The sequence below is a fragment of the Podarcis liolepis genome (assembly GCF_965112155.1).
Source record: "Podarcis liolepis genome assembly, chromosome: 11".
Lineage (NCBI taxonomy): Eukaryota > Metazoa > Chordata > Lepidosauria > Squamata > Lacertidae > Podarcis > Podarcis liolepis.
In genome coordinates this window covers 47807372-48368013 of record NC_139565.1, presented here as the reverse complement: position 1 = coordinate 48368013, position 560642 = coordinate 47807372, and the positions used below count along the sequence as shown (strand labels likewise).

General features: G+C 41.9%; 7 protein-coding genes and 3 long non-coding RNA genes across 27 annotated transcripts; 4 read left to right on the top strand and 6 right to left on the bottom strand.

Moving 5' to 3' along the window:
- Positions 1 to 80673: 80673 nt before the first annotated feature.
- Positions 80674 to 82385, bottom strand: LOC310689117. The gene is made up of 2 exons (XR_014517337.1): positions 82188 to 82385; positions 80674 to 81083 (listed from the first exon to the last, which is right to left on the bottom strand). It is a non-coding gene; the product is annotated as an uncharacterized lncRNA (long non-coding RNA).
- Positions 82386 to 86606: 4221 nt separating this feature from the next.
- On the top strand, positions 86607 to 126858 carry SLC1A3 (solute carrier family 1 member 3). Its single transcript, XM_083466058.1, has 10 exons — positions 86607 to 86834; positions 88456 to 88739; positions 104583 to 104720; positions 114024 to 114228; positions 115909 to 115951; positions 116102 to 116397; positions 116763 to 116996; positions 117839 to 118033; positions 120587 to 120721; positions 121329 to 126858. Exons 2-10 carry the CDS (start codon positions 88559 to 88561, stop codon positions 121531 to 121533), a joined length of 1632 nt encoding a protein of 543 aa, XP_083322184.1. The 5' UTR covers positions 86607 to 86834; positions 88456 to 88558; the 3' UTR covers positions 121534 to 126858.
- A 341-nt stretch (positions 126859 to 127199) lies between these two features.
- On the bottom strand, positions 127200 to 127583 carry LOC310688577 (ragulator complex protein LAMTOR5-like). The gene is given in 2 exon segments (XM_083465095.1): positions 127200 to 127413; positions 127416 to 127583. Coding segments are annotated over 2 exon segments (267 nt in total). The 5' UTR covers positions 127537 to 127583; the 3' UTR covers positions 127200 to 127267.
- Positions 127584 to 154416: 26833 nt separating this feature from the next.
- Positions 154417 to 163412, bottom strand: LOC310689084. 4 transcript variants are annotated; one of them, XR_014517293.1, is made up of 3 exons: positions 163350 to 163412; positions 159061 to 159284; positions 154417 to 155811 (listed from the first exon to the last, which is right to left on the bottom strand). It is a non-coding gene; the product is annotated as an uncharacterized lncRNA (long non-coding RNA). The 4 variants fall into 4 exon arrangements; XR_014517294.1 differs by lacking the exon at positions 163350 to 163412 and adding an exon at positions 162643 to 163335; XR_014517295.1 differs by lacking the exon at positions 163350 to 163412 and adding an exon at positions 161767 to 161938.
- A 1-nt stretch (position 163413) lies between these two features.
- NIPBL (NIPBL cohesin loading factor) lies at positions 163414 to 291910 on the top strand. Of its 5 annotated transcripts, XM_083465635.1 has the most exons (48): positions 163414 to 163613; positions 164486 to 164577; positions 224099 to 224242; positions 225138 to 225303; positions 226735 to 226865; positions 227913 to 228012; positions 229401 to 229552; positions 231463 to 231614; positions 232869 to 232962; positions 242911 to 243543; positions 250743 to 252251; positions 255105 to 255287; positions 257389 to 257592; positions 258392 to 258463; positions 258569 to 258658; positions 259946 to 260049; positions 260688 to 260774; positions 262900 to 263131; positions 264723 to 264874; positions 265308 to 265388; positions 266672 to 266772; positions 268020 to 268158; positions 269180 to 269262; positions 270260 to 270392; positions 270966 to 271109; positions 271674 to 271763; positions 273242 to 273456; positions 273574 to 273676; positions 275243 to 275341; positions 275443 to 275589; positions 275931 to 276065; positions 276568 to 276666; positions 278007 to 278060; positions 278463 to 278571; positions 279671 to 279807; positions 280692 to 280832; positions 281150 to 281243; positions 281343 to 281497; positions 281666 to 281756; positions 282556 to 282729; positions 283984 to 284174; positions 284701 to 284808; positions 285444 to 285644; positions 286697 to 286843; positions 287984 to 288276; positions 288767 to 288941; positions 290214 to 290399; positions 290939 to 291910. In XM_083465635.1, the coding sequence occupies exons 3-48, from the start codon at positions 224179 to 224181 to the stop codon at positions 291302 to 291304; spliced, it is 8316 nt and encodes a 2771-aa protein (XP_083321761.1). In that variant the 5' UTR covers positions 163414 to 163613; positions 164486 to 164577; positions 224099 to 224178; the 3' UTR covers positions 291305 to 291910. The 5 variants fall into 5 exon arrangements, with proteins under 5 accessions (XP_083321761.1, XP_083321760.1, XP_083321762.1 ...); XM_083465634.1 differs by lacking the exons at positions 163414 to 163613; positions 164486 to 164577 and adding an exon at positions 168517 to 169979; XM_083465636.1 differs by lacking the exons at positions 163414 to 163613; positions 164486 to 164577 and adding an exon at positions 168517 to 169979 and having other exon boundaries at positions 290214 to 290440.
- A 3528-nt stretch (positions 291911 to 295438) lies between these two features.
- CPLANE1 (ciliogenesis and planar polarity effector complex subunit 1) lies at positions 295439 to 350114 on the bottom strand. 10 transcript variants are annotated; one of them, XM_083465625.1, is made up of 55 exons: positions 349990 to 350114; positions 348586 to 348726; positions 346779 to 346911; positions 346294 to 346413; positions 345266 to 345492; positions 344473 to 344579; positions 343809 to 343965; positions 343341 to 343444; positions 343069 to 343251; positions 342195 to 342444; positions 341229 to 341387; positions 339042 to 339790; positions 337620 to 337831; positions 335882 to 335962; positions 333865 to 334023; positions 331248 to 331403; positions 330450 to 330678; positions 329455 to 329594; positions 328227 to 328444; positions 327793 to 327957; positions 325741 to 325879; positions 324769 to 324878; positions 323761 to 323922; positions 323502 to 323610; positions 322973 to 323291; positions 321167 to 322085; positions 318972 to 319117; positions 318697 to 318854; positions 317503 to 317579; positions 316863 to 316945; positions 315964 to 316044; positions 314936 to 315116; positions 312884 to 313174; positions 312042 to 312770; positions 311270 to 311439; positions 310051 to 310165; positions 309582 to 309662; positions 308289 to 308340; positions 307618 to 307716; positions 307156 to 307254; positions 306175 to 306273; positions 304898 to 305016; positions 304561 to 304756; positions 304005 to 304249; positions 303808 to 303889; positions 303060 to 303218; positions 302130 to 302163; positions 301733 to 301864; positions 300820 to 300985; positions 299896 to 299957; positions 298704 to 298868; positions 297978 to 298075; positions 297722 to 297841; positions 296571 to 296713; positions 295439 to 295996 (listed from the first exon to the last, which is right to left on the bottom strand). In XM_083465625.1, the coding sequence occupies exons 2-55, from the start codon at positions 348664 to 348666 to the stop codon at positions 295856 to 295858; spliced, it is 9711 nt and encodes a 3236-aa protein (XP_083321751.1). In that variant the 5' UTR covers positions 348667 to 348726; positions 349990 to 350114; the 3' UTR covers positions 295439 to 295855. The 10 variants fall into 10 exon arrangements, with proteins under 10 accessions (XP_083321751.1, XP_083321753.1, XP_083321749.1 ...); XM_083465627.1 differs by having other exon boundaries at positions 316863 to 316942; XM_083465623.1 differs by having other exon boundaries at positions 349947 to 350082.
- Positions 350115 to 350210: 96 nt separating this feature from the next.
- On the top strand, positions 350211 to 356269 carry LOC310689098. Its single transcript, XR_014517314.1, has 3 exons — positions 350211 to 350541; positions 350829 to 350880; positions 355823 to 356269. It is a non-coding gene; the product is annotated as an uncharacterized lncRNA (long non-coding RNA).
- NUP155 (nucleoporin 155) lies at positions 351819 to 388986 on the bottom strand. 2 transcript variants are annotated; one of them, XR_014517226.1, is made up of 35 exons: positions 388683 to 388943; positions 384292 to 384429; positions 382699 to 382795; positions 382456 to 382526; positions 381962 to 382054; positions 380699 to 380865; positions 379804 to 379909; positions 379255 to 379328; positions 378598 to 378689; positions 378362 to 378459; positions 377086 to 377238; positions 376837 to 376937; positions 375784 to 375954; positions 373863 to 373973; positions 372843 to 372937; positions 371051 to 371139; positions 369761 to 369823; positions 369523 to 369673; positions 369199 to 369265; positions 367466 to 367584; positions 366656 to 366759; positions 365813 to 365946; positions 364243 to 364434; positions 363613 to 363751; positions 362075 to 362210; positions 360598 to 360751; positions 359586 to 359690; positions 359287 to 359441; positions 357622 to 357953; positions 356894 to 357007; positions 356278 to 356398; positions 355593 to 355703; positions 354182 to 354318; positions 352885 to 352991; positions 351819 to 352228 (listed from the first exon to the last, which is right to left on the bottom strand). XR_014517226.1 is itself a non-coding variant. In XM_083465698.1 (35 exons), the coding sequence occupies exons 1-35, from the start codon at positions 388819 to 388821 to the stop codon at positions 352090 to 352092; spliced, it is 4173 nt and encodes a 1390-aa protein (XP_083321824.1). In that variant the 5' UTR covers positions 388822 to 388986; the 3' UTR covers positions 351819 to 352089. The 2 variants fall into 2 exon arrangements, 1 of the variants encoding a protein (XP_083321824.1); XM_083465698.1 differs by having other exon boundaries at positions 357622 to 357751; positions 388683 to 388986.
- A 935-nt stretch (positions 388987 to 389921) lies between these two features.
- WDR70 (WD repeat domain 70) lies at positions 389922 to 500120 on the top strand. Its single transcript, XM_083465978.1, has 18 exons — positions 389922 to 390045; positions 391225 to 391287; positions 393428 to 393511; positions 395210 to 395318; positions 397238 to 397415; positions 410268 to 410327; positions 412133 to 412266; positions 416214 to 416367; positions 417493 to 417569; positions 456552 to 456726; positions 467254 to 467353; positions 471575 to 471659; positions 473749 to 473887; positions 489390 to 489490; positions 492049 to 492128; positions 493466 to 493582; positions 494055 to 494217; positions 499816 to 500120. The coding sequence occupies exons 1-18, from the start codon at positions 390021 to 390023 to the stop codon at positions 499901 to 499903; spliced, it is 1932 nt and encodes a 643-aa protein (XP_083322104.1). The 5' UTR covers positions 389922 to 390020; the 3' UTR covers positions 499904 to 500120.
- A 16858-nt stretch (positions 500121 to 516978) lies between these two features.
- GDNF (glial cell derived neurotrophic factor) lies at positions 516979 to 546589 on the bottom strand. Its single transcript, XM_083466342.1, has 3 exons — positions 546331 to 546589; positions 531283 to 531465; positions 516979 to 521572 (listed from the first exon to the last, which is right to left on the bottom strand). The coding sequence occupies exons 2-3, from the start codon at positions 531437 to 531439 to the stop codon at positions 521079 to 521081; spliced, it is 651 nt and encodes a 216-aa protein (XP_083322468.1). The 5' UTR covers positions 531440 to 531465; positions 546331 to 546589; the 3' UTR covers positions 516979 to 521078.
- Between the last annotated feature and the right edge of the window lie 14053 nt (positions 546590 to 560642).

Sequence of the window (560642 nt, the reverse complement as noted above, 5' to 3'; positions counted from 1 at the left end):
AATATGCTATTTTATATTTAATTGCATTGTTTTATCGCTTTCATGTTTGCCATCCTGGGCTCCTTTGTGAGAAAGGGCATATGGCGTTCGTACAAAGCCCCTGTCGTTTCACAGACTATTGACCTGTACACCACTACTTTATTCTTCAGCTGCCACCAATTTTTTTTGGGGGGGGCCCAGGGCTCCCCATTGAAGTACTGAGTCTCAGTCAGGTAGAGTTAACAATGAAGATTAAACTTTATTTCAAACACAAACAATTTTTAAAATATATTCGAAACACTGTCACTCTATTCCCTCTCAGTCTTGTCCCTGTCTCTAACTCACTCTGACTCCTCTATCTCCCCTCCCAAAGGAACAAACCAAACTGTCAAAACCTCTGGGCTGAGCCTCAAAATCAGGTAGGCTCCGCCTCTGGGCTTTCTTATTGGTCAACCTATTAACCCTTTCTCTCCCCCAATACAAACGTATCACCAAATAATGGACAAATGCCACAGGGCAAGATATAGATATTTGTTATTATGGGTTGCCTCCAACTAACTTATAGCTCCACTGAAAATTAAAGGTCTTTAATCATGTCCATTCATTTCAGTAGGTCTGCTCTGAGTAGGACTTACCCATGGGATACAATCCTATGGGTACAAAATGCATGTTATCATTTAGCAAATGACCTAGGCAAGAAAGTTGGTGGAAGAAGGGAAACATAGCTTCAAACCTACTTATTTTATTGTATTTCTACCTTTCTCCAAAAGGAACCCAAGCAATCAGAATCCAGGAAGATGCCAAATAGTCATCACTATAAATATGGGAGAGACTGACTAATTCAGCGGTCAACAAAAACAGGGCTGGGATATTGTTAAGGGCTGGCACAGGCAAGAGCAAGCGCATCCCGCTTCACTGATTGAGGTGAAATGGGAAGTGCCGCCTTGCCCTGCCACTGCCACCACTGTACCTGTTGCTGCCACTGCTGCTTCTGCCCTCGCCCTGCTGCAGGCTGAGAAGAAGCACCAGTATCAGCTCCAATTTTGGGTGTGATCCTGCTGCAAGAGCTTGTGCAATTTCAACTGATACTGGTGCCACTTCTGCACAAGCAATGGGGCAGGCAGGCGGCTGCTTTGGGGACTTCAGCCACCTCAGTCCACCTAATGGCTGAGTCAGCTCTAGGCACAGGACACCTAAGTCTCAGGTCTTTTGCACTGAGCCGAAGATCTCCTGCCCTTTCCCCCATTTTAAAACTTTAAAAAAAAAAAATGATTACAGGACGAGTGGGCAAACTGTAACATGCTACACCAGTGAGACCCCACCCACCCACCCCCATTCTTAACTTTGGGGCCCAGGAAATCCTGTTGGCTCAGAGGAAGCCCTGACAATTTGCCCCCCCCATCCCGGAACATTGCCCTAAATGTGCACCTATGCATATAAAACCAGCACATGCAACCTTTATGCAAATTTGTGTCATGGGCTTGTGCACCCTAAGTCAGTTAAAGACCTAGTAACACCTCTGAACATGATATAATAATAATAATAATAATAATAATAATAATAATAATAATAATAATAATAATTCCACCCAAGCATCTCCAGTTGCTAACTAGAGGCTCATCCTCGCAGGACCCCTTCTGTTTCTATTTAAGCTACGAGGTGAAGGTTAGGAGGTGCATTGCTGGTTGGCAATGGGCCAAGTAATCCTGGAATGATCTTTGGTTCAGCAAGTTCAGCAACATCTGTCAGACTGTTGATAGGTGTACCAGGCTCAGATTCTGGAGATATATCCAAGTTGGTGGGACTTAACTGTATGATTTTTCACTGGTGGTATGCTATCTCCCACTTCTAGCACCTCTGCAACTGAGAGCTCAGTAAATGCCATAGGACAAAGCTTTCCCAACTTTTCATGTTGGTGACATGCTTTTTGGACATGCATCATTTTGTGAAACAGTGGTTCAGTTTTCCTAGCAAGCCAGAGGTTAAACTAACCCCTTTCCAGCCCCAGGAGGAGAGCAGGGAGCGTTTGCGCCACACACCTGCACACTGCAACCGAAACGCTAACGTGCCGCGACACACAGTTCGGAAAGCTCTGCTGTAGGAGTTGCAAAAAGCAAAGCAAAACAAAAAACAGCTCCCAATTCCTTGTCTATGTTCAAGCCTATTATATTTTTCTGTATAGCCAGAGATTTACAGTACAATACCCAGCTGCAGTCCAATGTGATATGGTCTAGGAAAGTATCGTCACATTATATTGCTGCGCATTTGAAGTGGTGTGGTTGTTTCTTCTGCGAGTTTCAGGTGTAAATGGCTGGTAATATCCAAATCAATCTTGATGTGGGAGAACAGAAAGCATAGAGTAAGTATGGGGAGTCTGTAGACCTCTGTATGTTGCTGGACTGCAAGTCCCATCACCCATAACCAATGGCTATGCTAGCTGGAGCTGATGGGATCTGAAGTCCAACAACACCTTGAGAGCAATAGGCTCCACACTCATGGCATAGGGATGGCAGGTTTCCCCACAGAAATACAGAGGTACCCCTGGTTACAGATGCTTCAGGTTACAGACGTTTCAGGTTAGAGACTCCACTAACCCAGAAATAGTACCTCGGGTTAAAAACTTTACTTCAGGGTGAGAACAGAAATCGCGCGGCGGCATGTGGGAGACCCCATTAGCTAAAGTAGTACCTCAGGTTAAGAACAGTTTCAGTTTAAGAGCGGGCCTCCAGAACTAATTAAGTACTTAACCCGAGGTACCACTGTACAGAGAGAATTAAGAAAGGGATAAGAAGTGGGGAGGTGTTGTGCAGACTAGACTGGGGTGGGAGAATGTATGCATGTTTACTTACATATGGAGCTAAATAAGGAGCCCCTAAAGACATTTCAGAAAGTCGTTTAGATTAAAGCAAGGCATTTTTGTAGGCAAGGTATCAATATTATCTGCTCAACACAATAGAAGCAACACAATGGCAGGCCCTGACAAAGAGAGCTGCTCCTTCTCAGCAAATATTTGACTGCCGTGAGACAGCTTGTAGCCTTACAAACTAAGGGATTTATGGTAGTCATTGGGGACTGATGTGGAGTTGAACAGAAAGGGAAAGAAATGTATACATTTTTCAGTTTTTCATATAACCAGCTTTCCATGGCCACAAGATATATGCTATTATCTGTATCAGAACTGTCTTTTGCTACTGGGCCTAATACAATTTGTTGACCTTGGTCTATAAAGTCCTAAGGTTCAAATATCTGACAGACTGCCTCTTCTCTTACCTGTGAGCCTATGTCTTAAGAACTGTGGGAGAGATCTGCTCATAGTTCCACCAATATGCACAGTTCACAGAGCAGTGCCTTCTTCACTGTGGCACCCCAGCTGTGTAATTCACAAAGTTACAGTTGTTCCCAATGTTCATTTTCTCAGGCATATAGAACTGGTTGATAACTGGGTTGCTGCTGGATCGTCTGCAGTGTTGGTAATTCCCCACCCCCCATTTTATATTGTTGGTTTTGTGAGTGGGTGTGCATATCTGGTCTATTGTTATGTACTGCCCTAGGAATTCTTGAGTTAAAAGCCAGGATCCAAATTCAGTAATAAATAAATAATATGTTAATCTAACTTCTATTATCATATCTGCCCACACACATTTACCTAACTGTTGCAAACATTTATTTCTCCTGAAATGCAAACCTAATGCATAGTAAACATCTAGACTTCTCAAAAGAGAAGTCTAGATGTTTACTATGATTACCAGGTGGAATTGGGTTGTGTGGATGTCACAAGGTCGTAACACATTTCTTATTTTATTTATTTTTCTAAAGCATTTTTATACTGCCTTTCATCATATCAGATTTTAGGGCAGGGAATAAAAAATTAAAACATGAGAAAACTGTAGATAAAATTTTATAACAGACCAAAACCTTTTTTCCTTTCCCCTTTTCTTCAAAAGCAGAGGGCATGCACATTGCTTCTGAAGTAATTAAAAGTCACACTTCCCTTTAATTTCCAATTTCTATATTTACCTAATATCTATCTACATACAGTAAAAATGCAAGAATGTCACCATGTTCAAAAATTGGTGTTAAAATCTGTAGGAAGTTCTGCAGCAGAACCCAAAACACATCCTCATCAAGCAAAGTGTTCCTTATATTTCTGGGAATTTTAAGATCCTTAGTTATTACTGTTGCTTGAAGAGCTTTTTTAGTAAACTTTCAAAGGAGATCGCCACTCCACTCCAATGTGTTTTATTACAGAGCTTCAGTGTCACTATTTTATTCTGTGCATTTTTTTCTTCTTGCTCCTTCTTGAAGACTGTGGTGACAACATGAGTAGCTTTTACATATTTGATAGCTTCTTTAGCTCTTCTATAAATCCTTTGAAGGGTGTCCAATTACATGAAGTCACTAAGAAGTAAGTTTAGTCTATGAGATGCACATCCTATTGCAGTAATATGTGGGTACTTGACCATTGTGATTTCCCATGCAGCTTTCATTTTACCTGCTTTGTCAGTTAGCAAAGCAAATACTTTACTGCTCTCAATTTTCTTCTAAAACTGTACATATTTCACTGCTGATATACTCTGCAGTATGACTGTTCTCGCCAGTTTCAATGCTTCTATAATAGACTGGTTGAGGTGTTGTTATCACAAAGTTGATGATTCCTTCTCCCCAAACATTTGTCCACCCATCTGTAAGTACTGCAAGACATAGTGTTTCACTGATTTTTCCTTGCACAGATTCCATCACACGCTCATGTTCTGACTCCAAAAGTGGTTTGATCAAGGAATGTCTGCTTGGCAAATGATATGATGGTCTTAATAATTTAAAAGCTTCCTGCCAAAATGCATTTTCAGTTATTGACAATGCTGATCCAAAAGGATATATTGCTCTTGCAAGGGCACAATCAATTTTCTACTGATTTTCAGGTGTCATTTTATCTTTAAATGAAGATATGGTGTGTTTTTGTGAGGCAGATGGTTTGCAACACTTCTTTACGTGAAGAAACAGCAGCAGAAATAGTATTTCTGGAATTAGAACTCTGGAAGGAAAAGCTACTTGCACTTTCATTCTGGTCCTCATCATTTAATTCCATAAAGTATTTTTTAATGTCTTTAGGGCACCTCTGGCGTGCAAGGATGTGTTTTGTCACCCTTGTAGCATTTGGAAAAGAGTATTTCCTCTCACAGTATTTGCAAATTGCAGCTTTGCTCTCAGCAGAAAATGCCCTGTGGAAATGTTTCCAAACTCTAAATGTTGGTCTCACCATTTTACTAAGAGGAGAAAAACCAATTTACTGACCAGACTATAGATAAACATTCTGCTGTGATGGTGGAGAACATTAATAGGAATAATTTAAGGGCTACGAAAAAGAAACTAATTTGTCAGACAAATTTACCCTCTTACCTGTCAGTTAAGGCCTGAGGGGAGGACAGAAAGTATCACCTCCTGTATACCAACAATTACTCAATTGTAGGAGGTTCGAGGTACACGAGTAAACTAAACTGGAGGCTTTTCCATGCAGTGCCCCCTAGTGCCACAAATGCATATTTCTCCTGTTTGAGAACTGCATATAGAAGTACTGTACACTGTTACTTGAATTCTATTCCAGGATTTGCTTGTCTCCAGCTGAGAGAACTTGCAATAATGTAAGACTTTACAAAAAGTCTCAGAAATATTTCATTAAGGTCTTCATTTTACAGTATATAGTTTGAACACCATGTCATAGATATATTATTTATCATTGGAAAAGAACATGTTCCACACAGTTTCAAATTTTCCAGAAAAAAATGGCTTTGGAAAAAACAAGGCGGAAACCTGTCCCCCCCCCCAAAAAAAAAATAAAAAAATTCTGACTTTTTTTCCAGGCCTTCCCATCTCTAGGTGGAGGCGGTTGGTACAAAGTATTACAGCTTTTCCACAAGCATAAATGCTTTCTGCTGGTGCAAAGCTACCATTGGAAACAGCGTAACATTGTAAATGCTGCTGGTTATCGGAGGAACTGCTGGTTGAAAACACTTGTGTACGCTTTATAAATGAAAAGAAGGCTAAAAGCAAATCTCTTAATTGGAGTGCTTGAAAATATAATGAAATTTTAGATTTATTTATTTATTTATTAAAAAATGAGTATGTTTCAGGAATATGGTTAATTTCTACTTCCCCCTCTTTCAAAGATTCTAAGCTGCAGTGAGGTTTTGCAGTGATTTTGAGGTCATACAGAGATTCTAAAGCATTTGAGGTCATGCTGGATACTCTTTGGAAACATGCTGTTCCTACATCGGTGACAGTTCAGCTCCTGTCCTGAACATTTCAACCATCATAAAAACAACACACACACCCCACCTCCAGTTAGTTCTGATGCTTGCAAACCCCAGCTAAGTTTACAAAGTGAATTGGGTATTACAAGCAAATGTAATTCAGGAAGGCTGACTGAGACGCTACCCGTGCCCATTCTTAATGTGAAAGGAAGTGTCTTTTAAGAGACCTTTCAGACAGCCAGTATTTTGTGGGAGGGATTCAAGCACACACACAAACTTTAGGTTTGTGCAGTTTAAGTGGATTAAAGTTCTCTGCTGCTGTTTGCACAAGAGAGTCACTTTTTAAAAAAAGAAACGAAAAGAAAACTTCTTAAAGGAATTTTTTTTTTCAGCCAGAGTGCTGTATTCTTTCCTGGGCAGCCTGCCAAGAGTGGTGGGAGGGGCCAAAGGTGAAAAGTGGGTGGAGCTGTGAATGCACACTATACACACTTGTGCACAACTTTCCATCCTCCATCCGTACAAGCAAAAAGCATTGTCAGATTTCAAGGGTATATTCTAGCCAGACAAAAATGCTCTGGGCACAAAGCAGGGACACTGAGAGGTGTGGTCTGGGGAGAGGGGGCACAGCCGGGATGGGGGGCTCAAAGGGATGGACAGAATGCGGCAACTAGACAGGTGGCTGGGAGTGGCCGTCGACACCATATAACACTGGTCCTGAGAGGCCTGTATTGGCTCCCAGTACGTTTCTGAGCACAATTCAAAGTGTTGGCGCTGACCTTTAAAGCCCTAAACAGCCTCGGTCCAGTATACCTGAAGGAGTGTCTCCACCCCCATCGTTCAGCCCAGACACTGAGGTCCAGTGCCGAGGGCTTTCTGGCAGTTCGCTCATTGCGAGAAGTGAGGTTACAGGGAACCAGGCAGAGGGCCTTCTCGGTAGTGGCACCTGCCCTGTGGAATGCCCTCCCATCAAGGCAATACGTAACTTGTTTTTAGTCATTTAGTCGTGTCCAACTCTTTGTGGCCCCATGGACCAGAGCACGCCAGGCACTCCTGTCTTCCACTGCCTCCTGCAGTTTGGTCAAACTCATGCTGGTAGCTTCGAGAACACTGTCCAACCATCTCGTCCTCTGTCATCCACTTCTCCTTGTGCCCTCCATCTTTCCCAACATCAGGGTCTTTTCCAGGGAGTCTTCTCATGAGGTGGCCAAAGTATTGGAGCCTCAGCTTCACGATCTGCCCTTCCAGTGAGCACTCAGGGCTGATTTCCTTCAGAATGGATAGGTTGGATCTTCTTGCAGTCCATGGGACTCTCAAGAGTCTCCTCCAGTATCATAATTCAAAAGTATCAATTCTTTGGTGATCAGCCTTCTTTATGGTCCAGCTCTCACTTCCATACATCACTACTGGGAAAACCATAGCTTTAACTATATGGACCTTAGTTGGCAAGGTGATGTCTCTGCTTTTTAAGATGCTGTCTAGGTTTGTCATTGCTTTTAAAAGACATCTGAAGGCAGCCCTGTTTAGGCAAGTTTTTAATGGTTAATGCTGTGTTGTGTTTTTAATATTCAGTTGAGAGCTGCTCAGAGTGGCTGGGGAAACCCAGCCAGATGGGTGGGGTGTAAATATTAAATATTTTATATTATTACTACTACTACTACTACAGAGGGGCCCAGATTCATCTATACATATTTGTATAGCAAATATGTAAATTTTATACAATTCTGTGCAATAGGACTGTGCCCCAAAGTCCTTCAAGCACCAAACAAACACTCCTGAGATATTTCAAAATGCTCAAGTCCCCCACAAGTCCCAAGAAGGTACGCAGATGATGGGCCCCTGATGTCTAGGGCAGAGAAAGAGCAGAGCTCTATTAAATAGGAACCTCCAGTTTTGGGATTCTCCTACCAACTGATGCCAAAGTTTTGTACTCATTTGGTACCATTTGGTACCACGAGCCTTACATTTTGTGGAGTCCCCCAAGCATAATTGAAACATCAAACCGGGGTTTGCAGTTAACACCCCAAAATCCAACATTGTCTGACTCACTCCAAACCGGTGCCAAAATTTTGCACTCGTTTTGTGCTGCGAACCCTGTATTTTGCACTACCCCCAAACTGAGTAATTGATACACAAACCGGGGGTCACAGGTACCCGCCCCAAACCCAGCATTGTCCGCTTTGTTTCTATTTAATAATGCTGAAGAGGAGCTTGGAAGCCAGTTGCTGCCTGCCTCTTGTGTCTCCAATTACTGCTTGAGCGTACTGTACAAGGAAAGTCCTTGTCGCTGACGATGGACTCATTCGGCAGCCTGAGGTTTTGTAAACACAAACCAGCTCCCTGACATGGGTGAAGTCACGTAGAAGAGGGACACTTTCCTGAACCTTGGGTCATGCCCAGGGCTCTCTCCAGAGGAAGCCTGTTGAAACCAGAGGGAACAGCACACAGCATACAGAGGCAGGAACCTGAGCCAGTGGCAGTGAGGAAAGAGCGGCTTCAGTCTGTTCTCTGAGAGTCCAGGACAAACACAAACAAGGAGCAAGAAACAAGACCGTGTGCTTGTAACATATTTAGCTGCATCATTGACGCATGTGATCAATGCATAGCTAGAATCTGAACCCACTGGACCTTCCCTTCCGAAAGGCAAGTTCAGGAGAGCGATGGCAAGGTCACTCTCTTGAGTGTGCTTTCTTGAAAACGTTTTCATTCAGACAAAGACCACCACAGCCAAGCACAAATGAACAATCACAGCCTAGGCCAGGGGTCTACAACCTTTAAGACAAAAAGAGCCACTTGGACCCGTTTCCGAAGGAAAAAAAAACTGGGAGCCGCAAAACTCGTCATTATAAAAATAACTTTTTTGTCACTTTTTTATTATTTCTTTGTTTGACCCCTCAGAATTACTCCTCCTCATAGAAATGAACGTTAAATTAACAAGTTACCTTTTTGTGTGTGTGTGTTCTTCACTCCCCTTCAAAACAGTGACCAGCGTACATGCCCCCTTTCAATGTAGCGGGCGGGCGGGAAGGTGACGTCGGGACGGTGCGTGACTAACGCACGCACCGCCCCCATGCGACGTCACAGCCAGTACAGCGCCTGCCACAGTGGGGAACGTTGGGGCGCACAATGCGCCTCCTCCCCTCGCTAGTATCCGCCCCGGAGCCGCGGCAAAGGTGTAAAAGAGCCACGTGCGGCTCCGGAGCCGTGGGTTGCAGACCCCTGGCCTAGGCCAACCCCAACCTCTCTCGTCACCAAAGGAACACAAGTGAACAGCAAAGAACCTGCACAAGCAACGCTGACACCAAACCCTACATATAGTAAGTAAAATAGGAACATCGCCACCCGACCCCATCCCCACCCATCTTCCCCCCCTCCACCTCTTCCCCCCTTTTCTTCTCAATGTCTCAACAAATGAAACTGATTTGTAAAAATGTTACATGGGGAAAAAATATATACGAGAGAGAGACATTGAACACACTTTTGTAAATCAAGAAAATCTTTAATAAAAAGGAAAAAAACCCCACATTTTCACTCAGGGCCAAACTGGATGCAGCGTTAAACGTGTCTTCGTTTTTGATGTGCAGATTTGTTCGGTTTAAGAAAAGCTCATAACACCAAATGAATGGCGAGGGAAGGGTGCTGATAATTGTTGAAATCGCAGGGAGGGGGATTTAAACATCTCTCCCCCTCTTATGGACTGGAAGAAAACCCCTCTTCTGAAGATGATGCCAATGGGGGTTTTCCTCCCCATGTAAATAGCAACTGGGGAGAGGGGGGTTTTGACAGGGCAACAGAGGAAAGAGTTAAGTCCCCTTCCTCGCTTGCTGTCCTCTGTTGGAAGCAGGATACTGGATCAGATGGAGCTATGGTTTGATCAAGCAAGGCTCTTACTTTGTTATATGAATATTACAAGAAGGGCCAGCCCAAATGTGAGGGGGCTGCTTCATGCAATAAATGCCGGGGGGCAGGGAGAGAGAGAGAGAGAGAGAGAGAGAGAGAGAGAGAGAGAGAGAGAGAGAGATTATGGTGTAGCATCGTTGGAGGACACAGCTATGTCCACCAAGGAGAAAAACACCTTGGTTCTGGTCTTGACTACAATTAAATAGGGCCAACTTGAGAGCAGAATCAAGGGAAGCAGTCACACAGGGGAGCAATATTTTTAAGGGTGGCAACAAAGCAATAAATAATCTTTTATCAGGGCACCGAAAAGGGACTCTGGGTTGCATCACGTTGATTGTACTGCACTTAACCAGGGTAGCAAAATGTCCACAACTAGCCCCAGGATTAAGACTACATTCCAGTACACATTCACTTATAGGTTCCACAGAACTCAGCGGCACTCACATCCAAATAAACATGTGTCCACCTTGGTAGAGCATGAGACTCTTAATCTCTGGGTTGTGGGTTCAAGCCCCATGCTGGGCAAAAGATTCCTGCATTGCAGGGGGTTGGACTAGATGACCCTCGTAGTCCCTTCCAACTCTACAATTCTATGATTCTATGTATAAGGTCAGGCTGAACATGTGCTCAAATCATTCCAAATAGTAGCCATGCAAGAATTAACCCTCTTACTTACATTTTTGAGATATATATATATAGAAGGTGCAGCATTTTTAGCTCTCATGTTGGCATTTTCAAACAGAAAGCCAGAATTTCCGTAAAGTAACATTCTAAATAAATTAAAAGGAGAGTTAAAGCAGGGAGGGACGCACACCCCGGCATCTTAGATTTGCACAAAAAAGAATCCGGCTGTTGCTTAGATGCTCTCTGGACCCAAAGTGAAAGGCTCACCCTCTGAACCATTCGGCTTACAAGAAATGGAATTTTCCATAAATATGTGTGTCACTGTGCTGATGGAAAGCTACATAGCTATCCCTACCCTGCAGTCCAATGTTTTCAAAAGGGAGTGGTCCCACCCCCAGGGTGGGGCAATGATATTACCTAGGAGGGGGGCACTAGAGGTATAAATGACTATCAGATTTTGAAAAGCTTGTATCACTGGCTCAAGATCATCTGTTTAACTTGCTTCCACAGGGCCTGTCATACAGAGCTATTCTGCCTGGCTTTCAATTAGAACTTAGCCTGATCTTTTATTCCCCTTCCTTCCCTCCCCCTCCCCTTTTTATGAAGATTACCCGCTCTGGGATCCCACAGCTAATTCTCCCCTGGTCTCCTTGCTGGCCCAAATAGGACTAATTTAGCCAGCTAGCCCTGGTGATCAGCTAATGTTTATTGGATGGATTTCCCCCCTAAATTGATTTTTGAATTCTGAATTTATTGTTATTCACGTTTTATGCTGTTTTTGTTGCATCAATTAAGTGTTTTAAATTTGTTGTTAGCTGCCCTGAGCCCGGTTTTCTGAACCAGGAAGGGCGGGGTATAAATAAAAATTGAAGCTGATGGACTACATGGAACTGGCGGAAATGACTGGCAGAATCCGAGACCAGGGAGAAGAGTCGGTGGAAGAAGATTGGAAAAAAATTAAAGTATATTTACAAAAATATAGCAAAATTAATGAATGTTAGAAGGATGCTGGTATGAAGTTACATGGTCTTAGCAGAAATGTTATAAAGAATTAAGTAAAAATGGATTGTTAATGGGCCAAAGTGTAAAATATAAGGTTAGATTGGGTTAAGGTCAATTATAGAACAAAAATTGAGTAAGATGGAAAGGATTTGCTGAAATAGCTAAATTGAATTAGAATACAAAAAAGGGAGGTGTGAGGAGGTCGATGAAATAAGTAAATGAAAGACAATGATATGGAAATACTGGATGTGTTTTTAAATGTTTTTGTTTTTAAATGTTTTTGTTCTTTTTTATTATTGTTGTGCTGTATTCTTTTTTTATTCTGCTTTTTGGTTGTTGTTTTTTGTTGGTTTTTTTATGTATTGTAACTTTCTATTGTCCTTTTTTGTAATTGTTAAACTTTTAATAAATATCATTTTAAAATAAATAAATAAATAAAAAAAAATTATTTATTATTATTATTATTGAATTAATTAAGTCAAATAGTTTTAACTGTATTTTGAATAATGTTACAGTGTTTGATTTTATTGTATTATTGTCTTCCTTAGTGGGCCATGCAAACCACTGTTCTGAATGTTTTTAATGGGGCCAGGTAGCAGGGACTGGGGATGAGTTTATAAAGTCAACATGTCCAAAGAGGAACTAACTCCAGTTCACATTCACCCCTTTTACAAAATGAACTTCAGTTCACATTTTGTTCACAGTTCTATTCAAGTTCATCCAAACCCTCCTCAGCGATTTCTTTTTCAGCATTCAGAACGTGACTGGCTGCTGTGCTGAAGTCTAAAACATACTTAAGAAGGCTAACAAACCATCAACACACACACATACAGAGCAAAAAACATGTTATGTATACAGTGGTCTGTGGTTGCCTGAACTTGAGCCTGGACCAAGGATTCTGAGCTCCTGTGTTCTGATTTGATACATGATGTCCAATCACAGAACATTTCAGGACATTTGGCCTCTGCCATTGGCCCTTGAACTCTGAGTCATGATTTGCAGCTTGGAAGTTTAGACAGCCAATCGTGTTGGGGGTAGGAGTGGCCCAGGCCTTCAGGAATGTATATAGGCAGTTGCTTTGCCCCTGTTTCCCAGTTATAAAGGTTCTTGCTGTTATCGCTGTGTCTTGCCTCGTGGGAACCCACCTACACGTCAAAACGCATGTAAGAGAATGAACTTGGAAGATGAATCAGAAACCATTCAAAGTCATACTCCCAGATGAACTCAATTCACATTCAGTTCACCTGGAAGTTATGGAAATCACTTTCAAATGTAGCTCAGACAGGGGCGCCGACTTATAAAAAATATTGGGGGGCCCATACCGGGGTCCTGCCGCTGGTTCGCTCGGGTAGCCGGGAGAACGCAGTTCGAGGTGGCGGCGTTGGGGAGAGACCCTCGCTCAGGGCGCCACGAGACTTGGCGGCCGGCGGCCTATCTGGGGGGTTTTGGAGCGTATTTTGGCGGAGCGATTGGGGAGGAGGGGGCTTGTTGCCGGATTCTTCAGCTGAGCCGGAGATCCGCTGCTGGGGGTCCCTGGGCCGAGTTGTGAGCACGGCCTGCTGAAGGGAGATCCAGCCGATTGCTCGACGGGGACGGCCGGGGCTCTCCGGCTAGGGCGCACGGCTGGCTGGCTGGCGAGGGAGCAGGTGGGGAGGAGGCGGGGTCCTCACTCTCTTAGGAAACGCACCCGCGCGCCCGATTGCCACAAAGTCCGAAGGGTGCGTGTGTGGAATTAAAAAGCAAAAACGAGATACGGGCAGGGCAGGCAAAGAGTTTTCCGCAAGAGGATGGAGGGCAGGTTGAAGAGAAAATCACTCAGGATGAGACAGTCAAATCAGCCATGATAAAATGGGCTCAGGATATTGGGTATAACATCATGTTTGAGAACTGGGAAAGGTTATGGACCACCGGAATGAAATTCACGGCATGTAATGCCTTGAAGGAAAATATTATGAAAATGATTTATAGGTGGTACATGACCCCAGTCAAGCTTGCAAAAATATATCACCTGTCTGATAATAAATGTTGGAAATGTAAGGAGGCTGAAGGGACATTCTTTCACCTCTGGTGGACTTGTCCAAAAGTGAAGGCCTTCTGGGAAATGATCTATAATGAGTTAAAAAAGGTATTTAAGTATACCTTTCCCAAGAAACCAGAGGCCTTCCTCTTGGGCATTGTTGGCCAGAAAGTGTTAAAGAAGGATAGAACTTTCTTTATGTATGCAACTACAGCAGCAAGAATACTTATCGCAAAATATTGGAAGACACAAGATTTGCCCACACTGGAAGAGTGGCAGACGCAATTGATGGACTACATGGAACTGGCTGAAATGACTGGCAGAATCCGAGATTTGGGAGAAGAAACAATGGAAGAGGACTGGAAAAAATTTAAGGACTATTTACAAAAAACAATATAAGTTGTATGAATGTTAAAAATTTACACGATTCGGAAACTATAGCTTCAGCAATTAGATTTGGGAAACAGGAAATTATATTTTAAGTAAGAAAAGGTCAAAATCTAAGGTAATACTATGTTTAATTTAAGATATAAGTAACTGATGAAAACTATGTTAAACTTAGAGGTATAGTATTTGAAAAGTACAAAATAAGGTACGAAACAAGGTAATAATTTGCTGATATCTTTATTATAAAGAATGCAGGGTAAGGGAGATGCGAGGAAGTCCAGTTAGTTATATAAAAAATGTGTTGAATGGTTGGTTTTCTTTTCTTCTTTTTCTTTTTTTCTTTTTCTTGTTCTTTTACTTTTTTTCTTCAGTGTATGTTTCTAACTTTGTATTTGAAAACTTAATAAAATATTTATATAAAAAAAGAGAAAATCCTTTCGCTTTTCTGGGGCGCAGGGAAGTCTCAGAGCCAGAGGTTGGGGAAGGGACCCCCTTTGCTCTGCCCTCTTCTCCCGTCTTAGATTCGCATGGGGGTCCCCCCCCCGAGCTTGCCTGGCCACCGGGCCACACAAGGGCCGCGCTCTACGCGGCGCACCTTGCTAGCCGCGCAGCTGTCCTCCGCAGCTGTGGAGCGGCCCTGCGCAGGTGCCCAGCCCCTCTGGGCGCCCGCTGCGCTGCCAATAACAAGCGGGCGACGTCGCGGGCGGGGAAGGCGTCGCTTTCTTTCCCGATCCTTCATCCTCCCAGTCTTCCAGCCCTTTTTTGGGTTGGAAGCTCGTCTCCTTCGCCCTTCTCCTTTCTTCACCCTGCGCGCAATTTTCCTCCCTCGTCTCCCCATTTCTCCTTCCTGACTGACTGACTGACTGACTGACTGACTGACGGGCTTGGGCTCGGGCTCAGGCTCGGGCTCGGGCTCGGGCTCCGGGTGGGGCTCGGGCTCGGGCTCGGGCTCGGGCAGCCACAGCGTCGGCGGTGTTGGCGATCGGCGGCGCGGGGGGATGGCCCTCCCGGGGGAGCCGGCGCCCCCCTCCCCCGGCCCGGCGCCCCCCGCGCCAAGCGTCGACAGGCAGAGCCAGCGCGGCGGTGGCGCTCTGCTGGAGGGGCGCCCAAGATTATTGGGGGGGCTGAGCCCCCCCAAACGAATTTTTGAGGGGGCTCGGGCCCCCTCAAGCCCCATGGAGTCGGCGCCTATGAGCTCAGAGCTTTTTGAACTAATTTGGTGAACTTTGTTAAATCAAAGTAGTTCAGTACAAAGACCTCGCCAGGGTCTGGGGGAGGCATTTTCCTTCTGCATCAGATGCCATTTGATCCTTTTGTAAAACTAGAGCTGTCAGGAATGTTCCTTGGGGAATTTTGCATGCTAAGCATTTGCTATGCCCAGCCTTCCTCTCCCTTAGGCCAGTCCCCGTCGTCAAACTTTAGACTGTAATTTCCTTGGAACAGGGACTTGTCCTTTTTTGGGTTAGATACTGCAAAACGCCATGTGCACAGATGGTGCGACATCCATCATCATCATCATCATAATCCAGCCATCTGTGAACAGGCGGAACATCTCAAACTCACAGCGAATAGCAGATCCAGCCTTTTTAGGTTGGCAAGAACCCGCTTCAGGAAACATTATTGCTGTGTACTGGAAAAGGATCCCGTTTTGCTCGCTGAAGCAATTGCTTCTGCTTTTATTCAGGTTTTCTTTCCACGACTCTGATCGTTTTCTTACTTTGCCCCATTGCAAAATGTTTACATAGGTCAGCGAACTTACACCATCCCTGCGGCTTTTGAAACAAAAACATGTTTCTTTTGAAGTTCCCTTACAGGGAGACACATTTTATTTACTGATCCTGCGCCGCCCCCATCTCCTTGTGTTGTAGCTAATGTTTCCTTCTGGAAAGTGTGTTTCCAAAAGCCTGCAACTCACAGTGAGCTTCCTAGGGTGTGAATGAGCATGTGGCATATTCTGAATTCCTTTCCCATCTTGGATAACACTCTTAAGTATCTCTGGAGAGAGACGGAGGCTTCTTTTAAATCAAACTCTGACCTCTTTTACTAAGGGTCGCTTCAACTGTTAAATGCAGTTTCCAACACAGAAGGCATTTCCTTGAGGGCTGTAGTGAGCAGAGTGTCATACGAGACTTGGATTCGAAAGCTGTGCACTAATCACAGTGATGCGTTTGGGGCGTTAAACTGTATGCCAGACCCCACTAATCTCTGGATCCAGCAAGTGTTAAAATATAAGGCAGGCTAGCTTCTTGATGAGGTAATAGCCAGGGTGATGAGCCATTAAGGGGAACAAAGGAAAGAGGTTCTGGGTGAGATGGCAAAAGGGTGGTGTCCCTCCCGCAACTTACAGATAATTAAAAGGACAAAGCCTGAGTGTAGAGTTGAGTTGTAGTTGCAGATAGTTGCAGATTAGTTTACATGACTAAGCCATTTCTCACCTTCTCACCCCTTGCCTTTTCCTGTAAGACCTATTACAGTCATTAAGAGTCGTCAACAGGCTCATCTCAGCTACCTGCCAATCTCCCATTCCCACCACCCTTCTGAGTAATACCCCTCCCCACCTTCTCACTATATAGAAGGATCTGGCAACTTCTGTTTCAGTGTATCTGAAGAAGTGTGCATGCACACGAAAGCTCATACCAAGAACTAACTTAGTTGGTCTTTAAGGTGCTACTGGAAGGAATTTTTTTATTTTGTAGTTTTTTATAGTAAATTTTGTTGAGGTTTATGAAGGGAAATACAAAGCTTAATATAAAATGCCTTTTTTATCCAAACCATAGCATTAATCTAAATAAAATAAAAGCATAGAGAGAATTGGGGAGAGAGAGAGAGAATAAGAAGTAGAAAAGATATTAAAAGAGAGAGAGAGAAATACAGTTAAGAAAACATAGAACTTCCGATGTCTGCCCACTATATATAAACAATATTCACTTAATCCAATATAACACCCAGCAACACCACTTTCTATAAACAAACATTATCTTCAATCTTCAAATCCAAACGTCATGATTTCATTTTCTTTTTCATGAAAAAAGTTTATGAGAGGTTTCCAATCTCTAGTAAATGTTAACAATGACTTTTGTTTGATTAAGCATGTCAGTTTCTCTGTCTCAGCTAACTCCGTTAATTTTTAAAACCACTCTTTCATTGTTGGTAATGAGGAGTCATTTCCAGCTTTGTGTATATAGAAGTCTCAGTGCCGTGATTATATACTGAAGCAAAGTTCCATAGTCCTTTTCTAACTGTTGAGCTGTAGTGATCTGACCTGGAAGGAAAGCAGAGAGCTGGAGAAAGAGTGAGAGAGAGCAATGTTTGAGAGTTAACTTGAGTCCAAGGCTGTGCCTATCGGAGAAGCAAATGCCTATTGGGGTGATTATGCTGTAAAGCAGAGACATCACCTTGCCAACAAAGGTCCATATAGTTAAAGCTACGGTTTTCCCAGTAGTGATGTATGGAAGTGAGAGGTGGACCATAAAGAAGGCTGATCGCCAAAGAATTGATGCTTTTGAATTATGGTGCTGGAGGAGACTCTTGAGAGTCCCACGGACTGCAAGAAGATCAAACCTATCCATTCTGAAGGAAATCAGCCCTGAGTGCTCACTGGAAGGACAGATCCTGAAGCTGAGGCTCCAATACTTTGGCCACCTCATGAGAAGAGAAGACTCCCTGGAAAAGACCCTGATGTTGGGAAAGACTGAGGGCACAAGGAGAAGGGGACGACAGAGGACGAGATGGTTGGATAGTGTTCTTGAAGCTACCAGCATGAGTTTGACTAAACTGCAAGAGGCAGTGGAAGACAGGAGTGCCTGGCGTGCTCTGGTCCGTGGGTCACGAAGAGTCGGACATGACTAAACGACTAAACAACAACAACAAATGCTGTAAACCCCAACATCATAGGCTCAGATTGTATATATGTATAAATACACCATATCATAAAGACACCACAGCTGTGCTTCATTTCCGAACCCCTGGAATCTCTCACTGCTCCAAGGTTGCCATGGTGTGCAATACCTGTTTCTTAGGCTCATCAGCCTTCCTCACAGGGTTGTTGGGAAGATAAATAAGCCATTCCTTCTCCCCAGATTACCCTCAGAACTTGAGATGGGTATTTTATGTCTCTCCAACAGCACTCTCACAAAACTATTATTCTGTAGTGGAAGTCATTCTGACAGTTAAGTGTTTCAGTTTATTTTTTATTTTATTTTTTAAAAAATAATATTATGTAGTGACAATGCGTAGCAAAAGCCACTGTGGCCATTATGGCCACCCAGTGGGAAGCTACAAATAATTATGATTTCTGAATAAGTGTAGCAGCAGCAAAATAGATGTGATCTACATTATTTTCATGAGTTATTTTTCAAAGGGCTGAGCAAAAGGTTTTCATTTCCCCCCTCCCCCCAACAAACCACATTTCCAGCAACTGGCTCCTTTTCCCTAGTGATTTTTTTCAGTGGTCCTGTGGGAAAGTCAGCTTATTTCAATTGCCTTCACTTGCCCTCCGTCAGCTACCTTCACTTGCTCTGACTGATTATGTAACGCACATCCCAACTTCCAAACAATCCTGGGATCTATAGTTTACCCCCTCGCAGTTTAATTTCCAGAATCTCCAGTTGAGGTTGGGAGTGTCTGAAAGCCTGGAGAGCTGCTGCCAGTCAGTGTTCAGGGTACTGAGCTAGATGAGTCAATGGTCTGCTTAAGGCAGCTCTCTATGTTTCCATGTGTACATAATAATATAATATAATAATAATTTATTATTTATACCCCGCCCATCTGGCTGAGTTTCCCCAGTCACTCTGGGTGACTCCCAATCAAGTGTTAAAATCAGTACAGCGTTAAATATTAAAAACTTCCCTGAACAGGGCTGCCTTCAGATGTCTTTTAAAGATAGGATAGCTGCTTATTCACATCTGATGGGAGGGTGTTCCACAGGGCAGGCGCCACTACTGAGAAGGCCCTCTATCTGGTTCCCTGTAACCTCACAATGAGGGAACCGCCAGAAGGCCCTCGGCGCTGGATCTCAGTGTCCGGGCTGAATGATGGGGGTGGAGACGCTCCTTCAGGTATACTGGGCCGGGGCCGTTTAGGGCTTTAAAGGTCAGCACCAACACTTTTGTGCTCGGAAATGTACTGGGAGCCAATGCAGATCTCTCAAAACCGGTGTTATGTGGTCTCAGCAGCCGCTCCCAGTCACCAGTCTGGATTAATTGCAGTTTCCGGGTCACCTTCAAAGGTAGCCCCACGTAGAGCGCATTGCAGTAGTCCAAGCAGGAGATAACCAGAGCATGCACCACTCTGGCGAGACAGTCTGCAGGCAGGTAGGGTCTCAGCCTGCGTACCAGGTGGAGCTGGTAGATAGCTGCCCTGGACACAGAATTAACCTGTGCCTCAATGGACAGCTGTGAGTCCAAAATGACTCCCAGGCTGCGCACCTGGTCCTTCAGGGGCACAGTTACCCCATTCAGGACCAGGGAATCCTCCACATGCATTTTGTTTTAAGCTTTCTGGGTGCTCTTACTTTTTCTTGGCTCAGTCCCATAATCCTGCATGGGGAACCTGCTTACCTGGAAAGCAAGCCTGCACATATATTTATATATATACTGTACACAACACAGCAACAGGTAAATTATTACTTCTCCTCTTGTACCACCTAAGAGCTGGGGATTTTCCACTACAGTGTCATAGCTTAGGGAAATTTTTCAAAGGGCAGCAGAATCTCAAGCTATCTGATTCTAGTGCTGATAATAGTGGCACTTGATTTGCTTGACTAAGGAAGCTGTTGGCAAAAAACGTTACAACTGGCCATTTGCTTCTCTCCGCACGCATACTTTGGCTCGATTTCAACCAACGGAAGCTTTTTCCAGACGTGTTCAGAATAATCCGACAAGCTATTGCCTGGCCAAATACAGAAGCGATGAGAGCAGTTTTATTTTTTAACATTGAGAGAGCAGGATGCCAAAATGTAGCCTGATAGCCTATCTAAATAAAGTACCGCGGACCAGTTTTAGTGATGAAAGTTATATTCTGCTTTAGAAGAAAGATGCATTTTGTTCTGTCTTTGGGTGCCTCCTGACTGCCAATATTTTGAGGGGGGAACCAGGCATATACTGGAATTTGGGCAAGTAAAGCGGATTAAAAGGCTTTGTTTCCCTAGTGCAACAAATTCATTTCTGTCTCTGTCTCTCTTTTTATAACGGACTTTTTGCAGACAATATCATCACATGTTCACAAATAATCATGAATGAACAACCAGAACAGCTGGAGGTGCCCATAGCCTAACCACTACATAACCACTACATAAATTTTGTGCAAGGAAATCAGGATGGCTGCTGAATAAAGAGGTTACATGGAAGAGCCCTTTCTATATGCTCTCCCCACCCAGCTCAGTAAATTAAATCCATGGAGTTTGGTGGCCGTTTTGCATTTCTAATCCTGTGCTAGATATGGGGCAGATTATTATCTGTATCAAGGGATGCGGGTGGCGCTGTGGTCCAAACCACAGAGCCTAGGGCTTGCTGACTGGAAGGTCCGCGGTTCGAATCCCTGCGACGGGGTGAGCTCCTGCTGCTCGGTCCCTGCTCCTGCCCACCTAGCAGTTCGAAAGCACGTCAAGTGCAAGTAGATAAATAGGTACTACTCTAGCGGGAAGGTAAATGGCGTTTCCATGCACTGCTCTGGTTCGCCAGAAGCAGCTTAGTCATGCTGGCCACATGACCCGGAAGCTGTCTGCAGACAACGCCGGCTCCCTCGGCCTATAGAGCGAGATGAGTCCCGCAACCCCAGAGTCGTCTGCAACTGGAACTAATGGTCAGGGGTACCTTTACCTTTACCTATTATCTGTATCAAGATCCTATTAACCATCAATTCAATGTTCAGATATGAATGTTAACATTATGACTCAGCATAAGCTGAAAAGATTATTTACTTGGTGTCCTTATAATAACTCTTTTAAAACTCACACACACAACTAGGTCACAGAAAGGGCTTCTTGGATTAAATAACTGAAATCTATTCCTGAATTATTATTTTAAAATTTTAGCTTTTATGAGTCTTGGCTTTGCCCATTTTATTCCTAGAAGGTTGTTCAAGCAGCTGGAGGAGAGAGAAAAAGAGGGAGGAAGAATTATATATGGAAATTAAGAATTGCACAGAAGTCCAGGGCTGTACCTTTGACAACTGCATGGAAGTGGGCATTTAATCAGGTTGAGCTTGTCATACAAAGGTGGGTTAAGTGCCAGGCTGAACTCCGAAATAAACTTACCTGGAAGTATTGTCCCCCTGAAGTACAGAGCCAGTCCTACCATTGGGTAGAGTGAGACTGCCACTTCCGGCAGTGGATGCTGGGGGTAGGGGCTCAGCATCATCCTCAGCCATTACTGCTTCTGAACCCACCTGCACACCTTGCACTTCCCATCCTCCCAAGCTGGTACCCCAGCAGCAGAAATGTATATGGTCATCTTCACCACCTGCAATATCTGGAAATGCACAAGGCGAGGGAGGGATGTGGAAGACAGGACAGCACAGGAAATGGGCAGATGGAGTCATCCACTGAGAAGCCATGCCTGTTTTTTCTCCCAACTCCATGGGAGCAGAGAACTTGGGATGCTAGAGAAATTTGATCCCACTTCCATTTAAAGGTGTACCTACCTAATTCACACTTATTGAAATAATACGCAGATTAACACACAGACCATCCTTCAAAATGCAAAGTTCTCCAAATGCAGTTCTCCTGCAGGGCTGGGCGATATCTGGTTTTCAACATCACAATGTATCAACAGCTAAACATTATGATATACTGATATACAGTGGAACCTCGGGTTGTGAACGTGATCTGTGCGGAAGGCACGTTCACAACCCGCAGCGCTGTGTCTGTGCATGCACGGGTTGCGATTCGGCGCTTCTGCGCATGTGCGAGCACCAAAACCTGGAAGTAACCCATTCCGGTACTTTCGGGTTCGGCGTGGTGCGCAATCCGAAATTGCGTAACCTGAAGCATCTGTAACCCAAGGTACCACTGTATCTCCAGCCAAGAAATCCGTAGAAAAATGCATCTACATGTGTTAAACTAAGGGAGATTGCCTTGCAAAAATGCATGCGCCACAATGTGCTCAGACCCACAAGCATGACTTGCTGTAAATGTTCATCATTCCGCACTGATATTTTTGAGAGGGAGAAACCACAGTGGAAAAGTCAGTTTGATCATTTAGCCAAGGCTCTCCATTAGGAGTGAGGGTCGTGTGTAGATATCAGGAGGGTAAGCAGAGCTGTCAATCAGCAAAACTCACCTACACATAAAAAAGGGGAGGGGGAGGGGCAACAATCACATTTTTCCATTTATCAAAATCCTGGCTGGCTTCTAAAGAGCCATCAGTCTTCACAGCTGTCACTCTGGTCCACTTTGCCAGGCAAAACTCCTAGCTGGGAATTGAGCAAGTTACCTTGATCTAGCAGTGGTGTTGACATTGGGAAGGTTGGTTCACCTGCACTCCAAACTACCCCATTGCGATGTACAGGTCTTCAAAGCATAGATCTCTTAATATACCCTTGGTTCTGTGGTATCCATGGCTCTCATGGTTGAATACTGGGGACTTCTGGGGATAATGTTTCTCAGGCTTTACACATCAGTATACCTGGCTCTGCAGCCAGGCTTAGTTACTGTATACTGTATAGTTGCAGAGCTGGTATCAGCACCCTGGGCAAGGCCCACTGCTGATACCTGCCAGACTGTTCTTTAAATCTAGCCACCATTTAAATTTCCCACCTTAGTATTACTCCAAGTCAGAGTGAGAAATTAAACTGGCAGCTAGAGCCAGTGTGGTGTAGTGGTTAAGAGTGGTAGACCCGTAATCTGGTGAACTGGGTTCGCTTCCCCTCTCCTCCACATGCAGCTGCTGGGTGACCTTGGGCCAGTCACACTTCCCTGAAGTCTCTCAGTCTCACTCACCTCACAGAGTGTTTGTTGTGGGGGAGGAAGGGAAAGGAAAGGAGATTGTGAGCTGCTTTGAGACTTCTTAGGGTAGTGATAAAGCAGGATATCAAATCCAAACTACTACTACTTAGGAAAGCTGCTGTCCTCCACCACCAGGCCTCACTGAGGAAGAGAAGGTTGGGCCCGTCAGAGGGCAATTTGTCCAGGGCCCTGAGTATCTTCTTCTCTAGAAGATGGGATGAATAGACACCACCCCTTTCATCCCACATTACATTGAGGAAGAGTTTTTTAGCACTGCAGCATGAAAGAGCAGGAGGGTGTGGAATGGCAATGAGGGCGTCCTGCAGAAAGCCTAAGGCATGGGAGAGAGACCGTGGGAGAGAACACGGCTGGGGAGAAGTTTCCTGAGTTAAGAAGAAGGCTAAAGGATGAGATTGCAGTCAAATCCAACAATTCTTGCTTGTTACTATGTTTAGGAGCTAATGACCATAGAGCTATATTGCTGATAGGCAGAGACTTAGACTGTAGAAATGTAATTGGTAGAGAGGGCTCTGTGTGATGTCATTTCCTCTCCTCTCTTGAGCGGAAAGAATTGAATAAGTATTTCCTGTTCCTTTCCCCCCTCTTCCTTTGACCGATGATGGGGGCAGACATGTCCTCCACTTGCTCCAGCTCCAGCTCATGCCTGTTTTTATTGCAAATATATTTTACCTGCATAGTTTTTACGGCTGCTGTAGCTGAGAACCAATGCCAGACTATGAGTAAGTAAATCGTATTTTAAACTTACTTTTCAGTCTGTTGTCTGATTCTTTGCTAAACGGGGTAAGGAAACAGGGAAGCAGCTTACTTCATAGTTAGTCTTGTTCAAAAGAAGGCTTCACAGCCTTATTCCTATGCTTCAATTTTGCTGCTAAGGATGGGGCTTTAAACTCTGTTTAACTCACTTACGTGGGTGCCCGGATGGATAAATTGCACTTAATATATCCTCTCCTACCTATTAAAACCCATCCCACATGGAGGACTTATGAGTAGGAGTGAGAGAATTTTGCATTTCCCCCGGCAAACAGAGCAACCACAGCCAAAATCCCCCCATGAATTTTCTTGCATGTTAGATAGTTTTCATTAGGAATGAGAAATAGGAAAATGCAAGCAATGGGATTGACACACACACACACACACACACACACACACACACACACACGTGTCACAAAACATCTTCCTTTTCCAATATTAGAAAGGTGTGTCTGGAATTCTCTCCCTCTAGAACTATGGCCTAGAACTGTAAGATGGCAGAGAAGAAGAGGCCTTGATGCGACTCATCAGCAGTCAGCACTTGTTTGCTTGTTTTATTGAAATCCTGCCATCTTTCCATTTATACCACAGCCAAGGTGACTCAATTAGAATGGCAATGTCTCTTCTGCTTGGAGGACAACCCTCTATCTGAAGGAGTCTTCTTTGGTGAAAAGCTGCCTTCAACAGTGAGCACTCGAACAACAGAATGAGCAGGCATGCAGGTCATGATCTTCCTCACAATGGTGAATATATTTCCATTTAAATGATAGCAATTGTTTATAAATGTGCATCCATGCATGTAAATTGGCATAGGTAAATTTTGTGCAAATCTGCACCCTCTTTTTGTGATGCTTTTCCTCCTTTTGGGCAATGTGTCAACGGACACCTTAGCCTGGTAGAATTCATTCACGGAAGATGACATTTGCATAAGCTTTACGCATGTAAATTCCATGGCCTGTAGGCTTGGTTTGCAAGGTCATTCCCCTGTATAAAATCCAGCAAAACAGAAGAGCCATAGTTCAGCAGCTGAACACACACTGTGATGGCCTGGGATTCGGACTCAGGGGCTGAACCTAAAGAATTCCAGCCTGCACAGGAGTTCCCGCCTCCAGAACCAGCTGAGCCGGGGCTGGGGCCTGAGCCTGAAGGGTCCTCACCTGTGCTGGATCCTCAGGTGCAGGCACCAGCTGAGTCTGCTCTGGCCCCTGAGGTGATGGAGGACCCATTGCCTGCAGGTGCTCTACTCTCAGCCCCGTCAGGGGAAGAGGAGGTTGCCTCTGGGTCCGGTAGTCCAGTGTTTCCCAACCTTTTTTGGGCAAAGGCACACTTGTTTGATGAAAAAAATCTCGAGGCACACCACCATTACAGCCCCGTGACGTCAGCGCGCAGCGTCACGCCGGGAGGGATGCACGAAAGTGAAAGTTTCAATTTTTTCCCCTCCCCCTTGCCGGGGAACCTCCAAGCTTTGGGGGTGGAGGGGGAGGAGGCAGCAAAGCGAGGGACTGAGGGACGGCGGCAGCTGAGGCGGCGGCGGCTGTTGTGGTGGTGGCGGCGATAGCGGGCGGAGGAGGGGGCGGCGGCGGGGCCGAGGTGGCCGGCGGCGGCGGGGGAGGCGGCGGCGGGTGGAGCAGGAGGGCGGCCGAGGCCGGTGAGGGAGTAGGGTTGCCCGGGGCTTGAGGAGCCGTCGCCGGGAGTTGCTGCTGCTGTTGTTGCTGCTGCTGCCCGGACATGCCGGCCTCCTCGTCCGCTGTCTCGCGCTCCTCCCTTTTGCGCGCGCTGCCCCGCCGCCGCCCCATTGGCCGGGTCCTGTCAGCTGATCCTGTGTTATTTCCTGTGTGTGTGTGTGAAGGGATAATGGAGAGAGAAACCTCGGCACCACCACCGCGGAGCCGCCCCCGGCTCGACGCGGATCCTCGCCGCCGCCGCCCCGCCTCTCGCCGCCCGACTCGCCCGCCTCCCTCCCACGGCACACCAGCCAACGTCTCGCGGCACACTAGTGTGCCGCGGAACACCGGTTGGGAAACACTGCGGTAGTCCTCCAGCCTCTCCTGAACTGCAGAGGCTCAGGGCAGAGAGGCGGAGGGAACTAAGTTCCCGCAGGGGGAGTGCTCGCCTCCGGGCCAGGAGATGTGAGTCACCTGTGAACCGGGGCCACCCAATGCCTTGGGGCAGATAAAAGCCAGTCAGCCCCAGTCCCAGGTTGCGGGAGCAACGTTGTTGCTAGCCTGTTCCAGCCTGCACCCTGTCCTGCTCTTCTGCCAGAGTTCCTGACCCCACCCGACTCCCCGCCTTGGACCCAGGTACAGCTTTGACGGACAGCCTCCATACCGCACCATCGACCTCAGACTGGACTCGGACCTTGCCTCTCGCCCCCGGACCAGCACACATGCCTTGCATGTGAAAAGATTCAGGTTCAATTCCTGGCATCTCCAGGTATTGCAGGTAACCAGGAGGCGCTGGAAGGGCAGTGCGGTGCGGATACAGCGGCAGAGCCAACCCACTGCTCTCACCACTGCACACTGCCAATCTTCTTATTGCCTTGCCCCTTTCCGTCTTGGTTACTGGCAGCAACCTTTACGTTGGGAAGCCAGATAAACAGAGCCTTCCCTCCCACCCACCTACTCTCCAGTAGATTTTGGATCAAACTTTCTTTTTCAAATGTAGCCTGCCATTCTAGGCCAGTAGCTAAACCTGCTATATCACTTCTAAGAAGAATTAAGACATCCCGGTAAACATCAAAGAGGTTAATTACACCTTCACTCCATATCCCACTTCATGCCATGTATGAATATATCATCTCATTTCCTTTGATATTCGGCACATTCTTAATTGCTGTCATTAGCATTCCTAACATACCACTTTCTCTAGACCTAGCTATACCTGCCACTGCAATTACAGTGGTTGTTGTTGTTGTTGTTGTTGTTGTTGCTTTGATTAGAGGGGCAAAACCAGATGTTATAAGAGACACAGAACTGTTTCCAGTCCAAGTCTCCTCTCCCTGTTCCTTCCCATTGAAACACTGTATTGTTTCCCACTGTAAGTTTGATAGCCAGTGTGGTGCAGTGGTTAAAGTATTGGACTAGGACTTATTTAGGTAAGTCAATTAAAATAAACAACATGCATGCAGTGACACAGTGCATCTTCCAGCTCCCTGACGGCCAGGAATGTGATTGGCAGGAGACACAATGACATCACATCCTGTTAGAGATTAAAACAAAAAATACAAAAAAGGAAAGAGGCGTGATGGGATGGCAGCAGTCCCTTGCCTCCCTACAAAACAGTAGCTTGGCATTTCCAGAGCAAAACAATTTAATGCAAATCTACCTAAAGCACATTTTCCAAAAACAATTCACAGGTCGAAATGCAGCTATCCTTTATATGCGCACTTCTTTGAATTTTTCGGTGCACTTCTCCAACCAAACGAGTGCAAAAAAAGGCATATATTAAGTGGAAAGCATGCAAAACATTCAATATATTATCAGAAATATCATGAAAATGCCTTTTATTGCAGAAGGTTGCTTACAGAAATGTGTGTTTCGGGAGGAAATGCACTTTAAAATGCTGGTGAGTTTTTCTTTTAATTCACAAAAACATGGAAATGTGGAGAACTGAACATAAGATTGGGAAAATGAGGAACTGAAAGAAACCTAAATTGATAGTTTTGTCCACCACCAGCCTCAGGGCATCCTGCACAGCATGTGACCCTCCAAACCAAACACGGTCAGCGGCAGACTTAGGGTTCTCAAATTCCAGCAGCGCCCCATGCGATGCTAAAATTCACTCCCAGACTCTTGTGCTCCATTCTACAGCATGGTTGTGGCACCCCCTGCAGCGCTTTGCCCAGTGCAGCCGAAGCCGTCACGCTTCCCTAAAACCACCCCACCAGTTATGTACTGTAGCCTGCCCTAAATCTGACACACATACACAATTTTCCGTTCTGGACACCCAGCCCAGGCTGGCTATTGATACATGGCAGGTGGTCTGCTATTCTGCTGGTAGGCTTGTGTTTGGCTTGGTGTGTTGCAAGTTGCCCAGATCTGCTGTAAGAACATGGAATGAAACTGATGGGTCAGTGAGACCAGAGTACAGAACCTGGAACCAGCAGTTCAATAATAATAATAATAATAATAATAATAATAATAATAATAATAATAATAATTTATTTGTACCCCACCCATCTGGCTGGGTCTCCCCAGGCACTCTGGACGGCTCCCAACAAAGATTAAAAATACATTAAAATGTCACACATTACAAACTTCCCTGAACAGGGCTGCCTTCAGATGTCTTCTAAATGTCAGGTAGTTGTTTATCTCTGACATCTGATGGGAGGGCGTTCCACAGGGTGGGCACCACTACCGAGAAGGCCCTCTGCCTGGTTCCCTGTAGCTTTGCTTCTCGTAATGAGGGAACCGCCAGAAGGCCCTCGGCGCTCCATAAAGACTGAATGAGTCATTTGTAGATGGTTCTTATCAAAAGATCTGGGTCTACTGCATCCATAACACTTAACCAAAAGCAGGCAGCGTGGGTGGGACTCCATAGCTGAGATGGCTTCTCAGGACTCTGTGCCACGGACAGTTATGAAGAGGAAGAGGAGCAAGGCAGCAGGGAACTTGGCATGGTGTGGAAGCAGTGGAGCCAATCCATTTGCTGCACCCACACTGCGCTAAGCTCCCTACTGCCTTGCCCCAAGTCCCCCATTCCTCTTTTGGTAACCAGTGCTCACCACTGGGAAGCCAGGTCAGTAATGCAGTCCTACTCATGCCGCTGAACCAGCCAGTACAGTTGGTACTAACGGCGATGGTTTTCTGCCCTAATTTCGGTTAAGATTTCTTCTAATTTTTTTGGAATATTTTTTATTAGGAATTTCAACATAACAGTTTATCACAAATACATCATCCTCATTCCCCCCCCCATTTTCCCCTCCCCCCTGAAGAAGACCCCCCCCCCAGACTTCCCTCAGCTCCTCTCTCTGGTTTTTCAACACATGTTATTCTCTGCATATTATAAAATTGTAAAGTTCCTTAACTTATCTATCTATACATTACCAATAAAGAGTTTGTGAATATTTATTCAAAACCTGCCAAGGAGTCCAGTTCATTTTGTTGTTTCTTTAAGTACTTTGTAAAAGGTTCCCATTCTTCTTTAAAGTCACAGTTGTCCTTATCACGTAGTTTGTGTGTCAATTTCGCCAATTCCGCATAGTCCATCAGTTTCTCTTGCCACAGTTCTTTGGTCGGGATTTCCTCATTCTTCCATTCTTATGCTATTAAGACTCTTGCCGCCATTGTCACGTACATGAAGATGTTTTTCAGTTTCCTTGGCAGGTCTTTTCCTACAATCCCTAACAGAAAGACTTCAGACTAACTTTGGTTAAGATTTCAACATTGCAGCGGGAAGAGGTACGGTTTATCCAAGCGAGGCCCACTTCCAGAAAACATGTCCAACGGGAGAAACCACGCAGGCTTGCGTGTCACCTTTGAAGCAGAAGGGCTGGAGGAAATTGCCTTAACCATGGTTTGTGCAATGCAGATGTCAACCTTGGTTGTTCTGCAGAAGGCGGGATAGAAATGTGAAAAACGAATGAATGGTTAACTGTGCTTAACTACAACCATGGTTTGCAAAACCTGCAGCAAACCATGGTTTCGCAGACTAGTTTGTGTCCAAACCTAAGCCAATGTGGGGGGAAATGTGGTGAAGGGGAGGTCTGTCAGAAATCTAGTGGAAGGCTTGTTTACCACCCTCTGCCCTGCCTGCCTGAGCCTGGCAAGGTTTGGTATGTGGCAGCCTGTCCTCTACAACTGCTTCTGCTAACTATATTGATTGATAATTCTGTATATGGATAAGAATTTTGAAGCAGACTAAATTCTTCTTGTGTGGACTGTTTACCATCTTAGTAATATCCTCAAAAGAAAGGAACAAACAACTGGTTTTAGGGGTGGTCAGTCACCCATCCTTCAATCTTTTCAAAGCTGCACAACAGAGATTGATACTTTTTAAACAATGCAATCCCACCCTATTCTGAGTTTAGCTATTTTTTCCCTAACGAGTTTAAGCAACTTGATTCCCTCCCCCCACCCTCGACCATCGTGTTAAATCGTTTTGCCTGGAAAAGGTTCAAAACTTTGCTTTCATGATTTTCATCCGAAATGTGCTGCCTTTGGCTGAATTCCTGATTCTGTTTTTGTTTTTTTCCAATTCTCAGTGAATGCCAGAAATAAAGAAAGAAAAAGAATGAAGAAAACACAGGGCAGAGGGGCCAGGACAGTGCTCACTGGCTGAAAAGTTTGACCCAGTTCTAAACATTTTACAAGTGATTGCTTTGTTTGCTCAAGTTTATAAGAATAGCCAGTACCCGGCATGCTATTTCCCTGATCTCACTGGGAAGGCTGATAAGTGCTGGGCATACCTGTAACTTTCCACTTTGCAAAGGGGATCAGGTGTCTAGCTTGTGCAAATTGTGTCTGCAAATATGAAGCTTGGGAGATCGGAGTTTTGTATTTTTAAAGCAGATTTTTCAACTGCAGAACTTCTCTATCAGAAACCCCGCACTTAAAAGAACAGCCAAACCGACACAAAGTGTGCTTTGCTTCTTTCTTGCTTGGACCCTGAATCGGTGGCAGTTTCTCATATACGTTAGTAGCTCTCTACTGTATGATAAGGATTCATTTATTTATCTGCCTTAGTTCAGTAAATGACAGGTGCGCACAAACATTGAGCAATTTAAGGTTATTTACAAGGATGTGATGAAACCTTACTAGCCTGAAGATGAAGGTGCAGCACAGGAGGTTCTGGCTGAAAAGAAGTTTTTTAAATATTCTTTATGCACTTTGTTCTAAGTATGGAAACCGAGAACATTCTGCCCTTATATAATTGTGTACATACTGTCCCTATCGCACTTTGTGTCCAGCTGCATACTAAAACAAGAAACCCTGTGGATATAAAATCTATATTGCAGAAAGCATCAAGTGCTAGTAATATTTCTGGGAGCAAAAACCTCCCAGTGGTATTATATTATTTGGTAATAATGGCAAATCTATAGATTGCAATGCACATGCTGTTTGACCTGAGAAATTAACAGTACAATCCTGTGCATGTTTACTTGGAAGTAAGACACACTGTGCTCAATGGCCTTGCTGAGTGGTAGGGTATCTGCTTTGCATGCAAATGATTCCTAGTTCAATCTCTGGCACCTCCTAGCAGAACTGGGAGAGACTTCTGCCTCAAACCCTTCCAAGCTGCTGCCAATCCATGTAGACAATACTGAGCTAGATAGGCTAATGGTCTGACTCAATAATGTAAGGCAACTTCCTATGTTCCAAATTGCTTTCGAATGGCAGCATTTAATTCAGTGCAGTCCCAACCAGGGATGGTAAAGGGTAAAGGTAAAGGGACCCCTGACCATTAGATCCAGTCGCGGACGACTCTGGGGTTGCGGCACTCATCTCGCTTTACTGGCTGAGGGAGCCGGCGTACAGCTTCCGGGTCATGTGGCCAGCATGACTAAATGTCGTTTACCTTCCCGCCGGAGCGGTACATATTTATCTACTTGCACTTTGATGTGCTTTTGAACTGCTAGGTTGGCAGGAGCAGGGACCGAGCAATGGGAGCTCACCCCGTGGCGGGGATTTGAACCGCCAACCTTCTGATCGGCAAGTCCTAGGCTCTGTGGTTTAACCCACAGTGCCACCTGCATCCCTAACCAGGGATGGTACAGAAATTTAATTCAGTTAAAGGCGAACCTAGCGAATTCACACCTTTTGAAACAATACATGAGCCAAAACACAGCCATACTTTGAAATTTGCACTCCTACGAATTTTGTAATGCAGTTTTCCACTCAGTTGATGTGTACACAAATGCATATACTTGTGTAGTGTGCATTAAAATGCACATGTGAATGAAATTAGCATGCAAAATATATTTGCTTTGCAAAAATGTGTATATGAGTCAGCATTGCATACAAATATATGTTTATTAGAATACATTAAAAGACTCGTGAGTTTTCATGAGGGTTTTTGTAAATTGCAAATTGTTGCAGAAATGTAGAGATCTGATTTTAATATTGGAAAAATCAGGAATTTGGTGAACTGAAGCTAACAGAGGTCCCCACCCCACCCCTCACAACACTAACCACAATTTGCACTGAAAAGGGAAATGTGATGAAATAAAGGAGGAGAAGGTGTGACTGAATGGGGGGGGGGGAGATACATCTGATTTGTCAAGCCAGTGTTTCCTTCCTTCCCCAGATTATGAAAGGAATGCTGAGAATGACTTCTGCCTTGGGAGAAAGGATACCCTTCCCTGGCCTTATCCAATTATATACACATGCATGCATGCAACAGCCAATAGGTGGACGCCCAACCTTCTAGAAACTGGCAATTGGTGGGGATGGGAGAGTGGGAGGAGATTAAATCCAGCCCCATCCACCACTAGACAGCTGGTCAGCACTACCACTGGCTTCTTGAAAGTCATCTGCACATGCAACACCAGCAGCTGCAGCAGCAGGAGAAGAACCATACATGTGTGCCCATTTACATCCAGGTAGGGAAAGCGATGTGGAAAGCTGTTTTTCCTCTGCCCATTCTCCTAGCTTAATCCATCAGAGCAGGGCATGCAGGTCCATTCGTCTTAGCTGAATGAAAAGCTTCATATAAGGGAGAAGCGAACAGGAGCGCCACAAATTACTTGGCTCTTGGATTTGATCGGGGGATAATTGGAACACTTGAATAAACAACAACCACGGCTTCTTATGGAACCCAACAGTTTAGATGAGAACATGAGACCAATCCTCATTGGGACTAGTAGGGTGGAAAGCAAGGAGGCCAACAGTAGGTGGCGCCAGAGCCAAGGAGTGGCAATCCAAACTAGTTCTAGTTTTGTGCCCTTCCTCCCTGCTGAGTTCTACAAGGGCAGCACTGAGACTAAGGTGAAGGAAGCTGGCAGGCAGAGTCACCTCCTGACCTGGCTGTAAGTAAGAAAGCAGGCAGGTGGAGGCAGGCTGGGGAAGGACTGAGGTTGATGGGGGGAGCAGCCCATTTGCCCAAATGGATCAGCCTCCACTTAGAAGATCTCTGCTGGATCAGACTAATAATAATAATAATAATAATATTTTTATACCCCGCCCTCCCCGGCCAAGGCCGGGCTCAGGGCAGCTAACACCAGTAAAATTACAATAAAAACATAATGAGGGGGGGGGACCAATTTAAAAAACAGGTTTAAAATACAATTTAAAATGTAGCTTCATTTTAATAATACAGTGGACACTCGGGTTGCTAATGTGATCTGTGCGGGATGCACATTCGCAACCCGCAGCATTCACAACCCGCGTCTGCGCGTCTGCACACACGCAGGTTGCGATTCATCGCTTCTGTGCATACGCAACCGCCGAAACCTGGAAGTAACCCGTTCCAGTACTTCCGGGTTTCGGTGGTCCGTAACCCAAAAAAACGCAACCTGAAGCGGGTATGAAATCGAGGTATGACTGTAGCCCATAGATCAAAACCATAAAGGGAGGGAAACATAAAGGTCAGACTGAGTCCAAACCAAAGGCCAGGCGGAAGAGGCCCCACGGAAAGATGTCAAGTCCCGCAAGGCCCTAGTCTCTTGTGACAGAGCGTTCCACCAAGTTGGGGCCAGTACAGCATCCCACAGTAGAACATCAGGACCTGCTATCTGGCTCTCTTGGTCCATCTAGCTCATCCAAGCATCCTGGCAATGGTTCTCCATGGTTTCAGAATGGGGGCATTCCCAGTCCTATCTGGAGATGCTCAGAACCAAGTCTGGGACTTTCTGCATGCTGCACCACTGAGCTGCCCCCCATCCCCTAAGACAATCTGGTGCCCCTTAGAAGACCAAAAGTGGTGCATGAAGGCTCTTCCCTCTCTGCTGTTAGATCCCAGCAACTTGCGGGGAGGGGCAATGGGATACGGCTTCTGAACACAGATGCTGCAAAAGGAAATAGCCGCCGATAGACCTTTCTTCAGGCAGCACATAGCTAAACCGTGGAACTCACACCCACAGGAGGCAATGATAGCTGCCAACTTGGATGGCTTGAAAAGAGGGCTGGACCAAGAGGCAGGTTTAGGGCAACGTGACCACTTCTGCCAGCCACTGGACGCCAAGCATAGGGGTGCTGCAAGGCGTTGCAACAGTGATGTAGTGAACTGAGCAGAACGGAAGGTGACTGGCAAGGGGCACCGCTGAAAATGGAAAGACCAGAGCCTGCACCTGATTGAACAAATTCCTGGAGGAGAGGACTATCAATGGCGAGTAGGCCTGGTGGCTATGTTCTGCCTTCACGGTTGGAGGCAGTGATGTTTCTGTGTAGCAGTTTCTGGAAACCACAGGGTAGGAGAGTCTTTTTGTGGTTAGATCATGTGAGAACAGGGTGCCAAACTAGATGTACCACTGGCTGGATCCAGAAGAAGAAGAAGATGAGTTTGGATTTGATATCCCGCTTTATCACTACCCTAAGGAACCTCAAAGCGGCTAACATTCTCCTTTCCCTTCCTCCCCCACAACAAACACTCTGTGAGGTGAGTGGGGCTGAGAGACTTCAGAGAAGTGTGACTAGCCCAAGGTCACCCAGCAGCTGCATGTGGAGGAGCGGGGAAGCGAACCCAGTTCCCCAGATTACGAGTCCACCGCTCTTAACCACTACACCACACTGGCTCTTCTTATGTTCTTTGTCTTCTTATCCTGTGCCATACATGGTGCTGTAGCAAAGTGCAGTGATCATAATATCAGTTAATAATAGAGTGGTACACATGTTCGCAATAAAATCATCACTGTGATATTTTGCCGGATGTATCCCAACGAGCTTCTTTTTTTGCAGTTAAGAGCTATATCTGTATAAAGCAATTTTGACCATGGCAGTGGGGAGGAGAGCTGAGTTGCGGAAAGTAGCTCAGCTGGTTCAGATCATCACAACTAAGGGGTACATCTCAATTTATTTATTTTTTAAAATCAAAAATGATTTTATTATTGGTCAACTGCGAAGGTTAGATTAAAAATGGGTTGCAAATCATTATCTTTACTAAAGCAAAGGTTGTGCTTTTCAACCATCACTCGAGTTGCAACAGCTCAGGAACTTTAGGGTTAAATGCTGGGGATGGGCTGTGACTTGCAGTGGAAATTTCCACTGTGTGCTTTCTTGGTAAGTGGAACAAGCCATACCCATCAGATAGGGTGCCTATGCATGTGTGTGGTCTCTACATAAACACCCTGGAATGCTGGGTCACATTATCTTTCTCAGCTTTTTGACTACTTTTTGTTTTTGTGCTTTCCTGGAGTTTTATGGGGTCACAAAGTACATATTTGCAGAATTACAGATGGTGGAAGCGGAGGCTGTGTCTGCCTGGGTAAAGGATGCCGAAGACCACCCCTTTCACTCAGCTTGCTATGTTCTCAGGCTGCTGTCTTCCCCTCTGCAAAATAGGAAATATCCTTTGTCGATGGATAATTTGGGTGTTCTGTTTATTACTTAACCAGATGGGCTGCATCTCACTAGTACAGTGAGGGACGCAAGTGGGGATGGAGGGGAATTGATGTGCTTTTCGCGTTCTAAAAAAAAAGCCACAGGTTCTGCTTCAGGTAGAATGCTTTCCTAAATGGGTCTGGAACTACTCCGTTCCAGAATCAGCAGGGAAACAAAGCATTGTACACCCCAAGGCAGTGACCCCCATGCTGGAAGATTCAGCACACACACAGTCACCCCCTGGCTAAGTTACGCTTCTCTGCATAATAAGCTCAGAGTATTTTGCAGATATCGGCACTCCCTTTTGCTGCATAGCAGGATTTCAGTTTTCCCTTTGCTTCATGATGTGCAGAGGTGTACACGGGTGTGTGTGTGTGTGTGTGAAACCAGCACTGATCAGGGGTGCAGGCCCAGAGGAACTCAAAATCACATGTCAGACTATGATAAATAATAATAATAATAATAATAATAATAATAATAATAATAATAATACTTTTTTTATACCCCGCCCTTCCCAGTTCAAAAACTGGGCTCAGGGCAGCTAACAACAAATTTAAAACACTTAGTTATAAAAGCAGCCTAAAATACAGTATAAAAACATGAATAACAATAAAAATCAAAAATCAATTAGATATCCCCCAGGGCTAGCTGGCTGAATTGGTCCTACTTGGGCCAGCGAGGAGGCCAGGGGAGAATTAGCTGTGGGGTCTCAGAGTGGGTGATCTTCATAAAAGGGGAGGGGGAAGGAAAAGAAGGGAAATAAAAGATCAGGCTGATATGGAGTTTATGACGTGGGGGGGGGCAATGTTCTGCTGCTGTCACAGCGAGATCAAATGCAGGAGAAGCTTCCCATCCTTCTCACACCATGGCACAAAGGTGCACGGCAAAGTGAAGTTTTTTTCAGGGGGTGCCAAATACAGCACCCCTCTGATGATGTGGGCAGAGTTGAGGGCAAGATTTGCTCTGATTTGGCTTGTGATGGTGCTACATCTAGGGCAGGAATCAGCCAGGAAGCCAAGTCAGTGGAAGCGCTTGCGCAATGGGGCATTCCTCCCCTCTGTGCCCCTCTCGCTCGATTTTGGCTCTGGGGAGGGCCAGGGGAATCCTTTAAACAGCACACAGAAGGAAGCGAGGGAGGATCGTACCATCTGCTTGCCCCGGCAGGATGATCGCCTTAATGTGACATTGAATTCCTCCCATAGCTAATTGGTTTGGCAATGTAATGATGTCACCAAGACAAATAAGAGCAAGGGCAATGTTGCATGCCGTCACTTTGGCATAAGCGAAGTGAAGGAGGGAGGGGATTGGCACTGGCTGGCAGTGCAGATATTCTTGTGAGCATGTATACCACTGTGTCATTTATAGATATTATAATAGCACATCTAAGTAGAATAAATGTGCTGCCTATAAATCAACAACTGCAATCTTCAACAACCACAATGGGTAGCAAGGCTGGTACATTACATAAGGGAAATTCTAGACCTGCGCTAAAAACAAACAGGTATTACACCACTACGGAAAGCAATGTCGTTGTCTCACATACAATCTTTCTCTGAGGATCAAGCACAGGGTGAACAAGTTTTGCCACCTCAAAGTAGGAGGGGCTTTTTTTCAGGAGTACTGATTGGTTAAGAACTTGTGATATCACAAAGCAATCTCCCCAGAGTGATTTTCCAGTTTAAAAACAAGCCGTTTGTGTTTTTGAAATAATAATAACAACAATTGGTGCTGCAGATTGTTTAAATGTATTGCAGCAATTAAAAAAAACAGCGCCCCAAAACATTGTGGGGCAGGCAAACTAGTGAAGAAGTAAGGGGACATGGTGGACCCACATTTGAAGGGGAAGTGGAGAGGGAATCGTGGCTTATTGCATAGGATCAAAAAGGAAATGGGCAGACTCCTGTTATGCTGCCTGTGAACTCCTGCTAAATAGAAATGCCCTCAGAGTGAAATTGGGGGCACATCCCTGCCACACATAGAATTGTAGAGTCGTACACCATAAAGAATGCTGATCGCCGAAGAATTTATGCTTTTGAATTATGGTGCTGGAGGAGACTCTTGAGAGTCCCATGGACTGCAAGAAGATCAAACCTCTCCATTCTTAAGGAAATCAGCCCTGAGTGCTCACTGGAAGGACAGATCCTGAAGCTGAGGCTCCAATACTCTGGCCACCTCGTGAGAAGAGAAGACTCCCTGGAAAAGACCCTGATGTTGGGAAAGATTGAGGGCACAAGGAGAAGGGGACGACAGAGGATGAGATGGTTGGACAGTGTTCTCGAAGCTACCAGCATGAGTTTGACCAAACTGCGGGAGGCAGTGGAAGACAGGAGTGCCTGGCGTGCTCTGGTCCATGGGGTCACGAAGAGTCGGACACGACTAAATGACTAAAGAACAACAACAACAAAGAGTTGTAGAGGTGGAAGGGACCCTTAGGGTCATCTCGTCCAACCCCCTGCAATGCAGGAATCTCAACTCAAGCATCCATGACAGATGGCCATCCAACCTCTGCTTAAAAACCTCCAAGGAAGGAGAACCCACAATCTCCCGAGGGAGCCTGTTCCACTGTCAAACAGCTTTTACCACCAGAATGTTCTTCCTGATATTTAGTCTCCTTTCTTGTAACTTGAAGCCATTGGCTCAGGTCTTAGCCTTCAGGAGCAGGAGAAAACTAGCTTGCTCCATCTTCCATGTGGCACTACAGTGGTACCTCGGGTTACAGACACTTCCGGTTACAGACGCTTCAGGTTACAGACTCCGCTAACCCAGAAATAGTACCTCGGGTTAAGAACTTTGCTTCAGGATGAGAACAGAAATCTTGCGGTGGCAGCACGGCAGCAGCGGGAGACCCCTTAAGCTAAAGTGGTATCTCAGGTTAAGAACAGTTTCAGGTTAAGAACGGACCTCCAGAACGAATTAAGTTCTTAACCCGAGGTACCACTGTGTTATACCACTCTCAGAGTCATTGGAATCCTGTAGTTCCTTAAAGGTGCTGGCCTCAGAGAGCTACAGTTCTGAGCACCTTTAACAAACCACACAATGGCACAAAGTGTTACAATAGTGCTTGAAAGGTATGGTTGGGGTGAGGCCTTGGGAGTAGATTACAAGTTTTGTTTCAAATAGATAAAGCGATGCCGCTACCCATTAAGGAACTAGGGATACGCTTGTGGAAATTCATTGTGGAGCATTCAGTGAATCTTTGAAAGGAGCCTTTCAGACCTAAGCAAGGATGCCATCAGAATGCACCAGGGCCATTGCAAAGCCTGCAAACCTGTTTGATATGAATGAAGGCATCCCTCGAATCTCCACAGAGACAACTGGAAAGCTGGGGCTTTTGCCAGCGCACAGGCATTCTTGCTCTAATTGGGATTTAGAGTCTAAGCAGTAGTTATTATAAGTCCATGAGGATCAAGGAAATGCAAAAACATGAGAGAAATCCCAATGGGATGCCAGGATAATGGAATTTCCCAGTTCAGAAACTCTCCCCCGCCCTGTGGGTTAAACCACAGAGCCTAGGACTTGCTGATCAGAAGGTTGGCAGTTCAAATCCCCACGACAGGGTGAGCTCCCATTGCTCGGTCCCTGCTCCTGCCCACCTAGCAGTTCAAAAGCATGTCAAAGTGCAAGCAGATAAATAGGTACCGCTCCAGCGGGAAGGTAAACGGCGTTTCCGTGCACTGCTCTGGTTCGCCAGAAGCAGCTTAGTCCTGCTGGCCACATGACCCGGAAGCTGTACGCCGGCTCCCTCGGCCAGTAAAGCGAGATGAGTGCCGCAACCCCAGAGTCGGCCACGACTGGACCTAATGGTCAGGGGTCCCTTTACCTATGGATAACTAATACCTGTTCGGCCTGGCCCTGGTACCACAGACAGCTGTTTCAGATGGTGAGTGGTGCTCAGAAGTTTTGGGGGAGGAGGTCAGCAACAGAGCCAGTGTAGTGCAGTGGTTAGAGTGTTGGGCTAGGATCTGGGAGATCAGGGTTCAAATCCCCACTGTGCCATGCAGCTCATTGGGTGACCTTGGGCCAATCACTTGCCTGGTCTCTTAGCTTCGCCTAACCTACCTCAAAGGGTTGTTCTGAGGATAAAATGGGGAGTGGGGGCGAAACCACGAATACAGTGGTACCTCGGGTTAAGTACTTAATTCGTTTCGGAGGTCCGTTCTTAACCTGAAACTGTTCTTAACCTGAAGCACCACTTTAGCTAATGGGGTCTCCTGCTGCCGCCGCACCGACGGAGCACGATTTCTGTTCTCATCCTGAAGCAAAATTCTAAACCCGAGGTACTATTTCTGGGTTAGCGGCGTCTGTAACCTGAAGCATATGTAACCTGAGGTGTATGTAACCCAAGGTACCACTGTACCTCTTTGAGTTCCTTGGAGGAAAAGTAAAATATAAATCTAATAAATAATAAATAATAAAAATCATAGAATGAAGGATATTGTTGTTATTATTATTTTTAAAAATTGCATTCAGGCTTTCCACTTAAAGCACACACACTCCTGGCAAAGGTGGCTGACGCAGATTTAAAACCCAATAAAATACTTTATAAAATGAATGGGCAAATGAAAATGTGATTAGCAATAACAGCCACAGCCACTGTGACATCAGCTCACATTCAGGTCAGCAAACAATAGTCAGGTTCGGCTTATGTCAAAAAGCCTTCCAAGAGAGGCAGATGGTCAACACTAATTGCCAGATGGCTGGCGGAGATGGGAGCCCATGAATTTCCCCCAGGAAGGTGTTCCATAGCCCAGATGCTGTAACGAAAAAGAGACCCAGAAAAGACATGCCTTCAGTAGCCACCCATTCGCCTCAGACATATGTTGCATATCTGGCCCTGGAGGACTGGAGGAGCTAAAGAAAACCTCTCCCTACCACACGTACAAAAAAGCAGAAGAACTCGCATTTGGACATAAGTACTCTGCTCTCAGGGACGCAGGTGGTGCTGTGGTTAAACCACAGAGCCTAGGACTTGCTGATCAGAAGGTTGGCGGTTCAAATCCCTGTGACAGGGTGAGCTCCCATTGCTCAGTCCCTGCTCCTGCCAACCTAGCAGTTCGAAAGCACATCAAAGTGCAAGTAGATAAATAGGTACCCCTCTGGTGGGAAGGTAAAAGGCGTTTCCGTGCGCTGCTCTGGTTCGCCAGAAGCGGCTTAGTCATGCTGGCCACATGACCGGGAAGTTGTCTGCGGACAAACGCCAGCTCCCTCAGCCAGTAAAGCGAGATGAGCGCCGCAACCCCAGAGTCATCCGCAACTGGACCTAACGGTCAGGGGTACCTTTACCTTTACCTTTACCTTTACTCTGCTCTCAACTACCAGCTTCTAAAATGGTGGGATCTGTTGAATTAAGTCTTCCCTGAGTTTCCCAGTAAAGGAAAAATAATTAGGAGGCACCAACAAATTTAAGGTTTTTAATTAAATTTATATACCACCCTTCACCTGAGGATCACATGGCCGTATAAAGTATAAGCGGGGAAATACATAACATCCAGGGCCGAATTTAGGTTTGATGAAGCCCTAAGCTACTGAAGGCAATGGGGCCCTTTATATGTCCAGCTGTCCTTTGTCAACAACAAATTGTCACTGTTTTTTGTGTTGATATGTGCTATTTGGTAATTTATGGACCTAATAGGTCCATCCACAACACAAAACACTGTTGCTGTGTGTAGGTTTTGTTTTAGATGTGTTTTATCTTATATTTTGGAAATGTACATCCAGGGGTTTTTTCCTTTAAATTTTTTGGGGGCCCTCAAGAGAGTGGGGCCCTAAGCTATAACTTGTTTAGCTTATATGTAAATCCGGCACTGATAACATGAGGGCTTTTTTTCTAAAAAAAATGTTTAGGGGTACTCTCATTTTGACCCAAGAAAATCACCATTTTATAGTTCAAATCGGGAAAAATAAATACAGTAAATGGACAAAAGTACAAAGATTTACAAAATGTTTAGGGATATGTGTACCCCTGCGTCCCCCCCCCCCGAAAAAAAACACTGCATAACATAATAACAAAACAATACCCCCCCCCCAGTTTAAAAGGCCATAGATTGTTAGCCGAAGGCCTGAGATAAGAAGATATGTCATGAAGGCACCGTGTGAATCATTTTGTTTGATTGGTTTTATGCAGGTTCTATGCAGGCAACTAAGACTTTGGGGAAGTACGGGAAGTTCGTAAGCTTTTCAAAAACTCAGAAAGGAAAGACTGACACCTGCTGGCTGTTGTGTGATTCAAGACAAGATTGTATGCTACCAACCACACAAGGCTGCCCGCCTTGCTAACTTGAGATGATGCAACTTCCTTTATGAAAAGTAAAATTATTGGCAGTCTGCCTGTATTATTATTATTATTATTATTATTATTGATTACCCGCCTTTTACCCTGAGGTTCCAGGGTGGATTATAACAAATAAAACCTAATATTAAAGCAGTTCAAAACAACTTAATTTGCAAAAATAAGGTAGGTGCTAAATTTATACATCTCAGGTGTATAATGACATGCAATGACAGACAGACAGACAGATGTATATACTTACTATGCAGGCTAGTAGTTTTATGCTTCTTGTGGAATTTTTCGCTCTTGATTTTATTGCAATGTCCTTACCCTATGGCTGTGGCACAATGGGATAGTGCGTCTGGCTATTAACCAGAAGGCTGGTGGTTCTAGCCCACCCAGGGATGGCTGTGGGCATTGCAGGGGGCTGGACTAGATGTCCTTTGGGGTCCCTTCCAGCTCTATGATTCTACTTTCCGCTTTGTGCAGTGCACAGAGAATTTATTTTACAAGTCATTTCATGATTTTTTTTAAAAAAAGATAGATCAATAAATCCCTATCCAACGGCATGTCTGGCATGGCACCACAAGAGACTTTAACCCCGACATTCTGTGATATATAGGGAAATGTACCCAAGCAAACCGATGGCATAAAACATTCAAAACTAGGCCCATGGAGGAATGTCTCAAAAGCACTGAAAAGGGATGTCTGTTATGATAATGATATTGAAAGCATTATGCCTCACTCTTCTGTCACAGTTGCAATGCTCAGGACATCCAGGAACAAATTTAAAAAACCTAACTTTTTGACCTTTTCGCCTTTTTGCTAAGATCGTACTCTATTTTGATTTATTTGAATTTCATCCCATGTCTGTTTTCATGGGCTTTAATACTACTGTTTTACTGGCATTACTTAGTGTATTTTGTGTTGCATACTGCTTAGAGATTAAAAAAGCAATAAGCAGCTTATAGCTTCTTTAGAAGAAATGAAAACACCTGCAAAGCCTCAACAAAATAATGATGAATAGCACCATGAAATCTTCAGAGAGAGGAGCTGCTGGGGGGGGGGGCAAACACAGGAGATCAGCTTCTTAAAACTACCTCATCCAACAGACCAAACATCTTTGAGAATAAAAGCAACTTGACCTGACAGCTGAAAATTAGGACAGAGGGGGCTACATGGGAAATTCTAAGTTAGGCCATTGTTATGTACGGAGCTGGATCCTAGAATAATAGGATCCAGAATGCAGCAATCTGATTGGTCCGCAGAAGCCACCCAATTCAGCTCCAGGTGGAAGTGAATCAGCGACCTGATTGGCCTGCAGGAGCAGCCTGGAATTAGCCAATCACGCGGGACCAATTGTGTAAATAATGTATATATAGCTAGACGTTTTGGGGAAAGTTTCATTCATTGCTACTATGAGCTGAATAAAGAGCATGAAATTCACACTCGACTCCGAGTATATTTCAGCCATGGAGGAATACCTGTACCAGAAATCCCTGTACTAGGCAATCATCCACCTTGAGCACCTGATGAACCTCTGGGGCACCATATTCCAATGTGATTTGGAGGTCATGTGATCCAATGTAGTTAATCACTTTCTTCTTCCACTGCTCACTTTTTGCTTTACATGCATGCACAGTGGTACCTCGGGTTAAGAAGTTAATTTGTTCAGGAGGTCCATTCTTAACCTGAACCTGTTCTTAACCTGAGGTACCACCTTAGCTAATGGGGCCTCCCGCTGCCGCCACACGATTTCTGTTCTCATCCTGAAGTAAAGTTCTTAACCTGAGGTACTATTTCTGGGTTAGCGGAGTCTGTAACCTGAAGTGTCTGTAACCTGTAGCATCTGTAACCTGAGGTACCACTGTACTTTGATGCATGCACAGGTACCATTTACTTAAACTGGCATATGGGTTGCCAGGACTCTGCAGATCTTGACATTGAGTTGTGCAAGCTAGACTAACCCTCTGTACTAGAGAGCACTGAGTGTAGCACACTCATATCATTTCCTCCTGTAGTAATTCAGGAAGATGTTGTGTCCTATCGTTGAGAGAAGAAAGACAGCAGAGTACAGTAGGGGCAGGGATAAAACTGCATATAAACAAGGGGGAAAGAGGCAGGAAGTTATGTAAACTGTGATGCAATGCAATGTGAAAGAATAAGAAAAAATAGTGTGTGTAACCCATCTAGAAAACAGCCCAGAGCAGTCAATGTGGCAAGCATAATTGCTGCAAAGGTAGAATAGTGTCTCTGCATAATTGCTGCAAAGGTAGATTAGTGTCTCTGCTTAGGAGCCCATTGGGGAAATGAATGTTAGCTGTCCAAGCAAAAATGAGATATAGGTATAAAAATAAACAGAAAATAAATGATGCAACATACAGTGACCATCACAGTTGATACAACAGTTGAGCTCATCTTCTCTGAACTTGCTTTTAACTTCAATCAGTATCAGCATGAGAGAGGAAAGGAAGATCTTTCGCTTTCTTCAGCTCAGCCTGGAACCTTTGCTTTCTTCCTACCACCTGCAAAAACACGAACCGCCTAAGCGGTGCCCCAGTAATTTAAGTCATCTGCTCTTTGCAAGCGAAAAAAAACAAACAAACCTGTTAAGCGAATGAAAAGCTTTGCCGTAAAAATCATGTTCGCTGGCTGTGCAACCTGGAAGTGGGCTGTCCTCCTGCTGCTGCCTGCCTCTTTAGCGGCTGGTGCCTTTGAGGAGCTGCTCCCTGGTGCGCGCCTGTTTGCTGAAATATTTAAAACCTCTTTTGTGCTGCCAAGTGTGGTCTGCTTGTTCGCAGTTCAAAGACATTTCCCCATAGGACGCAGCATTTCATAAGTCATTATAACTGCTTATTATTTCACAGCCCCACAGAAAAATGCCTGGGATATTTCTCTGACGATATGCCGGCGAGACGTAGGATTCCAGCTCAGCAGAGCTAACTGTTCTTTACAACGAAAGCAAAACTTGGATAAAATTTTGTATGCTACATTCTGCCTTTCCTTCAAGGAGCTGAGCATGCCGTTTGGGTTGTGTACACATACATACAAACATTGAAAGCACATTGAAAGCAGATTATCGCCACTAAGGAATCCTGGGGATTGTAATTCACCCCTCAAAGAGCTACAGTTCCCAGCACTCTTAGTAAAGTACAGTTCTAAGGATTCATTTGCAGTGGCATAGCGTGGGGGGTGCAGGGGGGGCCGGCCGCACCGGGCGCAACAACTGGGGGTTAGGGTTAGGGGGCGCAAATCCACGGGTTAGGGGGCGCAAATTACTTGCCTTGCCCCGGGTGCTGACAACCCACGCTACGCCACTGTTCATTTGGGGGAACTGATGTACTTTCAGTGCATGGTTATGGGAGGTTTTATGCAGCCAAACATAAGAAGAGAAGAAGAGTTTGGATTTGATATCCCGCTTTATCACTACCCGAAGGAGTCTCAAAGCGGCTAACATTCTCCTTTCCCTTCCTTGCCCACAACAAACACTCTGTGAGGTGAATGGGGCTGAGAGACTTCAAATAAGTGTGACTAGCCCAAGGTCACCCAGCAGCTGCACGTGGAGGAGCGGAGACGCGAACCCGGTTCACCAGATTACGAGTCCACCGCTCTTAACCACTACACCACACTGGCCTAAGGGATTAAGGATGAGTTGAACACATAGCACAGATCCTGGTTCAACTTCACAAGCTGCCAGTTCATTTCTGGGCGCAATTCAAAGTGCTGGTGCTGACTTATATAGCCTCACATGGCTCAGGACCTCAATACCTTAAGGACTGCCTCTCCCCATACAAACCAACCCAGACCTTGTTCCCTTCATCCAAGGCCCTTCTCTGTGTCCCTCCTCCCTGCGTGACTGAGTGGGGAACTGAAGCTGTGTCTTCCCAGCCATGGCTCTCCCATTTTGCAGTTTCTTAAAACATCCTGCAAATACTCACTGTATCTTCTGAAATTATCATAAAGGCAATAAATCAAGCTCTCAAAACAGAAACGCGACTTGTGTTTTCTCATGCAATCACTACAGTTTTAATGATTTGAGACGGACACCCTCAACGGTGGTTCTTATCCAACTTTCTACTTTTCAGAGAACTTTTCCCACAGCAATTTGCCTGCCGCGAAACTGCTGTGCCTTCCTGCATATTCTGGGGAATGTGCCAGAGCACACACTCAGGTGTCTTTTAGAGGAGCACAATGGGAGCAGTTTTTCACTAAGCTTACCCTGCAAAATTGCCAAAAACGTTAGGCTTTAAACACACCCACCCAAACTCAAGAGAATGAAACCAGTGTCAAAACGTGTTAACTAAGATCATCGAATTAAAGTGATTTTAAATTCAATCCTGATCCAGTGTATCCACATGGAAGTCAAGCCTGCCAGTGGATCGCAAGACTGCAAGGAAATGCCCATTTCCTTACCCACTGCAACCCTGCAAGGCATGGTCTATGGAGCTGCTAGGTTCTCCCAAATTCTCTGGAAAGTCTGTTCAAAAGGCACAGGGGACAGAAAAGCAGAGGGAGGGAAAGATCCATCTCACCAGCTTGCCTTCTGCTTGTGCAGTATTGGACGCCACACAGTTTCCATACTAGCTACTTGATTTCATCGCTTTGTTAAAATATCCTTGGTGCTAAATCTTTAAGTTTGTATCAGTTCTGAAATTGGGTAAAGTCCAGACTTTCAATCATTCCTTTTTCACATAAATATTTATAGCTGGTGGCCTTATTCATCAGCATGCCATTTTACATTTTCCTTCTCCATAGGTTAAAAAGAGCTATTTCCCATGTTTTGGCTAAAAATAAGTAGACTATGGTAGCATGTGCACAACCATCACCATGTGATCTCTTTTAACTCTTCTTTTTACTAGTCCCAAAGTGCTGGTTGCGGATTGTGTTCGTTTTCATAACCTAATATGCCTAATATGTGAGAGATCCAGCCACTATTTTATAACCAAAGTACATTCCCACCAAATGTGAGCAAAGGTACCTGTTCTTTCACCACATCTTGAATGTAAACCAGAAACATTGGGATACATTTCCCAAGCACAATTCTAACAGGGAGATAATTCCTGTTTGATATAATATCTTATAAGCATTTTCTCTCATGGACAGGTTGATTCACATTAGCTGTTCATATTATTCACATTAGGTATTCACATTAGCTGCTGCTTGTAGTGTTCTATTTCCCTCTAACAATAGTTATTTTTCTTTCCCAAGATTCACAATCTTTTCAAAAAGTTGGTTCGTATTTTATCCCCCCACAACATTATGGGTATTACTTTGTATTTGCACATATTGGGGAGGGGGAAATGGCAGCTGAACATTTGAATTCGTTTGTACAAGCTGAGCCCAGAATAAAATTATACCTTGGGACGTGGGTCCATAAATCTAGTGGTGCTACTCCCAAATCCAGCACTGATGTAACATTTAGAGGCCCACAGACATGTGGGTGGGGGATATCACACAGGTCTTTCCCAAGTATGAAAGACTAGCGTGTACCTAAATCCAGGTCTCTTACTCCCATATTCAACACTCTGCCCACTGCATACACATAAACCAATCTTAAAATGATATTTGTTCAAGTTTGTCTTACCTGAAGGTGGCGCTTATGTGCTGTTAACCAAGCCCTGGCTTTTGCCAATACCCACGACCTTAAAAAAAACCAAAAAACAAAAAACCACCCTCCAGGCTGAAAAGCAAGCCATAAAATTTATCACTTGTTATATTTATAATTCTGGCTGTCTCTTTGAGTAGGCAGCTCCTGACCTCAGCTAATAAAGGAAACGAAGTCGGTCATAATGTGCACAGATTCTTGCAAAACCAGGGACAGCAAATCTTAATACATCCATGGCAGCTTCGTGACAAATGAAAACACCCCTTTGGATGCTACCTAAACCGTATTCTTTATGCAACGTGCACAGTGGGAGTCCTCATGCAGAAAAGGAGGAGGACTTTTATAGATTTAGGATGGGATTCTAACCCTTGGATGAGTGAGTTAGGATATAGCTGCTCTCCATCTCAGCCAGCAGGTTCACAGCTCAGCAAGGCTGTGCTGATGCAAATCCCCAACCCTGACTCACAGAATCATGCAATTGTAAAGTTGGAAGGGACCCCAAGGGTCACCTAGTCCTGTCCCCTGCAGTGCAGAAATCTCAGCTAAATAACCCATGACAGATGGCCACCCAACTTCTGCTTAAAACCCCCCAGGGAGAGCCCACAATCTCTCAAGGGAGTCCATTTCACTGTCAAACACCTCTTACTGTCAGGAAGTTCTTCCTGATGTTTAGTCAGAATCCCCTTTCTTGTAACTTGAAGCCATATTTCTCACCCAGAGATACCTGTTGTAAGTTGCTCAGCCATGCCTGAGCCAACACAGGTGGGATTTATGTGGAATAAGACCTGAATGAATGGGTGTTCCAGCAAAATGGGTGGTATAAGTCAAACCCAATTTTAAAAACTTATTTTCCCTCGGCCAGGCTCAGTCTAAGGCAGCGGCAGCCCCACTTATGAATGGAGTTCGGATCTACTTTATGCCAGTTTAACTTAAGACAACTTAAGTTACGCTGGCATCCCTTGGAGAGATAAAATCGAGATATGGAAATACAGAAATATCGATGAGAGGCAGGACTGAGATTTGGATATGCTTCGAGGTTCAGACTGTGGGAAGCCGTAAAATCAAAATTACAATTCGGAAGACAATTTGATCTTTTTTATATTATTATTATTATTATTATTATTATTATTATCATCATCATTATTATTAGATTATGATTTGATGTGTTAATTGGATGTTTTTTATTGGAAAATTAATAAATGCTATAACAACAAAAAACTTATGCTGGCATCCCATAGTATTGCTCCCTTAGTGGCAGAACAAAAATTTGGCAAGCCCAGACCTGAGCTATTTCATATTTATCTACATTGAACATGCTTGATAATAGGCCATGGAGAATTAGGTTGAATGAATATTTGCTCTGTTAACACACACAAACACAGAGTGAAAAGCTAACTTTGGTTAGCCAAGTATGAGAGAAAGGCTTTTGCGTGGTCTTCGAAGGAATTCCATTTGCCCTCACAAAACTGATAACAACCCCCTCGCCTTATTTCTTTTCTTGGGTTCACTTCTCTGCGATCTTGGCCAGTGTGCTTTATGCAAAACTGACATGCCATGCAGGGGCAGCTAATGCAAAAGAGCTATTGGCATATAAATGGCAGGTTTAGGTAGCTGTTTCGAGATCCAGCTAGAGAATGGGTAGAATGCTGGCAAGTTCAGTTCTGACAGCTGGAGAGGCAGTCTGAGTTTGGAATGCAGGAAGTGTTTGGTTGGCCCATAGGTGGATATGGAGCTCAGTGGCTTCTCTGAGCAATGAGTTGCTGAGATTGAGTTGGCATGGCAGATTTTGCCATGATACTGCCATGTGTTGTATGTGGGGCTGCCTTTGAAGACTGTCAGAACTCCTCTATGGAACAGGAGAAGTAAGACCTCTGTCTGAGACCCTGGAATAATACAATAAAAGATTAGGTAAGTTTGTAAATAGTTTAGAATTGAATGGATCCATTAAATGTCTTCTTCTACTATCTGTCTTAATCATTTGCCCTAATTCACACTTCTTGAACCAGTATACAGACAGAAACACAGCTCTCCTTCAAAATTTCCACTTTTTCTGATGCAGATTTTCTGATGCAGTCCTTCACCATGTACACCTTAGTTAAAAGTAAGCATAAAAATGCACATTTTTGTGTAAATAGCATACAGAAATGCATTATATTATCAGAAGATGGCTTGCAAAATGCGTATATTAATCAAAACCGCATACGAAAAAGTGGTTACTAAGAGAAATCTGCACTAAAATGCCGAAGAAGTGTCGTGAGCGTTTTCTTAAAAATAAAAATTATAAAAATCACATATTGTTGCAGAAATGTGAAGAACTGGATTTAAGACTGGGAAAAATAGAACTTAAAGAGACGCTGAAATTGACAGATTTTCCCCTTCACTGCCAGTGCCTCTGTTTGGTGCAGAGCAAATGGTTATCTGTGGAGTCCTTGCATTCTTTAGCGGCAGGAAATGGGGAGCTGTGAGTGCGTGTGAGTGAGTGACAGGAACGGAACTGAAGTGGGGACCTTTGTTGTGAATGGCCTTCATCATTAGTCATAAGAGACAAAGACTGTCTCATTACCTCTCAGCAGAGTTTGCTGCCCAGAGTCCCACAGTGTCTCAGTAAATTAGTTATTCTGCAAGGCATACAGTTTTTGCTCCAGAGGTGCTTATTTCCCACAATGCCACTGAAATCTGCAGAAAGATTTTTTTAAAAAATAAAATAAATTGATTTTGGTCCCAATTGTTAAAAGTTTTATTCAAGAGTCCGGACGTATTTAAAGCAGAAAGCAGCAATTTGCAATACATGATTGATGTTGTTGTTGTTGTTTAGTCGTTTAGTCATGTCCGACTCTTCGTGACCCCATGGACCAGAGCACGCCAGGCACTCCTGTCTTCCACTGCCTCCCACAGTTTGGTCAAACTCATGCTGGTGGCTTCAAGAACACTGTCCAACCATCTCATCCTCTGTCGTCCCCTTCTCCTTGTGCCCTCCATCTTTCCCAACATCAGGGTTTTTCCAGGGAGTCGTCTCTTCTCATGAGGTAGCCAAAGTATTGGAGCCTCAGCTTCAGGATCTGTCCTTCCAGTGAGCACTCAGGGCTAATTTCCTTCAGAATGGATAGGTTTGAACTTCTTGCAGTCCATGGGACTCTTAAGAGTCTCCTCCAGCACCATAATTCAAAAACATCAATTCTTTGGCGATCAGCCTTCTTTATGGTCCAGCTCTCACTTCCATACATCACTACTGGGAAAACCATAGCTTTTACTATACGGACCTTTGTTGACAAGGGGATGTCTCTGCTTTTTAAGATGCTGTCTAGGTTTGCCATCGCCTTTCTCCCAAGAAGCAGGCGTCTTTTAATTTCGTGGCTGCTGTCTCCATCTGCAGTGATCATGGAGCCCAAGAAAGTAAAATCTCTCACTGCCTCCATTTCTTTCTTTTTTTAAAAAAGATATTTATTAAAGTTTCACAAATTATATCAAACACAACAATACAAACAAACACAAACAAAAAAAGAACAAGTATAATTTCAAAACCTTATTTTCTTAAAACTTACTTCACCGACCTCCTCATACCTCCCCTTTCTGCATTCCCATTTCAAATATTTAGTTCAGCAAATCCTCACCCTTAATTTTATCTAATTGTTAACCTTTCTTTTCTTTTAACTTCACTGCCTCCATTTCTTCCCCTTCTATTTCCCAGGAGGTGATGGGACCAGTGGCCATGATCTTCGTTTTTTGATACATAATGTGAAATAACTCCAGCCTACCATGATTAACTTTGGACTGCACCAGATAACTTTGGGCTATACTTCCCACCAACCCCAGACAGCATGACCATTTCTCAGGGATGATAGGAGTTGTTATCCTATCAGGGATGATAGGAGTTGTTATCCAAAACATCTGGCAAGCACTAGGTAAGGGAAGGCTTATATAACCCAAATAAAACATCCTCTATCCCCACCGTTAAATTGGGTTAAACAGCAGAAATCATGGCCTTCAACTATACCTGGTTTCAGTTACAATTTCTCCATTAGATTGAATAGCAGAGATTTAAAGAGATGCTTCAAGAAAAAGAAACTGATGATGGAAGAGATGGAAGCCCACCTACCCCTGCAGAAGACCCCTGGGCAATAGGCTTCCTCCAGCCAGCCATTTATATCCATGCAGCCTATATTCCTTAAATTCTGCACATGGACAGGAAATATGTCTTCTGGTCATGGGATACTTGCAAAAGATTGCATGTGGAGAGCAGGGGTAGCAGACAAGATCCTGCTCCCATGCACTCAATGTGTTCATATCTGCATAGATGTTTCATTAGCAAGGCTAAAGGGGGGAAATACTGGCCATCAAAATAAATGTAGCACATGCTAATGGCACCATTCAGTAATGGTTTAGTCAACTTTTCTAAGTTCATCATGGCAATTCCCATAGCTATGTTCCCAGAGAGGGTCCAAAAGGACTGCTTATTCGATCCATTATATACTAGCAACCTCATATCTGGCATTGCTCAGGAAGTCTAAGGAATAACAGCAAAAAATCTGAGCTGATTTTTTTAATTAAAAAGTTCAGTCTGCCACCTTGATTCAAAATGGTGCCCAGCTGTATCCAAACATAGCTGGAAAACTGCTCCTTGGTCTCAGGAAGCATCATGCAAAATTTGGTTCTGAATCAGTTTTGAAAGGTTTAGCCTGCTCTCTTGATTATTATATCTTAAGGTTTTCACTTTTTGAAATATGGCAACCCTAGTTCAACTTGTAAAATAGGCTGTGCTTTCAGGAAAGAGCTTCAGCCAGTGTCACGGTCTGGTTCACGGGTGGTAGAAGTCCCAGCTGAGGATGTCGGGACCGGGAGCAAGATGGCGGGGTGGGAGCAGGAACGGGGGGATCCAGAAGCCAGGAGTCAGGTAGCCAAGAGTCCGAGGGTCAGAGAGCCAGGAGTCAAGAAGCCAAGGGTCAGGAAGCAAGGAGGCACGAAGTCAGGGGTCCAAGGATCAAGAAGCAGAGGTTTAAAGATCAGGAAGCTAGAAACCAAACACAGCAAAGCAGGAAGCATGTTGCTGTAGCAAAGAGCCGAAGGGAAAATTCTGACCTTATATCCCTTCCCAGCTCTTGCCACCAGGTGCTGTGAGTTACCAATTGGCCTCACCTGTGTGGCCGCGGCTTGCCTCTTCAAAACAAACTTAGGAAAGCCCCAGTCCTGCAAAGTCCTATTGGTCACAGGGCCTGGCTCCTGCACACACACCTGACAGCCAGCTGAAGTGCAACTTTTAGCTTTAAATTAGAAATGCAAATAATATTTCAAGAAGTGTTAGTATTTAAATTGCTAGCATGAAGTAGGAACCCTATCAAAGAAAAGGAAAGACTTATCCAGCCTCTGCTTAATTCTTCTCATCTTTCTCCGATTTCTTCTTTGCTGTTCTGTCACAGACAAACTTGAAAGCTTCTTTATCATCTCATTCCCTTGTCAGAGGAGGGAGGATATATTAATTACCGTGGTGCTGCAGCAGATGACATAATCACTGACCCCCCCCCCCCCAAAAAAGAAACACGTCTGAAAGCTGCACTCCCCTGAATCCTCCCTTCACTACACCACTGGTGTCATTAAGAATGATCAAACCATTGTTTTTTATTATTATTATTATGGAGAATAGTTGAGATAATAAAACTGAATTTCTGTTGCAGGCTTTGCCCTGGGTGTTTGTTGCATTTGTGCAGAATCTGGCACAGAACTTGCAATAAGAGAATCTCAGGTGTCACATAAAAAAAAGAGGGAGGAGAGATGTTATCCCCCATGCTTGGAGAAAAAAGCTCGAAGACTGTTACATATTATTTGCTTATCCAGTAACTAAGAATAAGATGCAATTTGCTAAGCACTTTCATATGTCTTTTTTTTTAAAAAAAATAAATCTTCAGGCACTTTACATATATTAGTAACTTAAACACATGTAATCCCCCTTTAATCCTTTCAATTAATCATTTAAGTACTCTGTGTGATTTCGGTAATTATCCAACAGCATTAGGAAATGTAAATGGAAGGGGTGGTATAGAAAATAGAACAGTAACCCTTCAGCAACAGGGTTCGAATTCCTACTCCTGAGATGGGGGGTGGTGGCATTGTGCCCCAGCGATTTCTTGACATATGTCTAGAGATCCTTCATTTCATTGTTCATTTGTTGGTCTCTTCTCTTAAGGACAGAGCTGACCATAGTTATTTCAGAGAGCTGGAAATGGTACGAAAGAAGCATTTGAGAACCAGGCAGAGGGCCTTCTCGGTAATGGCGCCCACCCTGTGGAAAGCCCTCCCACCAGATGTCAAGGAAATAAACAACTATCTGACTTTTAGAAGACATCTGAAGGCTGTCCTGTTTAGGGAAGTTTTTAATGTTTGATATTTTATTGTGTTTTTAATACCCGGTTGGAAGCTGCCCAGAGTGGCTGGGGAGGCCTGGCCAGATGGGTGGGACATAAGTAATAAATTGTTGTTGTTGTTGTTGTTGTTGTTGGGCTGCAGTCTGAGGTGGAGCAGGAACCAAAGGCCAGACGCCAGGCCTGAAGAACTAAGTTGGAACCCAAGGACAAACCAGAACGCTGGGTCAAAGAGGAAGCTAAAAGTCAGGGCTGAAGCAAAAGGCAGAAGTTAGGACCGAGGAGAAAGCCAGGAGGTAGGATTGTAGAATAACCAAGAATATGGGAGCACACCAGAACTCACGTAGACCATATTGCTCCAGTAAGGCTCAAATGGAATGGTAAGGAGGATCCCCAGCAGGATCCAGTGGCCATTCTGGGGGCCGGCAGGGTCCACCCACAGCCTGGAAGTACTCAGTGAAGAAGCTGCTACCTGCAGTTTGGTGGTTCACACAGTTTGGAGAGCAGCCCACACATCCAGCCGCTCCTGACAGCATTGTTGCATGTTGTGTATACAGTGGTACCTCAGGTTAAGTACTTAATTCGTTCCAGAGGTCTGTACTTAACCTGAAACTGTTCTTAACCTGAAGCACCACTTTAGCTAATGGGGCCTCCTGCTGCTGCCGTGCCACCGGAGCCCGATTTCTGTTCTCATCCTGAAGCAAAGTTCTTAACCTGAAGCACTATTTCTGGGTTAGCGGAGTCTGTAACCTGAAGCATATTGTAATAGGTATGAGTTACTCGTGTGTAAGCTGGTGCCTTTCTCGGCTAATTTGCCTTGTTAAAACTTTCTGACTGCACAGCCCCTTCTCATGGTGGCTGCCTCAGTCACTGGCAGAATCCGTCAGTGGGCGTTTCTTAAATCTTTTCCAACATAAAAGTTGTTTGACACCCAGTCTCCTCCTACTCTCTCTGCGCGGAAGTCTTATGCGCAGGGTGGTCGTGGGTAGCGGAGGACCCGTGCTCTCCCCGCTGGTGTCCGGTGAAGAGTCCTGGAGCCCTCTCGCCGATTCCCCCATCAGCCCCTCTATATCCCTGGTGTTGCGCTGATTTGCTTCCCCATCTGCGGAGCTGCCTCTCTCCCTGCTGGGCTCTTCTCCAGCATCATTTGAGAGCCTTCCCTCCGCCTCTAGCTCCGATGTCAGTTCCCTGACACATATGTAACCTGAAGCGTATGTAACCCGAGGTACCACTGTATAACTTGTTAGTTTGTCCAGCTCCGGCCCATCTGGAGCTGGTATAGCAGAGTGTAGTTCGCAGACGAAAGGATAATCAGGTATTGTGCTACATGCTAATTTTTATTTCTCATCTATACCGAGAACACACAAATGTACATCTTGCCTGTGTGAGAGCAGAGAGCAACTCTCTCTTTACAAAGAAAACGACAGAACAAAGAAACAGGAAACCAGTGTACGTCACATCCAGTCTCCCATTCCCGTGGGAATCCAACAGTAACTTGAACTGTGGAATGTAAACATTGTCTTGTGACATGCATTTGCTGCTCAGTGAGGGAAATAGAAACCAACATAACTCACCCTGCTAATATCAGATGGACAAACAGGTTTGGCAGGGTTTTCTGCTGCTTCAGAAACCTGCAAAACCTATTTGACAGAGAAGAGACAAAAGTGGGATTGTCGATATGAATGCATGCATCATTGGTAGCAGTGCTACAGTTATGATACCTTCTTTTTTAAAAAAATTATTTGATTTTACAAAAGTAAAGTTGTAACAATACCAAATGCATAATCATATTTAGAGATTCCACTGAATCGTCAGACTTCCCACCATCCCCTCCATGGATCCTAGTGTCAGTGTTTTCAACTGCATATTATTTCATGATCCATATATATCTCCATGTTGTCCATAGTGTTTGTTACATTACAAGTGTTGTTAAAATCCTGCTCGTGTTTCATCTGCTTACAATGGTCTCGTAAATAAATCATATCCCCCCCACCCCCAGTCTTTCTTGAAGTTTTTGTCTTCTTGGTTTCTGAGCTTTCCAGTCAGCTTTGCCATTTTGACATCAGCTTGGTTTGCCATTCCTCTCTGGTAGGGACTTCATCTTCTTTCCATCTCTGGGCCAGTAGCATCTATGCAGCTGTTGTTGCATACATAAGGTCCACAAATGACAACATTCTGGAGGTCCCAAGTCGCAAGGTGGTTAGACTGGTCTCAACTAGGGCCAGGGCCGTTTCAGTACTGGCCCCGACGTGGTCGAATGCTCTGTCACAAGAGACTAGGGCCCTGCGGGACTTGACATCTTTCCGCAGGGCCTGCAAGACAGAGCTGTTCCTCCTGGCCTTTGGTTTGGACTCAGTCTGACCCTTATGTTTCCCTCCCCTTATGGTTTTGATCTATGGGCTACTTTTAAAATGAGGCTGCATTTTAAATTGCATTTTAACCTGTATTTTAAATTGGGTTTTCCCCCCTATTATGTTTTTACTGTAATTTTACTGGTGCTAGCCGCCCTGAGCCCAGCTCTGGCTGGGGAGGGCGGGGTATAAATTATTATTATTATTATTATTATTATTATTATTATTATTATTATTATTTTATAAAAAGTCCTTTCTGCTCCTTTGGTATGTCGGTATCAGTTACAATACCTTCAACTCTCTTAGAGAATGTAATAAGAGTCCTGCTGGATCAGGCCAATGGCCCATCGTGGTCCTGAAAGCAGGACCTGAGCATAATAATAATAATAATAATAATAATAATAATAATAATAATTTATTATTTATACCCTGCCCATCTGGCTGAGTTTCCCCAGCCACTCTGGGCGGCTTCCAATCAAGTATTAAAAACAATACAGTGTTAAATGTTAAAAACCTCCCTGAACAGGGCTGCCTTCAGATGTCTTTTAAAGATAGGATAGCTACTTATTTCCTTCACATCTGAAGGGAGGGTGTTCCACAGGGTGGGCGCCACTACCGAGAAGGCCCTCTGTCTGGTTCCCTGTAACCTCACAATGAGAGAACCGCCAGAAGGCCCTCGGCGCTGGATCTCAGTGTCCGGGCTGAATGATGGGGGTGGAGACGCTCCTTCAGGTATACAGGACCAAGGCCGTTTAGGGCTTTAAAGGTCAACACTTTGAATTGTGCTCGGAAATGTACTGGGAGCCAATGCAGATCTCGCAGAACCAGTGTTATGTGGTCTCGGCAGCTACTCCCAGTCACCAGTCTAGCTGCCGCATTCTGGATTAATTAACAAAAGCATTCTCTTCACTTTTGATTTCCAGCAACTGGAATTCAGGGGCACACTTTACAACTATAGTCTCTTTCCACCTTCAGATACTTGCCACCAGTCCTGACATGAGAGTGATGCACTGAAACATGTCTTCAAAACTCTGCTTCCAGTTGCCGAATGACATTTTGAACTTCCCACAGCCTCCGTGCCTTATTGCTTCCTTATTTTGGCAGGGGATTTAGGTTGAGTACTTTATTCTATCCTTTAGATTCCAGAGAAAATGACAAGTACATTGAACACTTTCTTTCTTTCTTTCTTGTTGTTGCTTAATGCCCATTTTTCTCTCTAAGCCAGCAAAGAAAATAGTAACAACAGCAAAAAAAAATTCTCAAGACAATATACGCCACTGATCAGGCCTCTTCCCTCCAAATGAGATCTTGTTCTCAGATGTAAGAACAAGCTGCAGCCATTTTCCACTCAGCAATAATTGAAGGGAATGGCTCATTTGAAGTTTAATCCATGAGAATCACCGTCCCGGCATGCTGGCATTGTTTTTTGTCCTCGCGGTGACCTCTCAGGGCTCCAATCCCACGTCTCGGTATCAATGCAAACTGTCCCGTGGGATTGGACACTCCCTAATCTACCTTCAGGAACCCAGCAAGATTAAATAAAAGATGCAAGATTTATTTACAGGCCGAGTGGGATGCTGCAGTCTTACATTTCTCTCTTGCGTGGTTCAAAAGGTCTTGCCAAAACTCCCGCCAGCAGGGGAGAAATTTGAATGATGTTTAAGTCATCCATCCAGGAAAAGATGGCAAAGATCAGGGAGGATAGGAGTGGGTGAGACAAATCTTCCAAGAAAGAATCTGTTCTTCAGAAACTATATCACTGTGGTGATCACAAAGGGTCCCCGGACGTTTAATGGTCTATTGATCCCTGTGCCACCACTGTGCTCGCTTCCCCACTGCCACCAACCAGTTACTCTCTGGTAAAACACTGAGTCCAGACAGTTGTTAAAAGTGAACCAAAAAAAAAGAGTTTATTTTACAGACATTAACAAGTTTATGGTTTCTCCGATTATATTCCTGTCAGTATCTTAATTTTAGTTTCTTTACTGGCCTATAACTTCCTAATACCTTCTGACTGATTATCTCAACTGTTTGACTGACTCCTCTTAACACATTCTCTCACACCAGACTAGCCCAACCCATAGACTTATCTTATCGGTCTCTTCTAACCCCAGACTGTCTTCTCCACCCTAACTCTAACTCTCTCCAAAAAAAAACCCTCTGTGCTTAAACCTTATACACAGTTAACTCTGCCCCCTGGGTTCCCATTGGTTGGTCATTTTACAATTAGTTAACCCTTTCCCTGTGAACCCAGTATGATGTCACACACCTAGGAGGGCAAACGCCACAATCACAATTACCTTTAAATAAATAGCCATTTCTAAGGGCAGAGCCACTTCCAAAGTCACCTCTGCCATGTTAATTTGTAGCCTGGTAACCAAAGATGGATTAAGACATGCTGAAACCCTTGCTGGACCCAGACACATCAAAGTTAAACGTGTTGTAATTTTAAACAGGGAAAACAGGTAGAGAAAAACAGGACTCCACAGCGCCATCTGGTGGCACAATGTTATATCGCATATACAATGCATATAAATCGCTTTTTCTTTACCGATCTAGCTGAGTCCCCTAAGGCATGTCAGCTTTTAAGAGGACCCACAGAATTAACGCCCCCCCCAAAAGGTATCTTATTTTAACATGAATGGCAATGAAAAGGATAGTGTCAGTTTCCCCGTGTACCAAGTATGTAAAACTTGTAATTCAGGTTTTTAAAATTGTATTTAGAGGCCCCTCATAATATGAATCCCCAAACGAGTGCTTCTCAAACTTTTTCCTCCCGGCCACACTTTCAGAATAAAACTTTGCTCGCGCCACACCAAAATTTTAATTGAGAAGAAATATATTGGAAAACAGAAAGAAACAACTCTTAGCAGTGATTGATTTATAACACAGAACACTTTATAATATTATCATGAGACATTCAGAAAATATAAAACAATGCAACTACAGAAGAACATGAATCATTTCAAAAATATAGTTATAAACAAGTCTCTTACATTTGTACCTTAAGTATGTATGCAAACTTGGTAAGAGGTCTGGGCTTGCTTTTGCTGAGAATCTCATTTATATTAGGTCTAATTTGAGACAAACAAATTTTCATCTCTTCATCAACACAAAGAAGCCTTTCTCTTTTTTTATCTTTCATGTTTGTCACAGTTGAAAATCCCATTTCACAACAATATATAATGTAGAACTGTAGAAGACTAGCCAATGTTCTTGAAGAGCGGTGTGGATACTGTTTCTGGTTGTGTGTGTAGCTACTATACTATACTACTCTGAAATGTTTAGATGTTTCTTTGATTGTCCTTGAATCCCATGCTCTCCTGCTGCACTAGTGGGGCACGTCACATGCTTTGAGAACCACTGCCCTAAACTGTAGCTTATTTAACTTGTGCATAATCTGGCACCGCTTGTAAATGTATTTTGTGCACATTATGCCCATGTTGTGATGATTGCTGGGAGCACTTTCTCATGAAGGTAGAATGAGGCTGTATGTAAGAAAAATTCTCACTGTTCGGTTCTTGTAGGACTTTGAGCAAGGCCGGGGGGGGGGGTGACTCACCTTTCCCAAGAATTTCCAGCATTGGACCATTTGGGGATAAGGATGCAGTGAAGAGGTTCAAGAGGTATGGGGTCTACAGCACGATTCGTCAACAGATGGATTGGGAACCTCTACTAGGTTGTGGTGGGTCACAACAGCATAATAAAAGGCTGGAGGCTGTTGGTCTACAGGACCTAGGACAGCTCCTGGAGATGACAAAACAACTTCAAAGCTCAACGGATGGAAGGCACTCTGTGCCACTGAGGCCACCAGTGCCTCAAACAACATACAATGGATTTCGGAGTACCTCCAAGCTACATACCTGCTCCGTCACAGGGAGTGTAACTCATCAAGAGCAGAACACTTCCTATGCATCCAGTCTAGGGAACCAGTGGCGTAGCGTGGGTTGTCAGCACCCGGGGCAAGGCAAGTAATTTGCGCCCCCTAACCCGTGGATTTGCGCCGCCTAACCCCCAGATGTTGCGCCCGGTGCGGCCGGCCCCCCCTGCACCCCCCACACTACGCCACTGTAGGGAACTGCCCACTAACAGTAACCTCAGTCTTATCTAAACACAGTGGTAGAATAATGTAACATAAAACATATGGCAATGGTACAAGATTACACACACACACACACACACACACACACACACAAATAAACATAATTTTGCATACATCAAAACTTAAATGAGCAGAAAACTGGTCAGTACGTTACATAAAAATGTCCGATAACTTCACATCCAGAAGTACCCACAAGTTGTTGACATTAGTACCTAGCTGCCACCTTCCCAATCTTTCATGCCTCAACCCAGAAGCGCCCTGCAATTTTTTTGACAAGCAGCTGACTTAGAAAGACTCTCCAAATGCTATCCAAATGCGATTTTGGTTTTAAACGCAGTGTAAGGTTGTTTCTATGGGAGTATATTGTATTTAATGATGTGGTATCAGAGTTTTTAGGGGGCTAACCAGGCTGGGATATAGTAGGCTTGTTGGTTTTTGCATGTCTGATGTAGTTTTTTCCAATTTCGTTGTTCTGTATGGGACAATGACAATAAAGATTATTGTATCATAAAGCTGGAGGGTGGGGTAAGGCACCTGCCCCCGGTAGTAAAGGCAGAGTGTACGAAATACACAAATTGGTGTTCTCCGATGTTCAGAGACAGGCAAATGTTCTGTCGCACCACTGAAATGAAGCGCTCACTGGAAGATTCCCACGTTACTTTGGTTAAAGCTTTTCCATTTCCTTTTTTCTTTTTTCTGGAGAGGATCACCGGATCCGAATCCGTCATTACTATTTGCAGAATAGTAATGTTCCCATGGTACGCTGTCCCTTCTTAAAAGATGCTGCACACATGGAGTACCACATGTCCCGGCCGTTACTATGGCGATGGGAGCACAGGTCTCTTGCCAAACTCTAGAGAGGGGACCGAAAGAGAAAGGGATATGAAGCATGAGGAGGAAATTGAGCAGAACGTGGAAGGGTGTCATTGTTTTTGCTCAATTGTTTATAATAGCAGCCTTTATATTGGCAGGGGCAGCTCAGAGAATGAGCTGCTCTCTGGAAGGCCACCAGTTCAATTTCACTCAGCGGCCAAGAGCAGTCTACTATCTTTCAGCCTCAGTCTGTCCCTTCCACTTCTGCAGTATGGTGATGATAATAATAATAATACAGTAATGCTGGAATACCATTATAAGACTTGCTATGAGAGTTTTAAGCTGAGAATTGCCTTGAGTTCTGAATGTGTACTATATGAATCCTGGATGTTATTAAAGTCTGTTACTGTCAGGGACTGGGCAGTGGAGGGGAGGAATGGTGGATACCACCTCCTCAGCCTGAACTTGCCAGCAAAGAGGGAGACAATATAGATTTACAGCAGTGGTTTGTGGAAGGTCACAGCTCAGAGGCTGCAAAGGGGAGAAGCTGGGAAATACCGGGAGAGGAGCAGGAAGAAGAAGAAGAAGAAGCACAAGGGGAGAGACAGCCGACAGACTCAGTGTGTTTGGAAAGCATGCCAGACTCCCCCTCTCCCAGAACACAGCAGGCATTGAAAGTAGGAGAACAGAAAGCTCAGAGGCAGAAAACGCAGATCAGCCAACGTAGAGATGGCGTATAGTAGGAGAGACGGAGGGGGTGGGGCTTTACTCGAAGCAACGCCATTACCAGAGAGGCCACATTTCTAAGTCTCTCTCTGTGAACATTGAATAAAAGACATTGGTAAGAGCTTCTTGTATATCTTTACTGGCAGCCTGCTGTGAGGGGGACGGGTCGGATTCCCTGAAGCCTGATAGTTACCTTGGAGAAATGACCATAGCTCAGTGGTTGGGCATCTGCTTTGGGCGCAGATGGTTCCAGGTTCAATCCCCAGCATCTCCAGGTAAGGCTGGGAGAGAACCCTATTTGAAATCCTGGAGAGCCACTGCCAGTCAGTGTAGACTGTGTTGAGCTAGATAGAACAATGATCTAACTCCATTGGAGGCAGCTTCCTGTGTTTCTATATTCCTGTGTACCCTGAGGTCTTGTGGATAGGGAACCACAGAAGACCAAAGAAAATATATAAAGACTAGAACATTACATTTTTATATAATAATAATAATAATAATAATAATAATAATAATAATAATACCCCACCCACTCTGGGTGGCTTCCAACAAAAGATTTAAAATACATTAAAACATCAGTCATTAAAAACTTTTCTAAACAGGGCTGCCTTCAGATGTCTTCTAAACGTCAGATAGTTGTTTATTTCTTTGACACCTGATGGGAAGGTGTTCCCCAGGGCGGGTGCCACTACCAAGAAGGCCCTCTGCCTGGTTCCCTATAACTTCACTTCTTGCAGTGAGGGAACCGCCAGAAAGCCCTCGGCGCTGGACCTCAGTGTTGAACAATGGGGGTTGAAAATAAGATTAAAAAATGTTGTCTTCACTACTCCTATTCAGAGGTAAGTGCTGTTGCTCGTGCAGCCAAAATGGCAACACATCAAGACAAGAGGCTTGGGATGATGCAAAACTCAAGAGTTGAAAAAGGACCACCCAAATTTAGAGGGGAACCCTAAAAGGTGAGTAGAGCAAAACAGCCCAGTGAAGACTGAGCATGCTCAGTGGGCATGGGACGTTGAGTGACATGGGGAATCTAGGGAAAGGTGAAATGGAAGGAGTGGTGGTAATCTGGAACAGGGCGACTCCACTCTCCAAGTCCCACATGCTAGTGCAGCAAAAGCAGTCCAGAGTTTCCTGATATCATTCAGAATGCTCCACTTTAATAAATGGCATTGTCAAGCATGGCGTATCCTCTCCTCCCCTGGTAGCCTCAGAGTCAAGAAAAATGAACAGTTCATATTTTATTGCTTTTTATTCAGTCATCTGGCTGCAAGACAAAATATCCAGGTTTCCACGCATAGGAGATGTTGGCTACTCAGAGTCCCTCCTTTTCAGTCTCCCACAACATCTTGGAAACCTATGGGAAGTTACAGGAATCACATCCCTCCACATTCTCTGTTCTTGAATGTGGAGGGACCTGTGAGCCTTTGGACTAGGAGGGTCTCCCATACTCTTCAGGGAGGTCTCTGCTATCTGTTCTCTAACTTCCTCCTCCTCATCCTCCACTATCATGTAACTAGGCAATTCCTCATTCAGCTGTACATCATCCCTGTCTCCCTCTCCTCCTGAAACTGCTGAAGACAGGGAGGGAGAAATTTCCCACTCCTCCTCCTCTTCTGAGAGGAGCCGATCGGACCAAGGGCTCTTTTCCCATTCCTCCTGTTCATTCCAGTCCCTGACAGGTATTCGGAAACTCTGGACTGCTTTTCATTCAGTAATGTGTGGGACTTGGGCAAACTGAGATGATATGCTATGTTCTTCAGCCATCTTGAGACTATCATGTATTTTAATGTATTTTTAATCTCCTGTTGGAAGCCACCCATAGTGGCTGGGGAGGCCTGGCCAGATGGGTGGGGTATAAGTAATAAATTATTATTATAAATTATAGTATTAACAAGACCACATAGCTGGTCCGGTACTGATTTTTACTGTCATTAGTAGAAGAACCAGCGGTACAGAACCTGTGGTCCTTCAGATGTTGCTGGACTCCTCCAACTTCCATTAGTGCCAGACAGCATGGCCAGTGGTCAGGGATGACAGGAGTTGTAGTGCAGCTACATCTATAGCAGGGGTGTGTGTTAAGAGATCTTGCATCCAGGGTAAATTAGATTGAAGTAATCGCTAACACTTACTGGAATTCAAAGGCTTTATTCATGCAGAAACAATTTAAAGGAATAATAATGATGAGAGATAGAAACAACAGACATATTGTCTCAACAGGAAGGAACAACAAACAAAAAGCTCAGCTTTTGTGAATGGAGTTAACTTAGACCGATATTTATCATCATCACCAGCATCATTAATATTATTTTTTTAGAAAAAGAAGTGCCGGAGTGCTTTGAGCTCCTTGGAGGAAAGGTGGAATATAAATAAAATGTATTAAGAACAAATCAGATGAATTAAACATTTTTAAATTAAACATGTTTAAATTGGCACAATCCAGTCCAAGGGGCATATTTCTGTCTCATTGTTTTCAGCTGGAGAGATCTAAGTAAATGCTCCCACTGAAAGCAATGTGATTTACAAACATTTGCTGGATCTTGACCCTTTTAAAGCACACACACATCAGCAAATCAGTATCATTCCTGTTCATTTGCACAAATTTGTGATTCTTGTCTCTAAAAAAATAATAATAAAAAGGGAAACTCTAAAGACAAACATTCAAAGCCAGGCTCTTTACTTCCTGTCTTTTAGATTTTTCTAACATGTAAATCGACCATTACAAAGAGGATTAACTACCAGAATTGAGTGACTGGACTGCAACATTCAACCCCATTTTCTATTCACAGCCAGGCAAGACCAGGTGCCCAGAATCCTAATGCCCATCTTTTGAGTTTGCGCTTATCTGATCTGCATACTAAACACAAACTTCAATTGTTTTTCATCTTTAATCCATTGGTGGGCTTAAGAATGGAGCATTTTACTGCTAATTGTCCTTTAAACAGCTAGAAGAAAATCTGAAAGCAATTGGGAAGCCAAACACACATTTTACTGAAGGACAGGGATTTTAAAAGACTCTACTTACTTGGTTTCATGTTGCCGTTTATCCGAGACACCACAGTTTACAGGAAATTATGAGATTCTACTCTCTTAGCAAAACTACAGTCCCACTATCAGTCACTTTTTCTTGAAAGTTCATTGCTAAATTATTGTGCTATAGTTATACATACACACACACACACACACCGGTGTCATTCAACACTTTTGTGTGACAGTAATGATACATACTTTGCAAACTTTTTTTCACAATTTGTTTTTCTTCTTATGGCATGCTAATTTTGATTTAATTTTTTTAAGTGTATGCTTTATTATGCCAATAATTATGATGCACATCCCAGTTCTGCACAAATCTGTTTTTAAAAATTGCCTAGGTTTTATCATCCCTCTGTAACCAGTGAGATTTGTTATCACTGCATGTTCATGCATATATATTTTTTTACTCTGCAGAGCACGTATTTGTAACTACAATCATATATGGCATGAGATTAGTTCTCTTCACTATGTGGTTTTTAATGTAAGGTGCTTCAAATATAGAGACAGCAGCATATAACTATTGCTTGGAAATTCTTTTTTTAAAAAATCACTGAAGTTTTGAATCAGTGGAAAAATCAATGCAGTTTTGAATATAGTTCAGCCCACCATCTTGATTCATAATGGCATCTGGTTGTATCCAAACTTAGATAAAAGCCTGCTCCTTGATCTCAGGAACCATCATGCAAAATTTGGTTACAATATCCTAAGAGGTGTCCAAATACATAGGCAACAGACAAACAAGGTCCTTTCCAAAATATATAGTAGAAAATAAACAAATAAGCCTCCACCGATTTCAGTGGAATTTACTTCCAGCGGGAACTATTTCCAAAGAGATATTCTTAGCACTGCACCCTCTATTACTGAAGTCATTATTCGGGCTCAACATTCGTATAGGACTTTCCCTTGTTCTAAGCTCTTTCAACAGCTCCTTGTGCTTCAGTTCTTACAAGAACCCTGAAAGGCAGGCCAGTATTCACCTCTTCAGTGATGCTGCTGCTTAAGATAGCATTGTGTCAAACTAAGTCATAATCTGAGTACAGTGGTGCCTCGCAAGACGAAATTAATCCATTCTGCGAGTCTCTTCGTCTAGCGGTTTTTTCGTCTTGCGAAGCAACCCTATTAGCGGCTTAGCGGATTAGCGCTATTAGCGGTTTAGTGGCTATTAAAGGCTTAGCGGCTTAGCGGCTAAAAGGCTATTAGCGGCTTAGCGGCTTAGAAAAAGGGGGAAGGGGAAAAAATCGCAAGACTTGCAAGACTTTTTCGTTTTGCGTCGTGGGGATTCGAACCACTGACCTTCTGATTGGCAAGTCCTAGGCTCTGTGGTTTAACCCACAGCTCCACCCACGCCCCTACAGTGCCACCCACTGTGAACACTTACCTAGGAGTAAACCACTTTCAACACAATAGGGCATGCATAAGTATGTGCTCTTAATCATGAGACATAACATTAGCCCTCAACACAATAAAAGCAAGGCCATCCCTTTTAAAAGACTCTCTTGGTCAATTTTGTGGTATTCTGGTGTTTTTACAAGGTTTCTTTGGACTTGTGTTGTGATCCTAATAAAACGTCTGAGCAGCTGACTTAGGAAGGGGTGGGCAGAATAAGCCAGCACTACCACAAAGTTTTCGGGCTATTTATTGTCTGTTGTTCTGAGCTGTACTTGTGCAAGGGTGCGTTGGGGAATGTGTTAGTGCATTGTCAAACTTACGGCAAAACACCGGAGGAGTATCCAGTGATCAGGTACTGTAAAACATTCGCCCACACAGCTTCTTGGTTATCAGACTTTCGAAATGTGACACTGTCACATGATAAGAGTTCTGGCATGGCCACCGACAGACACACAGTAGTCCTTTTGTTGTTATCTAGGGCTGAAATCAGTTGCATTAGGAGCCACAAATCTACAGTTTCTTTCTGTGCTTAAAGCTCATTGTATGTAAATGCAAACAGATGCGAATGTGTAGAGGGGAGATCCCGAGATTCGCCTAGGTGCTGGGATAAAATGACTCATGAATAGTGCAAAGGCTTAATCTTTCTGCCAAAGCTCTCCTGTCGAGGATGTCAGTACTGATACCTTTTGTCAGTTTCTTATGAGACTTGCCAGACCGGCTTCAAACATACAGTCTGTTTATTCAACTGAATCTACAGCACTTGGACAGCTCTCCTCATCCTTCAGCCTGCTGGAAAACGTTGCCATCAGTCTAAATTCAGTTAATCTATCTGTTACTGAAAGATACGGGTGATGCATGTTGGAACAACAGTGTGGAGGGGGAGGATTGAGCAAGGAGAATGCAGTTTTAATTCTAATATTAAAAACAGGTCTGGCACCAGCACAGGGAAGATGGGTAAGTGACAGGCAGGGGCGGAAGAAGGGGGAGCGGTCGGGGCGATCCTTCCTGGGTGTCACCACTGAGGGGGGTGACAAAATGGCGGACGGCATTGCCCAAGCCATGCATCTCTCCTGGGAGTGACATGGTGTCATTGGCACCCACAGGCTCCGCCCTGCCCCAAACAATCCGCCCGCTGCCTCCCCCCAGCTGTAGGGCGGCTGAGTGGGAGGAGGCAGGCAGACTCCTCAAAGGCCCCACAGAGTATCCCGCCCCGACTCGCCCCACCCCGTGAGTGGCTGGCCCTGCCCCTGGTGCAGGGCACACGCACCACCCCAGGCCTCTGACCGGCTTGCTTCGCCGCTGGTGACAGGGCCCAGCAAGAACCGATAGCTCCTGTCATTGCTAGGGATGTAGTTCAGCTGGGAACTGTAGCCTTGTCAGGAGAATACAGTGGCACTTCTGGTTGCGAACGGGATCCGTTCCGGAGACCCTTTTGCAACATGAGCAGAACGCAATCCGCGACTGCACAGGTCGCGATTTGCCACTTCTGCGCATGCGTGTGACATCATTTTGAGCATCTGTGCATGCGTGAGCGGCAAAACCCGTAGTGGCCATCTATTAACTCTGAGCATACTTAACGAACTACAGCTCCCAGAATCCTTTGGGGGGAGCCATGGCTGTGTAAAGTGTACCATGGTGGGCATGTCCCCTAAGTTAGCCCTGTCTATCACCTACCGTACTCTCTGCAGTCTCAACTGGCAGCAGCCACCACTGCCCCAAAGTTATGATCTGCATCACGAAACAAAATGTGTCACAACCCTGGACTCTGGGTAGGGTTTAAAGGCTTGGGTTTTTTTTGTTCACAGGAATATCTGCTTGTATTTTGTGCTTTATGACCATCCTCCAGAGCTTCCAGGAATTTGCAGTCTCACTGGCAATCAGCCAGTACTTTGTCGAGTGAACATCTGTGCGATGGGTCTGCTCACTTACTATGGATCTCCCTTGAGGCAGATCAAGATGCATTATATGAAACCAGAGTAGGCACTCAGCCAGCCAAGCTGATAGCCTGCAGAAATGAATGAAAAGGCAACAAAAGCAAAACAAAAAACCAAAACCCTCAACAGGGAACATGATGAGGTGAGTGCATAACTGTGTTGCAAGTGATCTGTTACAAGAAACACAAGCAAAGGAGTGCGGCAGCTTGCGGGGGTCGGGGTGGGAGAACCTTAGTAGAAGAGTGCTCCGGAACATATGTATCCCAGCCCTAGAGGACGTAATGATTTCCCCATATAATATAAGGGGTTTCTACCAGATTGTAAGATTATAGGAATCTGCTGGAGGCAGAACATACCTATCATAGCTAGTTACCATTGATATGAGGGATGTGGGTGGCACTGTGGTCTGAACCACTGAGCCTAGGGCTTGCTGATCAGAAGGTCGGCGGTTCAAATCCCCGCAACAAGGTGAGCTCCCATTGTTCGGTCCCTGCTCCTGCCAACCTAGCCGTTCAAAAGCACGAAGTGCAAGTAGATAAATAGGTACCGCTCCGGCGGGAAGGTAAATGGCGTTTCCGTGTACTGCTCTGGTTCGCCAGAAGCAGCTTAGTCATGCTGGCCACATGACCTAGAAGCTGTACGCTGGCTCCCTCGGCCAATAAAGCAAGATGAGTGCCACAACCTCAGAGTCATCCGCGACTGGACCTAATGGTCGGGGGTCCCTTTACCTTTAACCATTAATACTTTTATCCACCATGAATTTGTCTAGTCCTGTTTTAAAGCCATCCCAGTCGGTGTCCATCATTGCCTCTTGTGAGGGCAGATTCCATAGTTTAACTTTGCACGATGTGTTTTCATTGCAGAATGCACAAAAAAGTATACGTTTCCTGCAAAAGAGACACAAAACTCTTGTGACTCCATGCATAAAGCAAATGCTCATATTTACATTTGTTTGCCGCCACGGTTTGTTAGCTCATGAATGCAAATTGAAAAAGTTTACAGCGTTTTAAAAGAAGGAGAAGGATGTTAGGAACAAAATGGGGAACCAGAGCTCCAACTGTCTGGAGCTAGAAATCTGAATATTTCAGCTCACTCTGAACAGTTGTAAGAAGAATCCACTTGGTTTGTGCATTTTCTGAGTGTGTGAGTATATTAATAGTTGCCATGCAACCCCTTGTTGCCATAGCAATTGTAAACAAATGAGTTATGTGACTGAAGCTTCCATTTGGTTTGAGAATCGCCCTATGGGCAATTCCTGTCATTAGTGAAAAGTGAAAGAATTTTTTTTAAAAAGAAACATGCTCTCCCATCCAAGACACATAAAAGCCTGCTTTTGAGAGTCCTTTTCAAGCTGTTGAGATGGCTGGATTCTAACCAAGTTCAATGGAAGAGCAAACTTCTCATGAAAATATTAAAAAATATTGACTGTTTAAAGCCAAAGCCATGAATCTCCATCTTTTTCCCCATTTTTTTCTTTTTAAAGGGGGGAATATATTTTTTCCAGAATTAATATCTACACAAGAAAACTGCTCACAAAGCAATACTACTTTAGCACACACAGCAACCTGGGGGGTAGGTCACACTGAGCGGTGGCCCATTCAACACAGCTATTTTCACACATTAGCTAAACATGGCAGGGTGGGAGGGAGTATCCATTCCCAAGCTGCAAATATTTCTCTGAAGCTGTGAACAGATCCCACGTACATAGAAGGCCCTCGAGGACTGGTGGGGTTTTTGTGGGGTGGGGTGCATTCTGCAACATGTCACTGACAGAGTAAGACCAGACCATTCACACACAATTCCGCTTTATTAGTTGTTCTGTCATGGTTCCCAAATGGCCACATTCATACATTGAAGGCACTATGACACCAGACCCTCCAAGTGTCCCTATTTTCCAGAGACGCCCCTGATTTAGAGAAGCCACCCCGGTTTCTGATTTGATCCTGGAATGTCCCATTTTTCCTTAGGATGTCCCTATTTTCATTGACAAAATGTTGGAGGCTATGGAATTATCCAACCCCTGAGCCGCCTGAAGGCAATCCTGTACAGGGAAGTTTTTAAAAAATGTTTAATGTTTTACTATGTTTTTATATATGTTGGAAACTGCCCAGAGTCGCTGGGGCAACCCAGTAAGATGTGTGGGGCATAAATAGTAAAATTATCATTATGGAATGGGACATCCCTATTTTCATTAGAGAAATGTTGGAGGGTATGTGATACCACTTTCAACTGGAATGGTTTCACCCAAAGAATCCTGGGAGCCCTATTTTTTTAAGTGTGCTGAGAGTTGTTAGGAGACCCCTGTTCCTCGGCTGGAGTTACAATTTCCAGAATCAATCCCCTTTCCCTGGGAACTCTGGGTACTTTCAGCAGCCTTAATGAACTACAGCTCCCAGGATTCCTTGGTGGAAGCCATGATTGTTTAAAATGGTATCATAGTACTTTTAGAAGACATCTGAAGGCAGCCCTGTTTAGGGAAGCCTTTAATGTTTAATAGACTATTGTATTTTAATATTCTGTTGGAAGCCAGATGGGAGGGGTATAAATTATTATTATTATTATTATTATTATTATTATTATTATTATTATTATTATTATTATTATTAAATGTACAGTGTGACTGTGGTCAGTGTTATCACATTAATGTTGTCTGGAGGGGCTCTCCTGCCATTATAGCACAACGAAAGCATCATAACTCCCTCCCTCCAGAACATTTGCGGTATGAAAATCCACAGGTCATCACAGCAGGATATTATGAGATATGCACTGATTGGAACTGAAGCAGTACATCCATCCTACAGCCTCTTCAAGTGCAAATAGTATTGGAAGTTAGATCACATCTAACCACCCCAATACCACCATGAGCACAAATCATCATGAACACACACAACAAAAAAGGACATCTGGTGTGGGGAACAAGTCCCTCTTGAAATGACCATGCTGTGAAATCTGGACTCCCTCCATGTGGACTGAAGGTGTAAAAATCTGAATAAATCATTTTTCTTAAAGCTACTACAGTCTCCACCACGTTTTCAGTTCTACAAAGGGTCATCCTCATCCTTCAATGCCACACGCTGAGGAAGAGGTCTGAAATATACTCGGGAGTTGAGTGTGAATTTCATGCTCTTTATTCAGCTCATAGTAGCAATGAATGAAACTTTCCCCAAAACGTCTAGCTATATATACATTATTTACACAATGGACCCCGCGTGATTGGCTAATTCCAGGCTGCTCCTGTAGGCCAATCAGGTTGTGGGTTCACCTCCTCCAGAAGCCTGATTGGCTGCTCCTGCAGGCCAATCAGGTCGCTGATTCACTTCCACCTGGAGCTGGATTGGGCAGCTCCTGCAGACCAATCAGACTGCTGCATTCTGGATCCTATTGTTCTAGGATTCAGCTCGGTACATAACACCGGGTCCTTCCTCAGAGTGAGGAACTGTGGTTAAGATGGTGAGAGAGAATGACTGTCCTGCTCTCACTTCGCTGCGTTTGTGGCAAATAATGCTTTGAGTTGAGGAGCAGTGGACCTGGAGAAGCCTTTGGGAATGCAACAGGCCACATCCCTGCAACAGCCATCCTTTGAAAGTCTCATTTCTCTGAATTTTCCAGCGCGGTTTCCCAGCCAAGTAATGTATACATGAATGCGTACACGAGGGCAAAGTGTGCATTGAAATGCATATATTTGTGAAAGTAACATTCTAAAAGTGCATGGTATTAGAGAAAATTGCTTTGCAAAAATGCGTATATTAGGCAAAATTCCATACCAAAAAATGTGTTTATTAGGAGAAACTCATACTACAATGCTAATGAATTTTAAAGGGGATTTAAAATAATAATAATAAGCAAATTGCTGCAGAAATGTGTAGAGAAGAATTTAAGAATGGAAAATGAAAAACTTGAGAGAACTGAAACCAACAGATCCGACCATCTCTAATCCAGATCTAAGCCACCTTCACTCCATACAAACCATGACCGCTTAAAGTGGTATCATAGTGCTTTTAATATACGGTGTGAATATGGCCCTAGTTTCAACTGTGATGCTCTCAGCCTAACCTACCCAACAATGTTGTTGTGAGACTGACATGTTTTCCGGGCTCTTTGTTTCTTACACTTTTATCTAGCTCCTTCTCCAAAGCTGTGGAAGATCAGCAGAGAAATCAGCTGAAATGTTCTTGGACCCTCCAAATGGTAAAGACTTGTCATTTATCACACGCAGGACAAAAAGTTGGCAGCCTATTGCATCACTATTTACCCCCTCGTATTCAAAGCCCAATCAATAACTGAGATGAAAGGGCTTGTAATAACGATGAAAAGTAGGACAGACAAAGTAATAATTGCTGCCAAGGCAGTCGCAAACTGAATGGCTGGACTGAGAATGTTGCCCAGAGTTGTAAGGGAAAGAGAAAGCCTAGAGAAATGTGGTCCAGTCAGTGTTAGTCAGCTTGCAAAATTCATGTTACATATACCAGGAAGATAAGTGTACAAGCTGCATAATACGAAGCTATAGGAAACAAGAAGCCCCATAACTTCTTTCTTAACTTATTATGGAATGTACCAAGTAGATATTATTTCACACTTGGCTTGGTTTTCGTGGAAGGTTCTTGAGACCCAGTCTCACTAAATTCATTGTTGATGGGTATTACTACAGGTGGAATTAAGACAAAACTGCTTTGGACGTCTAGTATCTGGATGATGCAGACTTTTTTTAAAAAAACCAGTGTGCTCAAATTAAAATTACTCCTCAGTCACAGAATCCAGCTTCATCAAACCTCTGTCAACAGCCTTTATACTGGAATCAAAACTTTCTAGCATTCTCCATTGGTCATGCCAACCTGTAACCGCTGATCTCCATTAAATAGTTCTTCACGGAAGTCAAATTGAATAGCAGCTACTTTTGTTGTTTAGTCGTTTAGTCGTGTCCGACTCTTCGTAACCCCATGGACCAGAGCACGCCAGGGACTCCTGTCTTCCACTGCCTCCCACAGTTTGGTCAGACTCATGTTTGTAGCTTCGAGAACACTGTCCAACCAGCTACTAGCTCCCCCTTAGATTTGAGCCGCTTTCAGTCCTAAACACGATGCATTCATCTTGATGTTTTCTAATTTTGCAAAGAATGAACACCCTCCCTCTGATGCTTCTTATAGAAACCAGGTTTCTGCATATTTGTATGATGACATAATTAATTGATGGATGGAATGATCAAGAGATGGATTTACTTCAGTTAAAACCAGCATTCTCTCCCAAATGGAATTTCTTGTGAAATATTTGCATTTATATAGTACTCTATTTATATAGTACTCTATATAGTTTGTATGTAAACATGGGTATCGAGTGAGTAAATATTCTGAATTACGGAGTTTGATGTTTTATAAATTGCATTATTTATAGCACTTGATGCTTTCCATACGGTATTTAATTTTTATTGTTTTACACATTCTTTTTTGCTTTTTCTTCATATATAGCTTTGCAATCATTTCTGAAGAAAAACGACCTATATATATTTGAAACAAACAAACAAACAAACAAACAAAAACAAACAGGTGTATCTATATGTGAACATCTCTGTTTCCAGTATTTTAACAGTGGGATAGAATCATAGAATCATAGAATCATAGAGTTGGAAGAGACCACAAGGGCCATCGAGTCCAACCCCCTGCCAAGCAGGAAACACCATCAGAGCACTCCTGACATATGGTTGTCAAGCCTCTGCTTAAAGACCTCCAAGGAAGGAGACTCCACCACACTCCTTGGCAGCAAAGTCCACTGTCGAACAGCTCTTACTGTCAGGAAGTTCTTCCTAATGTTTAGGTGGAATCTTCTTTCTTGTAGTTTGGATCCATTGCTCCGTGTCCGCTTCTCTGGAACAGCAGAAAACAACCTTTCTCCCTCCTCTATGTGACATCCTTTTATATATTTGAACATGGCTATCATATCACCCCTTAACCTCCTCTTCTCCAGGCTAAACATGCCCAGCTCCCTTAGCCGTTCCTCATAAGGCATCGTTTCCAGGCCTTTGACCATTTTGGTTGCCCTCCTCTGGACACGTTCCAGTTTGTCAGTGTCCTTCTTGAACTGTGGTGCCCAGAACTGGACACAGTACTCCAGGTGAGGTCTGACCAGAGCAGAATACAGTGGCACTATTACTTCCCGTGATCTAGATGCTATACTCCTATTGATGAGGCCCAGAATAGCATTGGCTTTTTTAGCTGCCGCGTCACATGGCATGCAGGCAGCAGAGCTGGATCAACCATCAAATGAGAGCCTGTCTTCTTTACCCACCTAAACTGAAAAGGTAGGGAGAGGGACCCAGAGAAGAACTTCCAAATGTGACATTAATGACCATACACAGGTTCATATGGAAGGAAGTTGTCCCTTACTCAAACAACCTTCAGCCAGGAAATAGAAATAAAAGTAAACATCAACCTCTCCTTAGACTTAAATTAATTTAAACTTTAAATATATTTTATAAACATTTCAAAGACTCCCCCTCCTTCTTACCACACCCTTTTAGTGACAAGCTTGTATATGATCAATGAAAACGAATAACCAATGATTGAAACAATACAATGTTCCATGCAGGACCAGCCCGGGACAAGATGGTGCCCATCTCTATTGCATAAGCAAAAGCTAAATGTACCTCCAGCTGGGTGGGCCTTACTCCAGCCCTGGCAAGAGGATAGCACTCTCCATTATACCTGAGGGCAGAGGCATATGTTAAGAGGTGCAGGGCAGGCCATGTGGCACACACAGCTCTGTTTTCCAGTGCCTCCCTACCACTCCCTGCCTCTCAGCATCTGCTGCCTGAGGCAGTTGCCTCACTCCGCCTAATGATAGGACCGGCCCTGGTCCCGTGTGGCTTTTCAAAACTAGCCTGATGGTAACAATTTAACTCACTGACTGCTTTATGACTTCTATGTTGCAGGGCAGTTGGTTCTGGTGGCCTCTGAGAGGGGAGGAAGGGCCCAGCACAAGCCAGGGAAGAAGCAGCCAGTGGAGATGACAACAAGGGCATTTCCTTTCTCTGGCTACTCTTCCTGGCAAATGGAGAACATAGGATATCACAAAGCCAGTTTTTCAGGTTCTACCGAGTTTTGCTTTGTGGGTCATCAACTGCGTAATGGCAGTCATAAAGCGTATAACAACACTTGTTTACATTGGGCAGCAACCTTGCAATGGTTTGCTCAGAACCTGTGACACTGACTCCAAATTCCTAAACTTGGGATTCCTAGATCCCTATCAGGTAGGTGCAGTTTGCACTGGCCAAATGTCAGCCTGCTGGCTATGCCAAATTAATGTCTTGTCAGCAGAAGGTCAGTGTTGACTAGAATCACAAATAAGGGAGGGAAAATCTGTCAATTTCTGTTCTCTCCATTTCTTATATTTTCCAGTCTTAAATTCAGTTCTGCACATTTTACAGCAATTTATGACTATTTCATTTTTTAAAAAAAAAAACCTGATGAAAATTCATCAGCTTTTTAGTGTGGACTTTCCTGTCAAACATTTTAATATGCACTTTTGATTAATGTACACATTTTTGCAAGCAATTTCCCTAATATAACACAACTTTGTATGTTATTTTCATTAATATATTCATTTCAATGCACTCCCCCCCCAACATGTGCATTTTTGTAAATATTCTTTGTTTGGACACCTGCACTGAAAAAATTCCGTAAGTTTGAATTTGGAAATATAGCTGTGTTTCAGTTAGCATATAGTTTTGGAAAGTATGAATTTGAGAGGTTTAAATGTGTACTGAAATGAATTTCTCCTCCTTCCCTCCCCGTAAGTAAGGATGTAGGGGTGGTAGACTGAGTTTGGTAGAGCAGTTCCCAATTCATTCTAATGGACCACATTTGCAATGGTCACCTTGCATATTAATGGCTAAAAAGCAGAATCTGAACTGGGGACTTGCTGGATCACAGCTCACATACTAGGACAATATATTTCACCAGCTCAAAATCACCAAGTTACTTCTTTTAAAACCAAAAATTATTAAATCTGAATGGGACTGGCTGTAGATTTTACACAACTTGTAGGAGTCTATAATTTCCTTCTCGTTATATTAGCTTATCTGTCTGTTTCACCAGAACCATCCCAATGCTGGAAAGAAGGCACATTCCACGTCAAAGTAGTGGTTTTGCTAGGAGACAAGAACAGAGCAACAAACATCATTGACTATCCAAAGTCACTGCACATTCATTTCAGGGATATTTGACTCACTACCGTGTCTACAGACAAAGAAGACGAGAGAGGACAGTTGTACGATTGGCTTCAATGGGGTGGCCCAGCATAATTGCATCTCTGTAAAAATTAGTGAAGGGTGATCATCCCACAATGCAAGGGTTTGGATGCTCTTCTAAACATGCAATTATCCCATCTCTCAAAGAACTGAGTGGAAGATTATCCTGCACCAGCAAGCATTAGTCCATGGAATCAATTATCAATGCTAGATGAACTTTGTACAGGGCAAACCATGGCAAGAAAAGTTATTGGCATCTGCCCCCCTCCCCGTTCCACTGCCCCATGACAACAGTGCCTTTGACCAGCCTGTCTTCTTCCTGACCTTCCAATCTACTGGTTTCCCCCTTTTTGTGCTGACTGTATATTTAAATAGTTGAGTGTGATCAATCCACACCAGCTACCATGTTCCTAAATTTCCAATCTGCTATGGAAGTCTGCCTCTGGTGGTCTCCACCGGAACTGAGGATAGGACAATGCCGCTATGAGATGTATGAGCATTGTATTGCCAGGCTGCCCCAGATGACTCACCCATTCTAAGGTTACTGACAGTCCTGACAGCGCCCACTGCAGAAGGCTCTCCTGGCCCACCAGGTCGCTGGGTGCAGCCAACCTGTAAATTCCCCCAATGCCTTGAGTTAGGATCATCACTATTTACATGCGGCTTTCCCAGTGTATCCTGCTAACCTAGCAGTTCGAAAGGATGTCAAGTGCAAGTAGATAAATAGGTACCACGCCAGTGGGAAGGTAAACAGTGTTTCCGTGGGCTGCTCTGGTTTGCCAGAAGCGGCTTAGTCATGCTGGCCACATGACCTGGAAGCTGTCTGTGGACAAACGCCAGCTCCCTCAGCCAGTAAAGCAAGATGAGCACCGCAACCCCAGAGTCGTTCATGACTGGACTTAACGGTCAAGGGTCCCTTTACCATTTACCTTTACCTTCCCAGTGTAAGTCATGCTCAAAGTGCTTCACAATGACTATTTTTATGTTATTGTTGGCATCCATCTATCTCAGGAGACAATGGAGGAGTGCATCTTTGATACTGAGGTCAAACTGTTGCAAGGTGTCAGGAACGTTCTTTCCCAGAGTGACAGCGAGGGCTCTGAGGACCAAGGGGGGTGGCAGGCAGAAAGAGACGGAGGCTTGCTTTCTTCACATGCATAGAGTGTGAAGCCAGCCCCTGCCGTCCTGGAATGCAGGTCATAAATTCCCAGGACAGCGTAAAGCAGGCAGAAGGACCTCAGCTCTCAGACATGCTCTCAGGGGAGGAGGGGCAAACTGGACAATCTGCTCCGGAGTCTCCTCCTACTAGGAGGATGGGCAGAGTCCAGGCTTGGTGTCAAGGCCACAGAAGGAGGAGCATTCAATGGCGTATATCCTATTGGAAAAGAGCCCACCCTCCAGTGGGCTCAACTGACACATCAAGTGATGAAGATTGAGCTGTGTGCTCAGACTGAGCTACTGTGTAAAGTAAAGGTAAAGGGACCCCTGACCATTAGGTCCAGTCGTGACCGACTCTGGGGTTGAGGCATTCATCTCGCTTTACTGGCCGAGGGAGCCGGCGTACAGCTTCCGGGTCATGTGGCCAGCATGACTAAGCCGCTTCCGGCGAACCAGAGCAGTGCACGGAAACGCCATTTACCTTCCCACCAGAATGGTACCTATTTATCTACTTGCACTTTGACGTGCTTTCGAACTGCTAGGTTGGCAGGAGCAGGGACCGAGCAACGGGAGCTCACCCCGTCGCGGGGATTCGAACCACCGACCTTCTGATCGGCAAGTCCTAGGCTCTGTGGTTTAACCCACAGTTCCACCCGTGTCCTTGTACCCACAGCGCCCCCACGTCCCTGAGCTATTGTGTAAATACCAATAAATCTGAACATTAAAAAAAATGCCAGCTTGCTGTCTCTTGGTGTGAGAGGGAGACTGTAAATCCTGGCACAAGGTTGCAGCGCCTGCTGTGGCTGTAGAGACTGATGCGGGAAAGACGTGTTTTCTTTTCTTTTCTTGCTGCTGTAACCTCCCTTTGGTTACAAGTGTAGGAGAGACTGCATGGGAGGGCTGCAGTGCATTTGCTTTCCATGCAAAAAAAAAGGTCCCAAGTAGGTCCACTAGGTAGGGCTGGGACTATTTCCTGCCTGAAACACTTGAGATCTGCTATCAATGCAGACAATACTGAGCTACATGTAGCACTGGTCTGCCTTCCTGCTACTAAAACACAGGTATAGTTCTGTGAAATAATCGTGATATCTGCTCTAGTCTAATAAGATTAAATTTATGCTCGGTTTATGCACACACACACACACACACACACTCCAACATGCTAAATGTGTATATTATTGAACCTGTCTGGATGATTTCACATGCAAGACCCCCAGTGTGCCTTCAAAAGAAAGCCCCCCGAATAACTATGTAGTGCCCTGCAAACACTTTTTCTATTTACACAGCTGCTCTGCTGCCGAACAAGAAGCGAGTTATTCTGCTTTTAAAAAATAATAATAATAATGGAATTTCCCGTGCTGTTTTTGAACACCGCTGTGCATCCTGAGCGTGGGGCTCTCAGCAGGAAGTAGTTCATGGGCATTTCGGAGGAAAAGGAAAAGAAAGAAAACCCTTTCATTGTGCTGTGTTAAAGGTGCCCGAATGGAGCGACGAGTTTTGAGAACTGCAGGGCTGTGGGAGAGTTGTTTTAACGGAGCAATATCCCACTGTGGGCAGTGAATGCCCTTGCGGCCTCTGGGGTGCTTATCTTGAGCACTTGACCGAATGGAAGAGTTCTAAAATGACGTGGAGGGCTTAGAAAACAGTTCAGAAATGTAAAAGAAAGTTCGGAAAAGGGAACTCAAAGACCTTTTAGAAGAGGAAGACAGGGCGCTGCCTTAGTCTATTTGGTTCAGTAGTGTTTCCACTGACTGGCAGTGGTCCTTAAGGGTTTCAGGCAGGGAACACTCCCGGCCCTCCATAAAGATGCTAGGGACTGAGGATGAGAATTTCTGCAGGTGAAGCCAATGTACTGACCCTGACCTAGTGCCCTCCCACTGTGGATGTCCTGCACACTTCATGGCATTGCTACTGTTTCAAGAGTTTACAACATCCTTCTGAAAAATGACAGATCAGACCAGGCAAATCAAGCGCTGTGAAATACACCAGCAAAAGATGGCCTAACTATTTAGTCATTTGTTTATTTCGTGAAGTTTAAATTCCACCTGATTGTTAGAGAAAAAGAAAGCCTCAAAGCATTTCACAAATAGAATAAAACCATGTAAGTATTGGTAAACGGAGTTAAACACAAATATTTGCCGTAAAACTTACAAAAAAATAATTAAAATCAAGGGCAGACTTAAAAAGACGGATTAAAACACACATCGGCATTCTACATATATGGGTAGGCTTGCCGAATACCTTGGCCACCTCATGAGAAGAGAAGACTCCCTGGAAAAGTCCCTGGTGTTGGGGAAGATTGAGGGCCAAAGGAGAAGGGAACGACAGAGGATGAGATGGTTGGACAGTGTTCTCGAAGCTACTAACATGAGTTTGACCAAACTGTGGGAGGCAGTGGAAGACAGGAGTGCCTGGCGTGCTCTGGTCCATGGGGTCATGAAGAGTCGGACACGACTAAACGACTAAACAACAACAACCAGAAATGTTTTCAGCGGGTGCTGAAATGAATACAGTGACGGTCCCTGCCTGATGTCAATAGGCAGGAAGCTCTAAAGTCTGGGTGCTGCCACACTAAAAGATCAATTTCCTACAAATGCAGAACAAGTATTATATGGTGCCAGTTCCATAGATCAAAGCATCATTTCTATATGACTACTAGGCTAGTAGCCCACCCATCCACATGTATGCAGCATCTGCACATCATGTACTGGGCCCAGGGGTTAACCCGAGCAATGCGGTCCAGGTCCGGTCCCGAATCCAAGGATTCCGCGAGGAGTCAGCCCAACAGGGCCAAGGCAGGAAACCAGGCTAGGTCAGGCACAGGGTCTCAGGCAGGTTCCAGCAAGCAGCAATGTTGCTCCCGCAACCTGGGGCGGTGTCCGGCAGCCTTTTATCTCTGATGGGGTAACGCCCGGTCCTGATCTCCCGGTGACTCACCTCCCTGTTTCGCCCAAAGGCAAGCACTCCTCCTGCGAGTACTCAGGTCTCTCCTTCTCTCAGACCTGAGTCTCTGCAGCTCAGGAGACGTCGGTGGGTTACTAGACCCAGAGGCCGCCTCAGCCTTTCCTGACCCAACTGGTAGTGGAGCAGCTGCATGTGATTGCCCAGCAGAGGGCAATGAGGTAATCCCCGCATCTGGAGCCAGGGCAGGCTCAGGCCCCTGACTCGGCCCAGCTGGTGCTTGTTGCAGGGGAACCTGTGCAGACTGGGGCTCTTCAGAATCAGGCCCCAGATTCGGTTCAGATGCTGCCTGAGGCAGAGGCTGAGACTCCTCCAGTTCCGAATCCAAGCCCGAGTCCCAGGCCATCACACATCATTTCTGTGGGTGTCCAAGGTTTAAAAAAAAATAATTCAAAGCAAAGTTCATTTGCATCTCAATGCACTCATTTCATACTCACTTGCGGTGCAGCAGAGCTTCCTCTGCAAAACAATGGTTGGGAAACTTTCTCATACAGAACCTCCTGAACTCTAGAAGCAAACCCACAGAAGGGTTCCTCCACACATCTAACTGATGCTTGGGCCTGGCTGTTGCCACCCACGCAATCCCAGTCATGGGGGTCGCATGGAACAAAGGAATCGAGACCTTGCATGAAAGCTGGACATTTCCCATTGATGAGAACTTGCTGGGGGTGTGGAACCCTAGTTCATCCTCTGCTTGCTGACTCATTCAAGAACCAGTCTGATGCAGAGGAAATGCTTGTCTCCCCCCTGGCAACTGCTTCTTCCTCCATATGTAGGCCTATCTCCTTGTTAATGATGTTGAATTCTGGTTCTAAAGAAAGGAAAGAGAAACCTGAGTCATATGAATGGCTGCTTTCAATGGGCAGGGGGGGTGGGATTTCCCAGCGTATGGAATGGAGTGAGTCCGGAATACTGCTCAATGGGATTCACTCAAAGATCACTTGCCAACACATCACAAGTTTTCAGCTAACACTGGGTGGCAGACAGGACTGGATGGAGACGGGGGTTTTCTGGAGCCAAGCTTTCATAGAACACTTTTAATGAGCTTGTCTCTTGTTTCCCCTGCATTGCTTTGCCTTTTAAATTCTGTTTTCTAAGGTGCCTGTCTCATCTCTCATAGGCTCTTTTCAATTTTAGTACATTAAGCAGACTAAGGGCTATTTTGCATTTCACTCCTAAGAACGGGATGTCGCCATGTCAAGAAGATTTGGCACCGCTTCCTTTTAGCACGACTAAGAACTTTCCCCCCATTTCCAGTATAAAATGTGGGCATGTTCTGCTTCTTCCTCAGAGTTTACGTACTTAATTTTACCATTGCTGTGGTGGAAGAAGGCATGCATTTGACTGAAGCATCTCTGATGGTGTATTTTTAGCCACTTTCCCTGGGAAGAGGCTTCCACAGATGGGGAACCAAGTGCAGGTCAGTTCTGTTTCCAGGGCAGCTGCCTACCAGCTCCATCTGGTACGCCAGCTGAGACCCTACCTGCCTGTCTCACCAGAGTGGTACATGTTCTGGTTATCTCCCACTTGGACAAATGCAATGTGCTACATGGGGCTACCTTTGAAGGTGACTCGGAAACTACAATTAATCCAGAATGCAGCTGCCAGACTGGGAGCAGGGGCTGGGACCATATAACACTGGTCCTAAAAGACCTACACTGGCTCCCAGTATGTTTCTGAGCACAATTCAAAGTGTTGGTGCTGACCTTTAAAGCCCTAAATGGCCGATATACCTGAAGGAGCATCTCCACCCCCATCGTTCAGCCCAGACACCAGTTCTGAAGGTTTCCTGGCTATTCCCTCAGTTGTGAGAAGTGAAGTTACAAGGAACCAGGCAGAGGACGTTCTTGGTAGCGGCACCTGCCCTGCGGAACGCCCTCCCGTCAAATGTCAAAGAGATAAACAATTATACGACCTTCCATAGATATCCGAAGGCTGTCATGTTTCAGGAAGCTTTTAATGTCTGATGTTTTCTTGTGCTTATATTGTGTTGGAAGCCACCCAGAGTGGCTGGGGCAATGAGTCAGATGAGTGAGGTACAAGTATGTATGTAAGTAAGTAAGTAAGTAAGTAAGTAAATAAGTAAATGCTGATGATGATGTCATCCAAGATCTTGCTGTCCTGTAGGCTAGTCTACCAGGTCCATGAAAGAATTATTTTCCTCCCTTATCATAACAAGAATATTTTCTAAAAGTCTGCCTACCACATATTCTGGATGCATACTTGCCAAGGATAATCTAAAGCAGTGTGGTATTTTATAGAAAACCACATAATGGAGTTGCTTGTAATGACCTCAGCCATTGTGACCAGGCTATGTGTATACATGCAGTTTGCATACACAGCATGTAAGACTTTCTGGCATCCTGTTTTCAAAACCTGAAGCTGCATTTTCCCTTGCTACCAAATCTGCATATTTTCTCAGAGCTCGTTTCTTTCACCACAATAGACAATATCTCCCTTCCTGCCAAAGAAATGTCCAAATGCTAAAGAGTAGCTATAACAGTCATTACTACAACAGCAACTTTGAGCTACGAGCACTCTTAAATAAGAATTATTGCTGCAAATGATTTGTATATGTCTTGATTGCTGTGATTAACGATTCTGTGACCATAAATGTGTATTTTTGCAAATGCATGCTAACATCAGGCGCTGCATACAATGAACTTTTTCCCTTTTTGGCTGAGTAGTTTAAATGGCATGTGTCCTTTACATACACAACATTGTCGCTGCTAAAAAAAACACCAAATTGCATTCATGAAGAATCTGAGTCCCCCTCCACCACTCTAACTAATTCACACCATTACATGCATAAACTGCAATTCTCAACAGATTTGTCTCAAATTTGTCCACCTTGTGTCACAGTCAACATGCAGATATTCCACACCAAACTTGAGATCAGTTGGCCACATCATCTGGGCATGGTAAACAATTAGAGGTTATTGGGGGGTTGTTGTTGTGTGTGTGTGTGTGTGTGTGTGTGTGTGTGTGTGTTCAAATGGTGCCTCTAAAGCACAGGGATGGGCCCTGCAGATGGTGTTGGACTACAACTCCCATCATTCCTAAGCATTACCCATGCTGGCTGGGGATGAAGGGAGTTGGAGTCCAGCAACATCTAGAGTGTTACTGGTTCATCATCCCTGTTCCCACAGACTTTCAATGGGTTGCACACTTCCAATTTCAATTATGACTGCTAGCGAAAAGTACTGTTTGCTAGCTTCCTAGTCTAAAATCATTCCATCTATTGGTAAATTCATGTGGCACTTTCTGATTTTGCAGTCCGTTCTGATTGGTTCCTACATCCTCCATAGTTCACCATCTTATCTGCAACGCATCAGACCTTTGCAAATGACTTTGTCAACAAACATTGTTAAAGAAATCAGTAAATAATGCCAATGCCAGATTTTTAAAAATTGCTCCTATTAGCCAATACTGTCAGTGATGCTGTCAGGGATGGTGTATAGGGAGGTTTTTAATGTTTGATGTTGATGTTTTACTGTGTTTGATGTTTTGATTTGGTTCGCCAGATACTCCATTCCTTTCCCACCCATGGCCAGCCATCTAAATACACAAAATTCTATATACAGAGGCCAACTGGGCTAGCCATTTAATCTGACTTCAACACTAACATAGCAGCACATATGAGGCTTGCCTTTGCCATGCAGAGCTATCTGCATGGTACACAGACTTTGCTGATGCCTGAGCTACCTCACTCTGCCTAACGATAGAGCTGGCCCCACACCTACCCCAGTTCTGATTCAGTTTGATTATTTTCTGGACAGACACTCAGGTTGCAATCCTGTGCCCTTACCTGGGAGTGAACCTTACTGAACTTCTAAGTAGGCATATCTAGGGTTGTTTTGTCAGTGTCTTTTGGCCACTGGGCAAATTGGAAAAGGTTTGGAAAAGGGCAATCAAAATGATCACCTTCCCTATAAGGAAAGCTTACAACATTTCAGGCTTTTTGAGTTTAGACATGATAGAGGCGTACACAATTACTTCTCTGTATCCACTTTCTTTACTTCATGCATAATGTTCTCCTATAAGACTCAGGGACATGCAGTGAAGCTGAAGTATGGAAGATTCAGGGCAGACAAAATAAATTAATTCTTAACGCAGTGCATACTGCTTTGGGGGGTTTTGCTTTTGTTTTACTGTCAAGTGGAATATAAACGTTATGAAATAAATAAATAAATAAAATAGTAAAACTATGACATTTGCTCTCACAAGGGGTAGTAATGGCCCCCAACATAGCTTAAACAGATTTAAAGATTTCCATTTACTGAGAGAAACCTTCTTCCCTCTTTTACCTTCCTTGACTCTGCCCATTAACTATGTTGCCATGCTCTTGACTTTTGTGCTACCTTTCCTGATCTGCAATATACATTCTTCCATTATTGCGAACAACAAAACTCTGGTTATATGTCTACTGCTATTTTAGGATTCATTCTACTGCTATTTGCTAGTTAGGTAAAGGTAAAGGGACCCCTGACCATTAGGTCCAGTCGTGGGCCGACTCTGGGGTTGCAGTGCTCATCTCACTTTATTGGCCAAGGGAGCCGGCGTACAGCTTCCAGGTCGTGTGGCCAGCATGACTAAGCCGCTTCTGGCGAACCAGAGCAGCGCACAGAAACGCCGTTTACCTTCCCGCCGGAGCGGTACCTATTTATCTACTTGCACTTTGACATGCTTTCAAACTGCTAGGTTGGCAGGAGCAGGGACCAAGCAATGGGAGCTCACCCCGTCACGGGGATTCAAACTGCCGACCTTCTGATCGGCAAGTCCTAGGCCCTGTGGTTTAACCCACAGTGCCACCCGCGTCCCTATTTGCTAGTTAGCCTTTGGCTAAAACTGTGATACTCCAGAAACAAGCACTATGATTGTTATAGATCTTTCTTTTGTGAACCACACTGAGAACTACGAGTGAAAGGGTGGCATGCAAATTTAATAAATGAAATTCAGGGCAGGTAAGGCTATCTCTCCATGGCTCCTAGCCACAATGGCTATACTCTCCCCCCATGATTGGAGACAGTATGTTTCTGAATACCAGTTGCCAGAAACTGCAGAAGGGGCAAGTGCTGGTGCTTATTGGCTTCCCACAAATATCTGGTTGGCCACTGTGAGAACAGGATACTTATCCAGGTTAGCCATTGACCAGATCCATCAGAGCTAGTCTTATGTCCTTACATAAAGCACTCTTCTATCACTTTAGCAGTCCTGGAGAAGCCCGGGAACTGTAGTTTGTGATGGATGTTGGGAAATATAGCACTCTGAGGTCAGCACTCTTAAACCACAGTTCCCAAGATTCTTTGGGGGAAGCAATGACTTCTTAAGCGATATAACAGTGCTTTAAATGTATGGAGGTGACCTCAGGGAAGAAGTTTGCAGTTATAGAGGTATGCATTTTTTTATCCATGACTCAGGGAGTAAAAATAAATATGGAAATGTCTTATGAGTGGCCTGAAGGAGCCACCAGCATTCCTCTTAAACTGTGTGCAACGTCTCGCTCGGCATCTTAAAATGCGCTCATTCTTTGGAAGTCTGCATCCTGGGTGCGCGGTAAATTAAAGCAAAAGAGAAACTTCGAAGCAGCTGTCCTTTCCCTCGTTACCTTTCACGCCTTCCTAAAGCGCTGAAAGTTTCGGCTGGGCTTGAATTTACTTCGGGAGGCTTTTAAAAGAAAACGCTGACAGAACAAGCCCTGTCTTGAATGCAGCGTAACGACGAGTCACGGGAGAGGGCAGGGAGACCAAAAGGAAGAAGAGCCGTCTGTGCTTCTGTTGACTTTTCCCTTGTCCTGGTCCTGCTCACTCCTGAGAAATCGCAGACAGGTTACTCGCCCTCTGGGGCAGCTTTCACAGAGCATTGATTTCACACGCACACACAAATAAAAATACCAACACGTTTCCTGACCTCCTACAGGAAGACTTGAAAAGAGAGCGCACACTTGCACCACTATTATTATTTTATTTTTTAAATTATTTATTATTATTAATTATTATTATTATTATTATTATTATTATTATTATTATTATTATTATTATTATCATCATCATCATCATCCTAAAAGGATAAATGCATGTATATAATGCTGCATAACGCTATCTGGAGACCCAGAATTCTCGTTTGGCAAGGCGACGAAGGCAAGAGGAGAGGCTTGCGCGCTCGCCATTCTCTCCCGGGTCCAGAGTTTGCATTTCCAAGGAAGCTGAACTGACAAAGCGTGAAAGTGGCCTAAAAGTGGGGCGGGGGGCGCACAAAGGAAAGCCACCCCGGCTGCGGAGCGCGGAGGCTCATCAGTATTCGCCAGGCTCGCCTCCCAGCGCCCCTCGGCGCCGCCGCCGCCGCCTGCGCGCACACACATTTGCCCGGCGCGGCTCCTCCCCTTTCCTTAACTTGCTGCGCTTCTAAGTTGCCTCCGGCAGAGTCCCAGCCTGCGCCCCCCGGCCCACCTTCTCGCTCCTGCTTCCCCGGACAGCTTCCCACCCTCCCCGCGTGGTCTCCGCTCGATCCGGAGGGAATCTCGCCTCTTGCCTCCCGCCCGCTTCGCTCGGAGTCTGGAAAGGTGAGCGCGCGCTCTCGATCTCGAATTGTAGAGTTGCGAGGGGATCGTATAGTCCGGACTCCCTTTAGTGCGCGGATCTTTTGCGCGACGTGGGGCTCGAACCCGCGACCCCGAGGTTCAGAGTCTCGCTGTGCTATCCCTTCTCCAGTTGCATATGCCTTCCTCTCCCCTTGGCACCCCCCCGGCCCTTTCCTGCCTCAGTGGATGCTGTCTCCCTTTGGGGTACTCCTTGCACCCAGGATATTGATACGGACAGGTTGGGGGGGGGGCTCCAGATTTGGGATGCGGGAGAAGAGCGACTATTTCTTTAACAGCGTAATGACCTGTGAAGTGTCTCCTGGAGAGGTAAGTTCCCCAAAGTTCAGTGGGACCTGTTTCCCAAAAAAAAGGGGGTATAGGGTTGCAGCAAAAAAAATATACCCCTTACAAATAGGATTCCCCTTCCCCAAAACGATATCTTCCCATAACCAGCAGACAGTGGGAAACTTTAATTTGTTCTAAATAATGCAGAAATTAATATTTCAGCACGGCTGAGAGGATGAATGTTTCAGCAGGTACTTGTGAGAAACTTTATTAAAACTTCTATGGTTTTCGGTAGCTGGGAACCACCGGCTACTAGAGATGTGAAGCAGTTGATACAATTGGAAAATCTTGTTGTCTGTGTCCAGCTTCTCATCATTTCTAATCTTTTGTGAGTCAGCCTCATAACTTTTGCAGTGGGAGACGCGAACAGCTGTCTTAAATACTACGATCAAACGTGGAAGGTGAAGTTGGATTTAAGTCAAGGATTTTTTAAAAAACCCAATCATGCACACCTTTAGAATTGGGTGTTTGATGTGTGAGCTGCACATCAAAATATTAGTACTTGTGAGTGTAAATGTGTAATAAGCAAGCAGTGTCCCTCTAATAGGGGTTTAAACTCTAATTTGTCCTGTTTTGAGTTGATATGCAGACTACAGGATACCTCAAGAGAAGGTAGTGCCTGTGGAAGGGAAAGTGTCTAAGAGCAACCTTCTTAAATACAGCAGATGAATAGATTGCATGCTTTTGTTTGGGGTCATGTACAAGATAATGCAAATTACTCATATACTGTCAGCAGAGAACTAAAAATGATTTGCACAAAAGCTGTGAAATTTGGCTAAAGTGTGATATGATTCCCCCCCAAAATATATAACAATAATAAGTAATTTGATCGGAAATAGATTTTTTAAAGCAACCGTAAGATATCCTGACGCAACGCAGCCAAATTTAAGTCCTGTTGCTTTTAGTGGGGGTGCTAAACCTGTTCTTTAATCTAAGCACTGGAATTTTGAGGATGCATTAATATGCTGCTTAGCTGAGCTCCAATGAACACAGTGCAGTTCATATCTGAATAAACACGCATACCGTTGCGCCCTAAAATAGCTGGATTGTGTCCGCGCCCCTCTTCATACAAGTGACTCTATTCTCCAATGGTGTGGTGTAAATTATTCCATATTGACTACAATGCCTTGATTATTATTATTATTATTATTTTAAAAAAATGTTTGCATAAAAGAGCTGAAAGTTGGGTTTCTACTGCATGGTTTTGAAGGCAGTTATTGAAAACTCGGCTTTCTCAATCTCTCTCTCTCTCTTTTAGGGTTTCTGTTGTCACTGATCAAGGAAAAGGAGTTTTCACCCCGCACCACCACCGAGATTTTAACAGCAGCAAATCTATAAAGTAGAGGCGTTGTGAGCTATAGATGACTAAAAGTAACGGTGAAGACACGAGGTCAGGCAACAGGATGGAGCGCATTCAGCAAGGGGTCCGGAAACGTACTCTCCTGGCAAAGAAGAAAGTGCAGAGCATCACAAAGGATGATGTCAAAAGTTACTTACTGAGGAATTTTTTTGTGCTCTTCACCATCATTGCTGTCATTGTCGGTGAGTAATTTTGACTGAGGCAACAAATCTTGAAAAAACATCACTTGGACAGAGCGGTTGCTGTTGTCCACTTTCTTCCCCATTGAGAAGAACTTGCCGGCTTGGAAAGTTTTCTATCCGAACACTCTGCGTTGTTCAGGAGTTGGTGAAAGTTTCACTGTTGATGGTCAGGTCTGCAGTTGCACGTCTCTGTGTTTTAAATCAGTAGAGCTCCAAGGGGTGTAAATCAGGAGGAAAATGGTTGAGTTATTTTACTGATTCCTTTTAAAAAAAAAAGCCCTTAATTAGAAGCCGCTTTTTATGAGCCCTTAATCCTTCTTAACAATTAAAGAAAATTGGCTACTGCCTCAGCGCAATTTCCCAAGGGTGTGTTTCTCTTACGTATTTATTTACTATATTTTTATCCTGCTTCTCAGACCATTTCAGACAGCTATTGTCTCCCCAAGCAGCTCACTTCAATAAAAAGAGAGTGAAAGAGGCCAGCCATCAGACTTACAAACTAAAAAGGGAAGAGGAGTAAAGGGAAAGAAAGGTAGAAGAGAGAAAATCAGTTATTTGAGGCCAGAACGAAGTGTTGAGTTATAAGCATTTGTTATACCCTGTTTGGGTCAGGCTGATCTTCCTCTGCTGGTGTTCATGCTTAAATTCCAGTTGGTAGCTCTTAGAGCAAAGTTTCCAGTGTCTCTTAATTTTGAACAAAGTCAAGATCCAAAAATGAGAACATAACAGCCTCAATATTAAGCTATTTTCCCCCCTCACAGTTAAAGAATTACAGCCACACAGCCAAGGTCAGGAGTTTATGGTTTGTTTGGTTTTGGGTTTTTTTTAGAAATCTGTGTGTTACTCATGCAATTCAGTAGCTATTAAGATATATACCTGCATAATAGTTATGGAAGGTAACCTGATTGGGTTTTGTTTACAAAGCCGATTAGGGCAATGTTTGCACTTTTTATATATTTTGAATATCTTCGGTGAGATGAAAGAAAAAAGTTGGCTTGGGAATTTCCCTTGCTGTGTTTACAATCCACCCATATATATATATATAACCTTCAGATAAGAATTTATAGTGGCCTGAATCCACAGAACAGTGTGGTCGCTAGTTCTACGTGGCAAGAAGACTTTGGCCTGGTAGTCCCCATTTGCCTCATGGCAAATCTCTTTTTGAAACATTAAAAAGATACAGCGTTCTCATCCACCATTCAAATGAAAAACCATTTTGATCCCACCAGGCCCGTCCAACTCCTTAGGCACGCCTAAAGTAGCTTTCTGAGCCATCGCTGTCGGGTTCCTTTTGTGAGAAAATATTTTTATAGGAAGAAAAGAATTCACGAAAGTGTGGTGTGTATGAAAATATTTGATTTCTGAGGTTCTGCTTTCTGCAAACAAAAATCATTTGCACTCTGGAGAGTCGCATTCTTTATTTTGGAGAGTATCAGGTGTTGGCTATTATTAAAAGCAAGAGAGAAAGGCTGCCGAATACAGTGAAAGAGACTGACCCAGCTTGCTTCCTAAGATTGCACATCACGGATATATTCCTGTGGGAATTTCACAAGGATGCTAATAGGGGTGTCTGGTTCAGTGAGAAGATGCACAGAATCCCGGACCACTTTCCCAAAGTTTGCACTGCGCGCAGATTGTGACCCAAGCTTTCCACCCTTTTTGTCATTACATTTTAATGGCCCGATTGGGTGTGAACCAATGCAGTTAGGCTTGCAAGCGAAAACTTCTAGTTAATTTATGCCACGATTCATCTTAAGAAACAAATTGGACTCCCAAGAGGAAGCTTATGTCTTCGGGGGAGGATGTGGTACTTCAGGAAAAAGTAAGGCTGAAGTCCTCTGACCCTGAACCTGTCTCACAAACCGATTAGAGTTAATATAATGTACTTGGACTTCAAAAAAGTTTTCAACAAGGACCCCTGAGTAAGCTTAGCAATTAAGGGAAAAGAGGAGAGGTCCTCCTGTGGATCAGGAATTGGTTAAGCAGGAAGCAGGGAGTGGGAATGAGTTGACATTTCTCTGAACGAAGGGATGTAGAAAAATTAGTACCCCCAAGGATGAGTATTGGGACTTGTTCTTTAAACTTGTTCATACATGACTTAAGAGTTCTACGCTAGGAATAATTAGAAAAAGGAAACTACCAATATCATAATGTTGTTATACAAATGTATGGTGTGGCTGCACTAGGAATACTATGTATAATTCTGGTCACCTCACCGCAAAAAGGATATTGTAGAGTAGGAAAAGGTTCAGAAATGGGCAACCAAAATGGTCAAGGGGACAGAGTGACTCCCCTAGACTGTAGTGTGTGTGACATATTGATTTGGTTTAAAGAAAAGGCAAGTAAGAGGTGTCATGAAAGAAGTTTATAAAAAGGATGCATAACATGGAGAAAATGGGGGGGGAGTTTTTATCCTATTCATAACACTAGAACAGGCACAACCAACAGGTAGATTGTGATCTACCAGTAGATCACTGGACATCTGTGGTAGATCACTGGTAGATCACTGGCTCCCTTCAAACAACTTTGACCTGAACCCCACAAAAACAGGGCTTCCCCACCTAAGAAAAGCTAAACACCTTTGACCTGAACCCCCCAAAGGGAGTAGATCACTGCCAGTTTTAACTGTGAGTAGATCGCAGTTTCTTGGGAGTTGGCCACCCCTTCACTCGAACATGGACATCCAATGAGGCTGAGCATTGGAAGATTCAGCACAAATAAAATGAAGTACTTCTTCATGTGGTGCATAGTTAAACTATGAAACTTATTCCCACAGGAGGCAGTGGTAGCTACCAACTTAGATAGCTTTAAAAAGGTTAGGAAAATTTGTGGAGGTGGCAGCTATTGATGGCTACCAGCCATGATGGTTATTCTTTGCCTCCATGGTTGGAGACAGTAATGTCATTGAATCCCAGTTGCTGGAAACCACAGGAGTGGAGAGCGTTCTTGTGTTTGGGTCCCATTCCCTGGTTTCCCACTGGCATCTGGTTTGCCACTATGGAAACAGGGTGTTAGACCAGATGAGCCATTGGCCTGATCCTGCAGTCTCTTCTTATGTTGCCTGGGAGCGTGCCTCACTGAATTCAGTGGGGCTTGACTAGACCTATGTAAGGCTGTGCTGCAAATAAAGTCTACAGGATGTCACTGTTTAGGTATTGGAAATGTAACCATCAGAATCCTAACTGTTTCTATGTGGATACACCTTCCATTAAAAATAAATATTGGTGAGCAATTTTAAGAATTGCATTTCCTTCAGAATGGAAAGACTGTCTCGCACGCCTTTCAGGAAATCTCTCTTTGGGCATTGAATAGGCTTAGAACTCTATGGTTTTAACAGATTACCAGTCTAGCACCATCATATATATATGCCCTTAGATGGGTCCCCGTATAGAATCATAGACTAATGGATTGATATTATCTAACACACACACACACACACACACACACACACATTTTGTTGTGGAACTCTAAGCAATCACAAAAATTGTCTGGAAACCTATGCCAACAATTATTAAGAGTGGCTACAGAATTAAGGGTGATAGTTTCAATGGGAAAAACTTTCTGCATTGTAAAAAGGAACCAAAAGGACAGGTGGATTCACTTAAAGAAAGTCCTTTCATGCCCAGTTCCTCTAAGGATAACTTAGATTCACCTGCTGTGCACTCCCCCCCCCCAAAAAAAGAGGTTCTGTAAGCTCTGTGTGGGGTGTGGGATGAGCTGTTGTTTTCCCCAGAACCAAGCTGCAAGCTGAACATCAGAACCAACAGCTATTTTTGTTTGGTGTTTCCATTTGTCGCAGTAAAACAGAAAGCGACATTGTACATGTTTGAGAAACCACTGGGAATGATTTCGCATGAGCTGCTTCCTGTCTTGTCAATCATATTGGACAGCATGGAAACCTTGAATTGCAGCATTCAAAGTTTTGATGTGCAATCTTTCTAGTGTGCTAACATATTCTGAAATGTCTATTACAATTTGGAAATGAGCCTTTCTAGTGCCCCCCCCCCAAAAAAACCTGAATGATGTTGGTAGAATTGCAGGTCTTGGCATACAATCTCAAAGAAACACATTTGCAAATGGTTCATTGGAGGACTGAGTTTAAGTAACTTAACTTTGCGGGGCAGGATCCATACAGTAGCAGTGCCTAACTATACTGTGATTTAACTTTTGAATTTTGCGGAAATCTTCCTCCTTTTTAAGAAAAAGAGAGGGAGAAAGAAGACGAGGAAAAAAATGTTGCTGATACAAGGACTTATTTGTTGAATTTATTTGTTTGTTGGAATTTCTATACCGCTTAACGTTTTAAAATACCTGAGCAATGTGCATTTTAAAACCTGGAATTACGGTATATGCAAAACACAAAACGGAAAAAGAGCAAAATATCTTCAACCGCATGGGTAACTATGGCAGGGAAAGCCTGCATGAATAAGAAAGCTTGAAGCATAGGTCTAAAACATAGTAATGTAGACACTGATCAGAAATCCATTCTATAAAATAGTGTAGTAAAGTCAAATCAGCAATATATGATAGTCTTAAGATGTTGATTTGCAGACTAATTTAGTTTGCTTCACTTGCTAAAGAACTAATTTTGTACCATGAATGTTTTGTAAATGGATCAAGTGGGCCAATTACAATGCAATCTTACATTGTCATCTTCTGGAATCCTATGAGTTTGGGTTTTTTCTCTCTTTCTGCATGGATATTGTCTATTTCAATCAGGAATGCATTGAGCAAGAATGGGGCACCCGCAGCCCATCAGGTGGTGTTAGACTCAGCTCCTATCAGCCTCAGATTTGTGGTCAGTGGTCAGGGATGATGGAAGTTGGAGTCCAAAAACTTCTGTAGGGTCACAGGTTATGCAACCCTGGTGCAGAGCATTGAGAATTCCTTTCTAAAAAGGAGAACCTTCCCTACTGGTCATGATTTTGGGGGGTGAAGAGATGAAAACTGGAAAGAAGTGGTGAGGGGAAGGATGGATATTTGTACTTCACAGAGGAGCGCTATTTCTAAATAGAGAGCTGAGCTTGAGTTCAGGGCACTTTGCACCATCAGGCAAAACCAAGGAGGAGGAGGAGACCTAATGGTTAACACAAGGATGAAAAGATTTTTCTCATATAAGGAATATTTTGGTGGGTTTCATAAATGCACAGTAAAATGGAAGCAAAGATACCGTGTGTGATGAGCAATCTGAATTGTGAGTGCCAGCAGCATGATAACTATGTAAATATTCAGCCAGGCAATCCTCATTACAGCCACTGCTAATTCATGGTGACTAGCAGGATCAGTATGGGGAAAAGTCTCATGTTCCTGTGGCCAGATCCAGCACTAAGCAGCAATGGTAGCATAGAACTTGAAGCACCTAAAGCGAGAGGCACTTCATTTTGCAGATGCTTTAAGGGATAGCAGTTCTGCTGTGATGAGGGAGTAGCTGCCACCTGTAATGATTCTGCTATCCTGTCTGGTCTAGCAGTGAACAACAGAATCATAGAATCATAGAATTGGAAGGGATCCTGAGGATCATCTAGTCCAACCCCTTGAAATGTAGGCATCTCAACTAAAGCATCCATGACAGGTGGCCACCCAACCTCTGCTTAAAAAGGAAGGAGATTCCACCACCTTCCGAGGGAGTCCCAGCCAGCATGGCAATGGTCTGGGCAGATGGGATCCAATCACATCTAGAGGGTCACAGGTTTCTCATCTACGCTCTAGCCAAAACTTTGCATTTTTCTCTTTCTTTGGACCAGGTGGTAAGAAACTCCACCTACAATCAGCAAGAAATACTCCCTCCATTTTATAATCATTAACCTGCTGGGAGGCGAAATGAGGCTAAGAGGCAGTAAGGGGCTCAAGGTGACCACATGAACTTTATGGCTGAGCATAGATTTGGACATGGATCGCCTTATGTGACACTATCATCTGCACCACATTGATTCTCTAAATTTTAATGCCCCATGATTCCTATAAATACCTCCCAGGTAGCTAGGTCAGTTCCGTCTCAACTTATCCAAGAGATATGTTGCCTTTTGCAGTTCTTGTTTTGATTTACTGCTTGCCTCATCTCCAACCAGCTGACCTCCAACATACGGTAGTTTATTTTTGCTTGCTCTGTAGTGAGATAGCTCTGACTTCAGTGTGAGGCTTAAGTTTGGCATCATGTTTTGCTCAGATTTTAGCACCTGGTTTCACTCAGGGCTTAAGGCCTCAAAAGAACATTAGAATGGGTTACCTTTCTGGAACTATTTGCCTTAGCTCCAGTTTAACCAATCAGCACAGTCTGATTGCAAGCTTAATTTAAGTACAGTGGTACCTCAGGTTACATATGCTTCAGGTTACAGACTCCGCTAACCCAGAAATAGTGCTTCAGGTTAAGAACTTTGCTTCAGGATGAGAACAGAAATTGTGCTCTGGGGGCGCAGCGGCAGTGGGAGGCCCCATTAGCTAAAGTGGTGCTTCAGGTTAAGAACAGTTTCAGGTTAAGAACGGACCTCCGGAACGAATTAAGTACTTAACCCGAGGTACCACTGTAACTCCTTTCATCATTTGTGAAAAGTTGAAAACTATTACAGCTGAACTAGAAACATCAAGTTGTACATTCAGTTAACTTAGTATAACATTGTAATCCTTTGAGCTCTGTCTCTTGTGCCTTCTTCCTTTCCCGCTTGATGGCTCGATCCATTAAGGCTCCCCAGAACTTGTTGGACTCCAGCTCCCATCAGCCTCATTCTGCCTGGTCAATGGTTAGGAATCATGGGCATTGGTCCAGTTTGGTGGGCACTTGAGGCTCCAGGGGAAGCTGGCAATGCTAAGGTAAAGAAGAGAGTATACAGAACCTTGGACAGCTCCAAGGGGCCCTACTAATACAGCTACTGGAGATGATGTCCCTTGTGGGGCCAACCAGAACCTTATGTAGGCTGACCAGACCTGTTGTGTGCTAGGCTTTACCTCCCTGAAAGAGCAGGCTGTCTGGTTGAAGAGTCGTCACCTATGGCTTCTGTGTGACTAAGAAGACAGATGTTCTGCAGGGGCTTTTCCTCTGAGTCAAGGTATGGTGTGTTCTCTGGGGCCCTGAATGAGGTGCTGGTGTTCTTCCCTCAAGGAAGATGCCTGAACTTTCTCCTCATCAGTCCCCACTATGCATGGCCGGGTCCCCAAGTCATTAGTCATGACAGTCCAAGTCCAGCAATATTTGGAGGGATGCAAGTTCCCCATCAAGAGCTTGGACTAGCTTCCTTATGAAGAAACATTTGGGATGCTTCTTAGTTTAGGGGCGGCAACTACATCACTGAAGTTTATGACATTATGAAAATTCTGGAGTGAGTTTATTTGGTGGTTTAGAGGGAGGCAAAGAGGGAAGAGCCCCTGCTTATGAAATGTTCTCCCCACCTGGCACCAACACTACAATATTTTTAGTACCAGCTCAAGACTTTCCTTTGCTCGCAAGCATTTGATGTTACTGTCTTTTGTGCCAGCTATTTTTTCAGAATTTGGTTTGGTTCTTTGGATGATGTTCCTAGCAGGGCATGGTTACATTTTTCTTTCCTTGTCTAGTTATTCTTCACATGGAATAACATACAGAACTGATCCCAAGATGGTGCTGTGTTGCTAAATAAGACAGATTGTTCAAGAATGGGTTTTGACAGAGAACAGTCTTGCAATAGCTATTAGCTAGGAAAGTTAGCAAGATGTTAACGATCTTTGTATTACCTACTATCCAGAGGTATACTATCCTGTTTTTGTAATATACATATGATTACTGAATGCTGGAACAAACAGTAAGAGAGAACAGTTATTTTTCTCCATTAGGCTTCCAGGGCATTATCTTGGCTGCTGTGTGAGATAATTTAGCACCACCAGAAATTCTTATATTATTAGTTTCCACAGAAAGCTCTTCAATTGCCTTAATAAGGGGGGAGTTGTTTTATTGCAAGCTCATGCTTATTTGTGTGATTCTTGACTTCATACAGTATATTTTGATTATTTTTCATAATGAATAAGAAGAACGCAATAGTTTGCTAATAGTGGCCTGGTTCACAACCACACCATGGGTGGTCTTCAGGGCCATGTCTTGGGTTTGCATGCGGTGCTTCCCTCCCTCATTTCCTGCTTCATGATAACTATAAATTGCCATGATGACTAATAGGGCAAACTATGGGGTTTCTAAAATACTGCTATCTTATTGGAACTCCCAGCAATCTCCTAACCAAGTCTACACCTTTTTAGCTCCAGAAAAACAGTAGCCTATTGCGCACTCCCAGATCATTTCCTGGGCTTTTGAGCAAACTATTGTTATTATCGGAATTGGAAAGTCAGTTCAAATTGATATCCCATTCTCAAAACCAAGCTGTAGTTTGAAACAACCGTAATTTTAGAAAATTGGGATGGCTTGTCAAACTATAGTTATTGCAAACCAAAGAGGGAATTGGTGCATAAGAAAGCAAGAAAGAAAGGAGGAGGTTACACAAATGCAGAAGAACAGTCCGGGTAGACAAAGCTTGGTTTGGCCACAACATCTGAACTTATCCACTGAATTGGATGTGTGGGAGTGAAAAGAATTGGACAAAACTGAAATAAAACCAAGCTAAATCTTACTGGTATTGGACTTCCTTAGAGGATCTAAGTGTGTAATAAATAAATGGTGCGAGGAGGAATTATATTATATATTATATTATAAATAAATGGTGCGAGGAGGAATTATATTATATTACCCTTTCATTCTCTCTGCATAGTGCACCTCTTTTAAATAGTTATCCTTCCAGCCATAAATTCATCTTTCTCGTTAGTTTTTGTCCATGTTCTTCCAGCTGGTTTATTTTGGATAGGAAGCATCATTATTTCTACTAAGATAACACTTCTCTGACACTTCCCTGCACAAGAGGACATCATTTTGGATGACATATCAAAACGAATTCCATCTCAAGTTTGCATTGCTTTTAAAAACCACTCCTCCTTTTTCTTCCCATCTCTCAGTGTATCCTACCTGGAAGATTTGGGTCTTATGAGAGTTCCGAAAATCTAGACCAGTCAGCTGCTAATTACATTTTATTGTGGTAAAATAACTATTTTAAATTATGCAGGACTGCTAGCTTTACTCATCTTAATCAGTAGATGAACAAACTAAGCAATCCTACACAATGCTTACCGGGAAGTAAGTTCTATTGAAGTTGGTGAGACAAATCTAAGATTGTACTGCACAGGTTTAACTGATGTGAATTAGTGCCACAAATTTAAACAGATGCAGGACAACTCAAAGAGGCATGTATTTTTAAAAAATAAAAATCCAGACTGCAAAAACAAACAACAATAAACAAAATCGGCAGGGTTACATCTTGTAACTACTAACAGAAGGCAATGCATGTGACATATTTTTCATCTCTGTGTAGGTAAACGTTTATGTAACCTCCATTGGCAACTTGGACCTTTTCTGTATTCTTCATCATAATATTACAGTGTGTACTTAGTCTCTTTTCCATCATTTGGAGAGAGGCTGTAATAAATGCTGCTGCATGTGTCCCTGCTTTGCATGTGAGATAAAATCAAACTACACTACATGAAAATACAATATTTTATCTTTGCCTCCAGCTAATTTAAGTTGGTACATGATTATTTTTTTTCTGCCAGGGCTTTTTGCCACAGCTCACTGTACCAAGAAGACACTGTTAAAAGTTCTGCAGTTGCCCAATTTTGTGCTTATTACCCTGCAACCATGTAGTCTTTGGGCTCAGATGTGTTGTTGAAATATGAAAGGAAAAAGAAAACATTAAAAATAGCCTAGTTTTGGTTTCTTTGACTTTAAATTATATTCCCCTTTTCTTGGGTCAGAAAGAAAAGCTGGTTTTAGTTCGTTGGGTAGGTGGTAGACACCTAAAAGAGGGATCAGACAATGCGGTTCCTTTAATGTAATGTTGAACTACAACTCCCAGGCAGCATGGCCAGTGGGCAAAGATGATATGGGTTGTAGTCCAAGAACATATGGAGGGCACCCTATTGGCTACCTTGATCTAAATGTATATGAGGCTGTTCAGAGGTTTGGGCTGAAGTGTCACCAATAGATCACTAAAATGCAGGACTCCATTATCACCTTTTCATCTGAGTCAGATGAGGCGATGGAAGTGCTGAGCGGGTGCCTGGAATCAGTAATGGTTTGAATGATGGGGTAAGAAATTGAAGCAAAATACCAATGTTGGAAATCCTGCTAGTTGGGTGTTTTAATGGATCTGATAAGTGACGTTCAGCCTTTTCCTGGATGGGGTTGCACTTCCCCTGAAAGACCAGTTTTGCAGCTTAGGAGGACTGTTAGCTCGGGCCCTTACTTTAGATGCCCAAATGCTATCAGGGAAATGATTTTGCTTTCTCCATCTCCAGACCCTCTTGTCACACTTACCCATGCCCTAGGTGAAGATTTGGCTGCTACAATGTCTTGGGACTCTCCTTGTTCAGAACATGGCCACCACATAATTGATTGGCATGGGAGGCTTGGAACACGGGCTTTCTGTTGTTAAAACAATGCTCACCGGTTTCCGGTTACCAGATTCAGTTCAAGGAGCTGATGTTAACATATAAAGTCCTATATGACTTGTAACTTGAAACCATCGGCTCAGGTTGGGTTCTGTGTATTTTTATGGCCACAGTTGTGTTTCAGACAGTGTTCTATCGGAAAATAAATAAGTGGCACCTACACCAAAATAGGGCTCAAATGCTAGACATTGCCTGCAACTTTGGAATATAAAGAGGCAAAGTTGACATGACATTTATCACATTGTTTAAAGGGGGGATCTTCCATGTCTTGGGCTCATGTTATCTGAAGGACTGCCCGTTCCAAACCTCCCTGTTCTTTAAAGTCCACCCCTGAGGCCCAGTTCTCAGTGCCATCACCTTCACAGGTGAGGCAGGTATCAATAAGATATACCACAGAAACACCATCTAGATATTTAACATTAATAAATATTTATTTTTAAATGCTGTGTATGATTTGGAGAAAGCCAAGTACCTCCAAATGCCTTGTAAGGATCATGTTTGGTATTTCTAGAAAGAGTCCATTAATAAAACGTTGTGCCTGCTGGACCAAGTCTTTTGTGTGACCTCAGTCCTGTTCCCCCCTTCTCTGTCATGAAATTACCTTTGTGATCAAGCTTCTAAATTGTGCAGGGAAGTCCACCAGACTCCGCACTGCAGACATTCAGCCGGAAGCCATGTTGGGCTGACATTGATAACAAGATGGAGGGTGGAGAACCGAGGAGCATGTCCTCCCCCCTTGCCCCGCTTTTCACAAGTGGGTAGGGTTTTAGTAAGGCCTTCATAGTGAATGTGTGGAAAAAGGCTATCGGAGTGGAATGGTAGATATCAATATTTGTGGCAGAGGTTAAAGTGCAAATAAGTGGGCTGGTGATGTTTGGGTGAATGTGAACAGGTAAGGGTTTTTTGTCATAAAGGTAAAGGGACCCCTGACCATTAGGTCCAGTCGTGACCGACTGGGGTTGCGGCGCTCATCTCGCTTTATTGGCCGAGGGAGCTGGCGTACAGCTCCCGGGTCATGTGGCCAGCATGACTAAGCCACTTCTGGCGAACCAGAGCAGCGCACAGAAACGCTGTTTACCTTCCTGCCGGAGCAGTACCTATTTATCTACTTGCACTTTGATGTGCTTTCGAACTGTTAGGTTGGCAGGAGCAGGGACCAAGCAACGGGAGCTTACCCTGTTGCGGGGACACAGTCTTGCTAATGATGCACAGCTCTGTTACCTTTTTTCACCTGAGTTAGGAGAGGCAAGACAACTTCTTGGTCAGTTTGTGATTCTGGCAATGGACTGTATGAGGGCCAATGAGCTGAGACTGAATCCTGATAAGATGGTGGCCCTGTGAATTGAAGGTTCCCACGACTGGTAATTGGGCAGGTTCTGAATGGGGTTGCAGCCCCCTATAAGGAACAGCTACGTAGTCTGTTGGTACTCTTCAATCTAGAATTGCCAATGGAAATGCTGGTAGCCTCCATAGGGTTTGAAGTGCTCTTGGCCAGCTTTAGTTGGTGTGCCATCTAGGGCCATTCCTAGCCAGGGATAACTTGGCCACAGTGATCCATGCAGTGGTAACTTCACAAATTATTGCAGTGCACTCTGTGTGGGGCTGCTGACTGGTGCAGGCTGGTGAGTACATGTCACACCAGTTCTGAAATAGGTACAATGGCTACCAGTGTACTACCAAGCCAAGTTCAAGGTGCTTGTGTTAACATAAAGCCCTACACTGCTTCAGACCAGGATACCTGATGGAGTCCCTACTCCCTTATGCACCTGCCATTGCTGTAAATCTGGCTGGGATGCCCTCCTAATAGTGCCACGTTGTTGTGCGGCAACAAGTGAGAGGGCTTTGTCATCTGTGGCACCTCAATTTGTGGAATGCTCTCCTCAGTTAGGTCTGCCTGGTGCCTTCATTAACATCCTTTAGGCTACCAGGCTAAAATGTCCATCATCTCTCATTGTAATCAAAAGATGGATGATGGACAAGTTAGTTGAAGGACTATTGGAGAAAAGGTTCTAGGTGCTTTAGTTTTCCTGTATTTCTCTGCTGGGTTTCCATGTGGATTATTGAAATGGTTTTATTGACATTTATTGTTTTGTACATTATGCCTCCCCCCCCCCTTTGTGTGAGTCTCTTAGAGACTTTTTTGGACTAAGAGACTAGCAAGTCAATTCAAATAAATAAATGTTAAAAACAACAACCTTGATGGTTATCCACCACCTATGTAAACGTTTTAATTGACATAGACTGGGTTAATTGAAGGTAGAATTGGCTGGGTTATTTTCACAGATGTGATAATTTTGTTACTGCTGTATGTAGATGGTTATTTTCATTGCTTGTCTACTGCTTTTTTATTATTTGCTCTTGAATTTGTTTTAAATGAAAAATGTGATACAACTTTAATAGAATAAAAGAGGATGCAATGTAGCTACATGGTTTCATTGCTGTTCAGGAGCTTCACAGAACCCAGTTGTTTGACATTTCATAGGATAGGCCAGGCATCCCCAACCTGCGGCCCTCCAGATGTTTTGGCCTACAACTCCCATGATCCCTAGCTAACAGGACCAGTGGTCAGGGATGATGGGAATTGTAGTCCAAAACATCTGGAGGGCCGAAGATTGGGGATGCCTGGGATAGGCTTTTAGGCGTGATCAGAGTTTGGTAAAAGATCTGATTTTGGATAAGCAAGTTTACATGCAGCAATCTATTGAATGCTTGCCTCGAAATTGGTTTTATAGTTCTGTAGTTTTATCATTCTGTAATTATTCATCTGATGTGCTTATTGTTTGTCATCATCTTGCATGGCCTATGGTCAAACAAATAGAAGTATTACCAAGCTGTAACTAATAACATGGCAGAGCTGCCTTTTAAAAACTCACTTAAAACTAATGTCTGTCCAGTAACATGAAAAAGTATAAAATGAAATAAAAAGGCTTTATATTTTATTCTGTTCTTTTTGGTGGTTATACACAGCTGAATCTTTTAAGTACATTTCTAATTCTGCATTATATTAAAACTGGAATAAATTGTTCTCCAGAAAACAATCAGGGCATGGATTGGGTTGTTTTTTTTAATTATATGAAAATATGTGCTTCTCCCGTGCTCTCTCTGAATATTTGCTTTTTCTACCCCACTGATGTGAAAGGTCAAGGCAAAGCCTGTAGAACAGCTTTGGGGTATTTCTTACAAGCCTTTGTTCCTTTGAAAGGCTCACAAATTATTTGGAAACCTGAAACTCTTACTGAAAAGGGCTTGCTCCAGGTCTAGTCAATTTACGTCTGATCCTTCAGTGTGCTAAGGTCCTCTTAAGTGATACTCAGCACCTCCATTTCTCTGTAGAGTACAGTTGTACTGTTGAGGGTCAAACAGCTCATGACAATTATCATGTTGTTTGCCCCTGAGTGCAGAAATAGCCAGCATAAGGAGTCCAGTCTGGGTTGGGATCCCAGAGTAGAAGACAGGGTGCTTTAGTCCTTTATCTCCTGCTGTGTTCCTGATCTGGATTTAGGGACTTTTTTCATCCTGAGGGCCGTATTCTCTCCCAGGCACTCTTCTGAGGGCCACATGCCCATGGCGCGCCAAGGACAGAGGAAACAACAGGTGGAGCAATGCATTCAAAATTTACCTATGCGCAGTAGGCTAGTTTCTACAAGCATGTACCTAAGAAACAGGATGAGCTCAGCTAGGAAATCTGAAGTGTGTTCTCTATGTTGTGCAGAAAGGTGTGCTGTGAGAGTTGTTGTTTAGTCGTTTAGTCGTATGCGGCTCTTCGTGACCCCATGGACCAGAGCACTCCAGGCACTCCTGTCTTCCACTGCCTCCCGCAGTTTGGTCAAAACTTTTATATGCCTGTTGTCTTTGTCCATGGAGTTTTCTTGGCAGGGATACTGGAGTGGCTTGCCGGTTCCTGCTCCAGGGGGATCACGTTTGGTCAAAACTCTCCACTATGACCTGTCCATCTTGGGTGGCCCTGCACGGCATAGCTCACAGCTTCTCTGAGTTATTCAAGCCCCTTTGCCACGGCAAGACAGTGATCCATGATGGGGGCTGTGAGAGGGACTGTAGCAAAAGGGAATTGGTACCAAAACATCCATCAGCATCCAGCATCTTCAGATGGGTGAAGCCCTTCTTGCGCACAAACTGTGTTCACATCAGCAAGATGCAAAAAAAAGCTTACAGACCCTAAATTTGCTAAGAGTTTTCTGCATATCTGGGCTATTTCTGGATTCTGTCTGAAACACACACTGATCTGTGGGAGTGGAAATGCACGCAGCATCTTTTTGCTCTTCTGCCCAAAGAGGCACATTTAGCATAGTTAGGAACTTAGCACACAGCTGTTGCCCATTGCAGAGTTTGTAATTTAAAGTTGTCCTTCCATAGCCACTGAGGTCAAACAGGAGCAAGTTCCCCATTACACTTGGCACAGATATATGTCCTTGGGGACAATCCAGGCTGGTGCACAGGACCACCTTGTGTGTGCTGGCCATAGTGCTGAGCAAAACATCAAGGGTTCCTTGAGGTGAACAAGCCTCATGACCTATTTAGGATGAGAAGGGAGAATCACTACAGAGAGTTCTGAAAAGATTATTTCCAAGTTTCTGTAAGCAGGGCACTCATGTGTGGTGACCTTCAGTGCAAGTCAAGTTACTGTAATGAAATAAAAGTTTGTGAGGTTTTTCTCTTCAGGGGCAAGCCCCATGCAAGTGAACTCAGAGCATGCTTGTACTATGGACAAGCAGGTTTAATGGCCAATGCCTTGCTCCAAGGAACCTTGCATAAATAGCATAACTAGAGGAAGGTCAGGATTGTGGTTCATGATTGCTAAGGTGTTGATGAGGAAATACAAAGCTACCTTAAATGTGTTCAGGTCTAGTGTAAGGAAGGAATTTGCTGGGTACGCCCAAAATATTTGTCCACCTTCTTTGAGAAATCTTGGAGAATAGGTGAGGTAGCACAAGACTGGAGACAGGTAAATGTTGTCCCAGTCTCCAAAAAGGGGAGAAGGGAAGAGTTAACGGAAAATATTTTGATTCTGGTGAAGAATATAATGGAGAAAATTTATAAGCATATTGGTAATAATGCAGTGATTAGTAGGAGTCAGCATGGATTTGTATCCCAGCAGATTAATGTTACCTTCCTTTTTATTGGGTTACTAGCTTAGTGGATTGTGGGAATGCTGTGGATATAATTTATCTTGATTTCAGCAAAGTATTTAATGAAAGTTTGTTGAGTGTATGCTCAGAGCTTCCATGAGCCTCCTTTCAGTTGACCCTGAATACATGCAATTTGTGATGAAGATGGTAGTCTCATTTTTTCCCCTTACTTTCTCCCCAGGTATCATCCTTGGATTTGGTCTTCGGTCATACCACTTCAGCTACCGAGAAGTGAAGTACTTTTCCTTCCCAGGCGAACTCTTAATGAGAATGTTGCAGATGCTGGTTTTGCCTCTCATTGTATCCAGCTTAGTAACAGGTACACTCTTATCTTTTCCCTTTTTCTGTTTTGCAGCAGCTGCTGCTTTCTCTTTCCCTTTTGCCAATGTGTTGATAAAGAGAAAGGAAAGCCTACAGCCGAGTGCATGAAAAATGGCAAACTCCAGGATTCAGATACTTGGTAAAATAATTCAGGGGCCATCAACATGGTACCTCTGGGTGCAGTGGTCCCCCTTGGGGTCTTCCCTTGGCACAAGAAAGCCTTTGAGTACCCCCTCTCATTGAGCACCCCTTGATCACAAAGTGGTGGTTATGTTTTCTCCCTTGAAAAATACATAGAGCTGAAGGAGGAAGTTGTAAGAGTGATGCTCTTTCCCACTTCCTCTTTCAGCTCATTAACTCCACTGGGTCTGACTTTTACCCAGCTCCCTTGGAAAGGTGAGGTGTGGGCTGATTCAAGGAAGGAGGAAAGAATTGAGTTGCTTAAAAAACCAAATGTGCCCGCTGGCTTAAAAGTATTGGTGACCTCTGCAGTAATACACCCTGAATTATTAGGAAAGAAATTGAAATTAAAATTCCTTTATATATAGATGCTTTACATGCAGAAGGTCCCATGTTGAGTTTCTGACATCATTTAAAAGGGCAAATTTGCACTTGATGAGAAAGATCTCTCTCTGCCTGAGATCTTAGAAAGTGGCTACCATTCAAAGGAACAATATTGAGATAGGTGAGCAAATTGTCTGACCTGGTCTAAGCTTCTTTGTCTACTGACAGTCAGCCGCAAGGCTGGCTGATTTCACAGAAATTGCTCGGAAACATACCTGCACATTTTGCTTCATAACTTTCTTTCTAGGAGCGCTCCAGACCTACTTGCTGAAAAAAGTAAATATCCGAATCAGGGCCTCCTCCCTGGGGCTCCCAGTGAAGGCCTTTGCAAGGCCATGGCAACCCTTACAATAGAAGGAAATATTTTTTCAGAGCTGAAGTTGTCTTTGGTCATACCAAATATGCTCATGCTTTACTCATCTGCTTTATTTCATATTGTTACACACACCCCAGTCTCTGAGTAGTAAGAGGTTTCGGGGGTTCTAGTGTGAGCCCTGGGGTTAGTTATCTTGGAATGAAGGCCGCAGGAGAATGATGGCATTTCTGTGATAGCAAGGTTTTGTTTATACATACAGTGGTACCTCGGGTTACAAACACTTTGAGTTACAGACTCCACTAACCCAGAAGTAGTACCTCGGGTTAAGAACTTTACCTCAGAATGAGAACAGAAATCACGCAGCAGCGGGAGGCCCCATTAGCTAAAGTGGTACCTCAGGTTAAGAACGGTTTCAGGTTAAGAACGGACCTCCGGAACGAATTAAGTTCGTAACCAGAGGTACCGCTGTATTTATACAGGCTGAGCATAAGTAGAAGAATGGAAGAATGTGGAAGGCATTTTAGCCACAACAAACCCTCTCTGCTGCCACAAATGACAAAGCAGGAAAATTAGGATTTACACACACCTCCTAAAAATAAATTAATAAATAGGTTTGCTGCATAGATAGTGCTTTGAGTATTTTGACTTGTAACAAAAATATAAGACTATTTTACGATACTACATAAGAATCTTCTCATCTGCTTTGTGTGACTGCAATAATATTATTTTTTAAAACAGAAAATATCCTTCCCTCCTTCCTCCACCCTTTTATAAATACAACAAATATCAGAGGGAGGAAGAAGACCCATTGTAGAACCAAGAAGGGTGCGAGGGATAAGGGGCAGTGGGGTGGTTGGCAAGAAAACAGGATGGTTTCCACTTTCCTTGAGCAGGGAGGACAGAGTGGCTTTATCGATGGCTAGAAGTATCTTTGTAGACAGTATTGATGTCCATATGCTGTTGTCTGCAGAAGGCAGCTAGTTTGTAAAGGGAATGAGGTCAGTTGTCCAGTGTGAATAGGTAAGGATTCTTCGTTCTGATGTTTCAACACAAGTTGTTTGGCTGCTTCGCGTGGTGCAAAGAATCCACTTCTTTTGTCTGGATACAAAGTCTCATTGAGGCAATACAACTTAGCAGTAAGTCTTTTGAGGGCCATTGGCTTGTAGCCCATCTCTCCCCACAAACTACCTTCTCAAAGTGATTCTCTATGAAGTGATGGATGGATCAGTCTATTTTTGCTCCATGTCATTTTTGCATCTGTTCCTTCATAAGCTTATTCCATTTCTACACTAATCTGTGTGTTTTTTTTAATCTGCATCAGAAGTCATGTTTAAATACATATTGGAATATGAAACTTTGGATGCATTTTCTCGCAAAGTACACATTTATACTTGTGTAAATGCTTTACAAAAATAGCTGAGAACTGTGTTGCAATATTCAGAGCAGTGTGAAATCTGAAAGATAACTGTCCTGTTCTCATTTTGTAGAAGCTGGGGGTAGGGGAGTGAAAATCAACTCTGTTTTTAAATAGAGCATTCCTCAAGCACCCCCACCTCTGAGAAATCTAGTTGCTAACCTTGGGCATATGTTAGATTCCCGCCCCCAGAACTTGAATTTTTATTTATTATTTGTTTGTTTTTTTAAATGCAACTTACTTGCATGAAATGGCAGAATTTTGCTCAACTCTGTTTGTCTTGTGGTGTTATATACTAATCTTGATACAAGGTGTTTCTGAGATATAGCTATAGATATGCAACCTGTTCCCCGCATTCCCATTCAGCGAGAAACTCCAGAACCAGTACTACAGGACTGAGAGTCGAGCTAGTCATAACAATAAATGTCATGCATTGCATTTCAGCCTTTTGAACTAAAAATAAAATAAAATAAGGCAGCCACTGGTGGAGAGAGCAGGTTTAACCACAGTGCAGGGAAGGGGTCCTGTACTGTTGAAAGTCCTGCCCCTGGAAAGATGTTTTTTTCCTTAGGCAGAGGGACATTTAATTATTAAAACATTTTTATATGGTGCTCCATGTTTTTCCTCCCATACCAAATAGCTTGAGATGGAGCTCGCTCAGTGGTTGTTCTCAGGAGCAGTTTGTGTGCCATTTGACCAATTCTGAGACCATGAAATTTCAAGTCACTGCACTGAGGCATGAAGACTAGGGTATTTCTTTCCTTTCTCCTGTACCCTGAGATTGTTCTGCCTTCTCACTGCAGCTTCATGCTTCCCCATTTCATGCACTCTCAGATGCTCCAGCAATGATTACTCTTTTTCTGAGAGTAAGTGATGAGTGTCATTGTGGCCACAAAACTCCCTTCCCTTATGCCACGTGACTCTACCGGACCTAAATTCCTCTCCCAGGGACAGCAGGAGTTCCTTGCTGAACTTGATGTGTGGCTCCATACAGAGAGCACCGTTGCCGCAACTGACAGCATTTCCAACAAGGCCATGAACTCTGACCCTCATTTCCAGGGGTCAGAAAGTTGTGCCCGATTCTGGAGCGGGAAATCTGGTTTTTCTGTGACACCATGACCCCTGCCTGCAGCTATAGGAGAAAAACTCCATGGCTCATGTTTCAGGGGAATGTCATCTTGCTGGTTTTAGTTCTGAGTCCATCTCCAAGCATCAATCTTATCGTCAGAGAAAATCTAATTCCATAGACCTGGAAGAACTAGCAGCATTTGGAAGAGCTGGTCCAGGACTGAGCTGAAATGGCCTCTCCAGTTTTGCCACCCCATTCAGAAGCTTTGCATTTGGGAAGGTCATTTTGATGATTTTCTGTGGCACAGAAGAGAGGGGGCTGCCATAGGCAGTAATTGCTATTGGTGACCAGACTGTTTCCTAGTGTGGGGCGGTCACCATTTTGCCTCCAGGATTTCCTAGATTGAGGGCAGTAGGTCACCACATTGTGCCACCACTGAGTCAATGAGAGTGAGGGCAATACTTCCAGCTGTCACTCTTGGAAGTTGGGGGATGGCAATGCCAGCAACCAGCCACTGGAATTCCAAGGAACACCATTATCATCACCAGGACAGTAAAACAGATGCAGATGTGTATCTGAAGAAAAAACAGATGCAGATGTGTATCTGAAGAAGTGTGCATGCACACGAAAGCTCATACCAAGAACTAACTTAGTTGGTCTTTAAGGTGCTACTGGAAGGAATTTTTTTATTTTGAGTAAAACAGATGGTAGGTAAACCTAGAAGGATGGTCTTGGGAAATCTCAAACCTCACTCAGAGCTCCCAAATCCTGAGCCAAAAGTTCTTTCAAGGGAATGTTTGACTTGGCCCTTGTTAATGTGGAAGTCCCAAATTTATGCCCTGTCCCAGCGTCACGGTTCAGTTCACCGGCAATCAAAGTCCCGGCAGGGGACGTCAGGACCGGGAGCAGGAACAAGGGTCCAGATGCCAGGAGTCAGGAAGCCAAGAGTCTGAGGGTCAGAGAGCCTGGAGTCAAGAAGCCAAGAAGCCAAGGGTCCAGTGGTCAGGAAGCAAGGAGTCACAAAGTCAAGGGTCTGAGGATCAAGAAGCAAGGAGTCAAGAAGCCGAGGTTCAAGGATCAGGAAGCAAGAAGCCAAACTCAGCAAGGCAGGAAGCGTGTTGCTGTGGCAAAGAGCCAAAGGGAAATGCTGACCTTATATCCCTTCCCAGCTCTTGCCACCAGGTGCTGTGAGTTACCAATCTGCCTCACCTGTGTGGCCACGCCTTGCCTCTTCAGAACAAACTTAGGAAGACCCCAGTCCTGTAAAGTCCTATTGGTCACAGGGCCTGGCTCCTGCACGCACACCTGACACCCAGTCTCAAACTTACTAAGTAGTCTTAGCCAAGTTCTTATCTTTCAGCCTCAACCATTCATCTTAAGCATGAGGATAATAATGCTAATCTATCTTTCAGAGTTCTTGTAATAATTATTAGTATAAGATATACTAATCCTTGCAATTTGTGGTCCCCTGAGCATAAGAAAGCCCATCAGCTGCATATTGCAATATGCTCCACTTTCCAATGAAACCCCTTGCTTTGGGTTTGGTGGTTCCAGAAACTTTATTATTTTATTTTCTTTGAGAAAATGTGCATCCTGAACTTTCACTGGAAAAACAGTGCTCAGTTTATGGTAGACTGCAGTACACAGAGGGTGCACTGCTTTCAGCCTGTTGAGTTGCAAGTTGTGCGAGTTGTATATGTGGAGCATTTTGAGAAAGCAATTCATAGATATGAAGCTGAATCTATTGTTTGGTCATACAAATCCATCACTGGTTGCAACTCCAAGAAGCCCTGGGGGCTTGCTCAGCACCTACTCTGTGGGGCCTTGGACGCAACTTCTGGGTCTCATCTGAGGCCTTGGGGGGGCCTTGAAAGGGGTGTCCTAGGCCTTGCAGGGCCTCCAACATCACTTCTGGGGGTGACGTAAAGCCCTGACTTCATGTTATAACGGCACCGCTGGGCACCCATGATGTGGGGCCCAAGTCAGCGCCCTGAAATCCTTTTGTTCCTGACTGGGGAATTTGATGTGGGAGAGAGGATAACCTCAGCCAAATGAACATAATGATCTTTCAAGCCAAAGATGGCTACGCTTGCAGATATTGTTGAACATTGACTCCCATCAGCACCAGCCAGAATGATCAATGGTCAGGGATGATGGGAGTTGTAGTCTAACAACATCTGGTGTGCCACGTACAAGTGTCTGCTATTTCCCTGCATCAAGAATCTGCTTCTGATGTATTATTTTTACTAGTGTATTAATTTTCTGCTTTAATTGCTCTGCATCCCAAGTGACCATGCCATTTGACTGGCTTAACAAGTTACTATGATGAACTCTCCTCTAATTAAACTAAAGCAATTCACCGCATTACATCATGCTTATTTAGCATTAGGAGGGCCAACAAAATCATCAACTGGAAGTTCTTTTTTCAGAAGCAAATCGCCTTTAATAGTGGGTGACTGATGTGAGTGTGCATGCGCCCCTTTCCCCCCTCCCTGCCAACACTCATTTCTTCTTCTTTTTGTGAATGAGCAACTTTAAACCTTCTTGTGAGATGGGGGGAAATGCTAATCAAGATGTCACGTCCAGAAAAGGATGGCCTTTTCAGGTCTCCACTAAGCAGGTATCAGCTGTGTTTTGTTCCTGTAAAAAAAATAAAATTGTGCTGCTCTTCTCTGTGCTCCTGCACTTCTGATTCTTGGCACTGGGACAGTAAGTTCTTTGTGCTCTGGTATTACAATGAGGCTACCAAAGAGAAAGAGCCTTGGTCCGAGGCTGTCAGCTGTTACTAATCACTGTTCTATGGCTTGCTGTGAATCTCTGCGAGTCTTTACCTCTTGCTCTGCTTAGCACACATAAAGAAGATAAATTACGCCTTTAGTTTCCCTTCAAAAAGCATATTGTGTGGCACATTCCAATACAGTGAGCAAAAGACGGAATCATGCAAAGAGTTAAATTAGTATCTAAACAGCCCCCGCAGCAGGGCTTTGCCCTGGCAGATGTGAGGAACAGGAAATGTACTGCTGGGCTGGGCATCCAAAAAGTTCCTTGACAAGTTTCAGAGGATAAATCAGTTGCAGCTCAAAGCCCAGCATGTCTGGAGTTTATTTGGAGCCTGCCTATGCTCTTCAGCTATAGAACCTGGCTTCAGTGCCAAGGGCAGCGTTATGGAAAGTGATGATAATAAGACAAGAGTGAATCTGAGCATGTACAAAATTATCTCGAAGTAATCACAGTCTCTCCACAAAACATGGCATTGGGGAACCTGTCTGAGGGCAAGAGGCCTTGACCCCGGTGAAAGATTCATGAACCGTGGTCCAAATGAAAATATCTCTACATCATCTTCATTGGAGGTCTCTTTGTATTACATGCCAGGTTTGTTTTGCTTTGTTTATATTAAACAGGGTTAACGATGACAGCAGTTAAAGTACCTGGCTAAATAACTTTTTTTTCTGGCACCAAAATATAGCAACTTAGGCACCTAGTGAGCCTTTTAAGGGAGGGCATTCCAGAATTGGGTTTCTATTAGCAAATTAGTAGCTGCTTTGTCATTAATCCTCCAAATAATTCGTAATTACAGTTTGCAGATCAAATTTTAAACTGTATGCTCACTATTTGATAATTTCCTCTACATCTGCATCCCATAAGTATGTCAACCTGGCATTTTCAGCAGCTAAAAGTGTTGGTTTTTTAAATTCTGTTGGGCGCTGTAGGTATAATATGCCAGCGATACAATATCCATAGGTTCATCAGGAGAGCTCAGTGAAGAATATTACAGGTGGACCACCACAGTCCACTGGTGGGCCACCAGCTAATTTCTTTTCACTTGATAGTTGCTGAGATTTTGACCCTATCAAGGCACTTTTAATGTTCTTATACACCTTTCAGGGATGTTTACTGAGGAAATTGGAAACATACAATGATCTACCAGTCTTCAAACAACCCTATTAAAAAAAAAATCTAGAGTAATTAGGAGCATCCCAGGGAAACAAGGGACTTACATTAAAAACATATGGCATACACTAAAAACAGTAAAGCAATTCAGGTGCTATGAATAGGGGACAGTGAACATGTGAACATGTGATGGGGACAAGTAGAGATGAGCACACTAGCTGCATCCCATCTCTCATCCTCTTCATCACCTTCCAACTGCTGGTTGTCTAAAGCATGGACCTTTTTATATATGCAGAGACTCCCTGTGTATCTTTAAATGCTTTTGTTTTGTTTTTTTAATGCTATCAGAGGACTGTTGTCCTTTGTCTGAAATGACAACAGACCTCCTGGTTGACAGAGTCTATGCTAGGATTAGCTAGCTGTTCCTTCAGACTTGTACTAGCTGTGTCCTTCACATCCTGCTCTGATCATGAGCAGAAGTCCACAAGGAGGGATAGTCTAGCACAGCCTTTCCCCAAGTCCACTAGATGTTGTAGACTGCAGTTCCCATCATCCGTGACCATTGTCCCTTCTAGTGGGAGTTGAAAGGAGGTGGCATCCAAAACATCTGGAGGGCACCAGCTTGGACAAGGCTGGTCTAGCAGATCAGGTCAGAGTCACAGGATCTCATATACTTTCCAAAAAATCAGCAAAGCCTTTATTGCTCCTGGAGCTGATTACCTCTCCCATGCTTTACCCACTTCCTGAAAAGTGGCAGCTCTTAACACTACTCTGCTTCTCACTTAACTCCTACCTGGTGCATTGCCTGCAGCAATAAGAAGGAATCAGGAAGCAGAAGACCCCACTTATAACTCAAGGGTCTGATTAGTTCAGATAGAACTCTTGTCCTGTGTCTATTTCATTATTTGTTGTTGTTAAAAAAATAATAATTGTGAATTATAACAATTTGTACAATTTTTGGGAACGTGACCAGCTTCTTTTGTAGATAAGAAATTACAACATAAGAAGTTCGAGCACAAAATAATTGTGTTATATAGCATTTGCAACACATTCCGAAAACAGACATACCATCTCTCCCAATCCAAGGGTAGTTCGTGTGGATCTAGGGAGAGAGGGAAAGCTTTTATCTCCCCTGCCGTTGTGCTGTTATAAAGCACACCATGTCTCAAATTTCAAGGGAGAAAGGTAACGTAAGAGCAAAGGAAGTCACTTTATATCAAGCCGGACCATTGGGCCATCTGCATCAGTGTTGTCAACACTGAAGTGGGATAGCTCAGTCGGTAGAGCACAAGACTCTTAATCTCAGGGTTGTGGGTTTGAGCCCCATGTTGGGCAAAACACTCCTGCGGTGCAGGGGGTTGAACTAGATGACTCTTCCAAATCCACAATTTTATGATTCTATGATATCTGAAGTTGCTGGGGATTGAATCTGTGGGTGGGGAGGCAGTTGCTCTATCACTGAACTATCACCCTTCCCTCTCTGGACTGTAGCTCCGTGAGAGAGCATCTGCTTTCATATTCAGAAGCATTCTATCTTTGATACTGTTGATAATATAGCCATCGCGACTAGTAGTCACTGATAGCTTTATTCTTCCATTTGTCTCATCCTCTTTTAAAGCCATCAGAGCTGGTGGCTGTAACTTGTGGGACAAATTCCATAATTTAACAACACGCTCTCTGAGAAGAAATACTTCTTTTTCTGAAAGCCACGCCATTCATCAGGGTTCTCGTATTACAAGAATGCTTATTCTAGTGCAGTGGTACCTCAGGCTAAGTACTTAATTCGTTCTGGAGGTCCGTTCTTAACCTGAAACTGTTCTTAACCTGAAGACCACTTTAGCTAATGGGGCCTCCTGCTGCGGCCACACCGCCGGAGCACAATTTCTATTCTCATCCTGAAGCAAAGTTCTTAACCTGAAGCACTATTTATGGGTTAGCGGAGTCTGTAACCTGAAGCCTATGCAACCCGAGGTACCACTGTATGTGTATTCACAGTTTTTTTGTGATGTACAGACTCTAGTTTCACTCTCATGCTTCTGTTTGCTAGGAGTTGCTGCTCTGGACAGCAAAGCATCAGGGAAGATGGGGCTCCGAGCCGTCGTCTACTACATGAGCACCACAATCATTGCTGTCCTGATTGGAATTATCATGGTGGTCATCATCCATCCAGGGAAAGGGTCGAAGGAAAAAATGCATCGAGAAGGCAAGATTGTGCGAGTGACAGCCGCAGATGCCTTTCTGGACTTGATCAGGTAAAAATGCATTTTCTGTCGTATAAGCAAGGTAATGAAAGTTACAGCATATGACTGAATTTATTAACACCGAGCTATCAATCTCTTTTCTCTCTCTTTTCAAAATGGCACCCCCGGCTCAGAAATAACTTGTAAACATAGACCCCCAAGGCTTATTGATCAGGCTTTTTAAGCTTCTTAACAATGTACTGTGGGGTTTACTAATGAGATTTGAAGCAATTCATAATTCCCCAATTCAGGGCCAGCCCTGCTATTAGGCAGAGTAATATGGCTGCCTCAGGAAACATAATTGAGGAGGTGGTATTCACCCACCATTTCCCCTGAGTTCCCTAAGCTGGTCTACTCTGCACTATCAAAACTCTCCTGCTGTGCTCAGTATGGTGGAGGAAATTGTCCCATCACCAGTATTGAAGTAAGATTCAGGGCCCAGCCATCTTTGATCTCAATAGTAGAGCAATGGCTTTCCATGCAGACAGTACCAGGCTCAATCCGTGGCATTTCCAAGCAAAGCTGGGAAGGTCCCATCTGGAACCATGGAAAGGTGCTGCATGTTGATGCTAGATGGACCCATGTATTGACTTGTTTAAATAGCAGCTTCCTATGTTCCAGGGCTCCAGTCTGATTCTGTATGTAGAATGGAAAAGTAAAAGAAGAAGGTAGTTAGCGTAGGACTCCTTGACATAATAACAGGATGTCTGTGGCTTTTTTAAGTTTAGAATTTTATAGTACTGACTCAAATAAAATTTTACATAGAATTTTTAAAATGGAAAGATTACTGTAGGACTTTGTTCTAACTTCCTGTTGTGGACATTTCATTCTGGAAATCATTAATGTACAAAATGTAAAAAATGTGCAAAAATGTTGCGGATTGTGATATGTGGATTTGGGGGACACCATCTTATCCTTTGTGTTGGCAAAATGCCTTAGGCAGACCTGCCCCAATTCTCCCCACAGCTGTGCATGTGAAGAATTTGAGAATTTCTTTTGTGGGTTGACTGTGAACCTGTTGGAACTGTGATTTCAAATAATGCTCTGGCTCTAAGTTTTGGAGGGTCCCTTTCTATACCCTCCTCCTTCAGCGGCTTTACTTTCTCACTGCAAAAGTGTTGTTTATATTCTGAATCAAGGAAGACGTGTATTTATTATTTCTATTGTCTAACCAAAGTAAACCTGAGGCAGGGTAGATTTGCAGCATGCTCCTGCTCAAAAGGTTGAGGAGAAAATTCGCTGAGATTAATTTGGTGAATTGCAAAGAAGTAGCAGTCTTTTTTTAAAAGAAAAAAGAAAAGAAAAAAGAGAGAGTAAATTGATGCTAGTTCAATATACTGCTGAGACCATATGCCTGTGGTAGAATACATGTCTCATATTCAGTCCCTCATATCTCCCATTAAGAGGATCAAGTAGCAAATGATGGGAAACACCTCTGCCCCAAGAACCACTGCAAGTCACTATAAATTATCATCACTAGGTGGACAAACAATCTGACCTAGTATGGTATGGAAGCTTCTTATGAGCATAAGAACGTAAGAAGAATCCTATTGGGTCAGGCCAAATAGATGACCATGGAGCCCAACCGTATACATATTACCTTTATGTAAACCCCACCAACTTCAATAGGGCTTCATCTTGAAATGATAAAATATGTGTACTATTCCTCAAATAGTTGTTCTTTCTTCACAGAAACATGTTCCCTCCGAATCTGGTGGAAGCCTGCTTTAAACAGGTAACGATGTGTGGTTTTAATTACACCTATCTTCATCCGGGAGCTTCAAGTAAATCTTCTGATGCAACTGAGTAGTCTTAGCCATTATGTTTTTGTAATGCCTAGAAAAGACGCGGATATAACGTCTCTCCTTTTCCCCATCTCTCACAGTTCAAAACAAACTATGAGGAACGGACACCTAGTATAGCAGTTGACTCAAACGAAACATCTGTCCTTGCTGGCATTATAAACAATGTGTCCGAAGCAATGGAAAACCTAACTCAGTTGAAAAAGGAGATGATCCCTGTTCCAGGGGCTGTAAATGGAGTAAATGCACTTGGACTGGTTGTGTTCTCAATCAGCTTTGGACTGGTGATAGGGAACATGAAGGAGCAAGGACGAGCATTGAGAGAATTCTTTGATAGCCTTAATGAGGCTATCATGCGCCTCGTATCACTAATCATGTGGTAGGTGTTGAATGCTACATTTGTTGATCTATCTAGCACCATCCGTGTGCATGGCATTTTACAGAATACAAGAGGAAATATCCCTTCCCTGCCTAACATTCTCCATTTATTTGCCATTAATTTCCAGTGCGGCTAAATAACAGAACAATCTCATGCATGTTTGCTTGGAAGTAAGTTCCTCTGTATTTGGTGAAGCTTACTCTCATGTAAATGTGTTTAGGATTTCAGCCTTAGGCCCCTTGAAATGTGTCAGGAAATTTCTGAGCGCGTGCAAATAGCACCACCAAAATATACACACCTAGGCTTCTCATTGGATAGCCGTATATTATATATTATATTATATTAACTGTGTGGTTTGTTTGTAGGTATGCGCCACTTGGTATCCTGTTTTTGATTGCTGGAAAAATTGTTGAGATGGAAGATATGGGTGTGATTGGAGGGCAGCTTGCCATGTATACTGTTACTGTCATCATTGGCTTGCTCATCCATGCTATTGTAGTGCTCCCTTTACTCTACTTCCTAATCACTCGAAAGAACCCTTGGGTCTTCATTGGAGGATTGCTGCAAGCTCTCATCACAGCCCTGGGAACATCTTCAAGGTAGGAATATTCATAGCCAGATCAAGATTGATTTTGAGTGAACGGGGTGAGTTCACTGAGTTTGCATATGCACGTACACCATTTTAATAACTCCACTTTTGCCTCAATCCAGCTCTAGTCATGTTTTAGCTGTACCAGTGTATGGAGAGGGAACTGCATTTCAATTCACATAACGTTTACAGCAGTGCATTGAGTTTAGGCCAGGAGTGGAGAACCTGATGCCTTCCAGGTGTTGCTGGACTGTAGCTCCCATCAAACCTGACCATTGACTATGCTGGCCTAGGCTAATGGAAGCTGAAGCCCAGCAACATCTGGAGGGCCAGAGATTTCACATTTGGGTGCACATACCAATGGACATCCAATTTACACTCATGGGTCTACTCTGAGATGGACATTCATTGGATACAGCCCATGGTTCCTGATCCAGTAAGTGTGCATCTGGGGCTACTTTATATCCAGCGCTATCTACTTTGGCACTAGCTTTCCAGATCTAAGGCTTTCAACTGAAATGACAGGGTCGGAACCAGGACACATCTGCAGGCAACTCATGAGATCCACCACTGAGGTATGGGCTCTACGAGTAACACACAGGCACCCAACTATATGTGGAGATGCTCTTAGCTAGATTGGGGCACTGGCACACAGTTGAACATGTGAATTGATTTCATTTAAATAATAATAAATTTTAGGTAATTTAAGGAGACAGGAAATCTCTATCTGCCGTACTTGTTCTGGATGACTCCATAATGTCAGTAATAATGTGTATAGCCATCATCCATATCAATAGTACCTGCCTTTTCCGATGAGTTAATTTTTCTCCATTTCCCCCCTTTTGGCTTTAGTTCTGCCACCTTGCCGATCACATTTAGGTGTTTGGAAGAGAATAATGGAGTAGATAAACGCATTACAAGATTTGTGCTTCCTGTGGGTGCAACTATTAACATGGATGGTACAGCTTTGTATGAGGCACTGGCTGCAATTTTCATTGCACAGGTTAATAATATGGACCTCAACTTTGGACAGATTATCACAATCAGGTTTGTAAATGTTGCAAAACCTTAGACATTTACATGGGCTGCTTTTTGCATCATATGGTAGTGGGAAAGACATGTGATAGGAGCCATAGTATACAGTGTTTTAGCTGCCCTCTATGTGTACCTCATTATGCCCATGATTGAAAACATTGTCATTATGAGTTAGCTCCAAGTTTTGTAAATCCACTGAAAACAATAGGACTTAAATCATCACTTAACATAGTGAAGTAGCTCACTTCCAGGGGGATGGGTATCACAATATAGCCCTAGCAAGCTAGACTGTACAAGGAAGAAGAAAGAAAAGGATTGCCATAATGTTGAATAAAATGGGTGTCCTTGAATAACTTAATGATTCAGGCTGAAATTTTATGCACATTTACCTGGGAGCAAGTCCCATTGAACTCACTTCTGAGGAGGCATGCATAGGATTTGGCTATAGTTCTCTCCCACTGAAATAGATGCCTTTTTATCAACTCAGTTCAGCATACTTCCTTGAGCTTGTTCTGTATTCATTTGAGAAAATCTTCAGTAACTTTAGTACTTTTCCATAAGTATAATCAGGGGTAAAGAGTAAATGATCATTCCTTGAATATCGTTGTTATCATCAGATTTTATTGGTCAACCAAATACAGGTTATAGGCAAAAGCAAGCACACGTCTCAAAAACATAATATAGCACATACGTTTAAAGCATTATAATACACATATCAGTTTAATCTGCACTTTGCACCACAAGTGTATGCATGTTTGCTCAGAAGTAAGCCCCAGTGAGTTCAATGAGACTTGCTGCCAGATAAGTGTACATAGGATTACTGCACAGTCTTAGTCAGCTACAGCAGGGGTGGTAGAGAACCTCCAGTCTGTGGGACAAATCTGGCCATTCCTAACAAACCACACCCATCGGTTGCGCGTCAAGGTCCCCAAGACACCCCAAATAAGAACACAATGACACTTGATTTTTGTTTAAGGTTTTTGGCATAATTTTGGCCCCAACTTTATAAAAATACAGCAATGTGAGTGGTTGCTTAGGCATTGGTAGCAACTAACTGACCCCGCACGGGGACAGCTCTGATATTCGCACCCCCCGCAAAGTCAGAAAGGGTAAGTTACCTAGAGAGAGAGACGGGACTGGGAACCATGCCTCACCTCTCCCCAGAATGCTCCCAGGGGCACTTGCATGGCCCTAGCCCCTTGCAAGGGGGTTCGGACAAAAGCATGGCGAGCCCCTGGGTTCCTTTAACGGAAAACCCTTGCAGCAGCAGCATTTTGGAGGGGCAGGCACAGCCAAATCCATACCCCTCCACCAACCAATTCCCAAACCAATGCCTAACTGCAACCTTACGAGTTGTGACGATTTGCTACGCAGTAGGCAAAAACCAAATGGCACCAACCAATCAGCCAAATGGACAAAATTCCTACTAGGCCCCTGCCCCAAAGCAGACGACCCCATGACAGGTCAAGCAAACAGCCTAACATTAGGGAGGGAGGGCGGGTGATCCGAAGCACGCAGCGAAAGTGGAAGCTCGTCGCTGTGTGCAGTGTATTTAACAAACGGGGCTGTCAATCAGGAAATGGCAACATATAAATCTCTCCAGTAACAGCCGCCCCTGCTTAAAGATGGCCAAACTCTTTTGCCCAGCAACAGTGAGGTGTCTTGTCAGCCCCCACCGCAACACGTGCTCTCCATGAGGGAGAACACGCTATGTCATATGCAGTATTACATCAGGTGTGGGGTAGCTCTGCATGTGGCTACAAAGGAACATTTGGGAGCTTGAAGTGAGCTCCTAGCTGTTCCTTTGCAGGAGCTAGGTGTAGCCCAATCAGTCATCAACCAAGTTTTTCCCCTCCGTTTTATTAGCAGTTTCAATGTAAACCACTTTGTGCTACTAATCCCTGCACAAAGCAGGCTTGAATTAACCACCCATCAGCTGAGTTCAAGGCTGCAGGAATGTGCTTTGCCAGCCTTCTGCTCAGTGCAACAACTGGATGGCACCCCATCGTGGAGCAGAGAGGTGTCCCTGATGACTGATCTGGCTCAGGTTTTTTGAACTTTGTGCCTTCCAGTTGGCTGTGCTGGCTAGAGAGCCAGTGTGGTGTAGTGGTTAAGAGCGGTAGTCTTGTAATCTGGTGAACCGGGTTCGCTTCCCCGCTCCTCCACATGCAGCTGCTGGGTGACCTTGGGCTAGTCACACTTCTCTGAAGTCTCTCAGCCCCACTCGCCTCACAGAGTGTTTGTTGTTGGGGAGGAAGGGAAAGGAGAATGTTAGCCGCTTTGAGACTCCTTCGGGTAGTGATAAAGCGGGATATCAAATCCAAACCCTTCTTCTTCTAGAGGGGAGTTTTAGTCCAAAACATCTGGACAGCACCAGGTTAGGAAAGGCTGGTCTAGACTATGTGCAAATTTTTCTCATAAGACATAAACAAAGGCGGGGAAAACATTTTTGTAAAATGCTAGATAGATGATAGATAGATAGATAGAACAAAAACACAACCTATGTGTGTGTTTAAAAATTAAAAGCTCTGTGTGATTGTTTTGGTGTCTCCTTTCTCTGAACAGCATTACGGCTACAGCAGCCAGCATTGGTGCAGCAGGAATTCCTCAGGCTGGCCTCGTCACTATGGTGATCGTATTGACATCTGTTGGTTTGCCTACAGACGATATCACCCTTATCATTGCAGTGGATTGGTTTTTGTGAGTATTTCTGCAGTGTAATGTGTATTATAAAATGAAGCAGGCTAGTGGGCATTCATAAAAACTGAACTTGCAAGTCATTTTAGTTCATTTCCCCATGAATGTTTTGCCAATATTCAGTTGTATTGCATAGGATATAAAAAATGATCATTTTAACTGCAAAGCAAGCCAGCACCGATTAGGATGTTCCCCACGCCCTGAAAGTATTGTGTTTCTCAAATCTCTGCTCATTCAAGAAGCTTTCTGGATGACGTTGTGCCAGAAACATACTTTATTTCATCAGTCCTACTTCATAGGGTTGTTGTGCTGGGGGAAAAGGATAGCCCCTTCCCACCACTTCATGGGCCACAGGTTAAGAACCTCCGCCTTAGAGGAAAGGATTAGATGGAAGTGTTACAAATAAAGTTATTTATATACAATTGCATGCTTTGTTTTGTTTCATTTTGTTTTGTTACTTGAGTGTAAAATTGCAATGTCAAATACACTGCAGATTACATCTTCCTTTCCTAATTTCAGTGATTCAGTGTAATAATGTACTGTGTGATCTATTGGGGCTGTGGAGGGCTGGGACTGCCTAGCTTGTTTAAATCTGCAAATTGTTCTATAGGGATCGTCTGCGTACCACCACCAACGTTTTGGGAGACTCTATCGGCGCAGGGATTGTAGAACACTTATCGCGGCATGAGTTGAGGAGCAAGGATGCTGAGATGGGTAACTCTGTGATAGAGGAGAATGAAATGAAGAAGCCTTACCAGCTGATCTCCCAAGAGAACGAGAACGAAAAGCCCTTAGACAGTGAAACCAAGATGTAAGGTAGAGGAACAATACAAAGCACTAGATACGCAGAAAGCGTACACTTCCTCCAATCCTTTCTGTAACTTGTCCGTTTGTTCCTCATCTCTCTACAAGCAGAGCACTGAAAAGGTTTAGAGCTTAACTAGACATGATGAGAGACGTGAGGTTATATCCAGTGGTGTCACTCAGCTGTTATTAAGGCTTCCATCAGCAGGAAGGGAAGCTATTTTCAGCCATTTCCTCATAGGCCTAGAGCCCCTCTCACACCCTATATCTGCTCCTGAGAGTTGTGGAACCCTCCAGTGCAGCTCGGGGAAGTGGGGGCTACAGTGCTTCCCTCCTCATTTCGCTGATGGAAGCTTCACTGTCAGTTCAGTGACGTTACTGGATAAAACCCATGGTGGCTACATGCAAGGTCTCTTCGCCCCCTTCTCCTTGTGCTTGCATCTAGGTAAGCACGACACGTATTGTGATGTCATCACTGTGTGCATCGCCCTGCATCCAGTCCTGTGTGGCCGGAAGAGGGCAATGCACAGCACAATGACATCATTCCACGTGGTATGTTTCCCTGGATAAAGGTTTCAGGTGGCATGTGGAAGGAGAGGGGAAAGAAGATTGAGTGGCTCCAGCGCCACATCTACTGTAATGTCTAGTTAAGTCCTTGCTGAAATCTATACCCTATTACTTAGTAATGAATGTGTTATATGATTGTATCCCATTAAAATAAGAAGAAGAAGATGAAATACCAAGCATACAACATTATGATATGATATGATGTGCTATGGGGATGGGATATATTGTGTAATCAAATTACCAAGAATATTCAAGTGCACATGTTGCATAGTCCTGTAAATGTGATCTCACTTTATGTAAGCTGAAGCAGCAAAGCAGACAAGAAATCTTGAAAAGGGGGGTTGTTTGTTTGTTTGTTTGTTTGTTTGACTGTTACACATTCTTCACACCAGGAAGGCTGTAATCCTATACACATTTACCTGGGAGTAAGCCCTACTTAATTTAATGGACCTTACTCCTGAGTAGACACATATAGGATTGCATTATAAATTTACTTTTTACGCTTGATGCTATTCTCCAGAAAAGTGAGTAGCAAATTTTGCTTTCTCTTTTTAAATATATTATTTCCTTATTTTATTGCTATTGGAGCACTAAAAATAGGGACACTGATTTTTGTTTTAAATACATGGACAATATTGTCCCACAACTTGCTCTAGTTACCATCTAAGCAAAAAAGGATGTATCATAGTTTCATTTCTACCTAATGGGATATTTTAGGATCAGGAAAAGCTTCCTGGTACTGCGCACCTTCAAGTCCCATTTAATTCCTAGATCATGAACCTAGAAAAATGCATTTGTGTATGTGTAACATTACTGTTCCTCTTTAGGATTATGGCATTACTACTTAACACAAGTACTGTTACCTATGCGCACTGTCTTTTCAGGATCAGAGATCTAATATACACATGCACTTTGGAACATAAACTGTCTTCATCCCTTCGTTGCAGGGGACGGGATATTAAACTATTGATACCACATCAGTGTGGGCATTTTTGAAATAACCTAGGCATCCCCCTCCCATAATTTTCCAACCACTTACTTAACTCTGAACATTCCATTGATTTAACTAGATCAGGCCTGCCCAAGTTGTGATCCACCCAACTGAATGTAGCCCACCAGTAATGATAGTTCAAGAAACTTCCTGCTGCTGCTGCTGCACACGACAGATCACAGAAACAAGGGGATTATCACGCATCAGACCGATAGTGAGCTACATTTGGCTGTGTCGTGGGCCATAAATTGTGAAGGCCAGTCCTAGAGCTCTAGCTGCACAGTGAGTTGAATTTGACATGCATTTTAACTTTCAATGGGAGTTGGGATCCTAAGTGACACTTTATAAAGGCATATCAGTTTTATATTCCCACTCAAGTGTGTACTTTAGCTGGTGCTGATAATTCTATTAAAGATCCCTAGCCCCCTCAAAAAGAGGTACTTAATAGGATAGTTTAAATCTGTGACACAGATACAACCTGCTTATCATCTCCCTTCTAACTGCTGTACAGGGCTCATTAAGCTGGTCACCTAAAGGTGAAAAGATAGTGGGTTTTGAACATATCTTTGTTGTATTCTGAACCATTTGTTTTCAGGGCAGGCGATGTGAGTTCGAGCCACTTCTGCACAGTTAAAATGTTTGCCCGTCTTCACCCTTGCCTATCTACTTTGTGTCAGAGATTTTCCGATGGAAAGAAGCACTTATAGACTAAGAGGTAGAAAGCAGAACGCACAGAGCACCTGACAGGGTTCAGTAACATTTCCACTGTCATATCAGAACTGCAGGGGACAGGAGAATGCTTTCAAACAGGGCGATTTCCCAATTAATTTGGTCTGTTTCCTTGTCTTGCTAAAGAAAAGAAATGGTTGCCAAATGCATTTTTTCCCAACACTGGGGTTACAAAGGAAGAGGGGTTTTTTTCCATTCCACTGCCAAGTTCTCCATACTAGCAACACCCCTGATGTAGGGGGAGTAATCTTTTAGAATAGTGAAGCTAATGTGGTGCTCAATTACTTTTAGTAGGGAGAATATTAAAAAAAACAAAAACACAGCAGGATAGCAAATACGTTGAATAAATATTGAAAATATAAGAGAGGATTTTTAAAGAGCAATATTATAAGTCTTCTTCTGGGAGTAAGAGGCAGGGCAGATTTTACACACTGAGGTGAGATCCATATATTATCATTGATTATTTTTCCTGCTCCAATCTTTACTCCCCGATGAAGCCCATTTATGAAAAAGAAAAGAATGATTTATATATATATATATATATTTACATGCATTGCCATAGCAGTCAAACGGGAAAGGTATATGGATGTGAAGCAGGGATGGTGTGCTGTACTGTAGATATATATACACACACAAACTGGTTGCATAGTCTATGGGGGTTGGGGAATTAATAGTATTTCTGTGAGGTAGGGACAATATATTTCTTGTGTTACAGCTGCCACTCAACCATTTCAATGTAATTTTTGTCCCTGAGAGTTCATTCATATGGTCACATTTTGAAGGCAAAGAACCCTGAGAATTGCAAGACCATCTCAGCTAAATCTCAATATGCTATGAAGTTAAACTTTGATTTTTTTTTGTTACCTCGCTTCCCTTCACAAAGTAGCCAGAATTAACCTAACACTACAGTCTTCCTTAATTTGTACGGGAGAAGGGGGGTTTAAAGCAGTCGTGAAGGCGGTCTGTATAGATACAGATTTGTGAATTAGATGCAAACTGGGTGTGCAGCTGAGGCTGGATTCTGGAGACCTCCATTGTTATACACACTCTACTGTAATGTACACGTGTGTTTGTGTGCAAAACAGATGAGTTCAAATGTATGTGTAATCATGGCATCAGTATCACAGGAGGGTTGTGAAGGCAGAGGTCCTTCCTCACCACAAAATTCCTAGTAGCTTTGCCCCATAAACCATCCTTTCCTCCCTGTCCCGTGTTGGATCTGTGCATCTGTAGAAACCAAAAGTATGTTCAGGATGACTGGCTGGCAGATAGTGCATGCTTCCTGCATGCACTTCCATGGGAGTGCAGAAGGTAGCATCAGAAAGCTGGACCATCAGACCAACAGGGCCACTGTTTCCAGAAGTGAGGAGGAGCCTTACTATCAGCTCTTTCCACTTGGCCCAAACCCATCTCATATCCTCTTTTCACTGTACGAAATTGCCTTGCCAAGCTGATAAGAAGCCCATCTAATGAATGGCCCACTGACACCCGTGGTGCAGTTAGGCAATCACTGATCTTATGGGATGTAGTTCTTTAGAAGATAACAGGTTGTATCCAGTATAGCATGAAGTGAATCGTTCCATCAGCACAAGGATTGACACTTGTGCAATAGAACTCCACCACCACCACCATGCACCCGCTAAATCTGTCCTGGAGGTTTCCCCAACCCTCTGGAGCAGATTTGGGGATGACACGGGGCATGCACAGGAGGAGAACATTAGACAAGCCCACTGGATCAAGCCAGTGGACCATCTGGTTCAGCATGCTGTTCTCACAGGGGCCGAACAGATACCTGTGGGAAGCCTTCAAGTTGGACAGCACTCTGCCCACCTTCAATTCCCAGCAACTGGAGGAGGGGGAAAGTTCTGCTGCACAAGTGTCAATCCTTACGTTAACAGAACAAGTGCATTGGATGCTGCTCAATGTATACTGCTTCACTTCAGAATGTGGTAAGCCAGCTCAGCTGCATCTGAAAGCCCTCCTGGTGTAGTGGTTAAGAGCGGTGGACTCGTAATCTGGTGAACCGGGTTCGATTCCCCGCTCCTCCACATGCAGCTGCTGGGCGACCTTGGGCTAGTCACATTTCTTTGAAGTCTCTCAGCCCCACTCACCTCAAAGAGTGTTTGTTGTAGGGGAGGAAGGGAAAGGAGATTGTTAGCCGCTTTGAGACTCATTTGGGTAGTGATAAAGCGGGATATCAACTCCAAACTCTTCTTCTACTACTACTTACTCTGCTGAATGGGACCATGGACTTCTCCAAAATCCTGCCCTGACATAACCACTGACCACCAAGGGTTTTCTGGAATGTAGAAGGGATCTTTGGTTCAAAAATGTGACCTGTGAATAAAACTTGCAGACACACACACTACAAAATGTGAAGTGGACAAAGTCTCAGAATGCTGGACACAGGCGGTCTTTCTTTGGACTGATGGGGCAGGCTCCTTATTCCACAAGTTGCAGATCCTACTCACTTAGCTTGTCCTTGAGCACTTTCCTTATAGAAAGTGGATAGGAGTTAACCCAGTGCATTCAGGAATCGGAGGTGTTTTAAACAATGCAAAGCTCTTGGGTCATCTCTAACTGAATGCAGTAATGGATGCTCCTTTTTATTATATTTCTTACTTGTGCTAACAGAAAGGAAAACTAGATTACAGACAGGCATCTTCTGACATGTAACTAGAGATATTTTTTATAGAAATACTGTATTCAGTATGTGTGTACAAAAGTTAATATTAGATTATATGGAGTAACTTTTTAATTACATTTTTGCTTTTGATTGGATACTATTTTTTTGGAAATACACTGCAAAGAAGATTTCGTGTTAAAGGTTGTCCTTCCGTGACATCACTGTAGGGGGGGAAATGTGTTACAAAGCATGACAGCTTTTAAAATATTTTTTACACTAACTTTGTTTCTTACAGAAATCAGGTACCATAGAACAATCTCTATTCCCTGCCCACTCTGGGTTGGCAGCTGGGTGCACCCAGTGTGGCTTGAGAAATATTACTTTGTAGATGTATTTTCAATAAAAAAAATAGTTTTACATTTTTATTTTTGAACTGTGTGGTGTTTTGCCTTCCAGAGAATAACGGGACTCTTCGCATTGTTGTGCATAAATTAATTCCAGTTCTTCTTCTTTTTAAGTCAAACAGTAGTGAACAAGCAGTGTGTTCTGGTTTATTTATTGATTTATTTAGTACTGGGACCACCTGAGAAGGTGCTCTCCCCAGCCACGTAACAGGAAAACAGTCCACATCTGATACAGTCCACATCTGTAATATGAAATGGCACAAGTTCAGAACAATTAATATTCCATACCAACTTGGAAGAATGTTTACAGCCCAATCCCAACTAGATTCTGCCTAGTGATACTAGATAGTCAACCTATATTAATCTGCAGAAGAGTATTCCACAAAGGTGCACTGTTGAAGAGCAAGGAGTATTGTGGATGTATAAGGTTAAGATGCCATTTTGTGAACTGCCACTGTGATGCCATCATGCTTCTGGATCATGATATTGCCAGTATCTGACTCAAGGCACACTACAGGAATATCTGTTGGATCAGACGTCAACTTGGCTGTTTGCTGGGATAGAACAGATATCAATGTTCATCTGAGAGGGTACCACTACAGTCCAGGTTTAGGCCCTGGGAATTGGTGCACAGGGCTCCTGCAATGGAGGGGTTCTTCACTGTGATTTCTAAATGATGCTCCAATGCCCCCTCCATCTTGCTGAGCACCACCTCCCAGTTCTTCTATTGAAGTGAATCTTAGACTTATCAGGATGTTAGGCACCTAGATAGAAAATGAGGTGTAATGTTGCCACATATCTTATTTTCTCTGTACATGTTTTGTACACCGTGTGGCAGAAAAGGGGGACCTTTTTAGCTCCGCAGACCAGATCTTTATTTGGCTCCACCCCCACAGGCCAACTTAGACAGGTGGGTGGGAGAACCCATCTGTCAATCAGATGGTGTCATTAAATTGATGTCATGATTCCCAAGCACCTAGGACAGGGGCAGGAATAAAAAGCCTGCTTTTTGCAGACATCCGCTCTGAGAGAACATCCCCTGTTTATGGCATTGCCCCCACAGCCCTGTAGAACATGACCATTTTTGTTGAGGGTGGGGCTTTTAACTATAGTGCAGAGATATATCCCATCAGACATAGGTGGTATTGAAATGAAAGTTTTCAATTGAAATGGAAGTCTCTTTCCATAGTGTCTGTCCTTAACTAATATGGCCACTCTTAGGTAAAGGGACCCCTGACCATTAGGTCCAGTCATGAGCGACTGTGGGGTTGCGGCGCTCATCTCGCTTTATTGGCCAAGGGAGCCGGCATACAGCTTCCGGGTCATGTGGCCAGCATGACTAAGCCGCTTCTGGTGAACCAGAGCAGCGCATGGAAACGCCGTTTACCTTCCTGCTGGAGCGGTACCTATTTATCTACTTGCACTTTGACGTGCTTTTGAACTGCTAGGTTGGCAGGAGCTGGGACCGAACAACGGGAGCTCATGCCGTCGCGGGGATTCGAACCGCCGACCTTCTGATCGGCAAGTCCTAGGCTCTGTGGTTTAAGCCACAGCGCCACCCACGTCCCTGGCCACTCTTATTTAGCCACATTAATGATTCTCAGCTTTCATGCGCGTGCTTTAGCAGGCAGCCACAGAGGAACAGAGAGCAATGTTGTCTCTGCAGAACTGGCTGCTCTTGCCACCACACAAACTGATCTGGCAAACCAAGCCTCGCCTAACATGAACTTAATGTAAAACTACACTTACGCAAGTAGAATAGCACACCAAACTATCATAGAATTGATGAGCTGGATTCCTGAGGTAGAAAGTGGGAGACTCCAGCCACCACTCAAACTTGACATACGTTGCGAATGCATCACATGAGAATGGCAGACAACATGAGGTGAGTGTAATGTTTCAGCTCAGCATAATTTCCAAGTACTCGCATTTTGAGATCGTGGGTCGTCTCACTGGACTTCACCTACTCCTGGGAATATATATCCCACACCTGGGAACCCTGGTTGTTATACAAAGCTCATTGCATGTAACTACAGCTGGACTGGGGCCATATTTTAAATGCAAAAGAGATTAAGTTGGCTGGTACAAGTCATAGATTCTGTATGTTAAAACCTTAATTTTATTAATGTTGAAGATATACTGCTTTCCATGCTATTAAAATGTTTGTGGGTGTTGGGGAAGCATTTTCAGCCCAAGGGCTGCAACTCTTTGGGGTCAACCTTCTGGGCTGCATGCCAGAGGCAAAAATGAGCAAAACAACTGATTTGACTTTTACTTTGTACAGTAGGCTACATTCCACCCTTGCAGAATCCAGCAGTTTCTACACACATACACACACCTCCATCCAGGCAAGAAAGAGGCATGATTATAAATTAATGCCATGTTCTATTCAGGAAAGAACAACAACAGTTGAATAGTATGTGGAGTAGAACCATGGGGTGGGGGGGGTGACCTGGGGGGCGGGGTCCTAGGAAGATGACATGGCTTGAGAAGAAGCTTGTGGGCTGGATGCAGAGACTGGGAGGGTTGCATTCAGCCTGGGGACCAGAGGTTCATCACCCTTGAACTAAACCTTGGAGAATCATATGACAGCTTTGCTGACACTGGGCTGTAGACATCAGCCATCGTTAATAGTTATATATAATTTGTTAATAGTTATATATAATTATCGGTTTTTGTGTCTGTAACCTGAAACAAGAAAAGTGCACTCTCTCACTTGGACTAATTAAATTGTGGTTCATGATAACAACCAACAAGAGAGAGAAGGTGGGATATGCCAGCTCTTCCTCCCCAATATATGTGGAGCCCTTGAATTGCTTACCAACATTCTTCTGTACTGTTGTATATCATATTTTGACAACTCTGTAAAAGAAATTTTCTTCACAGTCTATGTAACCCGTCATATAGTGACAGTAAATTTCAGGAGCAGCCTTTTTACCAGGTCTGTTTCTATATAATAAGAGAGCCCATGTTCTAGGCTTGTTAAGAACATAAGAGAAGCCCTGCTGAATTGAATCAAATGCATATCTAGGTCAACATTCTGTTTCCACCAGTGGCCAACCAGATGCCAATGGGACACTTACTCAGAAGTAAGTCTCACTAGTCCAATGGGACTTGTTCTCAAGTTAGTAAACACGCACAGGACTGGGATGCATGTAGTGATGGGTGAATCCCCCCCCCCCAGTTCACTTCAGAATTGGATCATCAGTTGTGTGCGTCATGCAAGAGCCTACAAGAAAAGTTACCTCCCTCCAAAGAGTGCTGAACTGACATACAGTATTGGTTGTAACTTATCATTTCTGTAAAGTTAATATATTTTTTGCCCAAGTCATGGACACTAATCACAGCTCAGAACATAAGAAGAGCCTGCTGGATCAGACCAACAGGTCTTCTGGTTCAGCATCTTGCTCTCATGGTGGGCCACATGTGGGAAGCTTGCAAGGAGGACCTAACAGAGCTCAGACAGAACCACATGTGCAAAATCTTGTTTTTCCATTCCAATATACTGAAGTATTGGGGAGGACATGGTGCTACAGGAGCACTGCCAGCAGCCAAATTTTGTACAGCAAACTTGATGATGATTAACCTTGCTAGCATCAGTTGCTCAATATGTTTCCATCCAGTTCCATTTTCTTGTGTTAGAGTTCAAACTATTCTTACTTCTTCAGATAAATCTCAGCAAGGTATCTTTGGACAAAAGACAGGATTCAAGGGCTTGCCTAAATTATCGTTTAAATGTGTTGTATAAAATTGGGTTAGCCCTGATGTGCACTTTTTTAATTGGTTCATTCCCACTACATGGAAGGGTTTTGCCTATTAAATTGTCTAATGCATAAATCACTTGTGGCAGGCGGAAACCCCCTGGCTGCCTTGTCATGGCTTTGTTTTGTTTTGTTTTTGGGATAAGGTTCAAAAAAAGATATCAAATTCAGATTCCTGAATTCTAACTGCAGATGCAGACAAGCAACAACGTCTTCACAAGAAATTGTACCCCAGAAAAACCCTTTGTTTAAAAGAGCAGCTACAATTCTACAGATGTGTGTTCGGCCAACTAAAGAACAACAAAAAGGAGGAAAGTCTTCGTTCAAAGCCAACAGTGCTTTCGGTGGCCGTCAATCTCTGCTCTCTTCCAGACGACCTGTGTTTTGAGCATTCAGCCTGACTTGCTCGCACAAAGCTGGCACAGGGGTTAGACTGTGTGTGGTCTTTAGTGAACATTCATTTGCATTTGCTTGCAGAAAAGTTGTACAACAATGAGCATTCATCCTTAGCTCTTTGTGCAATGTTTATACATCTTCCCACTATTCATTCAGCCCAAGATTTCCAGTGCATTTCCCCATCACTTTCCTAACTGCAAAAAGTCCATTTTAAAGAAGTGGATTTGTTGCACTAGAGCAAAGGTAACAAACGTGATGCCCTCCAGATGCTGTTGGGCTCCAATGCCTACCAGCCCCAGCTAGCATGGTCAGTGGTCAGAGAAGTAGTTCAACAATACCTGGAGGGCACCCTGTTGCACGGGAGCAAAAGGGCATATTAATCCAATTTAATTGGGCGGTTCGAATCCCCGTGACGGGGTGAGCTACCATTGCTCAGTCCCTGCTCCTGCCAACCTAGCAGTTCGAAAGCATGTCAAAGTGCAAGTAGATAAATAGGTACCACTCCGGCGGGAAGGTAAACAGCGTTTCCGTGCACTGCTCTGGTTTGAAAGAAGCGGCTTAGTCATGCTGGCCACATGACCTGGAAGCTGTGCGCCAGCTCCCTTGACCAATAAAGAGAGATGAGTGCCGCAACTCCAGAGTCGGCCACGACTAGACCTAATGGTCAGGGCCCCCTTTACCTTTAAATGTCCGGAAAGGTACTGGAAACTCTCCTGCATAATACTGATAGTCTATAAGTGACCTTATACTTATACCACAGACTTTACCTACCTGATGCCTTCCAGATGTTTTGAATTACAGACTCCCCTCAGCACCAGCCAGCATGTAATCAGGTTGGTAAAGGCTACCATACAATATATGTTTAATTTTTCTCTAAGAACACTATTTTCAGTTATATTGACTGATTGATAGGATTTATATTCCCCTTTTCAACTAAGACAGGGTCCCAAAGTAATGAAAATTACATTTGCTATGTAACTGACAAGAGCACTTCCTTGTCAGAAAGCAGAATTCATATGGATGGTTTGAAGTAAACTGGAAGCAAGTTTACTGGTGACACACACACACCTAACATAGAGCTCCCCGTCATTTAGTTATTTATTTTATTGTATTATTTATTACCCTGATCTTCCTCTGAAGAGCTTTCCAAGCAGCTTATGGTATAGTTCCAAAGTGGGCTATTTGGAGTACCCCCTATCAGGGATAAGAAAGCTGTAGCCCATCAGATGTTGCTAGACTCCAACTTACATCAGTCCCAGTCAGCTTGACCAGTGATCAGGGATGTCCGATAACATCAGAAGGGCCACAGATTCTCCACCTCTAAGGTAGGTAGATGCCTAGACCTGCTTAAGTTAACAGTCGAACATCATCATGTGACTTCAGAGGATTTGATGGAGAAAATGGGTGGCACAGTTCCACTTCTGAAAATATACATTTGCTAAAACGTAATGGATAGGGTTTGGCTTAGAAGAACTATGTGTCAAAATGTGGGATGTTAATAAGAAAGCAAATAAATAAATAAATACATGAGCATGAGCCTACCTCGCCTACTGAACTTTAAGTAACTTTAAAAATCCGTTGTGTGCCATATACCAGGGCAGACTATCTGTCCATTTAGCTTAGGATTTTGACTAGCAGCAACTCTGTGGAGTCTCAGGAAGAAGCTTTTTCTTAATACCTTCTACCTGTTTCCTTTTTCCTTCTTAAGTGCCGGGGATTCCAAAGCTGGGAGATTTTGCATTCAATGCATATGCTCTACCACTAATCTTCAGTCCTTCCCTTTTGCTGGATGCAGCATGAACTTTAAAAAAAATGTCCCTCCTTTCCCAGAGTGCATACATGCAACTAAGCAGAGCCCCAGCAGTGCAAGTATACCTCCAAACTATTACTTGTGGATGTAGTAGCATGTCTATTGTCATTAATAGGGAATTTGTAGGGGTCTGGTGTAAAGCATGCAGGCTGGGTCATGCTTTGACTGATTCCTGGGGTGTGGAAGACATAGTTAACTGTTTCTGTGAATTAGCCCACAGCATTAACATGAATAACCACTGAGCATGTTATGAGACACTCCCACCCTGCTAGGCTGTTCTCTGGTTTAGGAGCATGCTTCCTCTTATGTATGCATATGAAAGACAGGTGATGAAACAGCCATTTTTCCCTCCAGAAAGCATTTATTCCATCTCAATTAAGAAGACTATTAACAGGCCCCACCTCTTCTCTAAACAGAAATGCTAGCTCTCACTAGTTCACTGAAACAACCATATCCTGCTGTGCCATTGCAATTGCAATTCACTTAAAGGAACAGAGGAGAGAACTAGAAGATGAAACACAGCAAACTGAATCTGTCACTGGTTCTATGTGTACTGTCAGTCAAGTGTGGTGTTGTTGCTGCTGTTAATTAAATTTGTATACCGTCCTTTATCTGAAGATCACAGGCAGTTCACAACATAAAAGTATAAAACGAGAACACAAAATACACAACCACCACCACCAATAACCTCCTCCCACAAGCACACTTAAAAGGCCATAGGATGTTAATCAACCAACGGCCTGGTTGTAGAGAAATGTTTTTGTAATACATACATATGGTTGCATACCTGGCATTTGTGGTATATTAGAGAAGTGAAGCTCCTTCATGGATCAATGCCTTGTCGTGGTGAAGGGGCTTGAATAACTCAGAGAAGCTATGAGCTATGCCCTGCAGGGCCACCCAAGACGGACAGGTCATAGTGGAGAGTTTTGACTAAATGTGATCCACCTGGAGGAGGAACCGGCAAGCCACTCCAGTATCCCTGCCTAGAAAACTCCATGGACAAAGACAACAGGTCAACATGAGTTTGACCAAACTGCGGGAGGCAGTGGAAGACAGGAGTGCCTGGCGTGCTTTGGTCCATGGGGTCACGAAGTGTCGGACACGACTAAACAACTAAACAACAACAACAAGGAGAAGTGAGGAGGATCTTAACACACAGCCACAGGGAAACATAATGTGCTGATACAAAGGAGTAACAAAAAATGTACATATGTTAGCCAAAATATGAATGGACATAGTAACAAAAGAAGCTGCCTTAGACTGAGTTGGATCAATTGGTCCATCTAGTTCAGTCTTGTCTGCAATGGCTGGCAGTAACTCTCCATAATTCCAAGCAGGTGAGATACTGGAGATTGAATCTGTGACATTCTGTTCTACCCCTTGAGCTATAACTTCACCACGCAGGACTTGCAATATAAGGATTGCATATAACCAATAGTCAAGAAGCAAGGTGCAGTGCACCCAATAATGAGTATTTGGATTGCATCCTTGGCTCCTTGTGCCTTTGCATCACATCTCTTCTGTGTACACAAAGCCTGATACATGTCTTGTCCTTCCTTGTTGGACTCAAGTTATTATGCTGAATTTTGTTTGCAGTGGTCAGGTTGAGAAGTAGCAAATTCTTCCTACAAACCAACTACGTAGTATTCTGAAAACTGGGTTGCTGTTAGTGTTTGGCCCAACTTTAAAAAGTGGGTGGTTGTTAGTATGGGGGTGAGTGGCAGAAGCTTTCTAGATACAATCACTGTACCTGTTAAACAGTTAAACTCCTAAACAGTGCCTCCTTCCTGGAATAAAGGGCTCAAGCAATTCTGCTGTGTTTCAATAGGGCTTTTATGTGGGAGCAGGGGTACATAATGAGCACCCTATTCAGAACAAGAGTTTGTGTCTGTGTAACAGCATGCGGGAAGGATAAAGGAGAGAGCTCATTCATGTGGAAAAATCAATTATGGGCCCAGCAAAGTGCTTCTGTTCCCCGGTGTGAAGGACTGTACTTGAGAGAGAGGGAAATCAAGATTGAGGCTTGTGCTCCAGTGTAGCTGCAAATGCTGAGAGATTCCATTTTACTCCTCTTCGGCCATATAACATCCCACCGCAACAGGGAAATTCAACATGCACCTGCCAAACACTTATTAGCATCCGCTTTCTTATTTGCTGTGTGATCTGTGCTTGCCAGTGAGTTGTTCAGTATAGAGCCCCTGCTCCCCTTTGCATTTCCCTTCAGTGTACAGAGGTGGGGAAATGTTCTGAGTGTCAGGACAGAGTAAGGAGGAGGAGAAAGGCAGAGGTCACAAGGTGTAAGCTGAGCCTGGACTTTGCTGTCTTCGTCCCCCCATGTGCAGAGTTACTTTCCGTCACCGCTGAGTAACTGCACACACACCCTCCAGAAGACTGTCATTTCTCTCTAATCAAGAAGAATGGGAGTTGTCATTTCCAGGTAGCCTTCAGTCCTGGCACATCCTCACAGTTCAGGAGTGCAAACAATGGTGTGTGTGTTAATTACCTGCCGTTTTGGAACTATGTATTATCTTGTGCTGTTTGCAGAATGGCTGCAACGTTTTTAGCCTCCCAGCAACCTATTTTTGCATGTTACTCAGGTCAGGTCAAATTTTTATTGCTTATGGCCAAAGGCCTTTGCAAATGTTCAAACAGGCTCAAAAACAGACAAAGAATCACATTTGCAATTGCAAATACTGTACTGAAAAGACTACATATATAAAAGATAGTAAATATAAGCCAGAACCAAGAGATTTTTTTAAGCAATACAAGAAATAATTTTTTTAAAAACCTAATAGAATCGTCATCAAATTATCATAAAATAAAAATATTATCAAATCTCTGAAAGCACTTATTCACAGCTCCTAGCTGCAACCAATGCAACAAAACATGTATGCCACCTTGAGCGACTACACCTATAAGTTACTAAAAACTCAAGGCTAAGCAAACCACCCAAACAACAGCCAAATAACACAACCTAACCTACACGGGGTTGATATGAGTATAACCGGGAGAAAAGAGAACAATGTACACCACTTTGAGCTTTTTGCAGAAATGAGAAAAAGTTATACCCTACTGGAGGAAGTTAACTATAGTAATGTAACATGTAGATATAAAATCTCCACTAAAACCATTAGTGATTTATTGTAAATAAAAAAAATTCCTTCCAGTAGCACCTTAAAGACCAACTAAGTTAGTTCTTGGTATGAGCTTTCGTGTGCATGCACACTTCTTCAGATACAGATACAGATGGTGTATCTGAAGAAGTGTGCATGCACACGAAAGCTCATACCAAGAACTAACTTAGTTGGTCTTTAAGGTGCTACTGGAAGGAATTTTTTTATTTTGACTATGGCAGACCAACACGGCCAACACGGCTACCTATCTGTTATTGTAAATAACTACAAGTAAAATTATTACGGTACTTATTTATTGCTGTAGATACAGGATGATACTGTATGATCAAGCCATTGTTCACTTGTACAGAAATTTCTGGTTGCTGCCAGAATAATCTGGGGCCGCTGATGCACAGAAGGAATTAAAATAGACATTTTCTAAATGACTTTTAAAAGGGAAGCAACCTAAAGTTGTATTTGAAGATACACAACAATGAGTTCTGGAACGTCCTAATTTTACAGCACTTTCTTCCTGGACAAATAACTTGCACTGCCTTGTATAATTTATACATTTTTGAAAAGGGCTGAACTTGCCCCGGAAGAACAATGAGACAAGATGTTAGAATGTTTCCCAAGTTCCTTGAACTGAGTTAGTGATGATGAGAGTCAGTCTCTCCAGCTTGGTCAGAACAGGTGCACGGTTTCCTTCACCTTTCTGTGCCAGTTCTCATTTATCTTCAACTTCGTGGCCTCTTAGTCTCTTCTAATCCTGCCTCTGCCAAACTGCATAGTTATTTCATGACTTGCATGAATGAAGGAGCCTAGTAGAAAGAGACCACCCATTATGCATTAATTTATGGACGAAATCCAGGATGTAAAACCAGGACTTGGGTAGAAAAAGGGCTATGACACTGAGCCACTGTAGCTCCTGTAAAGAGGTCAGGGGGTGGGAGTGGGGAGAAACTATTCAATCTCTGCCAGGGTTTCATTCCCCCTGCTCCACCCCCACATATCCCACAATATCCTTCAGCTTCAAAACCATCAGCTGCGACTACCCGCTCCCCCCCCCATATCCCTGCCACAGTTCCCAACAAGTTGGTTTATACTGCCACCCTGTGGCAAACTGCTTTTATCTCAAAGCAAACTGAAAATCAAGGCAGACACTCTATACCTCGGGTTAAGAACTTAATTCGTTCTGGAGGTCCGTTCTTAACCTGAAACTGTTCTTAACCTGAGGTACCACTTTAGCTAATGGGGCCTCCCGCTGCCGCCGCACGGTTTCTGTTCTCACCCTGAAGCAAAGTTCTTAACCCAAGGTACTATTTCTGGGTTAGCAGAGTCTGTAACCTTAAGCATATGTAACCTGAAGCGTCTGTAACCCGAGGTACCACTGTACTTAAAAGCAGCAGAAACCAGAAAGAGTTCTGGAGAGCTCAAAACTTTGTGCAATAATTTGTGACATATTGGCTAATAAGGGAGTAAAATTTCTGCATTAGCCTGAGAGAAGTTGCAAAGTAATTATTGTATTTTTATTCCATGCTTCCACCAAAGAGCTTTGGGAGGGATAGATGCTGTCCTCTACAGATGGACAGATCAATCTATTTCTGGTCCTTGCCAATTTCACAAGTGTTGGTGAAATTCTTATGGCTTTTCTAATGTTCTTAAGTTTATTCATAAGTGTGTTCCATTGCATTCCTGCATGTATGTGCAATTTAAATTTAAAGAAGAAACATAATTAAAGAACATTATTCCAACCTTTGGTCTCTGTTAAAAATCACACATCGCCTTGCCAACAAAGGTCCGTATAGTTAAAGCTATGGTTTTCCCAGTAGTGATGTATGGAAGTGAGAGCTGGACCATAAAGAAGGCTGAAAGAATTGATGCTTTTGAATTATGGTGCTGGAGGAGACTCTTGTGAGTCCCATGGACTGCAAGAAGATCAAACCTATCCATTCTGAAGGAAATCAGCCCTGAGTGCTCACTGGAAGGACAGATCCTGAAGCTGAGACTCCAATACTTTGGCCACCTCATGAGAAGAGAAGACTCCCTGGAAAAGACCCTGATGTTGGGAAAGATGGCGGGCACAAGGAGAAGGGGACGACAGAGGACAAGCTGGTTGGATAGTGTTCTCGAAGCTACCAGCATGAGTTTGACTAAACTGTGGGAGGCAGTGAAAGACAGAGGTGCCTGGCATGCTCTGGTCCATGGGGTCACGAAGAGTCGGACACAACTAAACGACTAAACAACAACAAACGACTAAACAACAAAAACAACAAAAACCACAATTTTTCTCTCGGTTCCCTCACTCCCAGCTTTACTCAAACTTCTGCCATTGTTTTAAACCACCACTTTCCCTAGCTCACTCCCATGCCATGGGAGCCAACAGTGTGATGCGGCAGCTAAAAAAGCCAATGCAATTCTGTGCTGCATCAATAGGAGTATAGCATCTAGATCAAGGGAAGTAATAGTGCCACTGTATTCTGCTCTGGTCAGACCTCACCTGGAGTACTGTGTCCAGTTCTGGGCACCACAGTTCAAGAAGGACACTGACAAACTGGAAGGTGGGACTCTCAAGAGTCTCCTCCAGCACCATAATTCAAAAGCATCAATTCTTCGGCGATCAGTTTGGGATTGTGCAAATCTTGTCATGTTGTAAGCCACCTTGAGCAGTTTTAACAATGGAAAGGCGGCATACAAATAAAGACGGTGATAAATGGGAAAAATAGTAGCAGCAGAGGTACAACCTTGAACTGCTACACCAGCAATAGCCATTTTCACCAAATGTAGCATAGCACTGAGAGAAAGAAGGACATGCAGAAGCAGAAAAAGGGACAACACACACCTCCACATGAGGTGACCGGAAGCGGAAGAGCGCTACTCCTTTGGTTTCCTTGATGCTGGCATTTTATTTGTCCCCCCCCCTCCCTCCCCAAGTACCCTCATGATGCTTTCTCTGGATTTCTTGGACGAAGTTCAGTGGATGAGTAAGCGGCAGTGGCAGTATGGATCCTGCATTTCACAGAGGAGATCTATTCTTAACTGATCGTATCAAGGAGCCAATCAGAGTGGGCGAAATTGTGGTCTTTAGCAGGGGTCAGCAAACTTTTGGGGGGGGGGCAGTCCACTGTCCCTCAGACCTTGTGGGGGGACTATATTTTGAAGAAAAAAATGAATGAATTCCTATGCCCCACAAATAACCCGGAGATGCATTTTAAATAAAAGCACACGTTCTACTCATGTAAAAACACCAGGCAGGCCCCACAAATAACCCAGAGATGCATTTTAAATAAAAGGACACATTCTACTCATGTAAAAACATGCTGATTCCCAGACCGGCTGCAGGCCGGATTTAGAAGGCTATTGGGCCGGATCTGGCCCCCGGGCCTTAGTTTGCCTTTAGGATAGAAGGGAGCAGCAGCTTAGCAACCCCTGCTGGTGCCTGGGGCAGAGCAGCACTTTCCCACCCCCCCGCCCCACCCAGTGCGGACTGCCCCCGCCCTTGGCTAGCTACGCTACTGGAAGGAAGGGCAATTCCAATAGCGCATTGGGCTTTGAAAATTCATGAGAAACAAAATGGAGACATCAGCTTATTGACGAAGAGTGATAATAATGCTGTTGATGACAGAGGCTTGTACAAGCAAGGCCAGCACTGGGTGGAGAAGAAAGACGTAGTAGGGTGAGTAAGAGGATTTGTGGCATACATTGCAACAGTGACCACTGTCCTCATTCTACTGGGCACCGAGAGTAGCCTGCAACCCAGGGAGGCCAACTGGAGATGTCGTTTACTCTGAGTAGACAATGGGGTGTGATGTATGCACATTTCACTGCTTCTTAACCAAGCTCGGTTTGGCTTTTGTTTTTGTTTCTCTACAGCAGTGTAACAGCAGAGTTGACCTCAGTATTTTCAACAGTTTGTCACGTTTTAGCATTTTTGCACATCAGTGAATTTTTATATTAAAAGATTTAAGAAAAAACAACACACCTCTACCGTTAGGATATTCCAGCATCCCAACATCTACATCATAAAAAAATAAAAACATTTTGGCTGCCATTCCATCTAATTTCTACAGGACCAGGCAACCAGCAATTACAGTATTTTATTGCAGCCCTTGTGGGCCACAATATACAACTGCTGGGATTCATTTAGCTTGGTAGGTAGGTCACCATTTTTGTAGGCCTGGAGCATATTAATAACTGCAAGAGAACTCTAAGCACAGTATCTATGAAACAGTGGCATACGGTGACATTTTTCATAGGGGAACAGTTAGGGCCAGAGGTGCCAGCTTGTGAGGGCGATGGAGGGGGGTGGCACATGTGGACACCACACCTCCCTCCCTAAGCCAGGCAGAAGCTTCCCAGGAAGGAGGCGCTAAGCTTTAATATTTTAATACAGGTATGTAACCTCGGGTTACATACGCTTCAGGTTACATATGCTTCAGGTTACACACTCCCCTAACCCAGAAATAGTGCTTCAGGTTAAGAACTTTGCTTCAGGATAAGAGAAATCGGGCTCCGGCGGTGCAACGGCAACAGGAGGCCCCATTAGCTAAAGTGGTGCTTCAGGTTAAGAACAGTTTCAAGTTGAGAACGGACCTCCGGAACGAATTAAGTACTTAACCCGAGGTACCACTGTACCCTAATTTACCAGGAACATTTAGGGGACAAGCCTAGTTGCCCTAGTCCACTGACTGCACACCACTGCTATGAAACTAAGCAAACTCTTGAAATCACCTACACATTTCTGTTCAAGAGCTATTTTTTAAGTCTACTATTCTGTTGTAGCTATTTCTAATACTCTTGCTCATGGTTACATCTCATGGGAATTCAGCTTTTCCCTGCTCCCCCCCAAGACACAGCTGTGGGCCTTCCTCCTTACTGTCATTATATTATTTTACCAAACTTAACCCATGGAGTCCATAGGCTATTATGCAAAAATAAAAATATTACTTTACTGCTCTCTTATCTTGCCATTCGGATGTTTTCATGATCTTTTGTGTTGTGGCAATTTTACCTTTGGAAATTGGTTTCTCCACTTCACTATAGCAGGGCCTAAAGGATATTTTGTTTATAAACTTCCCCTCTCCATCCATTCTTTCCCAGAGGGGCACCAAGCTCCCTTGCTAACAGCTTTGCAACTGCTCTTGCATCAGTTCAGCAACCTAAGTCTGTACTCCTATTGACAGAATGTGATGAAATTGCTGGTGCTTCTGATGCAAGGCCTTAGGCCCTTGGTGGCCAACGGAGTCAATCCGCTGTTTCAATGGTTGCAGCTGAGCCTGGTTTGGTACAAGTTAATGGCACAGAAAAGGCACTCCCAGGGACCTTTCGCTTCTCATTAACAAGCTTGCTGCCTTGTTACTGGCCCTTCTGTGTGCCTTTAACAGCAGGCAGACACACAGAGAGATGAAGCTTTTCCTACCATTTATCTCCCTGCCAGGAAAAGCCGTATTTTTCCCCCCTGACAGCAGAGTGCCAGTTCCCCTTAGCAACAACAGTCTCTCTATAGCAGAAAAGATGCTGTGAATGTGGTTCCAGAATGGCAGGATCCATACATATGAAATGCCAAATGCAATGTCTTGCAGTGTTAGCAACAGGTTCAGTCAGCAAAGCCTCTACTATTCCATCTTTATACATTTTTACTTATTTCACAGCTGGGGTTGGGTTTTTGAGGGACACTGCGCCTCCTCACATTGCCATCCTGGGCAACTGACCCTTTTGACTTCCTGTAAATAAATCTTTGGCTGTCTCACCTTCCATCAGGAAAAATCCTATACCAAGTGGGGAAGGATAAACTTCTAATCCCCAAATTGGTCTTGTTCTCACCTTGGTATCAAGCTAATACCATCATTCCTGGTTCCTGGGCCAATTAGACTTCAGCAAGCTCTGAATGACATAAGGCACCAGAGCAGAGCAACTACACCTCTGTTAAATAACAAACAACATTAGCATTTAAATTGAGATTGCCCAGGAGACAGGCAGCCCAGACAGAATACACAAACAGTTCCTAGAAGGGCCTGTTCAGGAGAAAGGTATGATTGTGTGAGAAGTAATTAATAAAAAGCTAAGCATACAGACATACAGGTTAAGCTCCTCAAAAGCAGTTTAGATACTGTAGAAAAAAGCCTGGACAAACAAACTGAGGATCATTGCAATTAAATATTAAATCAACACAAACTTCCCAGCGCTTAGATTTTTGGCAACCTTCTTCTACTTCAGGGACAGGGAACTTCTCTGGCCAATGCTCACAGATGATGGAAAGACATACAGTACTCTGTCCATCATTAGCTAAAGAGCTATAGGTTTCCTGATCTACTTGCAGTGTCTACCCTACCTCTGTCATGAAAGAAGAAGGCTGGTCTTTGGTTAAAGAGGGGAGGGACAAGGGTGAGTAGTTAATGCTGAACACCTTCTGAGGCAGAAAATAGCCTACACCCTTCCAGGAGTTTATGCACACTCCTCCAAATTCTCTGACTACCCTCCCCTTCAAATATCAACTTGTTAGATGCATAATTCTTATTATCTTAACTTTAAAAATAATAATATTGACCCAAACAAAGCCCCTTCTGGCGGTTCCCTCACTGCGAGAAGCCAAGTTACAGGGAACCAGGCAGAGGGCCTTCTCGGTGGTGGCGCCCGCCCTGTGGAACGCCCACCCACCAGATGTCAAAGAGAAAAACAACTACCAGACTTTTAGAAGACATCTTAAGGCAGCCCTGTTTAGGGAATCTTTTAATGTTTGATGCATTACGGTATTTTAATATTTTGTTGGAAGCCACCCAGAGTGGCTGGGGAAGCCCAGCCAGATGGGCGGGGTATAAATAAATTATTATTATTATTATACAAGTCAGGCTGTGGTTCCATCTGGCTCATTGTTGCCTGCACTGACTGGGAGAGGCTTTCCAGAGTTCCAAACAAGGAACATCCCCCAATGAGCGACAGTCCTTCCCCTAAAGAACAATAGTGGGAATCAATATCTGGCCACTTCCCAATATAAAAAGTGTATAATTCAGTGTACACTCTCATCACCGAGTAGAATATGTACTGAAATGTGAACGAATGAATACCTCTTAGTTCAAGGATTAGAACTATCAGATGCACAATAATAATAATAATAATATTTATTTATTTATACCCCGCCCTCCCCAGCCAAGGCCGGGCTCAGAGCAGCTTACAAGCAATAATAAAAACAAGATGAATGATTACAACTTAAAAACAAAAATAAAATACAACATTAAAATAATGGAACATTAAAATATTAAAATGTAGCCTCATTGCAGGAGGAGAAGGAAAAGAAAAAAGAAAGAGAGGGAGGGAGGGAATCAAACTGGCTCCAAGCCAAAGGCCAGGTGGAACAACTGTGTCTTACAGGCCCTGTGGAAAGAAATCAGATCCTGCAGGGCCCTGGTCTCATGAGGCAGAGCATTCCACCAGGCCGGAGCCAGAGTTGAAAAGGCCCTGGCTCTGGTTGAAGCCAATCTAACTTCCTTAGGGCCTGGGACCACTAGGGTGTTGTTATTTATGGACCTTGAGGCTCTCCGTGGGGCATATCAGGAGAGGCAGTCCCGTAGGTACGAGGGTCCTAGGCTGTGAAGGGCTTTAAAGGTCAAAAGCAGCACCTTAAATCTGACCCTGTACTCCACCGGGAGCCAGTGCAGCTTGAAAAGCACTGGGTGAATATGCTCCCATGGCAAAGACCCCGTGAGGAGCCTCGCTGCAGCATTCTGTACCCGCTGGAGTTTCTGGGACAGCTTCAAGGGCAGCCCCGCGTAGAGCGAATTACAGTAGTCAAGCCTGGAGATGACCGTTGCATGGATCACTGTGGCCAGGTCGGGGCGGGAAAGGTAAGGGACCAACTGCTTGATGCGGCGAAGGTGGAAAAATGTCGCCTTGGCTGTTGCTGTAACGTGCGCCTCCATGGAAAGGGAGGCGACAAGGATTACACCCAAACTCTTAACGGAAGGCAATGGCACTAATTGGGCCCCCGCAAGAGAAGGGAGTTGGTCCCTCATCCCCATGCCATCCCGACCTAGCCATAGGACCTCTGTCTTCGAAGGATTTAGTTTCAATCGGCTCCCACGAAACCATCCAGCCACAGCTTCCAAGCATCTGGTCAGTGTGTTCAGGGCTGAGTCGGTGTGGCCATCCATCAGCAGATAGAGCTGAGTGTCATCAGCATATTGGTGACAGCCCAGCCCAAAGCTCCGGATAATCTGGGCAAGGGGGCGCATAAAGATGTTAAAAAGCATCGGGGAGAGAATTGCGCCCTGCGGCACTCCACACACCAAGGGGTGGCGCGACGACATTTCCCTCCCTAGTGCCACCCTCTGTCCCAGACTAGAGATAAAAGAGCACAACCAGTTACCGGCTATGCCCTGTATCCCCACATCTGCGAGGCGGTGGTCCAGAAGATCATAATCGACCATGTCAAAGGCTGCTGACAAATCTAAAAGGATCAGCAGTCCTGACCCGCCTCAATCCAGTTGTCTACGGATATCATCTGTTAGGGCAACCAGAGCCGTCTCCGTCCCAAAACCAGGACGGAAACCGGACTGAAATGGATCTAATGCCGATGTTTCCTCCAGAAACCTACCAAGCTGTTCAGCAACCGCTCTCTCAATTACCTTACCCAGGTATGGAAGATTTGAAACTGGGCGGTAATTGGATAGGTCTAAGGGATCTAATGAAGTTTCCTTTAAGAGTGGACACACCACTGCTTCCTTCAGTTCCCCTGGGAATGTCCCCGTGTCAAGGGACAAATTGATAATTTCAACCAGGGGGGTCCGCGCAACATCTGGACACTCCTTAATCAGCCAAGACGGGCACGGATCAAGGAGGCAGGTGGTGGGCCTACCAACTTGGAGGAATCTATCCACATCAGTAGGGAGTATCCGATCGAAATAGTCCAACACTGGACCTGAAGTCAGTCGAGGGGCCTCCAGTTCACTCACTGCATCTAAATTGGCAGGGAGGTCACAGCGGAGCAACAGGACTTTCTCCGCAAAAAAGCTCGTGAATGCCTCACAGCTGTGGGTCGAATTTGTGCTTAAATTTGGTTGTCCTCCTAAGGACGTTATTGACCTAATTATTCTAAAAAGTTGTCCGGGCGAGAGCTAGCGGATACAATGGAAGCTGCAAAGTAAGATTTCTTAGCAGCTTTCATAGCCATCTCATAGGCTTTCATAAGCGTCCTATAAGATGTTCTTGAGGCTCCGTCACGAGTCCATCGCCATACTCGCTCTAGCCGTCTGACATCCCGCTTCATTTTCCGGAGCTCCTCAGTAAACCAAGGGACCCGGTTTCGACGGGGTCGCAGAGGGCGCTTAGGCGCGATCTCATCAATGGCTGCCAAGAGCCGGTTATTCCAGTCCTCAACAAGGTCATCTAATGAGTTGCCAGGAGGAGCAGGGTTCCGCAAGGCTTGTCGGAATCTATCAGGATCCATCAGTTTTCGCGGACGAGCCCAAATAGGTTTGCCACCCGAGCCGGGGAGGAACGGGAAGTCAATCTTGGCTTTCAAAGCATAGTGATCAGACCATGGCACTTCCACAGCGGGGAGCATGATCACATCTATGCCAGCCCCAAAGATCAGATCCAGCGTGTGGGCTGCTTGATGAGTGGGGCCCAAAACAAACTGGGAGAGCCCTAGTGTTGCCATGGAAGTCAGTACGTCCAGAGCCTGTGAGGAGGGAGCGGCATCGGCATGGACGTTGAAGTCTCCCAAAACCAGTAGGTTTGGGAACTCCAAGGCCCAGCACACCACCACCTCCAGCAGGTCTGACAGGGTGGCTGCCGGTGTGCTGGGTGGTCGGTACACCAGCCAGACAGCCAAGCTCTCCTTGGTGCCCCACACGAGACCAACACATTCAATGCCAGAGATCGCCGGTGATGGCAGAGCTCTGAAAGAGCAATCCTCCCGGAATAACAATGCTACTCCTCCCCCCCGACCCACAGTCCACGATTGATGGAGGACAGAGAAACCTGGGGGTGTTATCTCATGTAGGGAGACTACTTCACCTTCCCGTACCCAGGTCTCCGTCACACAAGCCAGGTCAATCCCCTGTGAGACCAAAAAGTCACGCATGGTGGCGGTTTTGTTGCCTATGGACCTGGCATTGCACAGCACCAATGACGGAGGTGTGTAATCCTTGCTCTCCCTACCCTCATCCCTTGGGATAGGGCGTAGATTGGAAGGGGTTCGAGGATCACTGCATCTCGAAACCCTTCGCCGATAGAGAATGTCTCTCGCATCTCCAGCTAATGGATCAGATAAACAGGTAGGTGGTGGGAAATACTTCTGCCAAGCACCCTGGAGAACCATAACCAGTCAGAGTAAACGATCTGGGCTCCCGGCAGCTGCCCATGCTGCATACAATATGGGCTTCCAACTAGATCCAGATAACCACAATAACTTTTAAAAAAGCCAAAGAACCCTAACATTTAAATAGGCCATTAGAACAGGGCAAAAGCCTTTCTTGGAATCAACACATTAATGCCTCTTAGAGCATTATGCACAGCATTAGGCATACACAGTGGGAGTAAATCCTACTTGCATGGGGACTTGACCACACATTTTTGTACACCAAAGAATTCTCTTCCTGCTGTACAGGCTCAGTGGGGTTTTTTTTACATTTCAAATGACAGCAAACCTATAGATGCACTCAGACACTTGTTTTTCCATATACTGTAGCAACTGGCAGAATGAGGTATTTAATACAATTGTCAAAAGGCGATAAGATCACACACAGAAACAGACATTTTGGGTACTGATTGCACGGTATTGCAGAGAAATTCAGTTGAGCAGAATTCTGATGAGAACAAAGGCTTAGTTTCTCCATCAAGAAAGCTGCTTGTTAATACCATACTGGAAGGCAACTGAGTGGGGAGGACGGGACTGAACTGGTGTCCAATGTTGCCTTCTGACTGCTTTGCAAGCAAATGCTCGCCACTTCTGTTAAAATTAGTTTTGAAATACCAAGATGCACCACCAGAGGGCAATGATAAAGGATGCTTAGCATTTCACTCCCCACCTCATCCCGAATCAATCTGGGTTTAACTTCTCTTTCAAAATCATTTAAATATCAGCTTTTCCCTATTCAGCTAATGGGCTCGCTGTCCAGCTTCACCTAGGACTGAAAAGACCCTGATATCACCTTGCTAGGGACTTTTCCATATAGAGTTAAAAAGCAGCAGAATAACAGGAACAATTTAAAAGGATGGCAATCAAGGCACCCCGGGTTGTGACAAAACTGCAAGGCTTTAACAATTCCTTCTGATGACTAATCACCGGTTTTGCATCCTGAGGAGACAACCAGGTACTTGCAGTATATGTTTACTGAGAGTTGTGGAGCTATCTGAAGCCTCTGCAAAGAAAGCTTCTATACCTGTGCTCCTAGGAAAGTAAGATCTGATTATATGCACCCAAAAATGTGTTCTTTTCTTTAAATTGATTCAGATATATTTATTTCGGCCTGATTGGGTCATTTCCACTTTCGTAGAAGCTCATTTAGAAATGAGCTTCTACCCCCACCCCATTTTGGATCTGCCCTGTAGACTCCTTCCCCACTCCCACCTGTACCTAAATTGTTAACTTATTTAAAGACCTTCCCCCCTGCTTTCAGCTCAACATATAGAAATGAAGCAGCTGAAATGCCCCCTCTGGCATGGAGATAAGTGATGGGAGAAAATTTTCTGTCAAATCTGAGTGCCCTTTTGCTGTTCAAGGCACAGGAGCAGAGGCAGTAAGAAATTTGGCAATTCTTCCCTCATCCAACCTTGGTTGCATTTTAATTTTGGATTTGGACAGCTACATGTTTGATATTGTTATTCACCATTTTGAATTTTGGGAATGTTTCTTTGTTACTTTTTTAACTCAACAAAATTGGACTTATCAACTAATTTCCATATATTCCACCTCCCTATTTATCAGAGTCAATCCCCATTTTCTGGGGTTTGTCCTTGGTGAGACACTGCTCATGTTTTGCCCCATCAGAGAAATGTTGCAGGATACATTTACATTTTTCTTTGTTAATGTGTATACATACACATGTGCTCTCCCACCCAAACAAAACATACTTTTTCCTATAAGAAAAGCGACAGGAAAAAAGGCACTGGAAAGAGTGGGGTTACACTTGCTTGATACAATATTGTCTAACCACCCCGCAGACAAATCAGAATGAATGCTAGCTTATCTGGAAGTGACCAGAATCTCAGAGCAGATGCATCTCAGCAACAGCACATTCAGGAAGCTCCCTTACTCTAGATCCAAATCTTTCTAGTCCAGTATTGTCTATTTTGACAAATGGTGGTTTCACAAGGTCTTTCCCATCACCTGCTACTGGGTCTCCTGTGCTATCCCTTGGTTGGAGATGCCAGAGATTGCATGGGAATTTCATGCAAAGTATGTATTCTGCTAGGATGCTATGACTCTTCCTCAATGCACACACATTAATTAAAGATGTCAGCATATAGCTTTCCTTATAGCTTCTGCATTATTATATTTATAGTTAGCTAATATTGCTAGGGTGACCCCTGTTAAGAAACAGGGGGTTTGCCAACTTCTCAACCAACTCTTGCCCCATTGTCTAATAGTCGTTGGGTATGCAGACATGGGAACCTCAGATATACCAAGCAAGCTATTTCTTTGTTCCTGTGCTGGGCTATCCAGTGCAAGGTACTTCTGCATAAGGCAAAGATAGGCATTGTGTAATCCTAACCATGTATAAAGGTAAAGGTAAAGGTACCCCTGACCATTAGGTCCAGTCGCGGACAACTCTGGGGTTGCAGCTCTCATCTTGCTCTATAGGCTGAGGGAGCTGACGTTTGTCCGCAGACAGCTTCTGGGTCATGTGGCCAGCATGACTAAGCCACTTCTGGCGAACCAGAGCAATGCACGGAAACACCGTTTACCTTCCCACCAGAGCGGTACCTATTTATCTACTTGCACTTGACGTGCTTTTGAACTGCTAGGTGGGCAGGAGCTGGGACCGAACAACAGGAGCTCACCCTGTGACAGGGATTCAAACCACTGACCTTCTGATCAGCAAGCCCTAGGCTCTGTGGTTTAGACCACAGCGATATAAATCCTATTGAATTCCATGGGGCTTACTCCCAGATAAATAGAATTAGGAATGTAACCTAAGACAATAGAGAGACATTTACTTCTCCCCTTCAAAATAAAAAAATTCCTTCCTGTAGCACCTTAAAGACCAACTAAGTTAGTTTTTGGTATAAGCTTAAGTGCGCATGCACACGAAAGCTTATACCAAAAACTAACTTAGTTGGTCTTTAAGGTGCTACAGGAAGGAATTTTTTTATTTTGACTATGGCAGACCAACACGGCTACCTATCTGTAACTTCTCCCCTTCAGTTATATAATATCAACCTAGGCACTCCTTTAACCTGTTCTAAAAGTTAGATAGCTAGAACACACCTGTCATTTGAGGCAGCCACTCTTCTCCTGGTGAGGGACTTTTGTTGTTAAGGGAAGCCTGCCAGGGGAAGCACACCTGACAGGTGCAGATGGCTCCCTAATCCTCTTTTATCTTACAGAGGCAAGCAGGCACCTGGCCTGCGGACTTCTCCCTCTCCATTGTCACAACCCTTAATACATTTGACCCCCACCCATCCCAAGCTGTTAACACCCCCTGCTCTGCCCTGCTATTTGAGTCTTTGGAAAGAAAGCCAGTAGCCTGAGGGTGAGGCCATTCAAAGCCAAACACGCAGGTGTCTGAGCAGTTTTATCTGTTCTGCCTCAGGGCCATCAGATGTGATGGGGACAGCTATGTTTGTCGTTCATGTGTAAAAGGGGCATATTGAAAAGAATGACGGTGGATGGCCATTGGGATGTGTTGATTGCTTCCAAATAACTATGGGAATATACTGGGTTGCTGAATGGCTAGAAATGAAAGTAAACTGAGTGGCCACTGGAAAAGAAGAAAGGCATTCTAAAGGCAAGGATTAGCCAAAAATAATTATGGTGATGGGCTTCCCCTGTTCTGGGGAGGGAATGAATGGATGAAGCTTTGAAGTGGTCTGTGACTAGTAGCTCAAATTCAAAAGGTGTGGCAAGAGAAGGAATGAGTGATTGTTTAGTTTTCTTACCTATGCTTATCAATTAGAGCAAGCTGGAGTGTGATCGTCTCTTTTGCTGTGTAACCCCTTTGTAGTTATTTGGTTCTAACATTTCAAACTGCTTACTTCACCTATCAAGCAGGGACAGAATACCCAAAATAAGAAGAGTGGCTGCTGAAGAGAATCAGTAGAAGCACTTATCTCCTTTTATGTAAGGAGTTTTCTATTTCACACCAGCAGGTGTAAATGGTAAAATGTCTCTAAGATTGTTTGCTTTTGCAAAAGGCTACATTTCAGCTGGCTGAATAAGAGCCTTTATTAAGCATGTGTTTTACAAGTTGAACCTACACATATTTACTTAGAAGGCGCTGTGGATTAAACCACAGAGGCTAGGGCTTGCCAATCAGAAGGTTGATGGGGTGAGCTCCTGTTGCTCAGTCCCTGCTCCTGGCAACCTAGCAATTTGAAATAACAAAGGGCAAGTAGATAAATAGGTACCGCTCCGGCGGGAAGGTAAACGGCTTTTCCGTGCACTGCTCTGGTTCACCAGAAGCGGCTTAGTCATGCTGGCCACATGACCTGGAAGCTGTACGCCGGGTCCCTCGGCCAGTAAAGTGAGATGAGCGCCGCAACCCCAGAATCATCTGTGACTGGACCTAACAGTCAGGGGTCCCTTTACCTTTTACTATGGAGTTCAGTGGAGATTACTTTCAAATAAGCATCCATAGGATTGCAGTCTTACAATCAAAATATAGTTATGAGCAGCTGGAGGTTAGACTGCTTTGTAATTGGAATATGGCAGTTTCCCCATTCACCCATTGTTTGAACTGAACAATGAGCTCACCCTGTATACTGACGACCTTCCGATCAGCAAGCCCAAAAGGCTCAGTGGTTTAGACCACAGTGCCATCCACTCGCAAGCTCCTTTACCTTTACCTAGCTACTTCGTAATTGGAATATGGCAGTTTTCCCATCCACCCATTGTTTGAACTGAACTGAACTGAGAGTTTTATTTTCTCTCTCTCTCTTTTTTTTTAAATGAAACTTTCTGGGCTAATGCAGTGGTTCCAAACTTTTTTCCTCTGGGGCAAGCTTTCAGAATAAAACTGTGCTTGTGCCACAGTGAATTTTTTTTATTGATAAGATAAACATTGGAGAACACAATGCCACCCAATATTATTCCTGTTTGAATTAAAATCATAGTAGTCATAGCCAGATTATTTGTATTCTGCTTTTTGGTATATTAAGTGTGCTGGGATTTCTGGTTATGTGAGGGGTCTCCTAACAACTCTCAGTGCCCTTAACAAACTATAGTTCCCAGGATTATTTAGGGGAAGCCACTTTCGTTCATATGGTATAAGAGTCTTTGGGGGGGGGGTGAGCCATGATTGTTCAAGTAGTATAAAAGTGCCCCAGATTTATGGTGTGAATGTGATCCCAATTATAGTCAAGGTCTCTCACACACAAACACACACCTGTTACTATATAAAAGACAATTCAGAACAATTTAGTAATAAATGAATAATAAAATAACATAGCTAGACAATTAAGAATGCTTATTACCAGCAAGTGCAAAGTGAAGCTCATTCTGGTCTGAGCAGTAGTAGCAACTGCAGAAGCTAGTCCTTAGCACCTGGTGTAATAATAATAATAATAATAATAATAATAATAATAATAATAATTTATTTATACCCCACCCACTCTGGGCGGCTTCCAACAAAACACTAAAATACAATAACCTATTAAACATTAAAAGCTTCCCTAAACAGGGCTGCCTTCAGATGTCTTCTAAAAGTTTGTTTTAAAAGTTTGTTACTAGGAAAAGAATGAGAAACACTTCAGGCTTAATGTAAAATGGCTGGTAGCAAAGCTCTCTCTTCTGGTGATGGTGGGAAAAGCAGCAGTAGAATGAGCCCTTTAGAAAAACTGTGAAGAGCGAGGAGGGTCAAATATTAATAGGAAGAGGGTAAAACACCCTGTGTCCATGGGCGTCCAAGGGTGGGGAAGGGGGGCAGCTGCCTCTGAATCAATATAAATCAATACAAATCTGAGGTTCTGCCCCCCCCAAAAAAAACCTGCTCCCTAACAAAAAATCCTGGCTATGCCCATGCTGCGGTCTATGATTAGTGGCAGGTGGCAATGGTGATGGTAAGCCACAGTGTCCTTAAGAAGAGTATCCCTAGGTAACTGTGCACAGGAATCCAGCCTTATTGTCTAAATGTGCTGAGGACTGCAACCTTGAGTTCTGATCCTATATATGTTTACTCATAGAAGGAAATCCAGTTGAGTTTAGTGTGGTTATACCCAAGTAAGTAGTTCTAGAAATGTATTGGGCATCAGGTTCTGAATATGTTTTCCTAGGAAAGGATCCCTGTGGATAATGTGGTGAGGCTTTGTGCCACTTGAAAACAATGGACAGCTCATATAAAATATGCCAACATTTAATTTTCTAAATTATAGAGGAATGTATGATATGAAGGCATTTGTGCTTTGCCAGTGAAAGTCAAAAGCTACAGCTGATGGAGCATGTGTGAAAATAACATGTTATTTCCATAGTTGCTACTTTTGATCCATGTTATTTCCACAGTTGATATGTCACCCTAACTGTATCTACTCAGCTGTGGCAATGTGCAGGAAGCATCCAGTACATACAAAACAGTAAATTACATCCTTAACACAATTCTGTAATGCCCACAGAGAAAGCATTAAGTGAAAAACAAACCAAGCATTAGCATGTTATGAAATAAAAATGGGAGAAATTAAGCCTGCATCGCTGAAGTGCAAATAAACACAAAAGGAACAGATGCTCAGACCAAAAATGGGTTGTAGGCACAAGAATGTGGGTACAATTAACTGCAGGTGCAAAACCAGAGACCCAGCTGCAAAACTCCCATGTTTTCACACTGAGATATATATTTTTGTTGGGGTACTCAGTCCCATGCAACATATTAGCAAGTGTTAATATTCACCAAACATGATCTTGGGCAGCCTGGTCCTATGGTCCAGCTCAAATGGATATCCTTGGGAACCAATGTTTCTTCATTTCAAAATCTCTCTCTTGTGCTAATGATCAGAAAGCTGTTGAGTTAGATAATGTGTATTATTATTATTATTAAAATTTATATACTGCCCTAAACCCTGAGGTTTCAGGTCAGTTCACATAAAAAGATCACAGTATATAAAATTAAAATAAAAGCAAAAACCAAATAATACCTCCTGTATCACAGGAATAGAAATCTGACAACTTTTCAGCAGGCTAAAGGTGGAGTGGCAAGGGCTACAGGCAGGGAGCCTTTCACAGAAGGTGGCTTGTCCTACTATGCAACCCCAATTTTTGAATTGTGGCAGGGGAATCATGCACACAGGACACATTTGTACATGCAGTTTCCTATCCAGATGGGAAAAGGCACATGGAAGCCAGCTTCCATGTATATAGAGTTCTAGTTGGCTCCGGGTAAAGGGATTCAGATATAGATTTCAGCTCATTAAAAAACTGGATAAAGGTAATCAGATTTTGAAATAATAATTACAAAGTTTGTCATATTCCCTATTATATTGTCTAGATACTGAACTGTATCCAATTGCGATTTGTAAATAATCTCTGTCTCTCTTGTAGCTACCACTATTGCATCATGTGAGCACACACATGTAGTTCTTGAAGAATGATGTATATTGCTGATAATCTACTTTTCTAACCCAGGGGTCAGCACACTTTTTCTGCAGCGGGCCGGTTCACTGTCCCTCAGACCTTGTGGGGGGCTGGAATAAATTTCGGGGGGAAATCCCCCCCACAACCGACTCTCTCCTCCCTTCTTCACAGCACCAGACGGGCCCCGGTGACTGCTTACCTGTGCCTTGCGAGTGGCAGGGGCTGGTGGCGGTGAGATGATGAGTGGTGCGAAAGGGCTGTCTCCGTAAAGGGCTGCTTAAAATGGTGCTTAACCAACTGCGGTTCAACAAAGCCCAGCCCCCTTCCTCCTCTAGGCAGGGCAGGGAGAAGCCAGGAGGGAGGAGGCGCCGCCATGGTGTGTGTGTGAGGGGGGGGGGTAATGGCGCATCCCGAATGATCAGAATCCCCACGCCGATCAACGCAGCAATTTCCGGACCATCTGTGGGCCAGATCCACAAGGCAATTGGGCCGGCTCCGGCTCCTGGGCCTTAGCTTGCCAATCCATGCTCTAACCTCCTGCTGCAGAGCACCTTATACCTGCACAAGCGACGCTGACACAAAACCCCACACATACATTAACTAAAATAGAAACATCGCCACCCAACCCACCATGGCCCCTCCACCTCTTCCCCCCTTTTTCTTCCTAATGTAACACTAATGTCTCAACAAATGAATCTGACCTGCAGAAAATGTAACTTGAAAAAAAAGAGACATTGCACATGCTTTTGTAAACCAAGAAATCTTTAATAAAAATACATTTAAAAAAATGGAGGTGAGGTATGAATGCCTCCAAAAGAAGTGGGAGATTAAAAACAATGCTCAATATAACAACAAGGCAAGAAATGTTTCTTGTTTCTTCTGGAATGATATTGTCCATCACTGAGTTTTTAGAATCCAATTGGTGCCATAAGTCTTCAGGGTGGGGGGATGGTAATAATGAGCTACTATGCTACCAAGAGCAATAGAATGAAGAAATCAAAGTCTGCAGGAGCTGATAATAGAACTGTAACAATAGTTTCTCAGCAGCCCAATAACCAAATAACCCATTTATATATTAGTGCAGACTTTTAATATAGAATGTATGCTCTACATTGTATGTCAGACAAGTTATCGTGTAGATTCTAGCTTAATTCAGTGCCCTTATGTACACTTTTAATTCAACGTCCTTTTCTACTTGCTGACTCTTGAGACTATTAGCTCTACAAATGTCATGCATTATTTGCACAGCCAAATAGAACTTTGCTTTGTTCATATTATCAGATATAGTATTCTCTTCTGGTCTCTATTAAGCATTCAAATTCACATGACTTTGTTTACACAAAGCTGTGACATACTGATCTATCAATGTCTCTCTAGAGAATTGATTTCATGTACAAACAATGCTAGCTTTGGACACAGATTACAGCATTCTTTTCCTGTTTATATACTGGGCTTTTAGCTTTTGCTGCAGGTATGAAGTTCCTAAACTGAAGAGAATAAAGCTACCTGGCAAGTTAATAAAAGAAAACAAATCTAGACCAGGGGTGCCCAATTTATGTATTTTTGAAGGCAATTCTATCATCAAATATGTATGTTTACAAACATATATAACCTAAAAGCAAAATAGGATAGAACACTGAAGTTGAAAACATTCATCTTTTCCTTACAAATTAAAATGTGGGTAAACTTTTTATGTTGCTGCTTAATTAAAATTGGGTAGGGGCAGCAACATGCACCACCAGTGTGGCAAAACACATGTCTTCTATGTATTCATGTCCATGTGTGATGGCAAGGCTTGCCCTATTGTGAGAAATGAATCTGAGGAATCTAATGCTGCTCATCCAAGCTCACTGTGGAAAAAGAAAGGAAGTAAGAGTTCGTGAGCATTCTCCAGTGACATCTTCTGCTGTCTCATATCTTAAGTTGTTGGCAGAGGGATAGTGGCTTGCTGGACTAAAGCAAGCACAACCCTGCTTGAAACAGGCTGTGAGCAGGGCTGTCCTTGCACCAATCCTGCTTGTAGCAGTTTTTGGTAATCACTCCTGCTTGAAATGTGCACATCACCTCTACTAACAACTGAACAAGGCTCCAGCCTCACATGATGTATCTGTTGCATTTGTCAACCCTCCATGAGTGCTGAACTGAGGCTGTGTTCATATAACTATGTTATCTGCAAAAAATCAATAAATAACATTTTTAAAGGCTTGTCCTAGTCAATATCATTCAAGTGAAATATTTACGGTGACACTGTCATTGTTTTTTAGTGTGTGCTGCTGTTTGTCTTTTCAAATTTTAGAACAGAAAATGTAACACTTATAATATTGATTATCCTTTCTCCCGAGGCCAGCATAAAATGTGTGAATATGCTAGCAAAAATAATATTTCATTAAAGGAAGGATTACATTTCTCATACAGTTACAGCTACACATGTAAGTTAAATTATTTGAACTATGATTTTGGCAATGTTATATGCTTGGGTAATTTTCAGCTTCTCGTCGCATGGTGCTAGGTAATGAATCAGCATTAGAACAGGCTGTCAGAATGCTTTCACATGGTTCTAGAACACACATTGTTTAGGACAGGTTCTGAAGGCAGGCTTATTAAAGCTAAGGCATCTACATCTGGGCAGTGCCTGAATGAGAAGACCATTTGCATTCCTAACCAATTTCACTGGCTGGCACAGAAATAGGACTTCAGACACAGATCTTAGATTGCCAGCAGGATCACACGGATGCAGGGTGCAAACTATTTAAGAATTAAAAGTTAATGACGAGAGCCCAGGCAGCTGGAAGTAAAGCCCCACTATGGGCAAGCACGAGGCATGGAAACCCCCCCCCCCGGATGGAGGCAGTCCTAGAACAGCGCTCCAACCTGAGTTCCTGCTTCCTGTTGACTCAAACCCTGACTCAAGCCAGGTGGCTGTGTTTTGCATTAAGTTTCTGAATCATCATTGAGAGACTGCCACCACCCCCAACCCCCGAGCACTGAAGCAACCAAAGCTAAGCCATGCTGCTCCAGATAGGGCCACAGCTGTCATAGCTGTCAACTTTTCCCTTTTCTTGCGAGGAATCCTATTACAAATAAGGGAATTTCCCTTAAAAAAAGCGAAACGTTGACAGCTATGGCTAATATACAAGCCTGAGAAGGTAGAATGCACTCCTACCCACAACTGCTACCCGTACCTCCCAGACAGTAATGATGCCTAGATACCTGTTTGTCTTGTTAACTATAAAACACCTAGATACCTGGTTAAGAAACAATTTTCCAAATTAATTGATATTGTTATAATTTGGCTATCATTGGGGGGAATATTGGAAAATTAATAAAAACTTATTTGTCGAAGAAGAAACACTTTTCCATATGCCGTAAACTAGTGTTTCTGGGTGAATAATAATTGTTGCTGTAACGTGAGCACTTTTACAAGGCTTTTAAAATAGTCCTCAGTTTCTTATATGCCTTATTTATACACCACACTTTCTGAACAAATAAAAATTACTGCTGAAGGAAGTCACTAAAGGGCTATTACTATTTAAAGTATGTACTTTTGTCAACATTTTATCTACTTTCAACAGACATGGCTATTCCTTAAAATAATATGATGTATAATAGAAACATCTATTAATCACAATATGTAATTATAAAGATGTACTGCCAGACCAGTACTTAAATGTACCATTGAACCATTATTTAAACCTCATTGGAATTAATGAGGAGTACAGAATAATATTTAAATTGTGTAAAAGCTCAAATTCTTGTCACCTTTTTGCCTCTCTCAGTTTTAAAACTTTTATTCAGAAGTATGTTGCCAACCTCACAGATTATCAGATACTATCTTGGAATATGGCTGCAAGGAGAACCCATACTGATTTCATTAGACATTGAGTTAATGAGTTTTGCTATAATTCAGTGGATCTAGTGACAAATAGGTATAGCTTCCTAGCATTTATAATTAATATACTGGGAATCTATGGCTTTCTGTATGTATGATATTCAGCAACATACACATTCAGATTATATGCTTTTGATGACACACTCTTTGATAACATGCTATGGAAGGAAGAGCATAAACAATCTGAGTGAATAGTGAAAAAATCACTGATACAGTAATTGTATTCTCCAGTGTCTTAAATTGGTGGTTTTCAAACTGTTCCTAAGAACCCTGGGATTCCTCGGGATCTTCTCAGGAGGTTCTTAGTGTGAAAATCAGCAATGTCAGAAGGACATCTTATTCACCAGTCCTGAACTTCCTCTATGACCGTGGAAGGGGGACCTGTCACTGACTTCAGTTCCCATCAGCTCCAGCCAGCATGTTCAGGGATGATGGGAGTTGTAGTCCAGCAATATCTGTTGAGCTGTAAATTCCCCACCGATATCCTACAATGTCTTATATTGAGAAAACACTGGACACATTATAGTGATCAAGAGTCCATTTTGAGGTTGAGCAATTACCTAAACCTTTGTGGCTTCCCTGGCACTCTAGAACAGGATAGCAATGTAATGCTCTCCAGATGTTGTTCTGTTACAACTCCCATCAGCCCCAGCCAGCATAGCCAATGGGTCAGGGATGAAAAGAGTTGTAGTCCAACAACATCTGGAAGACAAAATGTTGGCTATCCCTGTTCTAGAATGTGTTCTAGAATGCTTCACCACATATAGGGCTTCTGCAAGCAGGACCCAGCAACAAAATTATGCAGTATGGAGAGCTTCTGTTCATGGTTTCAGCGACTCCATTCCATTCTTCCTTCCAGTTTCCTGTCCCGTCCCCCCCAACTGACCCCGAAGTCTGTATTTAGTGTCTAGTGAGCATTCTCAGTCCTCATTGACTTGGGTTTCTTCCTCCATTTTTGTGTTTTTTTAGGGCAGGTACTATATTAAAGTCATTGATTTCTCCATTGATGTCTATAGCTATCTTAAATTCCTTTGAACATTTTCAAATCACTTTTTGGTGTGGAGCAGGAATAATAATAATAATTTTATTATTTATACCCCGCCCATCTGGCTGGGTTTCCCCAGCCACTCTGGGCGGCTTCCAACAGGATATTAAAAACACACTAAAAGGTCTACATTAAAAACTTCCCTAAACAGGGCTGCCTTCAGATGTCTTCCAAAAGTCAGATAGTTGTTTATTTCCTTGACATCTGATGGGCATTCCACAGGGGGGCGCCACTACCAAGAAGACCCTCTACCTGTTTCCCTGTAACCTCACCTCTCGCAGTGAGGACTAGTCCTGTCCTATGACAACTTGCAAAGGTTGTAGTACTCTGAAAATGCCACAGCTTGTCTTTCTACACCATTGGTTTTGCTTTATTTATTTGACATTTCTGCCTCCTCCTCCCCCCAGTTGGCATGTATGGCATTATCTCATGTTATCTCCACAACAATTTTGTGTGGTAGGTTAGGGAAAGAGGTCATGACTTACCCAAGGCTATGCGGTGGCTTTGTGACTAAGCAGGGACTTGAATGCGGGTCTCACCCACTCTTGCCCAACATTTATCCACTTCATCCAAGTTGGTTCTTGTGGTAGTTATCAAGATTATTTGATGAATGCAAATCTTCTCTCTAGAAGGTGGATGTCACTACAAAGCCAGCAGAAGTGCTGATATATTTGCAATCAATGTTTCCCATCATAGAACGGGGATTTCCCTAATCAGAAGGTATAAATATAGCATTGAGCTGGTGAACCATTGCAGCTAAGAATATGAACAATGAACTTAGGTCCCCTGCTTCAAATTTCACCTTGGCCTTAAACTCACTAGGCTACATTAGGCAAACCACAACCTCTCAGCCTCTGCCCTGCATCTGCAATATGGGAATAACTGACCTACTTAGAGAGTTGTTTTAAGAATAGAGTATGAAACAATTCACCCATGGAAGGTGTTTTAATCTACTTTAGTTTGTTATATTTGATCCAAATGGGAATATATTGCTTTTCTATAACTTCTGTAACTTATAAAACCATTTTCCATCTTAAAACTATTTTCCATCATCAGCCTAGATAGCTCAGTTGGTTAGAGCATGGTGGTGACAATGCCAAAGTTGCAGGTTCGATCCTCATATGGGACAGTTGGTTAGAGCATGGTGGTGACAATGCCAAAGTTGCAGGTTCGATCCTCATATTCCTGCATTGCAGATGTTGGACTAAATGATCCTCAGGTTTCCTTCCAACTCTATGATTCTAATAAATTTTTATCTTGTTTCATAAACCTATGTAGTCTCAGCTTGCTGTAAGCACTCGCATGCCTGGAAACCATACCTTGTGTTACCTTGAGAGGCTTCAGGGAGACCCCAGGGGAGCGTTTAGGCTGATTCATAAGGGGTAGCCTGGTATATACACTCTCCCCTTTTATCTGGCAGCAATGACTTGTTTAAAGTGGAAGAGTGGACTGAGCATAGGGGTACACTGTTTGCTAGGAACACTTTCCCCTTGGACGGCACAGGACGTAGGGTGGCCCACCACTTCTAATACTCCCTTGCCAATACCCCTTTCCCTGAGTTGCGCAGGAAATAGGAGATCCTGCAGGAGGCACCATCACAATGGTACGCAGTGTGCTCTGGGATCCTTCAGGTGAGCAAAACTTTTTTACAGTTCAGTATGTTATGTATCTTCAGGTAGGACAGAATCATGAGTGCTGATAGCATCTTTATCTGTTTAACATTATAGCTGGGAGCTGTTATGCTCTGAAGCTGCTCACTGGCACTGTCTGTCAAACCCACTGCCTCAGCTTTCAAAAAGCTGTACTTGTCAGTTTTCATATTATGCACATATCACATGGTAAATCAAATGGTTGAAGAAAAACAATCAGTACCAACCCCCCCCCTCAAAAAATCCCCAGATTTTGTTGCCAAGCTGTGGTGATTCAGCCAAAGCAGAAGACCTATGAAACATTATAAAAGGTAAAGGGACCCCTGACCATTAGGTCCAGTCGTGACCGACTCTGGGGTTACGGCACTCACCTCGCTTTATTGGCCAAGGGAGCCGGCGTACAGCTTCCGGGTTATGTGGCCAGCATGACTAAGCCGCTTCTGGCGAACCAGAGCAGCACACAGAAACATCATTTACCTTCCCGCCAGATAGGCTACCTATTTATCTACTTGCACTTTGATGTGCTTTTGAACTGCTAGGTTGGTAGGAGCAGGGACTGAGCAACGGGAGCTCACCACGTGGCGGGAATTCGAACCGCCGACCTTCTGATCGGCAAGCCCTAGGCTCTGTGGTTTAACCCGCAGCGCCACCTCTGTGGTTTAACCCGCAGCGCCACCTGTGTCCCCATTAAACATTATAGAATGGTATAAAAGCATATATGGGGTTTTCTTTTTTAAGCCAGTTTGTCTGTCACTTGCTCTCACTGCTCATTTGCACCTGTGGATCTCCTTTATCAGGACAGATAAGGATTTAACATTCCATACAACTGCTACTAGCACTGATTATTTTTCATATTGTAATGGCAGGTTAGATACTTCACAAAACAACAAATGATGTGCTCCCTCTTCCATTTCAACCCCCTTTCACAAAACTCTACTTTCTCTACCCTTCATGCTCCCCATCCATCACTGTGGTTATTGCTTCAGTTAGAAGTGAGACTGCGGCCACATAGAACGTTTTCATTAGATTGTATCACCTATATATGGACTGTTGGCAATTTAGACTGCAATTCAAAGTCCACTTACCCATGAATAAGCCCTACTGAATTCAATTGGACTTACTTCTGAGTAGACATGGTTCAGATTGCAGCTTGAATGATGAGACCTTGTTGGAGGGGTTTGTCAAACATTTGGACATTGGAAAGAGTATAAATGCAAAGTATAATTAAGCCATACTAGTAACCTTTGATGACAGGTGTTTAGGCCCTGCTCCAGGTTTTAGGAACCCTGGATGAGTTTCTTTTGGTGGTACTGCCAGACTTCCCCTCTCCCAAACAAGTAAACAGTCAGGTAGGCTTACCTGTTGGCAGTGATGTAAAGAGCTAGGAGACAAGTGACCACTGATTAGCAGCTTGTAGCTGACACATTTTATCTTGCACAGCACTGTTAGAGATTAAATGTGGCAGCTGCCAGGCACCCACCTGAGCTAAGTATCCCTATAGCTCCCAGGCCATTACAGTGATACCCTGGCAGGTAAGCACACCTGGTGGAATCGCTGCCAAGTGATGGCTGGGGATGGTGACAGACATCCAGGCAACGCATCAGCTCAGCTATCCCCTGCTGGAGTGTGTGGATGGTAGCAATTGCTCCCGTATGCTGAACACCAATGCTGGGCTTGTAGATGCTGGCCAAAAAACTTCAGTATTTTTTTTTAAGATTCACGTTCAATTTTTAAAAGACTATCCTAAAAGAGTCAGGATAGTATAGTGGTTAGAGTGTCAGACTAGGGCTCAGGAGACCCCCATTCAAATCCCCCCTCAGCCATGAATCTCACTAGGTGTCCTTGGCCATTCACTATTTCTCTGCCTAACCTACCTCACAGGGTTATTATTAGGATAATGGGGGGGGGCGACCCTCAACACTGTCTTGAGATCCTAGCAGGAAAAGTGAGATGTGAAAATCTAATAAATAAAATGGGGGATAAATAAATAAAAAACTCTGAGGAAAGTTAGATGAAAACGAATTATTCCATCTCTAATACATGTTAATACCCCCCTACATATTTGTAGTTATTTATAATATCCAAAGGGATGTCATAAGATTTGAGTTTTCCCCACCCCATTAGCTGTGGCTGTTCATATGCCATGGGTTCTGCTAAAGTAAAAGGAATTACCAAACACCTCTCATTTATTGCTTATTATAATTAAACTGAAGTCAGTTTTACACAAATATCTGCAGTTTCCCCTTCAGTGATTTGAAGTTACAGGTACACAATTCATGGAATATAGCCTAACAGCTCAGTCCTCTGTCTTTCCCAGATAAAAAGTCCCATAATGTTCAGTGGGACTGACTGTTGCCAATTGTGGCTAATGAGTTGAGCCTGACTTGAGATTAGACTCCATTTCTTAGTGGCACTTACTTTTGAGTAAACAAGCATGGGATCAGGTTGCACGTCTGATATGAATTACTAGGTACTAGACTTTTCATCCTATTTTCTTAATTTACTTTTTAAAGAACTGAAACTTAGTTAATGGGAGATATAAAGCACTGTCTGCCTAAGGAAAATGTGTCCCAGTGGTGATATTAGACAAAAAGCATGAAAAATGTTTTTCAAAACACTAGAGTGCATAAAGCATTAATGAACATTAATGTCTAGAACTGCATATATTACATGAAAAAGGATGTGTATGTGTTTAAATTACAAATCACATTCTTTATGTTGTTATGGTTTTTTGGGTTTATTCTTTTTAAAATAGCAGTTCTGGTTTTTTTTAAATCGCATCATGGAGTGACATATATTTCTGAATACACAAATTAATGTTTAAAAGATTATGAGAATCTTTAAAAGCCAATAATTTCTTTAAAATCTCATATTAAGTGTGATCTAGCTGTCTGATTCTTGGGTTCTGTAAGCTTTGGCACAACAAACAGAAGAAACAGAATCATTTCTCTTCATACTCCTGAGAGAAACTTCACTGGACCGTACCATTACCCAGATAAAAAAGGAAGATGACTTATTGTTATCCATTAATTTGCATATTTCTTTTTTTAAAAAAGTTATAAATGAATCCATAATATCATTGTAAAAATGTTAAAGTATACATCTATGAAATAAAATGGTCAAACCTGAGGTAAATATTTGAGGGCAAATATGGACTCTTTCCTAAAAGGAGTTTAGTGGCCTAGTCCGTTGTCTGAGGGGAATAGAAAGGCGAAGGATTTCTTCAAGTCAAAGGGCCACTCTGGAAATCTTACAGGGTTTCATAGCTATATCTTAGGAGACTTTATGAGTCCCTCTTAATTATTTTGAGGATATAGTATATTGTAAAGTCTGTTGGGAGCGCCATTTGACATCAGTATCACTATTCCCCCCCTACAATTCAAGCAAGGGTAATTTCCAGATTTTCTTCATGATAATGAGATAAAAAAGGGAACTATCAAGAGAGACATTTGCTTAAATGTTGCTCACTGCTTTGCGTATTTGTAATTAAAAGGTGGTTTTGAAGTGTATTTAATGAGCAAGCATTAGATATTCAGCCCATATGAGAGACAAGGATTACCTTCTGAGTAATTGATGGCAATGAGCAGGTGAGGAGAGAGTAATTTCTAAACACACCTAATATAAACTGAGTAAAACACATAGTTGTGGTGGTTAAAAAAAAATATGATTAATCACATGAAATTAGTTCTCTGAAGTCCTATGGGGCAGTTGTTCTCTTAATCCTTGCTAAATTCTATAGGATTTAAATATTTTGGATTTTTTTTAAAGGTACTCTGAGGAGATGTTTGGCTGGATCATATGGGTTTACCTAATGATGGCTCTTTTGGTTATGTGCTTTCAGAATGGCTGAAAACTTTAATAATGTGGTGCTATGCATGTCTACTCAGAAGTAAGACCCATTAAGAACCATTAAATTCAATGGAGCTTACCATCAAGCAAGTGTATATAGAATTTCAGACTTAAATCAATTCAGGATTTTAATGTTTGTATGTTGTTTTATTGTATATTTGAATGCTGCTTATTTTTTATGATATTATGCAATCTAGAATTTTTCTCAGATAATAAATTTAAAGGTACTAGATGCAGAATAGACTCACTGAAATGAATGGACTCGATTTATTTCAGTACATCTACTCTGAGAATGACTAAAATCTCATCATTATTAGCAACTGGTGACTGGTTTTTCATTGTTAAAGGGAAACTGAGAGTAGGTTATAAGCATTGTTATCGCATGTTAAAACTTTTAAACATTCTATTTTAGGTATTATTACTTAAAACATAGATTTACAGTGCATCATTTATGTGGAAGAATAATCACAAATTTATGACAAGGTAAGGAGGAAGCAAGAAAAGGTAAGAAAATACAAATGTTTTTCTGTCCGAAACTTCCAACATTCAGCTTCATAGGATGGCCCCAAGTATTATGAGAAAGTGAGAAAAAATTCACTTTCTCCACACTATGCATAATATAATGTCTCCTAGTAACCCTTCCTTTTCAAACTAAAAAAGCCCAAAATGATGTTTTCAACACAGGGGAATTGCTCCAGCCGCTTGATAATTTCAATTGTCCGTTTCCAGTTGCATGAGTTCAGGAGAAGGTGTCACTGCTCACCCCCCGGGCATGGAGGGTGATAAAGTAGGCCCAGGCCCAAGGACATGATAGAGTCCTACTCTTTCTCATGTGATACTAATTGTGTGGGGAAATTAAATGTTCAAAGAGGGCTATTGTATTCTAAAAACATTACACCATGACAAATGGGAGAATGTGTGAAAAATGCAAAAAAATTAATATTTTTTCTGCTCCGCTGCATGAATATTTTGACATATCTACACAAAGTAACTATGAAACTATCTTAGATAACACTCATTCTTATTACTTTAAATTATTCCATTAACCCAAGTATTTCCTAAACTTGCAAAACGCTATACAAATGCAAATTAATCATCTTCAATTCCAGATTATATTCCAGTCTAAAAAGCTATTTGTTGATACATTTGTACATGTAAGGCAAGCAAAGCAGGTATGCAATGAGTGAAAACCTTATTATAAAATATTGGACATGTAGGTTTGTACCAGTCAAGTTGTCACTGTAGTAGTTGAAAAGCATTAGAGTAGTATATGGATTAGCTATTCACCATCTAAAATAAGTTAAATGTATTTGAACTTGTTAGTCTTTATGGTGCTAGAAAACTCTTTGTTGCACTTAAATTGCTCCATTTGTATCCCAAGGTTAGAACAGCATTTTATCCTGTGAAATTGCAAATTCCAGTGGGTTAGCTATGTTAGTGTATAAAAGCAAATACAAAAAGGATCATGTGACACCTTAAAGACTAAAAAATGTATTGTGTTCATGAATGCTGTTGCCTGAGTCTTTGCCTTTAAAGTAAAAGACTATTATTTTTGCAAGCTAGGCTTGGTTAACTTGCCCAAGCTAGGCTTGGTTAACTTGCCCAAGGCTACACTGTGAATTTCAGAGTCAAGTAAGAATTTGAACCCAGATTTTGGTATCCCAACTCAGCACTCTCTTAGAGAGGGTATTACTCATTTTGTACTATTGATACCACTGGTGTAATGTTTCTGACATTTAGAAGTAACAAAAGGCTCAGTAGTTTAGACCAGGGGTCAGCAACCTAAGGCCCATGGGCTGGAAGCAGCCCGCAGAGGTCGTTCAACCGGCCCACGAACAGAGCTGCCCGCTCGCGTGCTGCGATAAACTGGCGCAGTGTGGCATGGGGACCCGCTTCTGCGGTGCTGGAAATCACATCTGCGCATGCGCATACGTTCAAAATTGCGTCTGCGCAGACACAGATGCCGAAAATTGTGCGCGGGGGGGGGGAGGGTTCACGATCCAGCCCACGGAGGGATCTCTGCCGGCCCGATCCAGCCCAGGCAAGATAAACCTTGCTGACCCCTGGTTTAGACCACAGCACCACCCACTTGGTGGTTTGAATCCGAGTGACGGGGTTTGTCTTGTTGCTCTGTCCCAGCTCCTGCCAACCTTAGCAGTTCAAAAGCATACCAACATGAGTAGATAAATAGGAACTGCTGCAGCGAGATGGCAAGCAGCATTTCTGTGCACTCTGGCACTTGTCACAGTGTCCCGCTGTGCCAGAAGTGGTATAGTCATGCTGGCCACATGACCCTTAATGTTGTCTGTGGACAAATGCCAGCTACCTCGGCCTGAAGGGAGATGAGCGCCGCACCCCATAGTCAAATTTGAATGGACTTAACCGTCCAGTGGTCCTTTACCTTTAGAAGCATCAATTTCAATAGAAAAATTGTTTATTGAAATTATTATATTAAATTATGCAAAAGGTATAACAAGTCTAGGAGCTTTGGTCACCAGGTATGCTCTTGATGGAAATAATATGCTTAATACATTCAGAAACAACTTTGTAAATAGGCTGTAGATCTGCAACTCATATTATATATGATGCTCAGTACAGTATTTATGTTGTTCACTCTGCATCTAAACTTTCAGAGTGGTGCTGATTTCTGTATTAATTACAGGGCAGCATGGATATGTTAGTGTCTGTTTCTGGATTCATTTTCAGAATGCAGGTTTGCAAATAAGGGAATTTCCTGCTAAGGTTGCCTAGAAATAACTCAAAGATTTTCTGGGCTTTTTGTGCTTTTTCCACAGGAGGGCACAATTTGGCTCTTTACATTTATACTTAGTATGAACAGTCTACATTTTAAAAAGGAAATCCTGACTGCACAAGGCAAAGTGTATCGGAGCAGATATTTTTTTGGATCTGCCTTATTAAAATATATTAATATTTCAATATCTGAGAAAACCACATTTAACTAAACTTGTTTTGTTATAGTCTTCAAACTATGTTTTAATGTATAGACCTGACTGAATGAAAACCTGTAGAGGGTGGTACTACTCAGAGTAGACCCACTGAAATTAATGAATATGACTAAGTTAGGTCCATTAATTTACTTAGGTTTATTTAAGTAACACCCTAAATTTAAATTTAAGAGCACAACTACATACGGTTTATGACCAAACAAGTATTTAGCTTGTAAATAATTTACAGATGAAATATGAGATTAATTCTTATGCTTTTTTTGCAACATACATTAAATTGCCCACAAATACTTTTTACCAACATTTTTCTCAGAATACATCTTATGTGAAGAAATTAAATTCATAACATTTCAACCTCTATTTTATACAAGACAAGTATTCTGGATTTTTTAACAAAAAAATTCACCATACCATAATTCCTAAACATATAGTAAATGAAGAATTTAATGACACGTTTAGTTAATGGAGAAATACGTTACCCCTAAGTTTCTGCACCGAAACAATCTGCTTGTGGGTATACTACTGCTTTGGTATCTAGGACCTGCTACCTGTAATAATACTTGAAAACACATACAATTTTAAAAAGTTAGTGTCTTCTCTACAAACTGTGCAAATATTTTTCAGGATAAATGATACCTAACACGTTTTGGTCACTACCTGGCAAATATGTCTAATTTTATCTTTACTAAATCTCTTTGAAACAAATGAAACTGAATTTTCATTGCTTTGACTTGAATGTCCAATATGATCCTACACATATTTAGTCAGGAAGTCCTACTGTGTTCAGTGGTAATCATTCCCAGGTAAGTGTGTATGGCATTAGTCATGACTACCGTAACTGTAGCAGGATTCTAGGTCTTTAAATCTGGAGTATATGTATATTTATTTCCTTATATTCAAAGACTTACAATCCAGAATGTTACAAGTAGCTAAAATCATATTCCTATAGCACAATATGCATATACCTAAAACTATACCCATCTACACACAAGAGCATCTTGTTTGTATGTGCTCTTTTGAAACAGGGCCATAGTGCCTAATTTCTAGCAGAGGCTGGCCCTGGATTACTGCATTCAAACAACTACATGAGGTTGAGCTCTGAGCATTATGGAAAACTGACTCAAGTAGAAATACTGTATTTAAAAATTAGCACCTTGATTATATTTGGGGGGTTTGAGAGCTCCAAAGCACTGGAAAAAAGCAGGCATTTAAGCCAATTTATATGAATTCCACTTCGTTCCTATTCCATAATCTCACAAACTAAAACAATTTACCTGAAGAGAAAATACTGTAGATAGGCTTTCAAGTCCGTCAATGTCCCCTTCTTCCAAGGCTGCTTTCTCAACCCATTATTTACTATTTGCAAGAAATCTGTCAACAACCATCTCAATTTTCCAGCGAAGGAGCCTTCATTTCAATATCACGGATTCCCCCCCTCAACGCTATTTCAGAAAAAACGGTTTTGGAAAAGCATGCCCATCTGGAAACCAGAATTTTCAACAGTGAGAACTTCAAATCCGACGATATGGCGATCAGGATCAACACCTTATAAAAGCACACATGCAAGCACGAACGAGAAATTTAATAAAAGAAAACCAGGCGTAAGCGGAAACAAGCTTCCAATATTCCATCTGGATATGAAAGAATGCAGCAGGTATTCCCCCACCACCCTTTTCTAAATTTCCACTCATCCTCTTTCTTGGGAGTTCTTCGTATTTTCAATCCTCTTCATGTGGCTTTTATCATTTTTAAAAGATAGAAAAAATGGACAATTTATTTTGCTGAAGTATTTCAGTCGTGTGCCTCATCTTGACAGTTCGTAGATCTTCTCCTCGTAACATCAGGCCTTTATTTGCAAACTCCAGCCTTCCGTATATACATACAGCAAAAGAAAGGAGTGGGGGAAAGAAAGAAAAACGGATAAAAAGAGAAAAGCAAAGCACCCATATACGCAACTCGGAGCTGCCATCAGCTGTCTGCGCGGCGACGCAGACCGAAGAGCCTCCCCGGCGAGTGCATGGATGGATCTCTCAGCTTAGGGAGGCAGGAAAGCAGTGAGCAAGCGAAACAGAAGCAGCAACAGAAGAAGGAGAGGGAGAGAGAAAAAGGGGAGGTTGTTGGTGTTTGGCGCCGGTGGAGGGAGTCATTCCTACAGCTGCACTTCCGGTCGGCATTTTGTTCTGAGAGGGAGCGAGACCGACGCTCACATTCACGCAGGCTCCTTTTCCCCCCTCTCTCTTCTCTCTCTCCTCCCTCCCCATCTCCTCCCTCCCCGGTACCGACTCACCGTGGCCTAAGCAGTCCCCTCCCTGCCCCGCCCCACCCGCCCGCGTACACAGAGGAGGCGGAGAGGCGGCGGCGGTGACGGCGGCGGAAGAGAAGGAACAAGCCGCGGCAGAGGAGATTCCCCCTCCTCCCTCCCTCTCGCTCGCTCGCTCCTCTCCTCCCTCCCCTCCCGGGGTTGGTCGGTCGGTCGGTCGGTCGTTCGGTGCGTGAGGTGTTTATCGAATCCGGCTCGGCCCCGGCCCGTGTGGATGTTGGCGGCGTGAATCGGGCTTGGTGGGAGGACGACGGCAAGGAGGGGAAGGAAGAAGAAGAGGAGGAGGAGGAAGAAGAAGAAGAAGAAGAGGAGGACGCGGCGGCGGCGGCGGGGAGGACGGCAAAGACGGCGGCGGCGGCGGCGACTTAAGGGATTCGCTTCGGCCGCTCCCGCCCGTCCCCGGCTCTACATGTTCGCTGCACTGAGGAGGAGACGGAAGAGGAGCCAGCCCCCCTCCCGGCCCGGATTATTGTTGTTATATTATCTCCCCTCCTCCTCTCGCTCCGCGGCGGCCCAGCGGCGGATCCTCTGAGGAGGGAGGGGGGCGGATTTTTCTCCTTCCTCCTTCCCCCCCCGCCACCGCTTGGCTTTCGGTTGGCTTCAGACGGTGTTTTGCTCAGGTAAAAGCCCCCCCCTCTTTCCCCCCTTTCAGGTTTCTCCTCTTCCTCCTCCTCCGCGAAAGGGAAGCCGCGAGCTGGGCCTCCTCTTAGGCGAGGCGGCCCAGTCAGGGGAATTAGCCTTTTCGGCCGGTGTGGGAAAAGGGAGAGGAGTGGGGCGGCGGGGGTGAGGGGAAGAGAAATAATGAGTGGCAGCCGAGGGGTGGGGGGTGTTTTCACGTTTCTCCCCGCCTCCGCCTCCTCCCGGGGTTTGGCGGAGGAGAGAATGGTTTCTGCCGAGCTGCTGGAGGAGCCCAAGCCCGGAGGAGGGCGCAGGCCCAGCGGCCAGCGCGTTCACTCCAGCTCGGGGATTAGAGAGGCGAGGTGGCTCCTGTGTGACAGGCCTCGGCGCCCGAGAGCAAGAGCGGGGAGGAGGAAACAATACAGTTGGAGAAGAGGCTGGGGCACCGAACCTGTGCCATATTTACAACTTCACACCGGCGGGCTGAGCTGAGGGAGGAAGGAGGGGAAAGAAAAGGTCCCAGCCAAATCGCGCGGGGTGGCGGAGAGAGAGAGACGGGCGCTCCCACGCGCTCCCTGTGTATGGTTGGCAGCAACTATGTTTCCTTCGAACCTTCCTTGCTCAATCCCGACGGTTCAGATAGTTGGAGTGTACACGGTAAATTTGTTTGGCTGGAGAGGTGATTAATTGTCGCTGGCTCTGTGCAAGGCCTTTCGAATGCGTGCACTACTACTACTGCTACTACTACTGCGTTGATAAAATAAAAGCCCTTTCTGGATGACTGACAGAACGCAAACACCTGCCCAACTCTCAACGTACACAGGCTGCAGCGTATGCCACCTTTATTTCCCTTTTTTCCATCTCGCTTTCCATAAAAAGATAAATAGTTAGCTGTTGTTGCTCCATGGGAAGTAAAACGTTGATACTTTGCAACGACGGATGCCTAAACATCTATGTGGTTGATTGCCACTGTAAAGGCCAAAAACCTTAAATTTGGAATCTCCTCATCAATTGTAGTTAAGCCTGCGGTCCTAAAACATACATGTTGAAGGAAGTGCTACTGAAGTCGATGCAGCATACTTCTGAGTAAACATGTTCAGGATTGGGCTGAGAAATGGGTCAAAATTGTGCAGAATTAGACTGAAGTTTTAATATTTTAAAAACGAAAGTAGATCAATTTCAAATCCATAGGTATTGATTGCATCCTGGCTGTTTGTGTAATTGGGTGATGCCTCTGTCACTTATCTGAAAGTTTGTTAAGCCTCCTAACATTAAATGGTAGCATATGTAGCATTTTAAAAGATACGTATAGAATATTTTGGAAATTATAGATTTATAAATGTTGTTTTAATAGAATGGAATTGTTCCGCATAGCTATGAAGAACTGCATTTCATCTGGTTGTGATAGCTATTTTTATATTGCTAGTTGCCAAATGATGTCTTTCAATGATGGTTAGAGCATAGCAACATTTCATAGTGCTAGCTTTCATGATGTTGTAAGTGTTGTATTTGTATTGGAAGTTAGCTGTTATTTAGTGCTTCTCATAAGTAAAGTAACTTTTGTTGTTGTTCATAGAGTACTATTGTGCATTTATGGCTCCTCATACATGTTAATATAGTGACGTTAATATAGCTGTCACACAGAAGGCGTGTTTTTAATGCTGTGAATCTGTGTAGTAGTCAGCAATGTGTCCGTGATTTGTATTGGTCAGGCAGCAGTTTGAATTTTAAAAAGCTTGAAGATCCTGCTGAGCCCCAAACCTGGCCTCCCTCCCTCCCACTAATCTGCCATTCCTGTCTTTGTGCTGCCTGGGCCTGTTAGACACTGTTTGCAACAGGGCCTCAGGCCTATATGCACTGGAGAGGAACCATTTTCAGTTTAAAAAAGCAGCTTTTATTTCTGAACTTTATGAATTGCTGATCGAGACATGTCGTTTCTAATTGTGCCCGTGTGTGTAACTGAATCTTTGTTTTCCCTAAGCTGTGGTGTATGTAGAGGCATAGGTCTAGTTTACAGGAAAGAAAGGACTGTATGGAAAATAGTTGTACTTGACTGTTTTTCATCATCAGAAAGCGACACTAGATCTGATAATTCTTTTGTCACTTAAGTTACACACAATATGATTTTGCTTAAATTGCGAGATGTTTCTGATCACATTTTGTATAATTCCAGCAAGTTATTTATTTTAGTTCAAGATTTAATTATGAACTAATTTCCTATAGCCACACATTCTCCTACTGCTGTCTTTCACTTTATTCAAATATTTTGTGTGTTTTGAAGGTGATCATGTAATATATGGGATATGGAAAATTCAGCAGACTTTTTCTACATGTATGCTATGATTTGTATTATAATTTGACCATATTTTTATTTTTATTTATATGAGATTACAAAGTCTCCAGCTTTTTAAAAAAATACCAAGCAGTGGACAGAAAACTTAAAATAGTCTCTAGAAATACTGAACAATTATTTCTTCATTGAATTTCTTGGTTAAATATGTGTGATTAGGATGCCTTAGCTAATAAGCAAATCTTTGTTTCTTGCTTCCTAAAAAATTATATATGATGTACACTTTCCATTTTTTTAGTTCTTGAATAGTTTTTTTAATGAAAAGTTCAAAAAATAAAATAAGTGCTAAAACACTTACTGTACTTTGTTTTAACAAAGTATAAAACATATCTAATTTTGCAAATCTATAATCTTAAATTGAAACTGATTCAGTTCTGTTAAAATTAATGAAAAGGAGATGGTTCATATACTGGGTTGTGAATAGGATTTTACTTGTGTAAGCCTTATATTTTATCAAAAAGACACTGCTCCCCCCCCCCCCAATTTCTCTAAGCATTTGGGAATGGTGAATGTGTTTTTGAAAACTGCACATATAGGGATGCATTTAAATGGTATGTAAAACTTTAAATTGTGTCACAGGTAACTGCATTTTAGCAGAGTATTACATATATTCTATTTTTAATAGTTTTAATTTAAGAAAAATGTTAACAAATTAGTTTAAACCTTTATTCTAACATTGGAGCTACACATTCTGGCACTACCATATGCCCACACACTTTTGCTCCCCATTTACTTTGTTGAAATGACATACATTCTAACTGCATGGATTAAGTGTGGAATCAGTGCCATATATGCACTCAATCTAGGTCAAGGACAATGCCCCTTTATTGTATCTGGTGCCCAGGACAATGCACTTCTAATCCTAAATGGGCAATAAGATGTGCCCATTCACATCTTGTATACTTTATACATATGATGAAACTAGTTAATGCTGAGTAGGGTGAATAATTTACTGTGAATGAAATTATTTCATTAACCTACATTGGCATTTTTAGAGATTAGTAATTTAGTGTTATACTGTGCTTTGCAGTATAGAAGTCTTGACTGGACTTAAGTATGCAAGTTAGTGATTCTTCGAAATGCTTCTTAAGCATTGGTTCTGAACAGATCTGCTTAGAAATAGGTTCCATTGGAACTGGTGTGACTTGCTTCCATGTTTTCATGTCAGAATTGGAGTTTTCCATTGTAAGGCATTTGTATATATGACTGTGGATAGGGCTGGGGAAATTGCATGGGTTGGATGCAGAATTGCTCTTCCATTATCTGAAAGTCTTCTGTTAGAGGAAGAGGGGAGGTGATCTTTGCCCATTTCGCACCCGCCCACCCACCCACCCCACCCACCAGCCACCATCACTTCATTTTCCCAGGGAGACTCCTGACCTTCCAGAACAGATGTTTTGAAGGTACAGATGACTGCAGGGGGAATTAGCAAAAATAATCTCACCCTCTTTTGCCTTCAAAAGCATCCAGTTAGCATAATTCCATTCTGCTGCAAGTTTGCATGAGTTTAGGAACTTTTTAGCCCTGCTGAAAGCTTGGGGCTTAAATTTGCATTGACTGCTAAATATTGCTGAAGTTTGGGAATAATAATAATTTTTCAAATAAGTTGAGTGTAGTAGTTTTCTTCAAATCATTCTTGGTTTTAGATTTTCCAGACTTACTATTTTGTTTTCCCAGATGTAGCTATTGAAAAATTAGGCATTTCACCAGGCTTGGAAATGACACAGGTTGCTAGTGCAGTACTCAGCAAAAGTTTTACTAGCCTGTTTGTCACTGCCTGAAAGCAAAATGAAGAAACTAACTTCTGGTTTACAGAGCTCCCCTGCCTGATCACCTTCTGGAATTTATTTTACTTATTTATAAAAAATATTAATGAGTTGCCTTTTGGTCAAAAACAGCTTGCAAGGCAGGTTATAGTTTATTTATTTTTAATAGCTTCTAATTATTAGCTTTAGTAATTAATGAGAGCAGTGTGGTGTAGTGGTTAAGAGCAGTGGACTCGTAATCTGGGGAACTGGGTTCATGTCTCAGCTCCTCCACGTGCATCTGCTGGGTGACCTTGGGCTAGTCACACTTCTCTGACGTCTCTCAGCCCAAATCACCTCACAGAGTGTTTGTTGTGGGGGAGGAAGGGAAAGGAGAATGTTAGCTGTTTTGAGACTCCTTTGGGTAGTGATAAAGCGGGATATCATATCCAAACTCCTCTTCTTCATAACCATTCTATAACAGTGCTTTAAATTTTGGGTTTTTATATCTACATATTCTTATTCAGCCTTAATTTTGAATGACTGTTGATATCACTGTCATCTAGCATTGGAGCCAAAAAAATGAAAAAAAGAGCTAGGGCTAGGCTATGGAGGAGGCAGTCACTGCTCTATCATAGGAGGGTTATATGCCACTCAGGACTTCTCCGTATGCAGCTTCAGCAGGCTAGTGGAAACTGTGCAGATGGTATAAATACTTTTTGGGGCATGGGATGTTTGGGAATTTGAGTTGTAGACCAACAGTTTGCAAGCCTGGCCTCCTGGAGAGGGTAGTAGTTGTCCCTTGAGGAGCATCTGAACTGTATGTGCAGTTGGCCAAGCACTACTGCTGGCTCTGCATGCAGCCCTAAATTAAATACTCTCCTTTGAGGCTGTGTGCACTTTTTTTTAACCCTTTTCTCAAGGGTTTACAGCTCTTTAGAGGAGGTGAAAAGTAGGAAGAGCCATACTTTCAACTTAAAATGGCAGCAACTTGTCCACGCCCCCTGCTGTGTTTTCCTTTCTGCTCTCTCTTCCATCTGGTTCTGAACCAGAACACCCATAAGCTAAGATCCATGATAGCACCATACTGTTTGTCTGTAGGAAACACAGCATGTGTCTGTCTTTTCTATACCAGTATGGCTATTCACTGTGTGGAGCCTCTGAAAATGCTGCCATGTAGTAGTGTTTGAAATGTGAGCAGTGTCTGAAAACACCCCACAATGGGGGAGATTCAAATGATCAGCTTTCACCCAGGAGTTGAACCTTGGGAAAAAATAGGTTTCGCTACTCTTTGGTTTGACCCATATTTTCTAATGTTCTGGTTTAGTTCCAGTTCAGTGTCAGTTTTTGCACACTACCAAGACTAGACATTAGCTTTAAATAATAAGTAATGTGTTGTAGTACTTTAAACTAGCTCAAAAGCATTTCATGCAGATTAATGTTAGCTACTCTTATGCTTACAATGCAGCTTTTGTGGAATGCTAAATAACTTCATTTTAAAACAAAAACACATCCAGTGGGCCTTTTGAACCACTCCCTCCAATTTCCACTGCAGTCCTTGGATCATTCAAAAAGCTGTCCTTGATAGTAAGGGGTGCCTCTCAAGTAAAGCTCTAGCTGATTGGATGGAAAAACTGGAATACTTTGTGTGCCCATAATTGCTTATGTACGTGAATAGTATCTTTTGTTTTCAGTTGCTTGTGTGCATCAATATATATATATTTATTTATTAAATTTGTATGCCAACCCTCATCCATAGATTTCAGGGTGCCTCACAACATAAAGTTACAATATTAAAACCACAAAATGCATAGTAAAAATAAGAGCAACAACAAATCAAGAATCCTCCCTTCCACAGGGCATCAGATATCAATCTGATAGGGCATCAGATATCAATCAGCCAAAGGCCTGGTTGAAGAGGAATGTTTTTTCCCTGGTAGCTAAAGGTATATAATGAAGACACCAGCTGAATCTCCCTGGAGAGAGCATTCCACAAACGGGGAGCCACTGCAGAAAAGGCCTATTCTTGTGTGGCCACCCTCAGAACATTTTGTGGAGGAGGCACACAAGGAAGGGGTGCATATGCTTCAGGTTACATACGCTAAAGAGGATGTTCTCAGTATTCAAAACTCCCATTGTTCTAGGCACATTTTGCGACAGGGAATTTCATTAGCGCGAGCAGTTTCTGACCTCTGGGCACAGTACTGCTCCTAAGATTTCAGATTAAAACTGCAGAGTGCTTCCGCACTTAAAACAGCTTCCCTACTTCCAGCTTCTCTCTGAAGACTGGAGAAGAGACCCTCTTAAGAATATTAGTGAGGTGGATGGGGGAAGGACTAGCCCATGTGAAAAGTGAACATATTTTAGTTGAGGTTCATTCATTTTCAACTTTGTATTGTTATTTAAAAAGTGTGCCTACACATTCCGTTGTTGCACCCTAACCTATGGCTTGTTTTAACATTGGTTTCGTATTATGTCTGAACCCCCCTTTTTTTAACCAGCATACCCTAGCTAGAAAGGCACAGAACAAGAGTGCTTGCATGGCCAAATGATGCTTTCTGGTTCTGTTCCAGATAAGTCCTTGTCCTGACTCTGCCAGGCAACAGGTCTTTTTCCTGCCTACCTCTTCCAGATCAAGCCTTTCCTCTCTAACCAGACCATGACTGCTTTTCAAGGAGAGGGGGAAATTTAAAGGAATTGTTATTCTATCTTACTAACACCTATGCAAGGCTGCATGTCAAAGCACTAATAAAATGATACCAAGCTATCCCAGTAGTTAAGGCTACTTACATTAAAATTAATAACTTTTTGTAGGGACAATATACTGTCCTTTCTTACCATACATATATGTGCATGCACACAGATGAGAAGAATGTGCTGGCAGGAATCCTTCCAAGATGATGGGCTATCATTCCACTAGAGTTCTAGCAGAACCTGCCTGTCAATCATCTGATGTAAAAATAATCCCACCTGTCAAAGTTGTGGGGACAGATTACAGTCTAACCTGTTGGACTTCTGAAACAATTGCAAGAGAGGTTTATTTCCTTCATGTTTTGCATATGGGCTTCTCAGCAGTATTGCGGTTGGCCACCATGGGAAATAGGATGCTGGACTAGACAGATTTTTGTCTGAGCAGGATTCTTATGAAGTCACTGGGATATGAATAGTAAAATTATTTACTGCAAAGTAAACTATGGAATTGCTTCAGACTTGGTATGTTTCATGCAAAGAACACCATAGTGACCTAGATCTAGCACAGAGGCAGTTTTTCAGGTATGCGTAAGTTTTTGAACTCTTGTGTTGGAGGCAGGTTGGCTATTGCCTCTCAAGGTACTTAAAAAACTACTAAAATTTTTCAATCAGAAAAAATGTTTCTGCTCGCATAGGTACAGAAGAAGCTATGTGGTTCTAAATTTACTTAATCAATGGCCAAGACATATCCCTTTATCTATGTTGTTATATGCTGTTAACCATCTTTTCTTTGCACCTCCCATTATAACTAAATATTTTCACAAGGATAAATGTCAATACAAGAACACATTAGAGGAATCATGATGTGTTTAAAAATGGGTTGCTAAAGAGTCAACTCCTTAGCATACTCCCCCCCCACTCCAACTGCACTGATTTTATCAGCAGATAAAAAAAATTAAAGTAGAGGCAGCAAAGGATTGCAAAAACTCTCCAGACAGCCCAGCATTCTGAGGGGGCAAATCATCCCCTTCCTGGTCATCAGACTGATCACTTGAAAAGCAGGGAGGGGCATTAACCCATCCAGCTGATCCGCACGTATCTGAGGAGGGGAGACTGTGCAGGACTAGCATGCAGCTGCAAATGTGTACAGTGGTACCTCGGGTTACATATGCTTCAGGTTACAGACTCCGCTAACCCAGAAATAGTACATCGGGTTAAGAACTTTGCTTCAGGATGAGAACAGAAATCGTGCTCTGGCGGCGCGGCAGCAGCAGGAGGCCCCACTAGTTAAAGTGGTGCTTCAGGTTAAGAACAGTTGCAGGTTAAGAACGGACCTCCAGAACGAATTAAGTACTTAACCCGAGGTACCACTGTATTGGCTGAGGGTGATTATGACCCTAGAGCCAAAAAGTTTAGCTACCCCTGCTCTAAAATATCTGTTATGATCCCTGTGAACCTTTTGAAGTGAATTTTTAATTTACTAGGACAGTGTTTCCCAACCGGTGTTGGGACGTTGCCTGGTGTGCCGTGGGAGGGAGGCGGGCGAGTCGGGCGGTGAGAGGCGGGGTGGCGGCGGCGAGGAGAGGCCGCCCAGCGCGGGGCTCTCGCTGTCTGCCTGCCTGGCTGCCTGCGTGGCGCTGACGTCACGGGGCTGTAACGTGCCCCACATAGGCACACGCGGGGTGGCGAGCGAGCTCCCTCCCACATCCCATCGCCGCTCGCTTCGGCCGGCCTACTGGGCTGTCGCAGGAGGAAGGCCTGCGCATGCGCGAGGTTTTCGCGCCTTCGGGATTCCCTTCACGCCTTCCTCCTCCCGGGTCCTTGAGAGCGCGGGAAGCGGAAGCGCGAGACCGGCGGTGAGCCTGGTAGGTATTGCGCTTGCCAAGGCAGTCATTTGGGAAATGAAAACTTGCAAAGCAAGCAACCAGTTCAATCTGAAGTACGTGTATGCTTAATATCCTGTATCTGAAACCTATTCTGCCCCCTCCCCCACACTTGGTGCCATTTTCATCTACACATGCAGCAGAGTAAGTTGACCCAGAATAGTACCAATTCAGATGGCAGATGGGAGAATGACAGTGCTGAACGCTTTCCCATGTAGAACAGTCCCTGCAAATAAAAACCTAGCATATTTGGAAGAGGGATGCTAGCCTAACCATTACCTTCTATGCTGTTACAATTTTTTAATTTTTTTTTACATAAGTAAAAAGTGACCTTTCCCCATCTGGCATGGTGGTGTGCCTCGAGATTTTCTTCATGAAACAAGTGTGCCTTTGCCCCAAAAAGGTTGGGAAACACTGTACTAGGAAACTCTTTATAAATAGAATTTTCTGCAGAAAGTGAGCATACGTATAAATAAATACCTCCTGCAATACCTGTTAAGTGAGTAAGTAGACAGGCTTATGTGGTGGTATATACTACAGTATAGTTAAACTGGTATGTCTTTTTGTTGCACTTCTTTCTAAGGTATCCAACAACTGCTTCATAACCTTACTTGCTCTAGTTTATTTTGTCCTCTTTTGATACAGTAGTTTTTGTTTGTTACCAGCCTCTTCTGTGTCTTTAGCTGTAATTAAAGTAGGAAATGTGCACTATAAGAATTGTGGAATTCTCTTCAGAAACTTGTATAGCTAGATTAAAACATTAGCTGTATGGAACATCAGATTGCATGTGCATTAATGAACATGGTAGATGCAACAAGATACTTACTGCGTGGTTTCATGCATGGTTTTTTACAATCTCAAATCTTGTTAGGGGTCATACAATTTGAGAGAAATAGAACTCTTATTTATATTGACATTTTTGACATTTTTACAGAGTTTTGAATGTTCTTGGCAGTCCCATGAAGTTGATGGGTACTCTTATTTCAGTTACAGGAACAACTTTCTGAGAATTAACAAAGGCCAGCAAGGTCCATTGCCTATAGGTCCTGGGTTGTACTACAGGCTTTTGTTACTATCACATGTTTGAGTTTCTGAACAACTGTGACGCCTGGAAACAATTTTCTTACTAAAAATATCTTAAAACAAAGGTGCAATTCTTTGCATTCTAAAATGAGAAAGAAGATGAAAAAATGTTCAATTTGTGTTTACTTAGATTACAATAAGGTGAATGTTTCCAGGCTAATTATTTTCTGAGCTTTACATGGTCCCTAGTTGCTCTGTATAACAACCCTGAATGGGGTTAAATGTCTGCCTTTAGTTTATAAAAAGGCATATATCTTACAGAGAAGATAGATATTCACTATTACTGGGTGAGAAAGTGTTAACTCTACATTTCCCTAAATGGTATATTGAAAATCTACTTGACATCCATTACTTTTAAAAATCTTGTTGGCTGCAACTTGGTAGACGCCTCCTTCAGTAAATGTTGAGGTGAATTCTTCTGCAATTAAACAGATGCTTCTGCAAGGACAGGTGTAAATCTTACACCAGTCCCAGCTCGCAAAACACACATAACAGATCTTTATTACAGGATATCAAGGGCACATGCTCCTGTGTATATGTTGAAGTTAGAGGGTGGCATGCATATGAAGGATTTTTGCTTTGTGTAGAAATATATTAAAGGAATATTAAGAGATTTAAGAGTTTAGTCTTCATGATTTTCAGATGCAGGGTTCACTTTTAATCAGAAGCTGCAGTATGGACTTTCTCTATTTTATTGTACACACCCATTTTTTTCTCTAAGGTAATGAGATACAAAGGAGGGTAGAATCCTCTAGTTATATACAAGATATCACTTTTAACAGGGAAAGCATAATATGTGTACAGTGGATATACAGTCTTCCGCACAGAAGAAGGGGCAAATCATACATTGCACATTGCCTCATAAACCATAAAAATAGGACCAAGCCTACTTTTTCAGGCCTGGTCCTGGCTCTGGTTTCCCCAGGCTTTTGTAGGGATGGGAGTGGGAGCATCAGAAGTACGTTTTGTGAGTGTATAGGGGAAGCTGACAGGAGCTGTGAAGCATCCAGATCATAAACATTTTCAATCTTACCTCTGGGGAATGATTTGGTCTGATCATTCAAAAGAGGAAGGCATAGTTCTATGCACTGAGACTGCAGGGGCACATGAGAGCAATTCAGAGAAGCCAAAGCGCTGTAGGGTAAAACATATGTGCCTAAGATATTTAGAAAGAGACAGTGTATAGAGGTAGGCCAAATGCTAGAAGCTTGTGAGCCAAGATGAGTGAGCTGGAGTCATTGGCATAATAAATATAGTAGGCCTAATATAGAGTATAACAAGCTAGAAATCCCAAAAGGGGTGGACTTCACATAATTGCTGAGAAGTGATTGGGTGGAGTAGTTAGGACTGGAAATATACTATTGTCTATCTTTCCAAAATGTCCAGGGTGGATTTGAGATGGAGAATGAAATCAAAGAAGTGTGGTAGTAATGGGTGACCTGCATAGATTTGTGTATGCATCTTCCATTCATGACAGGTAACTTTTCTAGATGCCCTGAATGACTGCGCTTGAGCCATTGGTTGGGGAAACCAACCAGTGGTGATTCTGGACTTGAGTCTTAAGTGATGCCTAGGAGGACCTGGTGCAAGATGTAAGTGTTGAACCTATTGTAACAGTAACCATAGTGCTATTAAGTTCAACATACTTGCTGAATTTTGCCAACATACATGTTGGACAGGTTGTCAAGAAAATCAAACAGGCATTTTCGACTTGAGGAAACTCCCCCAAAATGACAGGATTGATTAAAAAAAGGAAGTTCAAAGGAAAAGTGGAGGGACAGTCTCTCTGAAATGCTTGGGCTGTGTTAAAAAAATCACAATAATAGAAGCTAAGTTCTAATGTATATCACAAATCAGGAAATATTCCACCAAAGCCAAAAGCATACCAGCATGTATAATGAGCAGAGTCCTGGAAACCTAACAGAGGCAAGAAGGTTTCCTTCAGTAGCATCCTGTGTGAGAGGCAGGGAAGGGAAGTTCTCCCAGGGTGCGAAGCTGGGAGAAGAAAGGGAAGCTCCCAGGTGAGAGCAGGGAGGGTCCGCCCCCTTTTATGTGGGACAAGGAATAAGATCTACCTCTGGTAGAGGCAGCTCTGCTCAGGGAGGTTTTTAATGTTTTGAGTATTTTTGTGTGTTTAATACAGTCGTACCTTGGTTTTCGAACAGCTTAGTTCCCGAATGTTTTGGCTCCTGAACGTCACAAACCTGGAAGTGACTGTTCCAGTTTGCGAACTATTTTTGGAAGCCGAACGTGTGACGGGGCTTCTGCAGCTTCTGATTGGCTGCAGGAGCTTCCTGCAGCTAATAAGAAGCTGTGGTTTGGTTTTCGAACGTTTTGGAAGTCGAACAGACTTCCGGAATGGATTCTGTTTGACTTCCAAGGTATGACTGTACTTTGTTGGAAGCTGCCCAGAGTGGCTGGGGCAACTCAGTCAGATGGGCAGCATATAAATACTAAAATAATAATAAGTGTGTCCCTGAGGACAGAGTGTCCCTGAGGACAGAAGGGCTCAAAAAGTTCTTCCTGTGGTGGGTTCTCCCTGCTCTCCATTTATTTATTTATCTTTCAACCATGCTCCCAAGGTTGTAATTGCGTGAGTAAATTGTGTATGTGGCAGGCGCAGTGTACTTTTTTCCCTTTTTGTGCACTGTACTGATACATAAACATGCAAAGGATTGTGGTCACTTGTGGTGCAGAGTCAGACTGATTTTAATAACAGGAAATTATGAAGCTGTACCATTGAGCTGTTCTGGAGCATCTAACGTTCTTGCAGTTAATATTTATTCTACACTCAGTCAGTGTTTGAAGTTCACCAGGTGCATTTTGCACCTGGTTGTTAGCCACTTGCAACCAAGTGAAGATGTTAGGGCACCAGGCATCTGACTTCTCTACCATCTGGAGGTGCAAGCCTGGGGGTCCTTGCATTTTGGCTGGTTTCACACACTAGTAACACATCCTGTAGAATTCTATTTGTTATATTTTATCTGCACAATGAATTCTAGGAATTAAAAAGTTGTATTGAAAAATACAACTTTCAAGCCATCTAGCCCATAAATGGAAACTAGGCATTCTGTTTTGGCGACTGTAACCCTGCTTTAAGGAACCATTTGGTGCCTATCTTATAAATCTGAGTTTCTAACACTGCACGCAGCATAACACTGGTAGGGAAACTGAAGAAACTGTGTCTGTGCAATGCAATTACTTTCCATTTGTTTTATGTTCCAATCTAATGAATAAAAATATGGGTTCATTCGCTTTAATCATTTTCATATGCTGTATAAATACTCTGCATGTACACATGTGCATATCATATAACTTTCAGTTGGAAAAATAACCACAAAACATGCATAGATAAATTTAATATAACAAGTCAATGGCTTCAGTAGGTTAACAGCAAAGCAGCAGATTACTTTGTAGGAGGCAGTGTACATTTCTTTTTTTCTTAAAAAAAGCTTGAACTTTTTCCTAACAGAGACAACAACTTTAAAGAAATAGGAAAATGTTTTATTGACCTCTTTGAAACAATTCTGTTATTAGTCTGAGTAAACAGAATGTCATATACCATTTAATTCCCTAAACAAAGAACCAGGATGTAGCACAGCAGTAATGCATGGTGATTGGAGGGGGAATAGCCAGTAACTATAGGGGTCAGGCTATAGCATCCACACTAGTAAGACAGAGCCTCTATCATGGTTATCTGTTTTGCTGAACTTAACTACACTTTAAAACACATTTAAGTAGTGGACATATTGTGGTGTTTGTCATTGTAACCAACTTGTACAGGTTTGTATATTATGAGATAGTACAATTCTATGCTGGAAGATATTTATAACATGTAAGGTAAGGTGGGTGCAAGGACGAGAATGAGAAAGGGATGGATTTCTGGAGTGTGTTGTGTGCTTGTTTGGATATTCAAGACAGCTGGATTTGGAGGAAGAAAGAGAAGGGTGACTGGTGTAAATGCTGAGGGGTAGTGGGTAGAGTAGGCAGAATAGGATAGCATGTGTTATGAAATCTTCTTTGGCGATAACCCGTAGTCGAGTAAGATTGTCTTCCATGAACATGGTCTTAACAGTGAGGTTATGAAATATAAAGTATCCAAACACTGTTATGGAAAACAAACCATATCAGCTTTTGCTATAATAAGGATTTCTTCATTCCAACCACTTCTCAAATTTGGCCAAGCTATTAAGGCTGTGACAAAGTCAGCCAGAGATATTTGTATCTGTATGGTAGCAGCAGAATACCAGTAGTTAGGAGATTGTTTAATGTTACAGAAGCTTGCTGCTGGGGAGCCCTATAAGGCAAATAGGTACGGTATGTGGGGCGCGGGGGTATTGAGAGAACCCTTGCCAGGCAACAAGGGGATTGAATTAGTACCCACTTGCTCCTAAGTGGTAGGCTTGGGCAAGGGAGGGTATGACACACGCTTTCACACATTGAGGTTATGGGACTTGGTTGTCTGTATCCATCCTATGAAACAAAATATTGGGACATATATATGTAAACACACACAAACACACAGAAATATTGCAGCATATTCTCAGTCCCTAGCCAGCCTAGAAAAGGAGTTTATCCTGTTCAGGCCTCTGAGAGATTCAGCAAAACAGAAAGGAGAGGAAATCTTTCTTATTTCCTAACCCTTTGAGGCCTTCCTCTTTTGTGCTATATAGTGCAAGAGCTCAGGGTTGGTTGTCAGTGCCAGACGTGAATATTTTTAATAGCTATATAGCAAATGTGGGGAAAGGAATGTGAGTAGGAAAGGAAAACTATCCTTCCACTGAAATTTCCATGTAATGGCTATCTATACTGAACCAAAACACCTTTTGTGATTTTTAAGACAAGATGAAGTGGTGCATTCAGATCATCATTTGGGTGAGGCTCAGGGTTTCAAAATGCACAGGTAGCATTCATGAATATAGGAAGCTTCATATAGTTGCCCACTGCAACTGGAGGATGATGGTAAGCATGAGTGGATAGAGCTTGGGTGCTCATCCCTGCAGCCTCCTCACATTTTTTTTTGCAGTGTATGTCCAAAGCAGCCATTACATTAAGCCAGGGGTAGCCAGCATAGTGCTATTGAGATGTTGCTTGGCTACAACTCTAATCAACTCTTACCATTGGTCATGCTAGCAAAGCTTGGTGGGAGTTGTAGTCCAACAGTTGGAGGGTCCCATGTTGGCTACTCCTGCAGTCTATTGGAGTGGGAGAGAGATAGGACGGTAGGCCCTTTGCATCTGCTGTTCTGAAAGACCAGCAGCGTTTAGCTCCACTTCTTGAAATATATCTTTTTCAGTTGGATATTATAAGAACTCTCTAAGGAAAAATGTCTGAGATTATATTTATTATTTTCTTCCACTCAATCCCTTTTAGTTTCTGTGGTGTTTTTAGACAGTCCTTTCCTTCAGGTTTCTAGACTTATCACTGATATTTTTATGCGCCGCTATGAGTCTTTTTGGCTGACGAGCAGGATAAAAATGTTTCAAATAATTAAATAGTTGGTAACCCCACAGTGGGTTTGAATCTCCCTGTCAAACTTTACATCTGATCACACAGACTCTCATTGGTATTGTGTATTAATGGATATTCATAATAGCCATAATTAATTTGCAAATATTATGACTATAGATTATCAACATTTGAAAATGGAACTAAAGGAGATGTAATCTGTTGCCATGCCTGTAATGAGAGAAGTGACACTAGAGGGTCATTAAGGACAGTCCATGCCTTAAACTAGTACTAGGCCAGTGAAAACCTGTTTTTTACCTTGTTGAGTCATAGTAACTCCTGGAGTGAGGATAGATTAGAAGTGAAAAATGCACTGTGCTTCTTAACCATGATTTGGAACACCTTCAGTGTTTAGCATCTAATTCTGTATATTGTATCTTAATTACATGAAAGTGTAAAATTGCAGGACTTATTAATGAGCTATGTTGCCAATTTGATTCCTGTGAGATGAATGGAATACAGATAGCAAAACTCCCTGTTTATTTACATAAACGTCATTGTACAGAAAGTGTGTAGGTGTACTAATATGTGTAGGTGTAGTAATGCTGAACATACAAAAAAATTGAGCCCTCTTGATTTTTCTTACAAGTGCTTGCAGTCTTCTGCAAATTTACAATCCTGTTTCACCTAGTTACCAGTGATGTCTTAAGTTGATGGCTACCTCTGAAAATATAGGCAGGCTTCTCTCCCTGTGAAAGCTGAGTATAGCAGTGTTTTAGCTATTAACTGCATGCCTGGTTTGTGTCTCTTCAAACTCAGTCTTTTATGTACAAAATGTACAGATACAGTTTTTGAGTTTGAGAGTCTTGCTGAAAGCAGATTAGCAAAATATAGTAATTGATGATGGGGCAAAGCTTCTGAGACATTATTGGTAGGAAGCAAATAATGGGGAGGTTCACCTCCCCCCCCCCAAAAAAAATTAAGTATACTGAGGGGTTGAATGATTTTTCTTGCTATGCTGTGGTTGTAAATAAAAAATGGGGCCAGTGAAACAGTATGCCAAGTGCATTGTCACAGCAAGTAATATCAGCAGAGTTCTGAAACTGGGTATATGTGCAGAAAGAAACTTAAGTGTGAGAAATATATGTAACCAAAGCTGCAATTCTGTGCATACTCCATTGAATAACATGGGGCTTGCTTCTGAGTAAATATGGTAAGTTAGTTAGAACAGTCTTTCCCAAACTGGTGCCCTCCAGTTGTTTAAAGATTTAAGATGTAAATACATTGCTGTATAACAAATCAGAAATAGTCTACACTAGATAAGTGGCAGAAATAAGCAGCAATTAAAATTAATAGAACAAATCAATATTACTTACGGTTAAAGACTGAGAAGTGCAGGCCAGTTCTAACCTGGCATCTAGAAGGCAGTACAGCACCTAGCAAATATTTAAGGGAAGGGAGTTCCGTGGTTGGTATGCCACTGCAGAGAAAACCCTGTCCCTGTGAATAACCATCCCATCTCTGTAGATGTGGGATCTTGAATAAGGATCTTGGCTAATGAGTGTGTTCACATGGAAGCAAATTACAAAACTGTAGTCATAGAATGTCTAAGCCTTCTCTTGCTGCTTCTTTACGTAGCATTTTACTGACTTTGAGTAGCTTTTTGCTTTTAGGGTAAAGTTAATCATGTCTTGCCTCTGATTTAATATAACTGCAGAAGGAGTAGGTGTGACAGCTGGAAATGTAAAGGTTCATTATTTCAGGTTCATTGCAAGGTTCATCATTTCAGTAGCCATGATTCTAACCAGGTTGGATTATAATTGTTTGTGACCATAGATTTTTGTTTGTTTGTTTATGGATATATCTATCAGGCCTGGGCGATGTATCGATAAATCGCCCAGGACCAGTATGAGTGCGATGGTGTCTTTACCTGGTGGTATATCGTGGGTGAAACTGACGCCGTACCTGAGTCCCTCTGCTACCAGCGTTGCTTTCAGTATTGGGCTGCTGGTAGCAGAGGGACTCAGGAGCAGCAGTGGTTGCATGCACGACATACTGCCAGATGAAGCCGCCATCACACACTGCTCCTCATACTGCAGAGGGAGAACAAAGCTGCATCAGAGGGCTGCTACAGCTTGTTCCTTCCTCAGCTTCTTTAAACTGCTCTGCTAAGGCATGGGCAGCCATGCACTCCTCAGTGGAGCAGTTTAAAGAAGCCACCAACTGCCTCCGGAGTTTGTGTGAGCCAGAGGTGTTTGTGGGCTCTCCATTAAGCTGCTCCCCCTCAGCTGAGTGAGCCTTGATGCCTTGCATGTGAGCTGGGGAGGCATCAGGGCTCACTCAGCTGGGGGGAGGAACTTTCAAGGCCCCCAGATAAGAAGCGCAAATAAGAAGCCCCGATGTCCCTCTAGCTCGCCCCATGTTGTCCTACAAGATTGAGTGTGGCCCAGATAAATGATCTCCATTTAGGAGTTCCTGGTCAGAGCACTGGAATAGAGCTGATCCCTTTGGAAAGTAGGACTTGCAATCAATGCTGAATTTAAATTCAGTGCCAGATGCCAAGTGCATTTGAAGTATACTCCTGATTCTTCCTTTGAAGTCTTGAGTTGCCTCCAGCCGAACCCAGTTTCCCACTGCAGCCCTGTTGTTAATGTTTTGCAAGAAACCAGTTGCTTGGTAAATTTCTGAAGAATATTGTTATTACTGATTTAGATTTTCTTTTCCTATATTAGACATTAATATCAGTGGTGTATTCTGTATGGAATAGTGAGCAGACATCTGGCTGTAGTCTGTGTAGAAATTGAAGGCCTGGAAAAATCCAGAAGGCAGGCTTAGTGATATTAAATTCTCAAGAATAATCTTTTGGATAATATTCTTTAGAATATTCTCGATTAATGAGAATTTTCATTTAAAATAGGAGAATATTCATCTTAATGCATTGAAAATGATATAATTTTAATGCATTGAAATTGATATTAGTTAACATACATGTTTATTCGTGGGTAAACTTGTTCAGATGGCAACCAAAAACTGTACAGTCATACCTCTTGTTACGTTTGCTTCAGGTTGCAAGTTTTCAGGTTGCATCCTGCGGTGACCCGGAAGTACCGGAAAGGGTTACTTCTGGGTTTTGCTGCTCGCGCATGTGCAGACGTGCAAAATGACATCACGCACATGCGCAGAAGCAGCGAATCGCGACACGTACAGACGCGGGTTGTGTTCCTTTCATGTTGCGAACGGGGCTCCAGAACAGATCCCATTCACAACCAGAGGTACCACTGTACAGATACTTTTATTCAATGGGGCAATGCAGTAAATTCATATTTGAATTTAAAATTCAACATGAATGACTCACATTAATCTGTAAGCCTGCCACTAACTGTATATTTACCATCAACTTTGAATTCTAATTATGTTGTGTATGTATGAAATGTAGCTTTTAAAGTAAAAGGAATATTAAAAAAAACTCAGGTCTGCTACTTGAGTACGTTCTTTAATAAGCATATCTACATGGTAGGTACAGTATTTTCAGTCCAACATTAATAAAATCAATATAAAGTTTAAAATAAATGCTATTATTTCCAGAAAATAAAACACAAATAACCAGTAATGACATATAAAAAAGAAGCCATTAACATTAAATATATTATCATTATATGATAATATATTTCAGTATGTCAATCTCTGGTGAATGGCACCTTGTACCATTGAATGGCACTGCAAAAACCAGTTACTGGCAGTAAATAAAAATATAGAAAAGCCAACTGTTTAAATCAAGGCCACCTCACATGCTGTTACACATAATTGTATAAGCCCAGGTACTTGAAGTGTATAAAGCATTAAAGCTACTTTCTGTTAAAAAAAAAAAAAAAAAAAAGTCACATTGTATGGCCAAGGGTATAGAATTGCTAAGAATAAGGTCACACCAAAATAGAAAATTGGGACGCGGGTGGCGCTGTGGTCTAAATCACTGAGCCTAGGGCCTGCCGATTGGAAGGTCGGCGGTTTGAATCCCTGAGACGGGGTGAGCTCCCGTTGCTCAGTCCCAACTTCTGCCAACCTATCAATGCGAAACCATGTCAAAGTGCAAGTAGATAAATAGGTACCACTCCGGCGGGAAGGTAAACAGCGTTTCCATGCGCTGTTCTGGTATCACCAGAAGCGGCTTAGGTATGCTGGCCACATGACCCGGAAAAACTGTCTGCGGACAAACATCGGCTCCCTTGGCCAGTAAAGCAAGATGAGCGCCGCAACCCCAGAGTCGTTCGCGACGGGATTTAACTGTCAGGCGTCCTTTACCTTTTTTAAACAGAGAAAAAACTATTACATATAGTTGAAATACATACGAATTCAAATGTTCATCAAATTAAATGAATAGCATTTTTAAAACTTTTTTAAAAAAAGTTTTATGTAGCTCACATTTCAGAACTGCCAATGGTGAATGACACAATGCCCAGTAATGTAACTGAATAAAAAAAACAAAACTCATTACTTAGAATTCACAGTTTGTGGAGAATATTCACCGGAGAATTTTCTAGCAGAGAGTATTCTTGAGAATATTCTCATTCTCGAGAATATTCTCACTTTGCATCACTAGGCAGGCTGTCCCCATCTTTGTCCAGAGCCATGAAGGGCTAAATAGAGAAGAACATTGTGAAATACTTCTTTTTTCAGAATGAAGTTAATCTTTTTGTAAAGCAGTGTCTGAAAATAATACTGAACTGTGGAAAAACTCTTAGATCAAAGATTCAAATATAGTAATTTTGGTGATAAACGGTGATTCTCTTGCATTTGACAGAGTTTACCAGCAATCAACAAACTCTTGATCCTGGAAAAGTACTTTCTAATGTTGCAGAATGCAAAGCATCTTCGGGTATTTGACCCAGGGGTGCAATCTGTGAGCATGTGGAACATTGGTTGTGTCACCTGATGGCAGGGTGTTCTATAATACAGCCTCTCTCTTATCTTGCCTCAAATTCTTTCACCTTTTGCATTAAGTTAAAGAAAGAAGCTAATGAATGTTTATAAATGTTCATACATAATTAAAGAATAGTATAAATTAACATGTGAATGAGTTGGGAATATCTTTAATTCATGCAAACTTTATTTTTTCTAAAATCCCATGAAGCTCAGCATGAAAATTTAGTATCTAATCTTTCAGATGCTGATCCATAACACACCATGTTAAACCATAGTTTAAAAACAAGCTATGATTTCATGATTATGCATGCTGCTCAAAAGCTTGTTTGAAATATCCCCCTGCCCCCCCCCCAATTCCTGCTTCTGCTGATTTGCAGACAAAACAATATAGAATCTGTGTTGTTGCATTGCTCAAAACCAGGCTCATGGTTTGAGCAGTAAATCCAAAACAACCCTTGGTTACTGCTTATGGATTTTTTTTTTTTTTTTTTTGGTTGGGAGCAAACTATGAGTCTGGGTTCAGATGATGTGAAAAGCAGGATTGAGTCTTGTTTTTTCCAGTGCTTCAGAAGTGTAGAAACTTTTAAGTAGCATACATGAGGATGCTGTTCACTTTAAGCTATTAGCTTTAAACTATGGTTAAATGTGATATGTGAACTAGCCACTGACTGAGATTAGACACATAGCTATTTCTTTTCAGTGATTCTAGTATTTCTTCCCAATGATATATTTACTGGGATGGAGGGACGTATGAATAATAAGGGTTCAGGATACCATATTTTTTCTACAGTTATTATGATATTTGCAGCCTCATCCATGTATACTTATTCTGAAGCAAGTTCCACTGAGTTCAGTGATGCTTATTCATAAGTACAGTGGTACCTCGGTTTACAGACGCTAACCCGAAAGTAGTACCTCAGGTTAATAACTTTGCTTCAGGATGAGAACAGAAATCGCGCAGTGGCTGTGGCGCGGCAGCAGCGGGAGGCCCCATTAGCTAAAGTGGTACCTCAGGTTAAGAACAGTTTCAGGTTAAGAATGGACCTCCAGAACGAATTACGTTCTTAACCTGAGGTACCACTGTGATCTTAGTCTTACAGTGTGTTGCGGTGGTATACCAGGGAAGAGTTCAGGGGTAATTGTAACATTTTTAGTAAATACTCAGACTTTCTATTGCTTAATTATGTTTAAAGGATTTTTATTTTCCGAGCCTTTTCCTCTAAAAGCATCATTTTCTTTAGCTGCTGCATGACAACACTTAGCTTTCTCTATTACTGTTTACATTAAGAGTTAATACAGTATCCCCTGACAATGTGAGGGTTGCTTTTTTGGATGGGGAGTGAAGAATTGGGCGGCATTTTTCTCAATGGTTTAACAATTCTGGAAATTACTTGGAATACATCTTACTCCCAAACAACAGCACAGTCCTTTATAACTCTACTAAAAAGTAAATCCCGTTGTATTGAATAAGGATTACTCAAATATTAGTGCTATATAGGATTACAGCCTAAGTATACTTTAAACAAAATGTAAATATTTATAAACTCATTGGAACTATGCTTATGTTAATTTGTCTAAAACCATCTAGAACAGACATGAATAGCAAAATTCTTGTAGGCAGAGCATGACAATAACTGTGTAGGCTATTGTCACCTGGTCACTTTAATCCATTTGAATCTCCTTTGTTCTGCAGCTTAACCAGCTGGAAATGGGTATCCATTTTGCGCAAATGGAGAATTTTAGAGTGCCTAGCTGTAGTAAAAGCCACACAAATATTCTTCTGTGCTTTCCGGTGCACCTGAATGATGGTAGTTTGGTGGCTCGGGGCCAGTTTTGATCTTTCGGTAATTCATGCATCATACATCAAGTCATCTGAAATCATATAGTACTTGAGGTTTAAATATGTAAGAGAAAGTGTATAACACTTGGATCTATATTGCCCAGATACATTAACAAATAAATACATGTATAATAAAGCACCAAATAATTCATTGTATGCCACAGCCTGTCTTTTTAAAGTTTTGGTGCTTAGCCATCTCTTAGATTTCTCTCAGCAGCTATATTTTCTTACTATTCCTTCTGGAATAATTCCCCCTCAGCACAATTTGGAATCTTTTCAACAACTAATTATTCTTGCTTGAGTATTTTGAAGCCACACTGTCAGGGAATGTGTTTGCCATTCTGTTCTTTTAAAATGTTATTTAACTAGCTTTAAGTAAAAATGGATAACATTAATAAACTTGTTTCTTTTCCATAAAGGTAAGTGAGCAGTGGCTTTTTATTCAGAAGTTGAATTCTTGCATGGTGAGCTTTTCCCTTTATTTGTGCAGCACGTGCGTGTGTGCGTACACACACACATTTACGATGTTACATGCTTTTTGGAAATACCTCAGCTGTTTGCATTTTCCCAGTTATTAAAAATATTTATTACCTGAAACTTTTGAAACTTTGGGTGCTGGATTCCTATTGGGTTTAAGGTGACATACGAAGGCATGAATATAAATATAAGAACACATTTGGAGTACTGTGTCTAGTTTTTGATGTCACTGCCTTTGAGAAGAGCTACATAATAGACAGTTATATGGGAAAAGAATGAAGGAGCTGGTTATGTTAAGCTCAGAAAAGGTTAGCAGTTTACCAAATAAGGTTGTAAGATTTTTTTTGCTCATGCATTCCATGCAAAAGCTGGGCAAGTGTCTGCTGAATATAATTGATATATGTAGTACTCTGCCTGTACCAGAACTTTGGACTGGTGGAATCCCTTTAACAATTTTTTTTTCTTTCTGTGTTGATCACTAAAACGTTAGGACAATATAAGAATTTAAAACTGACATGGCATTCCCTTTTATTTGTTGTTGTTGTTGTTTAGTCATGTCCGACCCCATGGACCAGAGCACGCCAGGCCCTCCTGTCTTCCCTTTTATTAGGCCAACCTAAATATCACAAAGTAGTGTGCAGATTTTCAACTCTTTAGCAAGCTGGATGGTAAATGGGGGCAGGAATGTGGGGAGCAAAAAACAAAACAAAAACAAACACTTATTGGCTGATGTTGAAGCCATGGAGTCTCCATCAAGTCATAGTCTTAAAATGGAATTGGAAGGAGGTAGTACACATACAAATAAGGTGAACCTATTTAGGTGCTCTGCAGGTTGCAAAAGGCCTGTTGGGAACAAGCATAAAAAGACTGATTCCACATCATTGAAAATAAAAAGAATGGCTGTTACCCATATTGTCTCACTCATTAGCCAAACACATTTCTGTTTTAATTTGATTTTATTTGGGAGTAATTATAGACCTACCAATCAAAGTTCTTGAGGTGTCTTATAGTATACTTAAAATTCACCTAAGTTTTCAAAAAGGTAGAAAAAGTTTTTAATACCTGGGAAAATATAAACTCATTGGTGCATTTGTGCCTTTTGTGAATAGGTGCCTCTTAGTGAAATTATTTTTATTGAGTTTAGACCATTTTTCACTTCATGACTTCTAAAATAGTGGCATATGTTGAATATAGGATGTAGTAAGGTTGCCTGGCGTGCTCTGGTCCATGGGGTCACAAAGAGTCGGACACGACTAAACAACAAAGGTTGCGCTGTGTGTGTTGCTGCACTGAGTTTTTCCACTTTATTTTTTAAAAACAATTTGACATGCAATTATTCTGTCATCAAATGTTGGTTTTATTGTAGTGAGAGGATTAGTAGTGGTATTCTAATGTAGGTATGTTCTGATATTGCACTACAGGAAGGCAAACAACACTATTCCAGTTCCCAATATACGGTGTCACTTTAGTGTGTTCAAGAAAGACTATCTGAGGCATAGTTGTGGGAGGACATCTATCTCCACTCCCTAGATGCTGGAGTCAGGGCGCACCCATACACAGACACCACAATGACAGGCACTTTGCTAGTTGTAAATAAAACTAGTAGCTGAGTCATCAGGGGGAAGGGCTACATGTGTAACACTTTGTGTCACTGGTTTCCTGTCACTTTCTCCTATATTTTTGAAAGTCTCAAAGTTGCCTAGTTGTATGATCCAGCAAGATATTGCATAGCAGCTTACTTTACCAGCAGCTGAAGACTTTTATTTCAGAATAGCAAGGGCACTGAATTGAGATCTGCTGAATAAAAGTGAATTCTCATTTTCTAGTACATTTCCACGAAACATGTTTAGAGTGGAAAAACCACCCAAGGGTGAAGGTTATATCTAATGTAAATGAAGGAAGAATTTGGTTCTGGTTTTTTTTTTTCCAGTGCAGTCTTAAGTGCTAAAGCAGTGTCAGTGCAAAAGTTTATTGTTCCTGGGGCCAGTTAAAGTTACTAAGCTTACCATATAAAGCACAATATACATTCATGGTACTGTTAAAAAATTAAATTAACAAACATTTTAATTAGCAGTTCTCTGTTTAAAAAGCTGTGGATTGTTCTTGTGAAAGAGCCTTGTCTGTCCTGCATCATTGCTATTATTGTTGTTGTTATTTTATTTATTTATGCCCCACCTTTTCCCCAGACCAGGACTCAAGACAGCTCACACAAATTAAAACACAAATAAAATACAAAAAGCTAAAAACCACATAAAATATAGGCATTAAAAAGTAATTAAACTCTAATAGAATTGATACAATAAAATTATTAAAATACAAATAATAAAAACAAAAATAGTACAGTACTATTAAAAACCCATTCCTTTAAAAAAACCCCTGTCATTTTATGTTATATAGTGTATGTACTGGGTATCCATTATCTTCTGCAATCTGAAACTGCCTTTGATTTAGTACTTACTGCTTGCTAATAACCTGACTAGAAACGGAAATTATATAGCTGGTTTTTGAATTTTCTTACTTTTAAAAGAAACTAGGGCAGCCTTTTGGAGATTGTGCAGATAGTGGAAATTGTATAGTAGTATATGATTTTGTTCCTTAAACTGGCTGAAAAACCTACTCCTTGTTAGATTGTGTAGAAGTGATGAATGGTTTCTTAATTCTGCAACCTCTGTTGGGCTATTTGTATGGGGGTACTGCACAACATACACACAGCTCCAGTGGGGAAACCCTTACAACCAATTCAGCTGGTTATACAAAACCTCAAAAGAAAGGGAAAGAGTTTCACATGCTATTTCTTCATTCTTCCTATAGTTTTGAGGAGCTCAGCAGATTCCTTCCTTCTCTGCCTCTTTCTCCTCCTGACCCTTTTAGGTACATCTCAAAGCCACATCTTACTTCCTTCACCCCCACCTGTAAGCTCCTCTCCTGGCTGGGAACTGTTTCAGGCTTCTGCAGTTGTAACCTTGGGGGCCCTTTCTCAGAGTTCAGTTGCTATAATGTTGCTGCTTCCGTTGCCGGGCCTGTTCCTGCATCCCAGGACCTCCTTAGAATGCATGTACTTCTGATGTCCCACAAGAGCTAAAAAATACTCTTGAAATATTACCTTTCATTATTACTTTTATTCCATTAAAAATAGAAGTACAATCTATTTCAGTATAAATCAGAGAGAGATGGAGTGAAATTGATGTTTTGGATGGGGGAAGTGCCTGAGTGACAACCTTAGCCAAATCATAGTCTCCTCATCTAGGCTTTTTCACAAGGCTATTTTGAGATAAATGAAATTAAAGATGACAAAGCTTTTTCAATACTGTACTAGAAGGTGACATTCTTTGACCAGTATCCTATATAGCAGTGAAGGGGAATCTGTGGCCCTCTAGATGTTGTTTCAGTGGGTATGGTTAGGGAAAAAGGGAGTAGGAATCCCAGCAACATGTAGATTCTGAAAAGTCTCAATACAGTGGTGCTTTGCAAGACGAAATTAATCCGTTCCGCGAGTCTCTTCGTCTTGCGGTTTTTTCGTCTTGCGAAGCGCGGCTATTAGCGGCTTAGCGGCTATTAACGGCTTAGTGGCTTTAAGAAAAAGGAAACAAACTCGCAAGAACTTGCAAAGACGTTTCGTCTTGCGAAGCAAGCCCATAGGGAAATTCGTCTTGCAGAACGACTCAAAAAATGGAAAACTCTTTCGTCTTGCGCGTTTTTCGTCTTGCGAGGCATTCGTCTTGCGAGGTACCACTGTATACTGTCCCATTAATATCACATTCTAGAAACAAGTACTATCATTCTTGAAGCATTATTTGTAGTACCAGCCCAGAAATATACATTTATAATGTTTTCAAGAACTGCGCCATATCTGTACTGCACTCAATCACACACACCACTAAACTGATTGGTTATTAAAATACTTTAAAATTATAGTTTAAAATAGTATTCAAATTATAACACTGATGGGGGAAATTGTCATTTATAACTTTATTTTAAAAGGAGTCAGTACATCTAACTTGCAATTTTATAAGATAAAAATATTCCCTCTGTAAAACAAAAGTATTGTTTTTATTATTTTTATTCCTAAGTATTCAAGCCATTCAGATTCTACTCTTAGATCAATCAATGTTCCCAAGAGTGGCCTTGCATTTGAAATCCGAAAGCAAACTATGTATTTTACTAGTAGAATAAAATGAAGTATACAAATAAATAAATTATTCATGCAAGGCCCTATTTCTAGAGTCCCCAACTTTACAGCTTTCACTTGTGGAAAGCTCTCCCCAGGAAGGTGTCTACAGATGTATTCTTAGCATCAGCCAAAACTACCCATACTTAATTTTTAACCATTCTGTGATGGTTTCATCATTGCTAACTATTTTCCCCTCCTGCTTTACTGCTGGGTAGCGTTAGAAAAGTTTTATCTTTTTAGAATGATTAGTTATGCTAAGCTGCTATGAAAATATGTATATTGAAGGATGGGGTATAAAGTCTTTAAATAAATTAATTAATTACTTTCCTCCAAGAGGCAGGAATTCTCTCTGCACAGCATCTTATTTATCTATTTCATAAAATCTACACAGTTTGATAGTAAAAACAAAACAACCACCACCACCACCTCAAAGCATTTTACAAAAATATGAAACAATAACATCCCTGGACGATTTATAACAATAGTTTAAAACATACAAAAATTTAAAATACTTAAACAGGTCAGAATGAACATCAACTTTCTAAGAATCTTTTCTCCTCCATCAGCAGCAAAACCAGAATTATGTGACATATTAAAGAATTATATGAGAGAAATTGTGTAAATCTGTTCAATTTCCTTTGTACAGGATAAAAAGTATTTTGAAAATGGAGTATACACAACCCAGGGCTGAATGTTTCCATTTTTATGAATAAGCCAAGCCTCTCTTAATTTCTACCTGCCGCTTAAGAGTTAAATTTGCTAATCTCCAATACAGAGAAACTAGTCTCTATTGCTTCCAAGCAACTTCACCAAAAAGAGGGAGACTGGTTTCAGACCAAGTCCAAGGAGTACCACAAGACTCTCTTGTTCCTGTTAACAGCATGTACCCTCAGAACAGATTAACTAGCGAAACTTTGTAGAAAAAATTGTAGAAGCGGGCTCATTCTTTCTTGTGACTGTTTACCTGCATCAAATAGAATGATGGATGAGCTTAGCAGGTAGAATGATCTTCAGGCAGCCCCCCCCCCCCCCGTTTTTACTTCTGGCTACCAGCTGTATATTGTAGGTAGAAGTTATATTTATGTGGAATGCAATCCAGTGGTCAGTGGGATTACTCACACACAAAATGTTCATCAAACGTATCTTTCTAAACACCTTTGCTACACAGACACCAGTGCCATCAGAACCAAACTGAAAAAGCAACTTTTCACATTCATTCAATTTCCTTTTGAATATAATCTTGGCTGAGAAGTTGTGCTTGCAGTTGAAGAAGGATGTCTACAATACCATTCAATGCATGTGAAATTAGTTATAAATTATCAGTATGGGATCCTTTAGCCTGTTTGGTAGCAATTCTTCAGGAAAATATTAAAACAAGTTAATTAGGTATTTTATTTAAAAATGCTCATTTGCAAATTACTCATAAATAGGCCCATTGACCTCTGTGGGACCTGCATGCCTCGTCTGGGCTCTGTGAACAGGTGACTTGCAAACTTCCATATGCATGCAACTTCTACAGTATGCAGGTATTTTGGCCCTATTCAGTGCTTTGTTTGTTTAGTCGTTAGTCGTGTCCGACTCTTCGTGACCCCATGGACCAGAGCACGCCAGGCACTTCTGTCCTCCACTGCCTCCCGCAGTTTGATCAAACTCATGCTGGTAGCTTCAAGAACACCATCCAACCATCTCATTCTCTGTCGTCCCCTTCTCCTTGTGCCCTCCATCTTTCCCAACATCAGGGTCTTTTCCAGGGAGTCTTCTCTTCTCATGAGGTGGCCAAAGTATTGGAGCCTCAGCTTCACGATCTGTCCTTCCAGTGAGCGCTCAGGGCTGATTTCCTTCAGAATGGAGAGGTTTGATCTTCTTGCAGTCCATGGTACTCTCAAGAGTCTCCTCCAGCACCATAATTCAAAAGCATCAATTCTTCGGCGATCAGCCTTCTTTATGGTCCAGCTCTCACTTCCATACATCACTACTGGGAAAACCATGGCTTTTACTATACGGACCTTTGTTGGCAAGGTGATGTCTCTGCTTTTTAAGATGTTGTCTAGGTTTGCCATCGCCTTTCTCCCAAGGAGCAGGCGTCTTTTAATTTCGTGACTGCTGTCACCATCTGCACTGATCATGGAGCCCAAGAAGGTAAAATCTCTCACTGCCTCCATTTCTTCCCCTTCTATTTGCCAGGAGGTGATGGGCCCAGTGGCCATGATCTTCGTTTTTTTGATGTTGAGCTTCAGACCATATTTTGCGCTCTGCTCTTTCACCCTCATTAAAAGGTTCTTTAATTCCTCTTCACTTTCTGCCATCAAGGTTGTGTCATCTGCATATCTGAGGTTGTTGATATTTCTTCCGGCAATCTTAATTCCGGCTTGGGATTCATCCAGCCCAGCCTTTCGCATGATGAATTCTGCATATAAGTTAAATAAGCAGGGAGACAATATACAGCCTTGCCGTACTCCTTTCCCAATTTGGAACCAATCAGTTGTTCCATATCCAGTTCTAACTGTAGCTTCTTGTCCCACATAGAGATTTCTGAGGAGACAGATGAGGTGATCACGCACTCCCATTTCTTTAAGAACTTGCCATAGTTTGCTGTGGTCAACACAGTCAAAGGCTTTTGCATAGTGCTAAGCTTTCAAATTATTCTTCATGGTGTTGGGTGATAAGTGAATTTTTATTTTTTTTTGCTCTATAACAGCCTATTGTCTGATGTTTTATCAATTTTATTTATTTATTTATTTCTGTTGGGTGCCACCCAGAGTGGCTCAGGAAACCCAGCCAGATGGGCGGGATATAAATTTTAATGTGTCAACTAGAGAGAGTCCCGACCCTGCAAGATTCCCTGAATTGAGATGCAGAGTATATGTTGTACCATGTAAAACTGGTGTTCGTGCACTAAGACTTGGCTTCTGTTGCTTCCCCTTCCCTCTGACCATTCATCCATTGCTGTTGTGGAATCTGTTGTGGGAGCTTCTTTGAGGGACTTCTGCAAACCTTTATCCTTACTCTGATACCTTTCATGCTGTGCCTCCATACTCATAGGAGGTACAGGTGCTTTCTTACTCAATCATCATTTTATTTCCCTTACTCAATATTTTCATAGATAGCTTACTATTCCCCATATCATTAGTAAAGCATGTATTTTGCAGAGATGGGGGTATAGATGTAAGGTAAAGGACCCTTGACAGTTACCGTATTTTTCACTAAATAGGATGCACCCGACCATAGGACACACCTTGTTTTAGAGGGGGAGAACAAGAAGAAAAAAATTCTCCCCCTCTCTTCTGAAGCCGGGAGAGTCTTGCTCTCCCGGCTTCAGAAAAAGGAACCCGAAGCCTTTGGAGAGCAGCGCAAGTTCCCGCTGCGCTCCAAAGGCTTCAGGCGGCTATCCCTGAAGCCTGGAGAGCGAGACGGGTCGGTTTCAGCGAAAGCAATGCGTAGCCTCCGGAGGGCGGAGGGAGCGCTCCCTCTGTGCTTCGGAGGCTTCGCGTTGCTATCGTTGAAGCCAAGGAGCCTACATTTGCTCCATAGGATGCACACACAGTTCCCCTTAATTTTGGAGGGGAAAAAGTGCGTCATATAGAGCAAAAAATACGGTAAGTCCACTCACAAACAACTCTGGGATTGTGGTGCTCATTTTGCTTTACTGGCCGAGGGAGCCGACATTAGTCCGCAGACAGTTTTTCCGGGTCATGTGGCCAGCATGACTAAGCTGCTTCTGGCAAAACCAGAGCAGTGCAGGGAAAGGCTGTTTACCTTCCCGTTGGAGTGGTACCTATTTACCTACTTGCACTTTGACGTGCTTTCGAACTGCTAGGTTGGCAGGAGCAGGGACCGAGCAATTGGAGCTCACCCCATCGCGAGAATTCGAACCACAACCCTCCGAGCAACTCCTAGGCTCAGTAGTTTGGACCACAGCGAAAAATGTATACCCAAGCTTATGACAAGTATGATGAAATCTTCTCCCCCCCGCAGTAAATTAATTGGTTTAATACTAGAAGTAGTACTGCATGTTTTAGTGACAATTTTGTGATTGTGGCAGAATGTGGACATTTGAATACATAAGAGTTTCTCATTTGGGTTAAATATTAGGTAGCAGATAATGATTTAAATACTCCTAAATCTGGCAGTGATTCCCTGTTTTCTTGGCTTTAAAAAAAAACCTTCCTACAAGAGTGGCATGATTGAATAAAAAATAATACATTTCGAAGTGTCCAGAAGGTGGAGGATTTTAATAGGACTGTAGCATGAAACTGCCTGCCTGCCCTACTGTGTACTAAGAATTTGCTCATTAGATGCATGCTTGTAGGAAACTTGCTTCAACTCTTGAGAAGGTTGGCAGAAAGTGAAGAGTTTCTAAGGCTTTCTGGGTGTTGTAACTTATAAAGTGGAGTTTAAAGCAGAAATAAACTTATTTTAAAGGAGCTAAATATGTGACACCCCCCCTGTGTGTGTGTGTGTGTGTGTGTGAGAGAGAGAGAGAGAGAGAGAGAGAGAGAAAGAGCCCCAGTGGTACCTCAGGTTACATAAGCTTCAGGTTACAGATGCTTCAGGTTACAGACTCCGCTAACCCAGAAATAGTACTTCAGGTTAAGAACTTTGCTTCAGGATGAGAACAGAAATTGTGCTCTGGCGGCGCGGTGGCAGTGGTGCTTCAGGTTAAGAACAGTTTCAGGTTAAGAACTGACCTCCGGAACGAATTAAGTACTTAACCTGAGGTACCACTGTATTGTATAAACCAGTGGTTTTCAAAGGGTTTGGTGTGCCACACTGGTGTGGCAGGCAAGGATGGCAAGTGTGGTAGGAAGTTTCAAGGACAAAGAAACATTTAAACATTTTAATGTAGTATAGTATAGTTTAAAATATATATTTAATTTGCAAAATGTGGATAAACATCTTTTCAAAATGAGAGCATCAAGTGATGCTGAGGACAATCCTAGATGTGATCTAGAATCGCTATTCAAACAGAGTGTTGGAGAAGGTGCATTTATAACTATACTTTGGGAATGATTCATGTTCTTGTGTAACCACATTGTTTTATACTTTCTGGATGTCCCACCATCATATTAGTAAGTAGTTTTGTTCTATGTTATAAATCAACCACTGCCAGTAGTTGTTTTTTTTTTTTTGTTTTCCAATGTATTTCTTATCAATAAAAAAGTCAGTGTGCCACAAGCAATTTTTTATTCTGAAAGTGTGGCCTGGAGAGAAAAGTTAGAGAAGCAGTGGTATAAACAAAGGTTATAATACAGATTCAGCTTGTGAAACTTATTTCCTGTGATGTTGTGATTACAACTGGTGTATATTGTTTAGAAAGGATTAGATGGCTACTATCCATGATAGTCAAAAGCACAATCTCAATACAGTGGACCCTCTGGATACGAACTTAATTTGTCCCGGGGGTCTGTACTTGCCCCAAAAAGTCTGTATCCAGAGGCACCGTTTCTGTGCATGTGTGTGACGCAATAGAGCGCTTCTGTGCATGCGCACGGGGCGAAACCCGGAAGTATACACTTCCATGTTTGCCGCATTCGTAGCTCGAATGTTACCCGAAGGTAATGTAACCCGAGGTACCACTGTATTCAGAGAGTAAATACCTCTGGACATCAAAGCTGTTATGCCAGGCATGGGCAAACTTGGCCCTCCAGCTGTTTTGGGACTACAATTCCCATCATTCCTGACCACTGGTCCTGTTAGGGATGATGGGAGTTGTAGCCCCAAAACATCTGGAGGGCCAAGTTTGGCCATGCCTGTGTTATGCCATTAATGAGATTGGTATGTCAATCTTCTTCCTCTGTATTTTCTCTGCTGCATATACTTGAATACTATGTGTGTGCAGTGGCTTGCCTGACAAGTTATTAATTAGAAACCTTATATTGGGTCTCTGACCACTGAGTTGTATCCACATTGTATGTACCTTGGCTGCCACTTTGACAGAAACACTGTTCCTGTGCACAAATGTGTGGAAGGTATTCCTGAGGTTTAGCAGTCAGTTGGTGTCTTACCTAGGTGGTTTTTTTTGAAAAAAATGCTTTTCATGTTGTTGATTATGGTATATTGAAAAATGTAATAGATTTGCAAAGAATCAGTAAAAATATAAACAGTAAAGTATGCAATTGGCAAAAGCTGATTGGCGTTCTGATTGACTATGAATTAAGAACTGGCATTTCAGTAAATGTGGTGGTATAAAGTTCTGAACTACAGTCTTGTACCAAAGATTTGTAAGAAGTTAATTGTTGCTAAGGTTTAATTCCAAAGCTCACTGTATCATACTTAGAATTCTGAATACTGCTACTTTATTTTGTCTGTCTGTCTGTCTGTCTGTCTATCTATCTATCTATCTATCTATCTATCTGCAATGTAAATGTTTACTTCGGCCAATTTAATTCTGCCTCTTGTGCTTTTAAGGGCTGACCAGTCTAACAAATTTTATAGACTTGTGAGGAAATTTAAACACTTGAAACTAAATGTATAAAAGTTACCAAAAATAGAAAATTATACTAGTCTAAGGCCCTGGTGTTCTAAATTTAGTCCTGGATAGATGCCAGAGGACTTGTGGCAGTTTTAAATATGATGATACTTTGACAAGTTGTTTGTAAAAGACACCCATTTCAGTATAACCTACTTCTGGCCACTTAGCTTTTGCTACATTTTGCACTGATATGCAAGACTAACACAGCCTCAAGAGACTTAGGTTTTTAAAACACCTTCTTAAAGATGTGCATCTGTATCCTGCCCCAGGCATGTTTACTCAAAAAATTCCATTGGACTTGCTCCCAGGTATTTCTGCATAGGGTTAAAGCCTTAGGCTGAGATAGTTACATCTTGTGTGTAAAGTTCATTGAATATGAATTTCAGGGTATGAAGAAGACATTATAAAACACTTTCAGATTGTTGGAGCAGAAGGAATATTAAAATAATGAGGTAATAAAATACAAGTTTGAGAGTATAAAAAGATAAAGCAAAGTTATTACATGGAGAAGAACAGTTGCTGAGTCTTTTCTTAGTGCAAGATGCACAGAATTAATACTCATTTGAATGAATAGTGCCTTTTTGAAATCATTTGTGTTTTGTGATGGTGTGTTCATAGGACTTTTTATGCTGAAGAACGCTAGGAGAAGGTTTCACTGCAATCCTATGCATGTTAGCTCTGTAGTAAGTCCCATTGTGTTCAATGAAGCTTAGTCTCTTGTAAGTGTGTCTAAGATAGCAGCTTTGTTTACATGCCTGTTCCTTTAACAGAAAAGGTGTTATCTTGTTTGTTGTATGGTGTATTTTAGCTCTTTTCTTGTATTCTCTTTCTAACATGAAATACCACATCATGCATCTGCCAGAAATTCACACGTCATTGCAATGTAGCTTCCATAGACCTTTTTCTTCTGTTTATGTGAGCAGCCTTGTTTCCTCTTCCACAAGGGGGCAGAGTAATATCTCAATTCAAAAGAGCCTAGTGAACAGCTGCTGCATTTCGAAGTTGTAAGAATGCCCTGCCCACTTAAGAAACAGGCAGCTGAGCCAAGCTGGAACTTAAAGGAGAATGTTACAGGAGGAATCAAAGATGAAAACTCAGTCTTATTTGTGTCTCCTTATGATTGCATGTATGTGGTTAGGGCTTAATTTACAGTTTGCATGTTAAGTCTATCAAATTATGGGTAAATAGTGAATTGAGTTGCCCAGTTAATCATAGTGAATCTGAGAGAGATTAATGTATTCTGTTGATAAGCAAATGCAAGCTTTCAAGCATCTAAGATGTTGTCTAGAGGAAAAGTAAAATAAATAATTACAGTGCAATAATAAGCATGTTTATTCAGAATTAAGTCCCATTGAATTCACAGTGGGATTTACTCCCAACTGAGTATGTTAGGGTTGCTGCCTAAGCGTTAGACTTAATGCACCGAGGGGAGGGGGCTTTCTTATGAATAGATATTCATAGGATTGTGCTGTATGCAGTAGCCTGCTGCAGATTTGTTCAGTGGCGTGACCATGATCCAGTACATCTATAAAAGTAGTTTCATGTACCTAAGGGAACTTGAGTTATATGTTTCTTAAAACAGTAACCTTCCCTCCATCATATGACATTTTGGGGGTTCTGATACTGTGCTGCTTCTTTCCTAAGCAATGAGTACATATTTTTGAATGCCTTTCATTATATACCTTACCCTTCTGAACAGGATGTATTTGTCTAGTATGAATGGGTGGGAGAGACAATGGCAAGAGACTCTCTAGATGTAGTGGGACTCCCATTTCCCATCAGCCCCAGCCAGCATGACCAATGGTCAGGGATGATGAGTTGTATGTAAACCTTCGCAAGCAGAGTTCTACTTACATAATAAGATTTCCTCTTTCCCTTCCAATCCTCTATCTGCACCTGCCCAAAATCTGCTCTGGAGAGCTCCACACCTCCCTGGAGCAGATTTTGAGGCATGAGCAGGCGAGAGAAGTTCCATAGCACAAACTGTTGTGTGGGTGGAATGGCAGTGTTAAGATACAACTCAGCAACATCTGGCAATGGGTTCTCTACTCCTGCTCTAGACTTGAGTTCTAGCAGTGAGTTTTAGGATACCACATGCCTCTGCACAATCATTCTAATTATTTATATTACATGTCTTTGTTTATTCCCTAAATTCACTAGGTTTGCATATAGACTTGTGAAAATTTCCCACTGCACCATCGTTATCTGTATGCTCCCTTTTTAGTTCTTAAGGTATCACCACCACTCTTCCCTGTTTTGAATTTGTTACATTGGTCATCTAGCTTGTTCTTGCATGGTTTTTCTTTTACAAATAGCCTGATGAGGTAGGGAATCTGGATCAGCCTCATGACATGAGAAAGGGGACCTTTAAATCTCTGTCCCTGCCATGGTACCAGCTGGAATTGCTCCCACACCATTGGAAACTTTGCACCTATTGTAGATAGCAAGCCTGGGGGGATTCTGATAGTGACCGCAGCATGGGTAAAAAGTTCAGTCCTCTTTCTCTCACACCACCGTCCCATTCAGATCCCCACTACTATCTACTTTTTACTGAAAAACGAACAAACACACAAAGGCAAATTCATTGGCAACTCTTGTATCTTGTCTGTCCCTAAATGAAGGCTTTCCCCTGAGATTTTTGGTTCTGTGTCATGTCTTTATCTAGGCTAAAGCCTTATTCCGCGCCAAAAGCATGCTTCATTGGAATTAAATTTGATTTCAGTTTTGTATTCCAAGTTTAATTCATCAGATTGCAGTTTTAGGCTGGTATCCTATCCATTTTTACTTGGAAATAAGTCTTACTAAAGTAAGTGGGACACATGGTTGTGTATTGTTATACTGTAAGTCTTTAAAAATGCAACTTTAAGTAGCAGGCCTCTTGAGTTGAATAAGGGCGGGAAATGTTAGCAGCTTTGTGCTAACATAGTGCACTGGTTCCTTTCTCCCTTTGGGATAGGTTTGATTTAAATGTATGTGAAATGGTGGGGGGCTTAGCCTGCCTAGAGAGCAGGGCCTAGAACCTGAGAGACCAGGGTTAAAATTCCTACTCTGCTTGAATATCACTGGGTGATGTTGGTTTAGCCTTGCCTCTCAACCTAACTTACCTCACAGGGTAGTGTGAGGATAAAATGAGGAACAGGAGAATCATGTGTGCTAGCTTGAGGTCTTTGGAAGGAAGGTGGGATATAAAGGTATTTATAAAATAAGACTTTTAGCTCTGAAGTGTTTAGAAACTAGTAATACTGTAAGGTACAGTTGTTAGCATTTTGTCTCTTTGGGAAATGTAAAATCTGCATCTGTTTATCTATAAAATGTACAATAATCATATTGTGGTGGTGGTTATAATTGCCGTGTGAGTGTGTGTAAAATCTCAAATTAGGGTAACCTCATAACATCTTAACTCACTTTGGAAAGTGCGTGAGTGAAGAAGTCTAGTTGACGTTAAAATAGAAATATAAATAAATTTCTGAATGTATTTTGCTGATTAACTTGGTGGCAAATCTTATTGTCTTAAACTTTTGGGGAGAATGAAGTGCCATCAGTATGAGACCAGCTGCTTGTTTGTCCTTAGTTTCCAAGCTACATAGGTGTATTCTGTGTGTCTGAGTGAGATTTCATTGCTGATGACACTGTGAGGTTTTCACATTGCAGGCTAAAACAGCTTGTGCTTTGTTGTTGTTGTTGTTGTTGTTGTTGTTGTTGTTGTTGTTGTACATATGCTTAATTTTTTTCAGTACTCTTTAGTGAGTAAAATGTGTTTATATTAGTCATTTTTTCTTTGTTTTTTATAATACTTTTAGTTCCCATACATATTTTAACTGGATGTTCCAATGCAGCCATGGATGGTATTTCCTGACATGTTTTCATATCTGCTCAGAATTTTTCATTTTTATTTCATAGATTGGTCATTAGCTTTGTAAAATATGAAGAAAATATTCTATTTTGAATAAATCAATTTGATTAAAAAAGCTATGAGATTGTAAATGTTTTCATTTTCCTTATCTTTGCTGCTGCTGATACTATATCTATTGGACAGATGTTACAAAATTCCTGAGATATGCTTGCAGGCTGGATATATTTGCAAGCTCTTTATTTTGCCATTTAAAGTGTTTAAATACTTGAAATATGTTTCCAAGTATTTGAACTGCTTCTGGATTCATGCATCCATCTTTGAACATGTAAAGTGCACTTCTTAAAAAAAGTTTTTATTTTAAAATGACCTGACACCATCTGATCCACTGGTAAAACACTGGCCTATAGACAATTTTGGCCAGAACAAAAAGTTAGAGGGAGAAGCAAACCATAATTCTGGTTCAAATGTCATGCTGAGCTAAACTGCATGGCTTGTTCGTACCACTAGCATAGGGACAAAGTCCTTCTCATTCAGAGTAATCTATTAATTATGGCTTGCTTTGACATGCAGTGTGTCGCTTGCATGTTTTTTCAAGGGAGGAAAGCATGACCACTGCTTGGTGGTGGTAAAAACAGGTATATTTTATAGCATCATGATGTGTGCTTAGTTTTAGTAAATGAATACTTGGTAGTAGACACTGCAACTGTTTATATGTATGATTAAACTATATATTTAGAAACAAAGTGCAGATGGGGGTCCATTTTGCATGCATTCAGTTGACATGCAACCTCTGATGTATGAGTTCTTTTGAACCCAGAAAAGGGCAGAATGGGGACTGAATGGGGTGGGGCATGGGCATAGCTAGGATTTTTGTCAGGGGGCAGGCTTTTGTTAGGGGGGAGGCAGAGCCTCAGATTTGTATTGATTTTGATTGATTTTGGGGGGCAGCTGCCCCCCTGCTCTCCGGCTACCACCCATTGGGTGGGGTATAAAGAAGCATAATGGGGCAGGGTGGACTTATATGTGCCCTGCCGAAACACATGGGGGCCAGGAGTGTAACCCCCAAACAAATTGGGGGTTGCCTGTATACATAGTTTTAAATTCTTATTGTACGTATATTTTAATATTCAATAAATGAACCATATTCAATTATTTGGGTCTAACCGGAGGATTCAGTTGTTCTGCCAGTTCCAGTATGGAAAGCTAATTTTGCAACATGAACATGATTTTTGCAAGTATGAACATAAATTGTGTAAATCAATCTAATCTCATAAATATTTCACTCTTTGAGCTAGTCAGGAAACAATGCTGTTCATATTAGAAGAGATGCTCATGAAAGTCAAAGGGGCAGGTTACTGTAAAGAGTAAGACATTTAGCTTGGCTATTGAAAGTCCCTGGTTTCCTTCTACATGTATGAGCCTTAATGAGCTGTACAGAAGAAGGCTAAGGAAAGCTTTTATTTTGCTTGAAATAAACAGCAGTTCCTTGTTAAGTCTGGACTCAGGGGCGTTGGTTTCTTTAAGTCAGGGTGGTTAACCTGTGGTCTGTGGATGTTGTTCCATTCCCAGCTAACTTCAGCCAGCATGGCCAGCCTTCAGGGATTATGGAAGCTGTAACTCAGCAACATATGAAACGGCCACAGGTTAGCCAATCCTGCTTTAAACGTTGGTTTGTTAGAAGAAATTGTGTTACCAAAAGGTTTACCCAGATGGGGTGAAGGAAAAGAGGGTCTGTGATGCTACAGTATGTGTTGTTATTTAGGGAGTGGTTGGAGAGCATGCATAGCTCCAAGCAGTAGAAGTCAGCGGGGTAGCATAAGTAGAGTGGTGTACTCACCTGCCTTGTCACTGCCAGTAACTGAGAGGGGGAGCAGTGAAGCTTTGGGATCTTAGTACAGTGTGGCATGATGGCAGGAGTATTGGATTGGCTCTGCCACTGCCTGAACTGTGCTCAGCTGCCTGCACCTCATCCCTCTCAGGAACTGGGAGTGACACCAGTGTTTAGAATGCAGGTGAGCTGCATTGCCCTTCTGTGCCACCTCACCAACTGCTAGTGGCTTCAAGCAATATTTGCCAGGAGACTGCAGTGTTGAGGTAACCAGAGGGCAGTTAAATTGTGGAGAAGGAAGGGAGACACATGAAGCTGGGAAAGCAGGGGGTTGGGGTGGGGAATCCAGTTCTCCCATGATCTATCGAAGTATATTTTATTGATGCAGAAGCCCATCCTACCAAAGCATCTGCGATTTGTAATCAGAAACTAGTGGACTGGGTTTAGCTTATAGACTGAACAGTCCAACTAAATAGGGAATGAAGGCAAGAATTCCTTGCTGTCTGAGGCTCCTTGTTTCTAGGGCATATGTCAGTGGGGTGGCCTAAAAGAAACATTAGCTGCAGGAGACAGTATGGCATTGAGGCACAGGGGAACTGATAGCTTGCCATTCAGAACCATCATGGAAGTTTTGCATAATCCTGGCACCCAGGCAACACCTGTAGCTCCTAGTAGGAGTTAGCTAGTATATTATGATTACTTTTTGTTTGATTTATTTGTCTCCCAATACAAAATGTTTCTAGGTGACTTACATACACAATTTTAACAAGCAACTACCATAAAGTTTGACAATAGAAGAAAATACGGACTTTGAAATTGCTAAATATCATATCAAAGGGATTGCTTACCTTTTATAAAGTTGTTGTTTAAACCCTATGTGTGATTGGATTTCAGACTCTTATACTAGATCATTACATGATTGAACTTTTGTGGTTTTAGATTGTGGCTTGGTCAGAAACCAAAGCTTCAAGAAAATGTAGCTCACTGAGTTCATGCATGATGGAGAACAAGTGGTTAGTTTAGAAGTAGAAGCAGAAGCTTTCAGTTGCAAAAGGAGGGGAGAGTGCTTAAGGCCAAGGCTTGTTCATGTATTTGGTAATCATGGTTTCCTATTCTGCCTGAAACAGCCCTATATCAGCTCTAGCCAAGAAATCAAGACATCAATGAGTCTGAGAGATACAGGAATAATCTTGGCAGCTTACAGTGTTCTCTCCCATACAACTTTACATCCTTTTATTGTCTCCCTACTCCCTCATGAACTGGCAGCCTTGTGGGGAGAGTATCTCACAGAAGATTTGCAATCCTTTCTTATAGAGGAAGAAAAAAGCCCAGTGGACAGAGCTGACTTCTTCCTTACCTGAATAGCTTTGAGAATGGAAAGGAGGGCATCCGATCAGAGGTGTGGCGGGCATGTTCAAACTTCATGCAGGGGCCGCAGAGCAAGGAGGAATTTCTTTAAGCATGGAAAGCAGGGGGAAAACCTATAGCTGCCTGCGCCCCCCCATGCGTTCATAGCATCTCATGGTCTGGTGGGTGTCTGTGAGCATGTTGGGGATCCCAGCTTTACACTGACTGGCAGTAGTTCTCACAAGTTTCAGACTAGAATGTTTCCCAGCACTATCTTGAGTTGATAGTTGGGGGATAGAAAAACAAATTTGGGAGTTGTAAGCATAAATGTAGTATCTGAAGCTTGGTAAAAAAAATATCATTCATTTAAGTCACCTTTCCAAACTCTTAGTATTGTATATCGAAAGCATGTAAAAAATAACAAAATAAACAGCAGCAAACAACAGAATTGTGTACAAGACTGCATAGACAGTAATATCAGAAATGTGTCTAGTTCCTGAGCCAAATGCAACCCTGCACTGTTTAAAAGGGAAAATTTGAGAGGTTAGGGAGAATCCAGGAGGTTTAGGTGGGTTTAATAGGTCAGGCATTATTAGGAATAAATGGAAATCTGTACTCTGCTGGTTCAATCCCCCCCCCCCTTCTAGATCAGATCCTGCTTGCATGCGTCTCAAAAGCATCTTGTTCCGGTGCTTTTGCCTGGGCTTTTCCTATCTGATTTACTTAGGAATAAGTCCCACTAGTAGAGTTTACTTCTGTGAAGGCATATGGAGGAAGAGTCCCAGCTCAGTGGTAAAGCATCTGCTTTGCATGCAGAATGTCTTTAGATTAAGTCCCCAGCATTCCTAGGTAGGGCTGGGAGAGAACCCTGTCTGAAATCCTGGAGAACCACTGCTAGTCAAGTGGTTCATATGTCAAGAGTGAGATGTTTAGTTTGGCCATTGAAAGTCCCTTATTTCCTGCTACATCTGTCAAGTGGAACATCTGTGTATCTGTCATTAGAAACAGAATGCATGGTCTATTGCTGTATCAGAAAAAAATAACAAAGAGATTACACGCATTGGATAATACAAATGATGTAGACAATTTTGTTGAAACATGGCCTCCATTTATAAAATACTTTCCTGATGATCCTGAAGAATAGCAATTATCAAAATCACAGATTGGACTTTGGCAAACTTGGCCCCTGGAGTTGAGATTTTGTTTTTGTATTCTTTTTCTCTCTCTTTTTGGTAATTGTTATATATAAAACCATATATTAAATCCGAAAAAGAAAGAAAAAAAGGAAGTGAGTACTGCATATATGTCAGTTCCCTCCCCCAACTCCTCCCCTCTTTTGGGTGTATTTACAACAACATGGTAATTGTCTTAAATCTCTTGAGTCAAAGGCTTTTTAATTGCCTTCTAAGGTGGCAGACACCTCCCCTTCATGCAGTGATGCAGTTACTGAACCCTGCGCCCACCTGGTAAGCCCTCCTTAATTGGCTCTTGAAAAGTCATGCTAAGTAAGGGTCAAGAGGGCCAGTCAAGGTACAACTCCAAATACCCTGTCCACATCATCCAGCCCCAAGGTCTTAAATGACTTTAATAAATCTGGACAAGGTTTTGGAGACTTCAGCAGGACCCATCAAAAGCAGGACATCTACATTGTTATGGAGATGAGTGATTTTATCTTCAAAGTGCCTAGGTTACAGAAGGCTGCAGTGGAAAGCAACGTAAGCCTTGGCTTCCGCACCATAGGCAAAATTATGTGCTCTAGTGTATTTTGGGTCACCTTCATTGCAGATTTTCTGCCATTTGTGCTCTGGCTATTGTCCACCCTGTTTCATTGTTGTAGCATTGGGAGTACCAAAAACAGCATCGGTGTGGTGGGAGGTCTACAACGTTGGTTCAGTTGTGCTGTTGGCCTATCACATCCCACTATTCCACAGTTGAGACTAGGGCATGTTAAAATATCTTAAATGACCAGAAGCCAAAATCAGTTTCTTCCAGTTCTCTTTCTCCTGTATTTTCCAGTATATTTAAATATGCCGGTATAATACCCCCCCCCCCCGCACTAAGCTATCTGGAGCCATGTTTAACCACTCTACCATATTTACAGTGGGGTACTAAGAATAGATCTTCCCAACTGTTTCATTTATGCTAATTGGATGAAGCTGGTCGATGACATTGTTCTATGTTAGCAACTGAGTAGAGAATCAAGTTGTAAAACTTACTCCAGATTAGCATGGAGTATATGTTTGTGTCACAGGGCTCAAAAAGCAGACACCTGACCATTAGGTCCAGTCGCAGACGACTCTGGGGTTGCAGTGCTCATCTCGCTTTACTGGCTTCCGGGTCATGTGGCCAGCATGACTAAGCTGCTTCTGGCGAAAACAGAGCAACACATGGAAATGCCGTTTACCTTCCCGCCGGAGCGGTACCTATTTATCTATTTGCACTTTGACGTGCTTTTGAACTGCTAGGTGGGCAGGAGCTGGGACCGAGCAAGGGGAGCTCATCCCATCACAGGGATTTGAACCGCTGACCTTCTGATCGGCAAGCCCTAGGCTCTGTGGTTTAGACCACAGCGCCAACCACCACAGGGCTCATAAGCATACCTAAATGTGCAGTCTTCAATGAGTTGTTCTCTGCTTTCCTTTCTTGCATGGTAAGATTACATAGCATCTGTAAGTGGTGTTACATTTAGGACTGCCATGGAGGTTCCATGGAAATCTTTTTTGCTGAATATTCTCACTCCCATTTCTCTGCTTTTTAACTGGGGTAAAAATATCCCCTGCTCCTGTCTATAAAAGACAAATGATTGATCTGTCTGCCATTCTGTGAAATATGATTATGAAAATCAATTTAGAGATTGGCAATTGGGGAATTTGAAGCATTTAGATTCTGAAAGGGAGGAAGATGACAAAAAATGGGAGGGGAATCATCTGTGGGCAACGCATGGGGCAAAAGGAAAGAGTATTGTGTAGAAGACACACAAAATGCTGAAGATAGTTAAGTAGACTTTCAGTACTATAGTGCAGAGTGTACATCTGTTATACCCACTAAGACTTTATAAAACACACTGAGGCATCACAGAGAATGGCCAGAAATGCAGAGAAGAGAGAAAGAAAGAGGTGAACCACAAATTGATAAATGGTGAAAGAAAACTGAAACTAAAGCTGCAATTCCAACACCATTTACCTGGGAACAAGTTACACTTAATTTAATAGAACGTCGTTGTTTTTTTTGCGTAAGCATATATAAGGTTGCACTGTAAGACATTTTGTTAAACTTAACTTGTTTCATTTTCTTACTATAAAGATGATTGGTTGAATCCAACATTGGCAGAATGGACTTCCACCCACATAGCAGAACTTCCTGTTTGTCTCTTTCTCTCTGTTACCTTTCTTTCACCTTCAAAAAGGGTGGGTGACTCTCCAGGGCAGATTTTTTGGGGCACATAGGAAGCTTCATGGGGAAGGAGAAGGCGGCAAAGTCATTTTATGTCTGCTTCTGCACCATTGAATTCTACCCAGTATGTGCACTTTTATTATGTAAAGCATTTTCATCCTGTTCTTTAGTCAAAGAGCTTTCCAAAAGAATAACACGCTATCATAAAATATGCATTAGAAGGATGCATTCTGTTTTTCATACTTGCTTTGTTGATAAATTTAAGACTATTTTTAAATGTGTGAACAATGTAGTAACTTGTCCATAAACTAAAATGTAGTTTCTTCAGAAGTGTACTGATTTGATTTGTTCGATTTGGCAGACCTCACTTGTCTCTTGTCACAATCCCTCTCCCCCTGATTCCTTGTTTTCTTGTGTGCAACATTTGCTCCCTAACCTTTTTGTTGTAAGCAGCAGCCATGAAAGTCTTGTTTCCACCAAGTGAATTATGTGAACTGAACGTTAAAAGTTTTCTAGGTCTTCCACCTAAATTGCATATGAGTTATACATGGATATGTAGGGACTACATTTCAGAGTTTCAGTGTTACAAGAAATATATGATCTGGGCAATGATACAAGAGGCATATAAATCATTGGTTTGGGCTGATCTGCCAAAAATTGGGCAAAGTCATGCCAAAGTCATGTTTCAGTCCATCATCTTGATTCAAAATGGCACCTGGCATCCAAACAGACAAAGACTGCCACTTACCTCTTGGGGAATCGTGCAACTATATATTAAGAGGCATCAAAATAGGTGCAGGGTGGACCTGTCATGCCAAACTTGATGATGTTCCACCCAGTGGGATGGTGATATCTTGACACTGTTTGGAACTGTCATGCTAAGTTATATTTTGGTCCACATTATTGATTTAAAAAGGTGGTTGGCACCATCAACAAAGACTGCCACCTTCGCCTTGGGAACCCTTGTTCATAAACATGAATGCACATATTTTGAACATGGTGGTGAAAATAAAATATTTATATTTACATTCCTGAAATAATAGAATTCTTAGACTGGTTGAGAACCAGAGAAGCATGAAACGAACTCTGCTATTGCAATGAGGTTTCTTTGACTCCCCGCATTACCCTACTGCATACTCCTAAAAGCCAGTCCAGAAGTTTGAAGGACCCTCTGGGGGACTGCAGTGGGACAGGGCAAAATTTGGGGTTGGGCTGCCTTCCTTGAGTAGTTGTTCTTGTTGTTAGCAGTATCCATCTGTCTCGGGAGACTGTGGAGGAGTGTGCCTTTTGGGGGATGTGTGTGTAAAATCTAACTGTTGGAAGGTTGAAGTGTCTGCTGTGGCTGTAGAGACCAATATGGGAAAGACATACCGTATTTTTCGCTCTATAACACGCACCAGACCATAACACGCACGTAGTTTTTAGAGGAGGAAAACAAGAAAAAAAATATTCTAAACGAAATAGTGGATATATGATTTTTGGGGTTCATGCTGTGGCCACAGACATGTGATCTGACAGTGAGTTTGGAGTAGCCCTGGGCAAAAATCCTGAGGATCCATGTGGATCCATGCTTTGTAACCACGGAGGAGGAAAGGAAGGGGAACCATGGATCCTCTGCTTACGACTGCAGCAGATCCCCCCCGCCACCCGCAGGCATTCACTCCATAACACGCACAGACATTTTCCCTTACTTTCTAGGAGGAAAAAAGTGAGTGTTATGGTGCAAAAAATACGGTATTTTGTTTCAGCTGAGGCAGATGAAAGCGTTCAGTTCTGCTGTTGCAGGTGTACTATGATGTTTCTTCTTTCTGTGCTCTTCCCAGTAGTCATTCCTCCTCTAGTCACTGGTGTGGATACATGACCTGACTGTCTGCCGCCAGGCACTGTGGTCACCTGCAAGGGATTCCCATAGGGTTGGGTTGGTGTTGGCAGCCTTCATGTCACATGCTTTGTAGACATCTTTGTAATGCAGAGTTGGTCTGCCAGTGGGCCTGGTGCCTGAAACCTGCTCCCCGTAAAGCACATCCTTTGGGATCCTGCCATCCTTGGGAACTTTGCCATCAGAAAGGCACGTAAATTTATGCAAGATCCAAACCATTGTGTTCTAAATGTACTGAGTGCTGTTCATATTTTTTAAAATTGTAAAATTGTTTTATTTTACATCAGGTACATAGGTAGATTATATTACAGTTGGACCAGTTCAATATAACACAATCTTTATCTTGTTTAGAAACTACTACACGGGTGTATTTCAAATGTGCTACCTGGATATACAATATTTTGAATGTATAATCACATGACACTTCTTTTTATTCTAGTAATTTTCATTATATTATCTGAAACTTAAAATAAGATGGTAGCCGGGATCTCTCCTTTTAATACGTTGTTGGCATCTGGTAGCTTTTCACTTGAGCTTTTATAAGGTTGTATTTGAAAAATAATTAGGAGTCTCAAAACAAGTAATGCAGAAATGTTCTGAATATTTACCAGGATCTACAAATAAAAGTATTTATTCCTTTTTGTCTTTTAAATTGATCCCTTGACCAAGATTGGAAGAGTAGCATCTTTTGATACATAGACTAGATTTTGATCCTTGAATAGCCACCAGGGGGCATTGCTGCATTCATTGGAATAGAACTTGCGGTGAAGTTTTCACAATAGTAGCTACTCTATTTGATGTTTTATATGGTGAAAAGGAAGTTGTTATTGCTTTTGCAGCACTGGCAAATCTGAAAAGTGACCAAAGTTTAGAGTGGCAAAGGAATTAACAGATATGAGTAAAGTATCTTATGCAGTTCTATATAAGTATTGTATGGTTTCATCCATAGAGGCATGTGGAAGGTGCCTATGCATCTGTGAGCAAAGGTGTGAAATTATTTTGACTCTGATTGCCACTGTATAGATTTGTAGTAAGTCAATTATTGAGATTGTGGTTTGATATGGGATATGATATAGCATCTGTTTACAATTTTCCCATCCTTGTGTGCAGTGCTCTGCAGAGGCCTCCTTTCTACTTCAACTCTCATTAAACGACTCTCCTTTCCCCTGCATACTCCTTTCTACCATATATCAGGTGCTGTGCCTCCCTTTGTTTTATTTTTGTTAGATAGTACTGTTTTATTCTGACGTGATTTTAACCAGTCTAAACTGCATTGAATGATGTATTCACATTTAATGTGAGGCAATTGTTTTTGTTAGTTTGCTTAATACATTTACTTTGAAGACTATTTAAAGATTTAGCAAATCTTTTTGCCTTTTTGAAAAAAAAGTATCATTTTCAGTATTGGTGTTTTCATTTGTTTTCAAGTACAGTAAAAAATAAAAAATGACTAAATCTATGTTCTGTTCTCACCCCTCCCCATTATTATGACAGTAGAGTGCCTTAGAGGCTAGCTGTGATTCTGAGAACTTGGAAGGATAACAGCTGTCTGTGGATCTCCCTATCCACTGAACACTGATAGATGGGCTCCAACTGCTTCAGAAAATACTTGGGGCTGCTTATATATTCCTAGCAACAAATTACAGAGGCGTAGCTCTGTTAGTCTGTTTTTAACCGGAGCTCACTTTGACAAATGCATCTTTGTAAATAAGATGACTCTTCATTGTTCATGGTGGTTGTGTCCTAGCTGAAATAGTGGTTTCTTTCAATGATTTTTGGAGTTGCATCACTGAGTAGCATGCCTAGATAGGGACTCCAATTTACACTAGGTGTTGTACTGGCTTAAACAACAACAACAACAACCACTAACGACATAATTTGTTTAAAAAGTTACATTTTCTGGTACAGGCAAACTTGAAACAGGTAAGGATTTCATATATTCAATATAAAATTGAATTGTTCTAGAAATTATCATGTAGCTAGCAGTGTGATCAGACTGGAACTGCCTGGTAGAAAATAACAAATAGAGACCTTGTAACAAAGTGTTGCAATGTATCCCTGGCAGGCCTGTGCAGAGCTCTGTCTGAAGCCTGGGGTGGGCTTCTTGGCTGCAAGGGCATAATGCTTGTAGCAAAGGGAACTAGACACCCCTGCCCCCAGCAAAAAGAGAGTTAGCATCAAATATAGTATCCCATGTTGTTCTTATGTGAACATTATTTTTTAAATTTTTGAACATTTTAAAGTGCAACCCAGCTTATTATACATGTGACTGATTGTTGAATTTGTTTTGAGCAGAAATCTTAGAGGGGTAATTTTAAGAAGATTACATTGGTTGTGACATCTAATGCAGGCTAGATAAGGTTTGCAAACTTCAAAATTATAAGAGAATATGGACTATATACATTAATAATAATAATAATAATAATAATAATAATAATAATAATTAATTCATGACTGCTAATCAAATAACTAGTTTTCTGTGTAAAAGAAAAGCATTGAAAACAATAACTGACTGAGTTTAAGTTTTATATTTAGTTATTTATTTACCTGCTCATCGTTTAAACCAATTCCACAGCAGGATACACCATAAAAATATGTAATAAAATACACAATCTGAAAATCAAACCACTGCAATAATACATCACATTTTCATAGCAGCACTATGGAAACAGTAAAACATCTCCAGTCAATTTAACTAAATGCCTGAATGAATAAATAAATAAATAAATAAATAAATAAATATTTAAAAGAAAGCTAAACACATCAGGGTTTGCATCAACCTGATTCTTGAGGGGACGGCATTCCAGTTATGATTAGGGCTTGGTGATGTCTGGTTTTCAATATCACATTATACCGCCAGCTAAACACTGCAGTATCTCAATATATCATGATGTCTGAAATAAGGCTGGAACTTTTGGGGAAAAATAAAAATCGAAATTTGATGCATTTAATTAAATGAAAATTTACTCAGTGATAGCATGTTAAACTAAACCATTAAAGATTTCTGGAGAATATATTACTGTTCTGTTAAGGGTCTTATATACCCATAGCAACACCATGTACTTGGCTCCATAACACATTGGGAATTGTTGTAGATCAGTGTTAGAAAGTCAGGTAGATAATCTAGGTGCCACTTGGCACCTGAAAACTAGGTTACAGGTGGCCGGCCAGCCTCTGCTTCAAAACCTCCAAGGGAGGACAGTGTACCACCTACCAAGGGAGTCATTTCCATCTTTGAACAGCTCTTACTGTCAGAAAGTTCTTCCTGTTGATGAGCCAGAATCTCCTTTCTTGTTACTTGAAGCCATTCATTTGGATCCTGCCCCCTCCAGAACAAGAGAAAACATGCTGCCCCCATCTTCCATGTGACACTCCATCAGATATTTGAAAGTGGCTACCCTATTTCCTTTCAGTCTCCTCTTTTCCAGGCTAAACATACCCAGCTCCCTCAACCATTCCTCATAAGGCTGGGTTTCCACACACTTGATAATCTTGGTTGACCTCCTTTGCACTTATTCCAGCTTGTTAATATCCTTCTTAAATAGTGGCACCCAGAACTGGACACAGTACTCCAGGCATGGTCTGACCAAGACAGGATAGAGTGGGACTATGACACTATATTTTTGTTGGTGCAGCCTAGAATAGCCTTAGCTTTTTGCTGTTGCATCACACTGTTGACTCATTTTAAGCTTGCGGTCTACTAAGACTCGTAGATCCTTTTTGCATGTACTACTGGCAAGCCAGGTGTCCCCCATCGTATATTTGTGCAGTTGGTTCTTCCTAAGTGCAGAACCTTACATTTGTCCCCAATGAAATTCATTCTTGTGTGTATGTAGCTCTGCATGTATGTAGCTCTACTCACTACTATAATATAGTGTATATATATTTATATATTTTGTGCTTTTTAAAAAAATTAAAAATATGTGTTCTTTATATTGAGCCACACTAATAAAAAAGATGTCAAATTATGTGTTACTTACTAAGTCTTTATAGTGTTTATCCTCCAAGAAACTCAAAATAATTACATGGATGCCTCTCATATTATTTTATTTATTATGTACTATATTTATATCCTGCCAAGTTGGAATTCAAGGCGGCTTACAACATTTAAAAACATCAGTTGTAGAATAAACAATAGTAAAAATGATACTTAAAATACACCACAGTATATCTAAAACCAGCAATTTGAACTGACAGCAGCCCAGACATCAGCATTGTCTGCACCTTAGTTTCCAAATGCATAAAGCCTTTACTGTAGAAGTAAATTGATGCATCCTTGCCTGAACAGAAGCAGGAGCCAAGCCACATTGATCTTATCCGTTGATCTTATCCGAAGAGGAAACTTTGTTTGCTGATCAGAATCTCCATACCACAGGAAGAGTCTAATAAACATGGCTTTAAGGCACACACCTTGCCTCTTGCTAGGCAGAGTAGAGACCCTGATAATCGTGCTTAGCCTGATACCTGTGCTGCATCTCTATTCTTCCTAGCAAGAGGCATGGGTGTGTGCCTTAAAGCCACATGGATCTTTTGGGGGGGGGAGCGGGGAAGCTGGGTCTCTACTCTGCCTAGCAAGAGAAGGGAAACTTATTATTAATGCTCGTCTGTCTCTACCAAGAGGCATGGGATTTGTGCCTTGCGGATTGTGCATGCAGAAAGCAGCTTTTACTGCAAAGAGGCAGCAGGGGCTTATGCCTTGCAGATCTGGCAGGAAAGGCCCATTTACTTTGCAGTAAAGGCTTTACTTTGCTGTAAAGTGCTTCTTCCTGCCTGCCAGGTCTGCAAAGCCAGCTGGGCAGTGCATTCTTGATACAGGGTGAAAAAATATGAAAACTTTATCACAGTCTGGAGTTCATACCTGTAAGGAACAAAGTATGGATATATTGCTCACCTCTAGTTATGATGCCACTGTACATCTTTGTGGCACAGTTAAGAGACGATATCAGATAATGGGTTGGTATATGGTGGAAAAGGTGATCTAGCAAATATCCTAAGCCCAGTGTTAGAAAAGAATACAAAGATGAAAAATGGATGAACTGCAGCTAAAATATCATGTTCATTTTTCACATGGTCTAGTCCTTCCCCTGCCCACCCCCCTAATATTTTTAAGAGGGTCTCTTCTCCAGACTTCAGAGAGTAGCTGGAAGTGAGGAGGCAGAAAAAGCTCCTCCTTTCTTTCCACTTTGCAGTTTTAAATTGAAATCTTAGGCGCAGTGCTGCACCCAGAGCTTAGAAACTGCTCATGGTAATGAAATTCCCTGTTGCAAAATGCACCTAAAACAATGGGAATTTCAAATACTGCCTAGGCCCTAAGTTCCATAGGGCTTTGTAAATCACCTCAGGCACATTGAACCTGGATTTGTAGCTAACTGGTAGCCAGTGCAGTTTCTGTAGTACTGGTGTTATGTTTGTGACTAGACACCTGCCTTGCCACAGTGTTCTCCACCACTTACAACTTTTTGAACCAAATCAAAAGACTGCCCCACATAAAACACCTTGCAATAATCTAGTCATAAAGTAACCAATGGAAGAACCACTGTAGCTAAGAAACAGAAACAGTTACAGATGGAGTACTAACCGGAGGTGGTAAAAAGGCACTTCTCACAATGGAAGTAACTTGTGCCTCCATGGATGATTCTGTATGTAAACCAGTGCTAGATTTATAGATGACACAATAGTTGCATATTTATTACTGAGGAAAATTATGTATGAATAGCATAGACATCTTGTTTTTACCTGATGGAAAAACACTGTTCTGCTCTGTCGCTGCAGAACCTCTATAAAGTTCTTGGCATTCTGTATCAAAGTAAGGGATTTTGCTTAGCACCCTCATGTGGGTAGAGGGAAAGCAAAAACAAACAATTTATTTTACAATTCTATCCCTGATCTCTCAGAAAATAATATTTGAAATACAAAACAGGGATCTGGATTGAATAATGCCAAAGTTTTGGACAATGGTCTTAACTAGTATAAAAGTTATAATCAGTTGCAAATCAATATGCATCAACTGTTATAGCAAACAATTGGAATACATGTTTGTTCAGGAACTTGTATTATATGGGGGCGGGGGGGGAGATACTTGATTTATACCGATTATTATTTGATATACTTTTCTGATATTCACTGATTTTAAATATTTTGATCTACTCACTTTTGAGTTTTTGTACTGAGAGCAGTTGCTTATACCTCTTTAAGATGACTGCTAGTGCTGCCTCTCATGCCATGTTTGCTAACAGTTTTGTCTTATTTCACCTGTTGCATTCAGAATTTCACACAAGTATTACAAGAATTGCTGTACAGTAACTTTGATCTGAGACTATAGTATAGTATGCGCCCTCTTGTGGACAAATCTATATTTATACTTAGACACGTGCATGTGTAAGGATTACTTTTGAATGATATAATTAAATGGAAGCCCTTTTCCTATAACTTGTTTTATGAAAAGAAGATGACTTAATTTCTGTCTTATATGGATCAAAATGGATCAAAATAACCATAGAGAATCAGCTGTATCAATAAAGCTGCTTATTTTCTTACATCTTTAAAAAATATTTTCCTCAATCTTCAAATTTATTTCTTCTTCTTAAAGATACACAGTTTTAGCTGCAGAAGGTATACTATGATAATGAAGGGCATATGGAAATCTGCTTTAATACTGTCTGCTCTGATGACTGGCCAGGTTCTCCAGCAGAGGTCTTTCCCATTACATGCAACTTAATCATGTAGCTGGAGATTGAATTAGGAACCTTCTGCGTGCCAAACCTTTGCTCTGCTACTGAACTACAGCCTTTTTCTTAACCCTCAGATGTCTCTAGCACAGTTATATTTGTTATAATGTAAATTCAAAGCCTACCAGCAACTGGACAAAAATCAGAGCAAAATAAGCTGTCATTTTTCATCATATAACTGATTCTTATGTATGTTATACTTTTGTTTGGATTTGTAATTGCCTTGTTCATTTTTTGGTAACAGCTCTTAAAGCTGCCAGTTGTAATTAGTATTCTGAATTACGAATTTATGTAGCAATGAGATGAATATGGTCCATGCCAAGTAAGTCTTGAATAGTAAGGTGAAACCCAGCATTGAGATGGAATATAACTGGAATATAATTAGTACATTTTTCAGTACATTTTAATCTTTTACAACAAAATACCTTTATGTTGGTTGATTACTGTGTAAAATTACAGTAATGATTGGTCTGGCATCATCATTGGAGACAGCAAACACTGACCTTAGGGGGAGGGGGTAGAAGGATTTGAGAAATCTAAGGCACCCTACTTTGTCCTATCAAAACTTTGATCTTAAACTGGTGGGCTAGGACCCACTCCTGGGTCATGGCATGATCTAAGGTGGGTCACAAGAGCAGCACTACCACTTTATAAATATATGGGGTGGGGATAAAGAACTGGACCACCAAATGCATGTTTGGGTTAAAGGTTGGTCCTGCATCTAAAAATTTGAAAATTACTGTGTTAAAAGAACAAGAGTTTTAGTAGGCTGAAATATAACCAGAGGATACTTTTGTTCTTAATTGCATTTCATCATAGCATAATCCTTTTCATTTTTTTTAAATTTCATTTCTAATGGGTGTTGAAATGTGGTAGTCATCTGAACTGTATGAAACTGAACGCGACTTGTCTAGATGAACATTCTCTAATTAGCCCCCATCCTGAAATTACACTATATTTGCTCTGTAAGTTGTCTGCAGAAAGTTAATCTAAACAGTTTCTGTTATAACACCATCGTCCTGATCTAGCTAAGATCTTCAGTTGTTAAAAAATATAGATAAATGCAGCATATACAGTTCCCCAATCTGATCTGTCTTCCCTTTGCTACTCAGTAACTGGCCTGTGTGATGTATGGTGTATGTATTTTTGTGCTTTATTGTTTATTAACTTCTAAATAGCAGTAGATCGCTATCTCCCTGTAAGTTCCACAGTGATGATTGTGCAAAAGTTGCCTTTTGATATTCTATAAGACATTCTGCAGATGCGTGGAGATTAGTGAAACTAGCTAGGCATTAACTATAGATGTAAAAGCAAATGCTCTTATTTCCAGTCTTTCACTTATTTCGATTTGTCATGTGCTCTGTATGGCTAAGAAACTTCATAGTATTGTGTTTTGTTAAATGGTCAGAATGTATAATTAAAACTTGCTTGACATTAAAGGCTTATTTCACACTATGTATAGATAAACCCAGGTTTGTGACCAAGCGTATCTACATCAGGGAGCCACTCATTACTCCCTGACCCAAGTGATTTCCAGTACTTTTTTAAGAGTCACATTTACACTTCAGATGTGCAATTAACTCACTTTATCTGCACATTAAAGAAAACAAATTTGTGAAAGGAAACTTTTTTACCTTGCTGATTTATGGTAATAGTTCATCAAGAAGTAACTGCTTTCACATGTTAATTATTTAATCTAGAGGATCACTAGAGGCATGTGATTAGATTTTTCTAATTTCCCAACTGTGCAGGTAAATATACAAAACTGAATAACCTACACAAATTTTAATTGGCCACATGTTGTTGGGGTTTTTTTTTGGGGGGGTGATGTCTATCTACAAAATTATGGCAGTTGTTTTCCTTGTGTTGATGAAATCAGTAGATTTTTTACTACTACTTTTTTTTTTACGATAGTTGCTGTAAGAATAATAAAGTTCAGTAAAATTAGTTTTTTACATACTTGGGAACTTCTTGGTGGTTCTTTGCAAAATAAGTATTTCTTTCTCATTCCAGTGCTTGGGAGATGGGAAGTAATGATAGCTGGCATCCGAACTAAGATCTGTGTGTAGGCACTACCATCCCAACATTTCAGGATGAATGGGGATATGCCTCATGTTCCCATCACTACTCTTGCAGGGATTGCTAGTCTCACAGACCGTAAGTATCTCTCTTGAGTTTTGTTGCAAATCATTAATTAACCCATTTGGGGAGCAAAATGTTGAATTGCAAATTTATTTTTGTGGTGGGGTGGGTTTAGTTTTCTTTAAACTCTCTCGGCCCTTTGGCATTTATGGGTTTCTCTTTATGTGTCAGTGGATAAAAGTTGGAGGGGTATTGGGCAGATGACCATAGGGCCTTTGTGGAATCTGGTTCCTACTAAAGAATGCTTTATTCATAATTTAGTAAAAACTTTGAGATTGAAACCTGCATAGTGAAATGCAGCTGCTACACTATAATCTCTAAACTGCCTACCTTCCTCTTGGGCAGAAGGATGACATCAAAGGTTCCTTTGTGCTGGTTTGAAATGAAAGCTGCAGCACCTTACTAGGCTCCCTTTGTGGATGGGTGATCACCTGCACACTCCTAGGCTCTTTATGTGGGAAGATAGTAGGGATTAGAAAATGCCTTGTTTAGAGCATTGTTGATTTAGCTTTTGTGAAGTGAAATTGACAGGACATATAAAACAAAATATATTCCAGGGATATATGTACTGAAGTAAGGAGAGTGCCTAAACATTCCCCAAATTCATTTTGAAGGTCTATGCAGCAGGGCACTGGTGCAGGTGGAACTGATAGTTTGACTGGTATGCATGATGCTTAATAGTGAAACTAGTTTTGAAATTAATGCATCTAGTCCAGTTATGGCATGGGTTTTGGCACTGGCAAAATACTGATTGTCACTAATGATGTAGTAGGCACTGTAACTGAGCACATTGCCAATCACAATCTGCACAATGCTCAAATTAGCAATGGGAGGTGGGGAGAAATGCTTTCTAAAACATTTATGTATTGGTGGAATAGTGCAATTTTTTTTTATACCCTTTTCAAAATAGTTTTGAACCAGCTTCCTCTTCCATCACCTTTACCTGCTACAACTACAAAAAGCTTGCTCTTTAATGGACGAATTGCAGAAGAGGTGAACTGCCTTTTGGCCTGTAGAGATGAAAATCTGGTTTCACAGCTTGTGCACAGCCTCAACCAGGTTTCAACAGATCATATGTACGTATTAAAAGTCACTTCACAAATTAATGTCAAAAAGTTTCAGTATAAACTATAGTAGAGGCAGGTTATAGATATTACTGTGTTGTTCTGTCCTAATAGTATGCAAGATTCTGTAATTATTGAACATGGCTGTATATTTTTCAGCAACAGATGGCCACTTACCTATTATTGTGCTGGATTGGATGCCAGCAATAAACTTCAGATTTGGTGCTGTAGAAACTAATTTCAAAGAAGGTGGTTTGAATGGATTTTAAACTAAGAATTATTTTAGAGAACAGGGCACTTAATCAGTGGCCTTGTACTGACAAGATTAAACATCTCACCAGGGTCTACACCCAATTATAATTTATTTGGAGAGATGCGGGAGAGGGCTGGATAAAAATGTACGTATTAGTTCTGAACAATTCTTAAGATTTCATAGAGAAAAATTTCTACTTAGGAAAGAGTTCTGGTCTGGGGAAAAGTGGCCCTAACATGAACTCCTAATGAATGTGTGGCTTATTGACCTGATGAAAATAGAGTGCAGACAATATATTAAGTGTTTAAGCAAAGTAATCTTATAGAACAGTAGTGTAGGTGAGCTTAAGTATCCCGTCCGTTGACCTGCTTTTGGCATGTGAAAGCTGTATTTAATTTAGAGATGTATAATCCATATTTTTTTAAAGCTTGCTCTGAAGAGGAGGTCATAACCAGCTGGCACAGTGTGTTCCCATGACACTGAGCTGGGCCTAATCATAATAACTTGATCAAAAGTCCTGTAGGCATTTTTCATAGCTTCTCAAATAAAATAGATCAGATCTGGTGCTTAGTTCTAAAGACAGCCAAGATGGTTGCTCTGACGCCAATTATTGACAGGCAAAATTGAGACAGGCGAAGTGTCTTTCTAATCGGAAACACAGTTGCCAGTATCGAGCCCAAAAGAACAATATAAAGTTTAAAATTTAGCTTCAGAATAAATTGGACAGAGGAATTGGTCAAACAAAACAAGATAATAGATAGCAACACAAAACTGGTTGTGTAGAGAAATTAGAGTAGATTCCATCCATAATTTACAGGATAGCTTACACAAAGATTGAGAAGTGACTCTTCATCTTATAGGATTGCAGTATTATTCATTGATACATCACATTAACCACGATGAGCAAAGGATTATTTATTTTTGACAATTTACATACTGCTTAATTACAATTGTCTCTCAGTGGTGTACAAGTAACTCAATACAATGATTTCCAGAACTCAGTGATTATGGTTGTAACTGTCCAGAGTGCTGCCCATGTACTCTGACACAGAAACATGAGTTGCAACAGGTTCCCATTGGAAAGAAAAAAGGATATGTGTTAATGATCTTGTACAAATTGTCAGTTTAGTAGCTTCCTGTATTTTTGAAAAAAATCTCATCAGTCCCTGTTTGTTTATCTCCAATGCCAGAGAACTGAAAGATAACCTTGGCAGCGATGATCCAGAAGGAGATATACCAGTCTTGCTGCAGGCTGTCCTGGCAAGGAATCCTAATGTTTTCAGGGAGAAAAGCATGCAAAACAGATACGGGGTACAAAGTGGTGAGAGTTTTTATTCATTTTATTATTTCTAAGCAAGATAATATGCAGCTGTGTTACTTTTCATTGTGATACTCTAAACTGATTGTGGATACAGTTCAGATTCTTATAGTTGGTTTTCTGCTATTATATGAAAATGTGCTGTGATTCAGATGAATTAGACACAAGAGCATTCACTTTCAAACAAGTGCATCTGTTCCTAGGGGAGTTACTTTTTTATGTTCTTCTGCAGTGCTTTGCATACCACTGGATCTAAGTAAATTTTAAGTAGTACAGCCACTTGCAGTTTATCCCGAGCCAAGAGTTTCAAGGTAGCAACCCAGTCAGATGGTCAGGGTGCTGCTGCTGCTGCTGCTGCTGATAATAATAATAATAATAATAATAATAATAATAATAATAATAATAATGTGATTATTATTAGCATAATATCTGACAAACTTTTGCTTTGGCCATTGCTCCATTTCCTCTGGAAGTACTGAGGAAATGAAAAGATGTAGCAAATTGGCAGCTATAAACTTGCCCATACATTAGTAAGTTCAAATTATGGTGTGGATTCGAAACTATGCACATTATGATTTTGTGTGTATTGTCTGAATTGAACTATTCTTTTCTGACCTGTAGAATAAAGGGGTGGTATAGTATATTACTTTTTCTTCTATACCTTCAGCAGTAATCCAGTATTTCATGTGTGCTACATTAAGATAAGCACCTGTAACTGCTCTGAAAAATTGCAGAAAGCTGTAGGGCTATGTATGCCACTGAGAATGGATTTTGAGATGCTGGCCAAGTGTGTGTGTGTGTGTGTGTGTGTGTGTGTGTGTGTGTGAGAGAGAGAGAGAGAGAGAGAGAGAGAGAGAGATGTTGCTCATATACCGTTGTCATATGCACAAATGTGTTTGATGCTTGTAATACTTTATCTAGATAATAGCTATAGTTGAAGATATTTTGTAATAGTTATGACAACTGGAAAACAAAGCATTGGATTAAATATACAAGTAAGTAGATACTTTGATGTGACTTCTAAAACTTTTTTTTGTTTTTTGTTTTAAGGAATGATGATGCCGCAGTACAAACTGTCTCAGAATTCCATGCATGGTAGTCCTGCATCTTCCAATTATCAGCAAACCACTATCTCTCATAGCCCTTCCAGGTAAATGAAGTTTGTAACATAGGATTACAATTTTTTAAGCATGTATATAAAACATTTAATATTTTGAGTAAGGACTACTGTTTTTCTAAATATTGAAGTGAGGCACTTTGAACCCCAGACAAAACGCATAACTCGATGAATCATAAAAAGATGGCATGCAGTATGATGCAAGGCTGTAGGGGTAGGATTCAGTAGAGTGTGCATCCAGAATTCAGATTTTCAACACTGACTCCCCAACCTCTCAGAACTGTCTCAGTTACACCTGAAGTAATCCTCCCCCCCCCCCCAGCAACCGTCCTTATTGGCAGTTCTCATGTCAACCTTTCCCTTAACAATTGATGCAATATGGGGGTTTAAGCAGCAGTTCACAAGATTATTGCAGAGATGTACATAAAGAGAAATTCTGATAGAATCTACGAAATTGCAATTGATTCTCTGTTAAGAAATGTCTGTGAAATAGTAATTTGGACAGCAAAAATTAAAATGAACTTATGAAATACACAAGGACTGTTCTCCAAATATTTGGCAATAAAAGGAATTATTTGATATTTAATGCAAGGTGTGTTGACTTACTAAGGTCTTGGTTTTATGCAAACAATGCACTTAAAATGCCAGGAAAACTTTTTAGTGCCTTCAATTATAATTTGAGAAGTTATTAGGAAACACATAGTATAATCAGTTAGAAAAGGTTGCTAGGATATACATGGACAAGGAAAGTAGTTAAGCACAGTTTATGACATGGGTTTTGAGATTTTCTGTAAGCAGCTTTTACTCAACAGCGGTGCTCATGATTTTATAGTGCTTGCACTTCTTTTTCCAATTTTCATTTGCTTGTGCAAAGAAAAGAAGGAAATTTCTTAATCTTTATAAATTCATTAGTCAGACTTGTTTTTCTAAAATTTTATACAGGGTTCATTACAGATCTTAATGAATAATATATAATGATCTTTAAACAAATCAATTTTAGATTCTCACAGTCTGATCCCCTTGCTCTATCTAAATTATTGGAGGCATATTTGACAAACCAGTCTGCCAGTAGAAGCTCCACAAGGACTTTCACTAGTGCAACAGGACTCCTCCCCTCCCCCATTGACTCTTGGGTTGTGGGGTGGAAGAGCTCTCCAGACCATGTCAGGGGAGGAGACCGTGGACCATTCCTCCCTGGGATAATACTGGTCTTTCCTTAATAATTTCCTCCTCTGGGAGATCTATATGGCCCTTCCATGAGTTGAAGAAGCTTTCTGCTCATGGAAGAGCACCTGTGGATACAATCCATTAATTACTAGGAACTGTATTATCTGTTTATTGTATTGTATAGCATCTGTGAAATTATTTAAGGAAAATCATGATTGATGTTCATATATGCTTTGTTTGGATTTTATTTGCAGTCGATTTGTGCCACCACAAACAAGCTCTGGTAATAGATTTATGGCACCACAAAACAGCCCTGTGCCTAGTCCATATGCTCCTCAAAGCCCTGCAGGATATTTGCCATATTCACACCCACCAAGTTACACGCCTCACCCGCAGATACAGCAAGGTATTTATTTTCTCTGTGTCTTTGGAATATATATATGTACAGAGTTGGTTTTTGTCGCTGTATCACATTCTGATACACTATTCAATCTAAGTACTTCTCCTTATATCAGAAATTCATACCTTACAACTGGTGAGCATATGGATAATGAAGAAAATATTCAAATGTGCTGCTGGTGACTGATTCTGCTTCTAAGAATTAATCTTGAGCATTAAAACTCTTTTTAGGTTGTACTCTAAAACAAAATACCAACACAGACAATAAGATGGAATAATTGCTCCTATTTTTATTTCATAGAATGTATTACACACAAATTATTCTCTTTAAAATAGAGAGTTATAGTTAGTTAATTTTTCTCTAAATCTTTATTTACACCTATTTGATAACACAACTTGCAGTTACAGTGGTACCTCGAGTTACATACACTTCAAGTTACATACGCTTCAGGTTACAGACTCCACTAACCCAGAAATAGTACCTCGGGTTAAGAACTTTGCTTCAGGATGAGAACAGAAATCGTGCTTCGGCGGCATGGCAGCAGCAGGAGGCCCCATTAGCTAAAGTGGTGCTTCAGGTTAAGAACAGTTTCAGATTAAGAACAGAGTTCCGGAACGAATTAAGTACTTAACCTGAGGTACCACTGTATAAACTACAGTAAGTGGAAAACTTTAATCTTCAGAATAATTAATTTTATAACTATGAGCCAAAGCTTAAAGCTTGAAGACACAAATTACTTATGTCAGACCTTTATTTTAACAGTGTTACTATTAGCAGAATTGTAAGTAAAACAACAACAATTTTAATTACAATTCTGTAACTTTATATTATTATATTAATTATATTATTATATAATTATTATTATTATACCCTGTGTTTCTGGGTATAATATATAACATATAAAAACATAGTAAAACAAAAGCTGGTGCAACGAAAGTATAGGCTGCAAACAGGTGATTTTTTAAAAAAAAATATCAAAACAATTCAAAACAAATTCGTACTTTATATGCTGTCCCTGATCATATGTTGCACACAAACATTAAAGTGTACATGTCAGCAATGGATGCAAGATTTTAAATGTGCATGGAATGTTGTCATGCACTTCAGTTATATGGTGAAATAACAAAGAACAGAGTTCCAGTTTGGGTGAAGATAGAAAATGTGTTTGCTACAAAAATAGGAAAGTGGCTTAAACAGTTATATGTGTATGAGAGGGTAAGGGATGGAAGTGGGGAAAAGCTCACATTTTCCATTTAATGAGTGGGGAGCAGTGCTTGTGATCCAGAATGCTACAGTGGAGGCCTAAGTGCAGTGGAGAAGCTCAAAATAGAGTTGCTTTGGGTCAAAGAAGGGTAGAATGAATGGCAAGGTCAGGGAAACAGAGAAGACAGCAAAAGGGAAAGGTAGAAATGCTAATAATTACCTCTCCAAAGCAGGGAAATAGCGTAGGAATGGACTTCCTGGGATTCACTGTGTCTCAAGAGTTAAGGGTTGGGGTTCTTTTTCAAAGTTTTTGAAGCAGTGAAATACAATATATTGTATTGTCATACACTCTTGAGTTTCTTGACATCAAGAGGATGCCTAGGATGACTGCAAGGCAGAACACCTTAGTAACCATTAAGCAGATGGAATAGACATACAGAAAAAAAGCCACAACTCTCCCATGCGTCACAGGTGCATTGGAGTCAAAGTCTGTGTAGAGCTTAGGCAAAATTTAGTTTAGGAACCATGTTCATCTAGTCAATCTTAGAATTTGTGGAGTACTAGTTCTCAAAATCTGATCTCTGAAATATGTTTTTAGTTAAAGAAAACATAGAAACCACACTGATTAAATATAAATATAAAATCTGTTATTGAAAAATTATGCTAGAAAATATTTAAACGTATGCATTCACTCTTATCTTCTCTTATTTCAGCTTCAGTATCCAGTCCCATTGGGATGAGGAATATACATGAAAATAAAGTTACAAGTCAGTTGTCAGGCAATTCAGCTAATCACCATGCTGATAATTCTAGACATGGCTCAAGTGAAGACTACCTGCAAATGGTGCACAGAATAAGCAGTGAAGTATGTAACAAATCATTTTAATGTTTTATAAACCTTAAGGCACTGTTCTCTGAAAATAAATAAATAAATAAACAAATAAATGTGTGTGTGTGTGTGTGTGTGTGTGTGTGTGTTAGGTACCTATGCTGTATATTAATTTTTGAAAGATGGAAAATTTTGTGCATACAGTTAAAACTTTAGCACAACTTCAGACTTTGTCTCCACTCTGATTTTATAAATTAGTTCACTGAAAATGATAGAGAGCAGTAGAAACATTGCCTTTGGGTGCTTTTGTTTAATACTGTACTTGAATGACAAATATTTTATGGTAAAGCATTCCTGTATTACTTTTGGTCAAGTAACCTACAAAATGAGATTAGTATTGCTGATCGATGGTTTTAAAGGAATACTTAAGCTTGTGTGATAACTTGTTGAATTCTTAGTTCCTCACACTTCCTGGTATGTTTCACATATTTTGAAAGCTTTTTTGGGTGCAGGGAGGGCATGATGCAATGTGAAACTGTTTTCAGGGTCTCAGGGAAATAGCTCCACATTGCATTTACTTTGAGAATGCATCACTGTAGCCCTAAACTGTTGATGGTGAGTCAGAGCTGTTTCATTCCCCTGGATGTGAGAGAAATAGAGTATCCCTCCTCGTCCTCTTGTAGTACTAGTTTTCCTCCCCTACTTCCTCCAAGCTCTTAAAAAAAGCTGGAGAAAGAGATGGAGGAGTGTTTTCTTCTCAATTGAGATTAAGTTTGCTAAGAAATGTTTTTCTCTTTAGCCTATGATTTGAACCACAAAATTTAGTAATGCTTTGTTCATAATTCTTAACTTTAATAGCTCGATTGTACTACTATATGATGAATGCTTTTATTTTCATATACAGTGGTACCTTGGGTTACAAACACCTTGGGTTACAAACACTTCAGGTTACAGACTCCGCTAACCCGAAAGTAATACCTTGGATTAAGAACTTTACCTCTGGATGAGAACAGAAATCGCATGCCAGTGGCGTGGCAGCAGTGGAAGGCCCCATTAGCTAAAGTGGTACCTCAGGTTAAGAACGGTTTCAGGTTAAGAACAGACCTCCGGAACAAATTAAGTTCGTAACCAGAGGTACCACTGTTAAATGAAGTCCTTGTTGTTGCTAATATGTGGCATGATAGGGAAATTGCACTGGTAATTATTCTTGTGGCAACTTCATAAAAAGCAAAAACTGGAAGTCATTGAAAAAATTGCTCCTTTCTAATAATCCACTAATATGATCCCTAGGAGGGTGATTCTTCAGTAAGGAACACTGCATCGTTTTCCTTGAGATCACCACAGTCCGTATGTTCTCCTGCTGGAAGTGATGGAACCCCTAAAGGTAACTGTACTTTTGATACTGTTGTAGATAAGAAACCTAGATCTGTGCCAAAAGTTCAGGATAAAGAAAGTTCAGGACAGAAAACTTGTGGATTTCTAACAAGAACATGACTATGTTAGATGAAAGGATAACTCAACAATAACTTTTGATACACTTTGAAAATTGATAGTCTTTCAACACATTGCCCACATGGAGGGCTAAAGTGTGTTTCAAGGGAGAGGCTGTTTCACTGTATCATAGTTTATAGTTTATTTCTAAGAAAATATAAATAATATGGCACATTTATTCTGGAAATTCCTGATTACCTTCTACATAAAAAAAAACCTCCAGGTTTCAGATTCATAACTGTTTATACCTTTCATAACCCTCATACTGCTTAGAGTTTTGGCCTATCAAGCAGAATGCAGCTTGCAAAGCCATCTGTTTTCCCTCCCTCCCTCCCTCCTTCCCTCCCTCTTTTCTTTTTATTTTACAGTGATGGGAAGGGCTTGGAGGGCCACCTGGTCAGATGCCTATAACTTAAATGAAGCCTTTTCCAATATGCCTTTTACTACAGCTCCCATCAGCTCTAATCATCATGGTCAGTGGTTGGAGTTGATGGGAGTTTTAGTCTATAACATCTGCAGGGCACCAGGTTGGGCAAGTCTGGCTTTAGTGGGTCACAGGTTTTGCAGGCCTGCCTCACAGAGTTGGACACTGAAAAAATAAATATCAGGATTCTTTACCTTACTTCCTGCCCTCAAAAATTGTTATTCAAGCTTGGTCAACACTAATTCCTGATGAAACTGAAAATCCAAAAAGTTGAAAAAACAATTCCAATTAGAAGTTTCAAAAAACTAAGAACACGTACCTTTTGTCAGTACATGTTCATTATGTACTTTTTTCTTCATGATAACATTAATTTTTTAGTCACATTGTTGGGAAAGAAACATGTTTAGACCACTTGTTGGCTTAATAGTTTAGCTGAGCTCAGATATATAGTTAGCTGCTGTACAACCTGAAGAATTTATAATATTTGGTTACATCTTTTGTTGAATGCAAATCCTCTTTCTTTCCTTTACATCATAAAGATATGTCTTCTATGTACATTAATGTGTTTGAATGTGTGGCAGACTGCTTTCTAATATTTTCTGAAGTTACAGAACTCCAGTACTGCCTGTTTTAAATAAAACCTTTATCTCTATTGTTGATGTATAGTGCTATAATCCCCCCCATAGTATTGCTGCCCTTCTACCAGTGTTAATTAATTTTTGCGATGATAGATAAAGCTCCCTTTATCCTTGGCAGCTAAATGCATCACTAAATAAAAAGGTCACCCGTCCAATCTAGGCAAGGAGAAGGGTGTTCCATAACATGAGAATCCAACACCAAGAGCACGTTTTGTTCTTCATCCTATTTATTTTCAACCTGTTTAGTGACAAGATGTACATTAAGAGTGCTAGCAAGGGGCAGATTGAGCTGACCGTAGATATTATTACTGGACAAAGAAGGCAGTCTTTAGATAATACCAGTCAGATTTAGATAGTATCTAAAAAAGAAATTATTCTGTGTTTATAATGTTTATGTTTTTATTTATAATCTGCACTTTCATAAAATATAGCAGGGTAGATTACAACACACAAAATATGATGAAATCGATCTTAAAAACAGACACAAGGCATAATTTAAAATATCAACAGATACTGGTTGATTAAAAAGAAAAAATCAGCCTGCCTAAACAGTACTGTTTTCAGAATGCTTCTGAAGGCAGGCGGGAATGGTTCTCCTTGAACTGCTACAGGTGTGCAGTTTTACAGGACAGGGCCTCCCACACTAAAGGCTTTGACTCCTAGTGAAGGCCAAATCTGTTGAGGCCCTCCGTACCCTGTGGAATGATGAGATGCAAAGGGCCGTTGACACAATTTTTACCAAGTTAACTCAAAGCGACTTACCATATATAAACAAATGCATACATTAAAACTGGAATAAAAAACCCCCCAAAATATGAAAGTCAGTTTTTCAAAAGCTGGAAAAAAACATCCCACCCATTCAAGAAAGCCATAGATAATTAAAAGCCAAATGCCTTTTTTTTTTTGGCTGGCGCCTAAAGATATGTGGTGATAGCACCAACTGAGTTTCTCTGGGGAGAGCATTCCACAAGTGAGGAACTACTACTGAGACGGCCCATTCTCATGATTCCACTCTCTGGACCTCCCATGGATCAGGGTGGATGGGTGGGTACCTGAAGAAGGGTCTCAGATTATGATTACAGGTTCCATGTCAGTACATATGGGGAAAGATGGTCCTTAGTCACATAAAGCTTTATAGGCCAAAACCAGCACTTCGAATTGGGCCTGGAAACAAATTGGGAGCAAGTAAAGTTGGGTCAGGATTGGTTTTATGGGCTCAGATTGTTGTGCACTTGTGAGCAAATTGGTTGCTAAATTGTGCACCAGCTGCAGTTTCCAAACTGCATTCAAAGGCAGCCCCACATATAATGCATGGTAGTAATCTAATGTATAGGTCACCAGAGCATATATAACAGTAGTTGGACTAAAGGTAAAAGGTAAAGGACCCCTGGACAGTGAAGTCCAGTCAAAGGTGTCTATGGGGTGCAGCGCTCATTTCTTTTCAGCCAAGGTAGCCGGCATTTGTCTACTTGCACTGGTGTGCTTTCGAACTGCTATGTTGGCAGAAGCAGGGACAGAGCAATTGGATCTCACCCCATTGTACGGATTTGAACCACCGACCAACCAATCGGCAAGCCCAAGAAGCTCAGTGATTCAGACCACAGTGCTACCCACTGTTGGACTATCCATGTCCAGATAGGGGAGTAACTGGACCTCCTGTTGAAACTGATGGAAGCAGCATGACCAAGACCACTTGAGCCTCAAGTGACAGTAATGGATCTAGAAGTACCACCAAGCTATGTACCTGCTCCTTCAGAGGGAATGTAACCTTATCCAGAGCAGGTTACCTCCCATTCACCAGTCTAGGGAGCCATTCACTAATGGTGCCTCAGTCTTCTCCGGATTGAGCTTCAGTTTATTGGCTCTCATCCAGTCTAGTAATGAGGCAAGACATTGGTCCAACATATCCACTGCTGCAGCTGAAGATATAAAGAAGATGAGCTGTGCATCAATAGCATATTGCTGATAATGTACTCAAGACTTGAGATGACCCCACTCAGTGATTTCCTGCAGATGTCGAACAACATGGGGGATTAATCTGAATTCTGTGGAACCCCATATTGAAGACTCCATGGGACCGGATGACACTCCCCAAGCACCATCTTCTGGAAACAATCATCCAAGTCGTATTGGAACTACTACACAGTGATGCCACCTACCCCCCAACTCAGACAGCCATTCCAGAAAGATAACGTGGTCAGTGGTATTGAAAGCTGATTGTGGGCACACACACTCCTTTCTTCCAACAGAAGTCAAAATACAGGATGACCAAAACAGTTTCCATCAGGATCCCTAAGTCTCAAAGGGCAGACTATCTTAATCGCTCCCCCACCCTTGCAGTGAGGATACTGCTAGCTTCACTAGGAAGTCTAATCTTCACTAGGAAGTGGTCTGACCATGACAACAAAGTCACAGAGACACCTACTCTAGACCAGTGTTTCCCAAACGTTTTTGGGCAACGGCACACCTGTTTACCGGGAAAAAATCTCGCGGCACACCACCATTAAAGCCCCGCCCCGTGACGTCAGCGCGCAGCGTCACGCCGGGAGGGACGCACAAAAGTGAAAGTTTTTTCCCTTCCCCTTGCCGGGGTGGGAGGAGGCAGCAGAGCGAGGGATTGAGGGACGGCGGCAGCTGAGGCGGCGGCGGCTGTTGTGGTGGTGGCAGCGATAGCGGGCGGAGGAGGAGCCGTCGCCGGGAGTTGCTGCTGCTGCTGTTGCTGCTGCTGCCCGGACATGCCGGCCTCCTCCTCCTCCGCTGTCTCGCGCTCCTCCCTTTTGCGCGCGCTGCCCCGCCGCTCGGCACCAGCACCGCGGAGCCGCCCCCGGCTCGACGCGGATCCTCGCCGCCGCCGCCTCTCGCCGCCCAACTCGCCCGCCTCCCTCCCACGGCACACCAGCCGGTGTCTCACGGCACACTAGTGTGCCGCGGAACACCGGTTGGGAAACACTGCTCTAGACCACCCCTCTCCCCACTTGGAGCAAAGACAAAGTAAAGGGTATCCGAGACAGCTGTCATGAAGGCCATGAAATTGTGAGCTGCTCCACCTGCAGGCTTGACATGGTTGCTGAAATCACCCAGAATTATTGTCTGGGATTCCTACAACACCACGCTCAAGACTTGCTCAGTCATTGCAGCTTGGTGGGTGGTACAACAACAATATGCCTAATGTGTCCAGCCCTGGGGTATAGAAATTTCCTGATGAGGGAGAATGAACTTTGGTGAACCACAGTAATCCCATCTCTAGCCTGGGTTGGTGCTGCACTGAGTACACAGTGGGACAGAACTGGGAAAGATATGGCTCACCCTTCTTTCCTGCTCACACCTTAGTGCGAAAAGGATTTTGTGGAGTTGGAAAATATTCAGAAAAGGGCAACCAAAATGATCAAGGGAATAGAGCAAATCCTCTATAAGGAAAGGTTGCAAGTTTTGGGACTTCATAGTTTGCAGAAAACGCGACTAAGTGGTTACATGATAGAAGTTTATAAAATTATGCATGGCATGGAGAAATTGGATAGAGGAAAGTTTTTCTCCCTCTCTCATAACACTAGAACTTGTAGACATACAAAGAAGCTGAATGGTGGAAGATTCAGGAAACGTAAAAAGAGTACTTCTTTACATATTGCACCATTAAACTAAGGAATTAACTCCCACAGGAGGCAGTGATGGGTATCATCTTGGGTGGCTTTAAAAGAGGATTTGACAAGTTCAGGAGAGGGAGTCAGTAGAGCTTTCAATGGCTACTAGCTATGATGGCTGGTGCCATCAGTAATGGTTATGAATACCAGTTTTTGGAAACCACAGGAGGGAATGGTGCTCTTGTGCTTGGGTCCTGCTTGTTGGTTCCCACAGGCATCTGATTGGCCACTGAGAACAGAATGCTGGACTAGATAGGTCATTTAACTGATCCAGCAGGCTCTTCTTATATTCTTTTTTCTTGGTAATGCACACCCTGGTCAGCACCTTTATCAACAATTAGATCATGTGTGAGCATGGTCTTATTATTCATTAACCTAGAATTTAGCAACAGCACCACTTAGCTATTGAGCACAGTGGATGAGCACCCAACCGTGTCATGGGGTTGTGGAGAGGCAGATACAAGCACCAGATGCAAGTTGTCTCCATTATCTGCACCCTTTGTGATGCCTACCATTCCCTTCGATTCCCATTATTAAATGGTGCATGTTTATTCCATGCTTTTAAAAAGTATTTTCTTTGCCTTAGTTTGTTTAACTGATACTTCCTGAGAAGTGGTTGAAAAATGGAATAGTTGTGATTTGATACCAAGTTCCAGCATTAAATGTCCTGCTATTTGACATCCAAGAATAGGTGGACACTAGATGAAGAAACAAAGCCTAAATAATCACAAGCTAATCAAATGGTTAGCATTTGTCCTAACATATTTGCAGATCTTGCATGATAGGAGCCATATATGTTGATCATATTTTACAGTTGGCATTAGAAGAAGCTTAATGGGAATGGATAACCACTACTTTGCTTGTAGGTGGCAGACAATCTTTTTTCTTCAAAGGCTTGAATATTAGTTTAAATTTATATCACCCTTTTGTTGCACTGTATTAGACCAAAGACATGCCTTTAATACCATTATTTTAAAAAATGGCAGGCTAGTTCTTACCCCTAAAATATTAGTGTGTGTGTGTGTGTGTGTGTGTGTGTGTGTGTATTCATTCATCCACGCCTGGTTGGCTCTTTCAACAATATAGTGGTACCTCGTGTTACGTACCGTCCCCCTTACAAATGCTGCAGGTTATGTACTCCGCTAACCTGGAAGTAAGTGCCCCTTGTTGTGACCTTTGCCCCGGGATGTGAGTGGAAGTTGCGCTCCGGCGGCACGACAGCAGTGGGAGGCGCCATTAGAGAAAGCACGCCTCATGTTACAAGCGGTTTCCTGTTACGAATGGACCTCCGGAACGGATTAAGTACGTAACACGAGGTACCACTGTACTTCTGTTCTGTTTTAATAATTCGTTACTGGTAAGTAATTTCTATTTCAGAAATTAGATCTATTCCTGATCATTCTTGAAAAGAAGTAAAAGTGTTGATGCCAACAAACCAATTTTTTTTACTTTAAGAATGTCCTGATCCAGGGAAAATTCTGAAACAGACTTCTGTATGTTTATGTTATGCAGAGGCTCATCCAGGCTCACTCAAACTGGCTGAATGAATTTTTATACACACACTAGGATGTGGATGTTCACTGAGGCACCACTTGCTATGCGTGACTAATTTTCTGTGGGTAGAGCTGGAACCAGGGCCTTTAGCTCTTGTGTTTCCTTTTTAAGGAAAGTTTGAATTGGTTAACCAGTGTATGAAGACTGATAGCAAACTTTAAATGCTTATTGATTTTGTTTCAACCCTAGAGTGGCATTAAGTTTATAATACGCTACCTTGTAAATGAGATTTTTACAGTGTCTGTTATGCTGCATGTATGTTGCAGAGATGATCCGTTCTCTAGCTCCATATTATCGTCAAGTGTATTTAAACTGCTATGCCTTGAATTGGAGGCAAGGTTGACTAGATTGATAATCTCCATAAGGTTTGTATTCTGCAAATCTGCTGATCTTCTAGAATTTCTAGACTGGTGGAAACCATTCTGCCTTGGAAAAAGTTGTTAGGCACGGAATAAGAAAATCAATGCTTTGAGGTAGAAGATGGACCTTTTCAATGAACTTATATTTTTACTTGGAGACTTTTGAACTGGTCTTTGGCCATAATAAATAATAATAATAATAATAATAATAATAATAATAATAATAATAATAATAATTACTATTACTTGGAGACATTAAATATTGCCCCTAGAAGTTTCTGGCTTGCCTGAGGACCACTTAGTTATTAATACTAAATAAATTTTGTTATACTTTACTTCCAAGTTATTAAAAAAAGTACTTGTACTAATATAATTGAGAAGGCATTTAACTGACTATAGAATAATAACTCATTTAACTCTATGGAATAATAGTTTTGGGGTCATCTGTACTTGGACAATATACTCACTGAAACATATTGTAATAGTTTGTGTGACTAGTGACTCCTCAATACTAAATCAACAAAGTTTTTATTCTTTCATTCATTGCCATGCAGAAAAGCTTACATGTTTTGGATTCCAGTGTGTTGTTACATGGGATATTCATTGTTCTATATATACAAGTCTGTAAATTAATTTCCGGATACTAGGTGAGGGCTTGAAAAGTCCCTTCCAACTGTGACCAGTCCCATCTAAAGGGGGAAAAGAAAAATGAAGGCGCCATCTGGAGTGATTTGTTTCTTCAATTAGTGGCAATACCTCATATAGTGGCAAAACTTACACTTTTAGGATCCCCAAATATGTACTATATTGGCATACTTTTATGGATGAGGAAACATCACAGTGAAGGTGAATTTCAACTATAGAGACTACAGAATATTTGCTTAATAGAGGTGAAGCACCATCCTGAGACTCACAGGATCATCTTAAGAGAAGACTTATTAGTACTTTGGGGAAAAGAAGCATAAATACCAAAGTGATGTAGATTTACTACCTGACTAGTGGATTATCTATTAGCAAGCAAACTGATGGAGCAGTGAGCCTTTGCAAGTTTTGGATTGTTCCTGAACCTGAAAGTTGCTGATACCAAAGAAGCTGAGTCACCTGTTGTTGGATGTATTGAGGCTGCAAATGAACACGAGGCTAGAGAAGCAATTGAAAATGTCCCTGCTCATGGGAGAGTGCTTGGTTAAGGATAAATCACTCATAGACGCTATCAGACAGATCATGCTGCCTAGTGAAATATCTGGAAAAGGGGGCTCTTGCATCTCTGTAGAGTATACTTGTAAGTTTGAGTTGATGCCTGGTCATCAACGCAATCCAAATTTCTGCAAGCCCCACCTACAATCATCTGCAAAAGCATTCTTCAGAAGACAAGACTGTTTATAACCATCCAACATTCAGCAAAATTCTCTACTGGTAACTTAAATAATAAATATTGCAAAACATCTCAGAGTTAGATGGGACCTGAGTCAAATAGCCCAACTCCCTTTCTGGTAAAAGATAACTGTATGTAAAGCATCCTTATTTGATGCTTATCATTGAAAAATAATAATAATAATAATAATAATAGGAGAGGAATTCTTCAATCTTCCTGTGCAGCTTTTTCAATTGCTGGATTTATTGTATCACAAAGTAGCAGTAGGGATCCCTAATTTAAAAAAAGCTAATTGCTTTCTGAGAATGAGTTCATATAAGTGCTTTGAGTGCTGCTTTATTAAATAGTGTGTGTTTATCTGATGTTCTAACTGTGCATCCTTCTCAGATGTACTTAAAAAAACACACACCCTAAGATGTAGAGCAAAATTTAGAATGTGATTGGTGATTCCTGAAGTTCAGCGCTAGTTGGTAATCCCTGTGACACTTTCCCCTGGCGCTGCAAGCCCTTTTTGCAGCAACAGTGCTGCCCTAGAGATGTAAATGATTCCTTTGGAATATAGAGTTTGGGGCATTACAGATTAATCACTATTAATTGAAACATGCAGAAACATGCTATCAAGGCTCACAAATTTACAGGTTGGAAGAAATGCTGGAAAAATGGCAGTAAATAACTGCAAAAATGCAAAGGGAAAGAAGATGAATAAAGCACACACAGAGAGGCAGAGATCCATGTTTTTAATGTGGACTCTATTTTAAATTTAACATTATTGCATTACTTACATAAACCTGAGGACCTAAGTAATTTGAGTTTGAATATGACTTTTGTTAGTTACTTCACAGAATGTGACCTATCTGCTACTGTGTTAAAGCATTCAGTTGCTGGCAGTACCATGAACTACTACAAATTCTCTATCACTGTGCTTCACTAGCTGAAAATACAGCAGTGGCATACAATTTAATCACCTTTTCTACCTCTGTACTTAAGTAGAGGAAGAACCTTATATGAGGAAATTGTTGTGGATGTTAAACTTTGTGTGTTACTTCAGACACTTTTTAGATAGCACAGGAGGGTAGTGGGTAGTGTGTCAGTGCAAATGAATGCTTTTAATTAGTATAGGATGTAATGGCAAATGGACTTTACCAACATCTTTCACATAACTGGGCAATCTTGGGGGCGGGGGGTTAGTTAACAAACAATAACAGTAGGCAACATGGCAAAAGCAATACTTTCAGCTGTTTGTAAGTAGAAAATGCATTGGTATGTAAAAATTATGCCAGAATCATGTGAGAGGCCTGTTCCAGTTGCTGAAAGAGGCAAAACCAGCTAATCTATTAGAGTCATTTTCCTTTCTCAGATCCTTAAGAGTAGGGAACTTGCATGACGCTGCATGTGTGTATATGTGTATGGATGTGTGTTAGTTGCAGTCCGATTTGCCTGTCTACAGCTCATTATTTTGGGCTTTGATCACTGGACTCTAGTGAGAAGCTAGCTATCTTTAAACTTTGTTCTCCCCTATGGCCTTGGATGCATTTTGATTAACTCCATTCTTTAATAGTTGAAGCCCTGCCCCGGTTGAGCACAGTCCCAAAATGGTTTCTACCTCTTGGTACCTCTCATGTTAGATGTGGATTGCTAAATTGCTAGGAGCTACAGGCATCTTTTACCGCAGATATTATAGGTGGGTTGTAGTGAATATTACAGACCTCAATATTCCTCTAAACTGAGTTTTTGCCATTTTGTAAGTGCAAATATCTGTACAAGTACAAATTACTAATAAAGACTATTTTTGTGTGCTTTCATAGAAATGTGAACCAACATAACTGTTCAGTTTTTCTGAATTATTATTCTAGGATCAAGACCACCTTTAATACTTCAGTCTCAGCCTCCACCTTACTCATCACCTAGAGATGTTCCCCCAGACATATTATTAGATTCTCCTGAAAGAAAGCAAAAGAAACAAAAGAAAATGAAGTTAGGCAAGGATGAAAAAGACCAGACTGAAAAAGCTGCAATGTATGATATCATTAGCTCTCCATCTAAGGACTCTACTAAACTTACGTTAAGACTTACTCGTGTAAGATCTTCAGATATGGACCAGCAGGATGATATGCTTTCTGGTTTGGAAAACAGTAACGTGTCAGAAGGGGACATTTCCTTTAATGTGCAGTATCCAGGACAGACTTCTAAAACACCAGTTACTCCACAGGATATTAATCGCCCATTAAATGCTGCTCAGTGTTTGCCGCAGCATGAACAAACAGCATTCCTTCAGGCACAACAAGTGCCTGTTTTACAACCGAACACTTCAGTTTCTGCAAAACAACCTCAAAATCCTTTGGTACAGACGCATCAACAGGTTTCACAACATGGAACTATCACGCCATATGATGAAGTAGAATTGGATGCATTGGCTGAAATTGAACGGATAGAACGGGAATCAGCTATTGAAAGGGAACGGTTTTCAAAAGAAGTGCAAGACAAAGGTAAAACTGTTGCGTATGTGCTGTATTTATATTTAATCAAATTTCCTATCTCCTAGAAGTCCTTGAAAATAAACCATAATCTCCATATAAATTCACATTCTTAGTACAAAGTTGGTGATTAGTGGTGTCTGAATATTTAGAGAACAAACTTGTAGTGTGACAAATCTCTCTTAAACCAAAAAGGAATACAATTTAGGTTGTAATCTTGTGTATACTCACTTGGAGATAAGTGCTACTGAACCCAACTGGATTGACATAGGATAGGGCTGTTTACTGTAACTTGCATTTCTCTTCTCAAGAGTAGAGCAAGGGATAAGGGAAAAGCTTTGTAATTGATGATAGCCACTTTTTGCAGCATTCATCCTGTAATGCATTTGTTAAGGTGGGCAGACTTTCAGCTTGCAGGATCTGGTTTTTGTGTGTATATATTTGCCAGAGCCAGTTACAACATACTGGTGGTGAATCTAGCTGTAAAAAATGTGGCTGGAGCAGGACACAATTGCAGTGACCTTCCTTTATCAGTAGACATTTACATCTGAACTACACACCACAGAGTTAACATCACACAAAGATCTTGTTACAGTGATTGCATTTAGTATATTATTTTTCTAAGCATCATAATCCAATGCTGCTCAATTCTCCCTTGTGCTCCCCCCTCATTACCTCAAGTGATGAGAAATAAGAAGAAAAGAAGGGAGGGAGAGAATGGAACTAATATCAATCCTGTGCTTGTTTAACCACAAATAAAACTAGTAACATCTTTCATTATCAAAATAACAGACTTGCGAACCTACTCTACTTGTAAAACTAAATTAATTCATTTTAGGAGATACATCTAATATCTATCCAATGCATATATCGTCAGAAATGTCACCAAGTTATTAGTGATTGAAAGCCATGCTAGAACTAGGTTGAACAATTTCATAAAAGTAAGATAACGGATCACCACAGTTTGTTGCCATCAGACCTGGAGAGCAATTATTTGCATGTTTACTTAGAAATGTAACTTTGTGTTCAGTTGAGCTTAGTTTCAAGTAAGTGTGCTATTCTCCCCCCCCCCCCCGATTTTTTGTTAGTAGATAGAGTGGGAGTTATATTTAGGGGGGAAGTGGGATTTTTTTGAGGAAGGAAGTGGAAGAGTAGGAAGAGAAGAAGATAATGTGAAATAGGCAGCTCCTAAGTTGGCACAAGTTTAGCTCTGTCACCAAGAGGGTAGAACTACATGCACTTTGGGCAAGTCATTGGTGGGGAGGCGGGTGCAAAGAGAGGAAAAGTTTATGGGCAGCACTTCTCTCAAATAGAACAAATGCTCAAATTTCATCACAATTAAGGCTGCAGGCACAGCTCTCCAACTTCTCCAGGCTAATGCAAGGCAAACTTTCTCCTTGCAAGGGGGAGAAGATATGGAGGCAAAAGAGGGAAAACAGCTGTGGCTCCTGCATATGGATTCTCACTTCTGTTCTATGAATGGATGCTTAACATGCTTGGGAATGAGAGGGGAATTTGATCAAATAGTTGCTCTCACCTCAGAATTTTGCTAGTTGGTACCCCAAGCAATTTTTTGTCTCCATCTGGGCTGCTAACTTTGCCTCATCAGAAGCAACTTAGTTACTCTTATTCTGGCCTTTTGAACAGGTGCAGATCCACAGTTAGGGTAAAAATGCTGCTGGACATGTGCACAAAGCAGCAATAAAAGAAAGATGCCAAGTCTCTCAGGGGAGACTATTGGCAGGCAAAATCATCATGATTGACATTTTACCTTGCAGTGTTCTGCTTGCCTCCACACTGAGATAATAGAAATGGCTGTTGCTGTTCAGTATGGGAATATCCATGTAGCCTACTTACATTTCATTGTTAAAGCATTTTGGCAGCATTTCCTCAACATTTGCTTCATGGAGAAATGGAAAGACAATCAAACCTACTGAATTGTTGGATTGTCAATGCTAGTAAAAGACATAGGAAAAGGGCTCCTTCTTTATTTTAAAAGTTGTCTGAACGCTAGCTTATACCTTTGAAATTCTTTTTTCCAATAGCTTGTGATACATATTTAGGCTGACACCAATAAGTTAATCACCAGTTCTAGTTGCAAACAGGGATATCTTCAAATAGCATAGAGCCATCGTTGCCTGCAATTTCAATTGTTATGTTTTATCCATAATTGGTTAAAATTGGACATCTTAAGTAATTTGGCAGAGCATTGCTAACATACATCACCACCAGTTTTCTAAATCTGAAATATCTAGGAGGTATAAGATATCAGTGATACCATGGTTTGTAAATACAAACACTTACATTAGTTCTTCTGAAATCAGTGTAGATGACATATTGTTTTAGCTCCATTGGTCCAGTGAAATAGTCCAATCAGCATACATGCTGCCTCTTTTTTTCTTTGAAATGATAGCTCTCAGTAAATTTTATAGCACCTGATAAGACCATGGGAAGTGCCCTTGTTTGTTGTGTCTTTGCCAGTATGGACAATGGAGGAATGTTTCCCTCTTCTGGGTTAAACCTAGAGCTGGGACAATGGATGCAATGCACACATGCCTTGCAGCTGCTGCAGATGTGGGAGAGAGGTATCAGATGCTATAGTAACAGGAATGCTTTCCATACCCTGTGAGATTGAGAAGATGTTAAATAGATGGTGCTATGGGAAGGATAGGTAGCAGGTAGAGCAGAACTTTTCAAACTGTGTGTTGTGACACGTCAGCATGTTGGCTGCGGTGTGCTCGTGAATGCTCTCCGTGCTCCTACCGGGGCTGGAAAGTGGTTAGTTTAACCTCCAATTTGTTAATAAAACTGATTTACTGTGTTGCAAAATTTTGCATGTCTAAAAAGTGTGTCACCAACATGAAAAGTTTGGGAGTGCCTTTCCCTAATAATCTGATGCAATCACTATTGTGCCATTAGATAAGAATGCCATGTCCTGCATAATCTACTACAACAGTAGAGCTATATTTCAGTGATGGAAGCCCGTACCATACCAGGTCACTATTTCAGCTGTCAGAAGACACCAAGTGTGTGATACAAAGTCTAAAATTCATTTTCCCTTTAATGAAGCTTTAATCTGTTTTAATGGTTTAGCATAATTATGTTTCAAAGTGTTGATTGGCATTACTTTACTTGTATACAGATTTAGTGTTTCTTTTTTCTCTTGTAAATCTAATACTTTTACTAAATTTATCAGATCATTTTCATATGTATTCTTACAGCTGGTTCAGAAACGTGTGTTACATCTTAATGTTAGTGACACAATATAAAGGTATCCTGAAATCAGCTTCCTAATCATTACAAATCCATATTTACCCTTTTTTGCTTTTTTATAAACTTTTTTTTTTTTAAAAAAACACCATTCTGCTTTCCTTTCCCCCCAACCCATTCCCAGATATTTGGGATATGTAAACTAAAATTGCTACTGTAAAGTGAGGGTTGCGCTTTTCAAGGTATGTTGAGGAAAGCTTAACAGTCAGAACAAATATTGTGCCCAGTTAGATATACTTAAAAGATCTAGTAGCCCAGGAGATCTGAATTATATCTGTATCATAGCAGCTTTTAGCCTTGCCACATTATCTACTAGTGAGGGCTTGAGAAAAATGAACTGGAAGATACCACTGTAAGTTCGATACTGTTAATTGAAAATTCATTTCCTGAGTTAAAAATACACAGATCAACATCAAATTGTTTGACTATCCATCAACATTATGCATGAGTCAGTGCACCTTTTATTAATTATGTGGCTCAAGGAATGGATAATATATAAAATCTGATTCATAAATTGCAGAACATAGGATAAATTGAGATTCTGGATGATCTCAAACTGGAAGCGCTGGTTGTTGTTCTTTAAGTGAGGTAAATCCAGGGGTCCGTAATGCTTGAATAGATCCTGGAGATAGTGGGCTAGGCAACGTAACTCGAGCAAATAATGACAGTTTTAGGTGGGGCATTGATGGACTGTGAGTCAGTATGTGTAAAAATGCATGCATTTAGAATAACATAGTTCCAAGCCACGATTGAAGTCCTGTGCTGAGATTCCTTATCCAATGAAAGGAGAAGAAATTGGTTTGACTTACGGAAATGTAGATCTGATTTAAAACAACTGAAAAGCTACATATGTCCACAACCTTTTTGAATGGTTCGATCCACCAAGTGTGTGTTGAAGTCTCCACACACCTTTCACGCACAAAGCCAGAGAGTTGCATCATCACTGTTTTAAGCTTCTTCCAGTTTTCTGTTGTATGTAGGAAATTCTATCCAAAATTCCACAAATTAAGAAATTAAGACTTCTCATAATTTCATTCTAGCATGCACATACCTGTAAGTGAACAAAAAGGAAGTGGCCATGTTTTGTGTTGTGCTGTTTTCTGTGGTGTGTTTGCCATCTTTAAATATTGAGCTTCAAGGATCTCATTTCCTAGGATTATATATGATCTGATTTCAGTCACTTTGATCTTTGATTCAATGAAAAGTCAAAGAATCTGATTACATCCTTCAGAGTTCAGAGGTAATTGTTTAACTATTAACTATTTCCTTCTACTAGTGTCTCACTCTTTTTCTTATCAGGAGATGGATTTAATGCATATTTTTTAAAAGACAGTTTTATGTCCACTATTGGTAGTTTTGTAATCTAAACTAGTTGTATGCAAATGATCTATTGTAATTCTCAATCCTATTTATGGACAGAGAAATTGGGAATGGGAAAAGGGGAATAAGCATTTCATCATCTTTCTGGAGAGAGGAGAAATGGGATTAGGCTTGCCATTATGAATGTAGTTATATCTATTGAAACACAATCGCAACATGTGGCTAATGAATGTGATAAATATATTATAATTGGTAGTAGAATGTCATCCAGAGTTTACAATTTCCAAGTAATATCCAAATAATATATATCAGTTCATAACCAAACAGTTATGTAAAGAGTTACTGGTGAGGAACACCATAATAATAATAATAATAATAATAATAATAATAATAATAATAATAATAATTTTATTTATATCCCGCCCTCCCCAGCCGAAGCAGGGCTCAGGGCGGCTAACAACACTAAAGTAGTGCAACATTCTAAAAACATTATAAAAATTAATTAAAATCAAAATTGATGGCAACCATAAACTAAAGTTCTGCAGGCAGGATGCCTTTCAATGCCCAAAAAGTATTGTGGTGGGTGCTCCAACGTAACAAATTCAACAGCAATCAGCAAATAAGCAGTACAGTATATCCGGATTGGATCAACTGTTTGGAACTAGACTCTTCGTCAGCCGATAATGAAATTACAGACATTAATTACAATGAATGACAACAAAAATAATACTGAGCAACCTGCATATTAAATAATGAATAAATAATGAATAAGGAATGTATACCAAGTAATTTTTTTTAAGAATATCCATACAGGTAAAAATAGTACCTGTGGATCAGAGCTCACTAATCAGTGTAGCTAACGGATACTGATACAACCGAAGTAAGAACTTATAAAGCAGTAGTATAGCTTGTTTTTCTCATTAATCCCCCCCGCTGCTGTTGCAAGAAACTGTTGGCAGCCTGGCCACCATTTTGCATTCTTTACATTGCCTGGACCTAACACCATTCGAAGGCATTGTAGAAGGAAAAAGTGTTCACCACAAAAAATGGTGGAGAGCATTCAGATAAAATTTTCAAAGTGACATATTTTTCTGGGTGAAATCTCCAAATTGTTTCAGGGGAAAAAAAGGCTTTTGAGAATTTTTGGTTAAACTAAAATTGTTGTATTTAGGGATACAAACAAATGCATGCCAGGAGAACAAAAATAATGAGGTTTTAAGTGTAAAGGTGTATAATGTCTGTTTACTTTCTGATTCCCCAAGCCACTCTGCCTTGGCAAAACTTCTCCTGAGGACTGTAAAAATAGGTGGGCTGTCTTGCTGACCACAAGACATGGCTGATGGTCTGAGTTCTGATTGCTGGACGATAATTTCTGTAGTCCTAAAAATCTGTACAAGAGCTATAGATTTATTAATGAATTTTGTGACTGTTGAATACTAGTCATTTCTTTCTTTGGCACTATCCAATCACCCAGACACTGGCATGCTCTATGCTCAGTCAAGTAGGAGGCAGGATTTCTCTGTGCAATGATTTTCTTTCCACCTTCACTTTTATAGTGCTATGGTACCTGTCTTTCAGAAATTGGGTTTTCTTCCACCTTTTCCACCCCTGCTTCAGTGGCCAGGACTAAAGAGACCTAGTTTAGCTACCTTTAGTTTTTTAAGTTCCTTACTTCGGTGGCAGGGGAGGGTTTACTAGAGAATGATGGATGGTGTTCCTCATAGAGATGGCACTGCCTACTGGAAGGAACAGGCAGGTTCACTGAAGCCTTTTGCCTCCTCTGGTGGGAGGAGTGATCCCTCACATCAGACTGACTTTGCCTGCCTGCAGTTGGTGATGATTGAGTCTCCTTGCTCTCTGTTGAGTACTTGCCTTTTCTTGGTCTGGTGCTTTTCCTATTGTATATTTTTGAATTGGTGATGTTTTTGTTTTTATTTTTACTTTGCTTCCTCCTCTCCCCCTTTGGTGCTACTACAGTTGTTTGTTGACTTCCCTTTTGTTGCCCCAAATTGTGGGCTGTTTGTTTAGGAATAAGCAGCCACAAAACTAAAATAGAAAATGAAAGTAACCACCAGAACAGGTGAAGTCTTAGCTCAACCGCGTGGGGAGGGGGGGGGGAGGGAATCAAATCCTATCATTTCCCACTGATAAATTTGTAAATAAGCATTGCCTAGCAGTTCTTGCATTGGCAGGCAGCAGAGCTCAGGGCTCCCCCTGGTGGATGTCAGGAATTTTGTAAAAGCTCATTGCTAACCACAAATCTTTTAGACCGAATACAGTGGTACCTCGGGTTACAGATGCTTCAGGTTACAGATGTAATTCAGAATCATATTTATTCCTCAAAGAATAATTATTTAATGAATGTTGATGAAATTTAATTATTGCCTGTTCTTGCTGGTATAGTTGGTTCTATCTTGCTGTAGATTGTTCAAACATAATTTAGTGTCACAGTTTTGTTTTTAAATCTCAGTAGCTTTCCATAATTCATTTTAAGTTATATTGTTTTCTACAGCAGTCCAGTTATGTGTCATAGTCTATGAACATACAAAAATTCATATGTTTCATTTCCTTGAAATTCACTAAAATGAACATTTTTAATTTATTCTTTCTTTGATTTGCAGATAAGCCTTTGAAGAAACGAAAACAAGATTCCTATCCACAGGAGGCTGGAGGTGCTACTGGAGGAAATAAACCAGCTTCTCAGGAGACAGGTTCTGCAGGAAATGGGTCAAGGCCAGCCTTGATGGTTAGTATTGATCTACAACAAGCAGGACGGGCGGACTCTCAGGCAACTGCTACTCAGGACTCTGACATCATCAAAAAGCCTGAAGAGATAAAGCAGTGTAACGATGGTTCTGTTTTTGTTCCTCAAGAGGATGTTATTGGAGTACTTAAACTAAAATCTGAAAACCACCCTGACATCCCTAGGAAAAAGTCAGATTCCGAAGGTGTAAAGGTGGAAATACAACACAATGAAAACAAACAAGCAGAAGTGCAGCAAAATGAGAGTAAACGGATAGAAACTAAACACACTGAAAGCAAGCAGGCAGAAATTAAACATGAGAGCAAACATGAGAGTAGACAGGTGGATGTGAAACCAAACGAGAGCAAGCAGAATAATGGCAAACAGGATATAAGGCAACGACCTGAGACTCCAAAACAGAAAAATGAAGTGAGGCCAGATACTCCAAAACAGAAAAATGAAGGCAGGCCAGAAACCCCAAAGCAGAAGAATGAAGGCAGGCCAGAAACCCCCAAACACAGACATGAAAACAGGCGGGATTCTGGTAAATCATCTTCAGAAAAGAAGCCTGATATATCTAAATATAAAATGGACATGAAATCTGATCCTTCCAGAGTGAAATCTGAAAGGCCTGATGCATTAAAACAGAGGACAGATGGACGTTCAGTTTCTGACTCTCTAAGACGGGATCATGATAACCTTAAACAAAAATCTGAGGACAGGGGTGAATCAGAAAGACACAGAGGAGATTCATCCAAGCTGAGAAGACCTGAGTATTTGAGGTCTTCGAGTAAGGGCGAGCATGACTCTAAATATATCATTAAATCTGATAACACAAAACCTGAAAAACTAGACAGAAAACACAGGCATGAGTCTGGTGACTCCCGGGATAGGCTGTCATCTGGGGATCAGAGATCAAGACCTGACAGCCCTCGTATTAAACAAGAAAGTAAAAGTGATATTGGTAAATTAAGGCCAGATAGACCGGGTTTTAAATCACACAACAGTAAAGATGAACGAAGGACAGATGGTAATAAGAGCAAAATGGATAGTAACAAAGCACACACAGACAATAAAGCGGAATTTCCCAGTTATTTGTTGGGGGGAAGATCGGGGGCTTTGAAACACTTTATCATTCCAAAAATCAAACGTGATAAAGATGGTAATGTCATGCACGAAGCAAGGAAATCAGAAATTAAGGGTGAACCGAAGGACAAAGTTGAGAAGATTGGGCTTGTGGAGGATCTAAATAAAGGAGCTAAACCAGTTGTTGTTCTGCAGAAGCTTTCTTTGGATGATGTACAAAAAATTATTAAGGATAGAGAAGACAAATCTAAAAGCTCTTGTTTTAAACCTAACAAGAACAAGTCATCCAGATCAAACAAAGGTAAGTTTTCAAGTTTTTATCCATTATGTTTAGTATTGTGGTGTGTTTTATTCTAAATTTTAATTTTGGTAGAGAGGGTTTTTCTTGTTGTTGTTGTTGTTGTTGTTGTTGCTGCATTGTTGTTGTTCCTAACCATGACTTTCCTAAATCAGTATGGGTAAACATATTAGGGATTGTTTTGTATTAGATTGTACTTATATAGCTTGATTATCCAAAAAGGTTGTTTAACAAAGATAAAAGCATTGTAAGTGTTGATTTTCTACCCCACAGGAAAAGTACATGTTTTTATTTCAGCCTAGTTGTGGAATCGAGTTTATTATATATTTACTTGGGCGTTATTTCTTAGGGTTCCTAGCTTTCATCTTTGGTGGTAACCTGCTGCATCTTTCAGAAAAATAGTAAAATCAATGCTATCTGTTTTATCCAGCTAAGTATAACCAATGTGGACTTTTAATGGGTCTAAATTAGTCATGTCTTTTAATTTCATATTGGTATGACCAATATTAGCTTGGTATAATGAAACAAACATGGCTCTAAAATTTCCAGGTGTAGGCTTGTCCTAAAGTTGGAATTTCTCAGAAGGCTCCAATCTACCTAGATTTCGGGAAATAATGATTACATAATCATTTCCCTGTTTAATACTTTATCAACAAAGTATACTTGGATCAAAACAGATAAAAGAAAACAAAGAGGGGGAAAATAATGATTTAGTAGGTTTGTGAAAATAAAACTGTATTTGGTGCTGAAAAGGCATTGCAGTAAGCGCCGGCTGGAATTCTTTGAGGAGGAAGTGTGCCACTATCAAGAAGATTCTTTCACTTGTAGCCACCTGCTGAAGCTCAGTTGGCAGAAGCACACAAAGAAGAGCCTCAGATGAAGATTTCGTGCTGTTTAATTCTGCATATCAACCTAAAAAGTGGAAATTAATTTGTTTTTGTAAATATTGTACAGTATAAGCAGATGATCAGCCATGTACACCTAGTTAACCATGTTCAGCTTGTTTTGCATTTCTGTTCTTGTCCAGGTTGTAGCTAATTTACTCATTTCTACACATGGTAGTCCTTTCTCAGTTATTAATATCCTTTCCTTTAAAGGTTTTTGCTCAACATGATACTATTACATAGCACACACACGTGTAACTATAATTATTGCAAATTTCAAATATATATATATGAAGGCATCAATGTATTATATGTCTTTATTTCTGTAAACATTAGCTGAATGTAGAAGAGTGGCTAGCTTTCAGTCTATGTTTGGTTGCAAAATATTGAGATCTATTCTTAAACAGAGCAATTACTGTATGGTCACTGATGCTGGAACTACAACTCCCATTTTAGCATTAAAAAAATGGCTACATTCACATGTCCATGGTAAGCTTTGTTCCTCAGCACAAGCAGGGAGGAGCAGAGTAGGTATAATGGGCTTGTGCATGGTACACCATGGTTTCTGGCTCACTGTGATATGTGAATGTTGTCATTATTGTCTGCATTTAAGACCTACAGCTGGGTTTATTTCTTGATTTCATTGTCACTTCGAAAAATGAACTATTTCCTTTCACAGATGTGCCTGAGACAATAGTAATTAAGCTGTAAAACAAGCATACTTTGATAGTTAATGTAAAACTGGTTTATTTAAATAGCTCCTGATCTATAACTAATATCTGGGTCAGAGGCTTTAATTTGAGCACATGAACTGATTTCATGACAGATGTATTAAACATTTTAGATAACTGAACAATCTAGAGGGTGGAAGTATGCATCAGGTGGTCAGAGTGGGAGAAGAGGTGTCTGTGAGTTTTATCTCATCCTCAGTCATTTGTTCTGTTAGAGAAGGGTAATGTCTCTCATTTCTCATAACTGGAGAAAGATCCTTGTTTTCACAGTGGTTATGTTGCAGCTCACTGTGGATAAATAGTACAGGAGGGGAGCAGAGACTAGAGAGAATGATCTGATTTAGCAAGCATACTTTGCTTGTATTCAGTAAACAAAGTTAAAAACTTTGAAACTGCCAAGCTTACCTATTGCCTTCTTTGCATTTGACATTCTATCATTGCTCTTAATGAACATATGAAATATAAAATTTTCCAATTCTTTCTTTTTCTGTAGGAAATTTTTCATTTCTCACATCATTTGAAGGTGACTCCCAGAAAGTCTTTATGGGGGTGGGGAGGCTCACCAAAAGTTGGAGAGAAGCACTTTTTGTGAGCAGAAACTTTTGGGAAGCACCTTCACCCAATGTTCAGCAGTTACTGTCAGCTGCTTGCATCACAGCTCACTGTGTTAAGGCTTTGCTGAGGGCAGGAGGGGGCATGTCCTTGAATTGAACCGTATTATTGAAGTATTTGCTACTTGTTTGTACAGTATGCTTATTGTAAATGATGCCAGTGTATCTAAAGATGTATGTAAAGTTGCTCTGCTATAAGTTGGAAATATGCATTTTGTCAACATAACTAGCTTTTCAAAGTTGCCTTCATCTGGTTACATGCACAATCTGCTTACATATGCAAATATGAAATGGGTAATGAATGGTTCCAAATATAATGTTGTGTATTGTGCTTATGAAGAGTCATGCTGAAGTAGGCTGCTTCTAAGAGGGAGATGATTTTTTAAAGTTTTATTTTTTGCAAACGAGAGCTCTTGATTGATTTGATATTTTAATTAACAATTTGTACTTTAAAGTTTGAATTAGTTATTTTTGTTGATAATGCTGTGTGTTGCTAGTTGCTATAACTTTTTTAAGTTTTAGAAACTATTGTCATACTGTGTGAAAGGACAGGTGAAAGTTCTAATCAACACATGCAAATATTAATTTGTTTTGAACCTTATTCACTCACAGTGTACTCTTCATTGATAGGTAGCATAGATCAGTCAGTGTTAAAGGAATTACCTCCAGAACTCCTAGCAGAAATTGAATCTACCATGCCTCTCTGTGAACGAGTGAAAATGAACAAACGTAAGCGTAGCACAGTAAATGAAAAACCAAAATACGCTGAAATCAGTTCTGATGATGACAATGACAGTGAAGTAGCTTTTGAAAGTAAGTAGAGTGGTGATTTCTCATTTTGATAACGGTGATATATTGTGTTAAAAATGGTTTATGGTGTCTTCCTAATCAGTCCTGCCAGATCAACAAGGATGAGGCCAGGGTAGTTCACATGGGGGGTGGGGACCAAGTAGGTGTACACATTCCCAGCATTCTGTGGTCTTCATCGAGTAACCCAGTGTCTGAAGTAAATCACTTCCTGATTCAGCATAGTAAGGAAACAGCTAAGTAACCTGCAGTGTCACATTTTGAGTACCTTAGATAAAAACAAATAGGAGCTGAGACAGAATTTAGCTACTGGCTCTCCTTCACAAGTCTGGATGGTTTTCTTGTGTAGGGTACTGTAGACATATTGAGGAAACTATAGTAGGCTGTGTTGAGGTATGCTGGTGTAGTATGGCAACTCTTGGGGAAATAACTTAGACAAGGCATAGGCAAACTCGGCCCTCCAGATGTTTTGGGACTACAACTCCCATCATCCCAAGCTAACAGGACCAGTGGTCAGGGATGATGGGAGTTGTAGTCCCAAAATATCTGGAGGGCCGAGTTTGCCTATGCCTGACTTAGACAAAGGTCACTTAATAGGAATTCACTACAATACAGAGATAAACGTAGTCATGGAACTCATACATGGCTCTTTTTCTTTAAACAGTAAACAAATTTATTTTGAGAACTCATCTGTGGTGCTTCTGGAAGTTGTGTTTTATAGAAAATTTAATCACCTTTAATTGATCTAGTGGGGCTGAAAAAGATGGCTTACTATGTTTTCCTTCCCTTCTTAGAAACTGAGCAAAAAGTGAACAAAATGTAAAGAAACATCAGAAGAAAGGTTTTATGGTTCAGTGGAAGGGTTTGAAAAAATTTGGAGTGGAAAATAACATGCACATGCCTACTTCTGGGTTCCTGTCCTACTACTTTCATGGTGCTACAGATATGCTTTATTTACAAGAAGATAAAATGAATAGGCCCCTAAACAAAGTGTTTTGCAATTTAATTGTATTTCTAAAACAAAATTAAAAGAATTAGGGGAAAATTGAAAGTAATAATACAAATAATGGTGTCCTTGGTCTTGAAATGAAAATCAAAGTTTTAGCTAAAAAGTATACCTTTCAGTAACTGAAGCTAGAGATACACAGTTTTATCCAGTCAAGAAACACTAATTTCGACCAATAGGCAATTTTTATAAAGAGTAAGAGGGAGAAAAGGCATAGGAGGGAAATTCAAATTTACATTTTGAAACTTTTCTGGAACATACTAATTTTCTTATTAAGGGAGAGGCAAAAGAAGAAAGGTTGCAGAAAGGTTGCAGAAGTTTGATGGAATAAGAGACATTAGGTCTATCAAGAAGAGGGTCAGATTAATGTAGAGTCCAGGCAGGAACATCAATATGTATATTTTTAAGGGCCCCCCTCCAACTTTTGAGAGCCTGAAAAGTGAGAATCAGACATATAAACTGAACACCTGATGAGATTTGGAGCCAGGGATGAAAACTGTAAAGAAGAGAGAACATGTTTGTTTCAGTGAGCAAGAGAAATAATGTAAGTAAAGGAATTCTGCAACAGCTTCAAGGTTTCAAAGAAGTGGCTGGCACACAAGTCAGTTCTGCATGCACATCTGGGATGTTGCTGCTTAATTTTTTAAAAAAACTACCACTAGCACTACCTCAAACAAACAAACAAAAACAACCCATACTTCAGCCTATATATTTAGCAGTGGGAATTTCTGAAGTGAAAACAGCAAATGAAAGTCAGACATCAACCATAATAATAGCTTATACAGATCTTGACTCAAAAATCGAAGGTGAGAAATGAAGCCCAGGTAAGCACAGCAATACCTTAGACAAGAAATACAAGTCTGAAAAAGCTTTTGGGAGCAGAAACAGGAAAGGATGGGCTTCCGTGTTTCTGTATATTGAATACTGTGCTTGAAAACTTTCAGTAGAATTTAGCAACTTGATCTTTATCAGTTTGTCCTCCATGATTGCTACTGCACCAAGAAAGAAGTGAAAACATGCTTGTGAATTGCTCCTAGTTGGAAGATAAGTTGAGTTTCTTTAAACTGGACTTTGCATTCATAACAGTGTGTTAATTTCTAGCTTCTCGGAAAAGGCATAAAAAGGATAGAGAGGATGATAAAGCTTGGCAATATGAAGAACATGACAGACGAGCTTCTGGAGAACATAAAAGGAGTAGCCACTATCATGAAGGAAGGAGGAGCTCTGGTAGCAGTCGATATCGCAATCGTAGTCCAGAAGACTCAGATGTAGATGATTATTCTCCCCCTCCTAGCCTCAGTGAGGGTAATTATCACACCACTGTTAAACTTGCTCTCACATTAGTGATAATTTTTTCCTAAGGCTTAATTTTTTTAAAAAAGTATTCTTAAAAACCTGACTTATTGACAGATAGTTTTAAAGTTGTATTGGTCATATTGAATGTCATGATAAACCATACTTTATAGTGACAGGAAGAAGCCTAGTCTCCCCTGGCTTGTATTCCTCTTCTACTCCAGTATGTCCCCAAGGAGGAGTGTGGAAGTTTTTGAGATTGATTACATGTGACACAGCTACCTGAACCCAAGAATTACTGCACTCACACGATGAAATCTTGGCTTAATAAGCCGCAATCATACATGAGCTGTATGTACTTACACATAGCCCCTGCGTCGCTTCTCCTTTTATGTAGGCAACAAAACAAACCAGGAAGCTGCAATTGTCCATAGCTTTCCATTCATGTGAACCAGGAACTATGGTTAATGGCTTTGAAACACGTCAGGATTTGGAAGTCAAACATCCTGGCTTGCTTGGAAGCTGTTAACCTTGGCTGTGAAGCTAGTTTATTTCAACAACCCATAATTAAGATTAACCTCAGTTTAGGGTTTGGACATAATGCTAAGCTTCAGGTAACTGAAAGCGGAAGCGAAAGTTTCCTGTCTCCTCTCACAGCCATGCAGCAGGAGGAGAGGAGAGCATATGAGCCAGGGAGGAGGCTGGGCTCATTCCCATCTCTGTAAACCATGATTATTGTGATGTCTGAACACAATCTGTGCATTGCCATATAAGAAAACATTTGTGGAAATGTTCTATTTTATATTTTAAGTGGCTAGAAAAATGAAGAAAAGAGAGAAACAAAAGAAGAGGAAAGCTTATGAACCAAAGCTAACACCAGAAGGTAAGGTTGCTGCCACCGTTGTTTCCTACCTTTAATGTCTTTGCCATTGTTAGCTGCCATTAATTGACCATGGCTCAAATATACTATACTTCATATTTTTATTAGAAATGATGGATTCGTCTACCTTCAAGAGGTTCAGCGCTTCAGTAGAAAATATTTTGGACAATTTGGAAGACATGGATTATACTGCATTTGGTAAATAATCCTTTTCTTATCAAATGATACATAGATTGCTATATATCGGCCTTTTTGACTAACATCTTCAGTGGACTTGAACACTATTTTCCTAAAACTCCCCCTCCCCATGGCACCGCTTGAGAATTCAAGAAGGAATAGTCATTGCAACCCATTGCAACCAGCACAAAAATTCCTGTTTAGACAGGGTGGAATGATTGTGTTGCTTAGACTTTTGTTCTGAAATTCAGGGGTTTTTTTTATCCAACTTTTGCCAGGGATCTCTAACTGCTGTACTTGCAGACATTGGCTATGTTTACACATCATTTACACCTTAATTGTTTTATGCAATTGAGCAGTGTACTGGTGGAGTCACCACTTCGCTCCTCCTGCTTTCTTGGCTGCACCAGGAGCAGCTTGTTGTGTCATCTAGACTCAGGCTTGTGGTTTGCTTCTCACTAAATAAACCATGAATAGTAGCTAAGTCATCTTCTGTGTACCACTTGTGTTTCGTTGGGGGGAAACAAAATGTGAGCCAAGGTTTGCTTGACAGCATGCCAATGCTTATGATTTGTTTCCAGCATTCAAGTCACACAGAAGGATCAAAGCCAAGACTTTTGAGCAGCATGCACAACACACTGCTCATTCATATTAAACCATGGAATGGCATAGGGGGTCCCCCTGGATCATGAACCTTAGATTATGGTCTTGTTAGCCTGCTTGATAATTCAGCCCTGCTCAAAACAGCTTCAGTTTCTGTCATCACAAAAATTTAAAGTTCCTAACTTCTCAATTCTTCAGCAATGTTTCAATGGACCAATTGAATGGAGCTGATCTATGGAGCATTTTGAGAAACTCTTGAGCGAGGTTTTGAGAGACAGTCTTCTAGCCTTTACTTCTGAAGTTGAGAAGGATGGAGAAATTAGTTGGGCTCACATTCTCTGTAGTCACATCTCCCAAGCTGATACATGAACTGTGATGCATTTCTGCAACAAAAATATGCTTATAAAAAAGCATATATTTGGGGAGAGTGTACACAGAAATGCATATATTAGGCAAATTTGCATACAAAAAGTATATATTACGTGAAATGCACATGAAAATGCACACAAATTATTAGTGAACTTAAAAAAAATGCAAACTGATACACAACTAAGGTGAACTGAAAACTGGAAAAATAAGGAACAAAGGTAAAATAAAAACAACAGCTATAACTTTCTTGAGATATTGATGTCTATCTTTAAAATGGCTCTGTCATGCTGCTGCATTGAAAAGAAAAATGAAATCTTTTAATTTCTTCTTCTTTAGGTGATGATGATGAAATTCCTCAGGAGTTTTTATTGGGAAAGCATCAGCTTAGTGAATTGGGCAGTGAATCTGCTAAAATTAAGGCAATGGGCATTATGGACAGGGTAAGTTATTGCTGCCTTAAAAATGAAGAATGCGGCAGATTTTTGTTCACAGAGTGATTCTTCAACAAATATTTTTCTTCTGGAAGAGATGTTATCTGAGAGCTCTTTTAATCTCCGGGGCATTTGGGACAAAATGTAAAAGACAAGTGTGTGCTGTCAGTTAAATGTAGAAGCATTTATTATTTGTTTTGGTAACTCACAACTTATACACATTCAGCTTTATGCTCTTGGCAAATTAAGAAATTAAAATAAATTAAAAAGATGGTAAAAATGGGGTGAGCATCCAGGAAAAAAACCCGTTTGGGAAGCCCACCCACTCAAGAACCCCATGGGTTTTGACGATACATTATTTTGGCTTTAGGCGCTATCTGGAACATAATCACAATGTAACTTGAGAGTTGCCTGCAGTCTAGTCCGAGCTCTGTCTGGGCACTCCCCCCTCCAAATCCTAACCTTGAGCTGAACTAGGATCTACTTCCAATTTTATTTGGAGCCATTACTTTTTTAATTGGCAAGTGAAAGGAAGGATACGCAATTTGAGGATGAAAGACACTACTCTGTTTATAAGTCCAAATGGTGGACATAGAGATGATCATATCCATGAAGGATAATTGGTAGATAAAATGTTCTGTTTTTAGCTTTCAACAGAAAAAACAGTGAAAGTCCTGAACATATTGGAGAAGAATATTCAAGATGGTTCAAAGCTTTCTACTCTTCTTAACCATGTAAGTTGCTAAATGATGCTAGTATCATTGTATTTATTTTATACATTAATTGAGAGGCTAGAAAAAGCCTCTCCAGCTCTCCTTCTGAACTGGAGACTGCACTTGAGGAATCCTAATAAGGCTGGTTCAAATGGCATGGAGTATACTGTGACATTGCTACCAACCTCAGCTGAGAATGTCACATAGAGAAAATAATATCTAGTCTAAGTAACTTACTAGGAAGTCATTTCTACAGAGAGCCTCTTTAAATTGAAATAGAGGTTCCACTAGTCTAGGTATGCACAACTCGAATAACCACAAATGATTTGTTTATATTTTATCAACAGGACATCACTGATACGTTAACTGAAGACAAGCATCATGTTATAATTTTAACTAGCCAGTGTTCTCTTTAGCTAATTTTTTGACCTTTCATTTCTCCATGTCCCATACTGCTGTTTATTATCTCTCTCCAAGTTGAGACTTTTCTTTCTTTATACCACCATAGACCTGCATTCTCCTCTCTAGCCTCCCCACTTTCTGCTCCCATTTCCAGATACCTTTGTATCCCATTTGTTATCTTTCTGTTATCTCTGCAGTCTATATACTTTTCTGTATTCCCTCTGTACCCAATGTATTACTCCTCCAACTATCTCTTCCCATTACCCAGGCTTCTGTGCATCCCATTTTGTTACTTTTTTCTGCCTTACATCTGTTTCCTTCTCCCCACCCCCCTCCATTCCATTTCCTTCTCCCTGACCTCTTCTACTCTTCCTTCTTAATGTTGGTGGTTGCAGTGCAAAAGGCTTTCGCTCACTTAGCAATGCACACACTGAGGGAATCACAGATGCTAACCAAGGCTATTTGTATTTACTCTAGCAGAAGACTGTGGCTACCTTTCTTGAATTTGACACGGAAAGTGTAAAGTCTAAACATGCATCTGTGGAAAACGGGAATTCTGGACCTCTCAAGCCTAGAGTTGGCATATGCCTGCCCTCTAGTGTCCAATTTTTATTTTGAAATGTAAACTCAGCTGAAGGCTTGGGATGGACAGTTTACATACATGCATATTGCTCTATATTTCTCAATCAGTGATATATCTGCATGTTTTTTGTTCTCAAAGGCCTTTTTCCATTATTGTAACTGACTTCTTAACTGACTTCTGTGACTGACTTGTGTCAAGATCTATATTCTATTTTTTCTCTTTCTGTTGGTTTGCCTAAAGCAGGGGTGGTCAACCTTTTTATACCTACTGGCCACTAATGCATCTTTCTTGATGATAAAATGTCCTAACCACCCACCAGTGCTCAATGGAAGGAGGATTCAGCTTGTGCAGTAGAACCCCCTACCGCCCACCTAGAATCCTGAACTGCCCACTTGTGGGCGGTAGGGACCAGGTTGACAACCCCTGGCCTAAAGGAATACTGTAGCAAAGTGCTGTGACCTCTATAGAATGCCTTATCCACATCATGCTAAATTCCGCAGAATTAGACTTTAGAGTGACTTTTTTACCTTCCACTTTGAGAGGGAGGTAATGCTCTTACTTCCCTGTTACTGGAAATAGCTGAATGCACTTGCATTGGAAATTCAGATTCCTTAGTTGGAACAGGAACTTTTCCAGAGTGAGTTTTCTCTGTTTTTGTGTTGCTTCTTCCTTCCTGACATGGTTTCCTACTTGGTTAACAGAAGATGGAAAAGAGCAGAATTTTTTATATCAGATAAGATAAAAAAAAAATTTTATCTATAAGAGTTTATCTCAATGGATGAAGAAATACTGAGTAAGGCTCCAATACTTCCATGAGCAGTGTGAGCCTCACTCACTGTTGTCATTCTGCAGGGTCATTTTGGGTGAGGCTTAGTAACCAGAAAAAAGCCCTGGCTGATTAGACGCAAGAGCACGGCTGGTGAAAAAGTTGGCAACTGTACTTCAGGAAGGGTTTTTCTGAGATTGTAGCATTGTGAAATATATCACAGAGATTCCTGGTTTTTATTTGGCTATTGGGAGGTTTTAAAATACGAGTAATCACTAAACTTTTTCATATTGATATATTAACTATTGCTGCGTAAATTTTGCTCAAATTTATTTTCTCTGATTGCTTTTTAAAAATGTTTTCTTTTAAACTTAGCACTCTGAATTTTTCTGCAGAATAACGACACTGAAGATGAGGAAAGATTATGGAGAGACTTGATCATGGAGAGAGTCACAAAATCTGCAGATGCCTGTCTTACAGCTATCAACATTATGACATCACCCAACATGCCCAAAGCTGTATATATTGAAGATGTAATAGAAAGAGTTATTCAATACACTAAATTTCACTTACAGAACACACTTTATCCTCAGTATGATCCTGTTTACCGATTGGACCCTCATGGTGGTTAGTATAACAGATATATTTCTTGCTTTTTGAAATCATACTATTGTAGAGAATATACATGGAGATCCAAAATCAACATCATCATCTCCTCCTCCCTCCTTCTCCTTCTCCTCTTTCTCCTTCTTCTTCTTTATACCCCGCCGATATGGCTGGGTTTCCCCAACCACTCTAATGTAAAGTAAGCCTTTTTCAGCTTTACTTAGATATATATTTTGTTTAAAGTATTGATACCCCACCTTTCTATTCCACCACTGGTATGCCCAAAGTGTCTGCCAACAACAAATTTTAAAATATAGAGAGTGATCTGAGAGGGCTGGGGAGGCTAAAATAAATTAATACTGCCAAGTATATGTGGTGTAATGGAAGAAAGGGAACTTGATATTCTGGTCCCAGATTGCTTGGAGTTTTAAAGGTCACTATCAATACAGTGGTACCTCAGGTTACATACGCCACGGCAGTGGGAGGCTCCATTAGCTAAAGTGTTGCTTCAGGTTAAGAACGGACCTCTGGAACGAATTAAGTACTTAACCCGAGGTACCACTGTACCTTGAATTGAGACTGGCAATAAGTGAAGCTCAGACAAATGTAAAACAATTTGATTGACTACCTGGCAGCTCATTTTGGAGCAATTGAAACTTCTACGCTAGGTTTAAGGACAGCCCCATAAGAACATATGAATGGCCTTGCTGGAACGGACCAGTGGTTCATCTCGTCCAGCATCCTGTGCTCAAAGTTACCAATCATATGCCCATGGGAAGCCCACAAGGAGAATCTGAACACAATACCACTATCTCCTCCTGTGGTTTCCAGCAACTGGTATTGAGAAGCCTACTGCTTCCAACTGTGTGGACATTGCAGCTAGCAGACACTGATAGCTGCTACCTGGTCTATCAATATATAGCTGTTGATAGTCCCATGCAAAGCACATCACAGCAGTCTCTTTTCTTTTTCATTATGCTCTTCTTGTATTTTTCAAAATATTGGCTTGTGCTTTAGAGGGTTCCCATTGCTATCTGTGCCAGCTGCAACTTAAAGTATAAGTTGCATTTTCCCTGAAAATTTTGACTATGGGAAAATCCTGTCGGGATCTGAATAGTCTGAAATTATTTGGTGTCCTGTCATTATTGATTTGAGTAAATTTAATTTGCATACTTAATGATGTAAAAGCTTCGTTAAGTGTTCCCTTCAGAAGGGATTGTATTGTATACATACAATACATACAATCAACTTGATTTATTATAGTCAACTTGGTTGACTATACAGTGGTACCTCTGGTTACAAACTTAATTCGTTCCGGAGGTCCATTCTTAACCTGAAACCGTTCTTAACCTGAGGTACCACTTTAGCTAGTGGGGCCTCCCGCTGCCAACGCGCGATTCTGTTCTCATCCTAGGGCAAATTTCTTAACCCAAGGTACTACTTCTGGGTTAGTGGAGTTTGTAACCTGAGGTGTTTGTAACCCGAGGTACCACTGTATTTCATCTCGGGAGATAAGAGAAATATATGAACTTGTTGAGGAGAAACTTTATATCTAATATGGTTGCGTTGTGCTGAATTTCTAAAAAATGTATCTTGTTTTAAAATTTACTAGGTGGTGTATTAAGCTCAAAAGCAAAGCGTGCCAAGTGTTCTACCCATAAGCAAAGAGTAATCGTGATGTTATACAACAAAATTTGTGATATTGTTAGCAGTTTGGCTGAACTGTTGGAGATACAGCTTCTTACTGACACCACTATTCTTCAGGTAAGTTTGATCCATTTTATCCAGATTTCTCTTCCCCTTCTGTACACACACACAGGTCTAAAGTTCTTCTCCAGTGGATGTTTATTTTCTTTTACAAGCAGTAATAATGAAACTTCTTAAATTTAAGCTACTAGATTTTTAAAATTATTTTATAAGGCAACTTGGGCAGTCAGTTATAAATATATATGATATGGAAAATATATGCATCTTTGAAGAACAATAACTACAAAATACCCAAGGAAAACAAATGTGTTTTTCTGTCTTAAATCTGAGGTGCTTTTCATCCCTCTTGTATGCTACTGCGACTAGTATGGGAATTGGAGAACACAATTCAAAAGATGATGATCAGAGGTCTTTTTCTGTTGAAAAGATTTTATTTTCATTTATCAAGTATTATGAGAAGTTATGTATATATTTCCTTTTCTGTTAATAGGTTTCTTCAATGGGGATAACACCTTTTTTTGTAGAAAATGTCAGTGAACTTCAGTTATGCGCCATCAAACTTGTCACTGCAGTAAGCACACCTTTTAACCAATATTTAATTGTAAAGAAATGAATGGCTTCTGGTGTTGTTGTTGGTTTTTTAAGGAACTTTTGTGGGGGGTGGCTTTCATGAATTACTTAATCTGGTCCTGGTCCTGCCCTCACTTCTAACTTTGCCTGGCAACAGGTTCTTTTCCCCACTGAACTACTTCCCACTAAGCTTTGCCTCATAAGCCAGATTGCAGCTGGTTTGTGAGAAAAGTATAACAATACCACCACCACTGATCTTTCACGCCATTATTTACCTTAATTGTTAGAAGCAAGGAGCACTGCCGATCAAACAGCTCTATTACTGTACTTTGATAGTAGGAAAGGGTTAAGGAATTATGTTACTGAGACCATGTCTGATGTGTCTGTGATGGGACACTAACTTGATTTGGGGCATACTGAGAGTAGCTGAAAACCTACAAGAAGATATCTCCGAGAGAGAAATCTCATTGCTATAGCAAATACAGATTGGGCTGATTTTTAATTTCTTTTGAAGCAATGTAGATTAGGATAGCTGCTTTAAAGCAGCTACCATATTTTCCCATGTTTAACACACCCCCATGTATAAGACGACCCCTGTTTTGGGGGACTCCAATGTAAGAAAATGGGGAATTGCCCAGGGTTGTTGAGCTTTTTTTGGGGGGATGCCAAAAATCACTAAGCTGACTGACAAACACTACAAATGGCAAGTGTCGCCAAAGCCACAACAGAAGCCGGCATTCGCACGCCCAATTGCCGCAGCGACAGCCAATCTACAGCAGCCCTTGCCGCAGCCACCAATCACCCACCATATCGCCGCTGACAAGCTCCTGCTCGTGGCTGCAACCAATAGCCCGTCTCCCCTCTGCACTATGCATGTATAAGGCGACGCCAGATTTTAAACATTATTTTAGAGTAAAAAACCTCATCTTAGTCATGAAAAAGTACGGTAATTTGTCCAGCCTAATGGCTCAGTGTGTGAACAACTTGGTGAGCCTCACTAGGTTTGAAAGTTTACTTAGAAAACAATTTGAGTTGGTATTTTCAACTCTCTTAAACTAATGTTAGTAGTACCTTCTCCAAAATAATTTTAAACCATTTAATACATTTACATTAATACCACTTTTCTGGATTCATACCTCTTGGCTATAGATATTGATTGGTAGTAGGAAAATAACTTTATGTTTTAATAAGTGTGTATGTGTGTTTGTAAAATAGTTTGTATTTTGGACAGCAAAATAAACAGGAAATGACATACATATAATAACCATAATTAACTTTTTTCAGGTCTTCTCAAGATATGAAAAGCATAGGCAGTTGATATTAGAAGAAATTTTCACTTCACTTGCAAGGTTACCAACCAGCAAAAGAAGTCTGAGGAACTTCAGGTAATATACAGTGCTAATTTCTCTCTCCCTCTCCTCCCATCTTTTGAAGAAGTCTGGGTTTTTTAAGACATTTTATTGTTAACTGCCTGCTTCAAGGGGCATGCTAAGCCAAACTATGTCTGCATAACTGCAGGGTTGGGATTTGAATCTAAGGTGCAATTTCAGATTTTGCATACAAGGCTTGTGGCTGTTGGGAGAGTAGAAAACACATCAAATGTCAGATGAGGGAAAACTCCTACCATCCCCTACTTTTTGCTTGAACTTTTTCATTATTTTTTTTAATATGGCTTAACTGAATATTGGTTAACGAAATGCTAGTGAGATTTAGTGCACTAAGACTAGGCAAGCATCTATTCCAATCCCCACTCCACCATGAAACTCCCTGGGTGACCTGCTCCAGCTACTATTACAGCCCATCCTACATAACAGATTTGATGAGATGATAAAAGAGGGGTGGGGCATAGCATAGGATCAAGCCATGCAAAGCATGCCTCTTTGAATGCTATAAAGGAAGGGTGGGATAACATTGCAGGAAGGAGATGTATGAGTGTGAGGCAGGAATGCTTAAATGAGGCACGAGGAAAGTTTCGCCTGCAGACCAAATTAGACCCAGCAGGTCTAGTTTGGCCTACAAGGCTGTTTTCCCCATGCCATACACCTCCTGTCAATCTGTATCTACACCCAGTATTAGGTTTAGGACAGGTAAAGACATTACTGCAGAGGAACAACCAAAAGCCTTGAAGTGCACTCCCAATTGTTCCATAGCACTTGGGAGCTGCTGATCCCTTCTGAAGGTGTGGGTTGCTGTTATAACTCATGGGTGGTGACTGCAGTCTCCAGTAGGGTTCCTGATCCAAAGCTTTCACATGCAGTTGATGCATGCTGAAAGTGGGACTTCAATTCAGCATCAACTCCAAGTCCTGTTTTTGTCAGGGGTCTTCCTCTACAACCTTGCTTGTATTCAAGCTGGGGTGTAGAGGAAAAAAGTTCCCATCCCTGGCTTAAATCATGTAGCTTCAAAGTAAAGTGATACACTTCTGTTGGATCAACTTTTGTTCCAGAAATGTACTGCTCTTTGGGGGAGGTTTATTGCTTAGTTTGAATGCAAAGCCACATCTCTATTGTGGGAATAAGATTTGAGATCACTGTAATAATTGAAGCCAATCGAAAAAAAATGCCAAGGGTTTTAATGTTTTCCATTGGGTTCATTTTTAACATTAGTAAAATAGGTTTGTGTTTTTCAACAGACTGAACAGCAGTGACACTGATGGTGAACCTATGTATATTCAAATGGTGACTGCACTGGTGCTACAACTAATTCAGTGTGTTGTGCATCTACCATCAGGCGAGAAGGATTCTAATTCTGAAGAGGAGTCAAATAAGAAGGTAAAAAATGCTTTAGATTTATGAAGATATATGTATTTAGCATATGTTCATATAGTTCTTACCGTTATCATTATGAATTCATGGAATGCTGGGCCAGTGATGGGTTGAGCATGGAATGTGGGGAAAGAGCAAAGGGGGAAATGTTAGTTTGTGACACTTGAAGGAGAAGTTGAAAAGGCACTGAAGAGAGAGGAAGCAAGTAAACAGAATATATCAGAGAGGAAGAAAAGTGAACCTGGGCAACAGAGCAGATAGACCGAAAGAACTGTGAGAAATGAATGTTCAACTAACTGTGTTAACTGAGGTTGAGTTATTTGATGACCCTGTTCATTGGCTGAGTGAATTATATTTTGTTTTTAAGATAATGAAGTAGCGTATTTACCGAATCTAATGCACCATTGAATCTAATGAGCACCTCAATTTCCAGAACATTGAAACCAAAAAAAGTATTTGCTGGTGAATATACTGTATTAGCCTGAATTTAAACCTCACTTTCCCCCCAAATTCCGACCATGAAAAGTTAAAGTGCAGCTTATATTCACAACCTTACGGTATGCAGCCAGGAGCGCAGGGCAAACAGCGCCCGCCTCGGCGTAGTCCCCTGTCCTCTCCCCCAAGGCCGGGAAGGGAGAGAGCAAGGAAGGGGAAAGGCCGCCGGCAATGCAGCTCTGCCCCTGCTCAGTATTCAGCCAGGAGCAGGGAGAAAGGGAGCAGCTTATATTTGGGTATTTACTTACTTTTTCAATTCTAAAGGTGCAGCTTATATTCGGGTGTGGCTTATATTCAGGCCAATATGGTAAATGTGCCATCAAATCTAATGTGCACCTTAATTTTAGTGTAATTTGTCCAAAAAAGGCGAGCGTTAGGTTCAAGTAAATACGGTATTGTTCATGTTCATTAGACTCAAAAATGATTGCAAGGTTGCATCTCCTTTTCCATAGTTGAGAAACATATGTATTATACTTGCTGTTGCATAAATCACAACACACATTCAGTAAGCAGGCGCTATGTTCATTTTCAGGTGGACCAGGATGTCCTCATTACAAACTCATATGAAACAGCCATGAGAACAGCACAAAACTTCCTTTCCATTTTTCTCAAGAAGTGAGTAGAATTCAACTGTTCATCTGTTATCAGTTTTATTTCTGTGTTCCTGTCCATGCAGGGCTTTGTCTCCTTCCACTTGCTCAAGAGGCAGGGATCATGCTAAATATTACCCTTACCTCCCTTATTAAGCTCCTACAATTCTATAATTCTTTCTTTCTCCCTGGAGAATATCAGGAATTATCCCACTCTACCAAAGACCTATGGCATAAATTGGTTGTGTGCAGAGCTCTCAAAATAGACATCTAACACACATCATTGTTCAGAAAATTTTATAACCTTTTTGTTTCCTTCTACCATCCCTGGTGAAAAAAGTATCTACTTCCACCATTGCTTAGTAGATCAAGTTTTGCATTCCTCTAGCATACAAAGCACAACACATCCCTGTTTCATTCATCATCATCGTACTTTCCATCAGGGCTGCAGTTTCCTCAGCATTCCTATCATCAAATGCTCCAATGTCAGATTTGTTGGACAGTTATCACATCCTGGATATCTGGACAAACAGAGAAAGAACATTGGGACTTTCCTTCTCAAAATGTCCAGAGGCATTCAGAATCAACCCAAAACTCTCATTCAATGGCTGGCATTCAATGGCAACAATATGTTATCATGGACTACATGCTGACACTTCTGCATCATAAACAACCCTTCCCTCATAGTTTCTCTTTTCTTTGTCCCTCCCTCACTTCCAGATAACTCTTGACATTTATGAGCTTGTCCATGGTGAAACTGGGAGGGGCTTGTTCCGGGGAGGCAAAAATGTATGAGTGCTTTTATATTTAGTGCTCATTAACCTGGCATCAAAAGGATGTTAAGGCATACTTCTTCTCCCAGGTGTGATTATCAGGGTTATTACTGTTATTGTTCCACATTTATGATTCTATATATAGTGCCATAAAATTCTCACTTAAAATGTAAAAGAAAAATCTAGGATTGATTGAAAGGTGAATTCATTATGTCTTATTTTCCCCTTTTCATTGCTTTCTTCAAACAGATGTGGTAGCAAGCAAGGGGAAGAAGATTATAGGCCACTCTTTGAGAACTTTGTTCAGGATCTCCTTTCCACGGTCAACAAACCAGAATGGCCAGCTGCGGAGTTACTACTTAGTCTATTGGGAAGACTGTTGGTAAGATGCTTGGATTTTTGAAGCAATAATTCTGCTTCACTTTTAATAATGGCTTGCTTATTTTGATGTAAGTTGTGAAAATAGTCTTATTGTACTGAATCTGCATGTTGCATGCAATGCAATGTGCTTTGAGCTGGTGAAGACTTAATATAAGAGTGATCCTTAAATAGGATGAGGGATGAAGAACAGGCAGTTTCACTCCTTTTCCTACCATTTCTTCTTTTAGACTTTGAATTCTTCTCCCTCCTGCTCTATTATCACTGTTCCATGTTAAGTCTCACCAGTGTTAAGCATGGTTACAGAAATGGACTCCAGATTTCAAAAGCTATGTTTGAAGTATCTATGAGTTAATGTTGGTCAACTGTAAATATATGCTAAATGAGAAGCAGAAGAAATTTTCTTACAAATGGAGAGAGAATGGCTTTGATCTGAAGTGGCCTGAATTATATGTGAAATGCTAAATAATGTTACTGAACTCTTCCCATTATTGTAGGAGAGGATCAAGCAATATTGTCTTGAAATGTGAGGGGAATAAAAATGAAGTTTATATATTTTTTTCTTTCATTTTCTTAGGTCCATCAATTTAGTAATAAATCTACAGAGATGGCTTTGAGGGTGGCATCACTCGACTATCTTGGTACCGTAGCAGCACGGCTGCGGAAGGATGCAGTCACTAGCAAAATGGATCAAGGATCTATAGCCCGAATTTTAAAACAGGTTTGAGTGAAGCTATTTTTGATTATTTTAAGACAGGTTTCAGTGTAGAGATTAGTGTCCATAAAATATTTGGAGTAACATCCCATACAAAACAATAATGAGAAAAATAGCATTGTGAGACTTCTTTGTGTTACTCTCAAAAATCAAGAGTGCCTTTGACCTCTCATTTTGATTAGTTTACCCATAAATATAAGTTTGTGGCAGTTGCCTCTGGGAGCATCCAGCTGTTAGCTGGGGTGATGTGGGAGGTGGAGGGTGAGGGGGAAGAGACAACATTTAATTTCATGGCAAAATAAAAATTTGCTGCAGAAGGAGCAGCCCAACAGGTTTGCTGGGAGATGGTGTTTCACACACTTGCTACTAATTGATTGTGCGTATGACGACTTTGTTTGATACCTTTTATTTTTGTTGTGTGTTAACGTGTTGTGTGTGACATATTGATGCTCCCGGTGTGTTTTGTAATTTGTTTACTTTAAAGTGTGTTTAGATCAAATCAATCCAAGTTAGTGTGCTCTGATATTGGGAAGGGTGTGAATTTTATTTAAAATATATTGTGTGTTACAGGTCTCAGGAGGGGATGATGAAATCCAGCAACTGCAAAAGGCACTGTTAGATTATTTGGAAGAAAATACAGAAACTGATGCATCACTAGTGGTATGTTGTAGTTGTTTAAGTGAAAGTCTACTTAACCCTTTCAGTCTTGAAGGCCACATCAACTGTAGGCCAACCCCTTGAGGGTGGTATGCCCATGTTGGGCATGGCCAGAGTTTGCAGAACGAAATCAAATGCACACACATGCACACCCACACACACCCTATGGTTCTACATTGGAAAGGAAGGTCTTCTGCTTACCTTGCAAATATGCTGGCTTGTTCCCTTTTAAGCTGAGTGCTTCTGTCTTGGGAGACCATAAGCCTTTCTTCCTTAGCACACCAATTGAGGAGGTGGCACAAAGGCTACTGCCTTTTAAACTTTTAAACTGCAACTAAGTTAGATACACAGGCATCACAAGTTAAACATATAGAAAGGTGGTATGTATGGACATCTAAAAGGTTATTTAGAGATTGATACCAACAGTTATAAAGTTCATGTACTTGTAGCTTTTTGATATGAGGCAAAAAACTGGCAAATTGTATTACTCTAGTGTTTTTCCCTGCTGATCCTTACATGGCAGTGTTTTAGTATTACATGCAAATTGCCTCTTTTTACTATAAACTGTTTTCTGCTTCATACACACCCAGTGTTAGGAAGTTTGGGAGCTGTCCTAACTAGCTCCTTCACTAAAAATTTACCACTAAACCACTGTTCAGTATAAAAATGCTTGTTTTTCCAATTTGGCAATACTTTTTTTCTTTTTAAAGTTTGTGGGGTTGTAATATAACCTAAGAAAGAGATGACAGAACCACATTTGAATGCCTCTGTCCATGATAATACAGGACTGCTTACTTGATAGGAAGCAGAGTCAATGACAACTGTGGTATATTCCCCATAAAGGAGAAGGGCCACATCACATAGCACATGCTTTACATTCAGAAGACCCCAGGTTCAATTTGTCATTGACTCTGCTTCCTATCATGTAAGGAGTTCTGTATTATCATGGACAGAGGCACTCTGTGTAGGTGAAGAGTAGGCCCTAACACTTTTATGATGGTCACATTTAATAAGCAGTAGAGGAACACGTTCATTTATCATAGACTCTAAAAATCAGTTTATAATTGTTTTATCATGTTTTGTAGTGTAAATAATCCAGGAGTTAAAGTGTATTTGCAAACTGAAGTAACACTTGTACATGAAAATGACTTTGGAGTAAATTCAACTATATGCAACTCAAAATACAGTTGATAAATTCAGCTATATGTAATTCAAAATGTAGTTGGCTTGGAATATGGAAATGCCCTGCTTCATTTCCAGTAACAAGAACTTATATCAATATATTCTAAAATACTAGTGTCTTATTTATTTAAGAAAATCTATATCCCTCCTTTCTGTTGCTGTAAAAATACTCAAGACAGCTTTCATCAATTAAAAATATACTAAATAAGCATATCCAACAAACAGTAGAAGCAATGAAACACTTTCTGACATTGTCCTTTTTGGGACTTATTTTCCCACACTCTCTCCTGCCGCACCAGTTTTCTCGGAAATTTTATATAGCACAGTGGTTTCGGGACACTACAATGGAGACTGAGAAAGCAATGAAAACTCAGAAGGATGATGATTCATCTGAAGGAACACACCATGCAAAAGAAATCGAGACAACGGGACAAATCATGCACAGAGCAGAAAGTCGCAAAAAATTTCTTCGCAACATCATTAAAACGGCACCTTCTCAGTTCAGTACATTAAGGTGAGTTCCACAGATAGTTCATTTTTATTTACTAAACAACATTTGGTGTTCATGTATTGCCATATTCTTCTGTTGATAAGCAAATGCTAAAGCAATATTCTACCCCTTCATTTACAGGATGAATTCTGATACTGTGGACTATGAAGATGCTTGCTTGATTGTTCGCTACTTGGCCTCTATGAGGCCGTTTGCCCAGAGCTTCGATATTTATTTGACACAGGTAAACTGTGCCAGAAGTCTTAGTGAAATACAGTTGGCTTCCTGGTTCCAAACGCTTATGCGGTAGTGTGCAATATCTGTTCATTGTTAAGCGCAGGTATTTAATAGGTCGTGGTAACACCACATGCTTCCATAATTATGTATCAATTCCACAACATTTTTCTTTATCCTGCATGCATTTCACACCTCCTTGAACTCTTATTTCATCTGTTCATTTTTGTAACAAGAACCTTAAGTGAAAAAGGTGTCTTAAAAGGATAATGGTCCTTTGCCTACATATACTTCTTTATTTGCATTCTTGAATTTTAAGGATATTACCTCATAAAGTGTATATTCACACATCATAGTAGAGCAGCCTAATAACTCAAATTAGAAAATAGTTTTAGTAGTTTGCTTGCAGTGCATGGTACTGCCATGATGAATGTCGTAATTCAATAGCTTGATTATATTAATACTTAATAGGAATGCAAGCATGTTTGAATGGGTCACCACGTTAGGTCTCCAGAAGTACAAGTGTACTCCTACTTTGTTTAATTTTTTGGCCTTCATTGTGGTTCTTGACCAGAGTGGATTAAAAATGCAGAAAGAATAATGAATAGCTACTATGGAGGACTTGATCCAAAATTATCACAAAAAATCAAAAGAAAACACATACTTAGATGCCTCTTTAAAGAAGGCAATATCAACAAGCAAGCAGTCATATTTTATATCACTCTGGGCACAATCCACCTAACATTGCTATTGCACAGCCTCCATTCATTTCAAGGGGCAGGCCCTCCACAAATCCACTTACCGGGGCAAATGTCCCTCACCTAGGCTCAGTGCTGTGACCTAGATGTTCTCTTTACCTTCTCCCTGACCATATTTGATACAAGCAGCCAAGGCTCACTGTAGTGAGTTCCAATGAACTGCTGCATCTGGCCAACAGTGGTATAGACAGGATAGTCTATTTTCCTGGCCCCAAAATCATGCATCTTTGGTGAGGAGGAAGTGCTTTCTCTGTGATGGCCAATGAAAATCCTACCCTCTTACAGTTCAGCCAGCCGTAATATTCTCTGGAGTGGTCTTCAATTCACATCATTCTTGAGAAGTGTCACAGGTAATGGATGCACCTGCCCACCCCATAAGTGAATCAAGTGGGACACAGGGTGCCCCTACCCAGTCTCCTTTTGGAATAAGTTGGGCTTTGGAGCAGGCAAACACTTTCTGCTTCTGCCAGTTTCAAATGTCAGCAAGACGTAAGGTACCTCTTGCCCCCAGTCCTCCACATATGCAAGTGTGCACATGTTAAAGGATTTGAAGGAGGGGAATATTGGCTATTTCAAATAATGGCTTGGCTACTGAATTGTGGCAAAACATGTGGACCTTTCACATGGAGTGAAATGGGGTGGTGCAATTAATATGTTTGACTGAGTGCCCCTTTGGTGAGGTTATGTTAGATTTCTGGTAGCTGGTTTTTCATTTTACTTCAATTCTAGCATGTTTCCTCACTTCATTTTTGTTCGTTAAACATTGCATGCTACTTTTCAAAAGCAAATAAAATGCCATTTTTTTGTTTTCTTATTAGATTCTGCGTGTGCTTGGTGAAAATGCAATTGCTGTTCGAACAAAAGCCATGAAGTGTTTGTCTGAGGTTGTTGCTGTAGATCCCAGCATTCTAGCCAGGGTAAACAAAGAAAACACTCTGTAACCATACACACATTTTTCTCACAAGCAGCTTTTATGGTTTCCCTCACTTTGTGTTTCTTTCTTGCTTGTTGCTTATAGCTTGACATGCAACGTGGTGTCCATGGACGGTTGATGGACAATTCCACTAGTGTACGAGAAGCAGCCGTGGAATTACTTGGTCGGTTTGTGCTTTGTCGACCACAGCTTGCTGAACAGTATTATGACATGCTGATTGAGCGAATACTGGTATGGCTGCTTTTAAATTCTAACGTTTTATGTTCAATTTTTACATAGCTCTTTATGATGAAATAAATATGATGGTCCTCTGTTCACCTCTGTTGAAACATAGTTTCTGACAAGCATCTCAAACTGCAATAGTGAACATTAAGAATATTTTTTCTCCATTTGTAAGGATTTTACACTGTTTTAGCTTATTAATCATAGTACTGTGTGGTCTTGTTTTAATAGACATTATATTAGTTATCTGTTGCTAATCAGCTTATTATAGCTGCCCTATGTTTTGTAAGATGGGTAACATGCTGATTTTTCCCCCAGTATTAAAATTTTTCTTTCTTTTGCTTCTTCAGGATACTGGTATTAGTGTCAGAAAAAGAGTCATAAAGATTCTTAGGGATATCTGCATTGAACAACCAACATTTCCCAAAATTACAGAAATGTGTGTGAAAATGATTCGCAGAGTCAACGATGAAGAAGGCATTAAGGTACAGTAAACAAATCACTTACTACAGGGGTGAGCAGCCTCTGACCTGTGCGCCCATCTTGGTTGGCAGGGGTTCCAGTTTTGCCTGTGAGGTCATTTCCCTCAAACCAGGCCCACCTGTCCATCCACTGAAGTCATGGCATGCTGCTAAGGCAGGATTAAACCCTGTCCTCATGCCCATCAGCTGACATCCTGCCCTTAGCAGCATGCCATGTTTCCAGCAAGTAACAGGATTGTGCAGCCGGGACAGCGGGACTGAGCAGGGATTAAAGGACTTCTCAAAAGCAGTGTTTGGATCTCCTGTGAGCAGTGGGTGGTTGCTGCTTCAGCAGGGTGGGGGTTGCTTGACTGAGGCTATATTGGTGCTGATTTCCCTTCCATTCAAGTTGAAATGCTAGTGATGTGTGTCTAGTGGGTTGTGCTTTTTCTAGACTCTTGTTGGAAGTTTAGAGACTCTGGAAAGCTACTTTTACCTAATCAATATCTATCCATTTTATTTCCAGAAACTAGTAAATGAGACATTCCAGAAGCTGTGGTTTACTCCAACTCCCCATAATGACAAAGAAGCAATGACCAGGAAAATATTGAACATTACAGATGTGGTATGAGAGTGCTATTGTTCCCATTGACTAATGTATCAATTGTGATAAATTGAGTTGTGTCTGACGTGTTCTAATTTTGTTATTGTCCTTGACATGATTGGTGATTATCCTCTGTCCCTAGTGTTAGTTTATTCTTTAAAGACTGAGAGTTCTCATATTGTAGCGCTCAAGCAAATGTTGCAGTTTGCACACATCTCCCTTGATACATGTAAAATACTCTGGGTCTTTAGTGAGGTTCGCTATAACTAATCAACTATTCTAGTATAGCATGTATGTAGGATTGAAGTTGATTAAGTAAACATAACGTTAAATGGATTGAGATATTTTCAAGAGAGTTTAACAATACTCCTGCAGTACAGTGGTACCTCGAGTTACAAACGTCTCAACTTACAAATGCTTCAAGTTACAAACTCCGCTAACCTGAAAGAGTTACCTCGAGTTGAGAACTTTGTCCCAGGATAAGAATGGAAATTGTGTGCTGGTGGTGCAGCAGCAGCAAGAGGCCCCATTAGCGGAAGCACGCCTCTAGTTAAGAACAGTTTCAGGTTAAGAATGGACCTCCGAAACAAATTCAGTTTGTAACTAGAGGTACCACTGTATAATATTTTTATAGTTTTCATTTATATAAAGCAGATTTCATGTTTATTTGACATTGTTTCCAAAAACATTTGGTCTGCTTTGGTCATAAGGTGATGATTAATGAACTTAGATGGTGCTTCAAATATTTGAGATGCTATTCAGAAACCTATTAGTACTATGAATGAGCATGTCACTTTACAGAGCCTAATAGGAAAGAGGTCCCTGCTTCAAAAATAATGTAGGTTAGACAGAGTGAAGGGACAGTAACATAAAGCAATAGTCATAAGGTTAGAAAAAACTTACATTTGGTATATTACTATTGTGGGTGGCGCTGTGGTCTAAACCACTAAGCCTCTTGGGCAGTTCGCAGTTGGCAGTTCGAATCCGTATGACAGGGTGAGCTCCCGTTGCTCTCTCCCAGCTTCTGCCAGCCCAGCAGTTCTAAAGCACACTAGTGCAAGTAGATAAATAGGTACCACTGCAGCAGGAAGGTAAATGGAGTTTCCGTGTATTCTGGCTTCCATCACGGTGTTCTGTTGTGCCAGAAGCAGTTTAGTCATGCTGGCCACATGACCTGGAAAGCTGTCTGTGGACAAACACTGACTCCCTTGGCCTGAAGCGAGATGAGAGCTGCACCCCATAGTCACCTTTGACTGGACTTAGCTGTCCAGGAGTCCTTTACCTTTTCTTATTGATGTTTTAATATTCACATATGTTACTGTAGAAAAGTTACATGCAAATGAATTTTCATTTTCTCTTAGGTTGCAGCTTGTAGAGATACAGGGTATGATTGGTTTGAACAGCTTCTTCAAAATGTAAGTAACTGTTCAGATAACTTAATTTTTTCTAAAAATGGAACTCCCTCAGTTTAAGGTTTATACTGAATGGGGTAGGCTGTGGAATGGGAGTTTGAAGGTGAAGGTGGATTCTTGAGGTTGCTTCCAGAAATGGGAGCAAGACCTTTTGGGGAAGCCATTTCAGAGAGGGGGTTGCCAGGAGGGTGTGAGGAAAGTCACCCTCCTCCAACCCCACTACACACACTTTTCTTTTGCTCCAATGCACTGCTTGCAAATTATTGGCCTATTGACAGTTGCTTCCCGTGTGTGGCAGAAATATAGTTCTTTCCTATTTTTACATGCTTTCATATGAAGATGGCTTGTATATTCTCAGAATCTAGCCTTGAGTATCAACATTGTCCATATTGTATCTCTTTGTAGTTGCTAAAATCTGAAGAAGATGCTTCATATAAGCCTGTAAAGAAAGCCTGTACTCAGCTTGTGGATAATTTGGTTGAACACATTCTGAAGTATGAAGAATCTCTGGCAGGTAAAACAGTTATTTACATTCCATTCATAAGCTATGTAGAATTTTTTGTGGGTAGCAGAGCTCCAGGTGGAATTCAAGTTACCCTTCCACATGACTGTATGAATTATTGCAGAAGTGTGTTCATATATAAACCTCATGTAGTGAGGTGTGTGCCTCCAACACTGTTAGCTTTCAGGAGGAATTTGAGAACATTCCTGTATACCAGGCATTTGGTGGCTAAAGAATACTGTAAGGGCCATCCTGAGATCACTGGATGAAATATTTTTACCTGTAACTTTTTAGGTATTTTTAATGGTAACTGTTTTAGAATGCTTTTTAAAATTTGTTGTGGGTGAGTTTGTTGTCTTGGTCCCCTTAGAGGGGAAGAGTGGCAGATAAATTCAATAAATGAAATACACTTGATCATGTGATTGTGTAGCTAGAAAGCAGGTACAGGAGGACCTGTTCACATTGAGCGAAAGCTTCTTATGACCCAGCCTTCAGAACTATATCCATTACAAAATGAAGCACACAGCGCACATTTTATGGTCTTAAACTGAATTGCAATAGTTCTGTACTTGTGAAATCAAAACCCATCTAAATAATGTTCCCATGGAAGCTTTGAGTGTTGCAGGGGAAGCAGATGTTTCATGTCAAACCAGAAAGTAGACAGGAACAGGATAATAGACAGCTCCAAGGGGGCACTGTTGGATGAAACATTCTCCTCCTAAGGCATCTACACCTTGCTGGTGGAGCTGGCTGGTTTGTTAAAGGGCCCTTGCCTTATTTTGTAGCCTTTGACTTCTGCAAGACTGAGTAGGGCACTCATCCTCGAGTCAGAGGAGGATGGTAGCACTGTGCCCTCTGATGGGTGAAGGGGGGCAAATGAGATATTACCAGTTCTCCCCTCCCCAGGAAGCAGCACATGGACCTGGCCATTGCAACCAGCTTTGGTTCTAATTCTGCTTGTTGATTTAATTGTCCATAATATATCCAGGACGCACATGATACTAAATAATACTAACAACAGTTTTTGTATATTTGAACATCTTAATGGAATATTAGTTAAGTGTGTTTGTGTGTGCATACGTATACTTACATTTTTTTCTTTATTTTTCAGATTCCGACAATAAGGGTGTGAATTCAAGTTGCTTGGTAGCTTGCATAACCACTTTGTTCTTATTCAGCAAAATCAGGCCCCAGTTAATGGTCAAACATGCCATGACCATGCAGCCATATCTTACCACTAAATGCAGTGTAAGTACTCCTTACTGTTTCCCCACATTGCCTCTGCTTATGTTATGTGAAACTCATGATTTGAAGTGAAAATTGGAAGCAGCAAAGTTATTGGCTTTCCCTATTGACTTTTAGGCACCAGACCTAGGTAACCTATTTCCCGAGGAATCTGGGGTTGCCCTGATTTACTCCTTTATTTTTATATTGGTTATCTGCATAGGAAACTGTTGTAAACATCTTGCTGCTTTTAAATTTGCAAACTGGAGATCACGGGTTGGGAAAAAGGTTGATAGTCCTCTCTTGTGCCTCAGAAAGCATTCCTTTTCAGGCAGATTACTCTTCTTTAATTCAGGGTAGCTTCAAACCTTATGTGCCCAATAGGTTTGCATGGTCTCCAATGCTTCCCTCGGCAAATGGGTAAAGTGTGATAACATGCAGACACTGTGTGTACACATCAGAAGGGACCTTATTAGACAAATATCTACATGTTAGTCTTATATGCTTTTTTGATTGCTTCAGGGCAGTTTCAGCTCCAGGTTTTGGAGATGGTTTCCATGCCCCTCCCCCAGTAAGCCTACCTCCTCACTGCATCAGGTCTAGGGGGCCCTTTACAGTGAGCTCTGCTGGGGTATGGGCCCTTCTCATATGCCCATTCGTGTCAACCCTTGCTGATGCTAGTTTAACATTTATTTATTTATAATAAAGTTGCTAACTGTTTAAACTCACATACTGGCAACTGTTTTTTCTATCTGCAATATAATTTTTAATATTCCATTCAAGGTGTATTTGTAAACAGATGGAATTGATCACTAGGAGTTATTGTTACTCACTTTATTCAGATATGTAGTAGTATAACAGCACAAGAAGAGTGAAGAAGCTTAACCATATGCAATATTTTTCTGTAGAGTCAAAATGATTTCATGGTGATCTGCAACGTTGCAAAAATTTTAGAATTAGTAGTGCCACTGATGGAACATCCGAGTGAGACTTTCCTTGCTACTATTGAAGAAGATCTCATGAAGCTTATAATCAAATATGGCATGACAGTAAGGTTTAATTTCTACTTCAAACTCAATTTGCATTAGCATGGTACTCATGTTAAATAAGACTTGACTTCATATTTTTGTAATGGTTTTTACTGCACTTTATTTGCATTAGTCTTCTTATAGAGATGTTAGTTTTCTTATAGAAAAGAAAGCTAGAAATATATTAGAATAAAATTGTATTCTCATAATAGCCCCAGAGCTTTCTGCTTTTGACACCTGCTAAAATAAGAGCAAGATGTTGATTTCTCAACAGACTGCTTTGTATTGTCTTAGAAATTACTTCTAACAAAATCTAATGTGTTCTGCTTTGTTTCTAGGTAGTGCAACACTGTGTCAGCTGTCTTGGGGCTGTTGTAAACAAGGTCACTCAGAATTACAAATTTGTATGGGCCTGCTTTAATAGATACTATGGTAAGTAAATTTTTATGCAGAATTTTCATTATTTGAAAGTTAATTAAACATCTAATAGGAAAAGAAACTATGAAGACAAGTATTCTTCATTTTTTGCAGGTGCACTTTCAAAATTAAAAAGTCAACATCAAGAAGACCCAAACAGCACTATACTTACAGCAAATAAACCAGCACTCCTTAGATCCCTTTTCACTGTTGGTGCACTGTGTCGGCATTTTGATTTTGATCAAGAAGATTTTAAAGGCAACAGCAAGGTAAACATTCAGTATTTATTTGCTTACTACTACATTTGGATAGACTGACATTTTGGGGAAAAATAAACTTAGATGAGCAGATTTTCCTATGTGATTACTTTTTAAATGAATGAAAATTTTCCCAAGCTTTCCCCCCTGAATTATCCACATTGTTTCCTCTTTAAATAGGTTAACATTAAGGATAAAGTACTTGAGCTGCTGATGTATTTTACCAAACATTCAGATGAGGAGGTACAAACAAAAGCCATTATTGGTCTAGGTAAGAACCTCGAAATACTGTGGTATTAGATGCACACAGATTTGCCTATAGTGGAATTCTGCTACCAAAGTTCTGTTGGTGGAAGCAAGAAAGATAGCGTCTGCTGATTTCTGCTTTCCCCTGCAGCCTCCTACGTGCCCCCTCCATCTGCACCAGAGAGTTGGTAGATGGCAGGTGGAACTGGAAATTTGCAAGGAAAAGGAGAAATTGGTGGAAAATGCCTCCTGTCCCTCCTCCAGAAGTAACCTGCACTGGATTGAAGTTGCTTTGATAATAGAAGTTACCTTTGCATTTGCTGAACAGACACTCAGGATTAATTATGAGTTATTGGTTATGATGATTCAGAGCAATTGCTATTTAAATATAGGCAGTGACCATTTTGTGCTGACATGATGTCCTTTTGGATCCAGAAGGGGGCGGAACAGGGGCAGGACAGAATAATACAAGGGCCAGGAATGGAACCCCTATGCAGAATGGTCGACACCATGAGAATTTGCTTCTGTGTTGAGATAGATTATTGTAAGAGTTCAGTTCTATGCAAGCAAGTTTTACACTTCAGAGAAATTCTAATGCTTCTAAAATGGGCTAGTACCCACTTTGTGTATCTATATACTTTTTGTGTCCTGTCGTAAGGCAGCTAATATTATTCCACAATGTGCCACAGTATGTTTTCAAAAGGAATTTGAAATAAAGTTGCCTGCAAATATGAATGTGGCCTTTTATAAACACTCAGGACCTTCTTTTAAAATCTGCTTCAGTAAAAGGATATACCAAATTGTATCATCTTATTTTTTTTCAGGGTTTGCATTCATACAACACCCAGGTCTAATGTTTGAACAAGAAGTGAAAACATTATACAACAGCATACTCTCTGATAAGAACAGCTCAGTAAACTTAAAAATCCAGGTGTTAAAAAATCTCCAAACATACCTCCAAGAGGAAGATACACGGATGCAACAGGCAGATAGAGAATGTGAGTGATGAGCATTGTTGCACTTTAAGTAAACATTTTAAAGAAGTAATTAATATCAAGTAACTGCAACTTAGTTTTCAGTTCCATCTCTGATGATGTTTTCACAAAGAGCTTTCTGTGCATTGAAAACTTTACAGATAATGGGATAACAAATTAGGAAAGATCTATACGTGCAGCAGAATGAAATGGTTGAATGCAGTTTAAGCAGTAAACCTAAGGTGTATAATCACATTTTGAATGCACCCCCCAAAGTAAAAACATATTTGCAAGAAGAAAAGTGGCGTAGCAGTGAAAAGGCTGTGCCAGAACCGTGTGTGTGTTGCTTTTCAGAGAAGGTTTCTTGAGAGGGAGCATTAAAAGCATAGCAGCTACCACCTGGAGTATGAAGTGGTACAGTCTGCTCTTCCACTTTAGCCTTTTTCATATGTAGAAAAGGACTTAAACAATGGCTGTTAAAAGTAGTTTCTCCATCATTGGAGACAGCTACCCTGGAGTGGATTACTCCTCCCACTTGCTTCAGCAGGCGGGGCTTATGCAAATTATTCAAAGAACCTTTGTCAATGGCAGTTGCAAAAGTAACTGCTGTTTTCCAGTTTCTCACCTACTTGCTCTAGAGTGATGGGGCTTCTGAGGAGCTCTGGCTCAGTTTTCAACTATACTTGGGTTTTTTCGAGCAATTGCTGCAAACTCTCCCCCCCCCCCCAACTTGGAATTGGTGGCAGGTTCTTTTAGAAGACTTATCTGGATAGTTAAACTAGAAGGCACTTCCCCTTCAAGTCTTTCTGCTACCTCTGTAGTAAACCACAACAGAAATGATATTGTGTGGTTTCATATGCTGAAATAAGCAATGCTTTTCTCCTGTAGAGGTAATGAAACTTTAAGCATTTGCAGCTGAAAACAACAAAGAAGTTTATGTATCTTTTGATCTTCAGCGGTGATGGTATTTCTGAAGAGGCCTTTCAGTCATCCCAATTATTGAGGAGGCACATGCTGAAATGTTGTGATGTTATATTGATGAAATGAGTTAGTAGGGAAGAATGAGATGCTGTTTCTGTTTCCGGCAAAGCATACAAATGTTGGACCAGGGATTTGGTTAGGAAGGAGTTAAGCAGTACGACTAAAAAATTGCACATACCTCCTTAGGAAGCCTGTTCCCAACCTGTGTTCCATATAGTATGAAAAACCATATACATGTATATAATGTGATAAAAAGTGTTGATAAAACATCTCCTTTCGTTTCTGTTTTTTTCATAGGGAAAAAGGTAGCAAAGCAGGAAGATCTGAAAGAAATGGGTGATATTTCCTCAGGGATGAGCAGCTCTATCATGCAGCTCTATCTCAAACAGGTCCTTGAGGCATTCTTTCACACGCAGTCCAGCGTCCGTCATTTCGCACTCAATGTTATTGCACTGACATTAAACCAGGGTCTTATCCATCCAGTTCAGGTATGCAATTGCATAATTTGGGCTGCTATCCTATATACACCTGCTTTGGAGTAAAATAAAAAATGTATTCACAAAAACTTTTTGCACATGTTAATCTGCAAATTAATTTACGATTTCAGTAATACATTAATGAGCTGTTTCTTTGCAGACTGATAGACAATAACACAGGAACTGGTGGTTTTCTTTCATAGAATCTGTAACCTCTTAAGAGGTGCTCCAGAAAAGGTTCAAAGTTTCAAAAACGACCACCTGGTTAGGTTAAACTGTTGTGCTATTATTTGAGTGACTTTTTCAGGTATTCTTGATTCTACTTTGCTGTTCTTAACTGAAATTAAGAAGTGAATTATACAGTTTTCACAGTGTAGCTCTGTGGTGTTCGCATAGCCTTTCCAGACCTCTTTTTATGGTGCTCTGCAGGCTATGGATATTTGTAGCATGTCAAACATGTACAACATAAAAGGAGGAAAATATAGACATCTGCAGGCATATGTGAAGATTTTACATTAAGTGTCTGTCTGTCTTTCAGTGTGTGCCATACTTAATAGCTATGGGCACAGATCCAGAGCCTTCTATGAGGAACAAAGCAGACCAGCAGCTGGTGGAGATTGACAAAAAATATGCTGGATTTATTCATGTATGTATGCTTCTGTTTGTTGTGCTTATTTTTGTTCCTTTCCAGTGAAGCCATTCAGTAATTACTTCCAAAATGGGGAACCAACCAACAAACCAGTCATTTATTATATGGTCACAGACCTGCTAATAAAATGGGGAACGGTGGTGGAATGTATTTACTGACTAGTACAATTTGATCTGATATTAAATCCTGTTTTGGAAGTAATGACCAACTGTAGCTTACATTTATCAAGATCTGTGCACAGGGAAGAGATGATGCGTGATGCACAATCCTAGCTTGCTAAATTGTGGTTAACAAACTGGGAATGTAGATATGAACTCTGCCTCAATTCACATTGTAACAAAAATGCTTGCATTGCAACTAGAACAGCTCTAGAAAACGCACATATATTTTCTCTTCCTTGGCCTAGAAAGGCTACAAATATTAAAAACACAAATAATTCCCCTAACTGCAGCATGTATATCAGTGTGTCAAAATTGTGCATGTTTGCTATAAAAAAGCAAATGATTTGAAAATTGTTCACTAGAAAGCTATTGGGGAAACTGAAACAGGTAACTTTGAGCTCAAATCTTTGTGGCAGCCTCTTTCTGTTTGTCCTAAGCAAAATGAAGACTTATAAATGTTTTTAACTTCAGATGAAAGCAGTGGCTGGTATGAAGATGTCATACCAGGTGCAGCAAGCAATCAACACTTGCCGTAAAGATCCTGTGAGGGGTTTTAGGCATGATGAATCCAGCAGTGCTTTGTGCTCACACCTTTACTCCATGATCCGAGGAAACCGACAACACCGACGAGCCTTTCTCATTTCCTTACTCAACCTCTTTGATGACACAGCTGTGAGTCTAATGCAGACCTTTTCTGTACTCTTTTTAAAAAGTGCTTTTGATGAAGTATGATCTGCTTTGGAGAGAATATTTGGTTTTGAAAATAGTATAAAAGTTGCAGTATAATAACTACATAGAAATTAAGTAGTGACATGTTGAACTTTGGCAATTTTTTAAATTTCTTTCATTGTCTTGAGCAGCCGTCCCCAATCATGTGCCCTCCAGATGTTTTAGACTACAATTCCCATCATCCTTAACCATTGGTTATGCTAGCTGGGGCTGATGGGGGTTCAGATCATCTAGAGGGTACCAGGTTGGGGGAGGCTGGCCTGGAGAATTGCTAACAAAAATGAAGTTGCATTCCCCCTACACAGTGCTAAACTTGATTCAATAATATTTATAGGTTTTCCTAAATGCGGGATTCCATCCTTAGGGTTAACAAGGCAGTTGCTTGGTCAGATTTGAGTTTTCACTTCTTCTCCTTGACAGGAGTGAAACCCATCCCTCTCTCTTCCCAGAATGCTTTGTGGCTTTCCTGGTTCATCTTAGCTTCCTTCCAATGCCAAAAGAGCTCTATGTTTTTTTTTGGCACAGCCCCTGTATTTATAGTTGGAGTGGGTAGAGGCACCAGGAGACAGAATCCATTCCTTCTGTGATGTTTCAGTGGCTACAATTGCAAGAGCTTTTCATGCTCATAACTTGGAATAGGCATAATGGTTTGTATTCAAAGTAGTAGGAATCCACTACTTTGCCTTTGCACAACGGAATCTCCTCCATGCTTTCTAAATGTGCCAACTCTGTAGGGCTGAGATGTCTTCAGCCACCCCCCCCCAAAAGAATCTATTGGGACAGGGCTGAGCCTACCAATCTTGAGGGACCAGGTCTTGCAATGGGTGTGGGCACACGCGATGTCACACTTGGAAATCCCCCCTCCCCAGAAAAATGTTGGGTGGAACTCACTGGATACTGTATTCAAGGAGCAAGAATGTGGCATGGAGCTCATTGAGCACAGAAATGATTGTATATGTGTATCTGTCTGTTATTATTTTCTTCTACTTCCACAGAAAACGGAGGTGAATCAGCTTTTGTACATAGCAGACAATCTAGCCTGTTTTCCTTACCAAACCCAGGAAGAGCCACTTTTTATAATGCACCATATAGACATCACATTATCAGTTTCTGGTAGTAACCTTCTCCAGTCATTTAAGGAGGTAAGTGGAATTATATTATACAACATTGCCTCCCTCCTCCACAAAAATAGCTGTTTACTTGGCCATTTTCCTGTGTCGTGAAGGCTGAAATTTCAATTCAGTGGAGCAGGGTCAAGATATTAACTAATATGCATGAAATTTCAGATATAGCTATATAATCCCTAGTTTAGTAAGATAACACCTTTGGAGCAGGCATTTTTTTAAAAAAAGTTTATGAACCACCCTACTGCCCTACCCTCCGCTGGGCTTTCCTGGTCCTGGAAAGTCGTCTTATGTGAAAAAAATGAGACTAGGCTGAGTAGATTAGGCCTTTCCTTGTCTTCACCCCCTGCACGCAGCCGATTTTTATTGATTTTACTGCTGTGGGTTTTTTTGTTTTGGTAAACCACTTTGCAGGTTTTTAAAAATAAATTTTATTAAATACATAAACAATAATTATAAATAAAATAACACAAGCCAAAACACATGCATCCTGTAGATTTAAATATCTGTCCATAGTCGCCTACTTGTTATCAGAGGCCCAGAATCTACATTCCTTTGTAAGAAAATATGAAATAACGTAAAACAATTTTTTCAGGCAAATAAATAAACAAATAAATGTGTGTTGGGGGGGACGGACAATAAATTTTCCACACTGGGTACCACATGACCTTCCTATGCCTCTGCCTTACGATGGCTTTGCCTCAAATCTACGTAGTCTAGGCAGAAACATGGTATTAGGAAAGCCAGACAAGAGTGTATGTCTGTGTACTGTAACCAGATCCATGAACCCTATTGCTGTTTTCCGAACGTGCCACAAGTCTTGTGCCTACCAGCTGGGGCCCTGCACTCCCACTGCAGATTGATCACCCATACATTAAAAAAGAAATGCTGCAACCATGTAGGGGGCTGCTGGTAATCAAGTTAAGCAATCCTGTCGTCTTGTGGGACGCATTGAATGTATTCTGAGTTGAATATTTAATAGCTTAGATGTGTGTGTAGTTCCTTTGAGCCTGCTTTCCCAAAATCTCACCACTTAATTTCTCTTGATAGTTCATACAGGTGAATGACTACATGTCAGAACGGTTTTCAAATCCCTTTTTATAATATATTGATAATGGTGTTTGCTATTTTTCTAAACTACCTGCCATTTTCTTTCAGTCTATGGTGAAATATAAAAAAGAAAGGAAGCCATCATCCGATGAAGAGAGTGAGAGTGAAAGTAACAGTGAAAGTGACAGTGACAGTGAGGAGGAAGTTCACAAACCCCGAAAGTTGCGAAAACGTGCAGAGTCTGATTCAGATACTGATGAAGAGAATGATATAAATGCTGTCATGAAATGTTTGCCAGACAATTCAGCTCCTCTCATTGAATTTGCAAATGTTTCCCAGGGCATATTGTTGCTGTTGATGTTAAAACAGCATTTGAAGAACCTCTGTGGATTTTCTGACAGGTGAGGAGCATTCATGTTTTGCTTACTTTATCTCAGGAGTGGGGAAGCTTTTCAGTCTGGGAGCTGCATTCTTTTGCGAGCAAGTTCTAGGGTGTGCATGGCAGTGATGGGTGGGGCTGGAAGCAAAACTTGGTGGAGCAAGGGATGTGACTCTTACTATAGGTTACATTCCAGCCATGCGAAAGTCAGATCTTTCCTCCTGCACACCCAACCCATCTCTCCAACCTTTATTCAGGCAAGCAAAACTATTATCACAGTTCAGATGCACACCTCACAGAGTGTTTGTTGCGGGGGGAGGAAGGGAAAGGAAAATGTTAGCCGCTTTGAGAGTCCTTCGGGTAGTGATAAAGCGGGATATCAAATCCAAACTCCTCTTCTTCTAAGAATTTTTACCTAAGGGACTCAGAAGAATTGCTTATAGATTCTACTTTCAAAGGATGTGGGGAAATATTATTAACTTCAAGCATTCATTTTGTTTTCTTGATAACAGTAAAATTCAGAAATACTCTCCCTCTGAATCAGCAAAAGTATACGATAAAACAATAAACAGGAAGGCAGGAATTCATTTCCATCCAAAACAGACGCTAGACTTCCTTCGAAGTGATATGGCTCATTCCAAGCTCACAGATGAAGTGAAGAGGAATATAGTCAAACAGTACTTAGATGTAAGTATTGAGAGCCTGCAGAATTTTAAAAAGGTAAAGGTACCCCTGCCCGTACGGGCCAGTCTTGACAGACTCTAGGGTTGTGCACTCATCTCACTCTAGAGGCCGGGAGCCAGCGCTGTCCGCAGACACTTCCGGGTCACGTGGCCAGCGTGACAAAACTACTCTGGCGAGCCGCACACGGAAACGCCGTTTACCTTCCCGCTAGTAAGCGGTCCCTATTTATCTACTTGCACTCGAGGGTGCTTTCGAACTGCTAGGTTGGCAGGCGCTGGGACCGAGCAACGGGAGCGCACTCCGCCGCGGGGATTCAAACTGCTGACCATACGATCGGCAAGTCCTAGGCCCTGAGGTTTTACCCACAGTGCCACCCGCATCCCCTGCAGAATTTTACTGCCTATCAACTTCCTTATAAAAACGCTTGAACTATGTTCTGAAATACTTTTAAGTTTTTGTTATTTAGAAGGTGAAATACGAAGAGCAGTGGCTACAGGCTGAAATTGTTTTTTTCTTCAGAGGTGAGGAATGGAGTATGCTGACTTCTTCCACTGCAAGTTGCCCTCTTCAGTTTGCTTGCTGAAGAAATGTGTATCTAATGCACAGAAGTAGGCAAATTAAAGGCTATTGGATGAGCTGCAGGTTGCATCATTTTTCCATTGACAGTGCAATGTCATTGGGTTGGGCTGTCACAGCGAGCTTGAGATGGTCCATGCAAAAATTAACGTGTAGGCTCAAGCTACATGTGGCATTGCAGAATTTGCCAGTGAGCACAAGCGTTTGCTTTCACGCATTACCAACATACCCTAGTGTGCTGTTGTCCCGATCTGGGTTGGGGGCACCCCATGCCTTCAATCTGCATTATGGGCTGTAGGGGAGTCTCTGTTCGTTCTACTGGGAGCTTTCTACCGAATGCAAATTTCATGCATTGGGCCTGGCCCAGAAATGGACCACAGAGCAGGCAAAGAGTCAAAAGACTCCCTCTTGGGTTTGAGTTGGTGTGGTGCTAGCAAAAGTTCCCCACAATTGCCAAAGGTTAACATTGAGGCTCTAACATGTAAGAGATCTAAAAACCTTGCCCCCTTAAGGCCTATTAAGGAAGAGCACAATCCTTGCTTTCTCCAAGAAAAGATGTGTCACATGCTACTAAATTGATAGTGTACTCCACAAATTGTCTTAAGGTTACTCCCATAAGGCTTGGCACACCATCTCCTTCCTTTTTTTCTTTTCTGTTTTCCTGACTCATCTAATCTTCTTTCCAATATCCTTTCTTAGTTCAAACTTCTCATGGAACACTTGGATCCTGATGAAGAAGAGGAAGATGGAGAAGTGTCAGCTAGCACAAATGCTCGCAACAAAGCTATTACCTCGCTGCTCGGAGGAGGCAGCCCTAAAAACAATGCAGCTGAGACAGAGGATGATGAGAGTGATGGGGAGGATAGAGGAGGAGGCACTTCAGGGGTGAGGCGGAGGAGGAGTCAACGTATTTCGCAGCGTATTACGTAAAATGATTTTATGTGCTTATAAATGTCAGTCTATAATAAAATGTACACTGAGTAATGTAATCAATATGGAAAAAAAACCATTTTGTAGATAGAAATTCTTAACCGTTTATACACCTTTTTGTAGAAAGTTCTAACAAAAACAATAAAAAACATAGAAGAGATTTTATCTAGCATAAAGTTTAATTTTCCTTTGGAATGTACTGTGTGTATCCTTTTTATTGTTGCCAAGTTTTTATGTAGCTTTATGATTCATTTGTACATATAATTTTATATATCAATAAGAGTTAAAAGACACGGGTACAATTTAATATGTGATTTTGCAAGGATGTTAACCCCTTGGCGCTGGCGGTCGCGGTGCGTCTCATTGCCGGCAATGGAATGTGTGCCGGGAAATCCCAACTCCCGGCGTCAAGGGATTAAAAGCAATAAAAGCAATAATTTCACTCAAGTTCTTTTGTGTAACACTTGGTCTTTTTTCCCCTCCCAATGTTTTAGTCATTGAGAAGGTCAAAACGAAATTCAGACTCTACGGAGTTGGCAGCACAGATGAATGAAAGTGTTGATGTCATGGATGTCATCGCTATTTGCTGTCCAAAGTACAAAGATCGACCACAAATTGCAAGAGTAGTACAGAAAACCAGCAATGGCTTCAGTGTTCAGTGGATGGCAGGCTCCTACAGTGGCTCCTGGACTGAGGCTAAGCGCCGTGATGGCCGCAAACTGGTGCCTTGGGTAGACACTATTAAAGAGTCAGACATTATTTACAAAAAAATTGCTCTAACGAGTGCTAATAAGCTGACTAATAAAGTGGTTCAGACTTTACGATCGTTGTATGCCGCCAAGGATGGAACTTCCAGCTAATGCATTTGTACATGCAGCCAAATTTTACAGGAAATGAAATAACAGAAAAAAACTTGAAATATCAACTTTCTGGCAAAAAAAAAATCATTTTAATGAAGAGTAAGAATGACACCTGGGATGCAGGAAACAGAAGGAAATGTTTGGTAAACATTTTTGTGGGAGCTTCCTTCGCTGTTGTGCAGCAGAAACTTCTCAGTTCATTTTTACTCCCACTGTATAATAGTTTAACAAAAATTGTTTATATCTTGAAAAAAAACCTTTCTGTTTTAAAAAAAAATAAACAAGTGAATGTTGGAAATTAGTCTGTTAATGTTCTTAATAAAGTGTTCTTGGAGTTTAACCTAGCAGCGGATGGCTTTCTTTAGCTTAGCCCAGTTTCCAGGGAAGCATTGTTTTTCCAGGCTGTAAAATGGCAGAATCTCCTGGATATATAATTTATTCTGTTGGGGGAAAAAGCATGCAGTATCTATGACCTATCTGCAGGAGGAGTTTTTGTAAATGTAGATTTTGATGTATTAGGTCACCCTGAAATAATACAAGAAAAGGGATCCCCAGCAAATCTGGTGGAACGAATACTGCAATAAATTTTTTTACTTCTCTTTGTTACTTGTCTGTTTCCATTTGAATTTCTTATTGTAAAGATCTGTTTAAATCCATTTATATTATTTTGCAGTCTTTTATGTAAAATTTACTATATCAGTGGTTTTCAAAGCAAGACATAAATATTGTTTATACAGTTTGTATAGGCTGACTTCTGAATAATTGGTATCTTTTATTTTTATCCCTTAAAAGGGTGTAAACACAAGTTAACTCCAGGGTTTTATTGTATCCTGCAATATTTAGTATTAACTATATATGATTTAGCACTGTGCCAAACACATTTTCAAGAGTACATTTTGATATAAAAAGAAACTATAGTTTATGCCTTGTATGCTTCAATTTCTTTCTAATGCTGTCTATATAGCAATGTTCAAAATTTGAGTGGGGGTGGGAACAGCCATCACTCTCGCCTGAGAAACTAGCAATGGATATATTTCACTTGGTTAGGACATCAGGAGATCAGACTGCTCTTGACCAGGAACAATGTATGTGACCCAAGAACACCACCTGTGCATTAGGATCCTATTGTTGGATATATTTTTATGTGAACCAGAAAATCCTAGCTGCACTAGTGGTATTTTCACTTAACTGAATTACAGTCATAGGGTGCAAATATCAGAGGAGTAAATACGGATTTGTAACTGATTAATTGTGCTAATATGATCATAAGTTATTATCTAAAAGTTTGGGGTCAGAACACTTGGTTGTATTGTAGTTACTTGAAATTTCTTTTCACCTTTTACACAGCAGAAATACTACTTAAAACTCTGGAGTGGTTGCTTCAGTATCATCACCAGGTTTAAAAGCAGCTTGACTTTCTGGGTAGTAGTCTCTCCCCCCCCCCCATATTAACGTATGGAGAAGAAATTAATAGCATCCAAATAATTAGCAGAGAACTACTTTAAAGTATTTTTGTTTTCAAGCTTGTATAAGAGTGGATGTTCACCAAACATACAATTTTGGGATGCATTTATTTTATTCTGCAAAATATAATAAATGCATGGTTTCTTATACAGTGGTGCCTCGCAAGACGAAAATAATTCGTTCCGCGAGTCTTTTCGTCTTGCGATGTTTTTCGTCTTGCAAAGCATGGTCCGTCGCAACTGCGCCTCTTCATGCGGCTTTTAAAAAAAGCACAAGACGTTTTTGTCTTGCGAAGCAAGCCCATAAGGAAATTTGTCTAGCGAAGCAACACAAAACTGAAAAACCCTTTCATCTAGTGAGTTTTTCGTCTTGCGAGGCACCACTGTACAGAATTCAAGAATTAAACTGACATGACTAATTCTTCATCAGAATCTATTTAATAATTTTCTATGAAATAATTTTAATTTCCTCCTATTTGTTGTACTGCAGTTTAGTGCTAATTTAGTCTTTTAAGTTGGGAAAGCAAATGTTATACTTAGTCACTTAATGGGTTTCTTTTACATGTTCTTTATAAAAGCATGCTGACGGTTAGTAAGTCAAATTTACCCTCTAGGTCTGCTTTCCCCAACCTAGTGCCTTCTAGATGTTTTGGTTTACAGTTTTTGAGTTTTAGATGGAAGTTGCAGTGCAAAACATATAGAGGGATCGACATTGGGGAAGGCTTCGCTCTAGGTGCTTACAAATTGGTTTTATTACTTCCTTATTACTTTATTACTTATTCCAATACCTTCCTGGGTAGAATTAATATATTAGAATTTAACAGCAAAAATGTTTGAAATTTCATGTATATTCCCATTGCTAATTAAGCTTGTTCCTTGCAGCAACTGTTCCAGGATATTTTGAGTTTACACAGAACTGATTCAAAGTTGTTTACTGTGTTTCCAGCACAAGCTCCTAAGGGGAGCAGGTATTGTTATTGGTGAGTGGATTATATGTTGAGTCTTGCTTCTGGAGGGGCATCAAGAATTGTAATAAATTCCACCTACTCCTTTTACGTATACAAACAAAACTGTTGAATAAGAAAATATGGATGTTTGATATCTCTTTATACAGTCTGAATCTTGCAGTCTCTGACCATTGATGAGCACTTGACAAGAGAAATCAATCTTTGGATAATTTGATAAGGACAGCAATACTATTTTCAGGAATGGTGCCTTGGAACTGGGCAGAGCAAAGGGTATTCCTCCCTTCTGAGTTAAAGTTTACTTTTTAATTAAATGTTGGCTTATGTTTTTCTTCAAATATACCCCTTCAGCCTCCAGGTAATTTCTGCAAAGATAGCAAGTACCACTGGAGGCAAACAGCAATTCTGTAAAGGGTTATTTGCTTTGGGATGCCACCTGAGTACTCCTCACAGGTAAGAATGTGAGTCCAACAGACACTCTTAAACTCTTAGTTTAGATGATTTATAACATGAATAGGAAAACATGTTGCCCTCCAGATATTGTCGAGACTCCAGCTCTCATCAACAGCAGCTAGCATGGCCAATAGGGATTGTGGGAGTTGTTGACCAGCAATATATAGAGGGCAGCAAGTTAGAAACCATGTGTGCTTAACATCCCTCTATTAATTTGGATTTTCCTTTTAAGAATGTTGTTTCAAAGATCAAGTTCCGACTCTTAGTTATTCAGAATTCCCTCTTTGGGGACTTCCTGCCTCACAGCCTATAATCCCATTTTAAATGTAAACAGGTGGCACAATGGCTCTTAACCCGAAGGCTGGTGGCCTGAGCCCACCCAGGGACAGCTGTGGCCAGGATTCCTCCATTGATTGGTATTGGACTAGATCACCGTCCATGGTCCCTTCCAACTCTATACTTCTAGGAGGTTGTGTTGTATATACTGTAGGGTATATAGAGATGAAATGAGATCCAAGGGAAGACAGCTTGCCCAGCTGAGGATGCACTTTTACAAGACCCCCCCCCCCCCCCGCTATCCCTTGTGCTAAAGTTTTGTGTGTGTAGTATTCATTCTACCAATTTCTGTCTCAGATGTAATTCTTGCACATCTGCCTTTCTAATGGAGTAAGGTACAATCGGTGTTGTGCCTTGCATTCACAGCACAGTGGACTGTAGGAACTAGTATTTTGTAAATGGTCACGGGATGCGGGTGGTGCTGTGGGTTAAACCGCAGAGCATAGGGCTTGCCGATCAGAAGGTTGGCTGTTTGAATCCCCACTGCCAACCTAGCAATTCGAAAGCACGAAGTGCAAGTAGATAAATAAGTACCGCTCTGGCGGGAAGGTAGACAGCATTTCCGTGCGTTGCTCTGGTTCGCCAGAAACGGCTTAGTCATGCTGGCCACATGACCCAGAAGCTGTACACCGGCTCCCTCAGCCAGTACAGTGAGATGAGCGCCGCAACTCCAGAGTCGGCCACGACTGGACATAATGGTCAGGGGTCCCTTTACCTAAATGGTCACAGTAGGCCTAAAATAGAAGGTGACTATGGACGAGGTGGGCAGCATCAGTCATAGTCTTCAAAGCAATTGAACAACCAAACCTTGTTGGGTCATTCAATTGTAAATGGCCTTTGGGGACAAACAATAAAGCTGTGACACTGACTGACCTGCCAGAATCGTCTTTCTTTTGCAAAAACACCATTTGAAAGTATTAAACCGCAAAAAAATTTATTACATTACTACAAACTACTACTTAAATAACTATAAAACATGATTCAGAATCTTAGGTATGAATTATCTTTTTAATCACTGTGCAACTGTGGCTATTTAAATCTTGCTATTTAAATACTGCTTTCAGAAACTATGAATCTTGTCTTCTTTGCCCAATATACCAAACATAAGCATGTTCCAAGAAGTCATGTTCCAAGAAGTATATGTAGTATTGTACTGGTCTGCATAATTCCGTGATTTTGCTTTTATATGCTAGCTTATTGGTTAGGAAAGAAGTGTTATTTGCTTAGAATTTTGCCATAATATTATGCCATGATGGTCAGCTGTCAGATATTTTTCCAAATAATATTGGGCCTACTTTCCTTTTAAAGGGCAGAGCATCCAAGAAATTCTGGTTTTATTTTTCTTCCACATTTGCTACCATAGCCTCCACTGCATTCCAGTCAAGCTTGCTGAGGATGCTGCTAGTACTTTCAGACACACTGTCCAAGTTATTAAGGCTGGCAATGGAGCAAGCATCTTCATGAGGCAAAGACTCCTGTGGAGATATAAAAGGTAATCAATGATAGGATTTTGTGTGATAGAGCTTAGCTAGCCAGACTAAGCTCCCCAAAGTGCTTTCTTCACCAACTTTATACTGACACCACCAACTGCCAGGATCTCATTTCCCCCCTCTCCTCCTCTACTCTGACTTACAGTCTACCATATTCCATATTTCCTCTCAGATGGTGGTCTAAACATTCAAGATAGCCGCTCCTTCGGAGCAGCAGCCAGGTCCTGCTTTAACAGCAGGAGAATAATTATCCTGCCTGCCTAGCATTGCTGTCCATAATGCCAGCAAAGACCACCTTATTTGGAGTTTCTGTGAGCTCACACTGTTTCAGCGTCTCTTCCCCCTCTCCCAGAAATCCACCAGGGACAGTAGGGTGGGTGCATCCTATGCTGCCATGATCCCTTCCACCAGTGGCTTGGGCTGGCACCTTCCCCCAGTTATCATGTCTGCATTTTTAGCCAGCAACATCGAGTGCATTTGCATAGAAAAGGGGATTAAAATAAAGTTACTGTCCCAAATACGCAGAATGAGAAATGGCTAATTATGTTTCCACCCTTACCTTGAAATGGGAATTAGAACCACCATACAGTATCCTCTGGATCTCATCAGGGATGCTCCAAACACTCATGGCGTCGTCTTCACTCTCCTCATTTGTGCGAGTTGTTGTGTCGGTGTCTTGGAACTTTCTCTGCTCATCAGAAGCTGCAAGAGAGCACATTCTTTATTTGCAAGTATTTCTTTCATTCAACTATCTCTTCTTAATTGGTGTTCTGGGCCTAAATTCTGCAACCTTTATCCCCCTTGCTTCCAAAGTCAGATTTGCTAGTGGTTTCCACCTGCCCTAGAATATCTAATATGGGCTACTGAGCCCTCTTATTCGTTTTACCCAATTATAACTGTCTTAGAGTCACCCCTGCCATGGTACACTTTGGGGCCTACTGTTCTCTGCTTATAGTTCCATGTTCACAGAAGAAAGATGCAGCAAAATGAATCTGTTACAAATGGAAGGAATAAAGATTCTGTAATCAGTGCATGCAGTATTACAACTTAACCCTCAACCGCTTACTATTTGAAGCAAGATGCGCTACAAAGCGATGCAATATAAACTTCTCAACACAGCAAACTTTACTGTATTGAACAAAGTCAAAAGCCCTCAATCTCTAATCAAGGGACTGCAGCACAAAGCTCTGCTCCCATAGCCTCCTCTATTATGTTGGTCTTGACAGTGATGCCCATTGGACATGCCACTAAATGGTGTAATTACCAAGTACAAATTTGGCTACTTTGTTATGTTGAAATGGTATTCATCTCAAACATCATTATTTTCCTCAAAGGCTCAGAAGGTTCTGCACAGGCACAAAAAGTGCTTTGGAATTTATCTATTGTAACGCAAAGTTCAAGACCCTAGTTATGGCTTGCACAGCTAGTCAAATACACCAAACATTTTTAAAGCTCCTTCAACTATTGGGCAAGCTCACTCGCATTTCCAAGTCTTGCGGAAGCTGCCCAGAAAGGTCCCCAACTCCAGCAAACAGCATTGGTAAAGACTTTTGATTATCCAGCTCTTGGTTAAACCCCTAACCTATGTATTTTGGACTTTTGAAGCTTATAATAAGACAAAAAACTTTCCTCCCAGAAGATTCAGTGTTCACTGCCGGAAAGCAGAGATGAGCACCAATGAACAGTGCGAGAACTGGTCCAATAACAAACCTTGACTTCTTAAGTCAAGCCTGTGACTTGACCACTGTTGCAGGGGTCTCCTGGTTTTCCACATCTCCCCATGATGGGATTCTGGTCCCTTTCTTCTGTATGGAGTTTGGCATAGTCGGCCTTGAGCAGAAATGACACAAAATACCCAATTTATGGATCAAGAATTGGAAAGCACAACTGTATTAACCCCCCCCCCAAAAAAAAAAAATAGTTCAGTGCAATCTGGGCATTGTGGCCATCTCATTTCCATTCTTACCTTTCCTTGGAGTTATGCCACAGGACAGACTGGAAAAGGATCTCGTCTGACTCAAACTACCTTTGGAAGCAGCCTTCCTCCTTGCAGCGTGGCAACTTCTATAAGGGATATACCACATTTCTATCATAGCAATACTGGTTTCAGAAATAATATACAAATGCATGAAAATTGCTTCTCATAACATTAGCAGAGTCCATGCTGAGGCTAATCATTTAACATTATAATACCATTGTGTCTGTAATGACAACCATGTACCACTGCAGTGTTCAAATGGTTCATTTTTGCAGTGAGGAGTTGGCATAAGGCAGATTCCCAACTACTGAGAAAACCATATCAAACTATTTGTCTCTCTATGCAAGTATTATCTACAGCAAATAACTGATTCCATCATCTTACCAATTCAACTTGAGATGACGGGGATTGAACCTGGGATCTTTACATATAAAGTAGATCCTCTACCACTAAGTTAGGTTCCTTTTTTGCTGTTAGCACTGGAAGTAGCACAGATATCCACAACAATCTCCATAGGCTGAAGAGCAAACTACATGTTATATTAACATGCATATCTGAGTGTGTGTGTGTGCACACTTAACTCTAGCCGTCCATGCTGCGGTCCTGACCCAGATGGTGGGGGAAGCAGCAGCTAATATTTTTGTCTATTGAACTCAATTGGTCTTACTTCTGAGCTGGGGAAATTAAAGGCACTGGGGAGCCTGTATACTTTACCCTCCAGCGGAAGCAATATGTGGTCTCTTGAAATCATGAGGTGATCTGGTTTTAGCTAATGAGTCAAAGTCACTTGAAGGAAGTTGCACAGTGTCAGACAACAGCTCATGCATCAGAGTGAGGGCTTCAGAGACTCTAATGTTATGATGCTCAGAAAACAAGGCTCTAAAGGGAATGAAAACAAGATGCCTATTATTTAAGCCAATTATTACAAGTCTTGTTTCTTTACTGACATTTCGTCTAGTTTAATGAAGAAAACAAAGTCTGTCTAACCTTTGGGGGAAAGCAGAGAGGGATCCTAATTCATCTATGGGCCTTAAATTGTACAACCCTGCTGTATAACTTCCCCAGAGAAACAGGACAGACAGCAATACAGTGGTGCCTCGCAAGACGAAATTAATTCGTTCCGCGAGTTTTTTCGTCTTGCAGTTTTTTTCGTCTTGCGAAGCACGGTTTTGGAAAAGTTTTGGAAAAGCTTCAAAAATCACCAAAGTCTTCAAAAACCTCAAAAAAGGCTACCACACCGCGTGCTATGAGTTGCTCCTCGAAGTCAAGTCGCAACTGTATTAACGGTTTTAAGAAAAAGGAAACAAACTTGCAAGACGTTTCCATCTTGCGAAGCAAGCCCATAGGGAAAATTGTCTTGCGAAGCAACTCAAAAAACCAAAAACCCTTTTCGTCTTGCGAGGTACCACTGTATACAATTTTAGATGTACCATCTTCCCCCCTTTTTTGAGTCAGCATTTTCTGCCCAAGGCCTATTTTTCAGCAAATCATCAGGACTGGAGCTTCATAGGACAATTGTCCTTATGTAAAATTGCTTCATTTGATCTTATTTCCGGGCAGGTGACTGAAAGGTCTATATGGAGAAATCCTAAGTTCCCACCCCCACACCAACAGGGCTTTACAGAATGACAGGGTGACATCACAGTTGGGCCCAATGCTTAGGATCCAGCAGCCAGTGGCATTTCTGCCCATCCACACATCCACTGAGTGGGCAGAAGGGGACCTCCATGCCAACAGAGTGACATCAGCTGGTGGCTGCTGGGAAGCTACAGAGGCCAGCAGGGCTGACATAGACACCTCAGCCCGATTCAAACTCCACCCCCTGCCCAGGGTAAAGGGGTTGGCATTCACATACACCAGAACAAAATAAATGGAAAGGCTGGAATGGCACTGAGCAATAACTTACTTAGCTTTTTCACATTTCTTTTTCTGCTGTAATTTAATATTCTGTGTTGTGATTCCAAGTGGCTATACAAGAAAGGCAAACGGTTACTAAAATTATCTTCTCTTTCCAATCTTCATAACTGGTTACACATTCATCATAAGTGCTTTTTCAGAGCTAGGATTTTGGAACTGTGCCCAAATGGAAAAGAGAGGTGTGGCCACTCAACAAATAAAAACTATTCAACTGGTTGCCTCCGAGCATTTCAAGCCAACAAACATGGTCCACAACTATACTTTCAACTGACACAACCTATGAGAATTTTCAGTCAACTGCTGGGGTGGGAGTGACTGAATGGGTCAGAGGTCTGGTAAATGCATCTTTGCATGATGGAGTGGTGTCTGCTGCCCTTACAGAATCACAGAATTGTAGAGTTGGAAGAGACTCCAGTGGTCATCTAGTCTAAAGCCCTGCATAGACAACTCCCCCTCCCAAATTTGGTTGCATGTTCCCTGTCTTTCTTGGGCTGTAGGAGAAGCTAACCCATACTCAATGCACTGTTCACTCCAACCAGAAAATAAATGAATGGAATGTGTGAAGGACAAAGAGAAAAGAGTATCTCTACTCATTTTGCTCTAACCACTACTGGTATGTTAGGCCACCCCTGGATTAAAGGATCAGGCTATGTGATCAACCCCTCCCCCCTCTCCTTATCATATTTTATCCCACAAATAAACAAGCTTTGATCATTTCTGTAGCTGAACCAGCCCCAAATGGATCCAGCTAATTTTAAAGCTGTAATAGATTGTACAGAAGAATATAGAATTTGCAGCGGAAGCTGATTAGGGCATTCATATTTGAGAACGACATCTTAACTCATTTTAAAAATGATTTTCTACATTGAATTGTTACAGCCAGATGATCACAATACAATGTAAGTAGTCTTACCATTTTTCTTCTAAAATGAAATGGATTGTGTTCTTTTGCCCTTTGTTCAGCCAGCGTTTGCAGATACTCAGCTAGTCTTTCCTTTCGCTTTCTTTTCATCCAAGTGTGTAACTCTTTTCTCTCCTTTTCTGTTTTATGTGAATGCCCACTCACTACACTGGAGAGGCTGGAATACAGCACAAAACTCAGACATAATTAACACATACTTCAAATAATTAGATGAAATAACATTTAAAAGCATGTAGAAGTAGCATAGCAATATATATGTCTGTTTGATCTCAAAGGACTACAAAGTTTCCAAAAATATCAAGTGCATGGAAAGCAAAAGTTAGTCCACAACCAGAACTGGATTTGGACCTCTCTCAAGGTAACACTAATAACTTTATCATGAATCTCAGTGAAGCTGTGTGAGGAGGGAATAAATATCCAAGAGATGGATGGGAGTGAAGCCTTCCAGCTCAGTCCGATCTGCCTCTAGGACAGAAACAGCAACACAGCCTTCCCATGATTGGCCAAATTTGGGGCAGGCTGAAATCCACTTCCCCGGATGGCATGGGGACCATTATTGGTGTTGTGCTGGCTGGGACCGACCCCCCCGAGTCATGGCCCATCGCTGGATAATGGCGGGGATGGGGTGGGGATGTTTGCCACCTGACCGGTTAAGGTAAACAGACATCTATCACAAATCTCAGTAAAGGTTCAGCTGTAATTATTTACTTGCTGCCTGCCTGCCAAGGAGCTCAAGGTGGCATACATGGTTCTTCCCTATAAGGTAGGTTAGACTAATAGATGATGACAGGTCCAAATTCACCCAGTGAACTTTATGGCTGAGGAGATTTGAACCTTGATTTTCCAAGGTGTATCCTAACCTCTAACCACTCTACCACAATGTCACAGGTCATGTAGCAATTACCTGGATATTTTTTTTGCTTGTGTTTCTGTGAGACCCAGCTCTGAAGCAGAAATGCCACCCTCAAGTAGAAGATCAGCAATGATGTCAGAAACGCCACTCAAGCCAGTGATCTGCAGAGGATCTTCTGAAAAACTATTTTAAAAAAGCAATTACATTACTGCAAATAGGGAAAAAATACCACTTCTAGAAAAAACTAGGGAGTCAAATTTGATGATACATTAAATGTATAATTGCAATTTCATACCTTTACTTAAACAAACAAACAAAGGCATCTATGGAGACTTTCAATTGGATCAGGACTTTGGGTGGGCAGGTGTCTTTTAACCCTCCCACAGGCTATTTTCCCAAGTCCAGTTCTCCAGACAAGTCTCCAATTTCAATATTTTCTCATACATACCTCTCATCCAGTTCTTCTGATCTAACATTAATATCTGCAAAAAGAAACAGAATTTATTGACAGCATAGATTGTAGAAGAGAAATGCACCATAAGATACAACCAACATGGGACACTGTACAAATACATTAGGACAGAAACAGGAAAAGTGTGACCCTGTAGATGATGTTGGATGCTAACTCCCACCAGCCTAATGTCAGGGATATTGGGAGTTGCGGTGTTTGAATTTGCTAAGCAGCCATCCATAGTTAATACCTTTGTATTTAGACAGTATTACGTTATTCAGGGCAACTACCAAGCTTAGTGTTAAAACCATAGCATGTCTATCATTAAAAAGGGACTGTGAGGACACTAGCTTAAAATAAACCATTAAAGCATTGCCACTATTTTTTGGCAGCCCACATATTTTAAAAAGTCACACTTCAAATGCCTGTCATTTGATGATGAACAGAACAATCCTACAGACCTTAGTGACCCTCCAATCATGTTTTACCAGGGCTGAACCATCCCTCTGTGGTACAATGCCATTAAGAAAAATGATTTATGCAACACTCTCACACCAAGCCTTTGTCTAGCTCTGTAAGGAACAGAAGTAAGACAGGGCACCCACCTCATATGGAGGATTATGGAGGAGTAAGTATAATATTCTGCCCATTTCTTTTTAATATGCAAAGATCAGAGGAAGCAGAAGGCAGAACAGAGGTAACAGCATAGGAAAGAACAATTTCCCAACCAGGCTCAACTTTATCTACTATCTCACACAAGATCCATGACACTTTCCTCAAATACGACTAAATGAAATGGCAAAGTTTGAAATGTTATGGAAGCAGAACTATTCCACATATGATGAAATGTGGCTACTATACAAATAATGCTAACTAAAAACAGTAAGCAGCACGATGATAGAATAATCAACAGGTAGGGAAAGGTACCAGAAGATGACTTTTTGATTCTGGGAAGATTAGAAGCTGATGCTGAAGGAGAAGCAGAGGGTGTTTGCAAAGCAATGTAGTTAGTTTGAAATGATTCCGTTCCTAAACTCCTTTCCTCCTCTGTATAATTCTCCACAATCACACGGGTTGAATAGCGCTCTGTTTCAACAAAAGGATAATTGAAACCAAATGAGTGCACATTGATTTTTAGAAGCAACAAAACACATTTTTACAATATGTTCAGAGGAGCAGCCGTGTGAATCTCTTGTAGCAAAAACAGGAAAGGGTCTTGTGACACTTACAAGGGTTTTTAAAAATAAAAATCCAGTGTTAATCATGCTCAGAGTTTACCCATTGAACTCAATGGACTTAAGTCTATTAAATTTACATAGATCTGCTCTGTGTGACTTAGGGAATTATCCAACTACCAAGTTCATTATGGGCATAAGCTTTTGTTGGCGATAGTCTCATTCAGATGCATGAAATGAACCAATACATTTATTAGGTCTTGAAGGTATCATAAGACACTTCCTTATTTTTGCAATATTTTGATACATTTGGATTATTTTACCTTTCCCCAATGCTCCCTACACTGTTTTATTCATTTCAAAATATTTTATCCAGCGAAACCTCTCTCCATCCATCTCATCCTACCATTCTCACCCTGAGCCCACATCCCTTCCACTCCTGCTGCTGACAATTATTCTCAACTTTCCATAGATCAGCCAGCAGAACCAACAAGACCCACCTTCTTTGGAAACTTTAACACCTGGGGCAAAGAATGAGATGTCATCCTCTCCTGTACCTACATCTTCTACAGTGTCCACAACCTGAAAAAAGGAGAGAGATCACAAAGCCACACTTTAAACATAAATATTTATCCAATCTTTAACACAGGCGCAAAAAAGTTTTGAGCAGAAGGAAGCATATAAAACATAAACCTACCAGTTTAGTACTGCTAAATTCTTTTTCCATCCTTTCTGCCACGTTCTGTAGGGCCAGTAGCTGCCTATCCATTTCCTGTAGCTTGGCAGAAATGTGCTTCCTGCTCATTTTTCTGGCTAATGGTCCTGTGGAGGAAGTAGTGCTGAAATCTTCATTCAGGAGGTTCAATGTTAGATGATCACCAGGAATCTCTGTCTCTGCTGGCTTAGGTGGCACTTGTGGTGATTCGGTTTGAAGAAGATTGCCTTTGAATCAAAAAAGAGGGGAAAATGCTTTTCCATTAACTGCCAGAAACACAATATACAACAATGTTTGTTGTGTTTTACTGTATTGTCTTGTTTTGTTTTCGTTGTTATAAAAATTATGGAAACTCTAATAATAAAAAATAAAAAAAGAAAGAAACACAATATACAACAATGAAAGCTACAGCTTTGCAGGAAGAACTTAAAGTGTGTTTTGAAGGGGTGCACATTCTCAGAGGAATTGTTCAATTAACAATATCAAACGGAACCGGTTTTAAAAGCGAATATTTTGAAATAAAATGAAAATTGTTCACCTTCTGTCTCAAATTCTTCAGGTGGAACTATATTGGTAACAGATGCTGCCATGTGATGCAATTTTGCAGAAGCTGGGAATTCAGACTTCATAGGCTGAGTGGCAATGTGTTTTGGAACCGACTCAGAAATATCTGGCAAGTTTTTCAGAAGATCACCATCTTCTATATCAATCACATTGATAAACTTCCGTCCAGTCTAAACCACATCAAAAAGATCAATATTAAATTTTTAAATGAAAGTAGTGAACTTACTCCCCCTTCAGTGGATGCATGAATATAACACACATGTTGTATCTATGTACTGCTGCATCATCAGCACATATTTCTCATAACTTACCAAATCAGATGTAATATCAGATGAGGATTGTAAAGACACATTTCCTGATTCAGCAGGGAAAGTAAGGTTCAAGTACAAGTCTGGTGGCAACGCCGGGGGAACACTTGCAGGTAAAAGCTCTGTGTGAAGAAAAAGAAATTGTTAAGTCACCATGGGTAGTAAATATCCAGGAATGCTGGAAAATATATTTGGACACAGTAGCAATAGGACTGATAAGAACATTGAAAACCTGAATATGCTATGACAGTAAGGTATTTTCCTCCTGTGCTGAGAAGTGGGGGTTAGTTACCATATTGTCTCCCGCATACCACTGGGCATGCTGGCTGAGGCTGATGGGAACTGGAGTCCAACAAGACATGGAGAGCTACAGGTTCCCTATCCCTGTACTACAAGTGGGAATGAGCCTCATGCGTCTCCCCCAGAAGAGGGATTCTGGCAGAGTTTACTTGACTAATGGTGCTCATTTCCATCAGAAAAACTTTAATTAGGTTTTCAAGGGCATAACTGCACTAGATGCAGCAAATGCATCATTGGAGCGCTCAGTATTTCTTCCTTTTTTTGGTTAAAAGCAACCACAGAGGACCTGTGATTCTGTTTGGAGCAGCAGCCCTGGGGGAGTGGGTTAACCCTTTACCTATCAAGGCAAATACAGTGGTACCTCAGTTTAAGAACAGCCTTGTTGACGAACTATTCAGTTTGCGAAGTCCGCAAAACCGGAATCCAAACAGTGGAAGTGCGCCTCGGTTTTAGAACGGATTCGGTTTCAGAATGGACTTCAGGAATGGATTAAGTTCGTAAACCGAGGTACCACTGTAACTGCCTTCAAAGGGAGAAAAGACTGCTTTCAAAGACTGAGAAAATTAAATGGGAAAATTAAACCCTCTCCTCCACAAGCATGTTCTCAGCAGAAAACAACATGATGTGTGATGGGGAGTCCATTCGCTCTTAATCATAACATATGAAATACAAATACAAGATTTGCTCAAAAGTTTTTTTCTAAGGTTTTCACAGAAGGCAAAGACTAAATATTAACTTCTTAGCTATCTTTGAAAAACAAATGACAATAAAAGAGGGTACGTAAGTGAAAAACGTGGTTCATCAACATTTCTTTGCCAATAAAAATCAACATGAACTTTATGTTCATATTAACTGGGGGGGGGAGCAGTCTCATACTATAGATATATATGAATTCTAAATCAGTAAAATAAAGTTTCTTTTCTAAAGGAAGATACAATGTACACATATAAAAAATCAACATGGACAGACCGATGACACACCTGCTACAGACGCAGAAGCAGGAGTGATTGGTTGATTTTTACCAGATTCAAAAACGATTTCTTCTGAGATGGTCTGCATATCTTCAAAAGGTTTAACAACTTGATTGATAAAATAAATAAAAGTCAAGATGAATCAATAGCAGGAAAGCACATTCTATTCTTTATTAAAATACAGGGATTTCTGAGAGTATTTTGAATAATTTGGCCTTAGGAGAGCAAGTGAATTACCTGGAGATTAATTTAAGATAAAAAGAAATTAAAGATAAATTTAAAGGTACCTGGTTGGATCCAGAGGAGTCCCTTCACGGACTGTCAGTTCAACAGATCTGCCTACTCATTTGCCAATTCTTCCTCTACCCTACACCAGGGTTGGCTAACCTGTAGGGCATGTTTGGCTTCCCAAGCAGGTTTTGGTGTTCCTCAATTTATTTTATTAAAGGGCAATGCTGAGAAACTTTCCAAAAATTATTTTTCGCCAGCAGGTGGCGCTGTTGAACACCACACCTAATAATAGGTTGAACCCCATCCTCAGATCTCATAAGCAAGGTGACATTATAGCGCTACATTTTATTTTTCCAAAGGGCCCTTCTCTCTCTGGTATGGTGCCCTTATTAGAATGTTTCAGAGATTCTTGGAAAACAGGAAGAAACCTGGCTGCTGTGACAACAGGATGCTGGACTAGATGGGGCACTGGTCTGATCCAGCAGGTTAGTCTTGCATTCCTGAGTTCCTGGTTCCTCTCCTTCTAACAATGGCACCACAGATTTGTGCATGCACTAACATATGGTCCAAACACTCAATGTGGCCAATCTTCAAAAAAGGTTAGTCCCCTGCAGCACCTCCCACACTATTCTCCAACACCCAGAGCAAATTTTTAGTCATCCCAGGAGACTTCAGGAAAAGTGGAACCCACCCAGAATGAACACATTTGAAAAACAAACAAACAAACAGTTCATAGAAACAGACTGAAAGGAAGCACACCTGTTACAGATGCCGAAGCAGCGGTGATTGTTTGATTTTTATCAGGTTCAGAAACTATTTCATCTGAGACCGTTTGTACATCTTGATGTGATTTATTAACTTGATTGGTAAGAAAAAGTAAAATCAAGATCAATCAACAGAAAGGCAAAACAAAACATTCTGTTACTTATTGAAGGAGGGTTATTTCTGGTGGAAGGACTTGGTCTGAAGAGGACAAATTTCATACACAATGCTTAACACTGCAGAAATTATTGATTGCTATTTCTTTCACAGTTCTTAGGCTGTAATCCTAAATACACCCAGAAGTCACACTGAACTCAATGTGACTTAGTTCTGAGTAGACATGCATAGGATTGTGCTGCTAGGAGATAATCCAATATAAATTAACTTAGAGGAAAGGGATTTAGCTGCAAAAGCTAAAAAACCAACAACAACATAACAATTTCCTGCAGGTTATTTTACCAGGATCTGTATTTGTAGAGGCATCTTGAAGATCTGAAATTCTTTTTCTTACAGAAGCTAAGTAATGTAGTCCTGCTGAAGAAATAACTGCCTCTGGGTCTAAGAGGGAGGAATACATAATTACTATCCACATCAAAATTAGTAGGGGAAGAAAACTATTTCAATAGTTTTTGCTAATTTCATTGTCTCAGCTGTACAATTAAAAATGAAGAAAACCTAAAATTATATTTAATAAAGATTAAAGAAACATTTTTGCATATGTAGGTACGTTAGGTGAATCCTGCTCTTATATCCTGCTCTTATATCCATTATAAATATAATCACAATTCTACAGATAGGAAACTGATGCCAGGAAATAGTGATTTATTTCAAAATGAATCCACAAAAGCAGTGAATGCATGTAAAGTTATGACTGACTATTCATTCCAAAGTTCTTTGTATCTACTAGATCATGCTAAATATCACTGTCGTTCAAGATAAATACCACGGGTTGTGTTCCATCTTACTCCTATTCAGAGCAGACCAATAGAAATTAACGGGTATGACTAAATTAATTCATTTCAATGGATCTACTCCAAGTAGGACTTAGTTGGATACAACCTCATATTTCAATAGAATGGACAGGTCATAACTGGATCTTCCATTTTTAACAGCTTTGTTGAAATACTCACTCAGTAAGGACCCACCATCATTGAGGTCATAGCTGAATTCTGTTTGATTATCCTGACAGAAGAATAAATATGATTAAATTCATATAGGTTCAACTTCTGCTAACATATTTCAAGATACTAATATTATTTCAATACATTAGGTTTAAATAAGAAACAGATAAGTGGGCAACTCCTTTTGATTAAGAGATCATACATGGTTTTCTATAACTTTCTTACAAATTATTATTTTAAATTTGATTTGCTTCTGTGATTCCCATCATCGTTTTAAAATATACCTAGGAAGCATGTGAGGGAAGGAAATTAAATAGGTTTTGTTCTGATTAGTCCATCCTGTCTGGAAGATCTATTAGATACACAACTGAAAAATTATGTATGTTAACATTGCTTACTTCATAGAATAAGTCTTATAATCGTTCTGCCAGAGTATAATAATAATAATTTTATTATTTATACCCTGACCATCTGGCTGGGTTTCCCGGCTGAGCCTTCCCTTTTGCTTTCTCCAGAGTTAACTTTAACAAGTCAGCATCCAAGTTTGTCTTTGCCTCCTACTCAGAATAGGCAGGAACATGTGGGGCTACCTTTGAAGGTGACTCAGAAACTACAACTAATCCAGAATGCGGCAGCTGGACTGGTGACTGGGAGTGGCCGCCGAGACCACATAACACCGGTCCTGAAAGACCTACATTGGCTCCCAGTATGTTTCCAAGCACAATTCAAAGTGTTGGTGCTGACCTTTAAAGCCCTAAATGGCCTCGGCCCAGTACACCTGAAAGAGCGTCTCCACCCCCATCGTTCAGCCCGGACACTGAGGTCCAGCTTCGAGGGCCTTCTGGCAGTTCCCTCACTGCGAGAAGTAAGGTTACAGGGAACCAGGCATAGGACCTTCTTGGTAGTGGCACCTGCCCTGTGGAATGCCCTCCCATCAGATGTCAAGGAAATAAACAACTATCTGACTTTTAGAAGACATCTGAAGGCAGCCCTGCTTAGGGAAATTTTTAATGTTTGATTGTGTTTTTAATATTCTGTTGGGAGCTGCCCAGAGTGGCTGGGGAAACCCAGCCAGATGGGCAGGGTATAAATAATAATAATAATAATAATTATTATTATTATTATTATTATTATTAGGAATTTCTTTGCTCTGGAGGCGCTACCCTTGGTTCCTTTTCTGCCCTGCCCAGGATCAGACCTATTATCATATCAGTGTCATTTCTGCTCAGCATTTAGCTGCTCTTTTCTCACTATGAGACTCTATACTAAATCTGTATAGTTTTTTGTGTTGTTGTTGTTAACCTTTTCACTGGCTGCACCTATCTCTTGTTCTCCCTTCCTCTGCTCCAGAGCTGTTATTGGCATGACAATGTCACACGAAACCTAAGGAAAAGAAATGCAGACATGTTCACATGGGTGGTAGCTTAGGTAGACCTATTTCCTGAGCAATTGTGCTGATTTGTTAGCAGGGAGGTTATATGACAATAAGCTTTGGACTTGATTTCCTCACAGGGTCTTCAAGTTAGTAATTCATTCATCCCACACTTTTCAGTGAATTTTCTCGTTACTTTCCTAACCACAAAAAGTCTGTTGCCTTTTCATAGTGGATTTGTTGCACTAGGGCAAAAGAGCACTTCAATTCTGCAAATCTAAATCTCCCGCTATGTGTTTGAATCCCTCTTGCTGAATACCAAAAGCTTGGAAGTGCTCATTAAAGCAAATAATACAGTCAACAATATAATTACAAGTCAGAATTGCTGTATCACTGTACCTTTGCTTGCTCTACAATATCAGCTGAAACAATGGAGCCATCTTGTTGAAAAGTCACAGTTGCTTTCTTCCTTTCTTGCTTCTCTTTGATCTGTTTCTTGACACGCCTCCTCTGCCTATTATTACATTAGCATTTTAACAACATTCTGATAATTCTCTCTTTGTATTTAGGCAAATTGCAAAGTCCATCAACTGAGCAACCTAGGGATGGCACTTGTGTCAAGGGACTCGCAGAAAATACAAATACCACCTGGCAAGCCTCTTTATATGTCCAGGTGTTCCCTGAGAATGGACTCATCTGAAAACAGCAGCAGGCAGCTGGGAAGTGGCTGTTTTATTTACTTTTACCGCTTAATACCACAGTACAACAGAGATACAGGAGAGATACAAAAGGAGGTTCCCATAGGGTTGAAGAGTGCAGTGTCCCAGGGAATTGTGGGAGATTTTTGAAAGATGGTTTCCCAAATCCAACTGACTGGTGTGAGGAGGGCCAAGGCATGTGCCTGTGCTGGTAGATCCTGCTGGGATGCTGGGGCCCTGGCAGTTGCCTGAGGGTACCAAATTGTTGGGGCAGGGTACTACATATGACAACATGAGCGTGAGAAGACCTCCACTTCATTCAAGACCAGAACAAATAATTAATTTTGTGTCTCAAGAGCATGTTTAAAAGAAGGAAGCAAAAATGGGCAAGTTATACACACTCAAATGACCATGAAACTGGACCACAAGACCCTGCCTGCCTCTCCACGTGGTATTTCGCACAGTGAATTATGCCTATGGAGGTTTCAGTATTTGATAGAATTACCGTGAGTAGTTCCTCTCCAGGCTCATTAGGGGTCAGAGGCAACTCCCACACTTCTTAAAAGAAGCAGGGAACTTGTGGGGCTAAAGCAGTCTTCTTTAAAACAAAACATGTAAAATAACAAAAGAAACAAGACTGGTTTCAGCTTGGTGGGCTGAAAGGAACAAGAGACAGCAAACCAGAGTTTATGAAGTTTCTGTGGATCCTATAATCCAGACTAAAGTCAGCTTGCTATCTTGCCTCTGATTTGGCAGAAGAAACCACTGTTTCTGAACCAGTACAACTAGAAGGGATAAATTATATTTGTTTTGTAATTTATTATCAGCCCATAGTTACTTAGTTTTCTTACATTAAGTTCACCCAAACTGATATGATCACATTTAGATAGATTGGTATGATCAGTACTATTTGTTCTTACCTTTTTTTATTATTCATATCTTGTCTCACTTCACGCGGTTTAAAGTTAGCTTTTAGTAACTGAATCTTTTCAGGATGGTCTTTAACCCCAATGTGGGGGACTTGGACAACCTGGCGGCTTTGCTCAAATGCAATGAGAGTTTGAAGTGGGATGAGTTTTGGTGTTTGAAACTGTTTAGGAAAGAAAGCAGGATTTGATAATTATGTGAATAATGTATTTTTCCCAATTTGGATGATGACTTTGAAAAGCAAAAGAGGTCAGACTCTGATAATACTGAAAGACATTCAAATCACACTAATGTAAATGGAAACAACAAAGGAAGGAGTAATGTTTATTAAGACGTACTTAATTCTTATGCACATCTTTTAAAGCAGAGATGGAGATCTGTGCCCCTCCAGATGTTGCTGGATTCCAGCTCTAATGAGCCACAGCCATCATGGTCACTGCTCAAGGATAATGGGAGTCAAAGTCAGCGACATCTGGAGGGCCACCAATTCCCCATCCCTGTTTTAAAGGAAAGGTTAAATTATTTAATTAAAATATTTGTTATTTCTTAAGTCGATATCCTCCAAAGGATGCCCAGCAGCAAACAGTTCAGTAATAAAAATACAAATGAAAATAAAAAACATAACATCTAAAAACAACAAAACATATAAAACATCTGAAGCAAATTTCAGAGTGGATATAACCAAATCATGTGTCTAGACAGGCTGACCGAAACAGAAAAACTTTCAAAAGATATCTTTATGCATGCTTATATAGAATCAATTACCTTGGTGAGTGGAGGTAAATTAGTGTAAAGCAATGGCATTCCTGTCTGCGAAAAGGGGTCTATGGAATCAAAGTTCTTTTCCGAAAGTTTCGCAGGTGGCATAGCAGATGGATGCTTGTATTGCGAGTAGGGCTTCAGATAAAGCAAAGGAATCTGTGCAAAATTTTGGTAAGTTTTATGCAAGGGAATCCCATTGTCAACCAGTGGCTTCTCCGCCTTTAAATGTGCATGAAGGTGTTGTGAAGGCGCCATATTTTCTTTTTTCTCATATTCATCCAAATTAACATGGTTGGACCGACCCTTATTTACAGTTTCTGACCAATGGCCTGCCTGATCATAGTTGTTCAAATTTAGGTGTTCTGTTGTTCCTTTATACTCTGGCATCTGTACACCTTGAGGACTCTTCACCAGAGGAGGAGGTACACCCCAGGCTTCTCTTTGTTTTGGGAATGGTCCATTGAAAACTTTTGGGGTTTTTACTGGGCAGATATTGAGTGGCTGGAACTGAAAGTCAGGTTTAAGTTTAAGCAAAGGAAGCCCACTTGCATTATTTAAGGGTTTTGAAACTGGAATAAGCTTGGGGATCTTCTCAGCATTTAGGGAAACTGATAATAAAGGTAATGGTCTGGCTGGAACCTGATGAAGCAAGTTTTGAAATGGTGGAATCTGGCTTGTTCCATTGGTCTGGCACTCTGGTAAGCTTGAAGAATCACTGATGTGCAGTGGATTCTAAATGAGAGAAAAATATACTGTCACAAGGTGAACAGACATTGACTTAATGTAATAGATGAGACCCTAAATGAATTATAAATTTACATTTAAAAGTGCAACTCTCTACTTACTGAAGTATCTCCATTATGACTTTGATAATGCAAGCTGTTTTTCTCCTGGGAATTGGCGTTTTTCTTAGTGACATCACTACTGTTTTCTAGAGTTGTCATCTCTTTTACTGGTAAGTCATACGTTACAAGTTTTGGAGGAATCCTATTGACATCAGTGCTGCCAGTGTTTGAAGCCTGGTTTCTTCCCAACTGAAAGGACTGTGACTGCTGCATCTGCTGTGACATATTTGGCAAGTTGGCAAATGATGATCCTACTACTTGCATGAGGCTCATAAAGTTGATCTGCTGCAGCTAGAATATAAACCGAAATCATGACTAAAAAAACCCACGACTTCATAATATTCTTATTCTATTGCACTGACTCAGCAAAGTGAGGTTATCTAGGAATGCAAAAGTGTCTATATTTTAGTGAAATAATACTAGCTGAATAATACCAAGCATTCTGCTCAGGAACATCATATTTCACAAGCACAGTTTTGTCCTGCGCAATTATTGCAAGTACTACAATAGTAGATGCAGAATTTTCACCAATATATAATAAATGAAACAGTACACAGTCTTGCTCAACGGATCATCTCAAGTCACATCAGACTCCCACACTGTTCAGAAACGCCTCCTTCATGTGCATAGTTAAACCTCAGTTGTCAAACGTAATCCGTTCCGGATGCCCGTTCAACTTCCAAAACATTCAACAACTGAGGCGCCACTTCCGATTGGTTGCAAGAGCTTCTTGCACTCAAGCGGAAGCCCCATCGGATGTTCAGCTTCTGAAAAACGTTCGAAAACCAGAGTATTTACTTCCGGGCTTTTGGAGTTCAGGAGCCGAAACGTTCCAAAACCTCAGGAGCCGAGGTTTGACTGTACTTAAAGTGTGGAGTGTACCCATTCGCCCCACTCCCAAGTGGGCTGCCGCCAGCTCTAACCCAACCTCTTAACATTCAGCAGAGCATTGGAAAGAAGTTCCTATGTGCATAAAGCTGAAAGTGCCTACAGGGAACCCTGATCGCATAGGATTCATGCAAATGCACAAAGCACAGGCAAGTATTGCAAGGACAGTAGCCACAGTCCCCCTCCCTGCATCAAACAAATATGTGGGGAGGCGAGTAGTTGAACCCCCATCTGTGTCTGCCCCAGAAGCTGCCCGAGTACCGTATGTAACCCCCTTTGAGGAACAACATGATGAATTAGTGAAATGTACACAAACAAACAAGGAACTTCTTCTGCTATACCGTATTTTTCGCCCTATAGGACGCACCGTCCCATAAGACGCACCTAGTTTTTTGGGGGGAAATAAAGGGAAAAAATTATTTCCCCCCCAGGCGCGGGGCTGGGGCAGCCCGAGCTTCCCCCGACCCCAGCCTCCAAACAGGCAGCTCTCTGCAAGCCGTGGGAGCCCAGCGGTGGTTCCCGCTGCTTGGGGAGAGATCCGCGAAGCCTGGACGCGCTGAGGTCAGCGCACGCAGGCTTCGGGATGCCGGCAACTCTCCCCAAGCAGCGGGAAAGGTCCCGCTGCTTGGGGAGAGATCCGCGAAGCCTGGACGTGCTGAGGTCAGCGCGCGCAGGCTTCGGGATGCCGGCAACTCTCCCCAAGCAGCGGGAACGGTCCCGCTGCTTGGGGAGAGATCCGCGAAGCCTGGACGCGCTGAGGTCAGCGCGCGCAGGCTTCGGGATGCCGGCAACTCTCCCCAAGCAGCGGGAACGGTCCCGCTGCTTGGGGAGAGATCCGCGAAGCCTGGACGCGCTGAGGTCAGCGCACGCAGGCTTCGGCATGCCGGCAACTCTCCCCAAGCAGCGGGAACGTTCCCGCTGCTTGAGGAGAGGTCTGCAAAGCCTGGAGAGCGAGAGGGATCGGTGCGCACCTACCGCTCTCGCTCTCCAGGCTTCAGCGAAAGCCTGCATTCGCCCCATAAGACGCACCCACATTTCCCCTTCATTTTTGGAGGGGAAAAAGTGCGTCTTATAGGGCGAAAAATACGGTAAGTGTTTCAGACATGTCCCCCAGAAAAATTCTAGCAGGCTCTGGAGCACTTTTTCATAATGAATATTTTTTACCTGAACCAATTTAAACATTTCATCTTGCATCATTTGCCTAACAGCATCTGAAACATTTGGTGGTTGTTCTGTCGGTAAAGTAGTGTTAACTTCTTCGTTCTTTGGAACAAGAGGACTACTTGGAAGAACACTTGACACTGCAGTGAAAGAAGCCCGTTCATCTGAGACCGCAAGCTGTACGCTGCAAAAGCAGAGGGGAAATATACCTGAGACAAACTAACTTGTAAAATACCTAGATTCTGATCACTTCACATAAATACTCCTAATCTGATATAGTGTTTGCCCCCAATCTTTCTACTGCTGGAGACAGTAACTATGGCTATTTATAGGAATATAAAGATGTGGCTAAGAGTTTTGTTTTGTCTGACAGCTTGTCATTTGCATACTTAACACAGTAGACTAGAAAATATTTTTAGTGATTTTTCTCATTAACAATTAGAAATGTGCTTATAAATATACAATACCATGCTGTCTTTTATAGGCTCAAAATGGCTAATAGCTTTTTCTTTAAAAACAAAATTGCTACTTTAATCAACCACTGTGAAAAAGACAGAAAAAGTAGGCTGTACTTAAGATACTTGATCCTTAATGCTGGTAAGACATGAGATGTTAAATGAATATTGACACAAGGAAATGGAGTTCAATTTGGAATTTAGTATTAGTAGTACTTCCTAGAATACCTAGCAGTTCCTTAAACATCTACCAACCTAAAATCAAGCAGATAGTTCCTGATTAGAATGTTTGGGCTGGTAGACTCAATCCCCTGCCTTGAGTGCCACTGACATTGAAAAGCAGGTTATCTGACTGAACCCTTATGAATCCAGGCTCAAAAGTAAACTGAATTGCTCAGCCATTACCTGTATGCAGTACCAGACAATGGGTTGCAAAACTTATGAAGCAGCCAACGTATCTTTAATTATAACTTCAACTTTTCACATGAAATGGCCAAAAGTGTTTTTAAAGATTAAGGTGACAGATGACCTTATGCTATGCCTAATATTTAAAAAGAGCTTCTTAGTTTCTTTTACCTAGTAGTTTCTGACTTCATTTCAGGGCAAAATGAGCATGGAGTGTTATTGGGAGTTGTCTCGCATTTTGTATGGTAAATACTGTAGAGAGAAAAAATATATCAGGATTTTTTCATCACATTAGGTATCTTGATTTGAATGCATGTCAATTATTTTAAGAGAAGTTATACTTCTTTATTCCTTTGATCCTACTTAAAACACAAGCGGCCAATTCAGAGGGTGCTTGCTGGCCCCACATATTCAAGTGGGGGTGGAATGTCTGAATTATGTCATATACTCATAAAAGCTGGCCTGCTTTGTTGGATCAAATGAAATAGTTCTGTTCAGACTAGTGCAACTGAATTTCTCCTCCATCTTTTCCCTCTGTGACCTCCCTAATTCTCTTCTAGGTTGCCACCCACTCCACTGCCAAAGCTCTGAAGACAATTTTGGGAGAGACACAGGGAGAGGAAGTTCTGTTGGGAGAGTGGAAGTCCTTGCACAAGCAGAAGGACTGCAACTTTCACCGCAACATCTGAAGAAAAGTGACACAATAAGATGTCCCAGGAAATACTTTACTGAAAGTTCTAATAAAATCAGAGGAAGCGGAAGAGGAGGGAAGGGAATCTCCACGAGATACAGTTCTTTGTACAAATTAACTGGATTTTTTTGGACTGGGGCCGTTGCAAACAAGGAAGTGACAAATGGCCAAGATACCAAAGCAAAAAAGTTTTCAAAAAAGTTTAGTTTAGATTCATGTAAATCTGCAGGAGTCTGATAAAACTAAACTGCTCTTTTAAGTAGTACATCCTTTTCTTTGATGATGAATTTAATGTCAGGTATCTAAACTTCCCTTAAACTAGAATAGAGTTAAAGCACAATTTTATTTTATTTTAAATTAAGGATATAATTTCTCTCACTTATCCAGCTTGGTAAATTTTTCCTCCAATGTTTCCGTCAATGGATCTTCTTGTGGATATTCAACATCTGATACAGACGGCTGCTGTAATTAAAAAAAAAAGGCTTTTAAGTGCATTTGAGCATGTCAGCCTGTAATTGCCATACAGAAACATCTTATTTAAATCTATACAGTCCAATGGTGACTGCTTGGATCCTTACGGCTTCCACTGATGAGTGCCCAGCACTAGAAATGTGTCTGGTTTTCTTTGTTACTAGTGGTGGGGAAATTCTTAAGACCTGCTTCAAGACCCAGAAGGAGCAGAAAAAGATGGTGGGGGTGGAGTGGGAAAAGGAGGAGCTGCTGAGGTAAAAAATGAGCTTTTTGGTTTTATACGGTTAAATGGAAAATATCCAGGTAAAACTCAGGAGAGAGAGAAAACAGAAGGTAAGGTGAAGATCCCAAGGAGGATGTGCTCTGAGCTGACACAGGAAACAGACTGAGCCTCAACAGGCAGAAAAGAGCAAAGACTTTGAAGTTTAGGTATTATTTGTTTGCAAGCTTTAGGGCATGCAATGCAGCCTGCTTAGAGACCTCTGGCAACCATAAGAGAATGTGCACATTCAAGTGAATATATTTTACTCATTGCTGTGGTAACTTGCCTCTTTCTTTCGTTGTACCGATTTAATGCTGACAGAAATGGTAGGGCTCTTTGAAACTGCAAACGGATCTTCATGCTCTTTAAAATAAAAGGCACATAAAGAGAAACTAAATCACTATGGGAACAATGCAGTCTATTGCCATCCCTTCCCAGCTGTAAACACCCCTGCTCCATGCAGATTATCAACTGATTATCCCTTAAAAGTGTGTATATTTCAAGGCCAGTGGGACCTGCTACAAAATATCCTAAGAAGAGTACTCACGTTAAATGGCCTGGAGCAGGAACCTGGCAGTACTGTACTGGCTGCTTGTGGGATAGGGTGTTTCAGGAGTGGGGAAGGAATAAAGAGCACTTCCTATTTTCCTTCCAGCTCTCCCAAGCCTTCCCCTCAAACCTACTGTACAGTGATATACTGGGAGCAGGGGCACTAACCCCCCACTACCATTACTAGAAACTGCCAAGGGCTTCCTCTGCCCTTTATTTTCCTTCATTCCACTTCCTTTTAACTGACATATGAACAATATGTGCCTCCAATTGCTCTCAGCCACGTTTTATATTTAGTGCTGTGAGAGCCACTATTTGTAAGCAACTGGCTTAGGCTTTAACTATAGATAAAAAGCATAGCTAGAGGCTGAATATTAGAGTATGAATTCTGGAGAAACAGCAGGCTTTTGTGTTATTCTAGCAGTTTTACTAGTTTAAGCAGATATATAGGTCTTTGTTACAGGAAGGCATTGTATTAAAATTTGTGTAAAATAGCAACGTAATATTATGTATGTGGATATCTGTAGAATTAAAAGGTAAAGGACCCCTGACAGTTCAGTTGCAAACGACTCTGGGGTTGCGGCGCTCATCTCACTTTACTGGCCGAGGGAGCCGATGTTTGTCCACAGACAGTTTTTCGGGGTCATGTGGCCAGTATGACTAAGCCGCTTCTGGCAAAACCAGAGCAGTGCACGGAAACGCCGTTTACCTTCCCGCCGGAGCGGTACCTATTTATCTACTTGCACTTTGACATGCTTTTGAACTGCTAGGTTGGCAGGAGCTGGGACAGAGCAACGGAGCTCACCCCGTTGTGGGGATTTGAACCGCCGACCTTTCGATCGGCAAGTCCAAGAAGGCTCAGTGGTTTAGACCACAGCGCCACCTGCGTTAAAAAGAAAGAATTATTTTAATTAATTTAAATTTAACTAACCTTCATTTTCAGATGTCACATCTTCATTTGATATGTATCCCCCTATTTCTTCTGTCAGAAGTTTGACAGGATTTCTTTCTTCAATCTCCACACCACGTGTCAAAGGATGATCCTTGAAATTAATTTCTTTCTTCTCAGACTGCTTTTCATGTAAGGTCCTATACATGGGAAAAGATTGCAAGAACTGAAGACTTCAGACTGTAGACAGCCTTTCTTAACATCATGCTCCAGCTCCTGACATTCTAAGCTCTTACATGAGACTGAACAATTATTACCCTGAAAGACTTTCAAAAGGTTCGCCAAAGGCATGTCCATCTTGGATACCAACTGGAGTCCCAACTGATGGAGAATAGCCTGTATCCACACTGATGTCTTTCTCTAGTTTGGTTCTAATAGCTGAAGCATACTGTTTGTGTCGTTTCTAAACACAAAACAAAACAGAACACAGATATAATTTCTATGTAAATACATGACTAGCAATAATGTTTCATCACCAGCAATGCCCCACAATCTCTCTCTATACATTAATGCCTTTATCTAGCAATGAAGATCTGCCTGCCTAAGAAGAATGGTGAGCAGGCAACCAATTTGGATCCACAGAACTGGATGTGGACTTCTGATATAGATTCCCCTCTGTGGCATTAACAGTGGAGTACAACTTGCTGTATGCTACTAGATCTAGATAGAGTTTGAAGTTGATGTCCCTCCCATACCAAATTTGTTCCTGCGAGCATCTTAAGCGTATCAAACTTGTTCTTTATACAAGGCTTTGCTCTACTTAGTTATTATTAAACTTCTCAAATTAAATGCAAAGCAATGAGTTCAAAGCCAAATTGTTCATATAGTATGGTACAGTGGTGCCTCGCAAGACAAAATTAATCCGTTCCGCGAGTCTCTTCGTCTTGCGGTTTTTTCGTCTTGCGAAGCACGGCTATTAGCGGCTTAGCGGCTTTAAGAAAAAGGAAACAAACTCGCAAGACGTTTCATCTTGCGAAGCAAGCCCATAGGGAAATTCATCTTGCAGAACGACTCAAAAAATAGAAAACTCTTTCGTCTTGCGCATTTTTCGTCTTGCGAGGTACCACTGTATTTAGATACATTAGAAATATTACATGTCAAAACTTTAATTACATAAATACCATAGCCCTAGTATTTCTCACTCAGGTCTTCAAGGCAGTCAAAGTGAATCACAGAAAGAACTTGTATGTTTATGGAATGTCTGTGATCTCCTAGCAACGGCACTATAGGCAGTTACTTCACATTCTAAACACTCAGCCAGCATAAAAGCATGTTATGCAATCCACAACAAAGAAAGTATGACAGCATTTGCTGTAAGCATTTTGAATTATATTTCAACACTGAGGCAGACCTATCTACAGTGCATTCACCTAAAATATGTCTCTCATGAAATATGTGATTATCCACTTTGTCTCCTAAAGATACAGCTGAACATTATAGTATTTTCATGTTCCCTGTTGGTGACGCTGCTTTCCTTTTTTATAAACAATTCTAGAATCCTAGAATTAATAGTTAGTCCAACCTCCTGCAATGCAGGAATCTCAACTACAGCATCCATGAGAGATGACCACACAACCTCTGCTTCAAAACATCCAAGGAAGGAGAGTCCATCACCTTCCGAAGGGGGTCATGTTCCACTTTCTAATGGCTCTTACTGTCAGAAAGTTCTTTCTGATGTTCAGTCAGCATGTGTTGCCTTGTGCTACTCTCTCAAGATGGAACAGGGCTTAATACATGCAACTGGGAGCATACAAGAAAATTGTACAGACAGTTTAGCACATCATAATTTTCTACCACTCCTGGGGGGTGGGGAATTGTACCCATATTTCCAACACATTGCGAGAACTGTGTGCACTAGTTGCTCCAAGTGGTTGCCGACTGGACAATTAGAAGTCAGCTCATTGTGGGATCTGTTAGGAGTGTGGATTCTGAAAATGACCCATGTCCGATTCGTACATCAGTCCAGGAAATGCAAGTCTGATGAGTCTGCTTCATGAGTCACATTTTCTAAATTCATCCCCCACCCCGACACAGAAATGAGTCCAACTGAGTTCAGTGTTGTTTACTCCCAAGAAAGTGTGAATAGGTTTGCAGCCTAAATATGGCACAGTGTGGAACAAATAATAAATTAAAGCCCCCCAACTACACTACAGCTTAGAAAGTGTTTTTCCCCCTTAATACATACAAAAAGTTGTGGAGAAGTCTGAGTGACTGTATACATTGTTTCTCACAATGGATATTATTAATGAGATTCTTACATTTGGGAGATTCTTACATTTGGGAGAAGTTACATTTAAAATAAGATAAAGAGTGCAAATATTCCCAAGGCAAGTATTTGGAGCTAGGAAATGTCCACTCTAAATTTGTGGTCTTTCTGTATCCAGATTTTATTTGTACATTGATGCATATTAGCTAGCAACCAAACCTGGTGGGTTTAATTTCTCTTACTTACCCAAAGATGGATATTTTGATTTTGTGATTCATTGGAGAAATTTTGCTCTAAAAGCCACAACGATGTAAGTATGGCAGATGCAGATGTTTTAACATGCATCATTGGCTGGCATTCCTGAAATGGCTCTGTGGAGATGGGATCATAAAGCAGTCTTCTATCAGACCATCTGATCATCCATTCAAGCAAGCGAGCTACGTTGTTAAATTTAAAGTTCATGTCTGGAGTTGGCTCTGTTCTTTGTAGAATATCGGTTACCTGAACTGCTTTGTAGATATATCTATGAACAGGAGCTGTTTGGGGGGAAGAAGTTTGTTCAGACAAACGCTGAGTGAATACAGGCGCAAGAGTTTTTTCTTTACAGGAATCTCGTGCACCATAAATTGATTGCTGGCTTAGACCAAATAATCCTCTTCTTGCAGTGAGTCTCATCACTGAGTCACAAACAGAAGTCTCAAGCACAGATGGTTTATTAGAAACCTTTTTCTTATCATCACACAAAGGATCCAGATTAGCAGCACTGGGATCAGAAACAGGAGCGTAGCAAGAACCAGCCCTAAAAACTTGTTGGCCTTTATTTCTGATCTGTCGACGTTTCAGTGTTGTATGAACATCAAAAAGGAAAGAGTTGAGTTCATGTTCCCTAAGGAGTGTGGAAAAGCTCCTCAGAAAAGGAATCATAGAGTCTTTATGATTGATCAGATCTCTTTCAAGCATGTATGTTAAAAAGAGATCTAAAAACTTAACGTATTCGTCATCATCACGTTCAAATTCCCATTCACCGACTAGAGGCAAAACATGCTGATTGGTTAAGTCTTTGCAGTTCTCTTTTATAATACTTTTCCCTTCTACATTTAAGTCTTTTAGCTTTTCAGTACTTCTATTGCATCCAGTCAATTCTCCTGCACAGTTGGACACTTCTCTAAAAGAAATCACAACAAACAGATTAGAAAGGGCAATCAACTAACAAATGACCTCTTTTTCTTGAAAAACACGAGGGCCACCAACCTGATAGCCACAGGTTCTGCGTTAGAAATCCTTACACTATTATTAGAATACCAGATGAAAATAGTCCTGCACCAATTATAGTGGTACTTCAGGTTACAAATACCTCGGGTTACAAACACTTCGGGTTACAGACTCCACTAACCCGGAAGTAGTACCTCGGGTTAAGAACTTTATCTCAGGACGAGAACAGAAATTGTGCGCCAGCCGTGGCAGACCCCATTAGATAAAGTGGTAACTCAGATTAAGAACGGTTTAAGGTTAAGAACGGACCTCTGGAACGAATTAAGTTCGTAACCAGAGGTACCACTGTATAGCTATCAAACTAATGTCAACTCCATATGGAATCACAATTGTTAACTGAAACTGAAAGGATTATTAATTATACCTTAATATGATCATTTCATAACATTTTTAAAATGTCTTTCTGGTAGGGAAACAACATTTTTCAATCAATGGAGGCTGACAGTAGACTCACACAATGTTGGGCAGGCTACAAATAATAATAATAATAATAATAATAATAATAATAATAATAATAATAATAATAATAATAATTACTACTACTACTCTGCTAAGTTTCCATGTAGTTCCCACACTGATGGAGCTACAGAAGCAGAATTGCTTGTTACTATCCAATGCACCCCTACCTGGGAATACACTCCACTGAATACAGTGCAGCTTATTTCCAATTAACCATGCGGAGCAGTTACATTGGACTTTTCTCGACTGCCCAAGTATTAACTGGCTATGAAGGGCTGGAAGGTGAAATGAACTATATTCAGCGGTATCATAAACTCATACTTGTGATGTTCTTGCATCTGAGAAGAAATGTGCCTTCTTGTTTCTTCCATCAGCAAAGCTTCTGAGATTGAGTCTGCTGTTTCAGCATCACTATAAACCTGAGAGTTTCCCAGATCTGAAATTGTGCTTCTGCTTAGACTAGTTCCCAAAGAAAATCTATCATAGCAATAAGCTTCAGGATCTTGTGTCTCCTCTTCTGGTGGCTCCCAGATGCTTCTTTGATGGGGTCCTATGTTCCTTATCACACGCTTTAATGTTTTCATATTCACTTTGTGCGAAGCCTGTATTACAACAGACATTATTTCTTCATTGTTGGGACCTAATCAAAGAGACATGAGATTTGTTACTATGCTTTTTCTACAGAGACTACAGTATATGTAAACAAATACATACAAAATGCCTTTCAAATAACATATGACCCTTTGAACATTTCCACCCTTTGAACATTCCACCACTTTCCAAGGAAGGGGTGGTTTTTTGCGGATAAGTTAGTTGTCCACTTTGTTTTCTTCATCACCACTAATGGTACCTTTGACTACGCAGTGTCTAAGTCGCTGGTGCAGAGCATTATATTTATCTCTTAATGGGACTCTTACATCATCAGGGTTTGGAAATGCTTTCACCAAAATTTCTGCCACCTGTACAAAAGAACAATGTCAAGATAATTTTAAGCTACTTAACATAGGTTCTGGAAGATCTACACACAACAACAAACACGAAAAAGAAAATATTAATAAAGGAAGCTAAACTCTGTAATCCCCTATAATTTCTGATCTAGGTAATATTACCTTTTTGGTTGGTGGCAATTCTCCAGTAAGGCTTAAAATGATATCCTGTACAAGTTCTTCAACATTCATGAACCTAGCAAAAGGGAGCATTCGGCAAGCCCACTCCAACGCACTGAAAGAGTGTTCAACTATACAGGCATCAAATTCAGTTGTCTTACATTCCTAAAGAAATAACACAAAGCAATAGGTGTAAAAGTCTCAAACTACCTGTGATGGCAGCAGACCTGTTTGTTTAAACCTCGGTATGCCCCAGTAACATATAAAATGTGGAATTGGGTTCAAGTCCCAACTTTAGGAGCAAAAAGGAGAGCATGGGTTAGGAAAACTAAACTCCCCCCCTCCACAAGCTTCCCTTCCTCCACATTTCCCCCCAGATGATACTCAACACTAGAAGCAAGTTCAACTGGAAGATACATGAACATGTTCTCTGTTTCTTTTGGGTCCTTGAGAGATGTGTGCAGCTTCTCACCTGGCAAGCCCTGGGTAAACAGAGGACATGCCTGAAGACTTGGAAACTGTCTTCAATTCTGCTGCTTCTATGCCGCCCCCCCCCCACCACACACTCAGAAAATTTAGAGGAAGGGCTATAGCTCAGGGGAATAACATCTACTTTGAATGCAGAAGGTGCTAGGTTCAATCCTCAGCATCTCCAGGTAGGATTGTAAGAGACTACTGACAATAGTGAGCTAGATGGACTACTGGTTTCACTCAGCGTAAGGCAACTTCCTAAGTATGCCTGAGAGTGCAGGCTGTGGAAAGAGTTCAGCACTGCTACAAACTCTGCTTTGGCTTTTAAAACTGGACACATACACCTGTTTTACAAGTGAGTGGGGTGGATCTGGGCTAAAACTAAGACGTCTGCATTGTATCTATATTCTGAGTCTCAGTCCTGGCTGTTTTTTGTTTTTTTAGCACAAACATGTCATTTATAAGATGGCCATTTAAGAGCAATGGAAATATGACAGTATAGTTGCCTATGATGTTAAAGTTCTATGCTATTAATATTACCTTCTGATTTTCCAAATTCTCTCTTGCAGTTTGGTACCGTCTGCAACTGTCAGATAATCTTTCACGAACATGAAACATCCAACACAATGCGCATAGTTCTCTAAAGCATGCTGTCAGAGGAAGCCAGAGAGATAAAGTTTTGATCAAGAAAGAGAACAAGAATGTTGTAAAATAAATAGAAAGTATCAACATTTTCACTAAAAATCATTAACTTATAAGTGGCAGTATCTAAAAAAATGTTGGTCTTAAAAAATGATCTTTGCTCACAGACTGTTGCAGCAGCATATTTTGTCAATAAGCTTCAATTGGAAATACTAATTTTTAAGTATATTCCCCATCCTATGGGCAAGTAATATTTGCTAGACTTTCCTGGGGGGAAAGACAGGATTAGTACATAAAAGGGAAACAATGATTTGGGTGATAAAGTGGTCCATTGCACCTTCCAGGTTCTTAAATAAATCTGACCACATTCCCAGATTTGGGGTAAATTAAAGTAGCCTACAAACTCCTATAGTTTATAATGGTTCATTCATGTTGGAATACAATTTTGTGTCAGGTGGCATTTCATCAAGGGAGAGGAAATCCAAATGTTTTTCTGCAAAATTCACATTGATCAGACTACATTCACTTTAGATGTCTGCAGGAAGCTTCATGAACTTCTGTTCAGCACTGTTTCATGACATAAAAGCTCCCAAAGAAAAAATGATTCTTTACATATGGGGACATCATTTTCAAGTCTTAGGAGAACAAAGGTAGCTTTCACAGTAAGTGATCAGTAAAATGACAAGGAGTTGGAACAAAGGGTCTTTGCTATTTTCTAGGCTCATTGGCTAGACTAGCAGACAAATACCTTCAGAACGCAGGGTGGGTGTTTCAAAAGGACCATTGTGAATAGGCATTGCCACTCCAACTTGACCTTTTACTCCGTTTCAACAATTTACAGCATCTGTGCACTTTTCTCTAGATACAAACCTATAGTTTTACATGAAACACTGTCAAGTCCATGATCACCAGAAGATGTAGGCCTTAAGAACACCGTATGACATTTAGAATAATTAAGCAAACTTTCTGGAAGAGCACTTAATGAGGGAAGAGCACCTTTCTTGCGAATCTGAAAGTGTGAAAAAAAGCAAAGGTTACAAGAGAACAGTTTAGATAAACAAGTGTTCCTGAAAAGACAGAGGTGTTATGTGTCCCAAGTTCTCATTTCTGGGATGTCTGGACAGTGTTACATGTCCCTGAAGAAGCATTTTCATCTAAGTTACATGGATGCTGACTAGGCCAGAGACTTAAAGGATTACAAATCAACAGGTGGCTTTCTCTTTATGTTTGAAAATGGTCTTGTGTACTGGGTCTTGTTTACTGTAGCTTTTTCTTCCACAGAGTCAGAGTACATAGCTGCAACAGAGGCATGCAGAAAACTGGTCTGGATTGACCAACAGACTATGGACTTTGGGTTGTTTGGGGAGAAACCTGTCTGATTGATGGAGCACATCCAAAGCTATTCGAAATTATCTCAGAGCAAGAAGTTTCATGCAAGAACTAAACACATTATTAGGATGATATACCACTATGTGAGTCAGGTGATATGAAAGTGTTGAATTGGCACACTGTCAAACCAAAGAAATGGAAGCCGACATTCTCACCAAGCCCCTACTAGGAGAGTTTCAAGAACTTTCTCGTCAAGATGCGATTCTGGGTGGTCCATTAATTTACATGCAATTGTTATATTTGCCTGGGAAGGGGTTTATGAGATAATCAGCCTCATATTACCAACTTGCTTACATTTAATTAGTGAATGAAGAGGTAATGCATGAAGAGTATGCTGTCCTACCAGGATTAGTTAAGTCACTCCCCCATACCTTGGGAGGAAAAGTTATCAAGGTTTATCAAGCTTTTTGTTCCCCTATCATTCTACCATGTGAACTCTGACATGTAAATTGGTCTGGGCTGGTTGCTGCAAGCTCAGACTGCATGGTTTTCTACAAAACCATCTTTGTGTTTCTATGCAAATATTTTAGAAACATTCATCACTTTTGAATCTATTTTACTGGCTGTGTTTTCTGAATGCCAAATGGAAAAGCACATGAATCTGACCTTTGAAGAAATTGCAAGTAGAGTCATACCTCGGGTTGCGAACGCTGCGGTTTGCGTGTTTTTGGGTACGGACCGCACCGAACTCGGAAATACCGGAACGGGTTACTTCTGGGTTTCAGTGCTCGTGCATGCGCAGAAGCACTGAATCACGTCACGCATGTGCGCAGAAGCACTGAATCGTGTCACGTGCATGCACAGACACGGCGCTACAGGTTGCAAACGTGCCTCCTGCACGGATCACGTTTGCAACCCAAGGTTCCATTATAAGCCATTTTTAACTTACCAAACGTGTGGTCTCTTTCTAAGCTAAGGAAAGAGAGGAACTTTGGAAACAACTTAGAAGGGGATATTTTAAAGGTCCAACAGTCTATAATTACATGCTTTACTTTGTTGCATATTTTATTTTTAAATCTTTGCTGGGGTTCTCACACCGAAGAGTTCTTGCCCCAAACCTGGATCTAGGCAACCAGGAATTCTCCTTTTTATAACATGTCCCCCCTTTCCAACCAAGATTCAAAGCCCCAAATATCTGAAAGTCTTGCCTCTCTCCCTACAGACCCTCTTGAGTGCCGAGATTGGCAGAGGGGGCCTACTTGGTACTTTCTCGACCCTCAGAGGCTTGAGGGCTGGCAGGCCAGGATAGGTCCCTAAGCTGTGGAACTCACTCCTCCCAGAGGTGCACCTGGCATTTCATTATACACCTCCCATCAAATGCTAAATCTGCGCCGCTTTACCCTGGCTATTGACACTTGAGGTGCATTTTATAGATCCCACCTTATATTTATTTCATAAAATTTATTCACCACGTAAAGTGGTTTACAAAAAGATAAAACAATAAAATCAATAAAAAATCACAACCATACTTAGCAGCTTACAAAAGTTAATTATCAGTTATAAGAAAAGTTTAAAGCAATTTCATCAGTATACCTTTTGCATTATTTTCCGTGCCCGTTTCAGCTGCACAATATACCACTGAGCAGCAGGGAAAGAACAGTGAGCTGCCCGAAAAAGGAGAAGAATTCGCTGAACAACTCCAGACACCTTCTGCCGACAAACTCTCTCCATTCTTAATACCAAATCGATGTGTTCTTCCTAAATATTGCAAAATTAAAAGGGGATAAAAGGTATGTCAGTGAACAATGAAAATGACAAGTGCAGTGCAGTTTATCCACTCAATTATCTCCACCCTAACCCTTTTTCTATATTTATGGCTGGAATTCTAAGAAAAGCTTAATGGGCTCCCCCCCAAATCACCCCCCCCAAATGCAGGATGGTTTCAAAATCCAAAAGCAAAAGAAACATCTAATTCAGGTCAAGTGTGGACAAAATAGAAGAATCAAATGGCTTCCAAATATACTTACTTCACCAGGAAATGATGGTTGAGGACAGTATAAGGGTGGTGCAGGAAGATATAAGCCATCAGGCACCAAACCACAAAACTTTCTGCTCAGGTCCTTGGCAGAGTCCACCAAAAGTTGAAATGTCTCTGACAGTATGTCTGTTTCTGCCATAACAGCTGCTTTCAGTATTTCTTCTATTGAACTAAAAATTACATTTACATCTTCCTCTTCAATAGGATCTAAAGACAGACAGCAGAGGAAGTAATAAAGCAAATGCATTAATAATGCTTCCAATCAATGCTGAATAACACTGGGGGGATAGTGCTCTATGGGACCCTAAAACATAACCACCATGGGCTCAAAGAGCAGTTTGCTAATACTAATCTCTGCTCCAGCAGGATACTGTGGTTAATGGTATCAAAAGCTCAGGTAGAAGAGACAGTCACACTCCTCCTGTCTCGTCTCTCTCCTGATGAATTCCTCAGGGCAACCAATGATGATTCAGTTCCAGATCTGAGCCTGAACCCAGAATGAAATGGATCTATTCTAGACAATTCGCTTCCTCTAGAAACATCTGCAGATAGATGCTCTACCATGACCCTCTCCACCACCTTATTTCACAATGGAGTGTTAGCATGTTGATGACAGCTGCTGCATTTCACTGGGTCCAGGGCTGGCTTTTCAATGAGTGGACAGAGTATTGCTTCTTTCAAGACTGTGGGCACCATGCCATCAATATATTGCCCAGGCCTACTGCTATCTTACAAAGTTCTATATGCATGCATGAGGCAATCTCTGAGTATGTGCATGGTACATTGCACATACTCAGAGATTGCACATTGCTCACAGATTTACCATACTGCAACCTATTGAGGTGAAAAAACTTTACAAGTAGAGGCTACTTCATATAATTTTATTGGCTAGGCTAGAGCCTTTCTTCCATAAAGCTACGCGAGTCCCACATGAAGACTGACATACTACAGTCCAAACACAGATCTCCCATCTCAATGTGAATTGAATCATAGTTCATATAAAAAATGCAGAAGGGTGGAAAGGAATAACATGGACATGCAGAAACTCTGAATAGATAATTAAACAAATGGCATTCACATTAGCATCTCTGTCCTAGCATCTATGGTCATTCCCTGATCATGGAAAAGGGTGGATATTTGCATGAAATCATAGCATTTCCACAAATGTGTTAAAAAACAACTTCAAGAAAATGAACTCAGATGTATAAATTGCACACCTGTGAACTGTTTGCATTTGGGGTCTCCTTCATTTGATGTTTCACTGTTGATTGGCTTGCCCAAAAAAGATTGTAATTTTTCTTGAAAGATTTGTGTTGGAGTCAAGTGCAATGGCATGCAGAATTCTACTTTTTGTGACCTGAGAGTGAATCAAGAAAAAGAGATTAATTTGTCTCTAACTGTTGCTTTCTGAATGACTTTTGTGCAGTCATATATGGGATCTATGGAAGTACTGTGACAATTCAAAAGGTTTGACAGGCACAGAGGACATCTATATTGTGTAATGATCTGAAGGGCTTTAGGACTAGTTCTTTCCCATTTGGTATTTTTGATACTTTCAAATGGTGGACACAGATACTTCATAATTGGTGACCAGAGGGCTAACGACTGCTTTGCTCAACTGATGTTACAATAAGGTTACCAGACATCCCTGTTTCCTGGGGACAGTCCTCGGATTTACAAATCAGTCCCCATACAAAATCCATTGAAGTTAAGAAGTGTCCCCGGATTCATTGGAAAAAATCTGGTAACCTTATGTTACAATTACTGCAGATATCATGTTACAATTACTGCAGCTATCAGCTAAATGCACCACCACTGGAATTATAGAATGGAAGGCACCACTGTCATTATCAAGCTATGTCCATATGGCACTCCTGGGAACTATGCCTTTCAGTTAATAGATGTAAATTGTCTGTCCTAATCATTCCACCACCCAATAATACTGCACTCCTTGTAGAGTACTCCTTATCTCTATGTGAAAGAATCAGGTTGAGGGCAGGAGTCAAAGGAGCAAAGAGCATATTTTTTCCCAAACTACTATCGTCCAAATCACCAACACAAGACAATGTCATCTTTTTTCTTTTACAAAAATAGGAATAATAAAAGATAGATATAAAGGCATTCAGTTAATTTTATTGTAAATAGTAGATAACATGCTAAACAAAATAACACTGCAGCATGCAGTTCTGTAATTTATACACACACAACTTACGTTGGGAAGCCACTGCTACTTTGACAATACAGTTGATAAGCCACCCCAACTGAAACAGCCATTTTCCAGTCTCCAAGTTTATGGGCTAGCCACACAGCTTCCGGAATTAGTCCACCAACAAGCAACAAATCAAGAGCATATTCAACTGTCCAGACGCACGAGAGACCATGGTCCCTAACTGCATTGGTGACTATGGAGTGCTGCAGTGGAACAATACGAAGACACCTGTCTAAGATACAAAGGAAGCTTATTAGTTATCTATGTTTGCTTTGTTGTTAATTGATTCCTGTATGATTTCCAAATGAGTTCTATACATCTTTAAGTGGAAAATCCCCTGAGTTCCAACTGAATTACTCCCAAATAAGTGTGAATTAGTCTTCATAATGCAATGTATCATTCAGACCATGCTTTTTGTGGGAATTACCATGACTCTTGATTTTTGCTGTTCTTCCCTTTCCCCGCTTATTTTTAATTGTTTGTGCTAGAACAGAAATGTGAATGCACATCAAAAACTCCTAATGAGAAATGCATTCATACAGGAAAGTCAATCTTCACTCAAAAAATTACACAAGATAAGAGAAGGAAGGACTATCACTCCAATGTGCAGCTGGGGGGGGGGGAGAGGTTGGAGATTTTTATAAGATGAGCCTGAGGCAAGAGACTCTAAACTAATATAAAAATGGCAGATATGAAGTTTTGAGGAAAACTCTTCTCCCACTAACATCAATGGGGCTTTAGAAATCCTAACTCTGTCTGGACGATAGAAAACCAGAACATGTGCCAGCATTAACAGAATACCTTGTCTGATATGAAGCGGGGGTAAAACATCAACATTATGTGGAGGAAGCACATAAAGTGGTTCATTAGTGAAGTAAGCTGCCATGAATCGTGCCAGAGACCGAACCACTGCTAATATAGCTTCAGTATGAACATCTGTTATCATCTGCTCAGCACCTAAAAAGAGTTTAAAGAGTCTTACATAAACAAAATATCTGCTGTAGAAATGAAAAGATATACCGTAAATTTCGCTCCATAACACGCAGATTTTTCCTCCTAGAAAGTAAGGGGAAATGTCTGTGCGTGTTATGGAGCGAATGCCTACAGATGGCGGGGGAATCTGCTGCAGTCGTGAGCAGTCCATGGCTCGCTTTGAAACAGCAAAGCGGGTGTAAGCGGCTCCTGTCAGCTAGCGGAGCCGGGAAGGAGGGAGAGAAGCAGAGCGGGAGTTGGCTGCTTTAAAACAACCCCTGCTCTCTGTCCCTGCCTGCAGTTTTTTGCTGTCCGATTTTGGATTAGCCACTGTAGGGGCTGTGTGTGTGTGTGTGCTTGAGCTATCGTTCTCCTCCTCCTGCTTCCCCTTCACTCTCCCTGCGCCCCTGCGACTTTAGAATCCACACTCTGTGTCTCTCTGTGTGTGAGAGAGATCGTTCTCCTTCTCTGCTTCCCCTTCACTCTCCCTGCGACTTTAGAATCGACACTCTGTGTGTCTCTCTGTGTGTGAGAGAGATCGTTCTCCTTCTCTGCTTCCCCTTCACTGTCCCTGCGACTTTAGAATCCACACTCTGTCTCTCTCTGTGTGTGTGTGTGTGAGAGAGAGATCGTTCTCCTTCTCTGCTTCCCCTTCACTCTCCCTGCGACTTTAGAATCCACACTCTGTGTGTCTCTGTGTGTGAGAGAGAGATCGTTCTCCTTCTCTGCTTCCCCTTCACTCTCCCTGCGACTTTAGAATCCACACTCTGTGTCTCTCTCTCTGTGTGAGAGAGATCGTTCTCCTTCTCTGCTTCCCCTTCACTCTCCCTGCGACTTTAGAATCCACACTCTGTGTCTCTCTCTCTGTGTGAGAGAGATCGTTCTCCTTCTCTGCTTCCCCTTCACTCTCCCTGCGACTTTAGAATCCACACTCTGTGTGTCTCTGTGTGTGTGAGGGCTCCTTCTCCTCTTGCTTCCCCTTCACTCTCCCTGCGACTTTAGAATTGACACTCTGTGTGTCTGTGTGTGTGTGAGGGATCATTCTCCTTCTCTTGCTTCCCATTCACTCCCCCAGCGCCCCTGCGACTTCCAGCGCCCTGCAACTTTAGGGCCAGTTCTCTCTCTCTCTGTGTGTGTGTGTTTTGACCTCACTGTGCTTGTTGGGGGAGAGTGTTGGTCGCACTTTTTCTTGATTTGTCTCAGAGTGGTTACTATCGTGGTTTCCTTGCTGGGGAGGAGGGAGAGACGCAGAGCCTGCTTGTTCTAAAGGAGCAAAGCCGGAGAGGAGCCTCTCCTGCATTATTAGTAGCATCCTTCTCCACACCCCCCCCACGTGTGCTCCTTGTCCCTTGAGTGCTTTTCCTTCCCTCCCCACTTAAAACGTGGTTACAAAGCACGGATCCACATGGATCCTCAGGATTTTTGCACTCGGTCACCCCAAATTCACCATCAGATCACATAGCATGTCCATGGCTACAGCCTGCACAAAACACACACACGCACCCACTGTTTCATGGGGCCGCAATGGCGCAAAAACGTGGTTACAAAGCATGGACCCACATGGATCCTCAGGATTTTTGCATTGGGCTACCCCAAACTCACCGTCAGATCACATGTCTGTGGCCACAGCATGAACCACAAAAATCATACATCCACTGTTTTGTTTAGAATATTTTTTTCTTGTTTTCCTCCTCTAAAAACTACGTGCGTGTTATGGTCAGGTGCGTGTTATAGAGCGAAAAATACGGTAACTGATAAATTCAAGCCTATCAACTCTCATTGCTACTGACGGCAAAGGTACATTACATATTGCGCTGAAAGAATTCTTTGGTCTTTCCAAAATAAAACCCTAGAAGCCTCTTTTGTACATCAACTTTGCCTTCCTGCATGATGACAACTCATACGTAAGCTTCACTCTGTAGAATTCCTTTAGTAAGAATTCAATGACAATAAAACCTGATTAACTGTGCAATCTTACACATATTTACTGAGGTACAAGTCCCACTAAGTCCAACAGGACTTACTTTCAAAAAAGTGTATATATGATTACAATGTTATACTTGATCACACCAAACTATACAGTTATTAAATCACAGCCAGATATTAAGCTTGAAGGACAATATCTCATTCAAACTAATGGGACTTTTAAATCTGACCTTTTAACTAGCTTGCTAACTATAAAAGACAGCTGTTTGTCACCATACTTCTACAATTCTGAGGGAAAGATATATTTAAAACAGATAAAGGGTTCTTAAAGGGACTTTTAAAAATTAAGCAACTAACAGATGCTTAGTCAAGTCTTAAATAAAAATTCTATAATAGCTATAAAACAACAAAAATACCACTCTATTGCAATAATGTTACAGTCTTAAATAATGGGATAAAATGACAAATTATGATACACATCATTCATTTAACTATACTAGGATATTCCACATTCACATACCTGACAAATCATCCCTTTCAGATATTTGAGTTCGTTTTAGAAGCTCGCTCACTAGATGATCGCACAGACCCTGAGCCTCATTTACATTGTAGTGATATAGATGACAATATAATATAGCAAGATAATATCGAGTTTGAAGAAAAGGCATTCTCTTTCCTCCTGTATTAAAAAGGGAAATAATTATCCAGTTAAAAATATAAACCCTGGGGATGTAAAGAAAAATAAACCCAACCTATATGAGTGTACTAAGCTCTCCTCACCCACCCGCAGATGTACTATCACATTCAGAAGGAATAAATAAGGTGAATAGGATTATACAGGACCAGAATCAACTCCACTGATTTTTTTTTCAGAGTTACTGTTAACAGTAATTCAAACATGAATGGGTCCATATTGTTTGAATAATGCTCTTCAACTCCAGTCCTTCAAAAGACACAAAGCAAAGAGAAGTTGAACGGGTGAAGGTTCTCCAGTTACTGTGACAGAAGAAATGCAACTGTCAAACCTAAGATTTGCTTTAATTTATTGCGTTTATATCCCAGCCTTCCTCCAAGAAGCTCAGCACGCTGTATGTGGGATCCCTCTCCAAACAACAACTCTGTAACGAATGCTAAGGTGATAAGCAGTGATTGGCACAACATCACATATGAAGCTTTGTAGTTGAGTGGATATTTGAATATGAATCTTCCCAGTTCTACTCTTAACACTGTAAAGTAGGGTTGCCATTTTTCAGAAAGTTAAAACCCAGATACAAATGTTGTTGAGCTTCTCTTGCAAAATCTATAACAACAACAACAATGAAGTTGTTGTGCTATTTCGCAGGAAATTCACCAAAATCTAGATTTCCGACATTGGTTGCCATGTGTCTGGATTTCCCCAGACACTTCAGTGATTTCTGCCCAGACACTGCTTCTGACTGCAGTATTCTGGCTATGTCCAAGAAATTACGGATGTATGGTGACCCTACTGTAAACACTACACAGAAGTGGCTCACAATGTTTATATTTCTAATCCATCTCACCACACATGAGATTAAGATATTCAAGGGACAGAAGTCCTCTTTGGGTGAAGCACTGTATGAGCAACACAGGCTAGTTGGACTGACAAGAAGTAGCACATTTGTACATAGTGAACACAGCAATAGAAAATCCTTTGGCAGCATGAGAAAAAGGATCTCCAACACTGCTGTCTGAAAAGTTATGCACTGGCATCTGAAATCTTAAATTTTACCTTCAAGTGCAGCTTGCCTGTCACTTAAAAAACTTCAGGAAAACTTTTTTTAAATCATGTATGTCAACACTCAATCACATTTTATTTACTAACCTCAGTTCTGCACCATGACAAGTAATTAAGCTAATACCATGATTTTCATGCTATACATAGATCTTTTTAGCATGAACTTAGTTTTATCAAGCATGTTAAGGTACAAACTAGTTCTGCAACGCAACAACACTGCAGCATTATTATTATTATTATTAATAATAATTTGACTTACTTGTCATCTTATACTAAGGTCTCTAGGCAACTTAAATAAGCACAAAGAATTCTTTAGCAATAGATTATGTATACAAATACAAAAGTACCAACAATCAACTAGACTAAAAGCGATCAAACCTAAAAGCAAAAATCCATCTTCCCCAACAATCTAAGCATGATTAATATAAGAATCAACAAACTAAGAACTCCAGCAGCAGGAATATATTATTAACTGAAGGCTGGAGAGAACAGAAAGGTCTTCACTTGACACCAAAGGGATGTTAATGTGCATGCCAGGCACACTCCTTGGGAATAGTGTTCTCTTAGTAGAGGGCTTGGCAGAGGAGTTGCCACTCAGTAGACTGATGAAAAAGGCAGGCCTCTAAAAATGACCATTTTAGGTTTTAAAATGTATAGAAATTGTCTTCCATACGTTTATGCCAATGTATAGAAGAAAATAAATGTCCACTGCAAAATTTATTACGCTTTCTCTAGAACATTTTTCCAATGAGAATAAGCTTAGAGTTTCTTATTACCTTACCTTTTCCTTTTATTTCTTGAAGAGCTCTCTCCCATGCCTCCACTGATTCTTTATAAGACCCTATTAGAAATTGCTCCTCACCTAAATAAATAAATAAATAAATTTCAGCCAATAGTCAATAAATTTCTGAACATATAATAAAAAGGGTAAGGCTGCTGTCACACAGCAGTTCAGTTGACTGCTGAGGAATGGTGCTGCTAGCTAATGTGATGTCAGACTACTGAGAGCTGCTGGACCATGACAGCAGCATTGGAGACTGTCTTGTCTTAAGGTGGAAGAGAGACAGAATCAAGCAGACAAGCAATCCAGGGAGGAATATTCAGGATAGTCGAGGGCAGCTCCCAAGCAACTATCCTACTCTGTTGCTGTCCACCTCACAGTGATGACAGCATTTCAGCCTCAGCACTGGAGGGTGTGGATGAAAGATAAGAAAGAAATGGATGTAGCAGAAAGGCCCCAGTGAGCTGCAGAGGAACTCTTCCAAGGGAGCTGGAGGGGAGTGGAGAGTGGTCTGCAGAGCTCTAAAGGGAGTAGGTGGGTTTGGCAAGATCCAAGAGGGTGGAGGATTTGGATACATAAAAAGCATCATAAAACTGCCACAATGTTCAATGCTACCTCCAGCTGTAAAACATATTATTTTAAGCACAGGATATTTTTGGAGAAAGGAAACAAAATTTTAAATTGTCAGGTTTCTAGACCAGAAATGTTTCTAATTAATCAGGTTTATTAGGTAATTAGAAAAGTTTGGGACAATGTCCCTATAAAGTGGTTTCTAGCAACAGGTAAAATAATTACAATAAATCGTGTAAACTACAAATAAAAGCTAAAGAAAAAGTAAAATACAACCTTTATTAAGAACAATCTTATTTGCCCTTACTGAAATCAGAACTGCCTCCAGAAATCAATTCAGGGATTACACAACCTCCCCAGGATTAGCTCACTAAAACATGTCACAGCAGTGTATCATTTGCATAATAACAACAGCTTGGCACAAACACCAGATGACCTTTCCAAGCAGTTTTATGCAGATGTTAAAATGTATAAGGCGCAAGATAAAGAAAACCCCCGCAGCCAAGGGAAAGAGCAGTCTTCCAACACCACCTTCTGGATATGCTCCCCCAGAAGGGATCAGAGCACTGTAACACCCTTGCTGCAATTCCTACTATGGCAAAGCAACTCATAAGCATACAATAGTCATTGGTATTGAAAACCATTGGTTCCAGAAGAACCAAAAGAGCCACACTAGGGTGATGGAGGCAGCTGCAAACTGAGCTGAAACAGAATGAAGAATTCAGTATCACGCCACACTCTCTGGTCTTGAGATGCCACCACCTTTTCAAGTACCTTGCTACGAAACTTGATACTGGACAATAACTGTTAATGTCAGTAAAATCTAAATTGCTTTCTTTAAGAGAAGTAAAATTATTGCCTCTTCAAAGCAGCACGGACATCTTTACCCAACTTGGATAAACCATCTGAAGGTTCAAAATGGAAGGTCACTTCCGTTATGTATTACAATAATGTAATGCTTTCCAGCTATTGGCTAAGCAAACTCTAAATGCTAATTTAACTGACATACTGAAACAATGTGCAATTACAAAATTAATAAAATATGGAGCTGACTTTTTGTCCCACTCATTATTATTGCAGAAGAATAGTATCAAAATTAAGTTGCAGCTCAGGAAATTGTCCACTGTTACAAAAATCAACTGATCACAGTGTTCTGCATGATACTAACCAATCACAGAGTTGAGTTTCAGTATTTGTTCTAATCTTTCTCCTGAAGACTGTAAAATTGCCTGTGTATGACTTGCCAGTGCTTCAACGGTTGGTCCTTCATGCGTAATTTGTATTTCAGTTACTGGCTTGCTTGACTTGTGCGCTTTTCTCCTTAACTGTGTCCAGTACCAAAGAACATGCTTATATAACAGTTGCCACATTACAATTACCCTGAAGTTGAAAAAGAATCAAATATTTACAGCAAAAGTCAGATCAGAGAAAATTAGTGATGCTAATATGCTAGGAAATAATGCCTTAAAACTTGCAGATTATGTTTTACATCACTGTGAATTAAACTAGTAAATCAGTGAATTAACCCTATCAGATACTTCAGTGCATTATCACAATTTTAATGATGTCCTACTTTTATTTACCTGCTGTTAAATTTATTATTACTAGTTGTGGTAAAAAAATTAACTTCAAAATTTCCCTGCTAAATATACTGTACATAAATTTACTATAATCAAGACAGATAAAAGTTACAAAACAACTTATTAACTCAACAACACTAAACTTCTATAGAATGTGGATTTCTGAGGTGTTAATGTATATGTAAAGGACACAGGAAAAGTCTACTTAAACATTTATTACATTGTATCTGCAACATTTTTCCTTAGCCATAAAGTAATCTTTTGTAAGGTTGGATACCACTGACAACTGTAGCCCATTTAACTAAAAACCAGATAAGGAAGCTATTATCCAAGTAATAATTAACAAAGGCATATGTATGGTGGGTGCAACTTTTTGAATTTTTGCTTTGACCTAAGTAAGAACTTTTAAGATCCTATGAAAAAACTCCTCTCCCATCCCTTAGAAATCCAGCAAAGTTGAATATCACACAATGTCACAAAAAAGCTTTAGAACTATCCCTCTTAGAATGGCAGTCAATGACTAGCACAAACTGTATGCGATATCTTTAATTCCATTGGGTGTTTTATTTTAATTGCAATAGCCACCCAAGACCCTGTAAAGGAGTAGGAGAGAAACTGAACAAACAAAGGTAATAATAAATTTTGCAACTCCCATTTTATGCAACACAGCACAATGGTTGGGATCCAAAAAACCATGGAACTAATTCTGAGCCCAATAGAAGGATGAACACAGATTATTTTGAGCAGCAGCTTTGAATGAGATGAGGGGAGAGTTATAACACAGCATGAAGACCAACTGTTAAAAAAAATGTTATATTTGATTGGTACATGTAAACCACACCTAAAATACCCTTACCTTTAAAAAAAAAAATCTGGCCATTGCAGTCTTATTTTGTTCAGAATTCAAGTAATCCAATAATCTCTATTTCTTTCATTCAAGACAATTTAAAAAAAATATTTAAATACAATTACAAATTATAAAAATAAGTTTTCAAACAGATAATAAATACCTCTTTTCTGAATTATTGGACAGGTTTACAGCTGGGGGGGAGAGCTTCAGTATGTAATTCAATGCATGGAAATGTTGGTGGCTGCTCCAATCTATAGCTTGAAACACAGACACAATTATGGAATCAAACTCCACCTGATTATTAACATCCGGGGCTGCTGGAAGTATCTCATACTGAGGTGCGTTCTTGCCATTTAAAAAATGAGTAACCATCTTCAGCAGAGAGAAGCCTCCCAAAAGATTATTGGAGAACAGTTGGTTTTGTTGCTCCACAAGCATCAGTTTTAGGGTCTGCAACGTGAGCTTCATCAAATGTCCCAGAATTTGTCTATGCTTACCCTCCCAACTTAGAAGAGACAAAAATTGCTGGAAACATTTTAACACTGACTGTATCCAGGTACAATTCTGGACAGGGTGATCTAAATGTGCAACGTTAAGTTTTGCATACTGGAGAATGTTAAAAAAGTATATAATGCATCGTATGGTACAATTTAACAAAGTGTCTCTTTCTTGCATGTTTCTTGAAATCCCTACTCTCCAAGCTGCAATTAGATTTTTTTGGATATGGTTCAGTTCCAAAGCTGTGTCATCTTCTTCTTCTTCTGTTGCATCCATTGCATGAATGGTGTCAAACATGGATGCAAATTCCAACCGGCCTTCATCAGTTACAAAAGTATCTCCTTTTTGGCTCCCCAAAATAAAGGAATGACTCTGAAACAACTTGTCACCATCTGATTCTTCTTCATAATCCTAAATTGAAGATAACATTACTCATTATCTGATACATGTGAATTTTATCACACATTTATAGAAAGAAGTACTCCACATAATTGTTCTGGGAACTGTTTCACAGGTACTAGTGAAAAATGTTGTGCAATAAATATGTGGAGCTGTGTCACTCAATGTAAAACTTAACGTATAATCCAGGCTATTGTTATGGTGCATTTTGACATGTATTGTATAGAGATGGATGAGGATCCATAGATTTTCCCCAATGCAAACTAAACCTTAACAACTAGGCTGCAGATACATGTCATACCAAACTCAAAAGGCACAACTGCAATCATTTCACCAGAACAAAGCAATCCCAGTGTCTGGGGCACATACAGTTCCACATCACAGACTTTGCCATGGAATGGGCAACTGTTTCCACCCAAGGCATTAGTATTTGCTTTGTGAACATATAAGGGATTTATGGTTGCATCTCACAGTAGTTCTACTTAGGGTAGACCAATTAAAATTAATGGACATGACAGATCTATTAATTTCAATGGGTCTAATCCGGAGCATAATTCAGCTGGCTACAATAGCTATTATTCCATAATACCCATCAATTAACAAGATACAGTGGTACCTCGGGATGCGAACGGGATCTGTTCCGGAACCCCGTTCACATCCTGAACAGAACGTAAGACACGACTGCGTGTGTGCAGGTCATGTTTTGCCGCTTCCGCGCATACGCGTGACGTCATTTTGAGCATCTGCGCATGCGGTGAAACCCGGAAGTAACGCACTCCGTTACTTTTGGGTTGCCGTGGAGCGCAACCCGAAAGCACTCAACCTGAAGAACATTCAACCCAAGGTATGACTGAGATGAGATGGAGGCTGATAACTAAAAATGAGGTGAAGGGTTGGTGATGTGAAGTATATAATGGTTTGATATGCATACAACAAAATGAAGGGCATATTTGTACTTAGAGCAAAAGTGAAATTGCCATTGCAAGCCAAGCTAGGAGTCCCAAGTCATAAATTGCCTTATAAGCACATATATGGAGGAAGTGAGAACCTTCTTTTATTATTACAGTGGTACCTCGGGTTAAGTACTTAATTCGTTTCGGAGGTCCGTATTTAACCTGAAACTGTTCTTAACCTGAAGCACCACTTTAGCTAACTGGGCCTCCTGCTGCTGCCGCGCCACCAGAGCACAATTTCTGTTCTCATCCTGAAGCAAAGTTCTTAACCTGAGGTACTATTTCTGGGTTAGTGGAGTCTGTAATCTGAAGTGTATGTAACCTGAGGTACCACTGTATAGGTATCATATCAGGATTTATTTATTTTTAAAGATGTCTTCCATGCAACAGAACTGACATCTGTGTAGATCAGAATAACAAATATATGTGTTACATACTATTATTCTAATTCATGTTGCATTATATCAAGAAACTAGTATCAAAGGAAACTTGAATACCTGCAAGTGTGTTACTTCTCCATTTAGCTCTACTGTTTCCTCCTCTTCTTGCAGAAATTTTGGAATGGTAGAGAAAGCAGAGCTCTGACTTTGATTGTGTTGTAATAGATTAGCTTTTAAGGAGGACAGTGATTGCAATGGCAGCCTTTTCTCCTTGGACTGTGGGAAACAACATGTTAGTTTTATTATCCTATTTTTATATTCTGAACATCTGAAAGAGATTGATGAATGTGATGCTGAAGCTGACAGTGCAGATGGATCACAAAAAATAGGTTCAGAGATGAAATTTTAGAAAGAACACAATTAGGATGGACTTGCTGGGCAGTAAAAACAGCCTAATCTAAGATGTTTATAAATACGGACTGCAGTTTTATACACTTATAATTGGAAATATTAATGAAACAATTGTGTCTTATTTCTCAGTATATACACAGAGAATGATTTCACAGGATCAGGGAAGAAGAACTTCTTGGAAACATCTTAGCAAAATACCAATAAATGTATACAAGACAACCAGCAGATAAGCATGCAAAAACAGAAACTTTTAAAGACTTCAGATTATTATTGAGATTGTGTGTGTGTGTGTGTGTGGCGGCACTGATTTGCTGGGATTTCATTAATGAAAAACCCTTCTCTCTTGCTCTTACCAACCTTGCTTATGATGTTATTTTGAGAGGGGCATTGGACAATGACCTTGGCAGACAGGCTGGCTAGTGTGAACTTTGTGGGTGCTTTATTCCACATCACACAACTGAAGAGATTCAAACACTTCATTCTGAACAGAAACTTAAAACTAACTTTCCTTCTCAACACTGAGTAGGCTAAAGCAATGTAAGTATTTAATCATGGAATAAGTGAATTGTCCTAATTTGACAAATTAATAATGTCTAGAACAAATTCCAGGCAAGAATCTGAGAACTATACTATTAAACCTATGTTGCAGTAGAAAACCAAATGAAACAATACCTTAGATTTAATCAAGCTGTGGTGCAGTTTTTCAAGCCTCTGGGCTGAATCAAGCAGCAAAGACCTTATATATGCCGAGGGTGAGAAACCATCATAAAATTTAAGAACGGTGATTATATACCCATCAGAGGCAATGAAGAAGGGTAAACTTGGATGTGATGCTACAGAAAATCTCTGCCTCATTAGATCCCCTTCAGAGGCTGATGAATCATTAGAATAATTCAGATCTTGAATCAAAGAGTTCTGTGATCTAACAGATAAAATACTAAATTATCAAAAAAGTAAAGTAAATGCAGTTCTGTAACACAAAAGACCCTGATGTTGGGAAAGATTGAGGGCACAAGGAGAATGGGACGACAGAGGATGAGATGGTTGGACAGTGTTCTTGAAGCTACCAACATGAGTCTGACCAAACTGTGGGAGGCAGTGGAAGACAGTGCCTGGTCTATGGGGTCACGAAGAGTCGGACATGACTAAACAATGTAACACAAAAGTTTTATGGGGACAAGCCAGCTCAGATTAATATCTTCTTCTACAGTAGCACAGCAGTTGCCAATCTGGTGCCCTTGAAATGTTTTGGACTACAACCCTCATCAACTCCACTCAGTACAGTCATGCTTAAAAATACATAATTGATCCTAACGGTGGCTTAAATAATTTGTACTTACATGATGAAAATGTCATTTGTTCAGCAGGAAAAGCCATTATAAGAAATAGGAGAGAACTATGAATGAGAAACAAGATATTGAGAAGAAAGAAACAGAAAAAGCAAAAGAATTATTTGAAAGGTGAAACATTTAAAAGAGAAGAAATGAACGAAAGAAAGAAAGATATGAGCAAATGAATTTAATAAACCACATTATGACTGTCTCACCTGTATGTTATTAGTGGATGTAGAGGAATAAATTCTGCTGGTCCAAATTCTACAGAGCAACCATATGTTACTAAAGTAAGCAATTCACCCAAACAAGTCATTAAGATCAGGGACCCACGTTTTAACATGCAAGCCAAAAAAAGGCTATCATGAGTCCAGCTCATGTCAGAAATCCAATAGGATCTAAAACAAAAGCACAAATATCACCTTCAGACATCAGTATCCAGCTATCCAAATATGATTAAAAAAATTCTGAAAAATACTATACTAACCTTATAAACTTTGACTGAATTTTGTGTTTCTTACTACCACAACCTTTAAGGCTACCAGAAACCGCAATGAAATCTGCTGTGCTCATAAACAAAATCTGAGTTGCCTGAATATTTTATTTGAAAAAAGACAAAAGAAAGAATGGTTAACTGCATGCAAACCAAACAACATAAAATATAATGATTAATTAACACTTCACAGCACATATATAGCTTTCATTAGAAACTTATTGGAATAATCTAACATATATAGCACATATAACTTCAATTGCTGAATGTGCTGATCTGAAGCACTGATGAAATTAACACAATACAAAAGTACAGCAGACTCCTTCTCTAATTCCTTGTTTTTATTACTATCCCCTTGCTGAAGTATGAAGGTAACCCAGAAGACTGATTTGCTGCATCACACTTAATATTCTTTACAGTATTAACAAGATCACTTTTGCTTTATGTTACTAATATTTGTACCTGTAAATCCTTCTGGTTGACACCTATTGCTAGAACAAGCCCATCATTTGAAAACGCAGTAAGCAAAGCACCTCTTGATTTTATTGGCTTACAATGGGGAGCCAAACTAGACAAAGAACATGTCCGCTGTGTCCAGTGTATCAGAAATGGAAAAGAGCTACATAAAACAAAAATACATATAGATAAGAACATAAAAGGAAACATTATTTCTGGATGTCCGTAAGTTAATTGGCTGGTTTCCCTGTAACACTAAACCATAGATACATGACCTTGAACAGGCTTGAACAAAGCCTCTGTCCTCCTGTCTGGCCAGGAGAACTTTGGTAGAGTTTAGTTTAGCAATATGCACCAACCACATGCATGGACTATTCCATGCCCAATTTGGCTCGGGTACAAATCCCAGTTTGGAAAAACAAAATAATCTTGTATCCCTGTTCCGTATTATGGGGAAATTTTAAAAACATCAACAACCTTTTTCAGCATAAGTTGCAAACCTACTGTACATTCAATCCCTGAACATATAAAAACACCTTAATTAATGCAGAATTATTTTTCTTGATTAAACTATCTACATGTTAGTCAAATGAAGTGGCAGCAAACATTGAAGTTTTAAAACCAAGCCTTAAAAACCTATATTAAAATTGAATTAATGATTTAATCTTACCAAGCAATCTTTAAACTGTTCTCTTGCCATTTAATTTCCAAAAGTGTCAGCATTAAATGCTCCTGAGAATAAAATGCAAAACAACACAAGCAGCAGTCCCCCAGCATCTGCAAATGAATCAAAATAATGCTTAACAATTCTACTTGGATTTCTTAAATGACTCATATACAAGCCATATTTTAAGGTCAAATCAGCTGAAGGCAATTAACATTTCACCACATGGTTTGTATAATTCACACGGAGCAAGAGAATATATAAAACATAAGCTTTCACATCTTACACCTTGATGATTTAAGCAAAAATTACATTGAGATTTTGTGTTCATGAAGTATTACAGTGAGACCTATTGTTTGTTGTCTAGGCATAAATAGGATAGGGTATATTTACTATTGCCCTGTGCACAAATCATGAGGACACCTCTACTGCAGGCACATATGGTGAGGATCAAGATACCAGACACTGATTTGTCATAGACTATCCTTGTCCCACAGAAGCCTCAAAATTAAAAGAAACTGTTCACTTAAGGTAGCTAGTAACAAATGCACAGTGCCTTTTGGGGTTGTGCACCACTAACTCAAGATGCCTTGTTAAGGACTCAATCCAACCCAGGCCATGTGAAAATCTCACCTAAATCTCACCTTATTTGCCTCTTAATTCAGGAAGTACATAGAGCTGGTGCACTTCTACTTTCCACAATAACCAGAATTGCACAACCGATAACAGAAAGGTCACTATGCATTTTACATACACAGCTTACTGAATCTATATAAATTAGACCGATTTTATTGTTTACCTCATTTTGGATGAAGTCAACACTCACTGACGTTTCTTTCTCTTCAACAGATGGTAATACAACTGACGCTTCAGGAATAATTTGTGACCACTGTCCCATTGCACAACCTTTAGCTGGTGTACTTTTACATTCCTCGCTTTCCCATAGAAAGATACTGGCAGTTGGTGTAGTGAGAAGAACCTTATTTCCATCACCAGAAACATATAGGTATAATCTCATTGAACAGTCTAGAAAATAATGTTGTGTTAATGCAGCTTCTCATTCTTTACATGATCTATCCAAAATACATTGATAGTTTTAATAGTTTTTGACATCAGCTACTGTGCTAAGTTTTTATTGTATAAAAGTCAATGAAGACAATACAAAGATTAAGCCTAAGATATCATGTTTAGTACTTATAATAGCACAGAACTAAGAATAGCATACTTCACTAAGAAGCAGTATAATCTTTTTACTGCCCTCAATATGATTCTGGTTACCTTCTAAAACAGGGGTAGGGAACCTCTCAACCATGGGTCAATCTTGGCCTGCCAAGGGGTCCAAATAAGGCCCATGGTGCCATTTCCCGCCAAACACACCCACCAGTCCATTCGCTGATGTCAGTTGATGCGTGGGGTTCAATCCTGCTAGGTGCTGCATCCTCAGCACATTCCCTGGTATGAATGCCCTGGTGGGTGGAACTGCCCAACTATCAGTCACGTGACATCGTGACAGCTGAATATTGATATTGATAGGTGGGTGGCCATGCCCACTAACCAAAGTTGGCCCATTAGCCCACTGGGCCAAAAAGCTTCTCCATCCCTGTTCTATAAAAATACATTATATATGCTAAGGTTTAGCTTAACAAGTCATTTCTCTTTGAAATATAAACACTATTAAGTAACTCAGAAAGTCATGAATAAAATCAACATCTTCATTTTAGTTGTTAAATGATGAGCAAAATTGCAATGTTTGATAAAACCTTTTTTTGAACAAAATAAATGGGGGAAAGGACAATGTTAATCAAAATATTAATTAAATATTCCTACCTTGTGCTGCTAAAACCACCTTCTTACATTCTTCAGCTGCCGGGACAGTTTTTATAGTGTCTTGGTCTTTGTTCCAAAGAAAGAGTTCTCCTGTTTTAAGTATCCCTGCCAACCAAGCTCCTGTTTGATTAAGGAGAATTTTGTTGTTCAAAGTGCAACATTTTAGACAAACAGTACTATTTCATGCATATTTACTCAGAAGGGAGTAAACTAGGTTCAATTAGCTTACTCCCTGGGAAACATGCATAAGACTACACTATTTCCCCCCCTTTGGTCCCAAGTTGTTAAATAGTTTTAGATCAGAACTATATTGAGGGTAAGGTGGTAGCAGTGGAAACCCTTTACTTGTTTATTTATTTAAGATACTTAGATACTGCCCTCACAAAATAGAGAGCCAGTACATTTTTAATTGTCAGAAACACAATTCATTTAAATAAATTCAAAAAATAAAATCATGTAACAACTTGTTAGTGCTGATACTTAACCATTTCTTGAAGTTGTTAAGACAACAACACTCTTCAGGAAGGGATGTAACTGGGGGATCTTCTTTGTCCTCCCCGAAAGCAGATTAATTTCATTTATACTTTTGTCATCTAAAAGAAAAACAGCCTCCTTTTCCTATTATAAAGAAAGAAAGCCTTTTATTTAGGTACCTACTTCCCTGAAAACTAATACCTGAATAAGCACAACTACTGTATACAGTGGTACATTGGGTTACAAACTTAATTCGTTCTGGAGGTCCGTTCTTAACCCGAAATCGTTCTTAACCTCAGGCGCACTTTCGCTAATGGGGCCTCCCACTGTCGCTGCACCACCGGCGAACAATTTACATTCTCATCCTGGGGCAAAGTTTATAACCCGAGGTACTACTTCCGGGTTAGCGGAGTTTGTAACCCAAAGTGTTTGTAACCTGAGGTACCACTGTAATGCTAGAATCACAGAAAAAGAAGCACAAAATTGTAAAAAAAAAACACACCATGCTTGCATTGCAATGCCTTATGTATACAGAACTTTCACTCATGCTTACAAAAAGACAGTTAGTTCCCCACTGCTAAAAGGGTCTTTCGCATATCACAGAAAAGATGTAACATAGAAGTTTCTACATAGGAGGCAGCGGCGTAGCGTGAGTTGTCAGCACCCGGGGCAACGCAAGTAATTTGCGCCCCCTAACCCGGGGCAAGGCAAGTAATTTGCGCCCCCCAACCCCTAACCTGCGAGTTGCCGCTGGCGCTGCCGCGCAAACAACGCTGCTTGCCCGGAGGAGGATGGAGGCAGAAGCAGCCGCTGCCTGTGGCTGGGCCGAGGGGATGGCGGCGGCGGCAGGGTGCAGAGGCTGCCCGTGCCCGGCGTCGGTGGCGGCGTCGGCGCTGCTGCAGCGGCTGCTCCTCCTGCGAGCAGTGAGCGGAGCGCAGCCACAGCGACGGCGGGGGACGCGCGCGCTAGGGCGCAAGGCTGGCGGTGGCAGCGGGGAGCCCGGCGGAGGAAGGAACTTGTCCCTTCCCTCTGGACTCGCGCCCCCCCAGATGTTGCGCCCGGTGCGGTCGGCACCCCTGGCACCCCCCACGCTACGCCACTGATAGGAGGACTAAGTGAACACTGGAGCTGCTTCACCAAGTGGGCGAGGCTTGTTAGACAACGGAGAAACCATGTCATTAGTGTAATCAGCCCAGACCTGTTGAACACTCTACCAATAGAGATTCAGTGATCACCTTTTGTGACAATTTTTGAACACCTGCTGAAAACGCTTCTATTCTGCCAGGCCTATGCAGGCAATTAAGAATTCATCCTTCCACAATGTTTATTGATACTTGTTTTTAACTTTTTAGCTTTTAAAATGTTTTTAACTTTTTATACTTTTATTGTACGGTTTTTATCTTTTTAATGTTGTAAACTGTACTGATGTACTTTCATGATTTAGCTGTATACAATTTTTTTATATAAATAGATGAATAAAGGAATGGACAGTGTCTTTTAACACATGGAAACAAATCATATGAAAACTAATATTAACAGAATTCCTACACATTTTTTTATTTATTTCATATGTAAAGAATTTAAATCCTGTGAAACGAAGTGGCAGTTGCAGACATAACCATAATATGCCCCTGAATTTCCTAACAAATCTGTATTTTTATTACTGGTCTCTAAAGGATGAGTTCTTTGCAATATAACCAAACACAGAACATAATCTAATCAAGCATTTTTAAGTACTATTCACTTCAGCGAGTAGGCTGAATTCTAGATGTGTTGTGCCCCTACTGTATCATACAAAAATAGCAGATGATTGATTACCTGTCCCAGCCAAGTGATTTGAGGCCATGGCTTCCTTTGCTTGATACATGTAGAAGTTAGAACTTCCAGTTTAATTTCCATGATTATTAAAAGGTGGTATAGCCATTAAACTTTTCAAAAAGGGAACGTCGTTCTACATGACTGTAAAAAAAGAAGCACATAACTATAGAGACATTCAAATTTATAGAACAACTTCTATCACATTAATGTACACCATTGTAAAAAGAATGTAAGAGAAACTCTGTTGGATCAGACCAAAGGCCTATGTAGTGTAGCATCTTGTCTCACATAGTGGCCAACTGGAAAGCTTACAAGCAAGACATGGGAGCAATAAACTCTCCTGCTGTTGTTCTCCAATGACTGCATACTGCCTCTAATCCTGAAAGCAACATATGGTCATAATGACTAATAACCGTTATCCACCATCAATTAGTCTAATCCTTGAAGCAAAATTGGTGGCAGTCACTACATCTTATCCTAGTGAAGGCTGAAATTTAACTATGAGTTGCAGTTGTATTAAAAAGCATTTCACACCCTGGGGTTCAAGCACTGAGAAAAGGATACTTGATACACCTTGATCATGTCCCACCCTTGCTCATCTCCACCCCAACTTTTCCTCATAAGGAAATTGCTCTAGCCCTGATTATTTTGATGTTATTTTCGGGGACAGGAGCATTTGCTGTTATCAAGCGCAGTCTGTCTACTTTCACTTTCATGCAGGGGGTTGGGGAGTGTGGGCAAAAACAAAACAAAGAGGGACCACAAAACCCATAACTGGATCCCAAAACCCTGGGGAGCAGGATAAGCATCTGTTCCCTACACAGGTGAGGTTGGCACTTCTGTCAGCAATGCACCTTTCCAGCTCCACGATATCCCTTTTGAGAGGCAGCAACAGATTTATTATACTGTATTCCAAGTGCTATCAGCATTATCAATATTTATTAAATTTATATGACGCCCATCACCTGAGGATCCCAGGGCGGTTTCCAGCATCCAAACACAGAAATACATAACAATAAAGCAATGACCCACCAGGTCACAGATTGTTTAGTTAGAGTAACTGCCGCATACAGATTTTATACAATATACAAAGCTGCCGACCAGCTTTGTCTGCCTACCCCCTCTCTCCATACATACATATGCAGATAGATAGATAGATACAGTAGATAGATAGACAGATGAAGCTGCCGACCAGCTTTGCCTGCCGCCCCCCCCCCTATATAAAGGAAGCTTTGCCTGCCTCCCCCACTCAACCTCGGGCATGTAGGTTCAGCCCACCCCCGGCAGGAGAAGGGATAAGCGCATTTTTGTGGGAAATAGAGAGGTCGAGTAGGGTGGGTGGGCGAGAGCTCTTCCCTAGCCGCCTCCTTTTCCTCATAGCGGGCGCCGCCTGCGCGGACCCACCGTGCGCGTCGTCGTCTCGTCACCGCCTCCCTCTCCCCCTCAGCGCCAACGGTTTCCCTTCCTCGCGGCTCCCAACTGCCTCCCGAGCGACCAACCGCAGGGGTGGGGGAGGAGCTGAGCGACCGAATGCGCATGCGTCGCTCTGCGACCGTTGAAATGGGAATCAAGAGTCGGCAGTTAACGGGCAGAGATTGGAGGCCGCGCCGCCCCGTCTTTTATATCGTTTCGGTGTTCGCTCGAGCCCGCTTTCTAGCCCCCTGCGCTGGACTCGCACGGATTGCAGCCTGTGCGGATTCCAGACGCGCCTCCTCTCCAAAAAGGCTTTGAGGCACCTTAAAAAGCTGGGTTAGGATGCTAGTGGTTTCTCAGACGCTGTTGAACTACAACTCCCATCATCCTTGCTGCGCGCAGGGCTTGATGGGAGATGGAGTCCAACGATATCTGAAGGGATTTCCCCATCCTTGGTCTCAAGACTTAAAATGTTGGCTTCGACCCTCGAAAGCCTTGTGCCGTAATAAAATTTGCTTAGTTTTTAAGGTGCCACAGGACTGTGTAAGTCAGGGGTCAGCAAACTTTTTCAGCAACAGCCCCATAGACCTTGGGGAACTATATTTTGGAAGGGGAAAAAATGAACGAATTCCGATGCCCCACAAATAACCCAGAGATGCAATTTATATAGAAGGTCACATTTTACTCATTCCCGGACCGTCCGCAGGCCGGATTTAGAAGGCGATTGAGCCGGAGCCAGCCCCTGGGCCTTAGTATGCCTACCCCATGGTGTTGTTATGCAGGGCTCCTTTAGGAACCCCCCCCCCCACGTAACATTTTCTTACTTGTAGGGAATCGTGCGTTTCAGAAAGCCCATGCAGTGAAGTACAGTTTGCCTCTCTGGTAAGTGTGCACAAGATTTCTATCCTATATATATTCTACATATGTATACACATTTATATGTATACACATCTACTAAGGAGCAAGTTTCACTGAGTTTAAGGTAAGTGGATATATAAGCAATACATACAACATATACAAATACATAAAATACACACACACACACCTTACTAGTTTACCCAATATAGGCCTTAAGAGCACCCTTGTTAAAATATTTAAATCTCCCAGCTGAGACAATGATCGGGTATTTGATTAACTTTTTACTAAAGGACAGGTGCCCTGGCACCTTCTAAAAAAGTGGCATGCTTCGCCTTTAGAGCAGCAATTTTAAGGAGAAAAAATTGAGGGGATTATAAATTAAATTATTCAGAAAAGCAAACTTATGACAGATTGTCTGGTTTCAATAGTAATTTTAACTGTAATGTGCTTTATTCCATTTTTATTATGTTTTATCTTTTGTAATGGCTTTGGCTAAACAAAATAAATAATAACTATAAATAATATCTGTAACAGCAAGCACATCTTAAAAAATGATTTCCTGTTTTCAATGTCTTCTTCTACCTGGGGTCACTAGGGTTGGTGTTCTTAATAAATTAAAGATATATCCTGATTCACTGAGTACATGTGCTTATAAAATTTGCAGATTTCAGGCCTGTTCTCACTTTCTTACACCTAAGAGAGAATAACTTTTCTAAGATTATGCATGATACAGCATGTGTGCAACATCTAAACCAGATGTTGGGTTTCCTCGCAAGCCACACTTTCCAGATCTCCCACCACTTCCAATTTCCCGGCACCACACATGTGCCCAGTCGTGCCCAAGTGGGGAGTTGTCTGTAGTTGCCATTTATAATCCTAAGCCTCTTTTTCATAGCAAACTTTCAAATACATAGCTGTGTGATTCCACTGTAAATTCTATGCAAAATTAATAGAGAAACCAATTTTAAAAATAATTTTAATTGCCAGGGCAAGATTATACAATGCATTTTAATCCAAAGCATATAAAACTGTTTCACTGCTAGAAAAATTTAGTACTAAAAAAAGAAGAGAAACAACCTGCCATTCTGCATTCTATGTGAGGTTAGTTAAGAACAGCCAACACAGAACTATGATAAGCTCCACAGCTTGTTTTAATGCTTTAATAAGCATTTGCCTTTTCAGATTCCAGTGCAGTGACAGTTCATTCCACCTGAAGAAATAGTTGTGCATCACTCAATGAAGCCGTTCTAATTTAGCCTGTAGAGATTTAAAGTTCCCTGTAATTGTCTGTACAGCTAGTGTTGGACTTATGGACTGCAGTTCAACAAGGTAACAGCTAACAGCATCCAAGCAAATATTTGTGAATCGCCGCCTAAAGAGAAAGAAAGAAAACAGTTAGTTTTAGTTTATTGTTAGGATACAGAGACCCAAAACTTTGTAGAGAAATGTGCTGCCTCTAAATCTTAAGCTACAGTTAGGGTCAGTGATCTTCTGCAACAAAGTTGGTAATGGGATATGCTGGTGGTTGTAGTGGGATGTGTCCGTTCTGAGCAAGATGTATACAATTTAGTATGATAAGCTCCTTCAGCAGTCTGCCTTCTTTGCTTATGTTACTTTCTAAATCACCACTTACATTATTTATTAATTAAACTTCTATACTGCCCTTCATATAAGGTTTACAGGGCTGTTTAGAATATAAAAACACAGAGTAACAAACAAAAACACAAACCCTACCACAAACAGTGTAAAAGGCAATAGATTGTTTAATTGGCCAAATGCCAGGCAGAAGAGGAATATTTTCCCTCACGCCTAAAGATATGTAATGAAGGTGCCTGGTGAGTCACCCTGGTGAGAGCATCCCACAAGCAGTAAAGGTCCGTTGTCGTGAGGCCACCCTCTAGGCCTCTTGCAGAAAAGGCGCACAAAGAAAGGTCTCAGATGATGATAGCAGAGTCCAGATCAGTTCATCTGACAAGCATTTCCAGCATATATTAAGTTTGTTTACAGCATCTGCATTCAAAGAAGTACCTTTCAAAGGCAAGAATTTTGTTAGGCTCTTGCACAAATGCTGATAATAATACATGGATGCATTCCAAAAGGTGCAAAGGCTTCTTCATTTTACTCCAGTATGGATCCTGTAAAGAAAAAAGAAAAATACGTGAGAATTTGGAAATTATTCATCAACATGTTGAGTGTACTACAGAGTGCCACATAATACCCATTCTGCATTTGAAAGAACTTGTTTGCCTAGTGAGATGAAGCAGGCTCCTTCACTGTACCCTTTTTGGAACCTGCTAAAAACATTCTTGTTTAGACAAGCCTACCCACATGCTTAGAAAGTTGAGACAATTTTAATCCATTTTAGTATTTAGATGTTGTATGTTTTAATGTAGGATTGTGTCGTCGTCCCCGTTATATCTTTCTGTAAACCGCTTTTAGGTTTTTAACAATGAAGCAGCATATAAATTGAAATAAATAATTTAAAAAACCCCCAAAATGTCAATACACAAAATACTAAAATTTATGCAATAATGTTCCTGTTATAACAAAGAAATGACAGGCGATTATTATATACTGAATTTGTTTGTCAGGTTTTATTACAAATTTCAGAAGTTTACCTAGCTAACAAAGATGTAGAGGGTTCTTTCCTATCCTTACATAACCTCCAAAATTCTTTAACCCCCTACCCCACCGCATGCACTTGTACAAGTCTCCTGCTTACCTTAGCTGCCCTCCCTTGCCAACTCATATCCTTGACAGAAGTAGCCCCATGCAACTTATGGCAACTCTGTCTACCATGCTGTGGTATTATACAACATGGGCACACTAGGCTCAGTTTAAATTTAGAAATGGTGGTTCGCTTTCAGCAACTGCAGCTGAAATAAGGCTTGTTGCAATGAGGCTATGGTTTATAAGGCTCAGAATGGAACCAAGGAGCTCCCTAGTCACAGCAACTGTTCAGAAGATGGGCTGTGTTGTTCTTTAAAAAAAGATTTTGTCAGTGCTCTATAGCACTGGTCTTCAACTACTGGGTAGTTCTCCAATTTAAAGTGGCTCCTGCTTGTGGCATCACCAGTCTTGTTTTTAAAGAAAATGAAAGAAACTGAGTAGTGGGAGGGGTAGAAGATGGGGGTAAAAAAAAGAGTAACAAGGTATTTTTAAACCTTTGTATACAAGGCCAGTATGTTGGTAGGTGTGGCATTTTCACCCGTTTCGTGATATGCCTTTAAAAATCTGGTATTCTGTGGTCCACCCCCATCATTTGTGATGATATGGAATTTAAACAACAGATCAACAAGAAAATATGCTAAGTTTTCCCTCTTACCCGTGCTTTGAATAGGTGATCATATACTTCAAGAAGTCTTGGTAGCGGCACACCAATTTCTTGCATTGTGTAAGTTACAAAACCCACATCCCAGTTCAAAGAACAAACTTGTTGTTCTAGATACTGCACTAAGAAATCTAAGGGGGAAAAAATAGTGGCCAATGAGATGCAAAACATTTGCTGCAAAGTTTAGTTGCTATTCTTTCTTTTATATGCCTGTGAATTCCTTCACTTAAGTCAACCTGACAGGAAATCTACTCAGTACATGTTTTAAAAAACGTGGACACAGTGCAATACAGGAAGTTCTGAAGAGACTGTTTGGGGACTCTGACCATTTGACTTCCTAGTTCACAACAACAACTAGTTCTAGTTCAGCGATAACAAAGATGTTCTGCCCTTTTCAAGTTTGGCTTGAGAGAAATGACTGGGAAGGTGCTTGCCTCACCTCCATGTGTACAGAGTGATGACTATAGGCGAGGACAAAATCCCTGCTACCCTAGAGTTCAAGAAAAATGGGACCCATGCAAATGCATACCCATTTCTGGGACCTATGGAGGCCATAAAGAAGAATGTGTATTTTCAATATTCAGGGTATGACTCAACTGCATATGAGGGCATTACCTCTAAATGGAAAATTGTGTGCACCTTCCACATACTTATAACACTGCTCCTGTGCTCCACATGGTCACTACCTACAGTTACTTCTAATTCTGTTCAGAGAAATTCAGATGTTGCTTTGAGCCTGGGTACATGCAGAATCTATTTGAAACTAATGGATATGCACAGAAGCCTCCTCACAATCAAAGCACATTCTTCCTTCCATTTTGCAGTCTTCTAAGAGCATTCAGTCAAATGCATACACAAGGTGCTTTTGGGAAGGCTCCGGGTGGAGTTTATATGTCTCAGGACAGGCCTTGTGTGGAAGCTACATCCTTCCACATATATCCTTTTTATTTCTATGCTGCCTTTTCATAGTTTAAGCCATGTTCAAGGCAACTTACAATATGAAAATAATTACATAATTACAAACATAGCAAAAGTAGTCTAAATAATAAAACAGCAAAAACAACACATCAAAATCAAACAATTTCCATATAAATAATAAGATCTAAAAGATAGAAATAAATTAATATAAATAACAGCAACACCACCACCCCAAACCCCAGTCCAAGAGTCTTTTAAATCACACACATTCAGGCAAATTCTTAAGTAGGGCTTCTCCCACCCACACTTTTAATAAATATTTTATATGGAATTTGACACCTCAGTACTTGATAATACAGAAGGTACTGACTTTGATCTAACATATACTCTTGGAAGAATTATTGGATTTATTTCCTGTTCGTTCTTTGTTTTATTCTGTTATTTTATTTTTCAGTATCTCCAAATATCCTTAATTTGAATTATATACCTAATGGAAAATAGCGAGGTGTCCCAGCATAGATTTTGCCAAGCATTACCATCTTCAGGCTAAGAGCCTGCATTCTGTCAGGAGCACTCATAGTCACACTGTCACTCAGCGCTGAAATAGAAAAGACACTCTTTTAGAAGATCAATTAAATGCTTGCATTTATGTTATTTCCATTTTCAACATGCAGAACCAACTAAAAAAAATAATCATGTCAATTTACCCTCCTATAGGTGGGCTATGAATGAGTTTCCAGTTTCATAGGACTCCAGATGGTTTAAAAACAATATTCTGGTGATACAAATTATGCTGTCTCTAGGCTAAGAACACAGAAACCATGACACTAAGCTTTTTGGCAGAGTTGTTGAATGTTTACCGTTAATAATAAAAGAAGTAGGATGAAATGAACTCATAAATAAAGCCTAGACCTTTCATTTGCAAGGTTTATTTTTTGCTAATGAATCTGACAGCCTGCTTGCTGAAGAAGATTAAGCTACTCTGCCAAATCTATGCAGGTCATATTCTTGCTAATAAACGGTTGACTCCAACTTGCACGGTGTGATTTACTTCCAGCTCACTCCTGTCACTTCCTTCCCACCCCGCAAACTGGACTGAAGAGCAACACAGAAGTGAGTCATTCCATAATGTTGTGTGCTTCTAGGCATCTCTTTTAAGTACGTGAACCTACCTTTATCAATTATTTCTTGCCAAAGTGTCTGCACTAAGATAGGATCCGAATGACCAGCGCAATGAATAATAGCCAGTTTACATTCTGAGAGTTTGAATGGATCAGCAAATTCCCCATAAAGCTGCAATTTAAAAACAAGTTTGATCATTCACATAGATCAAATGCAGAATGAAGTATAAATGGATTAATAGGCAGTTTACAGACATTAAACAAAATACTGAATAGCATACCTATACCCTAAATAACAAATAAAAGATTTTCTTAAAAAAAAACCTGTTCAATCTTCCAATAGTGGAGCTTCACAAGAAATATGCATATTATATATATATATATATATATATATATATATATATATATATATATATGAGTGTTTTTCACACACAAGAGTGATGACTGCTAAAGACAGCACACAACAGTGTATTATAAAAGAACTAAAATAAAATGAAACATGTAAAAGAAAACACTTAAAAAAACTGGTGAGGCAGAGCAATTTTTCTTGATTAAGTGGAAAAAATTGTTTGGGAGATATCAGATGAATTTTTTGCACAATACAGAGAAGCCTGGGAATGTTTGTTATTATTACTATAATTTCTATATATTATATTACTATAATTACCTTGCTAATTTCCATCAACTCGGAATCCAGCTGGGAAATGGCATCTTGTACTGAGGAATGATGAGAACACTGACGGAGTAATGCTTCCTGTATTTGAAACTGAATCCTTGCAACCTGATTAAAATATTACAATAGTCTTTAATTAAAAGCTCAGTGAACATCAGCAGCCACCTACAATTAGTTCCAACACAAAGCATTTCACTTCTTACAATGACTACATATACACACAACACATATGGACTCTGCAATTCAAAATAGCTGACTAGGTCTATATAGGCAAAGTTACTCCTTCAGATTAACAGGATACCAAGATGTTTGGGGCTTTATAAGTCAACAACTAAACTATAAACTAGGCCAATAGCAAACTGGCAGCCATTTCAGCCACCGTGTTACACAATAATGGTAGGTTGCTCGAGTTAGAATGAAGTCCTGTGCCGACACAGTTGAGATGGCCTCATTATGATTGTTTATTTAGCTACTTAAATACCACTTAGTTACCAGAGTTTCCAAGTGCTGCCCATAAACAGAACATAAACATATTAACAGATAAAATCAATTAATTATTAAAAACAAGAAGCTTATCTAACACACCTATTTTAATATTTTATTTCAACTGTTGAAATCTCTCAGGAACACAGTCCTGGGTTCTCCAGCATCACCCCTGACCACCTCCACCAGCTTGGTCAGGGAGATCCATCAATGCCATCTAAATTAATTATCATACTTACTTCCATTTTCTCTTCCAATTCATGCAAAAATTCACCATCTGCAGCTATTGGTGAGATGGCTGTGGAACTCTTAGCACTCAAAATGGCACGTGCAATATATTCAAGACGCTGCTGAAGTGAGATCTCAGTGCTGTTAAATGACATAATGGTGTGACTAATATGGTAGCTTCTATGAGCAATTATCACAAGAATGTTAGCTGTTTTCAATATTTTAATCTAGTTCTTCAGTCTGTCTATTTCTCTGCAGTACGTTATTCTTTGTCTAACTGCTCTAACACCATTACTTCTGTATCTCCTCGCATCTTGCACCTTGGTCATTTCTTCTATACCATCTAGAAATACATAGAAACCAATAAAAATTCAGTTTTAGAAATGTTACATACAGATGCATGGTCTGGTAACACGGTCAAAACTTATCAACTGCTATCCACAATTAATTTCCTCAATGCATGTAAATGCTTTTATGTTAGCAGCTACAGCCACATCCTATGCTACTGGAGTCCCCCACACTGTATGCCATGGAAAAAAATGCTTCCTTGTTGGTGTCTTAAGAAAACATTGCTACTTCTTTAAGGCTAGTTGAGATTATACCTTGGGCATGATCAGGAGTAAGCTTGAATCACTCTCCTCACCCATAGATAGCCAAAAGAATCTCCAGAGGGGGGCTGCAATCTCTCTTCCTACTATTTCAGGTGGGGTACTGAAAAAAGGTCATTCCCAGTATAGAAACAAGGTGATCTCTTCCTCCATTGGCAGCAGCTCAGGACCAGGGAAGAGAGGTTGCAGGCTGGATGGGAACCTTCCACAAGCCACACCTGGCCCATAGGCTGGAGCAGGCATAGTCAAACTTGGCCCTCCGGATGTTTTGGGACTACAACTCCCATCATCCCTTGCTAACAGGACCATTGGTCAGGGATGATGGGAACTGTAGTCCCAAAACATCTGGAGGGCCGAGTTTGCCTATGCCTGGGCTGGAGAGTCTCCATCCCACTCTACATGCATACTCAGAAAAAGCTCTTATAAGTTCAAGGTGTGCCTAGGATTGTAGTTCTCCACAACATGAATTGCATAAATAATTTTATGTTCATATATGTGAGTGCATTCGAACAGAATTAAGCCCCCGATTTACCTGCAGATCCATTTCAAAGCTTTTAATTTGTGGATCTACCAGTCAAACACAGCTCACCAGCCAGCCATGTATGACGACTCATTGGGGGGGGGGGTCAGTAATCTTGTTTTTGAGGCAAACTTGGGGATGAAATCACAGGAAGATTGTCAAACACGCTGAGCCCCCAATGCCTGGTCAGTAGGCTTGTTCAGTTTGATCAGGCATGGCCAAACTTGGCCCTCCAGCTGTTTTGGGACTACAACTCCTACCATCCCTAGCTAACAGGACCAGTGGTCAGGGATGATAGGAATTGTAGTCCCAAAACAGCTGGAGGGCCAAGTTTGGCCATGCCTGAGTTTGATGGGTCACAAGTTCTGTCCTACCTTGGTGTCATAAAGATTGCTTTGCAAAAATTGTAACGTAAGTAAATAACTAAAGAAGACAGGAGGTACTTCACCCTGTCCTGGGACCTTACAGTGAAGGCTGAGCAATCAATCAATCAATCAATCAATCAATCAAAACATTAGATGCAATTACTGATAACAAGCTACCCTTACCTATGCATGTCTGCCAATTTTGCAAGAACTCTGGCTGCATGACTAAAACTTCCGTTTTTCTCAAAAAACCTCCACAGAAGATCCATATAGCGAACTTTGTTTTGATCAACTTTGGCCATGCGTGCCAAATATGGCTCCAGAAAGGGAGAGTTTATCTGCAGGAACCAAGGGGGGAAATGTAAAGTCCTATTAGCTTGCTAATGCAGTGCTTTATGAAATGTGACCATGAAGTTGTGTAGCTTAAACACCGTACATTGTATTTATTTATCTTCATCAACTTGGTCTGTGACCTTACTTACTTGCAGCAGTTTATCTGACAGATCAGCTTGGACCAACCAGCTGTAAAGAGCAATACTAAATAGTTCATCCGTAGAACGCTGGGCCAATTTTAGCATTTGTTCAAACTGCAATGAGAGAAGGGGAGGGAATTGAAAAAGATCTCTAACAGTATATTTTTATTACACTTTTAGTTCTACTAGGTGTTTCCTATGCACCAGTTTAATTTCCTCTAATGAATAATACAGGTGAAGGTTTTTATAATCTTTTTATATGCCACAACAGCTGCCAGGGTAGTGATTGCTACTAAATGGAAATCTCAGGACACACCAACAAAAGAGTGGATTTGTAAATTAAATGAGTATATAGAATTGACAAAATTAACTTCAATTATAAGATATCAATCAAATCAAAAGTTAAGAATGGAGTGGAAGTATTTCGAAGATTATATGTCAAAATATTGTTCTAAAAATGACATGCTAAGAGGCTTAGAATAAAAATGTAGGAATAACAAAATGAATAAAGAAAGAAGGAAAAATAAGAATTTAACAAAAATAATTTATTATAGAATGCAAGGGGAGAAAGGTAGAAAGAAATATAAAGAAGCTGAATTGCTGTGGGGGGAAGTAGAGGGTGGGTGGTGGGTTTTATAATTAAGTGTATAATTATGCAGCTGTTGTAATTTAGATATTATATTTTATGTGAGGGAATCATTGAGAACTTTGGTTATTATGTATATATGTTAAGTTTCAATAAAGATCTTTGAAAAAAATAATAATACAGGTGAAGGTTGTTAAACTGTACTAACAGCTTCACAATAAATTTACAGTAAGTTAGTAGTCTGGATCTGAAAAAAACATACATGTCCTGAAGGGAATTTTGTCGAATAGCAGGCCTTTCCTGGGCCTACTCAAGGCCTTCCTTCGGCAAGCTAAAGCAGTTCTTTGAATCTTGGATATTAGATTTATGACAAGTTTAAAAGTACTTCCTGGGCAAAGTTAATGGCAATTCAGTGTATGCCATGTTTTTTCTTACATGATGTCCTGCTTCTTCATTGCTTAGCATATTGGGATCTGATGTCAAGACAGGAGGACCAGGTTTTTTGGGCACGCTGGGAGACTGTGGAGCAGCTTTACTTTGATTGACTAACTCCTGGAGAGTGTCCGTGATGCACTTATAGCTGTTTAGCCTGCAGAAAAGTGGAAACCACAGGAAAATGACTCACAAGCAAAAATTTCCAAGCACCCACAGCAACAATTTACTGTCCTGCATATGCATGTTATTTTGTGCAAGACAGTAGAAGCTTTGACTCTTAACATCACTTCCTAGATTGCCAGAGGCTGGAATGGCTGTAGAAAATATGTAGGAATTCGCCTGCAATTCAAAATAATTAGTGGATAAAGCAACATAAAGAAACACACACCGACGACCCACTCTGTTACTCTTCCTTGGTTACACATCTGCAGGGGCAGGGGGGATAGCAATGGTGAATCTTAAAAATTTGGACCCTTTCCATTTCTCAGGAAGATAAAAAATAAACATCACAACTGGTCACTTTTTATTGACATTAAAAAATCCCCCTCATATACACACCCCTACAAGATATTAAAGTGTACATAGTTTTTGTAATTTTACCATCAATTTGTCTTTTTCCTATTTGGCTCACAAATACAGTTTTTGTTGTATTTAAGGCTACAAAGCCTGGAGAGGGGAGTCCCAGTGCCTCAGGTTAAGCCCTGCCCAGGTAGAGGGAACCTTAAAGCACTCCACTTCTCCTTTTGGCTACTTTATTTCCATAAATCCACAACCTTGGAAAACAACTGCTAACATCTCCGTCCTAAAACTCACTTTGGGTTTTAGTAAAGCAAACAGTCTAATTTGTCAGCGCCTAAATGCTATCGAGCATCAGAACAACTTGGCCACAATAAGGAAATTTTGCCCATGGTATGACTATTTTCCACCTACCCATTTCGACTCTCTGGCACCCTATCTGCATAACCTAGCAATTCTAAAATACAGGTGTGCCTTTACTCTCGCAAGATTGAATGTGTTGCTCTCAGCTGTACTTGAGGGACGATTCCAACAGATTCCACATGAAAAACGCTTATGTCCCTGCGGAGATGGCAGCACCAAATCGGTGGGGCATTCCTTTCTGGTTGCACTCTTTATAAAGACTTGAGGAATGAGATTATCACCCCTCTTTTATTGTCCATTCTGGGTCACCCAGCCACTGCCACAGTGTCCTTTCTCTTGGCAGATGAAGATGAGCAGGTGACAGCAAAGGTTGCTTAGCTGGGGCAATTAGAATAGGGTCCACTATTTGACTATTGATTCAAAACCTAAAATGTATTTTATATAATTGACTTTTTATTTTTTGTATATCATATTGTTGTTTTATTGCTATGGCCGATGCCTGATGCAAATAAAGATTCATTCATTCATTCATTCATTCATTCATTCATTCATTCATTCTCTGTCCTGAAGAACATTTCAATTGTATCCCCAAACTTGCCTTTCCTGGAAAGCCTGACATCCAACAACATCTTCCTCCGGTTCTCCATTTTTGTAATAATGGAGTCCAAGACCTTGGGGATCTTTCTTCTCTGCAGCCATGAGAGAAAGTTCTACCACACCCTCATAGAAACGTACTTGAGATTAAAAAGGGAAAAAAATACATTAACAGAGATAAGAGTGAACATAATACTACAGAATATTGACAAAATGAATACAAACAACCTATTTCAAATTAGAAAATGCAAAGTCCTAATTCTAATTATCTGATACTGTGGGCTGCAGGGGCATCTGTGCATCTACCCACATTTTGAAAACTATGTCCTTCTCTGAAGCCCTGGAAAACTAGGTTTTCTCAATTTTTCAGTATTTTATGCAAGGACAGTATACAATGGTACCTCGGGTTAAGTATTTAATTCGTTCTGGAGGTCCGTTCTTAACCTGAAACTGTTCTTAGCCTGAAGCACCACTTTAGCTAATGGGGCCTCCTGCTGCTGCTGTGCCGCTGAAGCACGATTTCTGTTCTCATCCTGAAGCAAAGTTCTTAACCTGAGGTACTATTTCTGGGTTAGCGGAGTCTGTAACCTGAAGCGCCTGTAACCTGAAGTGTATGTAACCCGAGGTACCACTGAAATTCGAACACATACAAAATCACGAGTACTGTGTGATTAGTTTCTGAAACCCTCCATTCATGTATTAAGTGTTACACAAATGATATCAGATTTCTCAAGTGATAAAATCTGCCTGATGCACACAAACATAAAAATTACAGGGAATCTGAATTTTATTTGAAGGTGGAGGAGGAAATGGTGTCTATCCATGAAACCAAACACAAGTCACAGTTACCCTGCTTGTGACTTCATTCTTTCAGGAAGGAGACAGGAGTTAGGGAGTGGGTGAGGGTGAGGGTGAAACGCAGCCATGAGGTTGGTTTGGAGTAGCCAAAAGCACACTCTCACTCCGTGGTTCCTATCTTTTCCTCTTATTTTTAAAAAATCTGTTCTGCAAAAAGCAGGAGACCTGCATCTATTCAATGAGGAGGCAGAAGAAAGAATAGTTTCAGAGAAGACGTGGGAAGGTGCCTCCACTTGCAGGACCCAGCCACTCTCAGAAGAGCCTGCCTCCTTGTGAACAGCGCAGAGAGCACACCAGGATCCTGGGCCACTGGATGGCAGCAGATAGGGAAAAATATGTGTTCTTTACTGTTGTATTTTTTTCTAACTGTGATGTATGTGCATCATTTCCTATACTGTTTAATACTGATATTCCTGTTGCAGTTGGTCTGCAGAGATAAAGATAAGTTGATCAGTAGAAATTATGCTCCTAAATCATGTCCCTTTCTTTCAATGGGTGGTATTCAACTAGGTTATACTCAGAGTACACCCACTGAAATTAAAGAACATGACTAAGCTAGGTCCATTACTTTCAATGGGTCTACTCTGAATAAAACCTAGCTGAATACCACCCACTGGGTCTACTCTGAGGATGACTTAACACTGGAAACAACACTATATTCATAAAGTTAAAGTTGTAACTCACCTTGCCTATACTGTGCACAGACATTGGCAAGATCTACCTGTGTGCTAATCTGTTGATATTCTTTCAAAGATTCTCTTAGCATCTTCTCTTTTTCAGATTTGTTCTGAACTTGTCGGGACCGCTGAAGTAGTTCATTTGCCTAGTAAGACACAAGCATAGATCAAAGTCTGCATTCTTCATTTGAACTTCACACACTGAACTTTCAGTGGGAAGCCAAGGCCTATATCAGCTTTGCACTGCATGTTGATTTACTGAGATGGAGGTTGAAGCATCCCTCACACTTAACGAAGGCAATAAATTCTTCTACTTCCTGTCCAGAAGTGATATTTTTTGTCTAGGAAATTATTCTTGTGCTAAGCTGTCCCCTTATCCTTCTACAGATCGTAACACTCATCTTTCAATTATTTTCTTAAAATGATCGCAGTAGTTTAATATTAAACATCTTCCTGTGACAACTGATAAATCTTAACACTTCTATATGTGTATTATTCTGAGCACAGTATGACACAATGCAAGTTTCATATTGTATTGCCCTCACTAGATGCAGAAATAGCATGCTAATGCACACACACAACCGAACAAAAAACCCCTACACCCTTACTTCTTCTCATATTGGTTACTATACCATACCTTGGAACAGATAGCATCATCTGTGCTGTAGAGCAGCGGGCAGATGTCTTGTAAATGTGAACTAATCCCATCAACAGCAGCATGGTCTCTGATGTAACAGTTGATGAGGGATGCAATAAGGGCTCCAGTTAGCTCTCTATCTCTAATTACCAAGTCTCTGAAAGTAGTCACCTTCAGGTGTTCCTGAAGCTCCTATGGAAAAAGCACCCCCCCAATTTTTACTGTAAATGCTTTTTTCTTGTTTAAATTTCGTAAGAGAGAAATCCTGCTGCATTTACATTACAACAAACCATCAAGGAGAGCATAATTTACAGCACACGTTATCTTTTTAAAAAATATGCCTAAGATTAAAATAACTTTGATAATGTCAGCAGAGAAGGGCACAACCTGCAAACCACCCTCTACATCTGCGTGAAACTCTGTTTTAATAGTAATAATAATAATAATAATAATAATTTATTATTTGTACCCCGCCCCACCAATATAAGAACTCGCATCATAATTAAAAATGATTTTGGTACTTTGCAGGTTGCCTTTTAAAATAGTGAGGCACTCTGAAATATTTAAAAGACTGCAAAACCACTAAGTGATACCTATTGTCCAGAAGATCCCAATGCTCTGCTTTGAGCAATAAAACTCCTGTCTTCCAGGTCAAGAAGCAAGAAGTGCTCAAAGGCTGATCGATCGCCAAATATTTGTGGAATACAGTTTATCTGCATTGTAATATTACAAACAGTTTTGCCTAACAATTTAACTTGGAAGGTACTGGTTCAATAAAGCTCAAAAGGTAGGTTTGGACCAGGGGTCTGCAACCCGCGGCTCCGGAGCCGCATGTGGCTCTTTTACACCTTTGCTGCGGCTCCGGGGCGGATACTAGCGAGGGGAGGAGGCGCATTGTGCGCCCCGACACTCCCCACTGTGGCGGGCGCTGTACTGGCTGTGATGTCGCATGGGGGCGGTGCGTGCATTAGTCACGCACCGTCCCGACGTCACCTTCCTGCCCGCTGTCAGATCGCGGCTCCGGAGATATATTTGTTTTAAATGTCGCAATGGTTTTGCGGCTCCCAGTTTTTCCCCCCTTCGGAAACGGGTCCAAGTGGCTCTTTTTGTCTTAAAGGTTGCAGACCCCTGGTTTGGGCAATTAATGATTGGGAGTTGCTGCGCCATTAAACTTCAGATAACAGACTTGGACAACATCCCGGATTGGAATGGAGTCAGAGGAAGCTGCGCTGATAAAAAGACAGTTGGAAAAATATATACTAACAAAGCTGTACTCGATGGGTGAAAGTACATGACGTTTGACATGATTGAGAATCATGGACTCAGGGACAGAGAATTATAAAGTGTCAAAATCAAGATGTGGAAACATGGAAACAACGAGGAGAGGCAGGACTGAGATGTAGAGATATGCTTTAAGGTCCAGACTGTGGGGAGCTCTGAAAAATTAATAACTATAATTTGGTCTTATTTATTTTAGTTTTTTATTTTAATTGGCATATGTTTTTTATTGGAAAATCAATAAAAATGGTTTAAAAATAAAAGAAGAAGCAAGGAGTGCTGTGGCACATACCTTCTGAAGTTCACCCACGACAATGTTGAACTGATGCTCACAAAGAAGCTTCCACAGTGCCAAAGCCTGGCAGGTTTTCCGAACAAGTTGCTGGATGCCTTGAAGGGAGGCCTTCTCTGCTAATTGTGCCTCCGCTGTAAAAGTGAAACGGACACTGCTAAGTTATAACTTATTTCTATCCCCTGAACATGTCATACACACAAGGGCAAATGTGTCAGGTGCTTTCACAAAACGTTTTCAAGCACTAGAAACCAAGAACTATGTGGCATGAAGGGATCGTTGGCTGACCCAGTTCTAACACTTCTCTGCTAGGTAGGATTCACCAGGTTTAAGCGATCCCTAATATGGTAATGTAGTCATAGTAAATGTAGTAAAGATGAAAGATGAAAAAATCTTTTTTAATAATTCCAGTGGCACCTTGAAGATCAACTAAATATAAGCTTTCAAGGTATGAGCTTTCGTGTGTAATACACACTTCGTCAGAAGAAGAGGTCGCTTCAACCTTATAACTGTTGATGACTGTTACGGCAGTTGGTTCCACAGGGAAGGGCAAGGGATTTTTAAAGGGATAGATGGCCAAATTTAGCTTTAGTGTGTATAATGGGACATGAATCCAATATCTCTCTTCAGATCAGGTCTCTCCATAGTTTTTAGTTTGGTAATGAGTTGTAATCAGCAACTTCTCTTTCAAGTTGCTTTTTCTATTTCTAGCCTCTTCTCTTTCAAACAGTCTCAAAATATTCACTGCTTACTATTAAAGCTAGAGAGAAATTGTCCCCATGTATTTTTCTTCAAAGATACATGCTAAAGAAGAGAAAAAATAAAAAAGAGCTATTTATATACCATGAAACTTTCTCTGGAGCTCTTGCTGCAGTTGCTGAGAACTTCCACCATCGGACCGCATGAATCCGAGTAATCGCTGCTGCAGGTTAGCTGAGGTGGCAAAGCTTTTTCATGAAAGACAAGGAAAAAATGTATAGTGTATAAATAGGGTATGGTGTGCTTGGGGCCGTCGCATGCCAAATATACAGTAGTAAAAACTGGTTTAGATAGCAGAAGCTGTTTAATATGTTAACAGTGAACTCAGATTCACCATCCTTTTAAGCATCCTGCAAAGCACCTTTTTGTTTTGTCTGGGAAAGGCCATATAATAAGACGACTTAGGGACAGGTAGGGCAAATGAGTTCTACTTTGTATTTGCTGACCTTGAGTCTCCCATAGGGCTGTGAGCCCTAAATTAAAGTGCTCTGGGAGTTATTAGGAAGCTATTCTAGACCAGGAGTCTGGCATAAGTCAGTTTAGTACCCACGGCCTGAGGACTGACAGGTTAATGCACAGTCCCTTTTTGGTCCCCCAAAGTCCTCATTTGTGGTTTCTGATTAAACTGTAAAAGTGTTGGTAGTTCACAGAAGAAATATGGTTGCTCCAGAAGCAATATGTGGCTGAAAACTGGCCTAAGCTGTATTTTGTAAGCTGCTATAGAGACCTATCAAGTTGGATAATATATCTGCTATAAAGACCACAAATATCCATCCATAAATATTGGAGATACATATGTTTTCTAAGGGAACAACTCAAACTTTCATACCAGTTATCTGTACAACACAGCTGTCAACCACCAATGCTTGTTTTCCTCAACACCCTTAATCTTACCTGGGATTTCTAAGGGATCCTATTGCTGCAAATTGTGAATTCCTATCCAAAAATTCCTGCAGCCCTTTTAATTCTTGTAGTACAGTTTCTAACACTTGTGGTGGAACACTGCTTTCAACCTAAACAAGAAAGAGGTTAACCGAAATGAACATATTTGAAACTAACTGATTTTAACTTATTCTAAATTTCTGTTCTTGGAGGTTTCTGGGTAGATGACTAGGAAGTGAATCCTCCGGTAACCAGGAAAAGTCACTGTTAGGAAATATTGCTTTGCAAAAACTTTTGAGCTGGAGTCAGACAGGGGAAGAAGGGAAGACGACAAATTTCTCCTTTCCCCTGTGTATGAAAAGAGAACTGTAGAGGAAGCCACTCCTTACGAGGGAGATGGGGAGGAGAAAAAGGCAAACCTTTTAGTTGCTGCTGAACCAATTCTGTGCAGCTCTGGACAAGCTGAAAAAGCTCTTTGCTGTGATGATCAGGAAGAGCTGGTGTTGGGGCCAGAATCTCCCTTTATGGTGTAACTTCCTGATATCAGCCTTGCCGAGTTACTAGTTACACTTCCCAATCATCAAGACTGCCCTATCCCAGAAACCTCCAGAGAAACACACCTGGCAACAGGTAAACAGAATCCAGATCTATGTTTACACAAATAACTGCTTTTCTAAGCTTACACATTGTGAAGAATCAAGAGATTAACCTTCAAACCTGTCCTTTCCCTCCAAAAACTGGGTTTTGTAGTAATGGGTTTTTGTTTTGAGATCACCAAGAGGGAGAATTCAAACTTGCAACCACCACCACCACCTTGAAGTAGAAAAGCTACCACTTGATTCTGCAAAATTAAGCTACTAATATTTTTGGGAGAGGGATGGCTGAACCCTTCTATATGACAAGCTGTTTTTCTATCTGAAGAGAATTTGGGTGAGGAGTAGAATTCAAAGATGAAACTTGCTATTCATCTTTATCAGGGGCCGGCAAAGTTTTTGTGGCTTGGGTCTGTTCACGGTCCTGCAGACACCGTGGTGGGCCGGAGTGCGTGCACGCACACATGCGCAACCACTATTTCCGGCTCTCCTTCCGGCACGGAGGAGGCATGCGCAGCTTCCCATTGGCTGCAGGAAGTTCCTGCAGCCAATGGGAAGCCAGCCAGTGTTGCGGAAGGCAGTCCCCGTTCTGCTCTGCGGCGGTTTAGCGCAGCACACAGGAGCCGACCGAGTGGGCGGCGGGGATCCATGGGCCGGTTAGACCCCCATGGGTCACAGGTTGCCGACCCCTGAACTTTATTATCATCAGCATTTGAGTTTAAAGGCTTGCACTTACTATGCATTTATTACTCCCCCCCCCCAAGCTCTGAATATGCCTATACTAAGAATGGCACTACAGTGAAGTGATGTGTTTGGATCTGGCACCCACTGTTATCAAAGAAGATCAAAGGTTACAGTCACCTCTGCTGATTCATGCTGGTACTAAGTTCCAGCCAAACCTATTAAACCCAATGATTACAGGGACAAACATATTCATCCTTCCCTTCTAAATCCATCTTCCTGAAATGAAGAAAATAATAATACGGTTCTTATGCAGTGTGGTGCTTTGTGATGGCACACTGACCCATAGTCACCAAGTTGATTTCCTTCATATATAGACATCAACACCAGTATTAAGCCCCAAACTACCAACTACTCTTACAAACTTTATATAAGATTCCAAAACAGCCATTAATACTCATCAGTACTTACAGCTACAACTTCTCGATTGCCACTCTTGAAAACTCTCTCCACAACTATACTTCCATCCCAAATGTTTCTGGAAAGCAATAAAATACAATTTTGAAATTTCATGTGATCACCATATGACGACACTGGAAGCTTCTGCTTCCCTTTTAAGCTTAACCACAGCTTAGTGTGCTGTGAAACCCTAAACCATGATTAATCTTATCCATATTTAGTGGAAACACACCAACACCATTTGAAGTTGGTTGTTTCCACCAACCACAGTTAAGATAAACTTCATTTTGTCAGGTTATAACAACATGTATTCTCACCTTTCCATAAATAACTTACCCTATGATCCGAGAGAAATATATGCAGATACCATTGTGCTTTCCAGAAAACACTATCTCGGGGCACATTATGCCACTAAGAGAAGCACTGGGTTGAGACATATGACTGCTTGAAGTGAACACTGGAGTTGACATGGCTGGAGGATGCAAACCTGGAACATAAACTCAATTTTAAAAAAAAGACAGAAGCAAGATTATAAGTACTAGAGAAATATATTTAAATAATTAAAAGGAAATACCTTGGGCTGGTGTTGCCAAAAAGCTTGGATTAGGGTAGGGGCTACTAGCAGACATAGGAGAACCTAATATAAGAAGAGCAATGCATACTATAAAGCAACCATAAAGCAATAATGCATAGCCCAACAAGACAACAGGAACCCACCAATAGCATACAAATTGATCCAACAGCCCCCTCAAGCACACAAACAAAACTCATTGCAGTCAACTATAGGCAACCATCCACACCCTACCCCCCCCCATATCTATCTCACCACCCACAAAAACCAATAAATGAACAGAAATAGAACTGACCCACGTGATGCTAACACAAAATCCTTATGCATACACTATGTAGAAGAATGACAGTTTACTATCCCCCTTCTCCCCTCCCCCAACTTTATACTGTCCATAACGTGTCTCACATCAAATATGAATGATCTGTAGAAAGTATTCTATGAACTGAAAGAAGAGATGCTGTATGTACTTCTGTAACCCAAGAAAATCTTTAATAAAAACAATTTTTAAAAAAGCAATAATCAGAGCACAGCTTTAAGAGATTACAATATAAAACCAGGGAGTTTGAGGCAGGGAGAAGGGATCATTTTTATTCAGTAATTGTCTGCCACCCACAGTTTGCTATGAGATGCCACTGGCAGAGATGGCTTAGAGTTCAAGACATATTGAAAGAATTTAGAGGGACGGGCGTATCTTTGCATCACACATGGGAAAGGGTGAAGGACAGAGAAAATTAGTTCCGCCCCTCAAATCTTCATTTATTGTTATCACTATTTCAATGCTCACATATTGTAGATATAAAATATGAAGGAGGTTTATGTTGCTAAATTGATCTGTATACTAAAACAGTTCAAAGTACTGTCAATTTCCTCTTCTTTCAGCATGGGAAGGGCATTTGTACAGTAAGTATAAATGCACTTCTGAATCATGAACTCAACAGTAGTGAATGACTACTAAAGCCACGCGAGTGGGTGCAAGTGGATGGAATGTTTTTGCAAAATAAAAGGTAAAAAACCCCCCTCTTGCCTAAAGGTACTGACTACAGTGGTGCCTCGCAAGACGAAAAGAATTCGTTCCGCGAGTCTTTTCTTCTTGCGATGTTTTTCGTCTTGCGAAGCACGGTCCGTCGCAACTGCGCCTCTTCAAGTGGCTTTAAAAAAAAGCGCAAGACGTTTTCGTCTTGTGAAGCAAGCCCATAGGGAAATTCGTCTAGCGAAGCAACGCAAAACCGAAAAACCCTTTCGTCTAGCGAGTTTTTCATCTTGCCAAGGCACCACTGTATGTTTGCTGCTTACCAGGTGGAACAGGAGATCCCAGTGCGTACCCAACATTACTTGGAGGCGGCAGGGTGGATGGAAATCGCATCTGTGTTTCACCACCATATCTGAGATTCACAAAATTAAAACAACTGTATCAATGCTGCAATCAGTTCTCAGATTATTTTTAAGCAGTCAAACAGTCAATAAATACTTCTTTAGGTAGTTGAATTGTGAAGCATATGTAAAAAACAGCTTGCCCACTGTTTAATGCTATGTCTAAACCCTGTAATGGTGTGTCAAGGGGACCCTCTGGCCCATGTGCCAAATTAGTAAGGTAAAGGAACCCCTGACCATTAGGTCCAGCTATGGCCAACTCTGGGGTTGTGGCGCTCATCTCGCTTTATTGGCCAAGGGAGCCGGCATACAGCTTCCAGGTCATGTGGCCAGCATGATTAAGCCGCTTCTGGCGAACTAGAGCAGTGCATGGAAACGCTGTTTACCTTCCCGCTGGAGCGGTACCTATTTATCTACTTGCACTTTGATGTGCTTTCGAACTGCTAGGTTGGCAGAAGGGACCGAGCAACGGGAGCTCACCCCGTCGTGGGGATTCGAACCGCTGACCTTCTGATCGGCAAGTCCTAGGCTCTGTGGTTTAACCCACAGTGCCACCCGCGTCCCTTATGGACCAAATTAGGACTGCCAAAACCGTTTTTCCTTAACCATGCCCACCTGCCCCACAGCTAACCATCAGGTGTGAAACAGGACAAAAGGGTGGCAGCAAAGGAACAACTGGAAGTTTAAAGTGTGCTTTCAAGTGTTCTTTGGCAAGTAGCGCTCAATCAAACCCTGCTGGGATTGGCTGTACTAGGGAGATCCCCATGTGTAGATCAGCTGGTGAATGCTGATAGCAAGCCCCCTTGAAACTTTTAGCTCTGCCATAATAACCCTGCTGAAAAGCCGTAGCTCCATTCCACATGCTGCTGTGCCCTCAGGAAACAAGCCATAGCCTTGCTGTTCATGACATCTGAACTAGGGTCTGTGGTTTGCTTCCCTCAAAGAAACCACATGCCATGAACAAACCTTGGTTACCATTCACAAACCATTAGGCTGGGTTTGAGTGTCACAACAAATCAGACCCTGACATAGGAGCCAACTCCTAGGGGCCATGAAGGCTTTGGCTCCCTCAAAGCTGATGGGCATTGCCATTAAAATGGTGTATGTGCACTGTGTCATGTGATCAATTATGCAGGGTGGGGCTTACCTGGGCCCCACAATATTTCATTTAAGTTGGCACCCCTGGACCCTGACTTTGTTTTACAGTCGGACAGCAGCAGAAGTGGAGCAAGAACTTTTCAGCAGTGTGCATTAGCATTCTGAGGGTTCATGCTAAATAAAAGTTTGTTTTTACCTACAGTTTAATGTGACACGCAGATTGGGCCTCTGTGGCTAACCTTTGCTATGGTTTATTAAAGCAAGTCAGTTTCATGGTTTGAAGTTGGCTTGTTTTATTAAACAAAGCCACTGTGTGCCTACTAATTAAAAAGGTAATTTCAACACAAATTAGAACTAAGATGCTGCTTTCTCTAAACTATTTTTCTCAAGAGTGAGGTACAAAGAGGCATGATCATATCTTAAATCTATAATGACAAAATGAAACATAGCACAATAGTTACTGAGAAACAGGAATCAGCTATGAAACTTTATGCAATGCTTAGTTTTAACAGTTCATATGTTCCAACCAGAGTCCAGCACAACCCATTTACTGCTGGGATACCATAGATTTTTAAAGTATAATCTCTTGGCATAATGCAGATATGAATAATTTTACCTGAAAAATGCTCGAGTGGCCCAAACAGATACTTCTCTATCACAAGCAGCAGAAGAACAGGCAAGTATTAGGCAAGTAGCACAAGCCTGCTCTTCCTGTAAGAACCATCATTAAAAAATATCAGTAAAAATGACAGAACAATCTTGGTGCAGTTTTAATGAAATGAGCAAGGGGACTAAAGGGTAACTTGTCTATTTAGAAGTAAGTCCTACTGACTCCAGCGGGGCCCATATAAGGGTGTAAATAATTGCAGCCAGTGTTGCTACCAGATGTTAGGTATATATCTAGAAGTCATCACTATAGTGGAGGAGCATGCTGAACAATTACATTTTTAACTGCCTTACCTGTCCAACACAATTAATAACACACTTACAGAATCTATTAAGATAAAATAGGGTGATGGCCACTAATCAAGACAGCGTCAAAACAAACAAACAAAAACATAATGGAGGCTAACTATTAACCACTGGTAAAGGGACCCATGAACATTAGGTACAGTCGTGGCCGACTCTGGGGTTGCGGTGCTCATCTTGCTTTATTGGCTGAGGGAGCTGGCGTACAGCTTCCGGGTCATGTGGCCAGCATGACTAAGCCGCTTCTGGTGAACCAGAGCACTGCACGGAAACGCTGTTTACCTTCCCGCCAGAGCGGTACCTATTTATCTACTTGCACTTTGACGTGCTTTCAAACTGCTAGGCAGGAGCAGGGACCGAGCAATGAGAGCTCACCCCGTCGCGGGGATTCGAACCGCCGACCTTGTGATCAGCAAGTCCTAGGCTCTGTGGTTTAACCCACAGCGCCACCCGTGTCCCTTATTAGCCACTGAGAGACACCTAAATTGAGTCTCAGATGATTCCCCCCCCCCCGCCCCCGTTTCTTACATAGCCAGCAAGGGATCACTCTCACTATCATAACCTGCTTATAAGAGCTTATAAGAGCTTATACCACTGCTGGAGGTAGCATGTTGAACCCCTAGTTCTATCTTTGGCCTAATATAGTAAGGAAAAGTTAAATTCTCACCGGGTGCAGTTTGAAAAATCTTTCAATCTCTTCTCCATCACCTCCTGCATTGCACACAAAAAGATGCCGCAGCTGATCTACTGGTCTGAGTTTATGAAACATAAAACTCCCCTAAAGAAAAACAGAACATTTTTTATTTATTTAATGGTGATTTCCATAGCATTTTTATTGGCCAAAATAATTTACACTTGTTGCACCTTGTTCATCTTTATGACAGCCCTATAAGGAAAGTCATTAATAATTATATTTTACAAAAACGGAGAATGGTTTGTAAAGAAGTGGCATGCTCCAGGCCAGGCATCCCCAAACTCGGCCCTCCAGATGTTTTTTGGGACTACAATTCCCATCATCCCTGACCACTGGTCCTGTTAGCTAGGGATGATGGGAGTTGTAGTCCCAAAACACCTGGAGGGCCAAGTTTGGGGATGCCTGCTCCAGGCTGTCCAGAAAGTCCTTGGCCAAGGTTTGAACCTGTAATATTCCCAAGCAGCTATAATATACAACGAAGAACAATATTTAAGCTACAGTAAAGGGCTGGGGTGGGGGGAATCTTCTCCCATGCCTTTATTTCAGGTAGAGATAGAGCCTAGTTTCAGAGATATTTGAAACAACCTCAATATATCAGAGCTGTACCTCAAACCTTTTCATAACTAGGTAATAAACATAGCCACCTGTGCTACATACAGGGCTGGAGGGCAGGGCTCAAGCTTGATCTTCTCACTTTTAGAAATTAAGTACAGTCCTCTCATGTCTAAATTCTCTATCATATAGAGCAAGCATATTAAGACAGTTTTATTTTGCATCTACACAAAAGTCATACAATGTCCCACGTTTAACAATTATGATTAACACATATACATTAAAAGGCTCTAACAAAGACGTTTCAGGGGAATAAATTACTGGAGTAAGAAAGAATAATACATCAGTATACCCTTTACCTTTACCTTTATAGAGTCACAGAAGAGTAGAGTTGGAAGGGACACTGAGGGTCCTCTAGTCTAACCCCCTGCAATTCAGGAATCTTTTTGCTCAACTTAGGGCCCAAACCCACACCCCTGATCTTAAGAGTCTCATGCACTACCAGCCTGAGTAGACAATTAATCCAGATTATGTATGTACACATATGAAGTTACTATACTGGCCCAAATATAAGCCGCACCCAAATATAAGCTGTACCTTTAAAATTGGAGGGGGGGGGAGAAAACACCTAAATATAGAGAGAGGGGAGCCAGGCTGCGTTGCCAGCGGCCTTTCCTCTTCCTCGCTCTCTCCCTTCCCTGCCTTGGGGGAGGTGATGGGGGACTGTGTGCAGGGCGGGTGCTGCTTTGCTGCACTCCTGGCCTTGTTTGCCCTGTGCTCCTGGCTGCATACCGTAAGGTCACAAATATAAGCCACACTTTTCATGGTCAGTATTTGGGGGGAAAGTGAGGCTTATATTCAGGCCAATACGGTACTTTCCCCCTATTCCTTCCCAGAAAAGGTAGTTTGCAAAGTTAGTGGCTTATATCCCCTGTGTCACTCATCTGATGGTACTGCTTCAGTCAGTGTAAGAAGAGAAGCAATTTTAAGAGATTCCTTCCTATAGTTCCTCCACATCCCCAATATGCTCTGGAAAGTTCCCCATTACCTCTGAGCAGATTTCAGAAGTGGGGTGGGGGACAAATGGCCAAAGGTGCTTCTTTCTTCCTTTTACTGATGAAAGCCTTACTGTCAGTTGACCCGACAACATGGAATACAACCAAGTGGTAGGACGCCAGAATGATTTCAGACAAGAATAAAAAAAAACCCACACCAGGATGTAAGAGATTAAATTCATTTCTAAACAGAGATTAAGAGCTTCTGAAAATGTCATCTGAGGTTCAGTTTCATCTTCCTCCTCTTTCTCTATTTTTATTTTATTTTAAGCAATAGTACTACAAACCTGTGCTGAAAGGAGAACAAATTTCTTTGGCGGTAGCATATGCTGTTGTACAACTACAGGATAGTCAGTTATGGGAATTAGATCTTTATTCAAAGGTGTTACTATCTTCTGAGCTTTGTGATCATCTATTGCAGAAAGAGCCCAAGAATGTCCATCTACATGTGTCTTTGTCTGAAATAAGAAAGTAAAGAGTAAAAAAATTATAAAAGAGTAACTTGCTTTCCAATCATATGCTTCAGCTATAACAATTTTATTGAACCTCTGCCTGCAGCTGAGGAAGCTAGTTATCCTCCTATCTTTCCAGCTGCCAATTATAATTCCATCCTTTACAGCCTCTGAAGTATTACTGTACCATAGCTGGATCAGTGTGTAAAAATATAAAGGTAAGCTAAAGGTCCTCTGGATGGTTAAGTCCAGTCAAAGGCGACTATGGGGTTGTGGTGCTCATCTCGCTTTCAGGCTGAGGGAGTCGGTGTTTGTCCACAGCTTTCTGGGTCATGTGGCCAGCATGACTAAACCGCTTCCAGCGCAAAGGAACACCATGACAGAAACCAGAGCACACGGAAACACTGTTTACCTTCCTGCCACAGTGGTACCTATTTATCCACTTGCACTGGCATGCTTTTGAACTGCTAAGTTGGCAGGAGCTGGGACAGAGCAACGGGAGCTCACTTCACTGTGGAAATTCAAACCGCCAACCTTCCGATCGGCAAGCCCAAGAGGCTCAGTGGTTTAGATCACAGCGCCACCCACATCCCTGGATCAGTATGTACTTCCCACCAGGCAATTAAATCTATGGCTGCATTTCCCCCCCCACCCCCCAAATAATTTTAAGCCAGTATCAGAAAGGTGAAAAGCTGGTCACAACTTGTGATATGGCCTTGCAATAAGAAGCAGAAAGGTGTCAAAAGGGGAAGTATCAGAAGTTGAAAACTTTTGAACTCTTACACAGATTTATGAAGAGAGAGATCAAAGAAATCTAGGTAGACAAAACTATCATCTCTCACAACAGCTATTACTTTCAAAATAACCTAGCAAAATATAAAGAATTACCTGTGTTTCCATCATTGGCTTTTGGAAAGGAAAAGAATCATGATTAACACACCACAATATATCATTATCCTCATTTTCTGAAGCAGCCATTAGCAGAACACCTGAAAATATAATAATAATTTATTAAGAAATGATGAATCTGAAACCTAAAATCGAATCTTACAGTTCATCACTTTCTATAGGACAAAATAGCCTAAATTGGACAAAGGACTCTTAAATTACTGATAAAAACTCATCTCCAGAAATTACCTTTGCTATAAAGAGCTTGGTGCACCTTTGATGGCTTTTCCACATTAGAAGCAGCAGAAAACCCTGGAGGCAGGCGGATGTGAACCAACGTTAATGTTGAAGGACGAGAAAAAGGATGCTTGAATGGGCATGTACTAAAATACATCCGTACACCTAAGAAAAAAGCACAAGATACTCCATTAACAGTATAAACGTATTTCATAAAAGGGTTGCAGTACAATCCCATACCTGTCTACTCAGTGCTTTTTTTCTAGAAACCATGAAGTTGTTACAGTAAGTGCCACACTTTTTAACAAAAAAAGAAGTGCCATACTGCATAACCTTCAGTACCCCCTGAAAAGCACTGTGTCTACTTCAAAATTAGTCCCATCAAGTTGAATGGGGCTTGCTTCCAGTTAACAGTTTTGGATCGCAGCATTAATGTGTCTGAAGTATTCTGTTCAGATACGGAACTACTGAACAGCAACAACACAGACTGCTTCATATTCCCCATTTAAAGATAATAGTATGAATGATAATAGAAACCTGGTTATTTCTAACTGATCCGCACATTTTAATTCCTCTTCACACACTGCTTCTTGACCCCCCAGACCCTTTAGGATTACTAGGATACTATGATGCCGTGATCCTATACCCTATTGGCTCCCTTCTTTGCCTTTCAATACCCTGTTGCTAGTTAGTTTCTTCCAGTTTGCAGGCACTCCACTCTCTAGGCCAGTTCAGATTCTAGACTGGGTGGAGATACTAACTGGGTTGTGATACTACCCACTTCCCCACCAACAGGTTATCCATGCCTCCCTTCTACCACGCACCAGAAATGATTGCATGAATCAAGCTATTCTACAGAGGCCACCACATGTAGTGCCTGCCTTATGTAGCACATTATGTTCCTGATGTTATGTTATATAGAACAGAGGGGAGGGACATGTACCTGCTCATTCACCATGTGAGCAGGCTTTCCACCCAGTAAGTTTTTGAACCAGGGCACAGACACGGTACAGTGGTGCCTCGCAAGACGAAAATAATCCGTCTAGCTGTTTTTTCGTCTTGCGAAGCAATCCTATTAGCGGCTATTAAAGGCTTAGCGGCTTAGCGACTAAAAGGCTATTAGTGGCTTAGAAAAAGGGGGGGAGAGCGAAAAAAATCGCAAGACGAAAACGTCTTGCAAATCAAACCCATAGGGAAATTCGTCTTGTGGGTTTTTCGTATTGCGAGGCATTCGTCTTGTGGGGCACCACTGTACTTAGTGTTACAGAAAAGGATACTGAATTCTTACCTGCATGAGTGATTGCCAATAACTGGCAATCAATGGATTCAGAATTTTCAATCACTGCTATCTGAACAATAGGCTTAAACACAGAACGGTCTATGGTCCTAAAAGAAAACCAAGATATCAGCATGTGTACATGCAAGATCTTTTTACCATGTAAACAAAATGATCTAATAATAAGAGATGTAATAAGACATTAAAGTCAGCTCCCCAAGCATAATACCTTAATGTAGATATTTTACCTGGCAATCTTTCCAGCTGCAGCGACAATAGCATTCTGAGAAACAGAAGCAACCCTCACCATCCCTTGACCATCTGGACCTAAATCATAAACCTGTAATTTAATTATATTGCTTTTAGTGGGTTTACTATAAATTCACTTAACATTATTCTCTTCTGCAACGCCTACCGCAAATGTCAGGAGGCAAGTTAGTTCTGAAATGAAAAATGGCAGCTGCACTGCATTCCAAGGTGAGTAGTTCATTGGACAGAAACACAAGAGAACCTTCTTTTATTGAATGCAGGTGGGATGTTGGAATAAGCTTGGATAGAGTGCAGAGCCATAAAAACAAATAGGGGAGGTGAAAGGATGCAGAGCGAAGGAACTTGTAGAACATTTGCATAGTGAACAGGAAACAATCCTGCATGAAAGTTGCTATCAGCAGGCACAGGACTGACAGCTAAAAGGAAGAGGATAACTCTATGTTGGGCAGGTGGGACAAAGAATAAGTGCGTAAAGTACAGACAATGGTAGGCAACTACCCGCTGAAAAATGTATCCAGCAAGGCTGGGTTAGAACTGTATTATACGGTAAGTTCCCATCAATGTAATGAAGTTAGCATTGATGGGAACCTAAATTTGTGAATAACAGGGGAAACAGAATGTATCAAAAGGCATACCTGTATCACACCTTTTTCAGAGCGTGTGTATAAGATGTTACGGGAGTTGTCAATGGCAATTTGAACAATGGGATCTGCAGTTTGGGAATAAAAACCCAGAATCAACTGCTTAAAGTATGTCAACATTTGGTATTGAGAAATAGAGACTTTCATTCATAATGTCCAGAAGATATAGGTGGACGATCAAAACATTTTTTTTCTTACCTAAGCACTTCAAATAACAAATTTCAAACTTAAGACTAGCCGAATTACCCGAGTGTCTTAACAGCATGTTTGTATTGTATTTGCATTGGTTAAACTGCTTTAGCAATAAAAGGCGGTAATTTAATCATAGAATCATAGAGTTGGAAGAGACCACAAGGGCCATCGAGTCCAACCCCCTCACTAGTAGCACAAATCTTGAAAGAAAGCAATCAACCTATTGATTCATTTATGTAAATGAAACATTTAAGTGAGCCAGAGGTGCCAGACATTTGTAACATATTATCAAACACAAATACATCTGTGTTTTAATATTGGTATTTTAAACATGGATTTTACATCCCTTACCATCTTCTGAGAATGTGAACTGGAGCAATGATGGAACAAGGAAAGAAAGGGTGCTCTTTGAATGATTGATCTTCCTACAGCGCTGGCTAAACCAGCCAGCCTCAGCCTACAAAAATAAAAAAAAACACTAGAATTAGATAATTATGCAAACCCATAGAATACTTTACTCGACCCATCTAGTTATCAATGAATTCCCAACATTATTAAGCAGCCTAACTAGTCCTGGCCCCCAGATCATTGCAGATGAACAGTGTGCTCTCCTCCAGCACCAGCAGTCTGTATTTCAAAAGAGAAGTCATTTTATAAAGTTCCATTTAAAAAGTTCCAAAACCTCAAGAGTTTATAACTCCATATTTTTCTCTCACTTTGATTGGACCCCAATCTTACATAAGGACAACAGTAAATCTGCTTTATACCACAGAGTAAGCCAACATAACATGACATCAGATTCACTAGCACATGTGTTGATATACCAGCTCTAAGCACATGTGTGTTGATGAAGCAGGTATGAGACTTGACCTTTTAATTGCTGGCAGAATTCAAGAAGGAAGCTTGGTCTTTTGAGAACTAGCCAGTTTGTGGCCTCTTTGATGAAGGCCATAGAATAAACTCAACAGTATTGAGTTATTGTCTGTCACTGTAACAAATAACACCAGATGGTTCTTTGCTAGAATTCTGAAGATCATTGAAGATGACTCAGATTCAGTACATTCTTTGCAATGAACAAGGATATTTTTTAAGTTAGCAGGAGTTCCAGACTAATATTTATGCACTAAGAAACTCACTACTCTCTTTCAAATAAATGAAGCAATATAGAAGAGGAAGAAGTGAGGCATCAAGAGCAATGTACTTTCCATCCATCCCCCAGTATCCATCTCTAGCAGATTTCACTTGCCTGGTAAGCAATTTCATACAAACAACCATCTTTGCCAGCCAAGAAGATACGCCCATTTTCAGAAGAAGTTATTGTCAGCAGATAGGTGTTATCGGTAGGCAGTGAGTAGAGCGGGTCTGGAAGAAGCTGCATTCCACCAGACATGCTATCATTGAGGGATCCAGAACCTGATTAAATATATATATATATGTGTTATTTTATTTGTTGACTACTTCAACTAAAATGATTTCAAGAAATAAGGAAGACCTAACATTGAGTTTGTATATCATGAACTCTTAAATGCTATTTTCTAAAAGTTGATAGGTTTGCTACTAAGGCGTCAACCCTAAATCCTCAGAATAAATAAGATTGAGCCAAAACTCTCTTATGTTGAAAAACACAGTTCTTAAGAATTAAAATTTCATTTCACTTGAGTAATCAAATACGCTTAATTCACAATGCCAATTCTTTTCCTGTTTATACTATTAAAAGTATACACTCCAGATACAACAAAGTAGTAAATTTTCTAAAACCACGTTATCTTGAGCATGTATGTGTGTTTTAACACGGAGACTTATCTCAACGTAAAACTTATTTACTCTCAGGCCCCATCTACACTAAGCGTTTAAAGCCGTAACATACCACTTTAAACAGTCACAGTTCCCTTCAAGGCATGTTGGGAACTGCATTTTGTTAAAGGTGCTGAGAGTTGCTACAACAGGCTTCCTCAACCTCGGCCCTCCAGATGTTTTTGGCCTACAACTCCCATGAACCCTAGCTAGCAGGACCAGTAGTCAGGGATGATGGGAACTGTAGTCTCAAAACATCTGGAGGGCCGAGGTTGAGGAAGCCTGCGCTAAAAGATCCCTATTCCATTCACAGGACTACATTTCCCAGAGTTCCCGGGGAAGAGGGCTTGATGAGAAACCACTCTGGAAATTGCAGCTCTGTGAGAGGAATAGGGGTCTCCTAACTCTCAGCTTCCTTAACAAATTTTCCATGATACTTTAAAGTGGCATGATACTGTTTTATATGTATAGTTCAGGTGGGGCCTCTAAAAGCTTAATCGGCCATTATTTCATTCTACTGCCACCGAAGAGCCCCATTCCCTCAGCTCCACCAACGATCAAGTTGGTTGTGTCTAGCCAGGTACTTGTGTTGGTAAGGTAGCAAGCTGAAACTAAGAGGAGCCAGTTGCATTAGACAGTCACCAGGTAGCAGCAAGTTCCTCCAAATTTCTTTCCCTATCTCTTCATGAAAGCAAGCATGTGAATACACAATTACCTCCTTGTAAGGTTGCATAGCTTAGTCCTAGAATGACTATATCCACAGGAGTAGCCAAAACGAGCAGGTGTCGTATATGTGGTTGAAAGACTCCTGTGAGTAAAGAAAGCAGAAGACAACTTGTCAATATAAGGGGGGGGGGGGGGAAACCACCTCTACATAACATGCTACTTGTCATATTCAAGATCTAAGGGAGTGAAGAGGTATTTGCACTAATTCCTGTCAGTCAGGAAATATCATTTCAAGTCTTTTAATGGCTATTTTCCCAATCCTACAATAATTTCAGCAATGCAACCTCAAAAATAGAAGGTATATTTATGCAACATTTATCTTTGGGGCAATTATGTGCACTGCATGATAATATTCAAAAGGCCGAGTATGTAAGATAGTTTCTAATACAGAACAGACACCAACAAAGCAAACAAATGAAAGCTTGTTCTCAGGATAAAGATAAAATGATTTTTCCCAAGTGTATTTTGTCCACAACCTATTACCTGCTTTTGGTTTCACTAGTCCCACAGCAAGGATGGTTTCACTAAGGCCATCAAAATAAGCGAGGTCCCCACTGCAATGAACAGAAAAAGGTTACGTGAAAACATGGAGTACTTAATTTCTGAAACAGTGAATGAAATTGTTAAGAGCAGCAATCCGTTCCTTACACAAACCTTTTCTTCTGATTAACCAGTTTTGAGGTTACCATACCCAAAAACGTCATAGACATAAATTATATATCTTACCCGTCTTCGTACTGCCACATAAAAATGTCACTGTCAATGGTCAGCCAAGCCCTGCTAATTTCAGGAAACACTCCCATCATACAATTGCATTGCATATCTGAAGTATCCAGATTTAAGGATAAAATGCACCAAGGCAAGACATGCAATTCTGCATTACGTTGAGTTTGCAATTAGGGGCGAGGAGGGGGGGACCGGATAAGTGTAGAATTCCACAGCTCAGTATTATAAATGTAAAGTCATAACATACATAGCAATTATTTTATTATGCAAATGCTCAGTTGATAAGACTCCCGAATCTTGATTTGTATGAACATAAAAAAACATTCATGTCTCTCCACAGAGAAAGAATGAATTTATTTCAAGCTAGGAGATAGTGTTTCATTTACATTTAGCAATCAAGGGATGGATAGAGAGAATGTCAAACAGAATAAATGGAGGTTCTTTTACATGACACTAAGCAGTCTGAAGTACAGCCATACTTCTAGTTGCATTAGGTTCATGTTGCGGATTTTCGGGTTGTGAACACGGCAAACCCAGAAGTGTTCTGCGTGCTTCACACATGCACACTCTGAACAGGAGCGCTCTACTGCGCCACATGCATGTGCAGAAGCAGCGCTCTACTTACGGACTTTTCAGGGTGCAAATGGCACCCCGGAATGGACTGCATCTGTAAGTAGAGGTACCACTGTAGTACCAAGCATTTTTTATTGCTGTTTAAAACACAGAAATCATTAAATTCCAAGCAATAAAATTAAGTTTCAACAGCAGAATGCCATACTGATTATTATGCAAATGTTTCCTAATAATCATTTGTGTGCACAAAAGCTGTGCTCTGTTCCATTTCTATCATTTCGTTCACCATGCCTGGAAGCCTCAGCACAGTACAGATCACAGATGGGGAATCTGTGGCCTTCCGATATGATGCTGAAGCACAATTCCCATCACTCCTGGCTATCGGCCATGGTGGCTGGGGTTGACAGGAGCGTGAATCCAACTATATCGGAAAGGCCACAGCTTTACCACTTCTGCCATAAATGAAAGGCTGAGAACGGATGGAGGGCAAAGTGTGAAAAGGCAACACCTTTAGAGCAACAGTCTGGCTCCCATTCACTCTTTACTGCTCTAGTCCCTCACCATACTGTGCTTCTTGGGCTGCTGCTATTACAACCTCTTTTGATGCTGAAGGGGGAAAAGGGACATTGGAAACTAAAAATTGGGGTTCTTCAAAAAAGAGACTACTTTAGGCCACACATCCAATGATCATTTAACTGCTATTACTGTACTAGTGTCTAGGCAGCAGCAACTACCTGCAGTAGAATTGGAAACAACAGCAGAGGTGTAATGGTGAGTGAAATAAAGTAGAAGCGACCCCCCCAATTCCCAGCTGGGCACAAGTAGCTATGAGGAAGAGAAAAGGGAGAAAGATGGGTGGGGGAGAAGAAAACAGCAACCAACAAGAGATGATCTTGTCAGATGGGGAGAAGGCTGGAATGAATAGGGATTAGCCAGCAGCCTAAAGCCCATCCTTTAGCCTCCATAGCCTTCATCTTGCAAGATTTGATGTGCCTTTCACTTGTATTATAATTAGGATACGTCCAAATTGCTCAACCAGTTCAGGGGGCAGAGGAACTCTCCGAATTGAACTTATTTCTGGAAGATTGGGAATTGAAAGAAAGCCAGGTCCTTGTAATGGGTAATCCATATCTGACATCCCAGAAACAGTGGGGCTACCTGCAAATGTGAAAAAGTAAAATAATTAGAAGTAATAGAAACAAACAAAATGCTTGAATATTTTCACTTTAATAGAATATTTACTTTAACCCCTAGATACTTATTTTTTTCTCAGTATATGAAAAGCAAGTGCTTTTCTCTATAAACCTAGGAATCAATTAATGCTCAAACATCTTTGAGTTTTAAAAAATTAAAGTAACCTTGCAAGATATACTAGTAATAGCCACCAGTCTCATAAACTGTTAAGATAAATTAATTGACATGTGGAATTGCAGATCACAATACAAAACTCAGGATACACAAAGTGATCTAGTTTTGCTTGTTAACACTACAAATATTTGGTTTACAAATGAGTCGTTAGTTCCAAAAGTATTGGCAACTATTTCAAATGTATTAGCAAGTGTTTGAAGTCTGGGGGGGTGGGGTGGGGTGGGGGGAATCTGATCACTAGAAACATGAATTCTAGAATCTAGAGAGTACTGCTCAACTAATCTATATGAACCTAAAGGCTAAGTCTTTCTGGGAGCAAGGGGAAAGGAAGCTAAGTGCTGGCAAGTACTGTACTTAATCATAAGAAATACCTTAAGAAAATCAAGGGCTGTTAAACAAGGGCTGTTTGGAGTGAAACCATTTCCAGTACAGAACTCCTACTATATTTGCATAGCTTTTACATACTATTTTAAAGTTGCTTGATAGAGATTAAATGATAGTTATTGCCTTCAAACGAACCAATGAATGATCATAATGTATGCTTGTTACTATTTGTTATCATCAAGATAAGCATGAATGACTGTTTATTGCAAGCTTTATATTTGTTTTATCAATTCTGTTTAGCCTGGAAGGAAAAGGTAAGGCTGCCTCAAAATACACCGCTCTCCTGATCTTAACTGGAAAAACCGAAAGATTTTTGAATACTGAATTTTATTGCCCTAAGATTAGTCTTATAAAAGGAACGTATCAGAAGATGGCAGTTGAATAACATAAGGTAAGGCAAGATAATGGTTTCCTGTATATACTGTAAGTGGAATATTGGGGAATGAAGGGAGGCAGATTTTTGTAGAATCTTAAGCTATTAAAGACAAAGCACCTGTCCCTAAAATAACCTAGTAATGAGACCATTACTGTACATTCATATGCGTATAACCAGTATGGAACAAATGCACCTAGTAGTAGCACTATAACATTTGGTGTGAACCCCAGCTTGCAAGAACTACAAAATAATTACCACTAGACATTAGAGATTAACCAGATTATTGCCAGCACAGTGAATTAAAATAGCAGCAAGTAAAACATGGGACGTGGGTGGCGCTGTGTGTAAAACCTCAGCACCTAGGACTTGCCGATCGCATGGTCGGCGGTTCGAATCCCCGCGGTGGGGTGCACTCTCGTTGCTTGGTCCCAGCACCTGCCAACCTAGCAGTTCGAAAGCACCCCCGGGTGCAAGTAGATAAATAGGGACCGCTTACTAGCGGGAAGGTAAACGGCGTTTCCGTGTGCTGCACTGGCTCGCCAGAGCAGCTTCGTCACGCTGGCCACGTGACCCGGAAGTATCTGCGGACAGCACTGGTTCCCGGCCTATAGAGTGAGATGAGCGCACAACCCTAGAGTCTTGTCAAGACTGGCCCGTACGGGCAGGGGTACCTTTACCTTAAAGCATAGCGACAAAGGATTCCATCAATACAAAGCTAAGTGGACTAAATACTGTATATATTTAAATCTGCTAAAAAGCCACCAATGAAGAGGCCAGGATGTGGGGCCAGCAATGAAAGGGACCTGTCCTTGGTACCCATCAATCTATGTTCTTGGCGGTAGAAAAGAGAGTAGCGCCTATGAGGCTAATCTCAGGTCCTGGGCAAGTTCACACAGGTGCAGGTGGCCCTCCAAGTTACATGGCTACTAACCTTTCATGGCTTTAAAAGCCACTACCTGAAGTTTAAACTCTAAAGCATATTACTATAGCCCTATCTAGAGAATCGGTAGTCTAGTTTGCGTAACAGACCCCAATCTATTTGTTCAAATAGACCAGTTCTCCATTTACAATACAAAGCTGATGAAGAGCTTTACTATATACCTGGCTATATACAACGTTGCTAACAACATTTCCATCATGCCTGGGCTAATATCCAGGTACCCAAAGAATCGCAGGATGGAGCAGAAGGCCCCACCACCTTCATTTAGGCCCAACTCTTCAGAAAGAATCAGAGCCACAGTTAAGTCTTACTTTGGAAGTGGTGATGACACTGATTTGCAGTGCTTTTACCAATGCTGTTATGACAGTATTCTACTACAATCATACCTCGGGTTACAGACGCTTCAGGTTGCGGTTTTTTTGGCCATGCCCCACCTAAGCTTTGCGCATGCACCAAATCGCAACCCGCGTGTGCGCAGATGTGCCGATGCGGGTTGTGAATCTGCATCCCGCACGGATCACGTTCGCAAACCGAGTGTCCACTGTACTGCATAAGTGCCAGGCAAAAACGTTCTTCAGCCAGGCCTTGGGCTGGTTAACATTCTATGTCCTTTTAAATGTGTTTGTGGGAGGGGGTGTTATGAGTCTGTCTTGTTTTCGTACTTGTTTTTATTGTGTATGTTGTGTTTTTACGTTGTGAACCTTCCTGAGTTCTTCAGATGAGGAGCAGTATATAATTTTAAAAATACTATTTTAACCTTTTTTAAACGTTACTATTACTTACTGAATTTGTTGGCCACTTTATCTAGCACAAGGAAACGCAAAGCGACTTACAAATGCTGCAAGCCTCCATTGGTATTTGTCCATCTTGAAGGGAGCAGCTAACAAATTCCCTTACTAAACAGGTGATTCAGCAAAGCCATGAACCTTTTTCTGCCTCCCTACTTCCAGCTATTTTCTGAAGACTGGAGAAGAGACCCTCTTAAGAATATTAAGGGGGTGGGCAGGGGAAGGACTAGACCACGTGAAAAATGAACATAATATTTGAGCTGCAGTTCAATCATGTTCAAGTTTGTACTGTATTCTTATTATGAGAAAAACACATTGCTGCACCCATAACACAGGTTTAAGGTGCCATTTAGCGCCTAGCTTTCATGGCTGGAAACTCCAACCAGATGGGTGGAGTATTAATAATAATAATAATAATAATGGTACAGTGGTACCTTGGTTCTCAAACACCTTGGTACTCAAACAACTTGGAACGTGAACACTGCAAACCCGGAAGTGTTCCGGTTTGCAAACCTTTTTCGGAAGCCGAACGTGCTCCGTTTTGAGTGTTATGCTGAGGTCTGCCTGTTTTTGCTATTTATTCTATGTTTTTGCGGCTCTTTTTGTTTTGTTTTTGTGACTGTGTGGAACCCAGTTCGTCTACTGATTGAATGACGGCATTACCCTGTTTATCGCTTTCATTTTATGGATCAACTGTCTCATTAAGATAATAAAATTCATGTTAAATTGCTGTTTTAGGGGTTGTTTTCAAAAGTCTGGAATGGATCGATCCATTTTCCATTGCAGTGGACGCTCGGGTTGCGAACGTGATCCGTGCGGGCACAATCAGGTTGTGATTTGTGCATGTGCAAAGCACGATTCAGCACTTCTGTGCATGCATGATCACCGAAACCTGGAAGTAACCCGTTCCGGTACTTTCTGTAACCTTAAAAAGAGCCTAGGACTTGCCAATCAGGTCGGCGGTTCGAATCCCCACAACGGGGTGAGCTCTCGTTGCTCGGTCCCTGCTCCTGCCAACCTAGCAGTTCGAAAGCACATCAAAGTGCAAGTAGATAAATAGGTACCGCTCCGGCGGGAAGGTAAACGGCGTTTCCGTGCACTGCTCTGGTTCGCCAGAAGCGGCTTAGTCATGCTGGCCACATGACCCGGAAGCTGTACGCCGGCTCCCTCAGCCAATAAAGCGAGATGAGCGCCGCAACCCCAGAGTTGGCCACAACTGGACCTAATGGTCAGGGGTCCCTTTACCTTTAACCTGAAAAAACGCAACCTGAAGCATCTGTAACCCGAGGTATGACTGTACTTTCTATGGGAAAGCGTGCCTTGGTTTTAGAACGCTTTGGTTTTGGAACGGACTTCCGGAACGGATTAAGTTTGAGAACCGAGGTACCACTGTGCCTGTACTGTATCTCAGTTCCTAACCCGGGGCTACAGTTCCCGCCAGCCCTGCAATTTCGGGGGGGGGGGATGAGAGAGATAGAGAGACCCGCCAAGGGAGGCGGCGGCGGCAGAGACCCCCCCCCCGGTAGCCTTTCCCGCCCGCTCACGCGCGGCTTACTGGGCGCCGGCACCGCCAGCAGCTCGGAGAGGTCCGGGTAGCAGCGGTCTTCTTGGATCTGCCGGTCGATGATGCGCCCCGCATTCTCCAGCGCCTCCTGCAAGGCCGGAGCGGCCGCCGGGCTGAGAGCGACCGGCATGGCGAGGCGGAGAAGGCGGCGGCGACGTCGAACCCAAGCCGCGCGTCCTTCTCCCCCTCAGCAGAGTCGAAGCAAGGCCAGGACTGTTCTGCGTCGCGCCCGCGCGCCCAATCCCGGCATCCACCGCGCGGCCGCGGGAGACACGAAGACTGGACCCGTAGAGATAGGAAGAAAAGGTTTAGAGTGATCCTCGTACGCATACTTCCGGGCTTCCGATATGGTGTGGGGTTTTTTTGTTGTTGTTTTTTCGGTGCGGTGGGGAATCTCTCTCACTTGTGAGAAAGCGACCCGACCGTAGAGAAATAAGCATTCTGAATAAAATGAACGCGAGGAAACGATTTCGTTTATTCAGGAGAAAATGTACAGCAACTGATTTCAGTGGGACTTAGTTTTTGCAGCCCCATTCATATCCTGTGTGTTCATTCAGAAATCCAGCCGAGAAAGTGTGGCATTACTGAATAGGATTGCATACACGACAGGTGTTGGGCTTGACGTGGTCTTTCTGATGTTCTCCCCCCCGCCCCCGAGTCTATGCTGCGGTTTTTAAATTTGATGTAACGACCTGAGCACTAGGGTAGGCCAAAACGAATGTAGATTTATTTAGTTTTTGAATTTCAGCGAGGCTCGCTGCCAAATAAATGCGCATCATATCGTTGCAGGCATGAAGCGCGATCCTATGCCCACTCACAAGTAAATCCTAGGTCAGCCTCACTGAATTGCGCTGTCAAATAGGGCTGCAGCTTGTGTTTGGTGGATTGCTAACAAAAGAATACTTTTATTTTGGGAAAGGGGGTCTTGCGTGCGTGGTAAATACTTATTTGTTCTTCTGCTTCTCGACGTTACGTATTGCTTTCGCCACCTTCTGCAGTAAGGGTTACAGACCCCAAAATGACAAATACCTGCACAGCTGAATACATTTCTGTTAGTCTAGATACTACTCTCGAAAATAAATAAACATATGCAAACGAAATATATCAGGATTGTAACCCTGAAACTGAAACTAAGCAGTACGTAGTTCGATATCAACCCCGCAAGTCTTGGGCATACAGTAGTTATTTTTCCCTCCGACCACCAGGGGTCTCACTCTGGCAGCCATCGAGCGGAAGTGGCTTCCTCTCGCTCAGCAGCCGCTTCCTGCTGGTCGGGCAACTTGCCTGTGTTGTTGTTCCTGGAGAAGGGAAGTGCGGGTCGCTTTCGGGATGGAGCAGGTGGGAGCAGAGAACGGTGAGTAGCGGGCCCGGCCAGGCTTCCCTTGGAGGATCTGCCGGTCTTGGGTAGGAGGAGGAAGCACTGAGCGCTCTTCTGGTCCTGAATGGGGTAACTGTGCCCCTGAAGGACCAGGTGCGCAACCTGGGAGTCATTCTGGACTCACAGCTGCCCATGGAGGTGCAGGTCAATTCTGTATCCAGGGCAGCTGTTTACCAGCTCCATCTGGTACGCAGGCTGAGACCCTACCTGCCAGTGGATTGTCTCGCCAGAGTGGTGCATGCTCTGGTTATCTCCCGCTTGGACTACTGCAATGCACTCTACGTGAGGCTACCTTTGAAGGTGGCCCGGAAACTACAACTAATCCAGAATGCGGCAGCTAGACTGGTGACTGGGAGTGCCCGCCGAGACCATATAACACCGGTCTTGAAAGACCTACACTGGCTGCCAGTACGTTTCCGAGCACAATTCAAAGTGTTGGTGCTGACCTTTAAAGCCCTAAACGGCTTCGGTCCAGTATACCTAAAGGAGCGTCTCCACCTCCATCGTTCTGCCCGGAAACTGAGGTCCAGCGCCGATGGCCTTCTGGCGGTTCCCTCACTGCGAGAAGCCAAGTTACAGGAAACCAGTCAGAGTGCCTTCTCAGTAGTGGCACCAGCCCTGTGGAACGCCCTCCCATCAGATGTCAAAGAGAAAAATAACAACCAAACTTTTAGAAGACAACTGAAGGCAGCCCTGTTCAGGGAAACTTTTAATGTTTCATAGGTTATTGTATTTTAGTGTTCTGTTGGAAGCCACCCAGAGTGGCTGGGGAAACCCAGTCAGATGGGCGGGGATATATAAGAAATTATTACAGTGGTGCCCCGCAAGACGAATGCCTCGCAAGACGGAAAACTCGCTAGACGAAAGTTTTCCGTTTTGGAGGTGCTTCGCAAAACGAATTTCCTATGGGCTTGCTTCGCAAGACGTCAATGTCTTGCGAGTTCCTGCTGTTTTTTTCCCCTTTCCCCCCTTTTTCTAAGCCGCTAAGCCGCTTATCAGCTGATCCGATCAGCAGATAAGCCGCTAATAGCGCTAATCCGTAATGGGCTTGCTTCGGAAGACGAAAAAACCGCTAGACGAAGAGAATCACAGAACGGATTCTTTTCGTCTTGCGAGGCACCACTGTATTATATTATAATTATTCTTTCTTCACAGATGCCGAGCCGGTGGCAGGACCCGACCCAGAACTGGCAGCTACGATGGGCTTTTCAGGCTTTGGTGAGTGAGAGGCTTTCCTTGAGACGGAGCTTTGCATGCAGAGGGTCCCAGGTTCAGTCTAGTTATCATCATTTATATCCGTGATTCCCAACGTGGGGCAATTTGATTTTTAAGGGGGGGGGCAATTCGAGAATGAGTTATTAACAGTTAATGACCCTTTCGGCTTCCTCCACGTGAATAGTTCACTTTTTGAATAATAAGAATTATATGTCACGGGAGGCATCAGGATTTTAGAGATGCTTAGGTGGAGCATGGCCAAAAAAAGGTTGGGAACCACTGATTTATATACTGCACCTCCCTTCGTACGTGGATCACAGGGTGCTTTACAGTATGAAAATGCAGTCAGGTCAGGAGAGTGCAGTCACGTTTAGGAGTATTCCCTGGAGAGCCACTGCCTGTTAGCAAGGGAAATACTGAGGTAGGAGAACCTTGGTATAAGGCAGTTTCCTACATTTCTCCCACATCCATATGGGTCTACAATGCTGAGGTTGCAATTCTGCACAAGGCACATGGAGGGTGCTGCAAGATTTCAGATGTGCAGATGTCACCAGCTGTGTACCATCACCACCTCACTTTTGCCGTGGGTCAGCATCTTGTCCTTGACCTTGTGCTGAGCTTCAGAGAAGTCCAGGAACATTGCTGAATTGCCTGTGAAATGCTGCACAGTGTCAGCAATTGAACGCTTGATGTGAGAGTGTGTCTCTCGAAGGTGGTGGACTCCACTTCGTTGGAGGATTTTAAACAGAGGTTGGATGGCCATCTGTCAGGGATCCTTTAGAGATGATTTCTGCATTGCGGGAGGCTGGACCCTACAATTCTATGATTTTATGACCTGCAGTTGTACTGAACTACAGAATGTTTCTAAAGCTTATTCCAAAGTAGAGTGTTCCACCTCTCAGTTTGTGCTGGAGCAGGTGTTGGCCAGTTTATATGTGTATATGACCCACCTAAGTGGTACTCAGAATATCACTCAAGAAATCACTCAAGATATCCCTCAAGTAATTAAGGAACAAAAGAAGAAAAGGCACACTAACCTGGGAACTTCCTCTCTGCCCAGAACGTTGGAGGCTATACACCACACCCCCTCAACAGTATTTATAGGAACTCAAACACTGAGATCCTGCTCTGTTCCAGTAACAAGAAGCCGAAAGCACCAGCCTGAAGATGACGAGTGAGACCTCGTCGAAACGTCGCCTAGACACCCCAACTCTTACACGGGAAGACACCCGAAGACACCAAAACCTGCATATATATATACAGTATACACACACACACACACACACACATATATATATGTGTGTGTGTGTGTGTGTATATATACACACACACACACACACACACACACACACACACACACGTATACACACACACACACACACACAGCTGATGCCTAGTGTCCTGGCAAATGTCATAATGGCTACTTTTTAGTACCACAAGGTTTCTTGCTGATGGAGACAAGGCAAACTGTTCCTCCTGGTCCTTCTTCCCAGAATGTTCTTCTGCTTCCTCTGACTGTTCCTCTTATATGCATGGCCACAACAAATAAAACTGAGAGTTGTATATACAGTGTGCGCATGTACATTTTCTCTAATCTAAGTGCCATGTTGGAGACAATGGTGGGAGCTGCTCAGTTAAGGTGCGTTGGGGACATTTTACTTTATGGACGTTTCCAGGTATAAGGAACCCCCAGAACAGGTTTAGGAGGCATATGGAGGGGTGAGAAGTGGGGAAATGGCCTGTTGCATGAGCAGGCCTTGTTCCAGGCACATACACTTCACTTATCGCTAGGTTCAATTCCACCCAATATGTTTGATCATTAAAATACTATTGCAAAAGTGTAGTAAGCTTATACACAGCTTATAATGCCCTCTATACACAGCTTGTAGACTTCTGGGAGGCATCTGGTTGGAAACAAGATGTTAGACTAGATGGCACTTTGGTCTTGTCCAATAGGACTCTTGTGTACTTAAGAGTAAGTTGTTGCATACAAATGTTTTATCGTGTCAAGGCATTCAGTTCTCACTGATCTTCATGCTTTCATTTGTATTTTTATAAATTTCTCAGGAATACTCCCCCCCCCTCTTTCGTGTAAGCTAAACTCTTAGGAAATCACTTTCTTATTTTTCCCCTCATCACTTAGGAAAGAAAGCTCGAACATTTGACTTCAATGCAATGTTTGAACAAACTCGAAGAACTGCTGTGGAAAGAAGTAGGAAGATCCTGGGTGAGAGAGACTATTTCATATCAAGGGTTTGATTTGCCCTTCATTTGATTTATAGCTCAGAGTGCCTTCTGGCAGTTTTCCTTAAATGTTAATAGCTTTGTTAATAGCTCACAACGTAAGGAAATTTAAAATGGTTTGGAGGGTGACCGAATAAAAATGGCACGGTAAACATTGAATGAGTAAAAATTGCACGGTAAACATTGTTTATTTATTCATTACCCACCATTCACCTTAATGTCTCAGGGCAGCTTACAACATTAAAACACAACATTAAAATCATTTTAAAATAGCTTAAAAAACAACAGCAGCACAGACCAAAGCAATCCACACCTCGCCACAAATAAATGCTCCAAAAAGGCGCCTGTAAAGTAATACTTTTTATAGGCAGCTCTGTGCTAAGTGCCTGCTTCTTAAAGAGGTGCTGCAAAGTTAAAAGGAATGGGAGGTAGTTTCTTTGGGGCAGTGCCTGGGAGGTAGAGGGACTTTGGTTCCTGGGTCCTGGAACTTTTCTCCTCTGCCTCCAGCTGCACCAGCTGTCAGTAGAAATCTTTGGGAAAAGATCTAGCAGCCATGTTCTTTTAGCTGTTGGCAGAGGCCAGAGTATCTCAATTGCACTCATTTTTGTGAGCCCAGCATAAAAGTACATCAAGCCCATGCTCACAGCTGCTTACTTTCCTCCTTTTACAGACAGTAGTCTCAGGGCTTCAGAATGTGATTTTTTTTCCAGTGGGAAAACAATGTAGTGAGAAAAGGGTTAAGCTCCAGATTGAGCTCCCCTCCACACTTTCTGTGGCTGTTTTATGTAAAATAATGGGCAGTTGGACGCATCTCTTAAACCACATGCTTAACAGAAGAGTGTATTTTTTAAAAGGGGGGTAGTAACCATTTCCTCAGTCTGCCCTGGCTCTAGCTACCAGAAAGGAGCTGAAATGAAAACATCCTAAAAGGTGCAAAATCTTTGGCAAGTTCCCCCGTTAAGGAATAGACTAAATAACTTGACATTCTTGATTTTCCAGGCAAACTTAAAGCCTCTCAGTTCTCTGGAGAGGCTGGTTTTACTGTAGTCTTGTCTGAAAATGAATGGTAGCTGATTTAATTCATAGGCTTTCTAAGTAGAAAATCTCTCTGCAAAAGATAGGAGAGAGATACCAAACTATGGCATACCACTTGTACATCTCCCTTGTATAAATTGAATTTCCTTTCCTTCCCCCCGCAGCAGTTCATGAGCCCCCTATGAAATGGATGAGGGAATGGACAGATGACTTCGGGGGGAGGGGAGGGGAGGAATGGGAGGTCCTATGACATCTGTTATGATGTTGGATCTTGCCCAGAAACTTGAAATGCTCTGTTTTCTTTTCCTGTGAAGCTTACCTTTACGGGCAGGGGTGGGCAACCTGTGCCCCTCCAATGTTGTTAAAAATCTCCTTTAAGCCATACCCACCATGGCCAATGACCAGGGATGATGTCCAGCAATATCTGGAGGGCCAAAGGTGTGCCATCACTGCCTTATATCAGCAGATACCATGAAAACTAGGACATGTTAGTCAATGGCTGCTTGATCTTCAGTGTTATATGTTGGGTTGTTGTTTTTTTTTAAAAAAAATATGATTTGAATTATCATCATTCCAGACATCTTAAAACCCAAATGAAGGCTTCAGAGCTGGCACCAAATTTCTCCTTTGTGCTTTATTTATTCAGAAGAGCGTGAGAAAAAGGCAGCTGAGAAAAAGAAAGAACTTGAAAGCCGGTGTGAAGGTATTGATTCTTCAACCGCATCCTTACTCCCAGTAGTGAAAACATCTTCTAAGTAAGTAGATATAATAGAAACATTTGGCTCTATATCTTTTTTCTGGTAGAATGAGAGACACTTTTCATGCAAGATGGCACCGCGTTGTAAGCCATATTACTTAACAACCAATGTTTGGAGTTAGCTGACACACTTTTCAAGAACAGTTTGATTTGATTTTTCAGTGTTTCTTATGCCTGGACATTCTCTGGGCAAGCAGCAATAGCTGTTGCCAGCAGTGATAGAAAAAGGCTGTAGTCTTTATGCGCACTTACTAGGAAATAAACTCCAATAAGTGCGATTGTCAGTGGTGCAAACCTATGCATGGTCAAAGCTTTGCTTAAGCATTTAAAGCCATGAGCAACTTGAATCCAGGTTATCTTAAGGGACCAGCTCACCCGATATATGGTTTATACTCTGCTATTCGCAGGATTGAGGCCAGGGGCTACTGCCACCGAGGCAGAAGGAGATGATCACACATCTTGTGGGAAGGGTCATAGCTCAGTGGTAGAGGACGGCCTAGGACCCTTGTACCTACGGAACTGCCTCTCCTGGTATGCCCCATGGAGACCCTCAAGGTCCATAAATAGCAACACCCTAGTGGTCTCGGGCCCTAAGGAAGTTAGATTAGCTTCAACCAGAGCCAGGGCCTTTTCAACACTGGCTCCGGCCTGGTGGAACTCTCTGCCTCATGAGACCAGGGCCCTGCAGGATCTGATTTCTTTCCGCAGGGCCTGTAAGACAGAGTTGTTCTGCCTGGCCTTTGGCTTGGAGCCAATTTAATTCCTTCCCCCCTTTCTTTTTTCTTTTTTCTTTTTCCTTTCTCCTCCTGTGATGAGGCTGCATTTTAATATTTTAATGTTGTAGTCATTCAACTTGTTTTTATTATTGCTTGTTAGCCGCCCTGAGCCTGGCGTTGGCTAGGGAGAGTGGGGTATAAATAAAAATTATTATTATTATTATTATTATTATTATTATTATTATTATTAGAGCACCTGCTTTGCTTGCAGAAGGTCCCAAGTTCAATCCCCAGCATCTCCAGGTAGGGCTGAGAAACATTTCCTGCCTGAAACCCTGGAGAGGCCCTGGTAGTTAGCGTTGACCAGTGTTCTTCAACTTTCAGTGCTCACATGATGTTGGACTGCTGTTCCCACCATCCTCAGCCATCTTAAGCAGGAGTCAGCAAACTTTTTCAGCAGGGGTCCAGTCCACTGTCTCTCAGACCTTGTGGGGGGCCGGACTGTATTTTGAAAAAAATAATGAATGAATTCTTATGCCCCACAAATAACCCAATGATGCATTTTAAATAAAAGCACACATTCTACTCATGTAAAAACACCAGGCAGGCCCCACAAATAACCCAGAGATGCATTTTAAATAAAAGGACACATTCTACTCATGTAAAAACACCAGGCAGGCCCCACAAATAACCCAGAGATGCATTTTAAATAAAAGGACACATTCTACTCATGTAAAAACTCGCTGGTTCCCGGACTGCCTGCGGGCCGGATTTAGAAGGCGATTGGGCTGGATCCGACCCCTGGGCCTTAGTTTGCCTACCCATGATCTTAAGGTTAGCTGGCCACTTAAGGTTAAAGAACACTAGTCTACACAAATGGCAGTGGCTCTCCAGGGTTTCATACAGGATATCTAACAACATCTGGGGACCCAAAGTTGAAGAATATTGGTATAGACAATACTGAGCTTCATAGACAAATGCTCTGATTCCATAAAGGACAGTTTCCTACATTTCTATCTTTCTCGCCCACCCTGCACTGGCTGCCAGATACGGTGTCCTCTGTTCACCAGTCTGTGGCACCATGTAGAAAAATGTGTCGGGGAGAAAAGGGTAGGCTGGGGACTTCAGCAATGAGCCCACAGAGGCAGGTGCCATGAAAAAGACCCCTGCCACTATACATCTCATATTTTTGTTCGCCTAGGGATTCATCTGGTAGTGAAAGTGACGACAGCTCAGATGAAGAACCAATTGGCCCCCCTTTGCCACCCCAAGGGTCAGTGGAAGATTCCGATGATGAACTCATTGGCCCTCCCCTGCCTCCTGGATATAAGGGCAGTGATGAGGAGGATGACGAGGACAACATTCTGGAAGAAGATGAGGTCAGTTTTTATTTTCTCGCCGTTTCTGCTGTGTCGTCTTCTGTTTTCGTGTTGATTGCTTGCACTTTGCATCTGATTTGCAAAGGAGATAATCACCTGGGAATTGTAAAGGTAAAGGTAAAGGAACCCCTGACCATTAGGTCCAGTCGTGACCGACTCTGGGGTTGCGGCGCTCATATCGCTTTATTGGCCGAGGGAGCCGGCGTACAGCTTCCGGGTCATGTGGCCAGCATGACTAAGCCGCTTCTGGCGAACCAGAGCAGCGCATGGAAAGGCCGTTTACCTTCCTGCCAGAGCGGTACCTATTGATCTACTTGCACTTTGATGTGCTTTTGAACTGCTAGGTTGGCAGGAGCAGGGACCGAGCAACGAGAGCTCACCCTGTTGTGGGGATTCAAACCACCGACCTTCTGATCGGCAAGTCCTTCTTACTAAACTTATGGAAATTGAGACTGTTGGGAGTCAGCTCCTGCCAGCATGATCAGTGGTCAGGGTTGATGGGAGTTGTAGTTCAGGAACATATGGCAGGCCACAGGTTCCCCTCCCTGCTCTAGGTGGTGCTGTTGATCTATTTTGGGATGTAGGAGTTCACCAGTTTCATATTGCAAAGTTTCTCAAACTGTTAATTGTTTGTGGTTCTTGTTTTGGACTCTTAATTTGTTCCCTTTTATTTCCATGTAGTGGTTCATATGGATGTTTCTTTAGGACATCCATAGTATTGTTATGCTTGCTTCAAGAAATAATTCAAGAAGTGTTTGCTTCTTTGAAGACCAATGGTTTTACATGTTAGGTAGATTTATACTAGCTACTCACTGTTAGGTGATCACATTTGAAAGAAAGGAAGTTTTGCTTCTTATCTTTGGAAAAGCAGGTTTCCGCTTGTTGAGCATTATTTTAATACAGTTTGATCCTCAGTTGAAGGGACATTAAACGTAAAAGAATTTGTTAGTTTTGCAGCTGTTCTCTAATATTTTAACACACATATATTGTTTATAGGTGGATTCAACTGATTTCCTTTTCCTTTATTTCTCCCTCTCCTCGATTGTAATTCATTGAACATTCTCACATGAACAGAATTTTTGAGCGCTCTTTAAGATATGGGTAAATGTCTGCAGTCATCATTCACAGCTGTATAAAGTAATATGTGCACCTTTTTAAAAAAGGAATACAAAAACGTTATAAGCGAAAAGTAACATGTTCAACTTCCTTTCACAAATCATACCAAATTGCTTTCCCCAAAGGAACACAGCAGTCATAAAGTTAAGATTCATTTTTTAAACATCACTTTTATGAGGCTGTTACTTGATTGAATCATATGTAAACCTTTCAATTTAACCCCCGACGGGTATTCTGAGTGACAATTTTGAATGTTAGTGCTATTTAACATTTTTGCTACATTTTTGGAAATACCATTTGTGAAGATTTATTGATGGTATGTTGTTTTACTGTGTAGGTATTACAGGGGGAAAAATGTTTGAATGCAATGAAGCCTTAAAGGGATAGCCATTCATTTACTGTATTTTTAATACTTGAACGTAGTTGTGCATAATCTGATGCAAAACTTATGTCAGTGTTTGATGCAACATGGTTTAATTGCTGTTCCTTTTGCACGAAAAAGGAACTAAATGGCTTGAAAGCCACGGTTTTTAGTTATTTTGCCTTTCTTTTCTTTATAAAGTCACTGATAACACTTAAAAAAGATTTTTATCCCTGTAACCAGTGCTTTTTTCTTTTTAAAAAAATGTTTAGGGATACTCTCATTTTCCTATTCATATTGAAATACTGCCCCTCAATGAGGCCAAACTTAGATTCGCAAAATGTTTAGGGGTATGCGTACCCCTGCATCCCGCTAGACAAAAAAGCACTAAACAGTCACTAAACTAAACAGTAACAGTCACTAAACTATTTTCTTCATTTTTGCTTTGGGCTAACAAATTAGTTTCATAACCTTTGCATGGAGTGTTTTCAGTTTTTCCGTGCTCAAATATGGGAAATGTGCCGTAATTGGTACGAAAGATGAAGGCTGTGGCTGTCATTTGGTAGTGATGTGGGCAGGAGTTAGTGGGACAGGCTGGCCATGTGGGTAAAGAGCAGCAGGTCTTTTGGCTCAAGATGCAAGGATGCTCACTTATTTATTTTTTGTTCTTTTTTTTTAAAAAAAGATGTCTGTATTTCCATGTTAGAAGTGTAGGTGGCTTTCTATCTGTCTATCTAAAACCATGGCATAAAACATAGAAAGAGAGAATGACAAACACATCAAGTATAATAAGGCAGGGAGATTTTATATTAGTAGATTGGCAAAGAAGAAAGATCTTATGCAGGTTTTATTCTTCCCTAGATTCAGTTGAAAGATTTATTATTACTATTATTGCAGAATATCATCAACATTAATCTCCATGAGAACAAGGTTGAATGGTTTGTCATTCAACATTTTTCCTTCCATCTCCAAAACAGATTCAGATCGACCCATGTTGTCATTGCAGTTGTCTCATCTATATGTTTTTTGTCAGGAGTTTAGTGGAAAAGGAATTCTACGTCTGTTTACAATCAGCTGTGCCGTTTTGACCCTACAATAATCAGATCAATTCCTGTTTTCTGTTGTTCAGAAAAAAGGCACTTTCTTATTGTAAGGCTGGCACGCAAATGAGTTTTGCTCCTCATTCAGTAGGCTAGTTTGCAATAAGTTGCTTGTAGCATTGGGGCTGGGTGCTAGGGTTGGTTCTACAGCTCTAAACAACTACTACAGTATTAAGAACTATATCAGTTTCACTTTGTTCATTATTATTAGTTTTAAAGCTGTAATGCATGCAGAATTATTTAACTCGAAGTGTTATTTTAAGTACCCACATAGCTGACTTGCACAAAAATGCACAATGTGGTGGAATGTGTATCCTAGGTGTGATTTTTACATATGCATTTCATTTAAGATACTGCTGAGAGTTTGAAAGAAGCATTGAGGACAAAGCTGGCATTTGTCCAGGGTGGCATTTGCTGTTTGCTGTGGCTTTGAAGTTGAATAAACCTGCAATCATCTATTGATTGAAAACATGTTACTCTGGGAATGTGGAGAGATTTGGAAGTAGGACTTACTTGAGTGGAACACTAAGATTTTCACTGAACAGGAAAGTGATGGTGGTGAACAGGACATAACAGGAAGATTGTTTGGTAGTACTCCGGGTTGTACCTCGGAGAGGGTACAAAACCAAGGAGAAGCCTAGGAAGGAAAGCAGCTCTTCCTAGACTGTAGAAGATGTTCAAGGAGGGTAGACTAGAAGCTACCTTCAGCCTGATGCTGTGGGGCTCAAGGGCAGATGCTTAGCCATCTAGCAGTCCCTATTCCTTCTCTTCTCCAAGTGACGTTCAAGCACTTTATCATTTCAGCGGAAGAAAGGCCCTGCTGGATCAGGCCAAAGGTCCATCTAGTCCAGCATCCTGTTCCCACGGTGACCAACCAGATACCCATGCAGGTGCCATAGCAGTCTCCCCACTTGTGCTCCCCAACAACTGGTACTCAGAGGCATACATCATCCAGCTGTTGATGAAAAACATGGCCATCATGGATGGTAACCCTTGATAGAATTATATTCCATGAATCTATCTAATCCGTATATTTTTTAAGCAATCCAAGTTGGTGGCCATCACTTGTAGGAGCAAGTTCCAGAGTTTTAGCTATGTTAACTTTTGTCTGCCCTGAATATTTCAACATTCAGCTTACTTGGATATCTGAATTCTAGTAAAATGAGAGCAGGAGAAAAAATTAACACTATTCACTTTGTTCATTCCATGCACAATCTTATACACTTTTATCATTATATCCCTCCTTACTTCCCCCCCACCCTAAATTCACATGTTCCACATAGAGGGAGTTGCTCCAGCCCCTTGATCATTCTGGTTGTCCGTTTCTGAACCTTTTCCAGCTCCACAACATCCTTTGGGAGGTGAGGCAACTAGAACTGGGATTCTTGAATAACACAGTCTAGGGCAGTCTCCACACACATGTTTTGTTCTGTTCCTCCTCCACCATGTCGCCTCATTAGGGTCTGAAAACAGTCCTGCCATTCTACTCAAGTCTGAATTCCAAATTCCCATCCCTTTCAAGCTTGTCACATATACAAGAAAGGACTGGATCATACTAAGCTTGGTCCATGCCTTCCCATAACTAAAGGAATCAAAGGACTTAATAGCAGGAATAAATTTTAAAAATTGTCCAGTAGCACCTTAGAGACCAACTAAGTTTGTTCTGGGTATAAGCTTTCGTGTGCATGCACATTTCTTCAGATACCAAGCTTATACCCAGAACAAATTTATTTAGTCTCTAAGGTGCTGCTGGACATTTTATTTATTTAGTTTGACTGTGTCAGACCAACACCTGAATGTAATAGCAGGAAGTTTGCATTTGACCCTGATTCTCAGCTAATGTGGATCAAGACCACCAGGGGTACAAACAACTTGCAGCCTCTGAAAGGTAACAACCCTGTAAATGCAGAAGTGGGACCCTGAGTTAATGGGGGTTCCAGAGAGGGTCATATTCAGCTATGATAATTTGCCAAAATAATGCTTGCATGAGATGCTTGTTATGTACCGTAGGAGGAGGGCATCACTGGTGGGGTGTGGTAGTGATGGAAGGGAATGATTGGTACACCAGTGAGCAGTGTGGGCCCCAGACTAAGGGCTGGTATGTAGTGTTAAAACTAAAGATCAGTGTGCATGGAATATAAATACATTTGTTAATCCTGCATCTGCTACCCCTTATCTTTCATCAAAAGAACCAAGCCCATATCCAAACATTCACAGCTCTGGCAAGCTGGAGTTGTAATGGTGCTTGGTAATACAGTCCACAATGATCAAACTGAACCTGTGTCGTCGTTCTCATTGAAGTGGCATTTGCAGAGATGAGGAGCTCAGAATAAAACACCAGTATCACTTGACCTGGTCTTTGTGAAAAAGAGATGGCTTACGGTACAAGCACTGGGCTTGAAATACCGCACTTGGATAACCTAGAAATGATTTTACTCCATAACGAGTAGGATAGGCCATGCTGTACAGTGTTTGAAACTCCCATTGTTCTAGACATACTATGCAATAGAGAATTTTATTAGTGCGAGCTGTTTCTGAGCTCTGGGTGCAGTACTGTGCCTAAGATTTCAGATTAAAACAGCAGAGTGGAAGGAAAGGAGGGCCTTTTTCTGCCTCCCCACTTCCAGCTACTCTCTGAAGACAGGAGAAGAGACCCTCTTAAGAATATTGCAGGGGGGGGGAGCGAGCAGGGAACGGACTAGACCATGTGAAAAATGAGCATAAAATTTTAGCTGCAGTTCGTTCATTTTCAGTTTTGTATTCTTGTTATAAGAAAAGCATGCATAGACATTCCATTGTTGCACCCATAACCTAGGTTTAAAGGTGCCATTTAGCTCCTAGCTTTCATATCTCAGTTTCTAACACTGATGCTGTATAGAAGTTCTGGCAGAAGAGTCTGTGTTTGTGTGCACATGAATAAGTGAGACAGAAAGGTAGGAATGGGCTGCTTTAAGGCCATTATTGTATGATTCAGTACAGGGCAGGAGTAGGGAACCTGCGGCTATCCAAATGTTGGTGGACCATTGTCCATGCTGGCTGAGACTGTTGGAGGCTGGGATCCAACAGCAGCTGCAGTGGGACAGGACTTCCAGCCTTGGCTCCAATATCAGATTCTTAACAAATAATGTGAACTTACAGGTGAAACTCAGAAAATTAGAATATTGTGGAATGCTTCTATTCATTCCACACATGCTTCTACTTCTACTTCTCAGATGTCCAGTATTGGTCTATTTGCAATCCTTGTTTTGCTGATTTCATTTAATATTCTAATTTTCTGAGATTGTTAATTTGGGGTTTTCATCAGCTGTACACCATGCTCATCACATTTATAACAAATAAAAGTTTGACATATCTCGCTTTGCATGTCATGAGTCTATCTCATATATTAGTTTCACCTTTTAAGTTGAATTACTGAAATAAATGAACTTTCCCACAATATTCTAATTTTCAAAGTTTCACCTGTATGTAGCATAGTGGTTAAGCCGACGCTCACATAATTGAGACTGAGCTACATTGAATATAGAGGGACATATTTCTGAGTGCACAGGATTGGGCTTCACAAAACTGAACCGAACCAGGAAGTTTCTGATTCAAATATCACCCTATTTGTTAATTAGTTAAGCAAAGTACTAAACTCTTCTCCCTCTCCCATGTGCAACATGAGGATAATGGTTACCTAACTTTACAAGGCTGTTGTCAGGATCGCTGAGATGATGTTTCTGAGTAGTTTTAGAGCAGGGATGGGAAACTTGTGGTCCTCCAGATGTTGGACTACAGTTGCTGTCATCACTGACCATTGACCATGCTGATTAGAGTTGGAGTTGAACAACGTCTGGAAAGTCACAAGTTCCCCATTGGTGCTTTAAACACTCTTAAGTGCTATAAATGTAAAGTAGGCTATCCGGATATGGGAAAAGTGGGGTATTGGAGGAATAAACAAATAACAGAAATAACAGAATAATTATGTTTATGGCATAACTAATATAACTAATTACTTAAAAGGGTAAAAGACCCCTGACAGTTAAGTCCAGTCGCGAACGACTCTGGGGTTGCGGCGCTCATCTCGCTTTACTGGCTGAGGGAGCCGGCGTACAGCTTCTGGGTCATGTGGCCAACATGACTAAGCCGCTTCTGGCGAAACCAGAGCAGCGCACAGAAACACTGTTTACCCTCCCACCAGAGCGATACTTATTTATCTACTAGCACTTTGACCTGCTTTTGAACTGCTAAACTAATTACTTACCTACGGTTAAAATATAGCAATATTTGAACAGCAGTTATTCTCAATTAATTTTGCTCCACTCGGAGAGATACCTGTTGTTTAAAAATGTTTAAGAAAAACTGCAAATTCCACAGGGCAAATGAAATTTATAAAATGAAATTATGGATTTCCATCATGCAAATGGGCCGAAATCATTTGGTGTCAACCCCTGTAACATCACTGATGGAAATAAATGAGAATCTGGAACCTCAGGCCTGAGGGTCATAGGCATCTCTGTCTGGCCCTCTGCACTTTTCCCGGACCACACCGTTTCCCTTCTAGTCCTGCTTTTCATCCTTGAGTGTTTTTGCATGGCTGGAATGTGTCCTTGAACTCTGATAATTCTGCTTGCTTCTTGGGTGCAGGATGGAGAGGGGTGTGTGTTTTCTATCGGCCCATATGGGACCAGCATGGGTGACCGGGCCTGGCAAATATTTAATATTCCTACCTTCATGGCTGTGATTTGTGGGTTGGCCACTTAATTTTATTTTGATTTTAAGCTGTGTTTTCATCAATTGTTTGATTTTGTGTTTTTAATGTATTATATATTTGGTGTTAACCTCCTTGAGCCCGGCCTTGGCCGGGGAGGGCGGGATATAAATAAAATTTATTGTTGTTGTTGTTATCATTATTATTATGTGTGGAAGCTAGCTTACTGTACAAAGGTAATGTTGAAATGTGTTGCCTTCTCCACTTTTGCATGTCCCCACACCCAGTAGATTAGCCAGAAGGGAATGGTTTCCCATCCCTGTACGAGAGGATTGCAGCCTTAAAGAGTTTTTTTGTGTGAAGCTTGGGCTATAACAATATTTCCCTTCTATACAGACAATTCTGGTCATTTAGCCATTTATTTTGTCATATCCCATTACATAGAAATGTGCTGTTATACGGCTGTTCGTAATGTGGGTTAAATATTAATGTTTTGAAGGCAATTTATGGGTGGCATGGGAGAATTACTAATCAAAATAGTAATAGGATTGGAACCAGCTGTGCATGCTCTACATGAAATTGCCCTTCCTTCCTTCCTTCCTTCCTGCAGTATGTCAGGCATTTTTCCAAGGGTTTAAAAATACCTGAGAGAGGTTTTGTGAATTTGCCATTGAAATCTTTCCACTTAGCTCTGATATCTTACTTGATGAACTGAAATGTATTTCTGTCGCTAGTTTCTGTCAGGGCTGGAATGCGTAATTGGGTAGATTAATTAGAAACCTTTTGAGTTTTTTTGTTTTTTTTAAAGGTGTCCCAGATAAACCATTGAGCAGAATTTTACAATACTGAACCTGTATGCATGTAGTGCCACGCTAAACCATGGTTTTGCATGAACAAGTGAATGTGTGGATTCCCAGAGCAAAGAATGCTATGCTCCTTCCCCAGTCCTGCTGCTGTTGCCATACTACCCGAGGCTAAGGCATAGTTTGGCTTAGGGTTGGGTCTGAACCCAGCCTTTTGGTTTGTCTCCTCCGACAAACCACCAGTGGTAAACTAAGAACAAACTCTGATTACAGCTCATAGATTGCCCGGAGCAAAACAAGTCACCAAAAAGCCTTTGGGCGCATGTACTTTCCCCTTCCTTCCATTATTGTTACCCTCTGTGAGAATTAGTCCATTGCCATTCAGGCTAACTTACTTCTATCTGATAAAAGTGTGTGAATCGCCCCCTTTTAATTTGCGGAAATAGCTTACAGATAACCTTTGGTCTGTTTCTTGTTTAGCATATAGGAGGGAATCAGGAGCAGCAGTGGCCCCAAAGCAATAATTTCAGCTTGGTCTTTAACCACATCTTCCTTCCTACCTTTTGGTTTAGTTCAGGCATCCCCAAACTCAGCCCTCCAGATGTTTTGGGACTACAATTCCCATCATCCCTGACCACTGGTCCTGTTAGCTAGAGATGATGGGAGTTGTAGTCCCAAAACATCTGGAGGGCTGAGTTTGAGGATACCTGGTTTAGTTAATAGCTGTCTATCGCTATTGGCTTGCGGCTTATACGGTGGTGCCCCGCAAGACGAAATTAATTCGTTCCGCAATTTTTGTCGTCTAGCGAATTTTTTGTCTTGCGAAGCACGAAATCCCATAGGAATGCATTGAAAATCAATTAATGCGTTCCTATGGTCAAAAAAAGTCCAAACAAAGCCAAATTTGGTACAACAACAGTTTATTAACTGCTCTTTAAAGTCACACATACTGTAAAGAGCAGTTCAAAAATTTAAGGGAAAATAAATTAACTTTATAAACAAAACATGTCTTTGTTTTTAGTCAAAGAAAAAAAGTCGCGAGACGTTTTCGTCTTGCGAAGCAAGCCCATAGGGGAAATTCGTCTTGCGAGGCAAATCGCGAACGGAAAAACCTTTCGTCTAGCGAGTTTTTTGTATTGCGAGGCATTCGTCTTGCGGGGCACCACTGTACTCTCCTAGCTCTAGGAATTCATATTAATGCCTCAGCAGTTTGGTCCTTCCCTTGCTCCTGTGCTTAAACACAGCTTAATTGTTTTGTTTTCCAGGCTTTGATCAGTTTTAGCAGGAAGTTCTATTTGTGATCATGCATCAGCTGTGTCTGATAAAGCGGAGAAGAATGGTTATTAGCCTTGGAATTATATAAAGCATTGATCACTGCAGTACCGTAGTACAGACTGAAAGCATTTTAAATTAGATTTTATTTTTGATGTCCACCCCGAAACATAATTTAATATAAGTTAATGGGGTTAGCAAGAAATTAAGTGGTACAGTGCCAGTTATTCAGAATGGCAAACAAAAACAGTCTGGTTACGATTGCTGGTATGTTCAAACCTTGCCTCTGCGACAGAGCCTTTTTGACTCCAGAGGCCAAATCCTTATTAGAATCTAGGCTTTTGGGCCAAATTTGACAGATGGGTGCTGCTATTCATCCCCAATCAACATCATATTAGGAAAATTATAAGTATATTGCATGTGGGGTTGGATCATTTTCTGTTGGTGACTGGAAGTAGACACTTTCTTGGGCTTGTTCGCACATAGCAATAATGTATGTTCAGTTTGTTACATGAACAAGTTGGTGTGATCCTCTGGCTTATGCGATCCTATTCGTCTTCATGGGAATAAGAGATTGAAAGTATCTGTTCCTGGATTGCGGCAAACCATGATTTGAGGGTGTGTCCAAACTTGGAAAATGAGAGGTAGCCCCAACCATAGTTCAAATGAACAGTGGTATACAAATTTAATAAATAAAACATTCCAGGATATCAGGTTTCAGGATGGTAGATTATAGGTTAACATTAGTAGAGCATTGGTAACAGTAAGATCGCTTTGTAGAAGGTTATTAAGCAATGACTGGGCAGCCATATGTTAAGAGTTTTCTACCTCTGGATATTCTTCACTGAGCCTGGAATTCATTGATACATTTCCTCAGATACATTTCATCAGTTAAAGCACAACAGCAAACCATGGTTTGTTACTATTCCAGAACAGTAAAAAGGTAAAGGTAAAGGACCCCTGGACAGTTAAGTCCACTCAAAGGCGACTATGGGGTTGTGGCGCTCATCTCGCTTTCAGGCTCAGGGAGCCGGCGTTTGTCCACAGACAGCTTTCCGGGTCATGTGGCCAGCATGACTAAACCGCTTGTGGCACAACGGAACACCGTGACAGAAACCAGAGAGCACGGAACGCTGTTTACCTTCCTGCCACAGCTGTGCCCATTTATCTACTCGCACTGGTGTGCTTCCATACTGCTAGGTTGGCAGGAGCTGGGGCAGAGCAACAGGAGCTCACCCCGTTGCGGGGATTCAAACCACCAACCTTCTGATCAGCAAGCCCAAGAGGCTCAGTGGTTTAGACCACAGTGCCACCCACGTCCCTTTTTCAGGAACAGTAGCTTCAATAGTCTTATGTGCCAGCCCAGGGCTCGTACTGACGCTGTAACAGTCAACTAAGGTAGATTGCTATGTCTGAACCAGACCACTAAAATGTGATAGATATTTGTAAACCCCCCAGTCCTTCATTGTATACATCTCTCTCTATATCTGGCATGTGAGGTGTATGATCAGTGAGATGTGACCTGGTTGTGGCTTCTGGTTGTGATTTCTGCCACTGTATTAGTTGGTTTGGCTAATATAGTCAGTGTGTCTCAATGTGCCCTCTGTTGGAATTCCACCAGAAGCACTGGACAAGAGTGGCTGATCTAACCCTTCTTTTAATAACTCACTTGCTCGATGTTAAAGGCCAAGGCCATGGAGATGCTCATCTTTTCTACCAACTTGCAACCTATGATACTGTGTTTTGTTCCCTGCCCACAGTCCACCAGCATTCTGTGGCCACTAATCATACTCAGTCCTCCTTGGGGTCCCTATTTCCAGGGTTTGATTTTTCAGTGAAGGTTTTTTGGTTTTTTTAACAACTTCTGCAAACCTTGGTGCTTCCTTGTGCCTCCTCATGTGGACAATGGAAATAGAAGGATCATGTGAAATTATAAGTGACCTCAATGGAGGTTTTTACCACAGTTAGTCAGGCTAATGGCAACACTCACTGGAATAGAGTACCTTCTGTCACAGAAGTCATCACTCGTTAAAATATACTACCTAAATGTTTTCCTTGGGATCACGATATATTCTCCTTTTGGATACATCTCAACTTGCAACTGAAATTCTGTTCATATATAGGCATTTTTTTGGGTGGGCATGGAGATATTTATAGTATATTCTATAATTTAGGAACTTTGGAGGTACTAAAAGGGAACGGGTCACACTGATTCTTCATAAATATTTGGCTGTTATTAAGAGATGTTTTGCCAAGCCATGTCCTGGGAGGCTGTTATCTTAATTTTTGTTTTGATTGAACAGTTTTGTTTAAAACTCCGGAATCCCTTGGACTGTGCTCTCTCTCCAGAATGTACTTCAGGCAACTTGCTCTTGGAATTCCAGGGATAAATTTGCATGTTTGGGGGTTTTTTTTTATGACGTGCAGGTGGCAGTTGCAGATGTCGCTTGATATCTGTATGATGGGATTTGCTCCTTGGCACAGCTTAAAAGGTCTATTACTTGAGCTTCTTTGCTCCCTTTGGCTCCAGCCTCCTCACAGTGCCTTATACAAGTGTATGGAGCTATTGGCAAGCTAGTCAAGGGCACCTGTTTAGAGCTCATTCTTCTGTCATGTTTGCTTTCTGTACTTATTTATATAAAGTTTTATAACCCACCGTTCTTGCCCTGTCGTCTTTTCAAATCCTTGTGTGTTCTTATTTCCTGCCTCTTACTTTCCCCCGGGTTCACCTGGGCCTGCCTTTCCCATTATGGTGCCTTGCAGATGTTTCAGATTACAACTCCCATCAATTCCAGTCATGATCACGCTGGCTAGGGATGTTATAGTCCAAGATATCTGGAGGGCATCACGTTGGGGAAGGCTGACCTGAGTTTCCTCTGGCACTGTACTTTTTGAAGATTCTTATTGGTAGCCATCAGTTGGCAAGCAACCACAGCCATACAACTTCACATTAGTACACTGGGCGTATGCATGCGGGTGAACGAAGTGGTCTGCGCTGCTTTCAGGCTGGAGGTGGGCTCTCACATTTTTGAAGGCAAAAAAACTTGAGCTGATTCTACGGTAAAGTCCAATTTGCTGGTTAAATGTTGTTTTTGTTGTGGACATGGTTTGTTGTAATTGATTGTAAGACTGGCTTGCTGAGGGGTAGCACAAATAATTAGGAGACAAGATGGAGGAGAAGAGAGAATTGAGAAAGCTTAGGTTCTGTTTGGATAAAAAGCACCAATCAGAAGATGTCTAAAGGTGTTTGGCTGGAAGAGCTTCTCAGTCTGGATTGGTGGGGAGTGAATAGGGGTTCTTTTTCAGTTAGGTGCTAGCGAGCTGTTTGTTCAGTTTGGATGGATTGGGCTGTTAGTGAAGGAAGTGGAAAGTAGAGCTTTTATAAGGGACAGATATGAGAAAGGGCTGTCTTTCACTAGCAAGTTCTGTAATGTGTTTTGTTCTTTATTGTGCAGAAGACCTTTTATGTGTATACATAAATAATTTTCTTAACGGTATTATCCTCCTTAGGATCCTGTCAAGAAGATTCCTGACTCACATGAAATTACACTGCATCATGGGACAAAAACAGTAAGTGTCTTGGCATCTATGTTGTCCATCCATGTTGACCAGCTGACATAATTAATATTATTGTATTAATTAATTAATTAATTAATTTCCCCTCCCTTCATCAGGAGGTCCCAGAGCAGGTTAGAACAATTGAAAATTAGGTTACAGTCACAGGAATAGGGTGGGCCCTGAAACCACACTTCTCGGGAGTAAAGAGGTGTGTCTTTTGTACTCACTGAAAGCTGTATAGTGAAGAAGCGAGACAAACCTCTGTTGGAGAGGGAACTCTACAGGTAAAGGTAAAGGACCCCTGGATGGTTAAGTCCAGTCAAAGGCAACTATGGGGTGTGGTACTCATCTCGCTTTCAGGCTGAGGGAGCCGATGTTTGTCCACAGACAGCTTTCTGGGTCATATGGCCAGCATGATTAAACTGCTTCTGGCGCAATGGAACATGATGACGGAAGGCAGAGCTCATGGAAATGCTGTTTACCTTCCCTCCACAGCGGTACCTATTTATCTACTCGCACTGGCATGCTTTTGAATTGCTAGGTTGGCAGGAGCTGGGACAGAGCAGTGGGAGCTCACCGCATCGCGGGGATTTGAACCGCCAACCTTCTGATCAGCAAGCCCAAGAGGCTCAGTGGTTTAGACCACAGCGCCACCCACGTCCCATGGAAACTCTACAACTTGGGATCTGGTCAGGCCTGGATGGGTGATGTGACTTCCTGGAGACCACATCTACATTGGCCTGGGTTCCATGATGGGTGAAAAAAAGATGGGATGTTAACTGAAGATAGATGGATACTTTTTGTGAATAGTTCACACTGTGCTTGGTAGTCAAACCAAGTTTGCTGAGCCATTGGCTGCTAACCTCCCCACACACCCTGCTCCATGATTTGCTACCCAGGGGCAAGTTTTAAGGACCACTGTTTCCTTCAGCCGACTCTCCGACTCTCGTGTAAGGTCCATTTGCTGAGACTCCCATCTGTATCTCTTCAAACTAATGAATTTAAGCTGTTGATGACTGTGTTCCTGTGCAGCTGAGAAATATCAGAAAAGATTTCCCACGTTGAAGATCCTTTCCAGAAACCTAATTAATTTTCCAGTTGCCTTGCCTGTAACAGGAGTGGTTTTCCCACTGAAACTGCAGGGATAAATTTTCTCCTGACAGTTTTGACATGTAGGTGAGCAGTGGAAAGTGTTACATAATCAACTGAGATACTATAAGTGTCATGTTTTCTGTACTTGCAGTTTACAGCTGCTTCAGCTGTATACGCAGTGATTGTCTAATGTGGTTTTGTCATCTGTGGCGCTCAGTATATAGTGCACTCCATTTGGAATCGTCTAATTTGCAAGCCATTTTGTGTCACAAAAGGAAGAGGCAGGATGGTGCTGGCCTAAGGAGTATTGTAATATTAAAGCTGCCACATTCTTTTAGCAAATGAAAATAACAGGATAACTCAGACCAGAATTTTTTTGTATTGTGTTCAATACTCTGCAGTATGTTAAGGGCAACTGAGTACAATCCCATCTTCTGCATTTATGGGGTGCTTTGCGGGGATCTTCAGAGGGCCCCAGTGAAGCTTTAATTCCTCCATCATGCAGGATTGAAACTATCAAAAATATGAATAAACCCCCCATTTCAGACATACATGAGTGCACACATGGGAGGAGAGAATGAATCATGCAGGACATTTTCTAAAATGTGCAATTGATGCAAGCTTTCATATAGTTAAAATATTACATCAAAAGGCTTAAAGCTAAATGGATCTCTCATTGGATGTTCAGGTAATGGTTTGTTTGATTTGTTTGCTTTGCTTTCTAGGTCTCTGCTTTAGGACTGGATCCCTCGGGTGCCCGTTTGATAACTGGAGGCTACGACTATGATGTTAGATTTTGGGATTTTGCTGGAATGGATGCATCTCTTCAAGCTTTTCGATCTTTGCAACCATGTGAATGGTACATCCTGATGTTTCTCTCTCCCAACTCCCTCCAAACTTACACCAGCAATGCTCCTGTCTTAGAACAACTTAATAGCAATGCTATGTAGCAGTATTGAACAAACTGGTGCCCTTTTGATGTTGTTGGGCTACAACTCCCATCTGCCTCGGGCAGCACAATGCAAAAATCTGAGGTGGTGCATCTTGTATTTGATCACTACTACTAGGTTGGTGGTAGAGTCTGGAACATCTTTTCAAAAATTACTTGTTGCAGTTCTCATAGCTGCCGAACTAAGTTTGAAGAAATGCTACCAGGGTGGATAAAAATCAATGATTTTTTTAAAAACTATATATTAAAAATGGATTATTTTAAATTTAATTCGGATTTTTGTATTTAAATCATTTTTTTTAAATCAGATTTTTAAAATAAAATGCTTTTGGAGGAAAAATATTTCTATATATTTTTCCTCCAAAAGCATTTTATTTTAAAAATCTGATTTAAATAAAAAAAATGATTTAAATACAAAAATCCGAATATTTCTAAAGATAGTTTTCTATTTAAGTTACATTATACTCCAAAGACTATTCATTAGGAAATAAGGATTTATTTTAAGTTTTTCATGTGTGCTAAAACTCAGTCTAAGTTTTTTTTTTTAATGTTTAACCACATCAGTTAAACATGGATACATATGCTATAATGTTATTGTTTTAGTTAAATAAATTGTTTAAATTGTTGTTAAGGAAATGATTATTTTTCTCCTTCCAATAAAATACAGCAGAAAAGTTGTCCAAATATAAACAGATAACTTGTTAAACCTCACAATAATTTCATAATTACCTGTCTATGTATTTCCAATAGTATAACCAAATCAGTAATTTTTGATATAACTGTAAAAACTACTCTGAAAATTTATCATTCAAAAAAATGAAACCTTCATCTGGTTGTAAATATTAAGATTATACCAGCAAGAATGAGTCTTTTTGTAAAAAAAATGATTTAAATCAAGTCTTACTGACGAGTGATTTAAATTGATTTGATTTAAATGAAATCCACCCTGAGTTCTACTAAACATTTCAGACACAGCTCTCCTTGGCAGAGTGCATATTGCCTCTCCTTTTACCCGAAAATCTGATATTATAAATCTTTACTGCTTTATTTACTTGTCAATTTAGAAAAAAATATATATAAAAAGGCCTAAGCTAAAAGAGTAAGCAAACACACTGCATTTACTGGAGTATTATTTTTTTAAAAGTGAAATAATTATAACAGCAGTAGTTCTGATAAATCTGATGCAAGTTCATACCATGTGCTTTTCATTTGTGGGATCCTTTACATGGGCATTTAGAGGTTTTTCTATAGTTAGGAGGATTCGTTCATAGGCCTGCAATTTTTTTTCCCCTTAAGGGAAAGCTTTCGGTTTTTGTGGTTCCCTCGGTAGCACAGGCTTGTATTTCATGCAAGACATGGTTTGTTTGGGAAATAATCTTCAGGAGAGGAACGGTTGCTTCCTCATCCACTTTGCATCTGACACTGTACCGTACTTGTTACAAGGGATTTCCATTCTTCTATACTGGAGGTGAGGATGTCTGTATTCTTTTATACTAGGGCCACCATGCCCGATGGTCAGCAATAGCAAGAGTTGTCCAGCAACATCTGAAGGGCCACAAGATCTCTACCCCTATTTGGGGGCTTGCTTTCATCTTCTGCATAAGCTTCTGAATGAACACTTAAATATTTTGGGGCCAGTTGTGTGATGGAAGACCCTCTTTGGACTTAAGTAGTGAAACGGGGATGCGGGTGGCTCTGTGGGTTAAACCACAGAGCCTAGGGCTTGCCGATTAGAAGGTCAGCTGTTCGAATCCCCGCGACGGGGTGAGCTCCCGTTCCTCGGTCCCTGCTCCTGCCAACCTGTCAGTTCGAAAGCACATCAAAGTGCAAGTAGATCAATAGGTACCGCTCCGGCGGGAAGGTAAACGGCGTTTCCATGCGCTGCTCTAGTTCGCCAGAAGCGGCTTAGTCATGCTGGCCAGATGACCCGGAAGCTGTACGCCGGCTCCCTTGGCCAATAAAGCGAGATGAGCGTGCAACCACAGAGTTGGTCATGACTGGACCTAATGGTCAGTCATGGACCTAATGGACTGGACCCTTTACCTTTACTAGTGAAACAGTCCTCATGATACCAGAGCAGAGCCACATGTACTAGTATTGTAGTGGAGGAATGTGGATTGCCATCACTTTATTCTAGCAACCTTTTCACACCAAATCCTCAAATTTCTTGTTGAACCAAAGAACACTTTGGTAGCATTGCAGGAGTGCCTTCCAAGAGGAGAAAGCTCAGTAAATGAATATGGCAATGTATGAGACCTTTAGGGCTTGCATTGTCTGTACTTAATGTCAACATTAAATCTTGATTTAATGGTTTTAAATTCGTCTGGCGGGTATGAGTAGCATCCTGTGCCAAAACTTGGCTAGTCCAGCTGACTTCATTCTACATTTTTCTTAAGTTTGGAAAACTGGTGAGGGGGTGGTGGAATTAAGCATGAAAATATATATTTTTATACATAGCTTTTTAAGGGGGGAAAGGGTTTTTAAAAAACTCACAACTTGCAAGCATTTAACTTGCGCAGTCACAGGTTTATGCACTTGGCCGCCAACTGGCTGTGATCACACAAATTAAATTTACGCAAGGTGGAGAGTGGCTCCCATCAGCCCAAGCCAATGTGGCCAATAGTTAAGGGGGAAAAGGGAGTTGTGGTTCAAAACATCTGACTGTCAGTGGATCCCCAACATCTCTAGGTGTAGTCATCCTCAGGCCTAGCAGGGACGCAGCCTGGGACTTTTTGCATACAAAGCATGGGCTCTGCCATTGAGATCTGGCCTTCGTCTTGTTGGATCACTGATGGGAAGTTCTTTTTTAATTATGCTTGTTAGGAGCAAGTCCAAGATAAAACAATTTTGATTTCAGTTAGTTGGCCTAGAATAGTGACTTCCATTCTTGAATCAATTGGCACAAAGGGTGGTACACAGCACAAATGAACTTCCCCTCCCCCCCCAAAAAAAAATCTGTTCTGGGTTTCCCCTCAGATTTCGGCAGGGGCACAGGAAGAGGAGAGGGGAGAGTAAGTTGCGCTGAGCAAGCAGAAATCCTTGTGCTAGCAGAACTACTTTATTGGATACTGCCCCAAATGTCAGCCTGCAATTCTGGGAAGAAGAAATGTATATATTTTGTGACATGAATTGAGGATTAGTAATGTGATAGCGACGTACATAATATGTAATTTGACATCTGTTGGTAGAGGAGCCTAAACAAATGGTTATTGAGATTGCAGGTTAGCTTTTTAATATAGTTTTGGGTCTCACAGCTTATGATGCATTTGCTGTTGTTTGTCCCTTTGAATTGCTGTTGTGTTAATTTGGGGTCCAGTCTTGTCTACATGCAGGTGGGTTAAGCTAGGGAGTGAATTAACTGTCCACAGGGATATGCAACTAGGTTTCCATCATCCTGTGGGCTTCACTAAACAGCAGATGTCTATTAACATGACTCTAATTGTGTGTGTTAATTGCATTGCATAGATTTATATTGTTATTGGCTGAAATCCAGGGATTCACATGTGTACTAGAGTCTTCAGTCCCACTGGAAGCTCGTTTGAGTTTAGAAAGCAAACTTCTTTCCTTCAAAGTATTCAACTTGAAAGAAGTTTGGGGAACTTTGGTGCTGGGAGCTTCCACAGGAAACATTCATTGGATTACGGTCAGGGTAGCTACATTCAAGTAGCTAGATCTTACCATTTATGATCCAGGTTATTTTGTTAGCGGGTTGCTTTCCAATGAAGTACTATTTCCTGGTAGAAAAGTGGTGGCAAACATTACTTCGTTTTATGTTTTCTAAAACGAGCACAGCCCTCCAGTGCTCTGACACAGTGTAAACGTAATGCTGTTTGAAACGTCATCCCTTAATTTTTCAGCCACCAGATCAAGTCTCTGCAGTACAGCAGCACAGGGGATGTCATCCTCGTTGTTGCGGGCAACTCCCAAGCCAAAGTCCTTGACAGAGATGGCTTCCCTGTAATGGAGTGTGTAAAAGGAGACCAGTACATCGTAGACATGGCAAACACCAAGGTAAGCAAAAGAATGCTTAGCTTGAGCGGTGTGACTTTCCATACCATTTCCCTGTTCTCAGTGGAGACTAAGGAAATGCTTCTTGCTCGTCTGAATGAAGGATAGTGAGGAACTTGCAGGAGCATGTAGAAACCATTCTGCTGGGCACGTTTGTTGCTCCACTCACTATTGCCTTTGACCCCTCCCACCACTGGCATGCAGCCCCCAGAAGGGAGTGAGGCCTCTGGGGTGAAAAAGTGTCCCTGCGCCTGCATTAAAAGGAACCAGCTTAATACAGATTAGTTACACAGTCCTGGCACGTTTGCCAGGAAATACAGTGGTACCTCACGTTAAGAACTTGATTCGTTCTGGAGGTCCGTTCTTAACCTGAAACTGTTCTTAACCTGAAGCACCACTTTAGCTAATGGGGCCTCCCGCTGCCGCCACGCCGCCAGAGCACGATTTCTGTTCTCATCCTGAAGAAAAGTTCTTAACCCGAGGTAATATTTCTGGGTTAGCGGAGTCTGGAACCTGAAGCGTCTGTAACCCGAGCTACCACTGTAATCAAACAACTGCAAAAGGGTGTGAAAAGGGCAAAAACAGCCTGAGAAGAGCAGGAAAACTGCAAAAATGGCGTGAAAAGAGTGGGAAAATGGCTTGCAATCCCAGGAGGCTTTGCACCAACCTTTGAGACCTGTGGAGAGTTGAAGTTTGAGGAAGGAAGTTTGGAGGCAATTGGAGGGTCTTACAGGCTTTTTAGATGGTGTTCCCCACTATACACGATTTCACGTATACACGTGGCACCCAGGAACGTAACCCCCATGTTAACAGGGAGACACCTGTATAGTTGTAGTGATTTATATATACTACTACTAGTAGTAGTGCTTTATATAGATGTTGAAATGGAATAAGCAGAGATGAAAGAAGGTACCGCTTGGGGCGGAAAAGTTGACAACTCTTAAATGTAAAATACCTGTGTATTGTAGCTTTGATGTGGGCTGTTGATGAAACAGTTTGTAGAACACATCATTGTATTTAATAATGAGGGTACCTGGTACTTGCCAACTGAAATGTCAAGAAAGGAAGGCAACAAAAATAATTCTGCCTGGAGTTTTAATACGCACACCTTTGCTTCCCTTTTTCTAGGGACACACAGCGATGCTGAATTCAGGATGTTGGCATCCCAAAATAAAGGAGGAATTTTTGACATGTTCCAATGATGGGTGAGTGTTGCTGCCAGACTTTGCTTTCTCTTTTGGCTTTCTATTTCTGTGCTGGATTCCTCCCACTCAGTCATTCACTAGGCAGAATTTATTATAGAGGTCAAGGATTAACTAGACCTGGTGTCTAAGCTGCATTATCAGTGTTTGTACTCTGAAGCCGTCTTAAAAATTCCTCATAGATTGTAGCCCTTAACTTATAAAGTGCAGCTCAGACATTGCATCAAGGCAAGGTTCGAGTTTAGAAGTTTTTAATATTTAATGCTGTATTGTTTTTAACACTTGATTGGAAGCCGCCCAGAGTGGCTGGGGAAACTCAGCCAGATGGGCGGGGTATAAATAATAAATTATTATTATTATTATTATTAGAAATGCGTAGGCCAAGCCTGGTTTCTCTGCTTTGTTTCTCCACCCACTTAGCCCTTGCTTCTGTGATGTAGGAGCTCATGGGAGCAGTGTGAGAGCCGTAACTTAAAACCATGGTTTATCATTTCAAAACCATGGTTTATTGATTCCAACCATTGGTCCAAATCATAGTTTGAAAATCCTGTTTTCTGAAGTGCTCTTCAGTGGTTCACCCCACCCCTCTGTTCTCTGTTGCCTATTCCCAACACTTTCCTTTTGGGGTGTGTGTGTGTGTGTGTGTGTGTGTGTGAATGAATGAATGTCAATTGAAGTAGAGAAGGTTTCCTGTTGCAGGCATTCAGTTTCCAATGCATGGAGGGTGGTTGCGCAAAGGAGAGGTACCTTCATGTCCCTGTTTTCCTCCTCACTCGAGGAGCATAAAACCCGAGAGGGTTGGATTCTGGTTTGCCAACTAAATACAATGCTAAAATAATATTTAAGCTCATTTTAACCATGTTTTGCAGTTATGTCTGGAGAGAATTCGGGGGGGGGGTGTTTTTAAAGATGGTTTCCCCAACCTGGAGCCCCATATTAGCTCCAATATACATATGGAACTCCCCTGTTCTCAAGGGCTTCGTTTAGCTTCAGTGGTGTGTACCACTACTAGTGTGCAAAAGGATGCTCTGTCCATTAAAATGAAGGAGGCAGCCCTGTGTCCAGGAATCACTATTTCTGAAAAGCTAAATACCTAAAATACAGTGATGGAAAAGTTTGAGGTGACTGTTATAAGTCAATAACAAAACTCAGTGTGTTTGGACTACCGCTTCTTTTAAAATTCAGATATAAAGAGCATCTGCTGTGCCCTGGTAGTGCAAGGATATCGACTTGCACAACAGGACTTCTCCCCCCATTCCTCCTATCTATGCATGTCCCACACCATCCCCAGGTCTGCTCCAGAGGGTTGAGGGAACCCCTAGAACCGATTTAATGGGCTCATAGGGGGAGGAGAGGTGGAGAACATTGTATTGCTCTAGGAGAAGTCCTTGTTCTGACAGAATGAAAGACTTAGCACTACGTTGGATTCCACCCAAAAAAATTCAGTTCCAAGCACAGAAAGTGAGGGGAAAGTTTAACATCTCAATAGCTGCTAAGATTAGATCTTAAAACTTCTGTCTCTTAGGATTACAAGTAGTAAAGTATTTTTCTATTCCTTCACTTTTTAAAAAGTGGACATTTTTCTTAGCAGGACTGCTCTTGACAGTGAAAAATAAGAAATTGTATAGTCCAGACTTTCCTGTTTTCTCCGTATAAGCATGTCTTTAGCAGTTATACCAAATATGGGTTCAGGGAACGCTTAATGTTGAAACTGCTATCCTGATAAAGTGACTAAAATACATGGGAGCAGTGATATAAATGGATGTATAATTATGTTTCCAAAGACACTAAATTGCATTACTTAATAAGAAAGGTATTTGAAACTATTCTCTGCTAGCAGCAAGTGTCTCTTGTGCCAAGAATTGGGACTTAAGGTGCAAAAATGTAAAATCATAACAGACCTTTTATAGATTAACAGTAGTCATTTGTCACAGTGACAGAGCTACTTTCCGTACTAATTGGAGTGAAATGTTCTTGCTCAGAAATTAGCTGTGCCCTATGCAGGGATCTGTCCAAGCACTGCTGGAAGAAACAGTATACTGAAGGGGGGGGGGGATGTTGGGTTTTTTTTGCCAAGGAGGCATGTTGCCATGTCTTCTAAGCTGCAAATGATCTGATGCCTAGTCAAAATAATATGAGAATTGGGAAACAATAGGATTGGATGCAAAGACTTTGTTAGGAGTGCGGAAACTTAGGATTCATCCCATGGGTTCTAGCCAATGGGTGTCCTTCCATGATGGCTTCAGTGGAGCCTTCTGCAAGTGAAAGAGCCAGTCCCCTTCCTCCTGCAATCCCCTCTAATACCTCTGACACTGTTCTGTGTAGGGTTCTCAAACTCTGGAGCAGATTTTGGGGGGGCGGAGGTACCCAAAAATTGCCTTGGCTCCTATTCTACGGACAGAAGCCTCCACCTGATCAAAAAAACTTTCAGTTGGCAGGACACTGGTTGGATACAAACTATCGTTCTTAGTCAAATCTTCAAATATCTAATGGGCTTTCACGTGTAAGATGGAGCAAGCTTGTTTTCTCCTGCTTTGGAGGGTAGGAACAAACCGATGGATCCAAGTTTCAAGGAGATTCCAACTAAGGATCAGGAAGAACTTTCTGACAGTAAGAGCTGTTCAGCTGTGGAACGGACTCCCTCAGAAGGTGGTGGACTCTCCTTCCTTGGAGAGTTTTTAAGCAGAGGTTGGATGGACATCTGTCATGGATGCTTTAGTTGAGTTTCCTCCATTGCAGAGGGTTGGACTAGATGACTCCCTTCCAACTCTACAATTCTATCATTTTACTTGTTGACATTTATGTCAGGGAACTGACATCGGAGCTAGAGGCAGAGGGAAGGCTCTCAAATGATGCTGGAGAAGGGCCCAGCAGGGAGAGAGGCAGCTCATCAGCGGGGGAAGCAAATCAGTGCAACACCAGGGATATAGAGGGGCTGATGGGGGAATCAGCGAGAGGGCTCCAGGACTCTTCACCGGACACCAGCGGGGAGAGCACGGGTCCTCTGCTACCCACGCCCTCCCTGCGCAGAAGACTTCCGCGCAGGGAGAGTAGGAGGAGACTTGGCGTCAAACAGCTTTTATGCTGGAAAAGGTTTAAGAAACGCCCACTGACGGATTCTGCTAGCGACTGAGGCAGCCATGAAGTGAAGGGCTGTCCAGACAGAAAGGTTTAACCAGGCAACATAGCCAGGAGAGGCGGCAACTTACGCACGAGCAACCCATACTCATTACAATTTATATGGAAGGTATAATCAACAGCAGAAAGAGCATTAAGGCTGCAGTTTATAAAAGGTCTTGGGTCAAAGTTTACAGAGTGTGGCTATTTCTGAAGCTGGTCTGCCCAAGACTTAGCATGTAAGCTGTATACATGGTGCAGCATCTCTCTGGTTCCCACAGTGCTGTGCTTTCATTGCAGTTATATCTTCATATGGGACAAAGTAGAATAATCAAGTTCTGAATGTGTGTTCTTGTGTGTGTTTGTATAGATAGATAGCTAATAGCTAAACTTACTCTTTGTCATTCGCTCAGTCCTTTGCAGAGGGCTGCAAGGTTCCTTATTAAAATGATGTGATTTGGTCGCCTGCAACTTGCAGTTACTTTGGCTCCCTACTTCTCCATTTTCACCACTGCCTGAATCTGTGGCCTGGTCTGCACAGCACATTCAGCCAAGCTATGGCTCACCAGTACCACAGAGAAATGCTTGCAGCTGCTTCAGTCTTTCCTGGGACTGTTTACTCCTGTACCACGCTGAACCTAAGCATGAGCCGTAGCCAAGAAATACTTCAGCAGGTCATGCAAACCAGATCAATGTAAAAAACAAAACAATGTTTTCCCCTTTTGAGTTTTTGTTTATGGATAAACCTAGTTTCATATCCTGGTTATTAATGCAGTTACTGCAGTCTGAACAGCATTGTCTGTACCTGCATGCTATACCTGCAAGGGCAAATTAACCTTACTATATATTCATAGTGTATTATTCCTTTAGCCCTGAGCTGAGGATTTGCCTTTGCAGACAATTTTCACACCAACTGCTGCTGCCCTAGCCCTGGAAGTGGCGTAGAATTGATTGATAACAAATTGGACTTCCCTTTTTCATCTGGGCATTTCATTATATTCAAACTGAGTATTGCATATTATTTTTTGATTAATTCATACAGGATGAGGCACTATATACCTTCCATTTTGTGTGTCAATTATGTGTAAGTTTCTTTACCATTGAAGCCTATACGAGGAGTGTTATTTCATATGCTGGCTACTGGGTGGTGCTCAAGCATTAAAAATCAGTTCTCACTTTTCCCAGGGAACTAGTCTCAACATGGCAAAGGCTTCTGGTTTCCATCGGCCACAGGAATCGAAATCTCAGAGTTGTTCCCAAAGTCTCTATTTTTCTTGGCAGTCTGTTCTCAGAGGGGCTAATGGAAACAAATGCCTACTTACAATGTTCCTTGAGTTAATGCGGTTACTGTTCCAGCAAATTAGGCTTCATTATTATTATTATAACCTATAATCTATGGGATGTGGCTTTTGTTTTGAAGGACACAATCAATTTTATCTTGTTTTCAGAAATATAATGACAGCTAATGTTTAATAAGGCAACAGAAAACAAACAGGAACTGGCTAGCATTTGGGTCACATATATCAAATAGTCTTGGAGCAGGCAGGTGTGTGTGCATAGATGCACACAAAAAACCACATACACACCTACAGTATCTATGTTGCGTTGTGATGGCTATGTAGTTAAAACTGGACTGCTGACAAACAATTTGGGGTTATGCTGAGTGACAGCATAATGTTGAATGATGGTTAGAGAGAGAGAGAGAACCTGGATGGGAGTTGGAATGGAGTATTCTAGAAATGGGTAGGGCTAATTGGCTGAAACTTCAACAGGAGTACTCCCTCCCCACTGCAATATGAATTAGTACCTCTGATGTTCAAGCAGGGTAGTAAAGGTAAAGGGACCCCAGACCATTAGGTCCAGTCGCGGACGACTCTGGGGTTGCGGCGCTCATCTCGCTTTATTGGCCGAGGGAGCTGGCGTACAGCTTCCGGGTCATGTGGCCAGCATGACTAAGCCGCTTCTGGCGAACCAGAGCAGTGCACGGAAACGCCGTTTACCTTCCCGCCAGAGCGGTACCTATTTATCTACTTGCACTTTGACGTACTTTTGAACTGCTAGGTTGGCAGGAGCAGGGACCGAGCAATGGGAGCTCACCCCGTTGCGGGGATTCGAACCGCCGACCTTCTGATCGGCAAGTCCTAGGCTCTGTGGTTTAACCCACAGCACCACCCGCGTCCCTTCAAGCAGGGTAAATGTGTGCAAATTGTTTGGAAACAGAAGTCTTTAAGGTCCATATTCTGTAAGCTTTTCTCTCGCCGTTATTTTAAATTGGCTGCCATTTCAGATGAGCAGAAAATTCATCCATATGGCAAAGATCCATACTCATCTCACAAAAACAGCGGAAGGGGAAACTTAACAAGTGAAGGGGTGTTGTGTGTGTTTGTTGTCAGCATTTATAGCGCTTTGTGCAATGTCCAATTTACGTTGTCTGCTGTCCTTGCCTGTAAGGAGTTGTAGTCCCTGTATAGCAGATAGAGAGAAAGCCTCACAGAGAACAGCTTGTCTAAGGCCACCTGGTGAGCTCACTGGCAGAGGTGAAATTCAACTGGGAGAATTTCAGATTTGTAGCTCAAACTGCTGATTGCTATGCTACACCCTACTTTTTTCTAAGGGGCGTACATAGAATTTCCCAGTTACCTCCCATTCAGGTAGCTTCTAACATCAGGCACCCTTAGCTTCAGCAGCAGAACTGAACCATGGGCCAAGACTTGAGCAGCTTCTTGTGGTCTTCATATATTGTAATAAAACTAGTGGGTGGTGCATTGTGGAAGGTATGGGGAACCTTGGGCCTAGAAGACAAATACAACCCTCTGGAGTCTCTGCGTGGCTCTTGGGCCTCTTCCCAGGTTATGCCTCTTGCTCCCCAGGCTGCCTCTCTCACTGGTCCTGCTTCCCACCCCAAGTAGTTTAGCCAGGCTTGTATGTGACCTTGAACTCTGACAGTGCCACCCGCTTGTCTGGATGGAGGACGGGGAGGGGTGTGTGTAGAAACAAGCCTACTGTACAATGGTAAAATTGCCTTTTGTTGCTCCACCCGCCACCAGCAAATGGCCCTTGGAAAGTTGCCCAGAAAGGAATGTGGCTGAAAAAGATTCCCCAGTCCTGCGTTGTGGCCCAGCAGCTATTGCCGGTGTAACAAACACAGCACATACACAACATCTCTCTATAGTGGTGCTATATTGCACTACCAAAACAATGTTGCAGCCTAACTGTTGCTGTGCCATAAACTTTTGTACCTATCCAGTTACTTCTCTTCCAGGTTCCCAATCAGGATCAGATGATCCCAGGATCAAGTGATCCTAGGCCATCAAACGATTCCAGGCAGAAGCTGATGTGTTCTAAAACTTCTGCTCATATGCTTGAATTGCGAGACTAACGTGGTTGAGAAGGAAATGGCGAAGCGTCCCTGAGACAGACCTGTTTTGTTTTTGTTTTGACGTTTAAGGGTTAGAATTGAGAGACGTAGCAACTCGTTAAAAAGGGGGGGGGGAATAAATCTGGGTCCAAGCACAGCTGTTGCAGTGCACACGTGTTGGTCACTTTTGAACTTGGTTTAATCCCACCTGCTTTTGCTCTAGTGGTAATAGTACGCTTATTCTGTGCTGTATTAAATTAAAATGCAACATCAGCTCATTTCTTCTTCTTTTTAACATAGACTAATGTTTTTCTGTTGGACATCAGCAAGCGTGGAAGACGAAACCTTCTGCACTCAGCATAGGCTAGTTTCTCACATTACCAGCTGAGGGCCCCCCAGTGTTGTAAATGGTTGCTGATGAACTTAAACATGCCCAGAATAAAACAGCACCTGTTTAAATATTGAAAGTTAACCAGATGCTGGTTCTGAGAGTTGCTTGGTGGCGGCTGGGGAGAACCTTCAGTACCTTTCTGTCTGTAAGTTTTTAATCGATGGCCACCCAAGTTCTTAGTAATAAATCAGATACTTTGATGCGTAGCTCTTTTACTCACCATTGATTTTTTTCCTTGTAAGCATTTCAAATAATGACTTTCCTAGCTAACAATGGCTTTAATACCCAAAAGTTGCGCTGCCGTAAAATCTCTGACAAAGTCGGACTTCAGCACGTTAATATTTATAGCTCTTCCATCATGTAATCATGCCTGAAGTCCTTCCATTGTTTTCTGGACTGGGCCAGTGAAGATCTGCGCAGGAACCTGCAGCTGGGCCAGCAAATATCTCACCAAATATAGCAGGGGTGAGAAACCTCTGGCCCTCCAGATATTGCTGGACTACAACCCCCATCATCCTCTGACCATCAACCATGCTACCTGAGGCTGATGAGAACTGAACAATTATAGGTTCCTCATCCCGAAATCTGAGAACTGGAATGTAAAAGTAGCAGGTTTTAGCCAGAATGAATTGTTTTTGTTTGTTTTATTTACTTTATCAGCAGAATTAAAATGATTTTCTTGAGTGGTTTACAAACTACCTTGTGAAGTAGCATAAGAACTCCTATAACAGCAAAATGGGCATTGTTATAATCAGAACGCTGCTATATTTCCTCAAAATTTTCACAAAAGGCACTTATCACCAGCTTGCTAGTCAGAGTTATAGGAAATAATGGCAGCTTACAAATGTATGCACAGTAAGCAGTTGTTTTATTAAGTGGGAAAGTGTTTATAGGTGCTACCTGTTTTTCACAGGAAAAGTTGGCTTCTATTTATGTGGAAAAATATTTCTAGATGTTTCTGAGGGGCGTTGATTTTGTGCATGTTGAAAATCCTCGTATATTTGAAATGTTTAATGTTATTTGGCCTATTTTGTTTCCAGACATGACATCAAGCTCCTCAGTGAGGAGAATACACTCATGTCCCCAGCACATCCAATCCTGGAAAGTGTGGAATTTTCCAAACTTTGTGTGTGAGGTTATATTTAGGACTGCACCAGTAATGAATGTGTGTTTCTTGGGAATTGGTAAACATCTTTAAGTGCTGCTATTTGAAACACAGCAATAAACAAAATAATTTATAGAGTTCTAAAAGTCCTAGGCTTTCATGTAAAAACAAAATTGGAATATGAGATGAATCATCAGGGGTTTTTCGATTTTTATCTGGCTTTTTTCTTACCACACATGGGATGTCTATTTTTGTGAATAAGCAAGATGGAGCTGAGTGATATTAAATTCCCACACAGCAGGTGTTCTATGTCCCTAGCCTCTCTCTCCTTGCCCCCACCCCCTCTTTCAGAAATGGAATTGCAGCCAACCTTGAAATTTAGCAGTCTTGAGTTTTGTGATTTGTCATCGGAGCCAGTAGTGTGGTTTATCTTGCAGCTGGTTTATTGTAAGAAAGTTCCTTTACCGGATCTCGCTCTTTCCATCTCTTAGCTACCCAACTTAACACTTGGACTTCTTTTTTTAATAGCATTCCTTGAAAATGTTTATCTCCAACTTCCTAGGACTGTCTCAATAATGGCATCTGGAACTAGGGTTTTCATATATGTGTGTGTATGTATTTTAATTTAATTGAATACATTTGTTAGTAAAGGTAAATGTACCCCTGACCATTAGGTCCAGTCGCAGACGACTCTGGGGTTGCGGCGCTCATCTCGCTCTATAGGCCGGGGGAGCCGGCGTTTGTCCGCAAACAGCTTCCTTGTCATGTGGCCAGCATGACTAAGCCGCTTCTGGCGAAACCAGAGCACCCGGAAACGCCGTTTACCTTCCCGCCAGAGCGGTACCTATTTATCTACTTGCACTTGACGTGCTTTCGAACTGCTAGGTTGGCAGGAGCAGGGACCGAGCAACGGGAGCTCACCCCGTCGCAGGGATTTGAACCACTGACCTTCTGATCGGCTCTGTGGTTTAGACCACAGCACCACCCACATCCCTCTAATACATTTGTTACCTCTCAGGGAATTATGGGGTATACACATGCTTCCCTGTACCCTTCCATGTTACCTCACAACTCTCCTGTGAGATAGACAAGAACGGTATCTCCAGGTAAAGGGAGCAGGTTTAGCCCCCGTTTGCTTTCTTCCATACCAATGACCAATTTCATAGAAAGCTACCTTATACCAGATCAAACTACTTGCTCTTTCCCTGGTTGTCATTCATATCTGAAGTAAAGAGAAGTAAAGCACTGTATTCAGGTACAGCTCTGCTTTGGCTGCAAAACTCATCCTGTACCCGTGGCAGTGAGTTTCTTGACTGCCTCTGGCAAGGATCCTTCAAAAGATATAGTGGAAGTGATGTGCACTGCAACCCCCTGGGGCTCTTTGCAGTGTACAAACCCCTCCCACCACAAACTTAGGAAAGTGCCGCAGCTCAATTTTAGATAATAGGATTTGTGTGTGGAATGTCCCGACTTCCCAGAAATAGGCAACAGGAGATGTGAAATACCTGAAATTCAGAAACCCTGGAGAGCTACATGTTTTCAGGATAGACAACACTGGGATAAATGTATAAAGCATCTAGAATCATACAATTGTAGAGTTGGAAGGGACCCCGAGGGTCATCTAGTCCAAGCCCCTGCAAAGCAGGAATCTCAGCTAAAGCATCCATGACAGATGGCCATCCAACCCCTGCTTAAAAACCTCCAAGGATGGAGAGTCCACCAACTTCTGGGGGAGTCAACAGCTCTCATTGTCAGAAAGTTCTTCCGGAAGTTTAGTCAGAATCTCATTTCTTGTAACTTGAATCCATTGGTTCAGGGCCTACTCTCCGGAGCAGGAGAAAACAAGCTTGCTCCATCTTTCATGAGACAGCCCTTTAGATATTTGAAGATGGCCACCATATCTCTCCTCAGTTTCCTCTTTTCCAGGCTAAACAACCCAACTCCCTCAGCCTTTCCTCATAAGGCTTAGTTTCCAGACCCTTGAGTATCTTGATCAACCTCCCCTGCACACATTGCAGCTTGTCAATGACTTGGTATATGGCAACTTCCTATGTTTGTGACCTTTGACCTATCATAAAAATGGACATTTTGCTAGCATTTGAGCCAGTGGACACTGGTCTCTTGGGGTGTATGGGGCACTGCCCCACAAACCTCAGTCTCTCCTCCGTTAGCCCTCACCTGCCAGGCTTACAATCAGTTCAGCAGATGGTACTGCCTGTCACCTTGTGCCTCTTAGGTCTCAGTGTCACTCCTTGTGGAGCCCAGGAGGGAGGAGAACAAGGACAAAACTAGGATGTGTTGCCTCTTATGCTCATTGTCTCTGTCTCTGTCCATTGGCTATGACTTCATTTACCCTGCCTTCCACCCTACCAATTCCTGTGGGCACAATCCACCACTGCTTTGAGTAAGGATGCTCTTTTCTGAATGTCCCCTCAAACTGAACTTTAGCGGGTAGCCTCAAGAGAGGGCCTTTTTAGTGGCATCCCCTTCCAAGTTGCCCTTAGGAAACTGCCTGACGTCCACTTTGTTGACTTCTCAGTGCCATTCTAAGACATTTTTGTCACCCTCGTTATTTTAGTCCCTCTAGTATGGTTATTGGTTCAGTTCCGTCAGTTGCTGGTTGTTTTTAGCTCCTTCCAATATCATTGTGCTGGTGTTTTTGTATTTGGGTTTTATGCTGAGTTGGATTAATTGTGCATTGTAGCATGGTTAAATTACACTTTATTTCTTAAATGCCTAAATTGTTAATTTGTTGAGGCATTTAACACGTATAAGTAGCAAACAGATACATGATCCTAAAGGGAAAACCTCCAGTCCATCTTCATTGAAAACGAAATCCATTTTGCTTCACTCATTTTGGTCAGGTGTCTAAAATCAGTCCCCAATACAGCACCACCCTCATAATTGTTTGCAAAGTGAGGCAAAATTAGAACAGTCAAGTGAATTAGATTGTGACAGTCTCGAAAAGAGAAAACAAAACTTTCAGTTTGCTGTTGCTCCATTTTCACCATGCAGATGATTTCTGCAACCATGACCATGGTGCACAAAAGCTGGAGATGAAAGTTATTAGTCTGAACACCTCCTGCGTCATCACAGTGTTATACAAACATTTTGTGCTCTGTACACAGCTAATGCTGGCCAGGCTGTAGTTTTCTGAGCAGCTGGACTAGTAGAGAAGTCACGCCAAGGCCAATACCAGACATTTGAATAAACAGCACATATCATTGGTTTTTGTTTAGATTACAGCATTTGTCTTCACCATTTCAAGACCACCTGACAAGGAGCACAGGCAGTTAAACTACTACATGTCTGTGTTGGTACTCTAAGCTTTTGTTTTTAAGTGGAAGATCACTCTGATTTAATGGGCAATCCTGAAAGCTCTTTGCTCTTCTCCATTTATTCCCATTTGGGGCCAACGATAGTTTTGAGAGGAATCGTTTAAACCAGCATCTGTGTGATGTATTTAAGGCTTCTGTCTTCCCGGGGAGTAAGTCCCATTTGGCTCATGAGACTTATCTCTAGAGGAAATACGTTTGGGATTGTGTTTAGACCTTGGAGATTGAAAGACTACTAGGTCCTACAGTGTGAAAATAGTTCAGTTGCTATGTTTTTCAATCTCTTGCTTCTTCTGAAAAGATTAGGGTGGCATGCACAATTCTCTTCCTTCCTTCCTTCCAGCACTCATTGATCCTTACAGCAATGCTGTAAAGTAGGTTAGGTTGAGAGAGAGGGTGACAGGCTCAAGGTCACTCAGTAAACTTCATGGTTAAGTGGAGATTTGAACCTGGAGCTTCCCAGTCCTAGTTAGACACTTGAACCACTATGCTACACTCACTCACGTAGCTCACAGATTGATTTAGAACCGAACCCAGTGGGAGGTTTCTCTTTGATACCGCTGTAAGGAGTATTCTTGCAAATGAATCATAGCAAGAAATTTGAAGGTAACGGGGATGATCAAGCTATGGGACATGGTGTGAATGTTTGCAATTCAGTGAGAATCAGCAAAACCTGAATATAAGTGCTGTGATGTTTTAGAGCTTTATGTTTAGCTCTTTGTTAAATAATTTTAAAGAATCTTACTAAAATGAAAATTTAAAAAAGGGTCCCACCAAGTGCCCCATAAGCCAGGAAAACTGAAGCCCACGTTGCAAGGTGAGCATCCATCTGTCTCAGGAGAGAATGGAGGAGTGTGCCCAGTTGTGCTCCTGAAGATGTGTTATGGCGTTGCTTCTCTCTGAGCTTTTCCAGCAGTGATTCTTCCTGCAAGACAAGACTGTAATACAGGGATAGTAAGATGGAACAAAAATTACTGACAAACCCTGGCTTTCTATGTGGTTAGTATGCAGAGAAAGATATTATGTAGGCCATCACTGCTTCCCTTGCTTGTGTGTTACATCTTGCACCCATTGGTTAGGACACTGGTGGGAGCAAGTTGCGCTACTTGTCAGCCGTTGGGTGGAGTGATGCCAGAAGTCTTTTCTTTTATTGTCGCCAAAAGGGATAGGTGGTTTTTCTAAGCAAAAAACAGAAAATTCAGGAAAGGGTCCTGCAAATATCCGTGGCAGGACTTGGCCTCCGCAGGCTCTCTGTGGCTGTAGCACGGAGACCAATAAGCAGTCGAGAGCAGTTAACCCAGCTGCAGTTCTGAGCCTCTCTGCTCTCCAGGACCAGAAGGACCAGGAATTGGAAACATGTGTTCTACTACTGAGTTACGGCTTCCTTTGAGTCCTAAAGGATGTGAGTCTGATACCTTCTTTCCAGAAGTGTGCTAAGAAATTGCAAAGTGGAATGTGTTAATGCCCTATAAAAGGTTGGGTTCTCTAGCTTTAAACACCCTTGGTGCCTGGTTCGTTTTATGTTTAATGCACACATGTTTTAACTTGCCTCTTGTAGGACCACTGTGTGACTCAAATGTATACACCAAGACCCCTTTATATCAGTGGTTTAGACAGCTTTGTGCACCCAGCAGGGCCCTGGATAGAGTTGTCTCTTCTGCTGAAGTGACCTGAAAAGTCCTTTCACATGCTAGACCTTCTGGACTGGCACTGGGTTTCTTACCGGCCTATTGCTGAGTTAGACACAGACATATCTCTACAGACAGGATCCTTTTTCCTGACCCTCTTATGCTGAATCTAAGTTTTAGCAGTTTGCAGCCGCAGTCATGGTGAAGAAACTGAGTCAACCACTTTTGCTGGTTGATCTTAGCTTAGATTCTGCATTACAAGTGTAATTATTATATGTTTATCAAATAGCAAAGCACAGAAATATAATTTTAGTTTTTAAATTTTGAAGTTATAGCTGAAGCCTTAGAGGACATTGTTTTGATTTGGAAACAGCAGAGAAAGAGTTAATTTCACAAATGCAATTTTTGACATGACATTAAATAGTATTCCTGGAGGCCCTTGGCTTAATGCTATGAAAATTCAGTGTGTGTGTGTATCTCTGCTTTTTATCTCCGGTTGTCTTACTGATGCTTTATTCGTTCTGCATATTTTAATCATGCATTTGGGAACACTTTTCCAGGAATTGCCGTACTTTTTTCAGTGGTCCTGAAGAATATATACAACTGTTGCTGAAAAGATGAGCAAGTTCTTGTTTTTAAAGGGCGGGGGTTAGCCTTGGAATGATTTTGTTGGTTTTTTATATATATAAAATAGTATGTGCATTAGGTTAGGTGCAGTCCAGAGAACGATAAGTACACTCGTCCCATTGAAATACATGCTAGATCTTTAAAAGTCTGCTTCTAAGCATTGTCATTGCTGAATGTCGCGCCCCCCGCCTCATACCTGTTAGTAGTAGCAGTATAACTTGTTCATCTAATCAAGTTCTCAAGTGTATCAGGAAAATAAATGCAATTGCCGGCATGGCAAAAGAGCGTATTCTCACTTCAAATGGGAGTGGGCTGGTAGATTGCATGCTGCACCAACACTCTGATCCCTGTTTAGAAATCTCAAGAACTACAGGCTTAATTACAAACACAAACTTATGTGTTAACCTAAATCTCGTGGCCTTTCTCTAGGTGATAGTCACACTGTGTATTTTTCTTCCTTTTAACATGTATGACTGCATCCAAACATTTGCTGATTGAATTCAGTGTGTTAATTTTGTTTGAAAACTAAGTTTGTTTGCATGCATCTAAAAACTAGTTAGCCTATTCTTTGCCAGAGATGCATATGGGGTCTACTATTGCCAGCATGCTCTATACCTCTTATTGCCAATATGGCAATATGGCAGGTAGAATGCATGGTGAATCTGTTTGGAAAAAAGAATAGAAGGCAAAAGCTCGCAGTTCTGTGTGAGTTTTATGCCTGAGGTGGTTGCAAGTGCAAGGGAACATCCCCCTCGGCACTCCAATGACTCAGGACCCAGAATCTTGAAGAATTGCACCTCTGTAGTAACATGTGGTTATATGCACATTTACATAGAACACATGCTTGGGGCTATGTATAGGCTTGGTAACAATTTTATACACACACAAAATAGGTTTGGGGTCAATCTAAAGCTTCAAACAACTTTGCAATTCTTGAAATCTCAGATCTGGGGAAAAACCAGACCAAATTGTTTTGCCAAATAATTTGGCAATCTAGAGATTATTAACAAGCCTACACATGTTCTGATCACACATTACAGACAGAGGGCCTTCTCGGTAGTGGCGCCCACCCGGTAGAACACCCTCCTATCAGATGTCAAGGAAATAAACAACTCCCTGACTTTTGGAAGACATCTGAAGGCAGCCCTGTTTAGGGAAGTTTTTAATGTTTGATGTTTTATTGTGTTTTTAATACCCTGTTGGAAGCCGCCCAGGGTGGCTGGGGAGGTCTGGCCAGATGGGCAGAGTATAAGTAATAAATTATTATTATTATTATTATTAGTAGTAGTAGTAGTAGTAGTAGTACTATTGCTGCTACTACATGTAAATGTGCATGTAAACAAATGTTACAATGGAGGTGTGTTTTTTCCAAGATCTTAGCGTTATGACGCACCAGGGAGACATTGCCTTGCATTTCATTCACAAAGGGGAAATTACAGAGTCCAATTTGACTAAAAGTCAGGTTTCCATTTATTGAAAAAGGTAGAAAAAGTAAGTACATAACGCGTTAAGATCGGGATGTGGAAAATATGAAAACAATGAGATGAGGCAGGACTGAAGATTTGGAGATAGACTTCAGAGGTCCAGACTATGGGGAACCCGGAAAAATTAATGAAACTGGAAAGAAATCGAGGAATGCGGGAAACAAAAGGATGAAAGCACTCAATATTACCTGCTCCAGAGTGCAGAGAAAGAGTAGGTGCCGGCTAGGCTTGACAGGCATTGTGGTCCAAAACATCTGCATGGCACCAAGTTTGTGAAGGCTGACGGACACCATAGTCTGCTTCCTTGGTTGTGCTTGCAAGAACCTACACTTTGCACAGTGAAGGTCAAGAAGTTAAGGAGCATGCTCAGAATAACAGCAACAGTAGCAAGATGAAATGCTTTTAATAGTACATCATACCCATCATATTTTTTATTGTATTGCTGCCTAAAATACTGTGCTTTGTAGGGTGTCTTAGGGAGGTGTTTAACAGTTTTACTGGCCTTTCTGCACCTTAGGATGTTTCTAGTCTAAACCCTCAAATTACTCCGCACGGCCTTTTGAAACAAAAGCAATATGATGGATTCTCTGCACTTTGGTTCATTCTGCGGCAGTGGAAACTTTGCTGTCAAATCTCTCCTTATTGAGATGTACGTGCATGGGTGTCAGTGTGATTTAGCATCTACTGGCAAATGTTCTGCTCTCCCAGAGTTGAACTCTGAGATAAGATGCAGATCTTCCTTCATCATCGTAAAACTACTAGACTGTGTCCGTTCTTTCTACCCAAAATAAATACCTGGCTTGTAGTACTTTATTTCTTCTGTTGTGCAAACGATCAGGCACAAGGTTAATTGGAAGCACGGGGGAAGTAAGTGTATGAAAGCACCAAATAGTGCTTTCAAGACTGACCTCTCTCTCTCTCTCTCTCTCTCTCTCTCTCTCTCTCTCTGTGTGTGTGTGTGTGTGTGTGTGTATGCACACGCTAAAATGCTGGAACCAAACACACTTGTAGCTGAGAATTAAAGTGAAAGCTAGATGACTGCTGTGTCAAAAGCAGGCCAGAGCCAAAGCAGGCCAGAGCCCCGACCGTGCTAAGTGCAAGTGGTTTCTGTACAAGTGGTTGGTGGGCAAACTGCAGCAGTCGGGTGCAGAAACCAGAGTAGTGATTCACATCTGAGAGAGGAAATATTCATCCACTATAAAGATCGGTAGTATATAACCTCTAATATTTATGCTTACACAAGGCACATCTTGAGTAGAGCAGTGGCTAGCCCCAAGCAGTTCCAGTTTTCTGCACATAGTGGGGTTCTGTGTGTTGACTGGATACAACTTTTTGATTATAGACCAGAAGAAGACAATCTTTTTCTCTTTTTTAACCACATAAACATCTGCTGGATCAGGCCATTGACCCATTTGTCCAACATCTGGATCTCACAGTGGGCAACCAGATGCCTATGGAAAACCTGGAAGTAGGGCCACAGCACCGTAACACTCTTCTCACTTGTAAATCCCAGCAGCTGGTATCTGGAGGCATGCTGTTTCTGGCAGTGGAAGCAGAACATTGATTTGGTGACTAGTAGCCATTGATAGTCTCTCCTGGATAGTGTTGCTAGCTGTTTGTCACTATCCACCTGTCTCCTGCCAGAATGGCATAGGAAAAAGTATTTGGGAAACATCATATGCTATAGTGTTTTGATTAAAGAAATCTCTCTCTCTCACACACACACACACACCAATTATTAACACTCCCATGTTTTGTTGTTGTTCCTCAGATGCACCTAACTCTAAGGCCATTATGAGATAGTATGTTGCTTTTTGCTACTCTCTGCTGGCCGCTGTTGCAGCCTTGCTGTGTGAATCTTGCGCTTTCCTTTCCTGAAATATGAAACCGCAGCCTGGTCTTGTTTTTATCATTTATATCAGTTCACACACACACACACCCTGACCACAGCTCCTGAAGGTTTCTGCCAAAGTTCCCTTAAATGCAGACCACAGCCTAGCAGGTGGTGTAGACAATTGCCATTGGAATTGCAGGAGTGGACAGCTGCAAACTCTCCCTCCCCACAATCTGTCCCCCCAGTTCTCCCCACACCTCCAGTGGCTTTTTAAAAAGTGTAAATAGCCAGTGTGCTTTTAACATTACATCTAGTTTGGCTTGGAGCAGCTTGCTGGGTAATACCGGAAGCTGCTTTCAGAAAGGGATGGAGGTTTTCACACCATCTTCAGATGCCAGCTATTATATGGAAATCAAGCCACAAACCACTCTATTAACTTGCCCAAAAAGAGAACATCTGAAGCTGGGTGGTAATTACCCTTCTTTAACCAGAGTCTCGCTACTGCCTTCTTAAGGGCAGCTGTCAGCACTCCCTCAAGGAGGTGGACCCAAGTTCTGAGGTTCATGCACGCAGCCCAGACATGAAAGATTTCAGCAGCTGGGAAGGACAAGGATCAAGGAGACAAGGGATAGGTCTCATCCTCCCAAGCAGATAGGCCATATCATCAGGTTCTAGAACTTAAAGGTGTCCATAATAATATCCAGACAATAATATGTCCAGATATTATGCTAGTCCCAACCAACTCCAACACTATAGCAAATATAATAATAATAATAATAATAATAATAATAATAATAATAATAATAATTTATTATTTATACCCCGCCCCACCTGGCTGAGTTTCCCCAGCCACTCTGGGCGGCTCCCAATCAAGTATTAAAAACGATACAGCGTTAAATATTAAAAACTTCCCTGAACAGGGCTGCCTTCAGATGTCTTTTAAAAATAGGATAGCTACTTATTTTCTTCACATCTGAAGGGAGGGTGTTCCACAGGGTGGGCGCCACTACCGAGAAGGCCCTCTGTCTGGTTCCCTGTAACCTTACTTCTCGCAATAAGGGAACCCCCAGAAGGCCTTCGGCGCTGGACGATGGGGGTGGAGACGCTCCTTCAGGTATACAGGACCGAGGCTGTTTAGGGCTTTAAAGGTCAGCACCAACACTTTGAATTGTTCTCGGAAATGTACTGGGAGCCAATGCAGATCTCTCAGAACTGGTGTTATGTGGTCCCGGCGGCCACTCCCAGTCACCAGTCTAGCTGCTGCATTCTGGATTATTTGCAGTTTCCAGGTCACCTTCAAAGGTAGCCCCATGTAGAGCACGTTGCAGTAGTCCAAGCGGGAGCTAAATAGAGCATGCACCACTCTGGCGAGACAGTCCGTGGGCAGGTAGGTCTTAGCCTGCGTACCAGGTGGAGCTGGTAGACAGCTGCCCTGGACACAGAATAAACCTGCACCTCCATGGACAGCTGTGAGTCCAAATGACTCCCAGGCTGCGCACCTAGTCCTTCAGGGGCACAGTTACCCCATTCAGGACCAGGGAATCCCCCACGCCCGCCCACCCCCTGTCCCCCCCAAAACAGTACTTCTGTCTTGTCAGGATTCAACCTCAATCTGTTAGCCACCATCCATCTTCCAACCGCCTCCAGGCACTCACACAGGACCTTCACTGCCTTCACTGGTTCTGATTTGAAGGAGAGGTAGAGCTGGGTGTCATCTGCATACTGATGAACACCCAGCCCAAACCCCCTGATGATCTCTCCCAGATATAGATATTAAAAAGCATGGGGGAGAGGACAGAACCCTGAGGCACCTCACAAGTGAGAGCCCAGGGGTCTGAACACTCATCCCCCACCACCACTTTCTGGACACGGCCCAGGAGAAAGGAGCAGAACCACCGTATAACAGTGGCACCCCAGTTGTTGTTGTTGTTAATTACTTATACCCCGCCCATCTGGCTGAGTTTCCCCAGCCACTGGGCGACTTCCAACAGGAGATTAAAGATACATTAAAACATCAGTCATTAAAAAACTTCCCTAAGCAGGGCTGTCTTCAGATGTCTTCTAAAAGTCAGATAGTTGTTTATTTCCTTGACATCTGATGGGAGGGTGTTTCACAGGGCGGGCACCACCACAGAGAAGGCCCTCTTCCTGGTTCCCTGTAACATCACTTCTCACAGTGAGGGGACCGCCAGAAGGCCCTCGGAGCTGGACCTCAGTGTCCGGGCCGAACGATGGGGGTGGAGATCATGGATGTGATCAGCTTTATCTGCAAAATACATAGTTAATCCTTCACATCAGGCCTTTGGATTTTGCTTCCCCCATTTATATGTACATTTAGCAGAGAACTCATTAAGGCTGCATACCCAACAAGCTGTCCTGGTGCACAGAACTGTGAATCATTACTCACTTTCACTGTTTTGGCCGTTGTTGAGTGTTGCATGTTTACAAAAGGTTTAGTAAAGCTATTTTTGTCTTTATAAACTATGTATGTTTATGTGATTTTCTAAGGTTTGCCTTGATTAAAATGTTAGCTGCTGGACTGAAAAAGGTCCTTATGGAACAGCTTGCATTTTGAGATAGTTACATGCTTTGAACTGCACATTTTTTATATGAAAAATACACACATTAAAGACTGTAAAGGGGGGGGGGAGAGACCTTCTCCATCATGCTTCATAAAAATGATCTTTCTAAATACAGTAATGTGAAAGAAGGCTCAGACTGATGAGAAGTCCATTGAGCTGAATCTTTCTGCTTTTACTTTCCCTAACAAAATCACCAAGATCTTGCCTCTGTCCATGTTTTATTTTCAAGCCACGTGAAAGAAATGTAGTCATGTCATTTTAAATAGTTGCATTTATAAATATCAAATGCACAGTTGATCCCTTCCATGCATGCACAGTTCTTAGAGGAGGAGCAGATACCAACAGAGGACTTTCCCTGTTGAGTTCTTTCCCTATTGATCCTTGTCTGAGCTCATGTACTTCCAGGCACACTGTAATGCATGCTGGGAAGCCTATGAACTTCTCCTGTTCTGGTAGCACTGTGTGGGCATAACCTGTACATACATAAGTTTCTGTAGGAGGTTTGCTTGGACTTCCCTTTGCTGATAATGACTGGGTACATTGTCATGCACCCAGCACAATGTGCGCCTTCCCAAAGGAAGTAAGGTAAAAGGACTGTGTTTGTTACCTAGAATGTCTCCGTTTTAAGGGACAGGTCAGCTAAGACTGCTGAGTTGTAGATAGGGTATTGTTGCGAGATTTTAGCTAATGACTAGTGGTTTGGAAACCGAGTTAATCCTAGTAAACTTAATAAATAATAAAATTAGCATATTGTGTTACTCTTCTTTTCTGGAAAGGTGTCCAGTACTAACTACATCAGGCAGACTAATCAACATGGTGGTAGTTGCTCTTATAAATAAGTTGACAGCTGGAGTAACACGATGACATGTACTCAGTACTTGGATTAATAAATGATAAACCCTTTTTCTATTGCCAAAGGGAAGTAAACTATCTTATAGTGATGGCAACCAGCAGGGCATTCGACTGGATTATATCGAGGATCGTTGCTTCAGTCCTGACTGGGTGTAGTTATGACCACCTCGGTCACATCATCATCATCTTCTTTTGGCAACTGCTTTTATTTTCACTTCATTATGCATCAAAAGCAATAGTAATGGCAACAAAGAGAAAGAGAAATATCAGAGCAAAAAAGGAAGAAGAAGAAAGGAGGGCTATGAGGAGAGAGAGGGAAAGGAATCATACAACTCCATACAATTGCCCTTCATAAGCATAGCATTCAGAAAGGTTTTTCCAAAGGAATCCATGAGAAGAGGGCAGCATGATTGTGTTCCTTTACTTTAATATATTCAATAAATGGATGCCAAACTTTAGAAAAAGTTGTCCATTTTTGGCTGGTGTAAGGTTCAGGAATGTGTTGTTCACTTTTCCATTAAAGCAGTGGTCCAGATCTGGAGACATCAGTAGTCTTGCAAGTCTCCTGTTGCTGACTTCCACTGTTTGGCCACTGTGAGCCTGGCTGCTGCAAACAAGGAGTCAAAGTAGTTCTTTATTAAAACCCTCAGTTTCTGAGCCATCCAGTAAGGATAAAAGGGTCATCATCAGGTCCATAGGTAAATGTGATGTGATGTGGCCTATTTCATAAAACATTTTCTTCCAGAAAGACTGAATAACAGGGCAAAGCCATCACATATGGGATCATGTACACATCCCTCCATGCCCCTACAGGAAGCTGGACTTGTTTAAGTAATTCTTCTCAGGGTGTGGGAGGGCACAGGTACCACCTGTGGATAACCTTATATGCATTCTCCAAATGTGTGCTGAGATACTGTGAAATAAAGGTTTGTCCCAGAGGGCTTGCCACTTTTCTGAGTCAATAGTTTCCCATAGTTGTTTTAAGGTATCTGTGGAACCCAATGAGGCTGCCAATAGAATCCTATATATATTGGAGAGCAATCCTGTATCACATACTGAATTTTGTCTTAACATATTTTCAGAACTAGTCAAGTTGCATGAGCCCAGACTTCAGGGTTAGAAAGTCTGATGGAGAATTTGATGGTTCTGAATCCGTGAATGTGGTATTCCTGAATATTTTTCTTTCAGTAACTCTCTTGTCACTGGAGTCGTGTTTCTGTAGAAATCACTGGTTCTGTTATATCTTGGGCTTTAAATTGTTGCATCTTATCTTGGGAGTAAAATCCTGGATTATGTAAAAAAGGAGATTCATTCGGTTATTGTATGCAACTGGTAGCAAGGCCTGCCATTCTCTCAGGCAAGATGTGGGGAAAGGTTTTATATCTATGCTTAATGATAATATTTGCCTGTAAGAATCCAGTTGTTCATCATCTTTGTCTGGTTTGGGTAGTATTGTAATGATAAGAGTACCTGGGATGGGTCCACCTCGCCTAATAGGATTAAACAAAACACCTAGAAAGCGGGAGAGCTCTGTGTTGTATTTTTTTATTATATTCTCCTATATAGCCATCACTGCCAGGAGCCTTTCCAGGTTTCAGATTCTTTATTGCGCTGAGAATATCTGAATGATCAGTTTAAATATTCCATGTGGACTCTGTCCAGTTAACATACCCTCAATTTGTCCAGGCATATACTTGCTGTCTCCAAATTTGTATCAAAATTTTGATATAATTTCCCCAAAAGATGTGTAAAACAATTCACTATATGTTTGGTTTGATATACTTTCCCACCCCACCCCATTTTTTAAAGGGCATAAATGGTGCGATTTTTCATTTCTGTTTTAATTTATTCTTCTACACAGTGTCTCTCATCCATTTTTGGACACATGCCTCTTCAAGTTCTCTCCAGCACTGTCTGTTGTTTGCTTGATGCATCCACATAAGTCCTGGTGTTCGTTCTAGATTGCCCCTTTACCCATACAAAGGACTCTCAAGTTGGGACTAAAGTGAGTGGCATTAGAGGAGATATAGTTCTGCTGCCTGTAGCTTTGTGTGAAATGTCCTATTTTCTAGCAGTGCATCAAAAGCCACCATGTTAATCCTTTAATTTAATTCAGATGCTAAATGTTAGCCATGTGTGTTGATTTCATGGCCAGACTCATTTTGTTTGCTAAAACGATAAATATAATGTTTTCTTTTTGATCCAGGTTTGTAGTTTACATATCTGGAGCATTCTCCGTTTATCAGCGGTAGATTTTTTAAAGCTGCCATTGGAAAACAAGAGAATCCACTTAGCCTGAATCACAAAATCAAGCCTTTTTATAATTGGATCCCAGATGTCTTCATATAAAGCTCTGAAAAACATGCCTCTTGAAAACTCAGTGACGTCGTCAACATTCAGTCGCACATTTAATCAAAAGCTTTCGGGTGCCCTTTGTATTTTCATTGGTGGTTGCATTTTTTAAAGTTGTGGATTGGACTTTGCAGCACATAGTTTTCCCCATTCATTCAGCTGTAAATGGAGACATGATGAATTGCTGGGACAGCCAAAAACAGTGGGAATCTCTTTGTGAACAGAACAGAGAGCCCTGATGTATGCTGAGTGTACCAGCCCATAAATCGTCCATGTTACTCTGGACAGATTTTTATAGGGAGACCCGATGTGCAAGAAAGAGTGAGAAAAGGTGTCTCTCTTTGGCTGTTTGCTTTACTCTGTTCTCTTTCCCATTCTTGTGAATTACACCTGGAGCAGAATGTTCTTTGTCAAAGCTGGTGCAAAACAGAACGCAGCAAGGGCCAGGCTATTCTTGCTGTGTAAATAGCCCTGGCACGGAGTGTCCCAGTTTTATTGGCCATCTAGGTCAACCAAGTAGGACTCCAGTTTTGCCTCACCATCTGTGGGAAAGGAAGGAGGCATCATGGAAATGCAGCATTGCCAGGGCAAAAGACAGTGGAGGAGTCTGATAATACCAAATAGCAATTTCAGTTTTCCGAGTTCTGCTGCTTATGCAGCCAAAATGGCACCTTCCCCACCCCACACTCAAGGGAGAGGCTTTTAGCTTGGTTGAAGGAACATGAGACCTACAGAAGTACAGGAGATGGCAGTAAAGAATTATCAGGGGAACCACCTTCTCAACTACCCAATGAGGACTGAGTGCTGTGGAATACTGACTCTTCTAAGAAGGACACTGACAAACTGGAACGTGTCCAGAGGAGGGCAACCAAAATGGTGAAAGGCCTGGAAACGATGCCTTATGAGGAACGGCTAAGGGAGCTGGGCATGTTTAGCCTGGAGAAGAGGAGGTTAAGGGGTGATATGATAGCCATGTTCAAATATATAAAAGGATGTCACATAGAGGAGGGAGAAAGGTTTTCTGCTGCTCCAGAGAAGCGGACACGGAGCAATGGATGCAAACTACAAGAAAGAAGATTCCACCTAAACCTTAGGAAGAACTTCCTGACAGTAAGAGCTGTTTGACAGTGGAATTTGCTGCCAAGGAGTGTGGTGGAGTCTCCTCCTTTGGAGGTCTTTAAGCAGAGGCTTGACAACCATATGTCAGGAGTGCTCTGATGGTGTTTCCTGCTTGGCAGGGGGTTGGACTCGATGGCCCTTGTGGTCTCTTCCAACTCTTATGATTCTATGATTCTGGGAGGGCAGAAAACCAGTGGAGAGGGGGAGTGGAATGGGATATTTTAAGGAGGCTGGGTGCAAGCCAGCTAGCCATGAATCAGAGCATCCTGGACTGCTAAATCTTATGGCAGGTACCACTTCATTACTAAGAATATTTATGCTACTTGGGGAAGTGGTTCTCATAATTGTGATTATTTTCTTGTGGTTTGGCTGATTGTGCTGTGTTTTTACTTTTCTTATATTTTATTGATTGCAATCAAAGCTTATTCTTTTCTCTATCCCTGCAAGTTGTTTTGAAACTTTGGTGTAAGGGGATAAATGAATTGAATTAATAATAATAAATACTAACCGCGTCAAGATAATTGCAGTATCAAATCAAAAGAGATTAAGGGATCTCCTCCAGATTCCTAAAAGATGCAGTTGTCCTTATTTAGGTGGACTAACTGGACTGTCAACTGGGAAAATGTAAATAAGGTCCTGGGTTGTGTTATCTGGACAAGAATTCTCCAATGCTGCTGCTGCTGATAATAATAATAATTATAATAATTATTATTTTATTATTTATATGCTATCCATCTGACTGGATTGCCCCAGCCACTTTGGACACCTTGCAGCAAAGTATAGGTACACCATAAAACATCAAACAATAAAAACTTCCTTATACAGGGCTGTCTTCAATGTTGACTTTTCCATATGTAGTTGGTACATTTTAGACAGTGCTTAATTGCTGTCAATGATGGCACTTTACTAGTAAGCCTCAGTGAAATGTACTAATGCAGTGATATGGTTGAGTTGTAAGTATTTATACTGGCTTATGTCAGCATCTGGGTGGCATTAAACCCGTTTAATCATTGTAGCTGCCCAGGACGTCTATTTGCTTAAAGAAAGAAAGGAAAAAGAAAGTGGTAGACATTTGCTTTTAATTATTGGCAAAAGACCCACTAAGGCCAGTGTCCAAGCATGATTTCTCTGGCTTGGTACAAACTTGTAAGATGGACCACTCTTGCCCCTGGGATCCTGTGTCTGAAAAACTGGAAAATCAGTTGCTGATGTTGTCTAAACTTGTTTTTCTGGCCACCTGATTTGTATTTCTAGACAAACCCTGGCAGTATGGCCTGTTTTGTATATTCATCATGCACAATGCCCTTTGGGTGCTGTTTCCTGACCTTAGGATGTAGTGTCAATTCTTCTGTGTCCTTTGGAGACCAGTGTCCTTTGCTCACATACAGCCTGGTACCCATGAATCCTGTTAGCAACCCTGACTCTAATCGGCCCTCAAGCCTCAGTGTCCATGATGCTTATAGTGCTTGTTCCTCCATCTTGCTACTGGTCAGCTTCAACATCCCTTTGGTTTCTTCTGCTTATGCAGAGAAAATGGCAGGTGAAACTATAGGGATTTGTAATCTTTCAGAGATCACATCATAAGGGGGCACACATTTTCTCTCGCCGACCTCTTCCTTTGCTTCTTCTGACATTGCTCTTGATTTTGGTTCTAACAGGGTGTTGTTGTTTTTTTGGAGACCTGGGCACCCCATATAGATACAGGGAAACAGATTTGAATATCCTCAAGCATCACCTACAAATTGGCCTCATGTTAATGGGGTTATGGTCTCACCCATCTCCCCAAACCTAGTAAAGTGTACCCACACTAGTCCTTGCTCGGTCCCTGCATGAGGGTGGGTGCATGTGCACAAGGACTTTCACATGTTTTCATTTCGCACAGAATTGTGCTTCCCCTTGCCTTCTGCACTTCTTCAGATGGTTTGCTGGATGTTTAATCTCACATTTAATCTCAAACTGCAATAAGGAACTCCTTTTTAATTTTTTTTTAGTCATGCATGCGTGTTTTTCTCCCATGTACAAAGGAGGGCAGGCTAGGATTTGTGCATTTTCAGTGGCTGAATTTTGTGACAGGAGCAGGTTGCCATACACAGCCCAAAAAGCAATGGCTACCAAAATAGCTTTGTCTACACAACTACCTAAAAACAAAGAAATTATTTCTTCCTTTTCATCTGGTCACTTCTCCCTCCCCTCCTCCTCCCCCTTTCTTTTTCTTTGGATTTCTTTTTAAAGAAATAAAAATAATAATTTGTGGTGGTAACACCATGCAATGGGGCAGGGGCACAACCCACATGTAGATCATGTCCCAGACACTGAAGACCAGTCTTCTTCCATAATTATCTATCTATCTATCTATCTATCTATCTATCTATCTATCTATCTATCTATTTAGAAAATGTACCAACCATCTAACACTATAAACAGCACTCACTCACAATAAGAGTAATACAAACCTACCTACAAAAAAATTGAGTGTGTGTGCAATAAAAAGACAGCAACCTAGAGAACTCATAAAACACAATCCACAATATTAATATTACCTAGGGATGTATCCATCATTAGTCCTGTGCAAAATAGACCCATTGAAATTAATGGCCACAGCTAACAATTTCAGTGCATCTACTCTGACTAAAACCTGGTTGGGCACAACCGTTAGTGTTAAAAGTATGGGTTTTGTATTTGGTTGACATGCATGAACATCATAAAAATGCACAATTCCTCCAGCTGTCAAAGGTTTCTTCTTCCATAGTGTGGTGTGTGTCTGTTTCCTGTTTAATAAAAGAAAGAAAGAAAGCCTTCTTGAGCACAGAGTTAAATATGCAGTGATTTGTCTGGATTGTGGCTCCTATCTGCAAATGGTGCATCCTTAATCCTTGCACAAATAATTGTTTTGGAAGGGATTATTACAATGCACCTATAATTGTTCTTTTGTGGCTGTGAGGTGGAACCTGCAGGCCAGTCGCACAGTTATATACCTACTAGCTATATGGATTGAATGGCTCATATTTTGATTTCATTTCAAATACCTAGAAACGGTTGGCTCTTCTTTTGGCTGAACACATACTCTGAATGAACTCTTTTCTTGTGTGGCTGGTTTCAAGGTGGAAGAAGGCTGTGCAGTGAACTGAGAGGGATTTGGGAACAGATGAGATTTTAGGGCTAGAGGCAAACAAAACCCTGGCACATCACAAAAATAATGTGTTTCCTCTCCAGGGACAGTAGCAGACACATTGCTTAGGGCCCTAGGAGGACCTATTTCCATTTTATATCTTTTAAAAATGTGGCTGTGTGAAACTGGGAACTTTATTTTTCAACAAAGTGTATTTACCTTAATGAATAACAAGAGTAGTGGTGATTATGCTATTGATAATAGTGTGTGTATGCTATTGATAATAGTGTGGGACGCCGGTGGCGCTGTGGGTTAAACCATCAGAAGGTTCGAATCCCCATGACGGGGTGAGCTCCCATTGCTCGGTCCCTGCTCCTGCCAACCTAGCAGTTCGAAAGCACGTCAAAGTGCAAGTAGATCAATAGGTATCGCTCCAGCGGGAAGGTAAATGGCGTTTCCTTTTGCTGCTCTGGTTCACCAGAAGCAGCTTAGTCATGCTGGCCACATGACCCGGAAGCTGTACGCCGGCTCCCTCGGCCAATAAAGCGAGATGAGTGCTGCAACCCCAGAGTCGGCCACAACTGGACCTAATGGTCAGGGTCCCTTTACCCTTTACCTTTAATGGTGTGTGTGTACACACACACACATTTCCCAATTCCTTTTAAACCTTAAAATCTCTTAAGCTTGGACATATAGTTTAGATTTGCCCTCTAAAAACCGGAATAAATCTGGGTGGGTGGGTGTTCAAGCTTGAGTTAAGTAAGGCACGCGTTCTATAATGTAGCAGTATGATCAAGTGTTGTCAAAAATATGCCTTTCCCTTCTTAAAACATGTAGCCTTTAGCAACTCTTGCCATTGCTTTCTACATCCCTTCTATTTATCCTCATTCCAAAGCTCTTCCGCATTCGGGATCAATTCACTGGAGACTCCAGATCCTGTGGAGATCTTCTAGAGACAATATTTGGCTTTTGAGAATATAAATGTTGATAGTTATCCTTTTGAATTCTTGCCTTTGTGCTGCGGGCGGCAATCCTGAAGCTACTCCTGCCAAAGTAGGATCTGTTTCAAGAATGTAGCCTTAGGAACTTCTCTTGATCTTCCAGGCTCTCAAGGTCTTTCAGCACAAAGCATGCTCTAAATTCATTGTGCAGTAAGCCATCCAGTCTGGTGATGCAGCACCAACAGTGTCCTGCTCAGATGTAAAGGAGGCAAGTGATAGTTATACTGCTGTTTGACCCCCACTTTTCCCATAAACTCATACCAGCACAGTGAGGAGGATGTACATCCTGCCATTAACTTTAAAAGGAAGAGGATTGTCATTTGATTTAAATAATTTTTAGTTGCTTAATCACATGCCTGTCGACTGGTTAAATTTAAATGAATGTCCTTTTGGGGATATTGAAAAAAGTGTTGTTGGTGCTGTCTGTCCGAGAATTCCTGGATGACAGGATTCAAGTTTGGGGCAAGTCCTCTTTGGTGAGAGTACTCCAGCAGAGATTTACAGTCACTAAATATGCAGCAAAATAAAGCATGGAAGTATAGGCTGTCAGACCTTTAAAATAGGCCCTTTTAAGTGAGTTCCAAGATTACCCTCTTCCCCCAACATAGGAAAAGTCCACATGTTTGGCAAATTGAAAACTGGTTTACCTACAGACTCTTCAAAGGTCATGTTCATGTGCTTTTCCATGCATTAGTCAGAAAAGTTGCACAGGCAGTAAAACTTAGCTTCGTTACAAAGTGATGAAAGTTCCTAGATCATTGGCACAGAAATTCAATAGTAGCTGCTTGAGCTTGTGGTTGAGCACGAGCAACCAGCTTCAACCTCTTCACATGCTAAACTTCTCAGGTAGACTTGGGTTACAACAATAAGCTTGATTACCTCTTTCCTCGCAAGGTAAGTGCACACTAACAGGATGATCTTCAGACCATCCTAAATATCTTCGCAGAGGCTTATGAAAAGCTTGGCCTATCGCTCAACATCCAAAAAACCAATGTGCTACACCAAGAAGCACAAAACAACCCTTCTGCAGTGCCACAATCCAATTCAATGGTGCAGTGTTGGAAAGCATCCATCACTTCTTCTACCTGAGCAGTTATCTTTCCACAAGGGCTGACATTGATGCTGAGTGCAGCTTTTTCCCAATTGAAGCACAGAGTGTTTGAGCACCCGGACAGTCACAGGGAAATCAAAATGTTTGTTTGCAAAGCTATTGTACCACTTATCAATGCCATCTCCAGCTCCTTGAAAGATTCCATCAACGGTGTCTCCAAAAAAGTTGACATGTCACTTGGGAAGACAGGCAAACTAACGACAGTGTATTGGAAGAAGCAAAGATCACCAGTGTCAAAGCAATGATTCTTCAACATCAACTTCATTAGACTGATGGATGTCTGATTGTCATCTTCCAAACCAACTACTCTATTCCGAACTGGTGGTCAACAAAAGAGGTTTAAAGACTCTCTCAAGTCAAATCTTTAAAAATGTAGTATAAACACCGACAACTGAGAAACATTGGCCTGCGAGTTTTCAAATTGGAGAACAGCCTTTACCAAAGGTGTCATGGGCTTTGATGACGCTCGAACTCAGGACGAAAGGGAGAAACGTGCTAAGAGAAAGGCACGCTTGGCAAACCCTCACCATGATCAACTCCTGCCCAGAAACCTATATCTCCACTGTGGAATGACTTGTGAATCCACAGTCAAAATAAAAAAATTCCTTCCAGTAGCACCTTAAAGACCAAGTAAGTTAGTTCTTGGTATGAGCTTTCGTGTGCATGCACACTTCTTCAGATACACATCTGTATCTTTCGTGCATGCACACGAAAGCTCATACCAAGAACTAACTTACTTGGTCTTTAAGGTGCTACTGGAAGGAATTTTTTTATTTTGACTATGGCAGACCAACACGGCTACCTATCTGTTATTGTGAATCCACAGTTGCCCTCCACAGTCACTTACAGACTCCCTGTTAAGACCATGTTCATGGAAGACAATCTTACTCAGCTATGAGTGGAAGAAGAAGGAAGGGGAAGTTATATCGCTAAGACTGACACAACAGCTTACTCTATGGTATTATCCACTTCATGCATTAATTGGACTTAATCATGTTGTTTAAACAAGAATTTACAACTTAATGAACCAATGGTGCTGCTCATTGTTAAAAAGAAATATCATATTTAATATTTCCTTCTTCTTTTTCCATTGCAGTAACACCATAATTAAATAATGGCAAATAATTTCTCTCTTTATGTAAAATAATGGATTTCACTAAGTTAACATCTACTTTGGGTTGTAATCTGGTATGTATGTACACAAACCACTGACCCAAAAGAAAAGAAAAAAGTATACTGCAGATTGTTATTCTTTTATTGCCTTCTCCCCCTTGGTGGAGTTCTTGATTTCTGCTCATTGTTAGCATAATTGCCTGTGATGTTGAGTTATAAGATGGCAGCATATGGGGCCAAAAAAACAAATTGCTAATGCCTACATTTGTTGGCTTACGGAATTCCTTTTGAGAGCTTTCTGTTATCGCCTATGGTAATGGCTGTTTCATGTTAGCCTCAGTCAAAAGTTCTGATCTGGGTGGTGATAATTCTAAACCCAGATGAACTGCAAAACTATTTACAGCCTTAACTAATTGGGATCTTTAGAAGCCATCCTGTTTTTTCAGTGATTCACTCTTACTTTCTCTGCCTCACGCAAAGCTATATCTGAGTAACTTCCCACTGTTGATGGTAACCAGAGCTGAACTTCCTGTATCAAACTTCCCCTTTGATCGAAGCTTAATGTATCCCTTATAGAGATGACTTACATCCTATTTTTCTTATCCAGAAGATTCGTTTTAAATATGTTGACCTTTCCTGCATCCCTTTACCCAAAATGGAATCACTGCATCTCTTAGGTCTCTCCTACTTTATGGGAGGCATTAGCCAAATTCCATGTATTTTGCAGCAATAATAATAATAATAAAACAATAGATATCAGGAGTACTGATTTATAGATTGAGAAGGCATGCTTTTTTCCTGTATGGAGTGTTACTGGCAAAGATCTCCAAAGCAGACAGTGCCCTTTAGTAATTTGTCTCATATAGCAAATAATGCCAAACACAAGTATATCAAAGGATTTGGTTGATCAGATTTGATGACTAGGTGAATAAAACTGGAGTAGAAGAGAGCTATATCAAACTAAAAGTTGAGCTATAAAAAGGATACAAAAGTTCAGCTTCAATAGTAAATCTTTGAAGGCTAAAAATATGAAAATTGCTGTAATACATAAAAGAATGGCAGCACGTGGTGTGTCAGAAAGTATTTGAAATCTTAAATGCAAATCATCTTTATGGTTGTTTCTGCCATCTGGTGACCCCTTCCATTATTTTCTGTAAACCTTGCTGCTGGGTGAGTCAATATCTTCACCGGTATGAAAATTGGGTTGGTCATAAAAGGGCAAAGTTAGAATATACATTACACTTAGTCAAATAAAACATTAGCGCAGCAGTCCAGATGTTGCGGAACAACAGCTCCCATCAGCCCTAGCAATCGTGGCCAATGGCCAGTGGTGGTTGGGTTTCAATTTAGCAACCTCTGATGGACCAAAGATTCCCCACACTTGCATCAATGAATAGGAGATGGTGTTTGGCAACAATAAATATTTCAGGAGTTGTCTGTAACATTTTTATCATTTTGCACCTGCAGACCATGCCAAGAATAATAAAGAGTATCCTTTAATTATATACAGAAGCTCAGTTGCCTCTTATGTTAACATTGGGGTAGTCTTTCTACATGTCAAAGGATCAGTGTAGCTTGTCGAATGGGAATTCACAGTTAGTTGCAGCTTCTGTAACCCCAGATGTATATTTTAGCCTATTTGCATGTCATATTAAACTGAGGGTGGGGAAGCTATTATAGCCCAAGAGCCAAATTTGCTCATGGGCAACTCTCTCCTTTATACTTATTCCATCTTTTTTCTTAGTGTTTCAAGGCAACTTGACAGCTAGCACCATTGTATCGGTTGAAAAGAGATTGGAGGGGCACTTGCCCATCCAGCTCAAACCTTAAGCCACACTGGTGAAAGATTGACTTCTGGTGATCAAGGAAAAATGTATTATCACTAGTTCTTCTAATTTTAAAGATGCACTCCATGCAGTTCTCATAAAGCATGGCACATTTGTGAGTTTCAGTTAATTACTTACTTTGTTTAAGGCATTCCTTAGAAGTTTTATTGACTATTCCTCTGTAGTTGTCACCACTCCATTAGACTTTATGACTCTCTTTGGTGTAATAAAACTAATTAGCTATATAAAACAAGCAAGTGGATCCTGTTCCGTAAAGTCTTCTCATAAATAACCGTCCTTTTAAAACCTCTTAAGGCGTCTCTGCTCTGTGTGTTTTTCTTCAGATAAATGTGAAGAATTGACCAATACATTTTGTCATCCTTATCTCCTAAGAATTCCTCTATCCAAAGCCTATGAAACTCTGCACTTGAATGTTTGTGGGAGTTGTTAAATGAACTGATGATGTTAAATGTTTGTGGCTGACTTAGAAGTTCCCCATTTTGAGACCATATCAAATGCTGCCTTACTCAACTGCAGTTCATGACCAGTGTGGCCCATATAGCCTGTTGCAGTGTTTGGGGGACTTCGGAAGTCCACAGTTGTGCAGGAGGAGTAATCCCGAGGCAGCTCTGGTCCAGTTTTTGAAAGGGCTCTTCTAGCATGGAAAGTTGCAACATCATGGACATATCCCATTTGGACCACTACCTAACACACATCTCCTTTATCTTCAGCTTGTGCAGAAGATGCTGAGTTAATTTGGGGGCCTAGTAGTGAACAACTGTCAGATATGTTTCAACAGTTGTCTGATTTGGCTGCCTTGTTCAAAGACTAAAACTGGGTTAGGCATTATACTGTTAAGATTATTCTTAAGCAGTGGTTCTGATTTACTGTAACTGTTGAGGTTGTCTCCTTGGATGGAATATCTTACTGCTGTTCTGTTTTGTTTTTTCTTAACCTGTTTTGCATATGGTTAGGAATGGGTTTTTCTTTTCTAATATGGTTCAAATTAGCTTAATTTCAATCAGATGCATCATTTTTGGGTATGTAGTTTACTCAGAGTATCTATTGCCAGACAAGTATGGAAAGCTCCTCTGGCGTTGACTGTAGTTTCAGGGTATTTTTTCCTTCTGTCCTGAGTGCAGAGCGGCATCATGCAAGTGGGTTTAAAGAAATAACAGCAACAAATGAATACTGGAAGACCATTTCATAAAAAATTCTCACTACTTTGGAGCAGTTGGGGAGCATCTCCCGTTGATCCTTTTGTGGTATTCGAAAAGGAGCGTGTAGACTGACATGTCAGATCTCTGAAAACCAAATGCTCAAATACAGCCGCTTTCCAAACTGAAGAGTGCTTGGGGGGAACTGTAATACATTGTATAGTGGTTAGTGTCAGACTAGGACCTGAGAAACCATGACTCAACCTTGAAGCTCGTTTCTCAGCCAGACCTACCTCAGAGGGTTCTTGTGGAGATAAGATGAGATGGGGAGAACCACATACAGTGGTACCTCGGGTTACATACGCTTCAGGTTACATACTCCACTAACCCAGAAATAGTGCTTCAGGTTAAGAACTTTGCTTTCTTAACCATTAGCTAAAGTGGTGCTTCAGGTTAAGAACAGTTTCAGGTTAAGTATGGACCTCCGGAATGAATTAAGTACTTAACCCGAGGTACCACTGTATATTATCTTGAGCTCCTTGGAGAAAAAGTGGAATAGGAATGTGGGAAATAAATAGTGCAGGCCTGCGTTGTTTGTGACTTGCATCACACCATTTACTATTCACCCATTTGCATTCTAGCACTTTTCACCTTGCTGTGATACACTCCAACCAGCTCCCAGGAATCTTCTGCGACCTTGTCCCTAGCATCATCTCCTGTCTATTTCCCAATCACACAGGTGTTTCAGTTGGCTTACAATTTTCCATCTCCTTATGTTTAGTTGTATGTGGGCTTGATTAAATTTATGTTGGGGTGGGTGGGAGGAGAGTCACACTTTGGCAGTGAGAAAATAAAGCTCCATAAATCCAGGGCATACTGGACATATGTCTTTTTATTGTGTCTCTTTTATACATTACAGCATGCAGAGTATGCTACATGGGTAATGGGGCTCTGTAAAATCAAAAGAAACACAAATTTGAAGAGCTTAAAACTGAACTCAGTAAGAGAGTCAGCTGTTTCCAGAAATTATTTACATTCTCTGATCATGAATATGTCCCCATTACCTTCCAAGAGAGCATTTCAATCCCTTTTAAAATTGCTTTGAATCACTCTTTGGCAATAAGAAGCATTTCACAAAAATCTGTTTTGCAGATGTGGAATCTACCGCTTTTAAAAAGCCAGTTACACGTAAAATGGGTTTGCATTGTGGATTACGTGTCAGCCAGCCCTTCCAGCTGAAGAGTAATTTTGTAGATCTTCAGACTTTTCAATGTGAGTTTTTGTTTTCAGTCCGTGACACAGGCGCAAAATTGAATTTAAATGCCCTGTGTTTCGATGACTGCCTTCAATCGAATGTGTGATTAATTTTGGCATATTTTTCTGATGTTTACTTTTCAGCAATGCGGGCATCACCCCCATGCCTCATTTTCTTTTGAGCAGTGCATGAGCTTTATTAATTCCTTTACTAATCCTCTTTACAAAACAATAGACTCCAGCGGTTTGGCCTTCGTCCGTTCAGTAACAAATGTATTATGCTTTATTTATTTCTAGTTTCACCATGTTCTTTGTTTATTTGGTACGTTTATATACCACTTTTCCATCATGGAACTGAAGGTGATGTGCATGAGGTTCTCAAGAGAAGACCCAGGCTGGCTTAGCCTCAGGAAGGTAGTTGCATCCTGTCGAAGTCTAAGAAGAGAAGCATCAGTTGTACACAATGAGAAATGAGCGTGGGCAGGGCAGTGTGTTAAATGTATGAGAAAGCAAAGGTGGGTGTGGGGGTGCTGCATCCTCACACCCTGTTTTTTACCTTCCTCAGTCCCACCCTTATAACTGTTGGTCACCATAGGGATATTGTCTGGAAGCGTAGACCATGAGCATTGGTCTCATGCTCACAGCATCTGCAAGGCAGCTGATTACAGAAGGGAACTGCAAATTAACCAGCAGAACTTGCTGGTCAGGACCTCATTGGGCTGAGGAATCAGGTGGCCTTGGGAAGCCAGTGATTCTCTTCTTCTGGCCGATAAGTGTATGGCTGAAGTAAGCCTTTGAGCTGTTTCTTCTGTCCCTTCTTAAGCTGGTTCCTCTTTCATTTGTCTTATACCTGCTGTGCTGGCTTGGTTTGTCTCTTCTTTGTGCTTTTTGAAGTGCCCACCCCCCATACCCATAACTTCCCCTGGACCCTGAGTGAGAGGCAAGAAAGGGAAAGTCTCCCAGGTTAAGAGTCTGGGAGATGAAAGGAAAGTTCCCAGTTGAGAGCTGGAAGGGCCTGCCTCCTTATGTGTGGGACAAGGGTTACCTTTGAGAGAGGACTCTGATTTTCTTTTCTCTTTCTCTTTCTCTGTTTTGTTTTTATTTAGATTAACTACTTTTATTTTATTGTGTTGTGAACGATCTTTGATAAAATCTTAGGAGAAGAAAGAAAGAAAGAAACTTCCTCCATAGACCAGTAGGTGTGGATGTAACTCCCAGTGATATTTCTGTAGCTTCCTGGAGTAATAGGCACTGCCTGTTGGTATGTCAAAACAAAAGCTTTTGTCATTGACCGGAAGATCCATCATTAATGGCTACATTTTGCAGGATGCCCACATATGAAATGCATAGTAGTTGCGTGTCATGTACAGATTATGAAGGGCTGAAATGCATATACTGTATGGGTTGCCAGAGGCTTTTCTGTTTGGCCAGCCCAAATAATTCTTGGCATCTAACCATATACAGTTTGTGTGTCTCATAACTTGTATGAATTTGCTAGTGTGTGGTCCAGCTGTTGGGTATGCCCAATTTTGTTTTGTGAAACCTACTAGAAATTCGACTCTTGGTCTTTGCTCAGACTGCCTTATCTTCTTGGTAGATGGCTGCCTTGATACAGTAGTAGCATTTGACTTGGCAAAATACCTGATAAACTGTATTCTTGGATCCCAATCTTGGTTGTGTAGTCTAAACAAATGAACTTTGTCCAAAGTGCTCTTTGATTCATTTCTTTATAATTAATTATCTCCTCTCCCTGCCAAATATTGAAATGTTTTTATTCGTTGGATGCCAGAAGACGTTTGAGTTAAAGTCTGGAAGAAATTCAGCATTCTGAAAGGATGGAAGTCTGTTGTGTATAGGAATATTTAGCCAGTCCACCTGTATTTATGTCCTTCTCCATTCCCATTCCTGCACTTTCAGCTGTTTTATGTATATCTAAGAAACAGTAAAATCCAGCGGTGGGGGTATGTCTATATATCTCTTCATAAAGCTTATATCTTGCCATTTGCCTAAGGTCCCAGAGTGGATTACAGCACTGAAAACATAAAACAGTGCACATAAAATAATAGAATATCAACAATACAGTTATGTCTGAGTGGTGTGTACACCTTTACTAACCTAGAGTTCTCAGGATGTTTGGGGCTATAACTCCTATAATTCCCAACCATTATGTTAAAGTTCTTTACGAACTCGTCGTCAAATATATGAGCCCAGTATTGCTCCACAACTCTCCTGTTCAGTTCTCTCCATTCCCAACTGGAAGCAGTCTTTGTCTACATCGCTCCATCCATCCCCCACCCCAGTAACATTTTGCTGGATTCCTGGGCATGTTGAAAGATAAGCAGCTAGCAGGCCTCTACCCATGCTGCCAAAATGGCAACTTGCCTGGCCATTAGGCCAGCACAGATACTTTTCAGTGATTTTTTAAAATCTAAATTGGTATTGGATGACTAGTTTGCGAGAAGGACAAATGAGCAGTAAGTGGCTTGAACTGAAGCCTGTGCTGCAGATGTGATGAAAAGCACCTCCTAAGGGTCACAGGCAAGATGCTACCCATGGGTAGCTATGCTTCACAATCCTCTAAGCTTTGCGCAGCTCCATCCTACTTATTTGTTTATTCATCTAATATTTCTGAGCCCTACCTTTTATGAAAACCTTCATTGCAAGACAGCTCACAAAAACAAATTAATAAATAATATCTGATGCCGTACATTCCGTGCAACAATATTTATGCATGAAGATGTTGATCTGCATGCTATCGTTATGTACCCCCTTCATGTAAAACTAATGCATTACTAGGTGCTTGGGCAGTCTCTGTTTTCTGGTATGCAGCTCTGAGTATATCACTAAGCATATTTTCCTTATTGGGGGGGGTAGCTTTTGGGTATACCTTTCAGTGTCTATTAGATTCCCTTTTCTTTCAGCAGCCTATCCAGATATAAAAGGTTGATGGATGGGTTTGGGGTTGCAGCTGCTCTATAATAAGCACACCTGATTCATGGTGAGGTGGTTTGAACTGAAGCCTTGGCATTTTGTTGCAAATTCTTAAAGCAGTCACAGGGTGCTTCCAGATGTGCTGCTTATGCAGAGAAAATGCAGTTGTAACGCCACACTTTCTAATGCAATTATGCCATCACTTTTCTAATCACAAAATGCCTGGAAAGTTGCACTGGAAAGCTTGAGATAATAACCACTAGCTGGCATTGTTGAATGACCCTCATGTGGACATATCAGGCAAGTTGTATAATCTCCACGCAAGTTTTGTGTGAGCAGACCAACATGAATGCTCAATGAACAGCTGGTCTGGACGCTCCCACAATCCATACTACTCATATAGCCTACTTCGGCAGCCAGTGAAGGACAGGTTCACATAGAGGAGGGAGAAAGGTTGTTTTCTGCTGCTCCAGACAAGCGTACACGGAGCAATGGATCCAAACTACAAGAAAGAAGATTCCACCTAAACATTAGGAAGAACTTCCTGACAGTAAGAGCTGTTCGACAGTGGAATTTGCTGCCAAGGAGTGTGGTGGAGTCTCCTACTTTGGAGGTCTTTAAGCAGAGGCTTGACAACCATATGTCAGGAGTGCTCTGATGGTGTTTCCTGCTTGGCAGGGGGTTGGACTCGATGGCCCATGTGGTCTCTTCCAACTCTATGATTCTAGGTTGTTACAGAGCTTTTGGGCCATCTAGCCCATCTGCGGAACTTCAGGTCCTCTGTTGGAGCAGTCCATGGTGGGTGTGGTGACCCTTGAGAACTCTTGTACTACTCCCACCTTGTAGCAGCAAATATTCCCTGGGCAATCTCCAGGGCTGTTTTGCTTACAATGCCTCATTCTCTGTGGGTCATTCTTCAGATTAAAGTGCCAACAGTGACCCAGAGAGCCCTTAGGAGTGCCGCCATCACTTGGATGCAGCTGTCTTAGGCAGCTGCTGCCATCTGGAACTAGTAGCTAGCTAGATACCAAAAGCACTAATCCGCTGCCACTCCTGATCTGCTGCTCGAGGCAAGGGAATTACCTGGGCTAATAGGTGGGGTAGCCTTAAGCAGCTTGCCTTTATTTTTGTACTTGGTGGAATATAGTCTACCTGCTGTAGCACAGCAAAGCAGACCATCTAACCAGACCTGCTAGATCAGCACTGTTCAATTACAGTAATGTTCTGTGTCTGCAGCAGGCCATTACAGCCTAATGAGGAATAATTGGTCAACTTTGCACTTAATCTCACAGGCATAGATTGATCACTGCAACATCAAACTAAGTAATTATTCAAGTTAGTGTAAACAGAGAAGAGGTGGGGGAGGGAGGGATTGTAGCCATTTTCACACACACTGAACACATGGAGGCGTGAGCAGGATTGCACCCACTGCCCCAGCTCTCAACTTTCTTAGTAACTTCCTTTCTTTGCAATTTTATTCTCCTCTTGTCTTAACATTAGAGGCTGGGAGATGCATTGTTTTATTATGCACTCCTAGGTTTTCGGTATTAAGCACGCATTTAAAAGAATTACATAAAACAACATTGCGGTTGTGGTTTGTTTGCGTCATAAGGAAATTGGGTTTTTCAAAACAACTGAGATTTATTTCACCTTTTAAACTGTTTGGCAAACCATTATTTTTCGTTGATCTCTTCCTTAGGACTGTGAGGACATGGGATGTTACCAATGACAAAAAGCACAAAGGTGTGTTTAAACCACGGTCAGCCCAAGGTAAACGGGTGATTCCCACAAGCTGCACCTACAGCAGAGATGGCAAACTCATCGCAGCTGGTTGCCAAGATGGGTCCATACAGATCTGGGATAGGAATATGAATGTAAGTGGCCATCTTTTTTCATACACCAACTGTGAAAATGGGAAGTGCTGAATGTGTAACCTGATTAAATCCCTTAAGGCTTTTTTTCTGACTTAAAGTTATGCAGTCCCTTCCAACTATACCACCTTCATATATGCTGGCAAACAAATGTTATTGATTCAGGTGGCTATTCTTTTCAAGCAATATTAAATAAAATGAAGTCTTTTTTTTTGGCGTTTTCCATCTTAACAATGGCCATTTCAAACATCCATTGCTGGCAAACGTTGGGGCTGTACACTCCCTCTCCCTGTCCCCATTCCTTCAACATCTTCATGTGTTTCCAAACCAAGTTCTCCATTATGTCCGGAATGCGAAAATATTTTTTAAAACTTTGCTAACTAATCAGGATTAGTTTCAAATGTGAAATTGCAGAACTAGAATGCATCTGTAGACTTGACTCTATGAAATTCAGACTTAACAGACTTAACTTTTTGTTGCTGTTTCTTCGTCCCCACTGCTATCCGCACTAAAATTTGCTCACTAAAACTAGTGGTTTCACCCCTAACCACTAACTGAAGCAGGCTGGAACCCCTGTATTTCCTTGTGAAGTTGTGTACAATGATGCTGAAAAGACTCTGGTTGAAAATGCACCATGGATTAAATTATACAAGCAAAGATAGAGAGGGTGATTTTTTTCATTCAGGGGCATCTGCAGTAGCCTGACCATCAGATGATACTCTGGCCAAATGGCACTGAAATTTCACATGTCTTTCCTGCTTATACATAAACACCTGAAAAGGTGAGCATGCACACCCGTGTACGGTGTCATTCCTAAGGCACACAGAAGTTCATGCCGAGAAAGACATGAATAAGCAGACTATTAGGAATGCTGCTGTTAACTCTAGACCAGGAAACTTAATATTTGAATACTGTCTGCATTTACATCAACAGCCGCACAGGTGATGAAAGCCAGCCTCTGAAAAAATTATTATTCTGTTGGAACAAGTTTACACTTGGAATAGCTTCCTTAAAGCTTCATGCCATTAAGAAGTTTTACTAGGTTTATAGTGGAAATAATAACAGAAATAAAAAGCTGGCAATCAAAATTAGTCAGAATTTAGCTGGACTAACGTTATTGTAGGCTTGTGGCTGAATATTTATGATAATGTAACTCCTTTCACTTCCTGTACACCTCCCTTTTTGAAACAGTACGAAAGACTGAATAGGTTGATATTGCCGTACTAAATTATGTGACGACAACATTGTTCTCCCAGATCACTTACTTTTTAACAGCCAGTGTTGTGGAGAAGCTTTGTCATACCGTCAAGGATTTGCTATATACACTTTTTTATTATTTAAGAGGAAGTATTCTTGCTTAATTATCAGGATCAAAAGGTTTGTTATAATAAACGAAACACAGTCAACCTGCAGACAGTGCAAGTAGTTGGGAAGTAGAGCACTGCTACAAGTCAAAGGAAAGGGAAATAGCCACGCTAAAGAGTTAGGGATTGCCTCCTTGCTCATATGAAATTTATGTACTGAGTTTTTAAAAAATTGCTTTGAGCTTCTTTTTACAATCAAGCAAAATGAATTATTATTATTATTATTATTATTATTATTATTATTATTATTATTATTAAATTGAATTTATATACTGCCCTATACCCAGAAGTTTCAGGGCAGTTCACATAAAAAGATTACAGTATACAAAATAAAAATTAATGCAATAATACCACCCCCCCAAGAGCCACATTTTAAAAGGATATTGGATGTTAATCAAGTCAACCAAAGGCCTGGTTAAAAGGGAACGTTTTTTGCCTTGTGTCTGAAGGTGTATAATGAAGGCGCCAGGCAAACTTCCCTAAATGTTTAAAGTGGCAAACAATAATAAAACACAATAAAATAACAAAGCAAACTAATTGTTTTAAGTCATTCTCTTCAGTAACGCATAGCCTGCAAGTTGTAAAAAGCAAGGGAATGGTCTCACTCAATGATCAAGCACTGAGGGGAAGGCAACCTTGCTGACTTGTAGCCCATTACTAGGGCTTGAGTCATGCACCAGAAATATTTCTTCTTTTGTGAAGCTTCACTGTTACAGAAAAGAGAGCATAGCTAGGAGGAGGGAGCTTACTGCAGCAGTCCTCACAGCGTGCTTTCCCCCTATTGCTCGGTTTTCCACTGACGTCTGGCCCATCAGCCTGGAATAAATTCAAGACTTTCTTGAATTTTAATAAAGGAAGGATAATATGACATCAAGAGGAGATAACCAAGAAGCTAACCAGAGTTCTGTTATATGTGTGCTTCTCTTCGAAGAAGAATGCCTCTTTGCAAAACTTTCTCTGATAGTTCACATACAGGTTTTCCATTGTGTCACAAAAACTTCATTAATTTTACTTCTGGTGCACAGAGAGCACAGTTGTGCACATGCATAGTTTATGAAAGCATTCTGTATAACGAATTAATAAACCGTATGTGAAAAGTTCGAACAGTCTCCACAGACTTCGCATTTTCGTTTTCATTGAGTTATTGTCGTTTTTTGGAAACTTGATTCACCCATTTTTTACCCTTGTGTAAAATAATACCTGTTAAGTCATTATTTTTATTATTATTATTGCAATTCCCCCAATTTCTATGTTACAGTTAAAATTAGGTGGCAACGCTCCCCTTCTGACCTCCTAGAGAATAGAGAGGCAGACCTGTGGTGTTTCTCTTTTCGCCTCCAAAAGGGTAAAGAGAACACTTGTTGTTACAGATACCAAACATAAGAAGATTCCCTTCAGATGCAAAGGATCATCTAGTCTAACATCCTGTTTGAGAGCAATCTGCTGGATGCCTCTGGGAAACGCATAAGCAGAGCATTGAAGGCAATAGCCCTTGCCTGCTGCTGGCATTTTGTGACATACTGCCGTGATGTACTGTAGGTTCCACAGAGCCAGCATGAGACGTGGCCAGTGATATGCCATGAATTTGTCTAAACATCTCTTATTTTATCAAGTGGGTGGCCATTGCCAGATCTTATAGGTGTGAATTCCACAAATTAATTGGGCATCATATGAATTACCGTATTTTTCGCCCTATAGGATGCACCGTCCCATAAGGCGCACCTAGTTTTTTGGGGGGGGAAATAAAAGGGGGATTATTTCCCCCCCAGGGGAAGCCCAAGCTTCCCCCGACCCCAGCCCCCAGAACAGGCAACTCTCCGCAAGCCGTGGGAGCCCGGCGCTGGGCTCCCGCGCCTTGTGGAGAGCCGCGCGAAGCCTGGGCACGCTGAGCTCAGTGCGCCCAGCCTTCCACATTCAAGCAACTCTCCGTGAGCCGCGGGAGCCCAGCGCCGGGCTTCCGTGCCTTGCGGAGAGCCTCGCGAAGCCTGGGTGCGCTGAGCTCAGCGCGCCCAGCCTTCGACATTCAAGCAACCCGACATTCAAGCTCAGGGCGCCCAGCCTTCAGCATGCAGGCAACTCTCCGCAAGCCGCGGGAGCCCAGCGCGGGCTCCCACGGCTTGCGGAGATCTGCGCGAAGCCTGGAAAGCGAGAGGGGTCGGTGCGCACCGACCCCTCTCGCTCTCCAGGCTTCCGCGAAAGTCTGCATTCGCCCCATAGGACGCACACACTTTTCCCCTTCATTTTTGGAGGGGAAAAAGTGCGTCCTATGGGGCGAAAAATACGGTACTTCCCTTTGTCCTGCCCTAAATAAACTGAGGAGGAAGCACCTCTCTCCTATATATACAACTGATTTTTAAAAGTGTTGTAAATTTGTAGATGTTGCAGATGTGTTGTAACTGGACAGCACACAAACATGTACAGTGCTATGCATTTTTAATTATGCTTTCTCTGTATAGTTTATAGTTTGGGTGGGCTCTATAATATTATAACGGTTACAGAAATGAGTCTGCCGCCTGTGTTCCGCTTTGTTTCATTTCTTTTTTTAATGATAAAATAACACAAAAAAATAGGAATGTAAATACTTCAAATACTTTCGTCAGATTTTTTCTTGAGTTTTCCTTCAGGTTGAATTTTGCCTTGCATCATTCGGTTGGAAATACTATTATTTACAATGCAAATTACCCAGTAAATTAACAAGGTGTTTGACTGTTGGTCAGGTTTACAGCAGTCAAAATTGCTAACAATGAGGAAAAACACCCTTTCTGCCTTTGTTTGCATGACAAACTGATGGTTTCATAGGAGCCTTTGAAGAGTACCTAGCTACATCTGGAAATTTCTTGAGTAAATATAAGATGAAAGGCATCCAAATAGACAGTATATTTTCCTCGCAAGCTCAAGGTAAAGTTTCCATATCCACAAGTATCCCACACTTCTTTTTCCAGAGGTATGTGTGCCAGACCTCTGCTACAGAACCTGAAAAATTGCATACAGCATGCCAGAAGCAAATATTAACATTTTCCCCCCTGCATACATCTGGTCCGGCTTCTACTTCCTAGCCTGAAAATAATGCCATATGATCATCCCATGCTCCTCCCTCTGGCTAAGATTAAAAAGGACACTGTTCTGTTTCTAAATGCATTCTCTCTTATATAATAAACAGTTTACACTAAGGTGCTATCCAACTGTTTGTATTAGCTAATACAGTGACAAGAGGCAGCGCCGAAGCTTGAGCTCTGTCGCCTCGTAACAAAAATAACTCAGTCAGACCTCTTTAAGCACTATCCGAGAGCAGTGCTGGTTCCCCCTTGTTTTCAACTACAAATAACCTCCCTTGGGAAAGGAAGCAATGTTTATACCTCTCTGTGTCCAGTTCATACATGGAGAGGGGAGGGAGAATGATATTTTGGCTTTTCAGCCTTCTTCTTGTTTTGGATTTGAGAATAAAATGGATCGAGAGAGAGGAAAGTGAGACCTTAGACCCACACGGGGGGAACCTGCCATAACCCAACCACTGAAGAAGATGGTTATTCAGTTATCTTTCCCAAACTGACAACATAACTCGTTGTGCGCTTCATGTCCTTGGGTGATAGATTTGGGCAGGTTTTGAGTGGTATCCAACTACTGTATTTTGCGCTCCATAAGACGCACTTTTTTCCTCCTAAAAAGTAAGGGGAAATGTCTGTGTGTCTTATGGGGTGAATGCGTGGTCCCTGGAGCCGAATTGCCCAGGGGCGAAAAGCAGATCATGCTCTTGAGCAGCTGATCAGCAAACAATCGGGAGGGGAGATAAGGAACTCTAGCGATAAAGGAGGCTGCCGCAGCATGAACCACAAAAATCATACATCCACTGTTTCGTTCAGAATATTTTTTTTCTTGTTTTCCTCCTCTAAAAACTAGGTGCATCTTATGGTCAGGTGCGTCTTATGGAGCGAAAAATACAGTATCTTGTTCCATCAGTGCAATGATATTTGTTTATACAGCAGAGCTCCCCCCTCCCCTCCTTCTGTTCTAGGGATTCCCCCAACCCATTGAGGATTTTGGGTGGGAGTGTGGGGCATGCACAGGGATTGGAAGGGGGAGTTTCTTGCACAAGTGAAAATCCTTGCACCGATGGAATGAGCTAGTTCCATTCCCAGCCCCCACACGTGTCGGCAGAGCATGGATATGCATGCCCCGCCCCATTCTGCTCTCTTCCTGGTCCAAAAAGACCCGCACATCAGCAGTCACACGTCAGTTGGACGTGCCTAAAATGGCCATCGCCTGTATAGCACTGAGCCCAGTGAGCAGAGAGGTATTGTGTTCTTAGGATTCTTGTTCCTAGAGAGAGGATGCAGATAGAAACCTGGCCTGCTAAGTCTTACATCTTTTTAAGGCATTGGTGGCTCAACCATGCAAGCAAATTGGGCAAGCGCTTGGGGTGCCAAAATTCCAGGGGTGCCTTCTTCAGCCTTACCTACATGCCTTAGAGAGAGCGATGTGCATTGGTGCACAGAGGCTGCTTGGCAGCTCATCCGCTGAGCAATCTGCCTCGGATTCCAGGAGATGCGGCTGAGATACAGCTGCTCCACACTGGCCACAGTTGCAAAGGAAGGCAGTGAAGATGATGAGCATTACCAGTGGAAATAAGACAAATAAGATTTGGGTCACCTCTTGATCTTGAATGGGCTTTTGTTATACTACACAGTGTGTAGTATTTGCTTAAGGCAGTGATGGCCAAACAGCCCTCCAGCTGTTTTTGGACTACAACTCCCATGATCCCTAGCTAACAGGACCAGTGGTGAGGGATGATGGGAATTGTAGTCCCAAAACAGCTGGAGGGCCAAGTTTGGTCATCACTGGTTTAAGGTAACAAAAAGCTGTGGGTTAGCCCTGCTTTAAGAGGGCCCACCATAGTGTATAAGAACGTAGGCTGATGTGATTCTAGGAGAATACACAGAGCGTGACAGTGTTCAACACCAACCCAAACAGAGGCATGTTTGGAAAATAGCATATAAATAAAGTAGCTCAGACCTCTGCTACATAGAAACTCAAGAACTGGGAATAATGACTTTGGCATTTGGACTGTTGATAACAGTTTTAGGTTCACACTTTTTGTTTTTTCACACAATAACGAGAAACATTCCCTGAGAGCTGAGGTGGAATGTACAGTATCGTTTCCAGATTTTGCTGCAAACGGTGGCCTGTAAAAATTGATGTTTCAAAATAACAGCTCTTAACATATTCTGATGAAATTGTTGGGCTTGTATTTTGTTTTAATGAGTTTTTAAAACACATTTTAGTTGTGTGCCTCAGATTATTTGAACTTTTATCATTTAGATTAGCAGGTATTCAACCCAAAAGCAAGGAAATTAGAGAATTCAGCTTAGTGCTACAAGAGGAGAAAATGACAGGGCTTCATTTGTCTATTTCCTGAATATTGATTTACAGCAGGGACGAGGAGTCTATGGCTCTCCATATGTTGTTGAACGGCAACTGCCATCATCCCTGACCAGTGGCCGTGCTTGCTGGGGTTGATGGGAGTTGTAGTGCCAATCTGGAGGTTCCCCATTCCAGGTTCCCCATCCCAGTTTTGCAGCATCAGTCAGTTCGTTTGCTAGTTCCCATTTTGTGGGGAAATGGAAGAGACCACAAGGTGTTTTATCCGCCATCTCATTTTGTACGCGGCACTGTGGTCTAAACCACTGAGCCTCTTGGGCTTGCAAATCAGAAGGTTGGTGATTCGAAACCCCGCGACGGGGTGAGCTCCTGTTGCTCGGTCCCATCTCCTGCCAACCTAGCAGTTCGAAAGCACGCCCCCCCCCAAAAAAAGTGCAAGTAGATAAATAGGTACTGCTCCGGCAGGAAGGTAAACGGCGTTTCCTTGCACTTCTCTGGTTTCACCAGAAGCGGCTTAGTCATGCTGGCCACATGACCCAGAAAAACTGTCTGCGGACAAACGCCAGCTCCAGCCTGTAAAGCAAGATGAGCACCGCAACCCCAGAGTTGTCTGTGACTTGACTTAACTGTCAGGAGTCCTTTACCTTTACCTTAAAAGGACCAGCACATCTAACACGTCCCTCTCAGTCCTGTGAGAAAGGTTCAGCTGAGAGGCAATGAGCTTCTTGGCTGAGTGGGACTTTGAGTCCAGTACTCTAACTAATACACTACACTGGCTGTCAGTATGATGAGCAAAGCTATGTATGATTTTATATATGATGTGATACTGTATGATGGCATCTGAGGTTTTTTATATTGTAAACTTTTTCCAAAATAATCTTTTGAAAATAGTGGTATCCTAAAACCAATAATTAAGGATCTTGCTAGAGAAGTCGTTGTTTTTGCTAGAAAACGAATTATTTCTGAATGCTCAAAACTCTTCCTTGTGTAACTATACCTTCATGTGCCCCCCTTTTGCTAAATATAACAAAGCAGAAAAATGGGGAAACATTTCTCCCCACGATGTTGCTACTACATGAAGCTTGCTTTTCAGCAGATGTTGATTCTAGGCAGAGAGGTGGAAGGGACAGAGTGTTTTCCAGCTGTCTTTTATTTAACATATGACTTGTAGTGATGCTACGCAGACTGAAACCAGATACGCTCACGGAAGAACTCTTTCTAGAAGCAAGTTATTCTTTTCCTTAGATAAAGAGTTAAATGTAGTGGTGTATGCAATCCATGTATGTATAGCCCATGTATGTTTAAATGCAGCGTGGACTTAGGCTCATGACATTAGGCCCCTAATTCGCCAAGGCTGGCAGACATAGGAGCCAGGTCCTTGGACCAGCAGGAAGGAAGGAAGAATGTGAAACTCTGATTGGAGAACTGAGCTGTAGGTGAAGCCAGGAGAGGGGAACCTCACTAATGTGGCCATCCAGACTTCAAGGCCACACCCCCTCTTCCCAGGCCACACCCTTTACTGGCATGGCTTTCCATCTTCCTTGAGTTTTTTGGCCTGGCTAGAATATGTCCTTGAACTCTGCTAATGCCTCTCGCTGGTCTGGATGGAGGCCAGAGAAGGACCTGTGAGTTTGGGTAGAAACTAATTTACTGTAAAAGGTAAAAATTACATTCATCGCTCCACCTATTTTTGCCTTTGGCCCCACCCACCACTGGCATGTGGCCTTCAGAAGATTGTGTCCTACCCTGCCTTAAGCCTAAGGGAGGCCTCCTCATAAACAGCAAGCCAGCCAAATTCTTAAAGAGAGCAGAAATAACTGTATTTTGCTGCCAAGTAGAAATGAGAATCTAACCACTTCTTCACTCTCTGGATTTTGATTCAGTGGAGCAGATTCTCCTCATCACTGGATAGGACAATGGACTTGCCAAATTTGCTGCATGTAGTATGTGGTAAGCTAATCTGAACTTGCCCAGTGGCGCAATGCCCATGAGAAGCATTTTATTCAAAGTATTTAAACCACAGTATATCATAGGACTGGATTTCCATAATAATGGCCAAGCAAAAGGTTAAACTGGGGATTAAAAGCATAATTTAGAGAGGGAATGGTGAGAACTCGCTGCTTTTATGTGTGCGGACATTTTTCATGTAGAGTGCAAAAATAAAGAAAGGCCAGTTGAACACTTTCCAGAAACTCTATTTTTTATTAATGATATTTATTGTTTCATGTTGGCCAATTAGCATTATCATTTTTTAGAGATACAGACGCTTTACGAGACATCCAAATATTTTACATAGGATTTCATTTTTAAAAAAAACTGCACAGATGATATTTCACCCGGCTGTTTGGGGAACATTTTCCCATAAAATAGTTTTGGCTGCTTAACTATCAATAGTCAGCCATATGTTTTCTTTGATATGAATTTGCAAATATTGCAAAATGGTGGACTTTTTGCTGCAGTAATATATTTTCTCTTGTCTCATTTACAGATAACTTGCTTCTCAGCTGGTAATTTTCTATATCAGGGTAGTCAGCATGGCGTTCTCCAGATGTTCCTTGACTACAATGCCCATCACCCCTGACTATTGACCATTCTAGCAGAGTGTGATGGGAGTTGTAGTCAAGCAACATATTGAGGGCACCACATTGACTACCTCTGCTCCTTTGCAGCTTCACTCATTACACAATGATAACTAATGACAATCATTCATTTTAATTTATCGTATTTCTATCCCACACAGTGCAGCCTATATGGACCTGTCTCAGGTTCTCCCAGCAGCATATGAGATAATTTGGGCTTCCATGTGGCCAAGATGTAAACTATGGTTTGAAGTTAACTGAAAGTTGTGACGTATTCCAAAGCTGTTAACCATGGTTTTCCAGTTTAGATGAGATGGGAAACTACAGTTAATGGAAGACTTTTTAAGTTTGCTTGCTCCCACTGCGAATGAAGCATGTGCAGCCAAAAAACTTAACAAGAATAAGCCAAGATATGATCATCTTAACTCTCTTAATAACTCAATTTAAGTGTTCGGGATTATTCTTAGATAAAAATTCAGAGACCTTTCTAAATGAGAGGTCTAGTAAAAATGAGTTTGTAAATGAATAGTTCACCTTTTAATTAGTATGAGACTTATTGTTTGAAATATATTTTAGTACTGCTTAGGAGAACATCATTTTTCAAGACAAAGGAAGTATTCCCAAAGTTGCATACTGCTGAAGCCAAATGGCATTCAAACTCAAAAATACTTGTTCTAAATCTTTAACCCAGGCTTTTTGGCAGGTCTTGGTTTGGCATGTGAATTTCCCCCATCTTTTGCTGCTTTCAAGATACATCCAAAAAGACAGATGATATATTTTGTCATCTTAAATCTTATAAACCTGGTGTAGGAAGGATGAGAATGATGTCTCTTGATTTTTTAAAAAAGTGTTTTTATATCTTAGTCATGCATACTTGCCTTTAACTCACATAAAAGGGAGTGATATCCAGGTATTAATATCACTTGGTTGGATTACTTTTTTCTGGACTGTAAAGCTAAATAATTGGAAATGTTACAACTTCTTCCCACCCCAAATATACTTAAAAGTACATAAAAGGTGTTGGACAAGTATTGATGGACATCAGCTGTAGCTCTGTTCCCCCGTCTCACCCAAGATTTTTACATTGCTTGGCTGTTGTTGTTTTTTAATCCAGCAAATGCAATAAAGGGCATTTGATGTTCTGAAGGAACCAGGTGTGTACAGTCTAAAAGTAGCAAAGCTTTTTAATATTTTATTTTCTTCACAAACAGGTTCATACCAAGTTCCACTGCAGGCAGGCACATGCTCCAGGCAGTGACACTTCATGCTTGACATTTTCCTATGATGGTACAGTTCTTGCCAGTCGGGGAGGTAAGTGACCATATCTGCTGCTGAATACAAATGAGGCTAAAGTTTGTGCTTAACTCGTGCAGCGGAACTTGGTGCAGCTTGAAGATTTTGATGGGATCTTGTCCACCATTTCTTATTCATTTGTCTTTTCCCCCTGGGCCCGGTCCCCACAACTATCAAGAGGGAGAGCACAAGGCCGGTGCACCATCTCCTCAATCTTATCACTGTTTGCATGCTAAGAAAGGGCAGGTAACTGTGCAGAAACAGCCAAGTGGTGGTAGAGGAGGTCCAGGGGTCATCAGTGAGACCTCTTGTCGGGTGCCAGCATGGTTGCTCAAGAGTGAACAGGCAAGATCAGTCTTTTCCAGGCTTTATTATCTGTACAAAACATTTGCAGTGCAGAACGTCTCAAGTCCATGTCTGCTCAATCGGTAGCAGAATCTGGGAGTGGGCGGTCCTTAAACCTTACCCTGCATAGCAGTCTTTTGACCCCCATCCTACGCCTCCCGTCTCTCCGTGTAAACTGCGCATAAACCAGAGAGGGCGTGGGACCTGCCTCCCCCTCGCTTTGCTCAGGCTCGGTGTTGCGGCTCTTTCTAGCATCCTCCGAGCCCTGCATCCCCTCCCCACTGGAGGCGTGGCTTCCCTCCTCTCCAGAGGAAGAGCTGCTTCGCAGGATCTTTGCCTGTAACACAACTGCTCTTCCACCTCTTGCCTCTAAGCTGATGGCAGTTCCCTGACATCCCTGCCTGCAGTTGTGTGGCCCTTAACAGTTACCAAAGCAAGCTGACGTTGGGCCTGGCAGGACATGTTACCAGAAACACAGGGTACAACCAAAACAAAAGACCCATGTTAAGTTCCTCCTTCCCCACGCTTGCAACTTGAAATTCATGTCCAGCTGTCATTATGATGAACCTTTTCCCAGCAGCACTGGTGTTGTCTGATCTCAGGACATGAGCAAAGTTTAACTACTTGTTGCGGAATGAGGTATGGCAGACCACACCAGGCTGCCATTTTCAGCAACAACCCCGTGTCTCTGATTACACACACTTCAGTTGTGCAACAGGGTAGAACAGTAAGACGTGCTCATAATTCATCTTGAAGGTAGTGTGTGCCGAATTAATTTACTTTCGCGGATGTCCTGTCAAATTTTGCATTTATAGTTTCTAAAGAATTGTGACTGTTTTATTTCACCTCTGTTGATTCCCGCCCCCCTCCAAACCCCCATGCTGCAATCCTCAACCATCCCCAGAATGTCATAGGTAGCCAGGTGGCTGTTCATAAATAAATCAGGATCTAACCCAGATGCTTTGCTTTGATCTAAAATCATTTTGAAATTGGGTGTTTAGTGTGCAGGTTCAAAAGCTGCTTTAAAAATCACGCTGTCTCAGATAGGTAAGCATAATTGTAGTCATTTTTAATACGTAATTAAAAAAAGTGAGAGCGCATTTGTGCTTTTGGTAATGGAAGTATTTCTCTGGACCTTTACCAGCAAAAGCAGATGTGCATTCAGCAGTCAGTCTTAGATTAGCGCACCTGCCCAAATGCAAAGGATCAAAGAGGAGATCAAGTTTGGGGAAATAGGAACTTGCAGTGAAACCCTGATTATATTCCTTGGTCTGCGATGCAGTTTGCCTGTCGGATATGAGAGAACTGAGACAGGGCTCAGCTGCAGACACAAGGGAGAAGGAACAACAGAAGAATTGCTTATGAATGTTCCCAGTTTCATTACCATTGAGAGTATGCTTGTAACTTGACAGAAATGCAAGAAAGTGATGTTTAAAGATCCACTTCTGACCCTGAGAATAGGTCTTAGAAAGCATCTTTGGATATGTTTTTTGCAGCACAGTAATAAAAGATGATTCAGTAATGAATGAGTAGCTTGATCATAAAAGCGAGGCTGGATTAATTGTGAGGTGTCCTATCTTCCTGCTGACATGATAGAAATTTACAAAGTTTACACGTCTTGTTGCTTTACATTAAAAGTATCATGTATCATGGCCATAGCCCTGGCTGGTAGTTTTTACTATTTATTAATTTAGAGTGTTTGTATCCCACTCTTCTGCCAGAATGGCTCCTGGAGTAGTTTACACGCAATCAACAAAGCATACAGTTTGATGTGATGCAGAACAAAGAAGCTTTTCCTAACATATTTGTTAAACGTTAGTAACAACCATCCCATAAGTCCTCCAGAGAGACAATTGTGTCAAGGTCTAGTCCGTCAAGGCCAAAGAAGCCTTGATTGCAGTTTGTTACTCTGAGAAGCATATTTGAACAGTTGCCAGATAGGCTGTTGTTCTGCAAACATTTTTTAAAGCTGAATTACTTAGCTTTTATGTTGCGATGTGGGATGCAGTTAGAAATCGTAACCCAAATTGCTATTAGGATTGTATCTTAAGACATAAGTTACATGTTGTTATTCTGTCATACTCAGTTGCTTGGTCAGTAAGAGGATTTGTCATGCCCTTGCCTCACATGTAGAGCCTTTCTTCCTTAGTCTGCATTCCCCCGCCCCGCTCATGGGCTCTGGGATCTCAGAATCAATATTTTTTCCATGAACTGCCAAATCAGGACAAGCTCTGAGGGCACTGTAGGGCCTCTGCTAGCAAGAAAACCTGGCTAGAGCAATGACTCGGCTGTCCTGCATTTAGGATTGCTACTGATTGCGCTAGAGTCCCACTCTACAGTTATGTGCCCTTAATAGCTGTGTCCCCAACCTATACTTGGGAAACCCCCAAAAGTGACACCTTTTGTCTGGAGTCAAGAAAATAAAGGTAAAGGTAAAGGACCCCTGGACGGTTAAGTCCAGTCAAAGGCGACTATGGGGTTGCGGCGCTCATCTTGCTTTTAGGCCGAGGGAGCCGATGTTTGTCCACAGACAGTTTTCCGGGTCATATGGCCAGCCAATGTTTGTCCACAGACAGTTTTCCGGGTCATATGGCCAGCGGGACTAAACCGCTACAGGCGCACGGAGGACCATGACAAGTGCCAGAGCGCACAGAAACACCGTTTACCTTCCTGTCGCAGCAGTACCTATTTATCTACTAGCACTGGTGTGCTTTCAAACTGTTAGGTTGGCAGAAGCTGCCACAGAGCAGCAGGAGCTCACCCTCTGCGGATTCAAACCACTGACCTTCCGATCAGCAAACCCAAGGGGCTCAGTGGTTTAGAGCACAGCTCCACCCGCGACCCTGGTGAGGGTAATGCCTGCTCTATGAAGGGAAGCAGTTTCCCTTAAGCAATTGTCCACCACAGTGATGGGATTGTTATCCTACCCACCCTTCTCTATGCAAGAAGGGAGCCCTTTCAGATATTTGAGGCTTAATTCATTTAGCTTTTTTAAAAAAGTTTTTGTTTCTATATGCCTCCTGAAAATATAGTAAGTTCACCAGCAATTCAAAATTTCCATGTACTCCTATCAGAAATCCTGTCAGTCTTCCATTGTGTCATTAGCCAGGGGACCTCAGAATTAATGGCACCGAAGAACTGCCCAGCAGAATAGAGAATTTGGAGATTGTCTGTGACTTGGTTCAGACATAATGGGAAACCATGGTTTTCCCATTATAAGTAAAAATTATAGGCTGCTTCTTTCATTTTTAAACTAATTAGTCTCTGAGATATCTGAAGTCAAAACTGCAGGTTCTTTAAGAACAAACCGGGCTCTGAAACTATGGTTTGAACCTGGTATATTTCTCATCAACCATTGTTTAAACAAACCACCAGGAAATCTTTAAATCTTTCACTTTAAATTTAATTTTAAAGTGAAAGCAGACACATTCAGTCCCCTAATCATAGATACAAAAGAGATGGGGCAGGGAAGTTCTAGAACTCACAGCTCTCTATGGCTTGAACTTGCAACAGGAAGCTGTGGTTTCCCAATATGCCTGGATTGGCACATATCCCAGTGTGGAGAGTAAGAAATCATCAATACTTTTGGCTGAAAAGAATTCAAAACTCCCAACTTCCTCACTTGCCTTGAACAAATAAATGTCTGTTATTTGACATTTTTTGATAAATTGATTTTTAAAAATGTTGTTTTTGCTTTTACTGATCTCTCTTTCTCTCTTTGCAGAGGGTAGCGAGAAATAAAGAATGCCATTCCTCTAAAAGTTTGGGAGAAAACCATTAGAAAGATTGGTGGGGCAGGGGCAGTTTCTACATTGGCCTTTGTAATATTATAGTAAAGGAACAGAGTGTTTTTCTTCATCATTGCTTATTAAGTCTTCATTTTATATTTCATAGGTGATGATACTTTAAAAACGTGGGACATCAGGAAGTTTAAAACACCTCTGAATTCAGTTGTTGGTCTACCTAGCTTCTTCCCAATGTAAGTACCTTTTTCATTTAAGATACAAGGAATTCCATGCTGGTGTCAGTGAAGATTGATTCAATGAGGTACAGCTTCTTGTTGAACCAATCTTGTTGAATAGATTCTACTCACATTCTGAACCATCACAAGGCTTGTTCAACGTGTGTAAATCCAGTTAGGAAGGGCAGTTTATGTTGACAGGTTTAAAAGGGGGCACTACTACTACTTAGAATGTCTGACATTTTGTCTAGACCTCCGACTGATGGTGCCCAGAAATGTTAAGGAGTTGGCCTTTGATTTCCCCCATGCTCTTATTCCTAATACTGATGCCACGTTCTGTTAATTGTTTGTGCCTGAGATAGTGGACTTCTCCTTCCTCTCCCCAATGTCCCCTTAATCTACATTAGAAATTAATCCAGAGAATCTGTCCTACTGAACAGATTTTGCTCCTCTTGCTGATATTCTCCTCTTAATTTATTAAGTTCTACTGTTGTGGCTACTCAGTGGTATGACATACATGTCATGGAACTAGCTCCCTTGTAATCCTGGGTTTGTTGGGGTTGGGATACATTTGTCCATGTAAAAGTGCATGGTATTATTAAAAACGTTAGCAGGGTTGACATAAACATGAACAGTAAGAAATTTAAAGGATAAATTTAAAGGATGTGCAGTATGAATACGATAGAAAAATAAGAAACCGCAGAAAGGGAGGGGGGAAGTAGTGGGAAACATTATATGTTTTGTGTAGATTTATATTCATTGCTAAAGGGAAAACTAAAAACTATATATTTGTGTGTACATGATACAGTGGTACCTTGGTTCTCAAACTTAATCTGTTCCAGAAGTCCATTCCAAAACCAAAGCATTCCAAAACCAAGACGCGCTTTCCCATAGAAAGTAATGGATTAATCTGTTCCAGACTTTTAAAAACAACCCCTAAAACAGCAATTTAACATGAATTTTACTACCTAACGAGAACAGTGATCCGTAAAATGAAAGCAATAAACAATGTACTGCAGTCACACAATCAATCAATCAATCAGTAGATGAACTGGGTTCCACACAGTCACAAAATCAAAACAAAAAAGCTGCAAAAACAAAACCTCAGCGTAACACTCAAAATGGAAGTTTGGCACACAAGGCAGAAGTGTGGCACTCAAAACAGAAGCGTGGCACTCAAAATGGAGCACGTTTGGCTTCTGAAGAAAGTTCGCAAACCAGAACACTTACTGCTGGGTTTGCAGTGTTTGGTTTCCAAGTTGTTTGAGTACCAAGGCGTTTGAGAATCAAGGTACCACTGTATTAGGTCCAGTGTAGCCCCACCTCTCACTCCTTCCAAAGCTGCAAGTTAAGAAACAGCCTCAGGAGTCTGCCCTCCCCTTTTCCCTTGTTGATCTTAACTGTGGTTTGCCATTGAACTTGCATCCTGAGTTCAAAATCTGTGCTACATCTGCGCTACATCTTTAAAGCCAACTAGACAAGGGAATTGACATTGGGAGAGGAAGACTGGCTTCCAGCTTGGATTTTTCAGGAAGTCAGAATTACATCTCCACTGTATGCTAGGGTTACTGTGCTAGAGCTCTTTAAGCTTGTAATGCAAATTGATTTTCGCATGCTGTTTTTGCTCCCTGCTTTTACTCATGTACAGCACTTATCTCAAAGTCTGAGATTAATTTTGAAGAATGTAAAAAGAAAGCACTATTTAGTCTTGAGAGTGGACTTTGACATTTCGGAACATTGGTTCCTTGCTTTGAGAGAAGAGAAGGGAAACAATATTGGAAAATAGCCCTGTTTACAAATTCGTATTGTTATGTAAAATGGATGGGTATGATGTTGAAAATGGATATTTTGACCTACTTATTTACTAAATAATGATAGCCAGATTTTGAAATTTTCTGATTGTTGTACGCTAGACCTTACCCCCTTTCCAGTGCTGAAATCTTTTCGAGACATCTCATTTTGCTGGTTTTGCCAATTTTGCATATTGGAACACAGCTGTGATTTTAGTTGTCATACATAATTAAGGGTTTAACACAGAGTTTGACATAATACATAAATAAGATTTCAAGGAAACCAATTCATCTGTTCTATACTTTATTTTCAACAGGACCGACTGCTGTTTCAGCCCAGATGATAAACTACTTGTTACTGGTACTTCTGTTAAGAAAGGAGTTGGAAATGGAAAACTTCTCTTTTTTGAGCGCGAGACATTTAAGAAAGTGTATGAGATAGATGTTACAGATGCGGTAAGCCAGAGTTCAGTGTATTACTTGATTTGTTGCTTTTATTCATACATGAAAAAGGATTATGTTGTCACTTTGGTATGTATAATTATAATTGATGTCGTTTTTAGCATATAGGCATATCATTAAATTCATGGTTGAGATTCTGTAAGATCAGGATACCCTAGAGTATATAGTGGTACCTCGGGTTACAGACGCTTCAGGTTACAGACGCTTCAGGTTACAGACTCCGCTAACCCAGAAATAGTACCTCGGGTTAAGAACTTTGCTTCAGGATGAGAACAGAAATCGTGCGGCGGCAGCGGGAGGCCCCATTAGCTAAAGCAGGACCTCAGGTTAAGAACAGTTTCAGGTTAAGAACAGACCTCCAGAACAAATTAAGTTCTTAACCCAAGGTACCACTGTACCATGCTAGTTTTGGTAACTGCATAGTCTCTTACAATAAAAAAAAACAATAATAAATGATTTCAGTAAGATAAGCAGCAGGCATAATACATGAGTCCCACAAATAGTGGGCAGTCATGGGACTTCAGAGGGCTATTGCAAACTAGATCACATTTAGCAGGCATATATGTGAGTTTGAGTGCATAAGTACAGTTACTCAGATTCAGCATTTTACATTTATTCTTGTCCTGCTTGCCTCGCACTGCACCGCAGGATTGTACAAGTGCAGAATACTGCATTTGCAATAATTTTTCCAACTGTCCCTCTTTGCTGGTGCCTTTGAGCAGAGGGGCAACTGATTAAATAAATAAGTTAAGAAAGCCAAGTTGTGCTTGGATGATGATAATAGTGATGATAATAAGTCTAGCTTTATATAAAGAGATGAAGGAATATCCTGGATTTGAATTACAGAACAATTCCTTTAGCAGTTGGTATGAACCATTTCTCGATCCCATGCTCATTCCTACCTCCATAATCAGATCGGTTAGTGACATGAGAGGTTTTCCCCCCACCCTTGCCTACCAATATATGTTGCCTGATTCACTGGACTAAGTATTTTGTAGACACTTTAATGCTACGTACCTTGTTTCCCCCTCTTCTTCACTTGTGATAATTGTTGAATTGTGGAATTTGTATTCTTGGGGCACTCTACCTGGGAACCAAGGGACTTGTTGGGGGTAGCTAGAAGGTTGAATTCTATACCCATTTAGTACCTTTCAGTCATGTAATTTGATACGATGTTGATATATTTAGAAAACAAACAAAATGCAGACGTTCCTCACTAGCCAAGGGCCATACATAGCTCTTCAGGCTTCCACAAGTAATCTTAATAACTAAAGTAGAATTAAGATTTAGTGCAAGAGAGGGAGGGCAGAAGAAAGCCAATGAACTGTGCATTTAATCTATGAGCAAAACAGCAGGGCTTATTAAATTAAATGATAAACCATCCTAATGGGTTCAGCACATGAAATGGGATGCAAGAGAACATTATTGTGTCACATTCAAACATTATAGGAAATACTCTTTGAACAGCTGTTTAGTTTTACCCTATCAGACTGGGGAGAGGGGGGTGGGTCCAGACAATATAGATAATTTTAAAATGCTCAAAGGCAGTAAACCTAATCTTTAAAACTGCTTGGTAAATAGCCAGTAGATTTTGGCCTGCAAATGAACCTGATGTTTAATAGAAGCTTAATGGCTACTTTAAATGCTTGACCAAAGTGATGTCTAGCATTCCTTTCTGTCATACCAAACAAGCCTTTGTTCACCTCTTTTCTTTTTTAAAGGTTTTTTTTGGGGGGTGGGGGTGGGAGAGTACATTATTATTCCAGGCTTCTGTTGTTTTCTTTGTATGGGCTAGCTTGAGTGCTTGCAGGCCTATCCAGAAGGCACTTTGCCAGTGCAGTCTATTCTGAAGTGAACAGGGCATGAACAAAGCTAAGCCAAACCATGGCATATTATGTATCTGAAGAAGTGTGCATGCACACGAAAGCTCATACCAAGAACTAACTTAGTTGGTCTTTAAGGTGCTACTGGAAGGAATTTTTTATTTTGACTATGGCAGACCAACACGGCTACCTATCTACTACATGGCATATTATGAATGAGCAAACATGCAGGCTTCCATAGAGAAGATGACAACCGCTTTGCTGCTCCTCTGGTCCTGTTGCTGCTGTGTGCTAAGCCATGACTTGACTTCACAGTACAGTGGTACCTCGGGTTAAGTACTTAATTCGTTCCTGAGGTCCGTACTTAACCTGAAACTGTTCTTAACCTGAAGCACCACTTTAGCTAATGGGGCCTCCCACTGCTGCTGCCGCACCGCCGGAGCACAATTTCTGTTCTCATCCTGAAGCAAAGTTCTTAACCTGAAGCAATATTTCTGGGTTAGCAGAGTCTGTAACCTGAAGCGTATGTAACCTGAAGCGTATGTAACCCAAGGTACCACTGTATGTCTGATCTTGGGTTCATGGTCTGTCTCACTCCAGACAAACTATGAGCTATAGCCAATGTTTGTTCTATGACTTACCATGTCTGTAGCTTGAACACCATCGTCATTGCATGACTGTGGTACAAATTCATAGTACTACTTGTAAGAAATGGCAAAAACCTGGTAAGCAGCCTTATATCAAGTCATGCTGCTGATAATAAGCTTTTATAGAGAATATTCTCATCTGTACCAAATAGGGTAACATTTGTTTCATAGCTCTTTTATTAGTGTGAAATACTTACAGGCCAGGACTCAGCCTCAGTTTTGAAGACAGTTTGCAATGTATAGTAAAAACCCATACAAGATGTTATCTCCTAAAACCAGAGTAATAAAAGCAGCAGCAGCAAGAACAACTGTTTGAAATTGCACTCAAAACCAGAAAAAGACACACTTAAAATGTCCTAAGCTCCAGTAAAAGGTGGCATAGATAAATGCTCTGAGATCCTTCTCTGCATGCCACCTCCAAGGGAGGTTGGAAGTGAAAGAACAGGCCTTTTCTGTTGTGGCCCCCTTTCTTTGAAATTCCCTCCCCAAGGAGGCCTGCTTGGTGCCAACTTTGCCATTGTTTTGATGCCAAGCAAAGCTGCCCCCCCCAGCAGCGATCAGTTGTTTGTGTTGTTTTGGTGTTCCATCTAAGATGGGGCTGGGGTGGTTATGTTATGGTACTGTATTTTTGAATATGTTTTCAGCATGTGTATGTGGTGTTACTCTGTTTTTACTTTGTGTAAATCCCAGTGCAAAAAAAATCCTGAAGGGAAGTGATACATAAATTTAATAAACTTAACCTCTGAGGAAGATAAATAAATAAAATGCAAATACATGACATTTCTTTAAACAGATACTTGATGGAGCATATATACATATATTTATTTCATAAAATTTATATATCGCTTGATTGTAGAAAACCTCAAAGCAGTTTACAAAAGATTAAGATCAAGAAAAATTCACAACCGTACAGTACTTTAAAACATTCAAAAGTTAAAATACTAAAACAAATTAAAATTACCTCAACTTTTCTTGTAGGCATATAAGTTCATTATATAAGACCTACAGTTCCCAATGTTGCTGAATGCAGTTAAAATGCATTGGACCATATTGTTGGTCCTAAGAGTTCAAAGGATAGTGTGTTGTACAAAAAAAAATCCTAAGACAGATACGCTGGTGTTTTTTCCTAGCCGTTGAGCATTTTAAAGCTGGTGACAGTATGTTCACAGCATTGTGGATAACTTTTCAACTCCCACCTTATTTATTGTAGTTGGCTAATTGCATAGGATGGGCTCCAAAGGAGCTTCACACTTGAGTTATTTGGTTTGTCCATTTCTAGGCAAAAGTTTAGCATAATATTTTAATGTGCAGACAGTCTGTCTATTCCACAGGGGTAATAATGGACATTCCTACTCATCTCAATGGACTAGTCATGCATTTTGGGAACAGAAAGATGGTGGTATATTTTTTCCAGCCTTACATTACAAGTATTTTAAAACGAATCCATTTAAAATAAATTATTTTACAATCTTGGAAGTTTTGTATGCCAGTGGGAGTTGGAAGAGCGACTGAAAAAAATAGTTTCTAGCCAGCTTTAGGACAGATAACAGCAGCATTGAAATGTTAGTTGTATGAAGTACAGCACATTAAAGTGCTGTTAGTTAAATTAATTATTCTTGTGCACATCTGTTTGATTTAAAGCTGTTGTCTACTCTGGAAGCAGTGCTCTTAACCACGTAAGAACAATTACTGTCCCTTACAAGATAATGTAAAACACGGATGGCATGCTGTGGCCAGTTGGATTAGCGCGCCCATCATGCCTGACCTTTGGCCTTGTGGGTGGGGCTGATTGGAGCTGCAGTCCATCAACTGGAGGGCCACAAGCTCACCATTGCTGATGTAAAAGGTGCTGTTTGAGAGGTTTTATTGGCTGACTGGAGAGACCAGCTGGTTTGTAATTGCTAATGTATATGGCCCATGTCACTGTGGTGTCCGGACATGCCATTTTAGGGACTTAAGACATCTGCTTTCTCGTTGCTGACTACATCAGACTTAGCAGCACAACTGCCACAGTTTGGAAGTAAAGACAACCAGGGCGAAGGTATCGCTTGTAACTGGGCACACTAGCACAATATTGTTGTTGTTGTTATTAAAATTTATTTATGCATACATACATGGGGACACGGGTGGCACGGTGGGTTAAACCACAGAGCCTAGGACTTGCTGATCAGAAGGTCAGCGGTTCGAATCCCTGCGACGGGGTGAGCTCCCGTTGCTCGGTCCCTGCTCCTGCCAACCTAGCAGTTCGAAGCATGTCAAAGTTCAAGTAGATAAATAGGTACTGCTCCGGCGGGAAGGTAAACGGCGTTTCTGTGCGCTGCTCTGGTTCGCCAGAAGCGGCTTAGTCATGCTGGCCACATGACCCAGAAGCTGTATGCCGGCTCCCCTTTACCTTTTACATGCATACATACATACATACATACCCCACCCATCTGGCTGGGTTTCCCCAGCCACTCTGGGCAGTTCCCAACAGTGGTACCTCGTGTCACGTACCGTCCCCCTTACGAATGCTTCGGGTTATGAGCTCCACTAACCCGGAAGTAAATGCTCCTGGTTGCAAACTTTGCCCTGGGATGCAAGCGGAAGTTGCACGCCGGCAGCAGCAGGAGGCGCCATTAGTGAAGGCGTGCCTCATGTTACGAGCGGTTTTGGGCTACAAACGGATTAAGTTTGTAACCGGAGGTACCACTGTATTAATAATAATAATAATAATAATAATAATAATAATAACGCGATGAAACATCAAATATTAAAAACTTCCCTAAACAGGGCTGCCTTCAGATGTCTTCTAAGAGTTATTTATTTATTTATTTATTTATTTATTTATTTATTTATTTATTTCCTTGACATCTGATAGGAGGGTGTTCCCATGTTCTTGGTAGCTGTAAACACGGACACACAGTTGACTTGAATGGGGAGTGAATGAGGGAGAGGGTTGGCTATTAGAGGAGCCCAAGCCACAAATGTGTCAGTTGCACACTAGAAAAAGCTCACATTTTCTGCTGGAATAAATTCTACTCTATCCAGAAGAGAAAGAGTTAAGGGCAGGGGGAACAGTAGGGGTTCTAGGTGCCCAGAGAGCAGCGGCTGAGCCTTCCTTTGCAGCACAGGAAGGAAGGAATGAGTTAGACTTGGTACTATCTTCATGCAGAGCAGAGAAAGTTGTTTATTTGTATAAAGAATATACCTGTCCTCTTCCTGAATTGCTCAAAGCACAATCCATGTGATTATCTCATTTTAAGCTCACTGCAGATCTGTGAGATAAGATGCTCTCACAGACAGAAGCTTCTCAAAGGCCATGCAATGATCTTAATGGCTGATTGGGGACTTGAATCTAAATTTCCCAATTCTGGACGAAACTTTTTGGTCAGCTTACTACACTAGCTACAGGATTATGCCATGCCAGGGCCTAACTGGAATTTCATCTGTGTTACAGCATGTTTTAGCACCTTTTAGGTACAATGTTTTATTTGCTTTCATTCATAACTTGCCCATTCCGCGGACATTTTTAAAAAACCTGAATGTGTAGTATGTAAAAGTGAGGGTGGAATACATGTTTCCTATCATAAAATTACTATGAAATGTTAGGTTCTTTCAGGTTTTTTCACCCCCTTGTAACCACTACATCAGTATTAGTGGAATTAGTGAAATACTATCATACTGGTATGCTTGCTTATGATTTTGATGCTGCAGTTTCTCTGTGGAGCATTAAATTCTGTGCTAACATATGAAACGATTGTATGCAGTGTTAGTGAACATTCTAGTGCTCCTCAGACTTCCATAATCCATTGAAGCTCATTGTGCTCCCTGGAAGACTACTTCAGGAGGTTAAGGGATTTTCCTAAGCACAAGGGACTGCAGTGGGCAGGAAAACACCAGCCCATCTTGGAACATGCCTAAGGTGTTTCCAGGCATGCACAGGTCTCTTGGATCCCTGCCTATAAAAACAGTGTTTAAATCAAGAGTTCATTTACTGTCCTCCTGTTCACCCAAGGAAAGTTCAACGTGTGTATATGTGTATGTGTGTATATAAAGCAGAATGTCAATGCTTGATCATCACTGTCAAAATGTCTCTTTACGTGTTCCGAGTCTTTGGCGCTTATCTCACTGCACGGGCAGCCAAGTGCAGCAAATCAGAACAGTCTTCTTCAAACAGGCCCCACCACATTGCCTCATCACCACTGAGGCAGAAAGCAAAATTGGCACTTGTGAGGCAAGCGTGTAAAGCCGAAATGTTTTCTTAGCAGCAGTTGTTGCTGACAGTTTTATGTCTTTCTGATCCATGGTGGAGACCTAAACTAGACATCTTAAACCATCAAACCAGTGCCAGATAAGCCACAGTGCTAATGGGTTTTTTCTTTTAAGAAAAACAAATGACTTATCAAAGACAGTAGGTATAGCCTGTTTGGGATAGGTAGAGCAGTCAAATGTGACAAAGTTCTCTGCTCCTAAGCTTCAAAGAGCCTGTGTGTTCAGGCCCCCAAAGTTCAGGATTGTCATTAGGCCAAAGGTCTAGTGCTGCCTTCTGACAGAAGCATTCCTCCTTCCTTTGGTCTGGTCCGATCCCTGTTTTGTCTGGCAATGGCAGCTTGGGTGCTGTTTTTTTCATATAGAGGAAGGCTTTTAGGGAGAGCTGGTATACTATTAGTCTCCATTTCACAAGAAGAAGAGTTTGGATTTGATATCCCGCCTTTCACTCCCTTTAAGGAGTCTCAAAGCGGCTAACATTCTCCTTTCCCTTCCTCCCCCACAACAAACACTCTGTGAGGTGGGTGGGGCTGAGAGACTTCAAAGAAGTGTGACTGGCCCAAGGTCACCCAGCAGCTGCATGTGGAGGAGCGGAGACGCAAACTCGGTTCCCCAGATTACGAGACTCTTAACCACTACACCACACTGGCTCTCAGACTTTCCACAAAATTGTCATCCTCTCACAGCATCTTAGCGCTGTGTCCTCTCTGTGCTTGAAATGCAGGCTGATCCATACATAACACTGAGCCATGGTTTGCTTAACAGATCACCAGTTAACCATGTGCTGTCCACAGGCAATAAAAGAAACCATGGCGTCTTTCTTCTTAGTCTGGTTTCTTTTTCAGCCGCTCATGCCTGTAGCCCTTGTAGTTTAAGTATTTGGGGTGGGGTGGCCCAACAAACCATGGTTAAGGAAGGCGCTGAGTTTGCATGTAAAACCAAACCATAGTAAAACAAACAAGGGATTGTAACCCAATAAATAAACTATGGCTTCAGATCACGTTTTGTTGGCAGTGAAGATGCTGGACAAGGGACATAACACATTATATGCAAACCAGTCCCCTGAAATCTACAGAAAACTTAAAGGAGGAAATTTGTGTACTGTTGGACATCTCTGCCAGATAGCATAGGTGCTTGTGTTGCTGGCAAACAGAACAAAATAAACACCTAATGCAAAGACTTTTTCATCTGACTGGAAACGCTTCTTAAATTAAAAATGTATTCTGTTGTTTCCAACTGTATATGCATACATACCTCCACTATATTACTATCTTAAGGCTTCAATCCTATATCCACTTTTCAGGGTGTTCCCCACAGGACTTACTTCTGAGGATTGCTCCGTAAGAGTGGTATACTATTCCCGCCCCCCTTTACTGATAAATCTTGCTATATTCCAATTTCAGTCCAAGTTTTCATAGTTATCTCCCACTCTCCTCTCTTTGGCTTGGTTGTCTTTCACCACTGGAACATTTCAGCCAATACTGACAGCCGGATGGAAGAGTGAGCAAATTTCATAATCCCTTTCCATCACATTTAGATTTTAAGGCCATCTGTAACGGAAAGGAGTCAAATAGAACAAACATGCTTTCTCCAAAATGCAGACTACTGCAGCTGAAAAAAAGCCTCAGGCCTTTGCTTCTTGGCTCATAGCCTAAGCCTAAGGCAAGTGTGGCTGTCATATGACATCACCAGTAGTTTTTTTTTAAAATAAAAAACAACGTGTTTAGTACAGACTTCAGCCAAATGTGAATGGACACATTTTTTAAAAAAAATCACTTCAAAGCCAGCTAATCCAACTTCTTTAAGCAGTTGACAAGTTCCGCATGTATGACTACAACTATTAGTTAAGTTTATAAATTCAGTTAATTCTCAACTTATTTCTCGTTGTAGAGATTTAACAGATTATCCTCTTCCATATTCTCGCTGTATATTTTTTTTTACTATGAGTAGTCTAGACTCTTGAGCTCTGGGTGATGTTTTCTTTTTAGGGTAGAGTTTGCCACCAGATTCTCCCAGATGTCAGCCTTAAACAATACTGGGCTGGACAAACAAACATAGCTGTCAACTTTCAGATTTGAAAATAAGGGATCAGCAGCCTCGAAAATAAGGGATCAGCAGCCTCACCTGTCCCAGGGGCAGTCTATGGGATATCTAACAATCCGGGATAGCAGCAGGAAACGGTGCTGGAATAAGGGAATTTCCTGCAAAAAAAAAAAGGCAAGGTTGACAGCTATGCAGACAAGGAAAGAGAAAATGAGCACAAGACTCATTCCTGTAGTACCATTCTATATCCCAGTATTAAATGTGAACTGATACAGTGTCTTTTATTAAACCAATTTCTCTTTAAAATTATTGAAGCAAGTTTTTTTCATTTAATGAAAACTGTCAGTCTTCACTCTTAAAACCATTTTTTCCTGCAATGCTAGGTGATGTTTAACAAGCGTTCTTGCCCCTGATATAGAACTATGAAGGGTTAGTAGTGCTCTGCAGATGTTGTAGGACTCTTTAACTCCCATAATCCTGGCTGTTGACTTTGCTAGCTGGGGTTGATCAGTGTTGGAGGCCAAGAATATCTGGAAGCATACCCCTGGGGGGGACGGGACCAATGGCAAGTTACAGTAGGTACTTTGACCTAGTTTTCACAAACGGGCAGAGATCAACCTGTGCATGGACTGTACCAATTCAGATTGGAAGTGGGACTTTGGTGATCAGCATGCACCTCCACTCTCTTCTCTCCCCCTCCCCAAATCTCTGCATTTTGGAAACTGTGAAGGTAGCTGGAAGACTTAGCGAAAGCCTTTTCCTTGACTTGCTAGTTTTCTGCATTCAGGGATTCAAAAAGAGAGAAACATTGAAACATGTGGAATGGTACAATCCTCTGCCCATCTGTGAGAACTAAGCCTCTGTTAACTGGATTACAAAAGGTTCCGCCTTGCCAGTAGGAGTCAACTTAAACAAAAGTCCTTCTTGAGACAAGGCAGTAAAAGAGAGAACTATTCCCTTTGGGAATGTAATGATGAAGCATAAAAATGCCCTGCATTTTACAGGCTTGTCAGCCCAATAAAAGGTATCATCTTGCTTGTTTTACAAGCTTATCCTTCTGTGGGAGCAACACATCTCTTGAGACCCTTTTATACAGTGAAGGCCAAACTATTCGGTATTTTAACACGGAGCTACTTTAGCATTCAAATAACTTAACTTCCACTGATGGGTGATGCTCACATGGGATGAAAATGCTGTTGGGCTATACATGAAGGAAGTTGCAAAAGTCAATACATATGGGAGATTTTCAATTGGTTTTACCCTTCCAGCTGCAGCTCCCTGCATGTAATGTCCAGAAGGTCTTCTGGGGTTGCTTTTTGAAGGGTGCCAGGGGGATATTGCCAGATGGGGAAGATGCAGCCCCTTAGATCAGCTTTCTCCAAGCTGGTGCCCTTCAGATACTTTGTACTACAGCCCCATAAGCCCCAGCTAGCACAACTATGGCTTGGGTAATAATAATAATAATAAATTATTTATACCCCACCCTCCCTGGCCAGAGCCGGGCTCAGGGCGACTAAAACCAGTAAAATTACAATAAGAACATAATAGGGGGAAAAAACCAATTTAAAATACAGGTTAAAATGCAATTTAAAATGCAGCCTCATTTTAAAAGTAGCCCATAGATCACAACCATAAGGGGAGGGAAACATAAGGGTCAGACTGAGTCCAAACCAAAGGCCAGGCGGAACAGCTCTGTCTTGCAGGCCCTGCGGAAAGATGTCAAGTCCCGCAGGTCCCTAGTCTCTTGTGACAGAGCGTTCCACCAAGTCGGGGCCAGTACTGAAAAAGCCCTGGCCCCAGTTGAGACCAATCTAACTACCTTGCAACCTGAGACCTCCAAAATATTGTCATTTGTGGACCTTAAGGTCTTCTGCGGGGCATACCAGGAGAGGCGGTCCCGTAGGTACATGGTAGCAAGCTAATAGACACCAATGAGCACAGAACATATGCTCTGTGGTAGCGTATGAAGCCTGCTCAACTCCCTTTCTAAAACATGGCAGGAGAATCACAAAAATCCAATACATTTTGCATAGAGAAGCATGTGCATATTGCTTGCATAGCGGGTTAGATCAGGTACAGTAGAGGTACAATATTTCTTTCTCTTAAACAGCTGGGTAGTATTCAGAAACTAGTGTTTGGGGTTGTTACTGGATTCCGCCATAGTTAAACTGGGAAAGACTTGTGGCTGGGGCTGCTTCAAGATGAAAGGTTAGCAGAACTGATACTGGTGCAACTGCCATTGTTGTACACACACTCTCAACGGTTAGTACCTCCTTCCTGCAAATTGGGGTGGAGAACCCTTTTCACCTGGAGGGCTGCATTTCCTTCTGGGCAACCATTTGAGGGCCACATGCTAATTGCAGTAGGCTAGTTTTGACACCCACTTAACAGATTTCTCCCTGTCCTCCATCCACAGCAGCAAAAGACATTACCAAAGGGCAAATTATAGCCAGGCAAAACCACACAAAGCAAGGCCAGAGAAGGGTGTAGCCTGAGAGAGTTCTGAGGGCCAGAGAGAGATGTCTGGAGAGCCATGCTTCACCCCCAGCAATGAAGCTCCCTTTTGCTCCTTTTAGGAGCTGGAATTGTCCTCATTCACAATCCCCAGAATATTTTATAGTATTAGATCTATATTAGGAAACAGTCAATGCATGTATATTTGAAAGACAACAGTAGTGTCTTATATATTATGAGAGGAAATGGTAAAAGAACGCTTTTAAACCACTGGAAAAGCACACCAATAATCTGCTTTAAGGAAATCTGTAATAGCATTCTGACAATAGAATTTTACGCTGCATCTTCAGGTATAGCTAATACTTACTGTTTCTGAGTTCCAAATTCGCAGAGCCGCAAACTAACAAGTGGGGCCAGAGGGTTAACCAAATGTTTTGCGCTGGTTTATGCAAAACACTATAAATCTTCCTCCAGTTGATTTTGTACAAGAAGGAAAATCTGATTGCAGAAGTGCCTCGGATCCTGTGACTTGCTTTTAATTACAGTGCTTACAATTCTGACTCAGCTCATTTGTCTCTTGGGTGCAGTTGAAATTCAAACATCAGCTGCCTCATTTGCAGCATTATTACAGAACTCCCAAGTAAAAAGGAAGTAAAGCATTTCACTCTTCCTAACACACTGCTATAGGCTTAAATGGAGTACAGATTCAAGATTGTAATTTATTTGTTGTTTAAATTTATGACTCGCTTCACAAGAGACATCAGAAAGTGATTTACAGTATAATAATGTATGTAAGAAAGATAGATGGATGGATGGGTAGGTGGGTAGGTAGATAAAACAATTGCATCAATTAAACTTTTTCTAGAAAATACATAAAAACACTTGGAAACAACACTAGCACATACATAAAATTAATTTTAATCCAAAACAATATCCAGTTGGGATGGAGATTTTACCAGATTAGTTGAAAGAGGAACATCTTTAGTATGCACCAAAAATACAACAGAGATCTCCAGGATGCCTTCTCTAGAACACAGTGATCGGTTTTGTCTGTAGGGACTAAGGCAATATTTTGGGTATTCTCGTCACAAGCTATATAGGGCTTTGTACAACAATACCAGCACTTTGAACCTAGCCTGGGACCTGATTGGCAGCCAGTGCAATTCTTTCAACCATTGCACAATACAGTGGCAACATTTCGCCCCAGTGAGCAGTCAGTTCACTACAGGTCAGCCTCAGGGGCAGCCCCACTTACAGCACATTGGAGTAATCCAATCTGGAGGTTACCAGTCCATGGACAAGACTGGTCAGGCTATTGCCATCCAGAAATGAGCATAGCAGTCTTACCAACTGAAGGCACTTCTAGCCACTGAGGTAATCTGGGCCTCTAGTGACAGAGATGGGTCCTGGTGCCCTTCCAGACTACAAACCTGCTCCTTCAGGGGGAATACAATCCCACCGAAAGCAGGCAATTGGCCAACTGTCCAGTAAACAAACACAAATGGGAGGTCTTTCTACCAGTTCCTGTTAATTCTGTTACCATAAGATGCCTCACTAAAATGCGTTGAATAACATCAATGAACTGACGACATCTAGCTCTGTGTTTTTAATTTTTATGAAGTCCGGGAACACTGATCTGGTCTTGAACCTGTGCCTGGTAGCTGTATTTATCTGGAAGAGGGTGTTAAGGGGGGCTTTGCAGTGGTAGAAAAGGCTGGTCACTTCAAAGCAATTCTTAATCATCATGGGCAAACCAGGAAAGGGACCATTTGCAAGACCACAGTACAGTGGTACCTCAGGTTACATACGCTTCAGGTTACAGACTCCGCTAACCCAGAAAGAGTACCTTGGGTTAAGAGCTTTGCTTCAGGATGAGAACAGAAATTGTGCTCCAGCGGCGAGAGGCCCCATTAGCTAAAGTGCTACAGGTTAAGAACAGTTTCAGGTTAAGAACAGACCTCCAGAACAAATTAAGTACTTAACCCGAGGTACCACTGTGCATCTTAAGAAAAGGCACACTTTCCTTTTTTGCGTTTCCTAATGTTCCATTTTATTTTATTAGAATATTTGCATCCCACACTTTCAGGCAGGAAGCTCTACATAGCTGAAATCCCAGTGCACATCTAAAGAAACAGCCACACATTGAACAACAATGTGTGTTGTTCAGTGAGTTACAAGCAGAAGAAACCGTTTTAGGCTCAAGAGGTCCACAATTTCTCTTGTTGTGCTTGCAGTGGAAAATGTTCCACCAGCCTAAGCTTCCTCCTCACTTTGGAGATGGAGAGGTGCAGGGATTGTGGAGGACATCAGAGTGGGTGCTGCAACAGTGGGAATGATCCTTGCCCCCTTCTTGGTTTCATAGATGAGAGGAAGGCTGGAGTTATTAGTGGTGCACTTCATAGATGCTCAGAAGCATAGTGTTGTAAACTACAAACAACAAACTTCCTCCTAATCTTGGAAGTGGAGACAAAAGCTGGAAATTTTCTTCAGGTTGCATGAGGCCTTATGAGAATAGTTTTGTTCCTTTTTCTGGTTTGAAGCTGGGGAGGAGAGGCTTGGTATGGTGTTCTTCCTGTGCCTCTAAGTGCACTAACTTCAGAATATGATTCCAGAAACGATGTCACCACAACTGTCTCAAGCTCAAAGGTAGGGAGGGAACCAGAGGATTGTCTCTGATTTTACACTGCAAATCCAAGAGGCAGCGCAAGTTGAGAGGCAAGAGCCATCCCTACCTTTTAGGGAAGGGGCAAATGTCAGGAAACAACACAATTGGGGTTTGCCAGCAGGTCTGGCCAAAATGCGTAGAACCTTTTTAGGTAATTAATAATAGTGTTCATGCAATAAGTCTTCATGCTGAGTACAGTGGTACCTCGCAAGACAAATGCCTCGCAAGACGAAAAACGCGCAAGACGAAAGAGTTTTCCGTTTTTTGAGTCGTTCCGCAAGACGAATTTCCCTATGGGCTTGCTTTGCAAGACGAAACGTCTTGCGGGTTTGTTTCCTTTTTCTTAAAGCCGCTAAACCGCTAATAGCCGCTAAGCTGCTAATAGCCGTGCTTCGCAAGACGAAAAAACCGCAAGACGAAGAGACTCGCGGAACGGATTAATTTCGTCTTGCGAGGCACCACTGTATAATTAAAGCAAAGCCATTAAAGCAAAGCAGCATGGGACTGGAAGAATGAGAATTCTATCTAAAACAGATATCCCTATACTTCAAACATTCCCAGAAGATTCTTGCATGAGTGCCCAATTGCAAACACAGATTAGGCTTTGCTACTCCAAATTTTGAAGAATCTTTGATAGGATAGCAAAAGCTGTTCTCTAATGTCACTTTTTTTTAACAGCATGTTTTAGCTGACCTGATTATGCACATAAATAGTTTTGGGGAGAATATTAACGGAGAACTATTTCCATTTTTTTAAAAAAAATATGTTTTTATTGAATTTCCCAATTAACAAATACAAGAGAGAGAGAAAACAAATTTCTCGAACATACACAAACAAGAGTAAACAAATCATTGGGATCTAGGAATTCATCCATTTCACGTCTGTTTCCTTATTGTTATATATTATGTCTAAATTAATTTACTTTGCTGTACATGCAAGCAAATGAACCATATTTAACATTCAAACAAACTAGAAATGAGGTCAGAATTGGGGAAAGGTAGGATTGTTGGCCAAATGGTTTAGAAATTGGCAATATGATATGCCTACAGAGTCCCTTTGGTCTACAAAGTGGGAATCCTATAACAGAATGCCTTAAAAGGCTCCAAAGTCGTATTAAATTTAATTTAGGCTTCCCAGTTAGAATAAAATTGTATTTTATGTTCCCTTATTAAATAAGTTATGTGGCTTTTACAATTTAACGTATTACCCTAAATTTGGAAGCCCCCTGTTCCTTTCCATCTGGCACAAGATCATGGTTAGTGGTGCATATTGTATTTCCAAATGGTATGCTTGCTTACTACTGCTGGTTTAGGAATTTCCTATCTTGCAGAGGGGGAAAAGGATCCCTTGGAGGGGGGTGGTTTTTTAAGACTTTTATTTGCCACCTGAACAGCAGTTGCTGTGGAAGTATGTAGTATGGTGTAGAAGTAAGTAAGTAAATGATCACGGGTTTCTACACATGTAATTGACTGAGTCTTTGTGGCTTAAGGGTCTCGCGCACCTATAAAGATAGGTGAAATGTGATAAAATAAAAGGGAAGCTCCCCCTAAAACTGGGTATTGTCCTGGGTTTCAGAACTAAAAAATCGCTAACCAAGAGCTAATGTTACTTTTCAGAGTGTTGTCCGTTGCCTCTGGCATCCTAAGCTGAATCAAATCATGGTTGGTACAGGGAATGGATTGGCTAAAGTATACTATGACCCCTTCAAGAGTCAAAGGTATTTAATTAATTGCATCTGAACCTTATTTCTTAAAATGTATAAATGCTTGTTTAGATGCGAGATTTCTTTGAATTCACTGTTTCTTAAAAGGCGAGGAGCGGGGAATGGTAGCTTGTGTTTTCCTGTTTTCCTTTTTTGTATATTTATTTATTCAGTTTTACATATAAAGGAAAGCCAACAGTCCCAGATGACTGGGAGCCGTGGTCAAAAAGATAATTACAAATCATTTTCAGTAGTTTGTATTTTCAAACTAGCCGTGTTTCCCATTGGAACTTAGTATTGCCTCTTTTTAAATTTCTGGAATCCTGTTTCTGAAATGTTGCATCGCTGACACATTGTGCCTGCTCCAATTCAACGATCCCAACTTTATAAACTATGGTTTATTAAGATGAGAATGAGCATCGTGCGCATGCATTCCCTATGCACTCCTCCTGTCTCAAGCTGGCTTCACTGCTTGTATCTTGGTTACTTTAAGCAAGAGTTTTCAGTTATGAAATTGGAAACTGTGGTTTAATCTTGGACTCCAAACCATGATACGAAACCAGGATGTTTACAGTCTGATGCTGTCTCTAAGGAGGCCCTCCTGGAGACCTCATTGCTATCATTTAGGCGCCAGACAAAAATTCCTGTTTTCCCAAAGCTTTTTAAGAGCTGCTAATGTGAGCATTTAAAAGAAAAAAGGAAAAAAATCTTAAGAGCTGTTTTGATTTTCCTGTCTAAATAGGCTGCTGCTGTTTTAGTTTGCCATATTAGTTTGTGTGCTTTATTTAATTATTTTTATCATTACTCTTGAATTGTATTTTTGTTTTGTATCTTGCACCTCTGTTGGCCACCATGGGAACATGCATTTATGTTGAAGGCGCAGGGTATAAATTACGTAAATAGATTTCCATGAGTTATAAAAGAATGGGAAGAGGGTGCAAAGCATTTTGATACACCCTTAATTTGTCTGCTTAATATTTAACTAAATAAACTTACTCAGTGGATTTAGGCTAAGCAGCAAGTGCTCCCACTTTGCATGTTTGTGATCTACATATGCAGCTGTGCTCTTACTCAAGAAGACATTGAGGAAACATGGGCAAATTCCTGTTCTTTCCCACTATTTTGGCAGCCTCTTCTCATTAGCTTTGCATCAAAAGGGCAGTAAACGTGAAAGTGAAAAATAGAAGGTTCAGTTGATTTCCCCCCTACTACTCTTTCCTCCTTTTAGTGTGAATTTTTAATATCCTCCCTGATCCTAGACAGAAAGGTCTGCCTGCAAAACCTTACTGACATCCCTTAGTCCTGTCCCCTCTAGCAACCACAAAAATACGTTTTCATTTGCCCAGGTGCTGCTTTGCAACCCAGACCGTGGGGAAAAAAAAGTTTTCTCCAGCATAACGGACAGCCCCCTTTAACGACCTGAACTTTATGGGTCGAAAGGAACCTGTTTCTACAATAAGCCTGACTGAAGATACAAATATAACCCAACTTCGTGGTCTCTAACGTTGTCTCACGTATGTGACTCTGCAGACCAGACACCCAGCCGTCCTTTGTTCTTACGAGGATTATATATCATTCTACTTTAGGGATAGGACACTTGTGGCCTTCCAGTGTTGCTGGGGCTCAGCAATTCCCATCAGCACCAGCCAGCATAGCCAAAGGTCTGGGATGGTGAGCACATCCAAACAGCCACAGATCCTGAGAGTTCCTGCCTAGACCAGTTATCGAGATATTTATGAGAGTCGATGCACCACGTTGAATCATATAACTTTTAAGACAGGGATCACACACAGAGAGACAGGGATCACACACACATGTGCACACACACACACACACACAGAGAGAGAGAGGAGAGATGCTACAACTAATAATAAGATGACTACATATCCACGCACCGTATTTTTTGCTCCATAAGACATACCTAGTTTTTGGAAGAGGAAAACAAAAAAATATATTCTGAATCTCAGAAGCCAGGACAGTCAGCGGGATCACATCGCAGCGATCCCGCTGGCTGTCCTGGCTTATGGGATAGCCGCACGCAGCCTTTCCCGGGCAGCCTTTCTCCCTCCTCGGGGAAAAGCCCCGAAGAGCCGCACACACGCTCCACGCGGCTCTTTAAAGGGAGCGCTGAGCAGAGCCTCCCGCCTGCATTCGCCCCATAAGACACACACACATTTCCCCTTACTTTTTAGGAGGGGAAAAAGTGCGTCTTATAGAGCGAAAAATACTGTATTTACATGGAGGAAGGGAGAGATGAAAAGGAACAGAGTTGATAGATGCTTTACCCTGGCCATTCTCCACCTGCAGTGGGGTGAGCCTAAAGGAGGAGATTCAAGAGGGTTCTTGGCAGACAGATTACCTCAAAATACTGATTTAAGGTCAAAGCACAATTCATTTTGTGACAAAAATTTTGCCACTGATATTTAGGAGGGGTGAGTCCCAGTGGGGACTTGCTTCCAAGTAAACGTATATTACGGTTCTCCTGTTAAAACAGCTTTTGGACTTCACCAGCATTTATTTCAACACTTTGCATGCAAGTTCTTGTACTATTATTCTTTTTTAATCCTCTCTAGGGGAGCAAAATTGTGTGTTGTAAAGACAAAAAGAAAAGAAAGGCAGGCTGAGACCCTCACGCAGGATTATATTATAACACGTAAGTAACTCTTAAAGTAACTGTTTATTTAAATACATCCTTTTAACGCCCTGTACCTTATGGCTCAGATCTAGTGGACTACAGGGCCTTTCTTTAAAAATAGAATCCTGCCAATCAGCAGGACAGAGTCAGGGAAGACTTAAATTGGCCACACTCTTCCTCAAAACCCAAATGTTGGCTCTTTAGCTTTGAAAGGGGGCTCCGCTCATTTGGTCCCAATGACAGGACTGAACAACAGAGCAGAGCAGCAACTTAGCCTGACATTCTTCAGTCTTTCTGAGAAGTGGTGACGGCTGTGCTATGAGCCCCATCCTCTAAGTGGGACTTAACCCCACCAGCAAAAGTGCATTGCCACTCTAGCAAAGTAAATTGTAAGTTGGAATTTCAGTTTTGCATCCTCCGTCTACTTAAGATGCATAATTTTCACCTGTGGGGATTAGGCATTGACTTTTCAAGGAAAGGCATTTTACTTCATTATTCCTCAGGAAGCCTTCGTTCCACATATGGAAATGGTTTTTATAGTTAACCTCAAATGTTTTATGCAAAATTGTGTAGCTTGCCACTTGCCAGCAAAAGTTTGACTTTTCACGCTTCACGTAACGTGCAGATGTAAGAAATAACTGTTTATTCCTAAGGTTCTGAAGCCGTCCAAAACCAGAATGTACTTTTATTAAGGGTAATAAACTTAACAAAAGCTGAATTAGGCTGCATCGGCAACACTTGCGTATCAGATTTGTGCCCATGCATAACCATTCTGAGCGTTCCTGAACGCAAACGCCAGAGCTTTCTATCCCTTTATCTATGCAAGCAAGAGGAATTATCAAAGTTCAAGGGCACATTCCATCCAGACCAAAGCCCTTAAGGACAGCATGAAGCAGGGCTGGTAAAAGCTGGGGCCTGGGGAGAAGGGGTATGGCCTGGGATGGGGCTGTTGCTAGGGAGAGTCTTAAAGGGCAGATAGAGAGTCCCCAGGCCTGAGGTTTCCACTCCTGAATTATGAGGAGATGTGGAGAACCAGACATCAGGGCTGCTGTAATGTCTGGCTTTATTTTCTTTTAACTAACCATTTCACTTGCACCTGAGAATACCTGCCAAGTTTGTATATACAGTTACCAAGCCATGTATGATTGTCCGTGCACAGGTGAGGAATCTGTGGCACTAGACTACAGGTCCTATCATCCTATCCTCTTGCTGCTAAACCACAGCTCTTATCATCCCTGGGCTTTTGACTATGCTGGCTCGGGATGGTGAAAGCTGGAGGGCCATAAGTCCCCTTCCAACTTCTTTAAGTTCACTATCTCTTAAGTAAAATAATAATAATATTATTATCATTTTAGCTCATGCACTTCCAATGTTTCGCGAACCACGCCAGCGGAGTACAAGAAAGCAGCTGGAAAAGGATAGGCTGGATCCCATGAAATCTCACAAACCTGAACCTCCGGTAGCAGGACCAGGTAACCAGAATTTCTACAATTTGAAAGCAAAACATTGCTAAGGCCATTTGTGTGTTTCTTTGCGGAAGACTGAATCAGCCCTATAACTCTGTTACAGGCTTGTAGATGCTGATGCAACTTCTCATTTGCGTGGATATACAGTCGTACCTTGGAAGTCGAACGGAATCCGTTCTGGAAGTCCATTTGACTTCCAAAACGTTTGGAAACCAAAGTGCGGCTTCTGATTGGCTGCAGAAAGCTCCTGCAGCCAATCGGAAGCCACAGAAGCTCTGTCGGATGGTTTGGCTTCCAAAAATAGTTCGCAAACCGGAACAGTCACTTCTGGGTTTGCGGCATTCAGGAGTCAAAACGTTCGACTGCTAAGCTGTTTGGAAACCAACGTACGGCTGTAGTTTTTCCTTCATCTTTTCTGTTTGCTCTTTTTTTTCTTCCCTTGCCACTTTGCACATCTGTTCATTCTCTCCTATTTTAGGTCGTGGTGGTCGTGTTGGAACTCATGGCGGGACTCTGTCTTCATACATAGTCAAGAATATTGCACTGGATAAAACTGATGATAGCAACCCCCGGGAGGCCATTTTACGGCACGCAAAGGAAGCGGAGGAGAGCCCGTACTGGGTTGCTCCAGCATATTCTAAGTAAGGAAACTTTCTTAAGTGCGGGGGGGGGGGGTAAAACCCATATACAGATATGCCTAAAAGCCCTGGTGAACTTGAACATAAGCAGAAGACCTGTTTAACAACACTATTCTCTGCCTCTTTTTTTGGAGTGTTGCCACTAATGTAGAAAACGGATAGGATGTCAGCTTTTTTTTTATATAAAGGAAACCTAGTTTCTAACCCATTTGAATGCTACATGAGTAAAATAGAATTAGAGCTTTAAAAAAATAATAATTGGGTTTTATTTAAAAAAACCACAAACCACCCAGAAAGCTGTCCGTAGACAAACGCCGGCTCCCTCAGACTGAAAGCGAGATGAGCGTCGCAACCCCATAGTTGCCTTTGACTGGACTTAACCGTCCAGGGGTTCCTTTACCTTTTACGTATGTTATTTAATTTTTGCATAAACTTGCCATTACTTTTGCAGATACGGGGATGTTGCAGAAATTAGGATGTTCGTGTTTTTCCCACAGAACCGTACGCCACGCCATGCTCACAAAGCACTGCATGGTTTTTACAGAAGCATGAATGACCAGTTGAATGAATTTGATGCTTGTAAATTATTTCTCCCCTCTGTGACGTGTCCAGCAATTTCTTCGTAAAAACAGTGGGTTTTGCATTTGCTGGATTTCAGCAAGGATTTGCTTTTCTTAGCCTTCTACGATGCTGGGTGCATAGCTAGTTCTGTATAAAGAAATAATATATATGAATATTTACATATAAACATCTCAGACCATGGTGCCCCTTTAGTCTTTATCACTTTAAGTCCCTTTTTTATGGATTCATCCCAAGGCACTGCTGCAATATTTAAAAGCCAGCACCAGTATGGCCCGGACCAATCAAATGACTCCTTACCAGTTAACCTGCCACTCAGCTTGTCCCTGATTGGGTGATAAGAACTCATTCAACGGTCGCCACCTATAGTGTGGTGCAGCTGTTAACTTTATAACAGTTGTGGGCTGAGCCCTACACTGTTCATGTAAAGAGCTAAAGGATACTTATGAAAACCATTGCAATGGAAGCTGTTCATAAGGCCCAATCGTACTTTTCTTCCTGCTGCAGCTATTTCCTCTTGACTCTCCTAGAGTGCACCCTTAACAAACTACAGTTCACTGAATCTTGCGGGGATGAAAATACGCTTTAAATGTACGGTGTGTATGCCGCCTATGTTTTGATAGTTTTATTGTGCCTGCTTCATTTCAAAATGGGTGGATTCTATTGGTATTTTTGATTTAAAAAATTACTATTTATGTAAAGCACTTGGACTAATAACAATAATAATAATAAATAAAAATTTATTTATATCCCACCCTCCCCAGTCAAAGCCGGGCTCAGAGCGGCTAACAACAGTAAAATAATACAACATTCTAAAATCATTTCATTATAAAATCAGTTTAAATCAAAAATAATAATAAAATTAACTAAGATGATGAGGCAGTCCGTACATTTTGTTAAATAGAAATAACAAGTCCCCTCACTCGAGAACTAAGATAACAGATAACTCGGGCTTCAGTTATATTCCCTCCTAAACTGAGTCGCCATATATAGGATTGCACAGTTAATGAATAAGACTCTGAAGGGCAATTTGATTGACTTAGTAAGACTTCGTGTTTCCAATAATGGGGAACCGTTCACTTGATCCAACAGACAGGACTTTGCAAGTAAGACTTGTATCTGCCATCCTCTGTGTGAGAAAAAGCCTTTCCCGGTTCAAGTCTTGCCTAGCTACAAGGGGCAAGCTGCCTCTAAGGACATGGCTGGTGCAGCTACTGTTTCTTACGGGGGAGATAAAATGTACCGATGCCTTAATTTTCTTCTCGTTAAGAACGTAATTTGCACGTCCCCTTACCTGAAAAGCCGTGCGTCCATTTCATTCCATCGCATTAATAGAGATCCCTAGTGTGTGTTTGGTGTCGCAGCTTCCTCGATGATTAGATTTCATCCTTGACACCTGCAGTGTAATGAACATGAAAGTTTTAAAACGCAGAAGTAATTCAGAAGGCTCACTGTGCCCAGTGGGTGGCTCACATTACGGTTTCTTGTTAGGAGTGTAGCTGGGCGAGAAGTGGACAGGAGGCAAGTTGAGCACACTGCTCATGCACACATCAGATAACAACATTGGGCGGGGTGTGTGTGTGTGTGTGTGCTGCTGTTGGGACAGTCACTAGCAGATAGGATGTGCAGCCTTGTTGCGAAAGAAACCTACCATGATTTCTGCATTGCAGAGCTTGTTTTAGGAGAATTCTTGAAAAAAGAAAATCAAACCACAGTAACTAATCTCTCTGGTTATACAAATTAAATGCAATACAAATTACATGCAAGGAAAAGCGTAAGCAAAGTTTCTTATGGTCTTTCTTACGCACTTTTTCAGCTGTTATGGGTATTCACCAAGCCCCACTTACTAATGGAGAAGACTTGAAATCCCCCAGTGAAGATTTTGAATTAAGCCCAGGTGCCAAAACATTAAGGGGTGTGAGGCAGTGGTGTAGGCCTGATTCTCTTGTGATCTGTTCCTCCCACAACTGAACCAAGTTGGTGAATTACAGTGGCAAAAAGAATCCATTTTGGGGATCATTAGTAATGAGATCAAAAATAAAACAGCCAATATCAAAATGCCTTCATGTTAATCTATGGTGCAACCAACCACACTTGGAATTTGGATGCTCGCATGTCAAAAACGATATTGTTTAGCACAAAGTGAGGAGAATAGGTGGGGCAACAGTGAGCCATCTCACAGTTTCTTCCAAATCTGTTAAATGTGTTTGAGAGATCCCCGCAATTACTTTTGCACTGACCTTTAATGAGAAAGCATGATCAGATTTTAAGGAATTTTTATCCGTACCTTTTTAATTGCCTTGTGTTTTGCTCATTTCTTAATGTTTGGGCAGGGCACTAATAGTTCCACTTTTGTCGTTTCTGTTAGAAATTATGTGTGAATTCTGGGGGAAAGTCCCCTTTCCCCTGATTCATAGCAGTAGCGCCAAATTATTGAGCCATGGCTTTAATGGACAAAGGCTCCCCTGTAGGCTCACCGCCAAGAAAGTTGTGGTTTACCCTTGCGTATTAACTCTCAAATAGCATAAGCAACTTTTCTTCACGTGGCCAGACCACTTGCCTGTAGCACATTTTCTTCTTCTTTGTGAATGAATGCTAAACCAAGTGAGTGGCAATAGCCTATGGCTTTGAAACTACCCTAAAGCATCTGATCTGATTTCATCCTCTGAAATACTAGAGGAAGATGTGTGCGTTTTCTCACTCAGGTGTGATACAACCTGCTGAAGCATTGCTCACATTTTCCATCTATGGCAGGCCAAAAAGTAGGCAGTGTGGACCAACTCATTCTTAGAAGTGTCGGCTAATAAGAATTGCAGCTCGTTGTGTTTCGGAATCTAGGTTCCTTTTTCAGGAGCAATCACTCAAGTCCTACAGAGTTGCAGAAGCAGCTTGCACTAAAACTGCTCCTGATCTGGCACCATGAGAACAAATTTTTGCATTCTTTTTGGTTTGTCTCCCTTCTTTTCTTTTTTGTTTGAGCGGAGGTGGCAGCAGGGTTGGTACCAGTGGTAGATCATCAGTGCCCTTGGTGTAGAACCCAAGTGGGAGGAAGAAGCTGCTCTATGACGAGTCAGATTATGGTCCAGCCAAATGGATCAAAGCTTTCTGTGCTGGCTCTTACTGAGTGGACATTATCTGGCAATAGCACATCCTCTGCCCTGCCTAAGAGTTCTGAGATTTATCCTCTGTGCAGCAGTCTTGTGGTTTGCACAGATTGCATCCTGCAGAATATTCTGCACCCAGAAGCTTCCTTCTATGCCTGAGCAGGCCTTGCTGAATCTGAGTGAAGGTCATTTATTACTGGGGCTCCGTATGTCAAGTTGGCTACAGGGCTTTTTTTTCCTTTTTAATAGCAGCACTTAGATACTTAGTTGTTCGAAAGCGGCAAGTGGTGAGTTCAGGGTGGGGTCCTTATCAAATCTGTTTGGCAAAAGCAGTCCTTAACCAGAGAGAAAAGCACAGTCTCGGCCTCTTATTGTCCTTACAGACTGCCAAGGTAACTGAAACGACTTAGTACTTTATGTCCTTCTGATGTTGTAAAAATACTACTGCGCAAAAGCCAAAACAACACTAGCTTGCCTTTTATTAATTACATGCTGGAGTGTGTTCAGCAATGATGCAGTTTTGTAGTAACATTCTGCGCTGCTTGGAGATTCCTGACCAATTTTTAAGTGTGAAAATTAACTAAGCACTGGTTAAAATGGAAAACGTTTGTGGAATCAAAGTATTAAAGAATAGTTTGCTGAGCACGTAATGTTTTCGTTGTTGTCGTCGTTTTCAAACATCCAGTGGTGACTTCGTGTAAATTTATGTATATGCTGGCAGTGTCTTGGTCCAACTTCCAATCCGTTGAGCTTTATGTGCTGGGTACAATATGTGTTCATATGAAAATAGTTGTTTTCGTTTTCCGGTAGCTGCCAAAACGCAGTGCAATTCATGAGCAAATGCCATGAGACGTGTGCACTGTTTCTAATGTGCACCTTTAATGTGTATTTCCTTCTCTTCTCTTAACTGCATTCCAACTGGAAAGTCAACAGAGTTCAGCAGGCGAGGAGTAGAAACTTCTCATTCAACCAGTAGTGCAACTTGCCCTGGGCAGAGACTAGACCAGGGATGGGGAATCCAAGGCTCTCCAGAAGATGTTGGAGTTTCTACTCCCATCAGTCCCTGACATCATAACCAGCAGGGATGAAAGGAACTGTAGTCCAGCTTCATCTGGAGAGCATCAGGTTAGCTAGAAGAAGAAGAGTTTGGATTTGATATCCCGCTTTATCACTACCCTAAGGAGTCTCAAAGCGGCTAACATTCTCCTTTCCCTGCCTCCCCCACAACAAACACTCTGTGAGGTGAGTGGGGCTGAGAGACTTCAGAGAAGTGTGACTGGCCCAAGGTCACCCAGCAGCTGCATGTGGAGGAGCGGGGACGCAAACCTGGTTCCCCAGATTACGAGACTACCGCTCTTAACCACTACACCACACAGTCTACCCCTGAACTAGCCTGAGAAAGTGTGGTATATCTTGGAAGCTGTATAGCAAGCAGTACAGTCGTATATGTAATTGGCTGTCTGAGACCACCAGATTTCCAGGAAGACTCCAATCGGTATCATGACCCTAGAGTTTGCCAGGGGGTGAAGGACTCTGAATAAGAAGGGGAATTGTGAGGAGGGCCACCTCCAGAAGATGAGTCTGTGGTAGCAGTGCCACTCCAGTTTCCCATCCCTGGCTGAGATAGTGAACAAACTTTAAAGAGCTGTCCCACAAAAATGAAAACCCTGGAAGACTGGAAAAATACCAGAGACGACTGCAATTAAATAACTTGAATGAGATGCAAAATTGAAATGGGGGAGATTGCCCCATCATACCACACAGCAGTACTGAAAGATCTTTGTTGGTTTGCAGCTCATTTCCAGACTCCATTCAAAGCACTGGTTTTGGCCTCTGAAGCCCTGCATGGGCAAACACAAAGTTGTTAACTTCTTCAGAGCTCCTTTTTAATCGTCATTCTTCTTTAATATCTTTTTAGGACCCAGCCAAAAGCAGTTTTTGCAGAAGTAGAATCAGACGAAGATGAAACAGATGACAAGCCAGAGTGGAAAAAACGTAAAATTTGAAGAATTTAAATTGGAAGAGGCTCGCAAAGGATTTGGTTTCTTTTTCCTTATGCAAGAGCAGATTCCTGCAAGCAAAATTGCTTTTCTCGCACAGGGCTATTTTCACCAATGTGAAAGACTATAATTGCCGTAAAGTGACATAGATTTGTTTAGCATTACATTTGCATTTTGTAAGGGAGCTGAGTTCATAAATAAAAGCTTATTTTTAAACTATGAATTCTTTAAAAGCCTATGTGGTGTTTTTTTATATATAAAAAAATACTAGACTAGATAATCCCTCTCTTGAAAAAAAATATGGATGCTATACTTTTTTTCTTACCCTCATGTGACTTTTCAGGTTGTGTGATATATCGCCTAAAGACTACAGGGTACTTGTCATAGTGATAGTATCAGCTAGAACAATTTAAGTGGCAATCTTATACACACTTATCTGAGATAAAATCCGATTAATGGGGCTTGCCTTTGAGTAGATAGTATAGGATTACACTCCATATTTGTTTTCAATAACAGATATGCTTTTATTTATTCTAATGCATATAAAATACGCATCAAGAATTGTACAGAATATTGTATCATTGACAGTTATGTTTATTATCTACTATATCAGAACTAAATATTTCTCCAATAGAAATGTATATTTTCATTTTCTATGTGCAGCATATATTGTATCAGACCTATTAATTATTACTCTGTACCAGGATGCAATAACATCTTTTTTGCATTGCTTATATTTAGTGTATGGCTTTGTCTCAGATTGTGTGTGTGTGTGTGTGTGTGTGTACACACTGATAACACTAAGTTTTGAGGTGTGATAGCAATTGCCCTATTTATGTCGAAAGTGCTGTAACCTCTATCAGAATTTCCAGTGTGTCCATATTTTCTCCCTCAAGATGATGCTTCCAGCAATATATGAAAGCTGCATAAGGCATAAGGCATTACCACTTCTGGGGGGCAAACAATGGTGGATACATCCAATAGGCTGGCTTAATTTTAAAAAAATTAATTTTTTTATTTTAGTTTTTTAAAAAAAAAATCCAAGGCACATACATGCCAGTTCTTTGCATGGCGCATTAGTGTGCCCTAGCATAGTTTGGGTATCTTAGAATAATAGAATTGTAGAGTTGAAAGGGACCCCAATGGTCATCTAGTTAAACCCCCTGCAATTTAGGAATCTCAGCTAAAGCATCAATGGCAGATGGTCAGCCAACCTCTGCTTAAAAACCTCCAAGTAAGGAGGAAACCATTCCACTGTCGAGCAGCTCTTACTGTCAGAAAGTTCTTCCTGATGTTTAGTTGGAATCTCCTTTCTGGTTAATTGAAGCCATTGGTTTTAGTCCTACTCTCCTGAGCAGCAGAAAACAAGCTTGTTCCCTCTTCCATGTGACAGCCCTTGAGATATTTAAAGATGGCTATCATATCTCCTCTCAGTCTCCTCTTTTCCAGGCTAAACATACCCAGCTCCTTCAACAGGGCACATGGTTAAATACACAAGCAGAAGATAGAAAGGGTAGTTTTCTAGTTGGCTAATACTTTATACAGTAGCATAATATACATGATCAATGTTTCATGTAAGCTATTATCTTTCTGTGTTTTGTTGTCCAAATGGAACAAGATGGAATCATGATTTTTTTGGGTGTCATTTGTTTAGAACAAGTTGTCCCCCCCCCATTTTAAATAGTTCCAATCCCACAAAAGCATATGGAGGTGACTTGAGGACTACATTAACTGGGTCTGACGTGAAACAGCGTAGTTCAAGGTCCCTAATTATCCTTCTGTTTCTTAGAACATTTACACTTAATTCACTTACGATGATTAGTGGTTCATCAAGTGCTCTTTCTCTTCACTTTTGGAATTAGGATTGCTCTGTTTTCCTACAGACCGTCTTCCAGCTGGATGGATCTTTGATCTAAAAGGCTGCATCGCTTAACCCAGTTTTCTTGTTAGTTTTTGGCAAGAAGTTCTCCTTAAAACCTTGAAAATAAGATTCCTGACAGCTAAAAACAACCTGAAAGGTGGGTTCACTAGAAGTTCAAGTTTCCCTTTTACTTATTGATAAGATCAACTTAAATGCAAGGAGCAGGGAAGTTAGTGTCAACCACACGTGCATCTTGGACTTCTAAAACCCTTAGCAAAGCACTTGACCCTCCAAAAAAATAATAATCTGAAGGCTCTTTCAGGTGCATGTATGGCCTGAGGAACAGCAGGTCTGCCTGTTTTCTGTCCACAAATTGGTTAACACATCTGCAACTTGCCTACAAACTTACACACTTCATATCATCAGAAATCCAGTGTCATTTGTGGATGTCGGAGGTCCCCTAGGGTTGTGTTGCAGCCACGTGAAGGCATGCGCATGCAAAAGAGGTGAAACATGCCACCCTGAAGGTAATCCTCAATTTATCTACCGGTAGAGGTTAAAGGCCATCAAATTACACAGCTAACAGCAATATTAAATGAGCTGTTGTTAACACACTTTGGACAGCATATCGGACTGAGTGAAAATAATAATAGATGGAAACTGGATGGGTCGTAAAGTTATATAGAGTGGGAAGCATCTAGTGGGATGATATAAAATGGTTTGTCTGCTTTTACACTAAATCGCCACCACACTCCTACTTTACAGATCATTAAGACTGCATAATAATGAAATTAGCAGACAAAAAGTGGGCACTGCTTATGCAGTTATGAATAGGAGGAGACCGGAAATGAACAGAAAGCCTGTCTCTGTTTAAAATATTAGCCTAGCTGCAGAAGGAAATAATTCAATACACACCTGTTTGTTTCCCTAAGGGTGAAAAACTCTTAGAAATCAGAATTATCATATAAGGTACATTGACAGCAGTTTGGAGATTAGTGTGCTATGAGAAGATTCTGTAATAAAGGCTTCCTCACCTGAATTGCCCTGTGAACGCTCCACTTTTAGCTATGGTAACAGGAAGAAGTCATCTTAGGTAAAACTGAGACACGGCCCATATGATTAGAAAGTTCCTAGATAATTAATGCCACCTTGTAAGATAGATATCTGTAATCCAGCATCCTGGTCAGTATGGTATCAAAGCTACATCTGTGTGTGGTTTGATCCTATACCATACCAGTAAAAGGTGCAAAGTGTAACCCTGTGGCGCATATGAATTACATCAGGGTAGCTAACTTACGGCTCATCAGATGTTGGAATTCAGTTCCCATCAGTCCCAACCAGCACAACCAGTCATCGAGGGTGATGGGTCCCTGTTTTAAGCCCATGTAACTTCATTTGTTTCTCCATAGCCTTATCTCTCCGTCCTTCTGTTTTCCATTGTCCATCATGACCAAGGCCAGCCCTACCATTAGACAGAGTTGAGAAAACTACCTCATGCAGCCAATTTTGGCTGTCACAAAAGACCAGCAAATTGTGAGTTATTTAATTTTTCTACAGTATTTTTACTGCCAGAAAGGAGGGGTACTGTGGGATTTTCTGTGCCAGGTCCCTAAACAACTTGACTTTCCTTGGAGCCTATGCAACTTGACACAAGGTGGGTGGGCACTATCATTTGCTGCTCTTCGTCAGAAGGCAAAATGCCTTGGGCCAGCCTGATTTAAGCTCATTGGGGCCACGACCCTGCCTATCTAGGCCAGGAGTGGCCAATGTTGCTGAACTACAACTCCAGTTACCCCTGACCATTGGGCACCATGTTGGATATATAACTAACTGTAAGGTGCTATGAAACTGACAGAATAGATTAAAAAAAAAAGTGTGTGCCTGTGTTAAGCATTTGCTTTCCTTGAGATGGGACGCAGGTGGTGCTGTGGTCTAAACCACTGAGCCTTGGGCTTGCCGATATAAAGGTCAATGGTTTGAATCCCCACAACGGGGTGAGCTCCCGTTATTCAGCTCCAGCTCCTGCCAACCTAGCAGTTCAAAAGCACGCCCAAAAGTGCAAGTAGATTAATAGGTACTGCTTTGGTGGGAAGGTAAACGGCGTTTCTGTGCGTTGCTCTGATGTCGGTGTTCCATTGCACCAGAAGCGGCTTAGTCATTCTGGCCACATGACCCAGAAAAACTGTCTGCGGAGCAGACAAACGCTGGCTCCCTCGGCCTGTAAAACGAGATGAGCACCACAACCCCAGAGTCATTCGTGACTGGACTTAACTGTCAGGGGTCCCTTTACCTTTACCTTTTACTTGAGACAGATTGACAGTCCTGCTTCTTGAAACGTGACAGAATGCTTTCCCATTGCTCTGGTATAAAGTGCATGGTAGAATATCAATAAGAAAATTGCCCCCCATCCCCGGTGTAATTAGAGAGCAAGCAAACCAGTTTTGGAGCTGTGCACGGTCTTTGGCGATCAAACTTATTTGTTCAAAGTTGCACATACAGCCTGTGAGAAAACAGGTGCCCCCAAAAAGCCTCACAACCCCACCCTTGTTTGGTAATATCCTTGTTTCTAGGTCAGCACTTGCTGCTATGCTGTCATGACACATGTACATGTGTTATTTATCGTAGAACTTCCTATTACTGTTTTTCACAGTTGGAAATGCAGTGTTGGAAGGCTTTGCTTCGCATCATGTAAACAGTTTCACGGATGCTTCGAACGAAACAATATGCAATTGTTTGTAAAGGTTGGCTGGATACTTGGCTTCAAACTGCATTAAAACCCTGCACGCTTTTGTGGGAAAATACGTTTTTACTCAAACAATTAGGGGAAAGCAACATTGATGGGTTGTTATGAAACTACAGCAGTCGGGGCCGGCACACCCATGAGGCAAAGTGAGGCGACTGCCTCAGACAGCAGGATCCACAGGGGCAGTATCCTGGTGTAGATCTTTATTCCCCACCCCCACTTGTTCAGCAGAAATGTGAAGCCCTGCATAGAAATTGGGAAGGATGAGATAGAGGTGCCATTTTGTGTTCACTTCAACAGTCAACGCGATTGCATTTTAAGAATTAACTCAATGCACATAGTTTGTCGTGAAGTAATTCTGAAAGTGTGTTCCATCATGCACCAATGTAAAAAAATAAGGGTAAGTTTCAAAGCAGAGGGTTGAATCTAATGGTGCCCTTACCAGAAGCTTTCCTTTTGGGAATTATAGGGACAGAACTGCACAAACTGTATAGAAATATATTCATGTATGTGACTACAGTGGCAAGAATGTTACATGCCCAAAAATGGAAAGAAGAAGTCCCGGCAAAAGAAGAATGGATACAAAAACTTATGAAACATTCAGAAATGGCAGAACTTACCGGAAGAATGAGAAAGCAAGATAACAAACTTTTCATAAAAGAATGGAAATGGTTTATTGAATATTTACAAATAAACTGTAAACAGATGAGAACATTGGCAGGATTATTGTAATAACCTGCAGTTTTATAAGAGTATATATTTAAAGTAGATGAATAAATGAGTAAGTTAAGTCAATTTGGAATATGCAGAAAATACAAAAAATAAATTTAAGGAACCGCAGAAAGAGAGGGAAGGATGTTGAGTTTTGAAATGTTAAAATGATTGTGAAATTATTGAAATGTATAAAATTGAAAATCATAAATAATAATAATAATAAAGAATAAGTTGAAAAAGAAAAAAATATAATGGCACCCTTTCTGCTCATGGAAAGCAGCCTTCTGAATCTACCTCATGGTATTATTTTTAATCTTTTAAGTTACTATTTTCTAAGCCAAGAGTGTTTGGCTTGAAAGCTATCTGGGAATGATTCTGTGTGATGTAACTTTGTTCCCAGAGGATGGCAAAAGCAGCAAGCATCTCTTTGGCACTGATGGTAAGTCCCCCTTATTCCCAGTTCCACCCATGTGGCACACTGCCCCAAATCATGGAAATGATCCCCCTTTTTAACCTGCCCACAAATAAGGTAGCAAAATGCAGAAGGACTTGGGTTCAGCCCCAGCATGCAGCAGAATGAGGACTACCGGTGGGGAGATCAAATTTTTGAGAGCTTCCCTATGGAAGAAAATCAAGCACAGCAGGGAGGAGGCTGGAATGGAACTTTTCTCTACAGTGTGCTACCTTGCGGGGGGGGGGGGTTGCAAGGAGGATTTACATATATTTTAAAAATGTGATGCCCCACCATAATTTGCAGTCGGAAATGGTACGATGTGTATTCTAAGCATCTGGTTCTGTTGCATGCGTAGTAGACCAGGTCTTAATTTAAGGAAGATGTACACGCGGGTGGGTTAAACCACAGAGCCTAGGACTTGTCGATCAGAAAGTCAGCGGTTCATATCCCCATGATGGGGTGAGCCCCCGTTGCTTGGTCCCTGCTCCTGCCAACATAGCAGTTCGAAAGCATGTGTACAAGTAGATAAATAGGTACCACTCCAGTGGGAAGGTAAACGGCATTTCCGTGTGCTGCTCTGGTTCGCCAGAAGCGGCTTAGTCATGCTGGCCACATGACCCGGAAGCTGTACGCCGGCTCCCTCGGCCAATAAAGCGAGATGAGCGCCACAACCCCAGGGTCGGTCATGACTGGACCTAATGGTCAGGGGTCCCTTTACCTTTACAGCAAAACTGAAAGAATAAGGAAAGGCTGTGTCTCAGGGTATCCGGTCCCAAGTTCAATGCTTGGCATCTGTAGTCTTGAAACCTCGACTTGTCCTAGCTGGATCATTGATCTGACTCAGAATAAGGCAACTTCCTATGCTTCTAAGAATTAATCCTTTCCCCTCTTCCTTTTAGGTTAGCATTAGTCATTTCCATGCAGCTGTTAAGACTTACATATTCTCACATTGTTCAGATGAAAATAATGAACGAACAACGACACTGATGATAGTATCCAAGTATCGCTGCAATGCTGTGGGGAAAGAAAAGGATACTAGATGGAAATCAAGAGAGAGGATGGCTTAGCTGAAAGATGGGGAGGAGGACTGGCATCACCACCTGTTTATTTGGGTACCTGCCTGAGCCCCTGCAGGGTCAACCATTGACTCCTGTTCTGAACCCTCTTTTAGATCCTTTTTAAAAGACAGGTGCTAGCTACCTTTTTAAATTTCTCACAGTATCTCTGGCACAGCATCCCTCTGGATCCTTATGGAAAATTCAAATGGTAGCTAATCCCAGCCAGCCGCTGCTGCTGAAAACATTGCTGCCTCTGCTACCTCTGCTCACTACCTGCTTCCATTTGCCGTTGCTCCCAGGTAAGCTCATAGGGGCCACTGATGAAGGAAGTGCCCACTTTGCCAAGGACTCTCAAATTTGGAGCCTGCCCTGATGAGGAAAGACTAAACTCAAGAGTACCCTAAACTCATCTGAAAATAATTTTTGGCTTTTGAGGGTCCCGTTTCAGAATATCCTGCACCAGCGGTTCAAGCCTATACTGATCACACATAATATTTGTGTGAAAGCAAATGCAATAATTTGTTTTTGTCTCTTGCATGGAGCACTTCAAGCGAAGCTATAACAAGACATAAAAAAATCACCGAAGACAGATGAGTCTCAGCTTTTTAAGCCATTTCCCAGATTTTTACTCAGCACCAAATGTGGATAAGAAATAAGAATATTGTGACTATTTATTAAACACATTTCTGTCCTATCCTTCATTCGAAACATTTGACACAGAAATAGATAAAACTACAACTGATACAATAAAGTCTTCAAAATAGCTAAAATAACACACCAAAAGCAAGGTGAAATCAAGCAGGAGACTTTAAATACTCAACTCACATATCTCCTTCTTAACTCAGTCCTCTAAAAAAAACAAACAATCTGGGAGAACAGGTACAATTTGTCCTTCGCTTTTTCTGCTGGAGGCTGCTCTAATTGATTTGCTTTGTTTTAGCTAGAAACCCATTATAGGCTGGTCTGCATATTCTGTTTGCAAGTACTGTACTGTGAACTGGGAGATGTAGGGGAAATGGCATGTAGCATATCTCAGAGGTGAGGCCATTGATACATAGGCGCCGACTCCATGGGGCTTGAGGGGGCCCGAGCCCCCTCAAAAATTCGTTTGGGGGGGCTCAGCCCCCCCAATAATCTCGGGCGGCGGTGGGCACGTCCGCGGCTTTTATAGGGCACCCGGCGCGCACCAGCTCAATAACGGGCACCGGTGCGGCGGGGGGCGCCGGGCCGGGGGAGGGGGGCGGCCGGCCTGTCTCCTTGGCAACCCCATTGAGCAGCGCCGGCTCCCCCGGGAGGGCCATCCCCCCGCGCCGCCGATCGCCAACACCGCCGACGCTGTGGCTGCCCGAGCCTGAGCCCGAGCCAAAGCCCGAGCCCGTCAGTCAGGAAGGAAGGAAGGAAGGAGAAATGGGGAGGGAGACGAGGGAGGAAAATTGCGCGCAGGGTGAAGAAAGGAGAAGGGCGAACGAGACGAGCTTCCAACCCAAAAAAGGGCTGGAAGACTGGGAGGATGAAGGATCGGGAAAGAAAGCGACGCCTTCCCCGCCCGCGACGTCGCCCGCTTGTCATTGGCAGCACAGCGGGCGCCCAGAGGGGCTGGGCACCGGCGCAGGGCCGCTCCACAGCCGCGGAGGACAGCTGCGCGGCTAGCAAGGTGCGCCGCGTAGAGCGCGGCCCTTGTGTGGCCCGGTGGCCAGGCAAGCTCGGGCGGGGACCCCCATGCGAATCTAAGACGGGAGAAGAGGGCAGAGCAAAGGGGGTCCCTTCCCCAACCTCCGGCTCTGAGACTTCCCTGCGCCCCAGAAAAGCGAAAGGATTTTCTCTTCTTCTTTTTTTATAAATATTTTATTAAGTTTTCAAATACAAAGTTAGAAACATACACTGAAGAAAAAAGTAAAAGAACAAGAAAAAGAAAAAAAGAAAACCAACCATTCAACACATTTTTTATATAACTAACTGGACTTCCTCGCATCTCCCTTACCCTGCATTCTTTATAATAAAGATATCAGCAAATTATTACCTTGTTTCGTACCTTATTTTGTACTTTTCAAATACTATACCTCTAAATTTAACATACTTTTCATCAGTAGATAGGTAGCCGTGTTGGTCTGCCATAGTCAAAATAAAAAAATTCCTTCCAGTAGCACCTTAAAGACCAACTAAGTTAGTTCTTGGTATGAGCTTTCGTGTGCATGCACACTTCTTCAGATACACACTTTTTATACTTTTCATCAGTTACTTATATCTTAAATTAAACATAGTATTACCTTAGATTTTGACCTTTTCTTACTTAAAATATAATTTCCTGTTTCCCAAATCTAATTGCTGAAGCTATAGTTTCCGAATCGTGTAAATTTTTAACATTCATACAACTTATATTGTTTTTGTAAATAGTCCTTAATTTTTTTCCAGTCCTCTTCCGTTGTTTCTTCTCCCAAATCTCGGATTCTGCCAGTCATTTCAGCCAGTTCCATGTAGTCCATCAACTGCATCTGCCACTCTTCCAGTGTGGGCAAATATTGTGTCTTCCAATATTTTGCGATAAGTATTCTTGCTGCTGTAGTTGCATACATAAAGAAAGTTCTATCCTTCTTTAACACTTTCTGGCCAACAATGCCCAAGAGGAAGGCCTCTGGTTTCTTGGGAAAGGTATACTTAAATACCTTTTTTAACTCATTATAGATCATTTCCCAGAAGGCCTTCACTTTTGGACAAGTCCACCAGAGGTGAAAGAATGTCCCTTCAGCCTCCTTACATTTCCAACATTTATTATCAGACAGGTGATATATTTTTGCAAGCTTGACTGGGGTCATGTACCACCTATAAATCATTTTCATAATATTTTCCTTCAAGGCATTACATGCCGTGAATTTCATTCCGGTGGTCCATAACCTTTCCCAGTCCTCAAACATGATGTTATACCCAATATCCTGAGCCCATTTTATCATGGCTGATTTGACTGTCTCATCCTGAGTGATTTTCTCTTCAACCTGCCCTCCATCCTCTTGCAGAAAACTCTTTGCCTGCCCTGCCCGTATCTCGTTTTTGCTTTTTAATTCCACACACGCACCCTTCGGACTTCGTGGCAATCGGGCGCACGGGTGCGTTTCCTAAGAGAGTGAGGACCCCCGCCTCCTCCCCACCTGCTCCCTCGCCAGCCAGCCAGCCGCGCGCCCTAGCCGGAGAGCCCCGTCCATCCCCGTCGCGCAATCGGCTGGATCTCCCTTCAGCAGGCCGTGCTCACAACTCGGCCCAGGGACCCCCAGCAGCGGATCTCCGGCTCAGCTGAAGAATCCGGCAACAAGCCCCCTCCTCCCCAATCGCTCCGCCGAAATACGCTCCAAAACCCCCCAGATAGGCCGCCGGCCGCCAAGTCTAGTGGCGCCCTGAGCGAGGGTCTCTCCCCAACACCGCCACCTCGAACTGCGTTCTCCCGGCTACCCGAGCGAACCAGCGGCAGGACCCCGGTATGGGCCCCCCCAATATTTTTTATAAGTCGGCGCCCCTGCATTGATAGCACATGGAGAAAGAGCAGAGTTCTTGCGCACGAAGGCTACTTTTCACAGGTAGCAAGAGATTAGAGGACTCCGTGTCAACATTTGTCTTGTCCTGTGCCCCTCATATCTAAGAAAAAGATGAGCAAGCAGGAAGATAAGACCGCTGCATGAAAATCAACCTCCTCTTCCACATCCAAGATTTTAAACCGACTAATGTTACAGTTATAAGGATAGCCAAGAGTGGGAGAAAAGTATCAAGGACATATTTTGATAACATACCCCCCCAAAAAAACCCCACCACCCCTAACTTTGTATTGAAAAATGGGAGCAGCCCTATCGCTTTATACAGATGAAACTAAAGTGAAATTGAAATCAGCAAACTAGGAACAGCCACTCATGACTTGTAAGACATTGTCCAATTGTACAACAATAACTCAGAGCCTAAAATTAGGGGGTTGCGTAAGAGATCCACGTTTGCTTGAATAGCTCCTGTGTTGGGTTGCTGATGTCACCCATCTGTACTGATCCCTTCATTATTGTAGGGCTTAGTCAGGGAACAGAGCAGATTGAAGAGTCATGAAATCATACCCCAATTAAGCATCAGCGAAGTACCAAGCAGACGACCGATATTTAACAGACGTGAGCGATAACACCATTGCGACGAGCCAAAGGTCTCCCAGGTTGCCCATTACTGGAACTGCTTCAGGGGCTGGTGCCCTCTTTGTTTCATGTTTGAAATATGGAATATTTTTGCAATATTTTGAACTATCAATCAAACAGAATCAGGGATTCTGTGAATGATGTGGGTTTATTAGGTTATTATGTAGGCTATTGATGTGCTTTTGGGGGTGCGTAGTACCCAACACCCAGTTACAGAGACCCGAAATCCCCTCTCCAAGAATTTCACCAAATTTTGAGAAGATGTTTGCTTCCCTAGATTTTAATAGGATGTTTGCTCCCACAAAAGATCTGGTTGTACTCATTATTGTTGAGTTGCATTTCAAGCACACTGGGGGAAGGGGTGCTTATCCTTACGCTGGGGGACAGGACAAGAAAGCTGGGGGCAGGCATTTTGTATCCATATGCCCCCTGTTGACATTCACATACTCTAGAGATGCATTGAACCCACCACCCAGATATGACCTCTAGTGCATATCTGGGTGCATGCTGTCAACACCGTAAATAGCCATTCCCAACATCCATCGAAAAGCAAAATAGGACAATGTCATATCAGATGGCACAAAACAGGGATTTCCCCTGGTTAGCAAGAACAGCTGGAGCATATAAAAACTTGAAGTGAATATGAGACACACACACCCCGTCTTTAAAATATACAATTGCCACTCTTGTCACAAGTATTTTCAAGTGCAACTGGGATAAAATATCCATTCCTGCATCCTTCATATTTGATACCCAGCATGTACCATCTGATAGTCATAGCCAACTATTTAAAATGCCTTAAGCACGAGCTTTTAGGAAAGCAACTATGTTAGAGTGAGTGCAGAAGGAGGGGAAACTCCGTGGTATTGAGTAATGAACAGGGAATTAAAAAGAAGTAAGTCAGCTCCTCCACTTCCTGAGGAATGAGACTTGACAGTTTACAAAGAGCTGGTAATAAAACCCATGAGTGAATGAGCACCAGAGGACGGGCTTTGACATGAAGCAACGCATTAGTGGTGAAGCCATAGCAATATTCGGTAACTTATGCTGTTTAATGAGATGAATAAATTTAAGAGTGAGCCCAAGGGATATATTGGCAGAGGGGGGTACATTTGCATTTGGGGCAGGTGTTACTATACATTGGAGAAAAAATCTTGATGTGGTTTAGTTTTGAAGTACATTTTAGGGTTCGGTGTTAAGCTGTCTGGAAACATGGAAGAGCAAATGAAATCTATGGTTTGGATTCCCAAGACAAGTTAACTTAAGGAAGTCCATGGAAAGAAATGTTGCTATTCAGACTTCCCACCTGCAGCCCCCTGAGTCAATTCTGTGCAACATTTCTCTGATGGAAATAGGGGCAATCCTGTTCAACAACAACAACAAATTATATTATTTATACCTTTTAACTTTGATATAATGCCTTCTTGCTTTTCTGGATGGAGGCTAGAAAGGAGAGAGAGAGAGAGAGAGAGAGAGAGAGAGAGAGAGAGAGAGAGAGAGAGAGAACACTAGCCTTCACTGCAAAGATAAATTTTGCATTTGCTGCCCTTCCCACATTTTGCAGAAACTTGTGCATTTTTACAAAAATCCTTATGAAAATCCACCAGCGTTTTAGTATTGATTTCTAATAAACACATTTTATATGCAGTTTTGACTAATGTGCACATGATAGCAAGCAGTTTCCTCTAACACAATGCATTTCTCTCTGCTATTGTCAATAATATATATTTGTGCACTTTCCCCTGATCTATGCATTGTCGGTAAACGTTGTTTGCTTGGGAAACTGCATCGCAAATTTCGGATAAGTGTGAATTTCGCCTAAGCGTGGATTTTGAAGGATGGTTGCGTTGGCTTGGCTTCAAAGGAGTTGAATTTTGCCCCCCATCCCTAAATGACACACAGGCGTCGAGAGCCATTTCTCTTGTTCTACTGTCACCTCTGCTCAAGCCGGGTTTTGCAGCTTTATGGAAAGAAACCTGCAGAACTGATTCGCCAGAGGTGCTCTAGGTGGACGGTGCACACTCTGAGCAAATAACAATGTCCATTTCATGCCACCATCAATTATCTGAAAGAAAGCTGGTGGGGTGGACCCAGCAACAACTATCATTTAGTCCTAGCCTGGCAGCACGAGATCAAAGGAACAGCTTGAACTTAACTTGGAAATAATTCATCAGGAGCCATTTATGTAACTGAAGGGTTTTACTTGTCAGGCCCAGCAAAGGACAAACGAGATGTGTTTGGCATTGACCCAATCCCACCCCCATCTTTTGAAGGACAGAACAAGGTATTGCCTGGTGAAGGCCAGTGATTTCATAATAGGAGAATCCAAGGGCTTAAATGCTGTCCTAACACATGCACACCCACACCCCGAACAACACTTTGGAACTTGGGAAAACTCCTTTTTAACTGTTGGTTTCAAAGCTGCCAGTTGTCAGAGCTCCCTGGAAAGTTCACAACACACTTTAGCAGGCATGTCCATTTCCAGTGTCGGCCTCCTCCGAATATTAAGGAATTTGAAACGTAGCTCCTTGAACGTGACAGCACTTTATGTTCCAGAGTCCTAATTACACTCACACAGAAACACTGCTACTTGCCAAATGAAAACCAGAGCAAATGCATATATCATGACAGCGTTAAAACTGCAGGAGGTGCATGTTGCCATTTGAGTTGACTGTTTCAAGCCTATCTTGGCTTGGGTCTCTGGCTTCGGCTGTCTTGCCCGATTCCGTGCTAAAACCTCTTTGGGATCAGTGTCTTTAAGCAGGCTGGTTCTGAGCTGGGGAATGATTAGCTGCTGCGTAAATCTGATTCTCACAAATATTATTTTGGATTCTTCAGGATCTGAATTGGACCTGATTGTGTCACTCAACCAAGCGTGAGATCATTCCTCCTTCATTGTATCATTTTACAGTTCTGCATAGGTACTGAAAAGACCTGCATTAAAATGGCCCAGTCAAATGGAGTGGCCTTAATGTGCCATTCATGTGGCACTAATTTTTAGTGATTTGTGATCACTATTCCACTTGAATCCAACATGGAACACTCATTATGAGCTTTCTCCACAAATGACTTGTGGGATATACAACTAACATGCTTAAGTCTACTTAATGCATGAAGGGGTTAAGACCATAGAGTAAGCTCTCCTGCCAGGCTTGGCTCACCTTGGGAGGGACTAGGAAATGAAGCCTTTGTTCTTCTTCAGTCTACCTGAGGAGCTCAACATGTGGTTGCTCCAAGCTCAGACAGCATGGCTCTCACAAACCATTATTGAGTTCTATTACCAATAATTTAGAAACTTTTACCACTTTGGAACTAAACTAAGTTTTACTGCCTCTGCAGCTTTTTCTGACTGCTGCATGGACAAGCACATGAACCTGACCTTTGAAGAGTTTGTAAGTAAACCAATTTTTATCTTACCAAAGGTGTGGTTGTTTCCTATGCTGGGGAAAGAGGGGCGTTTCTAACTCAGAAAGGTATGTTTTGAAGGTCTAAAAGCCTATATCCCACATTTTACTTCACTGAACATTTTTTAAACCTCTGCTGGGGTTCTCTCACCAAAGAGCACTTGTCCCAAACTTGAATCTTGGCATCCAGGAAATTTTCTCTTTATATCTATTTTTCCTTGAACCAACATAACTGCGGGTGGGGTGAACTATAGATTTTGGGTTTTGTTTTAAAATGGTTTACATTGCCTCAAAATATCTTGGTCCATATACTTTATTGCAGTGTTTTTGTTGTTGTTGGAAACAGTAATACACGAATAGGCAGGTAGCAATGTGTTGCCTAAGCTCCTCTTCAGTGTCTGCCAAGGGTCCTGAAGGCACTTGACGTCTGACTATTGCCCTATCCATTCTATGAATTTAAGGCAGTATCACACTGTTGTAAATAGTCATGGCTTCCCCCAAAGACTCCTGGGAACATAGGAAGATGCCTTACACTGAATCAGACCCAGTGGTCCATCTAGTTCAGTGTTGTCAGCATGGACTGGCAGCAACTCTCCAAGATTTCAGGCAGGATTCTCTGCCAACCCGACCTGGGATTTGGCATTCTCATACTTCTCATCTGTAGCAGCAGGGGAATGGTGGAAGAAGACAGAAATCTGGCTGAACTTGATACTCTGCTTACATCTCAGATTGAAAAAGGACAAAGAAAAGTCATCAGTAAAGTAGTGCATGAATGAAGATTAAGGCCCATGTAACAATAGAAATGAGCTTTATTTCATAAAAAGTTTATAAAATGCATATTGTACAAAAATAAAGTCTGTAGAGAACTTTGGTTGGTTAACACAAATGTTTGAGACGTAAATTGGTGGTGAAGTTAAAATCCCAAAAGAAAGATGCTCTCTTGTTTTTGACCTTGATTTCCCGCAGAGAAAAAAATCACAAACTTTACCCTTTTTGTAGTTCCTGAATGTTAGCATTAGGCTGCCATTAGAGGTTGAGACTCTGGAAGAAAAGCTGATGGAGCAAACTATCAACTGTTAGTGAAGGCTCACTGCAAATGCTCAACTGACTCGGGTTAAGGTGCTGAAAGCTAATCTGAGCAAACAGTATGACTCAGCGATCAGGCTTTGTGCAGCCAGCACTATGCTAAGTGGCCAATGCAGATTAGAGTGAAGGTGAACATAAGAGTACGAACCAATATTCTTACACTACCAGACCATGTTCTAAGCTGAGCATTTATTCTAATTTGCTTGCGGGGAGATGAGATAGCGTTGCATCAAAGCAAGTGTTGTCCTACACTTTCCAGTACATTTCTCCCAAGCAGCCATAATTTCACAACCTGAATTTGCTGGTATGACACTGAATCCCACCCCAAAATAGTCACAGTCTGGAAGTGCCCAAATGTTGCCTAAAGGACTGCTATTAACATCACACACATTAATTTCAAACTGAATGCGAGTGACCTTGTCTAGGACAGGCATAGACAAACGTGGCCCCCCAGATGTTGTTGGCCTACAACGCCCATGATCCCTAGATAACAGTACCAGTGGTCAGTGATTATGGGAATTGTAGTCCCAAAACATCTGGAGGGCCAAGTTTGCCTATGCTTGACTTAGGAGAACAAGTCATTTAAGCACAACACATCCCAAAAGGTCAATTGATCAGAAAACACCCTGGCTGAATCTGGGTTTTCTATGGGTTCATCTTAGGAAGCAGAACAGTCTTGGCTTGCTAAAAAGAACAAGCAGGATTTAGGATATGTCTAGACCAATATTTTTTCATGCAAATGGATGCAAATATTATTTTTTTGCAGGGAGGAGTGTGCATGATCTGTGTTGTCTGAATGGTGCAAAAGTGTGTGTCTGGTTGTCTGGTGCATTGTCTATCCTCATGATCATTGTCTATTTTTGACATCAGAGTCTTTCCCTGGACACAGTCCAGCTTAATTAGGGGCCCTTGGTTTCAGCGGAGTGTTAAGCATGTGCATAAATGCCACCCATTGAAACCAATGGAACAGGATCAAAGATGTGATCCACAGCAAAGAGAAGCAAAACTAGTATTAAAAAAAAGAAATGTGAAAAGAGTTCCTGACCTGGATGCACTCTTAGTGATATATTTTTTCAATATATTTAGAGCTCTTGCTATAGAAAGCATCTCTTTCCATTTTTTAAAAAAGTTCATTATGCAACCCTTGCATACCAAAGAATGCTGCTGTAGATTCAGCAAAGCATATGCATACTTTGATGCTCTTTGACTTAAAAAGAACATGTTTGCATATCTTTTTCCACATAGGACTAATTGCTGTTGAATGTATTTTTGTTCTAAATTAGATCATTCATCTCTCTGCTTCATGCACCATCTTGGAAGGCCATATAAAACCTGGTGGTCTTCTGCTTTGACTACTAAACTCATTAAACACAGGAGACCTTGATTTGATACCCTGTAAGGGATTGCTTTCTCCAAGGTTAGGCAATTGCCAATAAATAGATGCCTTTGCTGCAACAAAGGGGTTTGTGAATTTCTGCCAGAAGGATAGAATGAGTTGGTCCTCCTAGTATGAAATGCCCCCAAAGCTGTAAGACTTAAGAGGCATCACAGTTTTAACTTGGGGGGGGGGGGAGCCTGGATGTACATGCAGTTCATACCTGCATATCAACCCTGGGCAGAAATTTTTGCAAGCCAGAGGCAAGTAAGAAAGGGTGCTTGCTTCGTGTCCTGTTAAGTGATAGGGAGCTGCTACATACATATGCTGAAAGAGACAGCTTTAAGAAGGGCAGCAGGGAGGGAAATTTCATTAAGGACTAAATCGGAATAAATTATTGACATTCATGAGGACTGCCCATAGCTCAGTGGTAGCGTCAAGGTTTTGAATGCACAACATCTCAGGTTCAATTCCTTTCTCATCTAAGGTGACAACTTATGCATCACCAAAAACAGAAAAGAAAGAGGAACTGAAAAAGGGGGGGGGAGAGGAGATAGGTTTGCATAACATTTGCATATGCTAATTGATATGTATAGATGAGGTATAGCAGCAATACACCAATATGTACAACACCTACTGTCATAAAATGAGAAGGCAAAAAGAGCCCTATTAGAAAAATATGTATTAAATTACTCTGCTTCTTAGAATAACATTTTCAGCAACTAACACCATATTTTAAAGCCCAGGCCTTTTGCAAAGCTGCAGAAACATGTCAGATTTATCAGCACAAGTATAAAGCTTAAGTGCTCTGGAATCTTTCCAGCCATATTAGGCTCTTCATTAAGGGTAATGTAACAGTAACTTTAAAACAAAACAAAACTATCAACTCTCTGCAAACCTGCTTCATTGATGATAATATAAAGCTTATGGGGATTGGATAAATTCCATCTGACAAAGAAAATGGTTCAAAATCTGTTGATGGGGACCATCCAGCCAAAAGGTGAGGACTTTCAACTCCAGGTCAGTGCAGCAGGGACATGGTTTTAAATACATGCTTAATTCTCCCATTGAAGTCAATGGGAATTCCATTTAGCAGGATTATACTCTCTGCTTTCCCCTACCGATTATTCTAACTAATGTTACATAGTATTTGGGGTGTGTGTGTTAATGATGAGGTTGTGGACTCTGATCCGAGCTCTAATCAGCTGCAATTGTTTGTGGTCCTGGATGGGGATTTGCATTCAGATATGTTTCAAAAAGACTTAGGTGAGCATCACTTCTAAATATGCTTGAGCATCCAGAGTTCCATCTACAGAAGCTTCATGCACACACGCGTGAATTCATGGTTACATCTCCTTATTTTGGATTGGGGTGATCAGTCATTGATTGATTGACGGCGCTCCCTGCTCCAGCAGAACTTGCAACTAATTGAATGAGTTCAGTAATGAAACACATCGCCATGTACAGGGTGGGACGACGACAAAAGACTTGAACCCAAGTCTTTTTCCCCAGATCATCCTCCTCTGCTGCTCTTTTTTAATCTAAAAAAAAACACCAACACTTCACTTTGCTTACAGGGCTGCTGCACTTGCTGTAAAGTACTCTGTTGGTGAGACCCCAGGCATCCACCATCTTAATTTGCTCATAAACCTAAATTTTCATCTATACATATCAATCAGCATATGCAAATTTTATGTACTTTACTGTCACAGGCCTGTGTCTTGAGTATTTAAAGTACCTAGGACTGCATTCAATAGTTCCAGGAGTGGAACACTAGCAGACAGATGAATTTTAATGTTGTACAACAGAGGGATTCTCCATACCAACTGCACTAGTGGAAACCTATTGCACAGTCTATTGCGCCCCAGATTCGATTGTGCAACCACCAACCTACTTATGCTTTCTCTTGCACAACAATGCTCTACTAACACCAAACAAGAATACCACCAAGACCCTGTGTGTGTGTGTGTGTGTGTGTGTGTGTCTATGTGTAGAGGTACTACAGAACTGGCCTATCAGTTGCGAGGTGGTTCTGTGATTTTTCATTCAAAAGGTAAAGTAAGTGATTTTTTTTTTTAAAGTTAGCATTTCATATATCAACCATGGACCGTTGTTCCCAGCATCTGTGTCTCATTGTTAACTTTGGCACCTGTTTTGAAGAAAGAAGCTTTAATAAATAAAGGAAAGGAAACTCAAGACCGAACCGTAATAAATAATCATCATCATAATAACTTAAATCTCAATAAATATTTTCTCTAGATTTGTCTCTGACCGGATGCATTGCACCAAGTAGTCTTTGTTCACTCACGACGACCTCAAATAGAAATGTAGTCCTTTAAGTAAGTGACCTTTAGTCCTTTTTGTAAACCAAGAAGAAAAAAAGATCCACATTTTTTTTTTCATGGCGCAGCCGAGGCAGGAGCAAGTGGTTAAAAACACAACTTGTATTCAGAGAGAAGATGAAAAGAAAACTCTTATTTCTCCCCCAATTCCAATAATCATGCTTGAGTTCAATTCACAACTTTTGTGTTGGAACTGCTTTTCAAAAGCGGGTGGAATTTTAGCTAGCTAACTGGAAGCCCTGCTCTCCAATATACCAACGGTGCAATCCTGTTCATATCTACTAAAAAAACCAAATCTCAACAAGATCAATGGGCCTTATCCCCACATAAGCAGGTATAGAATGGCAGGCTAAAAATATTTTTGCTGACACCTTAGGCTTGCTACTCAGGTTACCTCTGTGGTGTGAGAGCTTCAAGAGTGCCACGACTTCCTGCTCCTCCAGGTAACATGAGAAACCCAGTACAGTGGTACCTCGGGTTACATACGCTTCAGGTTACATACGCTTCAGGTTACAGATTCCGCTAACCCAGAAATATTACCTCAGGTTAAGAACTTTGCTTCAGGATGAGAACAGAAATTGTGCTCCGGCGGCGCAGTGGCAGCAGGAGGCCCCATTAGATAAAGTGGTGCTTCAGGTTAAGAACGGACCTCTGGAACAAGGTACTTAACCCGAGGTACCACTGTACATGGAAAGTCTGTTCCTCTCCATTCTCACGTTAACCTAATTTTGTGAAAGCTGATACTGTTGAGCAGAGAAGCTACAGCATAGCTGGGGGGGGGGTGTCTCCTGACTCTGACGGTGCAAGGAGGAGAGGACTTCATAATATCCTGGTGGGAACAGACAGGAGTGGTGCTGCTGTGGTTTCTATAATACCAGGGTATGCTGCAGGCATGCCAACTCTAGGGGGCAGAGGTGCCATCAGCTCCCTCAATATTCCTTAGCAGGGAGCTCAGCCCTCCAAAATATTAAAGGGGTGGAAGAGGCCAAGCCACCAAGCATGGTCAAAAGGCAGGTTCCTTCTGGGCATGAGAGAGAGAAGGAGCTGCAGCTAGTGAAGCTGTGCAGCGCTGGGCAAGGCCTCCTGCCAATGGCGCCTCGCCTCTTGATGATGCGTGTCGTGCACATGACATCACAGGCGCGCGCCAGGCAGCTGAACCTCCCCAATCGTTGACCCAAGGCAGTGCCTGGGGCAAGCTGAGTAGCAGGCTTAAGAGTCCCACATTCTACTACCTTGCTACTTCACTTCTTTCCATTTTCCTGCCTGCTCTGCCTCAAGTGGCAAATTCACCATTGATATTCGCCGCTGAAATTCGCCGGCAGGTATTTGCACCCGCCGTTTTAACTGGTTTTCGTGTTTTGACGTTTTTTCTATGCTTTAAATCATTGTTGTATTTTTTTTTTTTTAGTGAACATCTTATCTTTTTTTGTAAACCGCTTTGAGGCTTCTGTGACAATCTAGCGGTATATAAATTTTATGGAATAAATAAATAAATAAAGGATCCCTGCCCCTCTGCCCAATATTTTGGGGTCAAGGCCAGTGGTGGGTGGTTGTTCCTTCCAATTCCGTAACAGAAAAAACCCCGAAGAGGAGCGGAGCAAGCTATCCGACAGAGATTGTGTTGTTAAGCACCTGCCTTGCCAGGGTTTGCTAACAGTGGATCGCCTTAAAGCAAATGTTGTAAGTCTCTTCCATCCATCTTGGATCTCTGCCCCTGAGCATTGATGCTTATTTGCCTTCCTGTAGAAACAAAACGCCCCAGCGGTTGTATCCTATCCAATTCTCCTGTGTTGGATTTCTAACAACCAGGCTCCCACAATTATTATTATTATCATCATTATATTTAGATTGATTTATATCCCGTCCTCTTGTTGTTGTTCTTCCATATGCTTGGTCCTCTTGCCTTCCTCTGAAGCCATCATTCCATCTTCTTGGGAGCCTTGGACCCTTCTTTAGCAGGAATGCAATATCAAACCCAAAAAGGATGTCAGACACACCCACATCTTTTCGCGGAATGTTTTTTCAGTATGTGATAAGTTGATAGGTCATCATCCAAAAACGAAACATCATCATCGTAGGCAATGGGTCTGCAACAAGGCTGTGGTCTGATTTTGTCACTGGCCAACTTTCTGTTTTGGGTTAAATTGTTTAAAATTTGGTCATACACGGTTACAGCGGACTCGCAGGAACCACTACAATACCGGAAAATCAACTCTTCTTTGGTGTTATATCCCAAGCCCAAGTCAGTCACATTTAAGTGCATCTCAGTTAAGACACAATCCCGGTTCCTTCCCTTCGGATCTCTCCGTCCTTTTCTGCTGCTGGAATTATTATTGTTCTTTGCTGCACGTTGACGGTTTCTTTCCCTTTTGGAGCTATATGGCGTTGGTTTATCTGGTGACCTCTTCAGGATTTTTATAGTGGCTTGAATGAAATCTTCTACGTCACCAAGCCGCTTGGGATAATCCTCAGAAATATTAGCTGTTTTGAAAATACAGAAAGAAAATAGTTTGTCAGATGAACATGTATTGCGAAGAACCTCTTTTTATATACAGGCGTGTATAAATGTATATATAAATGTGTGTGTGTGTATGTGTGTGTATACATACACACATGCATACATACATGCGCGTGCACACACACACAGTTGTACCTTGGTTGTCGAATGGAATCCATTCTGGAAATCTTTTTTACTTCCAAAGATGTTCGACAACGAAATCACAGCTTCTGATTGGCTAAAGGAGCTTCCTGCAGCCAATCAGAAGCTACATAAGCTATGTCAGATGTTCAGGTTCCAAAGAACATTCGCAAACTGGAACACTCACTCCGGGTTTGTGGCATTCAGGAGCCAAAATGTTCAAGTCGCAAGGCATTTGGACGTACGACTGTAGTACACACACACACACACACACACACACATTTTATATACTTGCATGCTTTCTCTCTGAATGCATAATTATTTAAATGCATCTTTTGATAATTGCGGCCGCAATCCTATGCACAGTGGCATAGCGTGGGGGGTGCAGGGGGGCCCGGCCGCACCGGGCGCAACATCTGGGGGTTAGGGTTAGGCGGCGCAAATCCATGGGTTAGGGGGCACAAATTACTTGCCTTGCCCCGGGTGCTGACAACCCACGCTATGCCACTGCCTATGCACACTCACCTGGGAGCAAGTCTGAATGAGCTCAATGCATAGGACTGGTTTGTAGCTCAGTTCAGACCTGCACATTAAAGCAAGAGGAGCAGACCACCTAAATTTGCCATGGTAGCATTCCTCAAGCACCCCTTCTCTGCAATGTATGAACCAGTGTTCCCCATCACACATTGGGAGGTTGTGTTTGGATCCAACCCATCTTCCGTCTGCATCTTCCATTCTTCTCGGTGTGCCATGAGCAGAATACCTTTAGAGAGGACTGTACCCTAAATCAAAAGAGGCTTGGGGACTGAATGTGGCCCTGCAAGCCTCTCTAATGGACCTTTGGGCACATCCACTTCTGGCCCTACCTTACATTCCCTTGTGTGCTTTTCCTTGGACACTGATAATGTCTCTTTGTGGAAGATGGTTAAAGTGAGAAGTGCCATCTTGCTAGTTACTCTGAAAGTTTTTGAAGCATTTTGTAAGGCACCAACCAGATCTTAAGCACATTTGGGCTTGTAAATGTGATCATCCTTTTATCAGTGGGGAAAAGCCCTCTTTGCACTACACTCATGCTAACCCTATCTTGTTAAATATGTGTTTGCCTAGCTTAACATTAAGAGAGATAATTTGCTTTATGAACAAAACTTGATTGTCCCCCTCTTAAAAGAGCAAATCCAAACAAAGTTGTGTTGGGGTGTGTGTGTTATAGTTATTGTTTTTGACATTGATACGTATTTTTGTGTTTTTATGTTGTAAACCGCCATGAGATCCTCAGATAGAGAATTAGTGTAGAAAATAAAATAAAATAAAATAAAATAAATAAATAAATAAATAAATAAATAAATAAATGGGACTGCACTTTCTTCAAAGAAAATGCTTTTTAAAAGAAAAAATCTTGCATGGTCATGGTGAGGAATGTGTGCTGGTCTTTAGTTGGGGTACTGTTTAGGGAGGGTTGTAGCAGGGGAGATTGTTGCTGTTACTGATTAATTTTTTGTCTCCTTATTTTTAAACCTTGCTTTGATTTATGTGGAAATTGTTCAGTTTGGTTGTGTACTTTTTGATGTGTTTTGTTCATTGTTTTTGACTACCATGGCTATATTTGTAACTATGTAATTTGTTTCATGCTGTAAGCCACCTTGAGCATGGTTTTAGCTGTGGAAAGGTGGCATACAAATACATGCGGCCCCCAAGAAGTTGCGCAGAAGAGAATCTGGCCCCTGAGCTGAAAAAGTGCTCCCCGGCCTTGCCTTAAACAAATATCCTTCCTGCCCTCCCTGACCCCAGTATATTTAGATGTTCATCAACCGCTGGCCTGTGAGAGTGCATGAAATCAATGAGCCGTTCTCATCTTTTCACCTTCCCGCAGCCTGGTTTGAAATGAGCAGACGTAGCAGGCTAGGAAGCAGAATATAATCCTCGCGTTACAAGCCCTTCTCAGTAATGGACGTTACCAGAAAGGAATCAAAATTCACCTGTTGGCCTTCTGAAATGGTGATGGGGCTTAAGCAATTAAAGGAACTTCTTGTATTAAGAAGAGGCTTCGTGCATGGCTTGGGTGAAATGGAGACCCGTCAGCGGCATTCGTTAACGGAATATAACATCAAAGATGCTGAGATCAAATAATCTTTAAATGATTAATGGTGTTCAGGTTCATTATCTTCCTTGCTGGCTCACCAATGTGTCAGAGGAAGAACAGAGGGCAATCTTTCCTCCATCTTAGAATTCCCACAAAATCTGACACTCTCACTGGTGTCCTCTCTCTCTCTCGCTCTCTCTCTCAGGTGGCTTGTTAAATGTCCCGAGGCAGTACTGGAACAAGCCAATACTTTGGGGCGGGAGGAATCAGAACTGAAGTCGCTTAGTTAGTTGTCCTCCACCACCATAATGGTTCCAGTTGCATCTCCCTTATCAGGTGAGAGGGACAGGCTGGTTTTAAACTCCAGATATAACAAATGTTTCAATATAATCTGTAGGCTGTATATACATTTAAAGCTCATACATTAAAAGAACCATGGGAATTGAAGTTCATCCCTTGGAGAGTTACAATTTTCAGGACAATTAATATGAACTGCAGTTCCCAGGGGAAGTTGTGTGTTTTAAATACCTGGTGTGTAAGCAGCCATAATCTCACACTTTAGTCCAAGAAAATTGGGGGGGGGGGGTCCTACAAGAGTTGGGTTTAAATCTCTCCTCAGCCACAGTCTGAAATCTCCATCTGCATGAATTATATTCTTATGTTATTTATTTATTGGATTTCTTAACTGCCCTTCACCATAAGGTCAAAGGGCAGGTGGGTAGGTAGGTAGATAGATACAGATATATCTCAACACATTAAAATTAGATTACGATTGCAGGGTCAGGTCAGTTCATATGGGGGAGGCGGTCTTTGGGGTATTTATTACAGGTAAGGAGGGCCCTGAAAACATACTTCTCGGGTGTCAATGGCCAGGTAAAGAGATGTGTCTTTTGTACTCGCTGAAAGGTGTATAGTGAAGAAGCGAGACACACCTCTGTTGGAGAGGGAACTCTACAGGTAAAGGTAAAGGACCCCTGGATGGTTAAGTCCAGACAAAGGTGACTATGGGGTGTGGCACTCATCTCGCTTCAGGCTGAGGGAGCCAGATTTTGTCCACAGACAGCTTTCTGGGTCATGTGGCCAGCATGACTAAACCACTTCTGGTGCAATGGGACTCCATGACAAGTGCTAGAGCGCATGGGAACACTGTTTACCTAACCCGCCACAGTGGTACCTATTTATCTATTTGCACTGGTCTGCTTTCATACTGCTAGGTTGGCAGAAGCTGGGAGAGAGCAATTGGAGCTCACCACCATTGAGCGGATTCAAATCAGCAAGCCCAAGTGACTCAGTGGTTAAGACCTATATTTACCTTCTACTTATGACATCATCCAGCATGAGCAGCCCTTAATTTAAACCTACCCAGACCCAATGACCATTATCTGAGAACTTTCTTCATGTGCCTCCTCTACAAGAGGTCCAAAGGGTGGCAACACAAGAACAGGCCTTTTCTGCAGTGGCTCCCCGTTTGTGAAAAGGTTTCCCCAGGGACGTTTGGATTTTTATCTTGTATTTTTATGAACTGCCCTGAAATCTACAGATGAAGGACAGTATACAAATGTAATACAGTGGTACCTCAGGTTAAATACTTAATTCGTTCCGGAGGTCCGTTCTTAACCTGAAACAGTTCTTCACCTGAAGCACTACTTTAGCTAATGGGGCCTCCTGCTGCTGCTACGCCGCCGGAGCACGATTTCTGTTCTCATCCTGAAACAAAGTTCTTAACCTGAAGACTATTTCTGGGTTAGCGGAGTCTGTAACCTGAAGCGTTTGTAACCTGAAGCATATGTAACCTGAGGTACCACTGTAAAGACTAATAAAATAATTTTAAATAGAAGCAGGGGAACTATCCAGAGGTTAATATTGATGGAAATATTTTACATTTATAAATCTCAAATGACATCTGGCAATGGAAGAACCCGCCATCTAAAGCTGAGACAACCCTAATGACACCTCAAGTGTGGCGATGGTGGAGATGTCTGATTTTCATGAAAGGGCCGGGCAAGGGAGAAAGAGATGAAATATCCCCACTCCTCCCAGTTGTCTTCAGGTATCAGAGCCCAGGTGCAGGAGGGAAGTGGCAATGGGGATACAGACTGTAAGAGGCAGGAGGACTTGGCACCTCTCACGCCCCTACAAATTGCCCCTCCACACCCAATATATCCTACTTGGGCAGACCAGGGTTTAAACAAAAATACAGTGTAGAGTGGTACCTCGGGATGCGAACGGAATCCATTCCGGAGCCCCGTTTGTATCCTGATCCTGAACAGAACGTAAGACGCGACTGTGTGACTGTGCATGCCACATTTTGCCGCTGCCGCGCATGCGTACGGCATAATTTTGACCATCTGCGCATGCGTGAGCAGCAAAACCCGGAAGTAACGTGCTCCGTTACTTCCAGGTCGCTGCGGAGCGCAACCCGAAAATACTTATTCTGAAGAGTATTTATCCTGAGGTATGACTGTACTGAATTTCCATGTTGGAAACCAACATCCAAATCTCCGCTCTGTTATGAAGCTTAATTTCCTAAGCACAAGCAAGATCTCACTCAGGAAGTGAGAGGGTATTTTTATCTGCCCAATCAAGCCACGGTCGGCCCGCAGGTGGATGCATATAGCCCTAGTTGGATGAGCGCTTAGCGGCTGCAAGCAGTGCTGCCCATGCAGTTCCTCCCCTCGATCTGGCTGCCAGGTGCATGCACAGAGCCCTGTTAGGAAATAAGCGATAATGCCAGGCAGCTATTTGGGGGGGATGCCAGGGGACAGGGGAGGGGAGGGGAAGCACTGGATTTAGTTTTGCTTCTGCCTACTGAACAGCTGATCGGCATGATTCTTTCATTGTGCACAGACAGACTTGGCCGCCCGGCGAAAATGCCGTCTGATATGTGCCTATGTGTGTGTGGTCTTCACCTGTTGCCCGCTACTTCCTCCCAGAGTACACTTGATTCCCCCTCGGACACGCAGCCGCCGGACTGCGCGTCGGCCTGCATGGCGCAGGAAAGGGCTTTGATGAAGCACTGAAGGAAGTTGCCACCTGTCCGCCTCTGCTCCTTGCAAGCCACCGTGAGAGGCAAAGGAAGCTTTCGACAGATGGCGAAGAACGGTTTCTTCAGGCCGCTTATGCAAACGGCAAACAGAATAACGGAATTTTGCAAGGCAACCCAAATTCTGCTTGCAGAATAAATTGCGCACGCAGGAAATAGTATGCAGATGTGCATCCTTTTTTTTGCATAGGCAGGGTCAGTCAGCCATGAGTAAAAGAAAGAAATTCAGTAGCTGAGAGCTACAAAACTGGAATGTTTGATTTTGCAGTAAAACAATTTAGGGAGCAAAGGGCCATTAATGGTTCTGCAGCAACCCAGAGGCAGATCTCGGCTGGAGTGCGGCAGGACTCTGTCCTAGACCCTGTGCTTGTCAACTTTTTTTTAATGACATGATTTGGATAAGAGTATAAAGGGAATGCTTTTCAAATTTCAAATGACATGAAGCTGGGGAGGGACAGAAAACAGAGACCAGATGGCCTTGACTGGCTGGCTGGCACGCCAGGCCAAGGCCAACAGGACGAACTTTGAGAAGGCTGCTCCACCACCTTTTATATGGGGAGTGAATTTGACCCACAGAGCAGCAGATCTCAACCTGATGTTGTTGGACTACAACTCCCATCATCCCTGAGCTCTGGCCTTGCTAGCTAGGGGTGATGGGAGTAGTTGGCCTTCCAAAGAGGAAGACTCTTGGGCACCCTTCTTGCATAGAGAAGGGTGGGTAGGAGAACGATCCCATCACTGTGGTGGACAATTGCTTAAGGGAAGCTGCTTCCCTTCATAGAGCAGGCATTACCCTCACCAGGGTCGCAGGTGGCGCTGTGCTCTAAACCACTGAGCCCCTTGGGTTTGCCGATCGGAAGGTCAGCGGTTTGAATCCGCATGACAGGGTGAGCTCCCGCTGCTCTGTCACAGCTTCTGCCAACCTAGTAGTTTGAAAGCACACCAGTGCAAGTAGATAAATAGGTACCACTGCGGCGGGAAGGTAAACGGTGTTTCCGTGCACTCTGGCTTCCATCACAATGTTCCATTGCAGCAGAAGCAGTTTAGTCACATGACCCGGAAAGCTGTCTGTGGAAAAACGCTGGCTCCCTTGGCCTGAAAGCGAGATGAGCGCCGCAACCCCATAGTTGCCCTTGACTGGACTTAACCATCCAGGGGTCCTTTACCTTTGACCTTTACCTTTCCACCCTCACCTTCTACATTCAGAGCCTCTGCAATGACCTGTTCACCCTACTTTCAGAGCTGTGAAGAATGAACCAGTCACTTGGGGGCCAAGTAGGAATTTTGGGATCAACCTCCAATTGGCCTTGATATTTTGTGTGAGACAGAGGTATATAAATACTTTTATGAATTAAAATAAGGCTGCCAAAGGTGGCTTCTGAAGGAAGGGCGACATGAGATTATATAGGATCTCCTATCTAAAGGTAAAGATAAAGGTACCCCTGCCTGTATGGGCCAGTCATGACCGACTCTGGGGTTGTGTGCTCATCTTGCTTAAGAGGCCGGGAGCCAGCGCTGTCCGAAGACACTTCTGGGTCACGTGGCCAGAGTGACGAAGCTGCTCTGGCGAGCCTGCACACGGAAACGCCGTTTACCTTCCCGCTATAAAGCGGTACCTATTTATCTACTTGCACTTTAGGGGTGCTTTCAAACTGCTAGGTGGGCAGGAGCTGGGACCGAACGACAGGAGCTCACCCCGCCGCGGGGAGTCGAACCGCCGACCATATGATCGGCAAGTCCTAGGCACTGAGGTTTTACCCACAGCGCCACCCGCGTCCCTATCTATTTTCATCAAAAAAGAAAAGTGAGTTCACAAGACACCCAAGCATTCCCTCGTCTACGCTCTGGGCCGGAGGGTGAGCAGGGTGGAAGGAGAAGGGAATGGAGACAGTTAGGTCTTTTGGTCAACGCGCATCATTCCTTGAAAGGAAATGTGGCTTCTCTCCAAAACGTGAAGAGGGAAACCCAGGAAAGATTCCAGTGGGAAGAGAGCGAGAGAGGAGGAGGATCAGACGAGGCAGAAAGCGAAAGAATGCAGATGTGGTTTTGCATCTGCTGGGAAGATGCTGAGAAGGCAAAAGAGGCTTGAGAATCCCTCTCTCTCACAGGAAAGCAACAGAGGAGAGGACTGTGTGATTTGCAGCAACAATAATTACCCTGGGAGCACAGTGCCCTATGTGCTGCAATGAGCATGGGTGGCCTGCGGAGAAGGGAAGTGGGCGTATGTGGCATATTCCGGGCAGGCCCGTGAACCTGACTGTGGCCCGCTCAGTCTTGTGCTTCTTTCCATCCTCTTTATATGTCCAGCTGCCCTTTGTCAACAACAAATTGTCACTGTTTTTTGTATTGAATATATGCTAAATGGTAATTTATGGACCCGGGACGCGGGTGGTGTTGTGGGTAAAACCTCAGCGCCTAGGACTTGCCGATCGCATGGTCGGCAGTTCCAATCCCCGCGGCGGGGTGTGCTCCCGTCGTTTGGTCCCAGCACCTGCCAACCTAGCAGTTCGAAAGCACCTTCGGGTGCAAGTAGATAAATAGGGACCGCTTACCAGTGGGAAGGTAAACGGCGTCCCGTGTGCTGCGCTGGCTCGCCAGATGCAGCTTGTCATGCTGGCCACGTGACCCAGAAGTGTCTGCGGACAGCGCTGGCTCCAGGCCTAAGGAGTGAGATGAGCGCACAACCCTAGAGTCTGGCAAGACTGGCCCGTACGGGCAGGGGTACCTTTACCTTTACCTTAATTTATAGACCTAATAGGTATCTAAAGCCATTTGCACATAACATCATAGGAGCCTACACAACACAAAAAACACTATTGCTGGATGTAGGTTTTATTTTATTTGTTTTTTATCTTATATTTTGGAAAGGTACATCCCTTTCTTTATTCCTTTAACTTTTCTGGTGGGGCCCAAGAGAGTGGGCCCCTAAGCTGTAGCTTGTTTAGCTTATACATAAATCCAGCACTGGGCTGCTGGACATTAAGGGCCAGCTTTCAACTTCACATTTAGATACTACTACTAAGTGTAGCTAACCCTTTTGGTCTCCTACTCAGGTTAAGGGGTGATATGATAGCCATGTTCAAATATATTAAAGGATGTCATATAGAGGAGGGAGAAAGGTTGTTTTCTGCTGCTCCAGAGAAGCGGACACGGAGCAATGGATCCAAACTACAAGAAAGAAGATTCCACCTAAACATTAGGAAGAACTTCCTGACAGTAAGAGCTGTTTGACAGTGAAATTTGCTGCCAAGGAGTGTGGTGGAGTCTCCTTCTTTGGAGGTCTTTAAGCAGAGGCTTGACAACCATATGTCAGGAGTGCTCTGATGGTGTTTCCTGCTTGGCAGGGGGTTGGACTCGATGGCCCTTGTGGTCTCTTCCAACTCTATGATTCTATGATTCATTTTGCTTCACTGATATGGAGGGGAACTGGACTGTCAGTAATTTGTGGCAATCCTATTTCTGGTAGCTGGCGCTTCTAGGTGATTTGGCATATTGATATGCTAGATACACAGTTTACATATTGCACCCTGAGAAGCATCGAATCTGCACAAGCCTTCAGTTTGCACCTAGATGTGGGATTCTCATAGCCTAAATGAGCCCAGTTAGCTGATGGACTTTGAATTTAAGCCCAAGGAGCATTGTTCCGCCTCCCAGCCATTGGTGTGTCTCCTTCCGCTTGGTGAGCTCTGACTCATTCTCCACGAACAAAAGCTGCCACCTCATTGACTTCATTAGGGATGCTTTGCACTCAGCAGTGCCGCCAGATTTCAAAACAAACAGACAGAGGTTTGCCCTTCCTTGTATTCATGCAGAGGAAGCGGCAAGTATACTGAAAGTACACATGTTCCTGATTATTCGCAATGGCAAGAATGCTGATGGAATCACTAGAGTTAAGGAATCCCAGCACTCCTTTGGAACCAGGCATGTAGAGACTTCTGGTTCACATGCAACCTCCTCCTCATAAGGAAGAGGAGAGGGCAAGCAAGTAGAAAAGTCAGTGGTGGCCCCACAAGAGCACACCTGTGAATCTTTTTGGTTTCATAGCAATTGAACTACCATGGCGTCTAATCTCTAGTAAGGTATCCTCAACAACCTCACCAGACTACCATTCCCAAAGTCTAAAACCACCAAACGATAAAACACAGTGATAACCATATGTGTGAACCCTCAGACCCAATGATGCCAATGGGATTACAGTTTCATGGTGAATGAGTCAGCCTAGTCCTCTTAATTCCCAGTGGCTTCTGCATGACTGGGCCTGAGCCCAGGGTTTAGCTCTCTCTCAGCTCTAGGCTGGGAAAGGAGGAACCCTCCCAGGAGAGCTGGTTAAACAAATGTCCAGACTTGGTGCCAGGACAACCAAAAGCATTTTCCCCCCCAGCAGTTAAGACAGATAGAAGTTGAAAGGAGGAAAGGGAACATTTTCTTACAGTCCATTTGGCCAGCATAAGGAGTCAGCAGCCGGTTGGAGGTGTGATCGTCTTCAGCTCCCTCTAGCACTGAGCGGGTCTGGCCATCAGGAAGAGGAAAGGTGGAGATTGTGTTGAGTAGCAACATGCAGACAGCCACCACATCCCATAACTTCATCTTAGATTTCCTTCCAGCACAGGACCCTGGCAAACAGGAGAGAGACAGGACATTAGCGTTTGCATCTTCTCCACTGATCCCATCCACACTGCTCCATGGCTCAGTGGCAGAGCATCTGAATGCAGAGAAAATTCTAGCTTCAATGCCCAGCATCTCCAAGTTGTGCTGGGAGAGACTTAGAATCATAGAACTGAAACCCCAGAAAGCCGCTGCCTGTCTGTGGACAATACTGACCTAGATGGACCAGTAGTGTGGCTTATAAGTTCTTATGCCATGTGCCAGTCCCTGGCCTCTATCTCATATCCCCATCTTGGCAGTCTGCTTTAAAGCGCCGAGTCTTCTGGGGCTAGAACGCTGCTGTTTCCATCTTCCCTTACAATAACAAACACAGTGCTTGGCGCTGAGGCCATGTTTATTAGAAGCAAGCAATAACTCGTCTTGCTGGCCCTGGTTCTGTGACTCAGCTGCTGGTCAGGGTGGAGAAAGGAGGTGGGCACTTGCTTTAAAGAGCCTTTGAAAGGAACCCAACACTGTCTTCTCAAAGGCTGCTGCCAGACAGCGGATCTGTTCAGGTGCTAACTGTTGACGGCCAACCTCAAAGGCCTTCCCTGCTCTCTGTTTCTATGTTCCAAACCTTACGCTTTGTCTTTAAACCGAGCTTGGACCACACAACCCTTCAGATACACAGCAAACACCAACACCCCCCCCCTGCTCCATCAACAGCACATTCCCAAGTGACATGAGCGTTTGAGCTTCACTCACACCCATTGCCAGCATGTCTGGTTACTGTGTTCATACAGGAGAGAAAGTGTCATGAATACTATTTTTGAAAAATCAACCATACCTTTTAGTATCGCTGTTTATTCATTTCCACTCCACCTTCCTCCCTTGCAAGGAGCTCAAGGTGGTGTACATGTCTCTCCCCTCCCTCATTTAAATCCTCACAACAACCCTGTGAAGTAGGTTAAGTTAAGAGGCAGTGACTGGTCCAAAGCCACCCAGCGAGTGGGGATTCAAACCCTGGTCTCCCAGCTCTGACACTCTAACCAGGCTGCACATTTATATTAGAGACACAGGAAACCCAAAAGCTAACGAACAAAAAGCAGCCGAGGTAAATGTCACGTGTAAAAGCAATCATGCAGAGCATTCAGCAGCACTTGACTGGCCTGTCTTCAGTCCCATGAAGTAATAATCGAGCGCACACAGAACATCTTTCTATCATGACAATGAGCAGCCCACTCAAGGCCGCCCAAGGCATTGGGCTGCCTGAGGCCTCTCCCCGGCCTTAAGGGTGCGTTCATGCTCAGGATTATATCAGGTTGGAGGGGGGAAGAATGATTATTGGTTTGTAGGGTTTTTTGTTCTTGCTTTTATCATGTATTTTGTGCTTTTATATTGTATTTTTTTACGTTGTGAACCACCTGAGATCTAAGGATGAATGGTGGCTTAGAAATGTAATAAATAATAATAAGCAATCTGCTTCAAAATAGCATTTATACGGGCAAAAGGTTCAGGGTGGCCATACTGCTTCATTTCCAATCAGAACATGGCAGCAGGAGATTTTGCGTATTAAGTTATAATCCAAACATGCATGTAGAACCTTTTCTTCAATTACATAGGATTGGAAATGGGGAAAAAACCCAACACCCCCAAATGCAACCGAACAAGAGAGATTTAAGCATCATATACATAAAAGTACAAAACTTGTTTCAGCCCTGTTTAAGCATAGTGCTTAAAAATCACTATTATTTTTCTTTTTAAAAAATCCTTGTATTTTTCAGAATTTTAGCACATTTTTCTCCTATTACAGACATTTCTGTAAGCAGTTTTACCAATATATCCATATTTGTGCAAGCAAGTTTGCCCAACAGAATGCATTTTTGTCCATCATATTTTTTTTACTAACATATGCATTTTAAAGTGCAGCTTTAAAACAGAGGATTGTTACAAAATTCAGAGAAGCGCAAATTTCAAATAATAGCTGCGTCTCAGTTCTCGTACTGGTTTGAGAAGTGCAAATTACAGTGGTACCTCGGGTTAAGTACTTAATTCGTTCCGGAGGTCCGTACTTAACCTGAAACTGTTCTTAACCTGAAGCACCACTTTAGCTCATGGGGCCTCCTGCTGCCGCTGCTGCACGATTTCTGTTCTCATCCTGAAGCAAAGTTCTTAACCCGAGGTACTATTTCTGGGTTAGCGGAGTCTGTAACCTGAAGCGTATGTAACCTGAAGCGTATGTAACCCGAGGTACCACTGTACATGCTTCCTCGTTAAAATGCAAAATGTTAGAATATCTCTTCTGCCCCATTGCCAGTAGTGGGTTGGGCAACATGTGTGTGTTGCAACAACTAATGTGGTTTTAAGTGCTTTAGTCGAAAGCTTCCAAGTTTGTGGCGAACAAGAAAAAGGAAGAGTTGGGAATGGCCCAATGGAAATAATCAGTAGAAAGGCTCTGACCTGGGTCTTCTTACTCTCATGGTAGAAAGGACCCCCTCCTGAGTAGGATGCCTGCTCAGAACTGTGCAGATAATCTTGCTCTCTCAGTAAGTGGAAGCAACGTAATACTGTACTGGCAAGGCAGGTAAGCAAAAAAGCCCCATTGTGCCCCACTGACCGCTACTGTTAGTTGGTATGGGAGAGACCCTTTGCACATGCTCAAACTGGACTCCCCACTGTGCATTAGCACTGGGATTCAGGACAGCTTCCGTAGCTTAAGGTTTGCCCCTGGTTCTGCATGTTTTCGATATTTTTTATTTTTTTTAAAGGGGGAATTCAGATTGGGTTACATTTAAAGGGCCTTTGATATGTAAACTTTACAGAAAGTGGGATACTTTGGCTTTCACATCAAAGTAGCAGTGATTTGGCAACTTTCAGTCATAAAGTGTTATGTAGGCACCAGTTGGGCCTGGTAAAGTGAAGAGAGAAAGAGGGAGGGAGGGAAGGGAAAACAGGAGGAGGCATCTGCAAAACTGGAAGGACGTGTAGCTCTCTCTTGGCTGAGTTTTCCTATCCTAGTTGAAACTATTATCCGCCTTGCAAACTGGCAATCTGGGACCAATCAGGCATTTCCCATCCTTTCAGCTTGTTCACCAAGAGCAGGCTGGTGTGTGGACTGCATTAAATTCCTCTGTAAATATTTCAGAACATAGTTCTAGCAGAGAGGCATTTCTGTCTTTCTTGGAAAGTTCTGCCCAAGCGGATCTGAGGTCAGGGGCAAAGGAAACCAGAGCACTTGCAGGTGCTTAATAGAGCCCGGGTGAATACCCTCCCCACTCCTGCGAGCAAACCTGTTTACACTGTAAAAAAAGACTTATTTCTGCAAGGCTTAGTTAGTTCTGCCACAATGAAAAAATCAGCACTATTGTGCTTGCGCAGAGTGCCTTTCCCTCACCACTGGGTAACCACAAGCAGTATTCTCGGAGCTCCGATTAGGGCTTCTAAGGCAAAGGACGCAAATGAATTCTACACGAACAGGAGACCCGACACTTCTGGATTTCAGCGGGATTACAGCATTATCTGCAGCCCCTTGAAGATGAGACATTTGGATCTGACCCCTTTGGCAGCACATCCGGAACAAATTAGACTAGCCTTAATGACACATGGCACGTAAAGGCAGCTTTCCCCCTCTGTGGGATTTCAAAGACCCATGTTTACCATCACTAGTCTTATTAATTCTGGTAGAATTCTACTGCATATTGGGTTAAGACTTTCTGTTGGTGATGCCCTAGAATCTTTACGTACATAACATTGGGGGAAGAGGCGCATTTGCACACTTGGGATGTGCATTTGGGTGGCACCAGAGAAGACACAATGGGTCGATTTTCATGCAGCTGACACCAGTAAGTGAAGTCCTGCGCATCTTTCATGCACAAAAAGTGTCACTGTATTTAAAAGGGCTGGGACATCCATGAGGCAGACTGAGGTAACCACCTTGGCTGGCAGAAGCCAATGGACACTGCCAGGGCTGGATTTAGGTTTGATGAGGCCCTAAGCTACTGAAGGTAATGGGGCCCTTTATATGCCCAGCTGTCCTTTGTCAGCAACAAATTGTTGCTGTTTTTTGTGTTGAATATTTGCTATATGGTAATTTATGGACTGGGACGCGGGTGGCGCTGTGGGTTAAACCACAGAGCCTAGGACTTGCCAGTCAGAAGGTCGGCGGTTCGAATCCCCGCGATGGGGTGAGCTCCCGTTGCTCGGTCCCTGTTCCTGCCAACCTAGCAGTTTGAAAGCACGTCAAAGTGCAAGTAGATTAATAGCTACCGCTCCGGCGGGAAGGTAAACGGCATTTCTGTGTGCTGCTCTGGTTCGCCAGAAGCGGCTTAGTCATGCTGGCCACATGACCCGGAAGCTGTACACCAGCTCCCTCAGTCAATAAAGTGAGATGAGCGCCGCAACCCCAGAGTCGGTCACGACTGGACCTAATGGTCAGGGGTCCCTTTTGTTGTTGTTGTTGTTTAGTCATTTAGTCGTGTCCAACTCTTCGTGACCCCATGGACCCTTTACCTTTACCTAATTTATGGACCTAATAGGTATCTAAAGCCATTTGCACATGCAGAAGGTAGGCACCCTATATATAGAAATGAGCAAACCGGTGATATTTTAGGGATCAGGCTAGCAGGTGGGGCCCATTACTGACATCATAGGAGCCTACACAACGCAAAACACTGTTGCTGTATATAGGTTTTATTTTATCTGTTTTTTATCTTCTATTTTGAAAATGTACATCCAGTTTTTCCCCCTTTAAATTTTTTTGGGCCCCCCAAGAGAGTGGGGCCCTAAACTATTGCTTGTTTAGCTTATACATAAGTCCGGCACTGGATACTGCCATGGGCATTATGTTCCACTGCCACCACGCACCCTTCTCCTTCAAGCTGCTTCCCCTCTCTGGCTTCAACAGCAGCAGCTTCCAACTTCCGGCCTGTCTTTTGGCTGCAGCTTTCAGCTGCAGCTTTCGACATCAGCTTTTGGAAACCCAAAGCTGGAAACTGAAGCCAAAGCCAAGCCAAAGCTTTTGACTTGGTCTCTGGCTTCCTTCAGCTGGGCTTTGGGTTTCTGAAAGCCTAAGCCTAAGCCCACAGCATAGCTGTCAACATTTCACTTTTTTAAAAAGAGAAATTCCCTTATTTCAAATAGGATTCCTCGCAAGAAAAGGGAAAAGTTGACAGCTATGGCCCACAGCCCAAGCTGGCTTGGCGCATTTCCATATCAGTTTGCATTTTTTTAAAAGTCCTCGTGGAACTATATCAGCTATTTAGTGTAAATTTCCTAACATACACATCTTTCTAGACAATTGTGCCCAATTCCTCTGCCCCAAATCTTTGGATCTAGCCCTCCACATCTGAGGTAATGAGCAAGATTCCTGGTGTCTTGAGCTGGACTGTAAATCAGACACTATGTCTGTGAGGTGAAAGCAGGTGGAAGAAGCTGTGGGTTCCTCCTGCATAAAGGAATTTAAAGTAAAAGCTGTGCTGGTCACTAACTCTTAGTACAAGTATCGCTTTTTGAGTTATGGTCTGGCAACTCTGAGACCTTGTGCAAGAATAAAAACACCCCAGTCTCTTACAGGTGCAAGTCTCTTTCATTTCCAGGCAGCCAGAATTAAAACAGATCATCTTGAATTTGCATGCATTGCGTTTTGTGTTTCAATAAAAAACCAAAACCCACAAAAAAACCAACGCCTCCCTTGGCAGACTGCATAGTAAACAAAAAAACCTGTACATCTCCAGTGCTCATCAACACTTCAAAAATGCCCAGTCAAGGTATAGTTCCTTTCTGCTTCTTCATTGGTTTGTTTGTTTTTAATAAAACCGAGAATGATAACAAAACTAACCACCGTAAACATTTGTGGCCATCAAGGTGACCTATGATTCCATGGTTAATTTTATTCATTTTTATTTATTGAATTTCTATATTGCCCTTCTTCTGAGGGACACAGGGCAGTTCGCAATACAAAAACACAGATATAATATAGTAACGAACAAAAACTAACATCTCTAACATGTTTCCCTTTCATGACACTCAAAAACAACTCCCTGGTCACCTCACTCTCCCTAACGGATAGGACTGGCTTACTTTGGACCAATCATCTTCAAAAGCCTTAAAACTTTTAAAAATTAATTTAAACTCCCAGTTCTTCTTACCTGGCTAGTGGGATGGGCTGTCTGACTAAGAACATCTGTACACTCCCAAAAATACATTATCTGCCTTATCCAAGTTTAACCATCATGACTGGACCAAAGGATTCCGGGAACTGTCACCTGGTGGGTGTGCTGAGAATTTTACATTAATGTTCCCTAGTCCCAACTCACAGAACTGCACTTTCTAGGAATTGTTATTTAAAGCTGTCTGAGCTGTGGATATACCGGTAGCCTATCAAAGTCAATGAGATCATTTGTCTCCTCAAAAGAGGCTCTGCAAGGAAAGTGGGAAAGAACACCAATCAGTTGCAGCTTTGCTGTAAAGACAGTGATGATGGAAGCTGCAGTTGCTGAATTTTTAGCCATGATGCAGTTGATCTTTTACCCATCAGGTGGCAACTCTAAGCAGCTCCAGTGATAGCAGGCAGTGACAAAGACAGAATGCTGCCTTGTTTTGAGTCAGATTCTTACCCTATCTACAGTGGTATCTCGGGTTACATACGCTTCAGGTTACAGACTCCACTAACCCAGAAATAGTGCTTCAGGTTAAGAACTTTGCTTCAGGATGAGAACAGAAATCGTGCTCCGGAGGCACGGCGGCAGCAGGAGGCCCTATTAGCTAAAGTGGTGCTTCAGGTTAAGAACAGTTTCAGGTTAAGTACGGACCTCCGGAACGAATTAAGTACTTAACCTGAGGTACCACTGTAACACAGTACACTGTAACACAGTACAGTGGTACCTCTACTTACGAACTTAATTCATTCCAGAGGTCCATTCTCAACCTGAAACTGTTCTTAACTAGAGTTGTGCTTCTGTTAATGGGGTCTCTTGCTGCTGCTGTGCTGCCGGCACACGATTTCCGTTCTCATCCTGAGGCAAAGTTCTCAACTCGAGGTAACTCTTCCAGGTTAGAAGAGTTTGTAACCTGAAGCGTTTGTAACCTGAGGCATTTGTAACTCGAGGTACCACTGTACTGTGTCAGGCAGAAGCTCTCTGGGTCTTTGGGCAGAAGTCTTTCCTTTATTGACTACCTGACCATTGATCAGGAGATGCCCCAAAATGAACTTGGGTTCTTCTGCAATGCAAAGTGACATGGCCTTTCTCCTTATATATATTACTGATTTTTTTGTGCTCCCCCTCAAAAAAAGAGGGCATTAAGGTGCCAGACATCCTTATCAACATGCCACTTGAAATTAAGTCCTACATTTCCAAGTAACACATTTAGGGACAAAAAAGCAAGCACTTTTAATCGTTCACATGAGAAATTGCAAAAATTGGTGGATCTACTCAGCAGTACATAACTTGGAGCATCACTTCACATAGCATGCATAAGATCATTTTTGCATTTCATGGTATTTGATCTAGAACAAGTACTATTCTCTTGGTCTTTATACTTAAAATCACTATGGTACACTAGACCAGTGTTTCCCAACCAGTGTTCCGCGGCACACCAGTGTGCCGTGAGATTTTGCCTGGTGTGCCGCGAGATGTTGCCTGGAGGGAGGCGGGCGAGTCCAAAAAAGGTTGGGAAACACTGCACTAGACCATAGGTAGGCAAACTAAGGCCCGGGGGCCGGATCCGGCCCACTCGCCTTCTAAATCTGGCCCATGGATGGTCCGGGAATCAGTGTGTTTTTACATGAGTAGCATGTGCCCTTTTATTTAAAATGCATCTCTGGGTTATTTGTGGGGCAAAGGAATTAGTTCATATTTTTTTCCAAAATACAGTCCAGCCTCCCACAAGGTTTGAGGGACAGTGGACCGGCTTCCTGCTGAAAAAGTTTGCTGACCCCTGCGGCTAGACTATCCGCCTTTATAATGGAAAACACTTGATAACAGAGCATGTCTTCTAGGGCTCCTGGTGAACTGGGGAAGCTACATAGATCCATTCAAAATACTTATTTGCAAAAGCCTTAGGACAGGGCTAGATTTGATGAAGTGAACATGTGTGAGGGCCGACCAAAGTTGAACTTTTTTTAGGATTGAAGTTTACCCCAAAGTTGTGGAGCTTTCTTTAGGATTTAACCCCAAAGTTGTTGAGGTGTTTTTTTAGGATTGAAGTTGTTGAACTTTTTCTACAATTCAAAGTTGTTGAGCTTTTTAGGATTTTACCCCAGGACATATACTGCCACAGGGGCCAGATTAAATGGACCGGCAGGCGGCTGGATTAGGCCCCTGAAACAAGACTTTGCACATGCCTGCCTTAGGATAAGCCCCTATATTTCATCAACTGCATCTCAACCCTTAAACACAGCAGGTCCCAAACAACTCTCTACTTCAGGTGAAGGTCAAGATGGTGTCTCCCATGCCATGGATGAACATGGACCACCTGGGAGTTCAGCACTGGTGATGAGGCAGAGTCCTCCACTGAACCTAAAGGCAGCAGGCTAGCTTAAGCTACTGTAGTGCAGGGGAACTGGCACCTGTCAGTTGCTGGGAATCACAAGCAGGGGTGGTGCTGATGGGATCAAGTCCTGCTTTTGGCCATCTGGTTGGCCACCATGACAGCAGGATGCTGGACTCAATGGGTCGTTATTGACCTGATCCAGCAGATTCTGTTTATGTTCACCTGCAGGACCCTCTCCGATAGCACCTTGCTGCTGCCCCTCACTGTCTGCCACCTGAGGTTGCCGACTGACTTTGCCTAATAAGAAGGCTGGCTCTAGATAATTTTGTGGAAAAGAAAAAGGGCATACAATAGTTTAAACCCCAGCACCCCTGTTTAACAGGTTGTGGTTACAGCTCTAGAAAGACAACCTCTCGGGTCATCTGAAATGAAAACTTAGGAGAAAGCTCAGTGGTAAGCTAGTTCTTTGCATTGTTCAGGATTGCTTAGCCTGAAATGTCCATAGAATGCAATGTCACAGCTTTCCTGGACAACTGGTCCCATTATTCAATAGTTTGCATAGTTAGGATACCCAATCCAATCCTGCTGTGGAGCCCACTGATGAAATGCTGACATGTCTAACATTTGACCAATGCTCTCTGGCACAGTTTTGCAGAGTAGAACTTCCTGAGAATGTGTGCCCTGTGCCATTTCCCCCAGTATATTTACCTCCCCCTTTTTACCTTCTTTTGCAAACAAGCTATCCGGTTATTTCCCTGATCATGAAATGTAACAACCAAGAGCCACTTGAAAACAAATACAGTGGTACCTTGGGTTACATATGCTTCAGGTTATATACGCTTCAGGTTACACACTCCGCTAACCCAGAAATAGTGCTTCAGGTTAAGAACTTTGCTTCAGGATAAGAACAGAAATCGGGCTCTGGCAGCGCGGCGGCAGCGGGAGGCCTCATTAGCTAAAGCGGTGCTTCAGGTTAAGAACAGTTTCAGGTTAAGAACGGACCTCCGGAACGAATTAACCCGAGGTACCACTGTACACATCAAGAGGACAAGGCTGTGAATAGACCTTGGATTGGACAATCTATTGGTTAAGTTGAACTCCTTTTGGAAGCTCGAACATTGCTCTTTAGTGTTTTAATAATAAAATAATCATAATTTATTATTTCAACAAAATATTAAAAATACAATAAGATGTTCACTTGAAAATGTTGTATGTGCATGACAAAATGTCTGCTTTCAGCCACTAATATGAAAGATACATCTTTCTAAAAATGTTCAGTTCTAAAGATGTTAATCTTTAGAGTTCAACATGGGCCGGTGTTTCATAAGCTCAATCTTTGCTTTATAAGAACACTCCTTTACCACAGTATGAATGGATGGTCTTGACTCCAACCTCTTCTTGATAGTGTGGAGCAAAACAGGGTTGCCCTTTATCACCACTTTTCTTTGGTCTCTCTATCAAGCCACTAGCAATGTCTGTTAGAAACAATGCGAAAATAGTGGGTGTAACAATAAATGGGAGATTGCATACTATCAGCTTTTTCGTCGATGACATCGCCCTTATGTTATCTAAACCAGAAACTGCAACACCTGGGCTTGCAAAGGAACAGAGGTACTATGGTGAGGTTACAAGACTGCAAATAAATGAGCCTAAATCTGAAATTATGTGTTTAGGTACTCCATTGCAATCTCAGGCTAATACAAAGCACATTATTGGTTTTTAAAAGTTGTTCTCAAAAACTTAAGTATTTGGTACTAAAAACCTGCATTCCTCAAAGAGGGCAAATTTTGCACTTCTGCTAACATAAATCAGATAGGAATTGAAGTCTTGGGAGGAGCTACACCTTTCTTGGCCTGACCACATTGTGGTTCTTCCAAAGTTCCCCTATCTGTTTCAACTTTGGCCAATAGCTACAATGCCTAAAGAACTGAAGGCCTGGCAATGACTACTAGGCAAATTTATTCACCAAGACAAGACAGCTTGTCTGTGTGATAGAATTCTATACAGTAACAGAAGCTGAGCTGATTTGGGAGTGCCACACTTATAGGGTGATTTAGCTAAATTTTCCGTTGTGATCCTACTTTATTTATTACTGCAGTTAATAGGTTGTTTCTTAATGTTGTTGTAAATGTGGTAAACATTTGGGGGAAATGTTTCATTTTCATTCATTTTTTTTTAAAAAAGCAAGCTTTAAAGAGTAACACAGGGCTCTCAAAATAAAGTGAAGGAGAGACCGCACATGTAAACTACTAAAACTAGGGCACTCAAATCCAGTGCGTATTTACTGCTTGTAGCCATAGACCTTTGCAAACAAGGGCATTCATCAGTGGGCCAGTGTATATATTCCTATTTACAATGAGGTAGTTAAGCATGCAAAAACACTGCAAAAAGCTCCCTTCAAGGCTTGCCTTGGCAATCTACAGTTTCTAAAAGTTCTGCTCTGGTTCAGAATACCTGCCAGGAAATCTGCTTCCTCATCCAATCCCATAGCTTTCCAGCCAAGGTGTTGCAAGGGCTGCTTGTGGTTGGTGGGTGATGAGGGGAAAGCGTTCTGTACAGGCTCAGAGCTGCTGTCCTCCTTTGCCATCCTTTCATATCCCATGGCTGAGCCACAGAGATGCACTTCAAAGGAAGGCAGCCCTTGGACCCAAGCAGGACTTTTTGCTCCCTGAAGTGGAGCCCTAGGGCACCTCCCTTCACCCCTCCCAGCTAGGGCCAACACTTAAAAAAAAAGTCTTAATGCACTATTCAGACACCAGTTCATGCCTTCAGTGTCCACCCCCTGCTTTTATGGTGTGCCACCATACCTCATGTATACCTCAGTAACTCTCCAGGCAGGCCTTGTTACCAAACCAAACGCAGCTATTCTTTTATAATTGCACTTATATTCCACCTTTTCCTCCAAGGAGCTAAAAGCGATGCACATGGTTCTCCCTCTCCTCGTTTGATTCTCTGCAATGACCTTGAGAGGTAAGTTGGTCTGGGAGGTGTGACTGGCCCAAGGTCACCCAGTGAGTATCATGGCAGAGTGGGGAATCGAACTCAGATCTCCCAGGTCCTAAGCAAGACACTCTAATTGCTACACCACATTGGCTCTCAACCTCCTATGTGCTTGACAACTCCCCTGTTCTCGCAGCCTCAGACAAGCAGCAAACACCAGAACTTGACCACATTCCTGATGGGCCGCCACACACTTTGTGGACCACAAGTTGTGCAGTCCTGCTTCGGTTAGTGCTCAGGTGAAATTACCATTTCAAACCTGTCACTAGAGGGCAGTCCACACCTACTTTGGCTTTGCTGGGTTTGCAGCATCCGGCCCCTCCCCTTTCCTCAATATTTTTGGAGGGATGTCCCTGTCTCCCCCCCCCCCCCATTGTATAACTTTGGGAAGCCAAGCTGCCTCATCGCCATGGAAACCACTTAAAACCCCCCAAGCCTAATCAAATTATTACAATACTCTTTTGCACATGCAAATCTCTTAACAGGGCAAAGAGAGGGAGAGAGATGCCTTTGACCAATTCCATACTCAATACACCAAGCAGGTTAAATCTATATAAACAATTTGCACGCGATTTTCTCACAAAAGCCTATCTGTGGGAATGGCTCTTATTTTCAGCCTACCTCTTGGTTAGGCTAGCATGCTGCGGTCTTATGCATTTCCCAGTGAGGTAGCACTGAGAGTCTGTTGCAGGGGGAAGGCAGAGAATTTAAAAAAAGTATTGTGGCACCTTAAAGACCAACTCATTTTATTTATGACAGATAAATAGCTTTCATCCAATGCACCTGGCCAAGTGTAGTCCATGAAAGTGTCTGCCTTATTTATGTAAATATATTATTATTGGTCTTTAAGATGCGACTAGACCTTTGTTTCGGTGATTTTATGCATATATACTCCCAACAAAGAGTTACTACTCTTGAATTCTGGGGTAACATGCCCAAGCATCTTATAACTCTCCCCATTCCAAGTCAAATGGCAATAGACCCCCCCCCCACCTGTCACTGGCCCTAAAATCGAAAACATCCCTGGATGGGATTAGGGGAAGATTCTGATGCAGAATGGAGCCCAGTTTTGGGCTCCTTCTCTGGGCATTTCCTACCCTCTCCTGCTCTAGGGTGCTAATCACCTGTGCCCAACAACTTTGAATATGCATTAACTACCTCCTCCAGATCCACACCTCTAACGAACTACCTTTTTTAATTCCGGAGGGGAATCGTGTCCCTTCTCTCTCTCCAGAGAGATCACGCACCTCTCCACAATGTGTTGCCTCTGCGTCGCTCGGTGGCGGCTCCTGATCCCCTACGAACCCCACGGAAATCTTTAGGGAAATAAGGTGGCTCGGGCAATTGCAACCCAAGCTCGCTTTCCCTTGGGATCGCGACGCTCCCAGAGCATTCCCGACCTTTGCCGAGGATTTCTCCTCGGAGGGGAAAGGTGAGCGAGTCCCTGCCTCGATGCAAGGCGGCGGTGCTGGGCGTATTCCCTATTTCCAGTGGGAGGAGAAGAGGGCGATCGAAGCGCGCGTCGCCGTCGGATAAGCGCTGCTTCGGACACGTTTCAAGGCGCAAGAAGAGGCGCTGGCTCGGCGGGGCTGGTGTTGCCGTCCCAGCACGAGCAGGATCGGGAAACTCTGGGCCTCTGGAGAGAGGCGATTATGGGAGGAAGCTCGGTTCTGGATTCACACAAGAGGTGCCCAGCTCACGCCTGGGGAAAACCCGTCCAGCGCACTTTTTCTTTCTTTCCATGCGCTTTGGTTTCCTTTTCCCACACGATCGGAGGACGCTAGTCGGAGGCTGCTAGTTTAAAGCACCGTCCACGGTGAGACTGCGGAGCTGACAGCCAGAGAAAAGTTTAGGCGACCGCTTAAGCTTCTAGCCGTCTTGAGGGTTTTCGTGGCACTAAGCTGGTTTGCGATTTAAAAGCCTTGTGGAGCGCACGGTCCCTTGACTCGCCTTCCCGCAGCCCTCCCGTTCAGCGCGGACACACCGCACTGAAAAAGTCTTATTTTACGCATCTCCAGGATCAGTTCCCCCAGGGACACCTTAAGCCCCTTACACCCTAGCGAAACCAGAGAGATTTTTTCCAGGGACACCAAGGATGGACGAACCTGGCTGAAAACCTAGAACGATTTACCTGGGAGTACGTCCCACTGAACTCAGCGGGTCCTACTTCTGAGTAAACATGTCTTGGCTTGCACTGTTATTCAAGGATGCAAAAAATGTCGCCCTACACTCTTGAAGCTGAGGAAAACCTTGGCATAACAGGGAGGATCTGAGAGACAAGTGTTCCAACCTCCCACTCAACTTGAAACTCTCACCAGGCGACCCTTTGGCCGGTCACGGTCTCTCAGTCTACTCTACCTCACAGGGATGTTGTTAGACTAAAGCGGGAGAGGTAGAGCCATATATATCGCCTTGGTCCAAGGGAAAATAACGAGACAAATTTAATTCCTCCACATTTGAAGCTCTCCAGAGGAAGCGTCTTTTCAGGTGAGCAGGCCGACGGCAAAATATTTAGAGCTGCAGGGCGGGGAGCTATTGTAATTGCACACTTACCTGGGAGTAAGCCCCACTGAAGACAGTGGGACCTTCTGAATAAATAGATATAGGATCCGGGTTCAGATAACCTCGGCCATACTGATTTGGATCTGGGGTGGTGTTGCGAGTGGCCTTATATAGCAAAGCAGCGCATTCTCCAGAAATCTAAGCAACCGTTGCGTCTGGCTGCCAGAGGCGCACCAGTGGAGAGCTATGGGGCAGGACCCCAGTTCTGTCCAGATCCCACAAGGCTTTCTCTCAACTTCGGCCCGACGTAACTACCTAACGACTGCCAAACAGTTATCTGGAATGCGCTCATCACCTTCACTATTTTTTATTTTATTTTTAGAAGTTCAACAGTGAAGTTAAACTAACCCGCTTGAAATGACCAGAGGATGAGTCTATACTTCTAAAACGAGCTGGTGCCATAAGACCTCCCTGGGGATTTCCCAAACGCCCCCCCTCCCCGGCAGGCAAAGGAGCCCACTTAACCAACGCGAGATGGCGGGATGGAGACAGAAACAACCCACTCTCCAAGAAAATAATTATAAAAAAATACCACTTTTAACTCTTGCAAGTTTCCCCTCCCTTTTTGTTAGAGGGCCCTCGCTATTGGCGCTCTTGAAATGTTACCACCCGACTCTGCTGGTTTAGACCCCTGGATTGCGGTGGATCCAGAATAACCAGGGCGGAGTTCTCAAGGTGGGGGAGGTGGGGAGAAGCCGCCCCCAAACTCCTGTCCTCGGAGCAGGCGAGTCTTTCCCCGCCCCCATCCCAGGCCCCTCAACCAGCCAGACCATCGCTGCGCAACTCCCTGAGCTCCCCAGCCCAGAGGGGCTGTTTCCCCGGAGAGCCCTCCCCCTGCTTACCTCGGATCTGGTCTCTTCCGACCCAAGGGTGACATGAACGCCCGGGATCCACGGCTCTCCGGCTCAGAGATGCATGTGGAGCCCGGGGCGCGGAGATCCTCGAAGTGGGTGGGCGATATGGGCTGGGGTGGGGAGAAGAGCCTTGCTCGCAATCCAGGCGGGGGAGGGAGCTGTTGCCGCCGCCGCCGCCCCGCGCCCTCCCCCCGCCGCAGCCCCGCAGGTGCAGCCGGGGGGCGCCGCGCCTTCCCCACGCCTTGCGCTGCGCCCGATCCAAAGCTTCAAGGTAGACGGCGCGAGAAACTCGCCTGGCCGCGGGGCGCGCCGCCTGTCAGTCGCAACTGGCCCTGGAGCCTACAGTTCAGAAGGAGAAGAAGAAGCCGCTGGCCGGACGCCGGAGAGAGACACCCCACCCACAGCGGCGGGGAGTCCAGTGAAGACATCGGGGGGCCCCGGCCACGCCGGCTGCTCCAGGGAGAAGAGGTGGGGAGGGGAGAGGGCGGGGCGCACCCAAGGGAGACCCGGGAGTGGAGGGTCCGAGGAAGGCTGGGCGGGGAGAAAGGGGACTCAGAAGCCAGCAAAGCTGCGTCCTCCCCGAGGGCAAGTCAAAGCTTGGCAGATAGATCCATGTGGAATGATGCGCTGCGCCACCAGAGGCTCGTGCAAAATCCAGACGCCGAGTCTTTCCCGCCCTCCCCTCGCGTCCTCCTCTTCCAACACCACCAAGCACCACCACCAGGTCACTGTAAGATCCTCTGGAATCGACGTGGAGGGGGCAAGCGAGAGAAGAAGAAAGGCTCTCCTGCCGCCGGAGGTCTAGCTCCGCTCGCACGCCAGGGGGCAGAGGAGGGCGCGCTCGAGCCGTCCCAAGCGCACGCCGAGAGCTCTCTTTGCCAGGGGGAGACGGCCCGCGAGATGCCTTTATAGGCTTGGCGCTCGGTGACGCGGCCCCCCTCGCCGCCTCTGATTCGCCCGCGGACCTAAACACACTCACACACAGACACAAGCGAGCGCTTCTCCTTTCTCTTGCTGGCGCTCCCCCGCCTCCCCCGCGCGCCCCGTCCAGCATCAAACAACACCAGGAGATCCAGCGAATAGCTCTTGGCTGAAGTCAGCGGCTCGACATATCGTGCGTATTCCATGGCCAGCCGCGCGAAGGAGGCTTCTGAAGTTGGCCCGGCGTCTTGGGCTCGCATTTGCTTTGCTGATGTAACCCAACGCCGCACTTTGGTGCAAGCCGCCCGAGGGGCGTTGGGCAGCCGGTCTCCCCCTCCCGCCGCAGGCAGCCCTGTCCCCAATTCCAGAGCGCTCGCATCATTCATGGCTAAAGGGGCAGGTCGACGGAGACGGCTGCTGCCATTGCTTGCTGCCACAGAAGATATGCCTCTATCCTGTCGCCTCTTCAATATCTTATTGTTCTCTGGTTGGGGGGGGGGGGATACACAGGTAGATGGGATGGATCAATAAAGTTGCACAAATGGGGAAAGCCCAGGAATAAACTTATTTGCAAAGCCTCGCCCATGTCCAGGAAGCGCCGCCCCTAATCGCAGATGGTGCATAAATCAGTGGCTTGTGTTGCACATGGCCGGAGGCATTGCAACAAGCCCTAGGGCTAAGTTGGAGGAGGGGTGGGGAAGAGAAAATTAAATAAAGACTCATCTAACCATCACCTGAGAGTTTCTTCCCAGGTTGTTTGAAAGCACTTTTGGATTTCCATACACTGTTTTGCATGCAGGGTAAAGCATTGATTGAAGGAGGGAGATACTTTGAAACTGAATGCTAACTGCTTGGTGTTTACACCAGGGAGATGAGCAGCCGGGAAGGACAAAACTACCTCAAGGAGCTCCAAAGCTTGTATCCAACACTCATCCTATAAACTACTATTGCTCTGATGGACCTTGGTGAACTATTAGGGTTCCATAACCCTGAAGGACAAATATTAGTATTTGAAATGGACAGAATAGTCTGAGCAGGTGTGGTGTAGTGGTTAGTATTGGACTAGGACCTGGGAAGCCAGGGTTCAAATCTGCACTCAGGCCATGAAGCTCCCTAGATGATCGTGGTCCATTTACTGCCTCTCAGCCTTGCCTACATTACAGGGTTTCTATAGGAATTAAATGCGGAAAGGTGGGATATGAATGCAATAAATAAATGCAAAAATAAATAAGCAGTCTGGTGCAGTGTTATCAAGACTCTTGGTCCCAAAGAACCCACCCTCTTGTTCCTTGCTCCATGCCAACATTGCCTTGATGGCAAAATGACATTTTGGGACCTTGTGTATGCAAGGCAGATGTTCTACCACTGATCTACAACCCTGATGCAGTTTTTCTTTTTAAAACTTAGCTTCTCTTTTTTAAAAAACGAAAGGCTGCAATCCTATAACACTTTCCTTGGAGTAAGTCTCACTGAACTCGTTATGTGTCCATTCATAGAACTGCACCTTAAGTCATCCAGCATGCGATGTATAAAAAGTCATTCAGCATGCGATGTAAAAAAAGTCACACACTTTAAAGGACTTCCTACTGCAACAATGTTTAAAAGTGACTAATTGAATATAACTGTAAACAGCTGCCAATTGTTGCTACTGTTCTAGTTGCCATTTGCCTCTGCCACATCGTTGCCTTTCCGCTGCTGCCTCAAACTCCATAGGGATCTTGGCACTTTTGCTTGGAATTCATCACAATCCCTCCCACATGGTAGCTGTTGCGATACCACCATCACACAGAAGTTGGGGGAATATTCCTTTACAGAGTTCAGAAAGAGAGCAGGAAGTATATCAAAGGGCAATGGAAATTGGTGGAATAGTTTTTAAAATATATGTTGATGTCTCGCTAGAATGCATGATTTGGGTGATTGCTGCACCATCACTTAAAGTGCATGTTGATTGCACAAAAAGCTTTGTCAGGCAGAATCACTTTATGGCAGCCTAGCTCAGTCCTGAGCCCTCCAGATGCTTTGACCCACAATTCCCGTTATCCCTGGCTATTATCCATGCTGGCTAGGGCCTGATGGGAGTTGTGGTCCAACAACATCTGGAGGGCACCAAGTTGCTTAACTAAGTTGAGTAAGAGCTATTCCACCCTTTATAAAACACCTAGCCCTGGTCAGCTGCAGCTAGGCTCATGTACTTGTACATTTGACATAATTCTTTACACTTTTAGGGCTATTCATGCGTATTATGAAAAGGTCTCAGGGAATGGGGGGTCTTAAATTAGGGCAATTTGTGTGACTGGAGAAAGCAAGAATGAGTCAAAAGAAATGAGTGTGCACACCCTTATGACCAATGATGCCTCCGTCGTACCACTTTCAGCTCTCTGAAAAAAGCTATTGTCTGTCTCCAGACAGACCCTGAATGCAGTGGATTTTTGAGGGACATGGGCTGTGAATGAACAGAGCCTTTTTGGGGTCATCGCTAAGGCTAGATCAGGAGGTTTACTTCATGTTGAAAATGCTGTATAGCTAAGTCCTCCATCACCATTGGGAAATTTGGGGAAGCAGAGGTGGTGGTGCTCAGTTTAACAATGTCCAGAGGTGGGAAACCTCTCCAGATGTTCCTGGACTCCAGCTCCCATCAGCTTTCACTATTGACCAGGCTAGCTGGGGCTGATGGGAACTGGAGTCCAGCAACTTATGGAAGTGTCACAGGTTCCTTACCCTCACTTTAGCTGAAAAACTTCCTACTCTCTTTTAAGAGCAAGACAGCGAACAATGAATACTGAATACTGAAATAATAAGCAGTCTAATTAGTAGCTGTTATGCAACCACAGTAATGCAAAAAATGGCATTTGGTTTCCTGGAAAGACCTCTAGCACAAGTACCCAGTATCCTCACAGACAATGGAGAAAAATACATTATATAACTCTATAGTCTTGTGCAGACATAATTTGGGCATTAATCAGATTGGGTATTAAAAGTCTGGGAGTGGGCTATGGGCTACCCCCCTCCCTGCCATCTTCCCATCTCCAAGTCTGGCATGAATTCTTTCCTCTTTCTTATCAGCCTCAATCATGGTTCAGGGTTCCAGCGGCACCCTAAAGTCTGTTTTTAAACCCAGGTTAAAATGGGGGAGCTGATTAGAATAGATGCACAGGTAACGCTGAACCATTACCACCTCCTTTGGAAGTGAGTTCCATAGTTTAACTTTGTGCAGTGTGAGAAAGTACCTTCTTTTGTGCTGAATCTTCCAACATCCAGCCTTTCTCAACCTGTGGGTCCCCAGATGTTGTTGAACTACAACTCCCATCACCCCTAGCTAGCAAGGCCAGAGCTCAGGGATGATGGGAGTTGTAGTCCAACAAAATCTGGGGACCCACAGGTTGAGAACCACTGCAACTAAAAAGTCAAGTGCTGCCACCTTTCCTCATAGGGGAAATACCTGAGGTTGAGGCATTCCCGAGGGCCAGTTTGTGATGTAAGAGAACATTGGATTTTGTGGTGCAATGGAATGGGGACACGCGCATACTCAATCCTGCCCATTTGTGACACTCGCTTGGTAATCTGAAGCTAAAATAAAAAATTCCTTCCAGTAGCACCTTAAAGACCAACTAAGTTAGTTCTTGGTATGAGCTTTCGTGTGCATGCACACTTCTTCAGGTATCTGAAGAAGTGTGCACGCACACGAAAGCTCATACCAAGAACTAACTTAGTTGGTCTTTAAGGTGCTACTGGAAGGAATTTTTTATTTTGACTATGGCAGACCAACACGGCTACCCATCTGTAATCTGAAGCTAGTCACTGTCTCTCAGTTTAAGATGTATCTCAGCCTCACTGGGAGGATAATCAGTTCTTTTCTTAATAATCAGTTCTAATAACATAGGTTATTAATGTCAAAACCAATGTCTGCATGGACTAAGCACCCAATCTCCAGAACGATCGTTGTCTGGACTGCTACTGAAATGCTTTGCAAACAAGCTCTCAGAAATTACTATCCTTAAAAAAAGTACTAGTTCACTTGGAACTAGCATAGAAGGCACTAAAAGCATTGCTCTTCCTACATTTCTATGCTGGGAGGGAAGGAGTGGGTTTCTCTCCTCTGGTAGCCTGCTTGCAATCTGTCCCTTCTCTGCCAGCACACTTATTCACCTACATGGAATTCCTTGTCACCTGCGGCTACCAGGCTAGTGGTTAATTACAAGGCTGCCATAATACAAAAGTGGTGATTTGTTTCTGGCCTCATGGAAGAGTTTTAATGGCATTTGAATCAAGGAAGCAGAAAGATAATTTAGGCTGTTCAGGAGAGCACCCTAGATCCAGACAGATGAGCCAAGCAGAAGACCCTAAACAAAAGATGAGATAATCTGTTATTCATGGCACCATTTTCATACTCTTCTCATCCTAAGCCAATGGTCGGAGTTTGACAGATCTGAAGTTTGACAGATCATGCAAAGCCAAGTACCATTCTGTGGAATGCAGGTAATGTTATATCTCCCAGGCCACTTAGGACTAGAGCTGCCAAGAATTCTCCTCCAAAATGTTCCTCTGCAAATTTTAATGTTAAATTTTCCAGAAGTTCTCTGAGTGCTCCAATATTTGGTGGAAAATACGACAACAATCTGATGTCTTTCTTTTACACAATAGGCGGTGCAATCCCATACTCACCTGCCTGGAAATAAGTACCACTGAAGTCAATGAGAGTTAGGTTAAAATAGACATATGATGGCACTGTTAATAACCATATTTGACAGGACTTTATAGCTGACAAGCAATGGCATGTTGTATCTTACAATATATAGATGTACCATTTCATCACTGCTAGTTGCGTGCCAAGGCCCTGTGCACCACAGTTCCCCATTGATTAATAACACAGAAACATAAGTATTTAGGATTGCTTACAAACACACATGATTACAAACACAGTCCATTTTGGGTGGCCTTCCACTTCTGTGCAAACATGGTCATTTTCTGGCAGGTGCATAGCCGACCAAGGTCTTCATTTTTTAATCTCTTGCTCTCTCTTACGTGAATTGGTTTGTTTCATTGACAAACCATCTTTTAGAAATTCTCCTTTATTACAGTTTCAAGACAGGTGTGTCGTGAGCAGGTGGGGCTGTGAGGATCGCGCCTATGACTGTCATGAAGAGACTCTGCACTTCTGAATTTGCCACTACACTACTGACTGACACTAAGGAGGAGGAGGGAGCTGACAGGCAGTTCCTTCCCTGGACTGGAAGTATGTCATAAGGCAGACAGCTGGGGTCTGGCTGGGGGTCAGCGGAGGTTGCTTGGGCGGTGCCCCACTTGTCATGGTTTCCCCCCAATTCATGGAAGTGCATTTTACCAAGTTGCAAAAGGTCCGTTGGTGCTCTTTCAGCCCCAATGTTCTTTATTTTAGCCTTCCTTCCCTTTCATGGAATTTCTTAAAAATGCTATTTGATCTCCATGGTGTTTTAACATTACTTTCCCCCATTGAGTACAAAGCATTATTATTTTACTGCATATCAGTGACAAGACATTTGGAGAGTTTCCTTGTCTTCGCTTTGCTGTGAGGAGCTTGACCCCTGGCTCTGAGAGGGTGTGTATTCAGAAAACAAACTTCATACTTTGTTATGGCAGCTGAGATGATCAGATGCCAGAAGGAGTGAGTATGTAGAATAAAATGAGGCGGGGCTTCACTAAGGATGGCTACTATATGGTGGACACCAAGGCTCCTTTGAAAGTGCAGATAGTGGACACCTGCCATATTTTGACAGGGAAATTGTTCCACAGAACAGGAGCAGCCACACTAAAAGCCCTGCTCTGAGTTACCGCAGGGTGGGCTTTTGAGATCTTTGGAAGAACTCTTCTATCTGAAACACTCTCAGGTCTCCATAAAACAGTATATAAATGCTGGATTTGATTGTTATTTTGAAACCACAGATAGTACCATACATGGATATTTGACAAGCGGAAACATTGCAAAATGTAGGTGTCCTTGCACATGGATATAGATTTGCCTGAACAGTAATGCACCATAAGAAATGATTCTTGCATAGCAAAAGTGGCAGTGTCTTTACACAGGCTGGCTTTCCAAATTCTCCAGCCCGTGGGGCGTCAGTGGGTCTTTAATGACTTATCGCGCCACAACATGCGACTGCTTGGCCCCTGGGAGCGTCTCCTCATTCATGGTCGTTAAGCCAGAATGAGGTGATGCTGGTTAAACAGAAATAGCAGGTTCTAAATAGCTGGCCTATTAAAACATCTTCATTCAGAATAGTCCGTGATAGGATTTGTCATATGATCGTCCCCTGGCTTTAAAACACAGGTGTGAGAAATGATCTTCCGTATTGCCAATGTGAGCTTGATTTAGACTCGTCAAGCATAAAAACAGTAGCTGTGGACAAAAGAAGGGCTTCTACTTCTGATAGATGCAGTGACGCAAATTGAATGCACGGTTCTTTGGATAAACACAATGGAATACTCTTGATTTTTTAAATGCGTACAGTTAAAACAGCAACGAATAGATATCTCAAGGTGCCATATCTTTAAATATTCCAAACACAAGATGTGTATTTATTATTATTTATCTAAAATGCCATTATAATCATTCGGAGAAACTTTCTAATGGTAAGGGCTGTTGATGATGGAGCAGATTGCTCTGGGAGATGTTGGGCTCTCTTTGCCTGGAGTTTTCTTTAAGAAGGTTGTTGGCTACCCTGCTGCCAGGGATGCTGTTAAGTTACAACCATGCATTGCAGATGCTGGAAGAGAGACCAGTGGCTTCCCTGTTCTTCTGTTGCCACCCTCCAGACCTATAGTGGAAGGGGCACACGAAGAAGGGCCTCAGATGATGGTTGCAGGGTCCAGGTTGGTTCATATGGAGAGAGGTGGTTCTCGAGGTATTGCGGTCCTGAGCCATTTAAGGCTTTATAGGTCAAAACCAACTAACTGGCAGCCAGTGTTGGTGTTATATACTCAAATGATACAATTGTTGGGAATCAACAGCAGGAATGGGTCATTATGGTCCTGCTTAGAGGATTCCCATGGGCACCTGGTTGGTCAGTGTGATGCTAAACTGGACAAGCCTTTGGTCTAATGCAGCAGGGCTCTTTTTACATCCTTGTTTCTCAGGTTGCACTTGTCCTTCAGCCATCATGCCTGAAAACCAGGGTGTCAGCACATTTCCCATAATTCTTTGCTTCTCTTGGCAATATTCTCTCGTTTGGCAATGGACTGTTGCTGAATTCTTGTCATTTCTGATCATACTGACCATGGGGCTTCTTTCACATTCCTCAGCTGCTCATTCATGTTATTTGGAGTTTCTTCCAATAATCACTAGAAGAGAGTTTACTCTATTGTTCAACAACTGTTGCTCTTCATGGCAAAGTTCCTGATCTTTTGCTACCCTCTGTGCTTGTTCTTCCTCTGTTTTTCTGTCTGCTGTTATGGCAGCCTCAATCAGCAGACTTCTTGTCTCCTTTGCTAAAACACCAAGATCCACCTTCTGTTTTTATATCTATGGAAAGCTCTCAGCCATTTGCTGTGCTGCTTGGTTCATCTGACACAGCAGGCCAAGTGCAAACATTGGACGATCTCCTTGTATCTGTTCTTTCCTCTCGTGTATTTGAAACCTGGGGTTTGCCACAGGCTGAAAGGAGCACATACAGAACCAGCCAAAAATGGTCAATAGCAATGGGGGAGAAATTCGATTCACTTTGCACTTTCTGAAACCATTTGCAGGCTGAAACACAGTCATCTTTCAAAATCCCCATTTCTACGAATGTTTTAATGCAGTTCTCCAGTCAAATGTGGATAAAAATGCATGCAAAGTATCCATAAAAATGCATATGTTAGTGAAAATAACATACAGGAATGTGAAAATTATACAGCTATCTATGATCTTAATAGTGTCCAATGAGTGGTGTACATATTTAAATGCAGATGTTATAACTCAGCAGTGGTAGTTCATTTTGGATTCTGGGCTTAATGATGCTATGGGAACTCTTCTTTAGATTATAACATATTTTACTCCCCACTTCAAATTGTGGAAAACCAGCCCTGCTGTGCTTGGTGGAGGTGGGGCACTGGACCTCAGCCCCAAACACCTGCTCCAATGGCATTACTGCAGCTAAGAAGAAGACTTGCTTTATCAGCCAACAGTCCCAGGTTCAATCCCTGCATCTCCAGTTAAGGAACTCAGATCCTGATGTGATGGCAAAGACGTCTGCTTGAGACTCTGCCAGTTAGACAATGGAGACCAGGCAAATAGTATGACCTGGTATAAGACAGTTTATGTTCCTACTGTAGGCGAGAGACACTAGGCTTGGATCCTCTGACATGAAAAAGCAGCAACCCTGAACTAACAAAACTATTGGGTCTTGGGGAGAATATTCTAATCTCATGTCCAGCCCCACAGCAGTTCTGAATGTGCTGAGAGGTATAGATGGATGTATAGATTTATTTAAGGCAGGGCTGGGGACTTGCGGCTCTCTCCAGCTATGCTTGATGTTTTATTGTGTTTTTAATATTCTGTTGGGAGCTGCTCAGAGTGGCTGGGGAAACCCAGTCAGATGGACAGGGTATAAATAATAAATTATATTATCATTATCATTATTCCTGGAATACAAGTCCCAGCAGCCCCAGTCAGCATTCCCAGTGGTCAGGTGGACCTGTAAAAGGGTAAAAGAGTACTGGGAAATAATTCATAATGAATTAAAAAAATGTACTTTTCCAAAAACAACAACAACAACACAGAGTCCTTTTTGTTGGGGATAATTCAGATGGAAATTCCCAGGTGTCAAAAAAGGTTATTTATGTATGCCACTACTGTGGCCTGTGTTTTGCTAACCCAAAAATGGAAAACGAACGATGTCTCAACTAAAGAAGAATGGCAACTTAAACTGATGGAATATGTGCAGCTTGTGGACCTAACATATAGAATAAGAGAAGAAGACCATACGTTTAGAGAAGATTGGAAAATGTTTATTGAATATATGGGGGAAAATTGCATACACTTGAAAACGTTGGCAGCATTAAGATAAATTCAACAGTGTAAACAAGTTTTGATGGATGTAATAATGGAATACTGAATGGTTTAGTTTATGTAAAATATGCAGGGATTTATAATATGCAAAATGAACCATGGAAAGAGAAGAAGGGAAGTCATTGACATTTTAAGGTTGTTTAAATGAACATCCCAAATTGTAAAACAGAAAATTTAATTTAAAAAATATATACAAAAAAGGAATAGTGTGAACATTCCAAAATTTCAGGTGGTGCAGGAGGTTCCTCCACACAGGGCACTGAGCTGAGGGGGTGCAAAATTGAGAAGACCCACAATTGAGAAGATCCGTTTGGAGGTGCCAAAATTTGGTCTCGGACAGGGTGCCATATTACGAAAGATTACCCAAGTCTGCCCCTGGGAGTGAATTGTTGTCTAGCGACATCTGGAGGGACCCTGGTTCTCCAACGCTGATTTGGAGGCCAACGCTGATTTCCCACCATTCCCTTCAACGGGTTCTGAAGGTGGCTTACGTTGAAGCATTGGATTTACCTCAGCCGCTGTCTGAAGTTGTCCAGTCCGGCAATGGAAACACCACATGAAGCTGCTGGTTGTGCGTGTTTATCTCTTAGTCTATCATTCTAAGTATAGGGTGAGCCAAAACAGCTCATTCGTATAGATTACATTGTGGTTGTGCCTCCCCCCATCACTTCTCCTTCATGTAGCTTCATGGAATGGCCAGTTCTGTACTGACATTGTTCACATTAACCTGCTCAAGAGGACCAAGGCAGTTTATAAGCAGCTGCTTTGGGCAGAAAGGAAAGAAAACAAAAAACCTCCAAAACAGCCAACGTGGGGGGAAATCTCTGCAATAAGTGCCGACCCCAAAATTTGGACTTTTTCGACATTAAACATGGACTTTCATTTGGCATACGGAGGCTTGACCACTAATGACAGAAAAGGGCATTGGCTTTTGGGTTGCTTTTCATTTTCCACCAGTGTTTGGGTAGAATTTGCACTTCCCCTCTAAATCTGGAGCTGTTCCTGGAATTAATGAGGGAAAAGAGAAAGACTCAAATCAGAAGACTACATATTTTGTTTGTCTACATAACTGAGCCATTTTTATTTCCTTACATACCAACCATTTAACCTCAAGATGACCTTAATGTAGGCAAAAAGGAGTACTTATATACAAGAGTTAGCAAGCAATAAACAAGAAGCCTAGTTTTGAACAATAAGAGAGAGGAAAAAGAAGAAGCACTCTCTTCCGTGACTTCACAAACCCTATATTTTACTGGTTACAAGTAAACTGCTTTGAGACTAACCATAATGTGAAAATTAGACAGTGGGAAGCTGTGATGACAGTGTCCTTTAGTTTGGTGATCACTCGTGATATAGCTTCTGCTACATCTGTATAGTAAAGCATGAGAGACAGAGATTACAGTAAGTGTCAAGGAATGTTCTAGCTATATATACATATACATATACATATACATATACATATACATATACATATACATATACATATACATATACATATACATATGTTGTGGAAGGATGCAATGCAGCAAAAATGAACAGCGCCATATAAGTGTGCTTTGTTAATCCAGGTTTCTTGATTGTCTACGTTATCAAAAAACACATAAAAACCATTGGCAACCGTGCTGTTCCATTAGAAAACACTCCAAATACCACAATACTTGTATTAGGACCAGGTAGGAACATAGGGACACGGGTGGCGCTGTGAGTTAAACCACAGAGCCTAGGACTTGCAGATCAGAAGGTCGGCGGTTCGAATCCCTGTGACGGGGTGAGCTCCTGCTGCTCAGTCCCTGCTCCTGCCAACCTAGCAGTTCGAAAGCACGTCAAAGTGCAAGTAGATAAATAGGTATCGCTCCAGCGGGAAGGTAAATGGCGTTTCTGTGCGCTGCTCTGGTTCGCCAGAAGTGGCTTAGTCATGCTGGCCACATGACCCGGAAGCTGTACGCCGGCTCCCTCGGCCAATAAAGCGAGATGAGCGCCGCAACCCCAGAGTTGGCCACAACTGGACCTAATGGCCAGGGGTCCCTTTACCTAGGAACATAGGAAGTTACCTGACTAGAGGATAGCTCAGTCAGTAGAGCATGAGACTCTTATGCTATTCTTATGCTAAACAAACAAACAAACACAATTCTACCATGAATCACTTCAGACAGAATGTTTTCATGTAGATGAAATCAAGTGAGCTCTGGCTCCCCCCCCCATGCATTCATGTGAACCAGCTATGCTGTTTACCATTAAAGCACCAGACCGAGAGTGTGGGAATATTCCATAGATGCACCCTCAGTGAACTGGGAACATTGTGGGATGGTACTAGAGCTGCAGGGAGGCACCAGCTGAGAGGCTTCCTTTGGAGTGTGGAAGACCCCCACCGTGTGCCAGAAGACATAAGGCTCCCATTGTGTCCTCAATTGGCCTCATTATGGAGTGAAGCCTGCGCTTAATTTTTTAGTCAACATGAGCATACCCAGATAATAAGGCACTCACTTGAAATGTCTGTAAGCAGCTTCTTTTGTAATCTGTTTGCCCTTTCTGCCTGTGGTTTAAACTTTGGCATATACTGTAGCAAATGTAACCAAATGTCAGTTATGTGCCCCGAGGCAAAACCCGAAAAATTAAACTTGATACCCATGCACTGATTGATCTGGCTGCAGACATACACATCTGCTGGAGTAAATTGCATCGATGAAGGCGACAGCATTTTGCTTCTTTCCTGTATTAACGACGGGCAGGATTAATTTATCACCATGTAAAAATGGATTGATTATAAAAGGCGTGTAAAGGACAGATGAAATGAAGATCTGTCACTTGTCGGAGCTGATAATTTAATTGGCCATTTTTGAATTACGGCATTATTTTAACCAACTGGAAACAGTGGAAACAGACAATTGAGTACAAGCTTGATCTTATGCATATGCTATTGGAAATAAATCCCCCTGATTTCAGTGGGGCTTCCCTCAAACTAAAAAGAATGGGATTTCAGCCTGAGACCTTTTCCGAGCACTGGAATGATATTGAGACGGATTTTAGGCATGAGGCTTTAATTGGTGCTGAACGTCTCTTGAGCAATTTATGCTGATGGCTGGTAGTGTGGAAAAGAGAGATCTGTAATGCAAATTAGCATTATTACTAGTGTAGGTTTCAGATGCACCTTACAAAGTAATTTTTGCAGCAAGGATTGTTTTAAGCCTTTTGTGTGAAAAAGCTCTTCATCCCAATTTATGTATGTTTATTTTTAATTAAAAAAAATGAATATACAACCATGCTTTCAAATAAATGCAAAGTAAACAGAATTAAGAATAAGAACCAGAGAGTATAAATAGGAAGAATATAATGAAAAATCACACTAGCAGCAGCAAGGACTTAGAACTTAGAGCTAGCATTAGAACTTTAAAAGTCATGGGAGAACGAAAGTGTTTTTATGACACCAAAAATATACCAATATTGGTTCCAGGCAAATAATGTTAAGTGGTATGGGTGACTTAATTTCTGGTTCCATCTGCTTTACATGACCTGGCAAAGGCACAGTGAAGGTGTATCCAGTACCTTTTTTTGGGGGGGGAAATCATTTTTATTGGTTTTACAAATACAAAGTTGCCAACAAAAAAATCAAAAAGTATATCCATATAAACAGCTTCCTCCGAATCTCAGGACCACCCCCCATCTCCTCTATGGGGTCCCATTTTAAACATATTCTTCCATACTCCAATTTTTATACTCCGTGGCAATTATTACACTACAAGTGAAATCAAATTCCTGCCAGTGTTTCCATCTGCTTACAGTGGTCTCCTAAGTAACATAAAATTTTGTCCCATTCTTTGATAAAGTTTTTGTCCTCTTGGTTTCTGAGTTTTCCAGTCAGTTTTGCCATCTCTGCATAGTCCATCAGCTTGGTTTGCCATTCCTCTCTGCTAGAGACTTTGTCTTCTTTCCATTTCTGGGCTAGTAACATCCAGGCATCTGCTGTTCCATACATAAAAAAGTATTTTCTGCTCTTTTGGAATGCTGGTATCTGTAATTCCTAACAAAAAGGCTTCTGGTTTCTTAACAAAGGTTATTTTAAGGACCCCCCCCATTTCATTATATATCATCTCCCAGAAAGCTTTTGTTACCTTACAGGTCCACCACATATGATAAAAGGTACCTTCCGTTTCTAGTACTTGTGGCAAGTTGATACAGGTCTTTCTTCTGGTTCAGTTAAATTAAGTCCCATGAATTTCATTGGGACACAGAGACGGGAGGAATATGGATGAGGTAAATTTCCCCACAGTGTGCACATTACTGACATTACTGGTAGAACTGCTGGCATTCTCTACATCAGGGGTAGGCAACCTAAGGCTCACGGGCCAGATGCGGCCCA

Coding starts and splice junctions, on each gene's coding strand:
- SLC1A3 (XM_083466058.1), top strand. CDS start 88,559: ATGACTAAAAGTAACGGTGAAGACACGAGGTCAGGCAACAGGATGGAG. Junction 115,952..116,101: donor TGGAAGCCTGCTTTAAACAG/GTAACGATGTGT, acceptor CATCTCTCACAG/TTCAAAACAAACTATGAGGA. Junction 116,398..116,762: donor CTCGTATCACTAATCATGTG/GTAGGTGTTGAA, acceptor GTTTGTTTGTAG/GTATGCGCCACTTGGTATCC.
- NUP155 (XM_083465698.1), bottom strand. CDS start 388,821: ATGCCGGTCGCTCTCAGCCCGGCGGCCGCTCCGGCCTTGCAGGAGGCG. Junction 355,704..356,277: donor GCAAGAAATAATTGATAAAG/GTAGGTTCACGT, acceptor TTTCTATTTCAG/CGCTGAGTGACAGTGTGACT. Junction 352,229..352,884: donor AAAATTCTTGCCTTTGAAAG/GTACTTCTTTGA, acceptor CTTTCTCTTTAG/GCGGCGATTCACAAATATTT.
- WDR70 (XM_083465978.1), top strand. CDS start 390,021: ATGGAGCAGGTGGGAGCAGAGAACG. Junction 489,491..492,048: donor GACCCCTTCAAGAGTCAAAG/GTATTTAATTAA, acceptor AATCCTCTCTAG/GGGAGCAAAATTGTGTGTTG. Junction 494,218..499,815: donor GTTGCTCCAGCATATTCTAA/GTAAGGAAACTT, acceptor ATATCTTTTTAG/GACCCAGCCAAAAGCAGTTT.
- CPLANE1 (XM_083465625.1), bottom strand. CDS start 348,666: ATGGAAATTAAACTGGAAGTTCTAACTTCTACATGTATCAAGCAAAGG. Junction 341,388..342,194: donor ACAGCTTGATTAAATCTAAG/GTATTGTTTCAT, acceptor TGTTTCCCACAG/TCCAAGGAGAAAAGGCTGCC. Junction 303,219..303,807: donor TGTTAAAGTTTCCAAAGAAG/GTGGGTCTTGTT, acceptor TTGTTGAAACAG/AGCGCTATTCAACCCGTGTG.
- GDNF (XM_083466342.1), bottom strand. CDS start 531,439: ATGAAGTTATGGGATGTGGTGGCTGTCTGCATGTTGCTACTCAACACA. Junction 521,573..531,282: donor TTATGCTGGCCAAATGGACT/GTAAGAAAATGT, acceptor TTTTCAAAACAG/CTAATATTTCTGAGGATTAT.
- NIPBL (XM_083465635.1), top strand. CDS start 224,179: ATGAATGGGGATATGCCTCATGTTCCCATCACTACTCTTGCAGGGATT. Junction 228,013..229,400: donor ATCTCTCATAGCCCTTCCAG/GTAAATGAAGTT, acceptor TTTTATTTGCAG/TCGATTTGTGCCACCACAAA. Junction 276,667..278,006: donor TATTGAACATTACAGATGTG/GTATGAGAGTGC, acceptor ATTTTCTCTTAG/GTTGCAGCTTGTAGAGATAC.